At 35.5% G+C, this 529,578-nt stretch overlaps 5 protein-coding genes across 11 annotated transcripts; 2 read left to right on the forward strand and 3 right to left on the reverse strand.

Annotated features, from left to right (window-relative positions):
• Positions 1 to 54,228: 54,228 nt before the first annotated feature.
• LOC140166736 (synaptotagmin-12-like) lies at positions 54,229 to 101,611 on the reverse strand. Its single transcript, XM_072190235.1, has 7 exons — positions 101,552 to 101,611; positions 100,178 to 100,440; positions 72,849 to 73,017; positions 69,288 to 69,503; positions 56,891 to 57,011; positions 55,783 to 55,916; positions 54,229 to 54,906 (listed from the first exon to the last, which is right to left on the reverse strand). The coding sequence occupies exons 1-7, from the start codon at positions 101,609 to 101,611 to the stop codon at positions 54,736 to 54,738; spliced, it is 1,134 nt and encodes a 377-aa protein (XP_072046336.1). The 3' UTR covers positions 54,229 to 54,735.
• A 19,187-nt stretch (positions 101,612 to 120,798) lies between these two features.
• LOC140165999 (synaptotagmin-12-like) lies at positions 120,799 to 404,232 on the reverse strand. 3 transcript variants are annotated; one of them, XM_072189361.1, is made up of 8 exons: positions 403,886 to 404,232; positions 333,634 to 333,884; positions 159,090 to 159,352; positions 138,126 to 138,294; positions 134,093 to 134,308; positions 123,831 to 123,951; positions 122,652 to 122,785; positions 120,799 to 121,846 (listed from the first exon to the last, which is right to left on the reverse strand). In XM_072189361.1, exons 2-8 carry the CDS (start codon positions 333,871 to 333,873, stop codon positions 121,676 to 121,678), a joined length of 1,314 nt encoding a protein of 437 aa, XP_072045462.1. In that variant the 5' UTR covers positions 333,874 to 333,884; positions 403,886 to 404,232; the 3' UTR covers positions 120,799 to 121,675. The 3 variants fall into 3 exon arrangements, with proteins under 3 accessions (XP_072045462.1, XP_072045461.1, XP_072045463.1); XM_072189360.1 differs by having other exon boundaries at positions 120,801 to 121,846; positions 134,087 to 134,308; positions 403,886 to 404,230; XM_072189362.1 differs by lacking the exons at positions 333,634 to 333,884; positions 403,886 to 404,232 and adding an exon at positions 302,423 to 302,925 and having other exon boundaries at positions 120,801 to 121,846; positions 134,087 to 134,308.
• A 44,178-nt stretch (positions 404,233 to 448,410) lies between these two features.
• On the reverse strand, positions 448,411 to 460,088 carry LOC140166737 (synaptotagmin-C-like). Its single transcript, XM_072190236.1, has 7 exons — positions 460,025 to 460,088; positions 459,051 to 459,208; positions 455,378 to 455,461; positions 452,243 to 452,519; positions 451,228 to 451,475; positions 449,848 to 449,959; positions 448,411 to 448,736 (listed from the first exon to the last, which is right to left on the reverse strand). The coding sequence occupies exons 1-7, from the start codon at positions 460,086 to 460,088 to the stop codon at positions 448,411 to 448,413; spliced, it is 1,269 nt and encodes a 422-aa protein (XP_072046337.1).
• A 190-nt stretch (positions 460,089 to 460,278) lies between these two features.
• Positions 460,279 to 515,969, forward strand: LOC140166000 (uncharacterized). Of its 5 annotated transcripts, none has more exons than XM_072189364.1 (10): positions 460,279 to 460,440; positions 467,514 to 467,642; positions 469,094 to 469,270; positions 473,521 to 473,598; positions 478,435 to 478,518; positions 485,620 to 485,706; positions 494,017 to 494,103; positions 498,769 to 498,855; positions 506,857 to 506,943; positions 513,828 to 515,969. In XM_072189364.1, the coding sequence occupies exons 1-10, from the start codon at positions 460,383 to 460,385 to the stop codon at positions 515,876 to 515,878; spliced, it is 2,925 nt and encodes a 974-aa protein (XP_072045465.1). In that variant the 5' UTR covers positions 460,279 to 460,382; the 3' UTR covers positions 515,879 to 515,969. The 5 variants fall into 5 exon arrangements, with proteins under 5 accessions (XP_072045465.1, XP_072045466.1, XP_072045467.1 ...); XM_072189365.1 differs by lacking the exon at positions 473,521 to 473,598 and adding an exon at positions 475,630 to 475,707; XM_072189366.1 differs by lacking the exon at positions 473,521 to 473,598.
• On the forward strand, positions 473,606 to 475,619 carry LOC140166001 (zinc finger Y-chromosomal protein-like). Its single transcript, XM_072189369.1, has one exon. The coding sequence runs from the start codon at positions 473,893 to 473,895 to the stop codon at positions 475,240 to 475,242; it is 1,350 nt and encodes a 449-aa protein (XP_072045470.1). The 5' UTR covers positions 473,606 to 473,892; the 3' UTR covers positions 475,243 to 475,619.
• Positions 515,970 to 529,578: the final 13,609 nt, after the last annotated feature.

Raw genomic sequence — 529,578 nt, forward strand, 5'->3', positions numbered from 1 at the left:
CAAAATCAGCATTTTGATGAGGTAAAGTGGGGGATGAGATTGTCAATCAGGTTACCCACCTTTAAATGGCAAGTCATCATGTTCTATTCATCGTGAGTGACCATGACTATCACAAACCCTGCGGAGGGTTGATGAATTGCATCTGTTTCAAATTTAAGAAGTAAACCAGTGTATTAAATCGACCTATATTGTACTACTATGTCAATGAAATGCAATAATGTGGCAATTGTTCGGTTGCTAAACAAGGTGCATATTATGACCGGCAGCTGGACTACTGCGCATAATGTCTTTGATAATAACAGAGGGTGAAGATATGAAAAACAATATCTTTCCAACACTTGTTGAATTATTTTTATAGATGCAAATACATTGTCATAATTTAATTTTTTTTTCCTACTATTCACTTTTTACTTTCTGAAAAAGGTACATTTGTCTTGTAAGTTAGCAAAAATTAGCAAAATTAATGCAAGGGTCATGTCATCTCTGGGATGATGTGATGGAATCGTGGTATGATGTGATGGAATATGAAGAGGCATCTTCCGAACCAATTAACAACATGTAATACTGGACAAGTTTGTATTGGGCCCAATATCAGCAATGAGAATATCTCCGATTCTTCACCTTTTGTATTTTGACCAGTTGCCATTATTGTATCATTGTTGGTTACCCCCAGTGGGTCGTTTCTTGCTTATCGTTTTTATAAAGACCATGTCTAAAGTTTTTGAAACTAAACGGAAATGCTAACAGTCCGTAACGACAATCTAATAAATTGGAAGGACACGCTAGACTTAATTGATTTGATCGATTAGACATATGAAGGAACCACCACTACAATTATGTTGTTAAGAATCCAGATTTGGATGTTTAAAGCGCAACTAAATTATATCGCGACGTGGAAATCTCTTGCTGATATAAAAAGAATATCAATGCTATATTACAACTTAATTGCAGCATTAAATACACGGGATGGGAGCATAATGTTGACAAATTAAGACTTTTTGGAGCTGGATGTGTTTTCCGTTTTCTTATACCTCAATAGAAAGAAAGTGTATCTTTTCTGTTCAAGGTCCGTTGTATAATACACATAACTACGAAGGGTGTGAGGGGTTGTGTCAGCCCCTTCCCACGAGGTTTTGCATCCGTCGTAATGAAATGCGCGTCTTTACGCCCAAACAACTTAAGCTAATCATAGATCCATTCTTTGCGCTCATTTTAATGATACATATTGGGGGTTGGTGAGGAACACCATATGATTCTACAGTAAAATACACTATTTTCATTTCCCTCTTGTAACATTATTTCAGGAGATATTAACTTTTTACTTGGTTGTTATTTTGAAATTGCCATTTTCTTTTATATTTATGAGAAAACTCGGTGGAAATCGCATTGTGGTGAATGTTGTTTATTTTACTTTTTATCACCAAATATAATGGTATATGACATTTGTAAATGAAAATTAGGGGAGGGTGGTTGGAACAACCTTTCGTAGTGTTACAAAATATAGCTCAGTAGCTGTAAGGTTAAATATTACCAAAACGTGATTAATCTACTACGATTTATAATCCACGAATCCACAAAAGATGCTAGTTTGTATGGCAACTAAAACATTCCCTTGAATGCACCCTTAAAGTTAATGTAGTTGCCGCGGCTCTTTTATAGACCATAATTAATTCCAGAAACATGTTAGATGGATTTAAAAGCATCATTAATAACAGAACATGATCCGCTTATATGTTGCCACTGAGTAACCCTGTTGATGTAAGTAGTAGACAAGTCTTACAATAATATACATAAATGGTACTTTGCGCTGTTTGTTTGACTTTTTGCACCGGAGATCATGATAATAACATTCAATTCTATAGACCAGATATCTGTAATTTAATGGCAAAAAGTATTGTTTTCAAAGATGTGCTTAAAAAGGAATAACCAATAGCAAATTTTTATTCACAGTGTGATGGTTTCCATTATCAATCATAATTTCCTCAAATAGCTCAAAGTATAGCCAGGTGTATACTGTAGCCCTCCCCCAAACGGTATTTAAATTAATGATCAGACTCACTGATTGCCAAATATCTCACAGTCAGTTCCAATCAGGTTACTGGCAAACCTCTGAGGTGGCACCTGACAGTTCAAACATCATGTCATGGACATAATGGGAGAAATGTCTGAACACTGAATGATTTTAATGAAGTTGTATAAGAAATATTAAAAAAATCAGATCGTGTACTTACACCCATCTCGTTAACATCGGTTAGACTAAGTCAAGTACTGAACGATTTCGGAAAGAGATCCACATCGCCCAGTCTCATCTCAGTTTCCCCGATGGCCTCATGTCTTGAGTAGCGATCGTATGTAAAGATGGTCATTCTGATCGAGTGATGTTCCAAATGCTCAGGCGGCATCTTTAATGTAAACCTTTCATTGTACACAGGATTCAAACTTCGGCGATATACCTATAATCAATCAATCAATCAATCAATCAATCATCTTTATTTCATTCAAAATACAACAATACAATAACAGCAAAACATACACATTTGAATGAGGAGATGCTCAGAATGCCCAAAAGGCCTGAACAAACACCCCCTTAACCTAATAACCTAAGTTTCATAATTTATCTAATAAAACACAATTACATACATACAAACACCCCCACCCTCTTTCATACCATTAATGTAGAGCTAAGTAGAAAAAAAAATAAATATAAGAGATGGGAGTCAATTATATAGAGTGTTATTCATGCATTTGAGAGCGAGTAGATGAACATAATTCATGGGTAGCCTCTTTTGGAGTAGATATTGTACCATTCGAGGTTCATTTGTTTTAAGGGTAGCATTCAATTTGGCTATAATTTGCCTGTTTTATTAACAACGTTCAGTTAATCGAGGTTAGCAAGACAAAATGTGATAACAAATGCCATGATATTTATACCACTTTTAGTTCGCTTAAGTTGCATACAACGAATCCAGTATAGTGAAGAAAGTATTTTATGTATTTTATCGTAATAGTTAATTATAACTTTATGCCTTTCCCACAATAATTAATGTATAATGATAATATGAAGAAAACTCTTTTATTTATAATTATTGACGAATCACAAGACCTAGTGTCTACAAGGCAGTTTCTTACAAGAAAAGTAAAACGGGGCGTGTATGCTGGGTGTGACCCCGGGGGCGTGACCTTGGTGCTTATCTACTACTCCTGTAATGACTTGTACAATTACCACCATAACTACTTCTTTATCGATATTGAAGCTAATGACACCATAACCTTTTAATATTTTATTTATGCAATATTTAAACATTAACTATAGATAGCCTGCACATTAGTAAGCTACTGCAAAGACCGTAAAACATAAAAAATTCTTAACATGATAGCGTTCATAATATACGACCAAAACAAATTATGACCATTATGCATGACGCATGCTTGTCATGCTCTAGGTCGCCGACGTTAGTTCATATATTATAACCACTGATCCTTGAAGGTATGCAACTATGATTTGCTATGATTACTTCATTAATATTTCACATCTATCTCAAATTAGTTTTCTGTCTTCAGTGTACCTTAACACGTATTACCAAATAGCGTGACCTTGCTGCACCGCACGCGAACTTAACACGTAATTACCTAAAACTAATAGCAGCTAATAGCATATCCTTACCACGTTGTTCGCAACCTGAACCGGCAGATGACTATTTATACAAGATCATTGTGTTAGAAAATCTGGATTAATTTTTCAATTTATATCGTTTATGCAAAGGTTCAGCACGACAAAGTCAAGTGCATGCCAATTACAACTACGCAGACATTGGGTTTTGATTCTTTAACATAGCCTTTAAGTACTTTCTCAACTACATAACCCGTATTTGATATCTACATTATAAGACTTGAAGCTGCTTACACGCAAGTTGAAACCTTGCAGGTTATTGGCTTTTACATGGGTGGATATCAGAAGGGGCGATTGAGTAAATAATACAATTTGTGCCAATAACACCCGGCAATAACACTTTGCTGTGAGAACCATTATAACAGAGAACGAAATTACTTTATGATTATTAAATGTACTTAAAGCTTAAGAATGCAGATGAAAAGCAGTGTTGCATTGTTATTGGAATACGCTGTAGAGAGCTTAGGACAACTGTTTGGGGAGTGATCCAGGGAACTAAAAGCCAGGTAATTATTCCTTTAGGTGTCATAATGTATTAATAAGGCAGATCAGAGGGGAGCATCATTAGCTGTGTTTGCACTCAAATATTAAGACAAATAAACTGACATACACGAAGAATGGCATGGGATCTATCATGGGATATCCTAAGGCCTGATATAAGGAATCATCATTTCGCCCCATTCATATATCGGTCTCTTTATCGAAAACATTGTCACGGTCAGTTTTTAGACAATTTCCCAGCCGTGAGCGCCATCTATACAAACAAACAAACAAACAAACAAACAAACAAAAATGAGACATCTGCGTCATTTCAAGTCTGCGTCATTTATACATTATTTTTGAGAAATCGTGTACTTTTACCGCAAGGAAGTGTGTCGCATACGGTATTATTTCCTGAATATCTTTATTACATAATGTGGGATATGTGCGAGAGTCAAACACATTGGACGAGAGGCGTCTGCAAATGTCAAGAGAGCAGAAAAGTACGAAATGTCCGGCAGCATTAAAACGTGGAAAATTGCATATGTGGCTGAAACACCTACTTTTTATGTATATAGGTTGGGGTAAGAATAGAGTTTATAAGTGACATTAGAATTGGAAATTTAACAGAACTAGACGACAAAACCAGGGCCCGTCGCCGATTTCAAAAAGACGGTATAATTTATACGCATCATAGGAGATAATCATTAGCCCGTCGTAGAGTTACATACAATGAGTGCAGCAAAGGAATCCATGATTATTACAATAACACATTAACAGATTATAGGTCTGTCACACTACGACGGACTGGATCAACGTACATCGCCGAATACAAAAATATTTTATTCGGTGGAAAAATCACCAGTCCGGCAGAAGATTCGGTGGGATTTTGGGTCCGATTCCCGTTCGTCGCTCTATGCGTTGTGGCCGCTAATAATCCTGCAGGCGTCTTATATCCGATCGTTCAACGTCCGACAAATGACCGGATTTGGGGTCCGATTCCCGTTCGTTTCTCTATGCGTTGTGGCCGCTAATAATCCTGCAGGCGTCTTATTTTCGATCGTTCAACGTCCGACAAATGAACGGATTTGGGGGTCAACGTCCGACAAATGTCCGGATTTGGGGGTCCGATTCCCGTTCGTCTCTCTATGCGTTGTGGCCGCTAATAATCCTGCAGGCGTTTTATATTCAATCGTTCAACGTCCGACAAATGACCGGCGAATCCGTCGCATGTGGCACCAACAGGGACGTCCACCCTATCAGAAAAGTGAGGAGGAGAGGGTGTTTGAGAGGGTTTTTGACCCCTTAGAGGCAGTGACGTAGCAAGCACTTTTTCAGAGGATGAACAAAGTGGGGAAAGACAACTTTTAAGGGGGTAAATTTTGACGAAAATGGTCAAATATTGGCTAATAAGTACCAAATGTCTACAAATCTGATATATCAGGGCAACCAGCGTCCGGGGGCAATAGAGGTGAGAAACCTTTGGACAATGAAGGCCCAATTGAAGCCATTTGTCATTTTATGGATCAATTTTAGCACTATTATTGGGTACTATTTTAGTTTGAAACAGCCGCAAATTGGTGAAACGAAAGCCTAATTGAAGCCATTAAAAAGTTTTCACCATTATTGTATAATATAAACAATTGTTTTAAAAATAACACGTGGATGTCCATAGCAGAAGCAAAAAGGAAGACTTGTCCATTTTTGAAAATGAAGGTCCAATTGAAGCCATTTGCATGGGGACTGCAGGGCCTATTTACATTATTAGGCCTAGGCCTATTGTGTATAAATTTAGTTTTAAAAATGGAAAATTTGGAAAAAAAAATTTAGTGCATCATTTTTACACTATTATTGCCTTAAACAAAAAAACAAAGAAGGCCCGATTTGAATTTGCAAAATTTAAAATGTTACACTGATCCACTGACACTTAGATATAAGACTTCAGACTCGTAATTTCAGGTAAAGCATGCATGGATTGATATGTTAAAGTCAGGAATAGACCTATAAGTCCGTCTTAAATACTGACTTTGGTGACAAAATATCACGGGCCCTGCATATGGACTGGCCAGCAGTAATTTTCACAGGCTTTTGGGCCAAGGAACCACATTTAAGCACTGTCTATAATAATCACAGGCCTATACTTAGGCTGACTAGTACTACTATCCTGGGCCTACTCAATAACGTATACAATTTAACCTTTTCCATGTTTTCTCTTCTTTTTTCTTTCTTGTCAATCACTAAAACTGGTAGGAATTTGATATTGCGTCCTCTACCCTTCAGAAAGTGCCCCTTCCTCAATACTACTTACATGCATAGGCCTACTTCTAAATTACGTGCAATTTAACTTTTCTCTTCTCTTCTCTCTTCAATTTTTCTCACTTTCTTTTCTTTTTTTTTTTTTTTTCCCCTTTTTTCTACTTGTCAGTCACTAAAGTACTGGGGGAAATATGATATTGCGTCACACACCCTTCAGAAAGTCCCCCCCCCCCCCATGATCGATGCACATGTTCGCCATAGGCCTACATCCGGCACAAGCGCCTGCGAAACCCTGCAAACACCCGCGGTATATAAACGAAAGAATAACGAACAAACCCAGGGTATATATACAGAACAGTACGAACACACATCGGACAACTTCCGAACATGTGTATTCGGCACACTCCGTTTCAAGTTTTGTGCATGCACAAAACTTGAAACGTATTGTCGACGGACTAAACAAACATCACCTAACACGAAACGCATTTGGCGGATAATAACAGGACATATGAAGAACATAAAACGAACATTGACGAACACTAACGGATTTGCTAAAATACCATCCGTTTCTTATACGGAAGACCGATCCGGTGTAGTGTGACACTAACACGGTCTGGGTCAACGTACATCACCGAATGCAAAAATATGCTATCCGGTGGTGAAGGCCTCACAGGAACGTATTTGCAACGAACACGGGCCGAGTGCAACGAACAAAGAAGGAACATGAACGAAAGGAGGGCGAACAAACTCCGGCAATATGCAGCACCATACGAACACACATCGGATAAATACCGAACATGTGTATTCGGTACACTCCGTTTCAAGTTTTGTGCATGCACAAACTTTCCGACGGACTTAACGAACATCACCTAACACGAAACGCATTTGGCGGATGATAGCAGGACATAAAAAGAACATAAAACGATCATTGACGAACAACAACGGATTTACTAAAATGCCATCCGTTTCTTGTACGGAAGACCTATTCGGTGTAGTGTGACAGACCTATTAATAGTATATTCATGCATATACGATTGTCGAACGTTTACCAACGAGTCTCGCGAACCGGCCACTTGTCCGCAGGTACAATGTACTGGTATAGATAATGTCACAAATAACCATACTACTTGAAAGCACCAACAAATCAAACAAATAAACAAACCCTGAGGAATCCTTGACATGCGATATGACATTTCATAGCCAAACATATGGAAACAGATTCATGTAACACGTTGACATTTTGTACTGTATCAGGACTCCAATTCCAATAGCAATATATGGCCAGTGGCATTAGCAGGTTTTCGCAATCGCGGGAAAACGAGACCCCAACAAATCCCAAAGGATAACTGAAGGGAAGAAAATAGATGTTCTTCCTATACACTAGTGTGGGGATTAGGTAAGCTGATGAGATTCATGTCCTTGCCCCTTAACCACTCACAACTGAGAGAAGATAAAAAAAGGATAGAAGAAGATGGGGTAGTGACATGTCTACGTAGGGGGGGGGGGGGGGCACTACATTTGCGAAAATGGTAATAGTTCTGTCGTAACATGTGTATCTCATATTGAGATAAAATAAGGATCGATATATTAAGAAACTAAATGACAAAATGATGAACTATTTGCCCTAGTTTTGGAACTATATACGATGCCTTCTAAAATATCAAATACACTTGCACATATGGTTATGCTATATGGTGTGGCATATTGCTATTTACGAAGTTGGTGCCATGTTAGCAGTTTAAGCAACTTCACGATTCAGAAACAAAAATGTTGTTAATTTAGTTCGAAGTTTGGACACACATAGAAATCCTAGAAGGCTTCAAGGAGTACCAACTTCCCTTGACCGTCACTTTTGTGGACTTCAAAAAAGCCTTCGACTCCATCAACAGGTCCGTCATGTTTTCAGTGCTGCGGCATTATGGAATACCAAAGGTTGTGGTAAATGCCATCCAGGTGCTCTACAAGGACTCCAATAGTGCCGTTATGGTAGATGGAAGTATCTCAGAGCCTTTCCAAGTAACAACTGGAGTGCTTCAGGGTGATGTGTTAGCACCATTCCTGTTCATTATCCTGGTAGATTACCTTCTGAAGGAATCAACTTCTGGAATTGACGCTGGAATTGTTACCTACCCACGTCGGTCAAGCAGGTATCCTGCTAGGATGCTGAATGACCTGGATTTTGCTGATGATATTGCCCTGTTGGAATCTTCCACAGCCCGGGCCCAGTCGCAGCTTACTAGGACTGCAACTGCAGCAGCAGATCTATATGACTGCAAACTGTAACGCCCAACCAGCACTTGAAGTTTATGGTAGTACCATCAACCATGTCACAGACTTTAAGTACTTGGGTTCCAAGATGGGCTCTAGTGCTGGAGACCTAAAAAGAAGAAAAGCACTAGCCTGGGCAGCTTTCTGGAAACTGGAACGGCTTTGGAGAAGCCCATCCCTGCCAATCGAAACAAAAATCAAGCTGTTTGAGACAACTTGTGTTACTGTCTTTCTGTACGGGTGTGAGTCATGGGTAATCACCAAGGACATGGAAAACAAAATCAATGCCTTTGCAACATCTTGCTACAGAGTCATGTTAAACATCAAGTGTGTGGATCGGATTCCAAATGAAACCATCTACAATCTGACCAACACCACTCCACTGGTTGCCAGAGTCAAGATTCATCAACTCAAATTTCTCGGCCATATACTGCGTCTTGAAGACGACGAGCCTGTGAAAGAATATGACCTTTATACCACCACATGGGAAGAGGAAACCGGGACGGCCGCGCACACTGTACTTACAGTATGTCCAGCACCTCCTGGGAGATACTGAAGGGATGTTGCAGCCAAACAAAATTGTTTCGCTTGCCCAAGATCGCAATAGTTGGAGAAAGCTTGTAGTCGCCTGCTCCGCAGCCGACTGATGATGATGAGAGAAACTCAGCGAACTCAGAGTCACTCCCGAAACAAACATTAAAATAAGAGTTCTTCACAGAATTGTAGAAGTTTAGCTAAGACAAATTTTCATTTAAAATGAAGCTTAAGCATAGCACACATAATAGGTGGTCGTGTATTGCACGATCAGCGTCTCAGGTTAAGACAAAAGTCGTGAACTTCAGCTTTAAAAGTGTTATGCAATAGCATCGCTAGAAACGGAAAGACTGCATTACTACCAGATTTGCAATGTGAGAGTTTTGAACATTTTGAACTTTTCTTATTTTAACGCACTGAACCGTAAACACATTAAAATGGCAGTGCGCCCTCGAAACTGAAAGTTACAATATGGTAGGGCGAATATTTACTAAAACAGAAGCCGTGCGTATGAAATTTGCTACTATTACAACAAAAATGTCATATAATATAAGCATCAAACTCTAAAAAAGTCTTTTTTGGCTATATAACTTGATCAATTTCAGCGATTTTAATGCAGTATTTTCAGATGCCATGCAAACAAATAGTTACTCGTCGTATTTCCACGTATCGCCCAGGCCTATTGTGGTATGTAACCATATGCTCTGTCGTTATGTACCATTTAATGATCACCATTTAAGACCCTTTAATAAACGAGGAGGGGCCGGGTGGTCATCTTTTGTACAGTTAAATTAATGACTTTTCCCACCCCCGGGGATACATTGAGGACATCTTATACCCACTGATGTGACGTATAGACTCACACACACGTCACGTTTACAAACCCACCCCAATATGTGACTTGATCTTGCCCGTGGTGACATTTGAAAAATGGCTTCAAAATCGAAATTTTGGCCTCCATTTTCCTCCCTCCCCTCACGATGTGGGTGATGGCGGATATTTGTAATGAGGAAACAAGTGATGTAATGAAAGATCAACCAAAATTATCAATAATATTATCATCATATCTAATGTTGTCAAAAATGCTGACTATATTCAACTGCTCCTTTAATTCTTTTGAGAAGTGTAAATGGCAAAGGCGAATTTTACAACACTGGTATAGTGGTACAAAATATGTTACACCTTTGCTTTCCGATGCCATTTTTATTGCATATATTAAAGAGCCGAAAGAATTTCCCCGACCTTGGTCAGACATGGAATTAAATAAATTAAAAACCCTACAATTCCAGTTACGGCTAACACCGATGATCACAATTAATGATCATTTTTTGTAAAGAAATTTTAACTTCATAAAAGGTATGTGCGCAACTCATTCTGTAATACCCAAATAATGCAGGTAAATCGAACAACTTACTAAAGTGTTATGGTATTTTACAGTAAATGCTATTACTGAGTTTCACTCCATATTAAGACATGTCAATCTTGTCAATTGATTTTCAATTGATGCTGGAAATAAGTCTCGTTGAATCTTCTTGTAAACAATAATTATACTATTGCAAAAATACAGGTTTAGTTAGTATGCGCACGTAGCTCGAAGTAGGGGTTGTCTCAACATTTCTGGCTGACAACGACAATCCAGACGTAGATTTTGCTAACAAAGTGAAATGACTGTCATGTATGAATGTCACTAAATAGCACAGAATTGACACATCAAAGTGAGTTTGTTAAAAGCTCCAAGCTTACAAAGTCACTGTATCTATATAAACTCAATTACTGTTCTAAAGTCTGCATAAAGAGTAACGCAGCTGTTATAAATACGCTTATAGCTTCAGAACTAATAATTGTTTTTACAATATTTCAACATAAAAAGAATCTGTCCAAGTTTGTTCAATATGATCAATACATTAGTGTTTTGAAATTAAAAATACCCGAAATTAAAAGTTGCCGATATTTGTATTGATTTGAAGTAAGCGCGAAGATAATGGTGGGCTTTACGTGCTTACAGTGCTGGCATAATTAACCATTGATCGCTGTAAACGGCAACTTTTAAATTCGGGTATTTTTCTTTAAAAGCACTACTGTGTTGTTAATATTGAACGACATTTGACAAATGCGGTATCAAAATACGCGTAAATAAATCATCCTTATCTCTATGTTGAAATAGTGTGAAAACAATCATTAGTTCTGAAGCTATAGGTGTATTTATATCAGCTGCGTTACTTTTTGTGCAGACATTATATCGTCGGTCGCAACACATAATGGCGTATAGCCATTTTCCAAATTTTCCGTTTCACATAGTGGCGTATAGGTTTAGAGCTAGCTAATATCCTATAATAGTTATTCTTTGTTAACTATTAAAGATACAGTTTAATAGTTTGAACCCTAAACTTTAATTTTAAACGGAATCGGGCCACTGAGAGATAACAGTGTTGGAGTATCGACTCCGTTAGTAGTAGCATATCCTTCAAAAACGTTTTGCTCGGAGACGTATTTTGTCCTTCACGTACGCCACTATGTGTTGCGACCGACGATATGGAAGGTGATCTGCAATTCACGTTCACACATTAGCGGTAATGATGCCGTGTTCTTCCATATGATAACGTTTAATATACATTTCCGTATATCTACAAGCCATGTAGTATATTCTATACAATTATCATGACCTTTTATATGATTATTTCAAAATAGTCCTACTTTTGGCTTCATATAAGTTAATCTTCCTCATAGTAGTAGCAGTGATAAATACTCCTGCAGGCGAACATACGGTATTTTGATCAATATCTTCCGCTATCAACTATCAGACAGATTTCGATACCGATATCGATATTGAAAAAGTTGTGGGTTTGGAGTTAATATTATATTTATTGTAGCGATGCTCTCATACCGAATGTGTCTGGGTAAGCTACACTCCTGCGGGCGAACATACAGTCAAAAATTAAAATCTTCCGCTATCAACTATCAGACAGATTTCGATACCGATATCGATATTTAAAAAGTTGTGGGTTTAAAAAAGTCCTTGGAAAAGAAATTGGAGTTAATATTATATTTATTACAGCGATGCTCTCATACCAAAGTAATGTGTGCCCTGGTAAGCTACACTTATGCCTTCAGGCGTAATTGTTAAATACTTGATACTCTAGTTTAACTTATTGCGAACGTTTTCACGTTTTGTAACTTATATTAAAGGCATACTAAGGCATTCGGCAATCGTCTTAGAATTTTACAACCTTTTTGTCATTATCAGTGCACTAAGGGAGGGCGGGTTAGTGCAGTGGTCTTCTCACTCACTTCTCACCACTGTGGCCCGGGTTCAATTCCCCGCGGTGCCACATGTGTTATTCAATTGTTATAAATCAGATGTCCTAAACGATTAAACTAGGTCATGTTTCGATATAGATTTGATGTTTTCGTCAACTTACGTCAGTCAACCTTTCTGCTCGGAACCCATACACTTTTAATTTTAAAATTGTCAAATGCTACACATTCCTGCAACAAACACGCTACCATAAAACTTGTAATTGTTTACGCTTGCATAGGGTTTTATTTATGTCAAGACTAATCTTGACAGAGACAGTGCAATCTACATGTAAATACTGATAGGTTAGCGCAAAGATAGCTATTATCGTGCCACTTAAGCTCTGTAAATCCTGGCTTGAAGCTATGCCTGCAGAGTGCATAGTTTGAGGGAATTATCTCATATGGGAGACCAAGTTGGATTTTGGGATATTCACAGTAATGGCTAACCCCTGAGGTGAGGCTCAATACTGTATGAAGACCTGGATTATCAACATATTACAGAAGGTATTTATGACAAGAAAATCTTTCACATAATTAACAACCTTAACATATGCTGACTTCTGGTAGACAGGTTAGGAAAACCTTACTGAAAGAAGTAAAAATTGATTCTCATGGTATTTCATGTGAGACTGAACGTATGGTCTGGTAATCTGAGGAGACCACATCTAATAGCCTGTATAGAACTACAGACGAATCCCATTGTGGGAATACGAATGAGGAGGGTAAATTAAAAGCCCGTGGGCATACAGCCAGGGAAGAATCAGTGTCTAGACAACAGACCCCGCAACAGACTGGAAAGTGTATAGAATAATTGCCGAACGTGTTGAATCCCATGCTCATGATACAGTATAAAATACTGGATGTAGCCTGTTTTGTATGTAAAGGGGAAATAATACCTTTTACATCTAAAATTTAAATTTTAAAAGTCCGCCAGAGGACAAGGAAATGTTGTCTAGTTTGTACAACTTGCACAATAAAGTTTGGCAACTTTTGTCTGCTTCACACATTTTTTTAAGGTATGTAAAATTTGAATGATTATCAATTGGTATTATTCAAGGAGATATAGTATGAATTACACCTACATATTTAGGTACAATGTTCTTTGTACAATGTGCTCCTTCGTCGTTTGTCATGTTCCTGTGTATGAATAAGAGCATTACCTTCAAACATTTTCCAACATTACATTTTTTTTATAAAAGGTCTTATACATAACCAATTAAGTGCAAAGAATATCGTCAAATATTGCCGCCTGATTCCTACTTCACAATACTACTCAACCAAGTAATATCCCACTTATCTGCTCCAAAAACCGAAAAAACATGTCAAATTTTTAAGTGCATATTTGATCTTCATTGATATCGAGGTTTGAGGACTTGAAAGCCTTAACTCACAAAATGATCCTTTTCTGAGTTAAGGCTTTCTGGCTCTCAGCCCACGAAATCTCCATTTCAGAAAGCACATTCTGTCACTCAAATAAAATATTTAATACACTTGGATCCTGAAAATCTGCCCCAAGCAATAGGCAGAAATTTGATATATTCTTTTCGAAACATGTTATTTCCTTTTTAGATTACATAAAACGGTAATTTTTTTTATTTGGTAAATTCCGTGTACGTATCGACGTCATTGTTTTACGATAATTAAAATCGCTGCCTTAAGACAAACTTGCATCTTTATTTTAATGGGAATATTTGACATTACGGTACAATTGCCTTAAACAAAGCCATCTTCACTTCACCACTTCTTCCATATTCTTCATTGTACTCCGTGAGGAAAAAAACTCAAGCTATGTGTGTTCAATTTGGTAAAAATAACTCCCCAGATGTTGATATGCATATCTCTAAAACACTGTCTGGAAGTAGTCTAGAAAGTCAGGTTGTCAAGAGTTATCATAAAAAATGATTTTAATGTCAAGGTAGGGTCAAGATACAAGCTTGGAGTTTCATAAATATATAACAAAAATACATAATTCTGTAAACGCATCAGTACTGATCTAATTCTCTATCCAGCACACGGTGCTAATGAACTCAGAAGAGCTCTAATTATTTTGCTTATCGTGAATGCATTGCTGGTCAAATTGAGATGTAATTACCATCGTAATGGCATGAATAAATTATTCATGCTCTATATTGCGCGTTGACTTTTCACTATCTGAATTCATAATTCTATTATGATGTTTGTATAGCCCATATAAACAATCTTCCTACCTTCAGACACGACAGTTATTCCATAATGAATCAAGAATATCATACAGGGTGTCCCAAAAAAAAGAGGCCCCACATTGCGCCCTATTTTTCTCCTATTTCTGAAAAGTTGATCAAATATATTTTGGTAAGCAAACCTTCAATCGTTAGCTTTAATAAACCAAAACAATTATTTCAATCGGCTCATAACTTTTGAAGATATGCCCTTTTAAAGAAATGTATCCGTTTTTCACTCTGTCCACGGAGGAGGTTTGGCTACTCCAAAGATTGAAAAGTGCATATACCATGCATGAATATAAAACATTTCTCGATGATAACTTTATAAAATAACAACTTTATTTAAGGGAATGGGCTTACCGGTGGGCTTATGGGTTATGGATTTTGTTAAGTGTCATTAATTTGGGCGAAATTGATATGGGATGGGACTTCTTTTGCTATACTTGCAATTACTTATGTTTTTCTCATTTCTTGCTTTCTTTTTATTGACAACATAAGTCATTTCTCTTTTTGGAATAAAAGGTAGCCCTGAAAAGGCCTGTTTAGTTTGTCTTTGGTTCTTTTGAAGTGAGTTTACTGTGCTGCTCTGCCCTCTACCTGGGGCCTCCGTGACGAATACAGGTTTCAGCCCTAGTTCTCATTGCATTAATTGCGTTGCGTACCATCCTTAAGGCCTTGTGCGCCGGATACTTGCGAATGCAGCAGTAATACGGGGTTGCGAAGATGTTTGAAGCTAGCTGGGGATCCTCGCTTATAGTGAATGCTTTCCCAAGACTAATGCTATTATCTATCCATGTCATTAACCGTGTGTTTCGTTTAAATCTTTGATGTAGCCAAACCTCATCCGTGGACAGAGTGAAAAACGGGTACATTTCTTAAAGAGGGCATATCTTCAAAAATTGTGAGCCGATTGAAAGAATTGTTTTGGTTTATTAAAGCTAACGATTTAGGGTTTCTTTACATATCAAAATATATTTGATCAACGTTTCAGAAATAGGAGAAAAAGAGGGCGCAATGTGGGGCCTCTTTTTTTTGGGACACCCTGTATTTGACTTCATCTATTTATGCATATTGGAGACAAGTCATAGACTGATATACAAACAAGCAAGTCTACGGTTGTTTATGATAAAGTCAGGTATATCTACGGTAATACTGAATGGTCAAGTATCATATTTTCTTCTTTAACTGCTTGGATTATTCGGTGTTTATTCAGACGCTAGTTTCCTGTGATGCCCAATGCAGGGTGTACGAAGTGTCAGTAAAATGAGTAATGGACAGAGTGGATAATGATTTTTGTCACTGTTTTGGGAGATTGAACCTCAGACCTGTCACACTCTTTAATCACTGTCGCTCAAACAAATATTTCACGATGTTTGATTATCCCCCAAAAAAACCAAAAAATGTACAATCATATAAACATTTAAAATCTTTCTCAAATGGTTATCAACATTACCAACATGATTTAATTTGGTATGGTGTATGGCTCCTCAAGCAAAGGAAAATGCGATAGACGATGCACTGTCAGAGGCTCAGTAACACAATCACAGATGTTTAACCCATGGTATATAGCCCTAAATACGGTGCTTCGCGCCTCTTCTCTTCTCGTCTCAGATCATCTTCAAGCAGCACAAGCATATTCTGCAGCAGAGAAGCCGAGAGCTTCTGCTATGGAACTGGTATCAAGGTTACCAACTGCAGTGATATAATTGTACATATTTATAAATTTAGAACGTTCATTTTCAATCTCAAAATTAGCACCTAGAGGAGCAAATCAATCACACTGCATAGGCAGGTGTGTGTGCTGCTGTCTAGTCATTCTATATATATACTACCAATGGAATGCATACATGAAATCATTATTTGCATACTTTTTTTCTTTCCAGTGTAACAAAAGTGTTCTCTTGTACTTGTTGAAATTTGATATTCATAATATTGATACAGTTCTAGCTCTCGCTTTTAATAAAAAGTCTGCACAATGTACTGATGGAATTGAAACCCTTGTTTTCCATCGCAGACTAAACATGCAATAAGGTTCTTTTAGGATTGGATTGGATGACCTGGATTTTAGAAACGGAATAAGTGAAATAAAATCACGAAAACCAGCAAAGTACGGCTATGTTGCTATTCATAAGTGGTGTTTTCCACAATTTTAATGTTACTTGTCAACAGTGTATCTATATTTCATGTCGATGTCACAGTAAATGCAATCGCTAAGTAACTTCTTGTTACAATTTACGGCTACGTACTGGGTTCTCTTACACTTTAGTATGTATCATGAAAGTTTAATGGCATCTGGAGTATAAATTCTGGTAAGCATTAAAACAGGGTTAATGTTGTATTGACTCTTTAGACGGCGTGGGATTAAAAGAGTAGCGAAGTGTTTAGGGAATTTGATCTTTGTTACATGAATGCATTACGCTGTGGAATAAGATCTTTCGCCACTTTATCCATCATGACCTTCAATTTTGTTTAATGTATATTGATAATAACCTTTTCAAAAGAATGATAATAAAACCTACAAAAGCTCCTATTTTTGAGACAATGATTATTGAAATGGTATCAGATTTCTGAAGCAAGCAAACAATGAAACTATAAGCTAATGTGCATTTGCGTGTTTTAGATCAAAACACACCTTTTATGTAACATTGGTTTTGATATTTCTAAACCTGTTTATCCACTGATTCTTGGTTATTTACGTTTCACTACCTGGAGAGAATTGATCAAAAATTGGATTCCCTCCTGAGGTTTGTATATGTCAATGAGTTGACCAGATCACAAGGATGTCATTATAGCTAGAGGTAGTATATAACACAAATGAGGCAATGGGTTACATAAAAATGACCTTGTGTGGTATTTAGTTCCCAGGAAGTGAGTTTTGCCAGAGACAATTTATGGTTAAATGTTGATCCCTCACTACAAGAGTTATTACCGTCGATTTTTATTTATTTATTTATTTATAACATTTGGCACAAGGCCAGGCAGATCCAATATTGATTACACAATAAATTGAAGGATTGCCCTTACATTAAAATCAGAAACATTACTAGAAAATACATATAATCAATACAGAATAAAATAAAACAAAACATAAATTATGTGAACTGGTTAGAGGAGGTGGGACTGGATGGCCAATTTGAAGGCCTGGAGGGAAGAAGCATTGACAATAGCTTCAGGGAGATAATTCCAGATGGAGGAGGCAAACGGATAAAATGATCTCTGGGACAATGAAAGCCGGCGGAAAGGAACTTGAACAGCGCGGGAATTGAGGTTTCGTAGACCAGGTCTGGGATGAGGCTGGAAAGGGTTGGGAGAAGAACAAAGATTGGCAAAGATTTTAAATAAGTGACACAGAGAAGCAACGATTTGGTTGAAAAAGGAGGTGAGACATGATCAAATCTCTCCAGGTAACAAAACGTAGTGCGGATAGCAAAATCAGTGGCGTATGGTAGCTAATGGATGTGGCGCCCAGGGCTAAGGATACATAATTTCGCCCCTCCCCACATTCTTGAAACAATTGGCACAAAGAGGGACAACCACTAGTTAATTTTGGTTATAATGAAGGTGAATATCGGTCTTAAGTTGATCTTTCAAATGACTACTTGTGCTGAAATGCGCGCGAGTTCATCGCTTGGAGGGGGTGGAGAATCGATGCTGAATTGATCAATTCGGCGCGCCCGTAAGGGTGGTACCCAGGGCAAGTACCCTTGTCCCGTACCGTCGCTACGCAATTGGGCAAAATGTAGTTGTCTCCTTGCTTTGGCCTTCAAAAATTATTATTTCCTCCACAATGTCTTTTGTTTTCTAATGAATTTTGTCATAATTATTGTATTGTATCTTTTTGTAGTAATCTGACGACTTTATGCTCATTTTGTGGCAGTAGGTGATTGTGAGTTGAGGCTTTCTAGCTCAAAACTCTCGATATTATGGATTCCGTGACCTGGATTTCTAATAATAAAGGAAATGAAATAAGTGGAACAAAATCATGAATACGAGAAATATACGGCTAGATTGATCTGCATAAGTGATGTTTTCTACAATTTTAATTTTGGTTGTGAATAGTTTATCTATATTTCATGTCGATGTCACAGTAAATACAATTTCTAAGTAACTTCTTGTTACAGTTTACGAATACGTACATAAGATCTCTTACACTTTACTTATTATGTACCATAAAAGTTTAATGACATCTGGTGTATAAATACTAGTAAACATTAAAACGGCTTTAATATTGTATTGATTCTTGAGACGCTGTGGGATTGATAGAGTTGCGGAGTGTTTAGGGAATTAAATCTTTATTACCAGCGGCTACGTTACAGTAATGTATTAGTTTTACGTGGTGGAATAGGGTCTTTCGCCACTATTGTGGCGTTACAGGGTTCATGAAATGTAATGTATATCGACATTCGACAAATGATGCCCTCGTCAAAAATAGTAATAAAACTTACAAAATCTACCAATTTTATGCCCAAATTGTTGAAATGGTTTCAGATGACAGAGGAGAGCAAATATTGGAAGTAAGGAGAGAGCAAATATTGGGAGTAAGGACTGTGAACTAATGTCACATTTCCGTGTCTTAGATCAGCTAAGTGTATTCTGCAGGAACCGTTGTCAGGGCCGCCAGAAATGTAGAAGTTGGCATGAGAGAATGATGATTTGCTTGTCAACAAAGTTAGCGCACTGTCTATACTCAAATAATTGTAAAAGGGGCATGGGAACATTAATGGGAGCATTAATTGCTATCGATCCTGGTAGGTGGTGAATGGCTATTTTGGTTTTTAAACCAACGCCAAGCATTAAATAAAGGCTCGTCACATATGGATCAAGGACATTCACTTGCTTTACGTTGTAGAAAAATGCGTTTACGTGTTGAGTTGTCAGACGAGTTTCATAGACATAATAATTGTATTAAGACTGGCAGTAATTTGGTAACTTGAAGGCAAACATTAACAGCTCTCAAACAGAGGTAATTGTATACTGAAACGAACGTTTCCATGAATGTATATATCGGTGTCGGCAATAACTAACGGCTTTGTCGACAAGCTGTTTTTCTCTCATGAAAAATTAACATTTTGTATTAATATGGAGCTTCCACTTGAGGTCGTAACAGAATGTACGTCAAATGAAATATTCTTTGACAAGTCATATGTATGTCAATCTTAATGTGTGTTTATCGCTGAAAACTTAGGGAGTACAGCCAAATGGTTAAGCTATTAAGTTTTGATGCCTTCACTGACGGTTCAGCTTTGCTAGAGCCATTTATGCTAACAAGCGAACAGTATGGCTGTTTGCTGATGTATCAGAGTCTTCAGCAAAGCAGCACGATTATAAATACGGCTCGGTGACTTAACCATAATCAATTTCTTTGATGTTCAGTACATAACGACCCACAAATGCTCAAGTGGTCATTAAACAAGCATGTCGGGGGTTGTTGTCGGCGGTCAATAGAAAATCAATTGGGTGTCAAGCGGTTGTCATTTCAAGGATCGTCATAAAATGTATTTTGGTCAACTGTGTGCGTACATTCAGCGAAGCCTTTCAGTTTTCTGCAGGCTTTTATGGGTTTTGGCTTTGCTACATACCGGTTACCCTTAACCATTTTGGCTGTCCGCTCTCACATTCAAACCAAACATTCTTTATTTTCCTTTAGCTCTTAATCGCTTGCATTTATATTTCTATCCCTTTACTTTTTACAACAACACCTGTAATGGCAGTGCGTTAAACGATGTCGGTCAAAGTTAAAAACATCTCAGCTATGTTCATTGTTAAGACTCTCATGTAAATAGAAATAGAATCCGGGACATTTCTGTCCGGCTATAATGAGTAATTATTCGACGTAGATGATAAACTATAATGAGGGGAAACACCGGTGTGAGGTTAAAAACATCCTTGTGTAAAGTATCAATTCAGGCAGCACTCACGCGTAATTCAAGTTATTAAGATCATGAAGATGGGATGACTCCTCGTTTACCCGGGGATATTATCTATATGCATATAGGCAAGGTGATATACCTCTCTCATTAGTAAATGCCCGGTTTATTGTTGAGTCGCTTGCACTTAGCGATTGCTTCTTGTCAAATAGTAATAGTTGGCACAAGCACTGACACTTTATTTTGCTTCCCCACCTTGGGCGATTAAAACCATAAATGCAACTTATGCGTAATACATGGGTCACTGAATTGTGATAGTTATATTTTGATTGTATTACAAAATCATCATTCAAAAATAACCTTAGACGTTCTTAAAGATCTGTCAAAATTTTCGCTTCAACTTAACTTGGATTTAAGGTTTTACTTTTTTGTTGTTGTTGTTGTTTTTTTGGTTTTTGTTTTGTTTTTTGTCCGCATGAAATATTAAATCCCCTTCTAAGAAAAAAATGCGCATTGATTTATAGTGCGCTACGCACAGGCACAGCGCCTAGACGTTGATCCACAAGCCTCAGCACACTTTACAGGTTGTCGATGACCACTACGACCCCACATCATCCAATAAACCATTTTTAATCAGGGACTTTGCTGCAACAAGAGCGCACACCCTAGACATTCTACAAATAACCATCGCAACCAGGATCAGCTCCTCAAGTTCCTTGTCCAGGGGAATTTCAAGCTAACTCAATTTTCCACAAGAGAACCGTTGTGATAAAATATTGACACTCATATGCAAAAATTGACCTTAAGTTCAAGATGTCGTTTTTCACAAGAGAACCGTTGTGATGAAATATTGACAGTCATATTCAAAAATTGACCTTAAGTTACAGATGTCGTTTTACGCCAATAAAGTGGCTCAATTTGAAGGCAAACAAAGGAACGAAACATACAATTTGATAGCGACAAATCGCCAATCGCTATTAGCGATCGAATAATGAGACCATAAAAGTGCGAGTAGGTTTGTCAAGATCAACATCTCTGTGCCAATGAACTTCTTTATGTCAAGACTTTTAGCAAAGCATCTGACGCCAAAAATGTACGAGAATGTTTTTATAAATACTGAACAAAATCGATTATAATGATTGAAGTTTAAATTAAAACAGCGTCTCTGCCTTAAAATACCCTTTGCCTGGATCTAAACTATACATCCTTTACCATTATTTTTTGCAGAAGTATTTTCATAAAATTAGCAGTTAAGTGTCCACTTCAATAGCGATCTATACAAAACACTTTTACCAAGTTCTCTATACTAAACCATAATTTAGTCCAATGTTGTAAACGGCACAGCAGAGCCGTGTCACTACAACTAGAAAAATAATAAGCAAATCGCCAAATAATTTATGTAATACAGGCAGCTCTGGTGGGGAATTCGAATTAATTACAGTATAGGAAATATTTGATCGTTTGCAATCATAATGTATCAATTATACAAGCCCAATCATAAATCCAATCCCAAATTGTTGTTTTCAAACATCTAATGTAATGAGTTGTCATGTGTTCTTGGCTGATCTGCTCCAGTTCGCACCACATAAACTTTCGCGATATGCCCTATTTACGTCCTGAATTTAAAATAAACTACTACTACCATAAAATGTATGTTTGTATTGCATTGTGTAAGCACCAGGATTGGTGATAAAATTGTGTAGGATTGTAAATTGTGTGAAATTAAGGGATTAAGGTCCGAAAATTGACGTACCTGTATATTGCAAGTATTTTAAGATGCATTGGAACTAACGAATGAGTATTCCCAAATCAGAGATAAATATAGGTATAAAGCAAATACTAATTACGGATAGGAAATGCGAGTTTGATAAATGGGATGATATAGAATTAATAATAATAAGTGTTTAATGAGGACATTAGCATTCGGCAATGTGTTAGCATTAACCACATGTTAATTGAACAGAAGGAAAGGCACATCTCCGTAAAAGAGAAAAGCTCCCACGTGTACTATTTGGGAGAAATCGTTTTTCAAAAACTTGGTAATATCTTGTACAGATATTACCGGTGTCCTCTTGTTTTATTTGGACTTAGATATATGGATGGTTGTCCTCATTTGGTTATGTATGTTTAATGTGTTCAAACGTGTTGGTGAAATAAACTCCATCATTGGAATTATTTTACTGTTTTTAAGTCATGAGTTAATTAAGCACCTTGTCAGGTGGTTCTATAGCCTTGCTTAACAATCTGATCCTCACGGTTGTTTGAAGGAATATAAAACTGTATTCATTTTTAAAGAAAGTTGAACACTGATGGCGCTATTTATCTTAAATCTTATTTGCATCTTAAAAAGAGGTAGACACTTGTAAAATGGCATCAAAACATAAAAATGAGTAACATAGTAAGAAACTTTTTTTCACCATGACATAAAAGGAATACTGTAACTCATAGCGATTATGCTCAATTATATTTAAAATATATGTAAATAGCGCCCCTAATTTGGACACAAATATACAGTTTATAGAATAAAAATTACCCCCAACAGGCAGAAATGATAAATTTGATAAAGAAAAGAAATTCTAAGTTAGAAATAGCTAACAAAAATATATGTGCATGTTAGTGTGATATTTTAAAACTACAATATAAACACATACTTTTATTTCCAATGATATTTGATTCATCCTTACGTTTGAAAGAGTCTTTAAAGCATTCAAGTGTTCTGTAATGTCTTGATCATGCTAGAAGTTAAACGGACGTGCATGGTATTAGGTATTGACTTGATCGTGACGAAGCTGTGAACTGTTTACAATGTCAGTAGCACATTTGGGAAAAGTTACGATGATTGCCAGTACTCTGTTTTCAAGGTGATTGATACAAAAAATGAGATTTTACAGAAGCGGCCTTAAAAGCAGTCGCAATAGAGTTTTGGTACAAATTCATTAATATGTTGATCAAGTGATTTAGGTACCTTAGACATAGACATTTTAGATTTCCAAGGTAATTTTGCGAATGTGTTCAGATAACTCTCATCCATGATAAAACATGATGTCAGTCACAAAGCTTTCGACACTTTTGGTAAGTGTAATATACCAAATGAGAATCCAGAGCACATTAACAGAAGCGTTAAAATTGAAAGACAGGCAAATGGTCAATAAAGTCAATTGCACCTGTTTCCTGACTGGGATTCCCGAGGGACTCTATTTAGGCCCTTTAATTATGTTCATCACTTTGGGAATAGTATTGTTACGTATTCAACATTAGCAAGTTGGTTTGTATTTGCTCGGAGAAATGTACATTCACGTATTGGTGTTTCGTGTCTGAGTTCGGAGTGAGTGACATATTATTCATGTTACAAACTCACGTACCAAGTATTAAGTGCAATTTCCAACACAGGAGACCATCATTGGAGTTATATCTGCATATCTCATTTTTGTAGAATTTTTAGCCAAAAATCAATTTTGCCTATACTTATGCACATATCCAGAAATTTCCAAATTTGCAAGGGCGCCCTCACATTATGACAGCATAGCGACATTATGTGGGGAATGTTTGTACTTATTTTGGTATCACTGCATAGAGGGGACGCTATAAATTGAAACCAAATATAACGGTATATGACGTTTATAATTGAAAATTAGGGGGATTGCAACAACCCACCCCTCAAAATAACATACTCAGTAACCATTTAAAGAAATTGAAATGGATAGAGGAATTGGCGTTATTCTGCAGTTTTGGAACTTGATAAAAAAAATCAATATTGCCTTGAATTTTCAAGAGCGTCGCAAACTCATAAAAACCAACGACTGTTTTATTAGTATTAATTTCATTGCTTCCGGATGAAAAACGTATGCGATATGAATGCATGATTTCGATTCTTTAGGGACTCGCACTGTTATTAGGTTATTGAAAAAGTCAGCAGCTTTGCTATTCTTTATAACCTTTTAGTAACATTAAAGTTGTATCAAATATAAATTTTGTATTGCTAGCTTTTAAGTATGAATTCAATTTAGTCACGTAGTGTGAGAGCGTTTCTTTTCAGAGCTCAGAGAAAAGTTCTCGCTGTGTACTGAATTCTAATTGTGTATATCTTAGTTCCCTTTTGTATATCTTGCCAATGTCTGTGTGTATTTTGTGCAGAGCTCAATTTTGCCCGTTGGGGATGCCGATGATGTCATACGCCATTCATACCTGAGTCTGTATTGAACAGATGCGAATACAGAACTTTGTTTCAATGACTTATTCAAGCATGATTATTGAAAAATCTATTAAAGAAAAAGTATAGAAACACTCAATCATCTATTCTGGTGTAAGCCTTATCTTTGTATTTTAAAATTTCACTCGAACTATTAAACCACCATTATTTTTATCTGATTCAAGTCTTACCATAATATATCAATTTTAATACATGTATGATGTTAGAACTGACAGCACTCGTGGTCAGTTTCCAACGTAATAGAGTGTTATGTCTTGCAAGCCGATGTCCATCCAGGGCCGGATTTACCATTGGGCCAGATGGTCCTGTGAATATTCCTTTTTAGCCCAAATACTCCTTATTTAGATCAAAAAAGGGTAAAATTGATCAATTTTGCGCGCTTTGCGCGTACTGCCCCTTTCCATAGCAAAATTCACCTTCATTTGAGGCTAGATTAGTCTGAATTTAATATTTTTTGCGCGCTCCGCAAGCAAATATCCGAGTGAAACCTATATGCTCGTCTCCCCGCCGCCACTATCGATCTCAGTACCCAAACCAAAACTGGGCATGCACTTGAGTGTATCTGCATCTGCTGATATACTGCCCAACACTCTTTGTTGCTGTATGCAGGTGGAGTAATCCGAGCAGGGTTTAGTGAGTGCGCAAGTTATGATTTAGTTTCTTAAGTGTTCATGGAGTTGTTGCTTGAATACTTCTTGATCAGTTGCTGATGTGATGTAAAAACGTAATTGGTTCCAATCGACTATGGTCCTTGGGAAAAAAGAAAACTTGTAGCAGTCTTTCTTCGTAGATATACGGTGGTAGGTGTTGTTTGTGTTGACAAATCTAGATGAGCGTGTGGTCGGGCGTAAGATGATTCTTGCCGGGATGGATAGATGACCGTGTACTGCGTCATACAGCACATTCAGGCGACGATCCTTCCTCCTCAAAGAGAGAGGATACCACTTTAAGGCGGTGGTCATAGATGTAGGACTGCTTGTATACTGGTAGTCATTGAAGACAAATCTGGCTCCCCTGCGTTGGATGGCTTCTAACTGAGTAATCTGATCTTGTGTATATGCATCCCAAACAGCGGCACTGTATTCCAGATGAGGTCTTACGAATGTGGTGAAAGCCCTGGCCTTGGTTCTTCTTGAACAGATGGAGATGTTGCGTCGTAAGAAGCCTAGACTACGATTGGCAGAGGCAGTGATCTTGTCCACGTGATGGTTCCATTTGAGGTCAGACGTAATTTCAACTCCCAAGTAGTTGTGGTTTGAAGTCTCCTGAAGGATGGATCCTCCCAACATGTACTTATGGGTAGATGGGTTCTTAACATGAGTCACTTTCATGACGAAGCATTTCTCCGTATTGAAGGCCATCTGCCACCTAGTTTCCCATGCTCTTAGCGTGTTGAGATCTTGTTGCAGCTGCTCTTCGTCCCATGGTCCACCGACAGTTCTATAAAGAATGCAGTAGTCTGCGAAAAGTCTGACAGATGACGAGATGTTATGAAGCAAATCGCTTATGAAAAGTAGGAAGAGCAGGGGACCCATAACAGTGCCGTGGGGAACCCCTGAGTCAACATGGATCCATTCCGAGTGATACCGTCAACAACCACTCTTTGATGGCGCTCTTTTAAAAAGGATGATATCCATTTGAAAGTGTTCCCTCTGATATTATAATGGTTGATTTTCATGAGTAATCTGTTGTGGGCAGATTTGTGTACATGACTTCCTCACTGTGAGTTTAGGGGCCTCCAAATTTAGCTTAGCCCAGGACCTTCAAAAAGGTATATCCGGCCATCCGGTAAATCTGTCCATCCCGATGCTGAAAAATCAAGAAAGTGTGACCTGCTATACTTAGTATCATCTTATGATGTCTAAATTATTATGCACTGTGTTCTTTTAACGATGAACCGTTATCATATGCATAATTTTTAATAGTATTCTAGGAAATGACAGCATGTGTAACGAAACAGTCCGAGGTATTTTGTCACACCTGCACCTGTCTGCTGCAACGGCTTTAGCTTCAATTTCAGTTGTATGTGGTGCATTTACGGAGATTAGTTTCACATATCTAAGATTGTTGCTTCGATGTCAATGATATTGATGGATGCAGGCCTTGTTCACTTCAACATTCCAGTTCACTGACACATTCAACTGCGTTTATGTCAACGGTGTTGACCCGGGGTGTTGACTCATTTAGTGTTATTTTATGGTATTCTACGTTAGATAAAAGTAGAGATTAATTTTCAAAGTTGCGGGTTAAAAGATCAGCTCACAGCTCGCTGATGATATCAGCCATATACCGTGTAATGTGCAAAGACGGGGTATTTTTAATGGTATCCAACTAAAACGTGGTGCACCAGATCAGTAACAATGACGACGGATGCTATATTATGTAACGTTAATTAGTCTGACAAATCAATAAATTTTGAGCCAATATTTAGACTATTATTATATTTTGCTGTGTTTTTATTATTTGTTTCTTTCTTTTCTTTCAAAATATGATAATTTTGTTATAATGATGCAAACTTGATAAACACTGGAACGTTATTGTTTAACATTATCAATTTGATAACATTCAAAAAAAGTATAAAGTGACGCCTAGCGAAAGAATTGAAAATTCAACTAACCTTATCGATGTGTGACACTTCTTCTTCATCAGAAGTTTAATGATGTTGTAACATACTTTCCCATTTTGTGACATTTGATGATCTTTGGTCGAATCAGGGCATTATATGGCAACTCCAGGTCACCAAGAGGGTAAGCCCATCATAACATCATACGACTTCTTCTGGTGAAGATGTTTTGAAACGCGTCAAAAATTCAAGGTTATTTAAATCTTCAATTCCTGTGCCAAAAGTGAATCTATATTTTGTTTATTAGCAGCACGTATGAACTTACATTCGACAATTTGATACCATTATGCCTTACAGCAAAATGTGCAACAAACGCGAAACACTCAGAGGAACGTTAACATTTTCACACCTGCCTGGTGTTGACGGCTTTAATTTGAAGTTTAGTTGAATATAATGCAATTGATGGGTAAAGTTTTTACATCTTTAAACTGCTACTTTGATCTACGTTGTAAAAATGTAAAGCAAAATGCTACGTCTTAAGCTGAATCTCTCAAAATCAAGAATTAACTTAAGAAATTGTCACTGATACTGCTCAGGAAAATGTCACGAGGATATTACATAAGGCACTCCTTAAAAACTGAGAAATGTAAAAAGATGAAATCTTCACATAATACTCAACTTATGGCACACATCTTATGTCTTTTACGAAGAGTAGGTCCGATGTTACACACAAGCTCGCTACTTCTTATGTCAGTGACATATCTAGGACTACACGTCGATGTTCACAGGAACATTGAACTTCGTTTGGGAATTGAGCTAATGAGGCAGATGTTGCATAATGGTACTTTATACTTGTTGCCGCTGAAAAATTGGATGGTGACACATACTATATGACGCCAAAATCGTTCGACGATTTTCTCAATCTACTCTACTATGACGATATGAGTAAAATCATGGGAAAGCATGTGATAGTAAACGCGCAAATAAACGGACATTGATAATGAATGTTTGTTGTTTGTTCTTTAACCTGGATATCTCATACATTACGTTACAAGTGGCTTACAGAATACAGGAAACTCATTGAGTCAAACTGTGTCTGTAGCATATTCCATATATCATATAGTGAGACAAATACCTCAGGCGAAGGTCATGTCCTATATGAACTACATGACGTTTGCAAGGTTATACTGTCTTTACAACTCATTGACCCATCTTAGTTATGTAAACACAGCCAAAAAAGAAAGTCTCCAGTAGTGCCATCCCCATTTAATCAGATTCGGATGAGTTTATGGCAAAATAATTTATATAATAATTTTCTATACACCTTCCTGCGAAGATTGATACCAAATTTGATATCAAAAGTTTAATCATCATGAGCAAAGGAGCCGTTGTTTGGAAATTCGTGCAATTTTAAAAATGACAAATTACGAATTGACCACGCAAAAATCAATGCATGGTATCAGCTTATTATGTGGCCTGAAGCATGCCCGTACAGGAATCATTGTACACTTGCCTGCGCACAATTGAATGAGCGGGGTATTTGATTTGCATTTTGACATGCATGGGCAAACCTTTAACCTGCCGGCCTATTCAGGCGACGTAATTCTTGGCACTCACGCTAGCTCTGCTACGTGATACAATTCCCTATGTCATTTTTAAAATTGCATGAATTTCCAAACAAATATTTCTATGCTCACGATGATTAAACTTTTGATATTAAATTTGGTATCAATCTTCGAAGGAGAGTGTATAGAAAATTATTATATACATTATTTTGCCATAAACTCATCAGAATCTGATTAAATGGGGATGGAACTACTGGAGACTTTCTTTTTTGGCTGTGTTTATATGACTATACATGTATGTGCAGGTGGTCACCTCATCAGTAACATAAAGGAAACCCGACGGAGCAGACAGTGTTTGACCAGAATAAACAAAATACTTGTATTTTTACATAATTATCACCATTGAAAATATTATGAAACAATCAATATCTTACCAAATTTAAATATTATTATTATTATTATTATTATTATTATTATTATTATTATTATTATTATTATTATTATTATTATTATTATTAATTCAACAAATATGTGTTATTTAATACCTTTATATAACTCTCGTTGAATCAAATGTCATCCAAAGAGGACAATTATTAGAGCAATAACCCCCGATTATAAATAATCATTGTATGTTTTGTTATTGTTTCGGGTATAAATTAAGATACATATTGGTCTGAAGTCGGTTCTTGAGACATCTCCAGATATTAACATTACAGCTTCATAATCACTGTGAACATGACGAACAGACAAAGCATAGATTTGAAATGGACAAAGTAAGCCCCTTTTTACATGCGCATAGACAGCTCTTGCCATTTCCTTTTATACCTGTCCGTATAATTCAAAAACCTCGAACCCTGAAACGCGATATGTCACTTCCGTTGTATTTGAAGTATTTATACTCTCCAGTCTCAGAAAACCTTAGGGCGTTCAAACATAACACAGGCTATCAATATTTCCACTGACGGGAGGTCATCGCTGAAAAGCAAATACCACCCTTGTAATGGATTACAGTGCCTGAAGTATGGATACTAAACTCGTATTTGCAAAGATTATTAGTTACGGGGTTGATTAATTAAGTTGAGTAAAACTTGTTACTGATTTTGAACCCATCAACAGAGGCTTGGACATCAACACAGGCTATCAATTTCCACTGACGGGAGGTCATCGCTGAAAAGCAAATACAACCCTGTAATGGATTATCTGTACTGTATAGATACTCGTATTTGCAAAGATTATTGCTTACGGGGGTTGATTAATTAAGTTGAGTAATTAGCTTGTTACTGATTATGGCCCCATATTTTAGCCTATGTATTAATTTAAACACCTTGAACTTCACTGATTAAACTCAAATATATTAATTTCATGTTGTCACATCATTGCAAATACATTAACTACGGCTTAAAACCTTGCATCATCTCAATGAACAAATCAAAATTAAAACTTTCATGTTAACTAGGATCTATAGTTTCAAATGAATCTGAGGTCAATTTTTATATGCCCATGGACAGCTCTTGCCATTTCCTTTTCTACCTGTCCGTAAAATTCAAAAACCTTGAACCAACTTATTAGAACAACTTCTGATCGAGTGTCCAATGCATTTACACAGCCTCCAGGCAATACAAATAAAACAGAACATCATATTTCAAGGACAAACTTCAATTGTGTGAACTCTTTACGTTTTTAATATACCTACGTACACTACTAGGATTTCATACATGTTCATCTATCCGGAGACAGTTCTTTGACATCAATATGTATGTACATCATTGAATGACCGATGAATGTGCTGGGGACAAATAATTGTGTTCCATCACTTTGTATTTCAGCTATGTTTGTTGGTTGCCTTTGGAAATAAGACAAGTGTAGCCCATAGTGCTGTATAACAACTCAACTACTTCCTCCGACTTATCCGTTACTTAAGGCTCTTGGACAGATGATTCTAATGTAACAGAACTAAAGTATTAAATTTAGTAGCGCCTCTTCAAATGTGTGCACTGTCCAGTTTTGATACACCTCAGAACAGCCGATACTATATCCTGCAACTTATCCGTTAGCTAAAGGCTCTTGGACAGATGATTCCGAAGTAACATAACTAAGGGATTCACTAGAGTAGCATCTGACAAGCTTACGAATGTCCAAATAATCTTCGATTGTATTCTCGTTCAGTTGCAAATCCCCATCTCCTTCCGGCCAGTTATTACGAGACTCATTGGCTGCAGCAGATTTTTCGGCCTTGGCAAAAATGTTCTCATATTGTATAAATTGACCAGTTTCTTCGACGGGTATCTCTGTCGTATGGTTTACCTGGGAAATAGTAAAGAAAATGAAACAGGATTGTTAAATATTGTGACTATTGTTTACGCATAGTTGAACATGTCACTTTTGCACACTCACTTTTCTACACTCAATTAATAGCATGATTAGTTGAACTTGTCACTCTTTCATACGTTACACGGTTGTGGTTAAATTAAACAACAGAGATAGCAAGCATACTTTGAGAAAGTACTTTATTTGTCATCAAACTGAATTTGAACTTTTGTTGGTTTAAAACAACCTACAGTAAGATGTGAATATATATTTTAGTACTTTTAAGCAGACTTCTCCGTACATACCCTGGTTAATAAATGTATACATAAAACACCGATTTGCAATAATCTATGCACAATTGATAGATTTTCTCATCTGATCGTTTCAGTGACCATACTCCCGGGCCATTCTCCCTCTGTTTGGTAGCTCCCACAAGTTGACTTTTAAAATTACCCATGACATAATGCATCCTTAAAGGAGGATTTCGTGATCCTAGCATCCTCTTTTGATGACATTTTTCAGTAGATATCCACAAAAAAAGCTTATTCCCAAAATTTCAGTTGATTCCGATTTTGCGTTTGCGAGTTATGCATGATTATGTGTATTACATTGCTCCATAGGCCACTATTGTATTTCTTTCTGGTATACCAGAACGATATTCATGCTAAACGAATTAATCTGCAAGAAATAAACATTATGAAGCCAGCTAAAGGTTTCCAGTGGTATAAGAATCTTAACTTTTTTGGAGAAAAGTGGGGGATTAGGCTGTGGATCACGAAATGCCATTTTAACTGGATCTGGCTTGTGATTGGTCGCCCAGATCCCGTGATGATCCAGTCCTCCGGTCACGTTCAATTACCTCTTCTATAGCGTATACAACTATCTGTGTAATGTGTGGCTCTTTGTGTAGGTGCGAAAGTTAAACTCTCACTTGTATGGAAGTACGTATGCTTGGAGCTTGTGGTTAGATTGGATTGATAACAAATATATAGATGGCTGCAACTATGATTGACAGTGTGTGTGTGTGGGGGGGGGGCAACGTTCCCAAGCAATATTTTTGCAAGGCTGTGTAGAAGCGTATGACCTGTTTATGTAGGTAAACTTTATTTAGCCCATACAAATTTGTACGGTGTACACGATGTCAAAACCTTCCAGCAGGAAGATGATAAGGGTGCTTGTGCACGGATGTACAAAGCGAAGATGAAGAAATGGAATGCTATGTAAACTATACACGGAATTTGCAATGAGTTTGAAGGAAACGGTACCGACGTTTTATGGAGATTGTTGTAAATTCACAATGAGATTAACCAATCTCATTCTCACGACGGTACCAAACACGCATCAGTATACATGTATTTGAAAATCTTGAAGCCTGAGTATTGAAGAATGTCGTCATATTGTACACGTCGTTTTTTATGCTACACTCTTAACACGATCTACTCATTTTTGAATAGAAACTTGTCAAATTTAACAAGAGAAACTATTCAGATGGAAACATTTCGCTTCATGGGATTTCTCTTCATAATGAACAGCTTTCTCTTCAAAATAAACAGAATTCTCAACACAATTCTATTCTCTTTAAACTTGTATATATAATGATTAATCCTACCAAATCTTTTTGCTTATAGCTGTAGAACGTAGAATGAAAAATATCATGTTTCTATTATTCAAATACTCATACAAGAGACCTGTATGATGTAGCCACTGTTTAGCTCTCTGTTTATTTGAAACAGTGTAACAAACACTGTTTCAGATTGCAAACATATATATAGAAGATAACGTTAATAAAAAGGAATAGCAAAATAAGTGTCTAATTATATATAAGACCATAACTCCTACAGTAAGGCAAAAACTCTCCCATAAACTAAAAGTATTGAAGTCTGATTGACGCACTTTGAGCAATAACAAATAAGTTAAAATGCCTAAGACGAGACCTACTTTTATAAAGTGATCATCAAAATGCAATACAATAACATTGCTATTTTTAATGAAATAATGTTTAGCTTCATATTACGTAAATAAATCCATTAGTCGCTGAAATGTCAACATTTCGGTTGATTTTCACACAGTTCAACGGCTCTTTGAGAACATGTTTGACAACTTGTAGCCATACATAGTTGTCAAGTGAAATGCGTATTTGTGACATAAATGGTGAATTTAATGATAAATATATCAGCTCGGGAAAGTGAAGTTGTCTATAAGATGATTGCCGACGACAAAAAGCCTACGTGATAAGAATGAGTTTTCCAACTAATAACGCATGTTTGTAACATATAGGTATTGAGTAGAATCACCTGTTCCCGTTTCCTTAAGGTTATCCACCTATTCTATCGATCAATTCTACCGATTACTAAATATCACCTTTTTTATAATAGATTTCACGATTTTTATGTTGCTTGTCTGATTAAAGTGTCATTCTGTAGTCAATCAACATGATCATGATAGGTAAGTTATTTGACACATTATTATAACGTTTGTCGATTTTTAAAGCAGATGGCTTGATGGCCCTGGAAGCCTTCATATTGAAGCATGCATGGCTGGTGGTCAGGTTTCCTAAGCCATCTGGCTTAAGCCCAATTAGTCCTATATACCCGTGCTTATAATTTCATCACTTAGAAAGATATATCAATAATATGGAGCACTAGCCAAGCTTCGAGAAATCTGACATTACATTACTTGAAGCGGTTGCAGATGAAGTCGGATTGAAGCATTTTGAACCATAAGAAATAATAGGTTAAAAGGCCTTACAAGAGATCTACTTTTAAAAAGTGATCATCGAAATGTAATATAATAGCATTGTTATGTTAAATGGTATAATGTATTAGCTTCATATTACGTAAACAATTCTATTAGTCGCTGAAATGTCAATATTTTTAAATTTTCACCACATTTCAACGCCTGATGAAAGTGAAGTTTGCTCCAAGATAAAAAGCCTACCTGATAAGAATGAGAATTAGATTGAGAATAAGAATTTGTCCAACTAATAGCGCGTGTATTTCGGATTAAGGTATTTTTGTAGCATCACCTGTTTTCGTTTCCTTGAGTTTATTCCCTGTTACAACAAATCTCTTTTTTTATTATTTTAATGTTGCTTGACTGATTAAAGTGTCACTCTGTAATCGATCAACATGATCATGATAGATAAGATATTTAACATATCTTTAATATTTTCGTAAATCTCAAACATATTGTACGGAGGTACGTCATACGGAGGTAAGTCGTAAATCATAATTTCTCGGGTTTGAATCATTTATTTCAGATCCCCGCATAATATTATTTGTGTCTCGCATTGTCTTATGCCCTGCTAGAGTGAAACATATTATGCCACCTTCTTCTTCATTATGTAATATTATAATTGTCCGCTTAGACACAGTGAGAGACTTATCATGGGGACTTTAGTTGAGATTGCCCGAGTACCAACTGTGAACTCAGGTAGTGCAGTGGGTAAGCCTCTGGACCGATAATCAATCGACCGGGGTTCAATCCCCACTGAGTCCTGATTTTTCCTCTCTCAAATCTTTCATATGACCGTCATAATTTCTCAGGCCTGAATTTTATTTCCGATCCACGCATATATTATCTGCGTCTCGCAATGTCTTATGCCCTGCTAGGGTGAAACATATAGGTTATCTCCTTCATTATAAAATAAGTTTACATTAGATTCATATATATATTGATTCTTGATTAGCATAAAGCACTATCGTTATTCCAAAGTTGACTGACTTATCCACTCATTATTACTATTACATAAAGGAAAATACCATAAAATCAGGGACAATCCTATCTCACAGATATGAATATCTTAAAACATAGATGCTTTTTTTTAATCAATTCTTAATGAGTATATTCCTTATTTTAAGACCGACGAATAATTCAAGAACTACATTCACAGTAAATTAACTATGTTGGAATCATTCAAATACGAAATACATCACAAAATTGTAACCATGAAATTTAATATGAGAAAGCATTATGTTTGCATTGCAGCTCAGATATACATATTGATATGTGGCAATAATGTGCAGTTTGATATAACTTTACCGGATATTGAAAGTGACACTTACGACTATAGTAATAATTGGGATATAGTGGTGCAACGAATAAGGCAAAGTATTGATTGGAAGATAATATGTAATGCAAACGACTGCCACATGGAGAAAGGTACTTAGTAGTAGTATATGATACATATACTATACGTGTTTTGATTATCATAAAATTTCATTGTCAGATGAAACTCTTTACTTGTGCATGCATCCCATATTATTGTTATTTTCATGGTATTTCCAATATCGTAATTTTTGACATCGTAGACATCATCACAATTGTCGAAGTCAACACCACATCATTATCATTATCATCATTGGCATCATCACATCGTTACCGTCGCCATCGTCGGCATCACTATCGTCGCTATCGTAATCATCATCGTCATTGTCATCATTGTCATCGTCGTCATCGTATTTACCATAATTGTCGACATCGTAGTCGAAGTCGTCGATATCATCTTCATTATTACTTTCCTCCTCCTCCGCTTTCTCATCCTCATCATCACTATCATCATTAGTCCGACATTATCGCTAACATCATTGTTGTCACAATCCATCATCACCAACATCAACAACATCATCATCATCAACAGTAACAACAAACAAGAACAACAGCAACGATAGTTATCATGTCCGTTAGTAACTCTCAACAATACGAAAAGGGATTTCGGAGAACGGAAAATCAGCCTTGCTTTCAATACTTGAATTGAAACTCAGTCTCAATCCAAAATACCACTTCCATAGTAACTCATACATATTCGTCATTGTCATCATAAAATAAATCTCTAGTTTCTCAACCAAAACCTTCGTTCCGCTCTAGCTAGTCTAGCTTGTAACGCAATATGAATTAAGATATATACCAACAAGGATATAGAGAAAGCAACATTGACGGCTGCAATTATAATTATTATGCAGCCTTGCAATCTGTCTGTATGAGCAACGTATGACACATTGCAATGGACATTGTAAATTAAAGCCATATTATAACATTTGCTGAGGAGAACGCCCTCAAAACTTTTTTTAAATTCTGGTTTTTATACGATTGTAATGTACTTTAGTCAATAAAGATACTCTGCAAATATCAAGACTTTAGGTGCTGTAGTTTTGTCAAAATCCGAGATTTTGAATAAAACGATGGAACCGGCGTTTTTTTATTACTATGGAAATATTAGTCGAAAACGTATGCACAGTACGTACACGGCGTGCGGGATACACATATACACACACACACCCCGAGGATCGTACCGTATTACAATCGCGGGAGTAACATGCATGGGCGCTAGTAGTAAATTCCAATTTTCTATGCTTTACCTCATTTGTTCGGCTCAAAATTAAAAGGTGACATATCTGACAGTAAAAACTAACATTTTATGGAAAATTAATCTATTTTTACAGAAATGTTATAATATGGCTTTAAGTAACTTGTAAGGAATAGTGCTATGTAATGTAATATATAGTGTTTAATGTAAAATATTGCATCATGTTATACATGTTATATGATTATGCGAGAAACTAATGGTTACAACAAACTACTCAGCTTCCAGTGAATAATGTGTCTTACTTTGATTAGATGGAGAGTTAGACTACATTATGGGGTACTATGATGGGTGCCTTGTATTTGATCTCATCTGAGTAGCACTCAACAAAGGATCAATCCTGATAGGGATTTCGAAGAATCCATATTGCGTTCAATACTTGAATTTAAAAAACAAACCTAACAATCCAACACACCACTTTTATCCCAACTCAAACATTCGTCATTAAAGGAATATCTAGTTTCTCAAGCAGAAACCTTCATAATTCCTTTTTATTTCACTCTAGCTGCTAGTCTAGCTTGTAACGCAATATGAATTAGGATAACATGATGCACATTTGAATTAAACCAACATGAATGTAATGAACAAAATTGACGGCTAAAATTACAATTATTATGCAGCCTTGCAACCTGTCTGTATGGGTAACATCTGACACATTGCAATGGACATCGCAAATTAAGTAATTTGTAAGGAATAATGATATTGAATACTGTTGAATGCAAAATATTGCATCGGGTAATACATGTTATATGGATTGAATAGTGATTTATGCGACAGACTAATGGTTACGACGACCGACTCAGCTTCCAGAGTGTATAATGTGTCTTACTTTGATTAGATGGAGAGCTAGACTACATTATGGGGTACCGTGATGGGTACCCTGTATTCTTTAACTATTAAATCTTACACACACGGAGGCTCCTAACGCGGTGGTTTGTAAAACACATCAGAATCAATCAGAATTCAACCCGTTCTCTTGGAGTCTTCTTAGTGGATTTCATACAACACCCAACAAGGAACACTGAGATACTAGTATTTGAAGGTCAACACCCTTGTTTTGCTAAACACAATCTTACTTCAATCTAGTGTCGGTGACTTTGTAATTGAAACCAAGTGCCCCACCATGACGGAGTACGCTTCACTAACTCCAAATCACAAATCAATCAAGGAAGAAATTTATAGTCAATACTAGTCTATATAATCTGGATATCTAAACGTAGGTTCCCCTTTTTTGTACCTTCTTTACCTTTTTAAGAGTATTTTACAATGACTATACTCTAGCCCTTTATTTACACCTATTTCCATGTCTCGTTGACCTATCAACGACGGACGTTTTTCTCAAATTTAGTACATAAGGGTATGAAAAAAAACCCGATTTAACAACATGGTGAGTCGATTGGATTATACTTTCGCCGCCCACCCCTAATTACCAACAGAAGATTTAGTGAGGTACGTGTAACAGTATTGAGTGAGTGTAATGTTAGATAACTGAAAGAGAGCTGAACAAAATACAGACATATTCAGCTGCGCTGTTCATGGATGAAAGAGATTTGACAGTGCCGAATTTTGACATTAGAGTATATAATATTGCAACTGTCGCACTCGGACATCGCAGTTGTTACCTCTTTCTGGCCTTGATATACCATTGTCTAGCTTGCACATGTACTCATATTTAGTGATTCCTATATTCCCTGCCATCATATCGATCTTGAGAATGGGTAGTATGTGGATGGTCATAGTAATGTCCACGGGGAAACACTGTTTCATCCTGGTATATCGACCAATCACAATTGGGTCAATAGTATTTTAATAGCACCACTCTTTATGTTTTGGTTATTTATTTTACAGCCTACCTCGAACACATATCAGTTTATCTTACCGTCCAGTCTATATCCAAAGGAAGCATTGTTGGTTTCCAACAATGATTTGCTCAAAGCTTCACACAGTTTTTACAGTTTGGATTCTTAGATCCTAATTTAGTAAATTTAACTTTTCGGTAAGTCGAATATGTCCTTGTGTTTGGACCCCTGCATACGTCGTACCGATGCGCAGATCGTTACTGCGCATTTCACTGCCGTGATGTGCGCAGTAACGATGTTCGCATGATCCAGGGCCGGATTTACCATAGGGCCAGATGGGCCCGGGCGCAGGGCCCCCAAAATTGCCCTGTGCATTGTGCATCTTTCATTTGAGCCGAAAAACACCAGTTTTGGGCCAAAACAGTGTACAAAAATTGCAAAATTTTGTGCGCTTCCCGCGCACTGGCCTATTGTGAAGCAAAATTCAGCTTAAATTTGGGCTAAATTGCCAGGAGAATTGTTGGAAATCGTTTATCGCGAAGAGCAACTGTGATAAATGAGGCTTACTCCGGTAGACGCATAGCAAAGGTTGTTGAAGACATCAAAGAGTTTGATTGCTCTACGGCAAACTCTGTTATTGTACATGTTGGTACAAATGATTTCCCCGTTCATAATGCCGACAAAATCAGCAAGGACATCAATCAGCTGGAACTCACAATCAAAACTAATGTGCCCCCTTCTTGCAATGTTGCAATTTCATCAGTAATCAACAGACCCAATAGGCCTGATCTTAATGAAAAAACGGATCTCGATAAATAACAATTTGAAAGATGTGTGTGCACGTAACAAGTGGATTTACATCAACAATGACAATGTTTGTGACTTTCATAGTGATAAACTCCATCCTAATACACGAGGAATGAGCTTTCTTGCCACAAACTTTCAGAATTTCTTGAGAGAAGCTCACCCAGCCCTTTTTCAGCAGGGCCGGCAAAGGACATTCCAATCAAAACCAAACTCTCAGACTTTGAATATGATTCCTCCTACGATGCCAAACTGGCTTCGAATGCTCATCCATTAGTGATAATTTCAAATGGAATATTTCAAACTCTCATACTGATAGAGATAATAATGAGTGTAACTATTCTCACAATGCTAATGACTTAAATATTACTTGCAATAATGCTGCAAAATCTTTTGATATGCTCACTCTTGGTGTTAAAAATTCCAAGAAGCCTACATGTATGTATAATTTTGACATAAATGAAGTATTTGATGACAATAATGGTCGTGAAATCAATATTTATCATCATCATGATAATAATTTTATTTTGAGTGATGATACAGGTAATGTTAATGATTCTATGTCTTGTAATAATATTCATAAAAATTATATTTGTAATGTCAATGACTCAACTACATGTAACACTATCAACTCTATTCATTTACCTCATCATCCTGTCTTAGGTGTTACCAATTGTGCTCCTGAAGTCACTCCCTCTCATCACAATCATCCATTCAACCATTCCTGTTCAAGTATTATTGATGTTATTGACAAAGGTAATAGTGGTGACACAGGTAAAAATATTACAAGTACTGGTTGTTTAGAAAAAGCTGATGTATGTCCTGTTACTTCTGATAATTGTTCCAAAGTACCTATTATTGATAATGTTCATGTAAATGACATACCAAATAATGTTCATGAAAATGTCTCTATTGTAAATAATACTTGTGGCACATGCTCTAGGAAAATTATGCCTGTGCAGAAAACTTTTTTATGTATCCAGTGTTCTTTATTGTTTCATAGAAGTTGTATTGATATTGATTTTGATGAAAATAACTCTTTCTGGTGTGAATCTTGTTTCTATAGGACTTGTTTGAACGAGCTTCCTTTTGTAATGAGCCTTTTGTTGATCTGAATTGTATTCTTGGTAAAGGTCTAAAATTGCTCACCTTAATATACAAAGCCTTAGATACAAAGTTGATTACATTGATATTTTTCTTCACAATAATGATATTGATATTATGTGCTTAACAGAAACTTGGTTGTCTAATGATATTGATGATTCTGAAGTTAAAATTAATGATTATAATTTGTGTAGAATTGACAGAAAACATCTCACACATGGAGGTATTGTTTGTTATATTAAGGATTGTATTAACTTCAAAGAAAATACAGATCTTCTTATTAATGATGTAGAAGCATTATGGGTGGAAATTTATCTCCCTCACACAAAACCAATTATTCTAGGTACGGTGTATCGTGTTCCTGATGCAAAAGCCGATTACCTTGATCAAATTGATTCTATGTTCCAAAATTGTGCTTCTGTTTATGATGATATTTTTATTCTTGATGATTTTAACCTTGATATTTCAAAACCTTCTCTTTCAAGAAAAATTTCTGGTCTGGCAAATCACTCTCAGCTTAGCCAGCTTATTAATGATTTTACTCGCATTACTCCAAAGACAAAAACTATTATTGATCTTGCATTTGTCTCTAGGCCAGAGACTATAACTACCTCTGGTGTCCACAGTCTTGGTCTTAGTGACCACTCACTTATTTATCTTGTTCGTAAGCACAAACAAATTAAGTCACTGCCTAAAAGGACAAAATCAAGATCATATAAAAAGTTCAATGAAAATGACTTTGAAAAATCTGTGAGTGATATAAATTGGAATGTAGTGTATAATTATTATGATGTTGATAAAGCTTGGGAAGTGTGGAAAGATTTGTTTAATAGTGTTTGTTATACCTATGCCCCTGTCAAAGAAAAGCGTGTTAAGGGCTCACAGCCAGAATGGGTCAACAGTGAATTCCTCACATTAAGTAAGGATCGTGATTATTTGTATGCCAAAGCACACAAAACAAATGACCCTCATGATTGGCAAGAAGCAAAATCATACCGCAACAAAGCTAACAACATGCGTTACTATCTTAAGAAACAATTTTATTCTGAATCTATTGCTAATAATGTTCATAACTCAAAGAAATTATGGTCTACTCTTAAGAAACTTCTTCCTAACAAATCTTGTCCAACAACCTCAAGTGTTAAAACTGAGGATGGCTTTACATCATCACCTAAAGAAACCGCAAATGTACTTTACTTCAATCGGTACTCGTCTTGCAGATAAATTTAATAATATTAATGATCTAAATAATAATTGTTCACCAAATGTATCTAAACAAAAGAGTAATTTTAACTTCAGTTACATTACTCCTGATTTTGTCTATGATCATATTTGTAAATTGCCTAATAATAAGTCACCTGGTCTGGACAATTTCAGCGTTCAGCTGCTCACATTAGCAGCTCCGTACATATGTATCTCTCTGTCATATATTTGTAATTTGTCTCTTTGTACATCCATATTCCCAGCAGATTGGAAAAAGGCTAAAGTTACCCCTATTTTCAAAGCTGGTGATAAATCTGATGTAGGAAACTACAGACCAATTTCTGTTCTTCCAATTGTTTCTAAAATTGTTGAAAGAGCTGTTCACAATCAACTTTATTCTTATTTAACCAATAATGGTCTTCTCTCAGTTAATCAGTCTGGCTTTCGTGCCAATCACTCTACCACTACTACTTTACTTGATGTTGAAGATTATATTTTGAACAACATGAATGAAGGTCGTGCAACAGGGGCAATTTTCCTTGATTTAAGTAAAGCCTTTGACTGCATGAATCATGCCATCCTGCTTGATAAACTTTGTGATTATGGTATTACTGGATGTTCGTTAGAGTGGTTTAAATCATATCTTAGTGGAAGATCACAGGTTATAAATATTAATTCTTGTATTTCTGATTTTAGTAATATAAATATTGGTATTCCTCAAGGCTCAATACTTGGGCCACTTCTTTTCATCATTTTTGTGAACAGTCTTCCTAATAATGTTACCTGTAAATGTACTATGTACGCAGATGACACAACACTTCTTTGTACTTCTGATAATCCAACTATTCTTGAATCTGAGCTTCAATCAAGCTTACTTAAAATAGCTAGTTGGTTTCAAACTAACAATCTTACTTTAAATGTAAAGAAAACTAAATTCATGGTGTTTGGTACACGTCATATTCTTGATAAATTTAATGATATCACATTGTATTACAACAATGATTATATTGAGCGTGTTAATCAATTCAAATACCTTGGTGTTGTTTTTGATTCTTTTATGTCTTGGTCAGAACATGTAAGTAAATTATCAGCAGATATCTCAAGAAAGATGTGGTGTTATAAAACGTGTTAAATATTATATTCCTAATAATATCCTAATTATGCTTGCAAATGCTATTGTTATGCCCAACTTTGACTACTGTAGTCCAGTCTGGTCTAATTGTTCAAATGAGCTCTCAAGTGCGCTTCAAGTTCTTCACAACAGATTAGCACGTATAATCCTGTCTGCTGACCCAAGATGTCCAATTAATGATTGCATTTGTCTATAGGCCAGAGACTATTTACTACCTCTGGTGTCCACAGTCTTAGTCTTAGTGACCACTCACTTATTTATCTTGTTTGTAAGCACAAACAAATTAAGTCACTGCCTAAAATGACAAAATCAAGATCATATAAAAAGTTCAATGAAAATGACTTTGAAAAATCTCTGAGTGATATAAATTGGAATGTAGTGTATAATTATAATGATGTTGATAAAGCTTGGGAAGTGTGGAAAGATTTGTTTAATAGTGTTTGTGATACCCATGCCCCTGTCAAAGAAAAACGTGTTAAGGGCTCATAGCCAGAATGGGTCAACAGTGAATTCCTCACATTAAGTAAGGATCGTGATTATTTGTATGCCAAAGCACACAAAACAAATGACCCTCATGATTGGCAAGAAGCAAAATCATACCGTAACAAAGCTAACAACATGCGTTACTATCTTAAGAAACAATTTTATTCTGAATCTATTGCTAATAATGTTCATAACTCAAAGAAATTATGGTCTACTCTTAAGAAACTTCTTCCTAACAAATCTTGTCCAACAACCTCAAGTGTTAAAACTGAGGATGGCTTTACATCATCACCTAAAGAAACCGCAAATGTACTTTACTTCAATCGGTACTCGTCTTGCAGATAAATTTAATAATATTAATGATCTAAATAATAATTGTTCACCAAATGTATCTAAACAAAAGAGTAATTTTAACTTCAGTTACATTACTCCTGATTTTGTCTATGATCATATTTGTAAATTGCCTAATAATAAGTAACCTGGTCTGGACAATTTCAGCGTTCAGCTGCTCAAATTAGCAGCTCCGTACATATGTATCTCTCTGTCATATATTTGTAATTTGTCTCTTTGTACATCCATATTCCCAGCAGATTGGAAAAAGGCTAAAGTTACCCCTATTTTCAAAGCTGGTGATAAATCTGATGTAGGAAACTACAGACCAATTTCTGTTCTTCCAATTGTTTCTAAAATTGTTGAAAGAGCTGTTCACAATCAACTTTATTCTTATTTAACCAATAATGGTCTTCTCTCAGTTAATCAGTCGGGCTTTCGTGCCAATCACTCTACCACTACTACTTTACTTGATGTTGAAGATTATATTTTGAACAACATGAATGAAGGTCGTGCAACAGCGGCAATTTTCCTTGATTTAAGTAAAGCCTTTGACTGCATGAATCATGCCATCCTGCTTGATAAACGTTGTGAATATGGTATTACTGGATGTTCGTTAGAGTGGTTTAAATCATATCTTAGTGGAAGATCACAGGTTGTAAATATTAATTCTTGTATTTCTGATTTTAGTAATATAAATATTGGTATTCCTCAAGGCTCAATACTTGGGCCACTTCTTTTCATCATTTTTGTGAACAGTCTTCCTAATAATGTTACCTGTAAATGTACTATGTACGCAGATGACACAACACTTTGTACTTCTGATAATCCAACTATTCTTGAATCTGAGCTTCAATCAAACTTACTTAAAATAGCTAGTTGGTTTCAAACTAACAATCTTACTTTAAATGTAAAGAAAACTAAATTCATGGTGTTTGGTACACGTCATATTCTTGATAAATTTAATGATATCACATTGTATTACAACAATGATTATATTGAGCGTGTTAATCAATTCAAATACCTTGGTGTTGTTTTTGATTCTTTTATGTCTTGGTCAGAACATGTAAGTAAATTATCAGCAGATATCTCAAAAAGATGTGGTGTTATAAAACGTGTTAAATATTATATTCCTAATAATATCCTAATTATGCTTGCAAATGCTATTGTTATGCCCAACTTTGACTACTGTAGTCCAGTCTGGTCTAATTGTTCAAATGAGCTCTCAAGTGCGCTTCAAGTTCTTCACAACAGATTAGCACGTATAATCCTGTCTGCTGACCCAAGATGTCCAATTAATGAGATGATGAATTCTTTGAAATGGGTCAAACTAAATGGCAGATGGAATAATCACATGTTAACTCTAATCTTTAAATGTCTTAAAGGTACTGCTCCATCTTATCTTTCATCTCAGTTTACCTTCATGCACTCTGTTCATTCAAAAGGTACCAGAAGTCAAACTGTTAATTTATTACATGAACCATCTTGGAATAATAATGCTGGTAATCGCACTTTCCAAATGAGAGCAGTTAAACTTTGGAATAATCTTCCTGTTAGTATTTGTAATAACTTTGATAACATGAGTATTTTCCAACTTAAGAATGCTGCATTTGTAAACCCTGCCTTGAAATAATATTATTGTAAAATGTTGTTATCACTGTACATGGTGATGTCATGTAAATTAATTTTAATTTATATTATCATTGTACAAATCTGCATCTCACATTTTGCTGTATTGTATTAATTATGTTATGTTTTAACTATGTTATGTACTTGCAGGGCATCCTTGGAAATCAGTGCTTTGTCATTGAAGGGGCTACCCTGCCTAAAGAAAGTTTAAATAAAATAAATAAAATAAATAAAATAGTCTAAAACTGAAATTTTTTCGCCTCGGCGTGACGACATCAGTGATCAAAACGCAAGGGCTTATGGGATTTAACGAAAAGGTCAATCGCCTGCTACAAACAATACTCGTTTGCTGTTCACGAATTTATTTTTCAATTTTTTTAGGATTCTGAGTTCTTTTGATTTTGAAATATGTTTTGAGCTTTAACTAGTAATAATAAAAGTTTCAAATAGCATTTACTGAAAGAAATAGTATGCCTCTTATTCTCCCCTGGCCAAAATATAGTGATTGGTCCTTTCAATTTGAATGGATATGTCTTACTGCTTTAAACTGTGTTTCCGCAATGCATCTCGGGAAGGTATTTGACAAACACTGGTCCACAGCAGCCAGGCATTTTATGCTAGGTTAGATTACAGGTCAAGAAACATGTTTCTGACAAGTATGCCCTTTTAAGAAAACAAGACTAGATTCTGCAAACTCGTAAAATGTTAGAAGGTTATTTATATCAATTCAAATACATGCAAGCTACATCAGCATTCAAATAGATTTAATGTTCCTTACGCTGTAAAAACAATCAAAACATGCACATTCGCATTTTGTGTTTTTAAATAGAATTTTACGCGCAAACGTCACTAGACATTAAAATGGTTGTTTAAAGCTTTACACAATGATGTTAATGTTTAATTTATGAGTCAAGCAACATTTGTTTTATCATTTACACAGCTTTTTATTTTTTTACAAGAAGTTGGGTACTTTTTCGAACAACATATGTTAGTTTCATATAGTAAACCGCACTGGGCCAGCTTTTAATCAACCATTTTACCAGTGTCGTATCTTAAAAATAGAAACAAATTACGATCGACTTTTGTGCCTCCCGACGGAGTAAGATTACCACTTCTTCTAGTGTCCGTTTTCATTTCAAGTCTGCGTTCCTTGATAACAAGTGCATGGAGTATGTCCAGTTTTATTTAATCTCGCAGACATCCTACAATTCTAGTAGAGGGTGAATTCAATGTAGAAGATAAAATAAACAGTAAGAATATTTAATAACCATCCAAGGTGATGACTTCAAATAACTCATGTAGTGTCAGGTGCCAAACTGATAATTTGTTGGTCTAAAGCATATAAAATTATACATATTGAGAATGACGAAGACTTGATGAATTCATCTGTGAGGTCAATGGGCAAAAAATGTTTTTGGCCCACATTTTTTCGGACAACATGACAAAGGTTGCAGAGAAAATCTTCAGAAGTCGCCCAATTTGGCTACAAAATAGCGGGTTTGGTCATTTTGACCCATGTCAATGACACGGAAATGAGTATGACCTGGGGAGGAAGTGATGGCAACAACTCTCTGTTTCATAGCTAAATATACTTTCTACTTCCATTTCATTCAACCGCTTACTTTTTTCCTAGGAATTCCAGGAATTAAATGTGTTTAAATAAGCAATATTGTTTCGTTTCATCCGAGAGATTGCAGACATCTACACCTTCATACAGGAATACAGCCTCTAATATTTTGCAAAGGATGGCTAATAAAGAGAAAAATAAAAAGTACTAGCTGTAGCTACAATATGAATGTGCTTATTTTCTGCCTATTTTTATTGATTATGGGCAGTCAAAATTATTTTTATTTCGCCATTTGTATAATTTATAGTCGTATGCCGCTCGGTTTAAATAGAAAATTCATCCAATCTTTGGCATCATCCAATCTATCTACAACATGAGGCATCGTGCAGAATCCATCAATAGACATCTTTCCTTACAGGCTTTATTGCACACATCACATGAATATAATAGTAAAGAGTCATCTGTATATCAACAGGGCATCTTTAATATTTACCGCGGGAATTGTTTTGATATCTAAATTGAACCAAATAGAATAACAGGATTAAGCACACGCCGAACGAACGATGCAGACTTTTCTCTTCAAATAATGCTCTCTTGATGTTTGACTATTATGTTGATATAACGGAGTTTATGTATAATAGCATTCCACGTTGTGGCTGTTGTCGTTTTTATTATCATCATTTTATTGCGTCATCGTCGTTGTCATCTTTATCTCTGCCATCATCGCTAGTGCAGTCTTCTTCCTGCTCCTCTTCAACCTCATCATTGTCGTCGTCTTTATATTTATCATCATCATTATTAAACAATCCTTATATTTTTCATCATCGTCCTCGTCTTCCTTCTCAATCTCATGATTATTTGCATCATACTGACGACAGACTCATATTATCATTATTGGCGTATATTTCTCATTACAAGTTTTCAATTTAAACAAGGTCCAAAAAATGTTATTTTGATGTGGATATTACATGACCGCCTGTTCATAAGAACTTTTGATGAATAAAATGTTTTCGCTGTCGCCATCATCATCATCATCACCACCACCATCATCATCATCATCATCATCAACAACAACAACAATAACAACAATAACAATAACAACAACAACAACAACAACAACAACATAGTATGTCGTTGTCATTAGCATGTAGCATAATAATAATGCCAGAGGGCGGGAAAAGTACCTTACTTTCATATTTTAACATTTGTCTAACATCGACGCTGCATTCCCATTCTTTGATACTCTCATCCTAATTATCAACGTTATGAAACCTCATTTCGTTTTAACCAATATGTCAAAAAAAGCATGTCCTCAATTAACTCGAGTATCAATGAGATGTATCAAATAACGCTGTAGACTGGAAAGTGAATTGAGATGTGCGACAGATAAAGTTGGCAGAGCCAAACTATAGCGCGAACTATAATAGCTGCCAATATATTATGCTAGTGGTAGCAGTTGATTAAGAAAGAGCCTCTTTGTAATTGCCCTTATTTTGGTTGATGTTTTGAGCGCTAATAAAATATCCTTTATAGAAGAGCAAAACGTAACGCTAAGAGCCACAAAGCCAATACCATGCATGCTGTATTATGTTGTGCTGAATAAATCTATAACAATTTACAAAAAATACTGTTCGCTGCATTGTAAAACGTTCCTAATGTTACTAGTTGTCTAGATTTGACAAGCGCTTTGGATGGGATAAGAAGGATTGTCTTTCGTCTCGCTTTGAAACAATTGCTTCATTATCTTATTCTATATCAGGACACGAATAGTTTAGATGAATATGGATTAGCTTTAAAATATGGGACCGACTGATCACTCTACAAAGGATAGAGGCAAACTCCAATTTGATCATGGAAAGAAAGGTGTTAAAACATATATAACTTCAGAAATCGAAATCATAAACTGTTAAAAATGCTCCAATTTTAATCAAACTGGTCTCAAATTATTCCTTTTGCAAAAATGAATCAGAATGAGAAAAGTTGCATTGTTTTTAATGTTTTGTTACATAGGTAACGTCACAAAATAGGTCAATGTCAACAGGATTCAATGAATGTTAATCATTAAGGTAATACTCCATCTGGGATATGGTAAACTATTCATTTTTAAATGTTTTTGGAAGTGGAGTAATCTGATACCATTTCTTTTAATAAAAATCAGAGAATTTTTCAATTTTTGTTCCCCTATGGAATCCAAATTTTGACATTTGACCTTTTCCCCTTTAACTCAAGAACTGTACATCGGGGATGGGTCAAACTATACTTTTTCTGGATCCTTATGACGAGATAAATACATTGGCATGGTATTTTGTATCAAGATTTGACTAATTTTGAAATTTCACTGCATAAGCGGCCATTTTGGATTTATGCAAATTAGGCACTGTTTCATTACGTGGGTTTACCAGGACTTTTGAAATGTTTTTTGTGAGAGCTTTTGGGAGGTGGATGCATGTGAAATAAATTCTGTTGCAATAAGTCGTGGGTGATTCCATACTGTGACTGGCCTAAGAGACCGTTCACAAACACTTGTTAGGGAGGCCTGATGCAAAAAGATTTAATCGCGACAAAATTATGGGTCGACCCATAGAAAAGTATATAAATTCAATTTTCCCGGGAAAAGCCCCACCCCTTTACGAGGGTCAAAACTTTTAAGGGCCCTCTTTTCGCATCAGCCCCCTGCCCACAAGTGTTTGTGAACAGTCCCTTAGTTATATCTATGAGAGTGAGCCCGGGGTGTATTGACCCAGCAAACACAAAAACGTTTTAAAAACATTTTAAATACGTTATATTTTGGCTTTTGGTTTAGGTAAAAACGTTTTAATAACATTAAAATGTCGGGTTATATAAAGACCATGATAACGTTATAAAACGTTTTGTATGAAAACACACTACAACAATATTTTTAAATGTTATCAAAAAATGTTATTGTAAACTATTTTTGCAAACATTTTTGCCAAATATTGTGTCAATACGTAAATAACATTATGTTAAAATATTTGAACCCAGCAAACACAGAAATTTTCTTAAAATGTTTTTTTCAAAACCTTTTAGTAACATTTAAATGTCGGGTTATATAAAGGTCATGAAAACGTTTTTAAAACGTTATTGAAAATATTTTGGGCAAACTTTTTTCGCAAAATATTTTTTCAACCTCAGAATAACATTCTGTTTAGAATGTTTTGTATAAAGTTTTCAAGAATGTTTTTGGAATGTTATTAAAACGTTTTTATACCGTTTATATAACCCGACATTTAAACGTTTTGTGTAAAACATTTTTGTTTGCTGAGCAATATATTATCAAAAAATGCTTTTTAAGGTTATGAAAACGTTTTATACTCTTAATATACCCTTTATATAACCCGACATTTAAACGTTTTCTGACAATCTTTTATAACCTTTTGCGAATGATGTCGAAAACGTTTTGTGTTTGCTGGGGATACACCTTCCTGATATTAACTTTTAACATTTTAAGTGCAGTTTAAAATAATAGCTAATATTTATGACTTGTAATTTTCACATCTTTAAGCTTTCCAGTAGAGTAGTAAGTATATGCTCAGTAAAGGCCCAGGGGCTGATCCAGGTTTTTTAAGGGATGGGGTACTAATTCGTTTAGCTCGAGTTTTCACTTTGAGCTGAATGTGCTGAATAAATATGGCCAGGATGGATATATTAGTCCAGAAAACATATTAACAAATATTCCGTTCATGTTATTAACGTTAAGACTCTCTCTCATGATTCCAAACTTATAGAGTAAACATTACATTTGATGAGAAAAAGAGGTAAGAAATTATTTTGCAATATTATCTTTGACTATTTTTGGCTTTTTTAGGCCTCAATATCCTCATTTTGGCCCTTTTTAGCATTAAAACTGTAAAACGATTTTGTGCATTTGTCCGGTTGAAGTCATTTTGGTTTTTGGTCAGCGTTACTAGTTTGCAATAATTATGTTCCTCTTCATTGAAAATTATTGTTAAGCCACTGGATGCATTTACAATTTGCCCATGCGAGTATTACCGAAATTCATTACTCGAAATAAAACACAAAACAAAATTCATTTTCATTAACATTTAGCTCGTTTTTAATTATTATCTTACATCATGCAGACAAAAGCGACCTAAATAGATACATTTCTGATATACAACAATACCAAATATAATAAATGTATAATTATATAACAATATTGTACGATTGCACTTTTGGTTTTATATTGCATGTTTTTACATTTTTTTTTAATTCTTCACTAATATGTACAACCACGGCAAATATTACATTAACAAGAATTAAATTTCTCACATACAGTTTTAAGATAGGAGAATTTTGTAAAAAGTAAATTATGAGTTTTAATCGCAGATTATGAAAAACCGAAATGGATAAACGGTATAGCCCTGAGATAGACGCGTATGTTTATTTCTACATAGGATTCCAATTGACCGAATATAATTATAAAGAAGGGTCATGATCATAATTGTAAAACGTTAGGTAATATGAAATACTACTAATTAGTGGCTGCTCTCTTTGTTCAACATATTACAGGCCTTTTCCAGTCATAAGGCCCATTTTGGTTCTTAAACTATGAAATGTTATTTTATGTTCTTTTCCAAGCATTGTGAATTTAGATTAGGATCACGTAATACTGCCTTATTGTGGCCAATTGTCCAAACATCGTTTTTTCCTAATTAAAGAGCCGAGTAATCGCAACAGCGCCAATAAGTGAAAACAAAATGGGAAGGCAAAGAATCAAATAATAGGATCAAATGTGTTTATTTAAGGGGTGGGGTATGAACGTTTGGACAGTATTTATTGTGGGATGAAAAGCCGACAATCAATTGAAAATGTTGACCTTTCGTATTGAAGATATGGATTTTTCCCCAAAACACCAAAACAAATTAGGTCTTTTGGGGAAAAAAATCCATATCTTAAATATGAAAGGTCAAAATTTTCATTTGATCGTCGGCTTTTCCTCCCAGCTACATACACTTTAAGAATATGTCATTAGATTTATAAAATTTTCTTCGAGGACTGTTATAATATCAAAAATGTGAAAAATATCAAATTTTAATAATTTGTCATAAAATTTGTATTATATCGTGAATTTCAAAAAATGAAAATTATTTGATATCAGAAAAACATTCTTCGTATTCAGAATGCAATTCGATATATCTGATGTGCTCTCATGACCCACAAAAATACTGTCGAAACGCTCAAAACGCTCATTCCAGATCCCTTAAACAACCACAAAATTATTGCTACCAATAAAGCATCAGAGCAATCATCTGTTGCAAGGAAAGAAAAACATGCTACACCTTTGTGATTTTAAATTTATTTTTAATATATTTGAATGCTTATCAATGTTTACCACTTTGAATACTCATTTTTACGTCACGAGTCAACAGTCGTCAAATCAACAAACTGGATCATTCTGCTGAAGAACGTTGTAGCTTTAACAATCAAAATTTTCAGGTAAACAGATTTTATGTGCTGTTAACTCGAATTCGATCTTTATTTATTTACTTATTGTGGTTGTAGTTAATTAGCTTGGTTTGAACATTTGTGATGAATAATTAATCTGCGCAATGAAGCTTACATTGCTCCTGTCTACACATTATTAAATCATTGCTATGCAATCTAAAATATTACCACCGCAGGGCCTCTGCATACACAACCAACGACCATCTATGTTATGTTACGTTAATATATACATGGATCATACTTTTCAGACAAAGTATATAATACAAATAAATAGATTATATTATTACAAATATACAAGAAAAATCATTTATAATAAAGATAATTATAAACAAATTGGGTAATATTTGTTTTACAGCTTCAGAAGCGACACGATAAAATTGTAGAACAAGGCACCGTATAAGAATTAAGGCCGTAACAATGTACGGGACGTCCACTTCTGTAACAGTAAAACCATAGAACACGGTACTACACAGATGTAGCGGGATGTCATGACCTGTGACCTTATTAAGGTTATGTCCTGTGACCTTATTAAGATTTCAGGACTTGACATCCGGTGTCTTGTGCTCAATTGTTTGCAAATTACCCAGAACTGTTCTCAACGGATAAGCTACAACATGACAGCACCCATAAATCAAAATTTCTCTTTTGGCAATAATTATCAAAATTTGATCAGTTGTTGAAAGACTCGCTTTCAATTTCTGGAAAGGGTGGCGTATTTGAATTTGTATTTATACATTTGGATGTTAATTGATAAGAATATTAACTTGTGGTCCTTTCATTTGTTTTTCGTAAATAATACTAGTCCTTTTTTATTTTTTTTTATTTGCTACAATTTGACAAAATCACTTCTAGTCAACTTTGACCTTTAGGAATTTAGCGATCTATGTGTATCTACAGGCATGTAAGTAAAGTTACAGATAGGTTTAGGAATCATGATGACCGAACCAGTTTTGCAGACTTCATGTTAACTCTGAATGGTATATGAAGTAAATTAGTATTATATATTTTCTGTTCAAAGTAACTATTAGTTTTCTTACGTCGGAATAGAGTTGGTCTTCCCCACATTTGATTTACAAACTGCAGTAATGCTGTTTTAAGTACAAGTTTGGACGGAAAATATGGTACCCCGTGTTTTTTAAACACTGCTGCACGTATAAAGAATGCTAATGTTTAAGAAAACCATACCAAACTCTTTTGTTTAAAGTGCAATACGTGTGAAATAAATTCATCTTATTTCCATGAACATTACACTTTATCTACAACGTATGGAGTGATGTGTTACTTTAAGTCTGAAATTTAGTCAACTCTGTTTTGACGTATTCTAAAGTGAATTCACCGGTTCCAAGCAATAGTTGCTATTAGACGTATAATATTACTAATTTAATGGATAATGGAAATGACATAGTGCCGTTTTACGTATAACGGCAATTTTAATGCGCATTAATGGACGCATAGTTTACTCAATGTTGGCGATAGGCAATATTTCATTGTTCAAACAATATATTCAATATTCCAAAGATAGCAAACATGGAAAGAAGAAACTCTATAATGCCCGGTCATTGACAGCGTGCAAAAACGATTTACAATGCTTTTCAATTTAAAATATAATAACCATATAAAACCTACTATATATTTTTTGTTTTTGTTTTTATACGTACATAAGAAAATAATTACTTTTTTTGAAAGTTGGCGATTTCAAGATAAATCCTTTGGTAGAATAGTGATTCTATTTCACGATCGTTTTAGAAGGTCCAATTCAAGTTATTTTCACTTTAATTTATGTGTTCTGTGGTAAATAAACCGCGTTACTATCGGTAGTGTTAATTTTGCTGTATAAGTATTACAGGAATATAATTAAAATGCACCTGCGTTTAATAATACCGGAAGTCAATGGCCAGATGATCATTGACTCGTCCTCTATCTGGTCTCATGTTGAAATCAGCATACATGCTTCAAAATATCACGGATATATACGTGTCTCTGCTGAATTTGTTTGAGAAGAAGGTTGCTTATATTAATGACCTCTTTGGTTACCGAATCCATTTTTGCAAGAACCGACAATTACTATATAATGGGTGTGTAAAACTATGGTGTACCCCGTGACGTCACTTTGAGCACACTCCATTAACTGGGTCTAATATTTCAAGGGTTGGCGCATGTACATCATGAGTGAGTTTCAGCATTTAGGCGGTTTTTGTATTGAAATATTTAATTCCTGAGCAGTTTTGTAACATCCAAATGTTCCTTCCTCTTGTTTTCAAAGAAAATAATAAGATTTAACGTTTATTTAAATGGAATAAGTGATACTTCGGATGTGGCAAAATTACTATAGGAACATCGTATATCGAATCTTATAATATAAAAATATGCAAATCTAATTAAAAGCGATTTCCCCAAAAGTATCAGTTTATTATTTTGATTTTGTGTTTGTGATTGCGAGAAAACATATCCGCATTATCACACAATGGCTGCTTTTTGAATTAACTCTATGGCATAACTAACTTTCCGAGGGCTGTTTCTTGGATTTACATGTTGTATGATATTTTATGAACACATTATAAAACCAAACATAACGCAGCTATTACATTATTATTGCGGATATGCTTTCATGACTCATATGAAGATATTTGTATTTTGTTTATTTTCTAAGCGGATGCCACATAGCCACTGGTTTTCGTAAGGACATCATCATCTGGTTCCAATGTGCTAAGGGCGCACCTTTTGAATTTGGTCCAATGAGCACGTGACCAATACTGGGAGTCTTTCCACCACCACTATTCTCTGCCGCAGTTATCCTCAACGTTACTTTCTGTGAACATATATAAAAAACATTTTAAAACGATTAAAAAGTAGAAAACCGGATGCATATAGCAAAATTAAAGAAGAAGCCCTGTCAGAGCACTTTTTCTGGGGTGAACCAAACTTGCCTGGTTATTAAATTACTCATTAACAAGGTTATCTCTGAATTTGACAGGTGCTAATTGATGTTTTAATATTTTTGCATCAATTAACACCTATTCAGATATAACCTTGTCACTGATTATTTTGACAACCAGGCAGGTTTTGTTCTCCTCAGACGAAGCGCTCGGGGAATTCCTCTTTAAGGAAACCATAAGAGTGGGAAGAATAGCAAATCGGAATATTATCTTTGGGATCGCTCGGTATTCGCCATGTCATTTGGGCGGCTGAACCATTGGTGTAACTGTTGCAATCGAGATTGCAATTACATTGCATGCACATTATAATTTATATTAACATGCCGGGGACCAATTTCGTGGAAAAGTGCGTTGTAACAATAGAAAATCGAATTATTGAATTTCTTGATGTTTTGACCGGAAAATTGCTTTTGTGAATACAATTGTGTATTTAAAAAGACTAAACAAGCCTGTTGAATATATAAAGAAATAACAAGCCCGGTGAAAGGGAAAACACCAAACAAGCTGTTAAAAGTACAAACTCCCTTATGGGACAAGTGCCCAAATATTTGATATCTTGCATATTGCTTCGGTAAAACAGTTTTATTAAAGTTTAAAATTCCCGTGAGATCGATTGAGTTTTTAATCCCTGACATATTTTGACGGCACGTAGATCGGATATGTGCAAGGGGAAATCCCTTCCTAAAAACAGGTTATAAAATCCGGTTAAATAAAAGCATTTCCAGCATAATATGTGATTTTCAACTTACATCAAGGATATTCGCCGGTACTGAGTACATCATGGCTTCGTTGTAAATGGGGCAATCATCCCCTCTTTTCGCAGATGTCTTCTTCTTGCTGATTTTCTTGCCATTTTGTAGAAGGTACACTTTCACAAACGGATCTGTTGAAATTGAAAAAAAAAAGATCGTTTGATGCTTTCTTGGATACATTAAACTTGACGAATGCATCGATTCACTATAATATACATTCTATACGAATTCTCAAATTACCACGTATGTGTTGATATATAGTCCCTGTAAAAAGATGTGGAACTGACTAATATTATTCAAACAAAATGAAGGCAATCTCACTGGTTTAAAGCAAACAATTATGTGTGGAGGTAAAAATATGAATATTCCGCCCAAAGTCCTAAAAGCAATACCAGTCATATTGCCATACATCCCCAATTAAGTACCCATTCCTGTTCGAAAATGGCAATATAGGCTATCCACCGGACCACCCAAATATATATACATGTATTTCGATCCGAGTGACGTTTGAGCTCCAGTTATATGCAATACACGGTATACTTATTTACTGAAGTCTGCGAGGACGTGGATGCCTCATGACACCCGGGCAAGACACCTTGTCCATTTCTGTTCGAAAATCGCAATATAGGCTATCCACCGGACCACCCAAATATATATACATGTATTTCGATCCGAGTGACGTTTGAGCTCCAGTTATAAGCAATACACGGTATACTTATTTACTGAAGTCTGCGAGGACGTGGATGCCTCATGACACCCGGGCAAGACACCTTATCTATTCTTGTCTGAATATAGTAGGTATACATTCCGAATATCATCATCCTTTACTTTTAAAAAGGTAACATTGAAGCTCGCCGAAATGTCAGTTTTATTTTGTCGTAAAAGGGCAGCGTAAATCATGAATAGTTTGACCATTTACAAAGGACATCAGAAAAGTGACAGTAAATTGCTGTTCAAGGTCTTTAAACGGAAGGCGATACACACTACGACAGTGTTTTCTTTAGCCATCATGTTTGCTCGTCAGTATTTACTCACATTTGTTAATACACCTGCCTCCTTTTCCCGCCATATTCCCACTATTATTTACACAACTTTTGTTACCCACCTGCTACAACTTTCTTGTCAGACCATTTCAGGTTTCTGGCTTTTACAACTACCACCGTCAGGCGTTCGGCTGTCGGGAGGTAGCTCAATGAAAACAGAATATCTCCCAGGTCGGCTTGTTTCTGCAAAATATAAACGGCGTAACAAAGATGGTAAAAGGTGTGAAAATGTTCAAATGCCTACAATAAGCGATAAGTCTTTTATCCTTTTTGACTCTTAAAAGTAAAGGTTAATATAATGGATGTTTAAAATGTCACGAGGCAGATATTCTACTTGACTTTCTCCACCACAATCAGTGGTCATATCGACTTCGTCTCGATATCGCCTTACACGCCAATTTAACTGGGCGAACCAGTTTCAAGTTCAAGCCAGTTAACTGAGTTGACATTGACACTTTTAACCAGTCTGAACGCTACTAATTTAAGCATGACCTTGAAAAGTGGTGCGCCCTCATATTTGTTTTTAGCCAGCCCCGTGTTGGTGCACTTAGTCAATAACATTTAGGGAGAGGTGTACCAATGGCAACCAACTCGATTAGTAAAACGAGAGTTGATCAAAACCATCTTTAGATAATTTTGATACATGAGAAAGGACTTTGTGTAAAATTTTGATGATGCCAAGTGACTTATTTTTAGGTACTTCATCCTGTAAAGGAGCAATTTTAGTAGGGCACTCTCCTCATCTTCTCAAAATACTGACTTTGGGAAAAGAAATGGAAAAGATGTTGTAAACATGAAAATACGAGTAAAATACGAGTACTACACAAAATAAGTATAATAACCCCGCCGCGACGGGTGATAAATCTGCGTTCATGAACATCCTGCATTTAATTAAGACTTTTAAAAACGACGTAAGCTAGAATTAATGATACATGTAGTTGATGTATTTTCTTTGTATACAATGTACACAAGCTAGGAGAATCAAAGACGTCAAAAACTAAATAAGATGAGCAAATGCATATTGACATTATCTCTTGCAATGACAGAAGTAACACAATATTCATTTATTACTATCAACTACAATCAAATAACACTGGCCATGTTGACGACATCCTTTTCTTCTTATACAGCAAGGCCAATCGTAATTCAACGTGCAGCTTGAGTTTGATATTTGAATTGATTATACCCACCCTGACTAATACTGTAGACAAACCTAAAAACTTTAAGCTGAAAGATAAGAATTAAATGTCTCTCTATTCTATTTTATGCCGAATTATTATTTATATTAAAACAAATCACATCTCGAATACATTGTACTCAGGACATGGCATGCATCGATGAAATACTAAAACCTCAAGGGCTTTACAATGTTACATCTCGCGGTCTAGATATCGTAAATTCATATTCCCATGTCAATATTATACCATAAGAGTCATTAAAAGAATACATTAATTTTGAAACTACAATGACATATTACATGTAACTACAATGTATAGTCATTATTATACTTGACAAGATTTAACTTTTTAAGTTTTTTCTAAAATGTTCATGAACGTACTTGGATGCAGCATGAACGCAGCATGGAATATGCATTAAAATGAGTACAAACAAGCCTAGTATTGTTCTTTAGATAGCTCTCGATAGTTTGAGAAAATATCGCACAACTTGCATCTCATCTAGCCTAGTCAAACCAAATCCAAACGTAAACAGGATAAGAATCCTTAGCCTCATGAGGTTACTGACTCTGTTATTGTCTGCACGAATTTGTTATTTTCCTATTTATGTTTCCATATTGCAAACATATACTTCAACTCACTCATCTTTAAAATGAATTGACACATTTGCTGGTATTTACGAAATGTGAGTTGTCTGGCGGCCAAGAGGGCATTTACATGAGGATCTTCAATGAATACACAGAGGAAATTATTTTCGTTGTCATGAATTACCAGACTGCGCTGCTACGCTGTTCGGATTTCAGAAGATGGTCATCACCCACATAATATGTGGGTGATGATCATCTTCTGAAATCCGACAGAGAGGTTTGCCGCAGACTGTTGTCACAGATATGATATTTAATTATTGCTGTAATGTAATGTTACGTAATTGAATTTGAGATATTTTGTTCTTACGTCCATCATTTTTTAACTTGTGAAGCATCGACGGTACTGGGAACTTGCAGATATAGATTTGGCTAATCCTGTTTTTGTTTTCGATACACTATTACGACATTTTTATTACGATTTTCAAATATCCTGAACTAGAAATGTGATGGAAATTTGGTCACCAGGGAGTATGAAAGAACTTGTAAACACGCATCTTTTTGGACGTGGTATTGCTGCTTTTACTATATTGCCAATAAAGCGATGACATTTTGTTTTCGTTTTTGATCAAATTTCGAACTGCCTGTCAAACATTCTAGAAAAATCAAATTGGCATACGGGTTATAATTGTAAATGTACATTGCATGCTATATCAATTGATTTGTTTCCCATTAGATTTAATATTTATTGAAACACCCGCTTCTTCCAAAAGCAACATTGGATCCACTAAATTGACTAGAATTATAATTGTCTGGCATGTCATTAAGCTACAAATTAGGTGAACCCTGTGTTGCATTTTGCATCTTTTACATATATCAATTGCAACTGTTGGGTATAAAAATCACTTTGATACAGCATGTACAAGTTCCTTGGATTTTGATGTGATTTATACCCCGGATACCTCGTCTACTTTAGGTAGACGTAACCAAGATTTCGTTGGGCAATATCTCAATGGAAGATCAGCAAAGAACAGGTACGTATAGAGGTACGGCATAGTTAAGTGGCGTAGCGTCATGGGGGCATGCACGGGGGGCACGTCCCCCAATCGATTGCAAGATTTATCCCATAGGAAAATGGTCAAAAACGGCTTGTGCCCCCCCCCCCCATCAGACTCGGTGCCCCCTCCCAATCATGGTCGGTGCCCCCTTCTCCTTATGATGACACGCACTACGCCACTAGCATATTTCCCATCTTGACAGTGCACATGCCTAAACCAAGTCCAGGTACGAGAAAGGCAATGGGTAGAAAAGACTAGATTTGATTTTTCTACCTCTTCACATAGTGAACAAAAAATATATTATACAATCATTATATAGCGTTCATATTGGTTCGTCAATTCTGAAAAAATGGCATACAAAGTGCTCAATTCCCTAACAACAATTACTACACTCTAACACTAACAGCAGATACCATTTCACCATTTAGAGTATGACATATTACATACAACGCAATCCATACGTGAAATCTGTGCTAGGTAAATGAATTGTCCCTTTCTACTCTATCTGTCAACATTTACTTTTCCACTATTGAAGTTATTTTAAGTAATCTGAAACTTTCCCTCTATGCTCAATAAACTTATCGTGTTTCTAAAGCAGAACCTTCTAAGCAGTGCTTGTAAAGGAGTTGCTCATAATATGCCATGCTGGTGCATGACTGTCTATACATTGTATTCAAGTAGAGCGCAGACTGTGGATTTCGATCAGATATTAAAGTGTCTATATCTTCAGAAACCTTGAGCGCAGAACTGATATACATTCAGACCACGTACGATACTGTCAAGGATTTCCCCTGTTGGAGGGCACTATCCGTGATACATTGTAGGCTCACTGATATTTATATGTGAAGATGATTCTCCTTTCAGGTATCTGCTGACGTCACCTAAACGCTGAATTCCAAATGAACTTAACACCTATCATCAAAACCATATTCATAAATAGAGCCGTAGAGTGTAAAATATTAAGGTCCTTCATGTTTAATATTATAATGTTTATAGGATGACGCAAAAGGTTGTACTAGCCAAAACACTCAAAAAAACCTCTTAAAAGAAGTTTCACTAAATGGGTTGATATGTGCTGTAGATTTGGTTCTATGTCCAATGATAATTCAACAATTGCGTTGTTTCAAGTGTATTGATACATTATTTGTAGTGCATTAATGTAATGTTTCTATGTGTCTCCGCACATTTAATAGTACTAAATTTATGGAATATTAAAGCTAAATTCAATATCAAAACGTTATTCTTGCAATAATACCACTAGGTTAACAGCCTTTTTTTTCAACCTAATCGATGGTGATAACCTATTTTATAGTATAACAGTGTGTCAATGTTTGAGATTGAACCAAAATCATCAGGCACATGTCACTTCGTAGGAACTACATGACTGTACGCATTGGCCCATTTTGTGTCAAGTATTGCCTTTGGCTATAAGGTTAAATATGAAGTCAAAATGAAACATTTGTTCAAGGAACATGTAACGTTAAGCTTAACCATTTGGATGACGTCACTTATCTCACCACTTAGAATGAACATCAGTACACTGCCATTTTGATGTAAAGAAAAGATGCACTCATAGACGGAGGGAATCCGACTTTCACTTGCATATTAAAACCATTAAATGAATTTATTTGAAGCAAACTGGCATACACACGGGGCAGCTGTAGTATAAGTTCCTGCGTTCTGATACATTATATTACACAACCTTTAATTCTAGAGTAAGGTAATCAATAGATTTCCATGCAAGAGACACCCCGGAATTTAAGTATAGGTTAATGCCATGTCTTTGATACTTGCATGGTGTTGTTGTTGCGTCTTTTTTTCTGTGGGTTTTATGTTTTCTTTTCGAAAAGCTTCTTATTTTGGCTGACAATAGAATTGCAAATGCATGATTCACCTGGAAATCAAGCATCGATTTCTTCGTATAATGAGAACATTTTCCCCCATTTAAGCGGCAATGATGAGCAAGTATCGGTACTGAGAGGTACGGAAAATACATCACGGTTTCCGTGGTAAAATATTAGATTTGTGTAAAGAAGTTTTATACTGTTGTCGATTTCAATTTTTTTTTTTTTAATCGTTGCGGTTTTTGTAATTCTTGAAACAGTATTACCATATTGTATGTGTATCGTATTTTGATGTTTATTGTGCAACATATAGCAGCATGTAGGCTGATATTGGCCATTACGGCGTCTTAATTCAGTGCAGTGTTTACACTCCTCTGGTCACCTGACCACCCGGTAGGTAGTGCGAAATGCTTTAATGGAAATACGTAGAAGGAAACCATTCAATGCTGTTCGGATCATACTTTTGTCGTACTACACATTAACATTATATTGCTAAGCATTTACACCAAATTAATCAAATAAGAAAGTATCATCATAAGCATGTAAATATAAAACCGATTTTAGAACTGGATTCTGCAAGCGTATTGATAGAAATTATCTACCCGTACTTCGTTGATAAAATTGTAATTTTTGTGCTCGTATCGAAATCTCGTAGATGTGTCACATTTTATACCACTGTGTCGATAACGTTTCTCTGCAACGTTTAATCCAGATACATGCCTAACGCTTAAGTAATTGGTATGTAAAACGCAAAGCAATATGCAGAGCAACGTTTATGGCAATAGCCTCCAGTCATTAATAATCTTGATAATTTTGTATATGGTACTTGGAAACATTAATACCAAACTAAATGTCAATCTCTTTAATCCTAGGAGAGATTTTATTTAACATCCCCTATGGCTAACAAGTAATTTAATTAAAAAGTTACAAATCGACTACAGCGTGCCTTTTAGGATAAAATATGTACATCATTTGTCAATGTGGAAGTAGTTGATTTGTATTCTAACATATGACATCTACGTCCATGTATTAACTTAACTACGTTAGATAAGCAAATTACGTTCTGTACATTACATCAGAGATGTAAATTGTACAATGTGCACTACTCTGTGAAAAATGGTCTGCAATGTTCTACGGTGTCCATGGCGAACATGTGCGCTTAAATCTTCAAAAGAGTTCGTGAAAGCTCATTCGGAGAGCCTTTACATATTCTGGAGGCTTCTATATAGAGAACCACAAAAGTAGCCAAAGAGCATCCTCCAGTCCCTTTGAGAACCATGTTTGGTACCATGAGAGGACAAATGAAGAACCCATTTAGAAACTTGTTTTATAGAGATAGCGTGATAGTAAAAGAGGAACACACTTCCATTTTAACCATTTTTTCCAGGGGTTATTTTGGCCACACTCTTTATACTAAGGGCATAGGGATTGGTATATTCCGATGATATCGAAATAAGTACCAAAATAAGTCTCACAAGGTACCAAACTTGGTCCCATCATTTTCCAGGCTGTCATCAACGACGCTGCTCAAGGTTGCAGTTTTCACTACTGGAAATATGTCGACGATCTCACATTCGTTGAGAACTGCAGTGCGTGTAGTGAGAAAGGCAACCTTCAGTCTGATCTTGATGACTTCCTGGACTGGTCTGTAAGTAACCATCTGAAACTCAACCCTGACAAGTGTCAAGCCATTCAAATCGTTTCATGAGAAACCCACCTTCTCTACCTATTCTGAAGATAGGCCATTCATCATACAACAAGATCTTAAATGGGATGCCCAGGTGGATCACATGTGCAAGTGTGCTAACAAACGCCTCTTCATGCTCCGTTCTCTGAAACGTTTTGGTTTCAACGTTTCGGAGCTGACCACAGTTTACGTTGGTTACATACGTCCCCTTTTGGAATACTCTGATGCCATTTGGCATTCATCGCTCACTGTTAAACAATCAAGTACACTTGAGCGTGTCCAAAAAAGTGCATGCAGAATCATTTTGAGTGCTAATTATATTTCGTATGATAATGCAGTTAGTGTATGTAAGCCAGACTCTCTCTTTCTGCCAGGAGGGAACAACACTCGCTTAAGTTCGCGCAATCGCTTGCTAAATCAGAACTTAAGCGAGTTTCTTGGCAATATGCATCGTTTAACATACGACGAGCCTGAAGAATGTTACTTTTATATTCCAGAACATCAGAAGATGAATCCAGAACGACCACGTGCACTGTACTTGCAGCATTATCAGTACCTCCTGGTAGATACTGAAGGGATGCTGCAGCCAAACAAAATTGCTTCGCTAGCCCAAGATCGAAGCAGTTGGAGTAAAGATTGTAGTCGCTTGCTCCGCAGCCAACTGATAATAATGATGATGGTCGCCTGATGATGATGTGTACACTACATAGAATGCAAACTTCAGACTAAAAGTACAAGTACGTCATATAAGCGTCAAAAGCATATCTGAAGTAATGAAGCTTGTTTAATAGCAGTCATTGCAATATTCGCCTAATATATGGTAATCCATTTTAGGGTTCTTGTTATCTTGTTTTTGACAAGTTGTAAAATGTTATTAAGATGATGCCGAGAGCAGTATATGTATCAATTGTGCCCAAAAGGTTCACAGACGCACCGCTTTTACTAAGAAGTTAATCTGAAATTATACAGCCCATATCCGTAAATGGATATGATTGTTTTTTACAAAAAATAATGTGAAGTTGGCGCCGATATGAATACATGCATTGTATTCGCTATTGATAAGTGATTTGGATATGATTCAAGAGATGCAGCGAAATTTCGTATTTGTGGGGTGTGATTAAGTTTGTTGATCTAATCCAGTTGTTCGCTGATAATTTAAATAATAATGAACGAATTATGTATTATGAAGCATATATAATACATCAATGGTTTGACGCAAATCGTTCCGAAGGATTGAACTTTGAATAATATAAAAAGGAAGACTTTTGTGACGCTTCAGACAGATGATCTCTCCCTTTTATCTTATTTTAAAATACAGTTTCTATTGTAAATAAATTCACAGCTGGAATAAAGTCACAACTACACTAGCGTAAATTCACATATGCGACTCTTGAGCGTAATCACAATATTCCGCAATCACGCATTCTTGTCTCATAGTTCCCGCCAATTTACTTCAGCTTGCCTTGAGCCATGTGGCTTTTTAGAGTTGGAAAGCGTAAAATAATGATATTTAAATCAAGAAAAAATAAGAGGAAATATTAAAGGGGTGTATTTCATCAGTTTCAAGTGAACGAATACATTTTACTGTTGATAATTATCAAGGAATCTCAAATTTGGGCGTAGACGAATCTCCTCTTATTCTACCCATAAGTGGTACGTAAACATAAGTGAGCATAAAGGATGGTTTCACAATTAGCCGGTGTCATTTCTGGTTTATCTATCAACACCTTGCTGCACTATACAATGGGAATGCATTTATTTATTCAACAAAACCTTAAAACGAAAAACAACTCTTCAAAAATATAATTGTATCACCATACTTAATCATCCCTTTACTGGGGCGAGTGTATCAGTGGTAAACATTGGTGCACAGAACAAGATAAACCACCAGATGACCATGGCTAATCGTAGTACCACCCTTTCTACTCGATTATGTTGAGGTGTCATTTTACATGACGTAAGGCCGAACAGGGGATAGAATGTTGCATGGTGATGCTAAACGTTGTTTTCTTCTTACTAAGGTTTGTATAGGTAATTAGTTATTTTTCAGATGAAGCAAAAAAGGACGCATAATTTATTTGTGTAATTGTTAGCTGATATTGTTTCGAGTGCACTAAAACACGGTGCACACACAGTGTCTTATAAAGAACGTTGGTACGTTGTATAAATAGAATTTACCGGATAGAGGATATCTATTGCAACAGGAATATAATATCATGTAAAGAGTACTTAGGAAAGCTGAGTATACTGAGGAATGCCTGTAACAAAATATTGAAGAGATACATCTTTGTGACGTATAGAAATCTAGGGAGGGGTTGTAACAATAATACAAATAATAACGCCATAACAAAAAATAAGAAATAAGCCGAAGATTTTAAGTTTGGCCATTTGACGCAGCAGATATGACCCCGCGCCCCGGCACATTTTATTAAATGAATCGTGGGAATTCACTCCATGCGCTCTTTCCGTTGTATATGGGACACATAATTGCTTCAATGGCCCAGTTTTACCGTGATGTAATCCTATATTCTAAACATTAAATTTACAGAAAGGTTAGTCTTATACAAGACATTAAAGCAACACCTTCAATTTAATTCAACTTCGTGAAAGTATCATGCATTATTCAGGGCAAAATGGAGTTGAATGATACAAACCTACATGTAACATATCTGTTAGCTTGAATGTTCGGAGCTAATCATTCAACACCGCGAGCCATTGCCATATCCGGACGTGTGGCTCGGATTTCAGCCGATCGATTTTTTGAATACTAGAGTATTATGTTTGTGCAAATGGGTCGCTTAAATTAAACGTTGCGCATACGCACCAGAGGCTCCGGAAGATTTTAAATATTGGGGGGACCCAAAATTTTGGGCCTGCTCCGGAACGCGAAACGCTGAAGGGGGTGTGTGCGGGAGGGGTGTCCCCCTCTCGGGCGAAGCGTGGAAGCTTTTGAAATGCATACATTTTTACATGAATTGTACCTTACATTTAGAATTATACTTAAAACTATGTATAGGAAGTTGTGGAAAATTTCACGCGCTGGTCGGTTTAGCAGTACGCTGAACTTGTAACAGGAATTTTGCAAACAATTATTTTGGTCTTATAGCATTATCTGTGCCCCGTAAGTATCAATTGCGTATATATTACATGCACATGATTGGTTTTAATGGCAAGTCATCATGTTCTTTTCATCGTGAGTGACTGTGACTCTCACAAAACCTGTAGAGGGTTGATGCATTGCTTCTGTTTTAAATTTGACAAGTAAACCAGTGTATTAAATCGACCTACTACCATGACTACTATGTAAATTAAATGCGGTTAGTAATCGGCAATAGTCGCAATAATATGGCACTAGTCTGGTAAGGTACATCTTAGGACCGGTAGCCGGACTACTGCGCATAATGTCTTTAATGATAACACAGGGTGAAGATCTGAAAAAACAATACTAAGGCTGCAAAATATCTATCCAACGTTTATTGAATTATTTATATAGGTGCAAACATATGGTCTTAATTTTGGTTACAAATATTATCAGTTCATATCATCTCTGGGGTGATCCCTTCACTCTAGTTCATTGGACAATCGTGGCCTGATGCGATAGAATATGAAGAAACATCTTCAGAACCAAGTATACTGGGCAAATTTGTACTGGGCCCAATATCAGCAATGGGAATAACTCCGATTCTTCACCTTTTGTATTACTTGTATTTCTTGAAGATAGGCCTAGTACCAGCATACAAATAGTTAATGAATGTACCTGATAAACGTAGAGTGATAAATGAATGTCGTTAATATCGACAGCATTGTCAATAAATAACAGAAGATGACCTTTTGGAGCAAAGAGTATGTGTTATTCTTCTATTTTCAATTCTTGTATAACAACTTTATTGTCAATATCAATACATTTTAAATGAAATACTTCTGGCTATTTTAACACACGATTAATTTATGCATTAAAGTTGCTAAATAGTACATTTAATGCAATATTTATAGGTTAATAAACACGTATCACTTGTTGGGAGTGAAATTGTACAAAATAATACACGCGTACTGAGATGTTGATGCGTCTAATGCACGAGCCCCGAAGGGCGGAGTGCATTAGACGCATCAACAGAGCTGTACATGTGCGTTTACTTTGCTTCTCGAACAACAAGTGATACGCATTTATTAACCTATTACCTACACAAGACAAAATAACAGCGATTTTTACTTTCCGAGTACTATTCTAACCGCTTTTCTGATTGGCCCCTTTGATATAGGAGTGTATGAAAATAAAGTGATTGACGGCATTTCAAATTGTGCTTACATAACCTTACAACCACAAAAAAACTTTCTATATTTAGCAAAAGGTTGCCAACGTTATAGAAAAATAATATACTCAGAAAATGCAAAAACATAGCAGATGGATGGGATCTGGCTTTGTAGATAAGCCTTTGCTGAACAGATTGGTCAATTGCCATTATTGGAATATTTTTGGTTATCCACAATGGTTTGTTCCATGCTTATCGTTTTATAAAGACCATGTCTAAAGTTTTTGAAAATAAACGGTAATGCTAACAGTCCGTAACGACAATCTAATAAATTGGAAGGACACGCTAGACCTAATTGATTTGATCGATAACACATATGAAACAACCACCACCAAAATTATGTTATTAAGAAACCAGATTAATATTGCATGTTAAACATGTTAAAGCGCAACTATATCGCGACATGGAAATCTCTTGATGAAAAAAGAATGTCAATGCTAAATTACAACGTAATTGCAGCATTTATACTTGATATGGGTGCATAATGTATTTAAGACTTTTGGGAGCTGGATGTGTTTTTCTTTTCTTATAACTATACATTAATACCAAAAATAACGGTATTATGAAACAACCTTTTGTAGTCCGTGATACAAAATATGATGGATGGGATCTGGCTTTGTAGATAAGCTTTTGCTGAACAGATTGGTCAATTGCCATTATTGGAATATTTGTGGTTGTTCATAATGGTTTGTTCCATGTCTATCGTTTTTTATAAAGACCAGGACTAAAGTTTTTGAAAATAAACGGTAATGCTAACAGTCCGTAACGACAATCTAATAAATTGGTAGGATACGCTAGACCTAATTGATTTGATCGATAACACATATGAAACAACCACCACCAAAATTATGTTATTAAGAAACCAGATTAATATTGCATGTTAAAGCGCAACTATATCACGACATGGAAATCTCTTGCTGATATAAAAAGAATGTCAATGCTATATTACAACGTAATTGCAGCATTTATACTTGATATGGATGCATATGTAGACAAATGTAAGACTTTTGGGAGCTAGACGTGTTTTCCTTTTCTTATAACTATACATTAATACCAAAAATAACGGTATTATGAAACAACCTTTTGTAGTCCGTGATACAAAATATGATTCAGTAGTTCTAGGGTTAAATATTACCAAAACGTGATTAATCCACTACGATTTATAATCCACGAATCTACAAAAGATGTTAGTTTGTATGGTAACTAAAACATTCACTTGAATGCACTTTCAAAGTCAATGTTGTTTCCGCGGCTCTTTTAAAGACCATAATTAATTCCAGAGACATGTTAGATGGTTTTAAAGGCATCATTAATAACATAACATGATCCGCTTATTTGTTGACACTGAGTAACCCTTAAGTTGAAGTAAGTAGTAGACAAGTCTTACAATAATATACATAAATGGTACTTTGCGGTGTTTGTTTGACTTCAATTTTACAGACCTGGTATCTGTAATTAACAAAAACAAGTTCTGTTTCAGAGATATGCTTAAAAAAGGAGTAATCAATAGCAAAACTTTGTTCTCATCAAGATGGTTTCAATCATCATCATATTTTACTCAACGAATAGCAAGGTGTATTCAGTAGGTCTCCCCAAAACGGTATATAAATTAATTAACAGGTGCACTGAATGCCAAATATCTCGCAATCAGTTCCAATCAGGTTACTGACAAACCTCTGAGGTAGCACTTGACAGTTTAAACATCAAGTCATGGACATCATAGGAGAAATGTCTGGACACTGAATGATTTTTACAAGTTTTATAAGAAATATAAAAAATCAGATCGTATACTTACACCCACCTCGTTAACATCGGTTAGACTAAGCCAAGTACTGAATGGTTCCGGAAAGAGATCCACGTCACCCAGTCTCATCTCAGTTTCCCCGATGGCCTCATGTCTTGAGTAGCGATCGTATGTAAAGATGGTCATTCTGATCGAGTGATGTTCCAAATGCTCAGGCGGCATCTTTAATGTAAACCTCTCATTGTACACAGGATTCAAACTTCGGCGATATACCTATAAGAGACGGTAGTAAAGTACATAGAGTGTTATTCAAGCAGTTGAGAGGGAGTAGATGAAAATAATTCATGGGTAGCCTCTTTTGGAGTAGATATTGTACCATTCGAGGTTCATTTGTTTTAAGGGTAGCATATATTTTGGTTATAATTTGCCTGTTTTCATTGATAAACAACGTTCAGGTAATCGAGGTTATCAAACAAATTGCTTTCGATAACAAAATAATGTCTGTGACATTTTTGCCATTTTTAGTTCACTTACAAGGAATCCGGTATAGTGAAGTATCTTATGATACAATGTCTGTAGTATGTTAACCTAGTAGTTAGTATAACTTTATATCTTTCCCACAATAGGTTTGCAGAATAAATGAACAACAGATATATTAATGCATTATATTTTTGACAGGTCGTGTGGTAATGTATTAATGATGAAGAAAATTCTTTTATTTTTTAAGACATATCGTCTACAAGGCAGTTCTTTACAAGAAAAGTAAAACGGTTGTATACGATGGACGTGACCTTGGTGTTCATCTACTGCTCATGTAATGGCTTGTACAATTACCCAGAAACAAAATTACTACTTCTTTATTGATATATGTCGTTGTAAGCTGATGCCACCGTAACCTTTCAATGTGTGATTTATACCATATTTGAACATTAACTATACATGTAGATAGCCTGCATATTAGTAAGCTACTGCAAAGACCGTGAAACATTAAAAAAAAATCTTAACATGATAGCGTTCATAATAATATGACCACCGAAATAATATAACAAATTATGACCATTATGCATGACGCATGCTTGTCATGGTCTAGGTTGCCGACGTTAGTTCATATATTACAACCACTGATCCTTGAAGGTATGCAACTATGATTTGCTATGATTACTTCATTAATATTTCACATCTATCTCAAATTAGTTTTCTGTCTTCAGTGTACCTTAACACGTATTACCTAATAGCGTGACCTTACCACATCGCACGCGACCTTAACACGTAATTACCTAATACTAATAATAGCATGTAATAGCATATCCTTACCACGTACCGGCAGATGGATATTTATACAAGATCATTGGGTACAAAATATCTTGATTAATTTTTAAATTTCTGTCGTTTATACAAATGTTCAACACGACAAAGTCAAGTGCATGCCAATTAAAACAACGCGTATGTACTATTTGGTTCTGATTCTTTAACATATCCTTTAAGTACTTTCTCAACTACATAACCCGTATTTGATATTATACATTATAATACTTCAAGCTGCGTACACGCAAGTTAAAAACCTTACAGGTTGTAGGCTTTTGCATGGGTGGATATCAGAAGGGACGATTGAGTAAATAATACAATCTGTCCCAATAAAACGTAACACTTTGCTGGGTTTTTTTTAGATACCTTACTGGAGAGATTCATATTGCATTCTATTTTTGAGAAAACCAGAGACCGCAGCCGGTTTCAAAAAGAGGGTATAATTTATACGTATCATAAGAAATAATGGCGAAAACCAATGACCGGTCGTAGAGTTTACATGCAATGAGTGCTGGAAAGAAATCCATTATTACAAAAATAACAAATATTTGTGATGAAAAAGCGGGAACAAGTGGAAACAACATACAAACAAGAAATGGATGTTTGATTTCTAAAACGATGGTTTAACGTAGCAGTTCTGACCTCGCTTTGCACAACTAAGGTACCGGGTTAGAGCCTTGTGTCCAGTTTGCGAAACTTGGTCATAAACTTACGACAGTCGCATATATGTCCTAGACAATGGACATACCGTTAAGATTCACCTATGGGTTCTATGGGCTCTTTGACATAAGTGGAATTTTAGGCACAACCTAAAAGTGCCCTCCTGTAAAATTCCAACTGGCAAATAAGGACACCTTGATTCTTGTTTTTATTTTAAAGGAGGGAACTCTCTATTTGCACATGAAATTTACCTCAAGGAAAAGGAGTCCATGTGTGACATTAGGCGAATCTTTACGGTATCATGCGATATACGTATTAAAATAAGATTAATAGTCCATTCATGCATATGCGATTGTCGAGCGTTTACCACCGAGTTTCATGAACCGGTCCCTGGTTCGAATGTGCAATGTACAGGCGTAAATAATGGCGCAAATAGTTTGACTACCTGAAAGCGCCAAGAAATCAAACCAAACAAATAAATAAACAAACAAACCCTAAGCAATCGTTAACATTCGGTGTGGCATTTTATGATCAAACATGGAAACAGATTCATGTAACACCTTGACATTTTATACAGTATCGGGTAAAAGAGGACTCAAATTCTAATAGCAACATAGAGCCAGTGGCATAACCAGGTTTTCGCAATCGCGGGAAAACTAGACACCAACAAATCCCAAACAAAATGAAAAGGATATCCGAGTGGAAGAAAATAGATCTTCTTCCTATACACCAACCACCCACAGCTGAGAGAGAATAAAAAGGATAGAAGAGATGGGGTAGGTGACATGTCTGCGTATTCGGGCATTACATTTGCGAAAACGGCAAGAAACAGAAAGTGACTTAAGTAGTGTCGTACTGTATGTATCTCATATGGAGATAAAATAAGGATTGACATATTGACAATTAGAAACAAAATGACACAAATTATGAACTTTTCGCCTTCGGTTTGAAACTATATACGATGCCTTCTAAAATATCAAATAAACTTGCACATATGGTTATGCTATATTGTGTGGCGTCAACCTTTATTTTAACATTTTATTGCTATTTACGACGTTGGTGCCATCCAGAAACGGAAACTGAAAATATACATACGTTAAAGAGCACCGCGCAACGTTTTAGTATCATGGAGACGAGTATTAGGTTCGTTCATACGGACACATTACTCCAAAACGAGTTTACCTTGACTGTGAATTAAGTGCAAAGTTTGTGCACAAATATAAAAATCTGAGAGATACTCAGTTAACATTAAAGTAAGAATTATTCACAGAATTGCAATAAAACACAAGTTAAGCTATACATTTTCATTTAAAATGAAGTTAAACTATAGTTTAATGACAACAGTGTGAACAAAAAGGTTTTGAAAGCAGACATAGGCCTAATACCTTGGCGGGTGTAAATTGCACGATGAACGTCTCAGGTTAAGACAAAATGTTGTTACTTCAGAAAGGCTTTAAAAGTGTTAGGTAATAGCATCGCTAGAAACGGAAAGACTACATTACTACCAGAAATGCAATATCAGAGTTTTGACTATTTCCAAACGTAGTAACCCAGCTAACACGCAGAACATACACATGCCCGATGGCCCCTGACACCGGGGACATTTTAATTAGTGCCATTTTTGGGCACTTGTATGGCTAATCAAATACTTACCCGTGATTGACCTTTTATCTCATGTTCCGGAAGTAAATATAACTTGACATATGTGTCGGTTGGTGTAGCATATTCCTTGTTAGCCTTTAAATCTCTTGCTTGTACAACGGTAATAGAAAGACGACCCAAATCGGCAGAATAATCAATGATTACCTCTATATGTCCGGATCTGAAAAACAAGAACAAATTGGAATTGTATTATCTTACATAACAAGATTTTGCTTTTGAAGAAAGGTTAATTGATCGGGATTTTACAAAAGAGGCTGCTCCATTTCTCACCCAACTCTAAGAAATAATAACAAGAAATGCGTAAAAATAGCAACCGGTATCTGAAAAGGCAAATTGAATCGATTGTATTTGTTCAAAAATTGGTGGGAAATGTCACAAACAAATCTTGAATTGGATTATTACTTTGCAGTACAAATGTTACACTTTCGCTTCAGTAAAGGTCAGTGTAAACTTGGTTGTATTTTGATTTCGTCGCATTATTGAAAGCCTAGCTAAACAAGTTCATTATCGCAACACTAGAACTTTTTTAATAACGATAGCCCTACCACGAAACCAAATATTATGGCACAATAAAGAATCAATGTGAACAGATTTGTATTCTTATGTTTGTGAAGTTGGGTGTTGCTTATAATATTTGGATTTCTTATGTTATTTTGGTCATACGTTAGTACAAGCACTCTTCTAATAGAACAGTATGGAAGAGCAGATGTTTGCTATCTGAGTTTGCCTACACAGCACCACATTAAAGCGCTGTAACATAAAGACCATTCGAAGACCCTCATCAAGCCAGAGGTAATAACATTGACCACTCAGCCATGCTGCTTCCTTAGTACGTTATTCTTGTTAATACAAAACGTAAACTTTTATTACATTTCCTGCTGTTAGCAAAAGAGACTTGTTATATGAGGGGCTGTTATATCTCGATGTGACCGATAACGTGTTCCACCTATGGATTACCCCAATTATTAACAGGGTATTTTAGACCAGTGACCAAATTCAAAGCAATTTAGTGTTAATATTTTCTTTATTAAACATAAATATTCTGGGATGAGAAAGTTTTTTAACACAAGTCTCCACATACATAAATGACAGCCAGTGAAAAAATATCACATTCAGACATGTCAATCTTGTGAATTGATTTTCAATTGATGTTAGAAATAAGTCTCGTCGGATCTTCTTGTAAACAATATACTATTGCAAAAATACAGGTTTAGTCAGTATGAACACGTAGCTCGAAGTAGGGGCTGTCTTAACACTCGAAGCTGACAATGATGACAGTCCAGACGTAGACTTGCTAATAAAGTGAAGTGACTGTCATGTATGAATGTCACTAAATAGCACATAATTGACACATCAAAGAGAGTTTGTTAAATGCCACTAGCTTATAAAATCACAATAAAGATATAACTGTTCTATATGGAAGGTGATCTGCAATTCACGTTCACACGTTAACGGTAATGATGACGTGTTCGTCCATATGACAACGTTTCATTTACGATTTTCGCATATATACAAGCCATGTAGCATATTATATACAATAACCACAGACTCCAATACATTAAGTGTAGCAACATTACACACATGTACGCCAAACGCACACAAATATCCCAGACGTACACATACGAACATAATACCTGGATTTGATTTGATTAATCATTTTAAATGAACCAAACTTACAAATTATCAAGATGCAAAATTAGTACGAGATTAGTCGGCCCTCTTTGTAATTGCTATTGACTATTAAAAAAACGCACTGCAAACTTTCAAATTGCAACATTCGAATGAAGGTGTATTCTGCAATAAATTGACCTTTCATATGATTATTTCAAAATAGTCCTACTTTTGGTTTAATATATGTTAATCTTCCTCATAGTAGTAGCAGTGATAAATACTCCTGCAGGCGAACATACGGTATTTTGATCAAAATCTTCCGCTATCAACTATTAGACAGATTTCGATACCGATATCGATATTGAAAAAGTTGCGGGTTTAAAAAAAGCCCTCGGAAAAGAATTTGGAGTTAATATTATATCTATTGCAGCGATTTTCTCATACCAAAGTAATGTGTGTCCTGGTAAGATACACTTATGCCTTCAGGTGTAATTGTTAAATACTTGATACACTAGTTTAACTTATTGCGAACGTTTTCACGTTTTGTAACTTACAATGGCACACTACGGCATTCGGCAATCGCTCTAGAATTTGACAACCTTTTTGTCATTATCAGTGCACTAATTGTGACTTACTAGTATTTTTTTCATGTCTTAATCTGTATGTGTCTTGCAATATAAATGTGTAATTATCTCTGGCAAACCTGACAAAATGACCTAATCAAAAGTTAATCGAAATTGTGACTTAGTGTTGATTGGAATAATGATTGAGACATACAGTGGAAGGATTAACTTAAAATCAGGTCAGGCTATATTGTGAAAACTGAGAATCAAATCCATAAAAATGTCATGACATAATTCACTTTTGGTACATGTAAATGGCAAGGAATAGAACCCTTAAAACATATATAATGTTATTGAATTATTATAAATCAGAAGTCCTAACGATTAAAATAGGTCATGTTACGATATAGGTTTGAAGTTTTCACCAACGTACGTCAACTGAAAAGAAAGAGGGCAAGGTATACCAACTTTGTCTGTCCCTGAAGAAGAGCAGATAATCTGCTCGAAACGTCGGGTTTTTTTTTTTGTTGTCTGCTTATGTGCACAGTGATTTTCATCATTGTACACTTTTGTACTCTTTTTCTGACACTTCTGTGGGCTAATTGGCAATTTTTGGCCATCGAACTTTGCCTGTACCTACATTGGTTTTTTGGTTCTCTATGTCTGCTTATGTGCATAGTGATTTTCATCACTTGTTCCAGTGCACTTTTGTATTCCTATTGATCCGTGTTGTTTTTGCAGGTTTAACACTTCTGTGGGCCTTGGAATTGGTAATTTTTGGCTATCGAACTTAACCTACTTCTATGCCTACTTTTGTTGTTTTTTGTCCCCCTCTGCATACTGTCTAGTCTGTATGTTGTTTCCCCACATCAAGTTGGTATACCTTGCCCTCTTTCTTTTCAGTTGTTCGTATATTCAAGGTATCCTCTTGTATCATTTATTGATCCTTGATGTGTTTTGTGTCCTCGTCCGTTGGATTCACCATTACCCACGTTTTTCAACTTACGTCAGTCAATCTTTCTGCACAGAACCCGTGCACTTTTAATTTTCAAATTTCAAATTTTACACATCCCTTCAACAAGCATACTACCATAAAACTTAATTGTTTACACTTGCATGGGTTTTTTTTTTATGTCAAGACTAATCTTGACAGAGGTAGTGTAATCTACATGTAAGTAACGCTGTCAGGTTAGCGCATAGATAGCTATTATCATCTCACTTCAAGCTCTGCAAATCCTAGCTTGAAGCTATGCCTGCAGAGTGCATAGTATGAGGGAAATTATCCTCTATGGGAGACCAAGTTGGATTTTGGGATATTCACAGCAATGTCGTACCCCTGAGGCGAGGCTCAACACTGTTAAGACCTGGAGTATCAACATATTACCGAGGGTATTTGTGACAAGAAAATCGCTGACATAAAACATCTTACTATTGTTCTAAAATTACATACATGATGTTGCTTCAATTAACAACCTTAACATATGCTGGTAGAAAAAGTAGGAAAACCTTACTGAAAGAAGTAAAAATTGATTGTCGGTTAAAGGTATTTCATGTGAGACTGAACGTATGGTCTGGTAATCTGAGGAGACCACGTCTAATAGCCTGTATTGAACTACAGACGAATCCCATTGTGGGAATACGAATGAGGAGGGTAAATTAAAAGCCCGTGGGCAAACAGCCAGGCAAGAATCAGTGGCTCGACAACAGACTGGAAAGTGTATAGAATAATTGCTGAACGTGTTGAATCCCATGCTCATGATACGGTATGAAATACTTGATGTAGCCTGTTTTGTATGTAAAGGGGAAATGATACCTTTTACATCTAAAATGCCTCTGATTTTAGAATTTTAGAAAACCGCCAGAGGACAAGGAAATGCTGTCTAGTCTGTACACCTTGCACAATAAAAGTTTGGCAACTTTTGTCCGCTTCACTCATTTTTTAAGGTATGTAAAATTGAAATGATTATGAATTGGTATTATTAAAGGAGATATAGTTTGAATTACACATATAATTTTAGGTACAATGTTCTTTGTACAATGTGCTCCTCCGTCGTTTGTCATGTTCATGTTTACGAATAAAAGTACATTCATACATTTTTTTACATTATTTTATAAACCGGCATTATACATAAACATTTATATGCAAAGAATATCGTCAAATATTGTCACCTGATGCCTTCTTCACAATACTACTCAACCAAGTAATATCCCACTTATTTGCTCCAAAAACCGAAAAAAACAACATTTCAAATTTTTCAAAAGTGCATATTTTATCTTCATTGATATCGAGGTTCGAGAACTTGAAAGCCTTAACTCACAAAATAATCCTTTCTGAGTTAAGGTTTTCCGGCTCTCAGCCCTCGAAATCTCCATTTCAGAAAGCACATTCTGTCACTCATATAAGATATTCAATACACTTGGATCATGAAAATCTGCCCCAAGCAATAGGCAAAAAGTTGATATATTCTTCTCGAATCATGTTATTTCCTTTTTTTTAGATTACATAAATCGGTAATTTTTTATTTTATTTGGTAAATTCCCGTGTGCGTATCAATGTCTTTGTTTTACGATAATTAAAATCGATGCCTTAAGACAAACTTGCACCTTTATTTTAATGTCTTTGCTTAATACCCATGCTAAAAATTCACATGTACAGCTAATCGGACTGGCAACATTTAATTTGGTTGATAGAATATTTGACATTACGGTACAATTGCCTTAAACAGCGGCATTTTCACTTCACCACTTCTTCCATATTCTTCATTGTAGTCCATGAGGAAAAAACTTAATCTGAATCTACGTAAATGCCAAACTATCGTGTTCAATTTGGAAAAATAACTCCCCAGATGTAGATATGCATATCTCTAAGCACTGCCTGGAAGTAGTCCAGAAAGTCAGGTTGTCAAGATTTATCATACAAATGATTTAAATGTTAAGGCAGGGTCACGATACAAGCTTGGAATTTCGTAAAAATAAAAAAATACATATTCTGCAAACGCATCAGTACTGATCTAATTTACAATCACACACACGGTGCTAATGAACTCAGAAGAGCACTAGTTATTTTGCTTATCATGAATGCATTGCTGGTCAAATTGAGATGTAATTGCCATCGCAATGGCATGAATAAATTATTTATGCTCTATATTGCGCGTTGACTTTTCACTATCTGAATTCATAATTCTATTATGATGTTTGTATAGCCCATATAAACAATCTTCCTACATTCAAACACGACAGTTATTCCATAATGAATCAAGAATACCATATTTTACCATATTTGACAATTCATAGACTGATATAATTATAGGGTCCACAAGTTCCTCCTAAATACTTTTTAAAATAAATCGAAAATATTTGACAAAATGCAAACCTGTAAAAAGATATGGGTAGCCTTATTTTTTTACACATGTGGACCAAATTTCAGCGTCACACATCATTGCGTTCAGTCACAATGGTTTTTTTTTATTTTTTTTAAAGAGACCGTTTTAAACAGTGTTAAAAGTTGCATCTGAGTCCATAGGACTCAATTCTCAAACAATACAGTAGGCCAGGGATATTCATGTGTTTGTAAAAGAAAACTTACTCTTTGGTATTCTTCTTCTTCTTTTTAAAAAGCAAAGCAGGTGTTTAATTCTTTTCTTTTTAATGATAAATGGCTGAGATGGAAGGGATATGTACAGCAGTGAGAATAGACCACATCGCCAGTAGTTCATCACATGTGAAAAGTCACATTTTAATAATGCCGCGTTTGCCCGAATTTCTTCGCGGTCGAGCAATAGGTTTGCTGGATGAAAATGTACCGGTGAAAGAAATTGCTCGTCGTATGGGAGTTGCGCCTAATGCAGTTCTAAAATTGAGAACACAATTAAGTTTTATTTCCATTACAAACACATGGACAGGCCTAACATACTGTATTGTTAGACAATTGACTCCTATGGACTCATGTGCAACTTTTAAAACTCACTCTTTTTTACATAATGAACCATTGTGACCAAACGCAATGATGTGTGACACTACAAATTAGCCCAGATTTGTAAAACAAATAAGGCTACTCATAACTTTTTACAATTTTACATTTCGTTAAATAATTTTCGATTTATTTCAAAAAGCATTACGGGGAACTTATAGGTTTTGCAAATCTGCGTTTATGATGAAGTCGAGTATCTCTACGGTAATACTGAATGGTTAAGCATCATATTTTCTTCGTTAACTGCTTGGATTATTCAGTGTTTATTCGGACGCTAGTTTCTTGGGATGTCCAAAGCAGGGTGTACGGACTGTCAGTAAAAAGAGTAATGGACATAGTAGATAAATAGCCAATGATTTTTGTCACTGTATGGGGGGGGGGGCGAAAATGAGACCTCTCACACCCTTAAATCACTGTCGCTCAAACTGTTTGATTATTCCAAAACCAAATATGTTCCATAAATTAAAAAAATTGTACATTCGTTTGAACATTTAAAATCTTTCTCAAATAGTTAATTGAATATCACCAACATGTTTTGTTTTAATTTGGTATGATGTTCTTCTGCCGTGTTCTTATACTACATTTTATGCACCTTCTGTTTTACACATCTCTGGGCACATCATACGTTACACTGGGTGCGGTTTGCTATGTGGTGCACTGCTCTTCAAGTAAGGGACAATGCCATAGAAGTTGCCCTGTCAGTGGCTCAGTACCACAATCACCGGTTAACCCCATTTATATAGCCCGAATACGGTGCTTCGCGCCTCTTCTCTTGTCGTCTCAGATCTTCTTCAAACAGCACAGGCATATTCTGCAGCAGACAAGCCGAGAGCTTCTGCTATGGAACTGGTAATAAGGTTACCAACTGCAGTGATATGGGTGCAATTTATTCATTGCAGTCCAATTATAAGGTCTGCACAAGGTACCGACGGAGTTGAAAACGTTGAAAGTGTTCTCTTGTACTTGTTGAAATTTGATATTCATAACATTGATACAGTTCTAGCTCTCGCTTTTAATAAAAAGTCTGCACAAACCCGCGAAATTGAAAACGTTGATTTCCATCGCAGACTAAACATGCAATATAAGGTTCTTTAAGGATTGGATGACCTGGATTTTAGATTATAAACGGAATGATAAGTGAAATAAAATCATGAAAACCAGCGAAGTACGGCTATGTTGCTATTCATAAGTGGTGTTTTCCACAATTTTAATCTTACTTATCAACAGCATATATATTTCATGTCGATGTCACAGTAAATGCAATCGCTAAGTAACTTCTTGTTACAATTTACGGCTACGTACTGGGTTCTTTTACACTTTACTCAGTATGTATCATGCAAGTTTAATGGCATCTGGAGTATAAATTCTGGTAAGCATTAAAACAGGGTTAATGTTGTATTGACTTCTGAGACGGTGCGACGTGGGATTGAGAGAGTAGCGAAGTGTTTAGGGAATTTGATCTTTGTTACATGAATGCATTACGCTGTGGAATAAGATCTTTCGCCACTTTATTCATTATGGCCTTCAATTATTGTGTTTAATGTATATTGATAATAAGATTTTTCAAAAGAATGATAATAAAACCTACAAAAGCTCCGATTTTTGAGAAAATGATTATTGAAATGGTATCAGATTTCTGAAGCAAGCAAACAATGAGATTATAGGCTTTTGTGCAGTTGCGTGCTTTAGATCAAAACACAAATTTTATGTTACATTGGTTACAAAACGTTATACCCAATATACAGGCAGCTAATAAATCAAGGTTCTAATAATATTTAACGTTCGAAGCCTGTATTTTATATAGGTGTAATAATATTAAGATATATTTAAATCTGTTTATCTACTGATTCTTGGTTATTTTGATTGCAAAATTATTGGCGTACGGTATTATAGGGGCTGTGGTGCCCTCGGCTAAGGAAACATAATGGACTAATGGTGCGCTCCCCCCATTCTTGAAACAATTAGAACAAATAGGACGGACTAACGAAGTTGAATGTCGGTCTTAAATTGATCTTTGAAATGATTTCTGCTGAAATGCGCGCTAAGCTTGATAAAAAATTCCACTTTCATCGCTTGGAGGGGGCACAGAATCGATGCTGAATTGGTCAATTCGCCCCCCCCCCCAAGGGTGGCCACATGCCACGTGCCTATATACTCCCCACTCCGTTCGCTACGCCATTGGACAAATTGTAGCTTACCATTAATGGTGAATCAGATAATTTAACAGTTACTAGAGAGTTAACCTAATCTAAAACATGTCAGACTCGTTCCCTAAATTTTAAGTGTGGGCAACGGGGAAATTGCATTGCCGCAAATATAAAATAAAAGTTTCTTGTTGATAATTATTAATAAACTGCGGAAGACTACATTGGCTGAAATCGTCGAACAACGATTTGATAAAGGACAGACTTTCCCCTGGTTGTGTTTTTAAGTTATTTTCAAAGCATAATACTTGTATTCAGAAATTGTGGCAGTAAAGTAATGCCAGTAATTAGATAAGCTAACAATTAGCACTACCCAAACAGGGGCAATTTTATTGTAATATACTAATATTGTTATTCTAAAAATATAAAACGAATGTTTCCATGGAAAATATATTTCGCTGTTGGCAACAACTAACAGCTTTGTCGGTAACCTGTTTTTTTTCTTCTTCTTCTTCTTCATTTTAATATCTTGCATAACTGAAGAAAAATTGTCTTGGAATTTTATTTGATTAAACAATCACAGAATTCATATATGATAGAATAAAACATGTACATGTAAAATTATTTTTGCCTTAGCTTAGGAAAGCGCGTAAGCATTTGGCCTGTTGTTTACGTAATGGCAAGGTGTTGAAAATGTCGGTCAAAGTTTAAAACATGTTAGTAATACTTGTATCAATAATGTTGAGGCATGTTTCATGCAAAATAGAAATAGAATCCGGAACGTTTATATTGGGTTATTATGCGGCGCATGTGATCAAGTACAATGGGTGGAAACACCAGTGTGAGGCCAAAAATCTTTAAGTGTAAAAGTGTTAATTGAAGCAGCACTCAAGCGTAATTTAAGTTGGGGAGGGCTTCAAACCTCAACCGCAAGTTGCCTACCGGTTCCGCACGGTTCCGTCTTGTAGGAGTTCTTAACATTGGAACATGGTTTAACCGCCACCAACCGCCGGTCAACTGTCAAAAGGAAATTTGTAAGAGCATCTAACACATAACGGATAATTGTGTAGAATTACATTAAAGTATTTTTTAGCAGGATAAATCGACAGAATAAAAAACCAAAGTATTAGATATAAGTTTTCTCGGTTTTCTCAGAGGGAGTACGGTGACTGAAAAGATCAGATGTGAAAATCTATCAATTGCACACAAATTAATCCAAATCAGAGTTTCATGCTTCAATGTAATAGCCAGAGTATGCAAAATGGGCAAGTGGACGGAGAAGTCTAATTATAAACCAACGAATCAAGTATTTTAAAGTGCAATTTCCAAACCATATTCACTAGACCAGCATTTGAGATATATATATATATATATGAAAGTTTAATTTCCTCAAGACACCGTCTGGAGTTATCATATGTTGATTCTTTACAGCAAACGTCATGTGGTTATATGAGTTTTATTCTAACTCATGCAGTCATGGTGTACCTGTAAAAGGTTGTTCATTGGCTGAAGATATAAAAATGATTTCTATGAAATCACAATATATCCGATAAAAGGTTTGTACCAGTGTTGTTAATTATAGTTGTCATAAACGCTCGGCCAAAATGGAAGTACGAGTATGTCTATGAAAGGTACTGTGTGCGGGTCTATTTCCAGTCACAACACAGCTTGTATAAGCATAATTATACAGCAAATTAGATCCATGAAACAGGTGTTTACAAAAGTAGCAAAGCTATCTAATTTTCATTTGAAAATTCTGTATAACGCATACAGCAGCTATTACTTTTAAATCGATCTCGACTGCTCAGTGCCAGAAGTGCATTTCGTCGACGGGTCCTTAAAGAACTTTAGCAAAATTACCCTCGATTATAGAAAAGCGAGGGTAATTAATTTTGTTTCACTGGTTTCATTTTCTGATATTAGATTTCATAATTTGGTCTCATATACCTCGACACCTGCTGATGTTTGACCTTTTGCATGTCAACACATTCCTGGTGCTCTGGAGGTCAGCTGGGCAGGGGAGTGAGTTTCAGGGCTGGAATTGCCAGAGGGCATAAAGTATGGTGACCCAAGTGAAGTCCAGCTGGTTAGGATGACAGATTGACCACTGTGTTTTTAAGACTAACTTTCATGCTCATGGCAATTGCCATGGCAACTGGCTGTCAAAGCTGAAAACATTTGAAGAAAGCATGGATTCAAAAGTTTTAAGGATATGTACATGAAATGGGGTAAATGTTATAGCTGCCCTGTGAGCATTTGACAATTTACACACAGTAAATAGTACTCATCGACACATGGCAGCTAGACATACTAGCCATTGCACTTATCCACTTCTGGCTCTGAGCAGTCGATCTGTCAATTTAACATGGACTTACTTACAGTACATTACACCCTCTTTAAAATCAACATGTTTCTGATAACATACTTAGTAAAACTCCCGGCTGTATTCGCATTTAGCACATTTTCCACTTCAATTTGAATTGTCGTGGCTACTAACAATGTGCTTGAACACGCGTTATACTCGTTTGGTGCGACTTTATACCGAGAAAAATTCCAGTACTCAAGATTAAAATTGGCGTAAAGAAACTCAGTAAAACACAGAAAACGTTTCCTTTCAAATGCAATATGATTAAAGATATTTGAAATATTTGAAATATGTCTGTTTCTAGACACGTGAATAATTCCCACATTAAAACAATGTTGCCGGGAAAAAGTGCTTTATTCTGTTTTTTATTGAATTAACTTCAAAATCAATCTCAACTTTTCACACCGAACAATTGCCAACAGTAAAAGTAACACTCAAGGGACTTAAGCATCAGAAGAATACATCGCAAAAACTTTGCACGATGCTACAGAGGACACCATAAGCTTAGTGGTATGTTGCTTTTTCTACTAGCAAAATAAGATCCCATCCTCATTGAAAGAGCGCAAGGTACTAGATTTTTTTTATCAACAGAAACGCTCAGACGTTCTTGAAGGTTATTCAATTAGGCAATGCAGTCACTTGATACCGCTTATTGTTTCTATACAGTAAGCCAAAAAATGAAGGTACCAGTTATGTTCACCTCATGTTATCCTAAACAAAGACAGATATGTCATAATTGGAACCAACAGCCAATAGCTGCATCTTTTAGCTCGAATTTAAGACCTCATTGGTTGATATTGTTCAAGAAATAATGACACGGTGATCCAAAAACCCAAGAAGATACCAATTTAAAAGGTGCAGTTTGCTGCATTACATCATAGACCCTGGAATATATGCCCTATTGATTTGTACACAAAGCGTTCGGTGAAGGTCTTAAATCCGAGCTAAAGAGTACAGGGATTGACTGCTTGTTTTAATTTTGACATATTTGTCTTTATTTAGGATATACAGGGGTAAACATAACTTGTACCTTAATTCTTTGGCTTACTGTATATGATCCTTGTTTTACTCGATGTTTAAAATATTGTATTTTCTTCCCTGAAATTCACAATAACCATATAGACTGATATTTGAGAAAACGAGATAATGTAGCAGAACAACATAGAAGGCGCTCCAATTCTGTCTGGGTGGCCTTGACGTCCTAATGAAATAAAGAATATGGAGATTCTGTTCAATGTAACATAAGAAAGCAACACATTGAATTACAAAATATTCGTCAGACAATTGTTGTAACACATGTATATCGAACGTACTGCTAGTGTTATTGATTTTTTTATGTTCAAATGAAAGAATACTTCGCCAGCCAGGCAGCTAAACATTTGTTTAAATATGTCTTGCTTAGAATTTATTAAATCTAGCTTGATGTTATCTATTGCCAAAAACATGACAGTGTGAATAGATGATATATCTACAAGATTCTACGCGATTCTAAATGATTGTATATTTTATAATCCTTTAAACATTTCACTTTCTCAACATTAGCACCAATAAGAGCAAATCAATCAGACTGCATAGGCAGGTGTGTAGAATTCTGTCTATTCCTTCCATATACCACCAATTTGAGTTCTCTTTTCTCTTTTGTCCAACAATTAATGTATTCTATTGAACATATTGGACTTTTGATCCAGTTCCAGCTCTCTCTTGTATTAAAAAAGTCTGCACAAGGTACCGAAGGAATTGTGAACATTCTAATAATGTAATCGAGGGTTCAGCACCAGAAAGCCGTAACTCACTATGACCAGCACTCAAAAAATGAGCATAAAGTTGGCTCCTTGCTTTGGCCTTCAAAAATCAATATTTCCTTCACAATGTCTTTTGTTTTCTAATGAATTTTATCATAATTATTGTATTGTATTTATATAGTGCCTTGGCGACTTTATGCTCGTTTTGTGGGAGCAGGTGATTGTGAGTTGAGGCTTTCTAGATCACAACCCTCGATGTTATGGATTCCGAGACCTGGATTTGTAATAATAAAGGAAATGATATAAGTGGAACAAAATCATAAATATGAGAAATGTACGGCTAGATTGATCTGCATAAGTGATGTTTTCTACAATTTTTATTTTGGTTGTGAATAGTACATCTATATTCATGTCGATGTCACAGTAAATGCAATTTCTAAGTAACTACTTGTTACAGTTTACAAATACGTACCGAGTTCTCTTACACTATACTTATTATGTACCATGCAAGTTTAATGGCATCTGGTGTATAAATACTAGTAAGCATTAAAACGGCTTTAATGTTGTATTGATTATTGAGACGCTGTGGGATTGATAGAATAGCGGAGTATTTAGATAATTTAATTTTTGTTACCAGTGGCTACGTTACAGTAATGTATATGTATTTGTATTACGCGATGGAATAGGATATTTTGCCACTTTATTCATAGTGACGTTACAGGTTTCATGGCGTTTAATGAATATCGACAAATGACAATGTCATAAAATGAAGTCTTCGTCAAAGAAGAGTAACAAAAACCTACAAAATCGACAAATGTTATGACACAAATTGTTGAAATGGTTTGACAAGAAGAGAGCAAACATTGGGAGTTAGGACTGTGAATTAATGTGACATTTCCGTCTTAGATCAACTAAGTGTATTCTGCAGGAACGGTTGTCAGGACCACCAGAGGTGTAGAAGTTGGCATGAGAGAAGGATGATTTGCTTGTAAAAAAGTTAGCGCACTGTCTATACCCAAATTATTGAAGAGTAAAAATGGGGCATGGGAACAATAATGGGAGCATTAATTGTGATCGATCGTGGTAGGCTATGAATGGTTATTTTGTTTTCCAAACCATGACCAACCATTAAATAAAGTCCTGTCACTAGCACATATGGATCCATGGCATGCACATGTTTTAATTTTTACAATTTTTACATATCTGGGTGTCTACTATCAAATCATTCCACTTGATCGTGCCAACTACTGCATTCTTGTCATTCCTGCCGCTCCTGCTTAACACAATAAGCCCCCAGATCGAACTACAATGTTTTATGATCGTGACATTTTTTAACACCTCGGCGAAGCAATTTTTGTAACACCTCGGTGAGACCATATTTTGTTTACTGCTCGGTGAGACACACTTTTTTAATCGTAAACTTTTGTCCATTTTCAACAATTTGTTTTTGGATCTGTTTAATAATCGATGATATCCCCAAACGTAGAAAGATTGCATACGTTAGTTGCCCTGAATCGTCGAACAAAGATTTGTTCCAATGTCTAACCTATTTGTGTGTTGAGTTGTCAGATGAGTTTCATAGACATAATAATTGAATTAAGACTGGCTGTAATTTGGTAACTTGAAGGCAAACATTGACAGCTCTCAAACAGAGGTAATTGTATACTGAAACGAACGTTTCCATGAATGTATATATCGCTGTAGGCAATAACTAACAGCTTTGTCGACAACCTGTTTTTTTTTAATTTAACATTTTGTATTAATATGGAGCTTCCACTTGAGTTCGTAATAAGAATAACGTCAAACTGAATATTCTTTGACAGGTCATATGTATGTCAATCTCCATGCGTATTTCACCGCTGACTGGATTAAACAATTTCGAAAATCTGGGAATATAATAAAACACAAACTTAGGGACTACAGCCAAATGGTTTGCTGAACTCAGTTAAGCTTTGCTGCCTTCACTGGCGGCTCAGCTTAAAGCCGTCGATACTACCATTATACCAGTTTGATGATAGGTATCAGAGTCTTCAGCAAAGCAGCATGATTGTAAACACGGGTCGGCGACTCAACCATACAACCATAATAAATTTCTTTTGTGTTCAGTAAGTAAATAACGACCCACTCATCAAGTGGTCATAAGCATGTCGGGGTCATTGCCAGATTTCTACAGGCTTTTATGGGTTTGGGCTTTGCTACATACCGGGTACCCCTTCGCTAGAATGCGTTACCGATTTCAGCGAAGCTTGGCTGAGCTCAGTGAACCATTTTGGCTGCCCAACCTCACTCTGCACATGGCATAAAACATTCTTTATTTTCTTTTAGCTCTTAATCGCTTGCATTTATATTTTTCTTCTGTCCGTTTTCTTTTTGTTACCTTTTGCAACAGTACCTGTAATGGCAGTGCGTTAAACGATGTCGGTCAAAGTTTAAAAAAAGTCTTATTAATACTCTCTAGCAGCTATGTTCATTGTTTAGACTCTGATAAAAACAGAATCCGGGGACATTTCTGTCCGGCTATTATGGGTAATTATTCAGCGTAGATGATAAACTATAATGAGGGGAAACACCGGTGTGAGGTTAAAAGCATCCTTGTGTAGAGTGTCAATTCAGGCAGCACTCAAGCGTAATTCACGTTATTAAGATCATTAAGGTGGGAAGACTCCTCGTTTACCCGGGCATATTATCTATATGCATAAAGGCAAGGTGGTATACTTTTCTCATTAGTAAATACTTAGTTTATTGTTGAGTCGCTTATACTTAAAACTAAATAGTTTGGCACAATCTCTGACACTTTATGTTACTTGTCCACCTTGGGCGATTGAAACCATGAATGCAGCTTATGCGTAATACATGGGTCTTTAGTAATGTAGACCATTTCATATCACACAGAAGTCATATTTTTGTAATCATAATAAAAGATCACTAAATTGTATTAAATATATTTTGATTGTATTACACATTCATCATTCAAAAATCACTTGTGGTCAAATGCTTATTCGTAATTATAAGGAGACGTTCTTAAATATCTGTCAACATTTTCACTTCAACTTTACTTTTTTTTGGGGGGTTCACCATGAAATACTAAAATCCCCTATCCAAGAACCACTGTGATAAAGTATTGACAATCATATGCAAAAATTGAGCTTACGATCAAGATGTCATTTTACGCCAACGAATTGGCTCAATTTGAAGGCAAACAAAGGAACGAAACGTTCAATTTGATAGCGACAAATCGCCAATCGCCATTAGCGATCGAACAATAAGACCATGAAAGTACGAGTATATTTGACAAGATCACCATCTCTGTCAATGAACTTCTTTATACCGAGACTTTTAGTATTTCAGCAATGCATTTGACGCCAGAGGCATTTGTCCCAAAAATGTACGAAAATATTTATATAAATACTGAATAAAATCGATTATAATGATTGAGGTTGAAATTAAAACAGCGTCTCTGCCTTAAAATACCATTTGCCTGGAACTAAAATATACATTCCGTTACCGTTATTTTTTGCGTTCATTTTGAAGTAGCAGAAATATTCTTATAAAATTGAATGAGCATTATGTAAGTGTCCACTTCAATAGCATTCTATACAATACACCTTTACCAAGTTCTCTATACTAAACCATAATTCGCTACAACTAGAAAAATAATTTCAAACAGGGTTGTTTAAAAGCAAAACGCACTGATATGTAACACAGTCATGCAGCTCTGATGGGGAAGTAATTACAGTATAAGAAATATTTGATAATATTTGATCGTTTGCGCAATAATCATAATGTATCAATTATACAAGCCCAATCATTAATCAAATCACGAATTGTTGTTTTCAAACCATCTAATTTCCACAAATTTTTATTATTATTATTACTATTATTTGATTATTACTCCATAAATTTACTGCCTGAATTGAAAATAAACTACTACCATTAAATATATATAATGAATTGTGTAATCTTCGGGATTGATGATAAATCATGTAAATTGTGTGAAATAAAGGAATTAACGTCCGGAAACTGACGTACCTGTATATCGCAAGTATTGTAAGATGCATAATAATAAGAATTAACGATTGATTATTCCCAAATGAGAGATAAATATCGGTATAAAGCAAATATAAATTAGGGATAGGAAATGCCAGTTCGATCTGGTAATTGGATGATATGTGAATAATTAGTCTTTAATGATGACATTAGCGTTCGGCAATGTGTTAGTATGCATACAATAAACCACGTTGTAATTTAACGGCAGGAAAGACACACCTGCCTAAAATAGAAAAGCTCCCACGTGTACTATTTGGGAGAAAGCGTTTTTCCAAAACTTGGTAATGGCATATACAGATATTACTGGTGTCCCTTGTTACATTTGGACTTAGATATATTGATCATGAATGAGAATTGTCTTTCACTCAGAGTGGACGTTTAGCCATATATACACTCGCAAGTATTCTCTTTATTTATATTATAAATATTATATTTAAAATGTGTTCTACAGGTCTTCATTATTTATAAAAAGAAGGCCGCCTGCAGGTCCCGAACCGATTTGCTATTTCACAACAGGCATGACATGTACAAGCCGGAGCGAACTGGTTCAGTCTTGCTTCATAAATGGAAAAACAGCACAATATTGTAAATAACAGCTCTAGAAATCATTTTTATTTCGATTTGTTGACTTAGGCGAAAGTTAAGTGCGAGGCGCGAGGAGATATAACTTTGAATGATTTATAAAATGTGTTACTAAAGGGAGCCATATATGGCAGTACGCCGGGCAGTACGTCTCTCCTGTACTCCCATTATTATATAGCACTATATTCCCATGAAGCACACGTTGCAAGTCTGTTATGATTACAACGGGCTACAAATTTCTGGGTTATTTGTCTTTATCAACGCCTTGCATGAAAAGTGATAGACAAGGGAGAAATTCAAAACAGTTTCTCTCTCTCGTTGAAGGGCCAAAATTTGATTAGAATTATCGAGCAGCTAAATCGGCCATGGTGTTACTCAATTGAGAGATTTTTTACACATTGGTTCCGCCATGAAAGCTTTTTCTATGTCTGACCTAGTTTTTATATAGGGAGCCAAAAATATCTGCTCTGAACGCTGATAACCCATAAAAGTTCAACCCGCGGATACTACGTACTATACAGGTCTTTCAAAATGTTCTAAATTTAAATATCTAGACTACGAGCCACTGATCCAATACAGTAGTTGTCCTCATTTGGTTATGTATGTTTAATGTGTTCAAACGAGTTTGTGAAATAAACTCCATCATAGGAATCATTTTACTGTGTTAGTCATGAGTTAATTAAGGACATTAATTGTCAGGTGGTTCTACAGCATTGCATAGCAATCTGATCCTCACGGTTGTTTGAAGGAATATAAAACTGTATTCACTTTTTAAAGAAAGTTGAACACTGATGGCGCTATTTATCTTAAATCTTACATGCATCTTAAAAAGAGGTCGACACAAGTCTGAGATACGACAGAAGTAGTCTAAAAACAGTTGCAATAGACGTTAGGTACAAATTCATTACATGTTGATCAGTTGATTAAAGTACCTATAGACATTTTGGGTTTACGAATGTATTCAAATAACTCTCATCCCTGATAAGTCGGTAAGAAAGCTTTCGACACTTCTGGTAAATGTACCAAATGAAAATCCAAAGTGCATTAACAGAAGCGTTAAAATTGAAAGACGGGCAAATGGTCAATAAAGTCAATTACACCTGTTTCCTGACTGGGATTCCCTAGGGATTCGATCTAGGCCCGTTAATTATGTTCATCACTTTGAGAGTAGTATTGTTACGTATTCAACATTAGCAAGTTGGTTTGTACTTACTCGGAGAAATGTACATTCACGTACTACATGTTGATGCTTTGTGCCTTAGTTCGGAGTGAGCGATTTGATCTTTTAGAATTTGCTTTGAGCCATGATTACCGACATTATGAGATATGTGCTATGTGTTATGTGCTATGTCTTGCGCTATTCGTTTGTTTGGGTATTTGACTGGTAAGGTATTTACACACAACTACACTTTTTGTTGAAAAGCATGTGCATATAGTCACTGTATGGAAAAAAGAAACAACAAGCTAATTTTATTAGGGTTAGTTGACGGCATAGGGATAAAAATTAAAAAAACAAGATAATTTTCAAAATGTCAAAAGGATGATGACGGGACAGAGGAATCGGCGTCACTTTGCAATTGTCAAAATTTATTTTAAAAAATCAAAATTGTCTTGAATTTTCAAGCGCGTCGAAAACTTTCAAGTTGTGACAACCAGCGACTGTTTTATTAATATTAATTTCAATGCTTCCGGATGAAAAACGTATACGATATGAGTGCGATTTCGATTCTTTAGGGACTCGCACTGTTATTACGTTAATGAGAAAGTCAGCAATTTTTCTATTCTTTATAACCTTTTAGTAACATTAAAGTTGTATCAAATATAAATTTTGCATTACTAGCTTTTAAGTATGAATTCAATTTAGTCACGTAGTGTGAGAGCGTTTCTTTTCAGAGTTCAGACAAAAGTTCTCGCTGTGTACTGAATTCTAATTGAGTGTATCTTAGTTCCCTTTGTATATCTTGCCAATGTCTGTGTGTATTTTGTGCAGAGCTCAATTTTACCCGTTGGGGATGCCGATGATGTCCTACGCCATTCATTCCTGAGTCTGCATTGAACAGATGCGAAAACAGAACTTTATTTCAATGACTTATTCAAGCATGATTATTGAAAATTCAATTAAAGAAAACATATAGAAACATTTAAACATCTATTCTGGTGTAATCCCTGTCTTTTTACTTTAAAAAATCACTCAAAGTATTAAACTACCATTATTTGTATCTGATTCAAGTCACCATAATAATTATATATATCGATTTTAATATATATTTGGCGTAAGAAATTTGTGAAGTAAAGAACCCTACAAGCTGATTTGCTCGACAAATAAATACAAAAATAATTTTAGGTTCAAAAGCCGGGTTCAAAAGTCTAATTTTTTAGGTTCAAAAGCCGGGTTCAAAAGTCTAATTTTAACTAACTTAAAAGCTTAAAACTAGCTAATATTTGGTACGAGCCTTTATATCGTTGGCACGACATTATTATTGCGGCTACAAAATCAAGAAAGAGTGACCTGCTATAGGCTACTTAGTATCATCTTACAATGTCAAAAATAGTGTACAATGAGGTCTTTTAATAACGATGAACCGTTATCATATGTATAATTTGATAAAGAATATTGAAATATTCTAGGAAATAAAAGCATGTGTAACGAAAAACGAAACAGCCTGAGGTGTTTGTCGCACCTGCACCTGTCTATTGCAACGGCTTTAGCTTCAATTTCAGTTTTATGTGGTGCATTTACGGAGATTAGTTTCACATATCTAAGATTGTTGCTCCAACCTCAATGATATTGATGGAGGCAGGCCTATGCATGAATGTTCACTGAAACTTTCAACTGCGTTTGTGTCGACGGTGTTGACTCATTTAGTGTCATTTTATGGATAATTATTAGATAAAAGTAGATTTTCATTTTTGCTGGTTAAAAGATCAAGAAATTATGACAGCCACGCTGATGTTATCAGCAGTATAGTGGGCAATGTGCAAGTGTGCGAGTGTTTTTAATAGCCCTATCACAACTTTCTGTTCAGAAGTTTACACTACACTATCTCCATCACGCCAATGGAACACCGATGTTATTATACCATTGCCAAAGAAAGGTAACCTATCTATGATAACTAACTATAGAGGCATATCACTCATGTCCATAGCTGCTAAAGTCTACAATAAGATCCTTTTAAGCCGAATCCGGCCTCATGTAGACCCCTGCTGAGAAGCAACCAGGCTGGTTTAACACCAGGACGTAGCTATGCACAGCAGTGTTATATTATGAGACAAATATTATGGAAGGCTTTAACGAATACCAGCTCCCCTTGACAGTTACCTTCGTTGACTTCAAGAAGGCATTTGATTCCATCAACAGAACAGTAATGTTCTCAACATTGCGTCACTACGGCATTCCAAGCAATTTGGTCAGTGCCATAAAGGTACTTTACAGTAACTCCAGTAGTGCGCAGTTATGGTTGACAGAGACATCTCTGAACCCTTCGATGTAACAACAGGAGTCCTGTAAGGCGATGAATTGGGTCCCTTTCTCTTTATCATCCTTGTTGACTACCTTTTGGGAAAGGCGTCTGGACCAGACTCCGGAGTTGTGACCTGTCCTCGTCGATCAAGAAGATATCCGGCCAAATTGCGACGATATCGCTCTCCTTGCGTCTTCCACCCCTCGGGCATGGTCTCAGCTTTCCAGGACCGCTAATGCCGCAGCAGACCTTTGACTTATAATGAGCGCACCCAAAACAGAGTATATGACCATCATCTGTCAACCCCAGCCTCCTCTCCAAGTGTACGGAAACCCCATTAAGCATGTAACCGACTTCAGATACCCAGGCTCCATGATGGGGTCCAGTGCTAGTGACCTGAAAGTCGGAAAGCTCTTGCTTGGACAGCCTTCTGGAAATTAGAGCAAGCGTGGAAAAGTCCTACCATCCCAATTTCCATCAAGGTTAAACTGTTTCACACAACCTGCGTCACAGTTTTACTATACGGGTGTGAGTCGTGGGTTATCTCTAAGGATATGGAAAATAAAATCAACTTTCATTCGACAATTTGATACCATTATGCCTTACAGCAAAATGTGCACAAACACGAAACACCCAGAGGAACGTTAACATTGTCAGGTTTCTTTTTTGAATTTGAGTTTCAATTTGAAGTTTAGTTCAATAATAAGGTAATCGTTGAACGATTTTCTCAAGCTACAGTTTTATGACGATATGAGTAAAATCATGGGAATACAGTTTCATTGCGTATATCGCGGTGAAACTCAATTTATCACCTGCAGAAAGAAAGTTTCAGGCCGGGTCAAAGGTCAGGTTTTTCCCGGGTAACTAGCTTTGGCCAATGGCGTGATTCGTTGGTGCGTTTGTGGGGTCCAATCACGGTTGTCGGTATTGCGTGCTCGACGCCATGCTTGTGTGCGAGAATGTCATTCTCTGTCGATGAAGCATTGGAGGAAGATCGGTGAAAAATTTTCTCCCACCCACCACACCCATTAATGGTGGAGGCAGGGAATATATTGATTGAAGATATTATTCATATTTAAAACAAATCTGAAATACTTTCCAGTATTAGTAGAAGAATTATCATTGTCATAGATGAGGCTTCGTGAATAGGTAGAGTGGGTATTTATTATTATTAATAGTCGAGTAACAAAGCCAACCAAGCAGATATATTCACCACAAAATGATGGCAATGTTACTCGATACTTATAGTATAATTGATACATGAAGTGCGTGAGAGGCAGTTTTTCTGTCCGAATTTTTGATATTTAATGTAATAGTGTAGTTCTTACATTAACTTAACCAGTTATTTCAAAACAATCATTATTTTCTGTCAGGTAATCTTCCTGAAGAGCAATTATGGCTTCAGTAGTCTAGTGAAGCACGCTATGTATTTATATGGAAAACGAAGGTTTCAGCCAGTCAATGTTTGCTTTTTTTTATTGAGATCATGCTTTGATCAATTATCTTTATATTTGAAGGCCTCAGCTTTGCTAAGACCGCGGCATTTTAGTGAGCAACCGGCTCTATAGGTAATCACGAATGGAGCTCACCACGTATTTTCATACAGGGTAAAGTTGTCTCCTTAATATTTATCTGGGCTTTTTATGAGTCAACTTACATGGACTCCAGGATGTCCCGGCGGAGTTCGTCATGAGGTATATTCACATCAACAAAGTTGTCTCTTGCTTGCTTTGCCCTTTTGCTACTTCTAGGTAACCACCAGAAAAGTATAGTACCAGCAATCGCTTGGTCCAATTTTTTGGCTTTTTATGAGTCAACTTAGTTGTCTCTTGCTTGCTTTGCCCTTTTGCTACTTTTTAGGTATCCACCAGAAAAGTATAGTACCAGCAATCAATTGTCCAATTTTGGGCTGCTTGTGTAATGGCTGATTCCAGTTTTCTTTGCTAACAGACATTTGGTAAATAAATTCACTGATCTTTGTCTAATGTCGACATGAGTCGCAAATGGTTGTCAACGTGTTGTTTTATTTCTGTCTGGGGATAAAGCATTTGATAGTAATTACGCGCAAATAAACAAACACTGTTTGTTTATTTTTTTTTAACCTGGATATCTCATACATTACGATACAAGTGCCTTACATAATATATACAATTTTACCGCCCTTTATACAGGCATATTATTGATGGTAGTAACTCATTGAGTCTAACTGTGTCTATATTCCATATAGCATATAGTGAGACTGTTGTCATGCGATATGTTCAGGTGGTCACCTCATCAGTAACAGATAGGAAACCTGACGGAGCTGACAGTGTTTGACAAGAATAAACAAAATACTTGTATTTTGGCATAATTATCACCATGGATAAAATATTAAGAAAGTAATCAAATGACTTCGAAAACTTAAAAAAAATAAATATTAATTCAAACGATGTGTGTTATTTCATATCTTTATATAACGTGCGTTGAATCAAATGCCATCCAAAATGTGCACAAACACGAAACACCCAGAGGAACGTTAACATTGTCAGGTTTCTTTTTTGAATTTGAGTTTCAATTTGAAGTTTAGTTCAATAATAAGGTAATCGTTGAACGATTTTCTCAAGCTACAGTTTTATGACGATATGAGTAAAATCATGGGAATACAGTTTCATTGCGTATATCGCGGTGAAACTCAATTTATCACCTGCAGAAAGAAAGTTTCAGGCCGGGTCAAAGGTCAGGTTTTTCCCGGGTAACTAGCTTTGGCCAATGGCGTGATTCGTTGGTGCGTTTGTGGGGTCCAATCACGGTTGTCGGTATTGCGTGCTCGACGCCATGCTTGTGTGCGAGAATGTCATTCTCTGTCGATGAAGCATTGGAGGAAGATCGGTGAAAAATTTTCTCCCACCCACCACACCCATTAATGGTGGAGGCAGGGAATATATTGATTGAAGATATTATTCATATTTAAAACAAATCTGAAATACTTTCCAGTATTAGTAGAAGAATTATCATTGTCATAGATGAGGCTTCGTGAATAGGTAGAGTGGGTATTTATTATTATTAATAGTCGAGTAACAAAGCCAACCAAGCAGATATATTCACCACAAAATGATGGCAATGTTACTCGATACTTATAGTATAATTGATACATGAAGTGCGTGAGAGGCAGTTTTTCTGTCCGAATTTTTGATATTTAATGTAATAGTGTAGTTCTTACATTAACTTAACCAGTTATTTCAAAACAATCATTATTTTCTGTCAGGTAATCTTCCTGAAGAGCAATTATGGCTTCAGTAGTCTAGTGAAGCACGCTATGTATTTATATGGAAAACGAAGGTTTCAGCCAGTCAATGTTTGCTTTTTTATTGAGATCATGCTTTGATCAATTATCTTTATATTTGAAGGCCTCAGCTTTGCTAAGACCGCGGCATTTTAGTGAGCAACCGGCTCTATAGGTAATCACGAATGGAGCTCACCACGTATTTTCATACAGGGTAAAGTTGTCTCCTTAATATTTATCTGGGCTTTTTATGAGTCAACTTACATGGACTCCAGGATGTCCCGGCGGAGTTCGTCATGAGGTATATTCACATCAACAAAGTTGTCTCTTGCTTGCTTTGCCCTTTTGCTACTTCTAGGTAACCACCAGAAAAGTATAGTACCAGCAATCGCTTGGTCCAATTTTTTTTTGCTTTTTATGAGTCAACTTAGTTGTCTCTTGCTTGCTTTGCCCTTTTGCTACTTTTAGGTATCCACCAGAAAAGTATAGTACCAGCAATCAATTGTCCAATTTTGGGCTGCTTGTGTAATGGCTGATTCCAGTTTTCTTTGCTAACAGACATTTGGTAAATAAATTCACTGATCTTTGTCTAATGTCGACATGAGTCGCAAATGGTTGTCAACGTGTTGTTTTATTTCTGTCTGGGGATAAAGCATTTGATAGTAAATACGCGCAAATAAACAAACACTGTTTGTTTATTTTTTTTTTTAACCTGGATATCTCATACATTACGATACAAGTGCCTTACATAATATATACAATTTTACCGCCCTTTATACAGGCATATTATTGATGGTAGTAACTCATTGAGTCTAACTGTGTCTATATTCCATATAGCATATAGTGAGACTGTTGTCATGCGATATGTTCAGGTGGTCACCTCATCAGTAACAGATAGGAAACCTGACGGAGCTGACAGTGTTTGACAAGAATAAACAAAATACTTGTATTTTGGCATAATTATCACCATGGATAAAATATTAAGAAAGTAATCAAATGACTTCGAAAACTTAAAACAAATAAATATTAATTCAAACGATGTGTGTTATTTCATATCTTTATATAACGTGCGTTGAATCAAATGCCATCCAATGAGGACAATTAGTAGAGCAATAACCCCCGATTATAAATCACCATTGCATGTTTTGTTATTGTTTCAGGTAATTACGATACATATTGGTCTTAAGTCGGTTCTTGAGACATCTTCAAATAAACACCACAGCTTAATCACTTTGAACATGACGAACAGACAAAATAAGCCTCTTTTTACATGCGCACAGGCAGCTCTTGCCATCTCCTTTTCTACCTGTCCGTAAAATTGAAAAACCTCGAACCCTGATACGCGATATGTCACTTCCGCTGTATTTGAAGTATTTATACTCTCCAATCTCAGAAAACCTTAGGGCGTTCAAACATCAACACAGGCTATCAATTTCCACTGACGGGAGGTCATCGCTGAAAAGCAAATACCGCCCTTGCAATGGATTATATGTACTGAAGTATGGATACTTGTATTTGCAAAGATTATTAGTTACGGGCAGGGCCGGATTTACCTTTTTGGGGGCCCTGGGCCAGGTCAAAATTTGGAGGCCCCCAAACGCACCTTGAGGAAGGCATGTGCACTCGAGTGGCCAAGTTTTTAGATTTTACTAGGACATTTGCGCGTGAAGCGCCCGCAAAAATTTCAATTTTAGACTATTTTATCAACCCAAATTAAAGATGAATTTTGCTATATAATTTTGCAATTTTTGTACCCTATTTTGTCCCAAAACATGGTGTTTTCCGGCTAAAATGGAAGATGCACACTGCACAGGGCAATTTTGGGGCCCCTAATAATTGAAAATCCGGCCCTGGTTACGGGGTTGATTAATTAAGTTGAGTAATTAACTTGTCATTACTAATTTTGGCCCGATCAACACAGGCTTGGAAATCAACACAGACTTTAAATTTACACTGCTGAGAGGTCATCGCTGAAAAGCAAATACCGCCCTTGTAATGAGTTATCTGTACTGAAGTATGGATACTTATATTTGCAAAGATTATTGGTTTATGGGTTGATTAACCAAGTTGATTAATTAACTTTTTACTGATTTTGGCCCTATATGTTAGCATATATATTAATTTAAACAAGTTGGACTCAAACTCAAACATATTAATTTAGCTGTCCCAACATTTCATTTTGTCATTTCATTACAAATACCTTAAGTACTTTTAAGTACTTTTAAGTACTTAAAAGTACTTAAGGTATTTGAAAGTACTTAAAAAAAAACCTTAAAATTCATCATCTCACAAATCAGAAAAAATGCTAACTAGGATCTCTAGTTTCAAATGTACATGATGTATGAGGGCTCTTTTTACTTGCGCATGGACAGCTCTTGCCATTTCCTTTTCTACCTGTCCGTAAATTTCAAAAACCTCGAACCCAATTATTAGAAGTTCTGACAGAGTGTCCAATGCATTTCCACAGCCTCCAGGCAATACAAATAAAACAGAACATCATATTTCAAGGACAAACTTCAATTGTGTGCACTCTTTACGTTTTAATATACCTACACTACTAGGATGTCACACATGCTCATCTATCTGCATGGAGACAGTTCTTTGACCTCAATATATACTGCGCCAATAAAATATCCTTACACTTGGAAAAATAGTCTCAATTTCAAAACTGAACAATATTGGGGCAAATTTGTTTTTTCAATAGATGCACCATATAATCCTGCACATTTTGACACCACGTTGAATCCAATGTGACCTCAAGAAGTAAAGTTACAAGCAATTGAATAGACGAAGGTCCAGTTTTAAAAGTGACAAATTGGCCTATACAAGGTGCAAAAAGATTCCAACAAGCGACAACACAGTTTCTTCAATGAAGCGTTATTTAAAGCAGTTTTTATTTCAGTTTTTACTTCTCTGTACTTTTCATCACTTTCAGTTTATTTGTCAGTTCTTTTGTTTTTTAGTTTTCTTTTGTTCCTTTTGTTTTAAATTAAAGCCAAATGCATAAATTAGCCATTCACCACTCTCAGACCAGATGTCTAGTCTGTGGAGTTTTGAATAGGCCAGTTTGTCACTTTTAAAACGGGACCTTCGTCTAATCAAATGCTTGTAACTTTTCTTCTTGAAGTCACATTGGATTCAATGTGGTGTCATAATGTGCAGGATTAAATAGTGCATCTATTAAGAAAAATAATTTACCCCAATACTGTTTAGTTCGGAAGTTGTGATTATTTTTCCAAGTGTAAGGATACTTTATTGGCGCAGTATATATGTACATCATTGAATGACCGAGGAGTGTGTTGGGTACAAATAATTGTATTCCACCACTTCGTATTTCAGCTATGTTTGTTGGCTGGGAATTACTGGCTTTGGAAATGAGACAAGTGTAGCACATAGTGGTGTAGAACAACTTAACTACTTCCTCCTACTTATCCGTTACCTAAAGGCTCTTGGACAGATGATTCTATTTAAATGTAACAGAACTAAAATATTAAATTCAGTAGCGCCTCTAATATGTGCACTGTCCAGTTTTGATAAACCTCCGAACAGCCTATACTATTTCCTTCAACTTACCCGTTCGTGAAAGGCTCTTGGACAGATGATTCCGATGTAACAGAACTAAGGGATTCACTAGAGTAGCATCTGACAAGCTTACGAATGTCCAAATCATCTTCGATTGTATTCTCATTCAGTTCCAAATCCCCGTCTCCTTCCGGCCAGTTATTACGAGACTCATTGGCTGCAGCAGATATTGCTTTTTCGGCCTTGGCAAAAATGTTCTCATATTGTATAAATTGACCAGTTTCTTCGACGGGTATCTCTGTCGTATGGTTTACCTGTAAAGAAAGTGAAACAGGATTGTTAAATATTATGACTATTGCTTACACGTAGTTGAACATGTCAATCACTTTTTCACACTCAAATTGTAGTGAGCAACGTTACAAGATGGTGGTTACATTAAGGAGCAGGGATAGCAATTAAGCACACATTCATAAAGTACTTCATGTGTCATTGCCATTGTAATAGAATAACCTCTTAGAGCAAACTAAATATTAATTGGTTTTCTCTGTCAACCACCAAACTGAATTCAAAACTTTGTCGGTTTAATGCAATTTTGTCTCAACCTACAGTAAAATACAGTACTTTTACGTAGACTTCTCCGTAGTCTACTTGCCCATCGTACATACACTTGTTATTACATTGATACATAAAACACTGATTTATATTAATTAATTTTTTTGTGATCATAACCCCGGGCCATACACCCTCTGTTTGCCAGCTCCACAACTGGACAACTAAAATTGGCTATGAATTAATGCATTTGGATCTGGCTTGTGATTGGTCGCCTCAGATCGTGTGATGATTTAGTCTTCCGGGCCCGTGCAAATACCACTAACTACAACGTAACTATCTGTGGAATTTGCGGCGCTTTGTGTAGGCGCGAAAGTTAAACTCTCACTTAGTGCATTGGAAGTACGTATGCTTGGATCTTGTGGTTAGATCTTGCGGATTAATAACAATTAGATGGCTGGCGAGTATGATTGACAGTGTGTTTTGGACAAAAACCCAGGCAAAGTCATGCTCAAAGTAATAATTAGTAACATATTTTTGAAGTGTGACATATATTTTTGCAAGGCTATGTAGAAGCTTATGACCTGATTATGTAGGTAAACTTTATTTAGCCCATACAAATTTGTACGGTGCACACGATGTCAAAACCTTCCAGCAGGAAGATGATAAGAGTGCTTGGGTACGGATGTACAGAGCCAAGATGAAGAAATGGAATGCTATGTAAACTATACACGGAATTTGCAATGAGTTTGAAGGAAACGGTACCGACGTTTTATGGAGATTTTGAGTTCTTTGCCTCACTACCAAAGCCAGTGCCTTATTGAGGATGTTGTAAACTCACAATGAGATTAACCAATGTCATTCTATCGACGGTACCAAACACGAATCTGTAATATTTGAAAATCTTGAAGCCAGAGTATTGAGGAATGTCACCATTGTACACAACGTCGTTTTATGCTACACTCTTATAACGATCTACTCATTTTTTTAATTGAAACTTGTCAAACTTGACCGTGGAAACTATTCAGATGGGGATATAACAGATTTCGCTTCAATATTAACATATTTCTCAAAATTAATCGGATATTCTTATCAAAATTACAACAAACTCATCAAAATTGTCTTGAATGTATAGGTTCTTGTCAAAAATTACCCAAATTTGAGTAGTTTGTCATGTCATTCGTGCGATATATAAATAAAAACCAAATGTGCTGATCTAAATACCAAAATCACAAATGGTCGAGAGCTTCAACGTTACTAATTCTAAAGAATTAAAGCGCGTACCGTGAAAACTAAAATTATTATAACTTTTCATATAATAAATAAGCATTTGTGAATTACTCGACATAGATGTAGACACTTTTAAACTTGTATTTTAGTTGTTTTGGCCTATAGGTAAGAACGAAGAATGAAAAAAATATCATGTTTCTGTTATTCAAATACTCTTACAAGATACCTGTATGATAAAGCCGCTGTTTTCTCTCTGTATGTTTATTTAGAAAACAGTATAACGGACACTGTTTCAGATGGCAAACATATAGCGAAGATTACGGTTATAAAGAGGAATAGAAAAATAAGTGTCTAATTAACTGAAGTTAACATTTAATAATCTGTAAGCTCCTACAGTAAGGTCAAAAACTCTCCAAAACACTAAACGTAGATTTTCTATTTACACACGACATTCAAATTTGATAAAGTTCGATTTAACGCATTTTGAGTAATAACAAAAAAGTTCAAGACGAGACATACTTTTAAAAAGGGATCACCAACATGTAATACAATAACATTGCTATTTTAAATGGTATAATGTTTTTTTAACAAATCCATTAGTCGCTGAAATGTTAACATTTCGGTTGATTTTCACCACGGTTCAACGGCTCTTTGAGACATGTTTGACAACTTGTAGTCATACTTCAAAGTTGTCAAGTGAAATGCGTATTTGTGACATTAATGTGGATTTTAATGATAGGGTAGGTGCAGGTAATATGGGACAGCAGGTAATATGGGACACCTGTTTTCATTTTAACAAAAAGTAGCTTGGAGAAGGTAAACACTTTAAGTTGATTTGTTAAGTGTTTAGAGACATCAATTGTGCTTCTAGAAATGCAGTTTTGGAGTCTGTGTATCAAACTCTTGGAAATCAATGCCAAAAAGAGTGAAATTGCCCAAAAAATTATGTCGTTTTTTTGGCCTGATATAAAATCAATGACGTCACATTTTATGATTGTGTAGCCAAAAACTCTGGTACTGAGGGGGCATCTTTAGGTGATGGGTTAAGCTTATCAGCAGGTAAAATTCCACTGACAAGTGGCACTTTCCTTTATAAATGATTATTTTCTCTGATTTTCAACTGAATGGGTGCAGGTAATATGGGACACATAGGAAATTGTGTGCATTGTCAATGCGAAAAGCAAAACTATTTAGAAAATTGAATTTTCTTGTAGAAATTTGCATTTAACATTCAAAATCATGTAACAAAAATGTTTTTAGAACAAAAGAGTGATTTTCTGAACTTTTTGATTTTCACCATAGAGATAACACAGTGTCCCATATTACCTGCACATGCAGGTAATATGGGACACTGGACGATGACGTCATTTTGACGTCATAGCGTCCAAACAAACATAAAAACAAGGTAACATTGCCTGTTTTATTAATCTTAAAGGACAGGTTGTTCATCATAACAATCTCTTGTGGGCATATCTTCTTTAGTTTTTATGCAAATAAGCTAAACGTCCTTAATGGTCCCATATTACCTGCAGGTACCCTAAATATACCAGCTCTGCAAAGTGAAGTTGTCTATAAGATGATTGCCGACGACAAAAAAGGCTACGTGATAAGAATGAGTTTTCCAACTAATAACGCGTCTATGTAAGATTAAGGTATTGAGTAGAATCACCTGTTCCCGTTTCCTTAAGGCGATATAATACCCTGATTTTCATCAGAACCCATCTTCTTTTTTTTGTTGCAAATTTATAAAGTATATAATTATGTTCATCATCTCATGTCCTGAACTTATAAAATATCTCTACATACAAAGGGGTTTTAAACCATTTTAGAAAATCATTTTAGCCCTATATATTTTTTGTTTACTGTATCCTGGTAACTGAGATGTGTGTTTCATAACAAACCATAATTTATTCTATTGAACATGTCCAAGTAGAATACATGAATAGAATACATTAAATCCTTTGTTATACTATCTATAGAAATGTACTCACTGATTATAACACTGAATAAATTAAATGGGCCTAATCTCTTCCACATAGACAATTTAATACTACACCATGTATATATCTTCTAAAATGTGCTGTTAGGAAAAGAGATTAAAAAGGCTATAAGGTCATCAAAGGTCAGGTTATAGGTCAATTGGTTCAGGTCAAATTCAGGCATCAATTTTGAATACATGTGATAGTCTGTGATATCATACATGTCATAATGAGGCATCAATTTTGATATTTTGTCTGTTACTGGATATATAATGGAAATGTGTGAGGTGGATATACTAAAATACCTTGGGATGTAAATGGTGAGTACAATTTAGATTGCCTAGTTGAGATGGATTGGGCAAATAAATATAAAATAGTTACCAAAATCACAAAAATGAAGCTTACGGAAAACTACCTAATATGGTGGTATAGGTGACAAAAATACAATCTTTTTCAACATTTCTGTAGTGTGGTTGTGGTAACCTGTTACCTATGGCTTAATTAAGTTTCAGTGACATAGTGTCGCAAGTTCAAAATACAAAATATAGCTCAACATTGAAAATAGAAGCATTTTAACCGGTTCGTTTTTTGATAGTTGTGGAGCACCAAGTCCATGAAGTCATAAAAGAAATCAGGGACCACTTATTCCCATTTTACATATCAACAATATTTCCCTAATGTGTTAGCAACACATATCCAAAATTTTAACGAAATCCGTTGATAGTAAGCTTTCCAAAATGAAGTGAATTTAAAACATCAATGATGTACCACTTTTTGGCTTATACCATTAGAAGCATGTACGCGTCATTGATACTGATGCCACCAATTGAACGAGAAGATTTGCCCCTTCATTTTGCATACCACTTTGTCCAATTTCTTTTCTCATTTCTTCACAAAATGCAAAAATGCAAAAAAAAATGCAATGGGTGTAGTACCCCCTTAAGGTTATCCACCTATTCTACCGATTACTAAATATCACCTTTTTTATAATAGATTTCACAATTTTAATGTTGCGTGTCTGATTAAAGTGTCATTCTGTAGTCAATCAACATGATCATGACAGATAAGTTATTTGACACATTATTATATAAAGTTCTTCGATTTTTAAGCAGATTGTACGGAGTTAAATCTAAATCGAATTCATGGGTACGGTGTGTGTGATTGTGGTTTAATGGTTCCAACTTAGACATTCAGTCATATTCAGAGATATGAATATCTTTAAACAGGGATTATTTATTAATCAATGTTTAATGATTATTACTTATTTTAAGACCGACTATTATACATAGTAACCTATAATCTTGGGGAAAAGTCTTGGAACACTTTCGTGTAAAGAACAGAAACCTGTCACCGTGTCCCCCCTTGCAATATTGAGAAATACAAGAGATCTGCTTATAAAACGTGATTATCGAAATATAATACAACACCATTGCTATGTTAAATGGTATAATGTATTAGTTTCATATTATGTAAACAATTCCATTAGTCGCTGAAATGTCAATTAAAATTAAAATTTTCACCACATTTCAATGCCTTTGAGAAACCTCTTTAAACACTCGCAGCCATACCTCAAAGTTGTCAACGCGTATTTATGACATTAATGATGGATTTAATGATAAATATATCGGCTGGTGAAAGTGAAGTTTGCTCTAGCATAGAAAGCCTACCTGATAAGAATGGATTTTTCCAACTAATAGCGCGTACGTGTATTTCGGATTAAGGTATTTTTGTAGCATCACCTGTTTTCGTTTCCTTGAGTTTATTCCCCTGTTACTACAAATCTCTTTTTTATAATTTTAATGTTGCTTGACTGATTAAAGTGTCACTCTGTAATCAATCAACATGATCATGATAGATAAGATATTTAACATATCTTTAACATTTTCATCAAACTTAAACATATTGTGCTCTGATAAGTCATACGGTGGTAAGTCGCAAATCATATTTTCTCGGGTTTGCATCATTTATTTCCGATCCTCATATATATTATTTGTGTCTCGCATTGTCTTATATAAAGCCTGCTAGAGTGAAACATATTATGCCGCCTCCTTCTTCATTATGTAATATTATAATTGGCCCCAGTGAGAGAGTTATCATGGGGGACCTTAGTTGAGATTGCCCGAATACCAACTATGAACTCAGGTAGTGCAGTGTGTAAGACTCTAGACCGATAATCAAGCGACCGGGGTTCAATCCCCGTTGAGTCCTGATTTTTCTTCTCTCAAATCTTTCATATGCCAATCATAACTTCTCGGGCTTGCATTTTATTTCCGATCCACGCAAATATTATCTGCGGCTCTCTTTCTTCATTATAAGATAAGTTTACATTAGATTCATAGATTGATTCTTGATTAGCATAAAGCACTATCGTTATTCCATAGTTGACTGACTTATCCACTCATTATTACTATTACATACAGGAAAATACCACAAAATCAGGGAAAATCCCTATCTCACAGATATCTCAAAACATAGATGCTTTTTATTAATCAATTCTTAATGAGTATAATCCTTATTTTAAGACCGACGATAATTCAAGACCTACATTCACAGTAAATTAACTATGTTAGAATCATTCAAATACGAAATGCATCACAAAAATGCAACCATGAAATTTAATATGAGAAAGCATTATGTTTGCATTGCAGCTCAGATATATATACATATTCATAATGAAATGGCAAATGGATATGGCAATAATGTGCAGTTTGATATAACTTTACCGGATATTGAAAATGACACTTACGACAATAGTAATAATTGGGATATAGTGATATAGTGGTGCAACGAATAAGGCAGAATATTGATTGGAAGAGAATATGTAACGGAATAGGGAACGACAGCCACATAGAGAAAGGTACTTAGTACAAGTAAATGAAACATATACGTGTTTTGATTGTCATACAATTTCATTGTCAGATGAAACTCTATACTTGTATACGCATCCCATATTATTGTTATTTTCATTGCATTTTCATTATCGTAATTTTCGACATCGTAGTTTTCATAATCATCATCGTCATTGGCATCATTATCATCCTGATCTTCATCTTATTTACCATAATTGTCGAAATCGTAGTAAATATCATCGAAGTCGGCAATATCGTCTTCATTATCATTCTCCTCCTCATCAACAAAATCATCATCACCATTGATCCGTCATCATCAGCATTATCACTATCGTCATCAGCAGTAAACAACCATTCATCACCACAAACATCAACAACACTATCATCATCAGCAGTAAACAACAAACAACAACAACGATATTTATCCTCTCAGTTAGTAGCACTCAACAAAGGATCAATAAGGAAAGGGATTTTGGAGAACGGAAAGTCCACCTTGCTTTCAATACTTGAATTTAAATTCAATCCAAAATATCACTTTCATAGTAGGTCCTACATTCGTCATTGTCATCATAAAATAAATCTCTAAATTCTCAACTAAAGACCTTTATAATGACCTTTCATTCAGCACTAGCTGGTCTAGCTTGTAACGCAATATGAATTAAGATATATACCGACATGGATATAGAGAAAACAACACTGACGGCTGTAATTACAATTATTATGCAGCCTTGCAACCTGTCTGTATGGGCAACGCATGACACATTGCAACGGACATTACAAATTAAGCCCGAAATTAAGTAATTTGTAAGGAATAATGATATTATATGGTATCTAATGTAAAATATTGTATCATGTAATAGAAGTTATATGATTATTCAAGAGACTAAAGCTTACAACAACCGGCTTAGCTTCCAGTGTATATAATGTGTCTTACTTTGATAAGATGGAGCGCTAGATTACATTATGGGGTACCATGAGGGGTGCCTTGTATTTAATCTCATCTGAGTAGCGTAGCACTCAACAAAGGATCAATCCTAATAGGGATTTCGAAGAACGTTAAGTGCACATTGCTTTCAATACTTGAATTTAAGGAATAAAAATAGCAATCCAACACACCATTTTTATCCCACCTCAAACATTCGTCATTATCATCATAAAAGGAATATCTAGTTTCTTCACCAGAAACGTTAATAATTCTTTTTCATTTCACTCTTGCTAGTCTAGCTTGTAACGCAATATGAATTAGGATAATATGATGCACAGTTGATCAAACCAAAACATTAATATAACAGAAAACAAAACTGACGGCTGTAATTACAATTATTATGCAGCCTTGCAATCTGTCTGTATGTGTAATGTCTGACACATTGCAATGGACATTGTAAATTAAGTAATTTGTAAGAATAATGATATTGAATACTGTTGAATGCAAAATATTGCATCGGGTAATACATGTTATATGGATTGAATAGTGATTTATGCGACAGACTAATGGTTACGAGGACCAACTCAGCTTCCAGAGTGTATAATGTGTCTTACTTTGATTTTGACAGGGTACCCTGTTTTCTTAACTATTAAATCTTACACGGAGGCTCATAGCACTTTATAATATTGCAACTGTCGCACTCGGACCCGGGACTCGGACATCTCCAGTTGTCAATGCCCTTTTTCTGGCCTTGATACACCATTGTCTAGTTTGCACATGCACTGATACTTTATAGCAATTCCTTTTTTCCCTGCCATCATATCGATCTTGAGAATGGGTGCTATATGGATGGTCACTGTAATGTCCACGGGGAAACACTGTTTCGTCGTTGTATATCGACCAATCACAACTGGTTCAATAGTATTTTAATAGCACCGCTCTTTATGTTTCGGTCATTTATTTTACAGCCTACCTCGAACACATATCAGTTTCTCTTACCGTTCAGTCCACATCCAAAAAAAAAAGAATTATTTGCTTTCCAACAATACTCTGCACAAAACTTAGCACATTTTTCTACAGTTTGGATCCTTATATCTTAAATTGAACTTTTCGGTAAATAGAATAAGCCCTCGTGTTCGGGCCTCTACATACGTTATATTGATGCGAAGGTCGTTACTGCGCATTTCTTAGCCGTGATGTACGCAGTAACGATGTGCGAATCGGCGTGATGACATCAGGGGGCAAAACGCAAGGGTTTATTTGATTTACATAAAAGATCAATCACATGCTACAAACAAAGGTCACTAGATACTCATAATTCTTGCTTTTCACATGTTTTAATTGTCAATTTGTCCACTTCCCTTTCAGCTCCATGTTATTTCTTCTACAGTCTCCTAAGTTTATGGGATATTGAAATATCTTATTGAGCTTCAACTAAAAATAATAAAACCTACAAAATGGTATTCCCGTTTCAAGTAGTATTTTCTGAAAGAAATAGTATTTCTGACAAATAAATAGTGATCGGTCCTTTCAGTTTGAATAGATATTGTTTCCGTAATGCATCATGGGAAGGTACTTGACAAACACTGTTCCACAGCAGGCAGGTATTTTATGCTAGGTTAGATTTCAGGTCAAGAAACGTGTTTCTGACAAGTATGCCCTTTTAACAAAAACAAGACCAGATTCTGTAAGCTCGTAAAATGTTAGACGGTTATTATCAATTCGAATACAAGCTACATAAGCATTCAAGCATATATAATGTGGCGTACGCTGTAAAAAGCAATCAAAACATGCAAATTCGCATTTTGTGTTTTTAAATAGAAATAACGCACAAACGTCACTAGACAGTTAACGCGGCTGTGTACTCAAGACGTTGTTTCTTTCGCAAAATTGAGCTTTTTTTTATATTTGTTACTTTGTTATGTTTTTATAAATACAAGGAAAGAAAATCCAGATTTATAAACTCCAACTGCGCTATTTTATGGATTTTATTTCACTATTTCATTCGTGTTTGCAATTTTAAAGAGAGAAAATCTTTGTTGTATCAGCGGAGTGACACGCGCGCAACAACGCATCGCGCTGCGTATCGCGCAATTTGTTAACGCACAGATACGCTACGCGTACGCGACGCTTATCTGCATGCGTGGCGCATCCTTTGGAAACACTAATTTCAAGTGGTCAAATGGCTCCGTTTTAGCTGATAAAATGTGGGTTTTTCAAGTTCTTTTCCTCGATTTGAATATCAAGTTATGAATGGATTTCGCTCAAACTTCTCAACGGGCTGTGGATTTACCCGATGTTCACATAATATAAGGTAGAAAAGCGAAAACTGCCGCATTCTCCTGTGAGATTCGATGAAAGGGCAAAATGTGACCACTTTAAACTTTAACGGCCATTATTTCAATGTTCATTTTCTCGGTAAAATGACGATTTAGGTACACGATAACTCAATAAATACAGCATCTATAGGTAAGCAAATATGATCATCGTAAAAGCATGATCGACTCAAGAAACGGTTTTCTCATTTTTTTATATTTTGGTCTATTTCCGATTTTAGGCATCATTTTGTGCAAATAGGCGTTTGTGAATTTTAAAAGTTCAATTTGATGCCTTATATGGTCAATATCTCAAAAACTAAGGCCAATATCAAAAAAAAAAAAAACGTTTTTGGAATGGAGCCTCAAGATTGAGCTAAAAACAAAATAAAATATTTTGGAAAGAGTGTTTTTTGTTATGATGTACCTCACAAATATTGCCAAAACTCACTTTTTGTGATTTTCTTCATAATTGTTGTTTTTACCCCAAATCTGTATTTATATTAAGATTTATTGATGTCTTGCCTTTATAAAAATGTATACTTTTATATGTCTTGCGCGAATAATTACAAAGTTATTGCACTTTTACTACATGCATGTCTGAGAGTACACAGCCACCTTAAAATGGTTGTTTAAAACTTTACACAGCGATGTTAATGTTTAGTTTATGAGCCTAGCTACAGTTGCTTTATCCTTTACGCAGCTTTTTGTTTTACTTAAACCTTTTAATTAATTTTTTACAAGAAGTTGGGTACTTTTCTCGAACACCATATGTTAGTTTCATATAGTAAACCCCGCTCGGCAAGCATTTAATCAACTATTTTATAAGTGTAGTATCTTAAAAATAGAAACAAATTACGATCGACTTTTGTGCCTCCCGACGGAGTAAGATTACCACTTCTTCTAGTGTCCGTTTTCATTTCAAGTCTGCGTTCCTCGATAACAAGTGCATGGAGTATGTCCAGTTTTATTTAATCTCGCAGACATCCTACATTTCTAGTAGACGATGAATTCAATGTAGAAGATAAAATAAACAGTAAGAATATTTGATAACCTTCCAAGGTAGTGACTTCAAATAACTCATGAAGTGTCAAGTGCCAACTTGCATCTTCTAAAACATATATGGGTGAATAACCAGTGGATAAACTGTACATAAAATATATTTTTGAGAATAAGAATTGCTTAACGCAGCAATAATCTGACCTTAGATGTTTCACATTATCGATAGAGGTTCACCATTTTTTGGCGCGAAAGATATATTCAGCATTGCTTCAGTCATGGCTCAAACCATAATTGTTCTATTTTGTTACTCTACCTTTATCAAGTTACATTTTTTTGCCGTCACATTAAGTTCGTCACAAGTTGGTAATATAATTATGACAAACAACAGGCTTTTCTTTATGAATTTTTGAAAAACAAATTAAAAACAACGGGTCCTAGATATTTTTATCTAGTTTTAAAAAATTGAAAAAAAATGTTTTTACCCACGAATTGTTTTGTTACGTTGTCCGAAAAAAATTGGGTAAAAAAACCCGGTTTTTTTCTCCAAAAATGAGCATTTGTTGCCCAATTGCTGCAGTGGCTTTCTCAAAATAAAGATCCGGACACCCACCAACGCAATTGTGACAAGTTTGAATGCTGTCGATCTCTTGACGACATCATTCACGCTTTTCTAGTATTGTACTCTTGGTCAAAATGAATGGCCAATACCAGAGGCCTATTGGATTTGTCAGTTTACCGGTTTTATGATTATATGCCTGCCTAAGAACCAGCATGTGTGCATTAGGTATGATTGGCATAAATCGACTCATCCACATCTCCAAACTCATTCAATACAAGACGATATTTACAAGATATTTACATCTTGGAACTAAGTTGGAAGCTTGTTATTCTTATGGTGACACCGTGGGTGATCCCGGCAGCGTCTCTTCTAGTCCCTCTTGCAACTGGAGAGTCTGACTATGGGTATTACAAATCAGTCTTGGAATGTTCTCTCGCCTATACTCACACATGTGTTTTTCCTTACTTTAGCTGTAGTTGATCTTTTACCACTCGTAGCTATAGTTGGAAGGTACTTATTGATATATTTGTATGTTGAGAAACACAGCCAAGCTTATTGAAACCTCCGGGGCCATAATCATCCATGAGCCATAGCAGAAGGATACGAATATCCAAACAAGAGATTGAGAAAACTAAAAACCTCTTTGTGGTTGTCGTTGCATTTTCGCTTATTTGCTTCCATACTTCGTCCTGCAGTCAATTCGGAGCACCATCAATATTGTACTAACATGTCTTAAATTACGTTAAGGGTATTCCATTTTTAACAGCGCTATTAACTTTATTATATATGCCATGAAACATCCGGATTTCAAAGTTGTATTGCGACGTATGGCGAGGTGTTCTTATGTTAACATCCACAAACATCACCAAACATACTTACAAGACAGTCAAATCACGGCTTCGAAAGACTCTAAATATTACCTTTAAGTCTATATTTACATTTGAACAGAAACTAAGGTGTTTTTGAACAAGAAGTTGCTCCTATAGAAGCTCAAAGCTTTGGTATAATTTAAACTATAATATACTTTATATAAGTGTACGTTTTACTGTGTAGCGGTTACAAAATTACCACCTTGGCCAACAATGACGGTTGATTTGGATATTAAAAATTATTTTAAATATAAAAACTTAAATATTAAAACGCATTAAATAATACTGATGTTTCTGTTTATTTTCATTGATTTTGGGCACTCAAAATTATTTTCATTTCGTCATGATGCTATAAAACCGTATGCCACTCGTTTTAAATATAAAATTCTTCCAATATCACCAACAACCAATATCTACAACATGAGGCATCGTGGAGAATCCATCAATAGATATCTTTCCTTACAGGGTTTATTGCACACATCACATGAATATAATAGTAAAGAGTCACCTATATATCAACAGGGCATCTTTAATATTTACCGCGGGAATTGTTTTGATATCTAAATTGAACCAGATAGAATAACAGGATTAAGCATACGCCGAACGAACGATGCAGACTTTTCTCTTCAAATAATGCTCTCTTGATGTTTGACTATTATGTTGATATAGCTGAGTCTATGTATAATAGCATTCCACGTAGTGGCTGTTGTCGTTTTTATTATCATCATTTTATTGCGTCATCGTCGTTGCCATCTTTATCTCTGCCACCATCGCTAGTGCAGTCCTCTTCCTGCTCCTCCTCAACCTCATCATTGTCGTCGTCTTTATATTTATCATCATCATCATTAAACAATCCTTATATTTTTCATCATCGTCCTCCTTCTCATGATCATCTGCATTATCCTGACGACAGATGTATATTACATGACCGCCTATTCATAAGAACTTTTGATCAATAAAACGTATCTAATGTTTTGGTTGTCGCCATCATCATCATCATCAACAACAACAACAATAACAACAACAACAACGTATGTCGTTGTTATTAGCATCTAGCATAGTATGATGCCAGAGGGCGGGAAAAGTACCTTACTTTCATATTTTAACATTTGTCTAACATCAACGCTGCATTCCCATTCTTTGATACTCCCATCCTAACTATCAACGTTATGAAACCTCATTTCGTTTATGTCAAAAAAAGTATGTCCTCAATTAACTCGCGTATCAATGAGATGTATCAAATAACGCTGTAGACTGGAAAGTGAATTGAGATGTGCGACAGATAAAGATATTTGATTAACTTGGCAGAGCCAAACTATAGCGTGAACTCATAATAGCTGCCTATGTATCATGCTAGTGGTAGCAGTTGATTAAGAAAGAGCCCCTTTGTAATTACCCTTATTTCTACAAGTTAGTTGACGTTTTGAGCGCTAATAAAATATCCTTTATAGAAGAGCAAAAACGTAACGCTAAGAGCCACAAAGCCAATACCATGCATGCTGTTATATGTTGTGCTGAATAAATCTATAACAATTTTACAAAAATACTGTTCGCTGCATTGTAAAATGTTCCTAATGTACTAGTTGTCTAGATTTGACAAGCGTTTTGGACGGGTTAAGAAGGATTGTCTTTTGAAACAATTGCTTCATTATCTTATTCTATATTAGGACACGAATAGTTTCGATGAATATGGATTAACTTTAAAATGTGAGACCGACTGATCACTCTACAAAGGATAGAGGCAAACTCCCTTGATCATGGAAAGAAAGGTGTTAAACATATATAACTTCAGAAATCGAAATCATAAACTGTGATATACAATGAACAAAATATAAACCAAAGACATCGTTTTTGTTGAACAAAGAGAATCAGGAAGAGACACCCAAGAACAGGGAAGTAAAGAATTGGTAGGTAAATATCGAGGGCTTAAAACCAGAACCATCTATGTCCACAATTACATGTTACTCATATCGGCAACAAATGGACGGTTAATTCTGCCCTCCACCTCTTCCTGATTCTCTTTGTTCATTGCAGCAGAATATATTTAATCACCATTTATTTCAGAAAGCATATCGTCACTGGGCGGGAAAAACCTCATTATGTACTTTTGGCCCTTGAACATGGATAAAGCCTTGTAGGTGTAGACTTTATATTGAAGGGTTTGCTTCATCCATGTTCACGGCAAAAAGTACATACGAGGTTTTTCCCGCCCAGTGACGATATTTAATAACACATAAAAAGTCTTCGAAAATGTAAGTAGTGGAACAATGCTTAATTTGCATTAATACAAAATGGCCGCTTATGCAGGGGGTGAAAAGTAAAAATTGCACTTATGACAAATCTTTCAAACGTCACACCAATGTATTGCTCTCATCATAAGGATTCAGAAAAAGTATCGTTTGATGTGTTTTCGAGTTATAGGCAAAAAGAAAGGTGAATTTTGGGGTCCACCATGTCCAAAGGGCGTCAACAGTGAAAAATGCTCACAATTTTAATCCAACTGGTCTCAAATTGTTCCTTTTGCAAAAATGAATCAGAATGAGAAAAGTTGCATTGTTTTTAATGTTTTGTTACATAGGTAACGTCACAAAATAGGTCAATGTCAACAGGGTTCAATGGATGTTAATCATTTTTGCTATGTTACCAAGGTAACACTCCATCTGGGATATGGTAAACTATTCATATTTTAAATGTTTTTGGAAGTGGAGTAATCTGATACCATTTTTTTAAATACAAATCAGAGAATTTGTCAATTTTTGTTCCCCTATGGAATTCAAATTTTGACATTTGACCTTTACCCCAAGAACTGTACATCGGAGATGGGTCAAACTATACTTTTTCTGAATCCTTATGACGAGATAAATACATTGGCATGGTATTTCTTTATCAAGATTTGACTAATTTTGAAATTTCACTGCATAAGCGGCCATTTTGGATTTATGCAAATTAGGCACTATTTCATTACGTGGGTTTACCAGGACTTTTGAAATGTTTTTTGTGAGAGCTTTTGGGAGGTGGATGCATGTGAAATAAATTCTGTTGCAATCAGTCGTGGGTGATTCCATACTGTGACTGGCCTAAGGGACCGTTCACAAACATTTTTCGGCCACCCCCCCCTTTTCAGATCTCAACAATTTCAAGGCCCCCTTTTTGACATGAAAATTATGGGTCGACCCCATAGACCCCATTTTCCCGGGAAATATTTTCAATATTTTCAGAGCCCCCTCCCATTTACAAGGATCAAAACTTTTAAGGGCCCCCTTTTCGCATCAGCCCCCTGCCCACAAGTGTTTGTGAACGGTCCCTTAGTTATATCTATGAGAGTGAGCCCGGGGTTTATTATTACACCTTCCTGATATTAACTTTTAAAATTTTAAGTGCAGTTTAATATAATAGCTAATATTTATGACTTGTTATTTTCACATCTTTAAGCTTTTCAGTAAGTAAATGCGCAGTAAAGGCCCAGGGGCTGATCCAGGTTTTGTTTAAGGGAGGGGGGGTACTAATTCGTTTAGCTCGAGTTTTCACTTTGAGCTGAATGTGCTGAATAAATATGGCCAGGATGGATATATTAGTCCAGAACACATATTAACAGATATTCATGTCATTAACGTTAAGATTCTCTCTCATGATTCCAAACTTATGGAGTAAACATTACATTTGATGAGAAAAAGAGGTAAGAAATTATTTTGCAATATTATCTTTGAATATTTTTGGCTTTTTTAGGCCACAATATCCTCATTTTGGTCCTTTTTAGCATTTGTCCGGTTGAAGTTATTTTGGTTGTTGGTCAGCGTTACTAGTTTGCAATAATTATGTCCCTCTTCCTTGAAAACTATTGTTAAGCCACTGGATGAAATTACAATTTACCCATGCGAGTATTACTTAAAAACCGGGTGGTGACATTTGTTTCATTACTCGAAATAAAACACAAAACAAAATTCATTTTCATTAACATTTAGCTCGTTTTTAATTATTATCTTACATCATGCAGACAAAAGCGACCTAAATAGACACATTTCTGATATACAACAATACCAAATATAATAAATGTATAATTATATAACAATATTGTACGATTGCACTTTTGGTTTTATATTGCATGTTTTTACATTTTTTTAATTCTTCACTAATATGTACAACCACGGCAAATATTACATTAACAAGAATTAAATTTCTCACATACAGTTTTAAGATAGGAGAATTTTGTAAAAAGTAAATTATGAGTTTTAATTGCAGATTATGAAAAACCGAAATGGATAAACGGTATAGCCCTGAGATAGACGCTTATGTTTATTTCTACATAGGATTCCAATTGACCGAATATAATTATAAAGAAGGGTCATGATCATAATTGTAAAACGTTGGACAATATGAAATACTACTAATTAGTGGCTGCTCTCTTTGTTCAACTTTAAAGTAGAGATTATACACATATTACAGGCCCTTTTCTAGTCATAAGGCCCGTTGACTTTAAGTTTTGGTTCTTAAACTATGAACTTTTATTTTATGTTCTTTTCCAAGCATTGTGAATTTAGATTAGGATCACGTAATACTGCCTTGTTGTGGCCAGCTGTTCAAACGTCGTTTTTTTTTTCGTTTTTTTTTCGTTTTTTTAAATTAAAGGGTCTCTTAGTAATCGCAACAGCGCCAATAAGCGAAAACAAAATGGGAAGGTAAAGAATCAAATAATAGGATCAAATGTGTTTATTTGAGGGGTGGGGTATGGACGTTTGGACAGTATTTATTGTGGGACATTAGAGCACATCAGACATATCGAATTGCATTTTGAATACGAAGAATGTCCTTATGATATCAAATAATTTTTACTTTTTGAAATTCGCAATGTTGAATGTAATACACAATTTATGGCAAATGATTAAGAATTGATTTTTTTGATATTTAACAGTACTCGAAGTAAACTTTATAAATCTGATGATTTATACTTAAAGTGTATGTAGGTGGGATGAAAAGCCGACGATCAATTGACGATCGTATTGAAGATATGGATTTTTTCCCCAAAACACAAAAAAAAAATTAAGTCTTTTGGGGGAAAAAATCCATATCTTAAATATGAAAGGTCAAAATTTTCATTTGATCGTCGGCTTTTCCTCCCAGCTACATACACTTTAAGAACATGAAGAATATGTCATTAGATTTGTAAAATTTTCTTCGAGGACTGTTATATATAAAAAAAATGTGAAAAATATTAAATTTTAATAATTTGTCATAAAATTTGTATTATATCGTGAATTTCAAAAATGAAAATTATTTGATATCAGAAAGACATTCTTCGTATTCAGAATGCAATTCGATATGTCTGATGTGCTCTCATGTCCAACAAAAATACTGTCGAAACGCTCAAAACGCTCATTCCAGATCCCTTAAACAACCACAAAAGTATTGCTACCAATAAAGCATCAGAGCAATCATCTGTTGCAAGGAAAGAAAAAACATGCTACATCTTTGTGATTTTAATATTTTTTTAAATATATTTTAATGCTTATTAATGTTTACCACTTTGAATACTCATTTTTACGTCACGAGTCAACAGTCGTCAAATCAACGAACTGGATCATTCTGCTGAAGAACGTTGTAGCTTTAACAATCAAAATTTTCAGGTAAACAGATTTTATGTGCTGTTAACTCGAATTCGATTCTTTATTTATTTACTTATTGTGGTTGTAGTTAATTAGCTTGGTTTGAAAATTTGTCATGAATAATCAATCTGCGCAATGAAGCTTACATTGCTCCTGTCTACGCATTATTATATCATTGCTATGCAATCTAAAATATTACCACCGCAGGGCCTCTGCATACACAACCAACGACCATCTATGTTATGTTACTTTAATATATACATGGATCATACTTTTCAGACAAAGTATATAATACAAATAAATAGATTATATTATTACAAATATACAAGAAAAATCATTTATCATAAAGATAATTATAAACAAATTGGGTAATATTTGTTTTACAGCTTCAGAAGCGACACGATAAAATTGTAGAACAAGGCACCGTATAAGAATTAAGGCCGTAACAATGTACGGGACGTCCACTTCTGTAACAGTAAAAACCATAGAACACGGTACTACACAGATGTAGCGGGATGTCATGACCTGTGACCTTTAAGGTTATGTCCTGTGACCTTATTAAGATTTCAGGACTTGACATCTGGTGTCTTGTGCTCAATTGTTTGCAAATTACCCAGAACTGTTCTCAACGGATAAGCTACAACATGACAGCACCCATAAATCATAATTTCTCTTTTGGCAATAATTATCGAAATTTGATCAGTTGATGAAAGACTCGCTTTCAATTTCTGGAAAGGGTGGCGTATTTGAATTTGTATTTATACATTTGGATATTAATTGATAAGAATATTAACTTGTGGTCCTTTCAGTTGCTTTTCGTAAATAATACTAGTCCTTTTTTAATTAGCTACAATTTAACAAAATTATCACTTCTAGTCAACTTTGACCTTTAGGAATTTAGCGATCTATGAGCATGACGAGGCATCAATGTGTATCTACAGGCATGTAAGTAATGTTACAGATAGGTTTAAGAATCATGATGACCGAACCAGTTTTGCAGACTTCATGTTAACTCTGAATGGTATATGAAGAAAGTTAGTATTATAAATATATTAGAATTAATATTTTCTGTTGAAAGTAACTATTAGTTTTCTTACGTCGGAATAGAGTTGGTCTCCCCCATATTTGATTTACAAACTGCAGTAATGCTGTTTTAAGTACAAGTTTGGACGGAAAATATGGTACCCCGTGTTTTTTAAACACTGCTGCACGTATAAAGAATGCTAACGTTTAAGAAAACCATACCAAACTCTTTTGTTTAAAGTGCAATACGAGTGAAATAAATTCATCTTATTTCCATGAACATTACACTATTATCTACAGCGTATGGAGTGATGTGTTACTTTAAGTCTTAAATTTAGTCAACTCTGTTTTTGACGTATTCTAAAGTGAATTCACCGGTTCCAAGCAATAGTTGCTATTAGACGTATACTATTACTAATTTAATGGATAATGGAAATGACATAGTGCCGTTTTACGTATAACGGCAATTTTAATGCGCATTAATGGACGCATAGTTTACTCAATGTTGGCGATAGGCAATATTTCATTGTTCAAACAATATATTCAATATTCCAAAGATAGCAAACATGGAAAGAAGAACCTCTATAATGCCCGGTCATTGACAGCGTGCAAAAACGATTTACAATGCTTTTCAATTTAAAATATAATAACCATATAAAACCTACTATATGTTTTTTGTTTTTGTTTTTATACGTACATAAGAAAATAATTACTTTTTTTGAAAGTTGGCGATTTCAAGATAAATCCTTTGGTAGAATAGTGATTCTATTTCACGGTCGTTTTAAAGGTCAAATTAAAGTTATTTTCACTTTAATTTATGTGTTCTGTGGTAAATAAACCGCGTTACTATCGGTAGTGTTAATTTTGCTGTACAGGGTGTCCCAGAAAAAAAACCGGGCGAATGAATTTGGGCGTGAGTCGAGAAATAGACATCAGAATCCACAAATCTTAAAAGCAGCGTGTAGCCCATCTTATTCTGCATGTTATACGCTAATTGTACTGGAATCATTTGACTGATTGCGAAGAAATGAGCGATCACAAAACGCATGCGTCAATTCACTTCATTCCAAGTTTGAAAGAAAGATCATTCAACACAATGCGCACTAGATAACTGTCAATGGGCTTCAATGTTTTTCGGTGAAATCCTTTTCGTTCTTTTTAAACACCCTGTTTCTTGCAAAACAGTTAATTAGGTTGTGTTCAAATTTGACAATCTCCGCGATATTCAAAATGAAAGCTTGCAAGATGATGTACGGTACTTGAAAATATCCTTTTTCGTTAATGTTGATATTAATGTTGCATAAAGAATTACTGCATAAAGAATTCCAGCTGCCTTAACATATTTCTCACACACATTAAGAAATTGTAATGCAAAGTTCAAATCTTTTAATGTTGCACGTATCACACGTAAAGTTGTAAGCCTTTGATCATTCTTTGTCATTCTTGGCTCAAATGTTCTTTGGAAAGTTAAAATATAAGTTTTCTCGGACAAACTGTTATTCATCTTCAGTGAAAGCATGAATAACACAACACCGTCAGATTATAAAATAGATAAAGTTGACTAAATTTAATGAGGTGCACAAACTTTAGGAAGCGGTGAGCGAGTATAGAAAAAAGCGCTTGTTGATCAAACTTGGAATAAACTGCATTGATGCGCGCATTATGTAATCGTTAATTTCTTCACAACCAGTCAACCAAATCAATTTTCGTTTGTGAAGCACAATAAAATTGGCTATGAGCTACATTTTAAATGTTTTGATTCTGATGTCAATTTCTCGACTTTTATTCATTCGGTATTTTTTTTTGGGACACCCTGTATAAGTAGTGTGTATTACAGGAATATAATTAAAATGCACCTGCGTTTAATGATACCGGAAGTCAATGGCCAGATGATCATTGACTCGTCCTCTATCTGTTCTCATGTTGAAATCAGCATACGTACTTCAAAATATCACGGATATTTACCATCGTATCTCTGCTGAATTTGTTTGAGAAGAAGGTTGCTTATATTAATGACCTCTTTGATTACCGAATCCATTTTTGCAAGAACCGACCTTTACTATATAATGGGTGTGTTTAACTATGGTGTACCCCGTGACGTCACTTTGAGCACACTCCATTCACCGGCATTCATAACTGGGTCTAATATTTCAAGGGTTGACGCATGTACATCATGAGTGAGTTTTAAGCATTTAGGCGTTTTTTTTATTGAAATATTGAATTCCTGAGCAGTTTTGTAACATCCAAATGTTCCCTTCTTCTTGTTTTCAAAGAAAATAATAAGATTTAACATTTATTTAAATGAAATAAGTGATACTTCGGATGTGGCAAAATTACTATAGGAACATCGTATATCGAATCTTATAATATAAAAATATGCAAATATAATTAAAAGCGATTTCCCCAAAAGTATCAGTTTATTATTTTTGATTTTGTGTTTGTGATTGCGAGAAAACATATCCGCATTATCACATAATAGCTGCTTTTTGAATTAACTCTATGGCATAACTAACTTTCCGAGGGCTGTTTCTTGGATTTACATGTTGTATGATATTTTATGAACACGTTATAAAACCAAACATAACGCAGCTATTACATTATTATTGCGGATATGCTTTCATGACTCATATGAAGATATTTGCATTTTGTTTATTTTCTAAGCGGATGCCACATAGCCACTGGTTTTCGTAAGGACATCATCATCTGGTTCCAATGTGCTAAGGGCGCACCTTTTGAATTTGGTCCAATGAGCACGTGACCAATACTGGGAGTCTTTCCACCACCACTATTCTCTGCCGCAGTTATCCGCAACGTTACTTTCTGTGAACATAATAGAAAACATTTAAATTAAAGAAGAAGCCCTGTCAGAGCACTTTTTCTGGGGTGAACCAAACTTGCCTTGTTATTAAATTACTCATTAACAAGGTTATCTCTGAATTTGACAGGTGCTAATTGATGTTTTAATGTTTTTGCATCAATTAACACCTATTCAGATATAACCCTGCAGGTTTTGTTCTCCCCAGACGAAGCGCTCGGGGGATTCGATTCCTCTTTAAGGAAACCATAAGAGTGGGAAGAATAGTAAGAATAGCAAATTGGAATATTATCTTTGATATCGCTCAGTATTCGCCATGTCATTTGGGCGGCTGAACCATTGGTGTACTGTTGCAATCGAGATTGCAATTACATTGCATGTACATTATTATAATTTTTATTAACATGCCGGGGACCAATTTCGTGGAAAAAGTGTGTTGTAACAATAGGAAGTCGAATTATTGAATTTCTTGATGTTTTGACCAGAAAATTGCTTTTGTGACTACAATAATTGTGTATTAAAAAGTCTAAACAAGCCTGTTGAATATAAAAAGACATAACAAGCCATTAAAAGTATAAACTCCCTTATGGGACAAGTGCCCAAATATTTGATATCTTGCATATTGCTTCGGTAAAACAGTTTTATTAAAGTGTAAAATTCCCGTGAGATCTATTGAGTTTTTTAATCCCTGGCATATATATTGACGGCACGTAGATCGGGTATGTGCAAGGGGAAATCCCTTCCTAAAACAGGTTATAAAATCCGGTTAAATAAAAGCATTTCCAGCATACTATGTGATTTTCAACTTACATCAAGGATATTCGCCGGTACTGAGTACATCATGGCTTCATTGTAAATGGGGCAATCATCCCCTCTTTTCGCAGATGTCTTCTTCTTGCTGATTTTCTTGCCATTTTGTAGAAGGTACACTTTCACAAACGGATCTGTTGAAATGAAAGAAAAAAGATAGTTTGATGCTTTCTTGGATACATAAAACTTGACGAATGCATCGATTCACTATAATATACATTATATACGAATTCTCAAATTACCACGTATGTGTTGATATATAAATATAGTCCCTGTAAAAAGATGTGGAACTGACTAATAATATTCAAACAAAATGAAAGCAATCTCACTGGTTTAAAGCAAACAATTATGTGTGGAGGTAAAAATATGAATATTCCGCCTAAAGTCCTAAAAGCAATACCAGTCATACATTCCCACACCCATTCCTGTTCGAAAATGGCAATATAGGCTATCCACCGGACCACCCAAATATATATATATTTCGATGCGAGTGACGTTTGAGCTCCAGTTATAAGCAATACACGGTATACTTATTTACTGACGTCTGAGAGGACGTGGATGCCTCATGACACCCGGGCAAGACACCTTGTCTATTCTTTTCTGAATATAGTAGGTATACATTTCGAATATCATCATCCTTTACTTTTAAAAGAAGGTAACATTGAAGCTCGCCGAAATGACAGTTTTTATTTTGTCGTAAACGGGCAGCGTAAATCATGAATGGTTTGACCATTTACAAAAGGACATCAGAAAAGTGACAGTAAATTGCTGTTCAAGGTCTTTAAACGGAAGGCGATACACACTACGACAGTGTTTTCTTTAGCCATCATGTTTGCTCGACAATATTTACTCAAATTTGTGAATACACCTGCCTCCTTTTCCCACCATATTCCCACTATCAGGCCCGTACGCAGCGGGGGGTGCGACCGCACCTCCCCAAATTTGCAAAAGTATACAAAAAGTCCCAAAATTTCAGAATTTGCGAGCGTAGCGAGAAAAAAAATCAGGTTTTTTACGCTTTTTTGGTCAAAAAAGGTCCAAATTTGGGGAAGAAAGTCTACTTTTCACAAAATCGCCCCCCCCTTGGAAAAAAAGTCCACTTTTTCAAAATCAGCACCCCCCCCAAAAATCCTGCGTACGGGCCTGCCCACTATTATTTACACAACTTTTGTTACCCACCTGCTACAACTTTCTTGTCAGACCATTTCAGGTTTCTGGCTTTTACAACTACCACCGTCAGGCGTTCGGCTGTCGGGAGGTAGCTCAATGAAAACAGAATATCTCCCAGGTCGGCTTGTTTCTGCAAAATATAAACGGCGTAACAAAGATGGTAAAAGGTGTGAAAATGTTCAAATGCCTACAATAAGCGATAAGTCTTTTATCCTTTTTGACTGTTAAAAGTAAAGGTTAATATAATGGATGTTTAAAATGACACGAGGCAGATATTCTACTTGACTTTCTCCACCACAATCAGTGGTCATATCGACTTCATCTCGATATCGCCTTACACGCCAATTTAACTGGGCGAACCAGTTTCAAGGTCAAGCTGAGTTGACATTGAAACTTTTAACCAGTCTGAACGCTACTAATTTAAGCATGACCTTGAAAAGTGGTGCGCCCTCATATTTGTTTTTAGCCAGCCCCGTGTTGGTACACTTAGTCAATAACATTTAGGGAGAGGTGTACCAATGGCAACCAACTCGATTAGTAAAACAAGAGTTGATCAAAACCATCTTTAGAAAATTTTAGAAAGGACTTCGTGTAAAATTTTGATGCCAAGTGACTTATTCTTAGGTACTTCATCCTGTAAATGAGCAATTTTAGTAGGGCCCTCTCCTCATCTTCTCAAAATACCGACTTTGGGGAAAGAAATGGCCGCCGCGGCGGGTGATAAATATGCGTTCATGAACGTCCTGCATTTAATTAAGACTTTTAAAAACGACGGAAGCTAGAATTAATGATAGTTGATATATTTTCTTTGTATACAATGTACACAAGCTACATGTAGGAGAATCAAAGACGTCAAAAACTAAATAAGATGAGCAAATGAATATTGACATTATCTCTTGCAATGACAGAAGTAACACAATACTCATGTATATTTAGCTACAATCAAATAACACTGGTCATGTTGACGACGTCCTTTTCTTCTTATACAGCAAGGCCAATCATAATCCAACGTGCAGCTTGAGTTTGATATTTGAATTGAGTATACCCACCCTGACTTATACTGGAGACAAACCTAAATACTTTAAGCTAAAAGATATGAATTAAATGTCTCTCTATTCTATTTTATGCCGAAGTATTGTATATATTAAAACAAATCGCATCTAGAATACAGTGTACTCAGGACATGACATGCATCGATGAAATACTAAAATCTCAAGGGCTTTACAATGTTAGATCTCGCGGTATAGATGTCGTAAATTCATATTCCCATGTCAATATATCTATACCATAAGAGTCATTAAAAAATACATTAATTTTGAAACTACAATGACATATTAACTACAATATATAGTCATTATTATACTTGACAAGATTTAACTTTTTAAGTTTTTTCTAAAATTTTCATGAACTTACTTGGATGAGAAAATATCGCACAACTTCGCGCATCGCATCTAGCCTAGTCAAACCAAATCCAAACGTAAACATGACAAGAATCCGTAACCTCATGAGGTTACTGACTCCGTTATTGTCTGCATGAATTTGTTATTTTCCTATTTATGTTTCCATACATGTATTGCAAACATATACTTCGACTCACTCATCTTTAAAACGAATTGACACATTTGCTGATATTTACAAAATGTGAGTTGTCTGGCGGCCAAGAGGTCATTTACATGAGGATTTTCAATGGATACACATAGGAAATTATTTTCCTTGTCATGATTATTACCAGACTGCGCTGCTACGCTGTTCGGATTTCAGAAGATGGTCATCACCCGCACGTGAGTGCAGAGAGGTTTGCCGCAGATTGTTGTCACAGATAGTTCAATATTAACACAGATATGATATTTAATTATTGCTGTAATATAATGTTATGTAATTGAATTTGAGATATTTTGTTCTTGCGCCCATTTTTTAACTTGAAAAGCATCGACTGCACTGGAGACTTGGATATAGATTTGTCTATCAGCCTGTTGTTGTTTTCGAAACACCATTACGACATTTTTTAACAATATTTCAAATATCCTGAACTAGAAATGTAATGACAGTTGCTCACAAGAGAGTATAAAAAACTTGTAAACACGCATCTTTTTAGACGTGGTATTGCTGATTTGACTCTATTGCCTATAAAGCGATGACATTTTGTGTTCGTTTTTGATCAAATTTCTAACGGCTGTCAAACATTCGAGCAAAATCAAGTTGGCATGGGTTGTAATTCTGTACATTACAGGCTATATTAATTGATTTGTTTCATTAGTTTTGATATTGATTGAAACACCTGCTTTTTCCAACAGCAACATTGAATCCTCTATTAAACTCCAAATTAGATGGACCCTGTGTTGCATTTTGATGATCGAGGCAGTCTTTTACATAAATCAATAGCAACTGTTGGGTATAACAATCACTTCGATACAGCATGTACAAATTCCTTGGATCCTGGGCAGATGTGACGGATAATATGATATACTCCGGGTACCTCATCTACTTTAGGTATAGACAATATACTAGTACCTCAATGGAAGATCATGAAACGGAAGGTGGCATAAAAGCATAAACCAAAACATTAGATACCTATTCCAGAGCAGCTACATATAGAGGTACGACATAGTTCCTATCTTGACAGTGTACATACCTAAAAGTCCCAGTACGAGAAGGGCAATGGGTAAAAAGACTAGATTTGAATCTCTACCTCTTCACAAAGTGAACAAAAAATATAGTATACAAACATTATTTAGCGTTCATATTGGTTCGTCAATTCTGAAAAATTGGCATACAAAGTGCTCAATTTCCTAACAACAATTACTACTCTAACAGCAGATACCATTTCACCATTTAGAGTATGACATATTACATACAACGCAATCCATACGTGAAATATGTGCTAAGTAAATGAATTATCCCTTTCTACTCTATCTGTCAACATTTACTTTTCCACTATTTAAGTTAGTTTAAGTAATCTGAAACTTTCCCTCCGTGCTCAACAAACTTATTGTGTTTCTAAAGAAGAACCTTCTAAAGCAGTGCTTGTAAAGGAGCTGCTCATAATATGCCATGCTGGTGCATGCATATCTGTACATTGTATTCAAGTAGATCACAGACTGTGGATTGCGATCAGATATAATAGGTGTGAATATCTTCAGAAACATTGAGCGCAGAACTAATTATATTCAGACCGCGTACGACACTGTCGAGGATTTCCCCTGTTGGAGGGCACTATCCGTGATACATTGTAGGCTCACTGATATTTATATGTGAAGATGATTCTCCTTTCAGGTATCTGCTGACGTCACCTAAACGCTGAATTCCAATTAACTTTTACACCTATCATCAAAACCATATTCATAAATAGAGCCGTAGAATGCAAAATATTAAGGTATTTCATGTTTAATATTATAATGTTTATAGGATGACGCAAAAGGTTGCACTAGCCAAAACACTCAAAAAACCCTCTTAAAAGAAGTTTCACTAAATGGGTTGATATGTGCTGTAGATTTGGTTCAATGATAATTCAACAATTGCGTTGTTTCAAGTGTATTGATACATTATTTGAGGTGCATTAATGTAATGTTGCTATGTGTCTCCGCACATTTATTTGAGTACTAAATTTATGGAATATTAAAGCTAAATTCAATATCAAAACTACTTTGCTGTAAATTGTAACCCTTACGTTATTCTTGCAATAATACCACTAGGTTAACAGCCCTTTTTTTTTTTTTTTAATCGATGGTGATAACCTATTTTATAGTATAACAGTGTGGGTTTACTGTCAATGTTTGAGATTGAAGCAAAATCTTCAGGCACATGTAACTTCATAGGAACTACATGACTGTACGCATTGGCCCATTTTGTGTCAAGTATTGCCTTTGGCTATAAAGTTAAAATATGAAGTAAAAATGAAAACTTTGTTCAAGGAACATGTAACGTTAAGCTTAACCATTTCGATGACGTCACTTATCTCACCACTGAATGAACATCAGTACACTGCCATTTTGATGTAAAGAAAAGCTGCACTCATAGACGGAGGGAACCCGACTTTCACTTGCATATTAAGACCATTAAATGAAGTTATTTGAAGCAAACTGGCATACACACGGGGCAGCTGTAGTATAAGTTCCTGCGTTCTTCTACCTCATATACACATTATATTACACACCCTTTAATTCTAGAGCAAGGTAATCAATAGATTTCCATGCAAGAGACACCCCGGAATTTAAGTATAGGTTAATGCCATGTCTTTGATACTTGCATGGTGTTGTTGTTGCGTCTTCTATTCTGTGGGTTTTATGTTTTCTTTTCGAAAAGCTTCTTATTTTGGCTGACAATAGGATTGCAAATGCATAATTCACCTGAAATCAAGAATCGATTTCTGCGTATAATGCCGCTTTTAATGCGAACATTTTCCCCATTTAAGCGGCAACGATGAGCAAGTATCGGTACTGACAGGTACGGAAGATACATCACGGTTGCGGTGGTAAAATATGAGATAATTTTGTAAAATATTTCAAATACATTTTTTTTTAAATTTTATAATTCTTGAAACAGTTTTACCACTTTGTATGTGTATCTTGTTTTGATATTTATTCTGTAATATATAGCAGCATGTAGACTGATATTGGAGAACGGCGTCTTAATTCAGTGCAGTGTTTACACTCTGGTCACCTGACCACCCGGTGGGTAGTGCCTTTTTAAAATGCTCTTAATGGGAAATCGTAGGAGAAAACAATTCAACGTTGTTAGGATCATACTTTTGTCGAACTACACATTGACGGTATTTTGATAAGCATTTAAACCAAATTAATTAAAGCAGAAAGTATCACCATCAGCATGTAATATAAAACTGATTTTAGAGCTGGATTCTGCAAGCGTAGTGCTAGAAAATATCTACAAGTACTTTTGTTGATAAAATTGTAAATGTTGTGCTCGTATCGAAATCTCGTTTATGTGTCATATTTTATACCACTGTGTCGAGAACATTTCTCTGCAACGTTTAAAGGCCCTTTCAGTGATTTCACAGGAACATTAAAAAAAATGGAAATTTGTCAGAGTTGCTTAGAAATAAAGAATAAGTCTACAGAATTTCATTAAACCACTTTTCCCCTGAATACATCGACAAATTAGTCAAAAAACAGAAGTTTTAGAAAGGTTTTCTACTTCAACTCAGATCGACTCGAGAAAATCGAGATTTTCGTACAGTGCGCCACCAATCGACTGGAAAAACTTCCTAGTCCAGTGTTTCTAACACGGGGAAGTAGAGTCTAAATTGATTTAAAACAGAGTAACAGACGCTTAATTTTTGTAGTAGAAAACAAAATAAGCAATTAAACGTCACCGAGGCAAACTAACGGTCAATTCAAATATGAAAAACAGTTAAAATTGTGTATTTTGTTTAAAATAGTAGCTACTGATGTAATAAGTAGTAGAAACAATACGCAACGCGTGTTGGTATGGTGGAGAGTGAGCTTCTTTCGATCTCGAGTCGGACTTTTTGTACTGTCAGTATCAAAAGTCCAGATTCATGTAAATGCTTTATTTTGTTTAAAATACACGGCTTTCGACCGAACCACTAGCAGGCTATGTTAGCACATCTATGCCAATTACAAAGGTACCAAAATCTGAATTTTAATGATTTTTACGATCGTCCGGATGAGCAAATCACTGAATGGGCCTTTAATCCAGATACATGCCTAACGCTTAAGTAATTGCTATGTAAAACGCAAAGCAATATGCAGAGCAACGTTTATGGCAATAGCCTCCAGTCATTAATAATCTTGATAATTTTGTATATGGTACTTGGAAACATTAATACCAAACTAAATGTCAATCTCTTTAATTCTAGGAGAGATTTTATTTAACATCCCCTATAGCTAACAAGTAATTTAATTAAAAAGTTACAAATCGACTACAGCGTACCTTTTAGGATAAAATATGTACATCATTTGTCAATGTGAAAGTAGTTGAGTTGTATTCTAACATATGACATCTACGTCCACACCTGAATAACTACGTTAGATAAGCACATTAAGATTATCCTGATAATTACATGGACAGTCTATGATGTTATCTGAAATTACCATATTTTCATTTTATATATGACATAAATGTCGTTCTGTACATTACATCAGAGATATGTTATGAATTGTACAATGTGCATCACTATATGAAAAATGCTTTGTAGTGTCCCACGGTGTCCATGGCGAATCCGTGCGCTTGAATCTTCAAAAGAGTTCATGAAGAGCTTTACGGATTCTGAAGGGGCTTCTATATAGAGAACCACAAAAGCCAAAGAGCATCTTACAGTCCCTGTTTGGTACCATGAGAGGACAAATGAAGAACCCATTTAGAAACTTGTTTTAGAGAGATGGGGGTGATAGTAAAAGAGGAGCACACTTCCATTTTAACCATTTTCCAAGGGTTACTTTGGTCACACTCTTTATGCTAAGGGCATGGGGATTGGTAGATTTCGATGATATAGAAATAAGTACAAACATCTCAATGATATGAAATTGCTTGGTACGCTAGGTTGGTAGACATGAATAGGATTTTAATCTTTCCCCAGAGAAGTCCATTTCAGAAGCTGAGCTTTTGGAACACTAGCGAGTGCCATCTTCAGAGCAAAAAAGCATCTTTGGCACTCACTAGATTTAACTTTTTATAATATGTTTTTATGAACAAGGAAAATATGTGCCAACAGGGGAAATCCTTGACAGTATCGTACGTGGTCTGAATGTATATCAGTTCTGCGCTCAAGGTTTCTGAAGATATAGACACTTTAATTGGTAAGACGAAGGTAAATTACAATGATGAATTAAATTACTGCATATTTCCAAAATTCTGAATATCATCTGAGTACTTTGATCAGGATTATCGTGTTTATCAGAAAGAGAAAGGATATATCATCAGATCCCGTAACCATTTGCGATTTAACCCTACATGCGTCACGCCAATCCTCACATCGTTACTGCGCAATTCACCGCAATAACGATGGTCGCTAACGATGTACGCATCGGCGTGACATATTGAAGGTTAAATTTAAATTACAAAGGCTTTCGGGTTTTTAAGAACCCTATTAAAACTTTACAAAGTTATGTTATATTTAAGCTATAAAAATTTCCGTTTCAGAGTCTAGATTGAACATCAACGTAGCTTGTGACGCTATCACGGGGTCTTCATTGAGCGTAGTGTTTGCACTCCTCCGGTCTCCTGACCACCCCGTGTGTGGTCAGTTGACAGCAGATCACAGACCGCAAATACTCATAATAGATGGGGGGCAAGTCGTATCCAGCGTCCCAAAAGTTATCCTCCCATTGCCCAAAATTATGTCGTTTTCCCCGACCAGTGTCAGAGGGTCAGTGGATTGTAATGACCGTTCTCAATCAGCACCTCCGGGAGAAAGTAAAGGGATGCTGCAGCGAAGAATACTAGTCTTGTTTCAATAGGCTAAGATCGTAGCAGTTAGGGTAAGATTTCATACGACGAGTCTGTAGAATATTACTTTTATATTCCAGCATATGAGAAGATGACAGCAGAACGACCACGTGCACTGTACTTGCAGCATGATCAGCACCTCCTGGGAGATACTGAAGGGATACTGCAGTCAAACAAAATTGCTTCGCTAGCCCAAGATCGCAGCAATTGGAGAAAAGACTGTAGTCGCTTGCTCCGCAGCCAACTGATAATAATTATGATGGTTTGCTGATGATAATGACTCTTGCTTTGATAAAGGAGAGTATGCAAATATTGACATGCTTGTTGCGCTTAGTAAAAATGATAAATGTTAACTGTGCTCCTTCTGAATATTTTATAAGAAAGGCTAATCGTAGCACCACCCTTTGTACTCAATATATTGAGGTGTAATTGTACATGAGGTAAGGCAGAATAGGGGATAGAATGAGGCTAAGCGTTGTTTTCTTCTTACAAAGGTATCAGTTATTTTCCATATGAAACAAAAAAGCAGGACGCATAATTTACTTGAGTAATTGTTAGCTGTAAATGTTTCGCGGACCAAAAACAGGGAGCACACACATTATAGCGCCTTATGGATAGTAATGGTACGTTGTAGAAATGGAATGTACCGGATAGATGATACCCAATTGCAACCGAGATATAATATCATAAGACACTGCGAAGAGTACTTAGGAAAGCTGTGTATAGTGAGGAATTCCTTGGTACCTGTAACGAAATATTGAAGCGATAAATCTTTGTGAAGTATAGAAATCTAGGGAGGGGTTGTAACAATAACACAAACGCCATAACAAAAAATAAGAAACAAGCCGAAGATTTTAAGTTTGACCATTGTAGTTGGGATCATATTTAAACGCAGCAGATATGACAAAGCGCCCCGGCACACTTATTAAATGAATCGTGGGAATTCACTCCATACGCTGTTTCCGTTGTATATGGGACACATAATTGCCTCAACGGCCCAGTTTTACCATGATGTAAACCTATATTCTTAACATTTAATTTACAGAAAGGTTAGTCTTATACAAGACATTAAAGCAACACCTTCAATTTTATTTCAACTTCGTGAAAGTATCATACATTATTCAGGGCAAAAAAGGAGTATAATAATACAAATGTACATGTAACATATCTGTTAGCTTGAATGTTCGGATCTAATCATCCAACCCCGGGAGCCATTGCCATATCCTGACGTGTGTGTCGGATTTCAGCTCATCGATTTTTTGAATACTAGAGTATTGTTTGTGCAAATGGGTCGCTTAAATTAAACAGCGATTTTAGCTGTTTTTCATAGTATAACAAAACTATCACAAAAAATGTTGGAAAAAGAGAAACAAATATAAATGCATCAACACACCCGAAAAATAAATCAATCATACGCGCACAGTATACGGAGTGCCATTATACTCAATCGTTGCACTTCGCGAGTACTATTCTAACCGCTTTTCTGATTGGCCCCTTTGATATAGGAGTGTATGAAAATAAAGTGATTGACGGCATTTCAAATTGTGCTTACATAACCTTACAACCACAAAAAACGTTCTATATTTAGCAAAAGGTTGCCAAGGTTATAGAAAAATAATATGCTCAGAAAATGCAAAAACATAGCAGATGGATGGGATCTGGCTTTTGCTGAACAGATTGGTCAATATTTTTGGTGTTCATAGTGGTTTGTTCCATGTCTATCGTTTTTATAAAGACCATGACTAAAGTTTTTGAAAATAAACGGTAATGCTAACAGTCCGTAACGACAATCTAATAAATTGGAAGGACACGCTAGACCTAATTGATTTGATCGATAACACATATGAAGCAACCACCACCAAAATTATGTTATTACGAAACCAGATTAATATTACATGTTAAAGCGCAACTATATCGCGACATAGAAATCTCTTGATGATATAAAAAAGAATGTCAATGCTAAATTACAACGTAATTGCAGCATTTATACTTGATATGGGTGCATAATGTATTTAAGACTTTTGGGAGCTGGATGTGTTTTTCTTTTCTTATAACTATACATTAATACCAAAAATAACGGTATTATGAAAAAACCTTTTGTAGTCCGTGATACAAAATATGATTCAGTAGTTCTAGGGTTAAATATTACCAAAACGTGATTAATCCACTACGATTTATAATCCACAAATCCACAAAATATGTTAGTTTGTATGGTAACTAAAACATTCACTTGAATGTACTTTCAAAGTCAATGTCGTTGCCGCGGCTCTTTTAAAGACCATAATTAATTCCAGAGACATGTTAGATGGTTTTAAAGGCATCATTAATAACATAACATGATCCGCTTATTTGTTGACACAAAGTACCCCTTAAGTTGAAATAAGTAGTAGACAAGTCTTATAATAATGCACATAAATGGTACTTTGCGGTGTGTGTTTGACTTCCCCCGAGATCATGATAATAACATTCAACTCTATAAGCCAGATATCTGTAATTAGCAAAAAGAAGTTTCTTTTTTAAAGATGTGCTTAAAAAGGAATAACCAATAGCAAAGGAGTAACCAATTCAATAGTAAATATTTGTTCACTTGATTTCCATTATCATTATTATTTTCCTCAAATAACTCAAAGTATAGCCAGTTGTATTCTGTAGCTCTCCCCAAACGGTATTTAAATTTATGAACAGATGCACTGATTGCCAAATATCTCGTAGTCAGTTCCAATCAGGTAGCACTTGACAGTTTAAACATCATGTCATGAACATCATGGGAGAAATGTCTGGACACTGAATGATTTTTACAAGTTATATAAGAAATATAAAAAATCAGAACGTGTACTTACACCCACCTCGTTAACATCGGTTAGACTAAGCCAAGTACTGAATGGTTCCGGAAAGAGATCCACGTCGCCCAGTCTCATCTCAGTTTCCCCGATGGCCTCATGTCTTGAGTAGCGATCGTATGTGAAGATGGTCATTCTGATCGAGTGATGTTCCAAATGCTCAGGCGGCATCTTTAATGTAAACCTCTCATTGTACACAGGATTCAAACTTCGGCGATATACCTATAAGAGACGGGAGTAAAGTACATAGAGTGTTATTCAAGCAGTTGAGAGGGAGTAGATGAAAATAATTCACGGGTAGCCTCTTTTGGAGTAGATATTGTACCATTCGAGGTTCATTTGTTTTAATGGTAGCATATATTTTGGTTATAATTTGCCTGTTTTCATTGATTAACAACGTTCAGGTAATCGAGGTTATCAAACAAATTTCTGTCGATAACAAAATAATGTCTGTGACATTTTTGCCATTTTTAGTTCACTTACAAGAAATCCGGTATAGTGAAGTATCTTATGATGCAATGTCTGTAGTATGTTAACCTAGTAGTTAATATAACTTTATATCTTTCCCACAATAGGTTTGCAGAATAAATGAACAATAGATATATTAATGCATTATATTTTTGACAGGTCGTGTGGTAATGTATAAATGATGAAGAAAATTCTTTTATTTATCTACAAGGCAGTTTTTTACAAGAAAAGTAAAACGGTTGTATACGATGGACGTGACCTTGGTGCTCATCTACTGCTCATGTAATGGCTTGTACAATTACCCAGAAACAAAATAACTACTTCTTTATTGATATATGTTGTTGTCCTGGGTTGTTGTAAGCTGATGCCACCGTAACCTTTCAATATGTGATTTATACCATATTTGAACATTAACTATATAGCCTGCAAAGACCGTGAAACATTAAAAAAAATCTTAACATTATAGCGTTCATAATATATGACCACCGAAATAATATAACAAATTATGACCATTATGCATGACGCATGCTTGTCATGGTCTCGGTCGCCGACATTAGTTCATATATTATAACCACTGATCCTTGAAGGTATGCAACTATGATTTGCTATGATTACTTCATTAATATTTCACATCTATCTCAAATTAGTTTTCTGTCTTCAGTGTACCTTAACACGTATTACCTAATAGCGTGACCTTACCACATCGCACGCGACCTTAACACGTTATACCTAATACTAATAATAGCAGGTAATAGCATATCCTTACCACGTACCGGCAGATGGCTATTTATACAAGATCATTGGGTACAAAAAATCTTGATTAATTTTTAAATTTCTGTCGTTTATACAAATGTTCAACACGACAAAGTCAAGTGCATGTAAATTAAAACAACGCAAATATACTATTGGATTATGATTCTTTAACATAGCCTTTAAGTACTTTCTCAACTACATAACCCGTGTTTGATATCTACATTATAATACTTCAAGCTGCTAACACTCAAGTTGAAGCCTTACAGGTTGTTGGCTTTTGCATTGCTGTGAGAACCATTACAACCCAGAACGAACTCGCCCGTTGCAGTGCTTTCGGACGAGTTCTTTTTTTCTTGCGGGTTGATGTATTTATTATTAACTTGCTTGCATTTTCCAACATTTTTATGACAATTTTGTTAACTAAAATCACGGGATTTTTTCTCGTGTATGAAATAGGTTAATAAATGCGTATCACTTGTTGCTCGAGAAAATATTGTCGCGGTCAGTTTTCAGACAATTTCCCATCCGTGTGCCCTATCTAAACAAACAACGAAAATAATGAGATATCTGGGCCACTTCAAGTCCGATATTTACATATTATTTTTGAGAAATCGTGTACCTTTACCGCAAGGAAGTGTGTCGCATATGGTATTATTTACTGAAAATCTTTATTACATTATGTGGGATATGTGCGAGAGTCAAACACATTAGACGAGAGGCGTCTGGAAATGTCAAGAGAGCATAAAAGTACGAAATGTCCAGCAGCATTAAAACGTGGAGAATTGCATATGTGACTGAAACACCTACTGTTTATGTAGGTTGGGGTAAGAATGGAGTTTATAAATGACATTAGAATTGGAAATTTAACAGAACTGGACGAGAAAACCAGCCGATTTCAAAAAGAGGGTATAATTTATACGTATCATAAGAAGTAATGGTGAAAACCAATAACCCGTCGTAGAGTTACATGCAATGAGTACTGAAAGGAATACATTATTACAAAAATAACAAATAATTGTAATGAAAAAGCGGGAACAAGTGGAAACATACAAACAAGAAATGGAGGTTTGATTTCTAAACAGATGGTTTAGCGGTTCTGACCTCGCTTTGCACAACTAAGGTACCGGGTTAGAGTCTTGCGTCCGGCTTGCAAAACTCGGTCATAAACTTACGACAGTCGTATATATGCCCTAGGCAATGAACATACCGTAAAGATTCGCCTATGGGCTCCTTTGACATAAGTGGAATTTTAAGCACAACCTAAAGGTGCCCTCCTGTAAAATTCCAAATAGCAAATAAGGACACAAAACCTTGATTCTTGTTTTTAATTTAAAGGAGGGAACTCTCTATTTGCACATGAAATTTACCTCAAGGAAAAGGAGCCCATGTGTGCCATTAGGCGAATCTTTTTGGTATCATGCGATATACGTATTGAAATAAGATTAATAGTCCATTCATGCATATACGATTACCGAAAGTTTAGCACCGAGTTTCGCGAACCGGCCCCTGGTCCGAACGTACAATGTACTGGTATAAATAATGGCGCAAATAGTTTGACTACCTGAAAGCGCCAAGAAATCAAAACAAACAAATAAACAAACCCTAAGCAATCTTTAACATACGGTGTGGCATTTTAGGATCAAACATTGAAACATATCCATGTAACACCCTGACATTTTATACAGTATCGGGTAAAGAGGACTCAAAATAGCAATAGCCAGTGGCATAACCAGGTTTTCGCAATCGCGGGAAAACTAGACACCAACAAATCCCAAACAAAATGAAACAGGATATCTCAGTGGAAGAAGATCTTCTTCCTATACACCAGTGTGGGGATCAGGTAAGCTGATGAGACTCATGTCCTTGCCCATCAACCACCCACAGCTGAGAGAGAATAGAAAGGGATAGAAGAGATAGGGTAGGTGACGTGTCTGCGTATTCGGGCATTACATTTGCGAAAACGGCAAGAAACAGAAATTGACTTAAGTAGTGTCGTACTGTATGTATCTCATATGGAGATAAAATAAGGATTGACATATTGACAAGAAACAAAATGACAAAAATTATGAACTTTTCGCCTTCGGTTTGAAATTATATACGATGCCTTCTAAAATATCAAATAAACTTGCACATATGGTTATGCTATATTGTGTGGCGTCAACCTTTATTTTAACATTTTATTGCTATTTACGACGTTGGTGCCGTGTTAGCAGTTTAAGCAAGCTCACGATCCAGAAACGAAAACAGAAAATATACAGACGTTAAAGAGCACCGAGCAACGTTTTAGTATCATGGAGACGAGTATTAGGTTCCTTCATACGGACACATTACTCAAAAACGAGTTTACCTGGACTGTGAATTAAGTGCAACGTTTGTGCACACATATACAAATCTGAGAGATACTCAGTTAACATTAAAGTAAGAATTATTCACAGAATTGCAATAAAACACAAGTTAAGCTATACATTTTCATTTAAAATGAAGTTAAACTATAGTTTAATGACAACAGTGTGAACAAAAAGGTTTTGAAAGCAGACATAGGCCTAATACCTTGGCGGGTGTAAATTGCACGATAAACGTCTCAGGTTAAGACAAAATGTTGTTACATCAGAAAGGCTTTAAAAGTGTTTGGTAATAGCATCGCTAGAAACGGACAGATTACATTACTACCAGAAATGCAATATGAGAGTTTTGAATATTTCCAAACGTAGTAACCCAGCAAACACACAGAACATACACATACCCAATAGCCCCTGATAACCGGGGACATTTTAATTAGTGCCATTTTGGGCACTTGTATAGCTAATCAAATACTTACCCGTGATTGACCTTTTATCTCATGTTCCGGAAGTAAATATAACTTGACATATGTGTCGGTTGGTGTAGCATATTCCTTGTTGGCCTTTAAATCTCTTGCTTGTACAACGGTAATAGAAAGACGACCCAAATCGGCAGAATAATCAATGATTACCTCTATATGTCCGGATCTGAAAAACAAGAACAAATTGGAATTGTATTATCTTACATAACAAGATTTTGCTTTTGAAGAAAGGTTAATTGATCGGGATTTTACAAAAGAGGCTGCTCCATTTATCACCCAACTCTAAGGAATAATAACAAGAAATGCGTAAAAATAGCAACCGGTATCTGAAAAGGCAAATTGAATCGATTGTATTTTAGATATTCGTTCAAAAATTGGTGGGAAATGTCACAAACAAATCTTGAATTGGATTATTACTTTGCAGTACAAATGTCACACTTTCGCTTCAGTAAAGGTCAGTGTAAACTTGGTTGTATTTTGATTTCGTCGCATTATTGAAAGCCTAGCTAAACAAGATCATTATCGCAACACTTGAACTTTTTTAATAACGATAGCCCTACCACGAAACCAAATATTATGGCACAATAAAGAAGTTGGGTGTTGCTTATAATATTTGGATTTCTTATGTTATTTTGGTCATACGTTAGTACGAGCACTCTTCTAATAGAACAGTATGGAAGAGCAGATGTTTGCTATCTGAGTTTGCCTACACAGCACCACATTAAAGCGCTGTAACGTAGAGACCATTCGAAGACCCTACCGCGACCTCATCAAGCCAGAGGTAATAACATTGACCATTCAGCCATGCTGCTTCCTTAGTACGTTATTCTTGTTAATACAAAACGTAAACTTTTATTACATTTCCTGCTGTTAGCAAAAGAGACTTGTCAGATGAGGGGCTGTTATTTCCTGCTGTGACCGATAACGTGTTTCACTTATGGATTATCCCAATTATCAACTGAGTATTTTGGACCAGTGACCAAATTCTTTATTTTACATAAATCTTCTGGGATTTTCCTTATCTTGCCATATGGCATTAATAGGGAATCATCTTCTGTATCTATGAGAAACGTTTTTAACACAAGTCTCCACATACATAAATGACAGCCAGTGAAAAAAGATCACATTCAGGCATGTCAATCTTATGAATTGATTTTCAATTGATGTTAGAAATAAGTCTCGTCGGAACTTCTTGTAAACAATATAGTATTGCAAAAATACAGGTTTAGTTAGTATGCACACGTAGCTCGAAGTAGGGGCTGTCTTAACACTCGAAGCTGACAATGATGACAATCCAGACGTAGACTTGCTAATAAAGTGAAGTGACTGTCATGTATGAATGTCACTAAATAGCACATAATTGACACATCAAAGAGAGTTTGTTAAATGCCACTAGCTTATAAAATCACAATAAAGATATAAACTGTTCTATATGGAAGGTGATCTGCAATTCACGTTCACACGTTAACGGTAATGATGACGTGTTCGTCCATATGACAACGTTTAATTTACGATTTTCGCATATAAATTATACAAGCCATGTAGCATATTATATACAATAACCACAGACTCCAATACATTAAGTGTAGCACCTTACATACATGTACGCCAAACGCACAAAAATATCCCAGACGTACACATACGAACATAATACCTGGATTTGATTTGATTAATCATTTTAAATGAACCAAACTTACAAATTATCAAGATGCAAAATTAGTACGAGATTAGTCGGACCTCTTTGTAATTGCTATTGACTATTAAAAAAACGCAATGCAAACTTTCAAATTGCAACATTCGAATGAAGGTGTATTCTGCAATAAATTGACCTTTCATATGATTATTTCAAAATAGTCCTACTTTTGGTTTAATATATGTTAATCTTCCTCATAGTAGTAGCAGTGATAAATACTCCTGCAGGCGAACATACGGTATTTTGATCAAAATCTTCCGCTATCAACTATTAGACAGATTTCGATACCGATATCCATATTGAAAAAGTTGCGGGTTTAAAAAAAGCCCTCGGAAAAGAATTTGGAGTTAATATTATATCTATTGCAGCGATTCTCTCATACCAAAGTAATGTGTGTCCTGGTAAGATACACTTATGCCTTCAGGTGTAATTGTAAAATACTTGATACTCTAGTTTAACTTATTGCGAACGTTTTCACGTTTTGTAACTTACAATGGCACACTACGGCATTCGGCAATCGCTCTAGAATTTAACAACCTTTTTGTCATTATCAGTGCACTAATTGTGACTTACTAGTATTTTTTTTCATGTCTTAATCTGTATGTGTCTTGCAATATAAATGTGTAATTATCTCTGGCAAACCTGACAAAATGACCTAATCAAAAGTTAATCGAAATTGTGACTTAGTGTTGATTGGAATAATGATTGAGACATACAGTGGAAGGACTAACTTCAAATCAGGTCAGGCTATATTGTGAAAACTGAGAATCAAATCCATAAAAATGTCATGACATAATTCACTTTTGGTACATGTAAATGGCAAGGAATAGAACCCTTAAAACATATATAATGTTATTGAAGTATTATAAATCAGAAGTCCTAACGATTAAAATAGGTCATGTTACGATATAGGTTTGAAGTTTTCATCAACTTACGTCAGTCAATCTTTCTGCACAGAACCCGTGCACTTTTAATTTTCAAATTTCAAATTTTACACATTCCTTCAACAAGCATACTACCATAAAACTTAATTGTTTACACTTGCATGGGTTTTTTTTATGTCAAGACTAATCTTGACAGAGGCAGTGTAATCTACATGTAAGTAACGCTGTCAGGTTAGCGCAAAGATAGCTGTTATCATCTCACTTCAAGCTCTGCAAATCCTGGCTTGAAGCTATGCCTGCAGAGTGCATAGTATGAGGGAAATTATCCTCTATGGGAGACCAAGTTGGATTTTGGGATATTCACAGCAATGTCGAACCCTTGAGGCGAGGCTCAACACTGTTAAGACCTGGAGTATCAACATATTACCGAGGGTATTTGTGACAAGAAAATCGCTGACATAAAGATCTTACTATTGTTCTAAAATTACACACATGATGTTGCTTCAATTAACAACCTTAACATATGCTTACTGAAAGAAGTAAAAATTGATTGTCGGTTAAAGGTATTTCATGTGAGACTGAACGTATGGTTTGGTAATCTGAGGAGACCACGTCTAATAGCCTGTATTGAACTACAGACGAATCCCATTGTGGGAATACGAATGAGGAGGGTAAATTAAAAGCCCGTGGGCACACAGCCAGGCAAGAATCAGTGGCTCGCCAACAGACTGGAAAGTGTATAGAATAATTGCTGAACGTGTTGAATCCCATGCTCATGATACAGTATAAAATACTTGATGTAGCCTGTTTTGCATGTAAAGGGGAAATGATACCTTTTACATCTAAAATGCCTCTGATTTTAGAATTTTAGAAAACTGCCCGAGGACAAGGAAATGCTGTCTAGTTTGTACACCTTGCACAATAAAGTTTGGCAACTTTTGTCTGCGTCACTCATTTCTTAAGGTAAGTAAATTTGAAATGATTATCAATTGGTATTATTAAAGGAGATATAGTTTGAATTACACATATAATTTTAGGTACAATGTTCTTTGTACAATGTGCTCCTCCGTCGTTTGTCATGTTCATGTTTACGAATAAAAGCATTACATTCATACATTTTTCTACATTACATTTTTTTATAAACCGGCCTTACAAATAAACATTTAAAAGCAAAGAATATCGACAAATATTGTCACCTGATGCCTTCTTCACAATACTACTCAACCAAGTAATATCCCACGTATTTGCTCCAAAAACCGGAAAAAAAAACATTTCAAATTTTGAAGTGCATATTTTATCTTCATTGATATCGAGGTTTGAGAACTTGAAAGCCTTAACTCACAAAATAATCCTTTCTGAGTTAAGGCTTTCTGGCTCTCAGCCCTCGATATCTCCATTTCAGAAAGCACATTCTGTCACTCAAATATCTCAAATAAGATATTTAATACACTTGGAGCCTGGAAAACTGCCCCAAGCAATAGGCAGAAATTTGATATATTCTTCTCGAAACATGTTATTTCCCTTTCTAGATTACATAAAGCCGTTTACGTATCAACGTCTTTGTTTTACAATAATTAAAATCGCAGCCTTAAGACAAACTTGCACCTTTATGTCTTTGCTTAATATCCATTCTATAAATTCACATGTACAACTAATCGGACTGGCAACATTTAATTTGGTTGACGGAATATTTGACATTACGGTACAATTGCCTTAAACAAAGACATTTTCACCACTTCTTCCATATTCTTGATTGTAGTCCGTGAGGAAAAAACTCAATCTGAATTTACGTAAATCCCAAGCTGTGTGTGTTCAATTTGGTAAAAATAACTCCCCAGATGTTGATATGCATACCTCTAAAACACTGTCTGGAAGTAGTCTAGAAAGTCAGGTTGTCAAGAGTTATCATAAAAAATTATTTAAATGTCAAGGTAGGGTCAAGATACAAGCTTCGAATTTCGTAAAAATTAAAAAAAATACATATTCTGCAAACGCATCAGTACTGATCTAATTCACTATCTAACACACGGTGCTAATGAACTCAGAAGAGCACTAATTATTTTGCTTATCATGAATGCAGTGCTGGTCAAATTGAGATGTAATCAAGTAAGGGACAATGCCATAGACGTTGCACTGTCAGAGGCTCAGTACCACAATCACAGGTAACCCCCATTTATATAGCCCGAATACGGTGTTTCGCGCCTCTTCTCTTCTCGTCCCAGATCTTCTTCAAGCAGCACAAGCATATTCTGCAGCAGACAAGCCGAGACGAGAGCTTCTGCTATGGAACTGGTATCAAGGTTACCAACTGCAGTGATATGGGTGTGATTTTTTTTATTGCAATCCAATTATAAAATCACTCAAGAGGTACTAGCAGTAAACATTTTATTTGCTTTATTGGTCAGAGGAATTCAAAATAATGAAAACAGTATCACATTTTACGCATTTTTAAATCTCAACATTAGCGCCTAGAGGAGCAAATCAATCAGTGCATAGTCAAGTGTGTGGGATGCTGTCTAGTCATTCTTATACCACCAATGAAATGCATACATGAAATCATTATTTGGATTCTCTTTTCTTTCCAGTGTAACAAAAGTGTTCTCTTGTACATGTTGAAATTTGATATTCATAATATTGATACAGTTCTAGCTCTCGCCATTAATAAAAGGTCTGCACAAGGTACCGACGGAGTTGAAAACGTTGTTTCCATCGCAGACTAAACATGCAATATAAGGTTCTTTAAGGATTGGATGACCTGGATTTTAGATTATAAACGGAATAATAAGTGAAATAAAATCATGAAAACCAGCAAAGTACGGCTATGTTGCTATTCATAAGTGGTGTTTCCCACAATTTTAATGTTACTTATCAACAGTAAATCTCGATGACACAGTAAATGCAATCGCTAAGTAACTTCTTGTTACAATTTACGGCTACGTACTGGGTTCTTTTACTCTTTATTCAGTATGTATCATGCAAGTTTAATGGCATCTGGAGTATAAATTCTGGTAAGCATTAAAACAGGGTTAATGTTGTATTGACTTCTGAGACGGCGCGACGTAGGATTGAGAGAGTAGCGAAGTGTTTAGGGAATTTGATCTTTGTTACATGAATGTATTACGCTGTGGAATTGGATCTTTCGCCACTTTATTCATTATGGTCTTCAATTGTGTTTAATGTATATTGATAATAAGTTTTTTTTCAAAAGAATGATAATAAAACCTACAAAAGCTCCGATTTTTGAGACAATGATTTATTGAAATGGTATCAGATTTCTGAAGCAAGCAAACAATGAGATTATGAGCTATTGTGCATTTGCGTACTTTAGATCAAAACACAAATTTTCTGTTAAATTGGTTACAAAACGTTATACCCGATATACAGGCAGCTAATAAATCAAGATTCTAATAATATTTAAATCTGTTTATCTACTGATTCTTGGTTATTTTGATTGCAAAATTATTGGCGTACGGTAATTAGGGGCTGTGGTGCCCTTGGCTAAGGAAGCATAATGTACTAATGGTGCCCTCCCCCATTCTTGAAACAATTAGAACAAATAGGACCGACTAATAATATTGATTTTGATTATAACGAAGTTGAATGTCGGTCTTAAATTGATTTTTGAAATGACTTGTGCTGAAATGCGCGCCAAGCTTGATAAAAAATTCCACTTTTATCGCTTGGAGGGGGCACAGAATCGATGTTGAATTGGTCAATTCGCCCCCCCCCCCCTAAGGGTGGCGCATATGACACGTGCCTACTTCCCCCCCCCCCACCCCATTCGCTACGCCATTGGACAAAATGTAGCTTACCCTTAATGGTGAATCAGATAATGTAACAGTTACTAGAGAGTTAACCTGATCTGAAACATGTCAGACTCGTTCCCTAAATTTTAAGTGTGGGCAACGGGGAAATTGCATTGCCGCAAATATAAAATAAAAGTTTCTTGTTGATAATTATTAATAAACTGCTGAAGACTACATTGGCTGAACTCGTCGAACAACGATTTGTTTGACGAGACGTTTCCATTATTAAGGAGAAATAGAGTACCAGTGTTGTTAATTATGGTTGTCATAAACGGTCGGCCAAAATGGACATACGAGTATGTCTATGAAAGGTACTGTGTGCGGGTCTATTTCCAGTCACAACACAGCTTGTATAAGCATATACAGCAAATTAGATCCATGAAACAGATGTTTACAAAAGTAGCAAAGCTGTCAAATTTTCATTTGAAAATTCTGTATAACACATACAGCAGCTATTACTTTTAAATCCATCTCGACTGCTCAGTGCCAGAAGTGGGTAAGTGTTATAGCTGCCCTGTGAACATTTGACTCATCGACACATGGCAGCTAGACATGCCAGCTATTGCTTGCACTTATCCACTTCTGGCTCTGAGCAGTCGATCTGTCAATTTAACATGGACTTACTTTAATACAGTACATTACACCCTCTTTAAAATCAACATGTTTCTGATTTCGCATTTAGCACATTTTCCACTTCAATTTGAATTGTCATGGCTACTAACAATGTGCTTGAACACGCGTGATACTCGTTTGGAGCGACTTTATACCGAGAGAAATTCCACTACTCAAGATTAAAATTGGCCTAAAGAAACTCAGTAAAACACAGAAAACATTTCCTTTCAAATGCGAATATGATTAAAGGTATCTTTGAAATATGTCTGTTTAAAACAACGTTGCCGGGAAAAGTGCTTTATTCTGTTTTTTTATTGAATTAACATCAAAATCAATTTCAACTTTTCACACCGAACAATTGCCAATACATCGCAAAAACTTTGCACGATGCTACACAAGACACCATAAGCTTAGTGGTATGTTGCTTTTTCTACAAGAAAAATAAGATCCCATCCTCATTGAAAGGTACTAGATTTTTTTTATCAACAGAAACGCTCAGACGTTCTTCAAGGTTATTTAATTAGGCAATGCAGTCACTTGATACCGCTTATTGTTTCTATATATCAACCTTGTTTTACTCGGTGTTTAAAATCTTATATGTTCTTCCCTGAAATTCACAATAACCTTATAGACTGATATTTGAGAAAACGAGATAATGTAACAGAACAACATAGAAGGCGCTCAAATTCTGCCTGGGTGGCCTTGACGTCCTAATGAAATAAAGAATATGGAGATTCTTTTCAATGTAACATAAGAAAGCAACACATTGAATTACAAAATATTCGTCAGACAATTGTTTTAACACATGTATATCGAACGTACTGCTAGTGTTATTGATTTTTTTTAGGTTCAAGGAAAGAATACTTCGCCAGCCAGGCAGCTAAACATTTGTTTAAATATGTCTTGCTTAGAATTTATTAAATCTAGCTTGATATTATCTATTGCCAAAAACATGACAGTGTGAATAGATGATATATCTACAAGATTCTACGCGATTCTAAATAATTGTATATTTTATAATTCTTTAAAACATTTCACTTTCTCAACATTAGCACCAATAAGAGCAAATCAATCAGACTGCATAGGCAGGTGTGTAGGATTATGTTTATGCCTTCCATATACCACCTATTTGAGTTCTCTGTTGAGTTTCAGTTCTCAATTTAATAATGTATTCTATTGAACATATTGGACTTTTGATCTTCAAAATATTGATCCAGTTCCAGCTCTCTCTTGTATTAATAAAAAGTCTGCACAAGGTACCGAAGGAATTGTGAACATTCTTTTCCATCGCAATCTAAAAATGTAATCGAGGGTTCAGAACCAGAAAGCCGTAACTCACTATGACCAGCACTCAAAAAATGAGCATAAAGTTGGCTCCTTGCTTTGGCCTTCAAAAATCAATATTTCCTCCACAATGTCTTTTGTTTTCTAATGAATTTTATCATAATTATTTTATTGTATTTATATAGTGCCTTGGCGACTTTATGCTCGTTTTGTGGGAGCAGGTGATTGTGAGTTGAGGCTTTCTAGATCACAACCCTCGATGTTATGGATTCCGAGACCTGGATTTGTAATAATAAAGGAAATGATATAAGTGGAACAAAATCATAAATATGAGAAATGTACGGCTAGATTGATCTGCATAAGTGATGTTTTCTACAATTTTTATTTTGGTTGTGAATAGTACATCTATATTTCATGTCGATGTCACAGTAAATGCAATTTCTAAGTAACCGTTTACAAATACGTACCGAGTTCTCTTACACTTTACTTATTATGTACCATGCAAGTTTAATGGCTTAAAACGGCTTTAATGTTGTATTGATTATTGAGACGCTGTGGGATTGATAGAATAGCGGAGTATTTAGGGAATTTAATTTTAGTTACCAGTGGCTACGTTACAGTAATGTATATGTATTTGTATTACGCAATGGAATAGGATCTTTTGCCACTTTATTCATAGTGACGTTACATGTTTCATGGCGTTTAATGAATATCGACAAATAACAATGTCATAAAATGAAGCCTTCGTCAAAGAAGAGTAACAAAACCTACAAAATCTACAAATGTTATGCCACAAATTGTTGAAATGGTTTGACAAGAAGAGAGCAAACATTGGGGTTAGGACTGTGAATTAATGTGACATTTCCGTCTTAATAGATCAACTAAGTGTATTCTGCATGAACGGTTGTCAGGACCACCAGAGGTGTAGAAGTTGGCATGAGAGAAGCATGATTTGCTTGTAAAAAGTTAGCGCACTGTCTATACCCAAATTATTGAAGAGTAAAAATGGGGCATGGGAACAATAATGGTAGCATTAATTGTGATCGATCGTGGTAGGCTATGAATGGTTATTTTGTTTTCCAAACCATGACCAACCATTAAATAAAGTCCTGTCACTAGCACATATGGATCCATGGCATGCACTTGTTTTAATTTTTACAATTTTTACTTATCTGGGTGTAGATAGTGCACGGACTTTGTTTACTATCAAATCATTCTATCGTGCCAACTACTGCATTCTTGTCATTCCTGCCGCTCCTGCTTAACACAATAAGCCCCCAGATCGAACTACAATGTTTTATGAGATTGGTTGGGGTGCGCCATTAGATATGATGGGGCTGATTAGTTGGGATCGTGACATTTATTAACACCTCGGCGAAGCAATTTTTTTTAACACCTCGGTGAGACAATATTTTGTTTACCGCTCGGTGAGACACGCTTTTTTAATCGTAAACTTTTGTCCATTTTCAACAATTTGTTTTTGGATCTGTTGAATAATCGATGATATCCCCAAACGTAGAAAGATTGCATACGTTAGTTGCCCTGAATCGTCGAACAAAGATTTGTTCCAATGTCTACCCTAGAAAAAAGAGTTTGCGTGTTGAGTTGTCAGATGAGTTTCATAGACATAATAATTGAATTAAGACTGGCAGTAATTTGGTAACGTGAAGGCAAAGATTGACAGCTCTCAAACAGATGTAATTGTATACTGAAACGAAAGTATATATCGCTGTCGGAAATAACTAATGGCTTTGTCGACAACCTGTTTTTTTTTAATTTAACATTTAGTATTAATATGGAGCTTCCACTTAAGGTCGTAATAAGAATTACGTCAAACTGAATATTCTTTGACAGGTCATATGTATCTCAATGTGTATTTCACCGATGACTGGATTTAAACAATTTCGAAAATAACTTATGATATAGAATCTGGGAATATAATAAAACACAAACTTAGGGACAACATCCAAATGGTTTGCTGAACTCAGTTAAGCTTTGCTGCCTTCACTGGCGGCTAAGCTTAAAGCCGTCGATACTACCAAGCGAACAGTATACCAGTTTGCTGATAGGTATCAGAGTCTTCAGCAAAGTAGCATCCCAGCAAACACAAAACGTTTTTGACATCATTCGCAAAAGGTTATAAAAGGTTGTCAGAAAACGTTTAAATGTCGGGTTATATAAAGGGTATATTAAGAGTATAAAACGTTTTCATAACCTTAAAAACATTTTTGATAATCTACTGCTCAGAAAACAAAAATGTTTTACAGAAAACGTTTAAATGTCGGGTTATATAAAAGGTATAAAAACGCTTTAATAACATTCCAAAAACATTCTTGAAAACTTGATACAAAACATTCTAAACAGAATGTTATTTTGGGGTTGAAAAAATATTTTGCGAAAAATGTTTGCCCAAAATATTTTCAATAACGTTTTAAAAACGTTTTCATGACCTTTATATAACCCGACATTTAAATGTTATTAAAAGGTTTTAAAAAACATTTTAAGAACATTTCTGTGTTTGCTGGATTCAAATATTTTAACATAATGTTATTTAAGTATTGACACAATATTTGGCAAAAATGTCTGCAAAAACAGTTTACAATAAAAATTTTTGAAAACATTTAAAAATATTGTTGTAGTGTGTTTTCATACAAAACGTTTTAAAACGTTATCATGACCTTTATATAACCCGACATTTTAATGTTATTAAAACGTTTTTACCTAAACCAAAAGCCAAAATATAACTTATTAAAAACGTTTTTAAAACGTTTTTGTGTTTGCTGGGATGATTAATAAACACGGGTCGGTGACACAACCATACAACCATAATAGATTTCTTTTGTGTTCAGTAAGTGCATAACTTTGAAAAAGCATGTCGGGGTCATTGCCAGTTTTCTACAGGCTTTTATGGCTTTGGGCTTTGCTACATACCGGGTACCCCTTCGCTAGAATGCGTTACCGATTTCAGCAAAACATGGCTGAGCTCAGTGAACCATTTTGGCTGCCCACCCACCCCCACTCTGCACATGGCATAAAACATTCTTTATTTTCTTTTAGCTCTTAATCGCTTGCATTTATATTTTTTCTTCTGTCCCTTTTCTTGTTATTACCTTTTGCAACAGTACCTGTAACGTAATGGCAGTGCGTTAAACGATGTCGGTCAAAGTTAACAAAAGTCTTAGTTATACTCTCTAGCAGCTATGTTCATTGTTTAGACTCTGATAAAAACAGAATACGGGGACATTTCTGTCCGGCTATAATGGGTAATTATTCAGCGTAGATGATAAACTATAATGAGGGGAAACACCGGTGTGAGGTTAAAAGCATCCTTGTGTAGAATATCAATTCAGGCAGCACTCAAGCGTACATCTAGTTATTAAGATCATGAAGATTGGATGACTCCTCGCTTACCCGGGGATATTATCTATATGCATATAGGCAAGGTGATATACTTCTCTCATTAGTAAATACTTAGTATATTGTTGAGTCGCTTATACTTAGCGATTTCTTTTTGTCAAAACACTTAGTCGTAAGTGTGATTGGGCGATTGAAACCATGAATGCAGCGTATGCATTGGTCTTTAGTCATGTAGACCATTTCATATCACACAGAAGTCATATTTTTGTAATCATAACAACTCACCTCAAAGATCACTTAAACATATTTTGATTGTATTACACATTCATCATTCAAAAATCACTTGTGGTCAAATGCTTATTCGTAATTATGAGGAGACGTTCTTAAATATCTGTCAACATTTTCACTTCAACTTTACTTTATTGTTTGTTTGTTGTTGTTTGTTTGTTTGTTTTTTGGGGGGTTCACCATGAAATACTAAAATCCCCTATCCAAGAACCGCTGTGATAAAGTATTGACAATCATATGCAAAAATTGAGCTTACGATCAAGATGTCGTTTTACACCAATGAATTGGCTCAATTTGAAGGCAAACAAAAGGAACGAAACATTCAATTTGATAGCGACAAATCCCCAATCGCCATTAGCGATCGAACAATAAGACCATGAAGGTACGAGTATGTTTGAAAAGATCACCATCTCTGTCAATGAACTTCTTTATACCGAGACTTTTAGTATTTCAGCAATGCATCTGACGCCACAGGCATTTGTCCCAAAATGTACGAAAATATTTATATAAATACTGAATAAAATCGATTATAATGATTGAAGTTGAAATTAAAACAGCGTCTCTGCCTTAAAATACCATTTGCCTGGAACTAAAATCTACATTCCGTTACCGTTATTTTTTGCGTTCATTTTGAAGTAGCAGAAATATTCTTATAAAATTGCATGAGCATTATTTAAGTGTCCACTTCAATAGCGGTCTGTACAGTACACTTTTACCAAGTTCTCTATACTAAACCATAATTCGCTACAACTAGAAAAATAATTTCAAACAGGGTTGTTTGAGGGTTGTTTAAAAGCAAAACGCACTGATATGTAACACAGTCATGCAGCTCTGGTGGGCAAGTAATTACAGTATAGAAAATATTTGATCGTTTGCGCAATAATCATAATGTATCAATTATACAAGCCCAATCATTAATCAAATCACGAATTGTTGTTTTCAAACCATCTAATTTCCACAAATTTTTATTATTATTATTACTATTATTTTATTATTACTCCATAAATTCACTGCCTGAATTGAAAATAAACTACTACCATAAAATATATGTAATGAATTGTGTAATCTTCGGGATTGATGATAAATCACGTAAATTGTGTGAAATAAAGGAATAAACGTCCGGATACTGACGTACCTGTATATCGCAAGTATTGTAAGATGCATAATAATAAGAATTAACGAATGATTATTCCCAAATGAGAGATAAATATCGGTTTAAAGCAAATATAAATTAGGGATAGGAAATGCCAGTTCGATGTGGTAATTGGATGATTATGTGAATAATTAGTATTTAATGAGGACATTAGCGTTCGGCATTGTGTTAGTATGCATACAATAAACCACATGGTAATTTAACGGCAGGAAAGACACACCTGCCTAAAATAGAAAAGCTCCCACGTGTACTATTTGGGAGAAAGCGTTTTTCCAAAACTTGGTAATAGCTTGTACAGATATTACCGGTGTCCCTTGTTACATTTGGACTTAGATATATGGATCATGCATGAGAATTGTCTTTCACTCAGAGTGGACGTTTAGCCATATATACACTCGCAAGTATTCTCTTTGTTTATGTTATAAATATTATATTAAAAATGTGTTCCACAGCTCTTCATTGTTTATAAAAAGAAGGCCGACTGCAGGTCCTGTACAAGCCTGAGCGAACTGGTTCAGTCTTGCTTCATAAACGGAAAAACAGTACAATATTGTAAATAACAGCTGTAGAAATATTTTTTATTTCGATCTGTTGACTCAGACGAAAGTTAAGTGCGAGGAGATATAACTTTGAATGATTTATAAAATGTGTTACTAAAGGGAGCCATCGCTATATGGCAGTGCGCCGGGCAGTACGTCTCTCCTGTACTCGCATTATAATATATGTATAGCACTATATTCCCATGAAGCACACGTTGCAAGTCTGTTATGATTTGGTTATGTATGTTTAATGTATTCAAACGTGTTAGTGAAATAAACTCCATCATTGGAATTATTTTACTGTTTGTTAGTCATGAGTTAATTAAGGACATTGTCAGGTGGTTCTACAGCATTGCTTAACAATCTGATCCTCACGGTTGTTTGAAGGAATATAAAACTGTATTCATTTTTTAAACAAAGTTGAACACTGATGGCGCTATTTATCTTAAATATTACATGCATCTTAAAAAGAGGTCGACACAAGTCTGAGATACAACAGAAGTAGCCTAAAAAGCAGTTGCAATAGACGTTAGGTACAAATTCATTAAATGTTGATCAGTTGATTAAAGTATCGTTATTTTACGAATATATTCAAATAACTCTCATCCCTGCTAAAACATGATGTCGGTAAGAAAGCTTTCGACACTTCTGGTAAATGTAATATACCAAATGAAAATCCAAAGTGCATTAACAGAAGCGTTAAAATTGAAAGACGGGCAAATGGTCAATAAAGTCAATTGCACCTGTTTCCTGACTGGGATTCCCTAGGGATTCTATCTAGGCCCTTTAATTATGTTCATCACTTTGAGAGTAGTATTGTTACGTATTTAACATTAGCAAGTTGGTTTGTACTTACTAGGAGGAATGTACATTCACGTACTACATGTAATTGATGTTTCGTGCCTTAGTTCGGAGTGAGCGATTTGATCTTTTAGAATTTGCTATGAGCCATGATTACCGACATTATGAGATTATGTGCTATGTGTTATGTGCTATGTCTTGTGCTATTCGGTTGTTTGGGTATTTGACTGGTAAGATATTTACACACAACTACACATAATTCTTTTTGTTGAAAAGCATGTGCATATAGTCACTGTATAGGCAAAAGAAACAACAAGCTAATTTTATTAGGGTTAGTTGACGGCATAGGGATCAAAATAAAAAAACAGATAATTTTCAAATACATTCAGTAACCATTTAAAAAAATTCAAAAGGATGATGACGGGACAGAGGAATCGGCGTCACTTTGCAATTGTCAAAATTGATTTAAAAAAATCAAAATTGCCTTGAATTTTCAAGCGCGTCGAAAACTTTCAAGTTATGACAACCAGCGACTGTTTTATTAATATTAATTTCAATGCTTCCGGATGAAAAACGTATACGATATGAGTGCATGATTTCGATTCTTTAGGGACTCGCACTGTTATTACGTTAATGAGAAAGTCAGCAATTTTTCTATTCTTTATAACCTTTTAGTAACATTAAAGTTGTATCAAATATAAATTTTGCATTACTAGCTTTCAATTTAGTCACGTAGTGTGAGAGCGTTTCTTTTCAGAGTTCAGACAAAAGTTCTCGCTGTGTACTGAATTCTAATTGAGTGTCTCTTAGTTCCCTTTTGTATATCTTGCCAATGTCTGTGTGTATTTTGTGCAAAGCTCAATTTTACCCGTTGGGGATGCCGATGATGTCATACGCCATTCATACCTGAGTCTGTATTGAACATTGAACAGTTGCGAATACAGAACTTTGTTTCAATGACTTATTCACTTATTCAAGCATGATTATTGAAAATTCAATTAAAGAAAACATATAGAAACATTTAAACATCTATTCTGGTGTAATCCCTGTCTTTTTACTTTAAAAAATCACTCAAAGTATTAAACTACCATTATTTGTATCTGATTCAAGTCACCATAATAATTATATATATATCGATTTTAATATATATTTGGCGTAAGAAATTTGTGAAGTAAAGAACCCTACAAGCTGATTTGCTCGACAAATAAATACAAAAATAATTTTAGGTCATACAACTAGGTTCAAAAGCCGGGTTCAAAAGTCTAATTTTAACTAACTTAAAAGCTTAAAACTAGCTAATATTTGGTACGAGCCTTTATATCGTTGGCACGACATTATTATTGTGGCTAAAAAATCAAGAAAGAGTGACCTGCTATTGGCTACTTAGTATCATCTTATAATGTCGAAAATAGTGTACAATGGGTTCTTTTAATTACGATGAACCGTTATCATATGTATAATTTGATAAAAAAATATTGAAATATTCTAGGAAATAACAGCATGTGTAACGAAATACGAAACAGCCTGAGGTGTTTGTCGCACCTGCACCTGTCTATTGCAGCGGCTTTAGCTTCAATTTCAGTATTATGTGGTGCATTTACGGAGATTAGTTTCACATATCTAAGATTGTTGCTCCAACCTCAATGATATTGATGGAGGCAGGCCTATGCATGAATGTTCACTGAAACTTTCAACTGCGTTTGTGTCGACGGTGTTGACTCATTTAGTGTCATTTTATGGATAATTATTAGATAAAAGTAGATTTTCATTTTTGCTGGTTAAAAGATCAAGAAATTATGACAGCCACGCTGATGTTATCAGCAGTATAGTGGGCAATGTGCAAAGAGCGAGTGTTTTTAATAGCCCTATCACAACTTTCTGTTCAGAAGTTTACACTACACTATCTCCATCACGCCAATGGAACACCGATGTTATTATACCATTGCCAAAGAAAGGTAACCTATCTATGATAACTAACTATAGAGGCATATCACTCATGTCCATAGCTGCTAAAGTCTACAATAAGATCCTTTTAAGCCGAATCCGGCCTCATGTAGACCCCTGCTGAGAAGCAACCAGGCTGGTTTAACACCAGGACGTAGCTATGCACAGCAGTGTTATATTATGAGACAAATATTATGGAAGGCTTTAACGAATACCAGCTCCCCTTGACAGTTACCTTCGTTGACTTCAAGAAGGCATTTGATTCCATCAACAGAACAGTAATGTTCTCAATATTGCGTCACTACGGCATTCCAAGCAATTTGGTCAGTGCCATAAAGGTACTTTACAGTAACTCCAGTAGTGCGCAGTTATGGTTGACAGAGACATCTCTGAACCCTTCGATGTAACAACAGGAGTCCTGCAAGGCGATGAATTGGGTCCCTTTCTCTTTATCATCCTTGTTGACTACCTTTTGGGAAAGGCGTCTGGACCAGACTCCGGAGTTGTGACCTGTCCTCGTCGATCAAGAAGATATCCGGCCAAATTGCGACGATATCGCTCTCCTTGCGTCTTCCACCCCTCGGGCATGGTCTCAGCTTTCCAGGACCGCTAATGCCGCAGCAGACCTTTGACTTATAATGAGCGCACCCAAAACAGAGTATATGACCATCATCTGTCAACCCCAGCCTCATCTCCAAGTGTACGGAAACCCCATTAAGCATGTAACCGACTTCAGATACCCAGGCTCCATGATGGGGTCCAGTGCTAGTGACCTGAAAGTCGGAAAGCTCTTGCTTGGACAGCCTTCTGGAAATTAGAGCAAGCGTGGAAAAGTCCTACCATCCCAATTTCCATCAAGGTTAAACTGTTTCACACAACCTGCGTCACAGTTTTACTATACGGGTGTGAGTCGTGGGTTATCTCTAAGGATATGGAAAATAAAATCAACTTTCATTCGACAATTTGATACCATTATGCCTTACAGCAAAATGTGCACAAACACGAAACACCCAGAGGAACGTTAACATTGTCAGGTTTCTTTTTTGAATTTGAGTTTCAATTTGAAGTTTAGTTCAATAATAAGGTAATCGTTGAACGATTTTCTCAAGCTACAGTTTTATGACGATATGAGTAAAATCATGGGAATACAGTTTCATTGCGTATATCGCGGTGAAACTCAATTTATCACCTGCAGAAAGAAAGTTTCAGGCCGGGTCAAAGGTCAGGTTTTTCCCGGGTAACTAGCTTTGGCCAATGGCGTGATTCGTTGGTGCGTTTGTGGGGTCCAATCACGGTTGTCGGTATTGCGTGCTCGACGCCATGCTTGTGTGCGAGAATGTCATTCTCTGTCGATGAAGCATTGGAGGAAGATCGGTGAAAAATTTTCTCCCACCCACCACACCCATTAATGGTGGAGGCAGGGAATATATTGATTGAAGATATTATTCATATTTAAAAAACAAAATCTGAAATACTTTCCAGTATTAGTAGAAGAATTATCATTGTCATAGATGAGGCTTCGTGAATAGGTAGAGTGGGTATTTATTATTATTAATAGTCGAGTAACAAAGCCAACCAAGCAGATATATTCACCACAAAATGATGGCAATGTTACTCGATACTTATAGTATAATTGATACATGAAGTGCGTGAGAGGCAGTTTTTCTGTCCGAATTTTTGATATTTAATGTAATAGTGTAGTTCTTACATTAACTTAACCAGTTATTTCAAAACAATCATTATTTTCTGTCAGGTAATCTTCCTGAAGAGCAATTATGGCTTCAGTAGTTTAGTGGAGCACGCTATGTATTTATATGGAAAACGAAGGTTTCAGCCAGTCAATGTTTGCTTTTTTATTGAGATCATGATTTGATCAATTATCTTTATATTTGAAGGCCTCAGCTTTGCTAAGACCGCGGCATTTTAGTGAGCAACCGGCTCTATAGGTAATCACGAATGGAGCTCACCACGTATTTTCATACAGGGTAAAGTTGTCTCCTTAATATTTATCTGGGCTTTTTATGAGTCAACTTACATGGACTCCAGGATGTCCCGGCGGAGTTCGTCATGAGGTATATTCACATCAACAAAGTTGTCTCTTGCTTGCTTTGCCCTTTTGCTACTTCTAGGTAACCACCAGAAAAGTATAGTACCAGCAATCGCTTGGTCCAATTTTTTGCTTTTTATGAGTCAACTTAGTTGTCTCTTGCTTGCTTTGCCCTTTTGCTACTTTTAGGTATCCACCAGAAAAGTATAGTACCAGCAATCGCTTGTCCAATTTTGGGCTGCTTGTGTAATGGCTGATTCCAGTTTTCTTTGCTAACAGACATTTGGTAAATAAATTCACTGATCTTTGTCTAATGTCGACATGAGTCGCAAATGGTTGTCAACGTGTTGTTTTATTTCTGTCTGGGGATAAAGCATTTGATAGTAAATACGCGCAAATAAACAAACACTGTTTGTTTATTATTATTTTTTTTAACCTGGATATCTCATACATTACGATACAAGTGCCTCACATAATATATACAATTTTACCGCCCTTTATACAGGCATATTATTGATGGTAGTAACTCATTGAGTCTAACTGTGTCTATATTCCATATAGCATATAGTGAGACTGTTGTCATGCGATATGTTCAGGTGGTCACCTCATCAGTAACAGATAGGAAACCTGACGGAGCTGACAGTGTTTGACAAGAATAAACAAAATACTTGTATTTTGGCATAATTATCACCATGGATAAAATATTAAGAAAGTAATCAAATGACTTCGAAAACTTAAAAAAAATAAATATTAATTCAAACGATGTGTGTTATTTCATATCTTTATATAACGTGCGTTGAATCAAATGCCATCCAAAGAGGACAATTAGTAGAGCAATAACCCCCGATTATAAATCACCATTGCATGTTTTGTTATTGTTTCAGGTAATTACGATACATATTGGTCTTAAGTCGGTTCTTGAGACATCTTCAGATAAACACCACAGCTTTTACTTTGAACATGACGAACAGACAAAATAAGCCTCTTTTTACATGCGCACAGGCAGCTCTTGCCATCTCCTTTTCTACCTGTCCGTAAAATTGAAAAACCTCGAACCCTGATACGCGATATGTCACTTCCGCTGTATTTGAAGTATTTATACTCTCCAATCTCAGAAAACCTTAGGGCGTTCAAACATCAACACAGGCTATCAATTTCCACTGACGGGAGGTCATCGCTGAAAAGCAAATACCGCCCTTGCAATGGATTATATGTACTGAAGTATGGATACTCGTATTTGCAAAGATTATTAGTTACGGGCAGGGCCGAATTTACCTTTTTGGGGGCCCTGGGCAAGGCCACAATTTGGAGGCCCCCAAACGCACCTTGAGGAAGGCATGTTCACTAGAGTGGCCAAGTTTTTTAGATTTTACTAGGACATTTGCGTGTGAAGCGCCCGCAAAAATTTTATCAACCCAAATTGAAGATGAATTTTGCTATATAATTTTGCAATATTTGTACCCTATTTTGGGGGATCCTGGGCCCGGCCCTGGAACTTAAGGGGTTGATTAATTAAGTTGAGTAATTAATTTGTTACTAATTTTGGCCTCATCAAAACAGGGTTGGAAATCAACACAAACTTTAAATTTACACTGCTGAGAGGTCATCGCTGAAAAGCAAATACCGCCCTTGTAAAGAGTTATCTGTACTGAAGTATGGATACTTATATTTGCAAAGATTATTGGTTTATGGGTTGATTAACCAAGTTGATTAATTAACTTTTTACTGATTTTGGCCCTATATGTTAGCATATATATTAATTTAAACAAGTTGGACTCAAACTCAAACATATTAATTTAGCTGTCCCAACATTTCATTTTGTCATTTCATTACAAATACCTTAAGTACTTTTAAGTACTTTTAAGTATAAAAGTACTTAAGGTATTTGAAAGTACTTAAAAAAACCTTAAAATTCATCATCTCACAAATAAAAAAAAATGCTAACTAGGATCTCTAGTTTCAAATGTACATGATGTATGAGGGCTCTTTTTACTTGCGCATGGACAGCTCTTGCCATTTCCTTTTCTACCTGTCCGTAAATTTCAAAAACCTCGAACCCAATTATTAGAAGTTCTGACAGAGTGTCCAATGCATTTCCACAGCCTCCAGGCAATACAAATAAAACAGAACATCATATTTCAAGGACAAACTTCAATTGTGTGCACTCTTTACGTTTTAATATACCTACACTACTAGGATGTCACACATGCTCATCTATCTGCATGGAGACAGTTCTTTGACCTCAATATATATGTACATCATTGAATGACCGAGGAATGTGTTGGGTACAAATAATTGTATTCCACCACTTCGTATTTCAGCTATGTTTGTTGGCTGGGAATTACTGGCTTTGGAAATGAGACAAGTGTAGCCCATAGTAGTGTAGAACAACTTAACTACTTCCTCCTACTTATCCGTTACCTAAAGGCTCTTGGACAGATGATTCTAATGTAACAGAACTAAAGTATTAAATTCAGTAGCGCCTCTTCAAATGTGTGCACTGTCCAGTTTTGATAAACCTCCGAACAGCCTATACTATTTCCTTCAACTTACCCGTTCGTGAAAGGCTCTTGGACAGATGATTCCGATGTAACAGAACTAAGGGATTCACTAGAGTAGCATCTGACAAGCTTACGAATGTCCAAATCATCTTCGATTGTATTCTCATTCAGTTCCAAATCCCCGTCTCCTTCCGGCCAGTTATTACGAGACTCATTGGCTGCAGCAGATATTGCTTTTTCGGCCTTGGCAAAAATGTTCTCATATTGTATAAATTGACCAGTTTCTTCGACGGGTATCTCTGTCGTATGGTTTACCTGTAAAGAAAGTGAAACAGGATTGTTAAATATTATGACTATTGCTTACACGTAGTTGAACATGTCAATCACTTTTTCACACTCAAATTGTAGTGAGCAACGTTACAAGATGGTGGTTACATTAAGGAGCAGGGATAGCAATTAAGCACACTTTCATAAAGTACTTCATGTGTCATTGCCATTGTGATAGAACAACCTCTGAGAGCAAACTGAATATTAATTAGTTTTATCTGTCAATCACCAAACTGAATTCAAACCTTTGTCGGTTTAATGCAATTTTGTTTCAACCTACAGTAAAATATTTCAGTACTTTTACGTAGACTTCTCCGTAGTCTACTTGCCCATCGTACATACACTTGTTATTACATTTATACATAAAACACTGATTTATATTAATTTATTTTTTAGTGATCATTATCCCGGGCCATACATCCGCCGTTTGCCAGCTCCACAACTGGACTACTAAAATTAGCTACGAATTAATGCATTTTTAAATGGATCTGGCTTGTGATTGGTCGCCTCAGATCGTGTGATGATTTAGTCTTCCGGGCCCGTGCCAATACTACTAACTACAGCGTAACTATCTGTGGAATTTGCGGCGCTTTGTGTAGGCGCGAAAGTTAAACTATCACTTAGTGCATTGGAAGTACGTATGCGTGGAGCTTGCGGTTAGATTGGATTAATAGCAGTTAGATGGCTGGCGAGTATGATTGACAGTGTGTTTGGGACACAAATTCCAGGCAAAGTCATGCTCAAAATTCAAAGTAATAATTAGTAACATATTTTTATTGATCAAAACAAACTTTTATAGTACAGCGTTCAATAAACGAAAAAACTTATATTGGTGTTTAACACATCTTGCGCATTGTAAAGATATCAATATTCGTAAATGAATTCATGATTATTACTATTATTACTTGATTCAACTTGTCTGATGATAGAGAAACATATGGAATATGATCCGGGGGCCTTCTTTTTACCACCACTATGAAGCGTGACATATATTTTTGCAAGGCTATGTAGAAGCTTATGACCTGTTTATGTAGAAGCTTATGACCTGTTTATGTAGGTAAACTTTATTTAGCCCATACAAATTTGTACGGTGCACACGATGTCAAAACCCTCCAGCAGGAAGTTGATAAGAGTGCTTGGGTACGGATGTACAGAGCGAAGATGAAGAAATGGAATGCTATGTAAACTATACACGGAATTTGCAATGAGTTTGAAGGAAACGGTACCGACGTTTTATGGTGATTTTGAGTTCTTTGCCTCAATACCAAAGCCAGTGCCTTATTGAGGATGTTGTAAACTCACAATGAGATTAACCAATGTCATTCTATCGACGGTACCAAACACGAATCCGTAATATTTGAAAATCTTGAAGCCAGAGTATTGAAGAATGTCACCATTGTACACAACGTCGTTTTATGCCACACTCTTATAACGATATACTCCTTTTTTAATTGAAACTTATCAAACTTGACCATGGAAACTATTCAGATGGGGATATAACAGATTTCGCTTCAATATTAACATATTTCTCAAAATGAATCGGATATTCTTATCAAAATTACAACAAACTCATCAAATATGATACAATTGTCTTGAATGTATAGTTTCTTGTCAAAAATTACCCAAATTTGAGTAGTTTGTCATGTCAAATAATGTCCAAAAAAAATCAAATTTGAATAGTTACTCTTGAAGGGAAAATCTTAACGATAGATATCCATTATTCATGCGATATATACATAAAAACCAAATGTACTGATCTAAATACCAAAATCACAAAGGGTGGAGAGCTCCAACGTTACAAATTCTAAATAATTAAAGCGCGTACCGTGAAAACTAAAATTATTATAACTTTTCATATAATAAATAAGCATTTGTAAATGCCTCGACATAGATGTAGGCACCTTTAAACTTGTATGTTAGTTGCTTTGGCCTATAGGTAAGAACGTAGAATGAAAAAAATATCATGTTTCTGTTATTCAAATACTCTTAAAAGATACCTGTATGATAAAGCCGCTGTTTTCTCTCTATGTTTATTTAGAAACAGTATAACGGACACTGTTTTAGATGGCAAACATATAGCGAAGATTACGGTTATAAAGAGGAATAGAAAAATAAGTGTCTAATAATAACTCAAGTTAATATTTAATACTCTGTAAGCTGCTACAGTAAGGTCAAAAACTATCCAAAACACTAAACGTAGATTTTCTATTGGCACACGATATTCAAATTTGATAAAGTTTGATTTAACGCATTTTCAGTAATAACGAACAAGTTCAAGACGAGACATACTTTTAAAAAGTGATCACCAACATGTAATACAATAACATTGCTATTTTAAATGGTATAATTGGGTTTTTTTACAAATGCATTAGTCGCTGAAATGTTTTAAACATTTCGGTTGATTTTCACCACGGTTCAACGGCTCTTTGAGAACATGTTTGACAACTTGTAGTCATACTTCAAAGTTGTCAAGTGAAATGCGTATTTGTGACATTAATGTGGATTTAATGATAAATATATCAGCTCGGGAAAGTGAAATTGTCTATAAGATGACTGCCGACGACAAAAAAGCCTACGTGATAAGAATGAGTTTCGGATTAAGGTATTTTTGTAGCATCACCTGTTTTCGTTTCCTTGAGTTTATTCCCCTGTTACTACAAATCTCTTTTTTTATAATTTTAATGTTGCTTGACTGATTAAAGTGTCACTCTGTAATCGATCAACATGATCATGATAGATAAGATATTTAACATATCTTTAACATTTTCATCAAACTTAAACATATTGTGCGGTGGTAAGTCATAATTTCTCGGGTTTTAATCATTTATTTCCGATCCCCGCATAATATTATTTGTGTCTCGCATTGTCTTATGCCCTGCTAGGGTGAAACATATTATGCTGCCTCCCTCTTCATTATGTAATATTATAATTGGCCGCTAGGCGCTTAAACACAGTGAGAGAGTTATCATGGGGGACCTTAGTTGAGATTGCCCGAATAACAACTGTGAACTCAGGTAGTGCAGTGTGTAAGACTCTAGACCGATAATCAAGCGACCGGGGTTCAATCCCCGTTGAGTCCTGATTTTTCTTCTCTCAAATCTTTCATATGCCCATCATAACTTCTTGGGCTTGCATTTTATTTCCGATTCACGCAAATATTATCTGCGTCTCGCATTGTCTTATGCCCTGCTAGGGTGAAGCATATAGGTTCTCTCTTTCTTCATTATAAGATAAGTTTACATTAGATTCATATATAGATTGATTCTTGATTAGCATAAAGCACTATCGTTATTCCATAGTTGACTGACTCATCCACTCTTTATTACTATTACATAAAGGAAAATACCATAAAATCAGGGACAATCCCTATCTCACAGATATGAATATCTCAAAACATAGATGCTTTTTATTAATCAATTCTTAATGAGTATAATCCTTATTTTAAGACCAACGATAATTCAAGACCTACATTCACAGTAAATTAACTATGTTAGAATCATTCAAATACGAAATGCATCATAAAATTGCAACCATGAAATTTAATATTAGAAAGCATTATGTTTGCATTGCAGCTCAGATATAAATATTCATAATGAAATGGCAAATGGATGTGGCAATAATGTGCAGTTTGATATAACTTTACCGGATATTGAAAATGACACTTACGACAATAGTAATAATTGGGATATAGTGATATAGTGGTGCAACGAATAAGGCAGAATATTGATTGGAAGAGAATATGTAATGGAATAGGGAACGAGAGCCGCATAGAGAAAGGTACTTAGTACTAGTAAATGAAACATATACTATACGTGTTTTGATTGTCATAAAATTTCATTGTCAGATGAAACTCTATACTTGTTTACGCATCCCATATTATTGCTATTTTCATTGCATTTTCATTATCGTAATTTTCGACATCATAGTTTTCATAATCATCATCGTCATTGGCATCATTATAATCCTCATCTTCATCTTATTTACCACAATTGTCGAAATCGTAGTAAATATCATCGAAGTCGGCGATATCGTCTTCATTATCATTCTCCTCCTCATCATCAAAATCATCATCACCATTGATCCGTCATCATCGTCATTATCGCTATCGTTATCAGCAGTAAACAACTATTCATCACCACAAACATCAACAACACTATCATCATCAGCAGTAAACAACAACAACGATATTTATCCTCTCAATTAGTAGCACTCAACAAAGGGTCAATAAGGAAATGGATTTCGGAGAACGGAAAATCCACCTTGCTTTCAATACTTGAATTTAAATTCAGTCTCAATCCAAAATATAACTTTCATAGTAGATCCTACATTCGTCATTGTCATCATGAAATAAATCTCTAAATTCTCAACTAAAGACCTTCAGCTCTAGCTGGTCTAGCTTGTAACGCAATATGAATTAAGATATATACCAACATGAATATAGAGAAAACAACACTGACGGCTGTAATTACAATTATTATGCAGCCTTGCAACCTGTCTGTATGGGCAACGCATGACACATTGCAATGGACATTACAAATTTCAAGCCCGAAATTAAGTACAGGCTGAGTCCAAAAGAAGTAAACTCATGTTTGAGGGGCTGTAACTAGAGATCTGTAAGGAATCTGCTATAAATAAAAATATCAGTGGAAAGAGCAAACTCTGCTCGTCTAAATAAAAAAAGAATTGTTGCAATTGCTTACAGCAAACTAAAGTTATACTTATTTGAATACAAACACCCATTTTTGTAGCTGCACATGGCTGATTGATTGTCATCCATTTCAATTTCGACGAATCAGCAAAGTGCTAACAGGATTTATTGTTGAAATGACAACTTTTGCTTTAATTAATATTCAACAAACAGGATGTAACTCCATGATGGTACTGTAAATGGTAGGGATACCAATTCAAGTCTTTACGAAAGATCCGGCAGAAGCTTGATTGGGGAATGTTGGGTAAAGGATTGTGTCTTGAGCTGATCTTTGGGTCTTGCTGTAACGCAAGTCAACTCCAGCAATGTTCACTTGTGATCTAGCAGTTCATGGTCTGCCTGAAGCTACCGGCTGTCTGTTCCTTAGTGTCCCATGCACATTGAGCTTGTTCACATTCTTATATACTGCTCCCTTACATGGAATCCGATTAACTGTGGGAAATTGGAGACGAAAAAGACACTGAACTTCAGTGGGACTCTTAGTTTGATGATCATAGTTCGTCAACAGAAACGTGCGCTCCCGTGCGGTAAATTGTGGTGCCATGTTGTCATTTGTGCAGTTTGATATAACTTTACCGGATATTGAAAATGACACTTACGACAATAGTAATAATTGGGATATAGTGATATAGTGGTGCAACGAATAAGGCAGAATATTGATTGGAAGAGAATATGTAATGGAATAGGGAACGAGAGCCGCATAGAGAAAGGTACTTAGTACTAGTAAATGAAACATATACTATACGTGTTTTGATTGTCATAAAATTTCATTGTCAGATGAAACTCTATACTTGTTTACGCATCCCATATTATTGCTATTTTCATTGCATTTTCATTATCGTAATTTTCGACATCATAGTTTTCATAATCATCATCGTCATTGGCATCATTATAATCCTCATCTTCATCTTATTTACCATAATTGTCGAAATCGTAGTAAATATCATCGAAGTCGGCGATATCGTCTTCATTATCATTCTCCTCCTCATCATCAAAATCATCATCACCATTGATCCGTCATCATCGTCATTATCGCTATCGTTATCAGCAGTAAACAACTATTCATCACCACAAACATCAACAACACTATCATCATCAGCAGTAAACAACAACAACGATATTTATCCTCTCAATTAGTAGCACTCAACAAAGGGTCAATAAGGAAAGGGATTTCGGAGAACGGAAAATCCACCTTGCTTTCAATACTTGAATTTAAATTCAGTCTCAATCCAAAATATAACTTTCATAGTAGATCCTACATTCGTCATTGTCATCATGAAATAAATCTCTAAATTCTCAACTAAAGACCTTCAGCTCTAGCTGGTCTAGCTTGTAACGCAATATGAATTAAGATATATACCAACATGAATATAGAGAAAACAACACTGACGGCTGTAATTACAATTATTATGCAGCCTTGCAAACCTGTCTGTATGGGCAACGCATGACACATTGCAATGGACATTACAAATTTCAAGCCCGAAATTAAGTACAGGCTGAGTCCAAAAGAAGTAAACTCATGTTTGAGGGGCTGTAACTAGAGATCTGTAAGGAATCTGCTATAAATAAAAATATCAGTGGAAAGAGCAAACTCTGCTCGTCTAAATAAAAAAAGAATTGTTGCAATTGCTTACAGCAAACTAAAGTTATACTTATTTGAATACAAACACCCATTTTTGTAGCTGCACATGGCTGATTGATTGTCATCCATTTCAATTTCGACGAATCAACAAAGTGCTAACAGGATTTATTGTTGAAATGACAACTTTTGCTTTAATTAATATTCAACAAACAGGATGTAACTCCATGATGGTACTGTAAATGGTAGGGATACCAATTCAAGTCTTTACGAAAGATCCGGCAGAAGCTTGATTGGGGAATGTTGGGTAAAGGATTGTGTCTTGAGCTGATCTTTGGGTCTTGCTGTAACGCAAGTCAACTCCAGCAATGTTCACTTGTGATCTAGCAGTTCATGGTCTGCCTGAAGCTACCGGCTGTCTGTTCCTTAGTGTCCCATGCACATTGAGCTTGTTCACATTCTTATATACTGCTCCCTTACATGGAATCCGATTAACTGTGGGAAATTGGAGACGAAAAAGACACTGAACTTCAGTGGGACTCTTAGTTTCATAGTTCGTCAACAGAAACGTGCGCTCCCGTGCGGTAAATTGTGGTGCCATGTTGTCATTTGGCCCGTTTCATTATAATGTAGTGCAATGAGGTAAAATTCATATTGACAAAAACCTTTAACATGAGGGAATTATTGATCGAAACCACACCTGCCACGTAACTTTATTTGCATTTGAATATCGCGCCTTACCAATCAATATAATAGGTACTTGGGAAGTGAAACCGTGTGCAGCTACGAAAATGGGTGGTCGTATTCAAATGAGTATAACTTAAGTTTGCCGTGAGTAATTGCAACAATTCCTGTTTTTATTTAAACGCAAATGATATTTTCATTTTTCTCAGATTCCTTACACATCTCTAGTTACAGCCCCTCAAACATGAGTTTACTTCTTTTTGACTCAGCCTGTAATTTGTAAGGAATAATGATATTATATGGTATCTAATGTAAAATATTGTATCATGTAATAGAAGTTATATGATTATTCAAGAGACTAAAGCTTACAACGACCGGCTTAGCTTCCAGTGTATATAATGTGTCTTACTTTGATAAGATGGAGATCTAGATTACATTATGGGGTACCACGAGGGGTGCCTTGTATTTTATCTCATCTGAGTAGCTTAGCACTCAACAAAGGATCAATCCTAATAGGGATTTTGAAGAACGTAAAGTGCACATTGCTTTCAATACTTGAATTTAAGAAATAAAAATAACAATCCAAAACACCATTTTTATCCCAACTCAAACATTCGTCATTATCATCATAAAAGGAATATCTAGTTTCTGCACCAGAAACGTTCATAATTCTTTTTCATTTCACTCTAGTCTAGTTACTGACGGCTGTAATTACAATTATTATGCAGCCTTGCAATCTGTCTGTATGGGTAATGTCTGGACATTGTAAATTAAGTAATTTGTAAGGAATAATGATATTGAATACTGTTGAATGTAAAATATTGCATCGGGTAATATATGTTATATGGATTGAATAATGATTTATGCGACAGACTAATGGTTACAACGACCGACTCAGCTTCCAGAAGTGTATAATGTGTCTTACTTTGATTTTGACAGGGTACCCTGTTTTCTTTAACTATTAAATCTTACACGGAGGCTCATAGCACTTTAAAATATTGCAACTGTCGCACTCGGACATCTCCAGTTGTTAATACCCTTTTTCTGGCCTTGATACACCATTGTTTAGTTTGCACATGCACTGATACTTTATAGCGATTCCTTTTTTTCCCTGCCATCATATCGATTTTGAGAATGGGTGCTATATGGATGGTCACTGTAATGTCCACGGGGAAATACTGTTTCGTCGTTGTATATCGACCAATCACAACTGGTTCAATAGTATTTTAATAGCACCACTCTTTATGTTTCGGTCATTTATTTTACAGCCTACCTCGAACACATATCAGTTTCTCTTACCGTTCAGTCCACATCCAAAAAAAGAATTATTTGCTTTCCAACAATGCTCTGCACAAAACTTAGCACGTTTTTCTACAGTTTGGATCCTTAGATCCTAATTTAATAAAGTGAACTTTTCTGTAAATAGTAAGCCCTTGTGTTCGGGCCTCTACATACGTTATATTGATGCGCAGGTCGTTACTGCGCATTTCTTAGCCGTGATGTGCGCAGTAACGATGTGCGAATCGGCGTGATAACATCAGGGGGCAAAACGCAAGGGCTTATTTGATTTACAGAAAAGGTCAATCACATGCTACAAACAAAGGTCACTAGATACTCAAAATTCTTGCTTTTCACATGTTTCAATTGTCAATTTTTCCACTTCCGTTTCAGCTCCATGTTATTTTTTCTACAGTCTCCTAAGTTCATGGGATTTTGAAATATTTTTGAGGTTTAAATAAAAAATAATAAAACCTACAAGTAGCATTTTCTGAAAGAAATAGTATTTCTGACAAATAAATAGTGATCGATTCTTTCAGTTTGAATATATATTGTTTCCGTAATGCATCACGGGAAGATACTTGACAAACACTGGTCCACAGCAGGCAGGCATTTTATGCTAGGTTAGATTTCAGGTCAAGAAACGTGTTTCTGACAAGTATGCCCTTTTAACAAAAACAAGACCAGATTCTGTAAACTCGTAAAATGTTAGAAGGTTATTATCAATTCGAATACAAAGCTACATACGCATTCAAGCATATATAATGTGGCGTTTAAATAGAAATAACGCGCAAACGTCACTAGACAGTTAAAATGGTTGTTTAAAGCTTTACACAGCGATGTTAATGTTTAATTTATGAGCCTAGCTACAGTTGCTTTATCCTTTGCACAGCTTTTTATTTTACTTAAACCTTTTCATTTTTTACAAGAAGTTGGGTACTTTTATCGAACACCATATGTTAGTTTCATATAGTAAACCGCGCTCGGCAAGCATTTAATCAACTATTTTATAAGTGTAGTATCTTAAAAATAGAAACAAATTACGATCGACTTTTGAGCCTCGCAACGGAGTAAGATTACCACTTCTTCTAGTGTCCGTTTTCATTTCAAGTCTGCGTTCCTTGATAACAAGTGCATGGTGTGTGTCCAGTTTTATTTAATCTCGCAGACATCCTACATTTCTAGTAGAGGGTGAATTCAATGTAGAAGATAAAATAAACAGTAAGAAATAACCATCCAAGGTGATGACTTCAAATAACTCATGAAGTGTCAGATGCCAATTTGCATCTTCTAAAACATATGTGGGTGATTAACCAGTGGATAAATTGTACTTAAAATATATTTTTAAGAATAAGAATTGCTGAACGCAGCAATAAAGTGACCTTAGATCTTTACATTATCGATAGAGGTTCACCAAAACGTCAGATATTATTTGGCGTGAAAGATAAATTCGGCATTGTTCAGTCTTGGCTCAAACCATACTTAATCCTATGGTCATAATTTGAATTATGAATAATTCTATTTTGTTACACTACCATTATCAAGTTACATTGTTTGCCTTTTTGAAAAAACACCAAAAAATAAACACCGGACACTCACTAAAGCATTTGTGACAAGTTTGAATGCAGTCGATCTCTTGACGACATCATTCACGCTTATCTAGTATTGTACTCTTGGTAAAAATGAATGACCAATACCAGAGGCCTATTGGATTTGTCAGTTTACCGGTTTTATGATAATATGCCTGCCTAAGAACCAGTATGTGTGCATTAGGTATGATTGGTATAAATCGACTCATCCACATCTCCAAACTCATATACAAGACGATATTTACAAGATATTTACATCTTGGAAGCTTGTTATTCGTGTGGGGCACCATGGGTTATCCCGGCAGCGTCTCTTCTAGTCCCTCTTGCAACTGGAGAGTTTGACTATGGGCATTACAAATCAGTCTTGGAATGTTCTCTCGCCTATACTCACACATATGTGTTTTTCCATACTTTAGCTGTAGTTGGTCTTTTACCACTCATAGCTATAGTTGGAAGGTACTTATTGATATATCTGTATGTTGAGAAACATTTTCGGGAGTTGTAGCATGCCAAGCTCCACAGCCAAGCTTATTGAAACCTCCGGGGCCATAATCCATGAACCATAGCAGTTTAGAAGAAGGATACAAATATCCAAACAAGAGATTGAGAAAACTAAAAACCTCTTTGTGGTTGTCGTTGCATTTTTCGCTTGTTTTCTTCCAAACCTCTTCCTGCAGTCAATTCGGAGCACCATCAATGTTGAACGAACATGTCTTATATTACGTTAAGGGTATTCCGTTTTTTAACAGCGCTATTAACTTTATTATATATACCATGAAACACCCGGATTTCAAAGTTGTATTGCGACGTATAGCGAGTTGTTCATATGCTAACATCCCACAAACATCACCAATACTGAAATACATAATTGCAAGACAGTCAAATCACGGCTTCGAAAGACTCTAAATATATATTACCTTTAAGTCTTTATTCACATATGAATAGAAACCTATCGTTGTAAACAGGTAAACAATGTGGTTTTCGAAGCGGAAGTCGCTCCTATAGAAACTAAAAACTTTGGTATAATTTAAATATATTCTGTGGTTCCATATAGACTGATAGCTAGCACCACCGTCTTTGCATTCTCCAGAATAACCGACACGGATTTTTAGGCCTTGTTTGCTATCAATCACCAAGTCACTGAAAGTTATTTACCAGACTATAATATACTTTATATATAAATATATTTTTACTGCATAGCGGGATATTGTCATGCAAAATTTGACTCATTAAATCATACCGACGTTTCTGCTTATTTTCATTGATTATGGGCACTCAAACTTATTTCTATTTCACCACTTATATTTAACCGTATGCCGCTCGGTTTAAATAGAAATTTCATCCAATATTTGGCATCATCCAATCTACAACATGAAGTATCGTGCAGAATCCATCAATGGATTCTTCCCTTACAGGCTTTATTGCACACATCACATGAAAATAATGGTAACGAGTTATCTATACATCAACAGGGCATCTTTAATATTTACCGCGGGAATTGTTTTGATATCTAAATTGAACCAGATAGAATAACAGGATTAAACACACGCCGAACGAATGATGCAGACTTTTCTCTCCAAATAATGCTCTCTTGATGTTTGACTATTATGTTGATATAGCGAGTCTATGTATAATAGCATTCCACGTAGTGGCTGTTGTCGTTTTTATTATCATCATTTTATAGCGTCAGGTTCGTCGTTTGTCGTATCTCTACCATCATCGCTATCGCAGTCTTCGTCCTCCTCCTCATCAACCTTATCATTGTCGTCGTCTTCATATTTATCATCATCATCATTAAACATTTTTCATCATCGTCCTCGTCTTCCATCTTATGATCATCTGCATCATACTGACGACAGATTCATCATATTATCATTATCGGCGGCAATGCCGTTTATTCCTCATCACATGTTTTTAAATTAAACAAGGACCTAATAAATATTATTTTGATGCATATATATAATTATTACATGACCGCCTATTCATAAGAAGTTTAGATGAATAAAACTTATTTAATGTTTTCGCCATCATCATCATCATCATTATCAACAACAACAACAGCAACAACAACAACAACAACAACAACAACAACAACAACATAGTAGTATTTCGTTGTCATTAGAATCTAGCATATGATGCCAGAGGGCGGAAAAAGTCATATTTTAACTTTTGTTTAACATCGAAACTGCATTTCAAAGTCTATATTTGATACTATCGTCCTAATTGTCAAAAAGCATGTCCTCAATTAATGAATCAAATAACGCTGTTGACTGGAAAGTGTATTGAGATGTGCGACAGATAAAGATATTTGATTTATTTGGAAGAGCCAAACTATAGCGCGAACCCATAATAGCTCCCCATATATCATGCTATTGGTAGCAGTTGATTAAGAAAGAGTCCCTTTATAATTTGCCCCAATCTCTACAAGTTAAGTTGATTTACGTTCTCAGCGCTAATAAAATACCTTAGAAGAGCAAAGCAACGCTAAACGCCACAAAACCAATACCATGCATGCTACATTATGTTGTGCTGAAGAAATCTATAACAATTTACAAAATACTGTTCGCTGCGTTTAAATGATGTTCCTAATGTACTAACTTTGGATTCTAAGAAGGATTGCCTTTCGTCTAGCTTTGAAACAATTGCTTCATTATCTTATTCTATACTGCGCCGAGAAAGTATCCTTACACTTGGAAAAATAATCACAATTTCAAAACTAAACCATATTGGGGTAAATTTAGATAATAGATGCACTATCTAATCCTGCATATTATGACACCACATTGAATCCAATATGACCTCAAGAAGTAAAGTTACAAGCAATTGAATAGACGAAGGTCCAGTTTTAAAAGTGACGATTATTTTTCCAAGTGTAAGGAAACTTTCTTGGAGCAGTATATATTTGGACACGAATATTTTGGATGAATCTGGATTAGCTTTAAAATGCGTAACCGACTGATCACACTATAGACAAAGGATGGAGGCAAACTCCAATTTGATCATAGAAAGAAAAGTGTTACACATTACGTCAGTAATAATAAACAGTGATATACAATGAACAAAATATAAACCAAAGACATCGTGGAAAATAACAAAGAAGTAACATTTCAAGTGGTCAAGTGACAACCAAGAACAGGGAGGTAAAGCAAAATACATCTTGGATAGTGCCACAAAACACTAATAAAAGGGAATGGAAATGTACAACCAGCAAGAACAGGCGAAAAGATAACAAACGAATGCTGCTTAGACAGGACTACACAAAAAGAGAATTAAACACCTATAATTATGTGAAGGTATGATAGATGCGTGAATTATACGCCATGAAACGAGAAACAAACAGCATGAATACTGCGTACTTCATTACTTGATTTATCTTCAAGAATTGGTAATTGGAGTAGGTAAACATTTCACAGCCTGCATGATTACTTTACATCGTATTCAAAAATGTCGTAAAATATCGTAAAAATGAAGTGATATTTTTTTATATATCCAATAGTTTTGTGACATTATGTTTTATCTTACTATTGGCTTCGACAATACCATGAAAAATAATTATACTGCTTAGTATATCAAAACAAAATGGATGCTATGATCTTCTCAAAACGGGTACATCTTAAACACTGGGTTCTTAAAGTGGTAGTTGCGAGTCATCACAATGGAAGTCTCCGGCTTCAGCTCTGCCGGGCTTGCGGCCTTGATGGTTGTTCAAAGTTACAGTCTAGGAAAAGTCTTGCAGTCGCCATTAGCTATATATCAGAACTGTATTAGTTGCAAGTCATTGAATCTAGTCATGAAACATCGGCACCTCATAGCAAAGGCGTGAATTGGTTCTTTATACGCGATAATTAGAGCGAGCGCGTCAGCCATGCAGTCATTGTCAGTGCGAAAGGATCTTGTCGAGAACTATAACAGTAAGGCTGCATACCAAACTCATAACATATCCTATTAAACAATTGCGTCTTGAGATGAACTCGATAACGATTTAATACAGACATGAAAATAATGATACCGTCCTGAAGTATCCGATAAATGCGTCTGATTTTGATGGAAAGCGACCTAGTTATATTCAGGTTGGTTTCTTAGCGTAGATCCCACAGTTTTACTATGTAAAGGTGATCGTTATACATCAATAAAAAAACCGACATAACTGAGGCATTGATATGGATTGTAGCGATTCATTATAAGTTCGCTAAGATCATCTGATACATGCGCATGATTAATAATCGTCGATTTTTTACACCACCAATAGTGCTCGAGTATCAGTGTCATGTGTCACTCGTAAAAACGCGAAAGTACTTATCCTCGTAGCGTGCAAAAATTAGTGGTATACACATGTCAAAACTATATCATTGTAAGTCTTTACTTTAAAAGCACACATTTGTATTAGGGAATAAAGTTTGGAAACCCAAGGTACCTGCCAAGCTTTGTGTTGATGACCTGCTCAAAAATACATATCAAACCAAATACATATCAAACCAAATTTGGTTTAATTGTAAAATTAGTTCACCGAAAGATATGGATTAAAAGGTTGATTATATTTAGGTATTTACCATCTGACAGCAATGTTTGTATCCAATAGTTGCGCTTACTAAATCTTGATAACTATCCGCGCCCAATATATGCCTCCTCAGTAATTTGGCATGAGCTAAGGTAAAACGTTGTATTTTAATATAGTCGCTTGCTTATTGAAATCCGTTTATTGGATGGCTGCCATCAGTCTATTTACTTTTTCAGTTTAAATTGTACTGGTTCTCTATTTTGTTACACATTCAATAACAGTGATGTTTTAAGAATATTAAATTTCTATTTATTTAAAATGAGTGCAGATGTGTTAACCGCCATATGTAGCAAATAGATTCTATATATTCTATACTATATACATAACCTGCATTATGTATAAACGTAGATGATACAAATTCACACATACGGAATGATACCATTACCTATACCATTACATACAATCTTGTGTGCATATATGTACAAACAGACTCAAAGTTTTAAGTTGACAGCTTTTGCGTATTACGTTACCTCGGGAATTGGGACTTCGGTGAGTAAAAATAGAAGCCATTAATACAAAAATTCACCCTGATGTGCACTTTGATTTATGATCATTGCATCGTGTACAATTTTTGTTTTGATGCTGCTCCCATCCTATTTTCAAATGGGATCAAGACATCGTAAGAGTAATGTAAATAGGCTTCTGGCTAGGTGTTATTCCTACTAACAGATTCAAATATTAATCAACTAATATTACAGTTTCTGTCAAAGGTGGATCTCACCCTAAGCTAATAAGCTATGATAAACTTAAATTTCTATTTAAGATCAATTTTTCAGCAATTCCGATCACGAATGACTACTTGTTTCCCGACGTTTATACTAGGATGAGTGTGGGTCGGTGTATTTCACTTTGGAAGTTTGTAGAATGGTAGTAAATAGCATTGCAAGAAACGGCAAGACTGCACTTCTACCAGATTTGTATCACAAAAGTTCGTTGTATTTGAATCAGGTATACATTACTCAGTTCTGTGATAATGGTTTCCTGTATTTAGATGGTAGGGATGTGTGCTTGTTTGTGCGTGTCTGGGTATGATGGGTGGGTGTGGTGTGGTATGGGCGTTGGATGAGTTCTTTTTAATATTGCTGTTTTACAGTTTTGCATCGATAAAAGTAATAATAATGAGGAAAAATTATACTATTAAAATAATATAATGAAACATTGTGTTAATGACGACTATGATTATTTTTTCGAAAACCTCGTCTTCCGAACATTACCTCTTAACATCACACTTAGCTACATAGTTACTTACTATAACAACCCTTAATGAACTTTTCCCGTCATCTATTACTAGTATCCTCAGACAGCCTGCAAGAGGTGTGAAGCAGTATCCCATCCAACATGCCGAGCATGCCTCTTGACTTCAGAAACTCATAGCCAATAATCGCAAAATGTTAAGTATAAAGACGAAGGGCCTATTTAAGTGATGTTTCCTATTTTATAAGATCCTTTCTTCTTTTTGCTCTCTTTTCACTCCTATTACCGTTCAAATTTCAAAACGCAATTTAGTAATGTATACACCTAAATTACCACCTGTAAGGAAATAAAAGATGCGATACTTCTACGTGATATACGTAACAGAACAGGAGACGAATAGCATAAATATTGCGTACTTGATTACTTGCTCTATCTTGCAGAATTTGTAATTGGGGTACGTAAACATTCTACCGCCTGTACAATTATTTGACATCGTTTTAAAAATATCACTAACAAGCGAACGTGATTTTTATACATCCTGGAGTTTTGCGATATGACACTTTATTTTTATATTGGCTTTGACAATGCAATGGTAAAATATCTATAAAAACAAAACGGGTATAAACTTTAAAATATCAAAGGAGGATATATAGGACAGACATTACCATGGGGTAAAGAACCGAGAAATGTGTCTGACGTATTCAGGTTTTCGTGACATTGATATTAACCAGATATGATTTAAGCAGATCACATTTATCTCTTTTACATTCAATGAGTATTTGTTAACCGTCAACTGTTGTAAATATCCTCTACAACATTTTACTACAAGAACCTGTATTATCGCTCATCGTAGACGATATAATTTCACACATATAGATTGATAGCATTAGCTACCATTACGTAAAGTCTTGACTCCATACATCTACAACCAGACACAAAAGTTTTAAGCTGTCAGTTTTTGCGTATTCTATTGCCTCAGGAGTAGGTACTACGGTGACTGAGGTCTCCGAGCAAAAATAGCAATCAATCAATATGATAAACCACCTTGGTGTGTACTTTGAATTTTGCATCTTTTAAAATTTATGGTTTGGTGCTGCTGCTCCTAACCTGTTTTCAAATGGGATCGAGACATCGTGAGAGTAGTGTAAATAAGCTTCTGGCTTGGTGTTATTCCTACTAACAGATGCGAATTTAATCAACTAATATTACGGGGTCTGCCGAAGGTAAATCACACCCAAGGCTAATAAAGTTCCTCGTCTAAAGTTATGTGATATGCTTAAACTTCTGTTTAAGCTGGATTTCTGCATTACTCCGATCATCAATGATTGCTTGCTTCCTGCCGTTTATATTAGTGTGCGTACAGCTGTGAAGGCCGTAAACGCAAACTGGACGGGAACGCAAACTCTATACAAAATTCCCACTCCAAATAGTTTACTGCCCTCTTTCTTAGACTTTTCGTTTTAAGTTCAATAGAAGGCATTGTTAAGAGAATTCACTGCATGATTAGCAGGTCAATACATCGTTATCTTGTGGTATATGATATTGTGTGCCCGGGATTGTGTGTTTACGATAAGTTGTCCCCCCCCCCGACAAAAAGCACAGAAACCCCACTATTTTGAACCAAGATGGGGATAAATTAGCCAAATTCGTTCAAATTTAAGATAAGTTTTTGATTGTTGTCCTAAGGGGCTGTCCAATAATTATGAGCCCCCGCCAAAAATCGCTTGGCCCACTCCCTCTCAGCCCGCCACCCCCCCCCCTTGACACATGCCAAATTGTTGGGATCCCAATTTCCAAACCTTAAACGGTCAAGATATATGTTGCGAGCGCAGCGAGCAGGAAAATTGGCATATTAAAGCGTTTCCATACTGTTTTCCTAAGCTTTTTCGCCAGCCCATTCGGGGCTGGTACCTGTTTCAGGTTTGGGGTCAGTTTACTCAAGAGATTATATTTTAGTGGTATTGGAATGATTTTTTTTTTTTACTTTTTGTGGTTAAATTTTTTTTTAAATATTTTAATTCGATTTGTTAGGAAAAGTAAGTATGTTTTGCTGTTTCAACGAACGAAAACGAGTGAGTATTACCAAAGTTATGTTTGAACTAATTAATTATGACTTTAAAAGTTTAAAGGCCTAAATGTAACAATAATAGTTAATATATATAGCATCATATGGTCAGCAGACGAAAATCTGACATCCCCTATGATGTCATATCAGTGTCCTTGACCGGGGGTCCTTACTCCTTGACCACTGAACAGCGTGATATCATGTTGATAACAGATCTATAGAATCAAAATCTTCATCATATCCTCGGATCATATCACAGATTCTCAACAATCTGTGATCATATGGACCATATTGATGTGAAAGTAGTTATCTATCATATCCTGTGTCGTTTTATGGATAAAAATGACTCAAAATGTTATTGATGAAATGGTTGCTATCATAAACATCAGTTTTGTCTTTTCAACGGGAAAAATCCGATGCAAAATAAAGTTTTTAGGGCCTAGCTATAATATGGGCATAATTTATGCATATAGTATTGAACAATGTACCCCATTTGACATGCACTTATAGATAAATAAATTGTCTTACTTTATTAATTTAATAACTTCTTTATTATAAATAAAATGACACATAACTATTTGATTCATAAAATTACATTCAACAAAATGATTGAAGAGAAAACACACAAGGCACTAGGCAGACTGTTATAGAATGGAGTATGTAAGATGCCATGTCCATAGCTTCGCAGGAGTTTCCGACTAGCAATCAACATGATCAGCACATTCAGAAAAACACAGTTTAAGAGTGAAGATTGTAGTGAGTAACCAGTCCTTTATAAATGTGCTGGCCACTATCTATTATAATATAGTAGGCTTAAACTATACATTGCGAATTAATTAAGTTATTTTAAAATAAAATGTACATGTAAGTTAACTCAAACCGGCAGTGTATATATCGAAAGCAGTGAAATCGGACATTCCTAAGCGAAGATATTGAGTTCGTAAGTTCTGGTATTACAAAATTGGAAATTGAGATATCGTGGGTAAAAAGCTGAAAAGACAAAAAAAACCAACGACAACAACAACAACAACAACAACAACAAAACAAACAGACCAGAACAATTTGGAGTACATGTAATGAATTAAAAGAGTTGACATGAGATTAGGAATTAATGTTTTCTGCTGTTTCAGTGTGCATGTTCTCATCGTTGATGGTTTGGTGGACTGTCATGTAGATGTAAGCGTGATCCTAAAAATGCCTTTCACATTGACCAAAACTAATTACAAGACCTCTTCTACATTGAGGCTGGCTTTCCTTTTAAAGGGAATTTTATTAGAGCGTTTTATTTAAAAGGCACCCTATGAATGTGTGCCCCCCCCCCCCTCGGCTGGCCAAAATTTGCTTGCCCCTTTCGGCTCGCCAAAGATTTCTTGCCCCACCACCCCAATTTTACCCTCCCCAGGGCTCATAATTATTGCACAGCCCCTAAGAAATAATACGCCCCCCCATATACACACCCACTCCACTGCATAATTATTATATTAACCCGGAAATCGTATTGCAATAAATAGTGATTTGGTGTACTACAGGCGCGTAGCAAGCGGAGGGACAGGGTGGACGAAGTCCATGGGCCCCGAGGGCTCAGGGGCCCCGAGCACAAAAGCCAAAATTAAATAAGGGCTGATAATGGAGAGCAGGGCCGGATTTTTATACCATTGGGACAGATGGGTTTGGTCCAAGGCAATTTTGGGGCCCCAAAATTGCCTCATGCATGTTTCTTTTAACCCCAATAACAGCATGTTTTATGGTCAAAATAGGGCAAAATTTTAAAATTTTCAGCGCTTCGCGCGCATTCAAAAATTGAATTGAACAAAAATGTTAGCCCCCCCCCCCTTGTCCCCCTCCAAATTTTCTCCAAAAGTTAGGCTAAATCCCGCCCTGGTTAAAAGGGCCCGTACTGCTCCATGTCCATGGGCCCCTGATGATCTTGCTACGCCCCTGCCTTAATACGACCTTGAATAATATCCATCATGTCCATTAAATCAGTGCAATGTTGATACTTACGATTGCATCTTATATTCTCATTACCCGATAAAGTTTGCGTGTCCGTCGCCAAACACCGAACTCGCAAACTGGTTTGCGAGTTCGTGCTGTTTGCGAAGGCAGCCGTAACATACGGCGGTGGTCTGTACTGCGTAAGACTGCACCGCCAGATTTGCATTATGAGAGATTTCAAGTTTGCTGCATATCATATATTCGATCAGTGATATTTTTTAATTATGTGCGGGTGTGAGGTGTGTTTTTGGTGGGGTGGCGGGAGTTGGTTGGTCGGAGGCTGTATGTGCGTTTGGTAATCTCATATCATGTTCGGTTTTACAGTGAGATCCTATTATTAATTATGATAATAATAGTTATAAAATAAACAATTGCAATGGTGTTGCTGATGGGCACTATAAATTATAAGAAAAACATCTGATCTTCTTCTGAACATTACCTTAAATTTTGATGGGAGAGATAAATATATCATTGCTCATTTCTTGCTTCAAACTATATATATGAAGTGATTCGTAAGGGTAAGAAAATTATAATTTTCTTATGTCGTAAGGGTAAGAAAATTATAATTATTTAGCTTATGTTACGTTACAGCTATCACGTGCAGGTAAAAAGGTCAAAGATGTCAAAGATGTCAAAGATGTCAAAACCCAAAAATGCTCATATTAATTCATCTCCAGTTGGTCATTTTGTAATTTAATCCAACATATTTATATTTCGCAAAATTTCGCAAAGAATCGCTAAAATATGTCAAGGTTTATTAGGTCCTCTGGGCGATGACCTAGTTAACATTGTCACCAAAACATCTCATATAATGGCAAACTTCTCTTTATTTGAATTGATTGATTTCATGACTCATTGACTCTGAATGGCAATATCGACTCATTATATCATGATTTCATTAAACCTCTATGTTTTCAACTTAAACAACTTGAGGACATAATGAAGAAAGTTATATTGATGCGTCTGTTATATTATTTATTGCCTGTTCATGATGAATTAAATATAAAATTCTTTAGATATATAGCATCATCCAATCTACAACATGAGGCATCGTGAAGAATTCATCGATAGATTTCTTCCCTTGCAGGCTTTATTGCACACAGCACATGAATATATTAGTAAAGAGTCATCTATACATCAACAGGGCCATTTTAATATCTACAGCGGGAGTTGTTTTGATATCTAAATTGAACCAGATAGAATAACAGACTTAATCACATGCCGAACGAAACACGCAAACTTTTGCCTTGATGTTTGACTATAATGTTTATATAGTGGAGCACATATATAATAGTATTTCAGGTAGTGGCCGTTTGTATTATCATCGTTCTATTACTCAATTTGCTCATCCGGACGTTCGCATATTTTGGCACCTTTGTCATTGTCATAGATGTGCTAACATAGCCTGCTAGTGGTTCAATCGAATGCTGTGTATTTAAGACAAAATAAGGCAATTTACCTAAATCTGTACTTTATATACTGACGGTATATAAATTAGCTACAATTAGTCATGGGGCTTTCAGATGAGAGATACAGATATTAGCCCAACACCTGATACAGCCAAACTAGAACTATTGTGTACCGCGAACGCATATTAAAAATATCTATGCGAGTTGTAGCAATTGATTAAGAAAGACCCTTGCCTTTGCTCCTCTTTACTCCTGTTTCTAAAAGTTAAGCTAGTGGAATTTATGATACCTTAAAAGATCAAAACAGGCAATGCTAAGAGCCCCACAGCTAATAATATGCTTGTTGCACATATTGTGTGAAATGTGCTGCATTTGTCTTGATTCGAAAAACCGATTTGAGCTACTTAAGAAGTATTGTATTGTATGAACCACATGATCTAGTGGTATATTTACAAAGTGTGAATCTGGATTGTCTTTGAAATGTATGACCGTCTTGGAATCTACAAAGACGACTCTGGAGACAGATGTTTTAATATGATTACGGAAAGAAAGATGTTGCACATAACTTAAAGTGTTAAAATCAGAAGCGGAGATATAAGGAACAAAATATCGTCACGGGCAGGAAAAACCTCATGTACTTTTGGCCTTGAACATGGATAAAGCCTTGTAGGTGTAGACGTTATATTGAAGAGGTTGCTTCATCCATGTTCAAGGGCCAAAAGTACATGCAGAAAACACCTCATATTTACTTTTGGCCCTTGAACATGGATAAAGCCTTGTAGGTGTAGACTTTATATTGAATGGTTTGCTTCATCCATGTTCAGGGGCATAAAATACATACGAGGTTTTTCCCGCCCAGTGACAATATAAAGACATCTTGATAGAGACCAAAGAAGTTAAAAAGTTAATGGTAGTTTTAAAAGTGGTATTCTACAGAGTGGAGGTAGGTGGATTTAGTAACGTATTTTCATCTTACAGAGTCAATATCTGTATGAATAAGCAAACAAAAGACAGATGCATGTTGCGTATACACCAATCCGAGAAGCGTTTACTGTATTTGGCCCTCTATTGACGGCAACACAGATGTACCAGAGCGGGAGATTTAATTCGTAATTCAATACTCATGATTGTGTATTGAATATCACTGTTGTGTACAATTCCCGGGTACAATACTATATAGCACAAAATAAATAATGGATGGAACCCCCGACCTCGGGACACCGCAGTTTTACATCGGGGACACCGCAGTAATGGCGAAGTCGGATAGGTGTATAGGCAGGACAATCAGTAACAACTAAGAGTAATAAATACTTGACTCATCTTCCCAAATTGGTAACTAGAGCACGTAAACATTCTACAATTGAAAACTGGAGTACGTAAACAGTTAACAGCCAATTTTGACATCATTTCACTTCACGAACGTGATTTTTTATATATCCTGGAGTTTTGTGACATGATACTTTATTTTTACATTTTTTTGACAATGCCATGATAAATGTGTATATAAAAATGAATGCAATAAGCTTCTTAAAATTTTAAAGGATGATTTCTAGGACACGTGTGACCACGGGGTAAAGAACCGAGAAAGGTGCCTGGATTATTGAGCATTTCGTTGCATAGATTTTAATCAGATATGATTTAAGCAGATCACATTCGAGCTGATGTTTACAGAACACTTTCTATGCCTTCAGTCTATCCAGATGAACCTAAATAAGTGTAAGGTTTATATTCTTCCTTGGTTCCTTGGTACTTTTCATAAGGACTTGAGAATGTAGACTTTGTGGGGGGATATTTTGAAATACAATGTAATACTTTGTATTGGTAGATCTCATTGTAATATTTAAGAATGCACTTTTGTGCAACCGGCTATATGTTTCCTTCAATATATCTATTGTAATACTTTGGTTATTTTCCTTTTAACTTTAATAGATTAAAATGTGTTCAAGATAGCTTGTGGTTTATGTCTTCTCTTTTCTATTGTCAATAAAAACACCATTATAGTCTAAAAATACGCATATTACTAAAAGCTATATTGCTGAATTGAAAAATATTCTATACAAAATCAAAGCAAGAAAAAATATCACAAAGTTGGCAAAACTATTAAAGGAATACACATGTGCAGAAGGCTAACGACCTTTTTTATACCTTCAAATATTGCAAGAACATCTTAAGATGCTATTATGTATTTTTTTAGATAAATCTGACTACAATAATGGATCAAAACAAGAAGGTATTGCATGAATCTCTCTGAAAAACATTAAGACATTTTACCGACAATTCCAAGTATCAATTACGACGCAAAGCCATAATAATCGCTTAAGTTTCGTTATATCAATGAAAATTGTGCTTCTGCGGGAGACAGCTATCTACTATTTACCAGCTAACTAAGTTACCGAGAGAAATTTGATGAAAGAATAACAATGAAGACGTTCGTTGATACCATGGATTTACAATGGCAAGTACATTATATGACATTGATGGCTCTCTTACAGTTCTAACAAGGCTATTCATGTAAATGTCAGATGAACTGTGAGGTAATAAACCTTCTGCTTGCCGCATTACTTTACTTTCTACAAATTAAACGAATTAAACTAACATCCTTCTCGTTTAATAGTGCGTTCCACACATATTTGTCCCAGATTTTGTGTCAGAGAACCACCATGTTTGACATTGTCTTGATTTTTAACGCACCCTTGCATTCATAAGGACGTCTTTAGTTCCATGTTAACAATGAGGCTATATGCTACACCAACCAGATACCGTATTTAAGTAATTGTGTTTTCGATGAAACTTGGTAAGGATACACAAATGATACAACTGATACCATCCGTAAATTGTTCAAAAACGCCGTATCAGGTAAATGTGTTTGATTTTGATGTACGTAAATAGAAAGGCGACCTAGTTTTAATCAGATTGGTTTCTTAGGGTGAATCCCCACATGCATACTATGTAAAGGTGATCGTTGCTCATCAATAAATAAACTGACATAACTGGAACAGTGATATGGATTGTAGCGATTCATTATCGGTATGCGAAGATCATCTGATACAGGCGCACGATTATTGTCATATTTACACAAGCAATGGTACTCGGCTATCAGTGTGTCGTATGTCACTCGCAAATACGTGGAAGTAATTTTCCTCGTAGCGTGCAAAGTGACCATAGGCTTTACTCCTAATTTGACATTCATTACAAAGGATTTGACGTTGACGCTGTAACTGATCATTGAAGTTGCAAAAGACGTATTGTGTGAACTGTCTGCTCATGCCATTACGTTAGTCGTACTAACTCAAACATCACAAAAAAAGTCTTTACATGGCCAAGAAAATTTACTAAAGGTACAAAATTTTATGTGCGTTAACTGAGCAACTGTGTCAAAACACAGGGGTTTAATAGTAAATTTAGTAACCCTAAAGAAATCCTAAAGAAATAGATCAAAAGTTCAATATTTCAGTTCAGTTCAGTTTTATTTGCCTGGAGTGCTTGTTTTAAGATTGTGTCAGCAATGAGTCCATTATAATACGGTAGTTACATTAAATATTGATCAACATCCGTGCATCTCAATTTAAAAGTACTTTGGTGTGAGCTAAGCTAAAACGCTTATTTCATTGTATTTTTATGTAGTCGTTTGCTCATTGATATCTGTTTGTTGGATAACCGTCATGATTCAGTTAATTCATAATCGATAATTCAGTTACACATTACAAAGTTTTAAACAGGTTCATTATCTCTCTACATCCAACGAGTGCAGATTAGGTAACAGCAAAATAAACTCTACACACTTTTACTACGATAACCTGTATTATCGTTCAACACAGATGGTATGATATCATTTCATAAATTCTTAACTGCATATATCTACAACCAGACTCAAAAGTTTTGTATGTATTATATTGTCTCTGCAGTCTGCACTACGGTGATTGAGGTCTCTGGGCAAAAATAGCAAACCTTCAAAATGAAAAATCACCTTGGTGTGTACTTTAAATTTTGCTCATTGCATCCTGTAAAAGGTATGTTTTGATGCTGCTGCTCCCATCCTGTTTTTAGATGGGATCAAGACATCGGTGAGAGTAATGTAAATAGACACCTGGCTGGGTGTTATTCCTACGAATATATGCAAATATTAATCAACTAATATTACAGGGTCTATCGAAGGCACATCACACCCAAGGCTAATAAAGTTCCTCATCTGAACTGAGTTCTGTATGACTCGGATCATCAATGATTGCCTTCTTCGTGTTAGTTTATGTGGGTGTATGCGTTTGCATTGCGCTATTTCAGTTGAAATCCATACACTGCCTATTGAAGGCGTGATCTTAATCTCCCACACAAGAGAGTGCGAATTTCAAAAGAGGCTACTTAAATGGGCGACTCCATTTGAAATCTACACTCCCTGCCCGGACTCCCTGTGTGGGAGATAAAGATCGTGTCTTCTATAGGGGTGCATTGATTTCAGCTGGAAAAGCTCATTACTATTACTTCTGAGAAGTTGCACATGACAATAAACTTACACAACGAGGACTTCGTGCATGACGCGGATCTAGACACGGGTCCTCGACACGTACATCCTCCGAAATCACCGTAAACGTTTGGGTCTTACCAATTTCATGAGGCCTTGGCATGACAAAAAACCGACAAACAGAGGAATGTTTGACTCTTTCGTTGTTTTTCAGGTCCTCAGAATTATACGAACTGCGATGGTGCCATTGTTGGGGTATGCTAGTGTTGCTGTTGTTTTTCGTTTTATATAATTCAGAAGTTTAAAGATTAGGTAAATAGCATTGCAAGAAGCGGTAAGACTGCACTACTACCAGAATTGTCATCACCATCAATCAATCAATCAATCAATCAATCAATCAATCAATCAATCAATCAAAATAGGAATTAGAATCATCATTGTCACCATTGTCATCTTCATCATCTTCAGTAAACTGACCCGTTGTATTATTAACGTCGATACAATCGTTTATTTCTCTTCATCTTCATCATCGTCGTCATCATCATTATCAATAACAACAACAACAACAACAACAGCAACAACAACAACAGCAACATAATGTGTCATTAAAATTAGTTTCGACCATTTAACTCGACGCTGCATTCCCACGTTCGGCCATCTTTGATTCTCTCGTCGTAATTGACAACGTTATAAAACCTCATTTCGATTTAACCAATACATCATAAAAGTATGTTCCCAATTAACTCACGTATCAATAAGATATATCAAATAACGCTGTTGACTGGAAAGTTCATCAAGATGTTCGACAGATAATGATATTTGATCATCTTGGCAGAGCCAAACTAGGACTCTTGTATAGCGCAAACGCGTAATAGCTGCATATATAATACGCTAGTCATAGAGGTTGATTAAGAAAGACTGCCCTTATAATTGCCTCTATTTCTAAACATTTCTAAGGGCTAATAAAATACCTTAAAAGAGCTAAACATACTAAAAGGTAATTGATAAGGACCACAGAGCCAAAACATTACGTGCTGTACATGCTGTTCTGAATAAATCAATGCAAAATTACTGATCGCTGCCTGTTCAAAATGTACTATATAGTTATCGTAATTTCGTAAGTGCTTTGAATTGGTTAAGAAGGATTGCATTGTTTCTAGCTTTTTAAAAAACAACAACCGCATCAATCACATCCACATGCCCTTATCATATGGTATGAACAGTGTTAGATGAATCTGGGTTACTTTGAAATGTGTGACTGATTTTGAATCTACAAAGGTGACCCTGGAGACAGATTTCAATTTGATAATAGCGGGACACAATTACGGAGTGTTTGCCAAAATCAGATACGGTGATACAATGAACAATATTTAAGACATCTTGGAATAGACAGAAGAAGCAAACTGGAAGTGAGCAATTTATCTTGCAAGTAGTGGAAGATGAAAGTTGGACAAAGATAATCAGGGCGTGACAACCAAGAACTCGAGGTGGCGGAGAGCTAAGTAAGTATGCGACTAGCTTTAAATCTACAAAGGAGAATCTACAGGCAGATTTGCTTTTGATTTTTGGAAGGAACAAATTAGAAACACTGATAAGGAGGACAAAAATAAAACAGGTTCGTTTGTTTTGTTTTTTTAATTAAAGGAAATGGTAAGTTACGGTACAAAAATAGACGACAATAGAAAAACAAAGAGAGCTAGGAATGCAAATCAAAACCGCTGGGATGTGGGGATTGACATTGCATCTTACAGAAACACTACCTGTATGAACAAGTGAACAAAATGGACCCTGCTTATTATCAGAACCTCTACCAGAGGATGAAACAACTGTAAGAAAAATATAGATGCGGGACTTTTTCGAGATACTGAATAGGGAACTAAAAGCATGAATAATGCGTACATTATCATACTTTCAGAGTATGTAAACAGCCTGCTAAATTATTTAACATCGTTTTCAAAATATCACTAAACAACGAACGTGATTTTGTATACATCCTGGAATTTTGTTATGCGACACTTTATATTTTTATATTGGCTTTGACAATGTCATGAAAAATATTGAAAAAATCGATGCTATGAGCTACATAAAATTTCAAAGGCTGATATCTAGGACACAAATGACCACGGGGTAACAAACAAACAAAGTGTCTGACGTATTCAGGTTTGTGTTGCATTGACTTTAACCAGATATGATTTAAGCGCATCAAATATAAGAGTTGATGTTTACAGAACACTTTCTACGCCTTTAGTCCACCCAGATGAATGTAAATATAAAGTTGAAGTTTGTTTTTCTTCCTTGGCATTTTTTGAATGCCCCCGAAGGACTTCAAAGTGTAGACTTTATTATAAAAAAAAACTTTTGAATCCAATACAATACAATTCATTGCAGTTGTAGTTATTATTGCAGTATTAAAAACGTACGTTTGAGCATTATAACGATTGGGATATATTTCATCTCCTTCTCCCAATTGCAAGAAATCTTACAGATCAAGTGGTATTACGTCTATAGATAAATCTACTGCGATTACATAGATAAATAATAATAAGCTATTTATGCTCCTCCTTGAAAAGTACTGAAGCATATAGACATTCACTGAAAATTCCAAGTATCACTTACGACGCAAAGTACATTTGACCAATAGAAATAGCCCTCTCTACTGGAGAAACTCTTTATCAACTAACCAAGTTACCGAGAGAAAATTGATGAAAGAATGACAACGAGGACGTTCGTTGATACCATTTGAAGAGAAAATTATGGATCGGTGTCGAATTGAAGACTTTAGCAAGTACAATACATGACATTGGTGTCTCTCTTATAGATCTGAAAAGGCTATCCATATAGAAGCCTGAGGAACTGTAAGGTAATAAACCTGCTACTTGATGCATTACTTTACTTGCTACAAGCATGTAACTAATTCAAATAATATTCTTCTTGTACACTCGTATTTGTATATATATATATATAAAAATGCTAGGAGTGAACAATAGCCCATGAGGAATGACACAAGTCAAGAACTTATACAGGCACCAATGCACTATTATAATAGACTACCACATGGGCCAATCAGTGGTTCACAGCAGCTTTAATAGGAACAACAAGAGTGAAGGGGTACAGTAACTTAAGCATCTGGCACATGAAATGATGTGCTTATGCACTCTGCTCTTGAAGTATGGTGCAACGTATGTTCCACACATTTTGTGTCAGAGAACCAACATATCTGACACTTTTTTAACGTACTCTTATTAGTTTCATATACACCAAATATTGTATTAATGCAATTGTGTCCTCGAGGAAACTTTATTACGATTTAATACACAAATGAAACAACTGATACCATCCGTAAAATGACCAAAAACGTACGTATCTGATAAATGCGTTTGATTTTGATGTACGTAGATAGAAAGGCGACCTAGTTTTAATCAGATTTGTTTCCTAGGGTGAATCCCCACATGTTTACTATGTAAAAGGTGATCATTGCACATCAATAAATAAACTGACATAACTGGAACAGTGATATGTATTGTAGCAATTCATTATTGGTACGCGAAGATCATCTGATACATGCTCACGATTACTGTCATATTTACACAAGCAATGATGTTAGAGTAGAGTATTAGTGTCATGTGTCACTCGCAAAAACGCGAAAGTTAGTTATCCTCGTTGCTTGCAGAGTGACCATAGGCTTCAGTAATAATTTGATATGTAATACAAAGGGTTTGACGTTGACGCTACTTAAAGGTCGCTTTGTATGCACTCTCTGCTCAAGTCACTACGTTAATCACACTAACTTCAGAAAAGGGCAAGGTTGTTCATGGGGAAGAAAGTTTGCAAGCTTCATGTGAGTGAACTAAGCAACTAAGAACTATTAAACTAAAGAGATTTAATATTAAATTTAGTTTCCACAAAGAGTTCATCGACCTCTATATAGTCCCTTGCTCGTTGTTCCGTTTGTTAGATGACCATCATCAAGTGAGTTGATAATGACTGTTTCAATATTCATTTACATGAAATAAACAATGTTTAAAGCGGATTAATTATTTGTTACAACGTAGGCAAATTTACGCTACAGCCTTTGAATAGAATAAACTGTATTACCGTTCAGCTAGATGCTATAATTTCACATACTATCCTATACCATTAGATAAAGTCTTGACTGCATACATGTACAATCAGACTCAAAGTTTTAGACTGACAGCTTTTGCATAGTTTATTGCCTCAGGAGTTTGAACTTCGGTGATGTCTCTAGGCAAAATATAATTCATAAGTATGAAAAATCACCTTGGTGTGCACTTTGTGTATAATATGTGTTTTGATGCTGCTGCTCCCATCCTGTTTTCAAATCGGATCTAGACATCGTGAGAGTAATGTAAATATGCTCCTGGTTGGGTGTTATTCCTACAAACATATGCAGATATTAACCCTAACCGAACCAAAAAATGGATGCGATGAGCTCTTAAAACTTTCACAGAATGAATATCTCGGATACAAATGACCACGGGAAAAGAACCGAGACGTATTCAGCTTTTCGTTGTATTGATTTTAACACGATATGATTTAAACAGATCACATAAGAGTTGGTGCTTATAGAACACTTTCTATGCCTTCAGTCTATCCAGATCAACGTAAATAAATGGAAGGTTTAGTTTCTCTCCATGTACTTTTTGAATGCACCTGAAGGACTTTAGAATGCAGACCTTTTGATGGAATAAATTACATTGAGATGCAATGTAATACTTGCAACAATGGCTACTGTATTTTTCAGCACTCTAACGATTTGGGTATACCGTATTTCATGTTTCTATCACAATACCTATCGTAAAGCTTTGGCTATTTTCCTTTTAACTATACCATAATAATTTTGTTAAGAGATTATGGTTGTTGTCTCCTCTTCTCTTCTATTGCCAATACCAATAAACTATTCTCAAAGTCTTAAAATACATGCGTTATAAACGCGCTAATGTTGAGTTGAAGAATATTCTATATATAAATCAAAGCATTATTTAAAGTAGACACAACTATTAAATGGGTGCTTTCCTGAAGAGGAATGCCGAGACGGGTGTACCTACTCCCAGGCCTTGCCCTGGACGTCATTCCAATAGAGCGGAGGGTCAACTAATCCAGTTAATGGCCGCAGAAAGACTGCAACCCTGTAGACTGAGCGCTGAGTGGCAATATGTCATAAACAAGTTAGTGTGTTACGAGAATGCTAGTGAAAGATCGCCTGATTCGGGTTATTCTGCTAGATGACCATAATGAAAACCCCCGCTGAGCCAAGACCATTTTCAGCGACGCCTTCATTCTTCATTGGGCCAGAGATCACCACCGTATACTACCACATCAATGAACAAACTGCCAAATGGGCCACTGAAGACGTCTCTGACGATGATTGTGGCTCAGTAAGGGTTTCCATAGTAGTCTTCTAGTTGATTGTGGCAGTCTATGTGCGGCCATTGTGAACTAACCGAATTAGGTAATGGTCCAACACTTCTGGCAGTCTTAAACAGGCGTCCGAGCTAAGATCTGGGAGTAGGTACATCCGTATCGGCATTCCTTTTCCGGATCTTGCTAATCTGTCCTTGCGTGATGTACTGCCGGGCAATGACAGTCTGTTTCATGCCAGCGTTCCGCAATGCAATTACTCCATGACAAATGCCTACGTCCAATTGGCGAACGATCAGTTCAGAAACCAGTTGTTAGCGTTTCACTGCGATTTCTCAACCCATATTTGAGATATAGATGTCGATAGAGGCCGTCAGCATTTTCCGCGGGATCCGCTATCTTGTGGGTACTGCCGTTCTGCATGTCGTGCGTCAGACATTACGCTCCCGATTACGCGGAAGTCGCAGCGAGTGACGCACCTCTTCAGACAATGACTACCTCTATAGAGAAGGACCATACATTCACTGCTGGAGCAAAGGGAGCTTATACTGAAAGGATCATGCCTACAGATATCCAATTGGTTTTTAAAATTCATCGAAGGACAAAAGGTTGACATACACGATTTACCGCAAGTAAAAACACAATCTCGGGGGGGTCATAGAATTGGAGACTTCTCCGGGTGAAAACAAATAATATCGAAACAAATGTATCATGCGTCTTTAGATAAATCTGACTGTGATTATATGGATAAAAGTAACAAAGTAAACGCCTACCAAAAAGTAATTACCCCCTTTATTACGATATAAAACTCAAAATATATGCATCAAATTCAACACTATAATAGCAAAAGCAATTCCAGGTTAATTCTTGATTCCTCATTTGTCTGTATAGTTCAAAGTTTGTAGCCATGGTGATTCACTGTATGAAAAAGATGCATTTTCAAAAGTTGTACTCAAGTCAGTATACCATTACATTCTCTACATGACTGGTCAAGGATGACCCGCGATAACCAGTGACGACCAGGCACTCTAGAAACAAAAGCAACATTTTCAATGAGTTTAGATGCAAGTTTTGAATAGGGGTCTTTTTCATTCAAAGGGTCACCATGGCAACAAATTTTGGATTACTAAGACAAATGAGGCATCAAAATGTGCAAAACAATTTGTTCGCTATTTCAAATTTGAATTTGGATACCAAGATTTTGAGTTATTATCTCATAATAAAGTGGGGGTAATTACTTTTTGGTAGATGTTTAGTTGATCCATCTCTGTGCAAAGAACATTTAGACATTTCACCGACATTTCCAAGTATCAATTACGACGCAAAGAACCTAATAATCGTTTAAGTTTCATTAAGCCAATGAAAATAGAGTTTCTACGGGACAAGGTTTTCTACTATTTATCAGCAAAACAAAGTACCAAGAGGAATTTGATGAAAGAATAACAATGAAGACGATCTAATCACATTTAATGATATAGAGAGAGATATATATGGCGATAAGTGTCGAATTGAAGGCTTTGCGGTGACAAGTACAATACATGACATTGATGTCTCTCTCACAGATCTGACAAGGCTATCCATATAGATGGCCAATGAACTGTAAGGAACTAAACCTTCTACTTGCTGAAATTTTTCACTTACTACGATCAGGTAACTAATTCCAATAATTTACTTCTCGTTTACTCGTGTGGTGTACAAATTTCTATCCCGTGATTTCATTACATGATGGACATTGACTTGGTAAAATCAAACGTCCCCTTGCATCTACCAGGACATCTTTCATCTTAACAATAACAATGAATCTAAATAATGATACACTTAGCAAATATCCTACTAAAGCAATCGTTCTTCAGAGAAAAATACCATTTCATATACAAATGAAACAATAATTGATACCATACATAAACTATTCAACACGTAATTATCTGATAAATGCGTCTGTTTTTGACGTAGAAAAAATGACCTAGTTTTAATTAGGTTGGTTTCTTAGGATGAATCAATACTATGTAAAGATGATCACTGTACAACAATAAATAAACTGACACAACTGGAGCAGTGTAGCGGATTGTAGCGATTCATCATCGGTCGGTTCGCCAAGATCATCTGATACATGCGCACGATTATTGTCATAATTATTTACACAAACACAGGTGCTCGTGTATCAGTGTCATGTCACTCGCAAATACGTGAACGTAATTTTTCTTTGAAGCGTGCAAAGTGACTAACTCCTAATTTGACATGCAATACATAAAGGTTTTGACATTGACGATACTTCGATATACACATGTCAAATCTCAATAATTGAAGTTGTAAAAGACAAATCGTGTGAACTATCTGCTCATGTCAGGCGTTAGTCGTACAAACACAAACTAAAGGTACCAAGATTTATGTGGGTGAAACTGAGCAAACAAATATTATCAAACCAAAAGAGGTATTTTTCCCCGACAGAAATGCTATACAAATGGAATAAAAGTTTAATATTTTCCAGTATTTTCCTGTGATAAGGACTCGGTGTTCAATCTGGCCGATTAAGTCAACGTCGCGTCGTCTCGGAGCAATGGCGCTCCTGCGACTTTTTCAAGACGCAGCGCACCGATGAATTAATAATAGTGTAGCCATATCACTGCGATTAACTGTGGGCATTAACTTCGCAACATCTTGCCATCGTATTGCTCTGTGGTTTGTCATTCATTGTCCTAAACCTTTATATTAAGGGTAGACGAGGTATTGTTAGTCGAAGCAGCCAAAAATCGATTTTCATTATCTAAATCATTATATTATTGAAATATAACACTTTGTTGTTTTACAACAGTTCACTCTACAAATCATCTACTTTGAAAACTTGTTTGATTTATTGTTACTAACGAGTCATGTACGCTTTACACAAGTGTTGTTTCAGTCCTCTTTACAACATAACTCAAGAACCACATGACCTACTAAAGTATGTAACATTTAAATTCTACACACTCGCTATGAAATGAGCAATGCAATTTTTGCCAAAGCTCATTACCATTCGCAAAATGCTGTGAACTACCAAATCGCAACAGTTTAAAATAGTTGCTAACCTTAATGTGTATTGTAGTACTTACTTGAGTAAAATCACCGTGAGCAATTTGTGGATGAGTCGATATTATCTGGCAAAGTATGTATATCGAGATGTCATTCAAGCATAGAAAGGGTAGAATGCACATTGGTTCTGCTTTAAAGGGTTAATGTTTTGTTTTGTTTTTGGGTTTTTGTTTTTTTGTTTTGTTTTTTTGTTTTGTTTTTTTGTTTTTGGTCTTTTTTTATCTCTTCTCAGCTTCACTATAGTTCCATGGTGTATATATTCCCGACATTTGTTCTTGACATTTACTTTATTTGCAATAAAACATGGACTTTAACCATTACTCGTCTCTGACATTCTCATTTATTTTATTGTGCCTGTGTATGCTTCAATTGCTTGTCTATATTTCTCATTATATCTGTTTTGTAAATCTTATGCAGAGTACATGATTGGGCTACCTTGAGTAGTTGTATATAATAAATAAATTGGTCAATTAACAACTATATTGTATACATTTATTATTATTATTAGTCTAGATTAAAAGAAAACAATCTATGCCGGCAATATGTAGTTTTGTTGAACAAATTGCATCAATCATTCAACCTCATTCATCAAGGACAGTAATTTGTTAGGTATTGTTGTCAAGTGTTTATGCGTGAAGTGAAGGGGTTGGACCGATGAAGCGGATGGACGGGTGACTGCTCATCGCGTTTTATCGGGCAGACACACATTTTGTTAGTACATACAGTCTACACTCTGCCAGTGACCTCGCCATTCAACCAAGCGTAGATACCTTGTAATTAATAAGCCCGTAATATTGTTCACTTGTAGCGGAAAAAATTACACAAAATGTATTATTCTTAATAACCATCCGCGCCCTTGTGTATTCCAATCTAAAAGTACTCGTTTAGTATGAGGTAAAAGTAAAACGCTTATCATTGTTCTAGTTTAATATACAGGGTGTAACAATAAAATTTATACAATTGCATTTTGACTTTTCAGGAAAAAACTAAAAGAGTTATGGAACAAATGTTATATGCAATACAATCAGTAATATTTTTTCTTTACTAGCTTGGGTTTTAAAAGTTATGACCGATTAATTAAATCGTCTAGAAAATGTGTTGGGCCACTTTTGCCATGTTTGCGCATATCAAGTTTGAACCGCGTAGATATGCTTATCGAGCATCAAACATCAAAGAACTGACACAAAGGAATTATAAGTGGTGTTTCTTCATATAATTAACATGAACTTAATAATAATATGATATTTCTTTAAAATCTATAAATGAAGTCATGAAATTTCTTTCAAATTATCTTATAAATAAAGTAATTCCTCATATCCCTTAGATATCATTGGTAAAATTTTGAAGAACAATTTTTGCATCCATAAGTACAATTTTGAAATTAAGTTCAGCTGTAATTCTAGCTGTTCTGGGGCGATCACTATTGCCAGCATTTCTGTTAACAAATTCTAGATACTTCTCATACTAGTTATATGTAATTGTATGCCTTGATGAAAGACATGAGTTTGGAAAATGAGCTATAAACAATCTTACGGTTTCTGCTTGACTCCGTGTGCCAACCATAAAAAATACGCTCTTCTGACGTGAATTGGGGTTGAAGTTGTTGAGCTGCAGCCACGATGTCTAGTAAATGAGGTTGTTATGCCAGTGCTTAGTTGTGACTTTCAAAAACGCAAGGTGATATTCTATTATGTAATCATTTCTACCAGTTCGAATACCCCGTTGTTTAAAACTACCTATCATAAGAGCACTTTATTCAACTTTATTCAGTTACTTTATGGACAAAAGTGGCCCAAGCGGTTTTAAGACTAGGTTACATAATTGGCCATATCTTCACTTGTATACCATCGATTTTATCGGAATAAACTTTGTTGTTTTGCAACAGTTCACTCTACAAATCATCTACTTTGAAAACTTGTTTGATTTATTGTTACTAACGAGTCATGTACGCTTTACACAAGTGTTGTTTCAGTCCTCTTTACAACATAACTCAAGAACCACATGACCTATTAAAGTATGTAACATTTAAATTGTACACACTCGCTATGAAATGAGCAATGCAATTTTTGCCAAAGCTCATTACCATTCGCAAAATGCTGTGAACTACCAAATCGCAACAGTTTAAAATAGTTGCTAACCTTAATGTGTATTGTAGTACTTACTTGAGTAAAATCACCGTGAGCAATTTGTGGATGAGTCGATATAAGTACAATTTTGAAATTAAGTTCAGCTGTAATTCTAGCTGTTCTGGGGCGATCACTATTGCCAGCATTTCTGTTAACAAATCCTAGCTACTTCTCATACTAGTTATATGTAATTGTATGTCTTGATGGAAGACATGAGTTTGGAAAATGAGCTATAAACAATCTTACGGTTTCTGCTTGACTCCGTGTGCCAACCATAAAAAAATACGCTCTTCTGACGTGAATTGGGGTTGAAGTTGTTGAGCTGCAGCCACGATGTCTAGTAAATGAGGTTGTTATGCCAGTGCTTAGTTGTGACTTTCAAAAACGCAAGGTGATATTCTATTATGTAATCATTTCTACCAGTTCGAATACCCCATTTAGTTTAAAACTACCTATCATAAGAGCACTTTATTCAACTTTATTCAGTTACTTTATAGACAAAAGTGGCCCAAGCGGTTTTAAGACTAGGTTACATAATTGGCCATATCTTCACTTGTATACCATCGATTTTATCGGAATAAAGCTTACCGGATGGCTAAAGAAATTATATTGATCGACATATAATATCAAACCAAACAATAAGCGGCATACTTGTGTCATTTTATTTTCAAAATATTGTACAAATTTTATTGTTACACCCTGTAGTCATTTGCTCGCTGTCCCGTTTGTTGGATGGCGTCATAAGTAAGTAAGCTGGTTGTTCGCTATTCAGTTACATATTCAGTAACAAACAATGTTTTAAACAGATTCGTTATTTTGTTAAATACAATATACTAAGATGTATAAAATATAGCAAATATAGCAAATATACTCTACAACCTTTCGCCACAAAAACCTGTATTATTGCTCAACATAGATGGTAAATTTGCTTCTGATATGGAATGATACCATTAGCTTAATCATTGCATTAAGTCTTGACCGCATACACCAAACTACATAAAACCAAACTCAAAGTTTTAAGTTGACAGCTTAGCTTTTTGCGTATTATATTGCTTCGGGAGTCGGGAATGCGGTGTGATCCTCGAGATCTCGGGGCAAACATAAAAACCATTGATATGATATGAAAAGTCACCTTGTTGTGGACTTTGAATTGTGCTCATTGCATCGTGTAAAATTTATGTTTTGATGCTGCTGCTCCCATCCTGTTTTCAAATGGGATCGAGACATCGTAAGAGTAATGTAAATAGACTTCTGGCTTGGTGTTATTCCTACTAACAGATGCAAATATTAATCAACTAATATTACAGGGTCTGTCGCAGGTAAACTCCACCTAAGGCAAGTAAAGTTTTTCATCTGAAGTTAGGTGATCAGCTTATGCATTGCTCCAATCACCTTTAATTATGCTGACAAATTTGCCCGTCATCTTTTACTAGCACTCTCAGACAACCTGCAAGAGGTGTGAAGTAGTATCATTATCCCATCCAACACACCGATCATGCCTCTTGACTTTAGAAACTCATAGCCGATAATAATCGCAAAACGTTTTCGCCCATATGCATGTCAGGTGGTGAAAACGAAGGGTGATGTGTCTTACTTCATAAGAGCCTTTCTTTATTTTACTCTCATAATTTGCTCCTTCATCTCCTGCTTGTTACAACTAAACTTTCAAAAGGTAATTTATAATTGAAGCCGAATTAAAAAATAAAGACTAAATTGCGTCTGACGTCAGGGCAAAGGCGCGACGTGATTGGTTGCTGACCTGCGAAGTAAAGCATTTATAAATTACAACAACAATTATAAACAATGTATAGGCGATGTGCGAAACTTGCCACCAAAACACCCTCTATGACATTAAACTTTTAAAAGATTTAGGCAACGATTTCCCTCCAAGACATTGCTAAGATGAGGTGGAGTAGCACGTTAGTCCAATGGTGGTTAGTCTGAAAGGATCAAAGTTAGGGTTTTAATTTTATGTTAGGATTAGGGTTAGCGATGAAGTTAGGGTTAGGGCTAGTATATGGGTCAGTGTTAAGAATAGGGGCAGGTTAGAGTTAGAGCTAGTTAGGTTAGAGTATTAAGTGTTAGGATTGGATGTATGGTTACGTTTTGGGTTAGGTTAGGTTTAGTGTTATGTTTAGGGTTAGGGGCTTAGGTTATAGGTAAGAGCTTAGGATAAGGGCGAGGGCTAGGGTCCGGTTTGATAACTTAAGTTAATGTGTTTACGGACTAATGATTAGCACAGTGGCATTAGACATGTTATTTTAGTTAAATTACAATACGTCGTGTGTTTTAAAATTCTGGTTCACTTCATGTAAACCTTGTAAGGTATTGCCCTAAACTAAATGTCTAACGAATGTTTTATGCCCTTCTTCTTGTTCCCTTGTTATTTCAAATATAAAATTGTACCTAGCAGTTCTGTTTACAGACATATGTTCAAGATTTCTACACAGGCTTGAAGTTCAATGAATTTGGTCTTAAACCACGTATCGATCGCGTTGTAATCTGATGGCCATGCGCATAACCTTTTACCGCGCAAAAGGAGAGCAGACGACCTGAATAAAATCGTTTCTAATAATATAAAAGTGAATTTTACCAGGTCACACATTCCAAAGAATAACAACCGTATTGGAGAGTCCATTGAAAAAGACACCAATTTCAAAACAAAATCCAACAGATTTGGAGACAGTGGTTCTTGAAATATATCGTAATAGAGATAATAAGATTAAAAACAATGAAACTCACAACCGTCTGCAACGTTTTAGAGCTCTAGTAGCATACAGGAAATAGTGTCTCTTGCCTCGGGGACAATTCAAGGCGAGAACGTGGCTTCCTCGACTGATCAACAAAGCTTTAGATTAAGATGATGAAAATTCTACCATGATAAATTGATAGAGTGTTTATGATGCAGTAAGAGATGGCTTAATTTGTAGTAGACTGCCGCGGTTTTGCAAATTAAAATGTGTATCACCAGACCATAGGAAAACCTGAAACAGACGTGCAAAATATATGAATACCCACACACACACACAAAAACAGATACAAACACAGACACATTCTTTATGTGTTTTGCTGCTTGTTTTCCTGGGCTTGCCTCTCACTCGCCATCCCTCTCTTACCTTCTCACATCCACACTACAATCACACACCAAGACCTCACACCCATACGCAAACGCGAACGATCAATTCAAATTTAAAAGAAGTACAGACACAAAACATTCCCGAACAAAGAGATCCAAACAAAAACAAGCAAACAAAAAACGAAGAAGAAAAATACAAGTAACACGCATACAATTTGTAAACTGATATTAACCACACTATTTCTGGTTAAAAAACTTTCCACGGACGGAATAGTAAACTGGCCTCAAAAAGAAACTTATAATTTTTCACAAGGTCATATCTTAAAATCCTGTCTATAAAATTGAACAAAAATTACACACAGGATTACTTCATTACTCTACTCTAAACACATGTCAGTAACCAAGCAGTTGTCCAACTGACACAACAGCAAAATGCCCTGATATGGAACACCTTCCTGGACCACATTCACAGCCCAACAGATTCCTTTTGCTGGGTTCCCATTATTCGCCTGTGAATGTGGTCCCGGAAGCTGTTCCGTGTTAGTGCATTTTACTGTTGTGTCAGTTGGGCAACTGCTTGGTTACTGACATGTGTTTAGAGTAGAGTATTGAAGTAATCCTGTGTGTAATTTTTGTTCATGTACAGGCGAATAATTGGAACCAAGCAAAAGAAATCTGTTCGGCTGTGAATGTGGTCCAGGAAGCTGTTCCGTGTCAGTGTATTTTGCTGTTATGTCAAATGGACAACTGTTTAGTTACTGACATGTGTTTAGAGTAGAGTATTGAAGTAATCCTGTGTGCAATTTTTGTTCATTTTTATGGAGAGGATTTTAAGATATGACCTTGTGAAAAATTATAAGTTTCTTTTCGAGGCCAGTTTAGTTACTTGTTAAATTGAAAGAAATAAGAAACGTCGTCTTACTTATTCATGTCATCGGTACTCGATAAATCACTGTGCATACTATAAATTTATTTCAGGGATAACAGCAAACAACCAAACATACGCTTACCCAAAGAAGCACCCCATACTCACAAGTAACAATAACTTAAAATATAGCTTATTATCTATAAGGTTACATTTCAATTATGTAACTAAAGCTCATGTAAAAATGTACGGCGACACATTTGTGAATAATTGGTCATACAAGAATTGAGTGAGCTACTTTAAGTACCAAACCATCATGATAATAATACTGCTTATATCATTTTGACATTCATCATGTTCATAGTGTGTCTGAGGATGACGGAGCTCAGTTGGAAACCGTGGTATTATTTGGTGCCGAATATTTAAGTATCCAGGGCCATTGACTGCTACGAAGAGTGATTCTGAACACCTCTCATAAGGCACCGTTTAAGGATAGAAACCATCATACTGATATCGCTACTAGACCTATCGTAAAACATTTGATATCACTAAAGCGTGTAGTTTACATGGTCTAGCAGAATGGTCGACTGCAGATAACGCTTTTTCAATGGGAAATGAACTTTGCTGCTTGGATGATGACCGGCGGCCTCCTAGAATAATGCCCTCATTGTCTAGAATAATGACAAATATGGAACATGACTATTGCATAAAAATACCTTTCCATTGTTAATCTTACTATGTGGTCAGCCTTGTCTGAACCATGAATCCTTAAGGTCAGCCAATGTATGCGCTTGCATCCAAAATATGGGTCTTATCCTTTACTGTGGGAGCTAATTTCCTGTCTGGTCTAATTTCAATGGACCTGACCAAAAATTCCAAAGCCTTATCCGAATCAAGAGGAGAGCATACTCCAGCCAGCCCGTTATGTGGATCCAATATTTGGCCGTTGCAATAATTCTAATAAAAATGTGACCTCACATAATGCTGGTGCACAGTCAATGTCAAAGGTCAATATGCTGGTAATATGCCACTGATGCGGTGTGACGCATGCACATTACAGACAAACGGATAAAATCAAAGTTTTTGATTGCCTGATACGTTATACGATAAGTGGCATAAAAGCAGGACAGAGGCAATACCCCATCTCTTGCGAAGTAATTATTAAACGGGATTCCCGGAGGTGTATGTCTATATTAGACAATACACACTTAAAAAGGTAAAAACACACCCCTGCCTCAAATACCCGTAAAACACACAATAATCATTTCACACAGTTAGGAAGGCATGTAAACATTACAACTATAAAACAGCAGAGAGGTCTCTGTATGGAGTAATCATGATTTACTAAATTTATGCTGAATTACAAGATAGCATATAGTATTATAGTAAACCTCAAAAGAAAGATTATCGTATGATTAAGTATGGATTCTGACGAGGAAATCAATATTTATCCTTATTCTTGATGTATCGATCAATTTTCTTCAGCAATTCGACATCCTTTTCATGTACACGTGCTACATATCTAGTGTATGTAAACATGTGTGTATTTTGTAGAAACGTTTGATCACCAAGAGTTCGCATCGTATTTTATCTCAACATCATCATACTACAACAACAGCAGAGCAACACTTAAAGCCATATTATAACATTTGCTGAGGAGAACGCCCTCAAAAAATTTTAAATTCAGGTTTTACACGATTGTAATGTACTTTAGTAAACAACGATTCTCTGCAAAAATCAAGACTTTAGGTGCTGTAGTTTTGTCAAAATCCGAGATTTTGAATAAACCGCCTGAATCAGCGTTTTATTATTACAATAGAAATATTAGTCGAACGCGTACATGCGATATCAACACAGTACTACGTACACGGCGTGCGGAACACACGTACACACACGCCAGAGGGTCGTACCATATTACAACCGCCGGCGTGACATGCATTGGCGCTAGTTGTAAATTCCGATTTCCTTTGCTTTACCTCACTTGTTCGGCTCAAAATTAAAAGGGGACAGTAAATGCTAATATTTTATTGAAAATTAATACTAATCTATTTTTAAAGAAATGTTATAGTATGGCTTTAATAAACACTTGAACACTTTACTGGCTAAGGTTTTTAAAGTGAAGGTATAGGAATGTTTATTTATAAACACTAAAACACGTAAAAATATGAAAATCTTTGTTTTTAATACAAGATAATGTTAAAAGTGTGCTTTTAACACTATCTTGTGTTAATAATGTTAAGTGTTTGTTAAGTGTTGCTCTGCTGTTTTTGCAGTGCAGGCGATGGTTACAATCACAACTATTTGATTTTATCCAAAAAAGTTATATCCTTCAAAAGCCTTAACCAAACAGGATCGCTTTTAGTGTATGTGAAATTTCAACCGTTGCTTATCAACTGAAGCAGTTAAACATCGTTGTAAAACTATTTATAAATTTATTTGGTTGTCACGTTTTGACAGTATTACCTTTGAAATAATCAAGGTTCGTGCGCATACATACTTGTTAGCTGATATGAGTAGGATGTTGGCCAACTCAGTCCTTTAAATCTCATTCTCTGATTGGAAATTACTAGTAATAGCACAAACGCTTGGATTTTACAGCATGTGAGAAGGATTAAATAAAACCCTTTATTATTATCTTATCTTGAGTGAAGTTGGATTTTGTTTCACACGGTCACAATGAGAGCCAAAAATACTCAGTAGCAACGGACTAAAACGCTTATTCATCTATTGTGTCCGATTTGAGGCGTGACATATTGGAAAATGTTGGGCATCAATATTTATAAGATTATACAATCAGCGTCAAATTTCCGAAATTAATTGGATGACTTGTATATTAGGCAGGTGTGAAATATTACCTAACTGGGTGTTTTCATTACGTACAGCATAAAGGCTTTGGCTTCGAATGGCTGTCTAATATGATGCTGATATGTGATCAGTTTATATACTCATTCAATTCCTTTTGTTTCCTTTCTCTGTTCTTCGCCTTTCTTACTTATTATTTTACTTTTCTTTCTCTCAATTTCTTTCTCTATATTTCTTTCTCTTCATTTTTTTCTCTTTCTTTTTCCCTCCACGTCACCTCTCACACGCCATCTCCTCCATCCCTCCTCTTCCTCCATCCTCCCTCCTTCTCTTCCACCCTCCTCCCCCTTATTTCGCTTCCACCCTCCTCCCCCTTATATTTCTTTATTGCTGGCTTCTTTCTGGCTTGCTTGCATCTCCAGGAGAATTATATAATTCAAATAATATTGAATTCTAACAGATGTGCAACAAACCACGATTTATCAGGCCTTTAAACTTTCTTTTCTTACTGTTTGTTAGTTATAGGTTGATAGTCCAAAGTGTCATTATTCTGAAACCCCAATATTTTAGTTAATCATATAAACCTTACCCAACCTGAAACTTCACCCTAATCCTAACCTATAACATTTGCCCTAACCCTAACCTAAAACCTAATCCTAACAATTACCCTAAGCTTAACTGAACCCTATCCCTAATACTAATCCTAACATAAAATGTCCCTAAACTCTAACTTTAACCCTATTTTGGATTAAAAACCCGTCAGACTAATGTGCTGTTTTTTTACTAAATAGTCTGTAAAATAATAATATTAAAATAATTTGACAACATCATTTGTAATAACTTTTTTTCTTTTATAGCTTACCTGCATATGACAACAAGATGGCAGCAGACGATAGCAGTCACATGAAAAAGAAAACACACAAAAATAAATTATGACATTAATGTATATAATAATGTTATGTACAGGATGTCTGTCTTAGATTTTACACGTTGCTCTTGCTATTATAGCTAATACTACTTAGTAAAATATTGATAGCAATAAAATGAGAAAAAAGAAGAAGATTATGTCGTTATCAATAACATTAATTATTAATGTCATTGTTAAATTTACCTTACCAGAAAGCCACAAAATCAAATTTATCAAACTAGTCTAGTAGTCTACTGCTGATATTTTCCCATAATTAGTAGGATAAGAATGCCCAAAGTGATTTTACGGTTGGACAGGTGTATTTATTTGCGCAAAGGATATGGAATTAACGACGTGTCTTTTCAACTTTCATACCTACTAGACTAGAAATTTTGACTTTGACAAATTGATCATGCGCTTTCAACGATATTGACTCGCATTGGGATATTCCAGAAATTAACACCCCTTACCCTAAATAAGACATGGGAAAATCGAATTATCCCATGTCTTCCTTACGGGTAAGCGTCCTTGACTTTGGTAAATTGGTAATAAGTTAAAGCCGAATTGTAAAGCTTTTCTATATCTTCTTTATATTTGAGATAGATTGATGATGTGCTTTCAACCACGGTAGTGACTCGTATTGGGCTATTTAAGAAATGAATGCCCCTTACCCTAAAGAAGACATGGGAAAATCAAATTTTCCCATGTCTCCTTTGGGGTAATCGTCCTAAACAATTGCGAGAACCAACATGCTATGTACACCAGTTTTGTGATTTTTCTCCGATAGATGACAATGTTAAATATATTGAAAATCGGGTGGATTTTAAAATAGATTACCACATTGCCACGGATAATAGCCCATTAGGGTGGCCTAATATAGCCATTAGGCCATCTTAATTTAATAGTTCGTCTCAAACCCCTTCCCAAGTTGAAAACCTAATTTTTTTTTTTTTTACTTTAATTTATATTTTTATATGTGGGACGAGCTTTTTGACAAGATTTTGACCACCTTCTCATCTGTCAAAAAGGTTTTACTGTTTTACTGCAATTACTACGTCGATATCCGACGTGGATTTGAAAAAAAACCAGAGTGGATAAAACTGAAATTTACTTCAACTCATGCGGGCTATTTTACTATTGTTCGTCAAAATTTGAAGAATTCATGTAGTATTTTCGTTACAAAATTCCAAACATTCTATTATAGTTTTCTGCTATACACAGACTGACAAACTGATTAATACCCACGAGCTTCAAACATGTGCAGGAGTATAGCATGGTAAAGTTCAGTTAGTGAGTTTGGGGGCCACCAAAAAAAGTAAATCCAACCCTGACCGGACCAGAATGCAATTCACGTGTACCAACGTATTGACTTGCTAATTGTGCTAATTATCATAATGCATACTGAAAATGTTCTTGTCTTCTCACATAGATGCATAAAGGGGGCTATTTTGTGAAAGTTTGGAGACAATCCATATCCTAAATCAATAGGATTACCCCTCTTTAATAGGGAGATTGGTAAAAGCTAAATGTTTTCCTCATCCGGTGCACTAAAACAATCAACATGAATAAGCTATATAGGGAGGTTTGTCAAAATTTGACCAGAGGCAAAATTACTTAGACCATTGATTTAGGAGTCCTTATATAAAATCTGCCGATTTACTAAATTTTGACAAACGAAATATATTAAAATATTGCTATTTGTGCGGTTTAATATTCCTCTATGACAGGAATAAGCATAAATGGCAACGAATTTAAGAAAGTTCGACACACCACGGGTCTCTTCAAAGTTTCACACGGGGGACTTAGAGTGTAGGTTGATTTTATCAGAGTTATGTGAACTACCCTTATTCTTCTTTCTCTACTCGATAATGTCCATGCATCAGCGTTATGTGAACTACCCATATTCTTCTTTTTCCGCTTATTGATGTCCTTGCATCAGCGTTTATGGGAACTACCCTTATTCTTCTTTCTCCGCTTGATAATTCCGAGCACCGGCGTTAATATGCGAACTACCCTTATTCTTCTTTCTCCACTTAATGATGTCCTTGCATCAGCGTTATGTGAACTACCCTTATTCCTCTTTCTCTGCTTGATGATGTCCATGTATTTGTTATCACCCGATTTCAGTTTGATGAATAATTCTGGTATACCCTGCGCACAAGTAAACCATAACTCTAACACTAACTCCAATCCTTACCCTAACCCTAACCCTAACCTATCCCCTATCTCGCGCAGGGTAAACCAGAATAAGTGTACCATTTTTGAATGTTTGACACGTAAACAGAATTAAGATAGTTTGTATTATGAATCTTATCTGTTACGAGATGCTATCCAAAATTCAACTACACTTTTTCATGATACATTTATTATGTTAACCCTGGATCTACGAAGGAGGGTTGTACCAACTCCCAGACTGACTTTGTATCCGTCATACAAAACGCACACGTTTGCACCCAAACGACCTAAGCTAATCGTAGATCCATCCTTTGCGCTCATTTTAGTGATAACATCTTCCCCAATACCTTACCCGGGGGTACGGCCGGCCATTAAAGATGACCATAGGAGGGAGGGGATTTCTACAGTACAATCAATGATTTTCATTTCGCTCCTGTGAAATTATTTCAAGAGCTACTGACTTTTTATTTCTTGGTTAGGTAAGAATAGTCATTTCCTTTATATTTAGGAGAAAATTCGGGGAAAATCGTACTTTTTAGAATCTTTAGGAGAATATTAATTTGCCTATACCATTGCATGGGCGCCCTCACATTATGTGGAGAAAATGTGTACATATTTTGGTATCACTGGATCATTGGTGACCCATACCTATACATTGGTTTCGAATATAATGCATGGAATATATCATTTAAAATTGAAAATTTGGAGGTTGCAACAAACAGTGTTACAAAATATGACTCAGCAGTTCTAGGGTTAATGTAATTATATATCGGGACGTTTTGCACTGCATCCAGTGTTTGTTAAGATTCAATATTACCAAGATATAAATACATTTCCTACAATTCTTATAATTAAACATGTAAAATAAGTTTTCTCTCTTGCTATGCTATACGGTAGTTTATAAAACAACTACCGCATACCATGGTTATAATATTTCTACAGTAATCTATCTTGAAATCTTGCAGAGTAAATGTTGAAAGTGATCAATTGTATTAAACTGTCTGACAAAAAAAAATTAAATGCACAATAGAAAATCTGTGATTTGAGGCAGTGTGATAAAATTATGTTCAATCAGACAATTCATGCATACTCAGGTGCTGAACCACAGATGTGCGAACAAAGACTGCTTGTAGTTAAGGTGAAAGATAAAACTAGACATTTTACATGAATCTGTCATTTCTATCTTTATAAGTAGATAAATTAACTACATCTATTTGAATGGGGCTTCAATTTTGTTAATACTGCTGTTGTTTTCCTCGTTTTCCCCAAATTTTTCAGAGCAAAAATACTTAATGACCATGTTAATGACTTTTCCTTCACTCTTTAATTTATAAACAATTTTATTTTTCTTACACCTTCGTTGGGATCTCTGAATATGCCATTAAAAAACCAAGATTATGTCACTATTTCATTTTGTAACAATTGCCATAATTGACGTCAATGGGTCACATATGATGTTAGTTTTAATAATGTTTAGCCCATATAAAGATATAAATTAAAATATTAATATACGGTAATATTTTAATTCATATCTTTATATATTGGCTAAACATTATTATAAAGGTTATGGGCGGCAGATCAATGTGACCAGACATGACCATTCCCTTAAATCATGATTTATAAGATTGTAGTCGAGATGTTTTGTGCAGTGGCGTAGATTTCTTTTTGATATTAGGGGGATGAGGTTTGGAAAGTGTAGTGAATGCAGCACCTTTCGGCGACAGAATAATCTTATGGTACATATGCGCTCAAATTTGGCATATTCAATCTAATTTCGCTAAAAATTCTACAAAAAAGAAAGAAAGAACGAAAGAAAGAAAAAAAGAAAGAAAAAAAGAAAAAAAGAAAAAAAGAAAGAAAGCAAGCAAGCAAGCAAGAAAGAAAGAAAAGCAAGCAAGCAAGCAAGCAAGAAAGAAAGAAAGAAAGAAAGAAAGAAAGAAAGAAAGAAAGAAAGAAAGAAAGAAAGAAAGAAAGAAAGAAAGAAAGAAAGAAAGAAAGAAAGAAAGAAAAAGAAAGAAAGAAAACAAAACAAAATAAAGAAATTGCAAATTGGGCACTTTCCCAGGCTTCTGTCAATTTCATGTCTTTTATTAAACGTTTTGATTTACTTTGTTTAACATTCCCTTGAGATTTGTATTCATTGTTACTTTTCAGTCAATCAGTGGTTAATGAGAACCGTTCAACTGTCAAAATTGATTGATTTGCCATTGAGTTACTTGGTGCGACACTAACTGACTTAAGGGTTGACTAAGTATTGTTGGTCGAGAGACAGCCAAAAAGATCGATTTTCATTATCCAAATCAATATATTGTTGAAATATAACACCTTGATGTTTTACAGAAGTTCAGTCTACAAATCATATACCTTTAAAACTTGCCTGATTTATTGTTGTTAATAAATTACGTACGTTTTACAAAAGTGTTGTTGTTTCAGCCCTCTTTATAACATAACTCAAGAACCACAGAACCTACATTAGTATATCTGTGATATTTGAATTCTTCTACGCACTCGCTATGAAATGATCAATGCAATTTTTACCAAAGCTCACTACCATTCGCAATATGATGTGAACTACCAAATCACAACAGTTTGCCACTGAGAAATTGAAATAAAAATCAATTCTCTAAAGACGACAATGAATTGTCCCGTATTCTGAAATTGCCCGTATTGCACTATTATTTATCAACTTTATTTCTACAATTTCAACATAAATTTTAATGAAAATATAATGTGTTGAATATTATACATGCACATGTAGATTTAAACTTGAACGCCAATCGACATATTTCACAAAGTGTAACTTTAAAATGGCAACAGTCAAACATTCTTTTTATCACAAAACTGTGTTTTTCCCATATCTTTATATTACTATTATTACGCGAGGAAGAAATAAATGTTTGACCCCGCACAATCAACTGAATTTAAAATTGGTTACCTTAAAGTCCCATTTAGTGATTTACTCATCCGGGCGATCGTAAAAACCATCAAAATTCAGATGTTGGTACCTTTGTCATTGTTATAGATGTGCTAGCTGTTAAGCCAAAAGCCGCATATTTAAGACAAAATAAGGCATTTACATGAGTCTGTAATTTATATACTGACAGTATATAAATTAGCAACATATATTTCTTTTTTCTTTGTTTTTTGCCAAATTTTTCATTTCAAAAATATCAAATGACAATTGAATGACTTGTCCTTCACTTTTAAGCAATTTATAAACAATTTTAATTTTTCTACACTTTCGCTGGGATCACTGAATGGGACTTTAAGGGGGTACTGCACCCATTGCATTTTTTTTGCATTTTTTTGCATTTTGTGAAGAAATGAGAAAAAGAAATTGGACAAAGTGGTATGCAAAATGAAGGGGCAAATCTTCTCGTTCAATTGGTGGCATCAGTATCAATGACGCGTACATGCTTCTAATGGTATAAGCCAAAAAGTGGTACATCATTGATGTTTTAAATTCACTTCATTTTGGAAAGCTTACTATCAACGGATTTCGTTAAAATTTTGGATATGTGTTGCTAACACATTAGGGACATAATGTTGATATGTAAAATGGGAATAAGTGGTCCCTGATTTCTTTTATGACTTCATGAACTTGGTGCTCCACAACTATCAAAAAACAAACCGGTTAAAATGCTTCTATTTTCAATGTTGAGCTATATTTTGTATTTTGAACTTGCGACACTATGTCACTGAAACTGAATTAAGCCATAGGTAACAGCTTACCACAACCACACTACAGCAATGTTGAAAAAGATTGTATTTTTATCACCTATACCACCATATTAGGTAGTTATCCGTAAGCTTCATTTTTGTGATTTTGGTAACTATTTTATATTTATTTGCCCAATCCATCTCAACTAGGCAATCTAAATTGTACTCACCATTTACATCCCAAGGTATGTTAGTATATCCACCTCACACATTTCCATTATATATCCAGTAACAGACAAAATATCAAAATTGATGCCTCATTATGACATTTATAATATCACAGACTATCACATGTATTCAAAATTGATGCCTGAATTTGACCTGAACCAATTTACCTATAACCTGACCTTTGATGACCTTATAGCCTTTTTTAATCTCTTTTCCTAACAACACATTATAAAAGATATATACATGGTGTAGTATTAAATTGTCTATGTGGAAGAGATTAGGCCTATTTAATTTATTCAGTATTATAATCAGTGAGTACATTTCTATAGATAGTATAACAAAGGATTTAATGTATTCTATTCATGTGTTCTACTTGGACATGTTCAATAGAATAAATTATGGTTTGTTATGAAACACACATCTCAGTTACCAGGATACAGTAAAGAAAAAATATATAGGGCTAAAATGATTTTCTAAAATGGTTTAAAACCACTTTGTATGTAGAGATATTTTTTAAGTTCAGGACATGAGATGATGAACATATTTATATACTTCATAAACTTGCAACAAAAAGAAGAAGATGGGTACTGATGAAAATCAGGGTATTATATCGCCTTAATTTCCTGTTAATATCGCGCAAGATGAATACACGATTGTGTTTGACCCCGCACAAGTCAACTGAATTAAAAGTAGGTTTCTTTCGTTTCAGGATCTATGCTCTTTTGTACACAAATCCATGCATGTAGTCACCCACGATATACCTCTGCAATCTGCATGGTTTGCAAACAAACTGCTTACTTCACAAAACAGTAGGGATTATGAGTAAATAATAAATGCCTCACCAGAAGAAAGCCCTCTCTTGATTGATTGGTCATAAAATTATTTTTAACCACAATGAATTAACCAAAATATTATTTAACACCTTATTAAAGGTGGCTCAATCCGACAAAAAAAGTAAATTTCATTTAAGATAATGTAAACTTGGAAAGAGTTTTCTTGCAATCGTTAATGACGAAAACTTGACATGGAAACATTATAGATACTCTACCAAAAATGATTTCATTTGAAGCTTAAAAGTGCCACCAACTTCTCCCTTAATTATTATTATTATGTGTTATATCAATCTTTATTCAGGAAATGCAAAATACCAAATATAAGCAACGCAAGAATACAAGGAGGGACAAAAACCCAGGACAAAATCTGGACAAGATGTCCAAAATAATGCAGGGTGACTTTATGCGACATATTATAACAAAAATATACAAGAATATAAAAACATTCAGAACACCCAAGGAATACCAAGCAGGACTGAAAGAACCCAACAAAATGTCAGGGCGGTGGGTGCGATCACAAACTGATGTGGAGCTGATATTCGGAGCCCCAAGCCGGCTCCTGCCTAGCATTCCAGATCGTGTAACTAGACAGGAAGGCCATTTTGCTGAGGTCTTTCATGAAATTCTTAGACGGTTTGGATCTGCCTACAAAAGAGAACCAAAAATATGGACCGCATGACTAAAAAGACAAACTTAATTAAAAATATTATATCCTGAAATGATGTAATAGGAACATTTTAATGCAAACAATTCGGCCTTATAACGAATGTTCACAAATTCAGATTTTGGGTCCAAAAATGGTGTCAAATTACTCCAGGACACGTGATCGATGTAGAATACCAGTTTTGGATAGAAATTCGGCCTAATATCGGTTGTCCAAAGATTTGGATTCTAGGTAATGTTATGAAGCGTCATAATGTGGCATAGAGAAAGATAACGATTACATCCATGACATTGCAATTTCAAAAGCTTATGCAGTAACCACTACAGTATCCAGCAGTACACATTATAAATTTAGTATCTTATTCATAATCAAACAGCACTTTTTTTTTTTTTTTTTAAACAAACTGATATCGACTCAAAAACTACGAGATAATTCTTTTCACGCGAATTATGCTATTAATGGTAAAATATGGCAAAGTGCATTACAAATATCCGCAATACTTTCTTCCCCGAAGTGTAAAAATAACTGAACTGACTGATTGCGGATATTGTGATTGATTCGTTCTTCTCTCTCATCAATGATGATCTCATTACCATGATTACCATAATACCTCACGGTAAGGATTGGCATAAATGATTAAAAACTATTCTTAGCCTATATTAAATTAATAACATAACTATATTATGCATATTTCCTTGCTTATTTTATTACATTTAAACTTCATAAAGCATAAATTACATATCCCTGTTGAATATATTTGTGATTAAATTTCTTTCTTTCTACAGATTTATTTTTTCCTAATACTGACAGGATGCGTGTTTTTGGTTTTAAAAAGCAACTCGGCAGATCAACTACTTTGACTTTTAGTTAGACTAATGGCTTAATCAAAACCTTAGCAGTTCTGTCAGAGAGGTTCCACCTGCCTCGGGTTTTTAAAACGTTAATGGGTTGCTTTTAGCGCGCCCTAAAGCCCATGTGAGTTATTGGGTTAAGGGACAGGATAGCAACGTTTGTACAGTATTTTTGTTGGACATAAGACTAAGAGCACATCAGACATATTGAATTGCATTCTGATTACAAGGAATGTCCTTCTGATATCAAATAATAAATTATCATTAGATTTATAAAGTTTACTTCGAGGACTGTTAAATATTAAAGATTAAGATGAATGTCAATTTTTAATAATTTGCTATTAAATTTGTATTATTTTGCTAATTTCAAAAAAATCAAAATTATTAGATTTTAGAAGGACACTCCTCGTATTCAGAATGCAATTCGATATACTGTGCGAACGTTGCTGTCCGATCCCTTGAAGGTAAATATGAATCTTTCAAAAGATCTACGGAAAATTTCACAGTCTTTACCTTTCTAACACGTTGACCCGTTTTCGTGAGGAGTTTTTACTATCAAGACTCGCATATGTAGCTTTTGTAATTCACTGATACCAAGAAAGAACAGTCTCCACATGACGTCACTATGGCATCATGATCTGAGCAAGTTCTCGTGAAATCAGGAAATCATTATTAAACTAAATAATTGACCCGAAATCTAAGATCTGATATGAACAAAATCTATATTCCAACTGAAACTTGAACTTTTGGCAGATATTAAAGACCCATTCAGTGATTTGCTCATCCGGACAATCGTAAAAGTCATCAAAATTTTGATTTTGGTACCTTTGTCATTGTCATAGATGTGCTAACATAGCCTGCTAGTGGTTCAGCCGAAGGCTGCGTATTTAATACAAAATGAGGCATTTAACATAAATATGTAATTTATATACTGACAGTGTATAAATTAGCTGCATGTATTTGAATGGGGCTTCAACTTTGTCAATACCGCTGTTTTCTTCGCATTTCAAAAATACCAAATGACAATTCTTATTCTTCCTTATAAGTGCCTCACTCATATGTATGAGTATTATCGCACTGCGTACAGACAAGCTGTACTTATTTTTACTCTGGAACCTAATGTAGATGAGTGTATTTTTGAAGTACAGTCAACAGTACCGGGATAATCCCCTGCTCTTTTCGAATAGCCTGTGACGTGCACACTACATTAATGTGAGAAAATATGCATGTACACGGGACCGACAGCTTAAAGTGCCCTCCGAAGCACAATTAGAATGACTTATCCTTTACTTTTAAGCATATTTTTTTATATAAAAAAGACGATCTTGCGATGGGATCACTGAATGGGAAAAATTCCCCGGCTTGATGACAAAGGTCAACGTTCAATAACGTTCATTGATATTTTTACAGACTTTATGATGAAGGAACGATCTACACAGCTGGTTTAAAAAAAAAAAAAAAATTAAACAACCAAGTAAATCACATCACAAAATCGCAAGGGAAATTACTGAAAGTAGAAAGACAAGCTATAAGCTTTTTAAAGGAGGTAAATGGGTAAAGACAATCAATTTGATGAGATCATGCAAAATGAGTTAGATGGGAAAATTGATTTCGTGATATAACCAAAATAATGAAGTGTGTAGTTTCTTCTGTTTTATTGTGTCAGTTATAAACCAAGGCAAAACTCATCAACGCAATGCTTTTCTGACACTCTTTCTAAAAATGTACGTTTCCTACTGCGCTATGAAAGGCTCCAGTGGAAGATAAAACCTCTTTTTTCTGATAGTGACAATTCCCGCGACGCTACAAAAGGCGCCATTGGAGGATAAAAGTACGAGTAAAGTAAGTTATACTATAAATACCCATATCTGATAGTGGCTCAGCCAAATGTAGTAACCACTTACTATGTGATGTAATGTAAAGAAAAGACTACATAGAACGTGGCCAACATCCGACTCATCTGCTTGCTTACATCGCAAATATCTGGGCCAAGCCTGACCAGAGGGACACAAAGCTTAACCATGCACTATATACTACACGCGTCTACTTATTGATTGTAACTCAATATGATACATGGATTTGGAAACATAAAATTGTGTAAGGTAGATCATTTTCATACTTCATGTGATCGTGTTTACGGCATTTGTGTAAAATGTAGCATATAGTAACGATCTATGCAGAGTATCTAAAAACGAGCCTTAAGAAATGTGTTTAAAACTTTTTCTTGAAAACTAGGTTATTCTGGTCAAGTTTCACGACGGAGACGTTTTTTAAATTGAATGTATTTGTTAACGGCTTTCCACTAAAAGTATGATCTTGATCAATTACCTTTATAATGTATAAGGAAAAGTAAGAAATTTGTACCTGCTAGGTAGCTTTCTCACAATTTCAATATCTTGAAATTCAACAGTGTTAAACCGTGTGCCATTTATACTTTTCTTCGATATCAAATTTTAAGCTTTGCTCAATCACGTCAATATTTTAAAGCAAATGTTCGGCAATCACAACATTGTGTCTTAAATGTTAGAACAATAATTATCAAGCACGAATCACGTGGTTTTATTTTAAACAAACTCATATCGACCATGAAAACGAATTATCACAGCCGGCTCTAAACACGCGATATTCAAAATTCCCAAGCCGAAATTTTCTAGAGCAATGACGCCCCAATAATACGATGAAGGCTGACGACAAATGAACACAAATAACCATGACGTCATTGCTCTAGACAATTTCGGCGCGGGAATTTTGAAAATATCGTGTTGAGAACCTGCTATTTTTTATTAATTTTTTGAGTTTGTTTAAAATAAAACCATGTGATTCGTGCTTGATAATTATTTTTCTAACATTTAAGACACAATGTTGTGATTGCCGAACACTTCCTTTAAGTAAAATGGCGGATGGAAAAGAATTATTCCTGCCTTTTTGATGGAACTTGATTGTATATGTTGTATTTAAGTAAGCTTATACTTGTCTATACGCTTAAATTATGCGAGTTAACGAAAATACCTATACTGATATACTTGTCACATTCATTTGGAATGCAAATTACAGATGTAACTGATCATGATAAAAGTACTCCGTAAATATCATTATGCAAATTTAAATTCTGCTCAAGCGAGATCGAAACCTCATTTCAAATGCTCCAAAAGAAGTGTAACCACACATACATATATTTGTGAAAATGAATGCTCTGGTAAAAGGTGATCGTCAATCTATGAATAATTTATGGGCCACTGCTATCATAGGGAGATGGATAGTTTCGATTTTTGTACTTTTGGAGTGTGGTAAATAGTACAGATACCTTGCGGCAAGGTCTTCGCTTTTATTTATCCTACAATCATTATAGTATTAACATTCGATGGCTTTTGAAAAAAATATATATGCAACAATTTGACTAATTTTATTTTTTATTCAAATGTGAGAATATGTCGTCGTATTTATCACACAATTTAGTTCTTATTTATAAAATCGCCAAAGTACAAGAAATACGTAAAAGGGAGTCTTAGAAAAATAATTGGTTTCAGTGGGCGAAAGGATATAGCCTCATGATATGCGGTCGTTGGTTCGGTTAACCTGAATAGATACAAACCCGGGATACAGACTTGAAGTACCCTGATAAAATAATTTTATATTATTGATTTAGTAGTCAGATGATGATGATGAAGCCGACGAATGTCAAATAATGAAAGTCAATGACATGAATGATAAATAAAACGGATACTTCAATCTCTATACGAAAAAAACAATATAACGGAGGGAAATGACTTTTCCGACAATATCAACTGTGCAGTGATTTTGTGCAAGCATAAAAAAGTCTGAGCTATATGCAGCCCTGGAGAGTGTCAAACACGTAACTAGCATGTAATATAATAGTACCATCTTATAAAATTATAGTTATCTCCCCCAGACCGCGGGAAATCTACAAGGACAGCCAAAGTATGCAGTACATAAGCCATCTCCTTTACTATGTGAAATCATTTCCTGGTTTGTTTAAAATTTGTTTAAAACGGTTAATGTTCTAAATCATTCTCTATCCATATCCAAGTGAAGAACCGACGCTAGTCATTTATGCGGTTCCACATATATTGGCCAGTGTCTTTTTGATATAAACAGTATGCTTCAACTACTATAAATACGTATTTACAAATACGCACGTGACCATTTCCGCGCTGCCATAACAGCTAAAGCGGTAAGTCTCGAAAAGACCTACATAGCGTGTGGTCGTCCTATACGTTTGAATGCCAAGGAACTAAACAACACGAGACTACTGTCCAACAAAATCGTTTATTTGTGATTATATACCTATTGTAAACGTTTCCGTCGATAAATATTTTTTCTGTCGGCAAATACTTTCAAAATGATGTATTTGATAACATGTTACAAATTCGGAATGCTCCATGTGTAATAATATTGATGATATTTATCTAAAGAGTTCCTGTCCTTTATGTATAGTGGTCAATGGTATGAGGATTTGATCACGTTTGTTGGTCTTAGTATGTCGTGCCCATGGGTCACGTGCGTATTTATGAATATAATAGATGCATATTGATAAACTTGCTTTTCTTGATGAGTATATACGAGCGTATGAATTGACTTCTGACGTCAATACCTGGCAGTATGCGCACGCATCAACACAATTTCCATTGTTTTTTGACTGGCATCATATTTTGTTCAGGGCTCGTGTTTTTAAAACTCCCGCCACATCACAATAAGGCTATTGAACAATGTATTGGTTGCATAGAGTTCACTCAAGCATATCTATATACCAGTCCCTTATCTTTGTTGATAAACATAAAAGTCAACTCATGTATAGTTTCTCATTAGATCACCACAATGTGATGTAGCTGATTTATAGCCAAAATTAACGGGCTTACTCCCCATATTTGGTTGTTCTGGAATTGTGATGCGATCAAGCAAAATCAGCCGGAACTCGGAAATATTGATTTTGAGATATAGCCAATCAAAGGAAATATTTTAAATAAAAATATTATAAGAAACTGAAAATTTAATATTTCCAAGTTCCGACTGATTTTGCTTGATCGCATCACAATTGCTATGCGCAATCATTATTTAGTGCAATGAGGCCCACCTATTTGAAACTCATCATAGTATTTAATAACACATCTTCTATCCCTGATGGTAATGAAGACATCGTTAGTCAGCTGTACCGGTTTGGAATTTCATTCAAAATGATCGAGTTTTATTTTTCTTAATGCCGGAAGTAATAATTATCACAATATCAACTACTCTGAGCAATCCTTATCTGAGTCTGTTTACCTATTTAAAGGAGCCAATTCTTCAGTGCAATGAGGCCATATCTATTTGAAACTCATCAAAGTATGTAATAAAACGTCAATTCCCTCTGTGATAATGAAGAAACCAATAGTCAGCTGTGCCGGCTTGAAATTTCTGTTCGCGTTTTATTTTCCTTACCGGAAGCAATCAAAGCTAGGAGATGCACAATACTATACTCAGACTGACGCACTTTGTTGCATTAAAAAAGCCTTTTCAAAATCCGCATAATAATGCAGAGTCTGTTTTGGTTTTGGTTGATTTCTCTATAGCCTCGTTCCAATAATGTGATTGACATGTTCAAGAAGACGTTATGAAAATGCCTTACGTGCCATTGAGAAACCAAACGATTACATAAGCTATGTGTGTTGAAATGCTCACCTAAGGAGCTTGTGACGATTTTGAACTCCAATGCAGAATGCGATTTTTCCAGTCGCCCACGCACACCGACATCGCCTGGCTAATAATTATTTGGTGCAGCAGAGACATTAAAATGAATACACGGGATCGATACACGTGAATTGCTATGCACGATTTTGATATCAGACGAAAATCTTCGGATACTGAGTTAGAAAATGATGAATATCTCCCGTAAATGAATTTTTCTCAAGAAACCAGATGTGGTCTCATACACTTGAAAATACGTGTTGAACAGATATTATAGTCGTTAGCGTGCGCTTTGAAAATTGGCCGTGCGCTTTGAACTCAAAATTTGACCAAAACTCTCAATTTTATATTGCGTTGGTCCTGTAGGCCTATGGACTACAGCGCGCAGCACGCTATAGCGGCACTCACTCAAGTGGAGACAGTATATTAACCATTGACCGCAATGTCGTATACAAGCTTGCTCACACAGCGAGAAATCAATTACCCCGTCTATTGTTATAGCCTTAGTCAGGTCACTTCGCTAATAATATGCATCTCATAAGGTCCGAATAAAATAGCCATGTGTGGCTGCGGATTCAACCTACCATGGCGATTTCTACTATGAAGATATCGGGGCGATGTCACTGTGCCACGCAGCAGCTTTTAAACATACAATTTTGTATTAGTGTGACCAATGTTGGTCTTTATTGCGCGGTTTCGTCCATTTGATTTGTTGGTTGTGATTCAATCCGCGCAGACACTGTAATCAATATAAATTACAATGATTTGAAAAGGCCTTGTGTATGAGGAAGAATTTGAGTTTGAAAACTTGAATCTAACCGAAAACTAGAAAATATACTTGCTGACTTAGTAACCAATAACCTATATTTGTACTACTAAACAATCAATACCATTAAATAAGCAAATTGGTAATAATATGTTGCATTACATTGAAATTTCTGCCAATGCGACCTATCGAAGTTAATAAAATAAACAATAAGTAGTTTTGTAGTTAACAATAACATTACAAGGCAACTTCATTTGACATGATTGATTATTCCTGGCAAAACCTAGAAATACAACGCTAAATAAAAATGTCATCTTCGCGTGATGCTTGCATCATAGAACTAGATTTGATTAAGCTTATCACCACAAATTGATCATTTTTGACAAAGTGCCTCAGGACAGACCAGGCCAGGCCACGACAAAATTTAATACACCTAAACTGATTAAAGTTTACATACGCTGGTGCTGTTGCAACAAGATAATACATTAAAAAGCATAATGAAATATATATGCAGTATTTCCAAACACACGTCGTCAAGCATTAGCAAAATATTGACCCCTTATGAGATTGTTTCAAATTTCGTGATACATTACCCTAATAATTGGCAATTTGTTATATTTGACATGCGGACTTTAATATTAGTATATAAGATTTGTGCCTTGCAGAACAGAGAATCACCGAAACGAACCACATAAAGAAACGAATACAGGTTTTATATTATGCATACTGGCATTGGGAATTTGGATTACTATTCTTAGATTACTGTTTTTGTGCAATTTCAACACGTTCAACTGACAATTCTGAGTAAAGAAGTTAGATCAGTCATGCAAATATCGATTGTAAAGTATGTTGAACTGTTGGGAATGTATTTTTATACCCTTTTTTCCTTCTCCAATATCAACCTCACACGTTTGAACAATAGTAATCAAATGTCGAATTGAAATATGTTAACAATAGTAAAACGTTTGCATCATTGAGTTGATATGAACACAATGGCAGAAATAATTATTGTTTCCTCTACAATATCTTTAGGGTGGAATAGATTTAAATTTATTTCATTCCAATATCAATCAGGCATGAATAGTGTTTCTCTCGTCTAGATGTTGTACACAATACAAGTCTCTTCTCAATACTATATTATTAGTTTCAGAAATGAAGATGTGATATAATGAATTATATTATTAACGCCATCGTTGCAAAGCTGGGACAATAATACATATGAAACTTGCATTTGCGGTATAAGGAAAAATACTTTCGGCTTCTGTGACCTATTGTTAAGGCCCAGATTTCAATGTACACAGACATGACATACCTCAAATAAAGAAAGTCTGCACTTATGTAACCCACCATACACCACATCTTGATGTTGTTATGATAATTTGATTGATATGGTCGTGAGCAGAATCTTGTTAGCTCCAATTTGATACCAAATTTGCTATCAAACACTCTAAATTGACAAATATTGTAGCCAATCACGGGCAAACAAGCTTGATCACGCTCAGTGACGTAACTAGGGGGCCAAGGGGAAACGTGCCCCGGCGCTACCACTACGGGGCGCCAAATCGCCCAATCACAATGCCGATGCCATTCCCACACCCCGCGTCTAAGATATTCTAGGGTGTGGGGTAGGGGCACCAATTTTGTTTCTTGCCCTGGCGTAACTAGAAGATATTCTCGGTGGGGTAGGGGCGTCAATTTTGTTTCTTGCCCCGGGTGCTACCAACCCTTGTTACGCCACTGATCACGCTTAGCAATTTCGACCACGAGCGTCGTTTGGATTAGCAACTTTTGAACATATACAGAACTTGTTGATTGCATTGTCCATCTTAATTATCATCCTTTCCTCATAATAAAGTCGTGATAGATATATGGGTTCTTCTTTGTGGTTTTAAACCCAAATCAGTTTGGATTGACTGAACATTTTTGCGTCTGACGTCAGGGCAAATGCGCGGCCTGATGGCATTATTGCATTTTTGGTTTTGTTGACTCTACGTCATACACAAACTAGTCTTTTTTTAAATTCGGTCTTCAATTATAGTCATTACATACACTATCAAAATTATAATGAAATTGAATTATTTGAAATAAAACTTCAATATATTTTGGACACCGTGAAACGCTACTCAATCATTTATACTGTAATGGCTATCACTACTCTTCGAATGTATGCTACCAGTTCGAGGCTCACCCCTCACGTAGTACATAATGGTGGAACCATGCAAGTAGCGAATAATATTATAGTATTTGATTTTACCCTAACCTAACCTAACTCTTATCATAATGATGATAATCCTAATCAAGCACATTGTGGCCCTATGGTTACAGAAGTTCTCAGGGTCATTATGCGTAAGCGCTTTAAGCGCGCTTCAGACTCCGAGTATTGTACGTACAATATTGTATGTACAATATGTACGTTATTTAATCTATTGCCATTCTATTTCCAGTAATGTTTAAGTTCTAACGAATGTTTGATGACGAAAAATCGATAATATGTTACATACAATATCTAGCAGAAATATATTATCGATTTTACGTCATCAAACATTCGTTAGAACTTAAACAGTACTGGAAATAGAATGGCAATAGATTAAATAACGTACATATTGTACATACAATATTGTACGTACAATAAAAAGTCTGTATACTGCTTTAGACAACGAAGTTATAGACAACTTCGATCTGAATCTCAAAACATCGTGTGACTATATTCTGTTGTGTGAGATGCCTTTAAGCAAAAGCTCATGTTTTATCCTGATGACGTTTACTGATCGCTAAATTGTTTCCTCAAATGCCAGCATATTATTCCCTCATTTCTAACCCTGGAAATACTTTAATTCAGAAACATCCAGGGTAGTTTTGTTATCCGGGTTAACCTTAAATTGCTAAACTCCGGGAATAAACAGAAGTGCAAAAACTAGGAAATATTTTACTGACACTATTATAAAACTACTGCACTTTTTGTGATTGTGTTTTGGTTGACATTTTCAAATTATCATCATTCTAAAATCAATAAAAACAATGTTTAAATGAATTATTCGGTGAAATGCATGTTTTCTATAAACATATATTTACACAATGAAAAAACTGGGATTCTATGCAATAAACCATGGAAACGAGTTCACATTAAGTCAGGCAACTGGCGCTTGAGCATGTAAATTGCAGCACTTGCCTTTGATAAGTAAATTTTAAAATCCAAGAAATGATGATTACGGTAAAAACAAGTGCCTCGCTGGTACACATTTTATATAGGTTGAATATAATTTGATAACAAGCAGATAAACAAGTTTCAAATTGCTGTTTTGTAATTTTCAAAATATACATAATTACATTAAACTTTCATAAAGACCGGAATTCAATTATTGTTATGCGTAGTTAGAGCAATGGTTAGTGCCTAAATGGGACGGTAAAAGTCAAGCATAAGTAAAAAATGTGATTGAGTGTGTGCATTATTCATGATTTTCTACTATATTATAGTTCTCTAAAGACCTGTTAAGTGGATAAGTTTAAGGAAATACGATATTGAAAAACTCACTTATGACTGCTCTACTTAAGGGACTTACGTCCTACTTATTTGTAAATTGAAGAGCAAATGTGGTAATCATAATGGTCGTTGCATCAACTCCATTCTGTATTGCGGAAATCAACCACAATGTCTGTCTTTCTTTCTATTAGTGCTATATTTACCAGTTCAACGTAAGGGCCCTGGTAGCAACGTTTGCACAGTATTTTTTGTGGGACATAAGAGCACATTTATATCGAATTGCATTCTGAATACGAAGAATGTCCTTCTGACCTTTCACCCCACCTACATTAACATTTTAAGTACATATCATTAGATTTATAAAGTTTGCTTCGAGGACTGTTAATTATCCAAAATTAAAAAAAAAAATATTTGTCATAAAATATTTTTTTTTTTAAATAGTGTGATAAGTGCCCGCTAAGATAATTTTCAATTGCCCAAAACTAAGGCGGTAATTTTTGTTTACCAGGCCAATCTTCAAGTTTACACTATTTTTGCCCAAATAAATGTTAAATTGTGCGTTTACCGAGCCAACTTTCAAATAAACACTAGGGGTATAGGGGGTTGAAATTTTCTTTTGGGGTTGGTTTTAGGGGTTAAAATTCTATTTTGGGGGGATTTAGTTAGCAAACCAACTCATTTCAAGGAGTTTACTCCCCCCCCCCCCCACACACACACACCGCAAAGACCACACTGGTACTCAGCACAATGACCATACGTCATACTGAGTCTTAAATATAGGTCTTATCTCGGCCTCTTGTATAACAATGGCTCCCAATTTAGATACAAAGTTAGTATAAAATATCACTTAAAGCCAAAATGTACGATCTTATAATACAAAATTGGTTAATTTTTTTCAAACCCAATTTTTTTTGCATATTTGTAATGTTTACACCTGTCCCAACTTGCACCTAAAAGGAATCGGCCAAATTTGTTGTCTTTGTAGATCAACAGAGCAAAGTTCGACATATTATCATAATTTAAAAATTATGATAAGATATCCTCCTATAGAATTGCGTGTTAAATGGCCAAAATAACCAGTGGTGGTTTCTTTCACTTTACCTTGTTATTTCAACCTAAAATGGACAGCAACCTTTCTCGTCAGTTATTACTAATATTATTTCAACATTTTGAATAAAGAATAACAAAATCATACATTAAGGCTTTAATGAATCGCTAAATTATTTTCAATTTAGCCAAAATATCTTACTATCGTGGGCATAGTGCACTATTTAAGCATTAACCGGATGGGGTGGGATAGTGATGTATAGCGTTTTGTTATAGTGTGTAATTTTTCAGCCCTGCAACCAGGAAAATCGGGAATGAAAGAAATAACAGGATAAAGGAGCAAGTAATTCCCCAAATTTCGGAAAATATACTATAAAATCCTCATCCAGAGCCAGTCGGTTTGAGATAGCATAAATCTGCCATTATCAGGTTAAAAAAATAAGTAAAATAATTTATTTCTGTGATTGTGCAGGGAATATTTAATTGGCACAAAACCTACAATTAGTCCTAATTCTTGAATCAAGAGGAGATCCTGAAATAAGATAACGATGACTTACTGTATTGAATATGTAAGACATAAAACAACGTTAAGAATAACGGGACTTCCAAGCATGGGTCATCGATTTAGCACGAACATGGATCACCAAATTAGCATAAAGGACACAACGGTTTTATCGCAAGCCTGAGAACCTCATATTGCAAAGTTTCACATTAACTGTTGGTATATAAATCCGAAATTTATTACTATTTATTCATTTATTGAGATAAAGCGGTGTGTTGCAGTGTACTCTTATCATCATTAAACAAAAATGGCAAAACCCCAGGACAAACTCGTCTATGGTGCAGCTCATAAGCCTTATAAGCCAAGTAAACTAGCAGATGAGTGGTGGGGAAAATGTCAACGAATTAAGGTGCTAGACGAAGAGATTGCTTACTATGACTCGGATCCTAAAAACGAAAAAAATCTGCCTGTCGTTGTATTCATTCATGGGAACCCAACTTCTTCATTTCTATGGCGGAATGTCGTGCCTTACATTGAGCCTGTAGCTAGATGCATTGCACCAGATTATGTTGGCATGGGGAGATCCACCAAGCGAGCAAATCACCAATATCGATTTGTAGATCTCTACAAATATCTTGAAGCATGGCTGGAAGCTATTGACATCCCAGAAAAAATTAGCTTGGTCACTCATGATTGGGGATCTACAATAGCATTCCATTGGAGCCAGGTGCATCGAGGTCGCACTGATTCTATCATTCATATGGAGAGTATGTGTTTTGTAGTACCAGGTTGGGATTTCTTTTCTGACCATGTCCAGTATGGGCTTCAACGTATACGCAGTCCAGAAGGAGAAGAGATGATTCTCCAGAATAGTTACTTCGTTGAAAAAGTTCTACCAGAATCAATCATGAGAGAGCTGAGTGAAGACGAATTTAATGCATATCGTGAGCCGTTTATCGAACCTGGAGAATCCCGTAGACCAAGTCTGACCATGCCTCGCCAGACCCCAATTAGAGGAGAAGGTCCAGCTGATGTAGAGAAAATTATCGACGACTACTTCAAATATTTCTGTGAATCACCCGAGATACCAAAGTTGTATATTGATAGCGATCCGGGATTCTTCAGTCCATCAGGAAAGAAGATTATGCAAATGTGGCCAAACCAGCAGTGGATCACACTCAAAGGAATTCACTTTGTGATGGAAGATTCACCAAAAGAGACCGGAGAAGCTTGCAGAGATTTCCTCGTGAACTCCGTTTATAATACAAAGAAATAACTCCTTCCAAATGGTTCTGGTGGTGCGAGTGTTTTGGTATACAGTGACTCAGTTTAAATACTTGATTTCGTTTTTAGGATATTTGATTTGAGCGAACATGAATATTGTTATCGGAGAATCACAAATTCTACCATCTTGCGATGCACGAAATCTGGGCGTCATCTTTGACTCTAATATGTATCATAAACTGCAAATTTTGTTGTCTCTCAAAGCTGCCTTTCATCAAATCCGCAATTATTTCAAGACACGCAAATATCTCATTACAATATCTCGCTTGGACACATGTAATTCTCTTTTGTACGGTCTTGCACAATCTCAACTTCGTCTTCTGCAATTATTTCAAAATACTGCCGCTGTCTCATTACCCTCACAAAGAAACGTTCTAACATCACTCAAATACTCATTGACTCGCACTGTTGCCTGTTGAACAATGCATTGAATTTAAGATGCTCACTTTTGTTTTCATATCGCTAAATGGACTTGCACCGTCATATATCTCCGAGTTTCTCTACACTTACACACCTGGTCGCACTGGATTTTGTTCAGCCAATCTTCAAGGATGATTTGAGCGAACATGAATATTGTCATCGGAGAATCACAAATTCAACCATCTTGCGATGCACGAAATCTGGGTGTCATCTCTCAAAGCTGCCTTTCATCAAATCCGCAATAATTTCAAGACACGCAAATATCTCATTACAATATCTCGCTTGGACACATGTAATTCTCTTTTGTGCGGTCTTGCACAATCTCAACTTCGTCTTCTACAATTATTTCAAAATAAAAATACTGCCGCTCGTTTCATCACCCTCACAAAGAAACGTTGCCTGTTGAACAACGCATTGAATTTAAGATGCTCACTTTTGTTTTCATATCGCTAAATGGACTTGCACCGTCATATATCTCCGAGCTTCTCTACACTTACATACCTGGTCGCACTGGATTTTGTTCAGCCAATCTTCAAGGATGATTTGAGCGAACATGAATATTGTCATCGGTGAATCACAAATTCAACCATCTTGCGATGCACGAAATCTGGGTGTCATCTCTCAAAGCTGCCTTTCATCAAATCCGCAATAATTTCAAGACACGCAAATATCTCATTACAATATCTCGCTTGGACACATGTAATTCTCTTTTGTACGGTCTTGCACAATATCAACTTCGTCTTCTACAATTATTTCAAAATAAAAATACTGCCGCTCGTTTCATCACCCTCACAAAGAAACGTTGCCTGTTGAACAACGCATTGAATTTAAGATGCTCACTTTTGTTTTCATATCGCTAAATGGAATTGCACCGTCATATATCTCCGAGCTTCTCTACACTTACATACCTGGTCGCACTGGATTTTGTTCAACCAATCTTGATCTTCTTCAGATCTAGCAACTCTTTTGGCGACCGTTCTTTTGTCATTTGTGCTCATCAACTTTGGCACAATCTTCCTACTCATATTAAAAACTGTGGTACTTTGGACTCTTTTCAATCTTTGTTCAAAAATATAACACAATATCGCTATTACTGATGAATGTTGTTTTTAATTTGGTATTTTGTATATTTTCTGTATTATCATGTTCTCCTTTGTGTTCATATTCCGGTTGTTGCGCAGTGAGCAGCTCTGACAGATACTTTCGCGCTATAAATGTCCATATTATTATCTTATTTTATCTGAACTTTATATCGAGTTTATTTGTGATGTTGATATGGTTTACAGATTCATTGAACTGTTAATTTTATTGCTTGTAAGTTTTATATCATGATATTTGAATTCCATCTCTTTGCCAACTTCCATATAACACTCTGCCATTGATGTAGGCTGAATCTGATCAGTATCTGCTCAAGTTATAACTCAAAACAAAATAACGATAGAAAACCATGTTTGGTATCTTTAAACATCATTAGGCCTGTCAGTGAACCATAATACTCAACCGTAACTGTCACAAAATCCTTATGACTATACAATATAGACATTTACGAATATTTTTTGATTATAGGTATAGGTCTGCATTATTAAAAAAAACTGAGGCATTGTAACGAAATGAATCAAACCAAACTCTTATGCACATTTTTAAGTAGACAATTTTGTTTAAAGAAAAAACGGTAGCTACTATGAATATTATGTCTACCCAGAACCAATGAAGTACTAAGCGGCTGTGCAATAATTACGAGCCCCGGGTAAAACTAGCTTTCCCCCACCCTCGGCCTGCAAAAATTCTCGGCTAAAAATATTTCCACATGCAAAATTGGCGAAATCTCATAGGCCGCAAAACTTAAATGGTCTTTTTAATTTTTATATTATGCGAGCGCAGAATAATTTGCATAAATTTAAGCTTTCCTGTACTGTTTTTGTGTTAAAGGTGTACCATGAATGGGTGCAAAAAATAGCTTGTACCTTTCGGCTTCGCAAACATTAACTTTCTCCCTACTTTCTTCTTTCCAAAAAAGTCTCCCCAATTGTATTTCTCCCCAGAGCTTATAATAATTGCACAACCCCTAAAATATAAATAAGGTGTGTCAGTAAAATGAAATTGAAGTTGGGAAAATATTTGGGAAATAAAATATAATGTTCAAATGATAACAAATCACAGTTGTCTTCAAGGTTACGGTAGACTCGTCTGGACAAGATGGAAAGCTGGAATGTAGAGAGTCATTATGTAACAGTAACGAGAGCAGGAAAGACTTTGTTGAGTATAAAAATCACAACCTGGTGTAATGAATAAAGCATTAGAAAATTACTATCACAAAATATTGGGATTCTCTTTAATACCTTCTTCATATTGCACGACAATTTAATACTAAGAGTAAAGGTATAGTAAAGTAAAGTAAAGGTAAACGTGGTAAAGTAAAGTAAATGCAGGTTAAAGAGATAAAGAAATACTAAAAATACTAAGAATCGGTCAATTATAATCATAGGTTTTGTTAATAAAGGTGATTACATGGAGAGCAATTACTTGTTGTATAATATTTGATTGCTTTAATAAAACAATTTAATATATTCAAATTTTGTGTCTTTTAAATTCATTCAAATTTTGTGTCTTTTATATATATTTGTATGTTGATTTGAACGAAAATAAAATGGTGAAGTATGTATAATGTATACATGATGTACAGACTTGATATTAAGAATGGAATATTTCTTTATGAAGTGCCAAGCCTAATCTTGTAGGGGTCTGCATAACCCGAACGGGTTAGTTACTTTGAGGGTTGTGTCCGCAGATGGTGTCAAATTATTTTTGATAGAAAATGTGCTTTCCATGACTTTACATTATGATGCTCATTATGTAGTGGATTTGCCTAAACTGGCCGATTTAAGGAGACTGAATTTGAGTTTTTACCGGGAGTTTTTGTGGGGTAAAATTTCTGAATTTCTGAACATTGTTCTGATATTATCAAGTTTGAGGTTATACTTTACCTAAATACCAATAAGTGTTGATCAGAACTGAAATGTACCAATTTTAAATGTAGGAGGAGTCTTTGAAAATATTACTCTTAAAAGTGATACGTACTCAGGGGCTAAGTGTTATAAATTAACTGTGCACAAATATACAATGTGAGTTCAGGAATCCGCCGTTGTTTTGGTACCGTAAGTTTATAACATTTGAACACATTTTAAGAGACATATTTTAAGCTCCTCTCATTTTCAAAAATATTGTTACATTGGAAGTGCATTTCAGCTATGACGAATGCCAATTGCTGACGAAGTTTTAAAAAAAAACAATTATTTTACGCCACCTACCGACACATCCCCAATTAATGTTTATCCCGTGCGGGCTAAAGCCTTCCAGATCAGTCTTGAAATTTTCCGAACAAATATTCCACTAATGTTGCTTTACAGTGTGCTTAAGGGATCGCATTGCAGCGTTTGCACAGCTTTTTTGTGGGACATGCACATCAGACATATCGAATTGCATTTTGAATACGAGGAATGTCCTTCTGATATCATATATCGAGTAATTTTGAATTTTTTTTTTATAAAACACATTATCAAAAATTCATTTTTTTTTTATTTTGCATATTTAACAGTCCTGAAGTAAAATTTATAAATCTACTGATATGTACTTAAGTGTATGTAGCTGTGAGGAAAGGCCTACGATCATTTACAAATTTTGACCTTTCGTATTGAAGGTACACATTTTTCCCCAAAAGATCCTATTTTTTCATCTCAGCTACATACACTTAAAGTTTTTATTTTAGTTATTTTATTTATTACACTTTATCACTGGTATATACAATAATTATAATATAACATAAACATATATTGCACATGAATATTCAAAAGTACATACAAAAAAAGGAAGTGTAGATAAATTTTGCACCAGTGAAAGGCAGGGACTAACAGGTGCAAAGCACCTCTAGGACAGTCCCACCAAGGATCAAAACAATGAGGACACTCCCTCCCCCTCCCAAAAAATTTGAAAAAAAGTACATATTAGAATCATACAATGTACTTCGAGGACTTTAAAATTCAAAATAATCATTTGCCATAAAATGTCGCGAATTTTCAAAAATCAAAATTATTTGATATCAGGACATTCTTCGTATTCAGAATGCAATTCGATATGTCTGATGCGCTCTCAGGCCCCACAAAAAATACTGTGCAAAGGTGGGTGACCGACCCCTTAATATAAAAAAATTAATTGGTTGAACATTAAACATACGCTAAGATAGTATATGAATTTTGATTACGATTTTGTTATTTCGGTGATTAACAAAAACATCAAGTTCAATCAAGCGATTTTTTATAATTACACCACCATCTCACGGTGCCAAGCTGAAATATAAAAAAAAAAGCTACTGAGGCTAAGGAGCAGGTGTGGCTTCTGATTTAACTCATTTGACCTTTGACATAGGGTAAAATGGGGTTTACTACTCATGCTCCCCCACATCAAGGAAAATTTGCATCACATTTAAACCCAACCGGACCCATTTTAACATTTGACCTTTGACCTCGGTGACCTCAGGTTGATTTTTTGTATGTTCCAAAAAGATGGCTATTTTTAATCTAATAGATGAAATCCATTAGACTGAATTTTTAATTTCCCAAAGTTACAGCCCGATCGGATAACTTTGGAACCTGACCTTGGATGTCCTTTGCAGTTTCATACTCTCCAAATGTCAGAGATTGTTTTCCGCAAGTTACAGCCCGGTCGGAGTAACTTTAAATTTGACCTGACCTATGACCTCAGATCACCTTTACGGTTTCATACTCCCCAAGTGTCGGTGATGTTTTCTGTATGTACAGCCCGATTGAAGCATTTTTAAATTTGATTTGACCTTTGACCTCGGATGGCCTTTGTGGTTTCATACTCCCCAAGTGCCAGGGATCGTTTTTCCCGAACTATAGCCCAATCGGAGCAACTTTGAATTTGACTTGACCTTTGACCTCTGATGTCCTTTGCGGTTTCATGCTCCCCAAGTGCCAGGGATCGTTTTCCTCGAATTACAGCCCGATCGGAGCAACTTTGAATTTGACCCGTCCTTTGACCTCAAATGACCTTTGAGGTTTCATACTCCCCAAGTCCCAGGGGATCGTTTTCCCCGAATTATAGTTCGATCGGAACAACTTTGACCTGACCTTTGACCTCGAATGACTTTTGTGGTTTCATACTTTCAAAGTGCCAGGGATTGTTTTCCCCGAATTATAGCCCAATCGGAACAACTTTGAATTTGACCAGACCTTTGACCTCAAATGACCTTTGCGGTTTCATACTCTCCAAAGCTAGGGATAATTTACCCGACTTACAGCCCGATTGAACTTTAAATTCGACCTGACCTTTAACCTTGGATAACCTTTGTGGTTTTATACTCTCGAAATGTCCAAGTTGCTCAAACCGGGATGTAACTTGATATTTGTGACACGATCTGGTCCATGGGGGCCAAAGGCGTCAAATTTGAAATTGAGATAAAGGCAAAAATATGGAGTAAAAAACAATAAAATACATAACAAAATACACATCACAAAGCCTCAGAACGTTAGAACCGAGTATGCTAGACCTGTGGTGTTTTCAGTATATGATAGCCTATTGTTTGTAAAAGGTAATAATTATAGTAACTCAATTTTCAAAAATGCCTCCTTTGGCCCCCCATGGAGCAGATCGTGTCACATTTGGGGATATGAAACTGTAAAGGACATCCAAGGTCAATCGTCGGGTTCTTAATTTATTCCGATCGGCCACAAATTAAAAATTATCCGATCGGGCTGAAACTTGGGGAAATTAAAATTCAATCTAATGGATGCGAATTTCAATCTATCAAATCTATTAGACTGAATAATGTTCATCTTTGGTGTGAGGGGAATAAATAAAAAATCAACCTGAGGTCACAGAGGTCAAAGGTCAAATCGAGGTCTTAGAGCAAAAGCTAGATTTTTGAAAAATACACAATTTAATGGCAAAAGAGTGTTAAATTTGAAAAAATAAAAATATATTAATTTTTAAGAATGTGTTTTGTATCACCAATTCAAAAAAAACCAATTACTTCAATTATTCAAAATGCAATTCGATGTGCCCGATGTGCACTCATGTCCCACAAAAAATACTGTGCAAACGTTGCGATCAGATCTCTTAAGCACATTGCAAAGTAACATTCAAACTTGACAATAAGTTTGGAATCTTTTTAGTGAAAATTCCAAGATTGATCTTGAAGGGTTTAGTATGCATGGGCTAAACATTAATTGCGGTGTGTCGGTAGGTGGCGTAAAATAATTGTTTGGTTTTTTTTGGGTTTTTTTAGAAAATGTGCTTTCCATGAGTAAACATTGGGGTTTGAGGTAATATTCCTTACACTTCGTCAACGTTTGACATTAGTCAGAGCTGAAATGCACTCGCAATGTAACAACTTTTTGAAAATGAGAAGAGCTTAAAATGTGCCTCTTAAATTTGGTACATACTCAGAAAGTTTGAATGTCCCCCCACTGGGGTCAAATGTTATAAATTTACAGTACGGATTCCTTGTTGTCCAATCAACTTACGCTGTTTATTTGTGTATAGTTAGTTTATAACACTTAGGCCCTGAGTACGTATCAATTTTAAGGGGCATTTTTTCATAGGCTCCTCTCACATTTAAAACTTGGTACATTACAAGTGCATTTCAGTTCTGGTCAACACTGATTGGTATTTAGGTATCACTTCAAACTTGATCAATTTGATATTATCAGAACAATGTTCAGAAATTCAGAAATTGTACCCCATAAAACTCAAATACAGTCTCCTTAAATCAGCAATTTTAGGTTTAGGCTAATCCACTACGTAATGAGCAACATAATCTAATCTCAAGGAATGTACATTTTCTATCAAATATTATTTGACACCATCTGTGGACACACCCCTATAAATAATTAACCTGTTCGGCTTATGCAGACCCCTTCAAGATTAGGTTTGGCACTTCGTGAAGAAATGGTCCATACTTAATATCAAGCATGTACATCATGTACATAATATTGTTTTATAAAGCAATCAAATATTAAACAAACAGGTAATTCCACTTCATTTTATCACCTTTATTAACAAGACTTATGATTATAAATCTTAGTATTCTTACTATCCCGTTACCTTTATCTTAGTCTTATGGTAAATGTTCTTTTATTAAACACATTGCAAAGCAACATTATTAAGTTGATATCCATCATGTTTATTATAATATTTTATAAGATCAATTAAATATTATGAAAAAAGGTAATTTCACTCCATTTATTTATTTATTTTATCACCTTTATTAATAAGACCTATGATTATAATTGACCGATTCTTAGTAAGTATTTTTTTACCCCTTTACCTTTACTCTACCTTTACTTAACTTTACTTGAATTTGCCATGTTTACCTTTACTTGACTTTACCTTCACCTTAACTCTAAGTATTAAATGCTTTATTCATTACAACAGGTTGTGATTTTGATACTCAACAAAGTCTTTCATGCACTTTTTACTGTTCCTAAATTTCCATAAAGATTCTCTACATTCCTTCTTTCAATCTGTATCGACGAGTCTACCGTATACTTGTAGACAACTATGATTATTATCATTTTAATATTATTTTAATACCCAATATGCCCAAATATTTTCCTAACTTCAATTTCATTTTACATTTTAGTGGTTGTGCAATAATTATAAGCTCTGGGGAAAGATAAAATTAGGCAGACTTATTTGGAAAGCGGAGAGTAAGGAAATAACAAATGTTTGCGAAGCCCTAAAGCTAGCTATTTTTGGGAATCATTTATGGTACCTATTTAACAAAAAACAGTACAGGAAAGCTTAAATTTATGCAAAATATTTTGCCCGCTGCCCTCGAATGAGGCGGGGACAAAGATTTTTTAAACTGAGAATGTTCGCAGGCCGAGGGTGGGGAAAGCAAATTTTTATCAGGGGGCTCGTTATTATTGCACAGCCTCTTTGTACTTCATTGGTTCTGGTTAAATATAATATTCATAGTGAACTACCGTTTTTTCTTTTATCAAAATTATCTTCTTGAATATATGCATAAGAGTAGTTTGGTTCGATTCATTTTGTTACAATGGCTCAGTTTAATCTTTTATAATGCATAACTATTGCTATTAATCAAAATGATTCGTAAATGTCTATATGTGATGTGATCAAGCTAAATATGTTGCAAGTCAGAAATATTGATTTTCAGATACAACCAAAAAAATAAAATAATTTATTTTGCTGTCGTTTGTTTTGAAAACACTTTTTCTATTCATAATTTGGAACTAAATGTTCAATTTCTATGGGGTTTCTGCAAAATATAGCTTTGCAAATGCCTTATACAACCATGTAGAAAACTGAATATTGAAAATGCCCGACTTCAGATTAATTTTGCTTGATCGCAACACATAATGTCTAATCGTAAAGATGTATTGACAGTTACGGTTGAGTTACTATTGATTGACAGGCTTAATGATGTTTAATGATATCAAAACATGGTAATAATATAACAATATTAATATGGCAATTTGTAACCCACAAGTATCCGTCAGAGCAGCTCACAGCGCAACACACAAAACACGAACACAAAGGAGAACATGATATGTCATGGCATGAGAAAATATTCAAAATAACAAATTAAAAAAAAACATTCTACACTACAAGTCATCCGCAAAAGTGATACTAAACAGGTTGCTTTTAACAAGGATTGACAGAGTCCAAAGTAGTACAGTTTTTGATATGAGTAGGAAGATTGTTCCAAAGTTTAGGAGCACAAGTGACAAAAAAACGGTCGCCAAAAACTTGCTAGATCATGGGTCCTGAAGAAGATGAAGATTGGCTGAACAAAATCCAGTGCGACCAGATATGTAAGTGTGCAGAAACTCGAATATATATGACGGTGCAAGTCCATACATTAATTTGAAAACAAAAGTGAGAATATCAAATTCAATGTGTTGTTCAGGCAACCAGTTCAAGTTAATGAGTATGTGAGTGATTTGAGAACGTTTCTTTGTGAGAGTTATAAGACGAGCGGCAGTATTTTGATCCAATTGCAGACGACAAAGTTGAGATTGTACAAGATCGAACAAAAGAAAATTACATGTGTCCAAGCGAGATATTATTACAATAGTTTGAGTTGCTTTTGTAGTGAGATATTAGCGTATCTTGTCGTTGTTGTAGATTTGATGATAGTCAGCTTTGAGAGTCGTCGAAACTTGTTGTTTGTGAGAAATATCAGAGTCAAAGACGACACCAAGATTTCATGCATCACAAGATGGTGGAATTTGTGATTCTCCGATGACAGTATTCAATCAAATATCCTATAAACTTAATCAAATGTTTTAACTGAGTCACTGTATATCAAAACACCCGTACCACCAGTACCATTTGGAAGGAGTTATTTATTAAAAACGGAGTACTTGAGGAAATCTCTGATAGCTTCTCCACACTCTGTTGGTGAATCTAGCATCACATAGTTAATTCCTTTGAGTGTTTTCCACTGCTGGTTTGGCCACTTTCCCATAATCTTCTTACCTTCCTCACCGACGATTCCCTCACTGGCCTCAATATACAACTTTGGTATATTGGTTGCTTTACAGAAATATTTGTAGAAGTCGTCGACAATTTTCTCTACATCAGCTGGACCTTCTCCTCTAATTGGGATCTCGCGGGCCCAGGTCAGACATGGTCTACGGTCTTCTCCAGGGTTGATAAACGGCTCACGATATGCATTATACTCGTCGTCGCTCAGCTTGTTGATGATTGCTCCTGGTAGAACTCTGTCAATGAAGTAGTTGTTGCTCAACACCAACGCTTCTCCTGTTTCACTGCGTATAGCGCGAAGCCCAACCTGGACATCATGAGTATAATATTTCCAACTTGGTACTACAAAACACAAGCTCTCCATATGGATGATGGAAGTAACACGATCCGGATGCATTTTGCTCCAATGGAATGCCAATGCAGCTCCCCATTCATGACCGACAAAGCTAATTTTTTTGGGGACTTTGTTGATGTTGTTTGTTGATTGCATACCTTCTATCCATGCTTCAAGATATTTGTAGTGATCTTCAAATCGATACTGGTGATTTTCTCGCTTGGAGGATCTCCCCATGCCAATAAGATCTGGTGCAAGGCATCTAGCTTCAGACTCAATGTGAGGTATGACCTTCCGCCATAGAATTGAAGAAGTTGGGTTCCCATGCAGGAATATAACGACAGGCAGTTTCTTTCGGTTACAAGGATCCGTGTCAAAGTAACTGAACACTTCGTCTAGCACCCTACACCGATGAGAGTTTTTAAACCATCCATCTGCTACCTCACTTGGCTGATAAGGAGCTGCTCCATAGCCGCAGGTTTGTGCCATATTTGTTTAGTGATGATAAGAGTACACTGCAACACACCGCTTTATCTCAATAAATGAATAAATAGTAATAAATTTCGGATTTATATACCAACAGTTAATGTGAAACTTTGCAATATGAGGTTCTCAGGCTTGCGATGAAGACGTTGTCTCCTTTATGCTAATTCGGTGATCCGTGTTCGTTCTACATCGGTAACCTATGCTCGGCTTATAAACAATCGAACTTGAAATGTGGACATAAATCTTGAGTAATGTGAGGGCGCTCTATCCGTCGGTGACATCCTCAAATTACCACCGTATTTCGTTTTGAAGAGCAAAACCTATCTTGACACTTTTTGTCACTTTTCCTGCTGAGTTCACCAAGTCCGCGTAACTTCGGAGTTAGCTATACTAGTCTAGTAAGTTTGCGAACATCTCGCATTTTGTGACTTCCAAATCGGCGTAACTTACTCGACTAGTAAGTACGTGTTATTTACTCGGTAATTTACTCTTACTCTTTTGCAGAGTAAGCTGGCGAGTATCTCGGAATTTCGTGTCTTGAAATGTACGTAAGTTACTAGACTAGTAAGAATACGTCGTAGCTAATACAGAGTTTGCGAAATGCGGTTCAGAAACGCAAACTTCACCGTCTAGAGGAGTATAGAGGATTATCTATTCAAACCTTTCTACCATGAAAGCCTCTAGAAGTCGAAGTGAACGCAAAAATCTATAGTGAGCAGTAAATTGTGAACGAAAATACATAAGGGATTGGATAGCGACGTTTTCACAGTATTTTTGTGGGACATGAGATCACATCAGACATATCGAATTACACTCTTAATTCGAGGAATGTCCTTCTGATATCAAATAATTTTGACTGAAAGTAATTTTAAAAAAATATTATTTTTTTAAAGTAAATGTAAAATTTATAAATCTAACGATATAAGCAAAGTAGGTGATGGGGATACGCATCCTTTCACAATAACAAATGAACACAATGGGGAACGATTGCTCGCTATATTCTTTCTAACGATATACTTAAAGTGTATGTAGCTGGGAGGAAAATGTTTACCTTTCGTATTGAAGATACACATTTTTTCCGCAAAAAGATCTGAATTTTTTAGGTCTTTTTGGAAAAAAATGTATATATTTAATACGAAATGTCAGAATTTTGTAATGATCGTCGGTTTTTCCTCCCAGCTATATATACATGTACTTAAAGAAAATATCATTAGATTTATAAATTTTACTTCGAGGACTGTTAAATGTAAAAAATTTCCATTTCTAATAATTTTCTATAATATTGGTAATTATTTGATATCAGAAGGACATTCTTCGTATTCAGAATGCAATTCGATATGTCTGATGTGCTTTCATGTCCCACACAAAGCCGCCTCCCCATGCCCTCTTAAAAGAAAAATCATGAAAACGCCATCGGGGATGGTGAAGAAACTGAAGTGCGAGTGGGGTATAGGAGGGGGTAAAGTTTGCGAGAGCGAGGATATATGGAGAGGAGAGGGAGGAAAATGTGGAGAAGGGAGGGGAAATAGGAGGGAAGGGGAGATAAAAATTGAGAAGGGGGAAAGAAATAAAGAATTGGTGTTTCATTACGCTTTGCGTTAATTTTTGTAAAATGGAAATATGAAATTGACGAAGTTAACGTTAATAGTAGTTATCGGACACATGTTTAAATCCTTAGCATTAATGTTTCAAACATAAGCATATACAAGGGCTAATCGCTTCCTAAATATGTTTAGCTGTTAATGTTTAGACTTTAAACACTGTATTGGTTTCATTTGTATATTTGATTGTTAAAATTTATTCGTGCAATTAATCTATGTAGTTTTGGTGTTTTTAAAATATTGTAAAGCGCATTGAAATGTTGAATGTAATGGACTATATAAGAAATTATTATTATTATTATTATTATTATTATTATTATTATTATTATTATTATTATTATTATTATTATTATTATTATTATTATTATTATTATTATTATTATCATTATTGACATAGACGTATAATCATACTAAACATCATCTAAACATGACCATTTAGCAATTAAACACTTTCTGAACACGTGACATCAAACGGCACGTTTCAGTGGTCGAAAGTAATTGCCGCCGCAATCGTCTGCTGAATTTACGAAAAATTTCCGAGGCGACTATCATCATCATCGAAGCGGTGTGGTAATTATGGAGGGTTCAAATCCCTGTGTTGGATTGCAGAAGGCATCTTTATTTATTTTTATAAAATGATAGCGTGAACAATAGCCCATGAAGAGTGACAAAAGTCAAGAACTTATATTGGCACATAGGTACTATAAAAGACAACCACATGGGCCAATCAGTGGTTCACAGCAAGGAACAAAAGAGTGAAGGGGTACATCAACTTCAGCATCAGACACATGAAATGAGATGCTTATATGCACTCTGCTCTTTAGATGGAATAAAATTTAAAGTATGACGACATTTCGGCATAAATATGGGAGAAGCATTTTCTGGTCAGACAGGATATAAGTTGTAAGCTTACGCATGTTAACATGGTTAAGCTTACAATTTTGCATTACAGTTTTACACAAATGGGCCTGTAAAAGATTAAACACCACTAATAGGCCTGGGCGATACATGATAATACGACGAATAACTATTTGTTTGCATGGCATCTGAAAAAACTGCGTTAAAATCGCTGAAATTGACAAAGTTATATAGCCAAAAAAGTACATTTTAGGGTTTGATGGTTCAAAATGGTATATTTTCTCTAATTATAAGACATTTTTATTGTAATATTACCAAAATTCATACGCACGGCATCAGTTTTCAGTAAATATTCGCCCCATCATATTGTAACTTTCATCTTCGAATCTGCCATTTTAAGGTGTTTACGGTGCAGCGCGGTAAAACAACAAAAGTCTCAGGTTAACCTATGTTGAGTTTTTGATCATTTGGCATCTAAATTATATAGTTTCATCTGATATTAGTGGCATTTAACCGTGAGAGTTCTGAATATGAGAAAATTCCACCCGAAATTAGCTATTTCCCATAGATAATTATTGTTCACATTTGTTATCATTATTATCATGCAGTGTGCATGTCATGGGTTTAGACTGGACAGGTCAGTGGTCACTGCATGCAGTAACCACTAACCTGTTTAGTATTGTTCACAATAATGGTGCTTAGATCCTAAACACAAATCTAAACACAATTTTGTCCAGACCTTTGACACATATTTAGCAATTAAATATAGTATAACTATATAGTTTCAAATTAAAATGATAAGGAGATTAGCGCTGGGTCCCGACATAATTTTTGTATAGCGCGTTCATTTATGTTCATTCAAACGAAACGCTAAGCCCATTGTAATGGGAAAAAACATGACCTTTTCGAGCAACATTATTTCTGGATTGTATGTCCAAAGTATACATTTTTGGAAAGGAAATGAGTCAAGGAATCCCACGATGACGTCAAAAATCTCGAGTTTTTGAACAAATCACAAAAATTCAAAATGCTTTTGCGACGACATAAAACAAATTGGTTCGAAGTAAAAACATTTCAGTTAGCTTTTCATGAAAAAGAGACATAGGGAAGGTTTTTTTTTTGTATTTATAAATTCGTCTTTCTTCTTCGAAATATCGAAGAAAACATTTATTAGCTAAAAATTGCACATAAGTGTGTATATTTCTGTTTAAAACAAAAATTTTGAAAAAAATTAAAAAACCTTCCCTAAAGTTCATGTCTATTTTTCATGAAAAGTTAACTTCATAGATAGATGTCGTTTGATGCCATGTGTTCAGAAAGTGTTTAATTGCAAAAGGGTCATGTTTAGCTGACGGTTAGTATGATTATGTCTATGTCAATAATAATAATAATAATAATAATAATAATAATAATAATAATAATAATAATAATAATAATAATAATAATAATAATAATAATAATAATAATAATAACTTCTTATATAGTCCATTACATTCAAAATCTCACTGCGCTTTACAATATTTTAACAACACCAAAACTACATAGATTAATTGCACGAATACATTTTAACAATCAAATATACAAATGACATACAATATACATTAACAGCCAAACATGTTTAGGAAGCGATTAGCCCTTGTATATGGTCGACTCCAACCATAAGTGTCCAAGGGCCAAAAATAAAAGTCCAAAATAAAAATGTCTCCACATTTTTTCCTTTTGCCCATTGATTGAAGGCATGTTGGCCTTATAGGGATCAAAAGTGCCATTACTAATCTTGCAAAATAAATTCAGGACGTGTGATAGTAAATATGACATCATAACCCAATGTTACCTACGAATATCACTAGGATGTTTTCACTATCGCAATACGAATCAACCTAAAACAAATGGAATATTCCCATTAATGCTTTTTTCATGTAAAGTAGACCACCGAGTGTCAGGAAAATGCTAGCTCAACCAGAAAATATTTGTTTTCATTTTTATAACGCGATCATATGATCTTATTCAATTTATGCTAGTTTATTTTCGAAAATGAAGTTTAGGTCAGTTTCTGTATTTTATTTATCAAATGAGTATGAATCAATTTACATATTGTATAAGAAAGAGTGGGATATCTGTTTCAGGAATATTAGGAACTATACTCATACACCTAACGCTTTATAAAATGATAGGTGAAGAAACCCCGATATTCGTAGGTAATATGATCGATTTAACAATATCTATATTGAGTTTAGAAGTTCAGTAGTTTTTAGATCTGCTTCAGATGGTACGTCCAAATGAATAAATGTTATTACCTTAGATCAAAAAATATTTGATGCTTTTAGCAAGATTTTGAAGAATTCATTTTGATATACAAGCAGTTAAACAGCAAATTTACATAATAAATAATTGTTGAATGAATCCGTATATGGGTAATAATATTGTCTGGGTGTACCGCTTAAAGTTTTTGACAATTAATTTCCATTGGTATGGACACTTCATTACACATGTGATTTATTATGCTGTATTCGTAAGTAACATTTCAGTGTAGGTAAGAATTAGACTTTTGGTTGAATCTTTGACTGTATTATTTTCTTTATGTGCGTTTATTGATACTAGAGACCCTATCATGTATTGATAATGTCGGTTCACAGCGGTTGAATGAGGATTGAAGTAAGAAACAAAGGAACTAGAGTGACTTTAATTTGCTAATTATTGCACACAAATCGCTTGAAACCGTTATTACAGAATTGTGAAGTCCATCTTGGAGTCAGTTACGTCTTGTGTTCTTTCGTTTGAGGGCAACTATTAGCTTTATACCAGGGTCCATCACTGTGTTGTCTAGATCATGAGACAATGAGAACAGTCGTTTTTGTCCATGGTATTCGTAGGTAACCTTAGTGAAAACGTCAAAAGTTACCTTTGAATCAATCAATTTGGACACAAATTACTCAGAAACCAGAAGGTCAGTAAACGTTTAAAATAAAGCACACATGACAGCTGACAAATCCAAGTATGTATCCCCTTCTGATCTTCCTCGAATCTGATTTTTATTTCAAATGAGCAGACCGTCGTCTATTTCAGTACATATTTTCAACAATTAAGCCGTATTCAGTGGCAGGCATGTATGTGAATTATAATTTGATAGCGAACGTACGGACCTTCTTTATGTACCGATATGGGCATTGGCATGAATGGCAGTGTTTCACAATAGGGTCATGATGTCAAATTGTATTGTAGGCAACATTCGGCTACCGAAATCTACTTACGAATACTTACTTATTTTGTTAATATCTCAGAAATTGTTAAATACATGCTATTGAAACTTGGTAGTATTAAAGAGTGTATTAGCCTGCACCTATTGCTTAAATATAATTTACTATTCTCTCAGTTTTGGAAAGGTTTGAAAAGATAATCCTCTATACTCTTCTAGACGGTGAAGTTTGCGTTTCTGAACCGCATTTCGCAAACTCTGTATTAGCTACGGTGTATTCTTACTAGTCTAGTAACTTACGTACATTTGAATACACGAAATTCCGAGATACTCGCCAGCTTACTCTGCAAAAGAGTAAGAGTAAATTACCGAGTAAATAACACGTACTTACTAGTCGAGTAAGTTACGCCGATTTGGAAGTCACAAAATGCGAGATGTTCGCAAACTTACTAGACTAGTAGCTAACTCCGAAGTTATGCGAACTTGGTGAACTCAGCGGGGAAAGTGACAAAAAGTGTCAAGATATGTTTTGCTCTTCTACGGTGGTAATTTGAGGATGTCACCGACGGACAGAGCGCCCTCGCATTACTCAAGATTTATGTCTAAATTTCAAGTTCGATTGTTTATATGCCGAGCATAGGTTACCGATGTAGAACGAACACGGATCACCGAATTAGCATAAAGGGGACAACGTCTTCATCGCAAGCCTGAGAACCTCATATTGCAAAGTTTCACATTAACTGTTGGTATATAAATCCGAAATTTATTACTATTTAGTCATTTATTGAGATAAAGCGGTGTGTTGCAGTGTACTCTTATCATCATTAAACAAATATGGCACAACCCTGCGGATATGGAGCAACTCCTTATAAGCCAAGTGAGGTAGCAGATGGATGGTTTAAAAACTCTCATCGGTGTAGGGTGCTAGACGAAGTGTTCAGTTACTTTGACACGGATCCTTGTAACCGAAAGAAACTGCCTGTCGTTATATTCCTGCATGGGAACCCAACTTCTTCAATTCTATGGCGGAAGGTCATACCTCACATTGAGTCTGAAGCTAGATGCCTTGCACCAGATCTTATTGGCATGGGGAGATCCTCCAAGCGAGAAAATCACCAGTATCGATTTGAAGATCACTACAAATATCTTGAAGCATGGATAGAAGGTATGCAATCAACAAACAACATCAACAAAGTCCCCAAAAAAATTAGCTTTGTCGGTCATGAATGGGGAGCTGCATTGGCATTCCATTGGAGCAAAATGCATCCGGATCGCGTTACTTCCATCATCCATATGGAGAGCTTGTGTTTTGTAGTACCAAGTTGGAAATATTATACTCATGATGTACAGGTTGGGCTTCGCGCTATACGCAGTGAAACTGGAGAAGCGTTGGTGTTGAGCAACAACTACTTCATTGAGAGAGTTCTACCAGGAGCAATCATCAACAAGCTGAGTGACGACGAGTATAATGCATATCGTGAGCCGTTTATCAACCCTGGAGAAGATCGTAGACCATGTCTGACCTGGGCCCGCGAGATCCCAATTAGAGGAGAAGGTCCAGCTGATGTAGAGAAAATTGTCGACGACTTCTACAAATATTTCTGTAAAGCAACCAATATACCAAAGTTGTATATTGAGGGCAGTGCGGAATCGTCAGTGAGGAAGGTAAGAAGATGATGGGAAAGTGGCCAAACCAGCAGTGGAAACCACTCAAAGGAATTAACTATGTGATGCTAGATTCACCAACAGAGTGTGGAGAAGCTATCAGAGATTTCCTCAAGTACTCCGTTTTTAATAAATAACTCCTTCCAAATGGTACTGGTGGTACGGGTGTTTTGATATACATTGACTCAGTTAAAACATTTGATTAAGTTTTTAGGATATTTGAATCAAGCGAACGTGAATATTGTCATCGGAGAATCACAAAATTCACAAAATCTGGGTGTCGTCTTTGACTCTGATATGTCTCACAAACTGCAAGTTTCGATGACTCTCAAAGCTGCCTATCATCAAATCGGCAAGATACGCTAATATCTCACAACAAAAGCAACTCAAACCATTGTAATAATATCTCGCTTGGACACATGTAATTCTCTTTTGTACGATCTTGTACAATCTCAACTTTGTCGTCTGCAATTGGTTCAAAATACTCCCGCTCGTCTGAACTGGTTGCCTGAACAACGCATTGAATTTAATAGTCTCACTTTTGTTTTCAAATCATTGTATGGACTTGCACCGTCATATATATTTGAGCTTCTGCACACTTCCATATCTGGTAGCACTGGATTTTGTTCAGACAATCTTCGTCTTCTTCAGGAACCATGATCTAGCAAGTTTTTGGCGACCGTTTTTTTTATCACTTGTGTTCCTAAACTTTGGAACAATCTTCCTACTCATATTAAAAACTGTACTACTTTGGACTACAATCCTTGTTAAAAGCACACCTGTTTCACTTTTGCGGACTTGTAGTGTAGACTTTTTTTTTCTTAATTTGGTATTTTGAATATTTTATCATGTCATGTCATGTCATGTTCTCTTTTGTATTCGTGTTCCGGTTGTTGCGCTGTGAGCAGCTCTGACGGATACTTGCCGTATTATTATTATATTATTATTAGCATGTTTGATATCGTTAAACATCATTTAGCCTGCCAATCAAAAATAGTAACTCAACCGTAACTCTATGTGTTGTGATCAAACAAAATCAATCTGAAGTCGGGCATTTTCAATACGCAGTTTTCTACGTGGTTGTATAAGGCATTTGCAAAGCTATATTTTGCAGAAACCCTGTAGAAATTGTACATTTAGTTCCAAAGTATTAACAGAAAAGGTTTGTCCAAAACAAAAGATAGCAAAAGAAATTATTTCATCTGTTTGGTTGCATCTGAAAATCAATATTTCTGACTTCAAACAGATTTTGCTTGATCACATCACATATAGACATTTACGAATCATTTTGATTAATAGCCATACTTATGCAATATGAAAAATTAAACTGAGCCATTGTAGCAAAATGAATCGAACCAAACTCTATAATTCAAGAGGAAAATGTTGTTTAAAGAAAAAACGGTAGCTCACTTTGAATATTATATTTAACCAGAACCAATGAAGTACAAAGAGGCTGTGCAATAATTACGAGCCCCCTGATAAAAATTTGCTTTCCCCCACCCCCACGAAAATTATCGGTTAACAAATCTTTGTCTCCGCCTCATTTGAGAGCAAGGGGCAGAATAATTTGCATAAATTTAAGCTTTCCTGTACTGTTTTTGTGTTAAAGGGGTAACATGAATGGGTGCCAAAAATAGCTAGCTTTCGGCTTCGCAAACATTGTTTTCTCCCTACTTTCTTCTTTCCAAAAATGTCTGCCTGATTTTATCTTTCCCCAGAGCTTGTAATTATTGCACAACCACTAAAATGTAAAATGAAATTGAAGTGAGGAAACTATTTGGGCATATTGGGTATTAAAATAATGTTAAAATGATAATAATAAAGAAGTAATGTAGAGAATCGGTTAATCACAATCATAAGTCTTGTTAATAAATGTGATTAAATGGAGTGGAATTACTTATTATTTTGTATAACATTTGATTGATCTTATAAAATATTATAATAAACATGATATATATCTACTTAATAATGTTGCTTTGCAATGTGTTTAATATAAGAACATTTATCATAAGATTAAGATAAAGGTATAAAGATTTAAAGGGATAGTAACAATACTATGATTTATAATAGTAGGTTTTGTTAATAAAGGTGATAAAATGAAGTGGAATTACCTGTTTGTATAATATTTGATTGCTTTATAAAACAATATAATATACATGATGTACATACTTGATATTAAGTATGGAATATTTCTTCACGAAGTGCCAAGCCTAATCTTGAAGGGGTCTGCATAAGCCGAACGGGTTAATTATTTATATGGGTGTGTCGGGAGATGGTGTCAAATAATATTTGATAGAAAATGTGCATTCCTTGAGTTTACATTATGTTGCTCATTATGTAGTGGATTAGCCTAAACTGGCTGATTTAAGGAAACTGAATTTGAGTTTTATGGGGTAAAATTTCTGAATTTCTGAACATTGTTCTGATATTATTAAATTGATCAAGTTTGCAGTGATATGTACGTTACCTAAATACTAATAAGTGTTGATCAGAACTAAAATGCACTTGTAATGCACCAATTTTTAAATGTGAGAGGAGCCTTAGAAAAAAAGCGTTATAAACTTACTTTACACAAATAAACAGCGTGAGTTCATTGGACAACAAGGAATCCGCATTTGTTTTTGTACAGTAAGTTTATAACATTTGACCCCAGTGGGGGACATTCAAACTTAGTATGTACCAATTTTAAGAGACATATTTTAAGCTCCTCTCATTTTCAAAAAATTGTTACATTGCGAGTGCATTTCAGCTCTGACTAATGTCAATTGCTGACGAAGTGTAGGTAATATTACCTCAAACTCCAATGTTTACTCATGGAAAGCACATTTACTAAAAAAAAACAATTATTTTACGCCACCTACCGACACGCCCAAATTAATATTTAGCCCATGCATACTAAATTTCACTAAAAATATTCCATACTTAATGTCAAGTTTGTATAATCTACTTCATAATGTTACTTTGCAATGTGCTTTTAAGCACATTGCAAAATAAATAAAAAATAAATCCATTAAAATGGATCGGATCGCAACGTTTGCACAGTATTTTTTGTGGGACATTAGTGCACATCGAGCACATCGAATTGCATTTTGAATGTCCTTCTGATATCAAGTAATTTTGATTTTTTTTAAATTGGCGATACAAAACACATTAAAAATTTATATTTTTTCATTTTTCATATTTAACACTCTTTAATTCTCGTGAATTATTTTCAAAAATCTAAATTATTTGATATCAGAAGGACATTCCTCGTATTTTCTGTTGTGCTCTCAGGCCCCACAAAAATACTGTGCAAAGGTGGGTGGCCGACCCTTTAATATAAGAAAATTATTGTTTGAACATTAAACATATGCCAAGATAGTATATGAATTTTGGTTACGAATTCTTGATTTCAAAACGTTCAATCACGCGATTTTTTTATAATTACATACCATCTCTCGGTTCTAAGCTAAACTAGCGATACTGTGGCTCAAGAGCCACGAATATCAAGCAGTGGCTTCTGATTGACCTCATTTTACCTTTGACCTTGGGTGAACTAGGGTTGACTACTCATGCTCCCTCATATCAAGGATAATTTGCATCACATTTAAGTCCAATCGGACCCATTTTAACATTCGACCTTTGACCTCGGTGAACTCAGGTTGATTTTGTGTTTATTCCCCTCACACCAAAGATGACCATTTTTATCCCCTCACAATAAAGATGACCATTTTTAATCTAATAGATTTGTTGGATTGAAGTTAGACTGAATTTTTAATTTCCCCAAGTTTCAGCCCGATCGGATAAATTTAAATTTGTGGCCGATCGGAAAAATTTGGAACCTGACCTTTGACCTTGGATGTTCTTTGCAGTTTCATATCTCCAAATGTCAGGGATCATTTTCCGCAAGTTACATCCCGGTTTGAGCAACTTGGATATTTGGAAAGTATAAAACCACAAATGTCATCCAAGGTCAAAGGTCAGGTCGAATTTAAAGTTGCTTCAATCGGGCTGTAAGTCGGGTAAATAATCCATGCCACTTGGAGAGCATGAAACCGCAAAGGTCATTTTGAGGTCAAATTCAAATTTGTTCCGATCGGGTTGTAATTCGGGGAAAACGATCCCTGGCACTTGGGGAGTATGAAACCGCAAAGGCCATTCGAGGTCAAAGGTCAAATCAAATTTAAAAAATGCTTCAATCGGGCTGTACATACGGAAAACATCACCTACACTTGGGGAGTATGAAACCGTAAAGGTGATCTGAGGTCAAAGGTCAGGTCAAATTTAAAGTTACTCTGACCGGGCTGTAACTTGCGGAAAATAATTTCTGACATTTGGGGATTATTAAACTGCAAAGGACATCCAAGGTCATGTTCCAAAGTTATCCGATCGGGCTGTAACTTGGGGGGAAATTGGTCTAATGGATTTCATCTAAATTCTTAGATTAAAAATGATCATCTTTAACGTGAGTGGAATATACAAAAAATCAACCTGAGGCCACCGTGGTCAAAGGTCAGATGTTAAAATGGGTCCGGTTGGATTTAAATGTGATGCAAATTATCCTTGATATGAGGGAGCATGAGTAGTATATTTAAAAAAATCGATATGTCTTATTCAGTCTCCTTAAATCGGCCAGTTTGGGCAAATCCACTACATAATGAGCATCATAATGTAAACTCATGGAAAGCACATTTTCTATAAAAAAAATGATTTGATACCATTTGTGGACACACCCCTATAAGTAACCAACCCGTGCGGTTTATGCAGACCCCTTTTAGATTAGTCTTGGCACTTCATGAAGAAATATTCCATTCTTAATATCAAGTCTGTACATCATGTACATTATATTGTTTTATTAAAGCAATCAAGTATTATACAAACAAGTAATTCCTCTCCATGTAATCACCTTTGTTAACAAGACATATGATTATAATTAACCGATTCTTAGTATTTTTAGTACTTCATTACCCCTTTACCTTTACTCTACATTTACTTTACTTTACCACATTTACCTTTACTTTACTTTACCTTTACTCTTAGTGTTAAATTGTCGTGCAATATGAAGAAGGTATTAACGAGAATCCCAATATTTTGTAATTGTAATTTTCTAGTGCTATATTCATTACAACAGGTTGTGATTTTTATACTCAACAAAGTCTTTCGTGCTCTCGTTATAATGACTCTCTTCATTCTATCTTTCCATCTTGTCCAGACGAGTCTACCGTAACCTTGAAGACAACTGTGATTTTGATCATTTTAACATTATATTTTATTTCCCAAATATTTTCCTAACTTCAATTTCATTTTACTGACACACCTTATTTATATTTTAGGGGTTGTGCAATAATTATAAGCTCTGGAGAGAAATAAAAGTGGGGAAAACTTTTTGGGAAAGAAGAAAGTAGGGAGAAAGTTAATGTTTGCGAAGCCGAAAGGGACAAGCTATTTGTGGCACCCATTCATGGTACACCTTTAACACACACAAAAACAAACAAAAAATAGTACAGGAAATCTTAAATTTATGTAAATTATTCTGCCCTCTGGGCTCGCATAATATAAAAATTAAAAGACCATTTAAGTTTTGCGGCCTATCAGATTTTGCCAATTTTGCATGTGGAAATATTTTTAGCCGAGAATTTTTGCAGGCCGAGGGCGGGGGAAAGCTAGTTTTACCCGGGGGCTCGTAATTATTACACAGCCGCTTAGTACTTCATTGGTTCTGGGTAGACATAATATTCATAGTGAGCTACCGTTTTTTCTTTAAACAAAATTGTCTACTTAAATATGTGCATAAGAGTTTGGTTCGATTTATTTCGTTACAATGCCTCAGTTCTTTTTTTTATAATGCAGAACTATACCTATAATCAAAAAATATTCGTAAATGTCTATATTGTATAGTCATAAGGATTTTGTGACAGTTACAGTTGAGTATATGGTTCACTGACAGGCCTAATGATGTTTAAAGATACCAAACATGGTTTTCTATCGTAATTTTGTTTTGAGTTATAACTTGAGCAGATACTGATCAGATTCAGCCTACATCAATGGCAGAGTGTTATATGGAAGTTGGCAAAGAGATGGAAATCAAATATCATGATATAAAACTTACAAGCAATAAAATTAACAGTTCAATGAATATGTAAACCATATCAACATCACAATTAAAACTTGATATAAAGTTCAGATAAAGAATAATAATAATAATAAATTTATAGCGCGAAAGTGTCTGTCAGAGCTGCTCACTGCGCAACAACCGGAATATGAACACAAAGGAGAACATGATAATACAGAAAATATACCAGATACCAAATTAAAAACAACATTCATCAGTAAAAGCGATATTGTGTTATATTTTTGAACAAAGATTGAAAAGAGTCCAAAGTACCACAGTTTTTAATATGAGTAGGAAGATTGTGCCAAAGTTTAGGAGCACAAATGACAAAAGAACGGTCGCCAAAAGAGTTGCTAGATCTGAAGAAGATCAAGATTGGCTGAACAAAATCCAGTGCGACCAGGTATGTAAGTGTAGAGAAGCTCGGAGATATATGACGGTGCAAGTCCATTTAGCGATATGAAAACTAAAGTGAGCATCTTAAATTCAATGCGTTGTTCAACAGGCAACAGTGCGAGTCAATGAGTATTTGAGTGATGTTAGAACGTTTCTTTGTGAGGGTAATGAGACGTGCGGCAGTATTTTGAAATAATTGCAAAAGACGAAGTTGAGATTGTGCAAGACCGTACAAAAGAGAATTACGTGTGTCCAAGCGAGATATTGTAATGAGATATTTGCGTGTCTTGAAATTATTGCGGATTTGATGAAAGGCAGCTTTGAGAGACAACGAAATTTGCAGTTTATGATACATATTAGAGTCAAAGATGACACCCAGATTTCGTGCATCGCAAGATGGTGGAATTTGTGATTCTCCGATAACAATATTCATGTTCGCTCAAATCAAATATCCTAAAAACGAAATCAAGATTTAAACTGAGTCACTGTATACCAAAACACTCGCACCACCAGAACCATTTGGAAGGAGTTATTTCTTTATATTATAAACGGAGTTCACGAGGAAATCTCTGCAAGCTTCTCCGGTCTCTTTTGGTGAATCTTCCATCACAAAGTGAATTCCTTTGAGTGTGATCCACTGCTGGTTTGGCCACATTTGCATAATCTTCTTTCCTGATGGACTGAAGAATCCCGGATCGCTATCAATATACAACTTTGGTATCTCGGTGATTCACAGAAATATTTGAAGTAGTCGTCGATAATTTTCTCTACATCAGCTGGACCTTCTCCTCTAATTGGGGTCTGGCGAGGCATGGTCAGACTTGGTTTACGGGATTCTCCAGGTTCGATAAACGGCTCACGATATGCATTAAATTCGTCTTCACTCAGCTCTCTCATGATTGATTCTGGTAGAACTTTTTCAACGAAGTAACTATTCTGGAGTATCATCTCTTCTCCTTCTGGACTGCGTATACGTTGAAGCCCATACTGGACATGGTCAGAAAAGAAATCCCAACCTGGTACTACAAAACACATACTCTCCATATGAATGATAGAATCAGTGCGACCTCGATGCACCTGGCTCCAATGGAATGCTATTGTAGATCCCCAATCATGAGTGACCAAGCTAATTTTTTCTGGGATGTCAATAGCTTCCAGCCATGCTTCAAGATATTTGTAGAGATCTACAAATCGATATTGGTGATTTGCTCGCTTGGTGGATCTCCCCATGCCAACATAATCTGGTGCAATGCATCTAGCTACAGGCTCAATGTAAGGCACGACATTCCGCCATAGAAATGAAGAAGTTGGGTTCCCATGAATGAATACAACGACAGGCAGATTTTTTTCGTTTTTAGGATCCGAGTCATAGTAAGCAATCTCTTCGTCTAGCACCTTAATTCGTTGACATTTTGCCCACCACTCATCTGCTAGTTTACTTGGCTTATAAGGCTTATGAGCTGCACCATAGACGAGTTTGTCCTGGGGTTTTGCCATTTTTGTTTAATGATGATAAGAGTACACTGCAACTCACCGCTTTATCGCAATAAATGAATAAATAGTAATAAATTTCTGATTTATATACCAAAGGTTAATGTGAAACTTTGCAATATGAGGTTCTCAGGCTTGCGATAAAACCGTTGTGTCCTTTATGCTAATTCGGTGACCCATGCTCGCTTGTAAACAATGTAACTTGAAATTTAGACATTTTGAGATAAATATTGAGTAAAGTGAAGGCGCTCTATCCGTCAGCATCATACTCAAATTACCATCGTACTTCGTTTTGAAGATAGCACAACCTACACCTTTTGTCACTTTTCCCGCTGAGTTCACCAAATTCGCGTATAAGTTGGTGAGCATCTAGCATTTTGTGACTTCCAAATCGACGTAAGTTTCTAGACTAGTACGTACTATTGTTATTTTCTCGGCAACTTACTCTTACTCTTTTGTAGAGTAAGTTGGCGAGTATCTCGGAATTTCGTGTCTTCCAAATGTACAAAAGTTACTAGACTAATAAGAATAGGCGCAGCTAATTTCAGAGTTTACAAAATGCGGTTCAGAAGAGCAAACTTCACCGTCTAGAGGATTATAGAGGATTATCTATTCGAAACCATGAAAGCCTCTAGAAGTCGAAGTGAAATCTATAGTGAGCACTAAATTATGAACGAAAATACGTTAAGGGATTAGATAGCAACATTAGCACAGCATTTTTGTGGGACATGATAGCACATCAGACATATCAAATTGCACTCTGAATTCGAGGAATGTCCTTCTGATATCAAATAATTCTGACTTTTTGAAATTGGCGAAATAATATACATTTTATTATTAAAAAATTGAAACTGTTTTATTTTTCATATTTAACAGTCCTCGAGGTATAATTTATAAATCTAACGATATGTACTAAAATTGTATGTAGCTGGGAGGAAAAGCCAACGATCATTTGAAAATTATGACCGTTTGTATTGATGATGTTTTGGCTGACGTAACAAATAAAAAACGCTGAAACAGTTGGTCATATTACACACAAGTCCATACAGTAAGTTTACAGTACATTTCCGGATCCGAAGTATCCACTACCTCCTCTCAACCTCTTAGACCAATCCCCCCCCCAATTAATTCAATTGCAATATTTAAAAGTTCTTGTATTATAAAAATAGACCATCAAGATGAATAACACCAAGAAATGTGTATTTATGCTTTGATTTTATACAGTTTTTAGCCAGTTAAAGCTATCTTCTGAAGTTGTGTAATATTCCATCCTTCGATTCTCTGCTCTCTCTGTCACAAGACTCCTGCGTCAGAATTGTAAGAAAATAATTCGCAATGGATGAAAGACTGGGAAGTCAACATTGAACATAAGTGCCGTTCGTTTCATTGTAACTGTAAGCCCAAGTGTTCCAAAGTCAAAGCATATTCTAGACAATTTTCACATTTGATCTTCTGTTGGTGCTTCATCATCAATGTGATCATGGCTGAGGTTGAATATATAACCACTGAGAAATAATTTCAATCTATCATCAACCAAATCATAACAGAATAAGATATGGTTTTCCTCAAATGTTTACTAGTTTGAAGTTAAAGAACAAAGTCTAAAAATTGATTTTATAATTCTCAACGAGAAACGCATATTTTTAGTTACCAGTATTGACATGTCGCATTTGAGGTGTATTTTTAATTGGTCGTGTATGTCGTATTATGGACAGAAAATGGATATTGTTTGGTATCCAAATAACTGCACGAGTTTACTCTTTCCAAATATTATTTTAATTTTCCCTCGGTCAATCCAAGTGAAAGATATGACGGTTTAAAATGGTATCGAGACTTTTGGGACACCATGTACTAAAGAAATAGTTACTCGCCAGTTACGCTTCAGAGCAAGTCCCAAAAATACCTGTTTACTTAAAGATGCTCGGTAGTTGCGGAGTAGTAAGAAACTAAGTTACGCGGATTGGGCTATTCAATTTAAAATCCACACTACCCCTGTGGAAGATTTTGGAAATATCTTTCACAGGGGGTGTATGTTTTCAAATGTAATTATTAGTCAGGATTAATTATTTTGAAACCAATACTCCGTATAATGGCTTTACCTATAGCTTCCACAACTGAAGTGAGTTTTTAAAAAGAATGTTACCCAACTGTCTATTCTATTTGAAACTCCCCCTGTGGAAGATATTTCCAAAATCTTCCACAGGGGTAGTGTGGATTTTAAATGGAATAGCTCATTTGGTGCACTCCGCTGGTTCGTGTATTTAATGTGATCAAATGAGCTATCTCAAAGTTACCTTATTAGCCAAAACCCTCTAGACCTCAAACCCTCTAAAGTGCGCCAGACCAACCCTAATGCATTAATGGTAACACGGCAAAACAATCTCAAGATAGATCATTGGATGTCACAACAACGAAAAATGTTCAGTCTTTTTACATCTCTTCCTTTCGTGTTGAATGGAATGTTTGCGTATAGCATCAAGGTATTGTGGCACTTACTCTATTTTCATTTCTTTCTGTGATTTATTTTCCTGATTAAACATCTATATCTACTCCGCCATCAACTTTCATTTCTGTATGTAAACACTAAAGAGTTAAACTTACGACACATATATTCATTCCAGAATAAGTTCCAGCATTTGTTCCAGGAACAGTTAGAGAATAAGAACATTTTATGGTTAATAGAGTTCTTATTGTACTTGTATAGAACATTTGTTCAACACTACTGTATTCTTCCTCAAATGTGAATCTACCATCCAGGTCATTTGAAGGTCGTCGGGTCATTCAAAGTTCATAATTACGACTAACTTTGATGCCCTGATAAAGAATTCTCTTCCTTGATCATATCTCTTTTCCCTTTCATCATCAAATCGGCTTACCACTGAGATGCCCCTACGGATTGGTGTTATACGCAATACTTATGTAATATGGATGAATATGGATGCATTTGTACAACTCCTGGAGGCAAATGCTGTCAACACCTTTTTGTAGAAAACCGCTCAGAATTTTCACATCTAATGAACATGGTTAAAATTAGCTCTAAGCCGCTGGAAGTAGCTTCACTTCGTCGATATGAGACAACTCTCAACTCAAGTATTTTCGTAAATTTCTCTCTTTCTCTCTCTCTCTCCCTCTCTTCATCTTTCTCTAGCTTTCAAACCGTATGGCAATCCTTCACAGTATCGACTGTATTGAATAAGCAAAAGTGTATAACATTCACTCTATGTATGATGCTTCTTGAGTTTCTTACTTCTTACTTGTATATATCATCACATCTTTCACAATTTTTCCACTCAAGAAGTTTCAAGGTCATTCATAACTTGCATTGCAAAATACTACGTACAAAAAAGATTATCATTATAATCGTCATAACACAGAGACAAATAAGAGGGATTGCGCAGATATTGAATTATGTCAAAGAAAAATAACATAGCATTTTCAGGGAACCGTAGCTTTTTAAAGATTGTTTTTCAATGTCTTGCACGGTCGATCTTTTATTGTATCGCGTCTAAATTTATAACAATGGACTTTCATGTGGTTTCGTCTCTTATTTATATCTTGTTCTTTTTCATACACATATTATTCTTGTCATCTTTAGCTGCGCTATGAGCAGAATGAAATGTCTTATGTAATAAACCATGTTGTCGGATAAAAGCATGACAAAAATGATTTAGGATAATGTTGGAAAGTTGTGCTTTTCCCTGTATTTGTTTTTAACAAAAACCATTACTACTTGACTAATGATACACTATTGCATAATGTTACCAAGGACCAATATGTGCATTAATATTGGTATTATGATGATAAATAAGAAATATTTCCACAGAGAGTACATGGTAACATACATGGGTGTTTTTAAAAGCAATAAGTTATCAATTATCGTTTGTAGAAATATAAAACAATAAGCAATAATGTATAGCATAGTAATAGTAATATTAATCATGATACACAATTCACTAGAGTGATCATCATATTTCTCATAATGCAACTATATAGTGTGTTACACAATGAACGACATTATATGCCAAAAGCGCTCCACAATGAAAGCAATTTTAGCGTAATAATTTATAAACCCCAACCTGTTACAAGGACAAATAGTCTTCGATTTTTGCTATCGAGACCACTATTAGCAAAAGTACATGACCTCTACAGCCAACGCTAATAATAGCTCTTTAAAGACTATTTCATTCAAGTGTATTAAACTTGGTTGTCGTTTACATTTAGTGGCTACGCGTTTTAAATATCGGTGATTTAACGTGCGCTACACCTAAGTACCAGCACATTTCAATAATAATTACGCTGCCGGTCTGTTGGTGCTTCATCATCAATGTGATCATGGCTGAGGTTGAATATATAACCACTGAGAAATAATTTCAATCTATATCAAGATATGGTTTTTCGTCGAATGTTTACTAGTAAAGAAGTTGAAGAACAAAGTCTAAAAATCGATTTTTAGTTACCAGTATTGACATGTCGCATTTGAGGTGTATTTTTCATTGGTCGTGTATGTCGTATTATGGACAGAAAATGGATATTGTTTGGTATCCAAATAATTAATTGCACGAGTTTACTCTTTCCAAATATTATTTTAATTTTCCTTTGGTCAATCCAAGTGAAAGATATGATGGTTAAAAATGGTATCGAGACTTTTGGGATACCATGTACTAAAGCAATATTTACTCGCCAGTTACGCTTCAGAGCAAGTCCCAAAAATACCTGTTTACTTAAAGATGCTCGGTAGTTGCGGAGTAGTAAGAAACTAAGTTACGCGGATTGGGCTATTCAATTTAAAATCCACATTTTGGAAATATCTTTTACAGGGGGTATATGTTTTCAAATGTAATTGGTCAGAATTAATGATTGTGAAACCCATACTCCCCCTGTATAATGGCTTTACCTATAGCTTCCACAACTGGAGTGTGTTTTTCAAATGAAAGTTACCGCACTGTCTATTCTATTTGAAACTCATAGTCCCTCTGTGGAAGATATTTCCAAAATCTTCCACAGGGGTAGTGTGGATTTTAAATGGAATAGCTCATTTGGTGCACTCCGCTGGTTAGTGTATTTAATGATATAAGATATCTCAAAGTTACCTTATTACCCAATCATTGTCAGAATAATGAAAAATGTTTAATCCTTTTACATCTCTTCCTTTCGTGTTGAATAGAATGTTTGCGTATAGCATCAATGTATTGTGGCACTTACTCTATTTTCACTTCTTAATGCGATTTCTTTTCATGATTTTAAAGCATCTATATCTACTCCGCCATCAACTTTCATTTCTGTATGTAAACACTAAACAGTTAAACTTGCGACACATATTCATTCCAGAATAAGTTCCAGGATTAGTTCCAGGAACAATTAAAGAATAAGTATATTTTATGGTTATTGGCGTTCTAATTGTACTTGTATTGAACATTTGATCAACACTACTGTATTCTTCCTCAAATGTGACTTTACCATCCAGGTCATTTGAAGGTCGTCAGGTCATTCAAAGTTCATAATTACGACTAACTTTGATGCCCTGATAAAGAATTCTCTTGCTTGATCATATCTCTTTTCCCTTTCATCATCAAATCGGCTTACCACTGAGATGCCCCTACGGATTGGTGTTATACGCAATACTTATGTAATATGGATGCATTTGTACAACTCCTAGAGGCAAATTCTGTCAACACCTTTTTGTAGAAAACCGCTCAGAATTTTCACATCTAATGAACATGGTTAAAATTAGCTCTAAACCGCTGGAAGTAGCTTCACTTCGTCGATATGAGAAAACTCACAACTCGAGTATTTTGGTAAATTTCTCTCTTGCTCTCTCTCTCCCTCTCCTCATCTTTCTCTAGCTTTCAAAACATATGGCAATCCTGCACAGTATCGACTGTAATGAATAAGCAGAAGCGTATAACATTCACTCTATGTGCGATGCTTGTTGAGTTTCTTACTTCTTACTTGTATTTATCATCACATCTTTCACAATTTTTCCACTCAAGAAGTTTCAAGGTCATTCATAACTTGCATTGCAAAATACATTTAAATATAACGTACAAAAAATAGATTAGTTTCTTTTGAACAGAGTATCGCAACAATTGGCACAACCCAGCAGGATAGTAGTGAGAGAGACAAATAAGAGGGATTGCACACATATTGAATTATGTCAAAGAAAAATAACATAGCATTTTCAGGGAACCGTAGCTTTTTAAAGATTTTTTTTCAATGTCTTGCACGGTCGATCTTTTATTGTATCGCGTCTAAATTTATAACAATAGACTTTCATGTGGTTTCGTCTTTTATTTATCTCTTGTTCTTTTTCATGCACATATATTCTTGTCATCTTTAGCTGCGCTATGACCAGTCTTATGTAATAAACCATGTTGTCAGATAAAAGCATGACAAAATGATTTAGGATTGTGTTGGAAAGTTGTGCTTTTAACTGTATTTGTTTTTGGCAGAAACCGTTGGTGCTTGACTAATGATACATTATTCGTAATCCGATAGCGTACTCTCTCTTTCTTAATTTTGCATAATGTTACCAAGGACCAATGTATTTATTAATATTGGTATAATGATGATAAAAAAGTAATATTTACACAGAGAGTACATGGTAACATACATGGTTGTTTTTAAAAGCAATAAGTTATCAATTATCGTTTATAAAACAATAAGCAATACTGTATAGCATAGTAATAGTAATATTGATCATGATACACAATTCACTAGAGTGTTCATCATATTTCTCATAACATATGCAACTATATAGTGTGTTACACAATGAACGACATTATATGCCAAAAGCTCTCCACAATGAAAGCAATTTTAGCGTAATAATTTATAAACCCCAACCTGTTACAAGGACAAAATAGTCTTCGATTTTTGCTGTCGAGACCACTATTAGCAAAAGTACATGACCTCTACATCCAACGCTAATAATGGCTCTTTAAAGACTATTTCATTCAAGTGTATTAAACTTGGTTGTCGTTTACAGTTAGTGGCTACGCGTTTTGAATATCGGTGATTTAACGTGCGCTACACCTAAGTACCAGCACACTTCAATAATAATTCCGCTGCCATTAGGATATATCAGAATCATTTCCGCTTCCACAAGTCCGCAACTGATGCACAGGTACTCTCAGCCGACGTAGATTGTGGCTCCTCCAAGGAGCTCCCCATTTTACACCTAAGTGGAGTCAGGCAATTGGGAATTAAGACGTCTTGACCAAGGACCAACACACTGGTCGTGGTGGGGCTCGAACCCGCAACCTTTCGATTATGAAGCTCGTGCCCTAACCATTTGGCCACCGTGCTAAACCAAACTGTCAATTTTACATTTTGTTTCCCTTAGCAGATGGGAAACTAAACTAATTTGTTCATAAAACCTTTTAGATTATAAAAAAGAGTATTTTATTTAATACCTCTAAGAAGACCCTCATTTTGCTTAAATGAATCATTTCTCGCGCGTGCGAGTAATCAGCATGATATGGTTCGACGCAGAAGTACCTCGTGATCGTACCAGTGCAGTACCTATTGCTATGGTAGTTAATCCGATTATTACATAACTTCGCCATAGCAATAGGTGAACACAATTTTTGAATATACCGCGCTGCACTGGTACACGGTACCTCTGCATTGAACAATATCATGCTGATCACTCACACCTGTAAGATTAGTATCTTTGAATACACCGGTATTGTATTCAATTTATGATTGCAGACATGCACAGGTGATGAGTACAACCTGCTTGTAGTGCAGCGCGATATGTGCAAAATTATTGTCACCTATTGCTATGGTTGTTAATCCGATTTATTACGTCACTTCGCCAGCGTTTAAAATTTACTTGTTGAAGTGGTCAACGAATATGCTCAACAACAATATTTCTGTTCTATGTTGAGGGCAGCGATGAGTACAACGTTGGCCAACGTTCGTAAGTAACTTGAAGTTCCATGTTACAAGATACAGAGGTCCAGAGAAGTGAACTAAAAATCACAGAAGGTTACTTACGAACAAAGTTGGCCAACGTTCGTAAGTAACCTTCTGTGATTATTATTTACTTCTCCGGACCTCTGTATCTTTTAACATGGACCTTCAAAGTGCCGTTTCGTGCTGTAATTAAAAAAGAAGATCTACGAGTATATAACAGAATTAGCTTTGCCATTCAATACCTTGTGAATAGCAACCGTTAATCACTTATTTCTTACACAGCGTTGACAGATTGCCAATTAAATCAATAACTTCTGTTGATACAGGCGCGTGCTTCCGTAAAAAAAACCATGTCATCTTGTCCACCGTTCCCTGATCGCTAATCATACGTGAAGGACAAAAATAGTTTTGTCAATCTCCGCTTATTTTGTCTTAGATACCTAGAACTAAATGTCAAGTTCCTCCCCAATGTAGAAAGTCTAGATCACATTCAATAGCTTTGAAATGTTAAAGTTAACAAGAAGACAGAACGCTTGTTGAACATACACACCTGCCGCAATTTGTTATTTTGATAAAGCCTATGGGAAAACGCGATGAAAATATTTTCAACTGACTTGTCACGGTGTTTGAAAGCGCTTAATATGTTGTTTCCTTTTCTTTTAAAGCTTTGATGAATCTGAATATACGGATATTTAACATTTACAAATGTAAGTACCGGTCCGAAGCAAAGGAAAGAAAGCCGTAGGAGTTTTGGCAGATGCGTGATCTTTTACATGTTTTGAAACAACAAGCGCATACTTTAATGCTCTGTGTGCTAGTCATAAGCTTCAACATAAAAAGTCTTACGTTTTGAGATATTTTCTCAAATTATCAAAGGCTATCTTAAGAACCACTGAACCAATGCTAGGCTTGTTTGTACTCATTTTAATGCAATTTTTATGCTGATCATAAAAAAATGAAACTTGTCGTCTGCAATAGACACCCGCGAGTTAAATACTATCGAGAAAAGTATCAAATGCTCTTTACTATCAGCGTTCAACGCAGTTCATCATTTTGATTTTTTCAACTGTAATTTGGAATAACCCGTATCCTTCGTTTATTATCATGTAATACTGCCAACGTTGGGTGATTTTGTTACATATTATAATTGTTGGGTAAACCACTTCTTACAGTTATCATTATGAATTTTACAAGTATTTATCTCTGAACATTATACTAAAGTTACGTAGGAATATAGAAATAAATAACTACATTTTTACTGCACTTGTATAATAGGAAGATATTGACAATGCTGAAACCAGTAAAACTACTTTATAACTGTGCTTGTATGTAGGAAAATTCAGAGTCTTTGGTAATGCAGAAACCGGTAAAACTACGTTAACACTGTATTGGTGAAGAGATTGCGATTTCCAAACGTAGTATTGAACGTACGTGGAGTCTTTTCAACATCTCGTCACAGGAGAGTGGTTTTGAATAGATTCGACGTTCGATACGTACGTTTGGAAATCGCAATCCCGTAGTCTCTCTTGAATATATTGCTAAACTTTCATTACATTCCTTGAGTACACTAATTCGCGACACGATCTTTTCATGCTCATTCACCTGTGTAGAAACGGCCTTGAAATAGGGAAAGGTTTTAGCATAACAAAAAGCAAGCCCCGAAATCTCAGTGCAAAAGCTACGGAGCGTAAACTGTCCATTTACATAACAAGGAACAACTTAAATAAGAGTCAACACCCTTTATATCAAATTAGTTAATACCTGGTTTCTCGTGTTTATAAGATTAATGGTTTTGCATTGCAAACATTTCAAAACGACAGTATTTCAGTACGTGTATATAAGGCAATTATTGACAAACTGGTAAAATTACAATATTACTATTTTTTATTGTCTATGGTCTCAGCCTGTAGTAAGGATATTTCTGTTGAGCCGGCAATTTCGCTAAGTAAATATCAGCGAACAAGTAAACTTATTTGACATTTTCAGGACAAGACCATTGTTTAACAATCATAACATGTATTCTAGTGAAAGCTACGGAACTATGGGCGAAATTAGTTAACTGACAGCAGAATCACATTTATCTATTGAAAAAGAAAAGCCACATATGTCAGACTCTGACAACATTTATACTAAATCCATATGTTACAAGCTATTATTGCGTACGGCCAAAATGTTTCACAAGTGGGAATCACGCTTAACTCTCTTCACGCGGGTGTCGACTGCAGACGACAAGGTTCAAATTTTTTTTTTTAATTCAAAAATTTCAGAACTGTAAATTTTCATGACCATATTTGGAATCAGCATGACAAATGCATTAAAATGAGTACAAACAAGCCTAGTATTGACTAGTATTGATTCATTCAATAGTTCTTAAGATAGCTCTTGATATTTTGAGAAAATATTTCAAAACTTGAACTTTTTTCCATTGAAGCGCATGGCTAGCACGCAGAGCATTATAAGCAAGAACAACAACATATCGGTGAATGCTTTATCAAATCACGTATCCATACATGGTGCCTCATCTTAAACACCCGGATATTCTCCTTTGTTTCGCTACAGGCAATATCACAGTATTTTCACCAACGTAGCTAAGTGTAACCAAAAGCACGCGAAAGTCAATCGCAGACGAATAATCACACAATAATAGAAAATATAATTTGGTTCGATTTCATTGCTATTATATTCTGCCATTTTCAAGACAGCGTGATCAAAATGAATTAAAACAAATTTAATATCGAGTATTTCTTTTAGACAAATGTCATCTGTTTTTTAGAAAATACGTAAAACCTAATAAGATGATAAAACAAGTTGAAGATTTTACAGAGCATCAGTTTAAACGGAGTTTTGCTATGGGCCGCAATGACATTCATTGTAACAGTTTTTGATGCACTTTATTTGTGCTTGTAGGTAATGAATTGTATGTATTGTATTGGTTTTTAAGGTCGTTCATCTTTGTTATTTGCATATCTGTCTATTCGGTATACTATGTATCAAGTGTCCGGTTTATTATAGTTTAATCTTCAATGCGATTCGGTGTAATATTTAACAGTCTGTAGACAGTGTCTAAGAAATTTGTCACCACTGGCAAAAAAAAATACATTGCGCCCGATGGCTCGAAAACACTTTATATGCTAAGCGGTAAGCATTGCAAGCTGAGGTTGATTGAAGAAATCAAGATATATCGAAAGCCTTTGGATATCAAAATATATTGAAAGTCTTTCTTTGGATTTTGTCTATTTATTACATTATTAAGAGACTCTATTTGAAATCGAAATGAGATTTTAAAACGTATTTTTGGCAAGCGCCTTTTAAAGTGTTTCTTTTCCCTTCATGGCAGTCTCAAAAACATGTTTACTTCCAGTGACCGCTGTTATCAGGTTTCCTAGCCTTTCCGCCCCAATATGCCTTTCTGCCATTAATCACTCTAGAACAGTTTGAATGAATTACTCGTTGTCTACGATGTTTGACTTTAATTTTGGAATGCCGCAGGCATCGCAGACTTATTTCCGTATAAAAGAGTAGGTCATTTCTGCACACTAATAGATTAAATAGTAAAAAAAAGTCACAACTTCATATGAATCAATCAAATTCAGGTACATTTTTCTTTTGTCGACGATACTAACGCTGATGAAACATACAGTTAAAAAAAAAATTAAAAAGCGCAATGATTTATAGTGCGCAACGCACAGGCACAACGCCTAGACGTTGATCCACAAGCCTCAGCACACTTTACAGGTTGTCGCTGACCACTACGGCCCCACATCATTCCATAAACCATTCAACAACAAATCAGGGACTTTGCTGCTTCAAGAGCGCACACCCTAGACATTCCACAAATAACCTTCGCAACCAGGATCTGCTCCCCGAGTTTCGTACGGGTTATAACGAGACAATTAGCAGTAAGTTCCTTGTCCAAGGGAATTTCAAGCTAACTAACAGGATTAGTTTTCCATATATGGAGCGGTATGTATTAACACGTAACGGCGTGAAAATGAAAACATATGTGACCTAATTCAATATAGTGACATTAAGCAGCACTGCGGCAAACCGACATAACTCTAAATGCTGAGGTTCTTGCGATTTGAACACATTTTAATGAAGTTAAGTGTTCACGCAATGCTTCAAAATTAGGCACTTACTTGATAACTCATCAACGTTTACATTTTTGTCCACATAAAATGATAAATACTTTTGAGAGAATCAATGTTAATCGAACATTTTGTTTTAACTAAACCAAACTGCATGCTGTTATTTAACAGTCTATTAGACAACAATTGGTGAACAAACGTGAACGCGTTAAGTAAACGCACCGTGTCACGTGATTCCGCTGTAGCCAATCAGCATTCCTGAATAATATCAATTCACGCATTCAGTTGCCGCTTTCACGTTCGTTCACCTTTTATTGTCGATTGATTTTCTGTTGTTTTGCTAATACTATAATGATTTAGTTGCATTAATGCTTGTTAATCTTATAACCATAATAGGATCCAAGAAACGCCATTACAAATTACTTCATCGCAACGCAAATTCGGAAGACAATGTTTTACCATGTTTACAGAAACCAACAGTGTTGTCGTCATATAAATGGTACTTGGCATATTAATTAACAGGGAATGTAAATACACACGATTTGAAAAGTCAACAAGTACATGATAATAAAGTATTCATAATCATGATAATACTCAATAATCAAACACCTTTTAATTAAAAATCATATTTAAGGAAATTAACATCGATCTCAATTTACAATGAGGTAAGAAAATAGCTGGCAGAATGGATGATAGAACTTACTCTTCACCATCACTGTGCTTAAATAAAACTTATGCATTTAGTAAGTAAAAATAGCTCAGTTTGCCTCCTTTCTTTCCACCAATCTATGTAAGAGAAGTGAAAGGCCCATTGGAAGTGTTGATAACATTGAAGAGGGAATTAACAGGAGTGACGAGACATGCTTATTTTACTAATGCATTTTCTTGGCAGAGATCAAAATCGTGACTACTTTTTTCCTTTTAGGATTATGTGATCAATTATTTAGAATGAAGCTGGTTGTGATGTAAATAGAGCAAAAGTATCTTGTGAACTATCGGAATCGGGCGGAATTTGCCTACATTAGTTTCATCTGAATGTCGAAACTCAAACTTTAAAACCAAAATGATCAACATGTACACCATGGCGTTAGTTGGGAAAGGGCGACCATGTTGCTCATTGACACAGTAGATGAACTGCATCCGACCAATTTCAACTTTAGTGCGCAACTTTCTAAGATGTCAATTATCTCGGCCTTTTGTTGAAAAAATGCCAATATGGTGGGTTTCCCACAGCGTGAGAGATTTTAAAATACAGACACGAATGTTTTATTAGAAAGAAATATGTATCCTTCGTGTGAACCTAAGGCATACCAAATTAGCATAATATTGTTCCTGTGTGAATTAATCAAATATCATTCAAAAGTAACTTTTCAAACGTTTATGAAGTTTACAAAGTGCCGCTCCCCGTGTCATCATAATCAAACAACTATCGTTTTTAATATTTGTGTACATTTTAAGCCATAATATATGCGTTTTATTTACATCATCCATATCTGAAAGCTTTCCCTGCCTTGATAATATACAAATATTAAGTTTTAAGTCCCCGTCCTCTCTATGTATCAGAAGTGTGAAGCAAAGTAGTATGCAGGCACCACTATTATGCTAATAGTTGCCATCAATACAGCTTCACACCTTCACTTGGTGCCCTAGGGGAGAATGACGAGAAGAAACTACCTTATATCATGTATTTTTCAGGCTACCACCTGCTCCCAAAAGGGTTGATAAAAAACTACGGGTAATAAATACTCAGATTAAATGGGGATGTTGCCGGGGGATGTTGTAGCATTACACCTTATGATGAGAGACGTCGATTGTAAGTAACGTTTCATAAAAAATATTAAGAGCCCCACCCTTCTAGAATAAGATTATATTCTAAACGTGAAGTAAACTGTTTATTATTTACGAAGCAAGAGTATTTAATATTTTTTGGTTCTAATTGGTTTTACCTTGTCAGGGTTACCTGCAGTAGTAAAGTCGTGGTCCTGGTGAACGCCTAAATTTGTTTGCGACCATAATGGGTCGCATGGTAGTACAACTAAACCTTTTAAGGATTAGGGTTAAGGTTAGGGTTTAGGGTTATGGTTTACAGTTAGGATGAAGGTTAGGGTTAGTGTGTTGCGGCCCAATATGGTTGCAAATTATAACCTAGACAGGTCCTCAGTTTTATCTGTTCTTTCTTTTTCATTTATAATCCAGTCAACAGGAACATCTTTACTTTAATAGAGCTCAACCGTTACAGATGCGGCGCTACGATCAGTCCGGGAGAATGGCAAATATGGAACATGATTATTGCAAAATAATTCCCTTCTAGGACTACATGTACACTGGGTTAATCTCAAGACATTCGGTCAGTTTGACTGGACCAATAAATCCACAGTGTCAGTCAAGGTTTATACATGTATCCGTTATGTGTCACCTAACTTTTTTTTAATTTTAATCTTTACCCAAATCCAAGAGGAGAGCCAACTCTATTGATTTATTTGGATCAAATGATATTGACTGTTGCATTTCTGATAGATGGGTGATTTCTTAATGTGCATAGTTTTACATTAGATTACCACACACACCACAAAGATGGTCAAGGTCAAGGGTCTTGTTTGTTAACTTTGGCGTTATTTTGCAATTCAGAATTTAATCCGTGGCATGTAACGGATTTAAAAATATACTGATGTGTTACATAACAAAGGCTTTGAAACAATTTCTGATCAAAGTTGTATTTTGCCTGAATGTATTTTATGCTTTCTCTCCCCCATCAGCTCCAAGTACAGATAAAATACAAAAAACTGAAAAAGAAAAAAAAAGTTCTGATCAAAGTTACGCCCCTCAGTTGCTTACTTTTTTATAACAATAAGAAAGTTCACTTTTGGGCAACCCTTGAGTTAACATGGTTGTCTCTAAATGTGTTATAAAGGATCACTCACTCACTTAGAAGATTAGGTTAAAACCTCGATTCCATCTTCGGATGTTTTTGTTTCTTTCTACAAACAAGAACAATAAAGGGTAAACTAAAAGCTCTTTTCAGGCTTACCTAGTACCTGCTTAACTTCATCCCGGGACCTTTATAGTTTGCGTTCGTACATTTAACCTCATACAAAATTGATCTTAAACGAAGCACTTTGATAGCATTCTTATTTAATAACATCAAAAGAGTTTAAAAGACTTTGACACCACTTGATGGATTAGTGTCTGGAATTCGACTACTTTTTCCAACTCTCCGTGGAAAATACACGCGCTATTTACCTACAAAGACATCACCTTTCGTACTGCACTTTTCTAGTGAACGTAAAGTGATACTTGTTGTTCGCATCTATATTTCTCTTGTGAGATGATGGTCTTTGACATTGCAAATACCCACGGGTTTATTTTCTTTTTAGAAAATATCAAATCTAATTTATTGGTTAATCTGAAATCTTTTTTTACAAAGAGATATTGACTTTCATCGCCTTTTTCATATTCCAATATGATTTTTCAAAACATTTCCTTGAAACACTTGTCAAATGCCACTTGGTTGAAGTCATCAAATTATTGCAAATAGTCCAACTCTTATCTCACCTTCAAGCATTGTTAAGTGTCAGATTAAATACGATGAAGTCAAGATTAGTTTTATTGAAGCATTATGGACAAACATTGACATATGCAAAACTAAAACGTTGAAGAACCGCTGACACGATGACAAACAATATCATAACAAAACAGTAAAGGAGACGATCCTATTTAAACAGTGATCGGAGTGCCCATCTCTCTTTCATTGGCGATTTGGGCCAGATTCCTCCATGTAATGTTGCTATAGGGGGATCGCTACACCTCCTCCACAGCGAGTATGTTACCTTCCCAGCATTTAAGAATGCCGGTACCCATTTATACACCTGCATGGAGACGAGTAATCGAGATAAAGTGCTTTACTCAAGGGCACAACACGATGGCTTAGCCGGGGCTCGAACCCGCAACCTTCCGATTATGAGTCGGAGCTCCTTGCTCCCACACGATAACAAACAATGTCATAACAACGGTTTGACTATAATAAGTTTAGTCTCTTGGAAGGATTAAACCGGGAAAAGAGCAGCTAGGTATCAAAACTGGCACTCGTTCCTCGTTATCCTATTTAAAGTGCAACACACGCACATAGATATTTTACAATCCATTTAGATATTTTTGATGCGTAAATAAGAGAGTATGCACCATCCTTCAAGAGCAGAGTGCATAAGCACCTCATTCCATGTGTCTGATGCTTAAGTTACTGTACCCTTTTACTCGTGTTGTTCATAAGCTGCTGTGAACCACTGATTGGCCGATGTGGTTGTCTTTTATAGTGCCTAGGTGCCTATAATACGTTCCTGACTCTTGTCTCTCCTCATGGGCTATTGTTTACTCTAGAATTTTATAACAAAAATCGAATCTGGGACATAAGGCTGTGACGTCATCCGTACATGCAATGCATTTACATATACGTTTTAGGTTAGCAACTATTTTAAACTGTTGCGATTTAGTAGTTCGCAGCATCTTGCGAGAGTGCTGAGCTTTTGCAAAAATTGCATTTATCATTTCATAGCAAGTGTGTAGGAGAATTCAAATATCACAGAAATACTTTTGTAGGTCCTATGGTTCTTGAGTTATGTTGTAAAGAGAATCTGAAACAACAACACTTTTGTAAAATATACATTAAACTTATTAACATCAATAAAATAAGCAAGTTTTCAAAGTATATGATTTGTAGAATGAACTTTTGCGAAACATGAAAGTGTTATTTTTCAGTAATATATTGATTTAGATAATAAAAATCAATCTTTTTGGCTGTCTCTACCAACTATACTTGGTCAACCCTTAAGTCAGTTTGATGGTAAATCAATCATGTGTGACAGCAGAATGACTTTCTTTAACCACTGAACCACTGAAAAGTTATAATGAAGACAAATCTCAGGGGAATGTTAAACGAAGTAAATCAAAACTTTTTACAAAAGACCTGAAATTGAATGAAGCCTGGGAAAGTGTCCAATTTCCATTTTCTTTCTTTCATTTTTTCTTTCTATCTTTCTTTCTTTCTTTCTTTCTTTCTTTCTTTCTTTCTTTCTTTCTTTCTTTATTTATTTTTTCTTTCTTTCTTTCTTTCTTTCTTTTTTTTTCTTTCTTTCTTTCTTTCTTTCTTTCTTTTTTCCTTCTTTCTTTCTTTCTTTCTTTCTTTCTTTCTTTCTCGTTCTACCCTTAAGTATTTTTATTCATCTTTAACCCGGTAAAGATTATGATTATAGTTTGATCAGCTCGTAATAGGCGGGAAATGTTAGGCTTTAACCACTACGCCGAAAAGTATACTCAACAATTGAAGACTGTAGTGGAAGAAGTGCTCACGTGCCAAAATACTAGTTCTGAGAAAATGGGGTCTAAAGTTTTGAAATTTATCTGCTGATCACAAACTTTATTATTTTGTACTAAAACTTGCAGGAGTAATTTTATATTCACTATTATTCTTTTACAGCTATAAATTAATACTTTGTTACTTATCAGCTGTAAACAAATGGATTTTTCTCAAAATTGAATGGCAATATAAGTTAGAAGTATATATTTTTTTTATGCCCATATAGAGAGGAACAATTTGATGTATCATTTGTGTAAACCGGATGTTGCTTAAAATTTGACCTCGTTTGACCTTTGGTTGACCTTGAGCTTATAACTCCTTAACTAAATGTTGTAGATAAGACAAACCATATATTTTTGTAATCCTTGTGACCCAACGAGCAATTTGACACTAATTTGATAGTGATCAGACCAATTTATAAATTTGACCCCAGTTGACCCCTCACGTTACCCCTATTTCTAAGGGGTCATATCGGCCAAAATTTTGAAAAAAAAAAATTGCTAAACCCCAAAGACTTCAAAACAGTCAATAACTCATTTTCGCCAAAATGGCACTTGAGTACATTATCCACTACGGTCTTCAATTTAAGTTTGGTTCGTTTAATTTGTGAAAAATGGTAGGTGTACAATGTGTCCCATAAAAAAGGTTACATGTAGAAAATTAACTGTATTTTGTGATGGTACAACAAAACAATGCAATTTTTTTAGATTTTATTTATTCATCCTTCTTGTAAGTGTCTGCTAAAATTCAACGTTTCTTGAAAGCAACTTAACGTATGAGCGCAAGATAACAGGAGTGTCAAGAGTTACTATAACCATCAAAATATCGCAAAACTAAATTTGAACACATACACACCTTTGTTTACATATTTTGTTATTTATTACTATTTACTTTTCTCTCTTTTTATCATGGTGCTACGAACGTCACGTAAATTAACTATATCGCCACAAATTACAACGGTGGATTTTCGCTTCTTTGTTTGTTGTTGTTTTCTCAAAGTAGTATTAAACATAACATGTTCGTGAAATTACTTTCCAATTATGGTAAAACATCATGTAAATCCAATTGCAATAAACGTTTTTCTGTGGCATCCTACGCATGGTAAAAGATCCAGAGGACAACCACGAAAGGACTACATTGAGCAACTAATCGAAGATACTGGGCCAGAGCATGTAGAGAGACAAGACTGCATGCAGAACAGAGTTGTGTGGAGAGCCATCAGCGGAGTCCGACTAGACATGTCGACCAAGCAAAATTCAGATTCAGTAACAAGATTATAGGTTTATTATTGATACAACTGACTATTAAAAGTGGGTCGAAGTTGTTTCTACATCTGTCACCTGTAGGGCTGGGTTTTTTTTTCCAGTCGACAGTGATATGTCTAACCTTATAAATAACAGGCTTACTCAGATTAACACTCGCTTCCGGACAACAAAAATCATGTATGCTACAAACATAGTGAAGCAAACCGCGTTGTATATATATAATTCATTTAACCCGTTTGATGCGCACGAGCGTATCGTTAAAAAACACAAACGAATTGGTTACTGAAGTATATTTAAGTGAGTGAAATTTTGATAAGGTGACGTAAAAAGTACTCGTGGTATTTCAAGGTTTATAATTATGTTCTCTACGGGTGCCCTGTAGACTTATAATTATAGTCTACACCCCAGGCGTATTCAAGTAATATAATCTATGTGCTTTACGCGATGGCATACGTGTGTAAAAGTTGTTTTGATTGGACTGGACTTATTTCAACGGTTTTTATGTTCGAATTAAACCAGACAATTTCAATGTTGTCCGGTCAAATGCGCGATTGTACTTCATTTTTTGGTTCACGATTCATTCCAAACTTTTAAAAGAATGCATGTATCTTGATAACAAAAAAACCCTCGAATTCTCGAATGTTTTCAAGTTAAACCTTGTAACATTATTGTTTTATTTGAAGGAAAACGCCATGGTACAACCATAATCTGGTCCATTGCATGATAGAAAATGACAAGATCGCCTTGACAAGGCTCTACAGTCTCAATCATCTACTCAATTGAATTACTGGGAGAAAAACTTCGAAAGCCTTAGATATAAAGACTGATTACAAGGCGGCAGGATTATAGAAAGCCCTGTTTATCAGTAATACTTGCAATTGAGACAAGCAATTGTTCAAAACGTTGAATTATATAGCAAGAACTTGAAATTGCTATTTTTCTTGTATTTGGATTGTTCTCTTTTATTGTATAGTCAATCTTTATGGAAATAGGCATATTATGATGAAATTGGACCAACCTTCTCGAAACGCGAGCGTCATTATCGGAACCAGAGCATAATACGCTTGCATGTTAATGCGGCACTATCGGAACGCTCCTCTCACATACAGAGATATTATACTCAACGTCCATGATAAAGTTGAAAAAGGCGCATACAGTTAAAATGTACTTGACGCCAGTGATTTCAGCGCAATACACATGCGCAATGCAACATAGCTTTACCATAGTTACAGGAATCCAACATGTTGTCGCCAGTTAGTGCTTTGCATATTAGTTTACAGCGTATGTAAATATACACGATTTGAAAAGTCAACAAGTACCTTCTATTGAAGAATGCCACGACAATACTCAATAATCAAACACTTTTTAATTAAAAGTCATATTTAAAGTAATTTATATCGATCTCAATTTACAATGATGTAAGAAAATAGCTGGCTAGAAGTCTTCACTATCACTGCGCTTCAATACAACTTGCGTATTTAGTCATGTTTAAGTGAAGTAAAAATAACCCACTATTCTTCGTTTCTTCCATGAAGCGTCAAAATCCTAATGTAAGTGTTGACAACATTGAAGAGGAAATTAACAGTATAAAGTGACAAATCATGCTTGCTTTACTAATGCATCAACATTTCTTCTTGGCTGACATCAACATCGTGACGACTTTATCCTGTATTGAAGCACTTGCCCAAAATAGTTACATGTGAATTCTATGAAGTAAATATTTTGAGAAGCAATACCGTTTTATATTTTCGTACGTTCGCACATCCTTTCTACAAATCATATATAGATGAAAGCTATCACTGGCTTGATAATATACAACATTAAGTTTTAAGTCCCCGTTCACTTTGTGTATCAAAAGTGCGAAGTAATGTAGAATGCAGACACCACTATTATGCCAATGGTTGACATCAATACAGCTTCACACCTTCACTTGGTGCCCTAGAGGAGAATGACGAGAAGAAACTACCTTATATCATGTATTTTCCAGAACACCACCTGCTCCAAAAAGGGTTCATAAACACCACGGGTAATGATATTCAGATTAAATGGGGATGTTGTAGCATTACACCCTATGATGATAGACGTCGATTTCAGACAAAGTTCCATGAAACATTGGCTTTGGAGACTTGAAAATGAGATTATTATAAACGCTAGTTAAAGTAAACTGTGAAACTGTTAAAGCTAGTTAAACTGTATTTATTATTTACGGAGTAAGAAGATTTCTTGATGCCTTTAATTGACGCGGTTTTGTTAACTTACACTGTGTTGCCTGTAGTAGTCATGGTAATTAATTCCTGTCCCGTGTTTTATTTTTCTATTCTTTTTTTTTTCATCTTACTTTCAAATGTCCAGACCAATAGACAAAGTTTACACGTTTGCTTTTATGTAAGAGCTCAAAAGTTACAGATGCATAATATAATACCCTTCGAAGATTCTATTCCATCTTGGATTTTTTACTTGCTAATAAGGACAAACTAAAAGCTCTTTTCACTTTGCCTTTATCCAGGGATCTTTATAAGATCGCGTTCGTACATTTAACCGCATACAAAATTTATCTCAAACGAGCTGCTTTGACAGCATTCTTATTTAATAACAACAAAGCACTGAAAAGACTTTGACACCACTTGATGGATTAGAGTTTGGAATTCGACTACCTTTCACATGTCTCAGTGGACAAAGCGTGTGCCATTTAAACTACACAGATAACAACTTTCGTACTGTGCTTTCTCTTGTGAAAGTAACGTGATACTTGTTGTTCGTAGCTAAACTGTCTCTTGTGAAATATTGCTAAAGCCAAAACCTTCATGTGTCAGATTAATACGATGGAGTCCAGATTATATTTATTGAAGCTTGTGTGGACAAACTTTGACGCAGCCATAACGGTTTAAGTTGAAGCACCGCTGACAAAACAAGGACCTAGTTGTCTCTGATTGTGTTTATAAAGGATCACTAAAAGATTCTGGGATAAACTAAAAGCTCTTTTTTCGCTTACCTGCTCACTTTTATAGTTCAGGTATAGTTCATACATTCTTTCAAATCATATGAAGTCTAAAAACAGGAGAAAATTGTTCTTAGAAAAATGGCAAGACTGTTTCTATTATTCTTTCAGACCAGTATCCTAGAGGAACAAGTGCAATCCATGGTACATTTAATCTCATACAACATTGATCTAAAACGAACTACTTTGACAGCATTCTTATTTAATAACATCAAAAAGTTGAAAAGACTTTGACACCACTTGATGGATAAGAGTTTGGAATTCGACTACTTTTCGCATCTCTCAGTGGACAGAGAGTGTGCCATTTTACCCACAAAGACAACAACTTTCGTACTCTGCTTTTCTCTTGCGACGGTAAAGTGATACTTGTTGTTCGTAAAATTCTCTTGTGAGAAGATGGTCACTGACATTGCAAATACCCGTGGGTTTATTTTCTTTAAAAAACACTATCAAATATATTTAAATCTTTTATCACAAATCTTGTTTTACAAACAGCCATAGACTTTCATCGCCTTTCACATTTATTTTTCATATTTCAGTATCATTTTTCAAAAACATTTCCTTGAAATATTTGTAAATGGTCAAATGTCACTCGGTGAAAGTCATCAAATATTCCTAAAAGGTCAAACTCTTATCTCGCCTTCTAGCATTGTCAAGTGTCATATTAAATACGATAAAGTCAAGATTTGTTTTATTGAAGCATTGTGGACAACCTATGACATACACAAATCTATTTAAGTTGAAGTACCGTTGACAGGCTAACAAACAATGTCATAACCATGTTTTGACTACATCCTTTTATTAACGTTACAATTTCCTGGTCCATTTAAGTTCGCTCATCAGACACAAGCGTTCAGACTTGACATACATCGAGTGCAAAAGTCGCGCAGTGGATTTAAGGGCATGCCCAAATGAGGAGACTTAAATCCCCACAATTTGATTTGGTGTTACCGAGATTTGATAGGCTATAGATGTCTTGTGTAAGATAACGAATGTTGAAGATACAGTCATGTAATAGTAATATTTCCTGCAGCCAGTTGCCTGTATACCAGACTCGCCACACGTCTCGGAGTAGAGTGTTACAACGCGAACGGTAACTTTCCTTGGGATAGCTTAACACATTTTACTAAATGATATGATTTATGAAAAATAGTATACATATACTAATGAACTTATTCAGTATGAAAGGAAGGATATTTGCTGAGAAAATTCTTTGTCGTTTTACCTCGATTTACATATGTGACGTGTCAATGCAAAAGCAGACACTTTTGGGCAGGATCCAAATGTATTTTTGAGACATTTTTCAAGGTAATTCCTATGCCGATATCTCAATATCCAATTTTATAATACCATAACTTACAAACTCATTATCTTCGCTTAGGAATGTCCGATTTCATTGGGGAAAATGGCGTTATGGAGCAAAATATCTCTATATATAAGATATGTAAAAACCTCAAAATAACCTGACCAAAAGTGTCTGATTTTGACATGACACGTCACATATATATATTTCAATGTTTATTGGTATAACAGATTTATTCATGTGTAGGATAACAACATATTGATTTGTAGATAAAACATTGATTTTGTTCGATTTGGATTGACATTCTTGTCTCAACCAAAAGCCTCATTTTGCCCTGGTATAAATATCCTTTTAGTGGTCATGTAAAATATATGGGATTCCAAGTAGGATTTGATCAGGCAAGTTTATTCTACCTTTCTGGAACAATCATGTTGTAGAACCAATCTTCTTCGAACCTTTAATACGAATACAACAGTGGGTATATTGATGAGGCAATTAAATTTGCACATACATAGGTAAAATGATGAAGTATTATTACGCAAAGAATGGCACATGGATAATGCATATATGACACCCTTTAGAAATATAATCTTTTACAGGGCATTCTATACAAATTACTTTAAGAAAACCCCGTCTCATATTTACATCTCACTAAATGTATACAAATATTGAACGTTTATAGGTACAATGGTAAGAATATTTCCTTGAGTTAAAATATGGACCGTGCCATTCAACGAGGCTTTGAGAGGTAAATGGTTAGTTTATAGTTTACAAAATGAAATATTCTTTCCATTGAACGAATAAAAACAGTCAATTGTTGTTTTATATAATATAACTTCACTTTCCTCCACTTAATATCGTAAATTACCAGGGCAACAAAATGTGTAACCTGTAATTTGCAAGTCCAGTAGAGAAACGATATACGCTCGCGTTTATTATCGTTGCCATGGTAGAAAGCAATAGAAAATGGACTATTGAACTACTTCACAAGTTTGAACGTCACATTCTCTATATCGCCAACAACGGTGGATCTTGCACTTCCTTCTTTGTTATTGTTTTCCCAAAGCAGTAGCTCAATAACTACGTACATTGTACATCTTAATTGTTCATTCGACACTACATGCTCATTAAATTACTTTCCAATTATAGTAAAACGACATGTAAATCCAATGAACGAGCCCTTTCAGATTCAGTAACACGATTGTGGCACTATTATTGATACAACTAACGATTAAAAGTGGGTCGATGTTGTTCCTAAATCTTTCACCTGTAGGGCTGGTTTTTTCAGTCGACAGTGATGTGTCTCCTTATAAATAATCGTGCTTATTCAGAGTAATTCTTGCTTCCGGATAACACACATCGTGTATGTGTTACAAAACAAGGTGAAACAAACCACGCATGCATAATTCATTTAACTCGCTTGACACGCACAATCGTGTACATAACTATGTTAATCAAGAAAAAAGCACAGAAAAGAAATGCTTACTGAAGTAAGTTTAAGTGAGTGAATTTTGATAAGGTGATGTACAGAAAAGAATTGCTTACTGAAGTATGTTTAAGTGAGTGAATTTTGATAAGGTGATGTACAAAAGCCCGTGGTATTTCAAAGTTGATATGTTATCTTCGTTTGCCCCAGACTCACATAGTCTTCACCTCAGGCATATACAAGTAATGCGCTTTACCCGCTGGAATACATGACGTGTGAGTTATTTGATTGGACGTCAACGTATTTCCTACGGATATTTTCATCGGTTTTATTTTCGAATTAGGCAATTTCAAATGCTTGATCGTACTTCATATTTAGTTCATGGTGTATAAAAGCTTTTATAAGCGTGTATATAGCTTGACAACTAAAATAACAGTTTAAACTTTACAAAGCATTGTTTAATCTGAAAGAAAATAAAACAAAATCTGATGCAAAGCGTAATATTTGTTCCGCTCAATGTTATTGGTATGGTGATGTTTTGTGGGGATTTGGCTTAAAAAGTCCGCTTTGGGCTATAACAAAGTAACGCTTCTTGACTGTCCTCTACTCTTGTCAAAGGGATCTCCAAGTTTTCCTTCAACCAATAGAGGTTATCCACTTTAGACTTCTAACAAAAGGCGCTTGTTCCGGTAGTATTCCTCATTCAAACCAATTCAATGCACGACTTCAGAGCTACCTGCATGACTTTGGCGGGCTAATTTGAAACAGTGATGGTTGCACATGCAGGTACTTCTTTTGAAAGTCCTAACCAAGGTATAGCAGTCGCTGATAATATATGCAGCTTATAGAAAACGGATAACCTCTATTAATGCAAATATTTGAATATGTTGAACAACTAAACTTGATTTGAGTCTACGAGCCGTGTCCGGGAAAGATCCCCTGACATGGCTCAATCGTTCACATCAACGCATGGAATTGCTTGGAGGACAACTTGGAGAGCCTTGGGCAAGACTACCTGTCCTCACGATGAGTGAGATATAACAACAAGTATTACTGTTAATGCCACATAAACTGTTTACAAGAAGGCGGCAGAATTATGGATCACACTGTTTAATATTGGTCAACGTTTTTGTTCTACCGTCTAACTATTAGTATTCACTACTATTGCAATTCAGGCAAACAAGGATTGTTCAAAAAGTAAATTTAAGAAAGCTAGAATATTCCTGGAGGATTGGAAGACAGACTTATCTTTGATTTCATTCAACATGGATTTTTCCTTTTGGACATAAATGAGTTTTTCCTCTAAATAAATCGTTTTCTTCAATCTTCAACGAGTCAGAAACGACTGGCAGAGCTCAATTTAGATTTTTCAATGTTCATTCGTGCACAAGTAACATATTCATCCATGTATACGTTAACGACACATTGATTCGTAGATAAAAACATCTATTTTCAGGAGCATGTTCGATTCGTATTGACAGCATTACTCACAGAAATAATCACTTGTTCCTGTTAAATTTTCTTTTTAGTTACCATGTAAATTATATCTAAAATGTAGTTAGGATTTATGAAATCACATCGTCTAGTCCGTGATTGAAATATCTAAAAAAAAGCTAAAAGTGGCAGAGGGACAGGTCTCTAGTTCGATTCCACAACCATTCATACCTATCACCTGTTTTATTGTATTGTCATGCGAATTACCCCGGACAGAATTTATTTAAATGAGGACGAGTGACATAGTATTCAATATGACGTAGTATTCTATATTGATCGCCAAAATGGTGGGTCTTCCGTTTGTTTGCTGTTGCTTTCCTAAACAACTTTAATTGTTCATTAGACACAATATGCTCATTAAATTACTTTCCAGCTATGGCATAACATCACGTTAATCTAATATTTGCAATAAACGAGCACTTTCAGATTCAGTAACAAGATTATAGGTTTATTATTGATGCAACTGATGATTAAAAGTGGGTCGAATTTGTTGTTAAATCTTTCACCTGTAGGGCTGTTGTTTCCAGTCGACAGTGATGTGTCTTCTTATAAATAATCGTGCTTATTCAGAGTAATTCTTGCTTCCGGACAACACACATCGTGTATGTGTTAAAAACAAAGGGAAGCAAACTGCGTATATAAATTATTTAGCTCGCTTGACACGCACGGGCATGTACACAACTATGTTAAGTGTAAAAAACTGAAAAAGAATTGGTTACTAAGGCATGTTTAAGTGAGTGAATTTTGAAATCGTGGTATTTCGAGGTTGATCTGTTCTCTACCCTAGACTTACATAGTCTTCACCGCAGGCGTATGTATAATGTAATATCAGTGTTTCACCCACTGGCACACATGAAGTGTGTGTGTGAAGTTGTTTGATTGGATTCGACTTCAGCGTATTTCCTACGGATGTTTTGATCGTGTTTTTATTTTAGAATTGAACCAGTTAATTTAAATGTTGTCCGGTCAAATGCGGGATCGTGCTTCATTTCCGGTTCACAGTATTTTGCTTAAGGCATATATATCTTAAATCCCGAATTTTCTAACATTCTGAAATAAATTGAATTTTAGTTAACCCGATATTCTTTGTTTTGAAGGAAAATACAATAGTATAACCAAAATTTGATCCATTGTATGATAGAAACAACTGTAACGAGGCATAAATTATTCGTGTTTAATATGCCGTTACAAACAACCGATGTCGGTACTAAAAAGCGTTAATGTTTTCTGAATCAACGTTGTCGGTTAGGTTATTTTGTTGTTTTGTCGTCTAAAAGAGTATGCGTTTTAGCTACGTATAGCAAAGTCCCAATTTAACAAAGTAGCGCTGTTGTGACTGTCCTCACAATGCGTCAGACAAAATACACTTAGTGTAGCCTTAAGGGATCCAAAATGAGCGTTTATTGCGTTTCGACAGTATTTTTTGTGGGACATGAGAGCACCTCAGACCTATCGAATTGCATTCTGAATACGAAGCATGTCTTTCTGATATCAAATAATTTTCATTTTTAAAACTCACAATATAATACAAATTTTATGACAAATTATAAAAATTTGATATTTTTCAAATTTTTGATATAAAACAGTCCTTGAAGTAAATTATATAAATCTAATGACATATTCTTAAAGTGTATAGTAGGGAGGAAAAAGCCGACAGTCAATTGAAAATTTTGACCTTTCATATTGAAGATATGGATTTTTTCCCAAAAGACCTATTTTTTTTGGTTTTTGGGAAAAAATTCCATATCTTCAATACGAAAGGTCAAAATTTTCAATTGATCGTCGGCTTTTCATCCCACCTACATACACTTTAAGTATAAATCATCAGATTTATAAAGTTTACTTCAAGTACTGTTAAATATCAAAATATCAATTTTAATGATTTGCCATAAAATGTGTATTAAATTGCGAATTTCAAAAATCAAAATTATTTGATATCAGAATGACATTCTTCGTATTCAGAATGCAATTCGATATGTCTGATGTGCTCTAATGTTCCAAAATAAATACTGTCCAAACGTTCATACCCCAGCCCTTAATGTCACATTAAGTGTTTACAAAGAAGGCGGCAGGATCATGAATCACACTGATGCCCAACACTGGCCAAAATCTTGGTCAATGTTTTAGTTTACCATTTCACGACAGTATAGCATGAATAGTAGTCCATGATATTTGCAATTCAGGCAAACAAGATTCATTCAAAAAGTAGGTCTAAATGTAAGAAAGCCATTAGGGAATTGTTTTTCTTAGTTGAAATAATAGTACTATGGAAAATGTGACCTTGATCTTCCACACACTGAGTGTAAATTTAAAATGGGACTACCTGAATAGGTGACTCCATTTGAAATTCACACTCCCTGTGTGGGATATTAAGGTGATATCTTCCATAGGGGGGTATGGATTTCAACAGGAAGAAATTCAAGGAAGCAGTATCACAGTCGACTACAAATAAAGAAAAGCAACTAAGAACAGCAGTAAATCACCACCTGTTTGTCTGACCCCTTTCAGGGGCGTTAGGCAGTATACAACCAGAATCAGAACCAGGGAATTGGGAGGCTCACTTATCATTGCTTGTCGCCAATTTCATTCGACTCTATACAAAACTAATATATCCATATGTACGTTAACGACACACTGATTCGTAGATATAAACATCTATGTTCAGGAGCATGTTTGAATCGGATTGACCGCCTCATCCTCACAAAAAGCTTGATTTTTTTTCTGGGGTGAACACCTCTTTTTGGTGACCATGTAAATCCCTGATATCAGACCCTGAGCCAGTTTATCAAAGAGGTTGACAATTATCCGAGCTTAAGGGGGTACTACACCCTGTGGTAAAGTTGTGACTATTTTTGCATTTTTCTCAAAAAATAATAACACACTGGTAACAAACGTTATGTATATTATTGGGGCAAGGAATCCAATTACTACACTGTAATTTCAGCGAATGAAGACAAGCGGTTCAGTATATATGATAGGAAGTGAGGTACATCCTAGCGGTACCTTATTTCTTATCATAAATAACGAACCGCTTGTCTTGGGTCACTGAAATTCCAGTGTAGTAATTGGATTCCTTGCCCCTATAATATACATAACTTTTGTTACCACTGTGTTATTAGTTTTTGAGAAAAATGCAAAAATAAACACAAATTCATCGAGGGGTGTAGTACCCCCCTTAAACGGGTTAGCAGTCTCTATGAGATGCTACATAGACGTTTATGCTTTTAATGCCTAGATATGCCTTTACAAAGTCACTGTACGGCCGGGCAGAATAAAGCAAATGAAATTAGTCCTCGATTAAATTATCTATAAACATGACTCTATGATACGGTACTTGTATGCCCATTATAGCGTCTCAAAATCAAAGAGTAGTCATGAGTTACATGAAACAAGTATCAATTGTTTAGTCAAGTTTCTCCTACCTTTGTTGAAATAGGCATATGATCTGAACAAAACCCCTTCAAATCCTGAATATGAATACAACAGCTATTGATGAGCCAATGTACACAATTTGCACATACATACGTAAACTGATGAACTATCATAAATAAAAGATGGCAGACGGATGATGGCATGGCCCTTTCGAAATATCAATTTTCTACTCTCAACAGAATACTATTGCAACCCCATGTAGCAAACTTACAGAGCACAATGTATACTACTAGAGGTTCATAGAGTTGCTTAAGGTATAACTAAATGTCATAAACTTTTGTTACCAGTGTGTACTTATTTTTTGAGAAAAATGCAAAATTAGTCACAAAATTTATCAGGGGTGTAGTACCACCTTAATCTACTCAACATATATTGATATTATAGTAAATTACAATGTTGTTTTTGGTGTATTGTCAAGAAAGGGTACACACATCACTTTTGTCCATTTCTGTCTTTGCAAGTTCGAAATGTCTCTTAAGGGCTGTTTCGCCTTCTAACATTCGAATCATTATTCCAAACAAACTCCCTGTGCCTGATACGATAGTACTGTGTAATGTCCTCTTTACATTATTCAGACATTATTCTAGTTGTTAAAAAGACATACACCTCTATACCTGTGAGCAATTATTATCCAACCATAGCCATGTGATAGCTGATTTAGTATCCGTTATATGCGTCAAATATCCCAAAACTGATTTTCAGAAGTCAGAAGTATACTTTATAATGTCCAAGGAACTATATCATAATGTTAGGGTGTCATTTGCTCAACGTAACTGTGCATGTTGTTATACCATAAAAACATAGCCCGTGTTCTGGCCTCAATCCACTTAAACGCGCGAAACCAGAACTGCTGCTATAGCTCTCTCACTCATATCAATTTCATTTTTACACCCTATCACTATGGACCACAATGACCTCATCCCAATGGTATAGTTCAATAACCTCAATTAAACAATCATAGTGCAAACTTTGACCTCAAGTTGCAGAGTATGAGTTTTAATACCCACATTTTCAAAGGTCATTCAATGAATGTACAAATGTATTGGGGTTAAAGAACTGTGCCCTGATAGATGAGCATGTTGTGGATCCTAGTGTATGTTCTGCACAGGTCGAACTAAACTTGGGCCCTATATATAAGTCAGGCCATACATTTTGCCAAAGACAGCCTTTAGCGACGTTCAAAACGATTTTGTATGTTTACATTGGCAAAGCTTATTAAATAGTAAAGAAAAACCACCTTCAATATGTCACTGCCAAATACATAAGTAATTATGCTATTAAATATAGAAGGATCAAATGTTTTTTCGTCGAGAATGACTATCACTCAACAGCTTTAAGAGGTTTTATTTGGATCAAAAAGTGAGTCTCAGTTGAAATATATGCTTAGCTTAGCCGCTCGTGCAGAGCGATTGATTTTCAGGCAGTGACTTTGAATGTACTTTCTTATCTACTTGAGAACGAAAGAGAGTATGCTATTGGTCAGTATATTCATTCGCTCGTCGCGAAGTACTGGGGTATAAATTAAGGGACTTACAAACAGTTTACAGAATGGATTACGCCTGTCATTATCTATCATGTCTCAATATGGGCAGATATAACACTTCAACTTCTTTGTACAATAATAGTACTTTGATCGATCGAGCTTACTTTCTTGCTTATAGTAAGCAGGCATTATCTTCTCATATGTTGGATTTTCATCCAGGGTAATTTTGTAAGTCCCATTTTGTATTAATTTTGTTCCTTCAATCTACACATCAAATGACTACCTTTAAGGTTAACACCTATTTTAAACTGTTGCGATTTGGTAGTTCACTGCAACATTACATTACTCATTTCATAGCGAGTGTATAGAAGAATTCAAATATCACATATATACTTTCGTAGGTCCTGTGGTTCTTGGTTATGTTGTAAAGAGGGCTGAAACAATAACACTTTTGTAAAACGTACATAACTCATTAACAACAATAAATCAAGCAATATAGTGCAAACTTTGACCTCAAGTTGCAGAGTATGAGTTTTAATACCCACATTTTCAAAGGTCATTCAATGAATGTACAAATGTATTGGGGTTAAAGAACTGTGCCCTGATAGATGAGCATGTTGTGGATCCTAGTGTATGTTCTGCACAGGTCGAACTAAACTTGGGCCCTATATATAAGTCAGGCCATACATTTTGCCAAAGACAGCCTTTAGCGACGTTCAAAACAATTTTGTATGTTTACATTGGCAAAGCTTATTAAATAGTAAAGAAAAACCACCTTCAATATGTCACTGCCAAATACATAAGTAATTATGCTATTAAATATAGAAGGATCAAATGTTTTTTCGTCGAGAATGACTATCACTCAACAGCTTTAAGAGGTTTTATTTGGATCAAAAGTGAGTCTCAGTTGAAATATATGCTTAGCTTAGCCGCTCGTGCAGAGCGATTGATTTTCAGGCAGTGACTTTGAATGTACTTTCTTATCTACTTGAGAACGAAAGAGAGTATGCTATTGGTCAGTATATTCATTCGCTCGTCGCGAAGTACTGGGGTATAAATTAAGGGACTTACAAACAGTTTACAGAATGGATTACGCCTGTCATTATCTATCATGTCTCAATATGGGCAGATATAACACTTCAACTTCTTTGTACAATAATAGTACTTTGATCGATCGAGCTTACTTTCTTGCTTATAGTAAGCAGGCATTATCTTCTCATATGTTGGATTTTCATCCAGGGTAATTTTGTAAGTCCCATTTTGTATTCATTTTGTTCCTTCAATCTACACATCAAATGACTTCCTTTAAGGTTAACACCTATTTTAAACTGTTGCGATTTGGTAGTTCACTGCAACATTACATTACTCATTTCATAGCGAGTGTATAGAAGAATTCAAATATCACATATATACTTTCGTAGGTCCTGTGGTTCTTGGTTATGTTGTAAAGAGGGCTGAAACAATAACACTTTTGTAAAACGTACATAACTCATTAACAACAATAAATCAAGCAATATAGTGCAAACTTTGACCTCAAGTTGCAGAGTATGAGTTTTAATACCCATATTTTCAAAGGTCATTCAATGAATGTACAAATGTATTGGGGTTAAAGAACTGTGCCCTGATAGATGAGCATGTTGTGGATCCTAGTGTATGTTCTGCACAGGTCGAACTAAACTTGGGCCCTATATATAAGTCAGGCCATACATTTTGCCAAAGACAGCCTTTAGCGACGTTCAAAACGATTTTGTATGTTTACATTGGCAAAGCTTATTAAATAGTAAAGAAAAACCACCTTCAATATGTCACTGCCAAATACATAAGTAATTATGCTATTAAATATAGAAGGATCAAATGTTTTTTCGTCGAGAATGACTATCACTCAACAGCTTTAAGAGGTTTTATTTGGATCAAAAGTGAGTCTCAGTTGAAATATATGTTAGCTATAGCCGCTCGTGCAGAGCGATTGATTTTCAGGCAGTGACTTTGAATGTACTTTCTTATCTACTTGAGAACGAAAGAGAGTATGCTATTGGTCAGTATATTCATTCGCTCGTCGCGAAGTACTGGGGTATAAATTAAGGGACTTACAAACAGTTTACAGAATGGATTACGCCTGTCATTATCTATCATGTCTCAATATGGGCAGATATAACACTTCAACTTCTTTGTACAATAATAGTACTTTGATCGATCGAGCTTACTTTCTTGCTTATAGTAAGCAGGCATTATCTTCTCATATGTTGGATTTTCATCCAGGGTAATTTTGTAAGTCCCATTTTGTATTCATTTTGTTCCTTCAATCTACACATCAAATGACTTCCTTTAAGGTTAACACCTATTTTAAACTGTTGCGATTTGGTAGTTCACTGCAACATTACATTACTCATTTCATAGCGAGTGTATAGAAGAATTCAAATATCACATATATACTTTCGTAGGTCCTGTGGTTCTTGGTTATGTTGTAAAGAGGGCTGAAACAATAACACTTTTGTAAAACGTACATAACTCATTAACAACAATAAATCAAGCAAGTTTTCAAAGTATATGATTTGTAGAGTGAACTTTTGCAAAACATCAAAGTGTAATTTTCAATAATATATTGATTTAGATAATGAAAATCGATATTTTGGCTGCTTCGACCAACAATACCGCGTCTACTCTTAATTCTACATCATGAAGATGTTGACTGAATGACTCGCGTTTAGTAAACGATATTTAGTAAACACTGAATAGTCGAATACTATTTAAATGACACTCGTAAGACAAATAGCAGGTAAACGACTGCTTTTTCAGGTGTAATTAGTATTTCATCTTCGACTTTATCAAAGGCAATCTACGTCAAAGAGCTAAAAGTATGTGTATTCTTGCCAATTTAATTAAACACAACCAAAAAGTAATCCATAATCATATCAGAATCATAATATTTGTTATTCCCAATAAAGAACACATCAATCTTGTAGAGCAATAAACAAGTGTCGCTAATTAGAATTGCAATGGGACCATGATTGATGATTTCATATACAATAATATTATTTTCATTTTTCCATGATTGTGACCTAAGGTCTTACCTACCTAGAAAATTTAAATATCTTTAAATATCTTTCACCATTTGAAATAGGAGAACTAAAAATGAAATCACGATTTGATTTGGAGTCCAGGATATGGTGAAAATATGTGGTACTTCCTGTCTGCAACAATCAAATAATAATAATGTAGGTCAACCAACGCAACCTCGTCCGCGAATGCAAAATTATTCGATTCACTGTTCGTCTTAAAACAGAGACTTTATAATTGATCAGATTAAGTATGCGTATATTGCCATTTGGCCTTGATCACTCGTCTAATGATGCCCTACTTCTTGATAGCCCGTTGCACGTTAACAGCTTAATGACGTTCCAAGTTCAATACCTATATGATATCTATTTCCTCGGAATGCATTTGGTCTGTAAAAGAAAATATAACGAATAATAGATATCCCTTTATCTTGCTTATAAGTTACCCTGGATGAAAATCCAACATATGACTACTTAAATATGCAAGAAAGTAAGCTCTATCAATTATGCATTACTTCAATCTGCTTATATTAAGACAAATGATAGACTATGACAGCGTTATCCACCCTGCAAACTGCGTGCAAGCTCTTTTTCGCTCACTTTATTCCCAGTAGTTTAATAGCAGACGATTGTACTGACCAATAGCATATTTTTGTCCCCTGTTAAACTAGAAGTACGCTCAAATCAATCGCTCTGCACTAATGACTAAGTTACATTTAATATAGCAAAGTCCATTTTTATATCAGAATATAACCTCTTAATAACTGATAGTCATTCTCGACGAGAAAACATTTGATCTTATATTTAAAAGCAGTAATTAATAATGTATTTGGCAATGGCATATTAAAAAATCTTTAAAACCATTTACTCCTGGTAGTTGGCAGACGATTATACTGACCAATAGCATACTTTTGTCCCCTAATTAACTAGAAATACGTTCAAGGTCACTGGCTGAAAATTAATCGCAATTGCATTAACGGCTAATCTACATTATATATTTATCAGAGCCAAATCCACTTCATATCATAATATAACCTCTTAAACCATTGAGTATTGACTGATAACAAAGAAACCTTTGACCCTACATTAAAAATCAGTAGTAATGTAATTAACAATGCATTCGGCAGTGACATACTCGTATAAAGTCAAGGTCAATATACGTCCCACCTGGGGAATATGTTTAGTATACTCCTAGTCTACCAGACTGTAAAAGGAGTACAACTACTGAAAACTGAAGAGCGGTCACATCAGATGACATTGTACAGTCCAGCTTTCCAGAAAGTAACTTTCGGCTGAGGCAATTGGATCAAATGTTGACACTTGGTAACAGGTGTCATGCTGGAAGTATGTTTTCTTTGCCTTAAGCTGAATTTATACTACATCGCTGAGCAATGGCGATTGGTTTTTAGCCAACGAGGTAGAGCGTTTGTTGTTGCGTTTGGAAAAGCGCGCTACCTTATTGGTCAAATACCAATCGCTCATCGCACAGCGATGGAGTATAAATTCAGCTTTAGTATGGTTGAATGAGTTATCACTCCATTTTTATTTCAGGGAAAACTTTGGTAAAATAGGGCTAATTTCTTTAGGGATACTGTAGCGTAATGTAACAACAGACATATAATGGATCACTACTAACCACCATTGCCAAGAGTATTTACAAATACTATTTCATATAAACATAGAATGTATATTTCATTAAAGATACAAAATGATATAATGAAATTATAAAAGAACGGTCAGGGATAAAACCTACATCATTACACCATTTAAGCACAATTAATTGTATAAAAGACCCAGTTAAAAACATTTCAACATGGGAATCGATTATCAATTATACAAGGGCAGTCAGTTATCCAGACAATTAAATTACACGCCTTACAAATACGATGTCTCCTCGAGGACTTGTTTGTTTTTAAAAGGGAATATTGAGCAGCTAACGAAATCACCTGCTTCCACAAAATGAGCATAAAGTCGCCATGGCACTGTAGAAGATACAGTCAATTAATCATGACAAAATTCAACAGAAAACAAAAGACATTGTGTAGGAAATATTGATTTTTGAAGACCAAAGCAAGGAGCCAACTTTATGCTCATTTTGCGAGAGCTGGTCATAGTGAGTTACTGCTTTCTGGTTCTGAACCATCAATATTCAAGTACCTACATGTTTATGGGCGTTTGCAATGTGCGTTTGGGCGTTTGCAATGTCATATTTTTATCATTCAAAAACTAATGTTTTATAACTATTATAACTACCATCAATATTATCATCATCACCACCATCATGCATTGATCGACATTAATTGATTTCTTACAATATAAAGGGATATAGGTATAGATGATATTAAATTTTATACAAGGAGCTTTGGCAAACGGTAAGACTACGCTAGTTTCACTTTTGCATACATATATTTTTCAAAATAAGTAACAGATCAACAGACCCTCCTCCTTATCATCACCATCATCATAGCTATCTCGATGAAGACTAATACTATACAGTAAGACATTTGTCTACTACCAGCAGCATGCAGCTTTACTTGAGTAAAATATTTGTTTTCATCATCGTCATCATCGTCGTCATCGTCATCATCGTCATGATCATCGTCGTCCTTGTTGTCTTTATTTTCACCATCAACATTACAATGCCAATATTCAGTCAAAGCCAGATTAATGTAACCATCAGCAGCTTTCGAGTAAAACCAACCATTCTGCGAGAAGCCTAGACAATTACATCAAAGTTTAGGAAAGCGCTTGATGGTTGTTACCCAAGACTACTGCATGAAAAAAGCACTTAATGTTACCTGACAGTCGCACACCACCAATAAAGAGATGTAGCGCAATCAACGAAAAGGGTGAGATTATTTTACTGGACACTATGCCAAACGTGAAACAGAGGCAGCTTCCAGAGTTTTGCTTTGGCAGTCTAAGCATGGGAAAAGATCAAGAGGACAACCACAGAAGGACTACATTAAACAACTAATCGAGGATACTGGATTAGAGAAACAAGACATTAGGAACTGCATGCAGAACAGAGCCGCGTGGAGAGCCATCAGCGGAGTCCGACTAGACAAGTCGACCTAAATTAAGCGATTAACCAGCTGAAACTGTCACGATTACAAATTCAATTAACACGGTAGCTTGTCAATTAGCTACTCAAACAAATGTTTCTTTAATTACTTATGTCTTGTAGATTATGTCAGGAAAAACGTCATCACTTCATCAAACTGCCTTCGTAAAACTGCGAATGTCGTAATAAGATGTTTACTACACCCGTCGACCTTACCATACATCAATTGAAATTAACTTACAAGCATCTGTTAAAACAATACTTATCTCATACATAAATAAGCACCCTACAAATCGATGAGTCTAGTATGATGATTGAACGGGTCGAGAAATAACACACCTCACGCGTCATGTTAATTTTGGAATCGACACCATCCTTGCAGCTCAATTATTTATACTACTACATGTAAAACCACGTATTTTCCAAACACTTCGTTACGTTTACTGAGTGATTCACGAATGGAACATCCACAAATGTTATCTCGTATTACTGTTTAAGTTCACGTGGGTTTATAAGCACTAGTACTATAAATTGATAAAACCAGCCGGTTTTAGATGATTCTCTAAATAAATGCCATTATTCACGTGTAATCATGCTATTTACACAATCCACCCATTAGGATGAAAAACGAGGACTCCTCATTGGCCAATCTTACAATATTGTTATAGTATACCGATATAAAATTGTTGTATGCATATGACGTTTCTTATCCTTTCCCGTAAATAGATAAAGCAAACAATACAAGACAAATATGCTCTAATTTTGTATTTCTTCTTTTTCCCCATTCCACACTTACTCCATTCTATTCGCTGTCAAAGTTATGAAATAATCGGATTAACTACCATAGCAATAGATGAATACAATTTTTGAATAGATCGCCCTTCACTACAAGCAGGTTGCACTCATCACCTGTGTATGTCTGCAATCATAGATTGAATAACAAAGATTCTAATCTTACAGGTGCGAGTGATTAGCATTTCTTTGACATCATGGTTCAATGTATAGGTACTGCATGAACGTTGTAGTGCAAAATTGTATTCATCTCTTGCTATGGTAGTTAATCCGATTATTACATTGCTATGGTAATTAATCATCACTTCGACAGCGAATGCGTCAACACATTCCACTGTGATGTTATTTTTCATCACGACATCTTGTTACTTTATCATTAGGTTATTCCAGTTGAAATCCATACACTCCCGATGGAAGACATTACCTTAATCTTCCACACAGGGAGCGCGCATTTCAAATGGGATTACCAGAACGGGTGACTCTACTATTTTAAATCTACATCCCCTGTGTGAACGATAAAGATCATGTCCGCCATAGGGGGTCTATGGATTTATACTAGACTAGCCAAATCAAGAGTACCCGTCGTGATTACATAATAAAGTATGTTCTAATTCTTCCGGAGTTTGGAAAAGTTTCAACGATTTGACATTAAAAGTGGAGTTTGGGTTGATATTTTATAGTAATAAGGATTACGCCTCTTGCAAATCTCTTGCATGTACGAATAAAATAACTACTAAAAACAGCTTAGTGCTAATAAAACCTTCATTATTTTGGTAAGAAACTGCGATTATTAATTCTGCTTTTTCTAGTCAAAGTAATATACGAGGGGATTAAATGAAACGTTGAATCGTGGTTCATTATAAAGGATATGTCTTTGTCAGAAAGTCTGTCAATATTCTGCCTAAGCGGAAGTGCTAATTTAACATTTACTCATCTAAACGAGAACTCCTGGATCAGTTTCAAATCTTGTCAAATCTCTCAGTGGCATATGAATATTAAGCCTTAAGGAAAACCTCATTCAAAGTAATATTCTTTTAAGACACAAAAATCTTGCGGATTATCATAATCGATTATTGCAGAGATGCTGTATTGAGACAACTAAGTTATTGAATACAATAAAGTTTCTGAAACAGACTTAGGTATAGCAAGAACGACAAAATAATAATTATTACATGTGTATCCAGATAGTAGTTTTATCCCAACTTACTTAAAGTAGCTGTTTCTCGTAATCCCATAGGATCGTGTATACGCTTAACTCTGATAGTTTACTTCTTGGATTACTTTAGATATTATCATAATCGATTATTGCAGAGATGCTGTATTGAGACAACTAAGTTATTGAATACAATAAAGTTTCTGAGCAGACTTAGGTATAGCAAGAACGACAAAATAATAATTATTACATGTGTATCCAGATAGTAGTTTTATCCCAACTTACTTAAAGTAGCTGTTTCTCGTAATCCCATAGGATCGTGTATACGCTTAACTCTGATAGTTTACTTCTTGGATTACTTTAGAAATGCTTTTAAAACAGTTTCAGGTCACTAAATAATGCACGATTTTCTTTCCTTTATAAAGAGATCAAATCGAGGGAAGTTTGGAAAATAGCGTCAATTCATTCCTCTATCGACTTTACTACATGTCATCAACTGAGTTGAACGTCTTTCAGTAATAAGAAACAATGTCTTATCTGATGATCCGTAGATTAAGATCTCATTCCCAGGTGATATAACACGTCAGAATATTTCCTACATCTAAAAGGGCAATGATCTTTCAAACATTTTGTTGCGTTTACCGAGTGATTCACATCCACAATACTTATCTTATACTACTATTTAAGACTATTCTATTTCTAAATATTTAGAAAGGTTATCCCACTTGGCTTAAAAGTACTACAATCTGTTAATCAATCTGGTTTTAAATTTGTGTTACATTCGGACTTTTAATTGCGATAATACACAATATTGTTGGTCAAATAAGGGCGAAATATGCGACTTGTGTTTATGATCAACATTATTTAACTACGCTTGTATCTGGTGCTTTAAAGCTTCACAACTTTAGAATTTTACTCATTGTATCGTGATCCCTTACGCCCCTACAACTGTTAATAAACAAATCAATCATCTTGTCCGTTCCTGAGGTCCTGATCTAACCGGAAAATCATCAGTATCACCGTTTATTTATTGAAAGTTGTAGTGCAGGGCGATATATTCAAAATTGTATTCATCTATTGCTATGGTAGTTAATCCGATTATTACATTGCTATGGTAATTAATCCTGTTACATCATCACTTCGACAGCAAATTCATCAACAAATTTCCACTGTGACTCCAAGTTATTTTTCATCAAGACATCTTGTTACTTTACCCTTGGGGTATTTCAGTTGAAGTCCATACACCCCAATGGAAGACATTACCTTAATCTTCCACACAGGGAGTGCGCATTTCAAATGGGGTTACCTGAATGGGTGAGTCCATTTGAAATCTACACCCCCTGTGTGGACGATAAAGATCATGTCCGCCATAGGGGGTCTATGGATTTATAATAGGCTAGCCAAATCAAGGGTACCCGTCGTGATTACATAATAAAGTATGTTCTTAATTCTCCCGGAGTTTGGAAAAGTTTCAACGATTTGACATTAAAAGTGGAGTTTGGGTTGATATTTTATAGTAATAAGGACTACGCCTCTTGCAAATCTCTTGCATGTACGAATATAATATCTACTAAAAACAGCTTAGTGCTAATAAAACCCTCATTATTTTGGTAAGAAACTACTATTATTAATTCTGCTAAGTAATACACGAGGGGATTAAATGAAACGTTGAATCGTGGTTCATTATCATGATTATAAAGGATATTTCTTTGTCAGAAAGTCTTTCAATATTCTGCCTAAGCTGAAGTGCTAATTTAACATTTACTCATCTAAACGAGAACTCCTGGATCAGTTTCAAATCTTGTCAAATCTCTCAGTGGCATATGAATATTAAGCCTTAAGGAAAACCTCATTCAAAGTAATATTCTTTTAAGACACAAAAATCTTGTGGATTATCATAATCGATTATTGCAGAGATGCTGTATTGAGACAACTAAGCTATTGAATATAATATACTTTCTAAAACAGACTTAGGTATCGCAAGAACGACAAAGTAATAATTATTGTATCCAGATATTATTTTTATCCAAACTTACTTATTAGCTGCTTCTTGTAATCCCATAGGATCGTGTATACGCTTAACTCTGATAGTTTACTTCATGGATTACTTTCAAAATGCTTTTAAAACAGTTTCAAGTCACTAAATAATGCACAATTTTCTTTCCTTTATAAAGAGCTCAAATCGAGGGAAGTTTGGAAAATAGCGTCAATTCATTCCTCGATCGACTTTACAGCATGTCATCTACTAGAGCTGAACGTCTTTCAGTAATAAGAAACAATGTCTTATCTGATGATCCGTAGATTAAGATCTCATTCCCAGGTGATATGACACGTCAGAATATTTCCTACATCTAAAAGGGCAATGATCTTTCAAATATTTTGTTACGTTTACCGAGTGATTCACATCCACAATACTTATCTTGTATAACTGTTTAAGACTATTTCAAAATAATTATTTACAAAAGCTTATCCCACTTGGGTGAGAAATTTTACAATCTGGTTTTAAATTTGTGTTATACATACTTCCGGACTTTTAATTGTAATAGTGCACAATATTGTTGGTCAAGTAAGGGCGAAATATGCAACTGTAAGCTAAACAACTTTGGAATTTTACTCTTGTATCGTGATCCGGTACGCCCCTGTGGCACGTTAAGATACAAATCAATCATCTTGTCTTTTCCTGAGGTCCTGATCAAACCGGAAAATCATCAGTATTCACCGTTTATTTATTGAAAGTTTGATGCTTGCAATTTGTTCGCCAAATTAACCTAGTGACCACTCCGATGTACTGAATGGTCAAGTGGTCAGATGGTCAACGATCAGTCTTAACTGTCCTCCTAGGCCACTGTTAATGGTTAGTGCTCAATCATGTGTCCCTGGGCATGCTGGGATAACGACGCTGTGCTAATGTACTTTGAATCTTTATCCAGAGCTATAGTAAAAATGGTCAATAATTAATGCATATATTTTTAGTCAACATGTAGCGCCAATTTCATTACCTAGAGCAATAATAATTTGTTGATAATTTCGACCATTAACCTCTATTCCAATTTACGTCTCTAACATTTAATGCATCCGCCGCCACTGTCCATCATAAGTAAACTAACTTGGCCACTTGGTGATTTTTTGGGCTTTTAGTTTAGGCCTTGCCCAGGATCCCCCCAAAAGGTAAATCCGGTCATGTTATATCATGTCCCAGATCATAAATGCTTCCACAAGGGGTAGCAAGCGGATGGACAGGGCTAAAGCGAAAATGAAATAAGGCTGATAAAGGAGATGTTAAAAGGGCAAAGCACTGCATCTTGTACATGGCTCCCAGGGTTCTTGCTACGCCCATGGCTTCACATTTTAGAAATGATGGTGAGATAGATTAACGACAAGTATATATAAAGCCCAACCACCCACCATCTATCGACATTCTCACACAAATACTACACCCCTACTCGATCTGATACACACTAACAACCACGATAATAATCTGCATCACGTATGTGTATCAGTATGCGTTAAAAAGTATAGAGTATTTTCGAATGGATTTGATCTATTGCCCTTAACTATTAGACATAGACTACAAACAACTTAAACGGTTCATAGACAGGAAGTGGGTGTCTCTTCGATAAAAAGGGACACACGTGTAAGGTGTTCCAAAGTTACAGTTACATTAAGATGTAAATTATCTTGTTTATGCATTGAATGAAACATTTCTCTTTCAACATATTCTTGGTTCTATAGATTTAAAATACATAAAAGAAAAGTGCCTCATGAACACATTTAAGGTAGATTTGTCGCACAGAAATAACGGACTGGGATGTTTCTACGTATTGTGATTCATCCACATCATAATAAAAAGTGACAGCACTTGAAACAAGAGACACAAATGCATGGAGATATCGAGGGGCTAGTAAAATATATCCCGATCTAAAATAGTTGCAATGCGTCATATTTGTTATTATGTGTACAATACAGAATGCAGAAATTCTACAGGGCAGCTATTGTCAGTGCCTTATTGCAGCTATCACCTCGATTGAGTGATTTCACATTCATTTGACTGTTAGAGGCATAAAGTAAGCATCTTCACATCGAAGGCACGAAATGGATGCATCTTTAATGAGAAAGAAAACATTGCGATGGTGTTCCAATGTAACTTCTTTAATGAAAACTAGTATAATACAAATAAGGTGGTCTAGAGTAGCCTTTCTTCTCCCAAGAACTCTTCGTAGCATTTTTTTCTTTCATTTTGCAATCTCCGTTTCAGTATTATGTATGTATTTAGGTTACGGAGTAAGGTAGGGTGAGGAATGGTAGGAGAATGAGGAAGAGGAGAACGAGAGGATGATATTTTGAAATAAATAGAATCATAATCGGATATCTTATTTTAATAAACATTATAAACTATCCAGCAAAAGATTCAAGATTGCGTTAATTCATTAATATACATGGTGTGGACATAAAGGTCCGATTTCTCGAAGTTTTGCTGGTGCCCAGGCTACCTAAGCTAGAAAGCTAGCCCTACCAATGTGGATCCATTTTATTGAAGTGATACATGATATGGAATAGAGGTTATCCACTTCACTCATGTGTGACTTCTAACAAAAGGCACTGGTTCCCGTAGTATTCCTCATTCAAACTAATTCAATGCACGACCTCGGAGTTACCTGCATGACTTTGGCGGGCTATTTTGAAACAGTCATGGTTGCACATGCAGGTACTTTTTTTTAGAATGTCCTAAACAAGGTATAGCAGTCGTTGATAGCATATGCAGCTTATAGAACATGGATAACCTCTATTGTAAGCAACGGTTTATAAGGCTATTGGGCTTAATCCTGATGGCTTAGGAAGCCTGACTCCTTGCCATGCTTCGAGAAACCGGCCCTACAAAAATACAGGAAGTGGTAACTCAATTATACCTGAAAGGTGTATTTCTAATTGCAGGTGGTCAGTAGATTATTGTATCGTTGGTTCTTTTTACATAAATCACCTCATTAGAGTAGTTATGATATACATGTAAAATCGCTCGTGCTTATATGCGTCTCATTAACTTTATAATACAATCTTAAACCATTGCTTGAAATAAGGACGAGTATTTGGTCTACGTACGCGAAATAAATAACATCCCCGAAGTAAATATCCTATACTGTGATCAGCTCGTAATAGGCGGGACTCATAACATCGTGGATTGATACAGAATGGCGTACACACAGCTATAGGCGCAGCACCTACGTGAACTGCACATTGCGTTTTGCGTGAATGACGCGTGCTTTTGTGAATTTACGCGTGCGTAAGTTGGAACTTTATTGACTCGCGCAGTAACAAAAATGGATAATTCCCGCCTATTAAGAGCTGATCATAGTATAGTAAAATTAGCATACTAGAGTATTTTGAAGCGTTATACAACAATCAGACAAAAACAGTGCTGTATTGGCGTCCCAAAAGTTTGTTTTTTAACATAATTATATCTAATGTAGAAATCTAGAGAAAGGGAATTTTAAATGGATTTGAACCATTGCCATTGAATATCATGACTATTAGATATCAGTAGAAGCAGGATACGGCTTTCGGCAAGGAGGCACGCATTTCGAAAACAAATGTTTTTACTAGTAGTGTACAAGGATTATTTTTCTTCGTACCACCCACTTTTCCCAAGCTCATGATTCGGTGATAACACAACCTTTGCTGCTCCTCAATATGTACTTATTATCGTCTAAATGAACATGCCTTTGCAATGGAAAATGTCCATACATACATCAACCTGGTCAGTGTCCTTCTCTACCGGCTGTTAAAGTGTGGTGTAAATCAATATTTCAAGTTTGCAAAAACATTGAACCTCTACAGAACTTCAAGGGTATTCCTAAAAGTACCTACGGTGTACCTCTTAGGTACACAGCTGCAAACGCGAAATGTATGTTGTATATTGTAAGTTTGCTTAGATAACCGGGTATATCATTTGTGCACTGAACGGTATTCTGGTTGTCGAATATGTGGTATACTCCAAAGGATTAAGTAGCGGTAGCAATGGCCTGGATTAGCTCAAAATATCTTAGAAGCATTATTTGAACGGTTGAACTTGGGTAAACATCTTTCAGAGACAATTGTTTAGGACACTTACATTTTGCTGTATTGAGATATTTTACTTTCCAAAACAGGTATAAATCAGAATCATCAGAATCATCATTTGGCTGCGGGGCAGGCAACCACAATATGTGGCAAATGCGACTATCTGTTCTGCTTGAATGCCATCATCATACACAAGCACATGTTGAATGTAGGTTACGTAAGTGTGGACGTCACTGTCTTCTTTTGACATGAGCTGGTAGGTAGAGAGCATATCTTTCAGACTCCTCTACCGGAAGACGAAAGATGTGCCTCCGGAATATCAGCTAGCTCAGTATTGGTTATGGTATACATGTAAGCCAGGACTCGTCAACTGAAATTTGTAGGGCATATACTCCGCTTGCCTGACGATGAGCCAGTAAAAGAGTATGCAATGTATGTCCCAACTTATGGCAAGAGGAAACCCGGGCGTCAACGAATCTTGTTCTGGAAATACATCCAGTGTCTTTTGGGGATATGGACAGCATGCTGAGCAATGGCTGAAGACCGATGTAGCTGGAGAAAACTTGTAGTCGTCTGTTCCGCAGCCGAAGGATGATGATGATATGCTAGCATTAATATTTAGTATATCCTGAAGCAAGAGGTATCCTAAGGCGTTGAATTTTCACTTCTATTACTACCAAAGGTTTCCATACAGATTTGTAGCTTTATATCACGGACTCAAAAGGCTTCTAGCAATCCCTTCGGATCGTTTATATGCTTAATTCTGACAGTTTACTTCTTGGATTACTTTAAGAGACTTTTAAAACAGTTTGAAGTCACTGAATAATGCAAGATTGCCTTTTCACATATGTGGGAAGTTTAACAATAGCGAGAGTTCATTCCATTTCACATCATTGTCATCTACTAAGATGAACGTCTTTAAGCAATAAGAAACAAAATGTCTTAGTTGGTGATATTTTACATCACGGGATTAAATGAAAACGTGGTTCAGCATTGATGTCTTAAAGTCTTTCAAATCTTAAGCATAAGCTCAAAATGCTAGCTTAAAATATATTCATCAACTTGATTTAGGGAGAACGTCCTGGATTAGTTCAAAATCTTGTCAAATCTCTAAATAGCATAGTTTTCAGCCTTTAAGCATGGAAGAAAGAGATAAGAAGGAACCACAACGAACGCATTCACTTTGTCCACTCCCTTTACCGACATTTAGTTGACATTGTTATTCATGAGGATTTACTTTGATCAATACCCCGCGTTAAATAGGTGATTGGTATTGTATTCCATGTATTTGCATGTCTTCTGGAGCGTATGTGAAGGATGATTTGAACTAATGACCTTCCGTGCAAGCACCCTATAGGATTTTCTCTGGTGACTTGATCATCGGTCATTGATGGCCTACATCTTTTTCTTCCATTTTGCCCAATTTTTCCGAACTTTGATGACTTTTTTCTCAGAGTTGGCAGTCTTTGGCACTGAAACGAGTTAGCTAGTTACGATTATACACATATAAACTATTAAATTAAACAGGTTTTATGTACCGGACTCAACCGGAACATTGTGCATTATTTCAGAACATTTTACATCTATTTTTCATCGAAAAAGTCACCAAAATCTTACCTTATTTGCTAAAGATGAAACTCAGCAAAAACCGGCCGATTTTGATTACCTTTTCGATGTTTTATAGGACATTTTCTACACAACACGATCAAGAAAACAGTTTGACTGTAGATCCCAAAACAAAGCTACTATACATGTTCAGAGCATCAGTGAAATTCCATAATCTTACTTCTGGGTAGCGTTTGTTTGTTCGTGGATGGGTTTGTTATAAATTTTTTCCAGTAATGATTTCGCCAAGCATAGATCGCGGTAAATGGATCATACATGAAAGGAAGTACCATTGATAGCTTTTCTTTTCATGCGTCAATAGATAAGCGGATTAAAATTTGGCCGATCGAAGTCGTTGTGGTTCCTTCTCATCTCTTTCTTCCATGCTTTAAGTAAACACCATTCAAAGGAAATTTCTCTAGGACACAAACATCTTGCGGATTATCATGTCAATTATTGCAGATTTGCCGTAGTTAGAAGCTGAGAACATCCAGAATACTAATATTGCTATATAATTCAGTCGGTTTATATATATATATATATATGCCAGGACTTAATATTGTAATACTGTTATGATAAACGTTATTGGTCACATGAAGGGCAAAACATGCGTATTGTGGTTTATTGCGCACGCTCTTCCTAAAAATCATCCGGTACGCAACTACAACTGTCACGTTAAGCTACATACAAAGCAACCATCTTGTCCGTTCGCGAGGTCTTGATCAAACCGGAAAATCATGGCTTACAAGATCAATTAGGTGGTCAATGGTTATTTTTAGCTGTCTTCATCCCAGGCCAGTGCTAATGGTCAGTGCTCCATCATGCGTCCCTGGGCATGCTGGGAAAACGACTCTGTGTTGATGTACTTTATATCTTCACAAAGTGCTCTAGTAAAATTGTCCAATAATGCATCTCTTTTAGTCTACGTGTAGCGCGAGTTTCATTACCCAAAGCCATAATAATTTGTTGATATTGTCGTCCATTAACCTCTATTCCACTTCGAGTGTTTCCAGCTTTTAAAGTTTTTAAAGGATCATGTGTCTTTTCCGATGGATATGATGTCAATTTTCTAATCTCAGATAATTTAAAGCCTCATACAATTTGATTTTTAAACAGGAACATGTGTCTAATTTGTTTCATTGAAAATTAGTGACAATTATTTGCGTCTGCGGAGTATCTCAGGAATAGTTTTAAAATTGCTATCATTTCTCAGGGTTTTTTTTTTCGTTTTTTGTTTTGTTTTGTTCTGTTTTGTTTTTATGCTTTTTTTTTTTTTTTTTTTGTCTTTGTTTTTGTTATTGTTTTTTTTTGCATTGTATATTATGTTCCAGGTCATAAGATACAAATTGTGAAAGTAATATCCTTTGTAAATGTCACTGTATCTTGACATTTGTGTTATGTCTTATAATCAAGTTTAGACAATAACTGGAAAACGGATCGTGTCCTATATCTGAATAGAATTACTTGCTTTACGAAATAAATTGTTTTAATAATAAGCTATTTGAAAGATAAAAGGTCTACCCACCATCTGCAATCCATGGACGTCCATACATCCCACACAAATACACCCCTACTTAATGTGATAGTCACATAGTCAAACGAGGATGTCCATGTACTGAAATTATCCGCCCAACCGTGGACGTCTCAGACGTTTTACTATCCAAGCGAGGGGTCTACCGCTATACCGGCAAATATGTTCATGGATAAAATGGCTTTTTACGTACTTATATGCCTCGCTGTGGCTTTGTACAACCGAGGACCTCCTTGGTTGGAATATTTATGCATTTATCGTATTATCCTGGTCAACATACATGGTTGAAGGGGAAAAAATAACGCTACGTACACCGAACTAGATCTTACATATACTAAACCACGATAATAATCTGGATCAAGTATGTATACCAGTATACGTTAAAAAGTATAGAGTATTTTCGATTGGATACTATATATTGCCCGTAACTATTAGATGTAGACTACAAACAACTTAAGCAGTTCGTAGACAGGAAGTGGGTGTCTCTGCGATAAAACGGGACACACGTATAAGGTGTTCCGAAGTTACAGTTACATTAAGATGTAAATAATCTAGGTTATACACTTCATGAAACGTTGTTCTTTCAACCTATTTTTGTTTACATAGATGATCTAAAATACACCAAAAACAGTGGCGAATGAAGGTAGATTTGCTATACAGCAATAATGGAATGGGGTGTTTCTACGCATTTGTGACTCATCCACATGATAGAAAGTGACACTTGAAACTAGAAGCACAAATGCATGGAAATATCAAGGGGCTAGTGCAAGAAGACCACATCTGCAATAGCTGCCATGTGTTATAAGTTTATATATGTACAATATAACATGCAGACATTTCTATATGGCAGCTATTGCAGATAGGACCATCTTCACAAACCCCTCGATTATATTGAGTGATTTCACATACACATTTCAGAATCGACCTTGACTGTTAGATGCATAAAGCAAACATCTTCACATCGGAGGCACGAAATAGATGCATCTTTAATGAGAATGGAGCATTGCGATAGTGTTTCAATTGTATTACTTCTTTAATGGAAACGAGAATAATATGGATAAGGTGACTCTAAAGCTGTCTTCCCGTTCCTCGAAACTTCAGATGTTTTTGTTTTCATTTTTGCAATCTACGGTTTAGTTGGAAGAGGATGAGAAAAGGGAGGTGAATGAGGAAGAGAATGAATAGTGGCGGGTATTTAAAATAAATAGACTCGGATTCTGCCTGAATCTTATTTGGATATGTTATGTAATGATTATGATTTTTAAAAAATACAGAGAAAACCTGCAGGATTTCATTTGCATTATACTTATATGCATTGTGTGGACGTACAGAAAATACAGGAAACGATTACGCACTTATAATAGAGTCGTATTTGACAGGTGTTTCAAACGTAATTTACTGACCGTCAGTTGAACTATCAGGGCTTCCGATATAAACAGCTTTTACTTATGGTGTTTCATCCACAAACCATTGCTTGAAACAAGGCCAGATATTTGGCCATTTAAGGTTTTCAAGCATATTTCTATATATGTGAAATAAAGAAGTTTCCCAATCTTCTTTAGCATAATACCGTATTGAAACGTAATACCACAATGCAAAAAACATTGCTATGATCCTAGTGTGGTATAAAATGTGGGCTAAAATATATTATACAATGTAGAAAACCAGTAGAGTAATTTCAAATGGATTTGAAACATTGCCCTTGACTATTAGCTATTAGCAGAAACAGGGTTTGGTTTCCATAAAGGAGGCACGCACTTCGAAAACAAATATTTTCCTAAGCATCCTAGGTATTGTACAAGGATTCTACGGACCACAACTTTTCGGCGATTACAAAACCTTATGCTCCTCAATATGTAATTACTATCATCTTATCATCTTAAATGGACGTGTTTTTAATCCATACATACATCAACACGGTCAGTGTCCTTCTCTATAGACGAATCCAACGAGCCAAGTCATGGTCAGGATTTGGTCGGCCATTTTTGGGTCCCCGCAGCACCTAACTGGTGTTGTGACTGCCCAATTGGGTGGATTAAAGCCGCTTAAAAATCAATATTAGATTCTTTTGTGTTGTAAACTGTCATCTTTCTTTTGTCTGACGTGTAACACAGGTGATAGAATGCAGTTTAAAATACCCTCCAAGGCCGCATCATTTCACATTTTGGGTGAAATGGAGCCGACGGGGACCCAGCTAATGGCTGCCATTGAGGTGTAGGAATGCGTGAAATTGGATTCGTTTATTGCTGCTGAAATAAAGTTTGCTTTAATCAATATTTCTAGCTTGCAATAAAATTACACCTCTCATGCATCTGCAGGGTATTCATATAACCACCAATAGTGAATTACCCCTTAATGAATAACCATTATTCCAAAACGGTTGATTGTATTCCAAATTTGAGATATGTAGTCGAAGCAGAATTTATTTTTAAGCATTATGACACCTCATTTGTTGCAATGAACCCAATATTGATACCGCAGCATATTTTTGAATGAACGTAACTCAAGATTTGAAAGTTGCAGTAAATTCCTATAACCTTGTACTGAGTATCTATTCGCCACTTGCACGGTTCCGCCATTATGCACTATATGCGGGGAGAGCCTCGAACTGGCAGCATACATGAAAGGAAGAATTACGTAACCTTACACAGAATGTTATGACTGGTTCAATTCCCATTCATGTATGCTGCCAGTTCGAGGCTCTCCCTGCACATAGTGCATAATGGCGGAACCGTGCAAGTGGCGAATTGAAGGAAATCTGTTCAGCTCTCATTGGATTATCCGTTTTGTTTCATGCATTTGGAGGGATCTAAACATGTAATCAATATTCACATAATGTCAACTTAAAACATTCAGATTGCATTTTTTCTCACCAACAAGGTTCTAAATGGCCTACAATAATTGCAACTTGTCCTTTCAGTGGTAAATCTAGATTCAAAATTTGCTGATTGGGATGTGTTACTTACATATTGTACCCTTCCACTGCTTGTGACTTTCTTGGGCCTAGAAATCGTAAAAACTGTCATGGGATTAAGTTAACAATGACCACTGATGTGAATAATGACATATTTTATTGATTATCACATGTTTTCAATTTCACGAAATAAGAAGAAGAATCCAATGAGAGCCAAAAACATATCCTTCCATCGATACTGCATACAGGGCAATATGATTTTGCTGCAAATTTCAAATCTTGGGTTACTTTCATTAAAATGTACGCTGTGACATCAATATTGGGACCATTGCAACAAATGAGGTGTCATAACATGCAGAAATATATTCTGCTTTGAATGCATATTTCAAATTTGGCATACGATTAACCATTTTGGAATACTGGTCATTCATTACGGGGGTGATTACCTATTAGCAGGTGTTTCGGTACCTACGGAATACCAAATATCTGGTGTGCTACAAATAAAAGCACAGTAATGGTGCTTTATAACAATGACTTCAGAAGTTTTAAACAAACTAAGGAAATAGTGATTCAACAAGTATGCCCAGCATGTGCTCGCATCAGCGCTCGAAATAAGGCGCGTCCTTGCGTCAAATATCCGTGAAAGTAGGCGCGGACCCGCAAATTTCCTAAGGTACAAATTGAACCATGCAAAGAGCAGGAAATCCTAGTTTTAATGTTCCACTGGAAAATCTGGTTCACATAATAGGTCCAGCTCCCTGAGTACAGTTTAATTTTAGTTTCCCATTAAGTTTTCAACCCGGGTTTTCAATTTTCTACAAGCTACGTACCGTGATCCCCGTAGTTAATTCTCTCTTTTGAAATTTCAAAGGCATGGGTCCGGGGTCGGACCCTTGAAGATTGACGAGGACCCTTGAAATTTCAAAGGCAAGGGTCCAGAGGACCCTTGGATTTTTCTTCTTATTTCGAGGCCTGGCTCGCATGATGGTACGTAAAAGGAAATTGAAAATATAGTTCAAAGTTGACTCATTGCTTGGGTTGGAGCAATGTACTATTAAGTGTGTGGAAACCATAAACGACTCCACTAATGTTTTGGTATGTAAATTGATAATATAAACCAATTAGCAGAGAGGCATGGTATACACTTACCTTGCTACTATCCATGAGTAGTAGCGATTCTCAAAATGTCCGTATAGAGATACCAATTTAGACGTCCTCTCTAAATTACTAATTGCAATTAAGAAGCAATCACCAATTCTCATATCCGTATTTCCACTAGAATTATACTCCATGCATGCCTCACTAGATAAGATTATTTCCTCATAAAAAGTGCATGATGATGAATGTGCAGGGATGTTAGTAAATTCCAATTATCGAAAGTGGAAGTTTTCAGCTATTGTAGCATTTGTTTCCTTTGGCGTGGTGTATGAAGCAATGTGTATAAAAAGTGACACTGTGTAAACGCGGGAGCCGTCCTCATTTATAGGGCTCTTCGTATGTATGCTAAACCGACTTTCCCGCCCGTTACGATAAGCACAGTAGAATATATAATACACACGGTCTGTGTTTTATTTATGTATTGCAGCTAGCTTTCATTTTAATAACGTGCTTTTGCTGTGAGTTCGTACGTCCATATGAGTGGAGTAGCTTAGTGTATTTTCTTGTCTGTACTTGCACACATATACGGCAGAGTTAATGCCTGGTTCGCTGAAACAGGTTGTCCGTAGTCAGCGCTTTTTCATATTAACTATATACATTCATCCATATAAGTGAGGTCTCTAGAGTACGAATTTAAACCTTAAGACTTATCCTGTTTGTACTCGTTGCTTTTACGTATTCACTAATACCAAATTAAAATAATGGAAAATATTAATACTGATTTTAAATATTTTTTGGATCTCACTGATTCGCGCTGCTTGCATGGTTAGGGCTAACCTACATTCAGATTGTAACCATATATCGATTTCTAACAGAGTGTAAAGGCCTTATGTTGGACATAGTTTCACTTTTTTATAATAATAAGAGAGCTTTTTAGAAGCATTAATGAAATTTGTTTTGATGTTTTGATTTTTATCATACCGTTATAAAAGGATCACTACAATATAAGGCGTAAAACCATGTGATAGAAAGTTTGGGCTTTTCTTTGTCGCGAATCTGAAATAAATTGGTTTGACGCCACGCATTATGTGTCAATACGCTCTGCTTTGGATTGTACACCTCTAGGTTCCACACTTATTTGATCAATGAGAATAAAGAACATAGAAAACGAGCTGGAAATCGAATCAATGTATCTCATTTCCATATTACATCACTATAGACCATAATAGCCTCATCCAAATGGCATAGTCCAATAAACTCAATTAAACAATCATTGTGCAAAATTTGGCCTCAAGTTGCAGAGTATGAGTTTTTGTACACAAAGTTTCAAAGGTCATTCAATGAATGTACAAATGTATTGGGGGTAAAAGAACAGTGTCCTGATAGATGCGCATGCTGTGGATCCTGGTGCATGTCGACATCGTACTGATTTCTATAACCGTGTTGAATATTCATAAACACGGCTAGACTATATTTTACCACACATGTATTGCAAATTATTCAGTTCACTTTCACCTCTATTTGTATTAAAGGGATACTACTATAAATACTGTTCTCTTTTAACACTACTACTACAAATTATTCTTAGTCTTCTTCTTCGTCGTCAACTTTTCTTATACCTCTATTTCTTCTACTTCAATGTTCTTTGTTCTTTGCCCGGTGCTCAATCTCGCCGATTAATTCGATTTCTATTTTAACACTACAACTACAAATTATGCTTATAACTTTTTCTTATACCTTTATTTCTTCTTCTTCCCTTGTCAGGGCCGGATTTACCGTAGGGCCAGATGGGCCCGGGCCCAGGACCCCCAAATTTTGGGGCCCCCCCAAAATTGCCCTATGCAGTGTGCATCTTCCATTTTCGCCGAAAAACACCATGTTTTGGGCCAAAATTGCATAATTGTGCGCGCTTTGCGTGCATTTACCTATTATATAGCAAAATTCAGCTTTGCAATTTGGGGCTAAAATTGTATAAAATTTAAATATTTTCTCCCGCTTCGGGTGCAAATGTCCTAGTAAAATCTAAAAACTTGGCCACTTGTGTGCACATAGTTTCCTGACGGTGCGTTTGGGGCCTCCAAATTTTGGCCTGGCCTAGGGCCCCAAAAAGGTAAATCCGGCCCTGTCCCTTGTCTTTGTCTTTTTCTTCTTTTTTAAAACCGAAATTCATGTCCTTTTTTCCGTATCCGCAAGTTCAGTTGTGTCAGTTGTGACCAGTGGCTTAAGTGCCCGGTGCTCAATCTCACCGATTAATTCGCCGGCGTGCCCGGAACCCAAGACGTTGACCTAAGCCTATGCAACTATGCTGAAAATAATACACTTTTGCGATATACACTAACAAAATGTGTGTATGCCCGATAAAAAGCCATGTTCAGTCACCCGATCATCGGCCCAACTCCTGTATTTCACGCAACACTTCCTGCAACACTTGATAACAATACCCTAACAAATTACTGAGTGCGTTGGTTAATGACGGCAATTTTTACTTGATAACATTAACCCACTCTCTGGGGAAAACCCGACAGTTTTATACATTTTATGAATTTTTATACCTTTGCCGTTGAAGTCTTTATAAAACTTCATTTCTCAAACTGATAGCTTTTACGTTACGACCACGCACAAAAGTATATACCAAGTTTGACATTTAGAACCAAAATATATTTTAACATAATTCAATCGCTAGTTTTCAACAATTTGTAACGTATTTTTTACCCAAACCAAAAGTGTTTTCCAATAACTGGTCTTTTAACTAGATAATACATAACTGTGATTTTGTACTGCATGAGAAAATATTAAAACTTTTGTTCTTAAAGGGACGTATTTTCGTGCATAATTTACTGCTCACTATAATAGATTTTCGCGTTCACTTCGACTTCTAGATGAATGAAAAACCACAGATCAAGACAATGGCAAGATGATGCGAAGTTGATGTCTATATAATTAATCTCGAAGACGCAACCAATGATACGCGTCTTGAAACTACAGGACGCAGGGGAGTCGTCGAAATGCTCCGAGACGACGTTGACCTAATCGGCGAGATTGAGCACCGAGTCCTATAAGTTGTATCTAATTGAAAAATAATAGAAAATGACTGGTGATGACTACGGCGACAACGAAAAAGAAGACGAAGACATGTAATGCCCGTTAGATTCATTCAGAAAAGCAACCTATTTTTATCATTTTTAATTTGTGAACATAATACCATCATAATTATAATACCATTAATATCCATTTGATCTGACTGAAGATATTGTCCTATCAAAATGCCCCATCACACATATTGTTAACTACAGATATACACCAGGTACAAAAGGAAACTAGTCAGTTGTAGTCATCCTTGCTTCTTAACAACCTGATTCTCCAAACCCTCAAATCCCCAAATCAAAAGTTGTAATTTTAACGATTCAATTGTGCATGTTACATTGGGTGCTTTATTGATTGGTCCGTGGTGCTTGTGTGCAATACAACGATGCGTTCCCATTGAAAATAGTTGAAATTGCAACTTTTGAGTTTGGGGTTTGAGGGTTTGGAGGCGCATATCTTGGTCAATTCTTGCTCGATTCTGACAATCAAAGTGTCAAGTAAGAAAGCAAAAGGCCAATTAACAAATGTATATTTCAGAATAATCCAGGTTGTTGAACAGCAAGGATGACTATAACTGACGAGTTTCTTTTTGTGTCTGGTGTATAGAGTGTCTTTAACATTCCTACTATCCAGTGAATTTGAATTTGAATGACACATCATGAGCGCAAATTATGGCCCCCACTATTACACACAGTCATTTGAAGGTTATCTGCGCACTATCACGTTTAACAAACTAGGTGGATTGAACCATCCAACCACACAACCGCTGCTTCGTAGGATGAGATGGTTATCATTCATTATCTAAAACAATATATTATTGAAAAATAACACTTTGCAGATGTGCAAAAGTTCATTCTAAAAATCATATACTTTGAAAACTTGCTTGATTTATTGTTGTTAATGAGTTTAGTACGTTTTACAAAGGTGTTGTTGTTTAAGCCCTCTTTTCAACATAAATCAAGAACCACAGGTACTACAAAAGTATATCTGTAATATTTGAATTCTTCTACACGCTCGCTATGAAATGATCAATGTAATTTTTGCCAAAGCTCATTACCATTCGCAAGATGCTGTGAATTACCAAATCGCAACAGTTTAGAATAGTTGCTAAGCTTACCATTCATACTATCCAGTGAATTTGAATTTGAATAACGCATGCTGAGCGCAAATTATGGCCCCCACTATTACACACAGTCATTTGGAGGTTATCTGCGCACTATCACGTTTAACAAACTAGGTGGAGTGAACCATACAAGCACACAACCGCTGGTTCGTAGGATGAGATGGTTAAGCATTTCCATACTGAGCCGCGTAATCGGTCTGTGATGCTTCAAAAATAGTGTGATCTTTGTTGAAGCCTGTTTTGTTTTAAAATAATCAAATGTAAGCCTTCGTCTGTCTCTTTCTTTCTTCTTGATGCACAATCGAAACATGATGACTTTACATTTTAAAAAATTCGAAAAACCACTTTTATTCTTTATTGCTCACAATTCTTTCAAGAAGAACGAATATAGCAAATTTGACTTTGTTTGACAAAATCCTACACACGACTTTTCAATATTGAAATGAACTTTTGTCTTTTAGTTTGCTAAGATCTAACATCGTTCATTGACGTTGCTTACAATAATATACAACACGCTCGTATTACAGTTATACAATCTCACTCCAGCTCAAAAAGTCCTTTTACAATGTGTATACATCACTTACATCATCATCTGACTTTATATTTAGAATTTATATTTACTTACATGTTTGACAAGCTATTCAATTCTTTGATAACTTGGAGCTACACCGATATGAACGGTAAAAGCATTGAATTTCTTGACTCGTTGAAGTTGTTGCATTTACAAATTTTCAACAGATGGCGTCCTGATGGTAAACGACATTGCCTGTGCCTTTCAGCATATGAAGAGCTTTGTTGCAAAAGCCCTTACATCTACCTTTGATATTTTGAGAAAAACGGGGTTCTTTTTTTATTGTGCAAGTATAACTTGTTTGATTTGATTCCATTTGGGTTCAGATAAATTGTTAATGAATAGAAACTAAAAGAATAGGTTTGGTACAATTTTCAAGCCTTCCTATTTATTTTATTATTTATTTTATGTCGCGCCTTTTGTAGATGTAAGGGCTTTTGAAACCCTCTTTGCAATCAAATTTGAGTCCATTTGTATGCACTACTTTATGTAACTTAACTAATGCTTTCAAAAGCAAAAAGAAAAATTGAAATATCTCATTTACTTTTTATATTATGAATTTTTAATTAAATCCGGTAAAATGACATTTTTGAGCATTTCCAAAGCTACAGCCTTCGTTAAAAACAATGGTTTTTTTTTCAAACATAGTGACCCCAAAACAGTTCCTTTTGGTTTTAATAGTTAAAAACCATCCAAGGCTCTATTATACATCAAAAAATAATTTTCCTGAAACTTTATATTCATTTTAAGTTCATATTTCCGGAAATTCCCAAACGGGAAATATACGATATCTCCGGAAGGGAAGGTGGTATGAAGGTCAAACAACCCCCGAAATGTGTATTTTTACCCACACTATAAATTCATGTCAATAACTCAATTTCAGCCAAAAGTGGATGTAATGGGTTTTGCAACAGAGCTCTTATGCTTTCAGTTGCATGGCTATACTGCTGTGTTCAATTTGAACCTCTTCATCATCGCTTCGTCAATAAAACGTGTATTTCAGATAAGCATAAGCTTATTCATATAGTGTTTAAACCAAGTAATATTAATATTAAATTTATAAACACTAATAAAGGTAATAAAATAAATAAACTAAATATTGGTAATGTAATGCGTGATGTTGAGAAACAAACTAATGAGAAATTAATTACAAAATGGTGTTCAAGTTTACATAGTCAATACTTTTCCAAAAAGACCTTTATTTTTTAGTTCTTTGGGGAAAATGTATATCTTCAATGCGAAAGGTCAAAATTTGTGATGGTTGACTTATTCTCCCAGCTACATAAGTACATATTCTTAGATTTCATTAGATTTACAAAGTTTACTTCAATACAAAGATATAATTTATGAATTTCACAGGAAGTTGAATGACATATGTCTTGATCATGTTGATGATGCAACTCAATTGGATATTGATAAATTATCTGATGAATTTTGTGAATTACTTATCGCACCAGGTGTTAAAATAGGCATATCAAGAAAAAAAAATTAGACAAACTAATAATAACAGAATTAACAAATCTCCATTTAAATAACAAACCTTGGTTTGATCTGAAGTGCAGACAAAAACGTGCTGATTTTATGAAACTGAAAAATAAATTGTCAGAAACAAAACCAAACTAAAGTTGAAGACTTAAACTAAAAACATTGTCAACGAATTTATTAAGTACTGTCCACACACTGTAATTTCACTCATAACAAGATTGTTCAATGTTATCCCAGATACTATTCCTGGGTCCTGGTATATATAATCCCAATTTATAAAAAATAAAGGTGCTACAAATGACCCAAACAACTATCGGGGTATCACACTTCTAAGCTGTATTTGTAAGATTTTCACCACATACACATATTACTAATTACATTGAAGGTGTTGGTATCATTGGTGAAGAACAAACCGAGTTCTGAGAAAACTATTCTACATTTTACCATGTTTACCATGTATTCACACTTCATGCTATTATTGACATGTATTTAATCAAAACCGAAAATGTGCCTTTGTTGATTACAAAAAAGCTTTTGATCTTGTAAATAGATCCTCATTATGGCCGTAGCCAATTTCTAATGGTATTAATGGTAAAGTAATAACTGTTTATTTATAATATGTATTCTACTATATATACCAGCAAACAATAAAACGCATTTTTAAATGCGTTTAAAAAAAATAATAACATTAAATGTTTTAAAAAAATATTTTTAAAACGTTTTCAAAATGTCATTATAAAATATGCAAACATTTTTGGCCAAATATTTTGTCAACAACTTTAAGTGTAAATAACAATATGTTAGAATATTTGAGTCAGTTTTTGAATGTTATGATAACGTTTATACCCTTTATATACCCTTCATATAACCTGACATTAAACATTTTTCTGGCAACCTTTTCTAACCTTTTGCGAATGATGTCGAAAATGTTTTGTGTTTGCTGGGTAGGCCAATTCATGTGTCAAGCTAAATAACTCTTTCTCTAGTGTACAGGGTGTATCAAAACTTTGGTACCGGTCTATGTGACATTTTCAAAAATATATCAAAAATATAAATTGGCTAATTAATATAGTTTTTGTACTATTAATAGAAAGGGACATATGTTAACTTATTGATCTAATAATCTGAAGATAACAGGTTGATGCATCTGGGAGCTATTGTCATTTAAACGAAGATCGACGTAATCATGGTTTTACTTACACAACATAAGATGGATAGGTTCACTGCTTGAACTATTTATTGCATACATGCTCTTCTATAGCTCACCTCAGTCTACATAACATAAAATTGCTTTACACATGCTTATAGAAAGATAGTTCCTGACTTCCCTGACTAACGACTCTGGCAGTGTGAGGTGAAGCCTTATCTTGAATGAACCTAACACCTGGGATGGATCCATGTTGTAACTGCCCATATCAAATTATTGAAACATTGCAAGTTATAGCAAGTTTGCATGGGACACTCCTTGCTCTTGGAAACTAAATCTTCTAAATGGTCTTCTAAATCTTCTCTGCACTTCTCCGTAGCTTCGTGTCGACCAGTAATTCTTTACTATGAATGTTCGCTAAAGTGTGGAATACTATGGAGTCATTCCAATAACTTTTACCAGGTCTAACCTACACTGTCTACAGTCTATAGCCATTCTGCCACACCATCTACCTAGTAATCTCAATGCATCTTATACTACAATTTAAATTACCGGCCTGGAAGGTGTTGATACACAAACTTCTTTCACCCCACAACATTATTCAAGCCAATAATATTACTCTCAACCAATAAATATTGATTAGAACATTTATATGCGTATTATGAATGAAGAAATAGTCAAGGAAGAAAATAAACATTTCCATGATTTTCAACATACAAGGTATTTGTAGTAAAATAGAGCTTTGAAAATTGTACTTTCCTTTAGAATCATGTAACTTTCGAACAGAATGTGCTATCTTTATGATCTAAAATTCTTAGAGAAGATAAAACTACTATAATTACCAATATTTTAACAATTTATCCCAAATTGGTATAGCAAATAGTACAAATATTCAGTAAGAATGAGAAGTCCTCGGTACCAATCATTTTAATACACCCTGTATTCAGTTGTAATGTTGGAGTTCGTCAAGGCGAAAACTTTTATCTCGGGGTAGTTTTTTATTACATGTATATTGAAAAAAAAACCTTGTTCAAGGATCAAATGACCTTAACAAAATGGTAATCAATAGTTAAGCGACGATGAAATTAAAATATGGCTAAATTATATGTCTTATTATATGGCGATGATACAATATTTATCCGATAATGAACAAGATCTTCAAAATACACTCAATTCTCTTTACAGTTATTGTCAAACGTGGAATCTTACTGTTAATCCAAGCAAAACAAAAGTTGTATTTTCTTGTGGGAAGATCAGAAGAAAACTATTATTCCACCATGGTAATGAGAACCTAATTGTGTGTGATGATTATAATTATCTCGGGGTAGTTTGTAATTATATGGGAACATTAAAAAAAAGTATTAACAAGCAAGTCAACCATGCAAGACATGCTTTGTTTGCATTATTGACCAAGTCAATCAGACTTCACTTCTCAATTGATATCACTTGTAATCTTTTTGACTCACTGGTCTCACAAATATTACTCTACGGATGCGAAATTAGTGGGGTGTGGGAAATAAAGACCAAATTGAAATATTTATCGAAATTTTCTCAGAAGGTTTCTCAGAGTAAATAAGAAAACTGTAAATTGTTTGTTATATGGTGAAACTGGTAAATATAAACTGCAAAGTATAATTGATTTAAAAAAAAGTACATTTTCATTCATATCAAAATTGTACATAAAAGAATGCTCATTCATACGCGCTATATAACATCATGCGTGATTGGTTGACAGGCGAGCATAAACAACTGTTTTATATATTCGCATTTGTTCGACAACACTATCTCTGCCACATCTCCGCCTGTTACCCAGATTGAAATGTCAGATGTAACTAGTACTAAAATGTGTAAAAATATAAGCAGAGCACTTTTTATGTTAAGACAAGATTATACCTTTTGTAATAAAACATCGAATATTCGGTGCAACCAGTATTCATAAAAATATGTATTCTCTCTAAATATATGATTAACTTTTTCTTATAGCTCATAAACTATGATTGCTAACCGAGAGGAGCTTTCATTCAGAATTCACTTGGACGTCTTCAGCCCCAATATCTTAATATATTTTGATAGTTACTTTACATAATATATTTTTGGTCAATAATTATTTGTTAGTAGATAAAAATACTTGAAAGAGATTGAATCACGTTTACTTTTTGTTTCAAATGTTCAGACATTACACAATAAAAACCTTTCTAGTATTCTGACCTCTAATATAATCTCTTTCTCATACGGACAATATAAGAAGGGACCATTATGATCGAATTGTTGATCACAACAGTAACTCTCTTTAATACTCCACATTATGGGCGATGGATGTATCAACCTGAATGGATTATGCGGCATACCGATAAGCAAATCCACATTTAAGGTGTCCACGGGATCACCATGGCAACTTTTACTCCACATCTTAGGGGATAAACTATCACCTTTATGGGTGAAAATGTGTGGACTTGTGCAATGCAAACTGAACTGCACACTTACAAAATGTGTACGCCTGTGGATAAAATGTTTGCATGCAAGATATTTTGCAATTCAAAAGGCTAGCAGTGAATTTTAAGTAGACGAAATAGGACCCAATCTGCTTGAGAGCCACGAAAACACAACATTTGTGTTAAATTGAACAGAATTTGCGACTGTTATGAGTAAGCGTGAAAAGCGAAGCAATTCGAGTTCATATATGAATACTTCAAGGAGGTTTGGTGTGCATGTATATTTAAACAATGAGATGATTCGCTGAATGGCAAAACTACATTACTCTCACTTTTGTATTTGTATAATGTTCATAATGAGGTGGTTCGGTCAATGGAAAAACTGCATTATCCTCGCTTTTGTATGCATGTATATGCCCATAATTAGGAAGTTCGGAAAATGGTTAAACTACATCATTCTTCACTTTTGTATATTGAGGAGGTTTGGCGAATGGTAAAACTACAATTACTCCTCACTTTTATCATGTTTATATATAGTTGGCTTTTGCTACGAAAAAGGTGATAAATCCAGGCCCAATTACTGATAATTACCCCCTTTGGTCAATTACACTTCCAGCTCCACAAGCCCACCCCAATGATAAACCACAGCAGACAATCCAAAAGATAGGAAATTGTTATGTAATAATGTTATTATGATACTGGTTGGCACACTTTTTGATAGCAGGAGCTAATTGGAGGGATTAGTGGTTTTGATTTTTATTCCTTTTTCGTAGAGCAACCAGAGTATACAATGTATGTGTCATAATAAGGTGTTTCGGTGAATGGTTAAACTGCATTACTCTAAGTTTTGTATGCATGTATATTCCATAGTGAGAAGGTTCAGTGAATAATAAAACTACGTTCTCTTACTTTTATATGCATGTATTTTTCATAGCAACTCGTTTTCATACTCCACACAATGGGCGATGGATGGATATGCAGCATACCGATAAGCAAATTCCCATTAAAGGTGTCCAGGGGATCACCAAGGTTACTTCTACTCCACAACTTAGGAGATAAACTATCACCTATATGGGTGAAAATGTGTGAACTTTTCAAACTGAACTGTACACTTATAAAATATGTACGCATGTGGCTAGAATATTTGCATGCAAGATATTTTGACAATTCAAAAGGTTGGCATTGAATTTTAAGCATGTAAAATAGGACCCAGTCTGCTTGAAAGGCACAAAAACAAAATATGTGTGTGCCAAATTGAACAAAATATGCGACTGTCATGGGTAAGCGTGAAAGGCGAGAACTGACTTGACAGTTCGAGCTCATATGAATACTACAAGGAGGTTTTGTGTGCATGTATATTTAGTAAATGAAGAATTTCGCTAAATGACAAAACTACAGTACTTCTACGTCAGTAAATGTCCATAACGAGATGGTTCAGTGAATTATACATGTATGTGTCATAATAAGGTGTTTCGGTGAATGGTAAAACTACATTACTCTCAGTTTTGTATGTATGTATATTCCATAATGAGAAGGTTCAGTGAATAATAAAACCACATTACTCTTTTATATGCGTGTATATTTCATATTCATATTAACAAGCTTTCATATTCCACACAATGGGCGATGGATGGATATATGCAGCATACCGATAAGCAAATTCACATTAAAGGTGTCCAGGGGATCACCATGGTTACTTCTACTCCACATCTTAGGGGATAAACTATCACCTATATGTGTGAAAATGTGTGAACTTGCGTAATTCACACTGAATTGTACACTTATAAAATATGTACGCCCGTGGCTAGAAATTTTGGATGTAAGATATTTTGAAAATACAAAGGGTTAGCAGTGAATTTTAAGCAGATGCTTAAAAAACCATGTGCGTGCCAAAAATGAAGACAATTTTGCGACTTTTATGGGTATAAGCGTGACCCGCGAAGCCTGACTAGACAGTTAGAGGTCATATGAATAATACATGGAGATGTTGTGTGAATGTATATTTTAATAATGAGGAGATTCGTTAAAATGGCAAAACTTTGTATATATGTATTTACATAATGAGAATGTTTTACGTATTGTAAAACTAAATACTGCACAAAAAGTAACACAGCTGTTATAAATACGCCTATAGCGTCAAAACTAATAATTGTGTTCACAATATTTCAACATAACAGAAAGAAGGATGATATGTTCAATTTTGTTCAAAAATAACAATACAGCAGTGTTTTTAAAGAAAAATACCCGAATTTAAAAGTTGCAGTTATTGGTATTGATTTGAAGTCAGTGCGAAGATAAATGGTGGGTTTTACGTGCCACAATTCCAGCGTAATAACCATTGATCGCTGTAAACTGTGCAACTTTTAAATTCGGGTATTTTTCTTTAAAAGCACTACTATGTTGTTAATATTGAACGACATTTGACAAATGGGGTATCAAAATGCGCATAAATAAATCATCCTTCTTTCTATGTATAAATATTGTGGAAACAAATATTAGTTCGGAAGCTATAGGCGTATTCATAACAGCTGCGTTACTTTTTGTGCAGACTTTTGTATGCACTGTACATTAATCTCACTTTACATATTTATATAAAAAATGAGGAGGTGCGGAGCATAGTAAAACTACATTACTATCACTTTTGTATGCATGTATTCAGAATGAGGAGGTTCAGCGAATGATAAAACTACATTATTTTTACTTTTATGCGCATGCATTATAATTATCCTAGTGTGGGGTTATCTAGGCTTTATCATCCTTCGTACACCTTCGTACACCAAGACTCTGCACATCCTTAAAACATTGATGCAGATACACATGGTAGCGCCCATACTCGGCCATGGTTTTTAATACTCGGCCATGGTTTTTAAATTTATAATGAGAAAGTTCGGCAAATGGCAAAAGTACTTTACGCTTACTTTTATATGCATGTATATTTCAAAATGAGGTAGTTCGGTGAATGGTAAAACTACATTACTGTCAATTTTGTATGCGTATACATTTCATAGTGAGAACTTTCAGTGAATAATAAAATAATAATTACTCTCAATTTTTTAGGAATGTATATTTCCATTCTACAGCGTACAACAAAAACCCACAGCTCCACACAGAAATGTTTTTTCCTTTTCATGTGCCCTATTCAATTTTATACAAAAATCTGCGCAGCTTTGAAAGGTTGCGACAGACACCGTGTCTATCGTTGAACTTGATGTGTATTGCGCCATCATTGTTTTGATTCATTAGATTTTAAGCTACATTACACTCCAACCTGTCAACACTGAAATAATGCTTGCTCACAACAAGCTTGCATCGTTATACAAAACAAAACAAAGCAGTTTATCCAACCACATCAACCTTTTCGTTACGTTGTCGTGTAAATGTCGATTTAGTTTTCAAATGTCAAGTGAAAATATCAAGTAGCTATCATCAAAATTAAAGGTCGTGAATCGAAACTCTCAATGGTGTGGCAATTTGGTTTCAGTAGTCGGTGTGAATCCATCGTGAATAATTTAAAACTTGGTTCATTTACTAATTGCGGAACTTGTATTGATGCCATGATTAGATATAGATGGTCATTTTATGAGGTACAAAGCTGAAATAAGCAAAGTAGATTTAAACTGTCATTCAACACAAGTATATTAAGATATTTACCTCAATATTTTAAAATTTCGAAAAAGCCGAAATAGTTTGTGAATTACCTCGTACTTGCTTTAAGAAGCAAATTCTACAATTCTTTAAATTCTATTACGGTAATTTGTAAACTACTGAATGAAAATTAAACAGGTTCCTACATATTTTGATCATCCGCCTTTTTATGAATGTACGCAGCTTTATGCAATTATTTTTACATGTACATATATTTCCTTAAATTAGGTACTTTTTGAAGAATTATCAACTATAATAGCTTCATATTCGCCGGTGAATGGCCCCACATAGCTCAACGACAAGTAATGCAGGTGCCTATATATAACTATGTTTATTAATGTGTGACGTCTTCTCAGTTCATCACAAGTGATGGTCACTTTGCTAAAGTGGGAAGTAAGTCCTTGTCCTTCCGCTTCATTGCATATTTTATGGGCACGTGTATGCTTTGGCGAAATTCAAAAATATCAATGAAATTGTTTTAATCTACCTCTAAGATATAACTGCTCTTACTTTTATTTTCGTTTTGTTTGATGCTTTGTTTTTATCTACTTTGTGTACTTTATATTTTGTTTTATGTTTGTTTTAAATAGCCATTTTAAACTTTACTTATATGGGATCTCTTTATATAAATTAGTTTTGTATTTGAGATTCCGTTTGTGCATTGTATTTGTATTGTATTGTTATATATGTGCGGAGAACTAATAATAATAAATAAATAAATAAATAAATAAATAAATAAATAAATAAATAAATAAATAAATAAATAAATAAATAAATAAATAAATAAATAAATAAATAAATAAATAAATAAATAAATAAATACATAAATAAATAAGTCCACTTGGCCCCTCAACATGTATACACTAAAATTGCGTATAGTTCCGTATAGTTTGGTAGGTAATGTTTTATACATGTTCAGATGCCAAAACAAATTTTTCACAACTTTTCATGATATTTTCACCTTGGAACATGTTATTAAACAGTATAAAACGCTAAGAAACTATACGTAACTTTAGTGTATACATGTTGAGGGGCCAAGTGGACTTACGGTCTTCTTGCGCTCAGGTTTTCAATTGACTCCATCGATACCTCACACTAAATGGCGCTCTTGCTTTTTGTATCATGTCCCACGCACGATGTATCTCAAGTACTGACCATTAATCAAATTGGTTTAAAATTATAGTGACAACTGAACATCCATAAACACCATTATGCATTAAAGGTGGGTGACCTGATTGACAGCCTCTTCCCCAACTTTACCCTATCAAAATGCAGATTTTGGTATCAGGTAAAAAAGCTCATATTTTTCTCATTAACATATTAAAATTAGGCGTTCCAAATCGGTATATTTCCAAAGAAATCGTCAAAAAAACTGCCGAATTAGTCTCAAATATGATATACCATATTTTTGACTAATTCAGCAGTTTTTTGATGATATCTTCGGAAATACACCTATTTGGAACTCCTAATTTCAGTATGTTAATGAGAAAAATATGATCTCTTATTTGATATCAATTTATTACATGATCATGATGAGTATCATTAACAAACACACTGTAGACTACCAGTTTTATGCTGTTTAAATGTCAGAAATTCCATGAAGAATTAGTCGCATTTACAATGAACATTTACATGATCTTTTTGCATGAATGCTTGAAAGGGACAACAGTTTAAGTTATACATAAGTTTTAAAGAATTTGATTTTCCAAATATATCAGGTCACATTCCTTTAATAGAATCATCTCTCGCGACCAAATTCAACGACACTCACTTAATGTTGAAATCTTGAAAGCTGCCCCTACTTATATGAAGATGATGGTTTCGTAACCATTCTACATCCACAGATTGTCCTCTTAGTGTGCGTATTTGGGATTGTTTTTTGTGCAGAACGTCTTAAATATGGGTAAACTACTGGTTCAATACCACTAATTATCTATTACACAGTTTTCAATGGGGTTTACAATCGGGTGAAATTTTTTCATATTCAGAACTCTCACAGTTAAACGCCACACCAATATCAGGTGAAATTAGATGATTCAGGTGCAACTTAGCCTCAACCTGAGACTTTTCTTGTTGTAACGCACTGAACCGTAAACACCTTAAAATGGCAGTGCGCCCTCGAAGCTGATAGTTACGATTAGGTAGGGCAAATATTTACTAAAAACCAATGCCGTGCGGATGAATTTTGGTAATATGACAACAAAAATGTCATATAATGAGACAAATATACCATTTCGAAACATGAAAATCCAAAATGTACTTTTTAGATATATAACTTGGTCAATTTCAGTGATTTTAAAGCAATTTTTTTAGATGCCACACAAACAAATAGGTCCTCGTCGTATTTCCATGCATCGCACAGGCGATGGTATATAACCTTGTTGCAACGCACTGAACCGTAAATATATAACCTACTCCCACAGCTTGTTGGGTATGACGATATATATAGTAAATATCTAGCTCTCCCCGTGCCACTTTTGGTAATGATGGGGCAGATGAAAACACCTTATTACAGTCGGTTCCGATCAGCGTAGTTGATAAGCCACAATGTTGGCTGCATTTGCCTGTCCTGTAAAATGCTCCGACCAGCTATCTACGGCGACCCCCGCCACACCTGGTCACTTGCGCCTTTGCCGAAGTTTCGTTAGCGTTAAATCCTAGATTCCAGCTGTTAAAAAACCGTAAGCCCTCAAAAGTCAATCCATTATTTAAGGGAGTACTACACCCCTGTGGTATATTTGTGACTGTTTTGCATTTTTCTCAAAAAATAATAACACACTGGTAACAAAAGTTATGTATATTATTGGGGCAAGGAATCCAATTACTACATTGAAATTTCAGTGACCCAAGACAAGCGGTTTGTTATTTATGATAAGAAATAAGGTACCGCTAGGATGTACCTCGTTTCCCATCATATATACTGAACCTCTTGTCTTGAGTCACTGAAATTTCAGTGTAGTAATTGGATTCCTTGCCCCAATAATATACATAACTTTTGTTACCAGTGTGTTATTATTTTTGAGAAAAATGCAAAAACAGTCACAAATATACCACAGGGGTGTAGTACCCCTTAACCAACAAATAATTGACTCTTTTAAAAAACAATGCATTTTGGACGGAGAAACAAACAAAGAAACACGTTCACTATCATGTCATTTTATCAATACCATACAATTATACTATATATAATCAGACAACCTTCGTGAGATTCCGTAATGAAATGCAAATGTTGTTCTGTGAGTGAGTTTAGGTATACCACTTATGTCTTTTGATATCATGATATATGAAAATAAAAACCGGAATATATATCACAAAATAGCATAGTGTAAACAAGACTGCTAATGGAGCTGTAGTCCCTAATGGGATCACACACAAGGGGGATCGGATGGAACTTATAACGTACGTACCATCTGGTAATAAGGCCTGATAATAATAATAAGATCAATAATACATCGGTTGGCTATCATGACACTAGGATCCACAACATGCTCATCTATCAGGGCACAATTCTTTAACCCTAATACATTTGTACAATCATTGAATGAACTTTGAAACTTTGGGTACAAAAACTCATACTCTGCAACTTGAGGTAAAATGTTGCACTATGATTGTTTTATTAAGGTTCTTGAATAATGCCATTGGGATGAGGCCATTGTGGTCCATAGTGTGATCATGATACAGAGCACATGTGTTGCGATCAAATGAAATTTAATGTTTTGTTCAACAAAAATAATGTTACTTCCTGTCTTCACATGTGTAATATGTTAATAAATCCAATCGAAATCGGACATATGGTTCCTAAACTATGATTATTTTCATATTGTTGAAACATTAAAGTGTAGAAGGAAATTCAACCACCTTTATCCGATCATAATTCACCGACTTTCGAGTAACCGACGTCGTGCTCCAATTGGTACTGTCACTCAAACCCTAGTAAAGGACCGACCAATATTTATATCAAGGACATGGATAGTGCAGTTTAGGGGCATTCTCTTTTTGTTAGTCTGAAAAGCAGGCAAAAACACGAAAATTTAACGTAGCAAAAGGGGTAGCAATTTTTTTGTGCGAATGCGTTTTTGCAATCCAAAAAAATGACTTCCCATCTGGATCCCCTTCTAGTGAAAATATTGATCGTTCCCAAAAGGAAGATGTATTTCTAGTTCAATCGCCAGCGAGGAGCGACATTTTATTAAATTTGATCATACTGTTTGGCGCTGAAGTAACATTTTACCTTATTGTCAGTGATGGATCACACATGCTTGCGAATAATCAGCTTGATTCAAAATGCTTTGGTAACAGTATTTTAGTATAAAAATCGTGAGGAATAGCAACATTTTAAAGGGTATTAGCCCTGGGCGTTTTAATCACGGTTCTGTTGTGAAACAATCTGTTCTCTTGTGTTCATGGTTTTCGAAGCTGAGTCTAGGGACTCGATTGGATCCCTGCGTGTAAAAATATGAATGTAAATTTCAGTTGTAAAGCTTAAATTTAAAATGTCGTTTTAAATGAATTTATGCATGGAAACCAAAAAAGGAACAAGGGTAATTACTTCATCTTTCCTAGATATGCACCAACATTTATAATCTGACGTCACAATTACGTTTTCAATGTCTTTTGAATGTTATAAGATTTACTCGTTTATTATTAAAGAGGAGTTCATTGCTCATAACGAATTTTGGTGTTATTGAAAATGGGTTGACCAATACTGTATAGGGCTAACAGTATCTATCCAAATATTTATGTCTTTACCGAGAAAATGAGGACATTTAAATGTGTATTAGTACAATTTTCCCCTCGTCGCTTTCCTGTTTAAAATAGATTTCCCATTCACTTTTGTTGTAATGTATTGTTGTATAGTATGCTTGCGGACATTTGAACCTGATGGTCGCCGTACCTAATCAACCCTTCTATCTCGCTTTATCTTCCTTATCAACATAGTGTTATTTTTATGCACAATCATGAATAAATTTGAGATGGTGAAACTCCCCTCACATGAAATGTAAACAAAAGATAACAACAAACAACAGACATAATAAATCTCCTATCTGTAACCATGGTAACCTACTGTGTATGCAAATAATCATCTTCTAAAGCAACGCAATTGAAAATGTCTCTTGGTTAGGTAATAATTCCTTCATAGGGGTTGTAACATTTAGCCAGAATAGCACATTTGTATGTAGTGATCGTATAATCAGCATCGGTATGCATCGGCATGTATGCATATACACTTTAGTGAATTAATGCTACACCAAGGCATATTCTTAGCCACTATCCATGTACTCATACACATGGTATTGTATAGCCCAGGTATATTTGCTGAGTTTTTGATGAAGCATAAACATTGATGGAGAATGGTGGTAAGTGGTGGAGAAAAGTATGGGTCGTGATCTTTACTCTATTTTCTGGAAGACAAGATTTGCCAACGTAGTCATCTTACCTACTATAAATGTGGTTATACTAATGTGTCGTATGGTCGAGTAAATTTGTGTTATAAGCACAAAATGTTATCCTTTGTCATCCTTAATTGTCCCTTGAAATTAAATTATCTGTATTTTTTGAAAACTTATGCACTAAGACATGGACTATGTATTAAAATCTACATTTAGACACACTTGTTTGTATCCAACCAAAATCAAAAAAAGTTTTATGAATGTACCTCTTTTAGTTGTAAATTAAGATAATATGAAAAAGAGACCCCTAAAACCAAGTTGCACAAAGATGTTTAATAGAACCAAAGTAGAAAAGAACAACAACAAAAATCTGACAACATTATCAACATTCAGTTTGTAACATGTGTGTTTTGTGAAACCAAATGCTACTGCAAAAGCAATGCAAAGATTTTAAGAGGGTTTGTACAATTAAGCCGGAATAGTACACTTTGTATGTAATTATGCATTGGTATGAATGATTTCACACTTCGCGGAATTACTACAATACCCAGGCATATTTTAACAAATATCTCCATATTTATAAAATATTGTTTATATATGCTATTTTTTTAATGATAAAAACAAAATGGTGGCAAAGTATGAAGAGATATGATCTTTCCTCTATTTTCAGTAAGACATGATTTATCTATGTATTATATATATAAACAGTGACCATGAACCGTTTACTTTGAGCAACTGATGGTTACAGGTGCCGAACCAAATTCTTGTCCGCGGTGTGAGCTGGAGATTGTAATTGTTTTTGTATAAATTACTTTATGTTAATTGGTCTATACCTAGCTGCTTCTCATTAGAAATAATAAAGGAATAAATAAATATAAAATCATGTTTGTATAAGTAAAGCAGAAAAACTAAGAATACAAGTGATGAAAGTTTTGCACAAATCGGTGTATATACGTGTTGTAAGCAAAAGTAGCCAATCCAAGGGTAAGCTTCCATTGTGGGGTAACGCAGCTATAGGACAAAACTGTCTATGCCCTCAAAGAAGTCTTTACACCTGGTTGATTCAATGCTTACGAGGGATACACTCAAATATTCTATCCTCATTTGTGTTCCTAAGGAAAACAGAAAACTGCTTCAATAGCAAAAGTAGCGTATACTTGTAACGATACTTACTTCAAATGTCATCAACTTGTTCAGAGTTGAGCTTCATGTTATTGATTAATCGTGGCAGGTTATGGATATCGATTTAAGATTGTATTTCATATTAAAGATCTACTCAGATAGAAAATCTTTTGCATTTTGTCTCATATTCATCACTTCAGAAATTTCCTCCTAAATGACGGCGTTACTTACTTTACAAGTAGGTTGTAGCGATGTAATCGCACACGGGATTACTTAATATTAAGCAATATTATAAGATTTAGTGAGGAGGATGCCCTATTTAGTTTCACAATTCTGAACTTTATAATCGATCGTAACGTACTTTAATAAAGGCTTAATGCTATTTGTCAATTAGTCAATCCGTCGATACACGCATTCAAAATATAGGCGCTTGAATGAAATAGCGATGTTCTTCAGTTTCATCGCAGTTTTGTTCAGCTCAAAATGAAAAAGGCGAATATCTGATAGTGCAAGCTAACATTTTGAAAGAAAATAAATTAGAGATGTTACCCATTATTGCTTTTATTTCGAGATAACTGGTGTATTTTTTTTTCAGATTGTGATATCTATTTGGTTGCCTTGTTTTCTATTATTGCTCTGTGATATTAATTAGGCTAAAAAATTGTTATGTCTCAAAGCCGTTTTTTCTTACCGCGTCCATCTCAGCTGAAACGGCAAATTCATTTTTTTAAATTATTTGTTGCCGTAAAATCATGAAATTCTGAGAAAAATTTGGAAGAAAAGTTACTCGCATTGTTTAGGTGTAAAACAGTTAATTGATATTTGTACTGCAATTATGTCAATCAACCACAATTTTATAATGTGTTCGTTTTTTAAACTGCTGTGGGCTTTGAAACATACCAAGTTTTTGTTGTTTAATTTTATTGGCCAAAAAATAATATCTCGTTTCCAATGTCATAGTTCAATAACCTTAGTTTATCAATCATAACTCAAACTTTGACCTCTAACTGTGGTGTTTACGTTTTATACCCAGCTCATTCAGGTAATTGTATGTCCTGTTAGATGAACATGATTGAGATATAATATCATCCTGTATGAATTGTGTGAAGGCTGTGTATTTGCCTGTCTATGCTGCTTTAACACTTGTTTTCATCAAAAGTGTGAACATTTATTTTGAGATGTTTTAAGATCAACATAATAAACATGATGAGTGGTTTAATTGAATCATTTACCACGTAATGTCCTGTAATAAATAGATCTTATGAAGCTGCCTTAGGATAATGTTATCATCGTATTGTTATCCAAGATGTTCACTTTTCTATAGAGTGACTCTTAATTTGGGTTTATGGAACAGCAATTTCCCCAAGAAAAATAACTTCTCAATATAATTTTTTTTTAAAGTTTGCACTAGGTTGGAGAGATATCCCACAAGGTATTACGCGTCAAAACAATATTTAAGATTTGCTAAGATTTGCTTAGGAAGATTTTGTTCTCAACATTTCCATGATTGCAATGTACTTAAATGAGCTACAATACCCTACATAAACACTTATGGTATGTGCTGTATTTATGACAAAATCTGAGATATTTTTCAACCCTCGAACTACGGTAATTATATAGATTCGCCGATACATGCATTTATGATGGAATGAAAGAGCAATTCTCTTTCATTTTACATCATTTTGTTTGGCTTAAAATTAAAAGGCACTTTATTTGATAGTGAAAAGTAACGTTTGGTGAACAGAAACAGAGCTATTGTTTTCTAAATTATTACAATATTGCTTTAAGGACGTGTATCCAGCTTTAACACTTGTTTTCATCAAAGGTTTATTTCGAGATGTTTTACGATCACCATAATAAACATGATCAGTAGTTTATTCACTTACCACGTAACATCCTGTCTTAAATAAATCTTATGAAGCTGCCTTGGGTATTATTTATAATCGTATTATATCCAAGATGTTCACTTTTCTATAGAGTGACTCTTAATTTGGGTTTATGGAACAGCAATTTCCCCAAGAAAAATAACTTCTCAATATAATTTTTTTTAAAGTTTACACTAGGTTGGAGAGATATCCCACAAGGTATTACGCGTCAAAACAATATTTAAGATTTGCTGAGATTTGCTAAGGAGGATTTTGTTCTCAACATGTCCATGATTGTAATGTACTTAAATGAGCTACAATACCCTACATAAACACTTAGGTATTTTATGAAAAAATCTGAGATATTTTTCAACCCTCGAACTACGGTAATCAGATTCGCCGATACATGCATTTATGATGGAATGAAAGAGCAATTTCCTTTCATTTTACATCATCTTGTTTGGCTTAAAATTAAAAGGCACTTTGATAGTGAAAAGTAACGTTTGGTGAACAGAAACAGAACCATTGTTTTCTGAACTCTTACAATATTGCTTTAAGAACGTGTATCCTGCTTTAACACTTGTTTTCATCAAAGGTTTATTTCGAGATGTTTTACGATCACCATAATAAACATGATGAGTAATTTACTTGAATCATTTACCACGTAACATCCTGTCTTAAATAACTCTTGTGAAGCTGCCTTTGGATATATATATTTATAATCGTATTATCTCCTAGATTTTCACTTTTCTATAGAGTTACTCTTCATTTGAGTTATGGAACAGCAATTTCCCCGAGAAAAATTAACTTCTCAATATGATTCTTCTACTAGTTTCCTATTCAATGGAGACATAATGATTTGAAAGTTATTGTAGGCGCCTACAATCGATTAGACTGAAAGAACATAGAAAATCTGGATATAAAATGCCATGAGCACTCGGTGTAATGTATTACAATACATCTATCCCACCTTTACATCATCGTATAATTATTCCAGAGATGTGCTTCAACTGACGTGAGAAATGTGTCTAATGCCTGGTTAAGTAATGAGTGTTCTTTTTCTAACAGCAGCTCTATGTGTATGTAAGTATTGTAAGTATGCAACTACTGCTAAAGCAATTCAAGTGGGAATGTTTTAGTTAGGTAATAGCTCCAGAGGGGTTGTAGAATTTAGCCGGAAGAGCGCATTTGTATGTAGTGATCGTATAATTATCATCGGTATGCATCGGCATGTATGCATATACACTTTAGTGAATTAAAGGCATATTCTTAGCAAATATATACACAAGGCACAAAAAGAAACTAGTCAATTATAGTCATCCTTGCTGTTCAACAACCTGAATTGACCAAGATACGTGCCTGTTACATTGTGTGCTTTATTGATTGGCCCGTGGTGCTTGTGTGCAATACAACAATGCGTTTCCATTGAAAATCGTTGAAATTGCAACTATTGTTTTTGGAGTTTGACTGTTTGGAGACGCATATCTTTTTGACGCAGGTCAATTTCTGTTCGATTTTAACGACCAGGGTGTCAAATGAGAAAGCAAAGTCCAATTAACAAAATGTATATTTCAGAATAGTACAAAATTATCAGATTGTCGAACAGCAAGGATGACTATAACTGACGAGTTTCTTTTTGTGCCTGGTGTATATACAAATCGCATAGTATATTTACTGTGTTGCTGATGATTGCCCACATAGCCGTATTTGTCATTCATTTATAATTTTATTTTAATATGTGGTTATATAAAATATATAAACCGTTACCACTTGGCAAATCGCGGTTACCTCGCGGTGTGAACTAGAAATAAACCTCAACATTGAGTTCGTCTTACTGTCTAATGGTGACCTGATGAATCAAATCGTACTCTAAGGTAAACAACCGGCAACCTTAACTTTACATGGGGAGCTAAATCCATATTCATTGACTTATGTGGCCTTGGTCGCAACCATCATTAACGACATATTTAGAGTCTAAAAAAATTGAAGCATGTATTTTATCCTTGCTGTGTTTTTAGTTGTGACCAAGTAAGAGCTACGATGAACAAATTTTAATCTTTCCCCAGAGTAGGCCAGTGCACATAAACGTTGAAAAAAATTAAGTGCATCCGGCCGGATTCGAACCGGCGACCTTCGTAATACCAGCACGACGATCAATCAACTGAGCTAAAGAGGCACGTTGGAGAAGAGCGGACTATAGGTATTAGGTTCTAATATATAGGTATTAGGTAAAATCGTAAGAGTTACGATCTTTCCATTTGGCAACTTACGGTGGCAGATGCCGAACCAAATCCTTTATTGCGGCGAGATAATGTTTTTTTGGAAAACTTTCTGTCAATTGGGTTACCTTAGCTGTTTCTTATTTCATACATAGCTAAAATTGAAGAAAAACAATATGAATAAATAAAAATCATACTGTTCGTTTAGGTAAAGCAGAAAACTGTATGGAGGAAACTCTGCATAAATTGGTATATACCAAGTACGTGTTGTAAGTAAAATAAGCCAAGGGTAGCTTCCATTGTGGAGTAACGCAGCTACAAGACAAAACTGTCTATGCCCTCAAAAGAATCCTTTACACCTGGTTGATTCAGTACTTGCAAGGGATACACTCATGTATTCTATCCTCACGTATGGTACAATGTATCACGACATAATACAAGCTGAAAATTGCAACGCTCCTTTGAACACTTCTATAGCCACGATTTTTGCCTCAAATATCATCTACTTGTTCAGAGTTGAGCTTTATGTTATTGATTAATCAAGGAAGGTTATGGCTATCGATTTAAGATTGAATTTCATATAAAAGATCTACTCAGATAGAAAATCTTTTGCATTTTATCTCGTATTCTTCACCTCAGAAATGTCAACGAAATTGTATCCTAAATGATGGCGTAACTTACATTGCAAGTAGGTTGGAGAGATGTAATCCCACAAGATATTACATAATATCAAAAATGTGAAAGCAATTTTGTTAAAGCAATTTTAAGATTTGCTGAGATTTGCTGAGGAGGATTGTGTTCTTCAACATTTACATGATTGTAATGTACATTAATGAACTACATTACCCTACATAAACACGTATGTGCTGTATTTATGACAAAATCTGAGATATTTTGTTTTAATTCAACCCACCAACTAATCTGATTCGCCGATACATGCATTTATGATTTAGACGATGGAATGAAATAGCAATTTAATTTTACCTGATTTGTTTGGCTTAAAATTAAAAGAGCACAATATTTGATAGTGTAAAGTAACGTTTGGTAAACAGAAACAAAGCTATTGTTTTCTGAATTCTTACAATATTGCTTTAAGAACGTGTATCCTGCTTTAACACTTGTTTTCATCAAAGGTTTATTTTGAGATGTTTTAAAGACCACCATAATAAACACGATGAGTGGTTTAATTGAATCACTTACCACATAACATCCTGCCTTCTAAAGCTGCCATGTGGTATCTATATTATTTCCGTTTCGTATTGAATCCAAGATGTTCATTTCTATATCAGTGACTCTTGATTTGGCTCAAAGGGCAGCTATTTTGCGAGGAAATATCTCAAGTAAAACAAGTAAAAATATCTCCTCAATATAAACATATTACACGTTTCTAGAAGTTCATATCTAATATTTAGGCAGCCATACAATGGTTTCAAAGCAAACAGGGGCCGACTCTTCAGTGAGTAGGCTGAAATAATGAACATGGAAATAAAAGCTGCAAGCACTCTGTGTAATTACAGTAATATATTATAAATCTAGGCCATCGTTACATCATCCTCTAATTATTCAAAAGATTCGCTTCAATTGATATGAGAAATTTGTCTAATGCATAGTAGTAAGTAATCAGTTCCCTTTTTTCTCACGCTAACAGCACTGCTGCGATTTAATATCATATAATTATGAAGCAGAACTGTATCTTAAATTGTTTTATAATAAGGACATTGTAAAACATTTTATTATCTATATTTCTAACAGCACAAAAATCCAACAAACCTTGAATTTTCGATGTGTGACACACATCTTCATCAGAAGTACTGGATGTTGTGATGGACTTGCCCTTTTGTTGACCATTGGCGACTTTCGGACGAATGAGGGCGTTGTATAAGGTCAAAAGGGTAAGTCCGTCACAACATCCCAGGACTTCTTCTGATGAAGATGTGTGTCGCACATCGAAAATTCAAAGTTAGTTAGATTTTTGTGCTGAAAGTCAGTTTAAACTTTTAGAAATTGGTTATCACCAGCACGTATGAACTTACATTCGATTATCTATATTGTCTGCATAAATGTCTGCATAACTTTACGATAAAAGAAGTCAACACTTAATCCTAGATCTACTGAGCCATATTTTGATATGATATCATGATTTAAGCCGTCGATCAGAAGAAACTGTCGTTCAAAACGTCAAAATTATATCATAAACGAAAGGAGTTTTTAAATAGACACTTTGCTTAATAACATTACGTCTGCTTTATTGTAAACTCAAAAGGGCATGTGACCTTTTTAAACCAGTATAGAGGTGAATTGTATATTAGTTACTTCAATATGCAAGTTTTCTCACCCAGGTAATATGCAGTTTTCTACAACCTATGTCACCCCATCTTGTCATGTATAAGAGCAATTGTATGCCGTTTCCCAAATGGCTGCTCCGAGTCACAATTGAAACGTCATATACCGTTATAGTTGGTACTGCTATGGGTATCCTGTATCCAGTGATACCAAAATAAGTACAAACATTCCCCACATAATACATAATAGCACTATGACGTCATAATGTTACCGTACCCTTTCAAAGTTGGGAAATTCTGGTTATGTACACAATTGTTTTTCGGCAAAAAATTCTACGAACATGCGATTTTCACCGAATTTTGCAATGGCGAAATGAAAATCATGGATTTTATTGTAGAAACATATGGTGCAGCCTCGGTCATTTTTGAAGATCAGTTCTACCACCAGGTAAGATGCTGGGGGAAAATTCCATCACTAAACTGAGCGCAAAGGATGGATCTACGATTAGCTAAAGTCGTTTGGGCGTAAAGACAGGTATTTTCTTTATGATGGATGAAACACCTTAGACCATAGGGGGTGGTACAACCCCTCCCCCCTTGTAGTTCTAGGGTTAAAGGATGGTGTTCCGATCTCATCACATGCTATTTTCACTTTAGTTCAATGACTTTGATCTTTACTCCAGTCCCCACTATGAAATCCCAAGTTGATATCTCCGTCCCTTCTGGGATAAGAGCCAAAAAATGTGCATTGGAATGTCGTATACTGTGTTAATAATTGAATTGATCAACCCGCTTTGGCACAGTTTGGCTTATAAACTCCAAAAAAGTGACTTTCACTCCTATTTGACAAGGTCAATGAAAAACAACTTTCTACTGATACAAAAATATATAATTATTTCGACGACGAAAAGTGAGAAGGATATGGAGGCGAGGCTGCTAATCGGACCACGGGTCTTTTATCATAACTACAGTAAGCCAATAAATTAAGGTACCAGTTATGTTTACCTCTGTATATCCTAAACAAAGACAGATATGTTATAATTGGAACCAGTAGCCAACTAGCGTCATGCTTTCATTGATTAGAACACAAAAGTGCAACTTGTGATTTCGTCTCTTCAGTATAGGTTTTAGATCACCGTTTCTTTAATTCTCAACCAATTTCAACAAATAAGGTCTTGAATCAGAGCTAAATAGTTCAGGTATTAGCTGCTTGTTTTGACACATTTTTCTTTATATAGGATATACCGGGGTGAACACAACTGGTACCTTAATTTTTTGGCTTACTGTATATAGCCGGTGAAAAATATATGATATTCATAATCGCTCATTGCTATCTATTGAACTATGAATTAGTCGTTATGTATTGCCAATGGCATGTGAAAGGTTTCTACTGTGTACTGAATACGTCGATAAGCAGCTGGTTAAACCATTAGATCAGGTTTGTTTCATGGTGTTATGCGTCAAGAAGTGTTTATAAAATAAATCATACGGGACAAAGTTAATCGATATGCGCTACAAAGTTCAAAGGTTAATCACGACAAATCAAAGCAGTAATCTTGTTATCAAAAGCAACAAAGATGACAGATTAATTGGAGGGAGAATAGAAAGAACGATACTAAGATCAAGAACATAAACGACATGAATGAGAACAAAAATATGTATCAGAAGTCGAAGAAAAAGAACATGAACTTGAACAAGACCAAGATGAAGACAAGATTAAAAACGGATAAGAAGAAGAAGAAGAAGAAGAAGAAGAAGAAGAAGAAGAAGAAGAAGAAGAAGAAGAAGAAGAAGAAGAAGAAGAAGAAGAAGAAGAAGAAGAAGAAGAATATGGATTTTATTGTAGAAACATATGGTGCAGCCTCGGTCATTTTTGAAGATCAGTTCTACCACCAGGTAAGATGCTGGGGGAAAATTCCATCACTAAACTGAGCGCAAAGGATGGATCTACGATTAGCTAAAGTCGTTTGGGCGTAAAGACAGGTATTTTCTTTATGATGGATGAAACACCTTAGACCATAGGGGGTGGTACAACCCCTCCCCCTTGTAGTTCTAGGGTTAAAGGATGGTGTTCCGATCTCATCACATGCTATTTTCACTTTAGTTCAATGACTTTGATCTTTACTCCAGTCCCCACTATGAAATCCCAAGCTGATATCTCCGTCCCTTCTGGGATAAGAGCCAAAAAATGTGCATTGGAATGTCGTATACTGTGTTAATAATTGAATTGATCAACCCGCTTTGGCACAGTTTGGTTTATAAACTCCAAAAAAGTGACTTTCACTCCTATTTGACAAGGTCAATGAAAAACAACTTTCTACTGATACAAAAATATATAATTATTTCGACGACGAAAAGTGAGAAGGATATGGAGGCGAGGCTGCTAATCGGACCACGGGTCTTTTATCATAACTACAGTAAGCCAATAAATTAAGGTACCAGTTATGTTTACCTCTGTATATCCTAAACAAAGACAGATATGTTATAATTGGAACCAGTAGCCAACTAGCGTCATGCTTTCATTGATTAGAACACAAAAGTGCAACTTGTGATTTCGTCTCTTCAGTATAGGTTTTAGATCACCGTTTCTTTAATTCTCAACCAATTTCAACAAGTAAGGTCTTGAATCAGAGCTAAATAGTTCAGGTATTAGCTGCTTGTTTTGACACATTTTTCTTTATATAGGATATACCGGGGTGAACACAACTGGTACCTTAATTTTTTGGCTTACTGTATATAGCCGGTGAAAAATATATGATATTCATAATCGCTCATTGCTATCTATTGAACTATGAATTAGTCGTTATGTATTGCCAATGGCATGTGAAAGGTTTCTACTGTGTACTGAATACGTCGATAAGCAGCTGGTTAAACCATTAGATCAGGTTTGTTTCATGGTGTTATGCGTCAAGAAGTGTTTATAAAATAAATCATACGGGACAAAGTTAATCGATATGCGCTACAAAGTTCAAAGGTTAATCACGACAAATCAAAGCAGTAATCTTGTTATCAAAAGCAACAAAGATGACAGATTAATTGGAGGGAGAATAGAAAGAACGATACTAAGATCAAGAACATAAACGACATGAATGAGAACAAAAATATGTATCAGAAGTCGAAGAAAAAGAACATGAACTTGAACAAGACCAAGATGAAGACAAGATTAAAAACGGATAAGAAGAAGAAGAAGAAGAAGAAGAAGAAGAAGAAGAAGAAGAAGAAGAAGAAGAAGAAGAAGAAGAAGAAGAAGAAGAAGAAGAAGAAGAAGAAGAAGAAGAAGAAGAAGAAGAAGAAGAAAATAAGACATTGCCATTGAAACTTGACCTTCAGTAAACCATCACATGCCCTTTACATTTCTTTTCAGCCGTTGTTTTTATGTTTATCGCAAATATTGCTTTAACTCTGGTAGCTTATAGCCTCACACAGTTTGAAAGATATCCTCACTACTCAAATTGAGTACGAAATATTTTATTTGTCTAAGGTCTATAACATCACGTCCTTTTAAATGGCCTCTCGTTTTTGACAACCTAAGGTCACACGATCTTAAAATTATGCAAGAACGAACTGGTATAGACAGATCAAATGAGATATGCATTTGGCAATTTTGGGGAATTCCTTTTAACTCGAAATCTTGTTGAATATTTGTGACTCTGAGCAGCCATTTGCGGAAAGGCATACCATTGTTCTTATACATGACAAGATGGAGTGACATACCGGTAGGTCGTAGAAAACTGCATATTACCTGGGTAATAACAATTTAATATTATTAATATTATTGTTGTTGTTGTTGTTGTTTATTTTGTCAAATATATTCATAACATTCGGGTGCACTCGGCTGCAAAAGCCAACCAAAAGCCAAATACATGTAAAAAAGACACTAAATTAAAGCGATGCCTTCAATCTCCCTCATATACCTTAAATACCACTAGCTACATATGACAGAAAACAAAGCAAAGCTCCTTACGTCAACATTATTGTATTCTACCGATTTTCCTTTACAACATTATTGTCTTCTTGTAATAATAGCAGTAGACAATATAATTCAATTTATTGACACACACATAGCCTTCAGACAACACGTGTATTTACTCTAATTAAAGTAGTCTCTAAAGGCACAGAAGATGAGGCGTGAATTTGAAATTTCACGCACATCCAATTTTGTAGAAGAACCCTATAACAACAAGGTTGATTCGGAAACCGTAGAGGTACATTGATATGTTGTTCACTTCCGAGTCATGTCAATATTATAACTTTTCATATTAAGATGAGTCGGAGAGGTATTTAAGCTGAAATATTGAGAAAAATAAAGCTCACATAAACAGGGACAGTTATGGGTTCAATACGTAAGATCACTAGGCTCATTGTAATTGGTTTTCCCCATGTGCATGAATTTTCCTGGGAGGAAGAAATTTTGAAAAGTTTCGTTTTGGTCTATTATTTGTAATAACTCAATAACTGCATATGGAAATACAAATGTGACAGTGACTTCCTAGCCCTATTTCCTATGAGTTCAATGTATTATCCTGCAGAAATAAACTGAGTTATGATTATTATAAACAAATTTACCAAAACTTCAAAGTAGTGATACATTTGGCTATTCCATTTAAATTCCACCTACCCCCTGTGGAAGATTTAGCTCAAGTCTGCCCCAGAGGGCGTATCAATTTTTAATAGCATACACAATTGGTAACTTCCATTTGATATACCTACTCCAGTTGTGGAAGATATAGGTAAAGCCATAATACAGAGGGAGTATGGGTTTCAAAACGATTAACTCTGACAATAACATTTGAAAAACATACTCCCCCTGTGGAAGATATGTCCAAAATATTCCACAGGTAGTGTGGATTTCAACTGGAATAGCCCATTGCCCTTAATCTCCAACAGTATGTCTTACCTGATAGGAGGGTATTGCTGTTTCAGTATTTGATATTGGTATCTTCTCTTCGTCCCTTTCATTGTATGGTATATCTGGAGGTTTCGTGCTCAAGTTGGAAGTGTCAGTTTTTCGAAGACCAACTTGTTCTAAAAATTTATTTACTTCACAACGTCCACAATATCTCGCCCATGCTGCAATAATCCCTGCGGCTGCTGCTGACACTACCGATACTAACAACGCAACTCCTATCATTGACATTATGATTCAATCTGGAAAAAATGAAAGAATAAAGAGATACTATTAGTCGTTTTATGCTTTCAGTAAGTCAACCATTTTCACTACATATGGGCTATGGTCAACCTCGTTAAATATTGTGTCCTGCCTGAGAATTGCAATTATGTTTCACATTGATTTTATTTTCTGGGTGAATTTGCAACACATTTACAGAAACCATAGAGCCTGTGTGTCTTGGTTTCTCAACAGCACAAAAGGGATTTCACACTTTGTTCAACCAATCAATCAATGCCAATCAAATCTGGGACTTCAGAGAAACAATCCAGAAAATAAAACCAGAAACCAAAGCACTTGAAAATGCCCAAAGGTTTTTCTTGCCCGTTTGTAACCTCATTATTAGATTCCCCTGCTTGAACAGCTCAATGGTACTGTTGGTTTATGTTTCTTTATTGCCTCAAATGAAAGGAAAGAATTTGCATAAATCGAATAATCTGACTCTCACCTATTAACTCATACCAAAAAATATTACCCCACCCCTTAATGAGTGACCATTTTTCCAAAACGGTTGTTCGTATGCCAAATTTGGGATATGCAGTCGAAGCAGAATTTATTTCTGCGCAGTATGACACCTCATTTGTTGTAATGGTCCCAATATTGATGTCACAGCGTACATTTAAATGAAAGTAACCTAAGATTTAAATGTTGCAGCGAAATCCTATTAATATCTATATCTATATTGAATTAATATCAATCAATCAATCAATCAATCAATCAATTAATCACATAATAAATCAAATAAAGGTCAATTATAAAGCATCACAATCATTAAAAACAATCCCCGTAGATCGTAGCTCAAAAAGTTCCTCAAAAAAGTTGAATCAAAGAAAAATGGGCTCCCGTAGTTTGTTCCACAGTTTTAGGGTATTCAACAAAAAATCTTAGCATTATCTAATCAAAATTAGTCTGGAGCATGTCGGAAATTTCTAATGGAACCTGATTGTGGTGTCAAATATCGTAAAACGTGATTGGAAATCAGATATCTGAAACTGAAGGCATCGAAGAGGGCCCATTGCAAGTGTTAGAGAGGGGTGTCAAACTAGTCTCTCCCGTAATAGAATAAATAAAACAATACATATCAGGTTGAATGAACTTTTTACACACATAAGACTAACATGAATTAATGGAATATGATAATCATTATACGACAAGAGGCATGCACCATTTGTAAACTAATCGACCAAATCTGAACGGGAAACACGTCAAGTGAAGTGAACATTTTCATTATGGAACTTTATCCCTCTAGTTCGTAAATGGCAGACGTAGACAATGATTTAAATTTCAAATTGATCATGGATCTTCATCTCTCCAAAATCTCTCTCTCTCTCTCTATTAAATAATGGCAGACGCAGACAATACTGCTCAACAGCACGTGCTCTGATCAATCTGGCGTACAAATAAAACCACAACATTTAGAAATCTTAAGTGGTTCGCATTATGCAATTCTGAATGATGCGATAAAAACCATTTCATTCTGAACTGAATTTTTTGTTATTGTTAACCGCATTATCCGTTCTGTGCATTCGTTAATGTCGTTTAGCATTCACTAACAGAAACAATGCATTAAACATGAGGACGTGTATAATGAAATAAAAATGCAAGCAAAACTATGAAAAAACATAAAACAATGATGAACTTTGCAAGTATTTCATACTTCAAAGTACCTCAGTAAAGGAGAACTTTAAGGAGGAAAAAGTGCATTAAGAGGAAAGCAAACATTGACTTCTGTCCAGGCGACGTTTGGGAAATAAATCAGACCTGCAAACTTACGTATTAACTAGGACAAATTGTCTCCTTAGAGTAAAAGTGAAGTAGCTTAAACATAATAGCTGCCTTTTGTGTGCTGCTGGAAAAACTACGGCCTTATATTGTATGGATTGTGTTTTATAGATATTCAGTCTCGGGTGTTCTATATAGTTCTAATAACTTGTGTATCAGTATGGTTCGTCTCACTTTATATCATAGAAGAATTAAACTTCAATATTAAAAACCTTTCTCATATTCAATATTGTGGTTTAATATTTTTCTTTTTAGCATTCCTCTATTTTATATTTATAATTTATCAAAAGGCTTGAATTTGACGAGACTATTCAAAGTGTTCGCCATTACAAACAGATAATTACGGAATTATCATTATTATTAATATAAATTACGAAAATGTTAATCAGCGAAAGGAATTCAATCAGGTCAAGCACCCGCAGTTTACGCGCAAAGGTTTTAAGTACCGCAGCATTTTAATATTGGAAGTTAGTCTTGCTGTCGTCGTCACAAAACTTCCTCGTTAGTTTGCCGATGTTGCGAGTAATGCGGCCCATACACGTCCAATTTTATTGGGCAATATCAAAGACCCTAGATACAATGTCTACCAGTGTGTACTATAATTCATCGTGTGTCCAGTGCACAATGGTAGACATCGCATCTAGGGTTTTTAGTATTGAGCAATAAAATTGGACGTGTATGGGCCGCATTACGCGCGACATCGGCAAACTAACGAGGAAGGTCTGTGAAGACGGCAGTAAGAGTAACTTCCAATATTAAAATGTTGCGGTACTTACAACCATAAGGTTGAAATACACGGAACTATGGTGTTCATTGATAATGTTGACATTTCAGGCCTATTACCCAACTCTTTTACGCAATAAAACGGCCAATTGACGAATGTGGTGCGCGACTCAAGTAGGTCGAGTAAAGAAAACGTCACACAAGGCAGCTAATATATCGTCTTTTCTATTTGTCCTTTTTACACTCATATTATGTGACGAAATGTCTGCCGACAACTTTGTCAATATTAGCTTTGATGTATTAAAAGAATGTTCTGGTTGTGATTGCCATTAAGGTTAAACATGACCAGTGCGCTATTTTATTTCAAATGTTAATGTAAAGGGCCTGATAGAATGCGTGAAACTTTCGATCTATTGGATCCCAGGTCATGCAGGTCTAGGATTTTTTTTTCATTCGCATTTTAAACCTCATAAATCACATAAACAGCTGCAGTGTGAATATTACGCAAATATTTTATGACTTAACCTGCTTTTAAGGGCAATTGTAAGTGTAAAATTGAAATTAATTATTTAAAAGTCTTATCAAATAATGTATGCACTAGGATATGATGGAAACGGGATGGGAAAATGAACAATATCAAGCCATGATAGTTGCGTTTTTAAGTATTATACATTATTTTGTGGGGAAAATATCACGGATTGTTGTTGTCCCTTGCTTATTGCTTAATATTAGAATGGGTTCACCGATTTCGATCCGAGTTTCAAACGATTTCTAAAATACAAAACATCAGTGCAGTCTGCAGTTCGAATATTTCGAACATTTTGTGGGGAAAATATCACGGATTATTGTTGTCCCTGGCTTAATGCTTAATCTTGGAATGGGTTTTACACAAACGAACCGCTATCGTGGTTATTTTCTTTGTTAGTACACCGAGTTTCAACCGATTTCTATCATACAAAACATCAGTGCAGCCTGCAGTTCGAACATTTCGAACATTTTGTGGGGAAAATATCACGGATTATTGTTGTCCCTTGCTTAATTTTTAATATTGGAATGGGTTCTATACAAACGAACCGCTATAGTGCTTTTTTTTCTTTGTTAAGTCACCGTTTTCAATCCGAGTTTCAACTGATTTCTATCTATACATACAAAATATCAGTGCAGTCTGAATTCGAACATTTCTCTCTGCAGAATAATCCGAGGAATTATTATTTAAGGAGGAATTCTACAAATGGTGTCTACATCAATACATTATACACTCTTCTACCCTTTTCAAAAACACACTCAAAAATGTATAAACGTCAGACAATTATGGCGTTGAAAGATATTTCGTTGCTTAGACGTCACAAAACGTGCATTAGTGACTATATTGATGCAAAAACGTCGATTTGTAGATTTGTGGGTAAGAAATGACACGGAGTCAAGGTTACGAGCCAATCATTCGTACATTATGTATATAGAATTAGCACTGATGAAATCGGATCACTCATTTAAAAAGATGCATCATTTATTATAGATTCCAAAAAGTGTGTTCCCCTTGGATATGGATTACCCATGCGAAAACGATATTAGAATAGGATATAGAAGGGAAAACAAATGGAATACTCATTCTGCAAATTAATACACTTTCGAAATTTCTATTGGGAACGCTATGTCCCATGGTATACACCAGTAAGTTTGTTTATATGCTAGCTTTTATGCCAATATTTGAATTTATGTAAAAATAGTACATAAAATAGAAAAATGTCTTAGATGCATAATATCTGGATTCATATTAAAAAACGTTGTATTCAAGCGACAAAGTGTATTATCGCAACGATAAATTAAAGCGTCAAACCTTACGCACGCACTCCGTAATCATGGTAATTAAACTGCCATTTTGGGGCATATTTTCTTTATTGCTGTAGTGTAGGTAAGACTCCTGAAGCTAACTTTAATATTTTGAATCAAATATACGAGGTCATGATATAATTATGAAGACACTGTTTCCCTCTCTTTCGTCTACAAATGATTAAATTTGGAACAGTCTAAGGCTATAGGCAGATATTATTTTATTCTCTTAACAAAATTGTTACTGTATGCCGTTTGTGACAGCGGAAGGTTTTGTGTGTTAAATTATCCGTAGATTGAGGTCATAATCCTATTTTTAAATTATAATTACCTCATATTCTTGTAGTTAAAATTAGAAATAATGATGATATTAGTTTTGGAATTAGGCATGTACTAGTATATAGGTCAATTACATTGCACAAGTTTACAAACAATTTAATTTGTTTCATCTTTGAATCAACATAATCAGCATTATTATTATAAGTTCATTAGGAATGTTCGTTACAACAGAGATTACTCCGCAGCCGACTGATGATAAGAATTGTGGGTGATATACGCCGTAGAAGTGACGTAGTTAATCGGATTAACTACCATAGCAATAGATGAATACAATTTTGATTATACCGCCCTGCACTACAACGTTCACGCGGTACCGATGCATTGAACCATAGATGTCAAAGAAACGCTGATCACTCGCACCTGTAAGATAAGTATCTTTGAAAAGAGCGGTATTGTATTCAATCTATGTTTGCTGGCATACACAGGTGATTAATGCAATCTGCTTGTAGTGCAAGGCGGTCTATTCAAAAATTGTATTCATCTATTGCTATGGTAGTTAATACGATTATGACGTCACTTCTACGGCGTATAGCAAGGCGAACCAAATGTCATCATTTGATCATGTTCATAAACCTAAAATTGATTTATATAAATATCGAATTTTGTTTACAATGCATTAGGAAATGAATTTGGAGAAAACCTTCTGTTAATAAAATACTATATGAGCCACGGTTTAAATAGTCGTCAATGGTCAACAGCATTGATGTATGTGTTGCGCCGGAGGAATCAACCGTATGGTCAACGACAAAACACAATTACACAAAGCTCACATCTGGCATCCAGGGAGATGGTTTGTGTCAAGAGGAGGCTAGTACTGTAAGAACTCAGGAATGGCCCTCTACTGTTGGTACGGAAGGACCTGGCCACCCACCGTACTATTTGGCCTTGAATGTAAGCATGAGAGTACAAAGTCAAAAGAAAACGATGGTATCGGAAGGTGCGACCCGCAGGCCGGAAGATACGTCAATGGCTACTGGGGAAGAGAGAGATGCTGCTCAGAGTACACCTGTTGGTGATGACAGATCAGGATTAAAGCCTGCTACAGGAAGTCCTGTTCTTGACGGTCCCAGGAAGGAAAGGAACAGCACCCCTTTAAGGAAGCCAATAAATATTGCTACATGGAATGTACGCAGTATGTCAGGAGGAAAGATTGAAGTTGTGGAGAAGGAGATGGTTGCAAACAATATTAAGATCCTAGGAGTAACAGAGTTGTGGTGGCTTGGACAAGGGAGGTTCACTACAGATGATGGAAGTATGTTTATCTATTCTGGAAAAGATACTGGAAGGAAACGTGGAGGTGTGGGTTTCATAATAGAAAGAACCACAGCCAAGTGTGTTTTGGGATATAATCCAATAAATGAAAGAGTGATGACTGTAAGACTGCAAGGACATCCTTTAAATATATCTATCATACAAGTGTATGCACCAACATCAGATGCATCAGAGAGTGAGATGACAGACTTCTATGAGATGGTACAAGGAGTTATGGATAGTATACCTAGAAGAGACTTACTCATCGTACTGGGGGATTGGAATGCTAAGATTGGCAAAATGAAGGAGAAAACTGGGTGTATAGGCCAATATGGACTTGGGATCAGAAATGAACGTGGAGACAGACTGGAGGAATTTTGTGAAGCTAATAACCTAGTCATTGGGAACACGTTATTTCAGCATCATCCACGGAGACTGTGGACTTGGATGAGCCCAGGAGATAGATAGAACAAGAAACCAGATCGATTACATCATGGTCAGGAAGAGGTGGAGAACATCACTCCAAAATGTCAGGACACGACCAGGCGCTGACTGTGGTAGTGACCATCAGCTACTTGTAGCCAAAGTAAAACTAAAACTGAGAGCTAAGAGAGACAATGCACCACCTACCAGGTATGATGTTGACAACATTCCCACTCAATATTCAGTAGATGTGAAGAACAGGTTTGATGAGTTACTGAAAGTTAATGAAGAGGAGCAGACCCCAAATGAATTGTGGGAAGACATGAAAGAAGCAGTCCAGAGCACAGCAAAGAAGTACATCCCTAGAAAGATGAAACGGAAACAGCCGTGGATCTCTCAGCAGACCTTAAACCTAGCTGATGACAGGAAGAGAGCAAAGGCAGATGGAGGAAAGGAAGAATGGGCACGCTTAAACAAAGAGGTCTCCAAAAGTGTTAAGGAGGACAAAAGAAACTACATCGAAAGGAAGTGTGTGGAAATGGAAAGATGTAAGGGTGACTCAAAAATAGCTTTTGGTATTGCCAAAGAACTTACCAAGAAGTGGACCCCCAGGATGGATGTTATAAATGACGAGAAAGGTAACACTCTTACCGAAAGTGTAGACATCAAAAGGCGATGGGTTCAGTATAGTTCCCAGCTGTTTGAGGCAGAAGATGACAAGGTGTATGTACAGTGTGAAACGAGTGAGGAAGAACCTCCACCATTGAGATCTGAAGTTGAGCTTGCCATGGAACAAATGAAAAATGCTAAGTCACCTGGCATTGATAATGTAGCTTCTGAGTTGTGGAAGGCAACTGGGAAAGAAGGATAGACCTAATGTGGCGTCTATGTGGTATCATCTGGAAAAAGAAGAAATGGCCGAGAGACTGGTGCAGGGCAGTATTTATTCCACTGCCAAAGAAGGGAAATTTGAAAGAGTGTGCCAATCACCGGACCATCAGCCTGATTTGTCATGCAAGTAAAGTGCTTCTGAAGATCATCATCAAGAGAATGAAGAACAAAATGGAGCAGGAAATATCTGATGAGCAGGCAGGATTTCGTGAAGGAAGGGGTACTAGGGACCAAATTGTCAATATCAGGAATGTGATTGAGAAATGCAGAGAGCATAGACTTCCTCTTTACATGTGCTTCATAGATTACAGTAAAGCTTTTGACTGTGTTAGCCACCCTCAGATGTGGGAAACTATGAAAAGATGGGTTTTCCAAGTCATCTTGTGGATCTGATCAGCTGCTTATATGAAGACCAAGAATCGGCAGTCAGAACAAGTAGTGGAGACACAGATTGGTTCAAGATTGGAAGAGGCTTACGACAGGGCTGTGTGCTATCACCAAACGTATTTAACATCTACTCTGAAGACATAATGAGAACAGCTTTGGAGGGGTTTGAAGGTGGAGTGAAGTTTGGCGGTACAAGAATTACTAACCTGAGGTACGCCGATGATACCACTCTTATTTGTAGCAGCAGAGTAGAGCTGATTGATCTTTTGAAGCGCATCAAAGAGGCCAGTGAAGAAAAACACCTTCTCCTGAACACAAAGAAGACAAAAATAATGGTTGTAGACAGAGAGAGAAAAAGTGATGAGTTTGTGATAGATGGACAACAGATTGAGGAGGTGAAGCAATTTGAATATCTGGGTTCAATGATTAACAACAGTGGTGACAGCACAACTGAAATTAAGAGAAGACTGGCTATTGCAAGGACAACTGTGCAGGGCATGTCAAGCATATGGAAAAGCAGAGGCCTATCCATTGACCTCAAGGTACGCCTACTTCGTGCAACTGTGTTTTCCATTGCCACTTATGGATGCGAGTCTTGGGCTATGACCAAGAATGATAGGAAAAGAGTAGATGCTTTTGAGATGTGGTGTTACAGGAGGCTTCTACGAGTGACATGGAAAGACAGGAGAACAAATTCCTGGATCCTTGACAAGATTGGTACAAGTCTAACCATCAGAAGCGGCATAATGGAGAGAAAGCTGAAGTACTTTGGCCATATTGTCAGGAAACATGGAGGTGTAGAAAAACAGATTTTGCAAGGGGCCATGGAAGGCAAACGAGGAAGAGGACGTCCACCAACATCTTGGACTAATGACGTGAAGCTGGTTTCTAACCAGGGAATGCAAGGTGCAACACACTTGGCATCGGATCGAGTGAGATGGCGTACTCTTGTGAAGACCACAGCAGCGCTACACAGCGCCACCTGACACAGAGAGAGATGAGCCACCAGCCTGGATGACTCACGCTCCAGTAATTTCAGATGATTGAGCTCAGTAACACATCAAAGAATGTCTTCCAATTCATGAAAACAAATAGATAATCAGCTTATCGGATTAAAAGCTTAGAGGGAAGGTCTTGCTGCTCAGCGAGTGTTTGTAATTATCAGAAGGTTTTCTCCAAATTCATTCTCTAATAGGTGCACTATATTTCCAAAATAGTTGAGCTTCAGCTTCAGCTTCAATTAATTCAGAATATTGCCATAACAAGCATTTTAAGTTTTACTAATGCATAAGCTTACATAATGAAAAATGTGTTATTTTTACACTGCTGCATCCTAACAACAACAATAACACTTAGTTCCTCCTTAGAGACATACGGGCGGGCTAAATATTGGTCACATATGGCACCTCAGATGGTTAGGGTTACTCCTATAGCTCCCCGTGCAAAAATTACGGAGGTAAATAATTTGGTGTTGAGATGAAAAGTTCAAATCCTTCTATATATCACCACTCTTCTCCCCTTTACAACACCGCAATCAAAAATTTATAGGCCTAAACGTTAGAGCAACGTGTCGTTGAAAGACAGTTCGTTCAGATTTGCAGCAAAATATATTTATATCTATATCTATATTGAATTAATATCAATCAATCAATCAATCAATCAATCAATCAATCAATCAATCAATCAATTATAAAGCAATTAAAAATGTATAGGCCTAAACGTTAGAGCAATGTGTCGTTAAAAGATTTGAAAGTTGCAACAAAATCATTTATTATTTTATTTATTTATAACATTCATCTGTTTTGAATTAATATCAATCAATCAATCAATCAATCAATCAATTATTACGCGTCACAATCAATAAAAAAATGCTCGTATAGACCGTAGCTCAAAAAGTTCATGTTGAATCAAAGAAAAATTGGGCTCCCATCGTTTGTTCCACAGTTTTAGGGTATTCAACAACAAAATCTTAGCATTATCTAATCAAAATTAGTCTGGAGCATGTCGGAAATTTCTAATGGAACCTGGTTGTGGTATCAAATATCGTAAAACGTGATTGGAAATCAGAAATCTGAAACTGAAGGCATCAAGAGGGCCTATTGCAAGTGTTAGCAAGTGGTGTCAAACTAGTCTCTCCCGTAATAGAATAAATAAAACAATACATACCAGGTTGAATGAACTTTTTACACACATAAGACTAACATGAATTAATGGAATATGATAATCATCATACGACAAGAGGCATGCACCATTTGTAAACTAATCGACCAAATCTAAATGGGAAACACGTCAAGTAAAGTAAAAATTTTCATTATGGAACTTTATCCCTCTAGTTCGTAAATGGCAGACGTAGACAATGATTTAAATTTCAACTTCATCATGGATCTCCATCTCTCCAATCTCTCTTTCTGTTAAACAATGGCAGACGCAGACAATACTGCTCAACAGTACGTGCTCTGATCAATCTGGCGTACCAATAAAACCACAACATTTAGAAATCTTAAGTGGTTCGCATTATGCAATTCTGAATGATGAGATAAAAACCATTTCATTCTGAACTGAATTTTTTGTTATTGTTAACCGCGTTATCCATAAAACAATGATGAACTTTGCAAGTATTCCATACTTCAAAGTACCTCAGTAAAGGAGAGCTTTAAGGAGGAAAAAGTGCACTAAGACGAGGAAAGCAAACATTGACTTCTGTCCAGGCGACGTTTGGGAAATAAATCAAACCTGCAAACTTACGTATTAACTAGGACAAATTGTCTCCTTAGAGTAAAAGTGAAGTAGCTTAAAAATAATAGCTGCCTTTTGTGTGCTGCTGGAAAAACTACGGCCTTAAATTTTACGAATTTTGTTTTATAGATATTCTGTCTCGAGTGTTCTATATAGTTCTAATAACTTGTGTATCAGTATGGTTCGTCTCACTTTATATCATAGAAGAATTAAAGTTCGATATTGTGGTGACTGAGGTTGATTTTTGTTCCTTTTGACGAGACTATTCTAAGTTTTAACCATTGCAACCAGAAAATTATGGAATTATCAATATTATTATCATTAGTTGCTTCCGGTATGTGCTAATTATTATATAATTAATATTAAATACGGATATATTAATCAGCAAAAGGAATTCAATCAGGTCAAACACCCGCAGTTTCCGCGCAAAGGTTTTAAGTACCGCAGCATTTTGATATTAGAAGTTACTCTTACTGTTGTCGTCACAAAGTTTCCTCGTTAGTTTGTCGATGTTGCGAGTAATGCGGTCAACACACGTCCAATTTTATTGGGCAATATCAAAGACCCTAGATACAAAATCTACCATTGTGCACTATTATTGATCGTCTGTCTAGTGCACAATGGTAGACATTGTATCTAGGGTCTTTGATATTGCCCAATAAAATTGGACGTGTATTGGCCGCATTACGCGCAACATCGGCAAACTAACAAGGAAGGTTTGTGACGACAACAACTTACTTCCAATATTAAAATGTTGCGGTACTTAAAACCATAAGGTTAAAATACGCGGAACTATGGTGTTCATTGAAAATATTGGCATTTCAGCTCTATGATCCAACTCTTTTACGCAATAAAAAGGTCATTTGGCGGGTGTAGTGCGCGATTCAAGTAGGTCGAGCGAATAAAAGGTCACACAAGGCAGCTAATATAACGTCTTTTGGATTTGTCTTTTTACACTCATATTATGAAACAAAATGTCTGTCTACAACTTTGTCAATATAAGCTCTGATGTATTAAAAGAAGATTCTGGTTGTTATTGCCATTAAGGTTAAACATGACCCAGTACGCTATCTTATTTCAAAGTTTAATGTAAGGGGCTCGGAAGAATGCGTGATAATAAAAAAAAAGTGCACCTTTTTTGTGTTTTTGAGATTTACGCCTAACATATTTTTCATTTGCATTAACCTCATAACCGGGCCTCATAAATCACATGAACAGCTGCTGTGTGAATTGTACGCAAATATTTTATGACTTAACCTACTTTTAAGGGCAATTGTAAGTGTAAAATTGAAATTAATTATTTAAAAGTCTTATCAAATAATGTATGCACTAGGATATGATGGAAACGGGATGGAAAAATGAACAATATCCAGCGATGATAATTGCGTTTTTAAGTATTATACATTATTTTGTGAGGAAAATATCACGGATTGTAAATGTTGTCTCTTGCTTAATATTGGAATGGGTTCACCGATTTCGATCCGAGTTACAAACGATTTCTAAAATACAAAACATCAGTGCAGTCTGCAGTTCGAACATTTCGAACATTGTGTGGGGAAACTATCACGGATTATTGTTTTCTCTTGCTTAATGCTTAATATTGGAATGGGTTCTACACAAACGAACCGCTATCGTGGTTATTTTCTTTGTTAGTACACCGAGTTTCAACCGATTTCTATCAAACAAAACATCAGTGCAGTCTGCAGTTCGAACATTTCGAACATTTTGTGGGGAAAATATCACGGATTATTGTTGTCCCTTGCTTAATGCTTTTAAGCATTAAAATATTGGAATGGGTTCTATACAAACGAACCGCTAGTGTGTGTTTTTTCTTTGTTAAGTCACCGATTTCAATCCGAGTTTCAACTGATTTCTATCTATACATACAAAACATCAGTGCAATCTGCAGTTCGAACATTTCTGTCTACAGAATAATGGGTTGAAAGAGGAATGCTACAATGGTGTCTACATCTTCATCCCCTTTTCAAAAACACACTCAAAATGTATAAACGTCAGACAATTATGGCGTTGAAAGATATTTCGTTGCTTAGAAGTCACAAAACGTGCATTAGTGACTATACTGATGCAAAAACGTCGATTTGTAGATTGTGGGGAAGAAATGGCGCGGAGTCAAGGTTACGAGCCATTCATTCGTACATTATGTATATAGAATTAGCACTGATGAAATCGGATCACCCATTTAAGAAAACGCATCATTCATTATAGATTCCAAAAAGTGGGTTCCCCTTGGATATGGATTACCCATGCGAAAACGATATTAGAATAGAATAAAGAAGGGAATACTCATTCTGCAAATTAATACACTTTCGAAATTTCTATTGGGAACGCTTTGTCCCATGGTATATATAAGTTTGCTTATACATTAGCTTTTATGCCAATATTTGAATTTACGTAAAAATAGTACTTAAAATAGAAAATGTCTTAGATGCATAATATCCGGGATTATATTAAAAAGAGTTGTATTCAAGCGACAAAGTGTATTATCGCTATGTATCGTGTATTAACGATAAATTAAAGCGTCATACCCACACACGCACTCCGTAATCATGGTAATTAAACTGCCATTTTGGGGCACATTTTCTTTATTGCTATAATGTAGGTAAGACTCCTGAAGCTAACTTCAATATTTTGATACGAGGTCATGATATAATTATGAAGACCTGTTTCTCTCTCTTTCACCTATAAATGATTAAATTTGGAAAAGTCTAAGGCTATAGGCAGATATTATTTTATTCTCTTTACAAAATTATTACTGTATGCCGTCTGTGACAGCGAAGGTTTTGTGTGTTAAATTATCCGTAGATTGAGGTCATATTCCTAATTTTAAATTATAATTACTTTATTTTCTTGTAGTTAAAATTAGAAATAATTATGATAACAGTTTTACAATTAGGCATGTATATAGGTCAATTATATCGCACTTGTTTACAAACAATTTAATTTGTTTCATCTTTGCATGAACATAATTATATCATTATTTACAAATTAATTTGGAATGTTCGTTACAACTGAGATCACTTGTGTGAAACTTTTGATATAAGAATTTAAACAATGGTTTTTTTTGCGTGTTTGGGATTTAGGCCAAAAACATTTTCCCTTCCTATTTTAAACATCATTTCTCGCAAATATTGTGAGTTTTAACTGTTTTTATTGAATCCTAATGAAATCCGATTTTCAACAGCCTTCTATTATAAAAAATATTGTGGCCTTTTAGAATTGTGGGAGATATAGCAATATATTTGATATAGTTTATATAAAATATCGAATTCATTTATAGAAACATGTGCAGAAATTACAGAAAAGAGTTACATTATATTTCCAAAAATGTAGTAACTTTTATTTGCCAGTGGTATGAGCATTCCAATATGTAATTAATATTCATTCATAATAATGTCATAATAGCCGTTTAAGTTTTACTAAAGCATAAGCTTACATAATTATGAGAAATCCAAGTACAAAATAATCTTCTATGTTATTTTTACATTGATCGTATAACCCTGCTGCATCCTAACAACAACAACACTTAGTTCTTCCTTAGAGAGATACAGGCTGGCAAAATATTGGTCACATATGGCACCTCAGATGGTTAGGGTTACTCCTATAGCTCCCGTGCAATCTTTGTTTCAAACGGTTTGTTTATAGCATCCAAATAAAATAAGACATCATTAATTTAACGCTATTTCAGCTGCTATCATTTGAGGTATTTTCAAACATTTCAATTTTTTATGTAAATTGCACATCTCGGGTACATTTGTCAAGAATGTCATAATATTTAGGCCCAACAACCAATCAACACAAATAGTTTACTTCCGCGGGCTCGGGCTATATTCAGACAAAAATCATCAGACAAATCGACTGCTCAGTGCCAGGATTGGGGTAAGTACAATAGCTGCCCTGTGAAAATTTGCCAATTTGCACACATAATATTGTACTCATCTACACATGGCAGCTATTGCACTTACCGACTTCTGGTACTGCACAGTCGAAGCATCAATCTGCAGTAACAACATTTATGGGTTTAAACAAGCATGCTAGAAATGGCGTCTACATCAATATATCATCCACTCTTATTAGCATGAAAGTTCATCTGTATTGGTAATCCATATATTTTAACTCTTGATCTCAACACAAAGGCTGTAGTAGTAGCAGCTAAAAATTACGAAGGTAAATAAGTTTTACTAAAGCATAAGCTTACATAATTATTAAAAATCCAAGTACAGAACTTCTATGTTATTTTTTTTTATCTTACAATGATTGTATACCCCTGCTGCATCATAACAACAACAATACAACACTCAGTTCCTCATTAGAGAGATACGGGCGGGCACAATATTGGTCACATATGGCACCTCGATGGTTAAGGTTACTCCTATATCTCACGTGCAATCTTTGCTTCAAACGGTTTGCTTATAGCATCCAAATAAAATAAGACATCATTAATTTAACGCTATTTCAGCTGCTATTATTTGAGGCCTTTTCAGACATTGAAGCGTTACTTTTACATATCTGTATGTGAATTGCACATCTCAGGTACATGTGTCAAGAATGTCACAATATTTAGGCCCAACAACCAATCAACACAAATAATTTTCTTCCGCAGGCTCGAGCTATATTCTGACAAAAATCATAAGACAACTGTGAATTTTCTAATGTCTATCAGCATCAGTCTGCAGTAACAATATGTATGGGTTTAAACAAGAATGCTAGAAATGGCGTCTACATCAATACATCATCCACTCTTATTATCATGAAAGTTCATCTGTAGTGGTAATCCATATATAGAAAGATTTTAACTCTTGATCACAACACAAAAATATTTACCACCTTAATATTCAGCTGACGAAGGCTGTAGTAGTAGCAGCTAAAATTACGGAGGTAAATAATTTTGTATTGAGATGAAAAGTTAAAATCTTTCTATATATCACCACTCTTCTCCCCTTTTCAAAACCTCGATCAAAAATGTACAGGCCCAAATGGTAAGAAAAATATGTCTTTAAAAGATAGTTCGTTCAGAGCAACAGCGGTTCAGAGCTTAGATGTATACATGTCGATTTGTGGATAGTGACTGTTTAATCAATCAAAATAATGGATCAACGTGAAATATTCTGGGTAAGAAATGAATGGATTTAAGGTCACAACCTTATCATTCCTATACATTTAGAATCAGTACTGATGAAATCGGATCATCCATTTAACAACATTACTCATTATAAATCCAAAAAAAGGGGATTTCCCTTGGATACGCATTACCCTGTAGAAAACGATATTAGAATAGGATATAGATAGTAGGAAAAACAATAGAATACTTATTCTGCAAATTAATACACTCTCGCTATTACCATTGGGAACACTTCGTCCCAAGGTATACCACAGTAAGTTTGCTTATGCATTGGATTGTATGTCAATATATGAAGTTATGTGCAAATAGTACTTGAAATAGATAAATGACTTAGATGTATGATATCCATGTTTATTTTTTTCGGAGTTGTATTCAAAGTGACGAAGTGTATATCGCAACGATGAATAATATTTAAGCAATTAAGCGAACCACACATGCAATCCGTAATTATGGTAATTAAACTGCCATTTCAAGCAAATAGGTAAGAAGCTAACTTAAATGTTTTGAAATCAAACACACGAGGTCATGATCTAATTATGAAGACACTGTTTTCTTCCGCTCACTCTCGTTCACAAATAAATGATTAAATTTGGAAATGTTTGAGGCTATATTGTTTTCGATTCTTTACAAAATGTCAGCATATGTTACTGTTGGTCCTTTTGTAAAATGGAAGAGTTAGGTCTCTTAAATTACCCGTAGATTGAGGTCATATTTCAATTTTTAATTATAATGACCGCATTTCCTCAAGTTGTGGTTTAAATCAAAAAGATAATGATTATATCAGCTTTGTTACCGTAATTAAGCTTGCAGGTAAATTACAGTGCACAAGTTAGAAACACTTTGTTTCATACGTGAATGAACAGAAATTAATAGTATTTTGGTGTTTGAACAAGTCATTTGGAATGTTCGTTATAACTAAGATTTTTTCGAGAAACTTCAAACTCTAAGATCCCGGTCTACGTCCATGCCCAGCATAGTTTGCATTTTGCATTCTAAATCTCATTAATAGCTATTAATCAATCATAATAATATCTGACGAACGGCAGTTTAATTATGTTGTGTGAATCGTAAACAAGTATTTATGCTTGAACGTGGTCTGAAGGACAATTGTATGCGTAAACATAGTAATTAATGATTTCTTAATAACGTCTTATCAATACTGTCTTATCAATAACGTATAAAAAAGAATACGAAGAAAATGGGAAGGGTAGGGCTAAAATTATCTGGCGCTGATAAGTACGTTTTTAATCTTATAGTTATATTAAAGTTCCATTCAGTGATCCCTGCGCAAATGTAATAATATTAATGTTTATAAATTGTTTGAAAGTGAAGGGTAAGTCATTCAAATTGTCATTTGGTATGTTTGAAATGAAAATAATTAGCAAAAAAGAAAAAAGAAGACCCATTCAAATACATGTAGCTAATTTATATACTGTCATACGTGAGTATATAAATTACAGATTCATGCAAATGCTTTATTTTGTCTTAAATACACGGCTTTCGACTGAACCACTAGCAGGCTATGTTAGCACATCTATGACAATGACAAAGGTACCAAAATCTGAATTTTGATGATTTTTACGATCGTCCGGATGAGCAAATCACTGAATGGGCCTTTGAATTTTTCCAACAAAAAGTACGGATTCTGTATGTCTCTTGTTAATGCTTATTAATTATTGCAATAGATCCGTACGAAGGAACCTCCATCGTTACTTTTTCTTTGTTAGTTCACCGATTTCTATATGATTTTCAACAGACATCTATTACCGAAACATCGTAGCCTAATCAAGATAATTTCTTCGTGTGTCCTTTTTCATTACTCATGTTGTACCGTGGAAATAGTATTGGAAAGTTATAAATACCCAATTAATATGGTAAATTTATTTTAAATTCCGAAATTTAATGGTTTATTTGCATCTTCTGTGCTAATTTTACCTTGATTCAATACCATCTTATATTTCTAATCGTAATGAATCCTAAACAACAACATCAACCCTCGTTATCTACTATAGAGTGCCACGGGACGGACAACACCTTTATTGGTCACAAAGGTTCCTATAACTCTCCACTCTTTTATTCAGACGTTTTGTTTATAGCATCCAAACAAGACATTAATTTAACGCAATTTCAGCTGCTTCCATTTAAGGTATTTTCAGACATTGAAGCGTTATATTTAAGTAGCATGTTGGGTGTTGATTTTTTGTTCATATCCTAATGTAAATTTAAAATCTCAGGTACATTTGTCACAAATATCATAATATTTAGGCCCAACAACCAATCAACACAAATAGAGTTTTTCCGCGGGCTCAGGAAATAAACACAAAAAATGATCAGACAAATGTGAATCTTTTAAAGTTTCAAAACTCTAACATTTCTCTCTACAGGGTAATGAGTTTAAACAGCAATGCCAAAAATGGCGTCAACATCAATACATCGTCCACTCATCTCCCTCTCTTCCAAAACACAACCAAAAATCTAGGAACGTTGAAATATATTTTCTTCCAGAGCTCAGAAAGCAAACAGCTTGTAATGTTGACCGCACTGATGTACGAACGTCAAATATAAGATTATGTACGTTTAATTAAACAAAACAAATGATGAACAAGAAGCCCTATGGGTAAGAAATAGATGGAGCCAATCTTTCCTACATTAGGTAGAATCAGCAGAGATGAAATCGGGTCATCTGTTTACCAAAATGCATCATTCATTATATATAGATTCAAAAACAGGGTTTTCTTGGATACACAAATGAAAACGATATTAGAATATGATATAACATTAGGGAAAACAAATGGAATACTCATTCTGCAAATTTTAATTTGAAGAATGAAAATTCAAATACACTCTTGATATTAAACTACACTGTTGATATTAGTATTGAGATACCACAGTAGGTTGGCTTACGCATTCAATTCTATGTCAATATTTGAATTTACGTGCAAATAGTACTTGAAATAGAAAGAAATCTTAGATGTATAATATTCGTGTTTACTTTAAAAAGAAGGTTGTAATTCAAGTGACGAAGTGTATATCATAACGATGAATAAAGCATCATACCCACGCACTGCGTAATCATGGTAAAAATGCTGCCATTTGGGGCAATTGTTGTAGGTAAGACTACAGAAGCTAACTTTAATGGTTTGAATCAAACACACGATTTCATGATCTAATTATGAAGACATTATTCCCCACACCTCTCTCGTTCTCGTTCACCTATAAATGATTACATTTGAAAATGTTTAAGGCTATATGTTGACCTACTATTACGAAATGAGCATAAAGTCGGAAGTTTGTAGTTTCAAGACGCCATGGCTACTGCGTTGGTGTACATTGTTTCACACGCACCTGTTCATGCCAGTAGTATGTCTGTGTGTCCTTTGTAAGGTTCGTCAATGGGCCATTCGCGAAGGACATACTTCTGGCTTGTACAGGTGCGGGACAAGCAAAGAACATCAAATCAGTCAGCCAGGATGTCTCGAAACTACCCACTTGCGATTTTATGCCCATTTCGTGGTAGCAGGTCACAAATTTTGTTCTCCACTCGTTACAAAATGTCAACATACGATGCTGTTCGCTGATTGCGAAAGTTATTTATCCTAAATTACCCGTAGATTGAGGTCATATTTCAATTTTTAATCAGAAATGGCTCGTTTCACTGTGAAATTCTAAATTTAGAAATAATGATGATATCAACTTTGTTACGGTAATTAGGCATGTAGGTCAATTACAGTGCAGAAAGTTACAAACACTTTGCTTCAAATGTGAATGAACAATGAACAATGAAATAAACACAAAAAATGATCAGACAAATGTGAATCTTTTAAAGTTTCAAAACTCTAACATTTCTCTCTACAGGGTAATGAGTTTAAACAGCAATGCCAAAAATGGCGTCAACATCAATACATCGTCCACTCATCTCCCTCTCTTCCAAAACACAACCAAAAATCTAGGAACGTTGAAATATATTTTCTTCCAGAGCTCAGAAAGCAAACAGCTTGTAATGTTGACCGCACTGATGTACGAACGTCAAATATAAGATTATGTACGTTTAATTAAACAAAACAAATGATGAACAAGAAGCCCTATGGGTAAGAAATAGATGGAGCCAATCTTTCCTACATTAGGTAGAATCAGCAGAGATGAAATCGGGTCATCTGTTTACCAAAATGCATCATTCATTATATATAGATTCAAAAACAGGGTTTTCTTGGATACACAAATGAAAACGATATTAGAATATGATATAACATTAGGGAAAACAAATGGAATACTCATTCTGCAAATTTTAATTTGAAGAATGAAAATTCAAATACACTCTTGATATTAAACTACACTGTTGATATTAGTATTGAGATACCACAGTAGGTTGGCTTACGCATTCAATTCTATGTCAATATTTGAATTTACGTGCAAATAGTACTTGAAATAGAAAGAAATCTTAGATGTATAATATTCGTGTTTACTTTAAAAAGAAGGTTGTAATTCAAGTGACGAAGTGTATATCATAACGATGAATAAAGCATCATACCCACGCACTGCGTAATCATGGTAAAAATGCTGCCATTTGGGGCAATTGTTGTAGGTAAGACTACAGAAGCTAACTTTAATGGTTTGAATCAAACACACGATGTCATGATCTAATTATGAAGACATTATTCCCCACACCTCTCTCGTTCTCGTTCACCTATAAATGATTACATTTGAAAATGTTTAAGGCTATATGTTGACCTACTATTACGAAATGAGCATAAAGTCGGAAGTTTGTAGTTTCAAGACGCCATGGCTACTGCGTTGGTGTACATTGTTTCACACGCACCTGTTCATGCCAGTAGTATGTCTGTGTGTCCTTTGTAAGGTTCGTCAATGGGCCATTCGCGAAGGACATACTTCTGGCTTGTACAGGTGCGGGACAAGCAAAGAACATCAAATCAGTCAGCCAGGATGTCTCGAAACTACCCACTTACGATTTTATGCCCATTTCGTGGTAGCAGGTCACAAATTTTGTTCTCCACTCGTTACAAAATGTCAACATACGATGCTGTTCGCTGATTGCGAAAGTTATTTATCCTAAATTACCCGTAGATTGAGGTCATATTTCAATTTTTAATCAGAAATGGCTCGTTTCACTGTGAAATTCTAAATTTAGAAATAATGATGATATCAACTTTGTTACGGTAATTAGGCATGTAGGTCAATTACAGTGCAGAAAGTTACAAACACTTTGCTTCAAATGTGAATGAACAATGAACTATTATCAACAGTATTTGATCCTTGAACAAGCTCTTCTGGAATGTTCTTTACCATGGTTACAACAATTTATACTGAGATGTTTTGAATAACACTTTCGATCTGGGAACCCGTCTCTAGGTCTATGATTTTATAAATGTGTCTTTTTGCGTCTTCGAGATTTAGGAATTCAGTTCAGTCCAGTTAAGTTTATTTTTCATGCATCCAATTACAAACATATAATTACACAAAATACAATTATATCTTATACAAAATTGTGAGAAAAATTTAACAAGTATGAAGAGCAGTGGATGAGGATGATTTAAGTATAAAATAATACGGCATTATGTGTAATTTAAGGTCATAGCTCTCTAATCCAGAGGTTCCCCAGTCCGAAGGCTCCTTTGTCCGAAGGTTCGCTAATCCAAACACGTAATTTACGATTCGCTGGTCCGAATTCTGAAAAAGGTTCGCTAGTCCGAATATCGGGTTCTCTAGTCCGAAGGTTCGCTAGTCCGAATAATAAATAAGGTTGTCTAGTCCGAAAATATAATAAAGCTCGCTAATCCAAACCCTAACCTTAACACTAACACTAACCCTAACCCTAACCATAACCCTAACACTAACCCTAACCATAACCCTAACTCTAACCCTAACCCTAGTCCAAAAATATAATAAAGCTCGCTAATCCAAACCCTAACCCTAACCATAACCCTAACTCTAACCCTTATCCTAACCATAACCCGTATACTATATTCGGACTAGAGAACCTTCGGATTAGCGAACTTAATTTTGTTTTCGGACTAGAGAACCTTCGGACTAGCGACCCTTCGGACTAGAGAGAAGTCACAAGATTTATTGCAGTTTCATTATGTTGTGTGAATCGTAAATAAGTATTTGTGCTTGAACCGCAACTGCGTTGAAGGACGAATTGTGTAAGCGCGAAAAAAGTAATTAATGATTTTTTGAAAGTCTTATCGATATAATAAAATGAAACGGGATGGGTGAAGTTAAAATAGCTGTCGCTGACAAGTGAGGTTTTTTTTAAAGCTTTTATATTATTTTTGAGAAAACAATCACCGATTATGTTTGTCCCTTGCTTAACTCTCTTCACGTGGGTGTCGACTGCAGGCGACATGTTTTTAAAAAAATTTCCATGACCATATTTGAAATCAGCATGAAAATTGCATAAAAACAATCCTGGTATTGGTTCAGTAGTTTTTAAGATAGCTCTTGATATTTTGAGAAAATATTTCAAAACTTGAACTTTTTCCGTTGATGAAGCGCATGGCTAGCATGCAGAGCATTAATACTTAACATTGGAAAAGATTTTTACAATGGAACTGCTAACATGCATTATTCTTTGTCTAGTACACCGATATCGATTTTCAACAGACTTCTATACACAAATAAAACTTTTATTGAGTATGATGATGCAAATGCAATGAATAATATTTATTAATCTTGAACAGCTTCAGCTTCAATAATACGCTTTTTAACTTTAGCTAAAGCATATAGCCTTAAATAGTTATGAAAAATCTAGTCACAAATAGTTGCTAAATAAACTGGGCTCAAAAAGAAACTTATAATTTTTCACAAGGTCATATCTTAAAATCCTGTCCATAAAAATGAATCAAATTACACACAGGATTACTTTAATACTATAAACACTGGTCAGTAACCAAACAGTCGTCCAACTGACACAACAGCAAAATACACTGACATGGAACAGCTTCCTGGAGCACATTCACTGCCCAATAATTGACACCCAACACATGAAATCTGTGCGTAAGTGGGATAGTGTGGAATAAGACCTGTTTCTTGAAGAAAGTGTGTGAAAAGCAGAAGCAGCTCGTTGCACACTATTCCACTTACTCTTAGGAAGCTGTTCCGTGTCAGTGCATTTTGCTGTTGTGTCAGTTGGACAATTGCTTGGTTACTGATACGTGTTTACAGTAGAGTGTTGAAGTAATCCTGTGTGTAATTTTGGGCCATTTTTATGGACAGGATTTTAAGATATGACCTTGTGAAAAAATTATAGGTTTCTTTTTGAGCCCAGTTTACATGTCCGAAACGGAGAAATTCATCGTCTATGTTATTTTACCCTAATTCAAAAGCCTTAAAAAAATCTGCTAAATCCTAACAACAACAACAACAACAACAACAACAACAACAACAACAACATCAACACTAAGTGCTTCCCTAGAACAACACATAGTTCACATAATTCAGCTTGAGGAATATTCAGATATTGAAGTGTTATATTCAGTGGTGTAGCGTGGGTCATCATATTGGGGGGGAAGCGGGTCTGACTGGGGGCAGGGGGTCTGATTGGGGGCTACGGCTCTAATTGGGGACACAAGCCGTTTTCGGCAATTTTCCTGTGAGCTTTTCTAAATTTTGCAATCGATTGCAATCGACGCTACGTCACTGGTTATATTTACTTTTTTTTTCAAATCTTAATGCAAATTGGAAATCTCAGGTACATCTGTCACAAATGTCATAATATTTATTCCAAACAACCAATCAGCACAAATATGTTTCTTCCGCGTTTTATATCATCAGTCTGCAGTTCCAACTGTTTCCTGCGCCGAGTGTGAAGAGGAATGCTACAAATGGCGTTTACATCAATACATCATCCACTCTGCTCCACTTTTCAAAAACACAATGGAAAATGTACAAACGTCGGAACATAATGACGTTGAAATATATTTCATTCAGAGCTTAGAAGGTAAAAAACTTTTATTACTGATCGTGTTGTTGTACATAGGTCGTTTTTTAAGATTATGTCTGTTTAAGGTAGCATGCAGGATCACTCAAATGGAGAACATTAAGACATTGTTTTGTATTGTATCTTTAAAAGTATACATTTTCAGAAAGGAAATGATACAGGGAATCCAACTAGCAGTTTTTGAGAAAAGCGCCAAAATTGATTTTCCATGCCAATTTCATTTTCATCTACATAACAACTTGCCCTAATTTTCCAAACCGATGAAAAGTTAAAGACACAAAATTAGAACTGTTTTTTTTAATTTTTTTAATTGGGACCTTATACCTTAAAATGTCCGCAATTTTGGCCATATTTTTAAAACTAAGAAAAAAATTCTCAAATTATAATTGTGTGACTTATCGATTTGGAAATATATGGTAAGTCGTTATGGTGGACGAACAAAAATTGGCATGGAAAATCAAATTAGGCGCTTTTCTCACAAAAATGCAATTTTTTTCAGAAATATGCCGTGCTAGTCATTCCTAGAATCATTTCCTTTTTGAAAATGTAAACCTTTATGTACTTATCCTCATTACTTTTAAAGATACAAATACAAAACAATGTCTAAAATTTCCCATTTATATTGATTAAACGTGAGCTCTTAATCATAAGTGAATTATAAACACAAAGCATTGTGGGTAAAAAATGGACGAAGTCAAGGTCGCAAGCCAATCATTTCTACATTAGGTCAAATTATCACTAATCATCGGATCATCCATTTAACAAAACAAAATGCATCAAACAGTGGGTTCCCCTTGGATATGAATTACCCATGCGAAAACGATATTACAATAGAATATGTATAGAAGGAAAGACAAATGCAATACTTATTCTGCAAATTAATACACTTTCGATATTACTATTGGGAACACTTCGTTCCATGGTATTCCACAGTAAGCTTCCTTATGCATTAGATTGTATGTCAATATTTGCATTTACGCGCACATAGTACTTAAAATAGAAGGATGTCTTTGCATAGTGTCCGGGCTTATTTTAAAAGTTTAAAATGTAAATCATAACGATTAATTAAAGCGTCATACCCACGCACTCCGTAATCATGATCTAAATTACATTGTCATTTTGGGGCATATTTTTCAGAAGCTAACTATTACTATTCTCTATCTCGCTCTCATTCACCTATAAATAATCAAATTTGAAAATATTTGATGCTACATTGTTTTCCTTTCCTTACAAAATGTCAACATACGTTACTGTTAGTCTTCGTTAGGGTTTTGTGTGTTCAATTACCCGTAAATTGAGGTCATATTAGAATTTTAAATCATAATTACCTCGTTTCCTTGTGGTTAAGTTTAGAAATAATGATATCAACTTATTACAGAGAACAAAGTTACAAACATATTGTTTCATCAGTTAATGAACATAAATCAACAGTCTTTGATGTAATGAGATCTGTGAATGAACATAAATCAACAATCTTTGATGTAATGAGATCTGGCTTGCAAAATATTCTATTCTATTTCGTGGGCCCTTGGATGCGGTAATGTAGTATTTCACTAATACCCTTATCCGCTTGAACAAGAACAAATTATGATTAAATATTTTAAAAAAGCACTAATGTGCTAATTTACAAGTTCATTGCTACATACTCCAACAAAAAGTCTGGTCAAACAACAAACAATGATGATGATTAGACATTGTGCAGTACATGGCCGTGTCAGAGGATTGGCATACTTAAGGATCGTAATCAATTAATAGCTATTTTGGTTATCAACCCGTAAAGGTTACTTAAGTAAACATCTCAAAAAAAGTAACTAACCCCCCTTAAATAATGACCATTATTCAAAAACGGGTGATTGTATTACAAACCTGTAAAATGCGTTGGAAGCAGAATTTATTTCTGCACATTTTGACACCTCATTTGTAGCAATATTGACGTCACAGCGTACATTTCAATCAATGTAAACCAAGATTTGAAAGTTGCAGTATATTGTATTGATTTTGTATTCAGTGTAATGGAAGGAAATCTGTGTCATGATATCTTGGTGTTTTTGTATTGTAAAAACTTGCATGTAAGTGCAACTTTCAAATCGGGATCTCACTACATTACATTGACCGGTGTTTTATTGTTTTCTGGGCTATCGTATCAAATGAGGTGTCAAAATGCGCAGAAATAAATTCTGCTTCCAACGCATTTTTACAGATTTGTAATACAATAGCCTCTTTTTGAATAATGGTCATTATTTTATTTAAGGGGGGTTAGTTACTTTTTTTTGAGATGTTTAGATAACTGCTATTAGTGTGTAGATTAGCCTTGACATAAACAAACAAACAAACAAACAAACAAACAAACAAACAAAATATTGAATTACAACACACATGATCTACCTGTCATACCATTGAATTCTACAAACACCTGACATGCACAGATGGTCTTACAATTTATTTTAGTGGTTTAACTGTGACTTCCAGGCTTTCGATACTATCACTGTAGCTATCATCAGGCGAGACGGGCCTTCAGGTCATATTTTTCAGTTTTGTGTATTTTGCTTGAAAAATATAGATTAAAACATTGATCAAATAAGTCAAGGAAGCTACTGGTTACATTTCTATTTAGTCCAGCCGAGCAACGGCTGGACTCTTGCATCCCAGTGGTTTCTGCTTCTTTCTTTCTTTCTGTCAACATTTGACATAATTGGCTCTAGCTCCCTAATTATTTGTCCGATTCTAACCAAACTTGGGCAAAGGCCCCACTACCCCAGCCTTTACATTTGACATGACCCATTTGGGGTCAAATGTCACGCATGAGTAATTTTTGCCTAAAAATGCGAATTTTACCAAAAATGCTTCTTCTTTTACAGATTACATGGTAGCGCAATGAAACTTGGTCATCGGCATCGACTGTAGTTGGAGTTTATGGGGTAAACACAGATTTGGGATCAAAGGTCATTAAGGGGATTTTTTCTGCACATAACCAAATACTTTCAAAATGCTTCATTTCCTACATATTACATAGTACAGAGATGAGATTGACACATATGCACTGACATTAGCTGGTGTCTATAGGGTAAACACGGATTTTGAGTTCAAGGTCATGAAGGGGTAAAATAGGGTTGATTACTGAAAATCACCTTAAAGTTCACTTTTTCCTGCATATTAAGTGCTGTGATCATCAGAATAATGCCAAAATGACTATAACATTGGGTGCATGTAGGGTTATAATCAGATTTGGCTTGAACATGGGGAGGGGTCTGTTTTGGGGTCAAAAGGGGTAACATTTTGAAATTTGCCCAATTCAAATGAAAATTAGTATATGTAATCACGGTAGGGTCCAAAATATGATGGAGGTCATTTCAAGGTCACCAGAGGTCAACCAAAGGTCAATATGGGTCAAATTCAAAATTCGTCCAATTTAAATCTAAGTTAGAATATGTAGTATTGATATGATTTAAAACAAAATGGAGGTCATTTCAAGGTCATCAGAGGCCAACAAAGGTCAAATTATTTTATTAGGTAGATTGTTATCAAACGTAATGCCAACATTTTTTATGAAAAGGCAATTGTGTTCCAAATCTTTTCAAGGTCATAGAAGGTCACTTCAAGGTCACGGCTGGACTTCGCAGCCTTCTGAGGATGCAATATATCTAGTTCCATTTGTATTGTAGTTATTGATTTATGAAAAATAATAGGTAACGTTCACACCCATGCTTGCTATTCCCTGTCTTGTCATCCGCAGCCGAAGGGTAAGTGGTTCAAAAGTTGGGCGAAAAAACCCAAATTTTCTCTTCATCTTCTTTCATCCTTCATTCCTTTTTCCTTTCCCTTTGCCAAAATCAGAGGGACACGTTGGGTTAATAAGGTAAGCATTGCTAAAACACCCATCCCATAAGTTCATGTTAGGGGAATAGTACAGATTCAACAGCCTCACTATTAAACTGTCCCGGTTTACGGACTTCGTCTTGCGTGTCAGAAGTATGCAAGTTTTCCAGCTATTCTATATTGCTTTCCTCTGAAATCGGGAAATCCTCGTATAGGCCAAAATTGATTAGTGGCTAAAATATTATTTTATTATTGGTTATTTCACTTTTTCTTTTCTTTTCTTTTTTTATGAAAGAAATCGCAAATCTAAGTATCAAATTTAATTAATTATTTTTAGAGCAAAAATAAACAGTGGTCTTCACCAACCCCTTGCCCTTGAAGTTTGAAAATCTTAACGTTACGATGAGTACAAAGGATGGTTGCACAACTACTAACCATTTGTTTAAAAAGGAGGAGGAAGCTGCAAGCATCCTCTCCCTTTTGAAGACGAGGGTTCAAACTATTGTGTACGATTTTTTGGAGTGTGTTTACTACTTTCCACTGTTAAAGAGGCTCAAAGATAAATTTCAATCTTCACGGTCTGAATGAACCAACAAACTTTTAAAGCTTTATTGTACTAAACAAATATAAGGAAGGAATGCATGAGGCGTTCAAGTAATAGAAATAGATCACGCTACTGTATATCTTGAAATTGGGAACTATAGAAAGCGAAGAAGATTTATGAAGATTCTTTGTAAGCAAGGACAGTTTAACCTTCAGATACCGAGTTCAAGTGAACGGATAATCGTATACAAAAGTACAGTTGTCACATTTCGTTGTCAAAGTAAGCGTTACGTTAAGAGAGAAAGGAATAATTACTCCTGATTTCAAAAATATATACGTCAGTGAAGTAATTTATTTGGCGTAAAAAGAAAACCTTTACGTTCTGCAAAATAAAACAACGCAATTATAATCCTTAATTCTCTTCACGCGGGTGTCGACTGCAGACGACATATTTCATTTTTTTTTCAAAAATTCAAAAATTTCAGAAATGTAAATTCTCATGACCATATTTGGAATAAGCATGGAAAATGCATTAAAATAAGTACAAACAAACCTAGTATTAGTTCAGTGGTTCTTAAGATAGCTCTTGATATTTTGAGAACACATTTCAAAACTTTAACTTTTTCCGTTGAAGCGCATGGCTATAGCACGCAGAGCATTCAGTTTAACCTTTCGTAGTAAATGTCAATACCCTGTATTATAAGTTAGTTTACTTATTTGTTTGTTTTATACAAAACAATCCAGCTTGGGAAATTTGGCAAGCATCTTTGATATTGTGAATTTCAGAGTAATAGTTTATCCCACGCCTCAAAATGTTTAGACTTGTGAATGTCTGCGATCTTTATTAAAATAACAGCAACTAACAGTAAATAACAACAAATAAGACAATTATTTTTCAACATGTTACATCAAAGGCGCAGTGATTTATAGTGCGCTACGCACAGGCACAACGCCTAGACGTTGATCCACAAGCCTCAGCATACTTTACAGGTTGTTGCTGACCACTACAAAGTGAATAACGGTTTTTATTCGGCGGCTTCTATTTTGTTTTGTTTTAGATACTGCTGTATTATTCTGGATTTAGAATTAGAGATGCCTCTATGTCATTGCACTTGTGCGAGCTGTGTCCTTGACATACTGCGATTCACATTAACAAAATGTCAATAGGGAAATAAGTGAGATTAATGAATATGGTCTAATTGGTGTTTAAAGAAAGGTTTTGACATTTTACCAATATATACGTATTGTGAACAAAAATCTTATACTAAAGCTAAAATATACATTCTTATTCATTTTATAGAGTTATACAATTGCGTTGAATGGAAGAGTAAATAGTGTTTTTTGGTATGTCAATAAGAGGCGAGTAATATTTTTAGAAGGGGAAAGGCATTTGAGAAACAAAATTCCTTTACCCATCGATTTTAAATGGTTGTTTTATCTAAGCTGGAATTATTGTTGAAATATTGGTGAATATTGCTGATCTAAAACAATAACCAGACACTTTGTGAATGTGAATTACAAAAGCCTTTTCAACAAAAATAGTATTACACATTATTAAATAAGATCGGGTTTTGCTCAAATTATCTATGTAAATTTCAACAAACCTAATTAAATCTGTTGAAAGTCAATTATTGATGGATTGCAAATACAAGGCAAGACCGTTTATGAAGGTTTCATCTAAATACTTAGTGTGGCATAAATACAATGAGGAAGGTTTACATAATTACATAATTTGTATTATCAATGAAGGAAAAATGGGGTTCCCTGTATATCAATACTAGGCAAATACAGGGTGTCCCTGAAAGAACTGTATCGTCGGAAACTTAATTGTTTGGATATTTTAACACCACAACAAAACATAACTAATATAAAAAAATATCAATCGACGATCTGTATTCGGAGTACGAATCACTGCGCATCATCAGCGCATTGATTTTTAATCCTTGGAACGGATTCAAAATGAGGAAGTTTCGTAAATTTCTCGTATTTCAAATACAGAGCGGTCGTTCGTCAAAATTCAAAAAGTATGTGATAGCTGATATATTCCTCAATCACATCAATTATTTATTTTTGTTTGTTTATGCGTTAAAATACCCAAATATTTCAGTTTCTGACGATACAGTTCTTTCAGGGACACTCTGTACATACAAACTAATAGAATATAGTAATGACCAGTTCAATTACATTCCTCATTTGTAGCTATGAAGAGGAAGTAATTTGCTTTTGTTAATCACTTTATTGAATTATGCGTATGCTCAAGATCTGTGATATGTTAAATTTGCTCAATATCTACTTTTGCTTAAACTATTAATATCTACTTTTTGTTAGTTGATTATGGCAATTGCATAATAGGCTATATATAGGGTATGTAATATGGACCTCTGTTTAGACATTTTTCATTGTCACTGTTTTGATTTTATTGCCTGTCTGATAAAGTTATCATAATACGGTGCATATCACGACATCAGTTTTTACAATACGTTGTAATACCTATATGTATATTGGCCGAATGTGGGCACGTTGGCCTAACGGTACTGATTCATAATCGGAGACTTTCGGGTTCAGACCCCGGCGGTGCCATCGCGTTGTGCCCTTACACGGTGCTCTTAAACTCTATTTTCTCTCTCCACCAAGGTGTATAAATGGGTACATGTTTATGGTGAGAAGGTAAACAGACTAGTTGTGGGGGAGGAGTAGAGGAACCACAACAACAATATTATTCACGGAGGAGTCTGGTCCAAAGATGCTTCTAAAGAGAGATGGGTACTCCGGTCTGTAAAATACAGTCATGACTTAAAGGCCCATTCAGTGATTTGCTCATCCGGACGATCGTAAAAATCATTAAAATTCAGATTTTGGTACCTTTGTTATTGTCATAGATGTGTTAACATAGCCTGCGAGTGTTTCAGCCGAAAGCTGTGTATTTAAGACAAAATAAGCCATTTTACACGAATCTGTAATTTAGATACTGACAGTATCTAAATTAACTACATGTGTTTGAATGGGGCTTCAACTTCATCAGTACTGCTGTTTTTTTTTTTTTTTTTTTCAAATTTGTCATTTCAAAAATACCAAATGACAATTTGAATGACTTATCCTTCGCTTTTAAACAATTTATAAAAAAAAATATTTTTTTACACTTGCGCTGGGATCACTGAATGGGCTAATAATTTTCAACATTTATTGGCTGCTTTAAGTAATACAAAGAAGAAATAACTGAACAATGCCGTCACTGTCTTCAAAGGGTCGCTTAATTCCATTGGACTGACAATAACAAAACTGAATGCCGATTTACAGCATCTAAATGTTAATAGGTCGACAGAAGGCCAATCCTCTGATAATCTTCTCATCTCTAAGTTTCCTTCAAAATAGCAAATCACAATCTCATAAACAGAACAAGATAAGAAGAGAGATATGCATGTATACATGAAAACCATCTGAACTCTTACTTGAGTTAAATATCCAATCTATTTTGGGATCACTGGTAGCTCGGCATGCTTACGCATTCATTTAGGTAAGGAATTTTTCGAAAAATATGCTCTTAGTGAACTGATTTGAAGCAAAGAGGTCACGTAGGTGATTTGAAATAAATATATTGGATTAAATATGGTATTTGAACACAAATCATACTAAATAAGTCGTAATTTTGAAAATCGTATTTTCCAAAACCAATAATTTTGTAAGAAATGTCGGTATGATTATGTGGAAAAGAGAATGTCAATTGAAATGGATGAAAATATAACTAATAAAAAAATTTGTAATCAAAATTGTAGATGCCATGCAAATGAGTTTGGCCAATGCAGTTTACTTCACCATCTAGAGTCATCATCATCGTCTACGCTTTCCGCACGCTACTTCTGCTCTCCAGGCTATTCTGTCATTGGTCTGTGTAAGAGTTTGTTCGTCTACTTCTTTTTGCATTTGCGCCACCCACGTTGGTTTTGGGCGTCCGACAGGACGCTAGAGTATCTATTCAAAACCACTCTACCAAAAACTCCCAACAACGGATAATGAATGGAGTTGACGTACCATGAAATGTGTATAAATTCGCAAGTTGGTGGTTTCAAGACGCCCTAACTACTACCCCGGGACTACTACGTTGGTGTTCTTTGTTACACACCCACCTGTATATATGTCCTTTGCGAAAGAGGCGCAATGGGCCATTCACGATTGTCATACTATACTGTTGGCCTGTACAGGTGAGTGGCAAACAAAGAACATTGACTCGGCAACAAGGAAATTTCGAAATTTCCATCTTGCGACTTTACACTCATTTCGTGGTAGCAGATCACGTATAAGAGAGAACCCCTCGACTAATTTATACCTCCCCCTTTCTCTTTCTTTTTCTTTTGGCATTTCTTATGTCCTGTATTTCACCACATGTTACAATATTGTCAAATGAATGAAGTTGTCAAATTGTGACCTTATAACATTTAATCCAGACAATTAAAGTCAGGTGGAAACAAACATCAAATAAAATACATAAGGACGTTAAACATACAATGCCATTTGGAAGGGAGCTGGTAGGTCTATTGGTCAGCTGAAATCACTGGAAATGATGATACGGGTAAATTAACCCTTATCTAACCCCCTCCACCCAAACACACACACCACCCCACACCCACATATATTTTTGCGGTGCACTAAAACGCTCAAAGAAGTACCCAAATAACTTGAGGTAATCTTAACTCTCTCCACACGGCTTTCGACTGTAGACGACAAGTTTCAATTTTTTTAATTCAAATATTTCAGAATTGTACATATTTATGACCATATTTGGAACCAATATGAAAAATGCATTAAAATGAGTACAAACAAGCCTAATATTGTTTCAGTGGTTCTTGAGATAGCTCTTAAATTAATGTTTTGTGAAAATAGCTCAAAACTTTTTATGTTGAATCTTATGGCTAGCACGCAGAACATTAAGACCATCCATTGCGCTTATTTTAGCGAGAACAAAATTGTGACCGTCCACGGCGAATGAGCCGTAAATTCCTCCCCGGTCAATTTTGTTTTATTTCGTGTTTAAAAATAAACATCATAAACTTAAAAATGGTATATCATTTGACTTCAAACGATATCCAGAAGCGGGGTTATGGTTTGATAAACTTTGCTCCTTCAACAAAATTATAGCTTTTTACGTTTTTACATGTGTCTCTTTTTCCACATTGCTGGCAATAAATATCAAACAGTCATAATTGGCGGTCATTTCAAATCATCCCCAAGTCAACGAGGTTTAAGAAAGTTCTCTCATTGTTAATTGTTGGTTATGCATACCTGTACAAAATACAATGCCTGGTAACCCACCACTTGAACAGGATTTAGCAAAAGCAAACAAAGACCAGAGCTATTAAAAGTTCTATAGCCATATAAGGTAGAAGCTTATTATCCACTTCAACAATAGAATTATTGATTAGTTTTTGACTATCAAAATGAGACGGATGTCAGCTTAAGTTACCGATGAATACGAACTTCGTACACATTTTACACCGTAACTCCGAATACAATTTAGGGAATTTACGGCTCATTTGTGCTGCCGGGTCACAATTAACCTATTATGTACCATCTTGTATATCGCCACATGTTAGATTTATCAAATGAATGATGTTGTCAATCTGTAATCTTATAACATTTAATCCAGACAGACAATAATGTCAGGTGTGAAGCAAAGGTCAAATAAAACACGAGACATAAAACATAATATGCCATTCGCGAGAAGCTGGTATTGGTTAGTTCAAATGATGATACGTGCAAAAACACATCCTTTAATCACAAAAACAATACTAATTGCTGCATATACGCATTGACAGGTGTTCATGACAATTATTGATAAATTGCTCTTGTCCAAATGAATAATCTTTTCACACGAGGAGAAAAGTCACTGGCAAAATTGCCACAGCAGACGATCAGACCAGCACAATGGGCTATTCCATTTAAAATCCACACTACCCCTGTGGAAGATTTTGGAAATGTCTTCCACAGGGGGAGTATGTTTTTCAAATGTAATTGGTCAGGGTTAATCATTTTTAAACCCATACTCCCTCTGTATTATGGCTTTACCTATATCTTCCACAGCTGGGGTGAGTATTTCAAATGGAAGTTACCCAACTGTCTATTCTATTTAAAACTCATACTCCCTCTGCGGAAGACTTTAGCTAAATCTTCCACAGGGGTAGTGTGGATTTCAACAGGGATAGCCCAATAGTCCAGCAAACACAAACAAAATGCTTTCGTAAAAGGGTAGAAAAGGGCAGAAAAGGTTGGTAGAAAATGTTTAAATGTCAGGTTATATATTAATGATATAAAGCGTTGAAATAATATGTTAAAATATTTTTAAAAGTTGCTGTAAAACGTTTTGTTGCCGTACCTCAAATTTTCACTCACAACTTTGACCTTCATCAGGAGACTACATGATGGGCTTCTTTCAATCATGCAAATCGGTTTCAAAGCCTAGATTAATAGGGCGCATAATTAAGATTCGAATTGAAAGCTTTTCCAGCTGAATTGAATAATCATCTACGTTCGAAGAACTAACTAGTAAATTGCTGCAAGAACGAACATGCATGGGCAAATTTCGTTTTACAGTTTATGGACGAATCAACTTCTTCGAGGAAAAAACATGAAAAACTACTAATAACAGCTTATTTCGGTTTCGCATTGTAGTTTGATTATATTGCTGATGCAGACAAACACATTCATTATCTTTACTCACTGATATTCGTAGATTTTGTTGTATTTGCATCTGTGGAAGAAAAAAATCTTTACCCGTGCTCACACAGTATACACAGTCAAGTGATTTTAATTGTCACCACACCAATTTAGAATACTCAAAATGCCAAAGTAATGGTGACTGCCTTTAAAAAAATGCCAAAGTGATGGTAACTGCCTTTAAAAAATGCCAAAGTGATGGTGACTGCCTTTAAAAAAAAAACTGTGCTTTTACAAGGTTAACATGTGATTAAAGCAGTTACATGGATAACGCAGATTTTTTGATGAATCTTTCAACTCCGTTTAATCTACTCCCATATATAAACACAACCGTTATGATTAGAGACAAAATAACACTGGTGAAATAATTTATTACATAACATCTGGTTTCTGAGTCTGGTTTAAAACATAAGATTATAACAATATATACCCGATATTTGCATTATTTTTCAAACCGGCTGCTTGATTTACACAATTGTCAAGTCTGCAGCCTTGAGCATACAATTTCTATTATAAATAGACCAACAGAACACAGAGGTTAACATGTGACAATAGCAAATACATGGATAACGCAAGGTTTACCAAGTCCTGCAACTCAGTTATAAGGAATATGCTTCCATGCTGAGACTGTATAAACACATCTACATAATACACAACGTAATTCTTTTTAAATTTCTGCTTTATGTTTTCAAGTGTTCTCAGGGCCGTGCCCCTAATTATCCTTTTGAGCTTCTTTCAGCCTATGCTCCCGGAAGAGAATTGCGATCTTCTTCCGATAAGACTCTGCTTAGTCAGCCTAGGGCACATAGAGGATCTGGTTTAAATACCTTCTCTGTCTCTGGCCCGAGGGAATGGAACAAACTCCTGAAGCCATCAGGGAGTCTCCATCAATTCCAGTTTTCAGAAAGAAACTGAAAACTCACCTTTTCAGTTAGCTTCTTCCTTGTTCCTTCTGTGTTTCTTTTTTATTCCATCTTTCTCTCCTTGTTCAGCGCTTTGATATAGTTTAAAGGCGCTTTATAAATATTTTTTATGTATGTATGTATGTATAATTGAATTTTGTTCTGTTCTATCTTTGTTTCTGTTTCTCTAACTGTCCGTCTATTATCTTGTTTGCATGCTTTTAATATTTGTCTGTCTTATCCTCTCTCTCCTCTCTCTCTCTCTCTCTCTCTCTCTCTCCCTCTCTCTCCCTCTCTCTCTCTCTCTCTCTCTCTCTCTCTCTCTCTCTCTCTCCCTCTCTCTCCCTCTCTCTCTCCCCTCTTTCTCTCCGTCTCTCTCTCTCTCTCTCTAAGTCTCTAAATTTCTCTCTCTCTCTCTCCCTCACTCTCTCTCTCTCTCTCTCTCTCTCATCCCCTCTGTTTAATACATAAGACTACCAGCTTACCCCAGACATTTGTATTCTTCTTCAAATCGACTGCTTGATTAACACGATTGTCAAGTCTGTACCCTTGAGCATATAAATAGACGAACTGAACGCAATCGGAAATGCAGATAAGTCTATAAGCATGTAAATATTGTCGCCGAGAGGACCCCACAAAGGAAATCTTTCATATTTCAACATACTTTTTAGCGCATTTGTAAAATTAAAGAAAACTCCAAGTAGGTCAGCGCATCTGAAGTTGGATTTATGTGGCATCTGTAAAAACAACCCACTGTTAAATGCCATACTTCACCGCTACAAGTCATTTTCTTTTAATTTATGCTTCGCGTGAATGTTCACTTTGATTAATACTTAAAAAACACATCCGTTAAATGCCATACTTCACTGCTACATGTCATTTTTTGTTTAAATTTAGTCTTCACATGAATGTTCAATTAGATTATAATACTAATAAAATGAAGTCATTGAGTGCAAGATGATCCAGAAAAGTCGGTGTTTACTCTAGGCTTTATGTTATCAAACCTTATGAGCAGGGAAGGAAAACTTTCAGTCAAAGTCTCATATAAATGTGCATCATCATAATGACCTGCCACCACGAAATGAGTGTAAAGTCGCAAGTTGGTAGTTTCGAAACGCCCTGGCTACTGCGTTGATGGTCTTTGTTTCCTTCGTGAATGGCATTAATGTGCCCCATTTACAAAGCACATACAGTCATCAACTTGGTCAGGCTGGATGTCTCGAAACTACCAACTTGCGACTTTATGCTCATTTCGTTGTAGTAAGTCATATAGCGTCACTCTACTACGATAATTGCCTAAGTCATTTTAACAAATATGTTTAAATGTATGCTTGAACCATTTCTTGTACTTTGTTCTCAAAATTACAAAAAAAAATTACATGGCAATTATCGTAGTAGGCACACGATATGACTATGTAAAAATAGCAGCAGTTTTTACCCTAATAGCGGCCTCGCCAATTAAAACTAATTTAGTCAATGTAATTTGCATTAGACTTGTAATAGCGACGGTTATTTAAATCTAATTTTTAAAAACAGAAACCCATATTAGCTCATATTCTTATATAGCCCACTGAAGCATAGAGAATATATATTTTTAACCATGTTAATTATTCATAAATTGCCGCACAGTTTTCCATTTCGTTTTTATCGTTTGAATATAATATTCATATGACAATTCCGAACACCCATTTTTAAAATTGCGCTGCTGTAGTGTTAAAGAGAGTTACGGAGAGTAGAGACAGACAGACACACAGACACACCGACGGACAGACAGACAGTCCGCCTTTAAAGATCAAGGTATGAAAACGTCCATCGCGATCGACATAAAATGATGTCTTTAAAGGGAAAATGGATTTAATGATATTTACTTTAATCATCGTTGATAGGCGGTTGCTTTTGGCCAATGAACAATGAATTTGTTTTTAAAATTTTGTTGTTCCTTTTACTAAAATTTAATTATATAATACATCACTCACAGTTTACTTGTGTTGAATGATTGAATGAATATGACATCTTTACCCTAATCCAAAAATGACTAGACATGCCCCGGGTACACAAGTGAGACGTGTCCATTATAGGATTCTATTTAAGGATTCAAAAAGGTCATAATCGAGCCGGCGTAATGTTCACAAGTCAAAGTACTTGGCTATCTCTTTCCTCCTCGCATTTGGACAATACTTGGGAACATAATTTACTCTATGGAGTTTGCAAATCCTCCAAAACATTGGAACGGTTCAAAAGTCTATTTAGTTTATAACAGCTTACATAAATCATAATCAGCCCTTTTATGCCTAGTCTGCTATTCGGATTGACACAAGCAATTGGCTTCACTCTCGAGTACCTCTAAAACAATAGTAAAGACATAATGATTTGATTGACGGTTGTGAGAGTCATAGTACTGAAAGGATTTCAAAAAATTACAAAAACGATTTTCTTTGTCTGAGACCCTCCATTAATTTTCAAAATCAAAAATTTGAACCGACCCAATGAGTTTGTTAAAATTTGTTGCAATTAGAGATCAATGACTGAATATGCATTCTTCGCCAGAACAATGCACCCGAATGAGGAGTGCATGGGGAAAATTGAATATCAAGTGCATTGGTTTTTGTCATTGGCAAGTTCTCGAAGTTCTGCTGCTATTGGTTAAATGTCTCATGAATATTAATATCGTTTATCATTGTATAACAATGGCCAATCCAAATATTTTCGTATATACATGCATGAATGCCTATTATCCTGACAGCTAAAGAAACCAACGAATAACCAAATCAAATGAGTATGAAGATCATCGTATTCAGCCATTGAGCCACCGCAGGGCAGTTGGTGCAGCCACGCTCTTCCATCGTATGTTCTACAAGGAGCCCCTGAGTTGTTATGCCAGCTGATGTCAGACATCCATATCCATGACCCCAGGTCAAGACGGTCTGTGAGATCCCATGACCTAGCAGTGGAAGTCCCAAGATCAAACGTTGTCAGCCATGAAAGATCATTTCTACCATCTACAGCTCAATTATGGAAGTCTCTTCCTGCCCAAATTCCAGCCATTAGATCGAGGGCCAGCTTCAGCAGGGAGGGTAATCGCTTTCTGGGTGCTTCCTCGTCAGCAGCTTCTAAATGATCTTTTGTCTCTGCTGTTAATGCCCAGTTATGCCATGTCGTAATTTTTTAAAACCAAACCGGCAGGCGTTTTGATTTCGTATCGTATGATGTGTTTGAGATACAAAAAGTTAGCAGATACTGATCAGTTACCATGGTTACAGATAAATTAGAAGGATATAATGGATGTTCACAGAGATTGAATAAAGTATAGATTTGGTGACAGAACAAATTATTTAGACCAACTCAACGATTTGAACAAGCCCAATGAATCTGATCTAAGAGTATTACCGGTATCCATTCAATATTTAGCACCATATATTATAGGAAAGTAACCATTCATTATCTGAGTAGTGCAAGTGATGTAATTCCGGTACCTGGTTTGTAGACCATAATATGTATGTCAAATGAACCAAAGAAAACACTAAGCATCGCACAATTACAGCTCCGTGTGTTGACATGAAATGGCTAGTTATCTTATAATTGCCACATATTTTGATAAATTTCTGGTCCAATCTGTGCTTACATCAGGGAGTATCTGTAGTTCTACTGGGTCTCAGCAGTGCCTTTGATACAGAGACTGGTTGGAGAAATTGGGGTTCGAGCTACAGTAAGAGGGGTCCAGTCATATTGTCTTGTCGAACAGCTAGGGTGTGCCTGAATGGTGTGCTCTCTGACCCTCATGACATTGAGTTTTGTTTATCGCAGGGGTCTATTGTAGGGCCTTCAATGTTCACAATTTACACTCTTCCTATCGGTAGTATTAAATGACAGTTTGGTGTATTGTATCATAATACGTATGATGACATACAACTTAATGTTGGCTTTAACCTTTAAGAGATTACGTTTCCACAGCTTCTTCGCTTCATCAACTGTCCATAAAGAACTGGATGAATAACAGCATGCACAAGTTAAATCATGTCAAGACAGATTTCATGGTTATAAGATCACCACACCTCAAACACCATATGGCTCCTATTTCTTTGCTTGTTGAGGACGTTGATATTTCCTAGTGACAGTGTTCGTAATCTTGTGTATGTAAGTAACTAATGTCAATGCTAACGAACAATTAGATCGTGAATTTACTGGTCTAATGTGTGATAACGTATCAATGCTAACGAAAAAAACTGTGCTAATTTGTCAAAGCTAACGGATAAGTTGAGGATCACACTACTAAATGTCTTGCCCAATCTTCGCACTCTTGTCAATGCTAACAGAAGTTGTGGAATACAGTAAATTTCTGATACAATAATTATGTGTGTAACTTATCAATGCTAATGCAGTTATGGATCACAGTGCATTTCTGTTAAGTTGATTAACAACAATGATATGTGCCAGCTCTGGTTGAGTTGATTTGGATTTAATCTGATTTAGGATATAATAACCTTCACATGAACATGATCAAAATCAAGCTAATTATTACCAACAGATAACTGTTTTGACAAGAAAACCAAATATCATGCTTCAGTTATAACATTACTTCCTCAGATTAATAAAGACACAACTAGCCTGACTAGATATTACAGTGTGTTTTCTCATCCAGCATATGCGTAGGCGTTGAATCCTATGACACGCTAAAGGACCTAATTTAAAATTAGGTATATAATTCAATCGCTCTCAATAAGCGATTGCAATTTAAGATCTCTGCATTGGCTTAAGAGAATGCACTGTTCGCTACCATAGACAATTATTGCAAACATCAAATAAAATGCATAAAGACGTCAAACCTACTATGCCATTTGCAAGGGCGTTGGTATTGGTCAGCTGAAATGACGATACTGTCGATGACGATTTTTGTCGATAGACTTTATTGTTAATAATAGTTTGTTTGCTGTGTATTTGTTTTGGATTGTTTGAATTAATTTCTTTTGACATTAAGTGTATACAGGAATACCAATAAAAGATCATTTTCAATTTTGTTTTAACCTCGGATCTCAACACAAAATTAAGACGTACCTTATATTTTCTCTCATAACTTTGACCTTCATCAGGAGACTGCATGCTCTTCTTTCAATCATGCAAATCTATTTCAGAGATGGCGCATTATCATGATTGCAATTGAAAGGTTTTACAGCGGAATTGAATAAATCATTTACGTATTAAAAGAAGAACGACCTAGTAATTTATTTCTTTGTTGCAAGAACGAACATTAACATTTTTGCATTTTCATTTCATCGACTAGAGACAAAAATAATATTTATCTTTGCGCACTTTTTTTGGGTGGATTTGTTGGATATACATGTATTGAAGAAAAATATTTTGACCTGTGTTCACATTTCCCTGCGCATACGCTGATTTTAATTGTTACATTATAGGGAAAAAACACCTGTGCTTGTACAAGGTCAACATTGTGACAATAGCAATTAATGAATAACGTAGGGCTACCTAATCCCGCAACTCCGATATTAGGAGTCTCCTTCCATAGATAAAGACAAATTAATAATACATAAACACATCTACATAGTAAATACATCATAATTTTTTTTCTGCGTCTGTCTCTGTGTTGTCTTTTTGTCTGTATATCTTTTTTTCGCGTTTTCTTGCTTTCTTAACTCTTTGTGTATCCTCCCCCTCCTCTCTCTCTCCCTCCCTCGCTCTCTCGCTCTCTCTCTATCTCTTTCTCTTTCTCTTTCTCTTTCTCTTTCTCTCTCATCACATCTATCATATTTATTATACTGATAACTGTTTAATACATAAGACTACCAGCTTACCCCAGACATTTCCATTCTTCTTCAAATCGACTGCTTGATTAACACGATTGTCAAGTCTGTACCCTTGAGCATATAAATAGACGAACTGAACGCAATCGGAAATGCAGATAAGTCTATAAGCATGTGAAAAACATGTCGCCGAGAGGACCCCACAGAGGAAATCGTTTATATTTCAACATACTTTTAGCGCATTTGCAAAATGAAAGAAAACTCCAAGTAGGTCAGCGCATCTGAAGTTGGATTTATGTGGCATCTGTACACCATATAAAAACATCAACTGTTAAATGCCATACTGCTGCTGTATGTAATTTTTTAAGTAGTCATCTAATAATTTTCTTAGATTAATACAATAAAAAATTAAACCACCGAGGGCAACATAATCAAAAAGAGTCATAATTACTCGACGTTTATATTATTATCGACAATGTTCCCCTGCAATATTCACAATGAGTACAAACAATAACATATTCCACCTCTTACATACTTATGTGTAGAAATCAGAATATGTAAAGGTATGCGAACTTTTGGCTCTAGGATTATTGTTCTATTCCATTTTGTGCGCTAAACAGTTACAGCCACCAAACCTGGTAGCTGGTGCGGGGTAGAAGGGGGTATTTCCATTCCTTCAAAAGTTACAATCTTTGTTGCATCCCCCACCCCATTGAGTTTGTATTAGAGTTAGAGTTATGATTGGTGTTTTAGAATTAAAAAATTATTAAGTTTAGCATTACGGTTGAGAGTGGATACCACTATTCTTAAGTTAGTTGTCCCTTTTCTGCCTCAAATAAATCCCGGGAAATAAAATGCTTATCAAACCAATCATGTTGTGAGCAGGGGAGGACAAACACTCTGCGCTGGCTTAACTTTTAAGTATGTACGATCTGCGGAAGAGTTAAGTTGCGCATTAATACTAAAATTACATTAGGGAATTAATAATAAGGATTTTACAATCCGTTTTAAATTAAAGAACGCGCCGACTAAATTAGGTAAACACAGCTAATTGGTTGACAGGTGGTTGTTTCGAAAGTAAATTCATTTTAAATGCCACGACTCGAAACATCAGTAAAAACATCACTTTGTGTACATAATTATCTCATCATCGTCATTATCATAACCCGTTTCATTTTGGCACTAATATCATGCAACATCACAAAACCATGCATAAAAGTTGAAAATGAGGGAGAAGGGAAGAGAGAGAAGGAGAGGAGGAGTGCTAGATACATGTAAAATTGGCAGCATTTTGTACCTACATAGCGGCCTTGCCAATTAAAGCTAATGTAGTGTTTGTATTAATTAGACATTAGACGAGTACATTCACGCCACCTATTTCAATCTGTTTTTAAAAACAGGAATTCAGTCATCTGCATATCAAGTGATAATTATCGTTAACTCCAAAAATTCCATCACTCTGCTGTTGAAGTCTTACAAAATTATGAGATAGTTACAGAGAGACTCTCTTAAAACAGACTGACAGACAAACACCCAGACATAGACAAACAGACAGACAGACACACACACACACAGACACACACAGAGACAGACAGACACCCCGACACCCCGACAGATAGACAGACAGACAGAGAGTAATGCAGATGCCACATAAAGAGTTGTTTCGTGTCTTTAAAGGAACACTCCGGCAATCACAACATTATGCCTTATTTGTTAGTAAAACAAATATCAAGCAAGAATCACGTGGTTATATTTAAAACAAACTCATATTGACCATAAAAACTGATCAAAACAGCCGGCTCTCAACACGCGATATTCAAAATTACCGCGCCGAAATCATCTGTAGCAATGACGTCATGGTTATTTGTGATAAATTGTCGTCAGCCTTCATTGTGTTACTGGGACGACATTGCCCCAGGCAATTTCGGTGCCCGTGAAATTTGAATATCTCGTGGTGAGAGGCGGCTGTTTTTATTTGCTTTTATGGTCAATATGAGTTTGTTTTAAATAAAACCACATGATTCGTGCTTGATATTTGTTTTTCTAACATATAAAACATAATGTTGTGATTACGGTAGTGTTCCTTTAACAAGTAATAAGGCATAAATAAAGCTATGTGACTTTAAAGATCAAGGTGCGAAAACATCCATCGTGATCTATACAAACTGACGTCAGTGCAGGAAAAAATGGAATTGATAGATTTATACTTTATTGGTCATGGATGGGCGATTGTTCGTTGGCTAATGAACAGGACCGTACATTATTTTCTGCGGAAGAAGTAACAATTCACATACAACCTGATGATATAAGAATCAATTGTTTAGCACCAGCAATATATTTTCATAGTGACATGCGCCCTTTTTTGTCGCAAAGGTTTTATCGTTTGGAACATTATATACTGCGCCAAGAAAGTATCCTTACACTTGGAAAAATAATCACAATTTCAAAACTAAACCATATTGGGGTAACTTTGTTTTTTAATAGATGCACTATCGAATCCAGCACATTATGACAGCACATTGAATCCAATATGACCTCAAGAAGTAAACCTACAAGCAATTGAATAGACGAAGGTCCAGTTTTAAAAGTGACAAATTGGATTCAATGTGGTTTCAAAATGTGCCGGATTAGATAGTGCATCTATTAAAAAACCAAGTTACCCCAATATAGTTCAGTTTTGAAATTGCGATTATTTTTCCAAGTGTAAGGATACTTTCTTGGAGCAGTATATAAACAGTATATATTGTTTTTCGTTTATTCTTAAAATTCAACATCACTGACGGCTTAATTTAAGTTGATTGATTGACTGAATATGGCATCTTTACCCGAATCTAAAAATGACTAGACAAGCCAACTGACAGACGAGATTATACAGACCATTCTCCGACAGGCAAAGTCTCTGTGATTTGTATGCTATGAATTCTCGCTTATTCTTGAGAGCTAATTGTTTGATCGTAAATATCATTAAATTTATAAATTTTACTTCGAGGACTGTTAAATATCAAAAATATCAATTTTTAATAATTTGCCATAAAATTTGTATTATATTGCCAATTTTAAAAAATCAAACTTATTTGATATCAGAAGGACATTCTTCGTATTCAGAATGCAATTCGATATGTCTACGGTGCTCTCAGGTGCAAAGGTGTGTGACCGACCCCTTAATAAAGACACGACCAGACTGACTTGAAATGATTTTGATTTGCATGAACATGATCAAAATCAACAAATTCTGGGAGAGCGTGGCGCAATGGTTAGGGTACTTGCCTTTAGTGCATGAGGTCCCGAGTTCATTTCCCGGCGGTGGCGATTTGCTGGGATATTGACTTGGGGAAAAAAAGTCTGAAATTAATTGGCAACTTCTGTAGATTAAATTCAGACTTCCGCTCTCCCTTGGTTCATTTAGAATTGGGTAAATGAATCATGAAAGTACTCCGTCCTTCGGAGGGGACGTTAAGCCGTCGGTCCCGTGTGCAGAGAGCCATACCTGTACATGTATTTCGCAGCCAGTTTCGAAAAGAGTACGGTGTTAACCCCTGACTGTTCCCAACCCGTCCCGGTGTTCAAATGGACCCCAATGGAAATAAGCTTCAATAGAGGCTTTCTTGGGTTATCCAGGGTTGTCAGCACCCGAACAAATCAAATCAAAATCAAATTGTTGTCAACAGATAACTGTTTTGACAAGAAACCCAAATATCATGCTTCAGTTATAACAATACTTCTCCAGATTAATAAAGACACGACCAGACTGACTAGATATTACAGTGTGTTTTCTCATCCAGCAATGCGTAGGCGTTGAATCCTATGATACGCTAAAGGACCTAATTTAAAGATATGTTTATAGTTCAATCGCATGCGATGAGCGATTGCAAACGATCTCTGCATTGGCAAATAGAATTCACTCTTCGCTATCATAAATATTTTTTGGTAAATTGAACCTTGTGCTAAATTTACTAGATGCATAAATTTAATACAGAACAAGTAGATAGGAGAGTACGTTTGAGGAAAGACAGACGATGTGTGAGTGTCTGCTTGTTTGCTCAACTCAAACACAATGTAATGCATTCGGTGAAATTATCTGTAACACACTTTATGCAAGGAGGTTCAGGAAATGGAATCTACATTGGTGACGAAATTGTATCTATAACGCTCATGATGCATTAACTTTCATGGCAAGTTCATGTTTGTGTTTGTGTGTTGGGCTGTGGGGTGGGTGTGAGAGTGGTGTGGAATGTAGGTTTGTGTTTATTTATGTAGTTGTTGTGTGCTATTGTCTTTAGATCAACAATATTATTTAACAAAGAGGTTTAATATCAGTGCATGGGGTTAGTTGGTGGGTGCAGGGGTGTGTGCGGGGTGAGTGCGTGGGGGCGTGGGCGTGAGGTGTTCAGGTGGGGTAGGTGATGAGGGGTACGTGCGGCTTGTGCGGGTGTAAGATGTGGGTGGTGTGTGTGTGAGTGGGTGGGTGGTGTTCAGGCATGTTCGATTTTCCTATGCTCCTATTATACCATGCCTTTCGGAACAATGTATCTTATCATACGGTACACAATCTGGTAAATAAGAAAACATTAATGTAATATGTCAAAACATATTTTGGATATTTTGACATAACAATGATTGTGTGTTGCATAACATTTTGCTGAAAATTGTATTAATAAATTCTATAAATATTATGAAATCATACACATGTCTTTACATCATCATAAAATTACTGCGAACCATGTACCATGAAATAATGACTAACATACGATATCTAAATATAGAAAATATTGTAAAAAGGACGAATCACATAAGTACAGCTACAAGACCAACACATTATTGAATCATATTTTTATATTAATGACCTATTCATCTATCTGACAGCTTCTAAATTCTCTGCACATGGCAATTTTACCAGGGCCTTTCATATTTCAGAAACTTCATTTTATCTCCACACATACCAAACGTACACAAATGTATTCAACGGAGTAGTATTTACAAAAGATTTCTTAAATTCATTTTATTTACGATGGTTTTTATTATTTTTTTACTGAATATTAAAAAACAACTTATTATTGGCTATTAAGAGGGTAATACACCCCTGGCCAATTTTGTGCCTATTTTTTGCCCATTTTTGCATTTTTCTCAAAAATTATAGCGCATTGAGGACAAGTAAGATTGTGGAGTTACAGTCAAAAATGAGGGAAAACCAATATTTGATCAATAAATCAATAACTACTTGCTTTGAGTTGCTGAATTTTCAGTACAGTAGTTGTAGTCCTTGCCCCTATAATATGCATATCTTACTTGTTACCAACGCGCTATAATTCTTGAGAAAAATGCAAAAATAGGCAAAAAATTGGGCAGGGGTGTAGTACCCCCTTAAAGCTGTAGGTCGTTTTAAAGGCTATCATCCGAAATAGATATCATCGTATATGATGATTTTAACAGACACAGTATTACACAGAAGTTTTGTATTTCTAATAGAGAAATCGAGCGTATATAAATGAGTATACCTTTGGTTTGTTTGCGTTACGTTATAAAAACATGATAAGGAATATTATGTTATAAAAAAAATTGATGATTTTTTATTCATATTAACATGGAGTTTCTGTCCATTATCAGGCCTATCAAACACACCATTCACATTTTGAATGCTTGGTGTGAATGTCTGTATGAGCAAAAGCTATAAACTAGAGCAACTGTGCCCTTTGCAAGGGCACGAGGTAAGTTAGGCGGATGACTGTGACGATCTGATCCAGCAGCAACACTGTGCTGAATGGATAGTATTAATTTTAATAAGACTGTTTCATTAATTGCCGTTTTAATATACCTTGATCGTGGAAAGCTGGTATTTTGAAAACTTGACCTTTGACCTCTGTATGACATCCTTAATGACCTTAAATGAATTTTAAAATATTTTCAACATCTTTAGAATGTCATAAGAATCATTGCATTTAAATTTCAGCTCAATTGAAGCATTTTAAAAAACTTGACCTTTGACCCCTTTATGATCCCTTAATGACCTTAAATAAATTTTAAAATATTTTAAACATGTTTAGAATGTCATAAGGATCATTGCATATAAATTTCAGCTCGATTGGAGTATTTTGGGTTAAAATGACCTTTTTTGACCCCTGTGACCCCTTGGATGACCTCTGACTTTAAACAACCCATAACTTTTGTAGCCAGCTACCCAATACTGCTTGTGACTGAGTTTGGTCGAAATCCGATCAAGGATGTGGAAGCAGTAGCAAATTGTGAGAAGAAAGAAGAAAGAAAGAAAGAAAGAAGAAAGAAATCGCAAGAAAGAAATAAGTTAGGCTGCCCGCCTAACTTAAATATACAATATTGCCGATGTTGCTGCTAAGCCGCTAAATTGCACTATTTCCTCCGTTGGCTAAACTTAACATTTTTAAATCCAAGGACATTTGGTGCGGAGTTTTTGCGGACTTGGAGGTCGATTGTTGGTTCGCACGCCTTTGTGCTTTCACTGACTAATATAAACAATGGGCTGCAAGATCTATTCATCCATTGTTTCCGATTAGAGCGCTGACATATTGGAAAATGTTGCCAATCAATATTCATTAGAGTGTTACATTCAACGTCCAGTTTTCGAAATTGGGTGACTTGTGTTTGGCAGATGTGAAATACATCTGACTGGGCGTTTTTATTACGTAACGCATAACGGCTTTGATGTCATCGAATGGCTGCTTAGTGCTGTTATGTGTTTAGTTTCTATAAATTATATAATTATTATCATTACATGTATCTATCACTCCTCGCTCTCCTTCTCTCGCTTCCCTTCTCCCTCCCATCTTTCTTTCTTTCTTTCTTTTTGTCCTCTCTCACTCTCCCTCTCATTCACATCATTTTCTTATTTCTATTTATCTACTTTTTATTTCTCTTCATTTGGTCCCTTTTCTCTCTCTTCAAGGCCCCTCTCATCCTCCATATCCCCTCCTCCCCTCTTCCTAACTCATCCCCTTCCAAGGCTTCTCACAGAAACAGCTGCCTCCTCCCCCTTGGATATGCCACCGGCTAAAATGTGTCTGTGTGTGATTGCGGCTATTCAATCTCACCCGTGGGCTGTATAAGAACAAAAGGCACCACTCGCTCAAGGCGCTTTCACATGACTTTTTTTAATCACTTATTGACAGGTAAAGCGTTCATACGCTGTCAGGACAGTTACCGACTTAATGGCGGAACCTTTTTGTCTTGAACAACAGGTACCACTCGATGAATAGCTTGTCGGCAAATCAAATCGGCGCAAATGAACAATACGTTATGTAATCTATTGCCCTCCAATGTTATTAAAACCTCTTTGTGTGCGAGAGTGCGTAATCGAAATGGTATCAGCAGCATATGCATTTCATACACATTTACAATTACTTACGAACTTTCAAAACAATTGCCTTAATTTGGCGTGTAGCTTTGATAGAAAAAAACCTATAGTTATCGGGCCCTACGCCTTTAATGAAGACTAGTCTTTTCCTTTCTTTTTTATTAAGCTACTATTGATAAAAAGCTTTCGGGTGTGTTTAACATAAACATGGTAAATGTCCATACTAGTTAACCCAACCGAGCGTGCATGCTAAATTACAAGTAGATTATACTTCGTATCTTATGTGGCGTGGCTATTATAAGCTAATGGTACGAAAGAGAGACATTTGCAAACATTTTTATCAGCCTTTTTAAGTAACAAATTTAAAGAATTCTGTGTCTTTTACCAGGTCAATATCTTATGGTAGTCATCAACATAACAATTATTTCCTCGTCATCTTTATTGCATAACAAAGAATATTCTTTTTTCGTCACAGACAGACATACATATAAATAAATAATACAATCACAGTGCACATTGTGATGTATTATTAAAAGACATAATAATAACCCTCATTGTGATATATATTACTAAAAGACATAATAATAAACTTACTTGCATTTCAAGGTCCCGAAAACGATTTCTCTTGGACACTGCAATTTGAAATGTTTTATTTTGAAAAACAAGATGTTAGACAACGCAAAGCAATATTTTCACCAATACATGAAGAACAAATATTCGGTCATGCTTTAAACCAGACGCAAATCTCTACATATCGTGTTTGCGTAAGTCAGTGTACACAATGAGAAATGGACATACATCCTGTTTACAGAACATTGTACTTTGGCAAAATGTACCGTGATGAGGAAAATAACACGCAACTAACACGTACATGTTCGCATCTTTCTACACGTACGAACTCGTAAGAAATACTGCGTATTGAGTGCGTATTCAACAAAAAATTTATTTGGGTAATGATGAATTATTGCTTTACCTGATGAATGTGAATACTAGGCATGATACATATGTGATCATCTTTTTTTACAAATGAGAAAATAATCAAAATATGGCTACGACAATTGAAACTTAAAGCCATATTATAACATTTGCTGGAGGAGAACGCCCTCAAAAAAATGTTAAATTCTGGTTTTTACACGATTGTAATGTACTTTAGTCAATAAAGATACTCTGCAAAAATCAAGACTTTATGTGCTGTAGTTTTGTCAAAATCCGAGATTTTGAATAAAACGATGGAACCGGCGTTTTATTATTACGATAGAAATATTAGTCGAACACGTACATGCACAGTACGTATACGGCGTGCGGGATACACATACACACACACCCCGAGGATCGTACCGTATTACAACCGCGGGAGTAACATGCATGGGCGCTAGTAGTAAATGTTATAATATGGCTTTAATGGAAATTGTATTGGAAGACATAATTATCGTCACCAGAATGTAAGAACAACGCAACTTTTAGTTGTGTTATCACTTGCGACTTTCTTATTATCCATCGACGACATGTCAGAGTGTTACTTGTGTCCATTTCGCTATACAATGGTTATGTCTCTGTCAGTACTACCTTGTCAGTTATCAATATTTCATATTGTCAGATTTTCCATATATAGCCTAGTAATATTGAAAAATTATAGCATAATATTAACAAACCATTGCTTCTATTTTTAAAAGGTCGATGTACCTACTGAACTACTAGTGGTAGAGGTTCTCTTGCTCCCTTTTCGATACTTCCTCGTACTTTTTACTTCAAAGTGTACAAAACAATGAGAAAGGTTTGCTTCAAGTTTAATTAGTAATGCCATATCAGCTCTCCTCAACGTGGCATTTAGATCATGACTTATGAGAGGTCTGTCCTACCTGGGAATGTCAACTTGTACAATTATGTGTCTCTGGAGTTCATCAAGGTCTGCAAAAGGGGTTGTGAAATCCATTGATATCTGGTGGGGTGTTTTGGGGTGGGTGTATATACACGTGAATGTAAACTGTAAGTGAGTGTTAGAGTACTCGGGCGTTTGTGAGTTTTACATGTGTCTGTGTGATATATCAGTTGCCATGCCTGTTTCAGGATTAACCTTTACTAAAATGTAGCAACGTTACTTCAAGGAAAATACCATAATTGCTAAGCTCTCTGCTGACAATCAGCGAAAGCATTTTTGTTCATGGCATATAGAATAAAACACTCAGGGCATCAAGTGTACTTTAGAAGATCATTTTAAAGCTTCATTGAATTCCACTTCTCACAACCTACACACAATTTCTTTTTATATGCCATAAGTTGAAATGTTATATAGCGCTCGGATTTATTACACGTTAACTAGCAGAGGTGAGCAGATTTTGATAAATTGTCAGTTAAGTTATAAAGGTTTATTTTTAACTGCTTTACCGATATTAAACAACTTTTAAGTACTTAATGAACTGCATTTTGCATTATTAAAGTCAGACTTTTAAAGGATAATTTATTGAGGTGTTTTTTCTAAACCACTCTTACCTAAATAACTATTTTTGGAGGAATCAAATGAACATGTGCACAAACAAACAAACCAGCTCTGACAAACCAGCTCTGGTTGCAATCCACCATGTTTTCAATATAAACAAAAGAAGCGTCGTTTGGCAGAAATTTATTGCAAAATCAGATAGCTTGCTTTAATAATGCTAATTATTATATAAATCTATTATACTATTGAGTGCGCAGAAGAAAAAATATCCTTTGAATGATGATGAATTATTGAAGACCCGTGGAGCTAACACTAGGCATATTCATACTTATTGAAACAATTAATGCATGATTTATATTTGATCGTCTTCTTTATAAATGAGAAAATATGTAACAACAACGTGATTTTAAGTTGTATTATCACTTACGACTTTCGTATTATCCCCCCGACGACTTGTTTCCATTTCGCCTATAAAGGCGAATATATACAATGGTTATGTCTCTGTCAACATTGCCTTGGCACTTATCAATATTTAATATAGCTTGTCACAATTTGCATTATAGCCTAGTAATATTCAGAAATTAAAGCAGAATATTAAAAACCATTGCTTCTATTTTTAAAAGGTCGATGCACCTTCTAACTAGTGATAGAGGTCCCCTTGCTCCTTTTTCGGTACTTCCCCGTACTTTTCAATTTTAAATGTACAAAACAATGAGAAGACTTTGCTGAAAGTTTAATTAATTTGATGGCTTGATCCGAAATAGATTAAAACGCATCGGTAAAACTGTAGGTTGCATCAAAATGGTTGGTACCCATCATTTTCACTGATTATCAACAAAGATGCCACATCGAAAGGCAAGTTAAGATCCACCTTATGTTTCTAGATAAGTGTTTTAAAGGCAATAAACCTTTATAATGAAAGACAGAGATAATAAAAAAAGAGACTAGATCGCGTCTGACGTCATGTCAAAGGCGCGCCGTGATTGGTTGCCGACCTGCGCAGTAATGCATTTTCTGTCTAGTTGTCAGAATTTTAGACGCGAACTAGTCTTTTTATCTCTGTCTTTCATTATAAATACTCTGGTTATTTCAAGAGGCTTCGATGTTGGTCATTTCGAAAAGGTCTCATGCTGCATTTGGAAGAAGCAGCTTTTTCATAAGACATCAAACTTGATATATCGATATATTTTGATAAAGCTTGTATGAGCAAGCCCGCTCTAGTGACACAAAAGCAAAGGGTGCAATCATTTCTTCAAATATCATTAAAACACAAGAGAGCCTTGTGATGATGATTGATGTACAATGACCACTCGGTCAGAGTAATAGTGCACATAAGAAACAACAGAGACACGATGTAAATTAAACGTGTACAAGCACATGCTCTTGCTTGTGTGTGACAACGTAGCCACCAATCCTTGTGCTTTAAGTGGACATATTCATCAAATTATCTTAATTAAAACGCCTGCGAAAGACCTAAGGTCAATACACAACTTAGGCGAAACGACTAATTGACTCGTTTCAAAAGCAATGCAATGCACGGAGGTATATAGCATAAAGGCACGTCTTTAAGAAATATTCTTTAACATAAAGGTGTGCTACGGAAATATTCAACCAAGAGTACAAGATTTTTACTCATGTGTTGTATTGGATATTGAACGTGTAATGAAACATGATGAGTAAAATTGTAACATTTCGTGTCTTTACTGTACAAATAATTTTAAAAAGTTACATGTGTGAAAATTAGTTGGCATGCACATATTAGGGGTGCGTGGGATGTTGCTCTGCTTGTTAATGTCAATATGGATGTACTAATATTTGACAAAAATATTATACACTTTCTTGTCTTTAACAAATCTATGGATTATACGTCATCCAATGTTACACGGCTCTCCAAGATGGATTAAAGAAAATGCTACATCAGATATGATTCGAACAGGTGATTCAATTTTGCTTCTGAAATAAACTGCTGCCCTCATTCATCAACCTTCTGGTGACCTGCGTAGTGTACAAAACTGATGGATTTAGTCTACTTCTGAAACACATGTAGCCTTTCTTTCCAAAATGGCTGTTATTTCATTTATTACTACCCTAACGGTTGGTTTATTACATTGGGTCTGACAATAGGTATTTGTTTAAAGTAAAAGAGCAACCTCATACTAAAATCCATTATTAAAATTATGGATAATATGTAGACTGCTTAGTGCCAGAAGTGGTAAGTGTAATAGCTGCCCTCTGAAAATGTGGTGATTTCACACATTATTATCGTACTCATCTACACATGGCAGCTATTGCACCTTCTGGCACTGAGCAGTCGATGTATCAACTTATAAAATAAAATAAAATAAGGCAAAATACATACACTCGCGCGCGCGCAAACAAACACAAGGTAGTGTAGTATGATTTTGAAAATATTCCTTCGTTGACTTGGTGTACATTGGAAGCACAATGCAAACCTGAAAAGGGTCAACCGTGAAAAGCTATCCAATAATAGTTAAAATGGTCGCAGGGTGAGTCTACATTTACAATGTAAACAAGGAAAAAGGTAGACGTCTCCTCTGGGTTTTGGTTAATGATATAATATATGACAGTGTAAAGTGTAGCACGATATGCCATCATTGTAGATACTTGCATCCAGCTGATTTCTACTCATCCAGAATAATATATTCACAAGGCCATAAGATATTTAAGTTGTCGTTTAAGTTACCAATGGTATTGAATGCAACAACAAATTGTATGTGTGTGTTTTTGTTGTTGTTGCTGGGTGTGTTTTTGTGGGGTGTGTGTGGGGTGGGTGTGTGTGTATTATTTAACTGGCTATGGGTGGGTAGCATGCAAAAGTTGTCCACAATATGGAAGTCAAAAAACCAATGCAGACACAAAAAATGGAACTCTACTGGTGCTAATCTTGTCAATAGCAACATATGGATCAGAAGCTTGGACCGTGGAAAATGTGAGTCGAGAAAGAGTATAAAGAAACACATCAATCAGAGAGGGGATAAATGGCCAGGTTACAATCATAGAAAAAAATCAAACCCAAACAACTCTTCTACCTTGGACACATCGTACCGATGCCAATGGTCAGACTAGAAGGTAGAATACCAGGACACGGGCCAAGAGATAGACCCCCCAAAAGGCTGGGTTGATAACATAAAGAACAGCTTCTTTAAAAACTCGGGATTCCGTCAATTTACAATGCAAGGAGTATGGTCACAAGCAGAGGTATTTTGACTTCCACGTTGAAACGGCTGCTAGCTCCAAGGTTTCACTCTAGGATCTGAGGGTAGAAAGCAATACATCCTAGTAAGTCAAACAATGAACAATTTTATACTACTTCACCTAGCCAACACCTCTTCTTCTTTTACCAGGTTCTATTACTGCCAATAATACCGCTTCTACAATATAAGTACTGCTACGTGTACTTCTACTTCCGATTTAGTCGTTTTCGTATAGTGAACCATGAATGAGTTATTAAGACGTTTCTGAGCCTTTAGGCCATAATTTGTCCAGTTTTTGGTAATTTTGTTTAAATAATGTAGTTACAACACATACGTTTATTTCTGCAGGTTAATACACTGATCTTATAGGAGATAAGTCAAGAAAGCCACTGGTCAACTTTATATTTCCATATGTCAGTATTGAATTTATTGAGTTATGACAAATAATAGGCCAAAACGCCAGGAAAAAATCATGCACATGGGGTAAAATACAACTCATTACACTGAGCCTTGAGATCTCACATATTAAACCTATACCTCCTATGAGTGTGGGAATTACTTTTTCTCAATTTTTAAACACAAACCTGTCAGCTCAGGCACCGCTCTAACTCGCCTTAAAGGTAATTTTCTTTAACACTGTTCTATCTCCACGGCAAATTCACCGTTACCTTTCCAGCCATAAACCCGCTTAGTGAAGATTAAACCAAGATATGCAGTACTAAACCATTATAGTAATCGATTGTCCAATGCAAATTTATTACCACGTGATAATATTAATCCAATGAGCGATCGAATTGTCCGCTACGGTTGACTAATCCAATCGATAATGACGCTATTGACATGTACGGGCGGAGCTCCACTGACTGAGTTTTGGGGTATTTTTCACTGGTTTGCTGTCATTTACTCATCAAGGCGGTCCCCCGTTATTATAAGGACTATGCTAATGATTTAAAGATTGACATGTGGAGAGTAACCCATACTTGATTGACAGAAAGTACTATATTTGTAACTTTTACTGTGCATTGGAATAACACGGGAGTTTGGATATAGATGGTATATTTCTTTCTCATAGAAATGTATGGTCCCCCGTTATTATAGCTTGTATTGGGTTGAAAATTCAGATATTTTGAAAAGAATAAGTAATTGAAACATAGACCAAGTACTATAACCATAGCTTTTATACTTTTTAATATACGACGCTAACTAGTTCATCTCCTATATCTACAACACAGCGCTACCAGTAGGGGTCAATTGCCTATTGTGAGTGCCCCTGTGTTGTGTGCATACATGTAGTTAACAATAACTGCATGATGGGATAAAATCATGCTTGGGCAAGTTATGGGTCAAATCGCTTCTGAGAAACAAATGCAAATACTTGACCTGCTCCCACGAAATGAGCGTAAAGTCGCCAGTTGGTAGTTTCCAGACGTTGCATAACCAGTTGTGTCCTTTGTGAATGGGGACATACTATGTTGTACATATTCAATTCTGTCTTCATTCACAAAGGACATACCACTGCCAATACAGGTGTCTTCAAACAAAGCACATCAACGTAACAGTTGGAAGTCTCGGAACTCCCAACTTACGACTATACGCTCATTTCGTAAGAGCATTATGTAACCAAGAACAAAAGCAGAAGCCCGCCACCTTTCATTATTTTCGTAATTCTAAATGATATGAAACCCATCGCCCAAGCAATTTCATGTATATTCCTGCCCCTATTATTGGTTTCCTTCTAGTAGTTTATGCATTACTTAACCCATATGCTTCAAGTAGTCGACAAGTTATTCAAATTTCACTCCTTCACTGATTTTGTTTTACATTAATGTTATTCTTATGAGTTCCTGCCCTGAAAACCAAGATGCAGGCTTGTTCTAAAATATCTAATTTTATCCTACATTAGCACCATAACTCTAACTCCCCCAAGGTTTTATTTTAGAAGACACGAAAAAGGAGAGAAGAAGATGAACCCCAGTCACTTGGTACCCCCACCCGGATTCGAACCTTAGACCCCTCGCATGCCAACCACATGATCACCGACGGTCGCCACAGGGGTTTTGCTGGCCCAGCCAGCAATTTAGTGTGTATATATGACTTAGGGTGATTACGTCATGGCATCACGTGGGATGACATGCATGCGCAGTGGTTTTCCTTGTTTTTAGGGTTATGAATTTTGAAACATATCTAAGAAAATATATGCTCTATAATAATGTTGCTACTCCGTGAGTACTCTTACCATTTCTCTTCGGGCATTCGCAACAGCTGTATTGGGAATACCTTATGTCACAATGGTAGCATTTACTGTTTACACGAGGTGTTCTCAATAGTTTGCCTTGTATATTATATGGCATTGATACAATACTTCAATGATGGAGGTACGTCATTGGTAGACAATGCAGCTATTACCTTTCATTAACCCTAGATCTACGTACCCACCCCTTAAGGGTTTTCATCCGTCGTAAAAATTACACCCAAACGACATAAGCTAATCATATATCCATCCTTTGCGCTCATTTTAGTGATAAAATTTTAACCCAAGCCCATTCCCGGGGATAGGACCGACCATCAAAGGGGGGTTGGTGAGGCCCACCACATGTTTCACAGTAAATTCGATGATTTTCATTTCCATCTTGTAAAATTATTTCAAGAGATATCTTATTTGATTTGAAATAGTCATTTCCTTTTATATTTAAGAGAAAATTTGGTGAAAATTGCAAGTTCATAGAATAGCCGTGTGATAAAGAATATGGACATTCCATCACCATCAGAGAGATTCATATAATTAATACAGAATACACTACACTCATCATAGTGCACATTGTGATGTATTATTAAAAGGCATAATTTTAAGCCTACATTATTAAAAGACATATTAAAACATTACTTGCCTGGTCCCTGGAATATTCTCTTTAGGAATCTCGCTTTAAAATGTATGGTTTTGAAAAACAAAATAATATGTTTTCGCCAATACTTGAAGAAATATATTCAGTTCTGCTTTAAACTTCCCACAGACCCTTATCTCTACATAACATGTTTGCGTAAAACGGAGTACAAAATGGGAAATGGGCATACATCCTGTTACAGAACATTGCACTTTTGCAAAATGTACCGTGATGAGGAAAATAACACATAACACCTAATAGTTCAAATCCTTATATATAAAAACTCACAAGAAATAATGCGAGTGCGTTGTGTATGTAGGGAGCGTGTGGATGTGCGAATAGTTTCTGTCTTTCGACGGTGTGTATTATTGTCTTTAGATCCATTATAATATTTTGCAAGAAAGTCCAATGTCTGGAATACCTACATTGATTACGAAATTATTGATATAATTAAACTGCTGTATAGTGATGCAGTCAGTAACGAAGTCCGGTAACGTTTAAAACGTAGGGAGGATATGTGTATGTGTGTTATATATTTTATTGTCTTTAGATTAATAGCTATGTTGTGTCAGCAAATGACAACATTTTTGCTATGGATAAATTACTCTACTGGTAGCTTCGATGTGAAACATGGCGTCTAGTAAGTTCAAAGTTCAAAGTGTGTGTAGTTTTCTGGGCAGTGGTGGCGCCAAGGGGGGCATGGGGAACAAACTCCCCCCCCCCCCCTCCCCCAGTCAGAACTCATGCTCCCCAGGAAAAACCCAAATCACGAACATTTCTACATTTGCGGCAATTCTGCACCAACTTTCTTGATTTTACCCCTCACCGTAATTGCTAAGTCTATACTAACAATCAGCGAAAGTATTTCATGGCATATAAAATAAAACACTCAGGGCATCAAGTGTACTTTAGAAGATCATTTTAAAGCTTCATTGAATTCCACTTCTCCCAACCTACACACAATTTCTTTTTTATATGCCATAAGTTGAAATGTTATATAGCGCTCGGATTTATTACACTCAAACTAGCAGAGGCGAGCAGATTTGGGAAAATATTAAGTTAGGCTATAAAGGCTTTTTTACAGTTTTACCGATATTACAACATCCAAATATTTAGTGTATTGCATTTTGTATTATTAAGGGGGTACTGAACCCCTGTGGTAAATTTGTGACTATTTTTGCATTTTTCTCAAAAAATAATAACATACTGGTAACAAAAGTTATGTATAATATTGGGGCAAGGAATCCAATTACTACACTGAAATTTCAGTGACTCAAGACAAGCGGTTCAGTATATATGATAGGAAAAGAGGTACATCCTAGCGGTACCTTATTTCTTATCATAAATAACGAACCGCTTGTCTTGGGTCACTGAATTCCAGTGTAGTAATTGGATTCCTTGCCCCTATATTATACACAACTTTTGTTACCAGTGTGTTATTAGTTTTTGAGAAAAAGGCAAAAATAGACACAAATTTATCGAGGGGTGTAGTACCTTAAAGGATAATTTATTGAAGTGTTTTTTCCTAAAACGCTTTTGTATAATTTATAATTATTATAATATCATGTTTCCAGTTTTTATCTCCCATGCTCAAAGTTACTTAGGCAATTATTATTTGGAGGAATCAAACAAGGATGTGCACAAACAAACAAACCAGCTGTGACAGGTTACGATCAACCATGTTTTTAATACAAACAAAAGAAGCGTCATTTGGCAGAAATTTATTACAAAAACCGAAAGCTTGCTTATTAATATAATTATACTTTTAACTGCTTTTCTTTAAATTATGATGAATTATTGCTTTACATGATGAACGTAAAGACCATTATTAGCTAGTACAAGGCATATTCATACTTTATCGAAATAATGCATGATTTATATTTAATTGTCTTTTTTTTTCAAATTAGAAAATATGGCTACGACAATTGAAATTGTTCCATTTTAATGAAACACACATCGTCACGAGAATGTAAGAACAATGTGCGCGGTTTTAAGTTGTATTATTACTTACGACTTTCTTGTAACCCCTTGACGACATGTCAGAATGTTACTTATTTCCATTTCGCTAATATTAGCGAATAAATACAATGGTTATGTCTCTGTCAACATTGCCTTGGCACCTATCAATATTTAATATTGCTTGTCACATTTTACATATATAAATCAGTAATATTGAGAAATTACAGCAAAATACTTTTCCAAAACTTGCCTTTATTAAAATTTAGAGTGATACGCAACTACTGAACTACGAGTTATCGAGGTCTTCTTGTTCCTTTTCAATACTTTCCTGCACTTTACACTGCTAACTGTACAGGATTGATCAGCAACAGATTAAAATGTATAATACAGGTTACATTTCAAATGATTGGTACATGTACCTACATTTTTAACTGATTATGAACAAGATTGCCACGTCAAAATGCAACTTAAGATCCATCCATGTTTATAGGCAAAAAATCTGGTCATTTCAAGAAGATCGGATGTTGGTCATTTCGAGACAGTCCCATGCTACATTTGAAAAAAACCGGTACAAAACATTTTAATATAGCCTGTATGAGGAAATCCGCTCTCGTGACACAAAAGCAAAGGGTGCAATCATTTCTTCAAATAGCATTAAAACACAAGAGTGCCTTGTGATGATGATTGATGTACAATGATCACTCGGTCATAGCAATAAGTGCGCGTAAGAAACAACAGAGACTTGCTGTAAATTAATCTTGTACAGTGATAAGTTCTTGATTTTTGATGTAAACGTAGTCACATTTCTTTCTGCTTTTAAGTAGACATATTCATCAAAGTATCTTAATTAAACCTGCGTCTGCTTAATAAGTCCAAAGGTGAATGCAACTAACGACTGACTCGTTTCCAAAGCAATGCAATGCACGGATATATCATTCGAAGACACGAATCTCAGAATTCTTCAACAATAACATAAAAGAGAATTAAGGACATATTTAAGGGATAGGGTATGAACGTTTGGACAGTATTTATTGTGGGACATTAGGGCACATCAGACATATAGCATTCTGATCACGAAGAATGTTCTTCTGATATCAAATAATTCTGATGTTTTTGAAATTCGCAATGTAATACACATTTTATGGCAAATGATTAAAAATTGATACTTTTGATATTTAACAGTAAATAAATAAAAAATAAATGTTGTTTGATTTAACGTGCGCTTCAGCTAGGCATGGCCTAATTATCAGCACACTTCAACAATTATTCCGCTGCCATTAGGATATATCAGAATCATTTCCGCATCACCAAGTCCGCAACTGATGCGCAGGTACTCTCAGCGACTTAGATTGTGATTACCCCCAGCAGCTCCTCATTTTACACCTGGGTGGAGTGAAGCAATTGGGAATTAAGTTATCTTGCTCAAAGACGCAACACACTGGCCGTGGTGGGGCTCGAACCCGCAACCTTCCGATCATGAAGCTCGCGCCCTAACCATTGGGCCACCGTGCTTCCCAGCTACATACACTTTACGAATATATTATTAGATTTATAAAATTTACAACGAGGACTATTATATATCAAAAATGTAAAAAATATCAAATTTTAATAATTTGTCATAAAATTTGTATTTTACCGTGAATTTCAAAAATGAAAATTATATGATATCAGAAAGACATTCTTCGTACTATTAGGAATGCAATTCGATATGTCTGATGTGCTCTCATGTCCCACAAAAAATACTGTCGAAACGCTCAAAACGCTCATTCCAGATCCCTTAAGGACATATTTAACCAGGAGTAAATGATTTTGTACGTATGTGTTGCATTGAATATTGAACGTGGAATAAAAATGATAGAATAAATTGTAACATTTAGTGTCTGTACTGTACAAAAAATTAATAAAAAGTTACACGTGTGGATATGTAGTTGGCATGCACGTAAATGGGTGCGTGGGATGGTGTTCTCCTTGAAAATGTCAATGCAATGGATGCACTCATATTTGACATAAATATGATATAATTCTTATTTTAATAAACTTATGGCTCTGTATGCACAAAACAAGTTAGACCAGGTATAACTTTAGACCTGGTGTTTATAACTTTGTGGAGATTAGTTTGGAGAAGGACCTTTTTGGTTTTTACATATCTTTATTCTGTAATATTGTAGATCCTGTTAAGGGCAAATATATGTAGCTTAATATTAGATATAGCTTCAGTTTAATTTTAGGACTTTACTAGGAGTAAAGGAGGAAAAGAAAAGATTAAAGGGATCACTCTCTTATTCTAACCTCCATAGTTAGATCAGGTTTAACGTTAGACATGGTCTAACTTGTTTTGTACATACGGACCATGGAGTGTACGCCATCCAATGTTGCACTGTCCCACAAGATGGATTACGGAAAACGCTACATTAGACATGATTCGAACTGGTGCTTCTGAAAAACGTATTGCCTATTTTACAAAAAAAATAGCTGCCATTAAAAGTGTTTCTACCGTTGCATTGGATCTATAACTTTAATGTGTCCGCTTAAAGTAAAATAAAAACTTGCCAAATTTATTATCTTAATTATCAATAATATGTATTATCTAATCAAATCAGCGAAAAATAAAATAAAGTAAAATAAATGCACACGCGTTGGCGCAAACAAACACACAAGCAATGTACTGCAGTGATTTCTAAGATGTCCCTTCATTGACTTTTGTTAAACATAATTATAGAACTCTACGGCGTGTCTCGGACGCGCAATGCAAACCTGAAAAAGGGTCAATCGTGAACAGCGATCCAATAATATGTAAAATTGTCACAGGGTGAATCTACATTTACAATGTAAACAAGGAAAAAAAGTAGAAGTCCCTCTGGGTTTTCGCTAATTATATAAATGACGGTGTAGCACGATACGCTATCATTGTAGACAGTTATGCAGCAGTCTACTGGACCAAAATAATGTATTCACCAGGCCAGCAACTATTTAAACTGTTGTGATTTGGTAGTTCACAGCATCTTGCGAATGGTAGTGGGCTTTGGCAAAACTTGAGTTATGTTGTAAAGAGGGCTGAAACAACAACACTTTTGTAAAACGTATCTCATTAACAACAATAAATCAAGCAAGTTTTCAAAGTATAATATTTGTAGAATGAACTTTTGCAAAGCATCAAAGTGTAATTTTTCAATAATAATTATATTGATTTAGATAATGAATATCGATTTTCTGGCTGCTTCGACTAACAATACCGCACCTACCCTTAAGATTCTCGTTTGTGTTACCAATGGTATTGAATGCAACAACAAATTGTTTTTTAACAATAAACAATACTCCTACAATTAATTCAACAACAAATTCTGCTCTATTACTACCACTTGTTGCTTTGGCCAATTGACCTTTTCGATAAATCCCGTAATTCTTTGCGGTTAGACCTATGGTATCATCACGCCGAATCGGCGTGACGTCAAATGACGACATCTCAGGTCTAACCGCAAAGAATTGTGGGATTCACCGAAAAGGTCAAAACAACTTGACTTCGACTACTATAAAGCTAGCAATCCCTTTTTAGTTTTCGGATTAGAACCTTCTTTTATTTTCGGATTAGCAAACCTTATTTTTATTTCGGTCTAGTGGACCTTATTTTAGTTTCGGACGTTCTAGTGGAGCCTATTTTCGGACAGTTAACTTTATTTAGTTTAGTATTCGCGAATTCTTTTTATTCTTGACTAGCGAACCATATTTTCTGACTAGCGAACCTTCTTTTAATTTTCGGACTAGTTCTGTATTCTAATTCTGTATCATTCATTGGCACCCTAATAATAACCATGTACTCCGTGTGTACTCCTTCAATTACTCTTTGCAAACGTAAGTTTTGCTCATTTAGGAAATACCTTATGTCAAAATGGTAGCCCACCTCTCAATTACCTACTAAATATATACTGTTTACCTACGGCGTACTCAATAGTTTGCAATGTACATTCTATAGCATTGATACTCCACTTCAACTGCGGAGGTACGTCAGGGTTACTTCATTGGTATATAGTGGAACTCATACCTTGGTAATACATCACATACCTCAGAATATGGTCCATCTACAATCTACCTAGAAAATACTTCACATGAAAGAATCCTTACTACATGTATAAGAACCACCACCGTGTAATTTCGATAACGTACTCTTTAAGGGGTAAATACTCGATAACATTAAAGCTTGATTGCCTCACCACCATCTGCCCAAAAGCCATGCATTGGAGGTGAACATGGTGAAGTTGAAAATGTCAAACAACTACCATGTGAGATGTATAACAATCATAATAGTTACTGCATATGCCAATGGTACATTGACAAATATCAATACCTTATCTTCAGTGCCTTTGTAAACCAACGAATCCAAAAATCCACCATGTAAGATTGATAATATTTTGGCAAGGTACGCTTAAAATGCTAAATATGTATTTGTATTTAAACATATTGCCTTCCAACCTATGCCAATTGATCATGGGGTATTTACGTTAGGTTAAACATGTCAACATTGGTACTTCACACTATGGACCACAATGGCTTCATCCCAATGGCATAGTCCCATAAATTCAATAAAACAGTCATAGTGCAAAATTTGACCTCAAGTTGCAGAGCATGAGTTTTTGTACCCAAGTTGTCAAAGGTCATTCAATGAATGTACAAACATGACAAATGTATTGGGGTTAAAGAAATGTGCCCTGATAGATGAGCGTATTGTGGATCCTAGTGCCAGAGCTAAAGCACACATTGGCAGTATCTTCAATGCCTTTATAAAATAATAGAATTCAAAGATCAAAATAAGATTTATACTCTTTCCGTCATACAACACAAAAAGAGGTAACTGCCTTTTTGACAGAATTAGCTTTATTACCTTCCCACCAACCATCTACCCAGAAGCTATGTGCTGACAGTATTGGTTACCTAAGAGATGAAGTAAACGTGTCAAAAGAATCACCTTATGAGATGCATAATACATACTAAAGATGTGTGCCTATGGTATGCCACAGAACTACTAGCAATACATTGACTGTATCACCAATGCCGTTGTAAGATCAAGGAATCCAAAAATTGTGTGATTTTAAATAGTGTCGCAAAACGGTACGCTATTAGAGGTACATACTTGTCTTGACAGCATGGACAGTATGAAAGCTTTATTGCCTTTCCACCTGTGAGTCAACTACCTTTATCACCTTATCTACAAGGTGAACGTAAATATATCAGAGAACCACCATGTGAGATGCACTATATAGTTAATAAAGAAGAATGCTACTTAACTGTACTTCAGAACCACTAGCAATACCTTGGCAGTAACTTCAATTCCTTGTAAAATCAAATACTGTAAAACAAGTTAATTTCGCGAGGTATTTAATTTCGCGAATTTCGCGAGGTCTACAAATTCGCGAAATTAAATACTCACGAAATTGATCCTTGAAAACACACACAGAAAGCTTAAAACAAGCTTTATGTATTTTAAGCTTATTCTGTCTACACAAACCATCATATATATTTATATCCATTTACATCGCTCAGAATACAGCATGAAATTAATTTTTCATGATGCATGGAGGTAAAGTAATATTTTTAATTTTATTAGTGCACATCCATTTTGTTAATTTTTCAGTCCTTCTGGACTTATTTTGACATTTTCTGATATATTTTTTTGATATATTTTCTGGTATTTTTCTTATCAAATCGGCCATCTTTAACCCCTGAGCACTACCTGCCAATCTAACATTGCCTCTGATTGGTCAATTACGTGATAGCTTCATTTTAATCACCAATCAGAATGGAGCTTTGCAAATAATTCACCCCAATTTTTTTGCATGGTGAAATTATTCTAACAATATTGCTGATTGGTCCAATCGATAATGAAAGCTTCTTTTTGGCCAATCGGCAGGTAGTTCTCATGGGGTTAATTTGTTTATTTCTGAACTCCAGTAATGCACCAACATCCTGAAATAATAGATTAAATCCACGTGTCTGTTAAAAGCTATGCATGGTCTTCAATCTTTAGGAAGAGGAGAGGAACTTAGGCTAATTTTACTCACAGCATTGTGGGTAATAGGCAAGGGGCATTGGGAATAAGGTAATCAAATATGGCCGATGGTCCAACTCGGAAGTGGTAAAATATCGCAAAACTATCATCAAAATAGACAGTCAAAATGACAAAATATATAAAAAATCAAGGTTTAATCTGAATTAATAGATATTCGTTGTACATTATAGGCCAAGAAAAGGAAATTTATCCAGTGTTTAGAGCGATGTAAACGGATAGAAATATGAAAGTTAGTGCAGAATTCTGTGGAGTTCAAAATTTGGCATACTTTGTAGGTGTAAGCTTATATCGAAATTGTAAATTCGCGAACTTAAATACTCGCGAAAATGTCGATCATCGCCAATTCGCGAAATAAAGTACCCGCGAAATTAAAGTGTTTTACAGAACCAAAAGAACCATCATATAAAATTAGCTTTATTACCTTCCCACCAACCATCTACCCAAAAGCTATGTGCTGACAGTATTGGTTACCTAAGAGATGAAGTAAACGTGTCAAAAGAATCACCTTATGAGATGCATAATACATACTAAAGATGTGTGCCTATGGTATGCCACAGAACTACTAGCAATACATTGACTGTATCACCAATGCCGTTGTAAAATCAAGGAATCCAAAAATTGTGTGATTTTTATTAGTGTCGCCAAACGGTACACTATTAGAGGTACATACTTGTCTTGACAGCATGGGCAGTATGAAAGCTTTATTGCCTTTCCACCTGCGAGTCAACTACCATTACCACCTTATCTACAAGGTGAACGTAAATATATCAGAGAACCACCATGTGAGATGCACTATAGTTAATAAAGAAGAATGCTACTTAAGGGGGTACTACACCCATTGATTTTTTTTTGCATTTTTTTGCATTTTGTGAAGAAATTACAAAAAAAAATTGGACAACGTGGTATGCAAAATGAAGGGGCAAATCTTCTCGTTTTATTGGTGGCATCGGTATCAACGTAGCTTACATGCTTTTAAAAGTAGAAGCCAAAAGGTGGTACATCACTGATGATTTAAATTCACTTCATTTTGGAAAGCTTAATATCAACGGATTTCGTTAAAATTTTGGATATGTGTTGCTAACACGTTAGGGAAATAAAGTTGATATGTAAATGGGAATAAGTGGTTCCTGATTTCTTTTATGACTTCATGAACTTGGTGCTCCACAACTATCAAAAAGGAACTGGTTAAAATGCTTCTATTTTCAATGTTGAGCTATATTTTGTATTTTTAACTTGCGACATTATTTCACTGAAACTTAATTAAGCCATAGGTAACAGGTTACCACAACCATACTACAGCAATGTTGAAAAAATTGTATTTCTTGTCACCTATACCACCATATTGGGTAGTTTTCCGTAAGCTTAGCTTTTGTGATTTTGGTAACTATTTTATATTTATTTGTGAAATCCATCTCAACTAGGCATTCTAAATGTACTCACCATTTACATCCCAAGGTATATTAGTATATCCACCTTGCACTTCTCGATATATATCCAGTTAAAGACAGAATATCAAAATTATTCCTCATTATGATACATTTTGTATCACAGACTCTCACATGTGTATTCAAAATTGATGCTTAAATTTGACCTGAACCAATTGACCTATAACCTGACATACGGTGACCTAATAGCCTTTTCTTCTCCTAACAACACATCAATAACAACATCAATATCAAATTGACTAATGACTATGCATCTATTGTGTAAGTGTTTATTTAATTTATTCAGTGTTATATATTTTGCAAGCACCACTAGATTTTCTATAGAGAGTATAACAAAGGATTTAATGTATTCTATTCATGTACCCTACTTGAACATGTTGAAAAGAATAAATTATGGTTTGTTATGAAACACGCATCTGAGTTACCAGGATACGGTAAACAAAAAATATATAGGGCTAAAATGACTTACTATACAATGGTTTAAAAACACCTTTTTATTTATTTATTTATTTTTTTTTTATTTCACATGATCCGTGCATATATCGCCTCGCTATAAATGAAAAAATATTTTTTTAGACCAATCAAACCAATATATGGGTGTAGTACGCCCTTAACTGTACTTCAGAACCACTAGCAATACCTTGGCAGTAACTTCATTTCCTTGTAAAATCAAATAAACCCCGGCGGGGGTGTGCCACGCAGACTTTCGGATGCTGACTTTCTCTATACCTACTTTTTGCTGTTTTTGCTACCCATCAGTATACCAATTTTCAAGAAAAAGCACTCCAAAAAGCACCCAAATTTGCCATAATTGGGTGCTTTAAGGGCACTTTTGCCAAAATGCGCCCAATTGGGCGCATTGGTTTCCACTGAAAACCCACCCATTGATATACCAAAATCGCTGAAAAGGTACCCCAAAACCGTGGCACATCCCCGTATACCTTCAACCAGGAAGAACCCCCCCCCCCCGGGAAATAAACAAACGAACCATCATATAAAATTAGCTTTATTACCTCCCCACCAACCATCTACCCAAAAGCTATGTGCTGACAGTATTGGTTACCTAAGAGATGAAGTAAACGTGTCAAAAGAATCACCTTATGGGATGCATAATACATACTAAAGATATGCGCCTTTGGTATGCCAAAGAACTACTAGCAATACATTGACTGTATCACCAATGCCGTTGTAAAATCAAGGAATCCAAAAATTGTGTGATTTTTATTAGTGTCGCCAAACGGTACGCTATTAGAGGTACATACTTGTCTTGACAGCATGGACAGTATGAAAGCTTTATTGCCTTTCCACCTGCGAGTCAACTACCTTTATCACCTAATCTACAAGGTGAACGTATTAAATATATCAGAGAACCACCATGTGAGATGCACTATAGTTAATAAAGAAGAATGCTACTTAACTGCACTTCCGAACCACTAGCAATACCTTGGCAGTAACTTCAATTCCTTGTAAAATCAAATAACCAAAAGAACCATCATATAAAATTAGCTTTATTACATCCCCACCAACCATCTACCCAAAAGCTATGTGCTGACAGTATTGGTTACCTAAAAGATGAAGTAAACGTGTCAAAAGAATCACCTTATGGGATGCATAATACATACTAAAGATGTGTGCCTATGGTATGCCACAGAACTACTAGCAATACATTGACTGTATCACCAATGCCGTTGTAAAATCAAGGAATCCAAAAATTGTGTGATTTTAAATAGTGTCGCCAAACGGTACGCTATTAGAGGTACATACTTGTCTTGTCAGCATGGACAGTATGAAAGCTTTATTGCCTTTCCACCTGCGAGTCAACTACCTTTACCACCTTATCTACAAGGTGAACGTATTAAATATATCAGAGAACCACCATGTGAGATGCACTATAGTTAATAAAGAAGAATGCTACTTAACTGTACTTCAGAACCACTAGCAATACCTTGGCAGTGACTTCAATTCCTTGTAAAATCAAATAACCCATAGAACCATCATATAAAATGTAGTATGTATAATATCTTGACAAACGTGTACTGAAAATAATCCAGAGGTGAATGCTTGTCTTCACAGTATTTTAGCTTTATTGGTTTCCCACATACCATACCACCCGCTGTAATACTGTCAAAGAATCAACATTTTCATTATCATGATTATATAGTTGCAGAAGGCGAATGCATGCCAACTGTGCTCATAAGCTACTAACAATACCTTGCAATTCCTTCATTCCCCCCGTTGTGGTGCGTCCATGTTGCATTGACAAAGGAATCTTATTGTATCGTTGTTCTGCTATCATAATATTAAAATAGAACCTAATATTTATGTTCATCTTACCTAAATTACATCCCTATATATTGTACTGAACGATCTTCTAAATGTGAAGAGAAAAGAGCACATACACCAAATCTTGAAAAATTAATACCTGACGTATAGAATTTGCATGAAGTTTTCGGTTGTTAAGGAAAAATAATATGAAAAAATAGCCTTTTTAGTTGCTGAATATTGCAAACACTGTGTCTCCATTTAGATTTATGTGATACCACTCGATGTGCTTTTATGCTAGCAGAGCGGTATAAATAATGGATTTAAATTGATCATTTTTTATAACAAACATGAACTTGGTTCAGTCTGCATGTCTAGAGCTATATGCATATTTTATTCCTTTATAATTTATTCACTAAGATTAATTCAAATTACTAACCCACTCATAGAAAATTATAAAAAGTATGTCAGTACCTGAGGTTAGGTCAACCATACCAGACATATTAATATGCGATGAATTTTTAAAGGTATACTCTAAACACACATTTTGGTACGCGTCTACTTTGGTTTCAGACAGTGGCATATCATATTACTCCTTTTTCAGTCCATGCAAAATATTATTCCACATGTGGTAAGAGAGGTGTTTTGCTAAAACATTCATGATTCTCCTAATAAACACACACGCTGCTTTTATTAGTGTCATCGATAGGATAATAACCTTTTTCTCGCGCGGGTGCTAGGAGCAGACGACATGAATTTTGACAACACAATATTTAACTTTTTTCCCGCCATTTTTGATTCGTCTGAGAATGATACACTAAAGAGCAAAATACGATATAATTGCGTTAGAAGTTCTTCAAATGCGACGGAAATCTGTTGACAATCAAAACCGCTGATCTTTCAACAACATTTTGTGCAGCAGCGTGTGCCATATAATAATATTTTCATCAGTGAGCACGCGATAGGAAAGTCAAAACGAAATGCTAGCGAAGGATAACACGGTGGTGATAACTACATAATCATATCCTATAATTTCCGATCCTAGATAAACGATGTACTTCCGTGATGTTCTCTGTATGCGTGTTGTCATTATCTACAAAAGACAAATGATCCACTGATGATAATTTCTGGTTGGTATTTAGATGGTATTTTCAACTACAACTACATGGGTTTTTAGTAATGAAAATCACCGGTTACTTAGCAACAAACGTACCTTAGCTTTATGATAGATAGCAGACGAATGGCCGTGTGTTTTGGTATAGCAGTGTCGTCTGTGTCCTACCTCCTTTTAGCAAACAAGCTCAAGCTTTAGCGTTCAATGCACTGGAACATTTCTCGATAGAACAAAAAGTGTAAGGTAATCCAATAAATAGAGGCTTATCCAACGGTGTCTTGTTTTAACAAGAGCTGCTTATTTTGACGTCCAAGAAAACCTAAACATCCCCGAACTTACATCATGATTCTGTTGTTGTTGTTGTGTATATCCCGTCGACGAACCATGGTATACGGAGTACTGTTTTATACTTCAGATTCGCTTCGCGTCATCAAAGAGATTCCAATATCTTGATGAAACGGCTGTGCGCGTGCTCGACGGCGAGGAACGGCCAAATTAGAAAAATGATAAAGGCCGGGTCTATTAAATATTTTACCATCTAAGAATGTTACAATGGACTAACCTTTATAAAGAGCATTCGTTAATGAATTTTATATAAAGGTTACTTGACAAATCGATAATAAATAATGGATGTATTAATTATGTGATATTATTTGAATGTTTAGAAATTATGAGGTTATTGAACGTTTTTAATTTTAAATTCAAAATGTTACTTTGTTTATTACATTTTGTTTGTTTCTTAATTTAGTTATTGATTGTCTTTGTTAGCGTTTTTGTCTAATGCTATGTTCGCGTACCATTAAAAATTTTTTTTATGCTGTAAGATTCGGTTTTACCTTTTTGCAATTGTGTCTTATTAAACATATGGACACAATGTTGTCTTACCATTTCCGGCAAATTATGGTGGTGGCGGTGGGTGGGGGATGGTAGGGGCAGGATGTGTTTGAGATGTTGGAATTATATGTTTATAATAGTGCCTCTGTTTGTGGATGTGTTAATGTATTTAGACCAATAACAGTACGGTATAGCAGTATAGCAAGGAGGTGCAATGTCAGGAAAAACTACATTGATGCCAAAATTGTTACTATAAAATGTGTGTAGAGGTAGGATAGATTTCAAATATGGAGTCAGGTTATTCATAACATGTGTCAGGGGTGTGTAGGGGTGCTGGTGAGATGAGGGGGAGGGGTGGGGGTGTGTATGTATGTGTTCATAATGTGGGGGTGGGGTGGAGTGGAGGGGTGGTGTGGGGTGTAAAATTCAAGCATATGTTCATATAAAGACATCTGTTTATCATTTCCGAAATGACGTAATAAATCGGATTAACTACCATAGCAATGGATGAATACAATTTTGACTATATCGCCCTGCACTACAAGCAGGTTGCACTCATCACCTGTGTATGTCTGCAATCATAGATTGAATACAATACCGCTCTTTTCAAAGATATTTATCTTACAGGTGCGAGTGATCAGAATGATATGGTTGTAGTGCAGGGCAATATAGTCAAAAATTGTATTCATCCATTGCTTTGGTAGTTAATCCGAATATTACGTCACTTCGACAGCGAATACCATGTATACTACTAGTTGGCTTTATTGGCTTAAACATGTTGAATGTAAATCGTGGCACCTGATCTTACACTTATTATAATATGCACTATATTGTGCTGTGTGTATTATATTGACTATGCGTACTCTTCAAACGTCATTCATCTGCACGAAGAGCCATTATATAGGACTACCATAATATACCATCATGGTTGTTATTTATGCCTAAGATGTGGGCGGATAAGGGGTTCAGTAAAGCGTGGTAAGTGTCTGCGTGCCAGGGTATACGTGGGTGAATGGGTAAGGGAGTATTATTTGACGTATGGGTTGATGTATATTTCATGTTTCGACATTCATATTTAAATATGCTGAATAACATGTTTTTTGAGTTTGGATTGATTTAGTGGGCTCATGGGTTTAGATTGATTTATAGTGGGCTGGTATTGAGAGAATAAAATAATATTACGAAACAAAAAATGTATTTGCCAGAGTATCTTACAAATAGATATGTCATCAATATTAGAAAACATGTCTTAAGACACAATCCAAGACATTTCCGTAGGCTAAATCAAAGTAGACAAATACCATGAATCCAAAATTGAGAAAGTGACTCGATATTTTATCTGTTATTGAGTCATATTTTATGTTTACAAATCAGATATTTTAGAATACTGTAGGATATTTTGAAAAAAGAAGTATAACAACTGAAAAAGGGCATTTTTCAAAAAAGAATACCCGGTTACAAAGTTCAAACTTTTTTGAAAATGTTTACTTCTACAAGCAAACAAGATGTCCCCCATATTTACATATTCCTTTGGCAGTCCAATGTTTTTGTGAAAGCCCGGGTAGTGAAATATATTGAGCACTAAATAAGTAAATAAATAAATTTAGGTACCCGCTAGCGGTACCCGCTTGAATACCGCAAAAGCTGTAAATAAACGCATTTTGTGTTCAACTCAAGCAAAGAGACAAATAAACAAACAAATTAGTTTCTTTTCATAACTGTGATCTTGACTAAAGTGGACACTGACACTCACTTTATGCACATGTACGTAATTATTGGGTGTTAATGTCACGGAAGAACATCCAAATGACGTCATAATATACTGTCATGCAAAAAAAACTCCCCTTGAAACTGAATTACACTATAGTAAGAATTCTAATTGAATGAACGCAGCTTTCAACAGCTGTACTCGATACAACCGCGATCGTATATCGCGTATTTCAAACTACAACGCGAACGAACGACCTTGGATACAATGCTAACCAATCACGAGTGCGTTGGCATGATGGATTCACTACCGCGTTACTCACGCACACGCTGGCGTACATCGCGCGGTGTACGCAAAAATCGTCACGCTATTGAAAGCTGCGTTCATTCAATTGGAATTCTCACTGTACATATATGTAGTTCTACGCAAAACAATGCATAAAACTACCAACTCGTTATTGAAAAACAGGGATAGTTAATATAGGTATGTAACGCAGCTGTAATTACGTAATCTTTCTTTTTACTATCGCTTTCCTAATCAACTCCGTCTTGGCCAGTGAAGAACTTTCCAGGAAAAGCAATAGCAATGTGCCTGAATTGATGATGCTGCCAGATACTGAAGATAAAATCAATAAACAGACATGCTGAGACCCAGTAACCAATCTGTTTTGATATAAAGTATCAATCTGATGATTGACAACATTATTCAGTAATTTTGTTTTCAAACAAAATAAGAAAATTAGATTAGAAAACAAATCACACTTGGCATCATTTCATAGAATTTAATCGACTCTGAATCGACTTTTAGATTTTCTTGGGACGCATATTATTTGTAAAGGTGTATACATAGTGAGATTAGATTAGCAAACGGGAATGACCCGAGAGTACCAACCACATGAAATGGGGCATGAAAAAAGAGACCTATAATTCGTTGAAGTAACTTCAACTATTGATGTCTATTGACATCTGACTCGATGTACTGGTCAGTGCTCCTGCTTAGCTTTCTACGTATGTCCACAGTGGCTCAGGTTAAAATGTCGTTGTCATTATAGACTAGGTGAACTCGTTTCTAGAGGTTTATATGAGAATTAATGGACATCAAAGAACATCCTATAAAAAAAAGACCTTTTATGTGAAATCGCAAATGCTATAAAACAACTGAATGTCCCTTTATTTCACTGTCGCGCGTCCCCATATGATTAAACTATAAATTCAAAATATATCAATTATAATCTTTAAATAATGAAGAAGAAGGCGGCCTATATGCTTCATCCTAGCAGGGCGTAAGACAATGCGAGACACAAATTAATATATGCGAGGATCGGAAATAAACGTTGCAAGCCCGAGAAATTATATTTAAATGTCGTGTTTGGGCATAGATTATAGTTTGGGGCCCGGGCAAACTGACATATGAAAATATTGAGAGAGAAAAAACAGGACTCGGAGGGGATTGAACCTCGGTCGCTGGATTACCGGGTCAAGAGTCTTACCACTGCACTACCTGAGTTCACAGTCGGTACTCGGGCAATCTCAACTTAAGTCCCATAATGAAGAATGAGTCGGCCTATATGCCTAAAATATGGAATGATCTTCCATCTAACATTCGTAGTAACTATAATACAATGAGTCTCTCCATGCTTAAGAATGCTACATTGTGCACCTCAGCCAAGATAATTTAGTTCATCTGCATAAGTTCATAATGTAATCATAATTATTTCATGTTCAAGTATGTATATTGTTCCTCATGTACTCAGTATTAATACATTTTAAAGTTGTATTTTAATTTTTAAATGTACGGCTCTTGCAGGACCCCCAGGAAGATCAGTGTTTTCATTGATGGGATTACCGTGCTTAAAGAAAGTATAAATAATAATAAAATATTGGGAGAGAAAAAATCAGGACTCAGAGGGGATTGAACCCCGGTCGCTGGATTACCGGTTCAGAGTCTCACTGCACTACCTGAGTTCACAGTCGGTACTCGTAACTCGGGCAATTTCAACTTAAGTCCCAATGATAACTCTCTCATTGTGTCTCAGCGGCCAATTATTATTATATTAATAATCCCCTCTGAGTCCTGATTTTTTCTCTCTCAATATTTTCATATGTCAGTTTGCCCGAGCCCTAAACACGTCAATTATAATTTTTGCAAGGTATTAAAGAAAGGAGCTGTTATGCTATGGATTATTTATAATTGTCATGATGTTTTTCAGAGGATAGATTTGAATCCTTGCCGGCCAAGGTTATTATTTTATTTTATACTGTTGGATTTATGACAAGCTTGTGACATAGCTTCGAGGTCTGATTACACAACGAAATACAAAGTGAGCTAACGTGAGTACCATAATCCATCTTAAATCTCAAAGGGGATCTCAAGATTCAGACATCGAGGAAGAATTTAGCTTAAGGGGCTAATTATGCCTTCAAAGGTTGTCTAGCAGACATGACAAGCATGTGCCAAGTTAAAGGTTTGGAAGAAGTTCCAATGGATGCTTCATTCATTAGTGTAAATGCTGTTTAGCTGAACTTAAGGGTATACGATGTATTGTTGAGAGAAGCAGCCAAAAAAAGTAGTTCGCAGCATCTTGCGAATGGTAGTGAGCTTTAGGAAAAACTGCATTGCTTAATTCATAGCGAGCGTGTAGAAGAATTAAAATATCACAGATATACTTTTGTAGGTCCTGTGGTTCTTGAATTATGTTGTAAAGAGGGCTGAAACAACAACACTTTTGGAAAACGTACATAACCCATTAACAACAATAAATTAAGCAACTATATGATTTGTAGAATGAACTTTTGCAAAACACCAAAGTGTTATTTTTCAATAATATATTGATTCTGATAATGAAAATCGATTTGGCTGTTTCGACCAACAATACCTCGTACCCTTAACAGACATGACTTGTGTATTGCAGAAAGTGAGTTACATAAATGGTTACTTTATTCGTTTAAATGCTGTTAGCTTGAATCGTGTAAGTCTACTTGTGTTAAAGTTATTGTAGGAAGTGAAAAATATTCAAACTGTTTCAACCCTTTAAAATGCAGTGGCTCCGGAATAATGTTGATGCATGTGTTGGCCAAATACCATAGGAACCCTACCTCAATAATTTTGGTCTCATATCGATCCACACCTCCCCTCTCCAATGTTTACACTCTTCCAGAGCCTATGGTTTGATTGAACCTTGGCAATCAAGACCTGTCACCTGTACCAATGTAATGGTATTGAAAGCAATGAAATAATTAAATATCGTCTTCACCCGTTCCCACACGAGAAGCACTAGATTACATGGAAGTCCTGACACAATCAAAACAACAAGGCAAAAGAGACGAACGAGGTTAAGCTACAACCAACTGATGGTTTTAACAGCGCAATGCTGACGGTACCAATCTTATGTGGTATACAAATTAACCTGTTCAGGCAACTCGTACCACAGGTTTGCCATCTTCTTGATCTTGACCCAGAAGCAGTAGGATTGAAGAGAAAACAGTCACATCAGTCGACATAACACTACAATGATATAAAACACAGCATTGTAGTAGAGTGATAGAATACGAAAATAAGGTTAGCCTGCCTGCATGGCTTCCTGTTCAAAAGGAGTTCTCAGGTGTTGAATTGATGACGTAAAAGCAACCAAGAGAGTATCATATTGATACTCTCATTGGCATATTCATGTCTGTATACAGACAAAGCAGTTTACACAAACATATTCCTCGTAAAATGTGTACACCATAATAGATTTTAGAATTTCAATTTCCAGAGGCAATTTTGTAGAAGTAATAAATTCAATACGCGAGTTCCTAAAGCATATTTTGATCATATGGCGCCCCAATTTTACTTATAGAATATCAAATTATACGACTGGCCTTCAAACTCACAAATATATTATATTTGTGCGACTGTTTAAGCAGTTATGTCAAAGCTAAATTACTATTTTTTTTTGTAAAGAATGAAGAAAAATATTCGTCTAGCTTACTAAGGGATTCAGATAAAGAATATTAAGACACTACGGTGGAATATTATTATACTTTCCAAAAAGGTTGGTATACGGATATGTTTGCATCTGGTGTCTGATCGTTCGTGTAGAATGAAAACGTTGAGAGCAGAAGACCATACTTTCCTGTTGAAATGATGTGAAAGGATCTATTAGATCATACTGTCCATTTTACATTATCTTGATCTTTACATTTTAATTTTGATCGTAAGTGTAAAGAACGTGTGCGGAGAAGGAAAAACATTTAGTATTATATAACTAAAGAGTGCGCACACATTTTGATTGTAAGTTAAAAGAATGCGAGCAAACTTGTGATGTAATGTAATGTAACTAATGTAATGTCAAAATGTAAAATATATCTTAAACTGCCGTATGCATCAGTTTAAGATCATTTGTAAACTGAGGCTATATACGGCAGTTTAGTTGGGAGACCAGAGTGGTGAAACATAAGAACTATAGACCATAGCAATTTTGCCAATGAATTGAATTGACTCCAACGACATGCAATAACCTATTACGTAAATGCACATCAGTCGACATAACACTACAATGATGTAAAATACAGCATTGTAGTAGAGTGATAGAAAAGGAAAATAGGTTTGCCTGCCTGCATGTCTTCCTGTTCAAAAGCAGTTCTCAGGTGTTGAATTGATGATGTAAAAGCAACCAAGAGAGTATCATATTAATACTATCATTGGCATATTCATGTCTGTATCAGACAAAGCAGTTTACACAAACATATTCCTCGTAAATTGTATACACCATAATAGATTTTAGAATCTCAACTTCCAGAGGCAACTTTGTAGAAGTAATAAATTCAATACTCGAGTTCCTAAAGCATATTTTGATCATATGGCGCCCCAATTTCACTTAAAGAATATCAAATTATTCGACTGGCCTTCAAACTCACAAAAATATTATATTTATGCGACTGTTTGAGCTGTTATGTCAAAGCTAATTTGAAATGTTGCGTAGTAGCCCAAATTAAAATTGGTACATTTTTGAAAAGAATGAAGCAAACTGTTATTCTAGCTTACTAAGGGATTCAGATAAAGAATATTTATAGACACTAAAGGTGGAATATTATTACACTCTCCAAATTGTCAAAGAAATCAAAGGATCCCGAATTATCTCCGATACCAATCTTTCACATACACCGTGTACGTAACTTATAAACCAAAATACCAAATGGTTTTGAAAAAAATGGCACCTACTAATAACGCAGGGTATGTACAGCAACAGTATCCTAATCAACTCCGTCTTGGACCAGTGAAGAGCTTTCCAGGAAAAGCAAAAGCAATCTGCCTGAGTTGATGATGATGCTTGTCAGATATAAAGTCAATAAACAGACATATTGAGACCCAGTACCCAATCTGTTTTGATACTAAGTAATAACTCGATGATTGACAACATTATTCGGCAATTTTGTTTTGGGGAAAAAAATAAGAAAAATTAAATTAGAATACAAACCAGTTTCAATGAGATGTATAATTCTGGAGCTGCTGTTATTTTATGTGAATTAAATGGTAACAACACCACAGTTACATGAATCTTGATTGCATTCTTTTGAAGTGTGAGGAATTTTGTTCTGCGACTTTATTTTCCAAAGTTATACCGAATTGAATAGAAAATGAGAGGGTATCAAAAGTGACACATTTGGGCTATTTTCTCCTTCATCATGTTCAGGGTGACTCCTACCGGCTATTCTAACAGGCTCAATGACTACAATGATGGCAAATACAATAATGTAGTAGAGTGATAGAATACGAAAATGAGGTTGCCTGCCTGCATGTTTTCCTGTTCAAAAGCAGTTCTCAGGTGTTGCGTTGATGACGCAAAAGCAACCAAGAGAGTATCATATTGATACTCTCATTGGCATATTCATGTCTGTATACAGACAAAGCAGTTTACACAAACATATTCCTCGTAAAATATGTACACCATAATAGATTTTAGAATTGTCAACTTCTAGAGCCATTTTTATAGTAATTTTGTGCGAAATTCAAATATAATTTCTAACGTGTATATTGACCCTATGAACCTTAAAATGAACTCACTGGGTAATTATGTATAGAGATCAAAATCTAAAAAATCACTCAAAACTATAATGAATTTTTCGATTAGCCCTCAAAATCACAATTGTGCTCTTAGGGGCTGTGCAATAATTATGTGTACCCCGGGGTGGTGAATTTAAAAAATAAATCTGCCAAAATCGCCCCCCCCCCCCTGGCCGTGCCAAAAAATCTCACAACCTTGAGAAGCCGACATCCGCATATGGCCGTGCGTTTTAAATTGGGTACACCAATAGGGTGGAGCCACAGAATTAAAACTAATTCTGTGGGTGGAGCAGTACTTTTGTGCGAGATTTTTTGTGCTAATTATTATTATTTTTAAGGGGAGGGTGTCAGCTACCTAGACAAATTACCTATCAATTTAAAGCTTTTGATGAGACCTTTGTATTGATACCATAACATTTTATGTAGCATTTATCATTCTCAAGTTATTTTGATTTTAATGAAAACATGACAGGGTGGAGCTGAGGATTGATATGGAGGATTGATATGTAAATTTAACTAAAAATGTCAAAAAAATGGGGGTATATTGATATATTTGCTTCTTTTAATTTGTTTTATGTTGTAAAGACTTAAGAACAATTATTTAGAAACTAAAAAAGGTAACTCTGTCCTAAAATTGAGTGAATTTCTAGTACAAATCACTTGATTACAGAAAATGCCTTATATTGCACTGTTTGTGTGTAAATCCTATTCGGAATGCCTCAAATGTGTGTTTCAAAAATGTCCGCACACAGTGAAACCTGTAGCAGGTATCACAATAAAAGTATACATTTTTTTAAAGCTCTTGAGCCAAGGAACTCAAATATGATGTTCTTTTCAGCATAGGGTATAATATGTAAAAAATATATCCCACTGAAGATAGAACATTTTTTATGGAAAATGTTGCTATTCAACTTCCACTAGCTCCCTAACCAATCTTCCTACTGGGAAACTAATATCATTTTTGGATTCCCTGTTTAATTTCCTGTTAGGAAATGTATACTTTTCTTGTACTTACGGGTTTAGTTAACAAATAATTATATTTGTATCAAAAAGCGTGCATTTTCCAAGAGGAAAAAAATTGGAAATTTTGAGTACCGAAAAAAAAGTAAACTCAAAACACATGGCCCTATACATGTAGAACGTTGTGCTGTAAGGAGACTCTCATTTTCTTCGGACGGGGAGTCCCAAATATGGATAGGGGGGTCATAATAATATCAAAGAGCGTGTGACTAAGTATCATTTGTGACTGGACACCACGAATCAGCCGTAAAGTCGGCCCCAGTCAATTTTGTTTTATTTCGTGTTTAGAAAATATATATCATAAGCTTTAAAATGGTATATATTATCATTTGACTTCAAACGATATCCAGAAGTGGGGTTATGGTTTGTTGAACACTGTTCCTTCAACAAAATTGTACCTTTTTTCTGGTAATAAATATCAAATAGTCATAATGGGCGGTCATTTCGAATCATCCCCAAGTCAATGCGGTTCATGTCCTCTCATAATTGTTAATTGCTGGTTATACATACCTAGACAAAACACAATGCTTTGTTACCCACCACTTGAACAGGATTTAGCTAAAGCAAACAACTAGACTAGAACTATTTAATGGTTCTATAGAAATAGGTAGAAGCTTATTATCCTCTTCAGCAATAGGATTATTGATTGGTTTAAACAGTGTTTGATGAGATACATGTCGCACCAAATAAAGCTACCTATGAATACGACCTTCACGCACATTTTGCTCTGTAACTAAGAATACAATTTGCCGACTTTACGGCTCAGTCGTAGTGTACCGCCACATTTAAATATTAAATATTGGGCAAAATTGCAATTATATAGCCTAATCAAAATATTCGTGCGCTGTTCGAGCATTCTTTCCAAATAAACTAGAAAAAGTATAGCCATTGTGTATCACTTTGCTAGACCTTTTTTAATCACTTGTTAAATATAAACCCCAAGTTTTGGCGGTCATAAAATACAATTCTGGTCACTGCCTAGACCCCCCTTCTTCCGAAGAAATACAGCTCTTTCTTGATCTTTACTTGCTTCGTACATATAGCTGATTGGTTTATATTTCCAGGATTCAAGGATATAATTTATGGGAAATTTATTTGTTTAAGGTTGGTCTAACACTTAACAGTTATGAGACCCAAACATTGTTGGTCTCAGTATATAAAAGTATACGCATTTGGAATGGCTAATACTTGACGAACCTATCTATGACATCATATTTTGGTTAAAAAATGTCAGTTTGGGAGAAAATTCCCCAAATTATGATAATTTATTCTTTTGAATAATTTGAGAAAATTCACCAAAAACGGCTGAATATGCTCAATTTTGTTTAAAAATATCATAAAAAAGTATGATTTTCACCAAAATGTCGCCCCAAGTTTCCCTTATTCCAGGGTAAGACCAACCTAAAAGGGAGAAATCACACTAAGCTACAATACAATCGGAGGTTTACTAATCAATCTCCAAGAGAAAAAAAAAAGGGGGACGACTTCTAGTTCATTTAACCCAGGTAAAACCACCACACGAACTGTTGATGTGAACGTCATACTAATAAATAAAAACACAGAGGTGTTTTGTAAGGTCAATACTGGCAATAACAGTGTCAAAATGAGTTATGTAAAATATTCATGCAAAGATTAATATTAATTGTTTGAAAATAATTTATTGTTAATTCTCAAAACAAAAACATTCCTAAAACCTGAATCATTTCCACTGTTGTTCCAACTTATTGTTATAACTTTAAATTCATTACCACTTCGAAGAACTCCCGCAGAAATTATAATGCTCAAACTCCTTAACGGTAGCCACGTTACCATAGTAACGGGTGTATACAATAAAAGTTCATGGTAGAGGACATTTGAGTCCAGTTCATATCATGGGGAAGTTGTAATAGGTGGTTGGTGTATGGTTACCAGAATGGAAATTACTTGTTACGCCAATGTTTTATTCTAATATTTTGATATCTTCGTCTTCTGGTGTATGGTTTTAGAAGAGAAAGTTTCGTGGGGCGAGCTCAGTGCACGGAAGTACAAGAAGATGCTCGGTGCCTCCTGAAGAAATTACCACTGTTGAACTTCACTGTAAGTATTTTGATTGTATAATACTATTTGATTGTAAAATGCCATATCTTAATTGTAAATGCATGTACATGTATACGATGTGCTATGTTTATGTACATGTACGTATATCCTTAAACTAACACTAAAGGTGCATTACAATTATTATTTCTTTCATAGTACGAACAACAACAACATAGTACCAAAAGCTACCACCAAATTATATAGCTTATATATAATTCTTTGATAAGACTGTACCCGAAATAACGGTTATTTAAGTTTTTCGGTAATAAGCTATAAATCAATTGTGTGACCATCAAAATAACCATATCCAAGTTGAGATAGTGCATAAGTCATGTAGTAATCATTGGTACTGATAGTAATAACCAGTGGCGTACCGTCCCAGGGACAATGGAGGGAGGGTCAAGTTTCCCCTGGCTCGGAATATTGACCAAAATACATTATGTTACATGCACGTATACGGAAAGATTTGTGATCTCAATCTTTCTTGTTGAACATAATACTCAGGTAAAAATAAGAAAATATTATATACAATAAAAACTATCACCATTGTCATAGACAGTCAAGGGTTCACAAGTTTTAAGTTCCCATTATACTTCATGATATAAATTGAAAACGTATTATATATATAGGTAGCCTATATTGTTTTACACACCTGGTCCAAATTACAATGGCACACGTCATCGTGTTCGGTCACAATGGTACATTAGGTAAGAAAACACGCAGTTTGCCTTTATATGTTAGAAAAATGATTATCAAGCACGAATCACATGGTATTATTAAAACTCATATTGACCATAAAAACTAATAAAAACACGCGATATTCAAAATTCCCGCCGCCGAAATTGTCTAGTGCAATGACGTCATGGTTATTTGTGCACAATTGTTGTTAGCCTTCATTGTATTACTGGGATGTCATTAAAAAGAATCGGCGCCCGGGAATTTTGAATAACGCGTGTTGAGAGACGGCTGTATTAATTCGTTTTTATTATCAATATGAGCTTGTTTAAAATAAAACCATGTGATTCGTACTTGATAATTAATTTTCTAACATATTAAGCATAATGTTCTGATTGCCGGAGTGTTCCTTTACGCGTTGATCCATTCAACTCTTACAAAGAGGCCGGTCGAGTGCAGATCCGTCGGAACGCGCTTTTCAATACGGAATAAATGCTAACCTCATCGTAACATCATCCAAGCAGCAAAGTTCATTTCCCATTGAAAAAGGGTTATCCGACGGATCTGCAGTCGACCATTCTGGAAAGCATGAAGAAAGCAATCTAAATATTACGTCAGCCCTACGGCATGAGATGAATGGACCAAAGTGTAACTTTCAAAACTACAAACTTTTCTTACATAATAAGCCATTATGATTCTAACGCAACGATGTGTGAAATTGCAAATTGGCCCCGATGTGCAAAACAAAATAGGCCACCAATCACTTTGATCGTTTTTAAAATTCTTTACAAACCTTTTGATTTATTTTAAATTATTAGAAGGGACTTGTAAATCCTTTATAATTATGTAAGAATATAACCATTTTGGAACAACCCGTAAAATGCAAATACGTTTATATGTATGTAGATATATAAAGATATTCTACAAGATTGAATTTAACAGATTCTTTACCACAAAATAAATACGTTAAAATAAATGATATAAACATTTGATTTTAAGCATACGACAGCTAACGTTCTTGAAATTAACTACCTTTGGATAGAAATAAAGATTATCCTTTAGCGTTTGTGTAATTTGTAACCTAAAGACAACGTTCTGCAATTCTTAGAGATAAAGTCTTCTAGAGCGTCGAACTTTTAGAAAAACAACATTGATCGTTGCCTTCTTAGTATGGTTTCACTGAAAAACAGAAAAAAGCTTTCGCTGAACTTTATCGAACTGCATAAATAATAGACTGTACATCCTGAATCGCTATTCAGGTAATGGTGATTGAGGATTCTGTTGCCCTAATTGCGGTGTAAAATCGGTATCAAATGATGGCTTAATACGTATGAAGTTAAAGTTTAACAGATAATAACAAATGACTGGTTAGTAACTTGATTCTTGTTGATCTCGAAGAAGATCATTTGCATACAATTATTTATCCTCAAAAAAACCTCATGTATATATTATTAATGAAAGGCAGTGCATTTTTGTTTGTTTTTTGCTTTCTTTTTTAAGAACTATACTACATACATTTTAAGTCGCGGGTAACCAGTATTTCAAAAAAAGTTGAATATATGAATACAAAAGCCACCTAAGTCCATACTTTGGCCAAATTGAGTTAAGCATGGGAAATTGTTGCTATACATAGGCCTGTTATATGCATGAAAGAACAACTCAAATTCATCCTCTGTGTCTATTGGGCATGTGAAAAATAGCATGTATGAAAGAATCACCCAATTCCATGATTTGAGTCTTGTAACACATTGATTGAAATCCAGTATGTATAAAAGTCCACTTGTAACACATTCATTGCTGGAGAATGACTTTTGAACAAAAAATGGGTTTAATAAAGGAAAGTGTGTGGTTTATATTACATGGCAGAATGCTTATCAACATTATACATACCTGTGTGCTTTATTTTGTATTATCTTACTAGTGGTAATCTCATTCTAACATTGTTGTCTTTGTATATGATTCAAAAAACCACCTAAGTCCAAAATTTAAAATGAACCCCACGAAGTCCCTGAAATGCTAATCGTCATACCTAATACAGGTTAATCCACTCATTTGCACGTAAAACTTACCATATTGACCAGGTAAATCTAACTGAAGGAATTAAAATGATACACAGGTTTTTCTTTCAAAATAACTTCGCATGGACTTAGGTGGCTTTTGTATTCATGTATTCAGTTGTAGCTTTGAATTGATGTTATGGGATTCAATTTTATTCAATATCTATGCTGACCAACAGATAGTTCTACGGTTTCAAGATTTAAATTACTATAATGCCCCGAGATTGCCGAGAAGGCATTGAGACAAACAGCATGCATGTGAAATGTTCCAACGGTTAATGATCGAGAATGAAAAGAACAGATTAACTTTATCATGTTTGTCTCCCTATGCATGAGTGCGTATATTTATGGCCTTTACAATATTTTCTTATGTTCTTGATTAGGTATGAGGTATATATTAAAATAAAAAAATAGTTATATTAAATGTAATCCTAGCACAAATAAATCGTATTCATTCAATTGTCTATACTATGTGCATATTTGTGCTCTCTTTAACACAAGTAGAAATAGCTTGTCAACTTTCAACATGGGAACACATTATGAAGTATCTATAATTAGTGAAAAGATAATCGCATTAATCGAAAATTAATCGCATTATCGTGTTCACTCTAGCGTAAGTTTGGGCCCTATTTGACTCATTGGAACATTCGAAAGGACCCCCGCACCTATCAAGGTAAAATGAATCAAGTATAGTCTATTCCTATTCTTTTCTATCTCCACCCTCATATCTCAGCTTCTGCGAATAGTTGAACAAAACACCCCTTTTCCATTTAGACATTTCACCGGACACACTGTATCGGATCGAGTTAATTTTAGAAGTTAGATTTTACAGTAAACACTCAAGAACAATAAAAACTATAATATGGTCATGAATTATTGATTTCTGTAATCTATATCAGTTTATTTTTAGAGTTATGTAAATATCATGTAAATTAGGGTACTTGATATAGGCATTTATTTTCAACGAAACCAAATCTTCTGAAACATATGAACAGAATAGGTATGATAAGAACAAAAAAGGACTGAATTTCAAATTACAAGGTCAATTCGTGGAGTCAATTCATTCATCGGGTTATTTACTTTATTTTACTCACCAAAACTCAAAGAACCAGGATATCATAATTATGCGTACTAAATTTCAATTCAAATTTGTTATCATTGGGCTTTTCCATTTAAAATCCACACTTCCCCTTTGGAAGAATTTGGAAATATCTTCCACATAGGGAGTATGAATTTCAAATGGAATGAGTACATAGCAGCTCCATAGTAGCTTCAGAGGGTGTATTGAATACAATACACCCTCTGAGAAAGATTCAACCCGAATCTCTATATTTCCAAATCTTCCAGGGATAGTGGGGAATACAGGGTGTCACTGTAAAGAACTGTATCGACGGAAACTGAATTGTTTTGGTATTTTAAAGCATAAACCAAACATATCTAAATAACCGACGTGGTTGAGGAATATATCAGCTATCACATACATTTTGAATTTTGACGATTGACGATTGACCGCTCCGTTGTTGAAATAGAAGAATTTTATGGAACTACCTCATTTTCAGCCCGTTCGACGGAGTCAAATATCTATCAAAATTCGTTAGCCACACCCGTTATTTAGTTATGTTTAGTTGTGGCGTTAAAATACCCAAACAATTAAGTTTCCGACGATACAGTTCTTTTCAGGGACATCCTGTATTGCTTTATTACTGCTCATCGGAATCCAGAAGGCAAATGTCTGTACTTTTTTCACCAGTTCGACTTACCATGCTTATGTAGGACAACCATAATACCACGACAATGCATGCTGACATTTTAGCAGTAAACTGAATGAACTTATTGATCCAATGCCCTAAAAACCTTAATTGAGTTGTAATGTTTATCCACGGAACACTCTAATGTAAATCATAGGTCGAGGGTGGCAGCAATATAACAAATGATCTGGAACAGTTCATGAAAGCGCACTTTATTATATTAAATTAAGACCTAATTGTTTCATGTTCTTTATCGATTACAATAAATCATGCTTGCCAACGACACATTTCTTATGGGCCCATTGAAACATAAATGTAAATTATCATTATTTTAGGATATGAAATGATTATTACCTCCTATGTAGCTGCAGCAATCACTCATGACAGACTAATAAAGCCATGAATATATAGCGCAATTACATAATATCATTGCGCTTTATAGAAAGTCGTTGATCACTATATATGGTCCATGACACACTTTATAAGCCAATCAGCATCATTCGGGGCGCAGCTCTAGAGAGGCGCAAAACCCTATCCTGCCTAAAAAATATAATAACCATGGAAACCTGATCCTCATGACACACTTTATAAACCAATCAGATTCACTCATTAGCGCAGCTCTATAGAGGCGGAGAACCCTATCTTACCTACAAAATAATAACCATCGCAACCAGGACAACGTCCCGAAGTTGCGTACGAGTAGATTAGGATGATTAGCAGTTAGTTGCTTGCAAAGGGGCTAGTCCAAGCTTACTAGAACAGAAATAAACACTACGGGGCTCGAACTTGTTCCGTCAAGCACTCACGTACCAGATTCTAACACCTTACCGACTAAAGATGTATTGTCTCGCTTATTCTTACGAAAACACTTACCTAACTGCGTTAAGGGGTAGTACACTAGTTATGTGTAACACAGGGTGGATGAATTATGTGATGTGATCAAGCAAAATCAGTCGGAAGTCGGAAATCTTGATTTTTAGATACAGTCAAATAAAGGAGATAATTTCTTTTGCTGCCTATTGTTTTGGAAACACTTCAACTGTTCAAAACTTCAACTGTTCATATCTTCAGAAATAAATGTTCAATTTCAATGGGATTTTCTGCAGAATATAGCTTTGCACATGCCTCATGTCTGTAGCCCGTGTTAAAAACTGTAAATTTAATATGCCCGACTGCTTGATCGCACCACATATAGAGGGGCAAAGCATTTTTTTTTGGCAAGGCCCAGAGGGGTTCAAGTATTTTTGGTAGGTCGAAAGGGGGTCAAGCAGTTTTGGCACACCTTTTGATTGCTTGTGGATTTGGTATTGGGCATGGCTCTTATAATTTACTAACACTAGGTGTATTAAGCATACTATTAGGTAATCACTAAGTCTTTATTTAAAAACCCGAAAGGAACATAGTAACCTCCTCGAGGAGATCTTTATTTGACGTTCCATCATACCATATGAAGCCCCACAGGTTAAACTAGATTATCTTCGGTTTCACCCATTTCTTCATTCTCAAACGTTTTTTTCTTTTTGTTGACCTTGGGTGAACTCTTCGGTTGATAATCAGTGATTAGGTTAATGAGTCATTTAAGGTTATTAATTATTTTAAACTGTTGTGATTTGGTAGTTCACAGCATCTTACGAATGGTAGTGAGCTTTGGCAAAACTGCATTGCTCAATTCATAGCGAGCGTGTAGAAAAATTAAAATATCACAGATATACTTTTATAGGTGCTGCGGTTCTTGAGTTACGTTGTAAAGAGGGCTGAAATAACAACACTTTTGTAAAACGTACATAACTCATTAAAAACAATAAATTAAGCAAGTTTGCAAAGTATACGATTTGTAGAATGAATTTTTGCAAAACATCAAGGTGTTAATTTTCAATAATATATTGATCTAGATAATGAAAATCGATTTTACGTTGCTTCGACCAAGAATACCTCGTCTACCCTTAACTTATTATTCGAAAGCTGAAGGTAAAGAATATTATAATTGACAAAAATTAAATAATAAATTTGGTTAAAAATCTGTTTGTGTATTTTTATCAGAGTGAAAACAAAACAGACGAAATGAGTACTTTAATGTAAATAACGCGATCTGGAAATAAAATAAAGGGCGTATTAGTTTTGCAACGATAATTAGAGACGCTAATAAGACGATAACGCTAATTTCAGTAGCCTATTGCACAATGTTAAACACAACGATCGTTCAAGTTAGTGGCTTCGAATCTAGTAAAAGGTAAATGTAATGATGAGTGGGAAAAATTGAAAAAGACCGAGTGCTTGAATTTTTGTCACGGCATTCTTAACCCAATTGTAAACAGGTATGTTTCTATTGTAACTTTGATAAGATCTTTGGACGAGCACAGCCATTACTGCTCTATCTCCTTAAAATAAGCCGGTAGTAATGTAGTTTCAATACCTAAAATCAAGCGTGGGACTTTTGAAGACTAAGTACTTGAATTTTCACTTCCGACTGACTTCTTAAAAGATTTTTAAATCTGTTTGAAGCACTTTCAAGCTATGGTAACTGTTTCTTTAACATGTTTATATTAAAACAGTTACTAATGCTTTATTCTATTAAAAGTTACTCTACTTTACTTTATTTCAAATATACCCATTAAGATAACACAAATACCATTCTTATCATTAATTTTGTTAGTATTGTGAGTCGTAGACAATACCAAGGCAAATTGAAGCACAGACACAGTTCAAAAACATCTGGTAAGAAAAAGAATTGCAGATCAGAAAATAATGTTACACCTACTCGAGATGAGATGGTTTAGAAACACTTTTGCAATAATGCTAGTGTTTGTTTTGTTAAGTCTAGTCTTATTAAATCACTATTTTCTCTTATTCAATCTTTCAGACAACATCTGAACACATCTACAGCATCGCTACAGCTCCAGTTTTTATTCATCTGCCTTCCGTCTACACGTCAATCATGTCTTCCTATCTCTCCGTCCCATCGAACCATTCCTTAAACATTCGACAATCTCGCAGTGCACCAAGCAGTCCTGTACTGCAGCACCGTCGTTACTCTAGCAGAAATCACAGCGGGTCTGGAAGCAGTTCAGGTAGTCCACATCTTTCCCCAGTAACAGCGGACCATCAAGTCCTTATCTGAACCGTCGTGCCACTACTCCAGAACCACGTCTAACTCTCAACCTTCTTCAATCGCGAGATCCGAAGTGGTCTCATCGCGCATATTCTCCACCATCAAGCGTACGGTCTTTTCATTTGTCATCACAAACCTCGAAGAAAAAGAGACGGCCATCTTATATGCGATCAACTTTTGCAGCTGATAATAAAAGAAGCGTGCGGCATTCAAGTGATTTTTCTTCAGAAAGCAGTTCAGATGATGAAGATGTAGAAGAAAAACCTAGGGAGTTTGCTCCGCCAAAGCTGTTGCCTCCAATCTGGTGTACTGAAGGAGGCATGTCGCCTTCATTAAGAAGAAGAGGTGATGTAGACGTGCTTCCAGCGATAAGAGTTTCTCCAGTTGAGCACCTTGAGAAGGAGTTTTCAAAACTTGGAACTTGTCGATATCTTCGGAAACCTACTGCGAATAAAAATACTTGATGGACAACGTAGACTAATTACTAAATTATATATTTGATCATCTACGGGAGAGATAAACATTGATTTCCTGAATCAGGATGCCCTTGAATGTTCTGCGTCATTCTTGACCTCAAATGAGCAATTTTGTTTTAATGATTTTGATTGCTTTTTCATATCGATGCGACAAACGGTATGGTGGATTATGTGAACTAGTTTAGAAAGGCTTCTTAATATAATAATGAAATGAATAAATAATGAATCAAAATTAATGAAAGTATTAATAAACAATAAGTATAATATAAGTACACTGTTACATGGTCGATATAATTTGACTTTATGAACATATTAAATTCATATAGAGTAAACAACGCTATGTATACTGCGTTACTGACCACTCTGAAAGTGTACTGTACTTCCATCACTGTTCATTAGATAATGAATTTGGAGAAAACCTTCTGATAAGTACAAACGCTCGCTGAGCAGCAAGACCTTCCCTCTAAGCTTTTAATCCGATAAGCTGATTATCTATTTGTTTTCATGAATTGGAAGACATTCTTTGATGTATTACTGAGCTCAATCATCTGAAATTACTGGAGCGTGAGCCACCCAGGCTGGTGGCTCAGCATAGTATTTTATTAACAGAAGGTTTTCTCAAATTCGTTTCCTAATGTGCTTTCATTAATTTTGATTAAAAGGGCTATAAGCCTTTTTGAAGTATGGCGGGCACAAAAGGAGAGGGTGTACTTTGGTTTGGGTAATCTTTTGTATGCTTCTTAGCTGAGAAAACATTACCCAAATCAAAGAATGCCCTCTCCTTTTTATGCCCGCCATATTTCAAAAAGGCTAATGGCATATCCACATTCGCATCTTATGTGTTTGAAAAGGTTTGTGGTGAAAGTGTTCTGAGATGAATGAAAAATAACAACTGGATAGGGGAAATGCCCTAAAATTTTGACGTGGTGTAAAAGCTTGTAAACGATTTCCGTTGTGTCTTAGAAAAGAAACCCGATTTACCTTTGTTAAAACGACCCTAACATGAGTGTTGGCATACTTTGTAGATGTTTATTATTTTAATATTTTCTTCAATGAAGCGGTAACAGGTGTTGATTAGTTCCCTTAATTATGAATGTGTGGATAATGTGCAGCATCTTGCGAATGGTGGTGAGCTTTAGAAAAACCTGCATTGCTCAATTCATAGTGAGCGTGTAGAAGAATTCAAATATCACAGATATACTTTTGTAGGTCCTGTGGTTCTTGAGTTATGTTGTAAAGAGGGCTGAAACAACAACACTTTTGTAAAACGTACATAGCCCAAAATTAAGCAAGTTTTCAAAGTATATGATTTGTAGAATGAACTTTTGCAAAACACCAAAGTGTTATTGTTCAATAATATATTGATTCAGATAATGAAAATCGATTTTTTTGGCTGCTTCGACCAACAATACCTCGTACCCTTTAGAGACATGACTTGTGTATTGCAGAAAGTGAGTTACATAAATGGTTAAATTACTGCTTTATTCGTTTAAATGCTGTTAGCTTTGAATTGTGTGAGTCTACTTGTGTCAAAATAAATTATTGTAGGAAGTGAAAAATATTCAAACTGTTTCAACCCTTTTAAATGCTGTTTGCAGTGGATCCGGAATAATGTTGACGTTTGTGTGGGCCAAATACAATAATTTTGGCCTCATATCGATCCCCTCTCCCCCTCCAATGTTTACAATCTTCAGGAGCCTATGGTTTGATTGAACCTTTGCAATCAAGACCTGTGCCAATGTAAAGTATTGAAAGCAGTGAAATAAATAATTCAATAACTTCTTCAACCCGCTCAAACACGAGAAACATTACATTACATGGAAGTCCTGACACAATCAAAACAACAAGGCAAAAGAGACAAACGAGGTTAAGCTACAACCAACTGATGATTTTAACAGCGCAATGCTGACGGTACCAATTTTATGTGGTATATAAAGTAACCTGTTCAGGCAACTCGTACCACAGGTTTGCCATCTTCTTGATCTTGACCCAGAAGCAGTAGGATTGAAGAGAAAACAGTCACATCAGTCGACATAACACTACAATGATATAAAACACAGCATTGTAGTAGAGTGATTGAATACGAAAATTAGGCTGGCCTGCCAGCATGCCTTCCTGTTCAAAAGCAGTTCTCAGGTGTTGAATTGATGACGTAAAAGCAACCAAGAGAGTATCATATTGATACTCTCATTGGCATATTCATGTCTGTAGCTGTATACAGACAAAGCAGTTTACACAAACATATTCCTCGTAAAATGTGTACACCATAATAGATTTTAGAATTTCAATTTCCAGAGGCAATTTTGTAGAAGTAATAAATTCAATACGCGAGTTCCTAAAGCATATTTTGATCATATGGCGCCCCAATTTCACTTAAAGAATATCAAATTATACGACTGGCCTTCAAACTCACAAAAATATTATATTTGTGCGACTGTTTAAGCAGTTATGTCAAAGCTAAATTACTATTTTTTTGTAAAGAATGAAGAAAAATATTCGTCTAGCTTACTAAGGGATTCAGATAAAGAATATTAAGACACTACGGTGGAATATTATTATACTTTCCAAAAAGGTTGGTATACGGATATGTTTGCATCTGGTGTCTGATCGTTCGTGTAGAATGAAAACGTTGAGAGCAGAAGACCATACTTTCCTGTTGAAATGATGTGAAAGGATCTATTAGATCATATTGTCCATTTTACATTATCTTGATCTTTACATTTTAATTTTGATCGTAAGTGTAAAGAACGTGTGCGGAGAAGGACAAACATTTAGTATTATATAACTAAAGAGTGCGCACACATTTTGATTGTAAGTTAAAAGAATGCGAGCAAACTTGTGATGTAATGTAATGTAACTAATGTAATGTCAAAATGTAAAATATATCTTAAACTGCCGTATGCATCAGTTTAAGATCATTTGTAAACTGAGGCTATATACGGCAGTTTAGTTGGGAGACCAGAGTGGTGAAACATAAGAACTATAGACCATAGCAATTTTGCCAATGAATTGAATTGACTCCAACGACATGCAATAACCTATTACGTAAATGCACATCAGTCGACATAACACTACAATGATGTAAAATACAGCATTGTAGTAGAGTGATAGAAAAGGAAAATAGGTTTGCCTGCCTGCATGTCTTCCTGTTCAAAAGCAGTTCTCAGGTGTTGAATTGATGACGTAAAAGCAACCAAGAGAGTATCATATTAATACTCTCATTGGCATATTCATGTCTGTATACAGACAAAGCAGTTTACACAAACATATTCCTCGGAAAATTTATACACCATAATAGATTTTAGAATCTCAACTTCCAGAGGCAACTTTGTAGAAGTAATAAATTCAATACTCGAGTTCCTAAAGCATATTTTGATCATATGGCGCCCCAATTTCACTTAAAGAATATCAAATTATTCGACTGGCCTTCAAACTCACAAAAATATTATATTTATGCGACTGTTTGAGCTGTTATGTCAAAGCTAATTTGAAATGTTGCGTAGTAGCCCAAATTAAAATTGGTACATTTTGAAAAGAATGAAGCAAACTGTTATTCTAGCTTACTAAGGGATTCAGATAAAGAATATTTATAGACACTAAAGGTGTAATATTATTACACTCTCCAAATTGTCAAAGAAATCAAAGGATCCCGAATTATCTCCGATACCAATCTTTCACATACACCGTGTACGTAACTTATAAACCAAAATACCAAATGGTTATTGAAAAAAATGGCACCTACTAATAACGCAGGGTATGTACAGCAACAGTATCCTAATCAACTCCGTCTTGGACCAGTGAAGAGCTTTCCAGGAAAAGCAAAAGCAATCTGCCTGAGTTGATGATGATGCTTGTCAGATATAAAGTCAATAAACAGACATATTGAGACCCAGTACCCAATCTGTTTTGATACTAAGTAATAACTCGATGATTGACAACATTATTCGGCAATTTTGTTTTGGGGAAAAAATAAGAAAAATTAAATTAGAATACAAACCAGTTTCAATGAGATGTATAATTCTGGAGCTGCTGTTATTTTATGTGAATTAAATGGTAACAACACCACAGTTACATGAATCTTGATTGCATTCTTTTGAAGTGTGAGGACTTTTGTTCTGCCACTTTATTTTCCAAAGTTATACCGAATTGAATAGAAAATGAGAGGGTATCAAAAGTGACACATTTGGGCTATTTTCTCCTTCATCATGTTCAGGGTGACTCCTACCGGCTATTCTAACAGGCTCAATGACTACAATGATGGCAAATACAATAATGTAGTAGAGTGATAGAATACGAAAATGAGGTTGCCTGCCTGCATGTTTTCCTGTTCAAAAGCAGTCCTCAGGTGTTGCGTTGATGACGCAAAAGCAACCAAGAGAGTATCATATTGATACTCTCATTGGCATATTCATGTCTGTATACAGACAAAGCAGTTTACACAAACATATTCCTCGTAAAATATGTACACCATAATAGATTTTAGAATTGTCAACTTCTAGAGCCATTTTTATAGTAATTTTGTGCGAAATTCAAATATAATTTCTAACGTGTATATTGACCCTATGAACCTTAAAATGAACTCACTGGGTAATTATGTATAGAGATCAAAATCTAAAAAATCACTCAAAACTATAATGAATTTTTCGATTAGCCCTCAAAATCACAATTGTGCTCTTAGGGGCTGTGCAATAATTATGTGTACCCCGGGTGGTGAATTTTAAAAAAATCTGCCAAAATCGCCCCCCCCCCCCTGGCCGTGCCAAAAATCTCACAACCTTGAGAAGCCGACATCCGCATATGGCCGTGCGTTTTAAACTGGGTACACCAATAGGGTGGAGCAGTACTTTTGTGCGAGATTTTTTTGTGCTAATTATTATTATTTTTAAGGGGAGGTGTCAGCTACCTAGACAAATTACCTATCAATTTAAAGCTTTTGATGAGACCTTTGTATTGATACCATAACATTTTATGTAGCATTTATCATTCTCAAGTTATTTTGATTTTAATGAAAACATGACAGGGTGGAGCTGAGGATTGATATGGAGGATTGATATGTAAATTTAACTAAAAATGTCAAAAAAAATGGGGGTATATTGATATATTTGCTTCTTTTAATTTGTTTTATGTTGTAAAGACTTAAGAACAATTATTTAGAAACTAAAAAAGGTAACTCTGTCCTAAAATTGAGTGAATTTCTAGTACAAATCACTTGATTACAGAAAATGCCTTATATTGCACTGTTTGTGTGTAAATCCCTATTCGGAATGCCTCAAATGTGTGTTTCAAAAATGTCCGCACACAGTGAAACCTGTAGCAGGTATCACAATAAAAGTATACATTTTTTTAAAGCTCTTGAGCCAAGGAACTCAAATATGATGTTCTTTTCAGCATAGGGTATAATATGTAAAAAATATATCCCACTGAAGATAGAACATTTTTATGGAAAATGTTGCTATTCAACTTCCACTGCCTCCCTAACCAATCTTCCTACTGGGAAACTAATATCATTTTGGATTCCTGTTTAATTTCCTGTTAGGAAATGTATACTTTTCTTGTACTTACGGGTTTAGTTAACAAATAATTATATTTGTATCAAAAAGCGTGCATTTTCCAAGAGGAAAAAAATTGGAAATTTTGAGTACCGAAAAATCTACCAACTCAAAACACATGGCCCTATACATGTAGAACGTTGTGCTGTAAGGAGACTCTCATTTTCTTCGGACGGGGAGTCCCAAATATGGATAGGGGGGTCATAATCTTTAAACACATAAAATAGGGGGGTCATAAAATTATCAAAGAGCGTGTGACTACCCAGCAGGGACGGATTTAAGCAGTGGCCCGGTGGCCCGGGGCCAGTTGATTTTGCCTCGGGCCAGTAAACTTCCAACAATACTGGCCCGGCGGGCCACTAGATTTTTGATCCTGATATAACTCAAATGAGGCAAGATATAATCAGCGATGGACACAATTGGACACAGTTTCTGCTCCACTTGTCACCTGTGTGTAATTTATATTTTTATTTAATGATTTTTTATCCATTTATTCTTATCCTTGCGTTGTAAGCAAGTTGGAAATATACGGCCGCTTTTTACGGCGATGTAGGCCTACATACCAATTCCAAGCTCTTTCATGCTCTATCTGATGATGATAGCGACTTGAACCTTTTCTTTTGTGAACTTTTGGAACTATAGATTTATTAATTAAGGAAGGACTACTGACTGAACTTGTGTTAGTGACTAGTCTCTCTATATTGAGTACGCTCAGTGCAAAACAATTAAAAATGTTCAGGTTTGCTTGAATTAAAGTGGCACCATAGATCCTGGAAAAAGATTTTTAGGGTCCATGGTGTCACAGAATAAATAATGTTAACACACAAGTAACATGTGTCACGTTTAGTAACTGGTAGTCTCTAACTTTGAAAGTCGCATTGGAACGTGCAGGTCCGTAACCAGGATTTTTTAAAAGTAGACTTTTGTTCAAAATTTGGGACTTTTTGGGTCAAAATAGGGGACTTTTTTGGCATTTGGCAAGGGGGTGTTCACCACCTGCCCCCTGGTTATGGGCATGGGGACATGCTTCTTTATTTGCACTTTTTGCAGTAGAACATATTGAAAAAGTTGGGCCAGTAAATTTATTGCAGGGCCAGTAGATTTACCGTTTCACTGGCCCGGAGGGCCAGTAGAAAACTGAAACCTAAGTCTGTCCCTGCTACCCAGCAAACACAAAAACGTTTTAAAAACGTTATCAATAAGTTATATTTTGGCTTTTGGTTTAGGTTAAAACATTTTAATAACATTAAAATGTCGGGTTATATAAAGGTCATGAAAACGTTTTAAAACGTTTTATTTGAAAACACACTACAACAATATTTTTTTAATGTTTTTAAAAATGTTATTGTAAACTATTTTCGCAAACGTTTTTTGCCAAATATTTTGTCAACACTTAAATAACATTATGTTAAAATATTTGCACTCAGCAAACACAGAAATGTTCTTAAAATGTTTTATTCAAAACGTTTTAATAACATTTAAATGTCGCGTTATATAAAGGTCATGAAAACGTTTTTAAAACGTTATTGCAAATATTTTGGGCAAACATTTTTCGCAAAATATTTTTTCAACCCCACAATAACATTCTGTTTAGAATCTTATGTATCAAGTTTTCAAAAATGTTTTTGGAATGTTATTAAAACGTTTTTATACCCTTTATACAACCCGACATTTAAACGTTTTCTGTAAAACATTTTGTATTTGTTGGGCAGTAGATTATCAAAAATGTTTTTAAATGTTATGAAAACGTTTTATACCCTTGATATACCCTTTATATAACCCGACATTTAAACATTTTCTGACAACCTTTTATAACCTTTTGCGAATGATGTCGAAAACGTTTTGTGTTTGCTGGGTAAGTATCATTTGTGACTGGACACCACGAATCAGCCGTAAAGTCGGCCCCAGTCAATTTTGTTTTATTTCGTGTTTAGAAAATATATATCATAAGCTTTAAAATGGTATATATTATCATTTGACTTCAAACGATATCCAGAAGTGGGGTTATGGTTTGTTGAACACTGTTCCTTCAACAAAATTGTACCTTTTTTCTGGTAATAAATATCAAATAGTCATAATGGGCGGTCATTTCGAATCATCCCCAAGTCAATGCGGTTCATGTCCTCTCATAATTGTTAATTGCTGGTTATACATACCTAGACAAAACACAATGCTTTGTTAAGGATAGACAGTTAAGGATTTTACACAAGTCTTAAATCCCCCTTATACTTCATGAAATAAACTGAAAACGTATTACATATAGGTAGCCTATATTGTTTTACACACCTGGTTCAAATTACAATGGCAAACACGCAGTTTGGAGAGTTAAAGAAAATCACAACATTATTCCTTATATGTTAGAAAAATAATTATCAAGCACGAATCACATGTTATTATTTAAACAAACTCATATTGACCATAAAAACGAATAAAACAGTCTGGTCTCAACACGCGATATTAAACATTCCCGCCACCGAAATTGTCTAGTGCAATGACGTCATGGTTATTTGTGCTCAATTGTTGTCAGCATTCATTGTATTACTGGGATGTCATTACACTGGACAATTTCGGCGCCCGGGAATTTTGAATATCGCGTGTTGAGAGACGGCTGTATTAATTCGTTTTTATGGTCAATATGAGCTTGTTTAAAATAAAATCATGTGATTCGTGCTTGGTAATTAATTTTCTAACATATATATTAGGCATATAATGTTGTGATTGCCGAAGTGTTCCTTTAACTTACAAAGCATGAGGAAAGCAATCATAATACGTCAGCCTACTGCATTTCAGAGATGAATGGACCAAAGTGCAACTTTCAAAACTTTTCTTACATAATAAGCCATTGTGGCCGAACGCAACGATGTGTGAAATTGCACATTATCCCCGATGTGTCAGACAAAATACAAACATTTCGCTGCAGGGAGCAGCGTGGCACAATGGTTAAGGCACAATGGTTCAATTCCCCGCAGGACCAGAAACAAAATCTCCGCTCTCCCCGTGGTTCATCTGGTAATAGCTGGGTAGATGATCCATGATAAAAGGCCTCGTTACAGTCGGTTCCGATCAGGGTAACGCCCCATTGTCGGCTACACTTGCCTGTCCTGTAAAATACCCCGACCAACTATATACAGCGATCCCCTTCGCCAGGTCAATTGTGCCTGGCCGAAGTTTCATCAGCGTTATCTCCTAATTTCAGCTGTTAATGCCTAGATATGCTCGACATAAAAACAAATTATTCTAAAAATTGTTAGAAAGGACTTAGATCTTGTAAGTCCTTTATATGTAGGTATATTATCAACAGTTTGGAACAACCCGTAAAATGTAAATACGTTTATATATATACTAGCCGGTGACCTCATCCCGATGACCTCATCCCAATGATATAGTTTGAGAACCTAATTTAAAACAATGGTAGTGCAAAATTTGAGTTTTTGATTCTCAAATTGTCAAAGGTGATTCAGTGAATATACAAATGTATTGCGGTTCCGTTGCCTGATAGATGACCATGTTGCTTATAAAATGTAATAAAATCATTAGTAATCTTTTAATTAATGACAAATTAAGCACCCTATTGGTCAAGTCATATTAAGATACAAATGAAAAACCATGTTTAGAGTTGCATAATTGCATGGTTTTAGTTATAGAGAGTGTCAACATAGTTTCAGGGCTCTCAATTATTTATATAGATAAAAAGAAACCACAATATTGATTTAACATGTTAACCTAAAATTATATAGACATTTGTGATGCGATCAAGCAAAATCAGTCTGAACTCGGAAATATTGATTTTGAGATATAGCAATGCAAAGGAAATATTTCCTTTTGTTTCCTTTTGTTTTGGAAACTCATTAATTGCTCATATCTTCGGAACTGGTTGTTCAATTTCTATGGGGTTTTCTGCAAAATCCAGATTTGTAAATGCTTTTTACTATCCGATAGGAAAGTGAAAATTTAATATTTCCGAGTTCCGACTGATTTTGCTTGATCGCATCACATTTTATTTTACGTATGACATCTAACGTTCTTGAAATGAACTACCTTTGGATGGAAATAAAGATTATCCTTTAGCGTTTGTGTAATTTGTAACCTTAAGACAACGTTCTGCAATACTTAGAGGCAAAGTCTTCTAGCGCGTCGAACTTTTAGAAAAACAACATTGATCGTTCCCTTCTAAGTATGGTTTCAATGAAAAACAGAAAAAAAGCTTTCGCTGAACTTTATCGAACTGCAAACATAATAGACTGTACATCCTGAACCGCTATTCAGGTAATGGTGATTGTGGATTCTGTTGCCCTAATTGCGGTGTAAAATCGGTATCAAATGATGGCTTAATACGTATGAAGTTAAAGTTTAACAGATAATAACAAATGACTGGTTAGTAACTTGATTCTTGTTGATCTCGACGGAGATCATTTGCATACAATAATTAATCCTCAAAAAACTCATGTAAGAATATTGTTAATGAAAGGCAGTGTATTTTTGCTTTCTTTTCTAAGAACTAGCCCATTCCTATTATTTTCTCTTGTTCTTGTAGATTTTCAAAAGATGTACGATATGTTTATTTGTTATATTTATTGTTATTTTAATTAACATTCAATGCACAAAAATATCCGATTAGATGATATTTTTGAGTCCACTAAAACTTAAAAACAAGCTTAATTCACTTAAAAAAGTATTGCATAACAAAATAAAAAACAAAACACCCCTTTTCCATTTAGACATTTCACCGGGCACACTATATCGGCTCGAGTTAATTTTAGAAGTTAGATTTTACAGTAAACACCCAAGAACAATAAAAACTATATCGTCATGAATTGTTAATTTATGTAATCTATATCAGTTTATTTTTAGAGTTATGTAAATGTCATGTAAATTAGGGTACTTGATATAGGCATTTATTTTCAACGGAACCAAATTCTTTGAAACATAGGAACAGAATAGGTATGATAAGAACAAAAAGGGCTGAATTTCAAATTACAAGGTCAATTCTTGGGGTCAATTCATTCATCGGGTTATTTTACTCATCAATGCTCAAAGAACCTGGATATCGTACGAATACTAAATTAAAATTAAAATTGGGCTATTCCATTTGAAATTCATACTCCCTCTGTGGAAGATATTTCCAACATAGCACATAGCAGCTCCATTTGAATGCAATACACCCCCTGAGAAAGATTCAACCCGAATCTCTATATTTCCTAAATCGTCCACAATATAATGTAGGTCCTGTGGATGTTAAGTTATGTTGTAAAGAGGGCGGAAACAACAACACTTTTGTAAAACGCACATAACTCATTAACAACAATAAATCAAGCAAGTTTTCAAAGTATATGATTTGTAGAATGAATTTTAGCAAAACATCAAGGTGTTATTTTTCAATAAAATATTGATTTAGATAATGAAACCGATTATTTGGCTGCTTCCACCAACAATACCTAGTCTAACCTTAATTCTTTTCGAACCAATAACCCTTCAGACCCATTATTGTCTTATTATTGCCCATCGGAATCCAGAAGGCAAATGTCTGTACTTTTTTTCACCAGTTCGACTTACCATGCTTATGTAGGACAACCATAATACCACGACAATGCATGCTAACATTTGTAGCAGTAAACTAAATGAACTTATTGATCCAATGCCCTAAAAACCTTAATTGAGTTGTAATGTTTATCCAAGGAACACATTAATGTAAATCATAGGTCGAGGGTGGCAGCAATATAACAAATGATCTAGAACAGTTCATGAAAGAGCACTTTATTATATTAAAATAAAACCTAATTGCTTCATGTGCTTTATCGATTACAATAAATCATGCTTGCCATCAACACATTTCTTATGGACCCATTGAAACATAAATGTAAATTATCATTATTTTAGGATATAAAATGATTGTTACCTCCTATGTAGCTGCAGCAATCACTCATGATGACAGACTAATAAAGCCATGAATAGAGCAATATTATTATATAATATCATTCTGCTTTTCAGAAAGTCGCCGATCATATGGCCCACACACTTTATAAACCAATCAGCATAATTTGCGGCGGAGCTCCATAGAGGCGCAGAACCCTATCCTGCCTACAAAATATATAATAACCATGGCAACCAGATCCTCATAACACACTTTATAAACCATTCAGCATCATTCAGTGGCGCCGCTCTATAGAGGCGCAGAACCCTATCTTACCTACAAAATAATAACCATCGCAACCAGGACAAGCTCCCGAAGTTGCGTACGAGTAGATTAGGATGATTAGCAGTTAATTGCTTGCTAAGGGGCTAGTCCAAGCTTGCTAGAACAGAAATAAACACTACGGGGCTCGAACTTGTTCCGTCAAGCACTCACGTACCAGATTCTAACACCTTACCGACTAAAGATGTATTGTCTCGCTTATGCTTACAAAAACACTTACCTAACTGCGTTAAAGCCATAATGTACGATCTTATAATATATGAAATTGGTTAATTTTTTCAAACCTGATTTTTTGCATATTTGTAATGTTTACACATGTCCCAACTTGCACCTAAATGGAATCGGCCAAATTTGCTGTCTTTGTAGGTCAACAGAGCAAAGTTCGACATATTATCATAATTTAAAAATTATGATGTGACCGTCCACGGCGAATGAGCCGTAAATTCCTCCCCCAGTCAATTTTGTTTTATTTCATGTTTAAAAAATAAACATCATAAACTTTAAAATGGTATATCATTTGACTTCAAACGATATCCAGAAGCGGGGTTATGGTTTGTTAAACTTTGCTCCTTCAACAAAATTATAGTTTTTTACGTTTTTACATGTGTCTCTTTTTCCACATTGTTGGCAATAAATATCAAACAGTCATAATTGGCGGTCATTTCAAATCATCCCCAAGTCAACTAGGTTTAAGAAAGTTCTCTCATTGTTAATTGTTGGTTATGCATACCTGTACAAAATACAATGCCTGGTAACCCACCACTTGAACAGGATTTAGCAATATAAGCAAACAAAGACCAGAGCTATTAAAAGTTCTATAGCCATCTAAGGTAGAAGCTTATTATCCACTTTAACAATAGGATTATTGATTAGATTTTGACTATCGAAATGAGACGGATGTCGGGCCAGCTTAAGTTACCGATGAATATGACCTTCGTACACATTTTACACCGTAACTCAGAATACAAATTCCTCCCATAGAACTGTGTGTTAAATAGCCAAAATAACCAGTGGGGTTTCTTTCACTTTACTTTGTTATTTCAACCTAAAATGGACAGCAACCCTTCACGTCAGTTATTACTAATATTATTTCAACATTTTGAATAAAGAATAACAAAATCAAAATTCGACGGAAATCGTACATTAAGGCTTTAAGGGGTAGTACACTAGTTATGTGTAACCCAGGGTGGATGAATTATGTGATGTGATCAAGCAAAATCAGTCGGAAGTCGGAAATCTTGATTTTTAGATACAGTCAAATAAAGGAGATAATTTCTTTTGCTGCCTATTGTTTTGGAAACACTTCAACTGTTCAAAACTTCAACTGTTCATATCTTCAGAAATAAATGTTCAATTTCAATGGGATTTTCTGCAGAATATAGCTTTGCAAATGCCTCATGGCTGTAGCCCTTGTTAAAAACTGTAAATTTAATATGCCCGACTGCTTGATCGCACCACATATAGAGGGGCAGAGCATTTTTTTTAGCAAGACCCAGAGGGGTTCAAGTATTTTTGGTAGGTCGAAAGGGGGTCAAGCATTTTTGGCACACCTTTTGATTGCTTGTGGATTTGGTAGTGGGCATGGCTCTTATAATAAACTAACACTACGTGTATTAAGTGTACTATTAGGTAATCACTAAGTCTTTTATTTAAAAACCCGAAAGGAACATCCCAGCAAACACAAAAACGTTTTAAAAACGTTTTAAATAAATTATATTTTGGCTTTTGGTTTAGGTAAAAACGTTTTAATAACATTAAAATGTCGGGTTATATAAAGGTCATGAAAACGTTTTAAAACGTTTTGTATGAAAACACACTACAACAATATTTTTAAATGTTTTCAAAATGCTATTGTAAACTATTTTGCAAACATATTTTGCCTAATATTTTTTCAACACTTAATGTTAAAATATTTGGATCCAGCAAACACAGAAATGTTCTTAAGATGTTATTTTCAAAACGTTTTAATAACATTTAAATGTCGGGTTATATAAAGATCATGGAAACATTTTTAAAACGTTATTGCAAATATTTTGGGCAAACATTTTTCGCAAAATATTTTTCAACTAAAATAACATTCTGTTTAGAATGTTTTGTATCAAGTTTTCAAGAATGTTTTTGGAATGTTATTAAAACGTTTTTATACCCTTTATATAACCCGACATTTAAACGTTTTCTGTAAAACATTTTTGTTTGCTGAGCAGTAGATTATCAAAAATGTTTTTAAGGTTATGAAAACGTTTTATACTCTTAATATACCCTTTATATAACCCGACATTTAAACGTTTTCTGACAACCTTTTATAACCTTTTGCGAATGATGTCGAAAACGTTTTGTGTTTGCTGGGTAGTCATTTAGTTTAGATTCCGGCTGCATTTTAAGCTGTATTTTAATTTATTGATGGCTTTCGCTTTCATAAAAATATGGTTAAAAAAAACGTTTTTTCAACATTTCTCAACTTACGTATCTGTAAAAACATTAATCAAAACCAACTGCCCTCCTGGAACACTAATATAACCTTAACCCCAAACCTAATCGAACCTTTAACCTAAACTCTAACCCCCCCCCACCTCAACCCGACATCTCAGTTTTGCTATTAGTAGTAGGCCTACTCGTGGAAATCTTTCGCCATTTTATTTGTACGTAACTCGAGGGAGGGAGGGGGGTAAAAAGTTACGTACGCTTTGTACGTAAGTGAAAATGGCGAAAATTATGGACGGGCCCTAAATAACGCTATCTGAAAATAAAATAAAGGGCATATTAGTTTTGCAACGATAATTACAGACGCTAATAAGACGATAACGCTAATTTCAGTAGCCTATTGCACAATGTTAAACACAACGATCGTTCAAGTTAGTGGCTTCGAATCTAGTAACAGGTCAATGTAATGATGAGTGGGAAAAATTGAAAAAGACTGAGTGCTTGAATTTTTGTCACGGCATTCTTAACCCAATTGTAAACAGGTATGTTTCTATTGTAACTTTGATAAGATCTTTGGACGAGCACAGCCATTACTGCTCTATCTCCTTAAAATAAGCCGGTAGTAATGTAGTTTCAATACCTAAAATCAAGCGTGGGACTTTTGAAGACTAAGTACTTGAATTTTCACTTCCGACTGACATCTTAAAAGATTTTTAAATCTGTTTGAAGCACTTTCAAGCTATGGTAACTGTTTCTTTAACATGTTTGTATTAAAACAGTTACTAATGCTTTATTCTATTAAAAGTTACTCTACTTTACTTATTTCAAATATACCCATTAGTAGCACACCGTACCCTTTTCCAGCAGTGCTATAATTTCCCATACACAAATTGTACAATGCAATAATGAACTGTACATTGTGTCTTTTTAGAAGAGAACTTTCTATAAGAGAACACTTATAATTGTAGCAGTAAGTGCCCAAAATTGAAAGGAAGGAACAAAATTGAAAGGAAGGAAAAAAAATAAAAGAAGGAAAAAAGAAGTCGGGAAAGAAAGAAAAAAACCAGAAAGGAATGATGAAAGGAAAGAAAGAAATGCATAGGAAGAAGGATAGAAAGAATGAAAGTAAGAAAGAAAGATAGGAAAGAAAATAAAGAAAAAGGAAGAAGGAAAGAAATCAAGGCAAAAATGGAAAATGAATGTATTGGAAGAAATCAATGCTATGCTCTATGGTTAAACCCAGTCTATAAATGCAGACACATATACAATGACCATCTACCTTGCTCCCTCAGACCCATTCAATTAATTACCCAATTATATGCCTTGTCCCTACATGTAGATCAACTCTTGTCAAAGGTAAAGGAATTGGAGTTGGTGACAGGTTTATAGATAAACAAATTGGAGTTGATGACAAGTTTGAGACCAAGACAGATGGCTATAAGAGTACACCTCCTACTTGTAAGAGCATTTTGGTGGGTGCTACTAGTTTGTAAGAATATTCGCGGCTCACGCCGCTCATACTCTTACTACTACTAAGATAACACAAATACCATTCTTATCATTAATTTTGTTAGTATTGTGAGTCGAAGACAATACCAAGGCAAATTGAAGCACAGACACTGTTCAAAAACATCGGGTAAGAAAAAGAATTGCAGATCAGAAAATAATGTTACACCTACTCGAGATGAGATAGTTTAGAAACACTTTTACAATAATGCTAGTGTTTGTTTTGTTAAGTCTAGTCTTATTAAATCACTATTTTCTCTTATTCAATCTTTCAGACAACATCTGAACACATCTACAGCATCGCTACAGCTCCAGTTTTTATTCATCTGCCTTCCGTCTACACGTCAATCATGTCTTCCTATCTCTCCGTCCCATCGAACCATTCCTTAAACATTCGACAATCTCGCAGTGCACCAAGCAGTCCTGTACTGCAGCACCGTCGTTACTCTAGCAGAAATCACAGCGGGTCTGGAAGCAGTTCAGGTAGTCCACATCTTTCCCCCAGTAACAGCGGACCATCAAGTCCTTATCTGAACCGTCGTGCCACTACTCCAGAACCACGTCTAACTCTCAACCTTCTTCAATCGCGAGATCCGAAGTGGTCTCATCGCGCATATTCTCCACCATCAAGCGTACGGTCTTTTCATTTGTCATCACAAACCTCGAAGAAAAAGAGACGGCCATCTTATATGCGATCAACATTTGCAGCTGATAATAAAAGAAGCGTACGGAATTCAAGTGCCTTTTCTTCAGAAAGCAGTTCAGATGATGAAGATGTAGAGGAAAAACCTAGAGAGTTTGCTCCGCCAAAGCTGTTGCCTCCAATCTGGTGTACTGAAGGAGGCATGTCGCCTTCATTAAGAAGGAGAGGTGATGTAGATGTGCTTCCAGCGATAAGAGTTTCTCCAGTTGAGCACCTTGAGAAGCAGTTTTCCAAACTTGGAACTTGTCGATATCTTCGGAAACCTACTGCGAATAACAATACTTGATGGACAACGTAGACTAATTACTAAATTATATATTTTATCATCTACGGGAGAGATAAACATTGATTTCCTGAATCAGGATGCCCTTGAAAGTTCTGCGTCATTCTTGACCTCAAATGAGCAATTTGTTTTAATGATTTTGATTGCTCTTTCATATCGGTGCGACAAACGGTATGGTGGATTGTATGAACTAACATTCTTAATATAATAATGAAATGAATAAATAATTAATCAAAATTAATGAAAGTATTAATAAACAATAAGTATAATATAAGTACACTGTTACATGGTCGATATAATTTGACTTTATGAACATATTAAATTCATATAGAGCAAACAACGCTATGTATACTGCGTTACTGACCACTCTGAAAGTGTACTGTACTTCCATCACTGTTCATTAGATAATGAATTTGGAGAAAACCTTCTGATAAGTACAAACGCTCGCTGAGCAGCAAGACCTTCCTCTAAGCTTTTAATCCGATAAGCTGATTATCTATTTGTTTTCATGAATTGGAAGACATTCTTTGATGTATTACTGAGCTCAATCATCTGAAATTACTGGAGCGTGAGCCACCCAGGCTGGTGGCTCAGCATAGTATTTTATTAACAGAAGGTTTTCTCCAAATTCGTTTCCTAATGTGCTTTCATTAATTTTGATTAAAAGGGCTATAAGCCTTTTTGAAGTATGGCGGGCACAAAAGGAGGGGGTGTACTTTGGGTTTGGGTATAATCTTTTGTATGCTTCTTACCTGAGAAAACATTACCCAAATCAAAGTACGGCATCTCCTTTTTATGCCCGCCATATTTCAAAAAGGCTAATGGCATATCCACATTCGTATCTTATGTGTTTGAAAAGGTTTGTGATGAAAGTGTTCTGAGAAATGAAAAATAACAACTCGATAGGGGAAATGCCCCAAAATTGTGACGTGGTGTAAAAGCTTGTAAACGAGTTCCGTTGTGTCTTAGAACAGAAACCCGATTTACCTTTGTTAAAACGACCCTAACATGAGTGTTGGCATACTTTGTTTTATTATTTTAATATCTTCTTCAATGAAGCGGTAACAAGTGTTGATTAGTTCGCTTAATTATTAATGTGTGGATATTTTAAGATGAAGTCACTTGAAAGTGACGTGACTTCATCATGGAGTCGCTAGCGATAAGCCAATATCTTTAACCAATGAACTGTAGCGTACTTTCCCACATAAACGTGCCAGAAATAACGATACAAATCATTTGGTTAAAGATCAATTTGTTCATATCTTGGTTTGTTTCTTATGTTGTTGTTTTTATCTATAAGGGGCCACACAAAGAGAGTACGAATAAGTCATATTTAGGAATTTCATTCCATTTATTACACGGAATCTAATCAGCAAAGCCTGGTGTTACCTATTATTGGCTCTAACTACCAGAATTTCTCCTAGGGAAAAATAATTTCTCCAGCTCAAAGGGAGAAATTCTGGTAGTTATGACTCGTATGGCCAATGATAATGTAGTTACCAGTCTTTACACTAGATCAGTAAGATCACAACAATCGTACAATAAACTTAACTCTTGGAAATCACCAACGAAACTATTATTAGCTTGTCTTCGACAACATTTGTAAGGGAGGGCCAGACGAATTTACATAGAAATAAACAGCCATATTGATTTATAACATGTATACGTTTTATTATGTTCGAAGAACTTATAAACTAATTATTGCGCTCTGCGGAAATATTGAGACGGGACATAATATATTAAGGTAAAAGTTTTTTCTTTATTGTTTACATGCGTTTTGCCTGTATCGATAAACTGTGTTTTCCGCTCTCAGATTTCTGGGTCGTTTTGTTGTTGTGGTAAGATTTGGCAAAATTTACGCTATGTCGACTTGGTGGATATTCTGGATTCCGCAGCGGGTAACATTTTCGCAGCGTCTTGGTCTTCCGCTGCAAACGACGTCGAAACGAATAGAGTTTATAATTTGCGCGGAAAGAACAGACGGCCACAGCGGACAACCAGTGGCGGCACTACAGGGGTGCAGGTGAGGGGACAAAAAGAATTCTTTACCCCCTCCCCAAAACTCTTAAGACAAGTTCCCCAAATTACACAAATTTTCACTTTTTCCAGCAATGCTGTGCAAAATTGGTTCATTTTCCCCATGCACCAACCCCTACCCCCCACCACCACCCCCCAAAATAAAATAATCTTGGTGCCGCCACTGCGGAAGATCGGAAAATCGATGTAACATGCCAAAGACACAAAAACGCGCAGTCACAACAACAAAACAGTCCAAAATTGCAACTCAGTGGTCTATAGAGCGCTAAGCCACACCCTAAAATGAGGATGCTAAATTCAATACAAAAAATACCCCTTTAGGTAAGGCTTTCTTTATGTATACATATTCTTACATTAGACAAGCGTTTTCTTGTTCTTAACCCGTTTAAATCTGTAAAAAAACTGTTGTTTGAATGTTTAAAATTGTTTTATATTACAGTGTATATTACAAACAGTAAGCTTATTATAATATAAATTATTTTTATTGCAGTGGTTTGATCTACATTGTTATAATTAAAATTTCAACAAAAACAAAAAAGACACAATTGATCATTGCTGCTTTATAAGCAATATTATACTTATATTAACAAGTGTTTCATAATTATGGTGAAATAAAACAAAACCCCAGCAAACACAAAAACGTTTTAAATGAGTTGTATTTTGGCTTTTGGTTTAGATAAAAACGTTTTAATAACATTAAAATGTCATCAAGGTCATCAAAACGTTTTAAAACGTTTGGTATGAAAACACACTACAACGATATTTTTAAAATGTTTTCAAAATGTTAATGTAAACTATTTTTGCAAACGTGTTCTCCAAATGTTCTTAAAATGTATTTTTCAAAACGTTTTAATAACATTTAAATGTCGGGTTATATAAAGGTCATGCAAACGTTTTTAAAACGTTATTGCAAATATTTTGGGCAAACATTTTTAGCAAAATATTTTTTCAACCCCAAAACAACATTCTGTTTAGAATGTTTTGTATCAAGTTTTCAAAAATGTTTTTGGAATGTTATAAAAATATTTTATACCCTTTATATAACCCGACATTTAAACGTTTTCTGTAAAACATTTTGTGTTTGCTGAGCAGTTGATTATCAAAAATGTTTTTAATGTTATGAAAACGTTTTATACCCTTAATATACCCTTTATATAACCCGACATTTAAACGTTTTCTGACAACCTTTTATAACCTTTTGCGAATGATGTCGAAAACGTTTTGTGTTTGCTGGGACATTATCAGATAATATCGATTTTTCTATTTGATTGTACAAATATATGTATGTGTTAGAAAAAATATTATAAGTCCACCGCAAAATATTTAGCAATGAATTTAATAAGCTACATCATAAATAAACACATTGGCTTACATTGCACAAATTTGTATTACGTGATTCACAATTGTCAAAAACCACAGCATATTTCATAGGGATATGACGTCAGACTTTCTTTAAGGTGGTATGATTGCCAAGGACATCCACGTGTACCGGGGGTAATTGTTGACGTTTTTTCTTTTGTTCCAAATCACACCACCATCTTGAATTATCAAAAACAATTTCTAGAAATCAGCCAGACCATAAATAATGCAATTCGCCTGCGCGGATTTATGCTTCGAAATAATTGATTGACAGATGAGATGTACTTACGATTGCATGCTGCTCTTACTAAATTGCAGACTTTACTATCGTACGTCAATTTCCTTAATTTTTAGTAAAATTCCGTCTACAAGCATATATATGCCTCTAAACGAGGTTTTTTTGACACAAGAGACAAGAGGCAGACACTCTCAACAAAAACGTTATTTGGAGTTTGAGCAACTATATTACTGATAAAGGCGGCTGTACAAACATGTATATTTGTAAGACCAATCTATTGCAATGTTTTTGAGAAGGGTATTGGCCTTTCATATCTTTCGTTAAAAAAAACCCCTCGTTTAGAGGCATATATGCTTCTAGACGGAATTCTACGGTATTTCATTTTCGAAAACCTCTCCATGGCGATTTTTGCAAACATCCCAGTGGCTCATCACATGCATAGATTTGTTGGAGCCAAATACAGATTTTGTACAATATCATATGTGACCAAATAAAATCGTGAGCTTCCAAAACCTTGGGGTTTCCGATAGTCGTTTCACCCTGTAGAGGTAGCTACAATCCTGGAAAAACAGTTGACACAGATGTCATATATGTAAAGCACAGACCATCCCCCTGTATCTCACCCTTCCACACTCCCTATCTTTCTATGTTGGAGGGTCTCACGGACCTGTTGAAAACATAGCTTGATGTATCATTGAAGAGCGGGGACAGCGATATACCAAAACACCGGCAAAGTGTGTCAACTTTTTCAGGATTGTAGGTAAACAATACAAATTCAACTTAGCGGTGTGGTTTCAAATTGATTTGCAAACTGAAACTCAAATTTGCTGATGCCAAGAGCAATCCTTTGTATCTATAAAAATCATTTATATTATATAATTTCAATCAAGGTACCGAAATACGTCAGAAAGCATCTTATATTTTTTTCAGGTTTGTAGGTAAACAATACAAATTCAACTTAGCGGTGTGGTTTCAAATTTATTGCAAACTGAAACTCAAATTTGCTGATGCCCAGAGGAATCCTTTGTATCTATAAAAAATCATTTATATTATATAATTTCAATCAAGGTACCGAAATACTTCAGAAAGCATCTTATCTATATAATATCCCGTGTTAAATGAATTTTACCAAAATAGATTTATGTGCGTTACGGCATTTTCTGACTTGAAAGCTCATTATTTTTCTCGTTCTCTGGTGGATATTTTAAAGCGTTTTTATCTACTACACAGTAAAAAAATCACTGACAACACAAATAATAAACACTTGACGCGTTTATTATCGTGTTTTACACGTAAAAGTATAGGTGGGTTTCGATTAACACTACAACGCGTTTACAAGGATATTTTGATAACAAGACAATAGAACCGAATAAGTTCGATCTTGCAATCGACCATCGATGCTAGCTTGGTCTATTCTATTATTTATGAAATCAATTAATTGACTATTATTATTAATATTGTGATAACATATGAATCTTTGCATGTATAATTATATTGAACCAACACTAATTTACCATTAATTCTGATTAATTAGTTGTCTTTTCATTAATAACAAGCATCGAAGCAGCATCGACGGTTGATCCAAAGATCGAACACATTAGGTTGTGGTTCCTTAAGGATAGTAACACTACAACATAGAAATAAATGCATTGAAGTGCTAATTTTAAAGTCTTCAGTAAATTGTTAACAACATAATAGAGGAATACATCAATATTTTTTTAAGTTGGTTGTGGTGTATGAAAGTTGTTATGCCGATTTGTATTACTTTTTGATAGATTTTCCACATCTGATTTTTTCAGGGACCGTGCTCCCTCTGTTTGCTAGTTCCCCAGGTGGATACTTTACTCGAAATGTTCCTGGTCAATAAACCGGTATAGATCCCAAATCAGAATTGTTCAATTAAGTTTATGACCCTCATAATAATTATGCCGAGATATGGTGCATTCGATAACATTTTGACATTTGACCTTTCCCCCCTACAACTCAATACCGTACATCGGAGATAGGACACGCTATTCTTTTTCTGAATCTTTATGACGAGAGGAATACATTGGTATGTTTTTAGATTAAAAATCGAATTAGATTGAATGATTTCTACTAGATTAGAATTCGATTCAAATGTTTTAATCTTTACTAAAGTTTGGATTTGTCCCAGATCACAATCAGAGTGATTTTTAATCCAAGGAATTCAGAGAGTAAGCATCGACCTACATGTAAGAATTCAATAAGCTTCAACTTAACGTAACTTCAATACGATCCTCCATCATGTTCAATGTTGTCAAATTGCCACCATTACATTACCTGACAACTATGTCATTTAGCGTCACACTAGATTGAATACAACCACTGGGGTCTCCTATAAATCACATTATATTGACTGTTAGTTCCTCGTAACATGATGTACTTTAATGTTGTTCTGAACATAATGTGACCTTGAGACAAATTACTAAACAAGTGTTTGGAAATGGACGCAATTACATCTCCCTAGTATTATAATGTGTCCCAGAATAAAATACTCAACGCACAGAGATTGTTCTGCACTTGCAAATACTGTTCATTGTTGTTGGCACCACTATCTGAGGACTTTTCTAGTGATTTGAAGAAATCACTAGAAAAGTCCTCAGATAGTGGTGCCAACAACACCAGCACACCAGTTGAGTAAATTACGCCAAAACGATTTAGGGACGCATCATTAGATATCAAGGGAGGCAGGGTTATTATTTAAAATAAAAATGCTTCTAATTCGTCTTTTCTTAAAACGAAGACAATAATTAGACAAATTAACTTGTGCAAACAATGAACATTAAAGCAATTATACACAATTCTCATCCTGTTTTCCTTGTACATGTCATACTTAAAACAAGTGTTTCGGTATTCTTACAATGGAAAGATTGTTGTTGAACAAAATAGTCGCTTAATGACGAATTAGTTAGTTTTAAACCACTCAATTGAATCTTAAAAATTCGTTCAGTTTGTCCAGTTCTCTGAATCAGTTATAAAAAACTTCTCTGTTCTACAATAAAATAACACAAATTACGAATCAAAATGTTAAAAGCGCAAATCGCATAATGTAAAAATTCGTTCAGTTTGTCCAGTTCTCTGAATCAGTTATAAAAAAACTTTTATGTTCTACAATAAAATAACACAATTCACGAATCAAAATGTAAAAAGCACAAATCACATTATGTAAAACCTCACTGCATGCACCATCTACCTGTAACTCGATTTTTTTTGTTAGACTTTAAATACTAGTACTCTCTAAATGTACACCGAGTGGAAAAAGTGGAAAAAAGAGTGAAAGGGTGAAATGGAGGACAACCCCTTTTTGAGTGGAAAATTTTTCATTCTAAAAGGATTGATAAAAGTAGTCTGTATAACTCTTTAAAAAGTGAATATTGCCTAAAGAAAAAGTACTTTCATTTTAGAGTGTTTTTCACTCAAAAACGGGTTGTCCTTCGTTCAACTCCTTGGAAGAGTGGAAATTCACTCTTTTACATATAGAGAGTAGGTCGTATAAACGGCAATATACATTTATTACACTACATTATTTATGATGAAATCAATTGCTTACGTTACGTATAAAAATAGAGATTAACACTTTTTACATAAATACACAAATTTTACAATGAGAAAGATAATTCCAATTCAGTACGCGAGTAGAAAATTTATCCGTAATAATGATTTATAAATAATCTATTCAGTTAATTAAGCAGTAACATTAAACATCATCAATCGACGGGAAATAAGTCAGACTTTAATTGCTGTTCAAATGTATCAGATTTCCGTGTTTTATTACGTTGAGAAGATGGCCTGAAATGAATGCTTCACGTTACACGTAGCAGAGCGTAAGACGATGTAATATTGTCTACCCGAGAGAATAATAATTAAACAAAAAGGAAAGCTCGGTTAGTCGGTTGAACTGATTATAATAGATTATAACAAAACAGAAGGGGTTTGGAATCGAACCAGTGGACTCTATATATCTTATTTGCGACTCGCATCGTCTTACACCCTGCTATGGTGAAGCACCCAGGCCACCTTCTTAACTAAAATCAATATTGTATTTAGCCGCTTAAACATGTGAGAGAGGCAGTGATCATAAATAAGTAAAGTTCCGTGTGGCGCAGTTGGATAAGCTCTAGATCGGTAATCTTGAGTGCGACGGTTCGATCCCCATCGGTTCTCATTTGTACGAGCTCTCAATTTATTATATCTTTCGCGTATGTCAAGTCACTATAAATGGCCGGCTTCTCGAAGCACAGCTAGTGGTCAGTCTTCTTAAGTCATCAAGCTTAAGGCAAATTAGTCCTATACCAATGCTTACAATATCATATCGTACATCACCTAGAAATATAAATCAATAAATTGGATCCATTTGGTAAGGCTAGCCTGCTGGCTTAGGAAGCTTGACCATGCATTAGCCAAGAAATCGGACTTTGAGCTTTCCTCTCTCCGCCACTGTTGAAAGATTAGTAATTTGTTTTGCAATCAATCAATGAAATCAATTGATCGATAAATACCAATCGATATATCAGCTGATTAATAAATGCATCAACCATTTAATCGATCACTCCATCAATCGAGTAATCAATACAGTGAATACCATTGTGCAATAGGCCTTCGTGGTTGCTTTCTCATTTCATCCCAATGAACGTTAGCTTCAACGGAACAATTTCTGCCAATCAATACTCGCCCTATTTCATTTTCTGACGTATCCCCAATAGGCGGCGACATAACACTAAGTCTTTCATCGGTAGCTACAAGTAAAAATCTGACTTTCTCTAATCTTTTGTGCGGTACATCAAAAACAAACATTTCATCAAACTCGGGGTTGATCTGGTTGGCGTGTATTGCAGTCTTGCGTTTCCAAAGACGTTTGCCGCTTACCAAGATGTTTACTCGGACACACGGGTCTGATAAAGCAAAATAAAAATATATCATAAGAATCTGATAAAATAAGCAAATACGAATGAAACTAAATATATGTATCTCTCTATATCAAAACGCTCACTCTCAAAGAAAATTGTGAAACAGTGACAATCACTCCTACAGTAGTGAATACCACTCTTTCAAGGTATAATTAAGAGTCAATACTCGAAAAAGTGTAATGTTCCGTATATCAGACCTTGAAAGAGTGATTTTCACTTTTTAGGAGTGATTTTCACTTTTTAGGAGCGATTTTCACTCCCTTTTGGAGTGGTTTTCACTCTTTCCTTTCTCTTGGAGAGAGAGTTTATCACTATTTTACATTTAGAGATATGAAAACTTTAACTTGTTAATTTATGTAACGTGTGTATAACTTTACACAAATTGAATTTTTGCAAAATGGAAATAATGTATTATTTTTGTTTGTTTTTATAAATGTAACTGTGATGTGAATGGTGTTAGCGAGTGTGGCGTATGTCTGTTGTTTTTATGCATAGTTTTCGTTGATTTTATGAGAGACTAGTCCCGCACTTGATGAAACGACCAACAACGGTAGTTTTGATACTCGTTGGCAGGGGAGGGCGTTTGAATATGGTACTAGAATTCAGGCCTGCTAGAACTGTCAGGGTCAGAGAATTGTAGTATTTATACGAATGTTCTAAAAAATACAGCTAAATACAATTAATTTGCATCGAGTATCTAATAACATGGGTCTGTATAATTATGAAGAGCTTGTTTCCAAACCATGTTAAGTCCACAAACACATTTTTCTGATTTACCTGTGCGATATTGCAATAGGTTGTGACGCTATAGGTATATTAATTTCAGTTGGATGCACCATTAGGAAGCACACAGTGGATGGATGCACTGTAACAATATTGTGTGAGGCCTTTGGTTCCCAAATGAGAACAATAGTCTGCATATTGTTATGCAGCATTGTTGTGGTAAATAATGGCTTGTTGATGGTACAACTCATTGTTGCTAATGTCAAACTTGTCAAAGTAATTGAGCTTGTATCACACAAGTAAATGAGAAATATGTTGTTGTGGACTTAACATGGTTTGGAAACAAGCTCTTCATATCCGCAAAAATTCTTACCACAAGTTCCTCCTCGTCTTGATTGTAAATCAGTCGCTTTCATGATTCCAACAAGAAAACGCGCAGAAGTCGGCAAATAACATAATGATACAAGTAATTCACCCACACTTGTCTGAAATAATAACCAACAAAATTAGTGTTTTTCCTTCGTGTATGAAAGCATAAAAATAATCCTATAACTCTAATCCTAGCCCGAATCCTAACCTTTACTCTAACCTTTACCATAACCTTAACCCTAAATCCTAAGCCTATTATTATTTCGTGCTCTCTTATACGAAGGACAAACCAAAATCAGAACAGGTTGACCCATTTATAGCCAATTAAAGGAAATTACTGTTATAGAAATGTCATTTTACTTCACTACGCTAAATCTTATACCATACTTCGGGCCCCGACCTCGAGGTATAAAGGGAATTTACAACAAGCATTTAAAAAAAATCTCTCGGACATTTCATTTTACACACGTCACTTTGCCACTTTTATTAATATTATCTTTTGAAACTTCAAATATCGATTGAAATTTTAAGCTTTTGATCAAAACACACACAAAAATGTATTCCTATACTTCGGCATTTTCAGATGGTCATCATCATGCCCTATTCTACCTTAGATTTGAAGCTCAACAAGCAAGTCAAAAAAGTCACGACCTAATGATACAATCTGACTCTCGCTGATGAAAAATGAAGTACCATCTGAAAAATCCGGTGGTAAATAGCTTTTTTTTTTATCAAAAGTTTTAAACTTCAATTTACCACACAAATGAACTTACTTCCATTATCATTGTGATTGACAATTTAAGTTTCTCCCGAAAACTTCTAATAGTGTGCGCAAATGGACATCACTTTATCTATTCAAGTGTCTTATTGTTTTTGCTTAATGTTTGACAATGCATTAAATGTAAACATCTCAAAAAAAGTAACTAACCCCCCTTAAACAATGGCCATTATTCAAAAAGGAGATATTGTATTGCAAATCTGAGAAATGCGTTGGTAGCAGAATTTGTTTCTGCGCATTTTGACACTTCATTTGATACGATAGCCTAGAAAACAATAAAACATCGGTCAATTTAATGTATCGAGGTCCAGATTTGAAAGTTGCACTTACATACAAATTTTTACATTACACAGATTTCCTTCCATTACACTGAATGCAAAATCAATAGAATTTACTGCAACTTTCAGATCTTGGGCTACATTGATTTAAATGTACGCTGTGACGTCAATATTTAGTCAATTGCTACAAATGAGGTGTCAAATTGTGCAGAAATACATTCTGCTTCCAACGCATTTTACAGATTTGTAATACAATCACCCGTTTTTGAATAATGGTCATTATTTAAGGGGGGTCAGTTACTTTTTTTGAGATGTTTATAATACTTACGACAGTACTTGATGTTAGCGCGAGAGACACTCGAGATGCTTTGTTTACTATATCCAACGACTCTAAATCCAGCGTATTCTTTGCAATTGTCTTCTTTGCTGCGTATTTCTGCCACATCAGTAAGGTGAAATACAATGAGGTGTTATTGACGTCATTTGTATCTAAGTGATGTTCAAATGTGTTATGGAATATCGGGTTGACTGCCAGTCGTTGGGTTTCAGTTTGTACTCCAAAATCAGTTTCCTTTTCTGCAAAAGGCAAATAGCACAAAGAAAAATACAATACAAAATCACTTCATCAGACATTTTGGTAGTATCTATCCAGTCTCGTTAATGCAACATCTCCTCCAAAGGACCACTATAAACAAAAGAATCCCCCCAAAAGAGTGTCGACACTTACACTATAATAGTAAGCTGGCTCTTAGCAAATTATTTGTTGTCAATCCGACGTCACTTTGTATACTTGTGATCACGACTACATGGTGTCCCTAAAAGAACTGTATCGTCGGAAACTTAATGTTCGGGCATTTTTAACGCATAAACCAAAAACATAACTAAATAACTGATGTGGTTGGAGAATATATCAGGTATCACATAAACATTGTTTTTTACTGAAAACCATAATTTGCAGAGATCATCTTTTAGATATTTATATGTCAATAAATAAACGCGGAAAACACGTCCTTGTACATGTACTCAACAATGATGAAACAAAAGACATTCTTAAGTTATCATATTCTGGGACCTGTCAGAGATATAGTTATTCTCAGGGAGTTCTTGAGCAAATTATACGCGGGTGGGGCTACAGTATGTTATTGTTACCCAGTCGTTTTAGTGGTGTTTTTGAAACCCTGCCATTGGGTACTTTTCAAGTGGATCACATGATTCACTTGGAAGAGGCAGACATTTCAAATACACGGGTGAGTAACAATCAGTTTCATACAGCGTATTATGTCGGGGTTATCATCTATGAAGGTGTCATCAATATTTAATACGAAATGTGACATGTGTCTTACCTTTGTCATTGACATTTACCCACATCTTGACTGCCACATTAGTTTTACCACCACCAGCGCCCATCTCATGTACGGGTAAATCTTGAATAGATTCAATGGTAACCTTCAACGTCTCACTCCGTTTACTGTATTCAACAGATGCTAGCAGGTGTCCATAGTTGTCTGGTGGTGTTCGTTTTGGTATCTCGAGATACTGGATTTCTTCTAGTGGAGGTAAATCGCCGAGGATTCCAGTTTCAGGAAATGTGAATCTGAGATCTTGTGATTTGTCCGATGTCTTGAAATGAGCCAAAAAGAAATGTCAACTTTAATATCCCTGTTACATTACGTTACTAGTCCTTTAAACTTTTCTGTCATTCTACTTGACAACTTCCCAAATGATTTCGTCACTGTCCCCCTAAGGTATAGGACATGTTTTGTTTTGGCTATAGCCCCCTACTCAGAAGTATATGGTCGATTCATTATTCTCAGAAAAGTTATACCCAAAATGCCACAATGATCAATTCTAAACGTTCCATGTAGTTTGTATTTTGATTAAAATTCACTTTAGTGCCATTGTATAGCCTGAATTATTGACATATACTGAAAAGTAATTCTAATTTCTATTTCAAAATTAATAGGATTTTGCTCAATTTCAGACGCTGTTCCTCATCCTGTGACGAGATACCAAATCTTACTTTACATTTCTAGAGCATTTATTCTAATATTTCGAATTAATGCAGTAATGTTAAATGACAGCCACTTTTATAGAGCTTGAGAGCTTTATAGAGAATTGGCACAATCTTACCTATACACCTGGTTCTCTTAAAATGTGTAATAACCAAAACATTTCTTTGAAGATATATGTAATAAATTCTATTTTGTGTTCAAAGTCTTCACCCATTTCTAGTCTATATGGGTCACACGTTAATTATTGAAAGATATTGAAAGATATTAAAGAAAGTGAAACTTTATGGCGTACAACGGGTGAAAAAGGCTTAAATTCGTGGGTAACATGCATATGCACATTTAACTCTTTACTTGGTGTAGCAAGAAAAGTTATTTTTCAATCTGACGGCACTTCCACCTGATGATGCACTAGATATGATCTTCTCATTTAATAAGTCTAGAGTTGAAAAGGAAACATTTTTAAAATGGCCCCCAGAGAGCATTTTGTCCCGCTTTGGCTGGAATTGACCATATATAATTATATTGTACGACGTACTTGCTCAAGTAGCATTCCGTGCGAATTTTGTTATACAATTCTATGGGGTTCTTTGTTATAAGCCTTGAAGTGACCTAAAATGATGCTTTGGAGCACTTTCCAGCCTTTTCTAATCTTCACCTCCCTAGACTTTACATGTAAAATGAAAAGGTATATTAAAAAGGAACCCCATTCAAGCTAGTAATAAAATTTGCACAAAATGCTAATTGAATAAAATGCACTACACTATAGTTTTCGAGAGGGGGATATATAAACTATTTTGTCATAAATTGTACATAATATATTGTATTGTCACTGGTATGTATGGTCAAAAAATAAAATGCCCATCTGAAATGTAGCTGAGATGACCCGTTTACTAGTTTGTCATACATCCAAAGACAATGTATTGGGAATCATTTGCATCAGATGTCCAGCTTTCCAGGAAGTGACCTTGACCAACGGCAATTATTAATTGTCAACAGTTGGTAACAGGTGTCATGCTGGAAACATGTTTTACCATAGTATGGTTAAATCATAGGTTAAATCATAGATCAGATCGTTTCATTGCCGCCTTTTTCAGCTAAAATGTTGGTAAAATATGAGTGATTTGTTTTAGGAGTCTGAATATAGCGTCAATTGTTCATGAAATATAATAAAGTACAGAAACCATTTTCTGGTCCATAGGTACCAAAGCCGGCAAATTTGAAATCGGCAAAAATATGGAGTAAAAATCAATAAAATACTTACGAAAATGCACATCACAAATCCTCATAACTTTAGAACCAAGTATGCTAGACCTTTGGTGTTTTATTAATGTTTGTACAACATTGTTATGTACAAGGTAATCAATTTTCAAAATCCCCCCTGGAGCAGATTCGTATCACATTATAAACAGCTAATAATACATGTAGCATGTAGATCGTTTTCTTTTTCTTTTTTGTGCTTCAGTCAAATTCATCATCTTTTTCTGCTCTTCTTCTTCTTCTTTAATTTTGCACTGTTATGTTCTTTTGTTGTTTTTCTTTTCTTATTCCCCTGCTTCTTCACATGTTATCCGCCGTCTCATTTCTACTCCTCTAAGTTAAAGTTGGCACACACAAAAAACGACACTTCGACCCCGGGGACTTCGTCGCAGCATAGCATTACGTAACTCTTTCATAACTACACATCAAAAGCATCAAAATTTGCAAAACAAAACTGGACTTCTTTTTTGGTATATCAGTTTTAAAATTGGATGCATAGATTTCGATAAAGGGAGGTACCGTAATTACTTTTTGGGATGTGTTTAGATGCGCCTTGAATCCACCAATTGACAATTCATATGTTCTTTGCTGATATAATTAGCTTCATTAGACTTACTTTACAGCGCATTCAACCCCTGTAAAAGTGTGAAGGCAAAAACAGAGGCCTCGGTGATCACTCATTGCATAATTTTACTTAAATATTTTGTATTGAAATTTAAAAAAATCGCGATGCCGTTGGGAATTTCCGTAGGGATTTCCCCGTATATCCGCATAATGTCAATCTTTGTGGCAACTTTAAAAACGCTAAAAACGGATTTAATTATTCAGTGCACGGCACGTAAAGATGGTTCGTGCTCTTGGATAAAGGTAATAATGCATGTAGTACTAGTATGTGTTTTTTATTGCACTGCTGTTAACCATATGAGCACTACTGCCTTTCTTACAATACCCCTGATTGGTTCATTACATGGGATAATCATCTAAGTAACCAATCAAAATAGAGCTAACAAAACTCTTAGCAATTTTAAACTTAATCTTCTTCAGCCGTAGTGACTATTCTTACCACATCTCTGATTGGCTCAATACAAGATATAGCCCACTTTGTAACCAATCAAAATAGTTCTTTAAAGCTGATAAATGGGCTGGTAGTGCCCAGGGGGTTTTAAAAGCTTAAAAGCTTTTAAACTGTCCTTAATAATTAGCATTTACCTTGTCTGTTGATGTTCGTTTCTGTGTAGATTTCTTGATAGATACTTTGGCTGGATAAGGAATCCAGTTTAATACGTGTTTGCTCTGAGGTGTGAAAAATGAAAAAAATAGAACAATGGTGATCAAAAGAAAACATAATATTGCGAAAATGTTGACAAGCAGTATCAGAGGCAGCGGAAATAGTAACATTTAGGGGAGAACATCCCAGCAAACACAAACACGTTTTAAAAACGTTTTAAATAAGTTATATTTTGGCTTTTGGTTTAGGTAAAAACGTTTTAATAACATTAAAATGTCGGGTTATATAAAGGTCATGACAACGTTTTAAAACGTTTTGTATGAAAACACACTACAACAATATTTTTAAATGTTTTCAAAAAATGTTATTGTAAACTATTTTTGCAAACATTTTTGCCAAATATTGTGTCAATACTTAAATAACATTATGTTAAAATATTTGAACCCAGCAAACACAGAAATGTTCTTAAAATGTTTTTTCAAAACCTTTTAATAACATTTAAATGTCGGGTTATATAAAGGTCATAAAAACGTTTTTAAAACATTATTGAAAATATTTTGGGCAAACATTTTTCGAAAAATATTTTTTCAACCCCAAAATAACATTCTGTTTAGAATGTCTTGTATCAAGTTTTCAAGAATGTTTTTGGATGTTATTAAAACGTTTTTATACCCTTTATATAACCCGACATTTAAACGTTTTCTGTAAAACATTTTTATTTGCTGAGCAGTAGATTATCAAAAAATGTTTTTTAAGGTTATGAAAACGTTTTATACTCTTAATATACCCTTTATATAACCCGACATTTAAACGCTTTCTGACAACCTTTTATAACCTTTTGCGAATTATGTCGAAAACGTTTTGTGTTTGCTGGGATGTTTGCACCTGTTTGAGATGGACATTTCCCAGTGGGCACATGTTAAGGATTTCGACGTTGAATCAGCGTTGATACGAAGTTTCAACCTAACCAAATTTCAACCTGATTTCAACCAACTTTCAATACAACGTGATTTCAACGACGTCCGGACGTCGACATTTCAACCTGATTTCAACGTCAGGTGTGTCCATTGGGTTGCGCGTGAACGCGCCAAAGATTTCCAATACAGACTATAGTAGTGCTCGGTGATTCTAATAGCCCAAAAGCAGGGACGGATTTAGGCAGTGGCCCGGTGGCCCGGGGCCAGTGGATTTTGCGCCGGGCCAGTAAACTTCCAACAACGCTGGCCCGGCGGGCCACTAGATTTTGAGCCAACACATACGAGACACGATATAATCAGTCATGGACATTATTTACACAGTCTCTGCTCCGCCTGTCGCCTGTAATTTATAACTTTATTCAATGATTTTTCGTATATTTTTATTCTTATTCTTGCATTGCTAGCAAGTTGGAAATATACGGCCGCTTTTTACGGCGATACTAGGCCTACGTAGGCTACTACTACGCCAATTTTGTTTCTTGCCCCGGGCGCTACCAACCCTAGTTACGCCACTGGGCAGGACTACTGACTGAACTTGTCTTAGTGACTACTACACTCTCTACATTGAGTAAATTCAGTACAAAACAAATGTTAAGGTTTGCTTGACTTTAAGGGCTCGGTTAGCGACGTTTCCACATACTTTTTGTGGGATCTGAGAGCACATCAGACATATTGAATTGCATTTTGAAAATGAAGAATGTCCTTCTGATATCAAATAATTTTGATTTTTTGAAATTTGTGATATAATACACATTTTAATGGCAAATGATTAAAAATTGATAGATTTTGTTTGCAGTAGAACATATGATATTGAAATAGCTGGGCCAGTAAATTTATTGCAGGGCCACTAGATCTGACATTTCACTGGCCCGGAGGGCCAGTAGAAAACTGAAACCTAAGTCTGTCCCTGCCCAAAAGGTAGGTATGTGCTTTGGTATTTGATGGACGTACCAGGATACGCGCAAAGCGCGCAACATTTTGAAACACCATGTTTTGGGCTAAAAAGGAACATGCACAGAGTAATTCATTGCTTTATTTTTACTTCATTTTGTATTTTTAGGGGGATGTCCCTCGTGCACAAATTTAGGGGGGAACATGTCCCCGTCTCACCCTCCCTTCCTCTCACCCACCCGTCCCGCCCACCGCTTCCGTCGCCTTATATGAGCAGTAACAAAGGTCAACCAGAGGCCAAATAGGTATAAATTATGACACCCTAGCATGACAAAGGCTGCACTGCCTTTGCGCCATATCCTTTACTGTGGGAGGTAAACTTCTGCTTGGTTTAATTTCAAATGGATACGCTAAAGATTTACCCACATCCTAGAGGAAAAGCAACTCGAGTCATTTAGTGGACATTTCTTTGGCTGTACGTTGCAATTAATTACGGTAGAAATGTAATTTCTGACTTTCATGTGTACATGCCGCTTAATAGATTAACAGTCATGTTGCTGTATCCAGCCGAGGTCAAAGGTCTTACTCTCTTAAATTGGCCAATTGAAATATGTCAATCTTTTAACGATTGATGATAGGACTCAATCTAAATAGATTGAAAAATAGATTGAAGTGTTTTTTGTTTTCACTCTAACGCTCTTTGTAGACTGATTTCACTATCTAATCAAGTGTTACTCTAATGTACTGCCAAATGACATGTGTTGCATATGTTTGGAATGAGATTTCAAACTCTTATAGAGTGAACATAACTGGAAAAGACTTGTCCCTAATTTGGGACTGCAAAAGATTAAAAAACAATGAAAATCAATCCTTTCTACTGAAAATTCAATCAAAAAGATTTGCCCTTAACTTTAATCGCTAAAAGATTGAGAATCACTCCTTGTATTTGAAAAAAAAAGTTTGAAAAATTCAAATCACCCGACTGAATATACAGTCGAAGACGATTTGTCCTTAATTGGGGTCAACGAGATTGAAAATTTAATCTTTTGATTGAATATTCAATCGGGCAATTTAAGAGAGTACTTGCCATATTTGGTATTATTCTGGAACTGAGTATGTTTTGATTGACCTTTAAAGATATACGTCATACTATACGTCATTGACATCTTTTGTTGAATGAAAGCCATATTATACGATATCCGTAAACTTTTTTGTTGTTATTATTATTTCAAAAAAATTATAATTGTCAAAGATGTTTTCTACTCTTTTCAATGAGAACAACATAAAAGAAATCTTAATGCCTAAGTGTGTTTTTGTTTGTGTATGTTTATTTATATTTTGTTTGTGTTTCTTTATTTATATTTTGATTGTTTGTTTTTAAGTTTACAAGTCATGTTTGCTTAAGGGGTACTACACCCCTGCCCAAATTTGGGCCTATTTTTGCATTTTTCTCAAAAAATTAAGCGCGTTGGTGATAATATAAGTAAGATATGTATATTATAGGGGCAAGGACTATAACTACTGCGCTGGAAATTTTATTTCAGCTCAGACAACAGTTGTGGAGTTACAGCCAAAAATGAGGGAAAACCAATATTTGATCATTAAATCAATAACTACTTGCCTTGAGTTGCTGAATTTTCAGTGCAGTAGTTGTAGTCCTTGCCCCTATAAATCTGCAATATTGTATTGTCACCAATGCGCTATAATTTTTTAGAAAAATGCAAAAATAGGCACAGAATTGGCCAGGGGTGTAGTGTAGTACCCCCTTAACATTATTTGTATTTACCTGGGCAGAACCATAATCAAATGAATCGGTGTGACCGCCAGAACTGCCGCTCGACAATGATGTCCTTTCGGTGTCCTCAAAATCACTCTGTGCTCCAAGATTATATGGAATAGCTTGGTATGTCTTCTGCCGCTGCAAATTAATCTCTCCTTTTCTTTCTGAGTGGTTATAAGAAAATGATAAAAATGATCCTGATCAAGCACCTCAACTGTTATAAATAGTAAAAAACGTTCACAGTGTGTGAAAATCCACATGGAAATATGCGGATACGAGATCTATATGTTATGATTTATATTCTGAACTAAAGGAGTGTTATCGTAATTCAGAAAATCTTGGGGGGGGGGGCTGGAATATTTTTAACCCCCACCCCCTCCCTGTTCGTGAACCCAACACTTTTTGACCCCCCCTCCCCACCCTCTTAATGGACCTTGAACTTTTTTGACCCACCTCATATTAGGTACAAAATATTTTTACACCCCGCCCCCTATTAGAATGTACCATTCTACATCAAATTTAGGACAGAGAGGAAACATATCAATAATACTCAAACTTGTATTCATGTGTAATGAAATTGTACTCATGTCATTGATATGGAATTGTGGAAATGTTTTATCATTGTGTAGCGGCGGAAGCATTAAAATTTTAAGGGGCGGGGGACAAGTATATTCTGTTCTGGTTTTACTGGGATTTTTTGTTGCGCGAAAAATTTTAGCCCCAAATGAAGGTGTATTTTATTTTCAGGATTAATAGGGCTCAAGACCCAAAAAACCAAAAAAAAGTAGATTTCAGGGGGTCAAAAAGTGAACATCATTTGCAATTTTGGGTTTTTTTTCGGTGGGAATTGGGGGAAGAAGCTCTGAATGGAGCATTTCCCCATGCTCCACCCCCCTCCCGCCGTCTAGGCCTGAGGCAGCGTCCCACGGAGGATGTCCCCAGTCAGAACTCTCCCCCGCCTCGTAGAACCCCACAATTACGAAAATACCGGTAACCCCCTCTCTCTCTCTCTCTCTCTTTTCCCCTTATCTCTCCCTTAGTCATTTTGGACGCTTCTTTTATTTTTAATATGAATGATAATATTTCAAAAGAAATTCAAGATAATCCGCAGTCGGTCGAGCGCGGTCTTACTTTAGGCCTACACATTTTAATTTCAAACCAGGTTTCAAAAGTACCGCCAAGTAGAGGCGACAAGCTGTGAACACATAATTTGCCGCGTCCTTGCAGACACAGCCCGTATCCTTACAGTCGACATTCCGATTTTTCACGAGTAGCAAGAATGTGCCACGTATTTTGCCCTAATTTTATCATCAATTTATTCAATCATATGAATTAAAAATGATCACGAAAATTAGTGTGTATAGTGAGGGTGCCACTGATCAAGTTCTTGAGCCAGGTGAGTTTTGTTTAATTATGCTTTGCCATTTTTCATTCGACGCGCTTTGTGGTAAAAAGTTAACTAACATCATCTGCCGAATTCGGCACCCATGCACCATGTCCGTGTCCATGTATATATCGCATGATCGTGTACATAAATCAGTACAGTATGATCCTGCAACAATGTGCAAAGACCCTTCGCATTGCCCAATTTGTTTGTTTATTTGTTAGTGCGCTTTACAACGTAAACAGTATAAGGTTTGTTGAGTTGTTCGAAATTAAATACATGAATATTCTCTAACTAGTTGAGTGAGTCGAATCCATGTCATGACCATGCATGGCACCAGACATAGACCGTAAGGTACTAATTTCGAGGAGCATAACAAACACCAAATTGGTGTCATAACAAACACCAAATTGGTGTCGTGTGGTCTTTCAATTTGTGCCGAGTGTCCTTGGCAGACTTGACTATGGCTATGCTTCAGTGGTCATGAAAGGATTCAATAGATAACCTCTGCCCCACTAATCCCCAGCTAGTGTCTGAAATTGCACCTCGGAAGATATATCATAACAACTCAGTCCCTCAAATGATAGTCATATAATGGGTATACTAGGTGAATTCAAATTTGACATCAAATTGCATCGTTTTATATATCAAATAAAAGCCCTTGAGTAAACTAAGCCAAAACTGAAAACCTTTTTGTTATAGCACTTTCCGTAGCAAAGTTACATCTTGTCAAAGATTGACTTTCATCAAAAGATTCAGCTAGCAAAATTCCCCAAAACGGCATTTCGGGGTGTTTCTAGATCTTAGTCTCATGGCGATAGCAGCTTTTTTAATGGAACTGCTATCAAAATCCTCTAAAAGTCCATGTGCGACTTGATTATCACCATAAATATATATTTTGGGTCAAGTGAAGTATAGAAAACATATTTATGTAGGTTTCCTTCACCCACCTATTCTCGAAAAAAATTCAAATTTCTATGACTACGGTATGTAAATATGCATTGTGTTGGGGCCCCGGTCTCGGCGAATTCGCTGACTAGTAAATGTGTTAACTAAGGTTTGCCTAGGTTACCTACATATAACGACCAAAAGATAAATGACTGACTATCATTGAGGACTGAGTTCCGCAGTCTAGCATGGCACCAGTTGTAGTCTAATTATGCCTAAAAAGCGGGCCACGTTATTTCTATAGATCTGCTGCGCATTCAAATTGCATTGTATTGCATCGTAATTTCATTTGTGTCCATGCTAATTGTGTTTACACAACATGAACTCGCGTGTTTTCAAGCAAATTCCCCGATTAATAGGCGATCGGAATGTTACAAAAGTACAGATCGCATTCAGCTTACTTCATATGAGATGATCTTTGGAAAAATACGACATAATTTGTCATGGTGCTTGCGAAATGCCATGCAGTAAAATAAAACGTTGCGGCAATTCATGATTGACATTAGGCCTACATCTAAAAATTGGCGTGTCGTTCGTATCCTCCGCTGTCAATTTCTTATCCACTCACTAGTCCTCACAAAAGCTTTGTGTTGATTACGTAATGTGTGGAGGCAAATTGCAATAAGTACAATGAAATAATGAGTAGGGCGGGCTGGTCACCTCAGAATCAGATTCATATCATATGCGTAATGACGTCCAGTGTTCGCTTTACCTGGATTCGCATCGCAAAATGCGAGTCATTTTTTACAAACTGCTACTCAACTACACAGACCAGTAGCAAAAAATGCGATCCCAAAAAATTGGGGAAAAATGCCTACTTGCGATCGTGAACCACGCTGATATACCATCATTTGCAAGTTGCCATTTGTCGAAGTCAAAAATGTTTCCATAAATTCTATTTCCAAGAAAATAATCCACAAAAATATGACTCAAAAGTCCCTAAATCGTGATGTTTACGCCATTAAACCAGGGTTTGATTTAGAAAATAAAATTTACATGCACAACACTGATTTTTTCCTCAAAATGGACTGAATAACACTAAATTTTGCATGCACAGGCAAAATTCTACATGCACAGAGCCAAAGTTACATGCATTTGTGCATGTAAAACCACTCTAAATTGAACACTGCATTAAACTAAATACAGTATCCTCCCTTGTATGCAAATTTATTTCCATGACGTGTTGTGTTACAAACTTACATGTATGACCAGATAACTAAAAACGTGCATATTAATTTTATGACGTCATAGAAGTAGCACTGTTTATATGGTGTATAGTTCAGTGGTGAGATGGAAATTTATATCGTGTGTCCTTGGTGACAATCTTCCAAAATTATACAAGATTTTTAGGATTTCATAGATTCCTCACATTATTTTAATGCTTCAGCTAATAAATTAGTGAGTTTCCTCTACTCAAAAATGTAGGACTTCTCTTGATTACTGAAGGAAAATTTGCGTTTAGAAAGGGCACACGATAATCAGCTTAGGAAGTTTAGGTGACGAATTTTGAACCACATTCGGTCTGCAACACTGCAGTTGCATAACATTTTTTTAAGCATTGAGTACTGGGATTGAGTAATCTGTGAGAAGATAAGAAAATACAAAAAAATCGATAAAATATGGTGAAAATAAACTGCTACTCAAAATTTTGGAATTGCTACTCAAATCTGAAAGTGAGTAGCAATTTTGCTACACAAAAAAATAGATGAAAATCGAACACTGATGACGTCAGTATCAAGCTGCTCATTAAATATTCATGAACCCGACCACGTGGTCACAATCGGTGGATCGGAGTGGTTGGAATTAACGCGACATCTATCTATGTTTGTTGTGTTTTCTTCACTTTTGAGAAATTGACGTGCTTGACCCTACAGGGGTCAGAGATATATGCATATGTTTGAATGGCTGCTGGCTAAACAGCGATGCGGATATAATTCGTCACCGAGACTGAGAAATGTGAGATTACATTACCGGGCAGGAATTTTTTTTTTTTTTAAGTTTTTTTTGTTTTGGTTTTGTAGTGTCCCTGGACCTAGACCTAAATGCTAGGATCATTCATGGTTGACATAAAAAAAAAAATTGAAAAATTAAAAATTGCATGATGTTCTGTGTTTTTAAATTAATATGAAAATTGATCATTTGTATTCAATCATGTCATACATTGTACTCTATTAAGGGGGTACTACACGCAGCCCTCGAATTAAGGATCTGAAGGGGCACGGCAACTTTTTTAGGGCAAGTTGATAATTGCCGTGGATTTTCACTGAAAAGGCAAGGCAGCACGGCAATTTGTAATATTTCAAAAGGGCATCAAGGCAACTGTTGAAAATTTGAGAAGGGCACCAAGGCAATTTTTCAAAAGCGAATAGATGCATTACCGTCAGCTGAATTCGACACCAAAGTAAAATTCGACTCTCAACTTTACACTTAAACTAACCTGATTGCTTAAAAAACCTGCTTTATAATAAAAAGCAATCAAAAATCAACAGTTTAATTTTGTTAATCCCTAGTTCTGAGCTGCAAAACTGACTCGAAACAGCGATGAAACAGCTGTAACTTTGGTAATAATATTGATCAAATTCGCCGGGATAAAAACTATTTCGTGCAAAACATATCTAGAGATGGGCTCACATGTACATGATAAGACGATACCGGAAGGGTATCGCCATCGGTTTGCAATGGGAAGTCAATGTTTGATAATCGAGAGAACAATTGATTTGCCCAGCGCTCAGATTTTGTTCATGACACGAGGTCGAGGAAGCTTTAGTTACTAACAGCGTTTCTGATTGGTCGATAGTACGTTGAAGGTATTTCTCTGACCAATCGAGTAAATGAATAGCAACCAGATAATGTATAAAAGCCAATGTGATTGGCTGAATATGTAAGCTTACGTAGGGGTAATGAATATTAATTCACAACAAACTATCGTGTATACTGTGATTGATAGCTGGGTTACGATGCTCAAAATAGCGATCATGTTCAAGATTTTCGATTTAATTTTCCACAATTTTGCGGGGATTTAACCAGTACTTGTTAATGATTTTATAATGAAGGGGCAGGGCTGGCCGGCTAGGGCACCCACGGCAACATCATTTAGGAGCACGGCAAGTGACTGCCGTCGGTAAAGGACATATTTTGAGGGCATTACGGCAATGGGGGTGGGCACCCACGGCAATATGCCGTCGGTGCCGTGGGTTAATTCGAGGGCTGACTACACGGCCCTGGCATGCCTGGCCAATTTTGTGCCTATTTTTGCATTTTTCTCAAAAATTATAGCGCATTGGTGACAAGTAAGATATTTATATTATAGGGGCAAAGACTACAACTACTGCACTGAAAATTCAGTAACTCAAGGCAAGTAGTTATATTGATTTATTGATCAAATATTGGTTTTCCCTCATTTTTGACTGTAACTCCACAACTATTGTCTGTGCTGAATTATAATTTCCAGTTCAGTAGTTGTAGTCCTTGCCCCTATAATATACATATCTTACTTATCACCAACGTGCTTAATTTTTTGAGAAAAATGCAAAAATAGGCCCAAAATTGGGCAGGGGTGTAGTAACCCCTTAAGCAAACATGACTTGTAAACTTACTTGTCACCAATGTGCTATAATTTTTGAGAAAAATGCAAAAATAGTCACAAAATTGGGCAGGGGTGTAGTACCCCCTTAATGATGTCAAAATGCATTCATTCCTAAAAAATGCGCCGGGTACCCGGGCACAAAATTACCCGAAAATCACACCCCTAATTTTCAGACACGGAGACTTCTACAAATTCGTCCAAAGGTACGGTAACCAAAGGGTTGGGTATGGCATTTTTAACTATCACTAAATGTTTCGGAATTGAAGTCGGCTAAAAAGTAGACCATTTTGGGGACTGTAACCAGCACAAGTATTGGGCCTTGCTCAGCATTACGTTTTTTGGGGGTTTTTTTTTCCCGATTTTGTAGTGTCCCCGGACCTAGACCTAAATACTACTTGCTAGGATCACTCACGGTTGACCTAAAAAAAATTGAATTTGAATGCATTTTGATATCATTAAAAGAGTATGTATATGAATACAAAATATCAATTTTCATATTAGCCCACTAACAGTCAATTTTGAGTTTCCCGTCACATAATTTCTGAAAATGAGTGAGGTAACTTTTTCATTATTCATTATATTCATTATTTTTCTGCCTTTCATTATATGACCAACACGCATGTAAAATGTGTTGTTATTTGCCGCTCACTCACTTGAAGATGGATGTTTAGCCGAAATGAGATTCAAAAGTAACGGTATATAGAGTCTGCAAGGTTGACAGCAAAATGTATGTTTTGATTTTGATTTTTCCACAAAAAATAAAGGGATATTTATCTTTTTTTTTTTTTTTTAAATATAACCAGTTTTTATCATTATTTTTTGGAAAATCACAATAATGAATTCAAGTGAGGGTCATAAGGCCACTAACAGCCGATTTTGAGTTTCCCGTCACATAATTTCTGAAGGTAACTTTTTCATTATTCATTATTTTTCTGCCTTTCATTATATGACCAACACGCATGTAAAATGTGTTGTTATTTGCCGCTCACTCACATGAAGATGGATGTTTAGCCCAAATGAGATTCAAAAGTACATGTATACTAAAAAGGTACTGCAAGGTTGACAGCAAATGTATGTTTTGATTTTGATTTTTCCACAAAAAATAAATGGATATTCATCAATTTTGTTGCAAATATAACCAGTTTTTTTCAGTATTTTTTGGCAACTTTTTATCACAATAATGAATTCAAGTGAGGGTCAGTAAATGAAGTGAGGGCGGGTGACGGGAAACTCAAAATCGACTTTCCTTGGCCTAAAATGAAGTGAGGGCGGGTGAGGGGAAACGACTTTCATGGGCCTTAAAAACACAAAACATTGTGCAAATTTTTTTTTTTTTTTAGGTCAACCATGAATGATCCTAGCATTTAGGTCTAGGTCCGGGGACACTACAAAACCGGAAATTTTTTTTTTTTCTTTTTGTAATTTCGGGTACCCGGTTACCCGCCCGAAAAATGCGCCGGGTACCCTGGCACAAAATTACCCGAAAATCACACCCCTACTCAGAATAGTATTTTTCTAATGGCTTTTCTGATTGGCTATGTGGTTGCTATGAAAATAGGTTAAAATTGTTAATTTATATCAAATTAAACTTTCTTATAAAATTAAACAAGGTTAAACTTGTTGTACAAACATACCTTTTTCTTTTATTCTGTCAAACAAGCTTTATTTTGTTCCAAAATTCATGTTTTATATAGCTATTTTTTTAAATTCATGTTTTATATCTATTTTTAACAAAAAAAAAGGGCTTGATGCAAAACTGGTGATACCAGCTCTAGCTTCAAATTTGCGTTTGACAGTTGTGCATTCGAGGCTAGAGTCCTTTGCTATTGTTTTTTGGTAGATCAGCGTTGTCATTTTTTGCAATGCATGTTTGATATTTTGATTAAGTTGAACTTGAAGTGCAATTGCCTCTGAACCTCCATGGCTTTACACAGTGCCATGCTTTCATTCAATTTCTACTAGATTTCAAAGCCAAGGACTCTAAAGTTAATTTTTTATTACTTCCGTGGTCCGAGCTGTGCGCCAAGCGTACACGTGTAGATGAGCGTACACACAGAATAAATAAACAATCACGTTGATTGGCTGACCAACGCACTTGACAACAAGCCGGTTGACCCATTGGTCGGCAGCGCTGCGCGTAGTAGGCGATCTTGTCTCTTCTATGCGATCGCAATTCACCAGCGCATACCCGGACCACGGAAGTAATAACAAAATAATTTTAGCCTCGATTATTGTGAAGCTATCAGTGGGCAAATTTGAAGCTAGACTTTTCGAGTAATCCTAAAGACACGTGTAGATATAAAAGTTTCAGAATTAATTTTGATAAGGTGATGAAAAAAGAGAGAATCCTGTTCTATGGGTACAATGTAGGTCATTCAAACATGATGGTTAATTGGGAGCCAAAGGTAAGTCTGCAGAAAAAAAATGCAATATGTCCCCCCTGTTGACCTTTGACCTCATAGATGAGTACCAACAAATTTGAAATTTGCACCATTCAGTGCATGTATACACAACAGAGCTTGATCTATCTTCTGGTTTTGTTTCATTACAGATATGGCATACAGTCATTTGTGGACAACTGTAAGAAAAGATGGGACTACAGAGCAGTTGGTCACTTTGTTTCTTGACAAGGCTAACCAGATCGCTACACGACTAAAAAACAACACTGCTAGCAACACTGGTAAGAAGAGGAGTGTCCCAAAATTTGCTGGCATCTCGGGATCAGGGTTCGATTTTAAAACTGGTGTCGTGGAGCAAAATGCTCCCCATTTTGGACAACCTTAACCTGCTAGTAAAAAGAACCCTGCTCGGGATTGTATCGCCATGAGCCAAGTGAACTTAAGTAATTTCAAATAAATTATAGCCATCATAGAATGAAAATATGATTGTGAAGATTATCAGTCATCCAGGTATGAATTTGAGATAATGTGATCTACTGGACTTGAGTTTCATGAGCGGCAATATTTCACATCCTGTCTCGGATGCATCATCAGGCTAACTGATGTTAAAGCAGCAAAAAAAGTTTGTTGACATGTGAAGCGGATGTTGTGTCACAGGTCAAAGATGAGCCAAACCTCTAAGGGATCTTCTTGATCGCTGAACTATATATTGATAAATAGTCTGTAGTAATCTGTGGACTCAACATCCACTTCACAGGTCAACAAACTTTTGCCGCTTTAAAGGCCGCTCCAAATATCTGGAAAACACATTAAGTTGGGAGCTGTGTAAAGTTTGGTGGTATAGAGGTGAACATTGACTTGATTAATATTTTAAGCCTACTTAATTAGGTTGCCCTTGTAAGTTTGCCTGGTCAACTGGATGGGTCTTTAACATTAGTTGGACTGATGATGCATCCGAGATAGGATATGTGAAATATTGCCACTCATAATCGTAAGTGCAGTAGATCAGATTATAATCTCAAATTCATAGTCATCATGGAATGAACTTGTGCCGTACATGTAGCGCATACCAACCGTATACCGTTTTGCAGCCATGCATGCCGCAGTTGTACACCAGTGTTCTGTCCTGTACTGTAGTCCTAAGGTGCTCTCTGACTGACTGATGTATGATTACACTAGCTTCCAGCGAAGTGTGACACTCTCTTGCTCTGATTGACATATGTGCTCTTCATGGGCTTTGATGAGTAAAACACTCTGCGCCGATCACTTCCAAGACATTGTAAATTTGTAATGGGACAATCAGATTACCGGTCTTTTGTTATGATTATGATATAATTCAGCCAATCAGAGCCCCACTTTACATTGTGTACTGTACGCTCTCAAAATGTAAATACTGCACTATTTGACAGTTTTTTAAATGGTTAATTCCTCATTCAGTATGAGCTCAGTCATGCATCATCGCATGAATGCACTTGTTGGGTTCTCAGTCAGTGTTGGTATGATACCCGATGACATGATTGTACCAATTTTCAAATACATTTCACAGTACAGACCCGTCACTCTGGCAATCCTGAATGCAATCATGCAGTCACTCACTAAAAGTTGTTGGAAATTCATGGTATGGTTGGGAAACTTGCATTTATTTTAATTTCTAACCTTGCAATACATGAGCATGTATAGTGTTGACAAAGTTGACAAAGCTGACAAAGTTTACCCTTGTTTCTGTTTTCAGAGGAAAATTTATCAGCACAATTCCTGGTTGGAATAGGGGCTGTTGTCATTGATGTGTTGCCAACTGTGCCAAAAATTAAACAGCAGGAAAATGAAGAAGTTGATGAAGAGATGGAATCTGGCGAAAATGAAGCAGTTGGAGAAGAGACTGGGTCGGAACAAGTAGCGGCAGAATCAGGTACAGAAACAACTTTATATCAGGGCTGTCAACTGCCACACATTAAACATGGCAGTTACACATTCAGGTACTTTCTCACCCCGGGGGTACTCAAGTTTGGTTTTGGTAGGGACGTGCCATTGAGAATTTCAAAGTGGACCCATAAATATACCAATTTTTCAAGAAATTTGGACCCATTTATATACCAAAAGTCAAAATTTTCAGCCAAATTTAACCCAAATTGTCTTAGTTTTTACAAATTTTCCCAAAATTTTGGGAACATTTTGAAAATTTTGGCTAGATTAAGGAAAAATTGGGCTATTTTCCGAAAAAACTGAGGAAATTTTGAAAAAAGGACCCATTTATATACCAAAATAGGCTTTGAAAAAGGGCCATTGATATACCAAAAGGCTGAAAATGCTACCCATATTTGCGGCACGTCCCCGTATGGTCATTTGTACTGAGAACCCCCCCCTCTCACACCAAGGTAGTAAAATCTCATGCCAAGGAAGTACATGTCACAACTGTAAAATCGCTAAGAATTCATTCATCATCAGAATAAGTTGTAGTCCTTCCCCCACCTCCCGCACATGTTGTTTTAGATCCTCGATGGCTCTGGCTCAAAGAATCATGGTTCAAAATGAACAACTGGAGTTGACATAATAATAGAGAGCTCGCGATTTCCAAACGCTGTGATCGTACGCCCACGGATCTATTCAAAATCACTCTTCTGTATTCGGGTCGCGTTTTGAAGATTTTGCACGTACAATATTAGCAATCCCTTTTGTTTGTAAGAAATCGTTATAATAAAGCAACATTGAGGTGTGAAAATTTGACTTCATTCAGATGCTAGATCATACGTAGAGATTGCCCATAGAAATGCATATGAGATTGGCCATCTAAAAAATTAGATTGCGAGTTGGCTTTTTTATACAAACGCACGGTATATAAGCGCGGTCTACGTTGAAATTTACATTCTTTACGATGTCAAGGCTGTTCATGCAACTAATTTCCACCACAAAAAAGTCTCATTTTGAAAGTAAAGTCACAATATATGGATGCATCGGTCTTTAATATCCCAATATCTTTGTATTTTGGACACTAAAATATTTGGGAAGTACTGAAATACAATTTTAAGCAGTATGTTAACCTTGGTTTTTAGTCAAAATCATAAGCATGCTGTATTGCAGTAGGACCCGGTGACCATTAAATTTCACTCGCGTAGCCCTCTAGTGACCAGATCAGATGTTAGTCTTTGTTGCAGCCGACTTGTTCATGTTCGTGACGAATGAGCACAATCCAGCTTGGAACCGAGACTAGCAATATTGAACGCTGTATAAACGCACGGTCTACCCAATGAGTATGGAACATCGCAATTCCACCGTTTAACCTGGTGTTCGACAGTTGACAGCCCTGTTTGTATTTGTCATGTGACTACAAAAATTTGCTGAGGCCTTGTGGGTTTAGTATCTGGACCATTTTCCTTATCTCCCATGATGCACTATTTTAGGTTACAAACTCCAATGAGTTTGAACGTGCAGGGATCATGGGACGTGAGATATTTGTGATTTTATATTGGGGAGTTCAATTGAATGAACACAGCTTTCAGTAGCATAGGCCTACACAACAGAAACACAAGTCGTACACTGCGCTATCATGCTATACCGCTGTAAAATGGCATGATTATATACATGTATGATGTGCATTTAGACATAAAAAGTGGTCCTTTTTTGCTAAAGATTGCGCTACCAAACAGTCACAATGTTCTGGATGAGTTATTTACAAAAAAGCAATTTTCAGATCATAATTTGGTAAGGCCGGTGTCGACAGGTCCTCTGTCGAAATCCTGTCGACAAAGTGAATTATGTCAACATATCGACAGAACTTCATCCATGGCGACATAGTGCTAAGGCAATGGCCCAGTAAAACTTTGTCAGGCAAGCGAAGATAAAAAGGATGAAAGTGAAAACTAAGAAAAAAACTGAAAAAACTAGCACCAGCAATGACAGTATTGGGTCTTTTGCATGTCAGTTACCTACATGTATGTGCTTATATAATTTTAAATGTCGCAGAACACTGATGTCACACTTAAAAGGGAAATATGACTATGACATTGGAATTGAATACCTGAGAGGAAGAAGGGCCTAACTCAATCAAAATTGTTATTGAGATATTAAGAAAAAACTTAATATTTGGAAAAGTTTTAGAGACATGTTTTCATCTTCAGGGAGCTTATACATTATTACATACATGTGAAATGATATATGATGTTTCCATGGCAGCAGTACAGGTCTTAATACAAGCAGGAGTTGGGCCCTTCTTCCTCCAAAATACTACAAGTTCTAGTTCCGTAAGCAGATGTGCAATAAATAGCTACAGAAATTTGTTAGTTATCTATTATTATTAATTGCACAAGTACATGTAGAAGAATGTAATATGTTAACAAGAAAGCTTATTGTGATGAAAACCAGATTTCATGGATAAACAAAACTCCACTTTAACCTAATATTTGTGGAAGAAAGGCCCATCTCCATGCAGTTGGGCCTTTCTTCCATGTAAACCATGATTAAATGTACTTGGAAGATTATTTAGATAGTGAATTTATGCCCTTGTTCACACACAAGGAAGAACAGTCTGCTGGCAATAAAATGCTGCGTTACTCATTTTTGTAAAAAAAGTGGAGCTGGTCCCTTCTTCCACTTAGGTATTATTCAATTACAAAAGCATATGGCATCATTAAAGGTAAACAACTTTCCAGACAGCCTTTTCTACACATGGCTCATCAACATCAAATTTGACAGTACTAATCCAATTTGTGTGGATGACTCTGTAGATCGAAAACCAAAGTCAGAATGCCCTAAACTTATGGAAAGGGTTTGAACAAGTGTCAAACACAGACAAGTGTCAAGCAGTTGCATTTTGAAAATAGCTGCTCTAGCACAGGGGTAGCGCTAGAACAAAGCGCTCCAGAGTCCACAGGGACCCCAGAACTTGCAGAAAATCTGAATGTAGGGGGTCCGTAGTAGAGTTTGGTGAGTCAGAGTTGCATAAGTGCAACATAAATAGTATGTCTGCGGTAGCACTAGAAAAGCTGGGGGTCTGCAGGGACCCCTGAACTCGAAGAAAATTTTAAAATAGGGGTCCGAACTGTATTTTGGTGAGTCCGGGACACCAAAAAGCAGCCTAGCGCTATCCCTGCTCTAGCAATCCACTTCAAGTTAAACTCTGTGGCACAAACCTGAGATCCATCTCGGAATATAAACACCATATGGACACACATGAAACTTGTGGAAAGATCTTCTAACACAAGAATGTGCAACCCTTCATGAAATGACTCGTAATCCTAGCGTTATTTGCGATTTGTGTGGTGAGGCGTTTGGAATCAATTAAGAGTTTCACAAAATAGTAAACATACAAAGGAAACAAAATACCCATGTCAAGAATGTCCAAATTGATACTACACTAAAGAAGGGCCTTGTATCTCATATACATTCAGCGCATGAAGAGTTGAGTGAGTCGATCCCATGTCATATCTGCGCAGCCATGGCAGATATACCCACAACAAGGAGAGCGATGATTGTTGTCCGATATACAACAAGCAATTCAAACCCAAGCAATATCATGGAGGATCATGCAAAAGATGTATGTAGGACAGAAATGGAGGAATTCAATACCGTTGTACATGGCCTAATTGCGATAAAAAAGTTACAAGAAAAAAATGTGTGCAATTACTATTAGACACAGTGAGAAATGTATGCATGTTCAGTCTACAACAAGAGATTTTGCACCAAGAATCATCTGCAGGTTTACATGAATTGGCATAATGGAATTGGACCGTACCAACGATAAAGAAGCACCTTGTTACCCATTCAAGGCAAATACCTGATCTACAATGAGTGCAGAACATAACGTTATTGATGGAAAAACAGATGGTAAGCATCATTTCAGTAGAGCAGAACCAATCCATATGTCAGTTTATCAGAACTTATATGAGGATAATATTGAAGTTAGTAATGAATGAAGTGCCGGTAGCATAGACTTGCAAGATCTTGTGTTGGACTGCGTGTGCCAGTAACTGGAGTGGCTAGGGAACTTTATCCTTTTGATCTTTAGGCATATAAATGTTATGAACAGAAGTCAAATTTGCAATACTGTTGTGTAGGGAGGAGAAACTATGCACAATAACAGCAAACCGTTTCCATATTTAGTCTGCGACAAGAAAGTTTGAAGGAAGAATCATCTTTTCTTTTTTATTTCAATTTGTAAAACAGATATGGCAGGAGATGGCGCCAAGCGTACAAGTGGAAGAAAAGGTGATGAAAAGGAGAAAGATGATGGGATATCTAAAGGTATGGCTAGTGAAGGTGAAGTTGAAGGTGATTCAGTCTTACAGGTCAGGAGTGAAGCAGAGGATGAAACTGTATTAAAAACTGACTTCAACGAAGATAAAGAACCAAATGAGGATGAAATTACACAAGATGATGCAAGCAGTGAGAGATCATCTGATGATGACTATGATGCTGAGCCACAAGATGATTCCAGTGAAGATGACAATGATGACGACACACCAAGAAGACGCTCAACTCGATTACAGCTACGAACAGCTAAAACAGATAGTGGTATAAACAAAATAAAGATAAAAAATGATAAAAGGGAAAACTGAGAGAAAAACAGAAAATAAAACTGTTGCCATCAATAAGAGTGCTGGGTATTTTGCATGTCGGGTGCCTCTGTGTACGTATAATTTTTCATATCGCAAAGTACTGATGTCACACTTGAAAAAAAACCATGACTATGATATTGAAAAGGCCACCAATACAGTTCAGGAGTGGTACAACAACCATCCTGCCAGTACAAGAAAGCTTAATGTAAATACAATGCCATTTGTATGCACGTTGTGCCACAATGTAGGTTTTCCAAGTAGAGCCTGGCTTCATACGCATCTCTGTAGCATGCACCAGTTTACTGAAGAACAAAGCGACATAAAAATTGCAAAAGAGTATGGTGTCATTAAAGGTAAACACCTTCCAGACAGCCTTTTCTACACAAGTCCCATTGATGTAAAATCTGACGGTACTGATACTACTTGCGAGGATGATTCTGTAGATCCAAAGCCAGCATGCCCCAAGTGTGGACAAGAGTTTGAACATGTGTCGCAAGCTCGGTGGCATTTTGAAAGTGACTGTACTAGCAATCCACTTCAATGTAAACTCTGTGGCACAAACCTGAGAACCACAAAGGGATATAAGCGTCACATGGACACACATGAGAATCAACAAAAGGGACTGCAATTTCCTTGTCAAACGTGCAAAAAGGTCTTCTACAACAAGCATGGTCTTACCCAGCATGAAACATCACACAAACCTAGTTTTATATGCGACTTCTGTGGTGAGGCATTTCCAATCAAAACTACACTAGAGTTTCACCTGAATAGTAAACATACAAAGGAAACAAAATATGCATGTCAAGAATGTCCAAAATGGTACTACACTAAGAAAACCCTTGCCAATCACGTACATACAGTGCATGGGGAATTGGGCAAGTTGATCCCTTGTCATATTTGCGGTAAGATGATTATAAAAGGTCATTTAAATGGCCACGTCAGAAATACCCACACCCAGGAGGATGGTGTTCGTTGTCTGATATGCAACAAGGAATTCAAACGCAAGCTATACCTGGAGGATCATATGAAAGAAGTACATGGAAATGGTGGTGCTCAGTACCGTTGTACATGGCCTAATTGCAACAAAGAATTTACAAGAAAAAGAACCCTGAAATCACATGTAGACACACACAGCGGCAACAACAAACGATTTGCATGTTCAATGTGCGACAAAAGATTTCGCGACAAGAATCATCTGCATGTTCACATGAATTGGCATAAAGGAATTCGACCATACCAATGCTCCCATTGTGAAAAGAGATTTCTTACCAATTGGAATTTAAAGAAGCATCTTGTTACCCATTCAAGGCAAAGACCTGATCTACAATGAGTGCAGAACATATAACGTTATTGGTGGAAATATGCATGGTAAGCTTCATTGCAGTGGAGCAGAACCAATCTGTGTGTCAGTTGATCAGAATTTCAGTATAATATTGAAGTTAGCACTGAAAAGTATGTCAATGGCATAGACTTGTAAGACCTTGTGTTGGACTGTGTGTGCTAGTAACTGGAGTGGCTAGGGAACTTTATCCTTTTGATCTTAGGCTGCTGAAGCATACATCTTTTATAAAAAGAAATCAAATTGACATACTTGTTGTTCAGGGAGGAGAAACTATATAACACACAATAAACAGCTAATGGTATGCATATTTAGTCTGTGACAAGAAAATTTGAAGGAAGAATCATCTTTTCTCTTTTATTTCAATTTGTAAAACAGATATGGCAGGAGACGGCGCCAAGCGTACAAGTGGAAGAAAATGTGATGAAAAGGAGGAAGATGATGGGATATCTAAAGGTATGGCAACAGTGGTACACGTCAAGAGTGAACCGGAGGATACAATTGTATTAAAAACTGACTTCAACAAAGATATAGAACCAAATGAGGATGAAATGACAAAAGATGATGCAAGCAATGAAAGCTCATCTGATGATGATTATGATGTTGAGCCACAGGATGATTCCAGTGAAGATGACAATGATGACGACACACCAAGAAGATGCTCAACTCGACTGCAGCTACGTCCTCAAAGAAAACAAACAGCTAAAAGAGATAGTGGTATGAACAAAACACAGATTAAAAGAATGAAAGTGAAAACTGAAAATAAACCTCGTGTCCGCAAGAAGAGTTTTGGGTTTGCATGTCAGTTGCCTCTGTGTTCATATAAATTGTCAGATCGCAGAGCACTGATGTCACATTTGAAAGGAAAACATGGCTATGATGGTGAAAAGGCCATCAATACAGTTCAGGAGTGGTACAAGAACCATCAACGTAAGCGTACCAGTCCGCCTGTGAATGTAAATACAATGCCGTTTTTATGCACGTTGTGTCACAATGTAGGTTTTCCAAATAGAGCCCGACTTCATAAGCATCACTGCACCATTCACCAGTTTACTGAAGAACAAAGCGACTTAGAAATTGCAAAAGAGTATGGTGTCGTTAAAGGTAAACAACTTCCAGACAGCCTTTTCTACACATGGCCCATTGACGTCAAATCTGACAGTACTAATTCTACCCGTGAGGTTGATTCTGTAGATCGAAAACCGAAGCCAGCATGCCCCAAGTGTGGAAAAGAGTTTGAACAAGTGTCGCAAGCACGGTGTCATTTTGAAAGTGACTGCACTAGCAACCCACTTCAATGTAAATTCTGTGGCACAAACCTGAGATCCATATGGGGATATAAACATCATAATGGAGATGCATGAGAATCAACAAAATGGACTGTCATTTCCTTGTAAAACGTGTGAAAAGGTCTTCTACCATAAGAATGATATTGCCCAGCATGAATTGATACACAACCCTAGTTTTATATGCGACTTGTGTGGTGAGGCATTTGCAGTCAAAACTACACTTGAGTATCACAAAAACAGTAAACATACAAAGGAAACAAAATATGCATGTCAAGAATGTCCAAAATGGTACTACACTAAGAAGGGGCTTGTATCTCATGTACATTCGGGCGATGGAGAGTTGAGTAAAATGATCCCCTGTCATATTTATGGAAAGATGTTTAGGAAAGGTAGTTTATGCTTCACATCGCCAGAAATACCCACACCCAGGAGGAGGGTGTTCATTGTCTGATATGCAACAAGGAATTCAAACGCAAGCAATACCTGGAGGATCATATGAAAGAAATACATGGAAATGGAGGCATTCAGTACCACTGTACATGGCCTAATTGCGATAAAAAATTTACAAGAAAAAAAAACCTGAAATCACATTTAGACACGCACACTGACACCAGACGATATGCATGTTCAGTCTGCGATAAGAGATTTCGCTCCGCGAATCATCTGCAGGTTCACATGAATTGGCATAAAGGAATTCGACCATACCAGTGCCCTCATTGTGAAAAGAGATTTCTTACAAATTGTAATTTAAAGAAGCATCTTGTTACCCATTCGAGGCAAAGACCTGATCTACAATAAGCTTCCTTTCATTCAGTGGTGCAGAACCAAACCTTATGTCAGTTGATCAGAAACCAAGGATAATGTTGAAGTTAACCCCATGAGAACTACATGCCGATTGGCCAAAAAGAAGTTTTCATTATCAATTGACCCAATCAGCAACATTGTTAGAATAATTTCACCATGCAAAAAAATTGGGGTGATTTATTTGCAAAGCTCCATTCTGATTGGTGATTAAAGTGAAAATATCATGTAATTGACCAATCAGAGGCAATGTTAGATTGGCAGGTAGTGCTCAGGGGGTTAACAATGAAAGGTGTCAGCACCGACTGTTGCAAGACCTTGTTTTGGACTGTGTGTGCTTGAAACTGGAGTGGCTGGGGAATTTATTCCTTATGATCTTTAGGCTGCTGAAGCATTTTATAAAAAATTAAATTTGAAATAAATACTTGTTGTTATCGTAGAGGGAGAAACTGCTAAACAGTATGCATGCTCAGTCTGCGTCTCTGCGACAAATTTTGAAACAAGAATCATCTGCAGGTTTGCATGAATTGGCATAATGGAATTTGAGCGTTCCCAATTTGAAGAAACATATTGTTGCCCATTCAAGCAGAATGCCTCATTGTACAATGAGTGCAGAACCTTGGCCTCAATGCATTCACCTTCAAGAAAAATGATACAATCCTACAAAACGCGAATGCACAGTGCTTAGTACACAAAGCTGTCAGTGAGTGCAATTATACAATGTTAATGCAATTTCTGTACTTTTCTAATGGCATCTGATTGGCTATGTGGTTCTAAGAGTATGAAAGGCCATTAACAATTACAACAACAAAAAATCCTGAGTCAGCAAAAAGACATATTAATGCTCAGATCTCATCAGTGCTACATGTATCTATATCGCTGGATTTGGAAGTGAATTTTTTGCTGTATTTAACGAATATGCCGAACATGGTATGCTTAATGCCTATTTGTATGCCTAGTACATCATCATCTCAAACTGTTTATACGGTCTACAGAATCTAACCCAGTATATTTTGGGGTATTTTTCAAACATTTATCTATAGATTTATTAGTGATCAAGTCTTTTATTATTGTGTTTGAATTTGTAAAACAGATATGGCAGGAGGCAGCACCAAGCATACAACTGTGGATAAAACTGTGCAAAAAAGTGATGCAAAGGATGATGGGATATCTAAAGGTATGGCAAGTGAGGGTGAAGTTCAAGATGAGTCCGTGTCGCAGGTCAAGCGTGAACCAAATAATGAAAGGTCATCCGATGCTGTCATTGTATTAAAAGTTGACATCAACAAAGATATAGAACCAAATAAGGATGAAATGACACAAGATGATGCAAGCAATGATAGCCAATCTGATAATGACAATGATGTTGAGCCACAAGATTCCACTGGAGAAGATGTTGACACACCAAAAAGACGCTCTACTCGACTACAGTCACGTCCTCGAAGAAGATGGACTGCTAAAAGTAGAGGCAATAGGGGTATGAACAAAACAAAGAGCAAGACAAAGAGCGTGAAAACTGAGAGAATAGCTAAAAAGCCTCAAGCGAGTATCAAGAAAGAGAAGAACGTAGGGTTATTTGCATGTCATGTGCCTCTCTGTACATCTAAATTGTCATCTCGCAGAGCACTGATAACACACCTAAAAGGACAACATGGGTATGATGCCGAAGCAGCTGTAACTGCAACTCAGGAGTGGTATGAGCAACGTCGACGTGGGCGTTCAAAAAAGTGTGTGAATGTAAATGCAACGCCTTTTTTATGCATGATGGGATGTGAATTAGGCTTTCCAAGCAGAGCCTTACTGCACACGCATCTCTGCACCATTCATCAGTGTACTGAAGAACAAAGCGATATAGAAATTGCAAAAAAGTTTGGTGTCATAAGCAGCACTCACCTTCCGGACAGCGTTTTCTCTACTTGTCCCATTGATATCAAATTTGAAGGTGCTGGTACTGTCCAGGAGGAACAATCTGAGTTAAAACCAAAGCCAGCATGCCCAAAGTGTGGAAAAGAGTTTGAAAAAATCTCACAAGCACGGTCCCATTTTATAAATGATTGCACTAGCAATCCACTTCAGTGTAAACTCTGTGGCACAAATCTAAATTCCATTGGGGATATAAAAATCACATGGAGACGCACGAGAATGAACAGAAAGGGGTGTCGTTTCCGTGTAAGACGTGCGGAAAAGTCTTCTATCACAAGTATACATTAACTCAGCATGAATTGACACACAACCCTGGTTTTATTTGTGATTTGTGTGGTAAGGCTTTTCCATTCAAAGCGTTGTTTGAGCTTCACAAAAATATGAAACACACAAAGGAAAAGAAATTCACATGTTCAGAATGTCCAAAAGTGTACTACTCAAAAAAAGGTCTTCTCTTTCATATATCTTCCAGGCATGGAAAGTTAAGTGAGGTGGTTGCTTGTCATATTTGCGGTAAGATGGTTAAGAAGGTTAGCATTAACAACCACCTTGCAACTGTCCACAACGAAGATGACAGCGTTAAGTGTCCGATATGCAACAAGGAATTCAAACATCAAAGATACCTCGATGATCATACAAAAGAAGTACATGGAAATGGCGGAGGCACTCAATATCCATGTACTTGGCCCAATTGCGATAAAGTGTTCGTCCGGAAGAGATCGCTGAAAACTCACTTGGATGTGCACAATGATGTCAGACGGTTCACCTGCTCGCTCTGCTCCAAGAAATTTCGCAGTAAGGTACACCTACATAATCACATGAATTGGCATGGAGGTATTAAGCCGCACAAATGTCCGCACTGTGAGAAAAGCTTCCTGACAAAAGGTAATCTAACCAAGCACCTTGTTACGCATGATTCAGACAGAAAGAGGCCATCTGGGGAAGTGAGTACCAAATCTGGGGAGATTTTGGTAGTCAGTTCTGAAGTTATACCTACTGTTGGCGATGTGAGTACCAAGTCGAACGAGATTTTGGTCGTCAGTTCTGAAGTTACGCCTACTTCATCAAATGAGGTGACAACAATGGAGGTGGTTATTCCAATATCTCATTATGTTATTCCTTAAAATGAAATTATCAGAGAATACCTTTTGTATGTCCAGTCAATAAGAGTAAAATGATCCTTGGTACAATGTATCTTTAAAAACCAATCACAAATAAGAGTATCAATAACTATCATACTAATCTTTCATTACAGTGTACATGTACATGAGGATGTTTAAAGACAGTCCTATAACCCAATGGGGTTTCTGACCTTGGTATGTCTGGCTTTTGTACACATGTGGCAACTTGACCATACCTTGCATTGAGATTGTGTGTAAATATCTGGTGTTTTCATCCTATTATTTAACATTCAAAACATTGAGATTAATGAATAAACTTATTGCAGTGGGACAATATGAATGTTTCCTGTAAGAAAATCAAATATCAGTCATAAGTCTCAACTATTAGCTCATTGGTTGCAGTTTTAAAATTACCATTTTGTGTGTGTGGCAATGGGGACTTTGCCTTTAAAATTAGGTTATATTGGTCAAATTTCCCAATCATAGTGCATTGTAGGAATGCCTTTAAGCCTCCTCTGGCTTGAGTGTAGGTAACAATTTTTTTCTAATGGAAATATTTCTCCTTATTTTTTATTTATTTTGCAATATGGGTGCGACCCAACAAATTGCCCCCTTCCCCTTTGTGCGTACCACTGGTCTGTATAAATGTACATGTTATCTAAACCTGTAATACATATACACTGTAAATGAATTTGTAAGTATGCAATGATATTAATTTGGGATTATGTGATCGGTAGCGAGTGAATGGTGCTGAGCACTGTTTTGCTATTGTCTCTTGTAATAAGTCAATTTAGTTAGTCAATTTATTATAAGGTAATGTAATTAGTCAGTTTAGTAAATAAATGTACTTAATCAAATTTAGTAGTATTTATATAATATAATACTGAGTGGTGAAATATTTGTACCAACATTGTATTCCCTGCAAAGTGTGAATATTGTTCCTCAAATATGGAGGAAAGGAGACACTGATAGTTTTTGCCTTTTATGTGTCAACATTTTGTAATTTAAAAAAAAGTCCAAGATACATTTTGGTAAAGAAATTTGGTTGAAGTGTGACAAATATTGCTATAAAAATATAACAAATAAAAAAATAAATAAAATGAAAGCAATATAATTACTAGAACAATTGATTCATAAGTCATGTTTTGTGTTTAAATATTCCTACACTTGAATGCTATTTTATATGGGCAGGGAAACCCTGTGTGTGCATTGTCAAAATCTCCTACATGTACATTTATCTGAGGAAACCAACATGTATGTAATTGATAATTGTATCCAAAGCTGTAGCCAGGGGGTGCAAAGCAACACCCTCAATCCACCCCACCCCTACCAATCAAAAAAGAGAAAAATTCACAAAAGGTCCAATTTTTTGGGAAACCATTGATATTCGCCTTTTATTGCCAAGAAAAATTCACAAAAGATCAAATTTTAGCTCCCGTCCCCCCTTCTAAAATATAGCCTGGTTATGGATATGAGGTGATCACATCACAGGTTTTGCCAATGCACACAAGCTATTTACTGTGCAGCTGGAGATGGTGTGTAATTTTATATTCATGTTCCATAGATCGGGTTTCCTCATGCATTCTGTACTTGACTGCATTTTATACTGTAGAATTGGTACATTACTGGTATGAAATTTAATGTTTCAATATTCATTGTTGAAAAGCAGTGCCACTGTTGATCATAAAGCCATAATGTAGAATTTCCATCAAATATGAATTGTGTTATTCTTTAAATTAAAATGCTAAAATAATATTACCGGTAGTAATAACTGTCAGGAAATGTTTCTGTCCATTTTAAGCCAAAATAACAAAAATATGAATGAAACCATACTGGTTATTTTGGCTGTTTAATGTGGATTTCTATGGGTGAATATAACAACGAATTTGGCTGAATACATTTGCATGTAGATGTAAGTTTGGACATGTGTAAACATTACAAATACATAATGTATGCAAAAAAAAAATCGGATTAACCAATTTCATATTAAAAAAATCATACATTATAGCTTTCTTTGTGAACGTACATATATTTTCATACTTTATTGGATAGCTGTCAAATATGACAATAAAAAAATGCTATTATACCAGTGGTGTTGCTGGGGGGGGCATGAATTTGTCACTTAAGAGGACAGTCAAAGATTTTCTAATGTTTTTAAATTATGATCAGATATTTGACAAAATACAACCCAATTTAGTTGAACTCATGCAAACTACAAACTAGCAGTATATGCCTCAATTTGAAATATATGATGATGATACATACATACATCATGGTACATGTACATGTATTGTGTGTTTTGGTATAGGTTTTAATCTTGTTCTTAATTGGTTTTATATGTGCATAGTTTTTAACCAGTATATTTTATATATTTACTTTCCATGTATAAATTTATATCATGTGTTATTATCATGTAAAGCGCTTTGAGATATTATATTGTACTGCGCTATATAAGAAATAAATTAAGGGTTCATTCATAGGATTGAGGGCATGATCGCTGTTTATGCCCGAAATCCTATGAATGAACCCCGTTCATACATACCCAACATTCTGAAAATTGTTAGCAATTCAAAACAAATGAAAATAATAAGGGTTTACAAGTTTTTATAACATTTCCATACCGTTTCCTTCAAAAATTGGGAGAAAATGAGTAGGCCTATTTGCAGGAAGCAGCTCGGCTCATGAGGTCAATGGCCGGGAGTCAACGCGTTCATCTTTTGCGCTCCGCGTGAGATGGGCGCGGTGACATACGTGTGTACGCAACACTAGCAAATCATGGATCGCGTTAATTGGGTTCCAACGCTCCGTGATGCAGCTTGTTTATGCCCTGCGACGCAGGGCATAAACCAGTACGCAGGGCCTGCGTACTGGTCATAAGCGGAATTTATGACCAGCAAAAATGTCCCAAATCCAATCAGAAACATCGTTATATCGTGAGTATGTATGAATTATTATTATTATTATGTAATACTAAAATACTGATATGAAATTTGATGGATTGAGCATAAACACAATTGTAATGGCTGAGGTATATTAGTGATGAGTTAAAAAAATATTGGAACCAGTTTAAACTGAATATTTTAACAACTTCCAATATTATTATTGTGCAAATTTACACAATAACTTATGCACACTGTTTCCATCCAAAAGTGTCCATTTGCTTTGACAGGTAATAAGCTTGTATTATGTTTTGAATTTATTGAATATATTGATGTTGACTGGAAAAAAATGTTGTTGTTAAACATGTTAAATAAAGGATTGAGATTTGAGAATGTGGTTTGCTTGATCTGACAAAATTTTAAAATGAAAAAAAAAACCCAACAATATATTCTTTTCTGGAATATGATTATCGCTATCTGTGTGACCAACATGCATAACACTTTCCATGGTATGACTAGATATGCAGGAATACTGATTTAGTGCAGGTTGTACAATTAAAACTGTTTTTGTACCAAGAAGTAAGTTTGTAATACATTTCAACTGTTTACATCTATGATTCTTGAAACAATGCATGCAAAATGTACATTGTAAAATTAAGGTGGTACTTGAGGTATTTTGGAAGTGATCTATGCATGTTTTTAGACTAGCTGCCCCCTAATTTGCATAATTAATTAGCATTTATGCAAATTAGCTCATTAAATATGCAAATGAGAGGGTGGCTAGACAGTATAATACATTAGAGCTTATGTTTCAAGGCAAAATAAAAGTACCCTGAACATTTATGCATGGATTTTTAGCAAAATATTGGTAAAAAAATTCATATTAATAAGCCTTTTCAGTTATTTAACCACATTGATTATTGATCAAAACAATAATATACATAAATTGATAAACATTATGAAAACTGTATGTCCGATTTGATTCAAACAAAAGGCATATTGATCAGTGTACTTTGCCCAACTCAATCGATTGAAAACATGCTCAGAGCATTTCCTATTTTCCAGAAACATCCTCATATACCACCTTGAATTTATATGTTTGTATGATAATATATATCTGTATAACAATGCATAATATGTTCAAAAATACTTGTTATTTTTCTGTGATATTCATGTAGATGTACATAATTGATACTGATGGGATCTAAAGGGTCGCCAATTAAAAGAATTACAGTTTACACAAATAATTTGCCCAAAGTATTGTTAATGTTGTCTCATTGTTTAGTAAGCTTTAAATTGTAAATTCACTCATCAAAACTCTTATCATATCCACACACCATGTTATTATTCCCTCATTCCCTCAGTGATTACTTTCCACAAGAGGGCAGTGAAAGAAATTACATGTATAGATTAGAGATGGAGTATAGCTCTAAAATCACACGATTCCTAAAATCTTAGCAATTGCACCCTGGACCAAAATGTAAAACAACTGAAAGGTTAAAAGCCAATATAGAGGTTGTGCGTATGACGTATCGTACCGTAAATATGGCGGACTACTCAAATGCATTCAACAAAAGCATGATTGCAATCTACCGCAACATGTCTCGCACACATAACAAATGCACTACAGTCAAATTGGTTTTGATTGAACTGACTGCACTGCGCCATGATTACGTTGAAGAACACCGGTTCAAATACTTTGGAGCCAATTGATAAAAGCATGCAGGGCCTCTATATAATACAAGTTGAATGTATTGGTGATAGTAACAATCAACTTCCTTTTAAAGGATGGTAATTAAGAATGAATCATCTCATCTACACATTTATGTGGGTCTAACATGTACATCAACTTGGTAAGGTTGGCAATCAAGCATGGGTCATCTCATTTGTGTGGATCTGACATGATTTTTCCATCCACAACTCTTCATTGAAGTTGATGCCTCGTTTTTACAAAGTAATAGTTAACTCCGTTTTCATGTAACATCCTGAAAAAATAAACCACATGCCATCAATGCAAAAGTTCCAACGTCGGTCAGAACACTTAGATCCAGTCATGCTGAGGTCTCATCAGAGCTATTTTACATGTATATCACTGGATATAGATGTGTTTTTTGACTTTTCCTGTGTCCAAGGAGTATGTCTGATATTAAGGCCTATTTATACGGCACATCTTCAGAACTTGGCTTCGAACTCAACTGATAACGCAGCTCTTTACACTGTCTACAAACTGAAGAGATGAATCAGTCAGATTATAACCCATCATATTTTGGTACTGTTTGAGATATTTCTCTAGATAAATGACTGATAGATAAATTGATCAAGTCTTTTATTATTGTGTTTGAATTTGTGAAACAGATATGGCAGGAGGCAGCACCAAGCATACAACTGGAAGTAAAAGAAGAAAATGTGATGCAAAGGAGAAAGATGATGGGATATCTAAAGGTATGGCAAATGAAGGTGATGTTAAAGTTGATTCAGAATTAGAGGTCAAGAGTGATGATGGAATTGTATTAAATGCTGACATCAACAAAGATGTAGAACCAAATGAGGATGAAATGACACAAGATGATTCTAACAATGAGAGCTCATCTGATGATGATTATGATGTTGAGCCACAAGATGATTCCAGTGAAGATGACAATGATGACGACACACCAAGAAGACGTTCGACTCGACTACAGCTATGTCCTCAAAGAAGATGGACTGCTAAAAGTGAAGGTGATGGTGGCATGAACAAAACAAACAGCAAGTCAAAGCGTATGAAAACTGAAAGAATAACTAAAAAGACTGTAAAGAAAACTAGTACAAAGAAAGAGAAGCGTGTTGGGTCATTTGCATGTCATTTGCCTCTCTGTTCTTCGAAAGTATCATCTTGCAGAGAACTGAAAACACACTTAAAAGTACAACATGGGTATGATACCGAAGCAGCTATCATTGCAGCTAGAGATTGGTACAAGCAACGTCGACGTGGGCATACAAGAAAGGTGAATGTAAATGCAACACCTTTTGTATGCATGATGGGGTGCAAATTAGGTTTTGTAAGTAGAGGCTCACTTCATACACATCTATGCACCACTCACCAGATTACTGAAGAACAAAGCCACATAGAAATTGCAAAAGAGCATGGTGTCTTAAGTAGCAGTCAACTTCCGGACAGCGTTTTCTATAGTTGTCCCATTGATGTGAAATCAGACGATATTGGTACTATCCAGGAGGAGCATTCTATAGAGCTAAAGCCAAAACCAGCATGCCCAAAGTGTGGAAAAGAGTTTGAAGAAATCTCACAAGCACGGTCACATTTTACAAATGATTGCACTAATAATCCACTACAGTGTAAAATTTGTGGCACAAAGCTAGGATCCCTCGGGGGATATAAAGTGCACATGGAGACACACGAAAATGAAGAGAAAGGGTTGTCGTTTCCATGCAAGACGTGCGGAAAAGTCTTCTACAACAAGTATTATTTAACTCAGCATGAAGTGAGACATAACCCTGGTTTTATTTGTGATTTGTGTGGTAAAGCTTTTCCAAACAAGTCTTTATTTGAACGTCACAAAAATGTTAAACATACAAAGGAAAAGAAATTCACATGTTCAGAATGTTCAAAAGTGTACTACTCAAAGAAAGATCTTATGTTTCATATATCTCTCATTCATGGAAAGTTAAGTGAGTTGGTTGCTTGTCATATTTGCGTAAGATGATGAAGAAGGGCGCATTAAAACCACCTTGCAACTGTCCACGAAGACAGCGGCAGTAAGTGTCCGATATGCAACAAGGAATTCAAACATAAAAGATGGCTTGGTGGTCATATGAAAGAAGTACATGGAAATGGCGGAGGCACTCAATATCCATGTACATGGCCCAATTGCGATAAAGTTTTCGTCCGGAAGAGATCACTGAAATCTCACTTGGATGTGCACAATGACGTCACACGGTTCACCTGCTCGCTCTGCCCCAAGAAATTTCGCAATAAGACACACCTAAAGAATCACATGAATTGGCATGGAGGTATTAAGCCGTACAAATGTCCGCATTGTGAGAAAAGCTTCCTGACAAAAGGTAATCTAACCAAGCACCTTCCTACGCATGATTCAGACAGAAAGAGGTCATACCAAATCGAAGGAGATTTTGGTAGTCACTTCTGAAGTGATGCCTTCAGGTTGTTCCAATATCACAACATGTTATTCCTTAAGGTTGCTCTTAACCCTGGAATTATGGAAACTGCTGAATTGTTGGTCTAAAGTATATAAAAGTATACATATTTAGAATGGCAAAGACTTGATATATTCATCTGTGAGGTCATATTTGGGCCAAAAGGAGAAAAGGAACCTCGGAATCTTTAAAAAACAATAACAAATAAAAGTATTACTATTATGCTTATCTTTCATTACAAAGTACATAGCTTGAGTGTAGGTACATGTAATATGTGTGGCACAGATCTCGATTCCCCCAACTGTTCCAACATTTTTCCAACAGAAATATTTCTCACCAACTTAATTTTTTTTAAATTTGCCCCTGTGGTGAGACCAACAAATCCCCCCACCAACTTTGTGAATGCCACTGGTGTGTATAAATGTACATTTGTTATCAAAACCTGTCAAACATGTACACTGTAAAAAAATTAATTTGTAAGTATGCAGTGAAATTGTCTCTTGTCTATTGTCTCTTGTTATTAGTCAATTTAGTAAGTAAATTAAATTGGTCAATTAAGTATAAGTGAATGTAATAAGTCAGTGTAGTAAGTAAATGTATTTAGTCAAGTTAGTAAGTATTTACATGTATATAATAATAGTGAATGTTAAAATAGTGGTACCTACAATGTATTCCTTGCAATTAGATTCTGAATATTATTATTGTTCCTCAAATATGGAGGAAACTTTTTTGCCTTTGATGTGCCAACATTTCTTTGTTTAAGAAAAATTCTCATCCATTTTGATAAACAAATGGGGATGATGTTGGGCAAAAAATCGAATGAAAGCCGTATAATTACTAGAATAATTATTTTATAAGTCAACACTTGGATGCTATTTTATATGGGCAGGGAAACCCTCTATGTACATTGTCAAAATCTTTTACATAAGGAAAACCTACATGTACAATGTAATTAATTATTTCCATCCAAAGACGTAGCCAGGCAACCCTTCCACCCTCCCCAAAAATACCAATCTGGGAAAATTTAAAAAGAAAATCAGTCCTTCTTCGAAGGAAAAATAAACAAAGATTCACTTTTTGGAGAAAATAAGCCCTTTTTTGCCAAGTAAAAATCACAAAAGGTCAACTTTTAGCTCCCTGTCTTCCCTTCCAAAATATATCCTGGTTATGGATTTGAGCTGATCACATCACAGGTTTTGCCAACTTATTTCCTGTACAGCTGGGAATGGCATATATTTTTATATTTATGTTAATTTTATAAATGTTCCATGTCAAGTTTCGTTCATTCTGTACTTGTGTTTTATACTGCAGAAATAGCTGGTTTTAAAATATATTATTGAAATTTGAAAAGCAGTGCCGTTGTTGATCTTAAAGCCATGTTCGATTTTTATCAAATTTTAATTGTGATATTCTTTACTCAAAATGCTAAAATAATATTAGTAATAAAGCTACGAACAAAAAAAACCGTTTTACGGGCTCGACCAACCCAGATTTTTTTTACTATTTGCAAAAATGTATAACAGCGGTTTTGGGCTTATATATTGATTTTGACTGAAAATTTTGGAAACAAATTCAGAACATTTTCAAAATGTTTTTTTTTTTAAATGTGACCGTCCACGGCGAATGAGCCGTAAATTCCTCCCCTGGTCAATTTTGTTTTATTTCGTGTTTAAAAATAAACATCATAAACTTAAAATGGTATATCATTTGACTTCAAACGATATCCAGAAGCGGAGTTATGGTTAGTTAAACTTTGCTCCTTCAACAATATTATAGCTTTTTGCGTTTCTATGTGTGTCTCTTTTTCCACATTGCTGGCAATAAATATCAAACAGTCATAATTGGCGGACATTTCAAATCATCCCCAAGTCAACGAGGTTTAAGAAGGTTCTCTCATTGTTAATTGTTGGTTATGCATACCTATACAAATAACCCACCACTTGAAAAGGATTTAGCAAAAGCAAACAAAGACCAGAGCTATTAAAAGTTCTATAGCCATCTAAGGTAGAAGCTTATTATCCACTTCAATAATAGGATTATTGATTGGTGTTGTGACTATCAAAATAAGACGGATGTCGGGCCAGCTTAAGTGACCGATGAATACGACCTTCGTACACATTTTACACCATAACTCAGAATACAATTTTGGGAATTTACGGCTCGTTTGTGCTGCCGGGTCACAAATTATCAAATTTTTGCCAAGTTCATCCTCCCTTAAAACAGTTTTTTTTTTTTTTTTTCTAACTAGAAGTAACAAGAAAATGTGAACGAAACCACACTGGCTATTTTGGGCGTTTAACAGAGCTCTATGGGTGGATATATGACATGTCAAAATTGCTCTGTTTAACTGGAAACAACAAATTTGGCTGATTCCATTTAAAAACGTGAAGGTGTAAGTTTGGACATGTGTAAATGTTACAATTATGCATAAAAAATCAGGTTTGAAAAAATTAACCAATTGCATATTAGTCCTATAAGAATAAGATCGTATATTATGGCTTAAACAAAATAATAAAAAATGTACATACACTTTTATTATATTTTAATAAAGCCGTCAATTTACTGATACTATAATTTTCAATACTTTCAAATTGTGATATTTGACAAACTAATTTATTGATTGAAGTCTTATGGTGAAATCAAACAATAAACTACAAAATAGCAGCATATGCCTCCATTGAAATATGATGATGATGGTACAGTGTAGTAATAAAATACTGCGGATATAAAATTTGGATTGAGCATGAACAGAATATGTTTGAGCGTTATTAGGTTATGAGTGAGAAAAAAAATGGATGGAGTAGACATAACAAACCGGTAATGAATATTGTACCAATAGTGTCTATATTTACAAAATACTAATACATAATTGTCAATTTGTCAGGAAATAAACAGTTTGGTTAGGTTGCATTATTTTCTGAACTTATTTAATATATTGAAGTTCATTGGAAAAAATATAATTGCTGTTAAACTTGTTAAATAAAGGATTATAAGAATGTGGTTTGTTTGAAAAAAAGAGGAAAAAACATATCATTGATACCAACATATATATTTTCCATGGCATGACTAAATATGCAGGATTACTGATTTTGTACAGGTTATACAAATATTTTTGTAATGTCTGCAAGAGTATTAGTTTGTAATATATTTCAACTGTTTACATTTCAACTGATTATGATTCATATGAAGCAATTTAACAATGCTTCCAAATGTCCATTGCAAAATTGAATGTAAGTGTAATTTTGTATGATATATGGCCGTGTGTTTTGAACTCGCCACCCTTAGCGTTACATCACAAATATTATGAATTTTTACACCAATCAAGTTTCAAATTAGAATATCTACACAACTATCAACCCTAAACTAGCAAAAGTATACATTTTTGAAAAGCTGAAGGCATAAGCAATTCAAATATACACATTTCAACTCATTGTACAGGGTGACCTTGAAGTTATACAGGGTGGAATAAAAAATTCCAAATAAAAATGGGTCACTTAATGCATTGCTTATTACTAACTTGCAGTTATAAACTGAAAGTAAACAACATTGACTTGGTTAGAGGTTAGGGGATCCTACTGACTGGGGAAGAAAAAAAATCACAGCTGTTTGGTAATCTCAGAATACAGGGTGTCCCAAAATATGTTCAAATTTTTTTACAATTCAACATATTTTTGAACTGAAACATTTTACCCCTAACCCATACAGAAAAAGTAAGTCCATATTTAGATTCCTCATAAAATTTCCTCTCAGAAAATGTATACTTTGACTATGATAGGATAAGTAATTCAATATTTACAGCAACTTTTAGATTTTGAAGACATCCGCATTGCTTACTACAGTGTTTAATATGAAAACGGGTAGTTTTGTACGTAAAAGTTTGTATTTTATAGACTAAACCAATCATAAAGAGTTCAAAATGATTAAAAACAATTAGCATAATTAATAACCTTTCACAAGAGCTCTTAACCATGCCTGTAGCCCATATGGATGCAAAGATATGATCAGTTGATTCAACGTGCACACACAAAATCTGTATTTCTCATAGACTTTGTACATACCGCCACCGCCACAACCGCCACCGCCACAACAACCACCTCGCCATTCTGAACTCAACAAATTATAACTCCACTATCTTAGCTGATAAACAATTCTCCTTTGGAGGTCTGTTAGGTCACTCATTTAGCTACAAAATGACACCAAACACACTACAATACCTTTTGTTTAAGCAGAGATACAACAATTTGAACGAGTCTCGATTTGGAAAAGCGTAACAAAACCACCATTTTTGGGTGGCGAGTTCAAAACGCGTGGCCATATAACATCTGTATATAACAATATATAATACCATAACCACTCGGGTATAAGCCCACCCCCCCCCCAGATGGCAGATTTCACTTCAAAAATGGGGGTGGGCTTATAACCGGGGAAGGGCTAGTGCTTGAATTTGAAAATAAGAACAATTATCCCCCATTTGTCATTTGTATATGCCCAATGTACCAGTAATTTCTATCATCTATGTTGATTTCTTAAAATTGTAAGTGTGGAATGTTAATAATCAACTGATATTTTTTTAAATATTTGTTCTTAAATATGAGATCAAAGCATTTTAAGGGATCTAAAATGAGCGTTTATTGCGTTTCGACAGTATTTTTTGTGGGACATGAGAGCACCTCAGACCTATCGAATTGCATTCTGAATACGAAGCATGTCTTTCTGATATCAAATAATTTTCATTTTTTGAAAATCACAATATAATACAAATTTTATGACAAATTATAAAAATTTGATATTTTTCAAATTTTTGATATATAACAGTCCTCGGTAAATTATATAAATCTAATGACATATTTTAAAGTGTATGTAGCAGGGAGGAAAAGTTTACAGTCAATTGAAAATTTTGACCTTTCATATTGAAGATATGGATTTTTTCCCAAAAGACCTAATTTTTTTGGTGTTTTGGGAAAAATCCATATCTTCGATACGAAAGGTCAAAATTTTCAATTGATCGTTGGCTTTTCATCCCACCTACATACACTTTTAAGTATAAATCATCAGATTTATAAAGTATTTCAAGTACTGTTAAATATCAAAAATATCAATTTTAATGATTTGCCATAAAATGTGTATTAAATTGCTAATTTCAAAAAATCAAAATTATTTGATATCAGAATGACATTCTTCGATTCAGAATGCAATTGATATGTCTGATGTGCTCTAATGTCCCACAATAAATACTGTCCAAACGCTCATACCCCAGCCCTTAAGAACTTGGCCAAAATTTAGTACTGGGCTTATACCTGAGTGCACCCTTGTTCCCAGAATATTTTGATAAATAGGGGTGGGCTTATAGCCGAAGGTGGGCTTACGGTATGTTCAAAATTGTTAAAGATGCACCTAGGATAAGGTGTGAAACCGTTGCCTCTCAAAACCGTGAGTCCAGTTGAATAGTTAAAAGAATATAATTTTATTTTCAAAAATACTTCGTTATTTTTTTCTGTGATATTCATGTAGATGTACATAATTGATCATTAGTTTGATACTGTGATCTAAAGGGTCACCAATTAAAAGAACTCCTACAGTTTTCATAAATAATTTGCCCAAAGTATTGTTATTGTTGTCTTTGTATATAATTGTTAATTCACTCACCGTAACTAGACCTACTATACCGTGTTATTATTCCCTCATTCCCTCAGTGATCACTTTCCACAAGAGGGCAATGTAAGAAATTATATAGACCAGAGAATTAAAAGCTGTAAAATCACAGCATGCCAATATAATACAAGTTGAATGTCAGGGGTTGTACAATTATTATGTTTATGCTCATAACAGATTAATTTCAACTGGGCTTTCAAAAATTGACGCCCATACATGATTGGGGAATTCATATTTGTTCTGGTTAGAACTGTTGGTATTGTTGTAACAGGTAACAATCAACTTGCCATGTGTGGTAATTAAGTATTGATATACATGTATCGCATCTGCATATTTTGGTGGGCCTAACAGGATTTGTCCATTTACTACTTTGTCTAGTTTCCATAAAGTAAAAGTAATAAATCAGCTCCCAAGTAAAGTTATGAACAATAAGCCACAGGCTATGAAAATGAAAGTTCCCAAGTCGGAAAAAACACCCATATCCGTAATGTGGAGGTCTCTTCAGTGTTATCTATATCACTGAAATTATATCACTTTTGCCGAGTTCAAGGAGTATGGTCCACATGGTATAATTATTTTAAAGGCATAAGGCCTATTTGTATGGCACGTCTTCATAACGTAATTTGGAACTACTGATAACGCAACTCTTTAGACTGTCTGCAAACATAATTCACCAGCAATAATCCGATTATCACTGTCAACTGGATCACACTTTGAGTTCTGCACCAGGATCAAAACGATTGCAACGCAAGGTCTATGGCATGTACTACCAATTCCAAATAGTGCATGATCCAGTTACCAGGGAGTTATGTAACCACTTCTGGGGAATAGAGATAAGATCAGAGTATAACCCCACCCATCATATGTTGGGGTACTGTTTCAGATATTAGATTAGTGATAGATGAATTGATCAAGTCTTTTATTATTGTGTTTGAATTTGTGAAACAGATATGGCAGGAGGCAGCACCAAGCATACAGCTGGAAGTAAAAGAAGAAAAAGTGATGCAAAGGAGACAGATGATGGGATATCTAAAGGTATGGCAAGTGAAAGTGATGTTACATATGATTCAGTATTTGACATCAAGAGTGAACCAGAAGATGAAATGCTATTAAATGCTGACATCAATAAAGATGTAGAACCACCAAATGAGGATGATAGGAGACAAGATGATGCAGGCAATGAGAGCCAATCTGATGATGACTATGATGTTGAGCCACAAGATGATTCCAGTGAAGATGCCAATGCTGACGACACACCAAGAAGACGCTCAACTCGATCACAGCTTCATCCTCGAAGAAGATGGACTGCTAAAAGTGAAGGTGATAGTGGTATGAACAAAACAAAGAGCAAGTCAAAGAGCATGAAAACTGAGAGAATAACTAAAAAGACAACTGAAAAGAAAACTAGTACAAAGAAAGAGAAGCGTGTTGGGACACTTGTATGTCTTTTGCCCTTGTGTACCTCTAAATTTACCTCTCTTAAAGCACTGACTTCACATTTAAAAGGGCAACATGGGTACGATGGTGAAAAGGCCATCAATACAGTTGAAGAGTGGTACAAGAACCGTCCATGTAGGCGTATTATGATTACAAGAAAGCCTGTGAATGTAAATACAATGCCGTTTGTATGCGCGTTGTGCCACAATTTAGGTTTTCCAAGTAGAGCCTTACTTCACACGCATCTCTGCACTATTCACCAGTTTACTGAAGAACAAAGCAACATAGAAATTGCTAAAAAGTTTGGTGTCATAAGCAGCAGTCATCTTCCAGACAGCGTTTTCTCTAGTCCCGTTGGTACTTATCAGGAGGAGGATTCTGTAAAGCTAAAACCAAAGCCTGCAGCATGCCCTAAGTGTGAAAAAGAGTTTGAACATATCTCACAAGCACGGTCACATTTTATAAATGATTGCACTAGCAATCCACTTCAGTGTAAACTCTGTGGCACACACCTAGAATCCATCAGGGGGTATCAATACCACATGGAGACGCATGAGAATGAACAGAAAGGGGTGTCGTTTCCATGCAAGACGTGCGGAAAAGTCTTCTACCACAAGTATACATTAACTCAGCATGAATTGACACATAACCGTAGATTTATTTGTGATTCATGTGGTAAAGCTTTTCCAACCAAGTGTTTATTTGAGCGTCACAAAAACGTTAACCACACGAAGGAAAGGAAATTCACGTGTCCACAATGTCCAAAAGTGTATTACACAAATAGACATCTTTTGGTTCATATATCTTCCACTCACGGAAAATTAAGTGAGCTGGTTGCTTGTCATATTTGTGGTAAGATGATCAAGAAGGGTAGCATTAAACAACACCTTGCAACTGTCCACAACGAAGACAACAGCGTTCATTGTCCGATATGCAACAAGGAATTAAAACATCAAAAATATCTAGAGGATCATACAAAAGAAGTACATGGAAACGGCGGAGGCACTCAATATCCATGTACTTGGCCCAATTGCGATAAAGTGTTTGTCCGGAAGAGAGCACTGAAATGTCACTTGGATGTGCACAATGATGTCAGACGGTTCACCTGCTCGCTCTGCCCCAAGAAATTTCGCAGTAAGGCACACCTGCAGAATCACACGAATTGGCATGGAGGTATTAAGCCGTACAAATGTCCGCACTGTGAGAAAAACTTCCTGACAAAAGGTAATCTAACCAAGCACCTTCCTACGCATGATTCAGACAGAAAGAGTTCATCTGGTGAAGTGAGTACTAAATCTAAGGAGATTTTGGTTGTCAGTTCTGAAGTTATACCAACAGAAGTGAATACCAAATCTGAGGAGATTTTGGTAGTCAATTTTGAAGTTATGCCTACTCCATCAATTGAGGTGGCTGAAATGCAGGTTGTTCCTTAAAATTAAATTATCAGAGAATACCTGTATGTCCAGTTAATACTGAGGGTGAAAGAATCCTGGGTATCTTTAAAAACAATGTACATGGCGTGAGTGTAGGTAACAAAACAAACAAAAATATTTCTCCCTAATTTTTTTAAAATTTACCATAGAGGTTAGACCAACAAAATAGCCCATTGCCTTTTGCGCATACCACTGGTGTGTATAAATGTACATTTGTTATCAAAACATGTACACTGTAAATATATGAATTTGTAAGTGTACATTGAAATTAATTTGGGATTATGTGATCGGTAGCGAGTGGATGATGCTGAGCAATGTTTTGATATTGTCTCGTGTAATAAGTCTATTTAGTAAATAAATGCAATTAGTCAATTTAGTATCAGGTAATGTAATTAGTCAGTCTAGTAAATAAATGTAATGGCAAAATATTGGTACCTACATTGTGCTCTCTTCAAATTATATTGTTCCTCAATAGAGGCCGTCAGCGTGACGTCATATGCCGCCATCTTGTGGGTACACACTGCGATGGTCGTTCGATCTCCATGCGTGAACAGCAAAATCATCGCGTTGATGCGTGGTAACAACTGTGTGGCAAGCTGCGACCTGCGCGTAGTATCAGACGCATGAACACACGTATCATTTGTACCCACAAGATGGCGAAAGGCTGACGGCCTCTATTATGGAGGAAAGGAGTTATTGAAAGTTTTAGGATGTTTTTTGCCTTCAAATGATGAAGCACTTCAAATGAGACCTAGGTAAAATGTTTGAAAAATTCAACTCTTACTATATTACACAAGGTACCCCTGTTTATGACACAATGTGTACTATGTCCATTTGGTTCAGGTAACAAGTGGGTTGGTTAGATTGTATTATTTTCTGTACTGAATTTATTTTATATACTGAAGTTGACTGTTAAACTTGTTAAATAAAGGATTGAGAATGTGGTTTGTTATAAACATCTCAAAAAAAGTAACTGACCCTCTTAAATAATGGCCATTATTCAAAAATGGGGGATTGTATTTTACAGATTCGTAATACAATAGCCCATTTTTGAACAATGGCCATTAGTTAAGGGGGGTTAGTTACTTTTGTTGAGATATTTATATTATATGAACAAAAGATACCAGAAAAGACACAATTATATGCTTGTCTGTAATTGGATGTATCACTGCACTGTCTATGTGACCAACATGCATTACACTTTCCATGGCATGATTAGATATGCAGTAATGCTGATTTAGTGCAGGTTGTACAATTAAAACTGTTTTTGTACTGCCAAGAAGTAAGTTTGTAATACATTTCAACTGTTTACATCTATGATTCTTGAAACAATGCATGCAAAATGTAACACTGTGTATGCAAAATGTACATTGCAAAATTAAGGTGGTACTTTAGGCATTTTGGAAGTGATCTATGCATGTTTTTAGTATAGCCGCCCTCTTATTTCCTTATTTGCATTATTAATTAGCATTAATTCAAATTAGCTCATTAATTATGCACATGAGAGGGCGGCTGGACAACATAATACATTAGAACATTATTAGAAATACTTGGTTCAAGTTTCAAGGCAAAAACTATGCAAAATAAAAGTACCCTGAACATTTATGCGTGGATTTTTAGCAAAAAAATAGGCAAAGTTACATAATTAATGAGCCTTTTCTGGCATTTTAGCTCATTAACTACATTGATTATTGATAAAAACAGTAAGGTACAAAGAACATATAATTTGATACATTCTGATGTCCGATTTGCTTCAAACAAATGGTATATTGATCAGTGTACTTTGCCCAACTCAATCGATTGAAAACATGCTCAGAGCATTTCCTATTTTCCAGAAACATCCTCATATACCACCTTAAATTTAAATATGTGTATGATTATATATATAACATCTGTATAAAAATGTAAAAAAATTGTTCATAAATACTTGTTATTTTTCTGTGATATCCATGTAGATATACAAAATTGATAATTATAATTAGTTTGATACTAGGATCTAAAGGGTCACCAATTAAAAGAACTACAGTTTACACAAATAGTTTGCACAAAGTATTGTTATTGTTGTCTGCATAGTATTTAAATTGTTAATTCACTCACCATAACTAGACCTACTCTCCCACATATCTTGTTATTATTCCCTCATTCCTTCAGCGATTACTTTCCACAAGATGGCAATGCAAGAAATTCTGTAGACCAGATAAGGAAAATCTCTAAAATAACATGTTTGCTAAAATCTCAGCAATTGCACCCTCGAGCAAAGAGTAAAACAACTGAAAGATATATAATACAAGTTGAATGTATTGTTGATAAAATAAGTAACAACTACCTATTAAAGTGTGGTAATCAAACACCTGTCAACTCATTTTGTGGGTCTGACATGATTTGTCCCCTCACAACTCTTCATGGAAGTTGACTATGCTTCGTTTTTATGAAGTAAAACTTAGCTTAGCTTGCAAGTAACGTCCTGAAACAAATGTTCCAAAGTCGGTCAGAACACGTAGATCCAGTATTGCTGAGATCTCATCAGTGCTATCTACATGTATATTGCTGAATGTAGATGTGTTTGCTGACTTGAAACTTCTGATGTGTTCAATGAGTATGTCTGACATGGTATGATAATTATTATTATAGGCATAAGGCCTATTTGTACGGCACATCTACATAGTTTAACTTGGAACTCAACTGATAACGCACATAACACTCTCTACAAACATAATAGAAGATATGCCAGAATATAACCTATATAGGGTACTGTTTCTCATATTTATCTAGATTGGTGATAGATAAATTGATCAAGCCTTTTATTGTTGTGTTTGAATTTGTGAAACAGATATGGCAGGAGGCAGCACCAAGCATACAGCTGGAAGTAAAAGAAGAAAAAGTGATGCAAAGGAGACAGATGATGGGATATCTAAAGGTATGGCAAATGAAGGTGATGTTAAAGTTGGTTCAGTATTAGAGGTCAAGAGTGATGATGGAATTTTATTAAATGCTGACATCAACGACGATGTAGAACCAAATGAGGATGAAATGACACAAGATGATACAAACAATGAGAGCTCATCTGATGATGATTATGATGTTGAGCCACAAGATGATTCCAGTGAAGATGACAATGATGACGACACACCAAGAAGACGTTCAACTCGATTACAGCTACATCCTCGAAGAAGATGGACTGCTAAAAGTGAAGGTGATAGTGGTATGAACAAAACAAACAGCAAGCCAAAGAGCTTGAAAACTGAAAGAATAACTAAAAAGAGAATAACTGAAAAGAAAATTAGTACAAAGAAAGAGAAGCGTGTTGGGTCATTTGCATGTCATTTGCCCCTCTGTTCCTCTAAAGTATCATCTTGCAGAGCACTGAAAACACACTTAAAAGTACAACATGGGTACGATACGGAAGCAGCTATCATTGCAGCTAGTGATTGGTACATGCAACATAGACGTGGGCGTACAAGAAAGGTGAACGTAAATGCAACGCCTTTTGTATGCATGATGGGATGCAAAATAGGTTTTGTAAGTAGAGGCTCACTTCATACACATCTATGCACCATTCACCAGATTACTGAAGAACGAAGCCACGTAGAAATTGCAAAAGAGTTTGGTGTCATAAGCAGCACTCAACTTCCGGACAGCGTTTTCTATAGTTGTCCCATTGATGTGAAATTAGACGATATTGGTACTATCCAGGAGGAGCATTCTATTGAGCTAAAGCCAAAGCCAGTATGCCCGAAGTGTGGAAAAGAGTTTGAAAAATCTCACAAGCACGGTCACATTTTATAAATGATTGCACTAGCAATCCACTTCAGTGTAAAATTTGTGGCACAGAGCTAGAATCTCTCCTGGGATATAAAAATCACATGGAGACGCACGAGAATGAACAGAAAGGGGTGTCGTTTCCGTGCAAGACGTGCGGAAAGGTGTTCTACCACAAGTATACATTAACTACGCATGAAAAGATACATAACCCTGGATTTATTTGTGATTTGTGTGGTAAAGCTTTTCCATTCAAGGTTTTATTTGAACGTCACAAAAATATTAAACATACGAAGGAAAAGAAATTCACATGTCCAGAATGTCCAAAAATGTATTACACAAATGCACAACTTCTGGCTCATATATCTTCCAATCATGGAAAATTAAGTGAGCTGGTTGCTTGTCATATTTGCGGTAAGATGATTAAGAAGGGTGTCATTCAAGTGCACCTTGCAACAGTCCACAGAGAAGGTGGCGGCGTTATGTGTCCAATATGCAACAAGGAATTCAAACAGCAAAGATACCTAGATGGGCATACGAAAGAAGTACATGGAAACGGCGGAGGCACTCAATATGCATGTACATGGCCCAATTGCGACAAAGTGTTCATCCGGAAGAGATCGCTGAAATCTCACTTGGATGTACACAATGAAGTCAGACGGTTCACCTGCTCGCTCTGCTCCAAGAAATTTCGCCTTAAGTCACACCTGCAGAATCACATGAATTGGCATGGAGGTATTAAGCCGTACAAATGTCCGCACTGTGAGAAAACCTTCCTGACAAAAGGTAATCTAACCAAGCACCTTCCTACGCATGATTCAGACAGAAAGAGGTCATCTGGAGTAAGTACCAAAAAATCAATTGAGGTGACGGCAATGCACGTTGTTCCTTAAAATGAAATTTATCAGAGAATACCTTTTGTATGTCCAGTTAATGCTGAGAGTAGAAGGTTCCTTGGTATCTTTAAAAACCAATCACAAGTAAGAGTATCATGATATTCTTTCATTAGAATGTTGTGTAGTATGTCTTGATTCCCCCTACTGCTCCAACATGTTTCCAACAGAAATATTTCTCACCAACTTTTTAAAAAAATTTGCCACAGTGGTGAGATCAGCAACCCCCACCCCACTTTGTGAATGCCACTGGTCTGTATAAATGTACGAATGTTATCAAAACCTGTCAAACATGTACACTGTAAATATATAAATGAATTTGTAAGTATGTATTGAAATTAATTTGTGATTGATAACGAGTGAATGATGATTGATGATCACAGCCGCTTGTAATTAGTCAATTTAGTAAGTAAATGTAATTATTCAATTAAGTATAAGTCAATGTAATAAGTCAGTATAGTACGTAAATGTAATAAATTAGGAAGTATTTATATAATAATACTGAATGGTAAAATATTGGTACCTACATTATACTCCCTGCAAATTATGAATATTGTTCCTCAAATATGAAGGAAAGGAGGTACTGAAAGTTTAGGATGTTTTTTACCTTTTAGTAGTTGGGAGGTACCACTTGGGGAGCAACTTAGCTGCATTTGACCTATTTTGCTGCAATACTTGGGTAACGAAATATCCTAGATAGTGCAATCCTATCCGTATTTGAATTGTTTTATCAAAACGAACAATTTGACACCTCTTTTGTCAAAATTGGAGCACTTTGATGAACATTTTGATATATGATTTGTCTATTTGAAACATCTGTCCTATGAAACCGTTAAATCGAGCACTTTTGGCTGTATGGCCCCTATACTGTTACCTATGTATAATGGAGTGGGTCAAAAATAAAGGTACATGTAGGAAATCCCTGAGATTTCTGCAGTACCTTTTTTCTTGCCGTCACATAGCATTCTAACAAGATATTTTGTAATGGACCGAGCAAAATGATATTGGACAATGGACAATCACTTCACATGTAACTTAAAAACTATTTTTAAAAAACTATTTTTTTTAAAACTATTTAAAAAAAAAAAATTAAACATATGGATCTTTAAATATCGCATTATTTAAAAACTATTTAAAAATGGATCTTTAAATATCAATTTCCATGACATGCCTGTGTCTTGTGCACGTGAATCAAATGAGCCAAAGAATGTGCTTCCAATTAAAAAAATTAGAATGACTTTCAACTAAGGGACCCAGGCTGTGTGTGTTTCCACCTGACTGCATTTTTGACAACTTGTTAAACTTCCTGATCCCAACAACACTGCTTTAAAATAACAATTAAAAATATGATGACAATTTTGACTTGTTTTAATTGTCAATCTTCACTTTGTTTTTTCTTGTATGCTTTAGACATGTGTATGCATGACATGCAGAAGAGGATAAGGTTCTTCAACCTTTTTTGCCTATTCTTCAACTGGTATGGCAATTACATCAGCTAGTAAACAACTTTCAATATTTGGCAAAAAATGGTTACTCTTTACATCACACTGTTTTGTGGTAATTAAATAGATGTAAAGACTAACATTATCCGTTCCCACCCAAATATGTCCTTGGCAGTAAAAATGTTTTTAAACATGGGTTTGATACATTATTTACATTTTTACTGCCTGGAACACAGCCATTATTTGGGTGTAAAGAACACTTTATTACCCTTATTTCTAAAGTAACCAACATATATCAGACATTCTTTTCATTTGACAGGCAAAACATTTTAAGTTTTTGAATCTGTTTTCTCCTAAAGTCAAAGGGCAGTGCCAGTTTAATCTTTCCCACCCATTTTGAAAAAGAAACCGGGATTTAGTGGGGCAAAAAAATACTATAAAAATTAATCAAATGAAAGTGCTGTCTTATAATGTACCGTAAAACCTTGTCTACAAGCCTATCGAGTTTCTGATGAAAGCTAAATTAATACGAAACAGCCGTCAATATTCAGATACAATAGATTGGTCTTACAATAATACTTGTTTGCATATGCTTGTATCGGTAATTGATTTGCTCAAACTCCATAATATTATATTTTTGTCGATGGATGGCGTGTGGATTAGTTTATCTTTCATCAAAAGCACTCTATATGCGTGTAGACGATGTTTTATGGTAAACAGTCTCACCAGAGAAGATCATCTTCTGGTCTCACCTACTATGAATAATGAAATAGTATGTTGCTACTTTGTTATAATATTTAAACTAGAACAGTTGTTTTATAAGTCATATTTTGTATTTAAATATTACTTCATTTGGCTGCTATTTTATAGGGCAGGGACACACTGTATGTGCATGGTATACCGTACATGTATTCTCAGAAAAAGCTATGTAATCCATTATCACATGACACGGTTTTAAAAATGCACACAAGATATTTCCTGTCCAGCTGGGGATGACATGTATTTTTTCATATATTCATGTACATCAGGATTTACCTTGCCATGTATTTTATACTGTAGAAATTGTAAATCCTGGTTTGAAATTGAATGTTACAATATTCATTGTTGAAAAGCAGTGCCATTGTTAAACTTAAAGCATGATTTCTGTCAAATTATAATTGTGTTATTCTTTACTCAAAATGTTGAAATAATATTAGGCCAAATAAAAAAATAAACATGTTTCACGTCCCCTCCCGCTTCCTTTTTTGAGGTTTCCTCAAATATATTTTTATTTTTTGAAATTCAGTTATAACTTTTCAAAAAATATGTTTAGGAAGTTGGGATGCTTTCTATAGCCTTGTTAAGATACAAGAAACATTTTAGGAAGGTTTTGTGATCATTAGAGAGGTGTAACTCTCAGAACAACAAATAAAAAAAGGGCCTCCTCCTTTTCCAGGTATTATTGTAGGCTCCTATATGCGCTAAAACAGCTCTAAGTATGGGTATTTACACCATTTTTGCGATAAAAAATAGAAAATAAAAAGCCCCCTCTTCCTCCTTTTTTTTTTAAAACCGGACGTGAAACATGTTTTATTTTTTACTTGGCCTTAGTAGTAACTGTGGCTATTTTGGCCGTTTAACATGGGGCTCTATGCGGGACTTCCAAGTGTGAATATGACTTTATGTCAAATTTGTTCTGTTTAACTGACAAACACAACGAATGTGGCTGAGTCCATTTACATTGTACATAAAGGTTTTGTAGACATGTGTAAACATTACAAGTTTGCCAAAAAAATCAGGTTTAAAAAAATTAACCAATTCCATATTATAAGATCGAAAAGTACATATATTTTGGTGTTTGTCAAATTTGGTATCCTATAATCTGTACGATCAGATATTTGACAAAATACATCCCAATTTATTGATAGAAGTCACCTGGTGTGATCAAACAAACTACAAAATAGCAGCATATGCCTCAATTTGAAATATGATGATGATTATAGTAATAAAATACTGATATAAAATTTGATGGATTGAGCGTGAACACAATAATGGTTAAACTAGCTATGAGTTCTAAAAAACTATACGAAACAAACCGGCAATAATTATTGTACCAGTACACCCAATATATTGTGTGAATTTACAAAATAACCAATACTGTTTTCATTCAAAATTGCAATTTGCTTCAGGAAAAAAACAGTTTGGTTAGGTTGTAGTATTTTCTGGTTAGAAAAATATAATAGCTGTTAAACATGGTAAGGTGTGGTATGTTTGATCTGACAAAATATATCTTAAAGGAGGATTTCGTGATCCTAGCCCCTCCTAGCATCGTCTTTTTATGACATTTATCAATAGATATCCACGAAAAAAGCTTATTCAAAACATTTGAGTTGATTTCGATTTTGCGTTAGCGAGTTATGCATGATTATGTGTATTGTACTGCTCCATAGGCCTCTGTTGTAATTTCTGGTATACCAGAACGAAATTCAAATTTGACGATATGTTTGCTAAACGAATTAATCTGCAAGAAATTTTTGGTACATAAACATTATGTAGCCAAAGGTTTCAAGTGGCATAAAAATCTCAACTTTTTTAGAGAAAAGTGGGGGGATGAGGCTGTGGATCACGAAATGCCCTGTTAAATGAACAATAGAGAACAACCATATCTATCTGTGTGACCAACTTTACATGGCATGACAAAAATGCAGGAATGGTGATTTAGTACACGTTATACATAAATTAAAATTGCTATTTATACTGTATTGTCAGCTAAAGGAGGTTTACATTTTACATTTCAACTGTTTGCATTTCAACGATTCTTGAAACAATGATTTCAAAATGTACATTGCAAAGTTAGATTTAATTATGTAATTTTGTAAGATAATAATTATAAGATCTGTATATATACAATGTATAATAATGTGACGTGATGTGATCAAGCAAAATATTGATTTTAAGAGAAAGCCAAGCAAAGGAAATAATTCCTTTTCGTCACTTACTGTTTTGGAAACTCTTTAACTGTTCATATCTTTAGAACTGAATATATGAATACAAAAGCTACCTAAGTCCATACTTTGGCCAAATTGAGTTAAGCATGGGAAATTGTTGCTATACATAGGCCTGTCATATGCATGAAAGAACAACTCAAATTCATTCTCTGTGTCTATTGGGCATGTGAAAAATAGCATGTATGAAAGAATCACCCAATTCCTTGATTTGAGTCTTGTAACACATTGATTGAAATCCAGTATGTATAAAAGTCCACTTGTAACACATTCATTGCTAGAGAATGACTTTTGAACAAAAAATGGGTTTAATAAAGGAAAGTGTGTGGTTTATTTTGTATTATCTTACTAGTGGTAATCTCATTCTAACATTGTTGTCTTTGTATATGATTCAAAAACCACCTAAGTCCAAAATTTAAAATGAACCCCACGAAGTCCCTGAAATGCTAATCGTCATACCTAATACAGGTTAATCCACTCATTTGCACGTAAAACTTACCATATTGACCAGGTAAATCTAACTGAAGGAATTAAAATGATACACGGTTTTTCTCTCAAAATAACTTCGCATGGACTTAGGTGGCTTTTGTATTCATGTATTCAACTGGTTGTTCATTTGGGCTATTCGATTTGAAATCCACACTACACCTCACGGTGGAAGATTTTGGAAATATCTTTCACAGGGGGAGTATGTTTTTCAACTGTAATTGGTCAGGGGTAATCATTTTGAAACCCATACGCCCCTGTATTATGGCTTTACTTATATCTTCCACAACTGGCGTGAGTATTTCAAATGGAAGTTACACATTTGTCTATTCTATTCGAAACTCACACTCCCTCTGTGGAAGACTTCAGCTAAATCTTCCACAGGGGTAGTTTGGATTTCAAATGGAATAGCCCATTTCAATGGGATTTTCTGCAAAATGTAGCTTTGAAAATGTTTGCTGCAATCCTATAAGAAACTGAAAATTGAATATTATCGTCGTCAGACTCATTTTGCTTGATCACACCACATAATATGTTCAAAAATACTTGTTATTTATGTAGATGTAGATAATTGATCATTAGTTTGATACTGTGATCTAAAGGGTCACCAATTAAAACTCTTACTGTGTACACAAATAGTTTGCCCAAATTGTTTCTGTGTAGTATTATTTATATTGTTAATTCACTCTCCAAAGCTAATAAATCTATTATACCATATACCTTGTCTAAAATCGCAGAATGCTTCTTAAATAAAGGCCAAAATAATACAATGAACAATAATGCTAAGGTCTAATCAGTGCTATCTATATTGCTGGATTAAGATGTGTTTGTTGACTTCAATGCATATTTCTGATATGGTATAAATACTTTAAAGGCATAAAGCCTATTTGTGACGTGATCAAGGGGAATGAGTCACATGAGTTTTACATAGGTTTCTAAAGAGGACATTTAGAGCTTTCTGAAACTGAAAATCCCATGTAGATACGACTTTTCTTTGCAAAGTTACATCAATTTATCATTCGCTGAAAACAATATAAAACAAAAGAATTTTAACACTTTCTTTGCCAATATCTCAAAATCAATATTAGCGACATCCGACTCATTTCCCTTGATCGTGTCACATTTGTACATGTTGTACGGCACATCTTCAATAGTCGTGTCACATTTGTACATGTTGTACGGCACATCTTCAATAGTTTAACTTGGAACTCAACTGATAACGCACATAACACTTTCTACAAAGAAGATTAGTAAGAATATAACCCGTCATCTTTTGGGGGTACTGTTTCTCATTTATCTAGTGATAGATAAATTGATCAAGTCTTTTGTTATTGTGTTTGAATTTGTAAAACAGATATGGCAGGAGGCAGCACCAAGCATACAACTGGAAGCAAAAGAAGAAAAAGTGAAGCAAAGGAGAAAGATGATGGGATATCTAAAGGTATGGCAAGAGAGGGTGATGTGAAAGATGATTCAGTGTTAAAGGTCAAAAGTGAACCAAATGATGAAAGGTCATCTCATACTGCTGCCATTTTATTAAATGCTGGCATCAATAAAGATGTAGAACCAAATGAGGATGAACTGGCACAAGATGATGCAACCAATGAGAGCGCATCTGATGATGACTATGATGTTGAGCCACAAGATGATTCCAGTGAAGATGACAATGATGATGACACACCAAGAAGACGCTCAACTCGATTACAGCTTCATCCTCGAAGAAGGTGGACTGCTAAAAGTGAAGGTGATAGTGGTATGAGCAAGTCAAAGAGCATGAAAACTGAGAGAATAACTAAAAAGACAATAACTGAAAAGAAAACTAGTGCCAAGAAAGAGAAGCCTGTTGGGTCATTTGTATGTCATTTGCCACTCTGTTCCTCTAAAGCAACATCTCGCAGAGCACTGACGACACATTTAAAAGGACAACATGGATACGATGGTGAAAAGGCTGTCAATACAGTTGAAGAGTGGTATAAGAACCATCCACGTCGGCGATCCCGTACAAGAAAGCCTGTGAATGTAAATACAATGCCGTTTGTATGCACGTTGTGCCACAATGTAGGTTTTCGAAGTAGAGCCTTACTTCACACGCATCTCTGCACCATTCACCAATTTATTGAAGAACAAAGCAACATAGAAATTGCTAAAGAGTTTGGTGTCATAAGCAGCACTCAACTTCCGGACAGCGTTTTCTCTAGTTGTCCCGTTGGTACAAATCAGGAGGATAGTTCTGTAGAACTAAAACCAAAGCCTGCAGCATGCCCCAAGTGTGAAAAAGAGTTTGAACATATCTCACAAGCACGGTCACATTTTATAAATGATTGCACTAGCAATCCACTTCAGTGTAAACTCTGTGGCACAAACCTAGAGTCCGTCAGGGGGTATCAAAATCACATGGAGACGCATGAGAATGAACAGAAAGGGGTGTCGTTTCCGTGCAAGACGTGCGGAAAGGTGTTCTACCACAAGTATACATTAACTCAGCATGAAAAGACACATAACCGTAGATTTATTTGTGATTCATGTGGTAAAGCTTTTCCAACCAAGAATTTATTTGAGCGTCACATAAACGTTAACCACACGAAGGAAAAGAAATTCACATGTCCAGAATGTCCAAAAGTGTATTACACAAATAAACATCTTCTGGCTCATAAATCTTCCACTCATGGAAAATTAAGCGAGGTGGTTGCTTGTCATATTTGCGGTAAGATGATTAAGAAGGTTAGCATAAACAACCACCTTGCAACTGTCCACAACGAAGATGGCAGTGTTAAATGTCCGATATGCAACAAGGAATTCAAACATCAAAGATCCCTAGATGATCATACGAAAGAAGTACATGGAAACGGCGGAGGCACTCAATATCCATGTACATGGCCCAATTGCGATAAAGTGTTCATTCGGAAGAGATCGCTGAAATCTCACTTGGATACGCACAATAATGTCAGACGGTTCACCTGCTCGCTCTGCTCCAAGAAATTTCGCCTTAAGTCACACCTGCAGAATCACATGAATTGGCATGGAGGTATTAGGCCGTACAAATGTCCGCACTGTGAGAAAAGCTTCCTGACAAAAGGTAATCTAACCAAGCACCTTGTTACGCATGATTCAGACAGAAAGAGGTCATCTAGTGAAGTGAGTACTAAATCTGAGGATATTTTGATCGATCTGAAGTTAGACCTACCGATGTGAGTACCAAATCTGAGGAGATTTGATAGTCCGTTCTGAAGTTAGACCTACCGATGTGAGTACTAAATCTGAGGAGATTTTGACAGTCAGTTCTGAAGTTAGACCTACCGATGTGAGTACCAAATCTGAGGACACTTTGCTTTGGTAGTTAGGTCAGAAGTTACGCCTACTTCATCAATTGAGGAGACGGCAGTGGTGATTGTTCCATTATCTCAATATGTTATTTCTTAAAATTAAAAGGATCCTGGGTATCAATCACAAATAAGAGTATCATGTTAATCTTTCATTACAATGTACATGGCTTGAATATAAGTATAAACATAAACTGGCCTCAAAAAGAAACTTATAATTTTTCACAAGGTCATCCTCTCCGTAAATATGGATGTGAATTTTGGTCCAGAAAGGTGTTCCATGTCAGTGCATTTTGCTGTTGTGTCAGTTGGACAACTGCTTGGTTACTGACATGTGTTTAGAGTAGAGTATTGAAGTAATCCTGTGTGCAATTTTTGTTCATTTTTATGGAGAGGATTTTAAGATATGACCTTGTGAAAATTATATAAGTTTCTTTTTGAGGCCAGTTTAGGTGTACATGTTTGAATTAAATGTCATGTAACATCATGAGGAGATCGATGGCGTGCGCAGGCTTCGATTCCCCCTACTGCTAAAAAAAAACCGTGAATATTTCGCTTCAGATAAAATTGTTAAATTGACACTCAAAACATTGCTAGAGAGTGAGGCAAACAAATGGCCCCTCCCTTTGCGCACTCCACCGTTTTGTATAAATGTACATAATTTTATCAAAACCTGTCAAACGTGTACACTGTAAATAAATTTATTTATTTGTTTTTCAGTAGATATCCACGAAAACAGCTTATTCACAATTAGTGAATTAGTCACTTTAGAAAGTCAATGTAATTAGTCAAGTTAGTATATAATAATACTGGATGATAAAATATTGGTACCTTCATTGTACTCCCTTATTATAAATATTCCTCAAATATGAGGGGAAAGACGTACTGGAAGTTTTAGGATATTTTTTGCCGTAGACGCATCAACATTTTTTAGTTAAGAAAATTTCCCACCCATATAAAGAATGGGGATAAACCGTCGTTTTATCTTTTCTGTTTCTGTTTCGGTTTCGGTTTCAGTTTTCGGTTTCGGATTTCATTGTTATTTTAAAGTGTTAGCATGGTACGTGTGAACAATCCTTTTATTCTAGTCTTTTGTTGCCTACAAAAAAGTTGAACGAAGATAACTTCTGTTTCGGTTTCGGGAGTTATGATAATTTCTGACATGAAAAACGTGAGATGAGAGGGTTGATGCTAATCTAGACAAAAGAAGTGTCTAAATTTTACGGTCGTAAATTCGCGATAAATTGTACGGCTTCAATTGACTTGCGTTGGGTGTATAGGTACTTCCGCCTAGGCGGGAGTGGCTCGTGAAAATAGCCCAGCGTAGAAATATACATTAATCACTAGTAATCAGTGTTGCCAAGAATTACGTATACTTGTTCGTGTAATCGCGTAAAAATCGGTCATATGATTATGTAGAGATGAAACGGGGAATTTTTTTCGTCCCAAATACACCTTAAAACTTGGTAATATGCAACACCAGAGAAGTGCGTTGAAGTGAAACTAATTGGATTTCTTTCATTCGAATTGGTAATCTGATAATAGAATACTAGTATATGAAAACAAAACCCACCCAAGTCCATACTTTGGCCAAATTGAGTTAAGCATGGGAAATTGTTGCTATATATAGGCCTATCATATGTATGAAAGAACAACTCAAATTCATTCTCTGTGTCTATTGAGCATGTGAAAAATAGCATGTATGAAAGAACCACCCAAGTCCAGGATTTGTAACACAAGAATTCAGTATGTATAAAAGTCTACTTGTAACACATTCATTGCTGGAGAGTGACTTTTGAAAAAAATGGGTTTAATCAAGGAAAGTGTGTGGTTTATATTACATGGCAGTATGCTTATCAACATTATACATACCTGTGTGCTTATTTTTGTATTATCTTACTAGTGGTAATCTCAGTCCAACATTGTTCTCTTTGTATATGATTCAAAAAACCACCCAAGTCCAGCATTTAAAATGAACCCCCACGAAATCTCTGAAATGTTAATCGTCATACCTAACACAGTTTAACCCACTAATTTGCACGTAAAACTTACCATATGGACCAGGTAAATCTAACTGAAGGAATTAAAATGATACACTGGTTTTTATCTCAAAATCACTTCCCATGGACTTGGGTGGGTTTTGAATTCATGTATTCAATTGCTTCAGGCAAAATTGCCAGACTCAAATCTATTTTAAATGTATATTATTTGTTATTCATTGACCAGGTTAAACATGTTAAAGATTGCAAATTGCGAAGTAGGGAAATGAGAGAGTGGGGATGATGAGACGAGGAGATGATCGGGTGGACGAGAGGAATGGAGAGGAGATCTAGATAAGAGAGGAGGGCAAGCAAAGCAGGGAGGAGTTTATTCCGTTTATTTTAATTTTTCCACGTTAATTATAGGCCTACTGCTAAAACAGTGAGAGGGGGAGAAGGGTAAAGATATAATTCAGATATCCACATAATTCAAAAGATGACACAGGTGAGAGTTGGGGAGGGGGAGAGACAGACTAGAAAGAGAAGAAAGCGAGAAGAGAAGAGGCAGTGGTCACATTAATATAGATAATAAATGTCACATTAATATAGACCAGAATGACATCAAATTTGCGTTCGGACTTAATGTAGGCCAGTCCTGCCTAGTTAAATGAGAGACATGAGTAAGATTGCCCACTTGAAGCACCAGTGTTGCATATAATTGACTTATCCAACCTTTATTGACAGACATTAGTGTGATTGACAGCACCTATTATTACCTCTTGAAATGAGAAGATGATGCCCCTAACGTAACAATGAAGTCAAATTACACACCATCTTACTTAATCCCTTGCGTTTTCGTTTCTGAACAATAGAGCTCCCGAAACAGAAGAGATAAAACGACAGTATGTATGGCAAAAAATTTTATAAAAAGAAATCAAATAAAAGCAGTATAATTATTAGAAGAATTGTTTTATAAGTCACGTTTTGTGTTTAAATATCTCTACACTTGGATGCTTTTTATATGTGCAGGGAATCCCTGTATGTACATTGTCAAAACCTCCTAAATGTACAGGGATCTAAGGAAAACCTCATGGTACATATAATGTTGTGGGAAAATCATTGAAATTAGCTTTTTTTGCCAGGAAAAATTCACAAAAGGTCAACTCCCCATCTCCTTCCAAAAGCTGATCAAATCGCAGTTTTTGAAAATGCACAGAAGCTATTTACTGTGCAGCTGGGGATGGCTTGTATTTTTATATTCATGTTCCATATCAAGTTTCATCCTGCATTCTGTACTTGTATGCGTTCTATGCTGTAGAATTTGTAAATTACTGGTTTGAAATTTAATGTTACTATATAGGCCCTATTCATTTTTTGAAAAACGGTGTTATTTTTAATCTTACAGCCATAATGTACGATTTCCATCAAATTTAAATTTTATCATTCTTTACTCAAAATGCTAAAATAATAATAACCTAGGAACGGTTTCTGTTCATTTTAAGCCAAGTAACAAGATAATGTGAAAGAAACCACACCGGCTAGTTTGCCGTTTAACATGCAGCTCTATGAATATATGACTGACGTGTCAAAATTGCTCTGTTTAAAGGAAGGTAACTTGATATGTTTTGAAAATCGTAATCTTTAAAACTTAAGTTAGGTAACACATATAATGCCGTAAATGTTTCCTGTAAATGAGACTAATTCCTTATGGAATTACTGACATTTAAACAGCGTGATACTGGTAGTCTACAGTGTTTTTAGTAATGATCATGATCATTTTTATTGATATCAAACGAAAGTCCCTTTTTAACATATTGAAATATGAATTCCATATAGATGTATTTCCGAAGATATCATCAAAAAGCAGTTGAATTAGTCACAAACGTGGTATACCATAATCGAGACTAATTCGGCAGTTTTTTGACGAGTTCTTCGGGAATATGCCAATTTGGAATGCCTAATTGGCTAATGAGACAAATATTAGCTTTCACCTGATACCAAAATCTTCATTTTGATAGGGTAAAGTGGGTTAAGCTTCAGGATGTTTTCAAGTGTCAAAGATTGGTCTTTGGATTCAAAATAATCAATGAGGTTGGGCCTGCTTCTTTTGGTTCTCTAGTTCAAAGAAGTATTTTGGATAATTCTAGGCTATTGCACCCACACTGCCAAATCTTCTTTCTTTAATTCTATGTTTGTTTCCCTTCCACGTCTTTGGAATGGAATTCCCTCTGAATTGCTTCATGTAAATAACCTTGTTTTATTTAAGGGGGTACTACACCCCTGGCCAATTTTGTGCCTATTTTTGCATATTTCTCAAAAAGTATAGCGCATTGGTGACAAGTACGATATGTATATTATAGGGGTAAGGACTACAACTACTACACTGGAAATTTTATTTCAGCACAGACAACAGTTGTGGAGTTACAGTCAAAAATGAGGGAAAACCAATATTTGATCAATAAATCAATAACTACTTGCCTTGAGTTGCTGAATTTTCAGTGCAGTAGTTGTAGTCTTTGCCCCTATAATATACATATCTTACCTGTCACCAATGCGCTATAATTTTTGAGAAAAATGCCAAAATAGGCACAAAATTGGCCAGGGGTGTAGTACCCCCTTAAGCATATCTTTTCATTTGAACATTGTTGAATATGCTTAAATGATTTTGTCCAGTTCACAAGTTAGAAAAAATAACTAGATCCAGTCACAACTATCTACATGTATATTGTTTGATTTAGATGTGTTTATTGACATAAACCCTTTGCTGTGTTCAAGGAGTATGTTCGATATAGTATAAATTAAAAAACTTAATGCCTATTTTCATGATTTTTACGGCACATCTTCATAACTTAACTTGGAACTCGAGTTGATAACGCAACTCTTTACACTATCTACAAACATGATAGGGAGAAGATCAGTCGGAATATAACCCATCGTATTTTGGAGTACTGTTTCTCATATTTATTTGATTAGTAATAGATAAATTGATCAAGACTTTTATTATTGTGTTTGAATTTGCGAAACAGATATGACAGGAGGCAGCACCAAGCATATAACGGGAGGTAAAGGAAGAAAAGGCGATGCGAAGGAGAAAGAGGAAGTGATATCTAAAGGTATGGCAAATGAAAGTGATATTACAGATGATTCAATATTAGAGGTCAACAGGGAACCAAAGGATAAAATTGTATTAAATGCTGACATCATCGAAGATATAGAACCAAATGAGGATGAAATGACGCAAGATGGTGCAAGCAATGAGAGCCAATCTGATGATGACAACGATGTTGAGCCACAAGATGATTCCAGTGGAGAAGATGTTGATGACGCACCTAGACGCTCAACTCGACTACAGCTACGTCCTCGAAGAAGATGGACTAAAGGTGGTGAAAGCGATAGCGGTATGAACAAAACAAAGAACGTGAAAACTGAGAGAATAACTAGAAAGAAAACTAGTGCCAAGAAAGAGAAGAGTGTTGGATCGTTTGCATGTCATGTGCCTCTGTGTTCCTCTACATTATCATCTCGTGGAATACTGATAACACACCTAAAAGGACAACATGGATACGATGCCGAAGCAGCTGTTATTGCAGCTCAAGAGTGGCACAAGCCACGTCGACGTGGGCCTTCAAAAAAGAGCATGAAGAGTGTGAATGTAAATGTAACGCCTTTTGTATGCATGATGGAATGCGAATTAGGCTTTCTAAGTAGAGGCTTACTTCACACACATCTCTGCACCATTCATCAGTTTACTGAAGAACAAAGCGATATAGAAATCGCAAAAGAGTTTGGTGTCATAAGCAGCACTCAACTTCCGGACAGCGTTTTCTATAGTTGCCATGTTGATGTCCAATTTGACGGTACTGGTATCCAGGAAGAGGAATCTGAGTTAAAACCAAAGCTAGCATGCCCCAAGTGTGAAAAAGAGTTTGAACATATCTCACAAGCACGGTCACATTTTATAAATGATTGCACTAGCAATCCACTTCAGTGTAAACTGTGTGGCACACACCTAGAATCCGTCAGGGGGTATCAAAATCACATGGAGACGCATGAGAATGAACAGAAAGGGGTGTCGTTTCCGTGTAAGACGTGCGGAAAAGTGTTCTACCACAAGTATCCATTAACTCAGCATGAAAAGATACATAACCCTGGATTTATTTGTGATTTGTGTGGTAAAGCTTCTCCAACCAAAATTTTATTTGAGCTGCACAAAAATGTTAAACATACGAAGGAAAAGAAATTCACATGTTCAGAATGTCCGAAAGTGTACTACTCAAAGAAAGGTCTTCTGTTACATATATCTTTCAAGCATGGTAAATTAAGTGAGGTGGTTGCTTGTCATATTTGCGGTAAGATGGTTAAGAAGTTTAGCATTAACAACCACCTTGCAACTGTCCACAACGAAGATGACAGCGTTAAGTGTCCGATATGCAACAAGGAATTCAAACATCAAAGATACCTCGATGATCATACAAAAGAAGTACATGGAAATGGCGGAGGCACTCAATATCCATGTACATGGCCCAATTGCGATAAAGTGTTCACCCGGAAGAGATCGCTGAAAAGGCACTTGGATGTGCACAATGATGTCAGACGGTTCACCTGCTCGCTCTGCCCCAAGAAATTTCGCAGTAAGGCACACCTGCAGAATCACATGAATTGGCATGGAGGTATTAAGCCGTACAAATGTCCGCACTGTGAGAAAAACTTCCTGACAAAAGGTAATCTAACCAAGCACCTTCCTACACATGACAGAAAGAAGTCATTTGGTGGAGTGAGTAACAATTATTCTAAGCATATTTTGGCAGTTACGCCTGAAGTTACGCCTACTGAAGTGAGTACCAAATCCAAGGAGATTTTAGAAGGCAGTTCTGAAGTTACACCTACTGAAGTGAGTACCAATTCTAATGAGATTTTGGTAGTCAATTCTGAAGTTACACCTACTGAAGTGAGTATTAAATCTGAGGAGATTTTGGTAGTCAGTTCTGAAGTTACGCCTACTTCATCAGTTACGAGTACTACAATGCAGGTTGTTCCAATATCTCAATATGTATTCCTTAAAAGCATGTCAAGTTAATACTGAGGTTAAAAGGATCGTTGGTATCTTTAAAACCAATCTCAAATGAGATTATGCTAAATTATGCATGTTGGATCAGTCGATTTTGACCCCCCCCCCCAAAAAAAAAAAATCAAGAAGAAAAATACGAAATACGAAATAAGATTCTGAAAACATAATAATGAAGTTGATCGGCTATGAGTTTTAAAATATATTTTAAAACTCATAGCTCGACCAATAAATTTGTGCATTGGGTTCAAACCATCCAATTTTATATCAAATTTCTTGGTCCTAAAAAAACTGGCCCTACATATTTGTATCAATAGTTGTCCTCGGTACAGTGTATGAATAGGCATCTGATCAAGATCAAGATAGTGATAGTGACATAACAATTAACATGCTTATCTTACCAAGGTCTTATCTATCTGCATGGTGTAATTGAAAATTATGGTGTATTATTGTTTTAAGGATGAAACAACTGGCCAAGTTCTTTTGCATGGAGATTAGAACAAATTACTAAACAAGCTGTATCAATAAGTTTGGTACCCAGCAGTTTTGATATTTATTGAAAAGCCTGGTTCTTCCAATTGCAATATCGGGTCCCCTTAAAATGATAAAATGATCAGACCATAAATCTTTTGTGACTGTTTATGGCATTAATCAACCAATTATGCGGATCCTAGATGTGTCGAGGATGTTACGTTTATGAACAAAACGTTACGTTTGTATTTTCAACATTGTTAATCATTGCTACGTGTATGTTAACAAATGAAAGTTCTGTAATTTTTTTTAAATTCTTCAATGCTAAGTATTCTTTTGGATATCAAATTGTAAATCTCTAGTCAGATTTTCAGTGTGTTAACAACTATGTATCAAAGACGTTACGTTCATGTACAAAACATTAACGTTCTTATCTTGTAAACATTGTATACCCATAGCTACTTTTATGAAGAATGAATGTTCTGTAATTGTTTTTTTTTATCCTTCATCTCTATTAGATTTTCAGTGTATTAGCAAGTAGAAGCAATATCATCACTACAATATGCCCCCAACACAGAACTCCCCCACCCCACATAATCGCAAATTGACACGACAGCTTCATTCCAATTCAATTTATTTCATCCAAAACGGTCCTGTGATACACCTTCCCCAATCAAACACATTTGCATTTGATCATCTTCTACTCTTCCCTGAGTAGATCATTATAATATCAAATCTAAACACCATGCCATGGAATTCACCATATCACGTCCAAACTCACATTGGGCGCCCCATTCCTTTTTTAAAGGATTTTTTTTATTAAAAATGAATTGAAATTTTACTCAAGAATTTCTTTTACGTTGTCTGAGAAAAAAAACACGTTTGGGGGGAATTTTCTCCAAAACTGAGCATTTTTGCCCAAATTTGACCTTCCAGTTGGATTGATCAAGTCTCAAAAAGACCAATCTTGTTTTTCTGTGGCGTGCGTATGCTTTCAAAGTGGATTCAGGGGCACAGGTCTCGATTCCCCCTACTGCTCCAAAATTTTATGACGAAAATAGTTCTCTCAAACTAAAGATTTTAAATTGTTGACCCAAATAAATTTGGCGGGTGGGTTTGGTTGGGACCCCCCCCCCTTGTGCACGCCACTGTAAGGTACACGTGTACACTATAAATAAATTAATTAGTATTGAATTAATTGGATTATGTGATCAGTAGCGAATGGATGATGATGATCACTGTTTTGCTATTGTCTCTTGTAATTAGTCAATTTAGCAAATACATGTAATATGCAATTTAGTAAGTCAATGTAATTAGTTAATTTAGTAGGTAAATGTAATTAGTCAAGTTAGTATGTATTTATTAATACTGAATGGTACAATAGTGGTACATACATTTTACTCCCTTAATAGGTCTGTCACACTACACCGGATAGGTCTTCCGTACAAGAAACGAATGACATTTTAGTAAATCCGTTGTTGTTCGTCAATGATCGTTTTATGTTCTTTTTATGTCCTGCTATCATCCGCCAAATGCGTTTCGTGTTACGTGATGTCCGTTAAGTCCGTCGGCAAGTTTGTGCATGCACAAAACTTGAAACGGAGTGTACCGAATACACATGTTCGGTATTTATCCGATGTGTGTTCGTATGGTGCTGCATATTGCCGGAGTTTGTTCGCTCTCCTTTCGTTCATGTTCGTTCTTTGTTCGTTGCACTCGGCCCGTGTTCGTTGCAAATACGTTCCTGTGAGGCCTTCACCACCGGATAGCATATTTTTGCATTCGGTGATGTACGTTGACCCAGACCGTCTTAGTGTCACACTACACCGGATCGGTCTTCCGTATAAGAAACGGATGGTATTTTAGCAAATCCGTTAGTGTTCGTCAATGTTCGTTTTATGTTCTTCATATGTCCTGTTATTATCCGCCAAATGCGTTTCGTGTTAGGTGATGTTTGTTTAGTCCGTCGACAATACGTTTCAAGTTTTGTGCATGCACAAAACTTGAAACGGAGTGTGCCGAATACACATGTTCGGAAGTTGTCCGATGTGTGTTCGTACTGTTCTGTATAATACCCTGGGTTTGTTCGTTATTCTTTCGTTTATAGTACCGCGGGTGTTTGCAAGGTTTCGCAGGCGCTTGTGCCGGATGTAGGCCTATGGCGAACATGTGCATCGATCATGGGGGGGGGGGCTTTCTGAAGGGTGTGTGACGCAATATCATATTTCCCCAGTACTTTAGTGACTGACAAGTAGAAAAAGGGGAAAGGAGAGAAAAAAGAAAAGAAAGTGAGAAAAATTGAAGAGAGAAGAGAAGAGAAAAACTTAAATTGCACGTAATTTAGTAGTAGGCCTATGCATGTAAGTAGTATTGAGGGAGGGGCACTTTCTGAAGGGTAGAGGACGCAATATCAAATTCCTACCAGTTTTAGTGATTGACAAAAAAAAAAAAAGAAGAGAAAACATGGAAAAGGTTAAATTGTATACGTTATTGAGTAGGCCCAGGATAGTAGTACTAGTTTAGCCTAAGTATAGGCCTCTGATATATTATAGACAGTGCTTAAATGTGGTTCCTTGGCCCAAAAGCCTGTGAAAATTACTGCCGGCCAGTCCATATGCAGGGCCCGTGATATTTTGTCACCAAAGTCAGTATTTAAGACGGACTTATAGGTCTATTCCTGACTTTAACATATCAATCCATGCATGCTTTACCTGAAATTACGAGTCTGAGGTCTTATATCTAAGTGTCAGTGGATCAGTGTAACATTTTAAATTTTGCATATTCAAATCGGGATCGGGCCTTCTTTGTTTTTTGTTTAAGGCAATAATAGTGTAAAAATGATGCACTAAAAACAATTTTCCAAATCTACCATTTTTAAAACTAAATTTATACACAATAGGCCTAGGCCTAATAATGTAAATAGGCCCTACAGTCCCCATGCAAATGGCTTCAATTGGACCTTCATTTTCAAAAATGGACAAGTCTTCCTTTTTGCTTCTGCTATGGACATCCACGTGTTATTTTTAAAACAATATACAATAATGGTGAACACTTTTTAATGGCTTCAATTAGGCTTTCGTTTCTCCAATTTGCGGCTGTTTCAAACTAAAATAGTACCCAATAATAGTGCTAAAATTGATCAAAAAAATGACAAATGGCTTCAATTGGGCCTTCATTATCCAAAGGTTTCTCACCTCTATTGCCCCCGGACGCTGGTTGCCCTGATATATCAGATTTGTAGCCCTTTTGTACTTATTAGCCAATATTTGACCATTTTCGTCAAAATTTACCCCTTAAAAGTTGTCTTTCCCCACTTTGTTCACCCTCTGAAAAAGTGCTTGCTACGTCACTGCCTCTAAGGGGTCAAAAACCCTCTCAAACACCCTCTCCTCCCCCACTTTTCTGATCGGATGGACGTCCCTGTTGGTGCCACATGCGACGGATTCGCCGGTCATTTGTCGTACGTTGAACGATTGAATATAAAACGCCTGTAGGATTATTAGCGGCCACAACGCATAGAGAGACGAACGGGAATCGGACCCCCAAATCCGGTCATTTGTCGGACGTTGACCCCCAAATCCGGTCATTTGTCGGACGTTGAACGATCGAAAATAAGACGCCTGCAGGATTATTAGCGGCCACAACGCATAGAGAAACGAACGGGAATCGGACCCCCAAATCCGGTCATTTGTCGGACGTTGAACGATCGGATATAAGACAGCTGCAGGATTATTAGCGGCCACAACGCATAGAGCGACGAACGGGAATCGGACCCAAAATCCCACCGAATCTTCTGCCGGACTGGTGATTTTTCCACCGAATAAAATATTTTTGTATTCGGTGATGTACGTTGATCCAGTCCGTCGTAGTGTGACAGACCTATAAAATTATGAATATTGTTCCTCAGATAAAAAGGAAATGTAGTAATGGAAGTTTTAGGATGGTTTGTTTGCCTTGGACGCGTCAACGTTCTTTAATTTAACTCATGAACGTTTTAAGACTTATTTTGATTGGTTACAAACTGTATGTATTGAGCCAATCAGAGAAATGGTTAGAATAGTCAGGACTGCAGAGGATAACTAAGTAGCCTTTTGATTGGTTACTCAGATATATTAGGGAAATGTTATTAATCGGATGTGTGTGGGGGTGTGTTCGGTAACAAGTTGGGGTTTTTTAAATTCTGATTTAAACATGTACGAGATGAAAAAAAGCTTAAATGACGGATATTTAAATTTGGTCGAAATTGATAACGAATTGGATTCAAAAACTGCGAAAATATGTTGTTCTTTATTCAAATCAAATCACGCGCCTCTACGGCGTGTATAAAATGACCTTGGACAGTCATTTCGCAAGTTTTATAAGTGAAAACGTTTTCAAAATTGAACTTATGGATCTTCAAATATCAATTTTCATGGCATGCCTGTGTCGTGTGTGCGTGAATCAACTGGGCCAAAGAATGTGCTTCCAATTAAAAAATCACAATGACTTTTAACTAAGAGACCCACGTTGTGTATGTTTCCACCTGACTGCATTTTTAAAAAGTTGTTGAAGAATTTACAAAACTAACTGATCCCAACAACACTGCTTTAAAATAACAATTAAATATATTATCATTGGAAAGTTGATTGTTTTTATGGTCAGTCTTCACCTTTGTGTCAACACAACGCGTGTGACTGATTCCATTTGGTGTAAGTGTGGACAGGCGTAAACATTACAAAATAGCTATGCTAAAAAAATCAGGTTTGAAAAAGATTGACCAATTAAGATCGTACATTGTGGCTTTAACATTGTTAATATACATTTTAAGAAAAACAAATTCTGTCAAATATGATAAATCATTGCTATTCTAGCCATTGGTATTGATGTGGGGCCCGGGGGTCACTCCCATTGTGGCCTGTACACCATCCGCGATAATCAACTTTTGAAAAGCACCCTAAACTAGGATTTAACCCTTGGCTAAAACGATACCCTAAACAGGTAACACGCCCCTGTTTTCACACCCTAAACAGGGATTTTATCCCTTGCATCACATTTCATACCCTAAATTTAATTTCCGCGTATTAGCAATTGCAATTTTGCTACCTTTTTTCCAATTTTTCACGTTTTTGACACCCTAAACACGGTACGCGCGTATCGTGCCTACCCACGAAAAACTAACCTTGTTACGCGTTTTTATTATCGCGGATGGTGTACAGGCCATAATGGGAGTGACCCCCCCCCCCCCCCGGGTGTGGGGGTGTACATAATTTTGGATATAGAACAAACCTTTGGGATATGAAATAAAAGCAGCTTCAACCAGTAAGCGGTGTCGTTATAGTCCAAGCCCAGGGGTACTTGGATTCTCTGTCGGGTACCCATGCTCGATCCGAAAAAAGCAAGACTAATGCTAGCCTCGAGACTCCCACTAGGGGTATCAAATCAGGGAGAGCCGGGGGACCAAATCCCCCCAGAACATTTTCAGAGATAAATTTGATTGGGGACAGCAGAGAGTAAAGTGTATTAAAGTTGCTAAAAATGGGACAAAAAATTGACAAATGGGGGCGAAAATTCAGCCTAGCCCCTCCACAGTAAAAGGCTGGCTGTGCCCCTGAGTCTTGATTTGAGTGAAATGACTTATTTTACATATTAATGAAACACTATTTTCAAAATCAAAATGGGAAGAAATTAGTTTTCAAATTCAAAATTCATATATTTTGGGTCGGTCGATTTATGCCAAACATATACTTTTTTCGGGTCTCAAAATATTTGACAAACTACAACACAATTTATTGATAAAAATCACCTGGTGAAATCCAACAAATTACAAAATGGCAGCATATGCCTCAATTTGAAATATCATGATGATGAGGATAGTAATAAAAGGAGCATTTCGTGATCCACAGCCTCATCCCCCACTTTTCTCAAAAAAGTTGAGATTTTTATATCACTGGAAACCTCTGGCTACATAATGTTTATGTACAAAATATTTCTTGCAGATTAATTCGTTTTGCAAAGATATCGTGAAATTTGAATTTCGTTCTGGTACACCAGAACGAAATTACACCGCATTGTCTATGGAGCAGTGTAATACACATAATCATGCATAACTCGCAAACGCAAAATCGGAATCAACTGACATTTTGGGAATAGGCTTTTTTCGTCGATATGTAAAAAAAAATGTCATAAAAAGAGGATGCTAGGATCACGAAATACTCCTTTAATACTGATATAAAATTATATGGATTGAGTGTAAACACAGTTGTAATGGTTGAGCTTTATTTGCCATTAAAAATATTGGAAGAGATGAAACAAATCGGTAATAATTATTGTACTTCTAATATTATTATGTAAATTTAAAAAAAATAACTAACTGTTTCCATCCAAAATGGTCGATTTTCTTCAAGAAACGAGCAGTTTGGTTTGGTTGTATTGCTTTCTGAATTTATTGAATATATTGAAGTTGTCTTGAAAAAAATATAATTGCTGTTAAGGTGGCACACAGGATCACTCAAAGTGGCAAATTTTAGACATTGTTTTGTATTGTATCTTTAAAGGTAATGATGATAAGTACATAAAAGTATACATTTTCAGAAAGAAAATGATTCAAGGAATCCAACTAGCACGGCAGATTTCTGCAAAAATGAGCACTTTTTGAGAAAAGCGCTAAAACATGTTAAATGATTAAGAGTGTGGTTTGTCTGAAATGTCAAAATATCTTAAAAGCAAAAAAAGAATTATCTATATGCTTTTCTGCAATTCCTGTGTGAGCACTATGGCATGACTATTTAAAATGAATTAGGGATTCATTCATATATTTTCATGACTAAACGGCTGTTGCATAAACAACCCGTTTAGTCATGAAAATATATGAATAAACCCCGTTCATACATACATTTCATCAAAATAACAACAAAAAGTACAAGTAACATTATTAAAAAACATGATTTTCCTTCATTTTCCATACCCGGCGATCTCACATCCGCTGTTTACCCGGGCTGTTTATGCCCGGCTCTCGACCAATCAGGCGCGCTGTTACATAGCGTGTATGTATGAATGCTAATTTAATACTGTTTATACAAGATTGTCTTTTGTACTGCCATCAAGAGTAAGCTTGTAATACATTTCAACTGTTTACATTTCAACTGATAATAATGCTTCCAAACAATGCTTGCAATGCTTCCCTCAAAAGCCTATTTTTAGCCAACCTCTTTAAAAAAGGACTTTTTTGAGTCCATGTTGAAAAAAAATTCTGTTATAAGTTTGTATGATAACCAAACTCTGTATATGTAAAATGAATGTTCAAAAATACTTGTTATTTTCCTATATTCATCTGTTCATGTAGATGTACATAATTGATAATTAGTTTGATATAAGGATCTAAAGGGCACCAATTAAAAGAATTGCAGTTGACACAAATAATTTGCCCAGAGTATTATTATTGTTTGTTGTTTGTCAAGTCACTCATGTGTACCGTAACCATGGTAACTAGACAGACTATTATACCATACGCATTATTGTTATTCCCTCAATCAATTTCGTTAATCCTGCGACCCCCCCACCGCACCACAACCACCTTTTTGGCAATATTACCAATTTTTCTGTTCTTTTCAGCCACTTTTTGACAATTCAGGTTGAATTCCCCACCCCATTTCAAGGGAAAAACAACTCTAAAAATCGCAGAATGCTTGCTAAAATCTTAATCTTAGTAATTGCACCCTCGACCAAGGAAAAAAAAGAAAGGCCAATATAATACAAGTTGAATATCAGAAGCTGTGCAATTAATATATTTATGCCCAGGACATATTAATTTTGATATTGGTCTGCCAATAATTAACCCGACACATGATTTGGGGAATATGTAAAATCTTGAATTGCCATGATTGTTAAATAATGTAATGCAAGGAGGAAATTTGGTATCTTCAAACGTTTTCCAATGCCTTTTTACAGCATGATATCGATAAGGTGTCCAAACAACAAAAACTCTGCAAACATTCGCTTGTCCCCACTCTGAGGACGATTAAAACTGATTTCACCTCAAAATTGGACCTATTAAGATATTATGAATGTGTGCTAATGTTTTAATTACTTTATTGGGCCTCTTCTCGTCGAAATTGCTAATGTTACATCTAATAAAATAAAGAAGACGCTTCCAAAGAATTTACCAAATATACCAACAACAACAATACAAGTTTGATTTATTTTCTTGAGTGCTTTTTTCGTGCCTATTTTATTTTGTGTGTGTGTGCAAAAGCCGTTTTTTCCTGTGTATTTAAAATTACAAGCATTGCATTGTATATATCACATGTTTATCAAATTTCTATCACGCAAGGAAAAAGCTCTTGCGCGCAAGACAAAAAAAATCTAACACGAAAGAAAAAAGCTCTTGTATTCAACATGCTCAAGATAAAAATTCAAACATGAAGGAATTTTTTTTGACATTTCTTAAGTTCTTTCTAAAGTTTCTCCTTTATTTTATTAGCAATTGAAATACACTAACACATTAGAGTATAAACTCATTGACACTTTCGCTGTAAATTACGTTATAATATTATGCTACACCCAATGGAATGGAATGCATACGACATGTACGGAAACTGATAATAATTATGTGACCGTACACCACGAATGGCCCGTAAATGTCCCAAATTGTATTCTGTCTAAGTGTAAAATGTGTATGAAGGTCGTACTCATAGGTACCGCAAGTTGGTGCTATGTTTTTCTCATTTTGATAGTGCTAGTCAAACACCTCTTAAATCAATCAATAATCCTGTTGTTGAAGAGGACAATAAGCTTCTACCGATGTCTATAGAATTCTTAAATAGCTCTAGTCTTTGTTTGCTTTGGCTAAATCCTGTTCAAGTGGTAGGTTACAAAACATTGTTATTTGTCTAGGTATGTATAACCAACAATTAACAATGACAGGACATTCCTGAACCTCGTTGACTTGGGGATAATTTGAAATTACCGCCAATTATGACTGTTTGATAATTACTACCAGCAGTGTGGGAAAAGAGACACATGTAGAACCGAAAAAGCTACACCATTTTGTTGAAGGAGCAAAGTTCAACAAACCATAATCCCGCTTCTGGATGTCGTTTGAAGTCATATGATATACCATTTTACAGCTTATGCATATATTTTCTAAACACCTAATAAAACAAAATTGACCGGGTCGACTTTACGGCGCATTCGTGGTGTACGGTCACATATACCTTGTATTTAAATACAATTATCATTCTTTTTTACTCAATGTTGGCAATGTTTAGACTTTAATTAATATTGAAATATTTTTAAATAGAAATAACAAGCTAGATAATATACCAACACTAGGAATAATAAAGATAGACAGAAATATCCAGGGACCAGTGAAAACCCCGAAGAGCAATTATATTACTCCCAGTCTGTCATAATATACTGATACAGTAACAGCTGTATGCGTCTAACAATAATTCACAAACGTATTTATTATGTAAATGATCTTCTAAAGCGACATACATTTGTGCATCAGCACTTCAAATTGTGTCGGCCTACTGGCTTAAGGGGGTACTACACCCCTCGATAAATTTGTGTCTATTTTTGCATTTTTCTCAAAAACTAATAGCACACTGGTAACAAAAGTTATGTATATTATAGGGGCAAGGAATCCAATTACTACACTGGAATTTCAGTAACCCAAGTCAAGCGGTTCGTTATTTATGATAAAAAAATAAGGTACAGCTAGGATGTACCTCTTTTCCTATCATACTGAACCGCTTGTCTTGAGTCACTGAAATTTCAGTGTAGTACTTGGATTCCTTGCCCCAATAATATACATAACTTTTGTTACCAGTGTGTTATTATTTTTTGAGAAAAGTGCAAAAATAGTCACAAAGTTACCACAGGGGTGTATTACCCCCTTAAATAATGAGAAATTTTAAGCGCGTACGCAGGGGTTGTGCAATAATTATGTGTACCCCGGGTGGCGAATTCTCAAAATGGTATCCCAAATACTGCCCTCTTTCAAAATGCCACAAAAAATCTTTGCCCACCCCCCAAAAAAGTCAAAGATGTTTTTGAGTAATGATTGATTGCAGTGTTATGAACGAATGACGTAATTTTATATGATTACAAAACAATTGTAATCCATCAAAAAACAAACCTTTAAAAACGGTTCAAATACACGTACTATGGTCCTTTTTTCAAATGTGTGCCCCCTAAAAACACGCCGGGTGATTGCTTTCTCCTTTTTTGTATTGTGTTACAAACCTATCAAAGAAATAATGTCGTCATAATACATGACATATCAGAGCCAAGTGCAGTACCGAATGAAATTTAGAACCCGTCGCGTGGGGGGACATTTTAGCGAATCTTGCATGACAAAAAAAAACTGTTTTGTTATATTATCAAAAATGTCATATAATGAGAGAAAATGTGCCATTTTGAAGCATCAAACTCTAAAAAGTACTTTTTGGCTATATAACTTGATCATTTTCAGCGATTTTAATGCAGTCTTTTCGAATGCCATGAAAACAAATAGTTACTCGTCGTATTTCAATGTATCGCCTATGCCTATTAGTGGTATTTAACATCGATATAGAATAAAAACTAGATAACTAAAGGACCAATCACAGGACGAGCTAGCTGGTGGAATGGCGACCATTATGCTAATTAGGAGATTGTTGTTTATGTCCGTGACGTCATTTTTTGCCAAAAATTTTTGTGCCGAAAAATAACGAACAATTTTTAGTTTTCTTTCCATTACTGTTATATTGTGAAAAACCATATAGCTGTGGAGTTAGTCCAATATGTTAAGAAAATATTCAAACCGAGGACCCCATGTTGACACTGGCTAAATAAGCTGTATTTTCACTCGTAAGGGTGACAGTCACTGTTGCAATTTCGTCATTTTATTTTTCACAGACGAAATGAGAAGATTGGACCTTTTGAGGTCATTTAGTAGAAATGTTTACCAGTCGTTTTGATGTTCGTAACAACGGTTCGCCCTTTGAAAAGTGAACTTCGACGTCCGTGGTGCGAAACTTTCTTGCCACCAATTGTCAAGTTTTCTTACGGTGCTTCCCGAATCTTTTTATCGTGTGGTTGATCAGTGCATGAGCGGTAATGACACACGGCACCAGGGCATTCGCTTAAGGGGGCGCAACACTAAATCACTACGCATTTTATGTAAGAACGAAATTCGGCTAATATAGTCCATAGTGAGTATGAGATTATAGCGACCATATCTACCGACATGTTCACTCTAAATCACTCAATATCAGCTCATATGAATTCGACAAGTGTCTTCAATGATAACATGCAGAAAAAACGGACATTTTATCTTAAAAGCAATTCTCTGTGGCGGATGAAGACAACTTCCGATTTTGAAATGTGAGTGGTGAATTTAGTATATTTTTAGGCCATATTTTGTGCACCGCGAAATAGCGAAAAAAGTCAACGGTCATCGATATATGCCGACAAAAGTTTTGGAATCTACAGAAACAGAGCTTTAATTTGATACCAAATTTATTTTGCCAAGTATTGCAGGGACGCCAGGAATGGCGCTCGAAGTAGGCCAAAATCACACGTTATCCTATGGGACGCTTATTTAGTGTTGCGCCCCTTGTAACGGCCGTCGTTATGAACGCGTTCTTTTTACATTCTTCGCGTAAAATAAGAAATGCGCGTCATGAAATGTGTTCTATTTCAATCATGAAGATAAACCAGGATTGCGAAAAGTCACCCTGATGAATTATTATTGGGAAAAATGCTTTATTGGCCGAGCAGGCGCCTGCAAAGTCTAGAAATTGTATCCAAAAATCTTCAAAAAGGCTCAAAAAGGGGTTTTAAAGTTAATAGGCATTGTTCATCTGCATGAAGCCGTTTTGCTGCATATTCAGTAGGCCTATGCAGAAAGATCATAATTGTTACTACTGAAACAGGGGGTGTTTGTACTTCACACTCATTAACAAGTGCTTTCCAAAACAAAATGGCAAGACAGATATCTATAAAAGAAATTAAACTTGGTTCAAAGACGTGCTTAAATTGTTGTGTGTCACTAGTTTAGTGAGTTTTGTGCAAACTCTCGCATATTGGAGGAAAAGTCGAAATATGCAATTTTCCGCGTTTCGGCACTGATCTTTAAAACAACATTTCTCTTGAACGAAATGTCGCAGAGACATGAAATTTTCGGTGTTGAGCTACAAATTTTCTCTAATTTAATTAATAAGTGACAAATGTGGATTTTGAAAACTTTTAAATCCTTATAAGGGGGCGCAACACTAAATCACTACGCATTTTATGTAAGAACGAAATTTGGCTAATATAGTCCATAGTGAGTATGAGATTATAGCGACCATATCTACCGACATGTTCACTCTAAATCACTCAATATCAGCTCATATGAATTCGACAAGTGTCTTCAATGATAACATGCAGAAAAAACGGACATTTTATCTTAAAAGCAATTCTCTGTGGCGGATGAAGACAACTTCCGATTTTGAAATGTGAGTGGTGAATTTAGTATATTTTTAGGCCATATTTTGTGCACCGCGAAATAGCGAAAAAAGTCAACGGTCATCGATATATGCCGACAAAAGTTTTGGAATCTACAGAAACAGAGCTTTAATTTGATACCAAATTTATTTTGCCAAGTATTGCAGGGACGCCAGGAATGGCGCTCGAAGTAGGCCAAAATCACACGTTATCCTATGGGACGCTTATTTAGTGTTGCGCCCCTTAACTGCCTTGGTATTTAACCTGTACGGTACACGTGTACACTATAAATAAATTAATTAGTATTGAATTAATTGGATTATGTGATCAGTAGCGAATGGATGATGATGATCACTGTTTTGCTATTGTCTCTTGTAATTAGTCAATTTAGTAAGTCAATGTAATTAGTTACGGTAATTTAGTAGGTAAATGTAATTAGTCAAGTTAGTACGTATTTATTAATACTGAATGGTACAATAGTGGTACATATATTTTACTCCCTTAAAATTATGAATATTGTGCCTCAGATAAAAAGGAAATGTAGTAATGGAAGTTTTAGGATGGTTTGTTTGCCTTGGACGCGTCAACGTTCTTTAATTTAACTCATGAAAGTTTTAAGACTTATTTTGATTGGTTACAAACTGGGCTGTATCATGTATTGAGCCAATCAGAAAAATGGTTAGAATAGTCAGGGCTGCAGATGATTACTAAGTAGCCTTTTGATTGGTTATTCAGATATATTAGAGAAATGTTATTAATCGAATGTGTGTGGGGGTGTGTTCGGCAACAAG

This window comes from Amphiura filiformis, chromosome 12, assembly GCF_039555335.1.
Source record: "Amphiura filiformis chromosome 12, Afil_fr2py, whole genome shotgun sequence".
NCBI lineage: Eukaryota > Metazoa > Echinodermata > Ophiuroidea > Amphilepidida > Amphiuridae > Amphiura > Amphiura filiformis.

Excerpts from the sequence above, each read along its gene's own strand:
- LOC140166736 (XM_072190235.1), bottom strand. The coding sequence starts at position 101,611 with ATGGTGACATTCCTCAATACTCTGGCTTCAAGATTTTCAAATATTACA. Across the intron at positions 73,018-100,177 it reads CAAGAGCCTTTCACGAACGG|ATCCGGACATATAGAGGTAA; the intron begins GTAAGTTGAAGG and ends CTTGTTTTTCAG. Across the intron at positions 55,917-56,890 it reads TGACAAGAAAGTTGTAGCAG|ATCCGTTTGTGAAAGTGTAC; the intron begins GTGGGTAACAAA and ends CAATTTCAACAG.
- LOC140165999 (XM_072189360.1), bottom strand. The coding sequence starts at position 333,873 with ATGTCAATGATAGGAGTTGCGTTGTTAGTATCGGTAGTGTCAGCAGCA. Across the intron at positions 159,353-333,633 it reads CAGCAATACCCTCCTATCAG|GTAAACCATACGACAGAGAT; the intron begins GTAAGACATACT and ends CTTTCTTTACAG. Across the intron at positions 123,952-134,086 it reads CCGATGTTAACGAGGTGGGT|AAACAAGCCGACCTGGGAGA; the intron begins GTAAGTACACGT and ends TATATTTTGCAG.
- LOC140166737 (XM_072190236.1), bottom strand. The coding sequence starts at position 460,088 with ATGACTAAGGGAGAGATAAGGGGAAAAGAGAGAGAGAGAGAGAGAGGG. Across the intron at positions 455,462-459,050 it reads TTGATTATGGTTCTGCCCAG|AGCAAACACGTATTAAACTG; the intron begins GTAAATACAAAT and ends TTCACACCTCAG. Across the intron at positions 452,520-455,377 it reads AACGAACATCAACAGACAAG|ACATCGGACAAATCACAAGA; the intron begins GTAAATGCTAAT and ends GCTCATTTCAAG.
- LOC140166000 (XM_072189364.1), top strand. The coding sequence starts at position 460,383 with ATGATCACGAAAATTAGTGTGTATAGTGAGGGTGCCACTGATCAAGTT. Across the intron at positions 473,599-478,434 it reads AGATGATGGGATATCTAAAG|ATATGGCAGGAGGCAGCACC; the intron begins GTATGGCTAGTG and ends TTTGTAAAACAG. Across the intron at positions 494,104-498,768 it reads AGATGATGGGATATCTAAAG|ATATGGCAGGAGGCAGCACC; the intron begins GTATGGCAAGTG and ends TTTGTGAAACAG.
- LOC140166001 (XM_072189369.1), top strand. The coding sequence starts at position 473,893 with ATGATAAAAGGGAAAACTGAGAGAAAAACAGAAAATAAAACTGTTGCC.